Below are 473,407 nucleotides of genomic sequence, written 5' to 3'. Positions count from 1 at the left end.
TCCTGGCCTCATGCAGTACTTCCACCTTAGCCTCCCGAGCAGCTAGGACTATGGGCATATGTCCCTACACCAGGCTAATTTATAAAAGAAAGTTTTTAGACACAGGGTCTTGCTATGTTGCCCAGGCTTGTGTCTTTTGATAAACAGATATTTAAAATTTTTAAGTCCAGTATATCAGTTTGAGTCTCTTGTTTTTAGTGCTTATTACTAACTTACTATTAAGTCTTTGCTTCAAGTTTGCAAATAATAGTTTTCTAAGTTTTCTTCTGGAAGCTTTGGGACGTAAATATAACTTGTATCTCAAATCATTTTCAAATGTAGTTGAAGTTACTTGTTTTCATGAATCTCCAATTCTTCCAGAACCATTTGCTCAAAAGATTTTTCTTTTTCTACTGAATTATCTAATGCCATTGTTGAAAATAAATTGGCCATATACATATGGATCTTTTTTGAACTTTTTCCTTCTTTATGCCATTCTTTTTCACTGAACTTTAATAGTAAATCTTGAGATTAAGTAGTGTGAGTCCAAAATGTTGTTATTTCAAGGCTTTGTAGAAGAAGGAGATGGCTACACTGGGTCCTTTGTATTTTCACTTAAATTTTAGAACTATCTTGTCAATTTCCTAAAAAACCCAACTGAGAAATTGATTTTTATTACATCAAAACTATAGATAAATTTAGGAGGAATTGATAACAGAGAGTCTACAGTTCTCCATTTATTAGGTCATCTATAATTTCTTATAGATATCTTTTATAGTGTTTAGTATAGAAGCATACCTTGGGCCGGGCGTGGTGGCTCATGCATGTCATCCCAGCACTTTGGGAGGCCAAGGCGGGCAGATCACGAGGTCAGGAGATCAAGACCATCCTGGCTAACACGGTGAAACCCCATCTCTATTAAAAATACAAAAAATTAGCCTGGCATGTTGGCAGGCGCCTGTAGTCCCAGCTACTCAGGAGGTTGAGGCAGGAGAATGGCGTGAACCTGGGAGGCGGAGCTTGCAGTGAGCCGAGATCGCGCCATTGCACTCCAGCCTGGGTGACAGAGCGAGACTCCATCTGTTTTCAATAAAGAAGTATTATTAAAATTTAACGTTTAATAAATTAGATAAAATTAAATTGTTAAATTTCATTTGTGGTTTTGATGCTATTGTAAATGAATATGTTTAAATTTTGTTTTTCAGATTTTGTTACTATTACATGAAAACGGTAATATTTTCACATTGCAGATGCTTTTCAGTTGGGTTGTCTTCTTTTCAGTCTTAGGAGAAAATATTTAATTTCTTACCATTAAGAAAAATACTAGCTGTAATTTTTTTGCAGATGCCCATTACCAAATCGAGCAAGTTTTATTCTAGTGCCAGTTTGCTGATAATTTTTGTAATAAATATGTGATAAATTTACTGAATGTTTTTCTACATTTATTAATATAATCATGTTTTCCCCTTTATTCTTCTATTATGGGAAACTGCGCTGGTCAGCTTTTGGATGTTAGCCCAACATTGCATTCTTGATATAATCCAGTTGGCCACTGTTATCCTTCTTGTATGTATTACTGTATTCAGTTTTCTACTAGTTATTTAAGAGTTTTTCACCTATGTCCGTGATGGCCATTAGCCTGTGATTTCCTTTTTAAAAATTATTTTTGTCAGATTTTAGCATTAGACTTAATAAAATATATTTAGTGTAGTGCTCTGTTTGCTAGTACACTTGACCCTTGAACAACAGACATGGGGATTAGGGATGCAGACTCCCCCCCATAGTTGACAATCTTTGGACCATTGTTTGCTCTCCAGAAACTTAACTACTAACAGCCTACTGTTGACTGAAAGTCTTACAGATAACATAACTAGTCAATTAACACATATTTTTATGTTATATGTATTACATACTGTTTTCTTACAATAAACGAGAGATAAAATGTTATTAAGAGATATAAGGAAGAGAAAATAGATTTAGTATTCATTACCTGAAAGTGGATCATCATAAAGGTCTTCATTCTCATCATCATCATGTTGAACAGGCTGAGGAGGAGGAAGAAGAGGAGGGGTTGTTCTTACTGTATCGGGGTGGCAGAAACAGCACACGGTGTAACTATGGAAATATAGTTTCTAGCTTTTTTGCTTTTTCATTTCTCTAAAGATGTTTCTATTTGGTACAGTCCTTCCACTGTTTACTTATTTGTAGTACCCATATCATAGAAGGAGCCATATTGTAAAGAAATCAAACACAGACTTGAATAATTAGAAACCTTCTGCCAGACTGTTTTTCTGGCACTACTTCTATGTCGTCCTCCTTATCATCTGGTACTGGTTCAGAAGCACTTGTCTCCATTACATCATCTTCTGTTAATTCCTCTGGTGTGTCATCTATTAGCTCTTGAATTTCTCCAAGGTCTATATCTTGAAAGCCTTTACTCACCATCATTTTTTCCATGTTCACTATCTCTTTCATGATTTCTTTGATTGGCTCTGTTGTAAATCCTGTCAAGTCATGCACAACATCTGGACACAGTTTCCTCCAGCAGGGGAGTGTGTTAGGTTGGACTTGATGGCTTTCACAGCTTTTTGTATAACAATGATGGCATCTTCAGTGGTGTGATCCTTCCAGACTTTCATGATGTTCTATCAGGGTTCTCTTACATAGTGTTGACAGTCCTTTCCATAAAGTACTGTGTGTAATGAGCCTTAATGGTCCTTATGACTCCCTGATCTAGAGGATGATTTAGAGATGTTATGTCTGGGGACAAATAGACCACTTTGACACCTTTAGTATTGAACTCATGGGGTCAGGGACATTGTCCAATCAAAAAGAAAAAAAAAAAAACTTTAAAAGGCACTCACTCACTGGCAAAGTACTTCTTGACATCAGGGTCAAAACATCAATGAAACCAATATAGAAAAAAAAAATTCTTATTGTCCAGGCCTTTTTGTTTTACAACCAAAAGACTGGCAGCTGGTGTTTTAACTTTTCCCTTCAAGGCTCAGGAGTTAGCAGCTTTATAGATAAGGTCAGTCCTGATCATAAACCCGATTATATTTGCACAAAACAGTAGAATTAGCCCATCCCTTCCTACCTTAAATCCTGGTGTTCACTTCTCTTCCTTACTAATAGATGTCCTTTACGGCATTTTTCTGTTTTTGTTTTTCAGAGTGGGGCACTTTCATCTGTTTAAAAACCTGTTCAGGCAGATATCCTTTCTCCTCAATGATTTTCTTAATGGCATCTGGGAACTGCTTCTCCTGCTTGACTGTTTTTAAGCCAAACCTCTTTCTAAAATTATCAAACCATCCTTTGCTGGCATCCAGATTTAGAACCTTCACCTTCCTTTTGTTTAGGTTGTCATATAGTGACTTAACTTTTTCTCAAATCATCTTACACCTTAGAGGTATGCCTTACAGCAATCCTGTACCCACAGAAAAGATGCATTTTCAATAGATAAAAATGTATTTTGCAGAAGTGCCAGGTTTTCACACTGCTGGCACAGTTGCAACAATGGCTTCATGAATTTCCTTTTCTTTTTGTTTTTAACAATGGTCCTCACACTGGATTTATTTATCTTGAAATGGCAAGTAGCCCCTGCTGCAGACCTCAATCTATGGTGCCTTTTATGCAATTAAACATTTTCTTGTAATGTCATGACTTTCCGCTGCTTCTTAGGAGTACTTCCAGTATCACCAGTGGCATTTCATTTGGGTTCCATGGTGTTAAGGTTTATGGTATTACACAAGACACTATGAAAAGTCATATGAGAACTGTGAAAGCTTTCGTTTTACTGCCATATGCAATTTAGTGGAGGGAGAAACTGTTCACTGATATGATTAGGGTCACATGGCATTTTAAGCAGATACAATTGAACTCCACACCATAGCAAAAAGGAGGTAACTACAACATTATTACAATAATGCTGGGTGTACTACAGCTAATTTTATGCAGTTAGGATTTAATATTACATATTTACATTTATTTATATTTCTCTGAACTGCAAATGGCACCATGTAGGATATATGAGTATGTGTCGGTAGGTTTTGATGAATTTTAACTTTTTATAATTTGTGTATATTTTATGGTAATGATAAAAATAGACTAGTATCTACATATATTTTGTGCATTCATGACATACCTTTTTCTTAATTTTTTCGATATTTCTGGACTACGCAGTTGTTTTTTCAAATTGTCACAAATCTTAAAAAATGTATCCAATGTATTTATTGAAAAGAATTGAACAACACAGTTCAAACTTGTGTTGTTCAAAGGTCAAATTTCTTTTTGGAATGCTTGATAGAATTCATTAGTGAAATGATCTGGGCCTGGAGTTTCCTTCATGATATTTTAATGAACAATTTCAATTTATTGAATAATACAGGATTGAGAGTTTCTGTTTCATTTAATGGCAGCTTTAGTACTGTTTTTCAAAGAGTATAGTCCATTTTATCAGATTTTTCAAATTTGGTAGTATAAAGTTGTCCATGATATTTCCTTATTACCCTTATACTGTCTGTAAGATCTCACCTTTCCACTTCTAATGTGGGTAATATTATTTTTTCTTAGGTTACTCTTTTCAGGGCTTTTGTTTGTTTGTTTGTTTGTTTTTTACTATCTTATTTTTTATTCCAAAGAATCTTTAATTTGCTGATTTTCTTTTTTTTTCTGTTTTTTATATTATTGATTTCTTAATCTTATCTTGGTTTTAATATGCTCTTTTTTTTGATAGCTTCTTAATCTTGAGACTATTAAGTCTTTTATTATGGACCTTACTTATTTTCTAATATAACAATTTAAGGCTATAAGCACTACACTGATAGATTCCACAAACTTTGATATATTGTTTTAATTACCATTTAATTCAAATATTTTCTTACTTTGTGTTTTAATTAGATTTGTTAATTTAAATGGAGTATTTAATTTCCAAATATTTGGGGCTTTTCTGTGTAGCTTGTTACAACTTCTGTTTTAGTTTTGTTTTGGTTCTAAAACGTTACTCTGATATTTCAGCTTTCCAAATTTATTGAGACTTATGGTCTAGCATATGGTCTGTCTTGACAAAAGTTTCACATGCACAGGAATATATATTTAAACTCTAAGTGTTCAGATTTTGTTCAGATAGTAGTGTTTAGATTTTCTAGATTGTCAGTCAATTTTTAAAATTGTTTTATAAGTTACAAGGAGAATAGTTTTAAAAATTTCTGCTGTGATTATGATTTCATTTATCTTTAGTTCTCTCAGTTCTTTGTGTATTTGGAAATATTTATACTTTTATGAATATCATGACTGTAATAAATTTTATATTTTCCTAATTCAGCATGTCTTCCCTTATGTAATATTTGTGGTCTTGAAGTCTTCTTTGTCTGACATCTGAATAATATTACCAGTTTTCTTGGGTTTGCAGTATGTCTGATATATCTTTTTCTATTCTTTCAATCTGTCTCCTTAGTGCTTCCATTATAGAGAGCATAGAGATGGGTCTTTCTTGTCCAATTTAACCATCAGTGACTTCTAAGTCTTTGGGGTCTTCTAAGTCCTTTTGCATTAAACATACTAACGTGACTAGACTTATGCCTAGTATTTTCCTATTGTTTTTCCAGTTGTCTCCTCTAGTTCGTTCCTCTCGTGCTGCTTTGCTTCATTGTTTTGGGTTAATTGAATATTTGTAGTATCCTATATTAACTTCTCTGTTTATATTTTGGCTCCACTTCTGGGTATTTTGTATGGGTTATAATATGTACTCTTAATTTATGACAGTCTGCTTAGAGTTAGTATTGTACACTTCTCATGAAGTAAAAAAATTATATATATATATATATATATATATATATATTTTTTTTTTTTTTTTTTTTTTCGAGAGGGAGCCTCAATCTGTCACCCAGACTGAAGTGCAGTGGCATGATCTCAGCTCACTGCAACATTAGGTGGTACTGTACTAACTCTGAAAGGACTGTGATAATTTAAAGATGCATATTATAACCATAGAACAGTCACTGAAAAGTACAGAGAAATATAGCTTAAAAAGCGATAGCAGAATTAAAATGTAATAGTAAAAATACTTGATTAAAAAGAATACAAGAAAGAGTGTAGAAAAGAACAAAGTAAACTTTATAGAAAACAGATGGCAAAATGGTAGACCTAAACGTAGTCATATTATAAATTAGTTTAACGGTACTCTTGTTTTTCATTGCCTTAATTGATCAAATGATATGTAAAGTATTTTAAAGTCTCTGTAGTTTTCTTTAAATCTTAACATTTTGTGCAATTTTGGCTTTACGAAGATTGATGCTATGATATTTACCAATCATTTAGAAGAGATATTGCAGGGTGTTTTGATAAGTTTAGGTTACTTACAAATCTTATATGATGAAATCAACATTTTTTATTTGATCAACTTAATAGAGGCATCCTGTTTGAAAGAAGAAAATAACAGTTCTACAAATTTTCTGATTCATGTAATCATTATGATAATAAATGTTTTTATTTATTAAGTGCATACTGAAAAGTGGTAGGAAGATTTTGTGCTGAAATATTTGTAAGCCTAGTATTTAAAAAATGTTTTGGCTGGGCTTGGTGGCTAACGCCTGCAATCCCAGCTCTTCGGGAGGCTGAGGTGGGTGGATCACTTGAGGTCAGGAATTCGAGACCAGCCTGGCCAATATGGTAAAACCCCATCTCTACTAAAAATACAAAAATTAGCCAGGTATGGTGGTGCACGCCTGTCCTCCCAGCTACTTGGGAGGCTGAGATGGGAGAATCGCTTGAACCCAGGAGGCGGAGGTTGCAGTGAGCTGAGATTGCGCCATTGCACTCCAGCCTGGGCATCGCAGCGAGACTCTGCCTCAAAAAAAAAAAAAGTTTCTAATTACCCCGTGCTAAATGTGTTATAATGTTACTAATTTGATATATAACACATATGTAACATTTTATGTATGTGCTCATATAATGATACTCATAATGCCTCCCTCAAATTGCTCTTTTGAGTATTAAGAGAAGGTTATATAGAAAAACCAGTTTCAAAAGGTTTGGAACATAAGGCTTCAGTGATTAGATGCTGAGAACAGCAGCAATAATAGTTGTCATTATAATATCTGATTAAGGCAATATTTGTACCCAGGTATACCTTGCTACAGAACTGTGTGATTAACCGTTATACCTTGATGCTATTCATACCCTACCTTCACTTTGTTGGCATAATCTGAAGTTTTAAACCATGATCACATATTGCATTTGCACAATTAAATTTTAAAATATATACAAGTTACACAGTCAAACTATTGTGTTTATTACATGATTATATTCTGTTTCCATCCATAAGTACCATATGGTCAACATGACATATCAAAGGGAATTCGGTTGTCACCTCTTGTTTCATTGTACCATGTTCACACTGTTCTTTATCTCTTCTTTCCATTGGCAGTATTATATTCTCAAGAAGAATTATTCCAGAAGCACCCCTGAAATAATATATTTCCTTAATTTTGGTATCATTAGCCCTTCTTTGCCTTTCTCTATAAATTGTCGTGATCAATCATCTCTCTCGATTATAATATATACAACAGAAAGTACCTTAAAGGAGAAAAAAAGATTAATAACCATGTTGGGTCTGGCTCAGGCTTAATGGAGTCCAGCAGTCCAGAATTTAAAGACGCATATGACCATTGGATCCCTTTTCTCTTAGTTCTCCATTTCTTGGTTTGACTTAAATCTGCAGTCACTTTTTCTTCATGTGAATTTGCAAAGGGGCCATTTGAAGCCCTAGATGCAATTATTAGCTGCCTTGCAATCTTGGTAAGATGTGTCCTTCTTCCCTCCCTATCCATGTAAAAGTCAGTGGGTGAAGAGATGGATAAGATGTGTCCTCCTTCCCTCCCTATCCATGTAAAAGTCAGTGGGTGAAGAGATGGACGAGGCTTGAGTCACTAAGGCATTCACTGACCTGGGAATGACTCAGGATCGGTCTGGTCGTATCCCCAGTGGAGGCAGTGTACCCTAATGACACAGGTCAGGGTCACTGGTCTTGCTGTCCAGGGTGTTATCTAAGCTCCTGGTCTCACAGCCAAGAAAATTTAGGAGCATGGGCACAAAAGGTGACGTTGGTTGGAGCAAAAGTTTAGTAAGCGAAAGAAGAAGGCTCTCTGCAGCAGAGAGGGGAGTCCAAGTGGATTGCCGTTTTTACAGTCATTCAAAAGCTTTTATAAGAAACTCCTCTCATCTCTGTAGCACTTTGAGTAACTTCTCTTATCAGTAAAGCTGTCTGTGCAACTCCCCTTATCTTATGCAGCTGTGGGTATGTCTCTAGGCAAGCACAAAGCGCCTCTTATTTTTGTTTGCATAACTGAGGGTTTGTTTTAGGTAAGCCCCCTTTTTCCTGGGAGCTTGTTAATCATACAAAGAATAAAGGGCTTCCATGCCAGACTTTGCCTGCCTGCTTATCTGTGGCTTATCTGTGCAGCTGTAGTCTTGAGTTTTTCCCAGGCTGCTCTATTTTTGCCTGTAGCTGTGATTTTTTTTCAGGCAGGCAGCTTCTCCGAGGACTAGTTTCAGCTGTTTACTCAAGTAATTTTTCCTTTCCTTCTCCCTCACTATGATTATCAGCTCCCCTAGGACCTCATGGTCTGGAATGAAATATTCCCTGGGAGTCAGGGAAAGGAAGTTTGTTGCAAACATGGCCAGGCCAGACACTTATAAAAAGTGTCAAAGTAAAGTACACTTACATAAAGTGTAAGTGCTGCCACCACCACTAGGGTGCCAGGTACTCTAACACAAGTCTTTATTCTCATAGATGTAAATTAACATTTATACCACCAGCTCACACTGTCAAACGATTCCACATACCCCGAATAAATATTGGCGCCTGGTGGGCAGCAACAAGCCCTCCCTCAAGGAATGAGTTCATTGGTTGGTTTATCCAGCTGCTCCCGCTTTGCATATGGAAGCGCTCTGTTTTCTAGGGGTCTTAGAAGCTGTAGCAGTGGTAGAAAGCCCCTTTTTTGTGGACTGTTATGACTTAGGCTTTTATCAGAGCCTCAGAGAGTTGCTGTTGCTTTGTTGGTTAGGCTTTAGGTTTCCAATCTGCATATACAATTCCTTTGAAGCACCAGACTTACAGGCAATTTGATTGAGGGAACTTCTTGGGATATGAAATATTATCAGGCACCATTTCTAATCAATGTACCTAAGTTGTGACTTCATGTTTAGAGAAAAAAAATACTTTTTTTCTTGACCTCAGGCTGCAAAAGGCTTTCTTGGCCTCAGAGTTCCTTCTGGAGGTGATAACTATCTTTAAGGGCCTGTGGTGTGTGCCCTCCTTTCAGGAAATTAGTGTATGCCTGGAGGCACTGGTAATGGCTTCTCTCATCTTGCTCTGGCTTGGGAAGAATATGGCTATTGCAGATTTTATAGTTTTATTACCACCTGACCTTCAGACTCCTTACGTGTTATAGGTAGAAAAGGTGCCTCCACAAAGTCGTGAGCTGTTCTCTGCTTTCAGAAGGGCAGTGGGATATGGTCCTTAATTCTTTGTAGCAGTACCATCATGAATAGCTGCCACACCCATATACATCATTATCTTTTTTGGTGAAGACTCTTAAGACTCCAGGCCATGATATCCAAAAGGCTATGTTAATGCACTACTTTGGTATAATCTGAAAATAATTGTTGGCTCCCCAGTGGAATGCCTGCCTTGGTCCACGTGGAATGTGGGCATATGGTAGAACTTCCTTGGAGGAACTAGAAGAGGAACTAAAGAATGTTAGGCATATAAATTATTGTTTCTTTTTCTTTTGGTTTCTTTCCACTGAGTTGTGTGTGAGCCCCCACACCCACCCTACCTGCCTGTCTTCTACCTTACTGATGCTATTTTCATGCTGTTGTAGAATTGGATGTGTAAAATTAAATTAGCCTTTCTCCTAATAGCTGTAAAATAAAGGAACAAATTTGACAAAGTAACTACCTATCCGATACGTAAGAAGGCTATTAGGCTGTACCACAAGTGAAAAAGTTCAATCCTGATATCTCAAAATAGTACCACTTGAAGGAAAACATTGGGGCCATCTGTTTCTCTAGTTGTAGTTAGAGTACAGATTTTTAAAATACGAGCTTCAGGCATAAAAATGCAGTATTAGCAACTCTCAACTTGATGAAGCAGTTAGTAGTGTCCTGGGTGGGCCACAGGGAAAATAGTACCAACTGCATGTTATATTTAACTGCAATTAAAAATGGCAGTGCTGGCTATCTTCTGTCTCTGGGTCATCTCCTAAAGATCCTACAGAGGGAGCCATAGCTAGTGTAGAGGCTAGCCATAGCTAGCCATGGCAAAGACCACAGGGAAGGCTCTTCAACACGCTCTACCCTGATCCTCCTCTACTCTGGTGTGGAGAAATGTCCGATTCATCACTAACAAGGTTAAAGGTGTAAATTGAGGAAAAAAATTTGAGAAAAGTTATCTTTTACATAAGACTTCAGAAAGAAATTGCATTGTCAGATTTGGAACTGGTTTGTAATTTCACCCAGTTGTCATTTTCATTTTAATTACTGTCATTGTTTTCTTCATCCTTGATAAACTATGAGCCCTTTGAGATTGTCTTTCATATCCTGATGTCAGATCTTCCTGTATTTTCTGACCATGTGCTCAGTAAATGCAATTTTAGCATTTGGAAGGGTTTATCAAATGATTGAAGGAGTGGGTAATAATATAGATTACATATACAGTCGGCCACATATGTGTATGTATGTGTGTTTGTGTGTGTGTGTATATATGTATGTACAGTTGACTCTATTGATGCGTTTCCCATTTGTGGATTCTCCAATCATGGATCGAAAATATTCTTTAAAAATATGGTTGCATCTGTACTGAACAGGCACACACTTTTTTTCTTGTCATTATTCTCTAAACAATGCAGTATGACAACTATTTAGCATAGCGTTGACACTGCATTAGATATTATAAGTAATCTAGAGATTAAAGTATATAGGAGGATGCATGTAGGTTATATGCAAATACTGCTCTACATCTTATATAAGGGATTTGAACATCCATGGATTTTGGTATCTGGTAGGTTATACCTCCTCTTTGAGGAGGTGAGTGTCGTAGACGCAGGTAAATATGATCCAGAGGGCAAAGAGGCATTGCCAGCCTCATACTGTCTGTCAGCTCCATGCTGAGTTCCATGAAAGCAGCCAGAGAGAGGGTAGTGTTCAATACCGGATGTAGAGACGATGTCACGGCAATGTTCCTCTATTGAATAAGTCACCAAAATTGTGAATGACTGAATAAATGGGCAAAGGGATTTGTTCCCTACCCGCTGTGGGATGTTTCTTGTAGTTATGACCTCCATGAAAGAGAGACTCGTATTTGGAGAAAGTTCACAGCTGAAACCATGACATTTAACTTTTCAAGTCATAATGGATCTATTTTTTAAACATCATAAATGAAGATTATGCAATACTGTATGTGCTTAAATTGACACAACCCCTTCCCTATTCAGGGCTGATTTTTGTTCTATACTGAGTGACGGGCACAGAAGTAAATGTGATAATCCTATCCCATTGTTATCCTTTATTGTGGTCTTGCTGTCTCCCAGCAACACACTTCACACTGTATCTGAGTCATCATTCTCATATACATCTATGTAGGTACACTTCCATAGACTTAGGCCCATTTAATGGAGGAGCAACTCCAACATTAAGAGATCATGAAAGGTACCTCATGACATATGTTGACCTAGTGGCAGAGCTGCTTAATTCTACAGCCTCTGAGTGGAATCCTCATGACAGTAAAAACACAAGCTTGGTTTCTCACACACTCTACCTGCTTTTTCTCATCCCCTTTAGTCCCTATTCCTTGCTGAGATGTGTTAGACATTAAATGGTTACAGTCTACTTCTGTGTGGAGTCTCCAAACACTGAGAAACCTCAAAATTTTAAAATTAAAATACAGAAGAACCTTTATTGTTATTAAATAATCAGAGACAAGTTAAAATGTTAATAGGCCACTTTGTGAAATCATATGCAGGGAAGAAAAAATACTGGAGTGAAAACAATATAAAAATCATAATAGATGCTGTTTTTGTAGCACCAAGTGTGTTCTAGCTTCTGTGGTTGTTGCTTTATATCATTCTATATAATCTTTACACAAAACCTACAAGTAGATATTATTTCCCCTATTTCAAAAATGAGAAAACCAAGGCAAATAATTAGTAAGTAGTATATATATATTATTCTGACTCTCAACTTCTGGATTCAAAGACCATGATGTTGTAGGATACCATTTTGTGTACCAGCATGGAATGTGTTTTTAGTTTATCTGTTCACTCTAAAAATGTGGAGCATGTAGTATGAGACAGAACTGTTCTAGGCTTCGGGGAAGTAGCTGTGAGGATGGTAGTAGGGGTCCCTGTAATAATGAAAATAGACTCTATTTGTATGTATAGGTACATACTCATTAAAGGAACCTGATGTTGGCATAGATTGCCCGGGTTCAAATTCCCATTTGGCATGTTTTCCTAGTTGTCTCTGTAGTGAGAGGAGATGGAATATACTAGCCATTACCAAAATTAAGAGAGATTGTTGGAAAAAGTTTTATTTAGCACAATGACACATTAAATGTATTCAATAAATGTTACTTACAACTCTTTGAGAAAACATACATTTAAAAAACATGGCTTATGTTACACATATTACATGCTGGCTCACAAAAAATAAACAGATATCTCCTAAGAAGTGTGTTGTTAAAACCAAATATATTCTTACTAACTAAGGGGAAGCCCATCTTAGCAGTGTCTCAGCAGCATATTAGGGGTGTGGGGGACAAAATCAGGATATCTGGGATCTTGAAGTTTCATTTTAGATGGGTCTTTCAGTATGGGAGCTTGATTAGGATTGGGTGAGGGTCATGACAGCAGTTTAAGATTGAGCGTTACGACTTTGAAATGAGGGATTCTACAGTGTTGGGGCATAAACTGTGCTCTGATGCCTTCTGTTGATGAGTTGATGGTCTTCAAGGAAGTTCCCAGAATGAACAAAAATACTTGAAACTTTTTTTTTTTTTTTTCTTTGAGACGAAGTCTCACTCTTTCCCAGGCTGGAGTGCAGTGGTGTGATCTTGGCTCACTGCAAGCTCCACCTCCCGGGTTCACGCCATTCTCCTGCCTCAGCCTCCTGAGCAGCTGGGACTACAGGCGCCCCCCACTGCGCCCGGCTAATTTTTTGTATTTTTAGTAGAGACAGGGTTTCACTGTGTTAGCCAGGATGGTCTCGATCTCCTGACCTCGTGATCCGCCCGCCTCGGCCTCCCAAAGTGCTGGGATTACAGGCATGAGCTACCACACCTGGACAAATATTTGCAGCTTTTATCTTCCTGGGCAAGAGTCTCAGAACATCTACACTTATATCAATGAAGTCAAAATAATAATAAAATCCCCAACGAAGACAGGAAGCCATGTGGGTAGATAATGTAAGTTGTGTCATTTCATGGGTCCGTGGATAAGCAGCTGTGCTTACGATTCTGGAGATCCACACTTGAAGGTATCAATGTGGAAAAATAGTAAGAGGATTGTGGTCAGAGTTTGTTGTCAGCTACTGAGTGAGGAGCCAGGAACATACAGCTTTTACCAAGAAAATCTATACCATCCACACTGTGATGAGCCCACAAGACCAGATATGGGACTGTTAGCCAAATTACTTAATTTTATTATGTCTTTGATTGCTTTCTTGTCCTTATCTGGGATATCAAAGATGCCAGAGAGATGGCAGGGATGGAAATTCAACATTCTTCCCCCAAAACAACACATTTTTCCCTTATAAAATTATTCTGAACAGTTTCATGAACCTCTGAGTCAAGATGGGGCATTCTCTAACTTGCCTGCTATTTGCTGTACAATAGCATGGAGTCAGCTTCAGGCTTCCCGATCCTTTCGAAAAGCATGAATTGAAGAGGCTTAAAGAGAGAAGAAAGCAACCCAGAATTCCCCATGTGGTTACAGTTTGCGTTCTTGCCTCAAGGCCTGGTTTTTCTCCTTTTGGAATAAAGTTATCTGAAGACCTCTTTTTCTAAGCGAAGAAACTAATGGGTCAAAATGGACCCTGGGTGATGTCGGGGACTACAGTGAAGGCAGACGTTAGTTCACCACTGAAATAAATTTCTGTCCAGTTTGCAGACAGTAGCCAGCAGACCTTTGTCTCCTTCATCCAATACCAGTCTTTCCAGATCTAGTCAATGATCTATTTAAAGCCAAAATATTCTTATGAGATTGTCAAATATTGTTGTAATTTTTTGTATCACTCATCAAGAATAGGTTAGTACCTGGCAATAAATTTCATAGTACTGATATCATTAATAGATCTCAGGTGAAAGAAAAGTCATGTGTCTTATAGGATCTGTGAAAGCCACCTCCAAATAGACACTCTGTTCTCTGGTTCTTCTTCATGTTCTGTTCCTCTGCAAGTTCATTTACAAAAGCTGACTTCCACAAAAAGTTCTCCAGTATTGTTTTGGAACCTTATTTTCTAACATATCATATACGAGTTGAGTCCCAGTTACTGATTCATTACAAGGAACTGGAAACGAGAAACTGAGTGGCTCATCAAGGAAAATATGTGCAGACCTAACGACAGTGTGGTTATATGATTTAACCACTGCATACATAAATTATAACTAGGTATTGCACTCATACTGAGGAGTGATTTAATTGTAACTATGCCTTATAAGCAACATATTAAATGTAGCTTTAAGCCAGATAGGCAAGAAAATAAACAACAAAAGAATGCAGATTAAAACATGACAGTCTGTGGTATTGTCCTGTGGGTCTTGAGTGGAAACTGTCTACATTTCCTGCAGTCATCTACTTGGACTAAAAATCCTGTGTAGCAGCCATCTCTTTCCAAAGACCATCTTTCTTCTAATGAATTATCAGCTTGAGGTCTCCAGGTCTCAAGATTTCTCAGCTTGACATCTCCAGTAATGACTTAAGATGGTTTATGCCTCTTTGATTGGAAGACATCACTCTCAGTATCAACTCCCTGGAATGTTACCTCTGGATGAGTCGTTAACAGTATCTGATAGGGTCCCTTCCATCTGGGTTTGAGGGCTTTCTTTCTCAGCTCTCTCTCCTGGAGATGCCTGAGACCAAGTCTCTGAATTTAGATCATGTAAGGGTCATTTAGTATAGGAAAAGCTGCTTGCTTACCTCTTAGGGTAAGACTGGACAAATTGCTTGAGTTACCTGCAATATTTGGCTGTGATCACTTCCAATAATGTAGAGTCTAGAAGCAGAGGAGATATTCCTAAACTCGTGGGTTGGCCTGTTGCTAACTCAAAAGGGAAGATTTGAGGAACCCCAGAGGTTGAGCTCATTGTCATTAAAGCAAACATTAGGCCATGTGAGTTTGAGAGTCTCTGATAGTTTTGCTAATTCGAGCTTAACATTTTTGTTTGTTCCTTCTATATTTCCTGAGGCTTAGAGTAATATGGACAGCAGCATTACTGTGTGGACTGGCAGAGCTGTACAAACCTCTTTATCATCTCAGTAAAATGGAGATAGTTTATACTTGTACTAGAGAGATAGTTTAGGAACACAAAACCATGTCAAATTTTGCTCTGGCAGAGCTGGAAATCTCCAAACAAGGCTTCAATCTGTCCTCCAAATAAGCGACCAATTACCATACATACTCAAAACCCACTGCAGAAGGTACTTACAAAATCTTTAAGTGTTCAAAGGGGCCCTGAGATTCTTGTTCATGCCCCATCTTTGCGTTTTTACCAAGATTATACTGGTAACAAGACACCGCATGCACCCTCAATAATCTTAGTAAAATTTCTCCATCAATGTTGATTGAGTGCAGTAGCCAATTTTTCTTTCCTTAGGTAGATAATTGCATATTAAATTTTTGAAACTTCCCATTTAAGGGTCCTCTGGCACTACTAAGCATCTATCCTAGAATGTGAGATTTTCCTCTTGTAATTTACCTGCAGATTTATCTTAGTAACTGTTTGCCAACTGTGGAACCAATTGTTGACATTCTATAAGAACCTGTTTGAACCTGTCAGAAGGTTTGATTATGAGGACCAGGATCTTAGTGAAGGTTCCATGCTGGGGCTTCCTGGTATCCCCTTTTGCATTAGTGTTTATTTTTATAATAGCCACATCTTCAGCAAGCTTTGGAATACTCAAAAGTTCTGTTATTTGCTGACCATATTTAGTAGAGGCTCCTGCTGAGATCGATAACCCTGCTTGTTCACAAACAAAACCAAGAACTACACACAAAGCATATCTGCCACCAGCACTCTCCTGTCTCACTGAAATGGACCAGATCTGTGGAGCGAAATGAGTCCTGTCATCTGGCAGATTTTCCCTCTGGTAGTGATTATATTATAAGGGTGAAGTATGTCACATCATATGCTATCTGATATTCTTTTTGTCTCAGTCTTAAAGTATAGCACATCAAAGAACAAGATGAAATATGGATTTTTAAAAAGATTTCTAATAGATCTATTTAGGGCATAGTTTGTGAACAAAGATTAGATAGTACACAGTTTCTTAAGGTAATGGAAAAAGATAGTAGCGATTGTGAAAGTATTGCCATAAGTAATAAAGATGTGAGGTGCTAATGTGAAGTAATGTTTCATAGAAGTTTAAGCCTCTATGCTGAAAAATATGTGTTTTCAATATTGTATATTTTCAGTAAAGGTTATCCAGCATGAGGGACTATGAAACTTATAAGGAGAACCTAACCTGCACCAAGCCAGCGGCGGCTTCCAGTAATTTAGCTGCTGTGGCCATTGCCACTGGGTGAAGATACAGACTTCAATGAGCTGACCCCTGAGGATTCCCGTGAAATGCATTTAGAACATCAAGAGCTTGTGCCCAGCAGACATATACAAACTGGTAGAGAGTTCTGTGAGAATTGGGTAGGCCTAAAGTGGGAGGTCATTGGATGGCTAATTTTAACTCACAAAAATCTCTTCGTGATTAGGTTCTTAGGGATCAGTTTTGGCTACCCATAATGTGGGTAAGTCAGAGAGATGGGCAGTTTTGGAAAATTCAGGAATGTTCTGCAATAAGCATCCAAGGAAACCCAGGAATCCTCTTAATAATCTCTTAACTACTAGCCTGAAAAGTTTTGAATAGCTTGTAATCTATCGGGCATAAAGGATTCATCTTTTTAGGATAAATCACATCATAGGTAATGAACTTAGACAAAATTCTAACTTCTCTTTGGAAATTGTATGACCTTTCTGAGCTAAACCAAAGTAGATAGGTAGAATAAGTCTTAGAGCTTGCTTTGTCTTGGGAACACAGTCACTGGTCATTCATATTATCTATTGATGAGAGTGGAGTCACAGAGAAATATAGGGTCCTTGAAATCCTTGTGAAAAGTAGGAAGGTATCTAAGTAAATCTAGGGGGTATAGTTCAAGTATACTGTTGATTTTGCCTAGGGGTGTACCAACAAGTACAGACTATTTTAATACAAAGGGACTATAACAAAAAAGTAGAACACAAATCTGCCACTGTAAGATATGCAGCCTCAAGGACTCATTGAAAATACGATGGTATTTGGGTGGGGTACAATAAAGAAACAGAGAACAATTATTCTATTTATGGTTCTGAGGTCCTGAACAAATCTGCTATCTCTGCCACTGGATTTTTGAGCATGGGGGGTAAAAGAATTATAAGGGCCGGTACAAAGTTTTTAGCTATTATTTTAGGCCATTAGTCCTTTTTAACCTTTTGGTTTTAGAAGAAATTGTGCAAGTTGGGTAGCAGTTTAGGTGGATAAACCTGAGCCCTAACCCGGTTTATCCATAAGAATGTCAAGCACTTCCTTGAGATCTTCAATTTTGGCTTGATTTAGATTCAATAGTAGTTGTGAATCAATGTTCAGATTATCTACGGCTTCTTTATGAGTTGGGGAGTCAGAGACTCAAGGTCTAGACAATCCACATAGCATTTAATTTACAATTCCACCCACACAGTAACTTTCTACCTATCAGGTGAGTGAATGTGGTATTACAGAGAAAGAAAGAATGTAATTTAGTTAAAGTCCAAGGGTGACTGTAATGGGCTGGAACATGAGGAATATTTGATAGTTATTGCAGAGACCTACCATGTGAGTAGTTTATTTTCAATGAAGAGGTTGTGTAATAGTGATAAAGTTTAAGGCTGATGATATTTAGCACCCGTATCAGTTAAAAAATTTTCATAGTTGTCATTTAATATTTAGAGAAAGTTTTCTTTTTGACTTGAAAGATGAAAGGTTTGTGCTTGATACCCACTGGAAGTGCCTTGATTTATCACTTATTTCATGTTTTGCCCCTTTGATTCTGAGCTAATGCGAAACAAGTGTTTTCCAATTTCCTTACTGCTTACAGGTGTCTTTATCAAGAGACTTCCTTATTCTGGGTTTAATATCTGGGATAGGAGGATGTAATTTTATCTCTACTTTGATTTTTTTAAATAAAATCCTTTCAAAATGTTTAGTGAAGCGCTAGAGATCTGATAATGGGAATAATACTGCTCATTGTAGTTTTTTTTTTTTTTACACATTAAATCCTGGTTTTTTGGCTTCAGTTCATTTCTACAAAATGAGTAAAGATGCGTATGGGCTCATATCTGCTCAAGGTCTACTGAGTCCTTCCTAAGGATATTAAAGAGCCTATCTTTGCTTTTTCCAGTGGACACATCCTTTCTTTGCTTGCAGGACGAGATTATAAAACAATCTATTTTCACAGGGAAGACTTTCTGGGTAGCCTCCAAAAGACCTTGTCCAATGTCTTCAGTTTTTCTAAAATTCTTTTTTTCCTGTAAAATTTGAAACTCTTTGGTTTCCTGTGGTCTTTTATGTCACCACTGAGACTGACCCATTTTGCCTTTTTCATGTACTTTTTTGCATCTGCGGTTATCACTAAAATATGAACTCCTTGGTATAGATCTGGGAGCCCTGGATTCTAACTTCCTAAAGACGTTTTATAATCCTCTGCAAGTTTTCCTCTGTTCTGCCTGTGCTTTGAAGAGCCTTTGACAGGGTCTCTCATCTCAGAGTTAAATGGCTTAAAATCAACCACAGATGTTTCCCTGTTGTGAGGGTAGTTTAACATGAAGAGGTCATTGAGCTTTGGGGTTTTCTGGCTGTCTGAACGAGAAGAAAAATTGTTCAGAGGGAGAGATGGGGGAGAGAAGAATAATAGGATAAAGTCTATTTGGTTTGAGTTATGATTTGTTGGTATCTAAAACAGAGAGTTTTTTTTTTTTCTTTTGCCCTGGCTAAGAAATTTCATAAGAAAGCAATTTTGAATGTTTCTCAGATTAATTAAAAATGTAGATTATTGGATGTTTGGAATTTTGATCTATTTTTATTTTAATGCACCTCTTAAATAATTTTGTTCATATAAAAACTTCCCCCAAAGTGGCTGCTATAATTGTAAATCATCTCTGTTGAAATTATGCCATTTAAATAAGTATGTGAATGTGGGTTATATTATAAACATATGGAAGAAGAAGTCCAGAGGGTGTTTGGAAATAGAATGAGACTGGAGGCATACCCCTGAAAATGTGGTAAAACTCTGAAAAAAATGTTGCTTATGACCCCTTGGGTCTCTCAGTCTAATTTCCACATTGTCTAACTTTAGAACTGAAAGAATTTGCAGTTTCTTGGGGGGTGTCTAAGATTTTAAGAGGGGATTATTCTTAGAACCAGTCTAATGGTCAAGACAAGATTGAGGAAAATTGTCATAGGTTTTGATAAGGACCTAGGGAAAAATTTCTCCAAAGGACAGCAGGCTGAGAAGGAATCTTACAAACTTCTCCATCCCTGGGGCTGTCTTGAGGGATGCACTCACCTGGGTCTCTCTCACTCTCTTCCCTATAAACATTCCTTATATATACACATGAAGTGGCAAAGACAAAGGCGAAGAGTAGCGCCACTAGTAATAAGGCAGTTTCACCAAAAATAAATTTTTTTCAAGTCTGATCAAAGTGTTCCTGAAAAGAGTTCCTTACTCTTAGGAGACGAAATAATCTGGGTATACTGGGAGTGCAATGAAAGTATATTGGGGCTCAGTCCAATTTGATTTACTTAATACACGATTGCACTAAGAAATAGTCCTGACCAGGCAGCTATAAAGGATATCTGAGGAGAACACTGAATTAAGGTTCTGAATTAAGGTTCTTGTGCCTAGGCTGCAAAGAGGTCTCAATCTTTATGGATCTTGGTGAGATCTCCAAGATTGTTCAATACTGAATTCCTAGAAATACAACCTGAAGAATATTTTGATAAGGCAAAGCTGAGTTTGTTCTTAATGTGGTAAGAGAAAGTAATCCCCTGATAGATATTAATAACGTTTTGGACAAGGAAGGACAATGTTAGAATATTTATGAGACTTTAAAGACTCATTTAAGATTGGTCTTTAAATGCCAGGGCTTGATTAGAATTTGGTAAGGATTATGGTAAAAGAGTTTACTGTTGGTGGTCACAGCAAAGATTTAGAGGTGAGGGATTCAAAAGGTCTTGGAATATAAGCCATTGATGTTTTCTGTTGATGAGCTAATAAGAATTTATAAGCCATTGATGTTTTCTATTGATGAGTTAATAAGTTTCTAAGGAAGTTCTTGTAATAATAAACATTATTCACAACTTTTGTTTTTCTGAGCAAGAATTTACTGGAATAGTAAAGTTATGCCAGTGAAAATAGTGGAAAATTTAAATTGGAGACAATTAGTCATGAGAGTAGACATGATTTTATTTCTCACAGTGTCAGTTAACAGTTCCCCTCTGTGCAAATCCTTCAGTAGTTTACATGTTGTTTATGATAAACATCCATAGAATGGCCCACAAAACTGGACCTGGTCAAGCCCACTTTCTGTCACCTCTTACCTCTTAGCTACTACTTGCTGTTCTGGAACCACTGGGCCAGCTTCTGCACCAGATTCTGTCTTGGCCCCAAGCATTTTTCCACCATCTCTCTCTCTGCTTACTCTTCCGCCATCATCAGTTGTCAACTAGGCTAATCTGGTACACTTCTCTAAGTATCAGTATCACCGCAGCATTGCTCTTTACCCGTTTTCACTGTTTTCAACACTGATCATGTAATATAAAATCTTATTTAATATTTTAAATGATTGTCCATCTCCTTGCACTAGAAGGTAAACATGCTGACTGTAGAGATTTTTGTCTGTGTCTTTTACTGCCCCAGTACCAATTCTCTGACTTTGAAGGAAATAAAAACTGACTTAAACCTGAAAAGAAAGAGCTAAATTGGCTTCCAATTCTTTGAAGTAAAACTTTACACTTCAAAAGAATTGCTCTGGCAAGGGAGAAACTGCAAGAGAAATTTCAACTTCTTGCTCTTCAAAGAGAAAGACAAAATTATATAAAATTTTGAGGAAGGGTGGCATTTAGGTTAAATTTATAATAAGCAGTATAGCTGGGTTAGGTGGAAGCAAATGGAGTTGGTCAGATGGGATTGATTTGATCAAAGCCAAGTAGAAATGATTGGAAGGATTAGAGAGCAGACCAGTTCAAGCAGTGCTTGCTGATGTGGACATTTAACTGAAAACTCATTTTGACCAATTTTGCAGCTTCCTGAGTATGGGGTGAGGATATCCTTTTCTTTAGGGGAGAATAGGATTTTCAGCTTCTTTTGTACATGTGATGATGCCTTTAAGCAAGGGTGATATTTTTCATTCTCATGACCAAAGTACAGACCATAAGTCTGAACCCAGAACACTCTACATGGCAATCTAGGTACTGTGTGTGCCTTTGTAGGTGATTGCAATTTTTTCTTTATTTAAAATTTTAAGAACACTTGAAGAGTAACTTTTTACCAATCATTTTAAAAATATTGATTAAATGATAAAATCCCTTAAAAACACAGCTAATGAAAAAGACACAAAAAGAAATATAAAATATAGCCTTAAAGACACTGAAACCATAATTAAAATATTCCCAAACAATAGTGCTCCATGCTGAAATGTTTCACTAGTAAATTTTTACAAATATTTAAGGGAAAAATATATAATTTTCATTTTCTCAGGGTAGCTGACTTCTAGTAACTAAACATGACAATGAACTGTAAAAAATGGAATTTACAGAACATGGCTACTAGGAATATAGATCCAAGTAGCCTAAACACAATAATAGTAAATCAAATTATGTGAATTTTTTTTTTTTTTGAGACGGAGTCTTGCTCTGTTGCCCAGGTTGGAGTGCAGTGGTCTCTGCTCACTACAACCTCCACCTCCCAGGTTCAAGTGATCCTCCTGCCTCAGCCCTGCTAGTAGCTGGGATTACAGGCACGCACCACCATGCCTGTTTAATTTTTGTATTTTTAGTAGAGATGGGATTTTGCCATGTTGGCCAGGCTGGTCTTGAACTCCCGACCTCAGGTGATGCACCTGCCTCGGCCTCCCAAAGTGCTGGGATTATAGACATGAACCACCGCACCCAGCCAAAATATATTTTTTAAAAGGTCACTGCATTACAGTCATTTGAGGTTTACTTGAGAAATGAAGGTTTTTGTTTTTAAACATTCAAAAAAGCATTCAGCACTTCCGGTTTCAGCTCTGATATGTGAAGAACTTGTATGTTATAATTACTGTCCTTATAACAAGATAAAGCAGAACAAACTGAAAAAAAAAATCAGTTATTTAATTGAACCCATCAGAGAACTGAGGCGTCAGGGAAAGTTGCCACCCCAAAATCTGGGAACACCGATTGATACGCAGCTGAAATTTGCTGGAACAGAAACCACTGGAGCCACAAATTGATAGGAACATTTAAATAGCAATTTAGATGAATAGCTGGGCTGAATGTGGGCTAGAGTGAAAGGAAGAAACTCCTGGGGACCCCCACATTTTTGTGGGTTCTACCTCCAGGAACCTCAACAATTTCTCATGGTAAAGGTTTAAGAAAGATCCCCTCCTGCTTCAGAAAGGGGGAGAAGAGTAATCATTGTGAAATACACCCAGAGCGATCTTCATAACAAAGACTCAACCTCCAGGGGAAGTATTTTACCTGAGCCATATCTCCTAAGGGATAAGGGGAAGGGCATTCCTTTCATTCCAGCTTTCTCTAGCTTTCCTGTTTTACCAATCAGGAAATAGAAAACCCACAATTGTCAGTAGAGGTCAGTGCTTCAAGGAAATAGGTTGGAAACACAAGAACCAGAGAGAAGAGTAGAGAGGTCAGGTGGAGCTGAGGGAGAGGTTCTGCCACTGAAGGAATATTTGTGATGGTTATAACACCAAGACACAGGCACACAGAGACTTGTTCAGAAGATTATAGAACACTCTCCCCTACGTCTTACCACCCCACCAGCAGTGTTCAGTGTAATCGTGGATTACAGTTGAAAGAGAACACCAGTTCTCTCAGAGGAGTACTTAGGGAAGTCCAAAGTCAAGAGCAGAAACCAAAGACACTAGAGGGATTTGGCATTTCTGGTGCCTCTAGTAATAGCAAACATTAAACAAAGCCCAATTCCTCATCAGATTACTGTAAATAGCACTCTAAAGCCCCATTTACCTCGGTACTTGCTACCGGATACAATTCACCAAAAAATTACACTGCATATCCTATGACAAGAAAAAACAGAAGAGAGAAAGCAATGAGCAGAACCAGATTCAGAACAAAGACGTTGGAATTAACAATAGGGATTTAAAATAACTATGATTAATATGTTAAGGACTCTTAGACACATGCAAAAATAGATTATATAAGCAAATGTGGAAACTCAAAAGAACCAAGAGGAAATGCTGGAAATAAAAAACACTATAACATAAATGAAGAATGCCTTCAACAGGCTTATAAGTAGATTCAGCACAGCCAAGGAAAGATTCAGTGATCTTGAAGATAGGTCAATAGAAATTTTACAAACTAAAATGCAAATGCAGAAAAAGGAAAGAATGAAGAAAATGCGACAGAACATCCAAGAACTGCGGAGCAATTTTTAAAGGTGCAACGTAGCTGTAATTGGGATACTACAGAATGGAGTATAGAGCATAATATATGTTTGAAGTAAAAATGGCCAAGAACTTTTCAAAATTAATAACAGACACCAAACCACAGGCCCAGAAAGCTCAGAGAACACAAAAGAGTAAAAATGCAAAACCAAAACAAAAAAAAAAAAACAATAAAACCTACAAATATCATATTCAACCTGCAGAAAGACAAACACAGAAAAAAATATCTTTAAAGAAGGTAGATAAAACATCCTGGTCTTCTCATCAGGGGAAAAAAATCCTAAAGTAATGTGGTAGTCAGTTATGGCATATGGATATGTGGAGAGAATGGCAGCAATGCCACCAGAGATAGGAAAAAAATGGAAATCCTCTAAGGCACCTGCACTAAGCGTGGAGTGGCATGGTGTAATTTGAAGGTGGGTTTAGATTAGTTAAAAATGTACATTGTAGCCAGGGTGACATAGCAAAACCCCCTCTCAAGTAAGAATACAAAAATTAGCCAGGTGTGGTGGCACACATCTGTAGCTCCAGCTACTTGGGAGGCTGAGGTGGGAGAGTTGCTTGAGCCCGGGAGGCAGAGGTTGCAGTGAGCCGAGATCGCACCCCTGCACTCCAGCCTGGGTGATACAGCAAGACCCTGTCTCAAAACAAACAAAAATGTATATTGTAAGTTCTAGTGCAACCAGTTAAATAAGAAAATCGATATGCTAAGAAAGGAGATAAAATGGAATCATGTAACATGATCAAGTAAAAGTAGAGAACACAGTAAAATAGAGGTCTTAAAGAAATAGTAATGCAATGACTAGAAAGCAGTTGCAAACATGGAATATATTGATCCAACTGTATAAATAATCACTTCAGATGTGAATCATCTACAATGAAAAACAGAAACCATCAGAATGGACTAAGACAAGACCCAACTAAATGGCTACAAGAAACCTACTTTAAAGATTTGAAAATAATAATAATAAAAAAATTAAAGGTTTGGATACTCTAAAAGTAAAGGGATGGAGAAAGATATAACATGCTTACAGTAATCAAAAAACAGTCGGAGTAGCTATATTGATTTTCAGATATAGCAGAATTCAGAACAAGGAAGGTTACCAGGCATGAAAATTGGCAGTACATAGTGAGAAAGGGCCAGTTCTACAAGAATATCTAAACGTGTATGCACCTATTAACAGTGTCGAGATATACATGAGGTAAAAGTTGATAAAACTGAAAAAAGAAATAGATAAATCCACTATTCAGAGGTTTCAACATCCCTCTGGCATAGACATAAATAAGAATATTGATAACCTGAACAGCATTATCAATTAACTTGTTTGATGCTTACAGAGTACTCCAACAACAGAAGAATATACATGAATATACATTGTTCTGAAGCTTACATGAAATACTCATGAAAACAGATCATACTATGTGCCATAAAACAAATTAAAAACATTATAAATCATACTAAATACTCGGGTCACAGTGTAATAAAACTAGAAACCAATAAAGACATAGCTGGGAAATCTCCAAATATTTGGAAACTAAAAAACACACTTCTATATAATAGACACATCAAAGAACAAGTCATTGGAGAAAATAAAAATTATTTTCAACTAATTCCAACTGGACAATACTGGTTACAATTTGTGGGATGCAGCTAAAGCAGTGCTTGCAAGGAAATTTTTAGCATTAAATACATATATTAAGAAGAAAAAGATCAATAATCAATCTGAGCTTCTACCTTAGAAAAATACAGAACAGTTTGAACCTTAAGCAAACAGAAGAAAAGAAATAATAAAAGAATAAAAATCAATGAAATTTAAAACAGGAAAACAGTATGGAAAACCAAGAAAACCAAAAGTTGATTTGTTTAAAAGATCGGTAACATTGCTAAACTTCTAGTCTGGCTAAGCAAAGAAAAGAAAAAAAAGACAAATGACCAATATCAGGAGTAAAAGAGGGGGACATCAATATTGATCCCATGGACATGAAAAGGATAACAGAATACTAAGAACAACTCCATGCCCCCAAATTTGATAACTTAAATGAAATGGACCAATACTTTGAAAATATAAACTGCCACAACCCCCAAAAGGAAAAATAGGTAACCTGAATAGCAATATATCTATTAATGAAATTGAATTAATAATTAATAACCTTCCCCCAATGTAGCACCATACTCAGAGAGTTTTACTAGTGATTTTTACAAAACATTTAAGGAAGATACAATACCAGTTCTTCACCATTACTTCCAGAAAATAGAAACAGAGGGAAGACTTCCCAACTCATTACATCAAACCATCATTACCCTAACATAATAACCAGATAAAAACATTACAAGGAAGAAAAACTACAGATCAATATCTCTCATGAAGATTGACATAAAACTCCTCGACAAAATATTATCAAATTGAATTCAACAATGTATAGAAAAATTAGTATCATTATGTACATTATGGGATTTATTCCAGGTATGCAAGGCTGTTTCAACATTCAAAATTCAGCCAATGTAATATACCACATCAATAGCCTACAGAAGAAAAATTTTATTATTATATCAGTAGATACAGTAAAAGCATTTAACAAAATTAAATATTCATGATTTTTAAAATCTCAGCAATCTAGGAATACAAGGAAACTTCCTCGACTTGATGAAAAAATTCTACAAAAAGCCCCACAGCTAATATCATACTTAAATGTAAGAGACTGTATGTTAATTTCAGGAACAAGGCAAGGATGGCCTCCAATTCTATGCAACATCATACTGGAAGGCTTAGCTAGTGCAACAAGATAAGAAAAGGGAATGAGGATACAGTTTGTGATGGACGAAATAAAACTGTCTTTACTCAAGGATGACATGGAGAAAATCCCAAAGAATCCACAAAAGAAAAGACTGGAGCTAACAAGTGAGGATAGCAAAGTTAAAGGATATAAGGTTAATATACAAAGACCAATTGCTTACCTATAAACCAGTAATAGTCTATTGAAACTAGAAAAAAAACTATAATAGCACCATAATAAAAGCAAATAAAACCCTTACATATAAACCTAAAAAAAAAGAGGTTCAGGATCTATATGTCTGTATGTAGAAAACTAAAAAACTTTGAGAAAAGAAATCAAAGAAGATAAAAATGAACAGATATATTCTGTATCCATAGATGGTAGACTCAATATTATAAAAATGTCAGTTCTTCCTAACTTTATAGACTCAATGCAATTCTATTCAAAATCCCAGCAGGCTGTTTTGTAGATACTGACAAAGAATAACCAACACAACATTGAAGAAGCGCAAAGACGGAGGAGTCATACTACCTGATTTTAAGACTTTTACCAGAAGCTGCAGTAATCAAGACTTTGTGGTACTGGCAAAAGAACAGATACAGATACATAAGTTAATAGTACAGAATAGAGAGCTCAGAAATAGACACAAACAAATATAATTAGCTGACCTGTGTCAGGGAACAAAGACAATCTGATGCATAAAAGAATAGTCTTTTCAATTAATGGTGCTGCAACAAGGGGATGTCTATATGCAAAAACAGTGAACCTAGACATAGGTTTTTAAATGTTTCACAAAAATTGACTCAAAATAGATCATAGAACTAAATATGAAATGCAAAACGTTAATAATTCTAAAAGAAAACAAGAGAAAATGTATGTGATCTTGGGTTTTGTGATGGGGAACACCAAAGACACAGACCATGAAGGCAAAAAAATGATAAGCTTTTAAAATATAAGTTCTGTTTGGAAAAAGGCACTTAAATTAATTAAAAGATAAACCAAAGATTGGGGGGAAATATTTTCAAAACACATATCTAATAAAGGTATTCCAGTCAACTATATTGAGAACTCTTAAAACTCAGCAATAAGAAAACGGATGACTCAATTAAAAAATAGGCAAAAGATCTGAACAGACACCACACCAAAAAACAAACAAAAAATACAAATGATAAATACACTTATGTAAAGATGCTTAACATTTTCTGTCACTGGAGATAAAAAGTAATAAAATACCACTACACATGTACTCATGTACATGTACACATGCACTACACACAGTACACATGACACATATTCACATATAATAGAATGGCTAAAATTCATCCAAAGCCTGATCATGCCAACTTCTGTTGAAAAGGCAAGCAACATTCATTGGTGGTGGGAATGCAAAATAGCACAGCCACTTTCGAAGACAGTTTGGCAGTTTCTTAGAAAGCTAAACATAGTGCTGCCATATATCTAGCCACTATGCTCCTTGGTATTTACCCAACTAATCTGAAAACTTATGTCCACATAAATGCCGGCACATGAGTATTACAGCTTTATTCATAATGAACAAAACTTGAAATTAACTGAAATATTATTCAATAGGTGGATGGATAAACAAACTATGATACATTCATACAATAGAATACTATTAAGCAATAAAAAGGATTAACCCATCAAGCCACACAAAAACATGGATAAATCATAAATGCATATTGCTAAGTAAACGAAACCAATCTGAAAAGAATACATACAATATTCTTCATTTTTGTAACATTCTGGGCAAGGCAAAATTATAGATATCAATGGTCGGCAGGGTTCGGGCAAAGGGGCAGGGATGTAATAGATAAATCACAGCAAATCTATTCAGTATGGTACTGTAATAGTGTAAACATGATACTGTGCGTTTGTCAAAGCACAGTGAGCTTTAAAACACAAATGAACCTTAATGTACACAAATTTTAAAAAAGAATCATTTAGGAGTTTGGGAGATCCAAGATGGAATATAGTATCTGACAAAAGAATCCAGCTGTTTTACAAATGTATTAAACAAGTTTATGAATAAGGTTGGGGAGGAAAGATAATGATTTAAGTAACTTTGAAAATGAGTGGAATCTGTAAGACTAGAGGCAAAGTGACTGTACATGAGTACTGCACTCTATTTGATAAAGTTGTTTTCTGTAGGTGTATGAGTTAGAAATTCTAAATCATGATACATACATATATTGGAATTGAACAAGTAAATGGTTGGCAGATGGTATACATTTTCTTATTGTTGGAATGAAAGGTTACAGGCAAGAAGAAAAGAATGATTTGTGTTGTAATGTATTAGAGTTGGAAACAGTGTAAACTTATGTTTAGTTTAATATACAGACAGATGGCTACACATAGAAATATAGATGCATGTATTTACATAGTTATTGTACACCCCCATTTGTCAACTGAGAATGCCTAGAAGCAATGACACTCTAGTAACAATGGGCACACCTAGAACCCAGCCCTTAGTTTCTAATACCATCCTCCAATAGAACAAATCAGGGATCCTTGTAGAAATGGCTGATAATAGGACTGGGTAGGAAATGTACAAGATGAGCCTGGAGCATCTTATGGTCCCCGAGAGTAAGGAAGTACTAAAAGAATAACCTCACATTGGTGAAAATATGTCAAAGGGACTCAGGAACCAATCAAAAGAGCTTCCAGTGGTCAAATCTGGAACAAATTTTTAAAAATAAATAGCATAATGTTAGATTACAACCCAAAGTATAAAATATCCATGAATCCATATTGATGTAAATAATCAAATGGATAAATTGGGGAGAACATAGATCTTTTGTGCAGCATAATTTCATATAGTTTTTATAAATACTTTTGCCCTTAAGGAGGTTGAACTCCTTACTTGTTAAGTGTGGGAAGAAAGTTACTAGGCACAGTGGTGACTTTCTTTCAAAGAGTACAGGGTGGAAATGGGGGACGGAAGGGAAGAGTAACTGTGCGGGGAAGAAATCCGGCAAGCACTGTCTCTGCATGTTAATCAAGGTTACCATCAGTAGTGATAAATCATGTTGATAGTATATACCTTTGATATGATGTGATAAGAATTGCACTTTACCTCTACAGTCTTCCTTCCAGAAACCCATAAGATCAGTATCATCATGAGAAAAATCATCAAACAAATCCCACTTGAGATATACTCTACAAAATACTTGACTAGTTTTGCTCAAAACTATGAAGGTCATCAAAAAGGAAAGCTAGAGAAAGTGTGACAGCCAAGAAGACCCTAAATAGACAAGACAAGTAAATGGAATATGGCATCCTTTATGGGATCCTAGAAGAGTAATAGTACATGATGTAAAACTATGGAAATCAGAATAAAATGGGCTTTAGTTAATAATAATCTATCGATATTGGTTCATTGAGTGTGACAAATGTGCCATATTAATATAAGATGTTAACAGGAGGGGAAACTGGGTATAGGGTATTTGGGAACTCTGTTTCAGCTTCACTTTTTAAAAAATCTTAAACTATTACAAAATGTTTACTTCAAAAATGAATTAAAAATCACTCAATGTAATTCACTATGGTAACATAAGAGAGAAGAAAGTTACATGATCATATCAAAAGAGAAAAAGCATTTGATAATATATAAAAATTATTCTTTATAAGTCTCTTTATTGGAACTAGGAATTTATGGGAACTAAAAATTGAAAAAAAAATTTAATGAGATAAAGGGTATTTACAAAATAAATTAATTATAAAATTATTGACAGTGGAGATAGAAAAAGCTTTTTTATGAGATTGGGAATAAAAGAGTGATTTTTTTTTCTCATCATTTCTATTCATTACTATACTGGATGTCCTAACTAGGGGAGTACAGTCATAGAATAAGGATTGGAAATGGAAAGCTATACATTTCATTATTTACAGACAAGAAACAAGTCTGAACGTGATCAATTAAAATTAGGAAGTTAATTGAGCAAGATTGCTGCGTTAAAAAGCAGATAACTAAAATGTATTTCTATGTAAAATGACAAATGAAAAATGAAGTTTTTAAAAGATAACATTTTGGGGAACATCAGAAACATCAATACCATAGGAAAAAAATCACACAAAATATTATGAAACATTATGGAAAGGAAGCAAATTACCTTACAAATGGAGGCATGTAATATATTCAGAGTGGCAAATTCAATGACATATACTATTCATGTTAATGCTCCCCCAAATTCACTCAAGGATCCCAGTGCAAGAGCATTCTAAATCTGAATGCCATTTTTTTAAATGTTCAATCTAATTTCAAGAATTATATATGATACAAAGAGTCAAGAAGAGCCAAGATAGTCTTGATGAAGATGGACAATTTTGCATGAGTTACAGGGCCAAAATTTAAGGCCTACTATCACAAGGTTACAGTTACCAACAAAGACAGAAAACTAGCCTAATGGAAAAAAATAAGAGACTCCACAAGCAGATGAACAGATATATGATTACTTGATTTATGATAAAAGTGCCACTCCTGCATGATGAGGAAAGAATGGTTTGTTCAATAGTGCTGGATATCAATACATAAAAAAAGTGAAGTCCTTTTCAAACCATACAAATAAATCATTTCTAGGTGTAATGTTGGTCTATTCATGAAAGACAAAACAGTAAAGCTTCTTGAGCATAACATAACATAGGAGAATGTCATCATAATATGGGGGAAAGTGAAAAATACCAATACCACTAAGCACAAAGGAAAACATTGATGAATTAGTTTGCATCCAAATTAAAACTTTTATTTCTCAAAGTATATAATCAATGAAGAAGCATCATATAAAAGATACAACATTTACATGTCAAAAAGTTAGAAAACACTTAAATGGGTACTTCACAAAAGAGGATATCTAAATGGCCAATAAGCTTATGAAAAGGTATTCAAGATCGTTAGCCATGAGAAAAATAATTCAGACAACAGTCAGATAAACATCTTCCAGTATATCTAGAGAGTCCCCAATTTACAATGGTTTGATTTACAATTTTTCCACTTTGTGATGTTGTGAAAGTGATATGTATTCAGTAGAAACCATACCTTGGATTTTGATTTTTCATTTCCCCCTCTAGCCACTGGCTGTATGACACTCTAGTGAGGCTAGGCAGCAGCAGCGAGCCATAGCTCCTAGCAATCATGCAGTTATGAAGGTAAACACCGATACTTCATCGTGTACTGTGTTGCCATCATTTTGACCCACTGTAGGCTAATGTAAGTATTCTGAGCACATTTAAGGTAGGCTAGGCAAAGCTATGATGTTCAGTACATTGGGTGTACTAAAAGCATTTTTGATTTACAGTGTTTTTAACATAGTGGGTTTATTAGGAGGTAACTCCTTCATAAATCAAGGATCATCTGTATAAAATTTAAAAGTCTATGTGTTTTTAGATTTCTCTTAGTATTCACTAAAGTTGAATGGAGGCAACATACTCTCAGGCCAAAATATGTATATATTAGATATGGTGCCATATCTAATAGCAAAAATTGAAAACAAAGTGCCCATGAGGAGTTGAACGATAAGTAAACCTTAAAATATGCACATACTCTCTCAAGGAACACAGATACTATTGTGACTAATTCTTCTCCATGTGCGATCCACATAGATGATAAGATCCTCATGAGAAGAACTTAATTTTTAACTTGAGCTTTCCTTTGATTAAAAGATGAGAACTCTTGTGATTATTGGTATCATCTATATGATGTCATATTATGTAGATTCACATAGTCTTAGCGCCATTAAAACAGAAATTCTATTTGTGGGCTTCAGATAATCAGTCCCCTATAGGAAACTTATTTTCATCCATCTGTTTCCTTCCAACTGAGCAATCCCTTATTTTATGTTAACCTGATTTTAGTGGTTCATTGTCATCATTTTTAGAAATTACACCTCATTTTTTTCCTGTGATTTTACTGTATTGAAGTAAATCTGGTTGGCATGATATACAATATTACATGAATGAAATTTGCCTTTGGTAACTGAGAGAGTTCAAATAGACCTTGGTTCTAGTGAAGACTTGTTTCTAAGGAATTTAGATTCATTCTTTCAGACAATATGAATATCATTATGGGGTCTTGTTCATGAGTTATGTATGTGAAGGGATTCTTGTAAGATTTTCACCTTTTACCTGAGCTTGCCTTGACTGAAAGTTGAAAAAATGTTGTGATTCATCGGTATAATTTCTACAGTGCAATATTTATTTGGATCTAAGCATGCAAGTAGACAAATTCATCCCTATTATAGTATTTCAGGTTTGCAGTCCGTTATGACATTTGTAGATCATTGATGGACGATGAATATTCAAGGAACCTGGCAGTTGTACCCAGGGGATTGAGATCCAGATACTTGTTTGTTTGCCCATAGATATAAAATTCAATAAAATTAGGAGCTTCCTGATATCTAGTTTACTTTTTTAGGAATAACACCCATGAGATACAGTTCTCATCTACTGCCCTAGTCCTGTCCTTAGATAAATAACACCAGGGGAAGAAGACTTTCTGGCCTCTTACATCAGGAACACATGAAAAGCCACGCTGAGTCTGTATGAACTGCAATGTACTTTCACAGAAGGGTTTAAGGATACCAACCCTGGTTATAATTTTTAGGACCAAATATATATATATAAACATATAAAATATATAATATATATTGTATATATTTAAAAATATATATATATGGAGTGCCATGGTTTGGGTCTTAAGGAGGTTTGATGACATAAAAATTATGCTCATAAGTATTATACTGAGACCCATTCTTGGGAGGAGATGTGGGGGTGTCCTAGGCTATGCAAAACATAGCTATGGAAACAGAAGTTATTAAGAGAAAGAACAAGCAGTCTGAGAATTTAGATAAGAGACTAATAGAATAAAAGCATCAGATTAGTGAATGTTGTCCTAGTAATTTGGAATAAAAGTAATAATAAATGGAGTCAGACTACTAAATGGCAAAAATAGGGACTTGAAGAACTTAAGTTTATACCTGAGCTTTGCTTTGATTGAAAGTTGAGAAATCTCGTGATTTGTTGGTATCATCTCAAATCAACTTATTTTTCATCTCAACATGAAGAATATCAGCTCTAGCCTTTTGGAATTTCAGCAACTCAAATGCTTGTTAGAACTTATCCAGGACTGCTTGGAGGACCCAAAATACTAATAATCCATGTGCCTTTTTTTCCAGCCAAAATTAGCTATCTTAAGAGTTATTTTTCAGTGCTCTGAGGATATCCACAAATATATCCCAAGGCACTCTGCAGTATGTTTTTAATCTGTGGCCCTGCACACTGGGGATGCACACTGGATTGTTGAATGGAGTGTTGCCTCCATTTGACTTTGATTGACTAATGGGACAGACACAATAAAGACCACATGAGAGCCCCCTCATGAAGGAGGGCTACAGACTTGGAGTCCAATTCTCCACCTCCCCTGACAGGTAGGCTGTTCAGTGCCTTGGGAATCCAACATGAAGGACTGCTTATAGCAGTCCTTGAAAACTTTCACAGAATGTGAACTGGGAGAAGCTAAATGCTGTACTCACAAGCTGGATGACTTCTCCATTGATTTTTACCATAGTTCACTGAAACATTTTCTAAACTAACAAGTATAAATTCACAGATGGATTAGAATAGATCCTTGGTCCTCTCCATTTTTCTGGCACTTTTGTTGCCAGGAATTCAAATACAACTGAGAGAAAAAGTGGGTAGCTAGCAAGAACAGATAATTTCTCAAATATTGGTAGCAGTAACCCAACTTTGAGAAAATATGGAGGAAGAAAAGGAAAAAAAAAACCCTTAAGATTCAGTGTTAGCTGCCCAGTTACAATTATTCGCAAAGTAACAAACACTTATTTGGGCCACCAATAAATAAGAGGGCACAAGCTAATGGGAAGTTAATCCATCATTCTTGTAAAAAGTCAACACATTAGAAAAAGGAATCTTGGATGAGATTGAGAAAGATGCAAGGGATAAAACCTGACAAGCTTTACAATCTCCTTGAGGAGGTCTTCCCTACTCTATAAAATCAGAAAATAATTGGCAAATGGAGCAAAGCCTGGGCAAAATTGATATAATGAGGAAACAGAGCTGGGAATAGGATAAACTTATGTGTCTGTTTCTTTTTCCCATCTTTTAATCTTTTTCTACCCTTTCTTCTGGATACTGGAGTAACGTATTCCACAATTTCTACAGATCTTTTCTGTTTTATCCTAAAGTAGGAAAACATCCAAGATATAAGTATTTCTGGACTATCTCCTACCTATTCTTTCTCCTCTGAGGTTTTCATGCAAATAGGCCTTCTCTAAGGAAAATATACCTTGTTTCCTAATAGTCCCAGTAATCTTTTAGGAAAGGGCTTGCTGTATAAACCAAGGGCTATGATCTTCTGTACTCTGAAGAGAGTGCTTTCGGAGCTTCTGGGATGCAAGGTATCTGCATTGCTAAGTATGGGCTTTCTGAAACAAAAGATGGCTGTGGGAGAGTGGGAGTCTCACTCAATGCTGGAGAAGCACCCCCAAGTTACAGAAAATAAACCCATATCTATGAGTCCTAGGAAAAAATGATAATGATTAATAAAAGAGATCAATACCATTGTTGTTAACTTACAAAAGAGAAAAACCTTGGCCATGTATAGAACATTTTCTCTGTTTTTACCTCAAATACAATGTAATTAGGAAATTTAATAAAATATGGCATAGGAAAAAAAGACACATTCACTTCATAATGCTTCCATATTGCCTGTGAGAAAGTTAGGAAAACTTGACAGGGAAGGTCAAACTGTTTATAGATTTATGCGTGATCTTAGAGAAACAAGTTGTGATTCCTCTGGCACTTGTAATTCCCAATCTTGCTACTATCTTAATATCTGTTCCTGAGTTATCTAAGTATTTTTCTGTCATGGATTTATGTTCAATGTTTTGTTCTCCACGTTTAGCTGGGGGGTTGAGGTTCCTGTTTGAGTTTACCTCTGGAGCGGGAGGCTTTCAGTATTTGTGGCAGTGGATCTTCCCAGAATTCAGAGAGTCACCTACTGTATTCTCTGGGCATTTATAAGAAAATGTAAAGAATTTTCCTCACATTAGGATTCTATGCTAATTATTATTGATAGCTGCTAATACCTTACATGCTAGTAAAGAAGACATTTTAGCTTTACTAAATTTCTTAGACTCCCAGGACAGAAAACCTTGCTAGCTAAGTTGCAATATTATCAAACTGAAGTAAAATATTTAGAATCTGTGTTCTTGGCAGATGGAAGGTGGTTGCATCCTGAAGTCAGCCTAATATACAAATGAAACAGCATACTAAAAAAAAAAAAGAAAAAAAAAAACTTCACTGATTTTGAGGATTAATTGTGGATCTCTGCCTTTTATGAAAAGACTAAGCCTCTCACTGAGATGTTACATGAAACATCACTAGAACCTTTTACTGAAGTCAAAATAAGGCTGAAGAAGTCTTTTATGCCCTTAAAATAGCGGCTAATTCTTCACTTGTATTACTTTTTTAACCTTGTTAAAGAAGCGGTTCTACCTTTTCTGTCTTGAGATTAAGGGTTACTCCAAAATTAGGCCTTGATTATAGGCACATTGCTTACTTTCCTGGGTTCTGGTATTTTGTTTCTCTGGAAATGCCATGATGTTTACAAGGCAGAGTGGCAACCACTCCCCTGATTGAAAAGGCTCATTCAGTCCTTGACTCTGGGAAATTTAACTTACTTACAGGTACTTCATGTCGTTAGTGCTATTTTACAAGTTCATAAGACACAGTACTCATCAGTGTGCTGTCACACGAGCTAAGAACAAGTCTTACTGTCTAATTCTAATGCTATTCTAGGCAGGTGAAACCTTTTGACAGCTACTCTGTGGCCAGATCTTGACAGAGTAAGTTGAACATGACTGTCTCAGAGTCATTGAGGATGACACTGGAGCATGATCTGATTTATCTAATATTCCTATTCCCAATGCTGACTGAATATTCATCAATATATTCTGTGTGAAAGACCCACAAGGAAATATAAAAGCATCTTCTATGGTAATCAACCCTCATGAAGCTTAGAGGCTTCTGTTTTTCAAAACATAAAATCAGCCCAAGTGGCAGAATTGTAGTTATTATACCAGCTTTTAAATTAGCCACCAGTTATAAAGCATATACCTATACTGATATTAACTATATGCCTGTGGTCTGTTATGTGACTAGCCAACTTTGGAAGAATAGATGCTAATATCAATAGGAACTAAAATGTTACATGATAAACTAATTTCTGATTTAATAGAGTCATTCAAACTTCTCTAACAGATTTATGTAATTGATTGTAAAGCTCACACTGGAAAACAAGATTAACTCTTTAAAAAGAAATTAATTTGCAGACCTAGCTGGGAAGGGCTTCTAAGGTTTAAACTGGGGAAATCAAACCCCTATCACTTCTATCAAAAACCTCCTATTCATAATTTCAGAAATAGCCAACTCTCTAAGAATTAGAAAATTAGGAATGAAGGAGAACTAAGATGAACACCATAGGAAAATGAGAATTACATAATGAAATCTTTCCTTTATTCCAATTGTTATATGATTGAGTGGCTTTTTCATACCACTAACAAGTTCATTCAAGCAAAAGGAATATACTGACAACTTGAAATCTCTGTAATAAGATCATGTAATTCAGGAAATAATATGAAGATATGCTCTTTGTCAGAAAAATTCTTAACTTACCTAAGATAAGTCAAGAAAGCCTGCTGAGGCCAATGATACCTAGGATCTCCTGGCACAAGAACTTCATAGAACTTCCACCTTTAGAAGATATTCAGTATTCTTACCAGTGTTGTGTATTGGTGTCTGGATAGGCTAAAGCAGATGCTCAAACGGTGATCAAGCTCTTACTGAATCATATCATCTCAGCCACTGGAATTCCTGAATATCTGGAATCCAGTAGGGGAAGTCATTCTATGTCTATGGGAATTTGGGAGCTTTGTAATGCTCTACAAATACCAATAACTTACCTACCTGTTATCCCCAGTCTTCTGAACAAGTGGAATGAACAAACCACATGCCCTAAAGAATTATTTAGCTAAAGTATGTAAAAGTTTACCATCCGTTTCATTTAAAATAAGATTAAATCCCTCTAGCAAGCACAACATTTCTCCCTTCGAGTTTGGAAGGTCTACGAATCTTGGGCTTAAGCCTAACCCATTCTCTGATACAATGGAAAACCCTCATGACCATACATGATACTTAAAGAGTTTGTGGGTTTCCCTGGGGCTCACCTTGCCAACATGTGGCCAGATGCTGAAAAAGCCCCCCGGGAATGTGTCATTGGTATTGAACAGGAGGCTCAGTCTGTATCAAAGTGTTCTGGTGACAGACTAGGACCACACTGGACAGAACCGTATCAAGTGTGGTTGAGAATTCATGGTGCTATCAAGATGAAGGAGAAACCCAAGTGGATACATGCTTCACATGTGAGACCAATATCCACCATTGAATGGGCCTTAAGGATAAATTCTGTAGATAGTAACCTTGAATAATATGGAAGCAGAAGAGAAAAACTTATCTGACAGCAGGAGAGATAGACTGTTTTGTTATTAATACTTTCTTCTTACTTATTTTGAGCATTACAATGTTGATACTTAGTTTGTATCAATTGAACATAAAGCTTATTATTAGTCTTTCTTTTAAAAATTAGTATTTCAACCTCAAGGAATTTTGTGGTAATTAAAAATTGTCCTGAATATGAGATGAGGACTCAATAAACCCCTTTCTTTGTCATAATACTTCAAACTCACCAACTGCATGATTTAAATTTAGAAGAAATGAAAAATTTCACATCTTCCCACTGATTAGTCAATATTACTAAAAAAAATCTTAAATATCACCCTTTGTGTTATTGAAGATACTGATGAGAAGAAATATTTAACTAATTGAACATAATTATATTCAAATTGAAAGTCCCTGAAGGTTATCACAAAACTCCAACAACTCTGTATCTTTTTTTGTTTGTTTGTTTCTGAGCAGAGTTTCACACTCTTGTTGCCCAGGCTAGAGTGCAATGGCGCTATCTCGGCTCACTGCAACCTCCACCTCCCAGGTTCAAATGATTCTCCTGCCTCAGTCTCCCGAGTAGCTGGGATTACAGGCATGCACCACCATGCCTGGCTAATTTTGTGTTTTTCATAGAGATGGGATTTCTCCATGTTAGTCAGGATGGTCTCGAACTCCCAACCTCAGGTGATCCACCCGCCTCGGACTCCGAAAGTGTTGGGATTGCAGGTGTGAGCCACCACGCCTGGCCCAACTCTATATCTTAAATAGCCATGGGGGTCCGATTTAATAAAGCTTAAATAGATGCAGAGATGGGGAGGAAATATCCCAGCCCAAATGATGAGGGTTAGTTTCTTCAAAACCCCCAAAATATATCATCCCCTAAAAATGAGCTTACCCTGTCTAGAACCTGGCAGTCTCCAGTCCCCATACTTACGAACTCAAGGATAATTAAATGGTCTGTATCATCTAATATTACAATAGCTAATGTGAGTAAATGGAATTCTACTTGTACATGATAGGTTTTACTACTATGAAATGTTTTTACACAAGGACTAAAATGGCACTATGATCAAACTAAAACAGATTTTTTTTAAAATAGATGGGGTCTGGCTTTGTTGCCTACACTGGAGTGCAGTAGCACAATCACAGCTCTGTATTGCCTGTAACTCCTGGGCTTATGGAATTCTCCCGTCTCAGCTTCCTGAGTAGCTGGGACTACAGGGACATGCCACCATGCCTGCCTATTTTTTCTTTCTTTCTTTCTTTTTTTTTTTGTAGAGTCAGGGTCCTGCTCAGGCTGGTTTCAAACTTCTGGCCTCAAATTATCCTGCTGCCTCGGCCTTCTGAAGCACTGGGTTTGTGAGCCACCATACCTGGCCAGAGATTATTAAAGACAGTATTAGGGGGAATAAAAATTAGGACTACAATTGTAAACTCTTCTGATATAGATACAATTACTGATAAACTTAGTGCCTTGGACAATTTGCAGAAAGATGCAAACATGATAGAATCAAAATCTAAACAAGATATGAAAATAAAGAAAAACAAAAATGGAATTGGGAAAGCATTTGGAATTGGACATCTTGTAATAAAATCCTATTGCAAAAAAAATATATAGTGAAGAATTTTCAGAAACCTTCACTTGCATGAGTACCACTGGTTATTCAACAACTACAGTGTATACTTGCTGGTACTGAAGTACGAGGTTATACCTACTCAGGCAAACAATTAGGTATTGACATACTACTGTCTATGTAGAGATTAAATGATGGTGTAAAAAGATTGATCATATTATAGGTAAGAGAGCCAAAATTTGGCATTGCAGATTGAAATTTATGAAAACTGAAATAAACGAATTTCACTAAAGTACATTTTCTTATTTACATAGTTTATAATGTATTATATAATTCATGAATCTTCAAAAGAAACATACTGAGCTAGTCAATAAAAATCTACATTACAGCTTTAGGCCACCGAGCCCCATCTGTTGATTATGTACTTGGTATAAATTGGGGGGAAAAAAAACAAAACGAGAGTGAAAACTAAGCCTCAAAGTATAAAGCATGTAGCAAAACAGACTACTAAAATTATTCTCAATTTCTAACCCTGTTATATACGGATAATTCTTATGTGGAGGTAATAAAGAATCTGTTCAAATATGCATTAGTGGTATGACAGTTTCAAATAGCCCACTGAACTAGGAAATATTCACTACCAAGGAGGTCAGGTATACTGATCTGGTCAACCTGGACATTGACATGAGATGTTCTTATGGAGTGACAGCTCCACTTGATGCTATCCTATCACAAAATATTACTACCTGATGTTGATATCATTAACAATTGAATACAGAAAGTAAGGTCTCTCTACAAGACAAGACCAACATCTCTGTAATATAAATGGGACTGTGAGTGTAATAGATTTAGAGTTTCTGAAAGAATATTGATAGTTAAGGATCCAACGCCTGTAATCCCAGCTCTTTGGGAGGCTGAGGCGGCTGGATCATGAGGTCAAGAGATTGAGACCATCCTAGCCAACATGGTGAAACCCCGTCTCTACTAAAAATACAAAAAAAATCAGGTGGACATGGTGGCACGCACCTGTAATCCCCGCTACTCGGGAGGCTGAGGCAGGAGAATCACTTGAACTGGGGAGGCGGAGGCTGCAGTGAGCCGAGATCGTGCCACTGCACTCTGGCCTGGCAACAGAGTGAGACTCTGTCTCAGAAAAAAAATAAGAAAAAGAAAAAGAAAGTTAAGGATCCTACCAGCAAAATTGGAATATGAGACTGAGGAAATTTGATTCCAGCTAAACCCAGAATTGATTATGTTGATGAACACATGAATTTCATGTGTGTGAAAACATGTGAACTCCTCGTTGTCAGTCTAATGACAGTGAAAGCAAAAAACACATCGAAGATGTAGGGAAATGACAATACAGAGTGGGCTCATAACTGCATTCTAGATACTGGGATTGATTTCTATTAAGGTATATAATTTTAGATCCTTGAGGAATCGCCACACTGTCTTCCACAATGGTTGAACTAGTTTACAATTCCAGCAACAGTATAAAAGTGTTCCTATTTCTCCACATCCTCTCCAGCACCTGTTGTTTCCTGACTTTTTAATGATTGCCATTCTAACTGGTGTGAGATGGTATCTCATTGTGGTTTTGATTTGCATTTCTCTGATGGCCAGTGATGATGAGCATTTTTTCATGTGTCTGTTGGCTGCATAAATGTCTTCTTTTGAGAAGTGTCTGTTCATATCCTTTACCCACTTTTTGATGAGGTTGTTTTTTTCTTGTAAATTTGTTTGAGTTCTTTGTAGGTTCTGGATATTAGCCCTTTGTCAGATGAGTAGATTGCAAAAATTTTCTCCCATTCTGTAGGTTGCCTGTTCACTCTAATGGTAATTTCTTTTGCTGTGCAGAAGCTCTTTAGTTTAATTAGATCCCGTTTGTCAATTTTGGCTTTTGTTGCCATTGCTTTTGGTGTTTTAGACATGAAGTTCTTGCCCATGCGTATGTCCTGAATGGTATTGAACTAGACATACCATTTGACCCAGCCATCCCATTATTGGGCATATACCCAAAGGATTATAAATCATGCTGCTATAAAGACACATGCACATGTATGTTTATTGTGGCACGATTCACAATAGCAAAGACTTGGAACCAACCCAAATGTCCATCAGTGACATACTAGATTAAGAAAATGTGGCACAACACACCATGGAATACTATGCAGCCGTAAAAAAGGATGAGTTCATGTCCTTTGTAGGGACATGGATGCAGCTGGAAACCATCATGCTCAGCAAACTATTACAAGAACAGAAAACCAAACACCGCATGTTTTCACTCATAGGTGGGAATTGAACAATGAGAACACTTGGACACAGGAAGGGGAACATCACACACCAGGGCCTGTTGTGGGGTGGGGAGAGAGGGGAGGGATAGCATTAGGAGATATACCTAACGTAAATGGTGAGTTAATGGGTGCAGCACCCGTTAATGGGTGCAGCACCCGTTAATGGGTGCAGTACATGCACCAACATGACACGTGTACATAGGTAACAAACCTGCATGTTGTGCCCATGTACCCTAGAACATAAAGTGTAATAATAAAAAAGGTATGTAATTTTAGAATATCTCACAAATAGCCCATGCAAAATCCTGCTGAAAGGCAACCATAAATATAGAAAGAATATGTAAAAAAGTGGCATGGTCTAGTATATGCCAAACAAGGCAAGGGTGTATAAAAACCTCAAGGTCCCAGTATGAGAATCATGCTTGTATTGCACACCCATGAAAAAGTCTTCTAAAAATTATTTTTTTAAAACTAGATAGAATGGGTAAGATGAGAAAAAGGCATAAAATGGTCAAAAACACTGGGAGAATTCAAAGTTAATTTTGACAATATTAATACAAATAGAAAAACTGACAAAAAAGGAAATACATCTTACATTCGAAAACATATAAGTAGTTGTATACAAATGAAGACACGTACCAAAAACAAATTACAAAATATGAATCCATATATATATATAAAATGTACAATTTCAAACAATTCAAAAGTGAAAAGATGCAGGACAATAAAATATTCACAAACACGCTCGAAAAATAAATGCTGACGTCCGAATTAGACCAGTTCAACGGAAGTGTGGGGCGTGGATGGGGACCTACTGCAAAAATCACGTGGCGCCCAGGCCAAGGCTTCGATTTCCGGTGCGCGCTTGGAGAGGATGCCTGGGAGGGCACCCACCATGCCCAGGGGCAGGCTGTGACTGCCAGGTATGCAGCTGTGAGTGGTTTCTGGGCCAGCCTCTCTGGTTGGTCATGACCTGGTTGGTGGCCCTAGCCTGTGCCGCGTGGTCCTGGAGTGGCCCAGGGGGTCTTGCTGGGGGAGCCGGCTTGGGCAGCGGAGGTGCTCCCGGGGGCCTGCAGTAGGGCACACCCTCTGCATCTTGGGTGAGCCCAGTGACCCGCCTGCCCTGTCCTTCCAGGGTTGGGTGGCAGGGAGGGCCAAGGGTATCTCGCATCTGTCATGGGTCAGTGTTTCCAGCAAGTGGGTCTATGGAGAAAGAGCATACCTGAGTCTGCGCACCCTACTGCCTTCATGAGGTTCTGTTTGGACACCTGTCCTACTCCTGTCCCCCCAGATGGTGACCGCGGAGGAAGACTTGCGTTGGGCCCAATGGCCCTGGGCCAGTGTCCATCAGCCAGGTGCCAGCCCCTGGTGCGCTGAAGCTCAGGCCCTTCCCGGCGCCCTGGCCTCCTGCACTGAGCTGTGGTGAGCTCATCCGGGTCCTGATGGATACATGCGCGGGGAGGGTTGTGCCCTGGATTGGGTCGATGATGAGAACCTTATATTTTCTTGAAGAGAGGTGATGACTTAAAAATCATGCTCAATAGGATTACGCTGAGGCCCAGTCTAGGTGAGAATTTTGGAAGAGGATGCTGGGATCCAGAGGCCCCCGACAGGGCCCCTGTATTTTGGGCTATAGACCTAGAAGCCCTGAAGGGCATCTGGAGGGAACCCAAGCCTGGCTCTGAGCTCCTCCATGAGGCAGTCCAAGCTCCCTGTGTGGGCATATGCTGGGGCTCTGGTTCCCTAGGGGCAGGGCATGTGGGTGGCTCCTCCCTGACCTGCATTCTCCCCTGTGTCTTTCAGTGAGCTCTTCCGCCCAGGCAGCGCCCTGGCATTGACTGGCATAGGTGAGTGGATCCTGCTGGGGTCATGGGCCATGAGCCAGGCTGGTGGGGTCACCAAGGGTCAGCCTTTGGGACAGGAGGGTTTCCTTAGGGAGCCGACCTGACCTGAATCCCCACTGAGGAGGGCTAGGTTCTCCAGGAGGGCGGCTTCCTTGGGAATCTGACCCAAGGAGGTTATCTTCTCTAAAGCCTTGCAGCGGTGATGGTGGTCCAGGCAGCAAAGGATTCCTTCAACCCCACCCAGGGCAGTGCCCAGCTGAGACTCAGTGGGCAGGTCTGGCCTTGAGGACTGCCCAGGCCACATGAGGGGGTCCATAGGAGCTCCAGGGCACCACAGGGGTCACACAGGAGCTCTCCTTCCCCAGAGACGGGTGAGCGATCGAGTCCATGGGGTCAGGCCTTTGGAGATTCAAGGAGTGGGCCCCACCTAGGACCCTGAATGGGACCGAGCCTTTGAGCAATGGGCCATCCCAGTGGTGCCTGTGAGCCTAGTGGGGGGCGATGCGGCTTCAAGGGGGTTGGGTCAAGGCTGAGCTCTGGCCGGTACTTGGTAGTGCTGCAGGCTGGCCCTGGGACTTGCTGGCTTTGGGCAAAAGGGCCAGCCTGCATCCTGCTGGTGGTCACCCATTCCCCATGGGCAACTAGCGGAAAGCTGGCATCCTTAGGTGGGAAGGCCCGCTGTCAAGGGTCCTGTCCTGGAAGTTTGCTTCCCAGGCTGCTTCTGATCCATGGACTCACCTCCAGGGTGGTGGGGTCTTGAGCCCGAGGAAAGGAGAAGATACCATGTGTTCCCCGATTGGCCGAATGTGGCTCGGCTCTGTGTTTGGGAGGTGTGTAGGGCATGGATGGGGACCCATCAGAGAACACATGTGGCCCGGGGTCACAGGTTGCGATTTCCCATGCACACTTGGAGAGAACGCTGGGTGGGTGCCCTCCACTCCCAGGCACAGGCTATGCAACTACCAGGTCTGCGGTGGCATGTGGCTTCCAGGTCAGCCCCCTTGGTGGGCCATGAGCAGGTTGGTTGCCCTGGCCTGTGCCCAGTGGTCTCGGAGTGGCCCAGGGGTCCTGTGGGGGAGCTGATGTGGGTAGTGGAGGTGCTTGTGGGGCCTGCAATAGAGTGCAGCCCAGGTGTCTTGTGGGAGCTCGGTGACCCACCTGCCCTGACCTAGGGTGCGGTGATGGGGAGGGCCAAGGGTCCCCTGTGTCTGTAATGGGTCAGTGTTCCCATCACATGGGTCCATGGAGGGACAGCATGCATGAGCACCACCCACCACCATCCCCCTATGGAGGCGTGAGGCCATGTTTGGACACATGTCTTCCTGTCCCCCAGACGGTGAGCCTGGAGGAAGACTTGCCTTGGGTCCGCTGTCCCTGGGCCAGTGTCCATCAGCCAGGTGCCCAGTCCCCAGTGCGCTGAAGCTCGGCCCTCCCTGGCACTCTGGTCTCCTGCACTGAGCTGTGGTGAGCACATCCAGGTCCCGCTGGATGTTTGTGTCGGGAGTGGGGTGCCCTGGGTTGGGTCAATGATGAGAACCTTATATTTTCTTGAAGAGAGGTGATGACTTAAAAATCATGCTCAATAGGATTACGCTGAGGCCCAGCCTAGGTGAGAATTTTGGAAGAGGACACTGGGATCCCCGGCAGGAGGCATTTGGGGCTGGAGACCTGGAGGTCCCGAAGGTTATCTGCAGGGGCCCCAACCCTGTCTCTGCGCTCGTCTGTGAGGCAGCCCAGTTTCCCTGTGCGGGCTTGCTGTCAATGCTCTGGTTCCCTGAGGCGGGGCACGTGGGTGACTCATCCCTGAAGTCCCATTCTCCCTTTGTGTCTTTCAGTGAGCTCTTCCGCCCAGGAGGACCCCTGGCTTTGAGTGGCATAGGTGAGTGGATCCTGCTGGGCTCATGGGCCATGGACTAGGCCACGTGGGATCACTGAGGGTCAGCCTTCAGGATGGGACGGATTCCTCAGGGAGCCAACCTGAATCCCCACTGGGGAGGGATTGGTTCTCCAGGAGGGCCGCCTCCTTGGGAATCTGACCCAAGGACACCTTCCCTGAAGCGCTGCAGGAGTGACATTGGTCTAGGCAGGAAGGGTTCCATTGGTCCCACACAGGGCAGCTCCCAGCTGAGACTGGGCACTAGGATCTGGCCCTGAGGACTGCCCAGGCCACATGAGGCTGGGTCCCAGGCTGCTATTTGCAGTGTGTGCTTGGAGAGGGAGCCTGGGTAGGCCCCCTCCCCGTGCAGGGGCAGGCTGTGCGTCTGCCAGGTCTGCAGCAGTGCCTGCCTTCAGGGCCAGCCTCCTTGGTGGGCCTGAGCTGGATAGTGGCCATGGTCCCACCCAGGGGTCATGATGCAGCCCTGGAATTGCAAGGGAGCCACCATGGGGAGTAGAAGTGCTCCAGGGGCCTGCATTAGGGCACAGCCTGGGCATCTTGCCCAAGCCCAGTGACCAGCCTGCCCTGTTTTCCAGGGTTCAGTGGCAGGGAAGACCAAGGGTCCCCCGCGTCCATGACCAACACTGTTTCACATGGATCCCATCACCTGGGTCCATGGAGGGAGAGCATGTGTGAGCTAGCACCCCCTGCCTCCTTTCCCGCATGGAGGCATGAGGTTCTGTTCAGACACTTTCCTCTGTCCCCCAGGTGGTGACCCTGAAGGAGGACTTGCATTGGGCCCAATGGCCCAGGGCCAGTGTCTGTCAGCCAGGTGCCCAGCCCCTGGCGCACTGAAGTTTTGGCCCTTCCTGGCTCTCTGGTCTCTTGCACTGAGCTGTGGTGAGTCCATCTGGGTCCCACTGGATGCATGTGTGGGGAGGGGGGTGCCCTGGGTTGGGTCAATGATGAGAACCTTATATTGTCCTGAAGAGAGGTGATGACTTAAAAATCATGCTCAATAGGATTACGCTGAGGCCCAGCCTAGGTGAGAATGTTGGAAGAGGATGCTGGGATCCTGAGATCCCTGGCAGAGCTACTATATTTTGGGATGGAGATCTGGCAACCCTGAAGGGCACCTGGGGGGCCCAACCCTGTCTCTGCGCTCCTCCGTGAGGCAGCCCAGGCTCCCTGTGCAGGCTTGCTGTTGGCACTGTGGTTCCCTGGGGTGGGACACGTTGGTGGCAGCTCCCTGAGCCCCATGCTCCCCTTGTGTCTTTCAGTGAGCTCTTCCAGGAGGGCCCCCTGGCATTGACTGGCATAGGTGAGTGGATCCAACTGGCATCATGGGCCATGGTCCAGGCCGCGTGGGGTCGCCAAGGGTCAGCCTTTGGGAAAGAAGGGTTCCTCAGGGAGCCAACCTGAATCCCCACTGGGAAGAGATGGGTTCTCCGGGAGGGTGGCTTCCTGGGGAACAGGAACCAAGGGGGATGCCTTCCCTGAAGCCCTGCAGGGGTGATGGTGGTCCAGGCAGGAAAGGGTTCCTTCAGTTCTACCCAGGGCAGCTCCCAGCTGAGTCTCGGGGCTTGCATCTGGACTGTCCTGACTATATGTGGGGGCCACAGGGGTTCTGGGGTGCCTTGGGGGTCACACAGGAGCTCTCTGTCCCTGGAGAAAGGTAAAGGTGGGTGATCAGGCCCATGGAGTTGAGCTGTGGAGATTCAAGTATCGTACCTGACACATGGCCCTGAATGGAACCCACCCTGTTGAGCAATGGGCCAACCCATGGGCCTCTTCGAGCCTGACAGGGGGCGGTGCTGTTTCACTGGGGTTAGATCGAGGCTAAGCTCTGGCTGGCGCCTGGTGGTGCTGCAGTCCGGCCCTTGGACTCATGGGCTTTGGGCCAAGGGGGCAGCCTGCGTCCCACTGAAAGTCACCGCTTCCCTGTGGCTGGAAGTTATCCCTTCGCAGTGGGCTAGTGTCAGGAAGGGTGGCCTCCTGAAGTGGGAAGGCCCGCTATTGAGGGTCTGGTCCTGGAAATTTGCTGCCCATGCTACTTCTGAATCCTGAAGACACCTCCAGTGTGGTGAGGTCCTAAGCCCGAGGAAAGGAGAAGACACTGTGCCCTCCGATTAGTTGAGTGCAGCCAGGCTGTGTGTTTGTGAGGTGTGAGGGCATGGATGGAGACTCACCAGAGAAAGCACATGGCCCTGGGATCCCAGGTTGTGATTTCCAGTACATGCTTGGATACGGCACGTGGGTGGGTGCCCACCATGCACAGGGACTGGCTATGTGACTGCCAGCTCTGCAGCAGCATCAGGCATCCAGGCCAGTCTCCTTGGTTGACCATGAACTGTTGGTGGCCCTGGCCTGTGCCCGGTAGTCCTGGGGTGACCCTGGTGTCATGCAGGGGAGCTGGCATGTGTAGTGGAGGCGCCTGTGTGGCCTGCAGTAGGATGCAGCCCTGGCTTGTAGCCTGAGCCCAGTGACCTACCTGTCCTGTCGTTTCAGGGTTCAGTGGTGGAGACAGCGTTGGGTGCCCTGCGTCTGTGATGGGCCAGTATTCCACATGGATCTCATCACATGGTCCATGGAAGGCGAGCATCCCTGAGCTGGCACACCCCACCTTCTGCCCACATGGAGGGGTGAGGTTGTGTTTGGACACCTGTCCTCTTCCTGTTCCTCGAGATGGTGACCCCGGATGAGGATTCGTGTTGGGCCCACTGTCCCCGGGCCAGTGTCCATCAGCCAGGTGCCTAGCCCCTGTTGCACTGAAGCTCTGGCCCTTCCTGTCACCTTGGTCTCCTGCATTGAGCTTGGGTGAGCCCATCGGGGTGCCACTGGATGCCTAAGCAGGGAGGGGGTGCCCTGGGTTGGGTCGATGATGAGAACTTTATATTGTTCTGAAGAGAGGTGATGACTTAAAAATCATGCTCAATAGGATTACGCTGAGGCCCAGCCTAGGTGAGAATTTTGGAAGAGGACACTAGAATCCTGAGGTCCCTGGCAGGGCCACTGTATTTTAGGCTGGAGACTTCGAGGCCCTAAAGGGCATCTCATGCAGGAGCCCAGCCCTGTCTGTGCTCCTCCATTAGGCACACCAGGCTTCCTGTGTGGGCTTGGTGTCTGTGCTCAGCTTCCCTGGGGGCGGGACAGGTTGGTGGCTCCTTCCTGAGCCCCATTATCCTCGGTGTCTTTCAGTGAGCTCTTCCGCCAAGCAGACCCCCTAGGATTGACCAGCATAGGTGAGTGGACATTGCTGGTGTCATGGGCCGTGAGCCAAGCGGTGGGCAGTCCCTGAGGGTCAGCCCTCAGGCCACCTGGGTTTCCTCAGGAGTCGACCTGAATCGACTGGGGATGTGTCCTCCAGCAGGGAGGCTTCCTTGGGAATTGGACACAAGGTAGAGGCCTTCTCTGAAGCCCTGCAGGGGTGGCAGTGGTTCAGGCAGGAAAGGGTTTTCTCAGCCCCATGCAGGGTAGTGCCCAGCTCAGACTTGGTGCTTGGGTCAGGCCTCTAAGATGGCCAGGACACATGAGGGGGGCAACAAGGGCTCTGGGGCACCACGGGCATCTCATGGGGACTCTCCAACCCTGGAGAGGGGTGGGCGATTCAGTCCGTGGAGTCGGGCCATGGAGATTCATAGACTGCAGCAAACCCATGACCCTCAATGGGACCAACCCTATAAGCAGTGGACCCTCCCAGTGGCATGTCTTTGAGCCATGTGAGAGGCGGCACTGTTTCTCTGAGGTTGGGTCAAGACTAGCTGTGGCCAGTGCCTGATGGTGGTCCAGTCTGTCTCTGGGACTTGTGGGCTTTGGGCCAAGGCTGTAGCCCGTATCCCACTGGGGGTCACCCCTTCCTTGTGGGCGAGTGGCGGTAATGGTGGCCTCCTGAGGTGGGAAGGTCCACAGTGGAAGGACCTTTCCTGGAAATTTGCAGTCCAGGCTGCTTCTCAGCCATCAGGACAACTCCAGAGGTCAGGGTCTTAGGCCCAAAGAAAGGAGAAGACACCGTATGTCTCCCGGTTGACTGAGTGTGGCCCCGCTCTGTGTGTGGGAGGTATTGTGTGGGGCGTGGATTGGGACCCACCAGAGAAAGCTTGTGGCCCTGGAGCCCCAGGCTGTGATTTCCAGTGGACCTTGAGGAAAGGAGGGTGGGTGCCCTCCATGCACAGGGCAGGCTGTGCAACTGCCAGGTAGGCAGCAGCCCGTGGTGTCCGGGCCAGCGTCCTTGGTTCGCCGTGAGCTGGTTGGTGTCCATGGCCCCTGCCCAGGTCCAGGTGCTACCCGGGGTTGTGCAGGGGAACTGGCGTGGGCAATGGAGGTGCTCGAGGGGCCTGCAGTAGGGCACAGCCCAGGTGTCTTGCCTGAACCCAGGAATCCACCTGCCCTGTCTTTCCATGGTTCAGTGGCTGGGAGGGCAAAGGGTCCCCCCCATCCATGACACATCAGTGTTTTCCATGGATCCTATCACATGGGTCCACAGAGAGAGAGCATGTGTGAGCTAGCACCCCCAACCCCCTTCCCAGTGTGGAGGCCCGAGCCCCTGGTTGGACACATGTCCTCCTCCTGTCCCCCCAGATGGTGACTGCAAAGGAAGACTTGCTTTGGGACCACTGGCCCCAGGCCAGTGTCCATCAGCCAGGTGTCCAGCCCTTGGTGCACTTAAGCTCAAGCCCTTCCTGATGCCCTGGTCTCCTGCCCTGAGCTGTGGTGAGCACATCTGGGTCCAGCTGGATGCACGTGTGGGAAGGAGGGTGCCCTGGGTTGGGTCAATGATGAGAACCTTAAATTGTCCTGAAGAGAGGTGATGACTTAAAAATCATGCTCAATAGGATTACGCTGAGGCCCAGCCTAGGTGAGAATTTTGGAAGAGGATGCTGAGATGCCAAGGTCCCTGGCAGGGCCGCTGTATTTTTGGGCTGGAGACCTGGAGTCCCTGAAGTTCATCTTGGGGTGCCCAGCCCTATCTCTGCACTCCTCCGTGAGGCAGCCCAGGTTCCCTGTGCGGCCTTGGTGTCGGCCCTCTAGTTCCCTGGGGTTGAGGCACACTGGAGGCTCCTCCTTCCTGAGCCCCTGTTCTCCCCTGTGTCTGTGTCTTTCAGTGAGCTCTTCTGCCCAGGGGGACCCCTGGCCTTAAGTGGGATAGGTAAGTGGATCCTGCTGGGGTCATGGACCATGAGCCAGGTCGCTTTGGGTCACTGAGGGTCACCCTTCAGGCCACGAGGGATTCCTCAGGGAGCCCATCTGAAACCCACCAGGGATGGATGGTTTCTTCAGGAGGACAGCTTCCTTAGTAATTGGTCCCAAGAAGGATGCCTTCCCTGAAGCCGTGCAGAGATGACAGAGGTCCAAACAGGAGAGGGTTCCTTCAACTCAACGCAGTGCGTGTTCTAGCTGAGACTCAGTGCACAAGTCAGGCCTGGAGGGCTTTCCAGGCCACATGAGGGGGTCCACAGGGTCACTGGGGGCAATGGGTGTTTTGTGGGAGCCCTCGGTCCCCGAGGCTTGCAAAGGGGCAGGGTGTGGGTGATCGGGCTTATGGAGTCAGTCCGTGAAGATTCAAGGACTGGGCCTAACCCATGGCCCTGATGGGACTGACCTGTGGAGCAATGGGCCATCCCAGTGGTGCCTCCTTGAGCCTGGTGGGGGCGGTGTGGCCCCAGTGGGTTTGGGTCAAGCCTGAGCTCTGGCCTTCACCTGGTGGTGCTGCAGGCTGGCCCTGGGAATCGTGGGCTTTGGGCCAAGGGTGCAGCCTGCGTCCAGCTATAGGTTACCCCTCCCCGAAGTGGAGTGGCCAGAAGGATGGCAACCTGTGATGGAAAGCATGCTGTCAAGGGTCCTGTGCCGGCAATTTGCTGCCCAGGCTGCTTCTAAGTCATGGGGTCACCTCCAGGGTGGCGGGGTCTTGAGCCGAAGGAAAGGCAAGGACATCATGTGTCCCTGATTGATTGAGCATGGCCCAGCTCTGCGTTTGGAGGTATGTGGTGCATGAATGGGGACCCATCAGAGAAGGCACGTGGCCCTGGGGCTCCAGGATATGATTTCTGGTGTGAGCTTGTAGAGGGTGTCTGCTGTGGCACGTAGCATTCAGGTCAGCCTACTTGGTTTGCTGTGAGCTGGTTGGTGGTCCCGGCCCTGCCCAGTGGTCCCGTTGTGGCACAGAGTCATGTGGGGGAGCTGGTGTGGGCAGTGGAAGTGCTCCAGGAGCCTGCAATAGGGTGCATCCTGGACATCTTGCTCAAATCCTGTGACCCGCCTGCCCTGTCCTTTCAGGTTTCCGTGGCAAGGAGGGCCAAGGGTTCCCCGCGTTCTTGACCGTCACTGTTTATAGGGATCCCATCTCTTGAGTCCATGGAGGGAGAGCGTGTGTTAGCCAGCACCCCCTGTCCACTTTTGTGCATGGAGGTGTGAGGCCATGTATCTACACCTGTCCTCCACCCCTCCAGATGGTGACCCCAGAGGAAGACATGCGTTGGGTCTGCTGGCCCCGGGCCAGTGTCTCTCAGCCAGGTGCTCAGCCCCTGGTGAGCTGAAGCTCAGGCCCTTCCTGGCGCCCTGGTCTCCTGCACTGAGCTGTGGTGAGCACATCTGGGTCCCTCTGGATACATGTGCAGGGAGGGGGTGTACTGGGTTGGGTCAATGATGAGAACCTTATATTGTCCTGAAGAGAGGTGATGACTTAAAAATCATGCTCAGTAGGATTACACTGAGGCCCAGCCTAGGGGAGAATTTTGGAAGAGGATGCTGGGATCCCGAGCTCCCTGGCATGACCACTGTATTTTAGGCAGGAGACCTTGAGGCTCTGAACGGCATCTCTGAGAGGCCCAACCCTGTCTCTGCGCTCCTCCTCGAGGCAGCCCAGGTTCGCTGTGTGGGCTTGGGCTCCGGTTCCCTGAGCCCCCATTCTCCCTTGTGTCTTTCAGTGAGCTCGTCTGGCTAGGTGGGGCCCCGAGGCATTGACTGGCATAGGTGAGTGGTCCTGCTGGGGTCATGGGTCATCAGCAGCGAGGGGTCACCGAGGGTCCGCCTTTGAGACAGGAGGGTTTCCATGGGCAGCCGACCTGAATCCGCACCATGGAGGGGTGGGTTGGTCCTCCAAGAGGGCTGCTTTTCTGGGAATCAGACCCAAGGAGGATGCCTTCCCTGCAGCCCTGTGGGGATGATGGTGGTCCAGGCAGGAAAGGGTTCCTTCAGTCTCACATAGGGGAGCTCCCAGCTGAGTCTCAGTGCACTGGTCTGGCCTTGACGACTGACCAGGCCACATGAGGGGGGCCACAGGGGCTTCAGGATGCCATGGGGTCACACAGGATCTCTCCATCCCCGGAGAAAGGTGGATTCGAGCTGCAGAGATTCAAGAATCACACACAAGTTATTGCCCTGAATAGGACCGACCCTGTTGTGCAATGTGCCATCCCAGGGCACCTCTTTGAGCCTGAAGGGGGCGGTGCTGTTTCCCTAGGTTTGGGTCAAGGCTGAGCTCTGGCCGGTGCCTGGTGGTGCTATTGTCCAGTCATGGGCTTGTTAGTTTTAGGCCAAGGGGTCAGCTCTGTGTCTAAAGGATCCCCTGTACTGGGGATCTCCCCTTTCCTGTGGCTAGAAGTCACCCCTTCCCCACTGGCAAGAGTCTCCCCATTGGCAAGTGTCGGAAAGGGTGGCCTCCTGAGGTGGAAGGCGTGCTGTCAAGGGTCTTGTCCCTAGAATATGCTGCCCATGCTGCTTCTGAGCCACGGGGTCACCTCCAGGGTAGCGGGTCTTGGGCCCAAGAAAAGGAGAAGTCACCATGTGTCCCCGATTAGCTGAGTGTGGTCCTGCTCTGTGTTTAGGAGGTGCGTGGGGCATGGATGGGGACCCACCAGAGAAAGCATGTGGCCCTGGGACCCCAGGTTGCGATTTCCATTTCATGCTGGGATAGGGCACCTGGGTGGGTGCCCACAGTGCACAGGGATAGGCTATGTGACTTGCAGGTCTGCAGCAGCATCTGGCACCCGGACCAGCCTCCTTGGTTGGCTGTGAGCTGAATGGTAGCCCTGGCCTGTGCCCAGTACATCTGGTATGACCCTGGGGTCCTGTAGGGGAGCCAGCATGGGCAGTGGAGGTGCTCATGGGACCTGCAGTAGGACACAGTCGGGGCTTCTTGCCCGAGCCCAGTGACCTGCCTATCCTGTCTTTCCAGGGTTCGGTGGCTGAGAGAGCATTGGGTGCCCTGAGTCCATGATGGGCCAGTGTTCCACGTGCATCCCATCACATGGGTCCATGGAGGGTGAGCATCCCCTCAGCCGACACACCCCACCTTCTGCCCCCAAGGACGGGTGAGGTTGTGTTTGCACACCTGTCCTACTGTTTCCCCAGATGTTGAGCCCGGAGGAAGACTTTGCACTGGGCCCAATGGCCCCAGGTCAGCGTCCGTCAGCCAGGTGCCCAGCCTCTGGTGCACTGAAGATCAGGCCCTTCCTGGCACCTTGGTCTCCTGCACTGAGCTGTGGTGAGCACATCTGAATCCTGCTGGATGCATGTGCAGGGAGGGGGTTGCCCTGGGTTGGGTCGATGATGAGAACCTTATATTGTCTGAAGAGAGGTGATGACTTAAAAATCATGCTCAATAGGATTACGCTGAGGCCCAGTCTAGGTGAGGGTTTTGGAAGAGGATGCTGGGATCCGGAGGTCCCCAGGAGAGCCCCTATATTTTTGGCCGGAGACCTGGAGGGCGTGAAGGGCATCTTGGGGGAGCCCGACCCTGTCTCTGAGCTCCTCCATGAGGCAGCCTGGGCTCCCTGTGCGGGCTTGGTGTCGGCCCTCCAGTTCCCCAGGTTGAGGCACAGTGGAAGCTCGTTTCTGAGCCCCGTTCTCCCCTTGTGTCTTTCAGTGAGCTCTTCCACATGGGAGGGCCCCCTGGCATTCACTGGCATAGGTGAGTGGCTTGTATCATGGGCCTTGAGCCAGGCCGCGTGGGGTCGTCAAGGGTCAGCCTTTGGGAAAGAAGGGTTCCTCAGGGAGCCAACCTGAATCCCCACTGGGAAGAGATGGGTTCTCCAGGAGGGTGGCTTCCTGGGGAACAGGAACCAAGGGGGATGCCTTCCCTGAAGCTCTGCAGTGGTGACGGTGGTCCAGGCAGGAAAGGGTTCCTTCAGTTCCACCCACGGCAGCTCCCAGCTGAGTCTCGGTGCTTGCGTCTGGACTCGAGGACTGTCCTGGCCGTATGAGGGGGGCCACAGGAGCTCTGGGGTGCCATAGGGATCCCACAGGCGCTCTCTGTCCCTGGAGAAAGGTGGGTGATCGGGCCCATGGAGTTGAGCTGTTGAGATTCAAGGATTGCACCTGACACATGGCCCTGAATGGGACCCCCCCGTTAAGCAATGGGCCATCCCATGGGCCTCTTCAAGCCGGAAGGGCGTCGGTGCTGTTTCACTGGGTTTACGTCAAGGCTGAGCTCTGGCTGGCGCCTGGTGGTGCTGCAGTCCAGCCCTTGGACTCATGGGCTTTGGGCCAAGGGTGCAGCCCGCATCCCGCTGGAAGTCACCCCTTCCCTGTGGCTCGAAGTTATCCCTTCCCAGTGGGCTAATGTCGGGAAGGGTGGCCTCCTGGAGTGGGAAGGCCCGCTGTTGAGGGTCTGGTCCTGGAAATTTGCTGCCCATGCTGCTTCTGAGCCATGGAGTCACCAGTGTGGTGGGGTCCTGGGCCCGAGGAAAGGAGAAGACACTGTTCTCCCTGATTAGTCCGGTGTGGCCAGGCTGTGTGTTTGTGAGGTGTGAGGGCATGGATGGAGACTCACCAGAGAAAGCACATGGCCCTGGGACCCCAGGTTGTGATTTCCAGTACATGCTTGGATACAGCACGTGGGTGGGTGCCCACCATGCACAGGGACTGGCTATGTGACTGCCAGCTCTGCAGCAGCATCAGGCATCCGGGCCAGCCTATTTGGTTGACCATGAACTGGTTGGTGGCCCTGGCCTGTGCCCGGTAGTCCTGGAGTGACCCTGGTGTCATGCAGGGGAGCTGGCATGTGTAGTGGAGGTGTTTGTGTGGCCTGCAGTAGGATGCAGCCCTGGCTTGTAGCCTGAGCCCAGTGACCTACCTGTCCTGTCGTTTCAGGGTTCAGTGGTGGAGAGAACATCAGGTGCCCTGCGTCTGTGACGGGCCAGTATTCCACATGGATCTCATCACATGGTCCATGGAAAGCGAGCATCCCTGAGCTGGCACACCCCACCTTCTGCCCACATGGAGGGGTGAGGTTGTGTTTGGACACCTGTCCTCTTCCTGTTCCTCGAGATGGTGACCCCGGATGAGGACTCGTGTTGGGCCCACTGTCCCCGGGCCAGGGTCCATCAGCCAGGTGCCTAGCCCCTGTTGCACTGAAGCTCTGGCCCTTCCTGTCACCTTGGTCTCCTGCATTGAGCTTGGGTGAGCCCATCGGGGTGCCACTGGATGCCTAAGCAGGGAGGGGGTGCCCTGGGTTGGGTCGATGATGAGAACCTTATATTGTTCTGAAGAGAGGTGATGACTTAAAAATCATGCTCAATAGGATTACGCTGAGGCCCAGCCTAGATGAGAATTTTGGAAGAGGATGCTGGGATCCCTAGGTCCCCAACAGGGCCACTGTAGTTTGGGCTGGAGACCTGGAGTCCTTGAAGGGCACCCGGAGAGGGCCCAAACCTGTCTCTACGTTCCTCCGTGAAGCAGTCCAGGCTCTCTATGCAAGCTTCGTGTCAGTACTCCGATTCCCCTGGCGGTGCATGTGAGGGGCTCATCCCTGAGCCCCTTTTCTCCCCTTGTGTCTTTCAGTGAACTCTTTCACCCAGGAGGACCCCTGGCCTCGAGCGGCATAGGTGAGTGGATCCTGCTAGGCTCATGGGCCATGGACCAGGCCACATGGGGTCCCTGAGGGTCATCCTTCAGGACAGGAGGGATCTGACCCAAGGAAGACACCTTCCCTGAAGCGCTGCAGGAGTGACATTGCTCCAGGCAAGAAAGGATTCCATTAGTCCCACGCAGGGCAGCTCCCAGCTGAGACTGGGCGCTAGGGTCTGGCCTTGAGGACTGCCCAGGCCACATGAGGGTGGCCCCAGGCTGTGATTTTCAGTGCGTGCTTGGAAAGGGAGTCTGTGCACCCTCCCCATGCAGGGGCAGGCTGTGCGTCTGCCAGGTCTACAGTGGCGCCTAGCTTCAGAGCAAGCCTCCTTGGTTTGCCTGAGCTGGTTGGTGATCCTGGCTCCTACCCAGGGGTCACAGTGCAGCCCAGGAAGTGCAGGGAAGCTGGCTTGGACAGTGGAGGTACTCCAGGGGCCTGCGGTAGGGCACAGCCTGGGCATCTTGCTTGAGCCTAGTTACTCGGCTGTCCTGTCCTTCCAGGGTTCAGTGGTGGGTACAAGGGTTCCCCGGGTCCATAACTGTCCCTATTTCACATGGATCCCATCACATGAGTCCATGGAGGTAGAGCATGTGTAGCCAGCAGCCCCTCCCTGCATTCCTGCATGGAATCTTAAGACCCTGTTTGGACACCTTTCCCCTGTCCCTCCAGATGGTGAGCACAGAGGAAGAATTGCCTTGAGCCCTTTGGCCCTGGACCAGTGTCTGTCAATCACGTGCTCAGACTCCCGTGTGCTAAAGCTTAGGTCCTTCCTGTCATCCTGGTCTCCTGCACTGAGGTATGGTGAGCCCATCCGGGTCCCTCTGGATATGTGAGTGGGGATGGGGGTGTCCTGGGTTGGGTCGATGATGAGAACCTTATATTGTCCTGAAGAGAGGTGATGACTTAAAAATCATGCTCAATAGGATTACGCTGAGGCCCAACTTAGGTGAGAATTTTGAAAGAGGATGCTGGGAATCACAAGGTCCCTGGCAGGACCACTGTATTTTAGGCTGGAGACCTCAGGGCCCTGAAGGGCATCTCATGGAGGGGTGCCCAACGCTGTCTGTGCTCCTTCATTAGGCATTCCAGGCTTCCTGTGTGGGCTTGGTGTCCGCGCTAAGCTTCCCCGGGCGGGGGTGGGACACATTGGCGGCTCCTTCCTGAGTCAAATTCTTCTCGGTGTCTTTCAGTGAGCTCTTCCCACCAGCAGACCCCCTGGGATTGACTGGCATAGGTGAGTGGATATGCTCGTGTCATGGGCCATTAGCCAAGCAGCATGGGGTCCCCGAGGGTCAGCCCTCAGGCCACCTGGGTTTCCTCAGGAGCCGATCTGAATCCCGACTGGGGATGTGTTCTCCAGAAGGGAGGCTTCCTTGGGAAGTGGACACAAGGCAGAGGCCTTCTCTGAAGCTCTGCAGGGGTGGCAGTGGTCCAGGCAGGAAAGGGTTTCCTCAGCCCCACCCAGGGCAGTGGAGCTGGGCAGTGCCCAGCTCAGCCTTGGTGCTCAGGTCAGGCCTCTAGGATGGCCAAGCCACATGACAGGGCCACAAGGGCTCTGGGGCACCATGGGCATCTCACAGGGGCTCTCCAACCCCAGAGAAGGGTGGGCAATTTGGCCCGTTGGGTCGGGCCGTGGAGATTCAAGGATTGCACCAAACCCATGACCCTCAATGGGACCGACCCTGTTAAGCAATGGGCCCTCCCAGTAACACCTCTTTGAGCCATGTGGGGGTGGCGCTGTTTCTCTGAGGTAGGGTCCAGACTAGCTCTGGCCAGTCGCTGATGGTGGTGCAATCCAGCCATGAGACTTGTGGGCTTTGGGCCAAGGGTGCAGCCCGTGTCCCGCTGGAGGGTCACCCTTTCCTTATGGGTGAGTGGCGGGGAGGGTATCCTCCTGAGGTGGGAAAGCCTGCTGTGGAAGGAACTTTCCTGGAAATTTGCACTCCAGGCTGCTTCTGAGCCATGAGGTCATCTCCAGGGTGGCGGTGTCTTGGGCCCAAGGAAAGGAGAAGACACCATATGTCTCCCGGTTGACTGAGTGTGGCCCCGCTCTGTGTGTGGGAGGTGTTGTGTGGGGCATGGATTGGGACCCACCAGAGAAAGCTTGTGGCCCTGAAGCCCCAGGCTGCGATTTCCAGTGCACCTTGAGGAGAGGCCTGGGTGCTTGCCCTCCATGCACAGGGCAGGCTGTGCAACTTCCGGGTTGGCAGTGGCGCATGGCGTCCGGGCCAGCATCCTGGGTTCGCTGTGAGCTGGTTGGTGTCCCTGGCCCCTGCCCAGGGGTCCCGGTGCCGCCCGGGGTCATGAGGAAAGCCAGCATGGGCGAGGGAGGTGCTTGAGAGGCCTGCAGTAGGGCACAGCCCGGGTGTCTTGCCCAAGCCCAGGAACCTGTTGGCCCTGTCCTTCCATGGTTCAGTGGTTGGGGGGCAAAGGGTCCCCCACGTCTGAGACACATCAGTGTTTCACATGGATCTCATCACATGGGTCCACAGAGAGAGAGCAAGTGTGAGCTGGCATCCTCCACCCCCTTCCCTGTCTGGAGGCCTGAGCCCCTGGTTGGACACATGTCCTCCCGTCCCCCCAGGTGGTGACCCCAGAGGAAGACTTGCCTTTGGGTCGCTGGCCCCAGGCCGGTGGTCATCATCCAGGTGCCCAACTTTGGTGCACTAAAGCTCAGGCCCTTCCTGGCACCCTGGTCTCCTGCACTGAGCTGTGGTGAGCACATCTGGGTCCCATTGGATGCGTGTGTGGGGAAGGGGGTGCCCTGGGTTGGGTCGATGATGAGAACCTTATATTGTCCTGAAGAGAGGTGATGACTTAAAAATCATGCTCAATAGGATTACGCTGAGGCCCAGCCTAGGGGAGAATTTTGGAAGAGGACGCTGGGATCCCATGGTCCCAGCAGGGCCACGGTATTTTGGACTGGAGACCTGGAGGCCCTGAAGGGCATCTCAGGAATGCCTAACCCCGTCTCTGCACTCGTCCTTGAGGCAGCCCCAGCTCCCTGTGTGGGCTTGGTGTCGGCCCTTCAGTTCCCCATGGGCGGCGCATATTGGAGGCTCCTTCCTGAGCCCCGGTTCTCCCGTGTGTCTTTCAGTGAACTCTTCTGTCCACATGAGCCCCTGGCCTTGAGTGGGATAGGTAAGTGGATCCTGCTGGGGCCATGGGCCATGAGCCAGGCAGCTTTGGGTCACTGAGGGTCACCCTTCAGGCCAAGAGGGATTCCTCAGGGACCCAACCTGAAACCACCAGGGATGGATGGTTTCTCCAGAGGGCAGCTTCCTTGGACATCTGTCCCTAGAAGGACGCATTCCTTGGAGCTATGCAGAAATGATGGCGGTCCAGGCAGGAAAGGGTTCCTTCAACCCAACACAGTGCATGTCCTAGCTGAGACTCATTGCATGAGTCAGGCCTGAAGGACTTCCCAGGCCACATGAGGGGGTCTGCAGTATCTGCGGGGGCCACAGGTGTTATGCGGGAGCTCTTGGTGCCCGAGGCTTGTGGAGGGGTAGGGTGAGGGTGATCAGGCTTATGGAGTTGGGCTGTGAAGATTCAAGGATTGGTCCCAACCCATGGCCCAGAATGGACCGACATTGTTGAGCAAGTGGCCATCCCAGCAGTGCCTCCTTGAGCCTGGTTGGGGCAGTGTGGCCTCAGTGGGGTTGGGTCAAGGCTGACCTCTTGCCTTCACCTGGTGGTGCTGCAGACTGGCCCTGGGAATCGTGGGCTTTGGGCCAAGAGTGCAGCCCGCAGCCCGCTAAAGGTCAGCCCTCGTTGAAGTGGAGTGGCCGGAAGAGTGGGATCGTGTTGGGGAAGTCCCACTGTAAAGGGTCCTGTCCTGGCAATTTGCTGCCCTGGATGCTTCTGAGACATGGGGTCACCGCCAGGGTGGCATGTTTTTGAGCCGAAAGAAAGGAGAGGACATCATGTGTCCCCTGATTGGCCGAGTGTGGCCTGGCTCTGTATTTGGGAGGCGTGTGGTACATGAATGGGGACCCACCAGAGAAGACACATGGCCCTTGGGACCCAGGATGTGATTTCCTGTGTGAGCTTGTAGAGGTCACCTGGATGGGTGCATTCCATGCCCAGGGGCAGGCTGTGTGAGTGCCACATCTGCAGTGGCACATGGCATCCAGGCCAGCCTCCTTGGTTTGCCATGAGCTGGTTGGCCCTGACCCAGGCCCAGTGGTCCTGGTGCGGCCCTGGGGTCATGTGGGGGAACCGATGTCGGCAGGGGAAGTGCTCTCTGGGCCTGCCGTAGGGTGTGGCCCATGGTAGGGTGCGGCCCGGGGGTTCTGGTCTGAGCACAGTGACCCACCTGCCCTGTCCTTCCAGGGTTCGGCGATGGGGAGGGTCAAGGGTGCCCTGCGTTCATGATGAGTCCGTGTTCCCCACAGATCTCATCACATGGGTCCATGGAGGGCAAGGATAGGTGAGCTGGCACCCCCTGCACACTTCTCTGTGTGGAGTGGTGAGGCCATTTGGACCCATGTCTTCCACCTGTCCCCTCAGATGGTGAGCCCCGAGGAAGAATTGCTTTGGGCCTCCTTGCCCCAGGCCAGTGTCCATCAGCCAGGTGCCCAGCCCCCGGTGCACTGACGCTCAGACCCTCCTGGTGTCCCAGTCTCCTGCACTGAGCTGTGGTGAGCCCATCTGGGTTCCTGTGGTGACTTTGCAGGGAGGGGTTTGCCCTGGGTTGGGTCGATGATGAGAACCTTATATTGTCTGAAGAGAGGTGATGACATAAAAATCATGCTCAATAGGATTACGCTGAGGCCCAGCCTGGGTGAGAATATGGGAGGAGGATTCTGGGAATTACAAGTTCCCCGGCAGGAGCACTGTATTTTGGGCTGGAGACCTGGAGGCTCTGAGGGCATCTGGAGGGTGCCCAACCCTGTCTCTGCGTTCCACCGTGAGGCAGCCCAGGCTCACTATGTGGGCTTGGTGTCAGCCCTCCCATTACCTGGGGGCAGGGTACTTTGGTGGCTCCTTCCTGAGCTCCCATTCTCCCCTGTGTCTTTCAGTGAGCTCTTCTGCCCAGCAGACTCTTGGCATTGACCAGCATAGGTGAGTGGATCCTGGCGGCATCATGGGTGATGAGTCAGGCTGCGTGTGGGGTTACCAAGTATTAGCCTTCAGGCAGGAAGGTTTCCTCAGGGAGTTGACCTGTATTTTCACTGTGGCGAGATGGGTTTGTCCTCTAGGAAGGCAGCTTCCTGGGGGATCAGACCCAAGACGATGCCTTCCCTGAAGCCCTGCAGGGGTGACAGTGGTCCAGTCTGGAAAGGGTTCCTTCAGTCTCATGCAGGGCAGCTCCCAGCTGACACTTCCTGTGCAAGTCTTTCCTTGAAGACTGCCCAAGACAAATGAGCGGGACAGCAGAGGCTCTGGGGTGGCACAGGGATCACACGGGGACTCTCCCTCCCCAGAGAGGGGTGGGCAATCAGGCCCATGGGGTCAGGTTGTGGAGACTGAAGGATCACACCCCACTCATGGCACTAAATGCGAATGACCCTGTTGAGCAATGGGCCACCCCAGTGGCGCCTCCATGAGCCTGGTGGGTGGCGACTCGGCTTCAACTGGTTGGGTCAAGGCTGAGCCATGCTGGTGCTTCATGGTGCTCCGGGCTGGCCCTGGGATCATGGGCTTTGGGTCAAAGGTGCAGCCCACCTGCTGCTGGGGGTCACCCTTTCTTCGAGGTCAATCCTGGGAAGCGTTGCTTCCCCAGGTTGGAAGGCCCCCTCATGAGGGACCTGTCCCAGGAATTTGTTGCCCAGACTGCTTCTGAGCCATGGGGTCACCTCCAGGGTGGTAGGGTCTTGGGCCCAAGGAAAGGAGGGGGCACCATGTGGCTCCTGATTGGCCAAGTGTGGTCCAGCTCTGTGTTTGACAGGGGTCTGGGATGTGGATGAGGACCCAGCAGAGAAAGCATGTGGCCCTGGGCCCCAGGCTGCGATTTCTGGTGCGTGCTTGGAGAGGGAGCCTGGGTGGGTGTCCTCCCTGTACTGGGGCAGGCTGTGGGACTGCCAGGTCAGCGGCAGTGCCTGGCATCCGGGCCAGCCTCCTTAGTTGGCCGTGAGCTGGTTGGTGACCTTGGACCCTGCCTAGGGGTTCTGTTGTGGTCCAGAGTCATGCAGTGGAGCCACCATAAGCAGTGGAGGTGCTGCAGGGGCTGCTGTATGGCACAGCCTGGGCATCTTGCCTGAACCCAGTCTCTCGCCTCCTCTGTCCTTTGAGGGTTTGGTGGCAGAGAGGGCCAAGGGTTCCCTGGGTGCATGACTGTCATTATTTCATATAGATCCCATCACATGGGTCCATGGAGGGAGAGCATGTGAGCCCCAGCACCCCCTCCTCACTTTCCCGCACAGAGGCATGAAGCCCCATTTCGACATCTGTCCCCTGTCCCTCCAGATGGTGACCCCAGAGGAAGACTTGCGTTGTGCCCACTGGACCCAGGCCAGTGGCCAGTAGCCAAACCCCTGTTGAGCTGAAGCTCAGGCCCTCCTGGGTCCTGGTCTCCTGCATTGAGCTTGGTGAGCACATCTTGGTCCTTCTGGATAGGTGTGTGGGGAGGGGGTGCCCTGGGTTGGGTCGATGATGAGAACCTTATATTGTCTGAAGAGAGGTGATGACATAAAAATCATGCTCAATAGGATTACGCTGAGGCCCAGCCTGGGTGAGAATTTTGGAAGAGGATGCTGGGAAACATGAGTTCCCTGTGAGGTCCACTGTATTTTGGGCTGGAGACCTGGAGGCTCTGAGGGCATCTAGAGGGTGCCCAACCCTGTCTCTGTGCTCCTCCGTGAAGCAGCCCAGGCTAACCACGTGGGCTTAGTGTCAGACCTCCCCTTACCTGGGGGCAGGGTACTTTGGTGGCTCCTTCCTGAGCTCCCATTCTCCCCTGTGTCTTTCAGTGAGCTCTTCTGCCCAGCAGACGCCCTGGCAGTGACCAGCATAGGTGAGTGGGTCCTGGTGGCATCATGGGTGATGAGTCAGGCTGCGTGGGGTCACCAAGTATTAGCCTTCAGGCAGGAGGCTTTCCTCGGGGAGTCGACCTGAATTTCCACTGTGGAGAGATGGGTTTGTCCTCCAGGAGGGTGGCTTTCTGGGGAATCAGACCCAAGACGATGCCTTTCTGAAGCCCTGCAGGGGTGACAGTGGTCCAGTCTGGAAAGGGTTCCTTCAGTCTCATGCAGGGCATCTCCCAGCTGACACTTCGTGTGCAAGTCTTTCCTTGAAGACTGCCCAAGACAAATGAGCAGGACAGCAGAGGCTCTGGGGTGGCACAGGGATCACACGGGGACTCTCCCTCCCCAGAGAGGGGTGGGCAATCAGGCCCATGGGGTCAGGTTGTGGAGATTGAAGGATCACGCCCCACTCATGGCACTAAATGCGAATGACCCTGTTGAGCAATGGGCCACCCCAGTGGCGCTTCCATGAGCCTGGTGGGTGGCGACTCGGCTTCAACTGGTTGGGTCAAGGCTGAGCCATGGCTGGTGCTTTGTCGTGCTGTAGTCCAACCCTGGGACTCATGGGCTTTGGGTCAAGGATGCAGCCCGCCTGCTGCTGGGGGTCACCCCTTATTCGAGGTCAGTGGTGGGAACGGTCATGTCCCCAGGTTGGAAGGCCCCCTCATGAGGGACCTGTCCTGGGACTTTGTGGCCCAGGGTGCTCCTGAGCCATGGGGTCACCTCCAGGATGGTGGGGTCTTGGGCCCAAGGAAAGGAGAGGGCACTATGTAGCTCCTGATTGGCCAAGTGTGGCCCAGCTCTGTGTTTGACAGGGGTCTGGGGTGTGTGTGAGGACCCCCCAGAGAAAGCACGTGGCGCTTGACCCCAGGCTGCGATTGCTGGTGCGTGCTTGGAGAGGGCGCCTGAGTTGGTGTCCTCCCTGTACAGGGGCAGGCTGTGGGACTGCCAGGTCGACAGCAGTGCCTGGCATCCAGGCCAGCCTCCTTACTTGGCCGTAAGCTGGTTGATGACCTTGGAACCTGCCCAGGGGTTCTGCTGTGGTCCAGAGTCGTGTAGTGGAGCCAGCATGGGCAGTGGAGGTGTCACAAGGGCTGCTGTATGGCACAGCCTGGGCATCTTGCCTGAACCCAGTGACTCGCCTACCCTGTCCTTTGAGAGTTTGGTGGCGGAGAGGGCCAAGGGTTCCCTGGGTCCATGATTGTCGTTATTTCATATAGATCCCATCACATGGGTCCATGGAGGGAGAGCATGTGTGAGCCAGCACACCTTCCTCCCTTTCCCAAACAGAGGCGTGAAGCCCTGTTTGGACACCTATCCCCTGTCCCTCCAGATGGTGACCCCAGAGGAAGACTTGCATTGTGCCCGCTGGCCCCGGGCCAGCGGCCGTGAGCCAGTTGCCCAACCCCTGTTGCGCTGAAGCTCAGGCCCTCCTGGGTCCTGGTCTCCTGCATTGAGCTTGGTGAGCACATCTCGGTCCTGCTGGATACGTGTGTGGGTAGGCGGGTGCCCTGGGTTGGGTCGATGATGAGAACCTTTTATTGTCTGAAGAGAGGTGATGACATAAAAATCATGCTCAATAGGATTACGCTGAGGCCCAGCCTAGGGGAGAATTTTGGAAGAGGACGCTGGGAAACATGAGTTCCCCGTGAGATCCACTGTATTTTGGGCTGCAGACCTGGAGGCTCTGAGGGCATCTGGAGGGTGCCCAACCCTGTCTCTGCACTCCTCCGTGAGGCAGCCCAGGCTCACTATGTGAGCACTCCTGTTACCCAGGTGCGGGGCACTTTGGTGGCTCCTTCCTGAGCTCCCATTCTCCCCTGTGTCTTTCAGTGAGCTCTTCTGCCCAGCAGACTCTTGGCATTGACCAGCATAGGTGAGTGGATCCTGGCGGCATCATGGGTGATGAGTCAGGCTGCGTGTGGGGTTACCAAGTATTAGCCTTCAGGCAGGAGGGTTTCCTCAGGGAGTTGACCTGAATTTCCACTGTGGAGAGATGGGTTTGTCCTCTAGGAAGGCAGCTTCCTGGGGGATCAGACCCAAGACGATGCCTTCCCTGAGCCCTGCAGGGGTGATAGTGGTCCAGTCTGGAAAGGGTTCCTTTAGCCTCAGGCAGGGCAGCTCCCAGCTGACACATGGTGTGTGAATCTGTCCCTTCCCCAGAGAGGGGTGGGCAGTTGGGCCCATGGGGTCAGGCTGTGGAAATTCAAGGATCACACCCCACTCATGGCCCTCAATGCGAATGACCCTGTTGAGCAATGGGCGACCCCAGTGGCGCTTCCTGGAACCTGGTGAGTGGCAGCTTGGCTTCAACTGGTTGGGTCAAAGCTGAGCCATGGCTGGTGCTTCATGGTGCTCCAGGCTGGCCCTGAGATCATGGGCTTTGGGTCAAGGGTGCAGCCCGCCTGCTGCTGGGGGTCACCCTTTCCTCGAGGTCAATGGTGGGATGGGTTGCGTCCAGAGGTTTGAAGGCCCCCTCATAAGGGACCTGTCCCAGGAATTTGTTGCCCAGGCTGCTTCTGAGCCATGGGGTCACCTCCAGGGTGGCAGGGTCTTGGGCCCAAGGAAAGGGGGGGGCACCATGTGGCTCCTGATTGGCCAAGTGTGGTCCAGCTCTGTGTTTGACAGGGGTCTGGGATATGGATGAGGACCCAGCAGAGAAAGCATGTGGCCCTGGGCCCCAGGCTGCGATTTCTGGTGCGTGCTTGGAGAGGGAGCCTGGGTGGGTGTCCTCCCTGTACTGGGGCAGGCTGTGGGACTGCCAGGTCAGCGGCAGTGCCTGGCATCCGGGCCAGCCTCCTTGGTTGCCCGTGAGCTGGTTGGTGACCTTGGACCCTGCCTAGGGGTTCTGTTGTGGTCCAGAGTCATGCAGTGGAGCCACCATAAGCAGTGGAGGTGCTGCAGGGGCTGCTGTATGGCACAGCCTGGGCATCTTGCCTGAACCCAGTCTCTCGCCTCCTCTGTCCTTTGAGGGTTTGGTGGCAGAGAGGGCCAAGGGTTCCCTGGGTGCATGACTGTCATTATTTCACATAGATCCCATCACATGGGTCCATGGAGGGAGAGCATGTGAGCCCCAGCACCCCCTCCTCACTTTCCCGCACAGAGGCATGAAGCCCCATTTCGACATCTGTCCCCTGTCCCTCCAGATGGTGACCCCAGAGGAAGACTTGCGTTGTGCCCACTGGACCCAGGCCAGTGGCCAGTAGCCAAACACCTGTTGAGCTGAAGCTCAGGCCCTCCTGGGTCCTGGTCTCCTGCATTGAGCTTGGTGAGCACATCTCGGTCCTGCTGGATAGGTGTGTGGGGAGGGGGTGCCCTGGGTTGGGTCGATGATGAGAACCTTATATTGTCTGAAGAGAGGTGATGACATAAAAATCATGCTCAATAGGATTACGCTGAGGCCCAGCCTGGGTGAGAATTTTGGAAGAGGATGCTGGGAAACATGAGTTCCCTGTGAGGTCCTCTGTATTTTGGGCTGGAGACCTGGAGGCTCTGAGGGCATCTAGAGGGTGCCCAACCCTGTCTCTGCGCTCCTCCGTGAAGCAGCCCAGGCTAACCACGTGGGCTTGGTGTCAGCCATCCCCTTACCTGGGGGCAGGGTACTTTGGTGGCTCCTTCCTAAGCCCCCATTCTCCCCTATGTCTTTCAGTGAGCCCCTCTGCCCAGCAGACCCCCTGCAGTGACCAGCATAGGTGAGTGGGTCCTGGTGGCATCATGGGTGATGAGTCAGGCTGCGTGGGGTCACCAAGTATTAGCCTTCAGGCAGGAGGTTTTCCTCGGGGAGTCGACCTGAATTTCCACCGTGGAGAGATGGGTTTGTCCTCCAGGAGGGTCGCTTTCTGGGGAATCAGACCCAAGACGATGCCTTCCCTGAAGCCCTGCATGGGTGACAGTGGTCCTGTCTGGAAAGGGTTCCTTCAGTCTCATGCAGGGCAGCTCCCAGCTGACACTTGGTGTGCAAGTCTTTCCTCAAAGACTGCCCAAGACAAATGAGCAGGACAGCAGAGGCTCCGGGGTGGCACAGGGATCACACGGGGACTCTCCCTCCCCAGAGAGGGGTGGGCAGTCAGGCCGATGGGGTCAGGTTGTGGAGATTGAAGGATCACACCCCACTCATGGCACTAAATGCGAATGACCCTGTTGAGCAATGGGCCACCCCAGTGGCGCCTCCATGAGCCTGGTGGGTGGCGACTCAGCTTGAACTGGTTGGGTCAAGGCTGAGCCATGGCTGGTGCTTTGTCGTGCTGTAGGCCGACCCTGGGACTCATGGGCTTTGGGTCAAGGATGCAGCCCGCCTGCTGCTGGGGATCACCCCTTATTCGAGGTCATTGGTGGGAAGGGTCACGTACCCAGATTGGAAAGCCCCCTCATGAGGGACAGGTCCTGGGAATTTGTGGCCCAGGCTGTTCCTGAGCCATGAGGTCACCTCCAGGATGGTGGGGTCTTGGGCCCAAGGAAAGCAGAGGGCACTATGTAGCTCCTGATTGGCCAAGTGTGGCCCAGCTCTGTGTTTGACAGGGGTCTGGGGTGTGTGTGAGGACCCCCCAGAGAAAGCACGTGGCGCTTGACCCCAGGCTGCGATTGCTGGTGCGTGCTTGGAGAGGGAGCCTGGGTGGGTGTCCTCCCTGTACTGGGGCAGGCTGTGGGACTGCCAGGTCAGCGGCAGTGCCTGGCATCCGGGCCAGCCTCCTTAGTTGGCCGTGAGCTGGTTGGTGACCTTGGACCCTGCCCAGGGCTTCTGTTGTGGTCCAGAGTCATGCAGTGGAGCCACCATAAGCAGTGGAGGTGCTGCAGGGGCTGCTGTATGGCACAGCCTGGGCATCTTGCCTGAACCCAGTCTCTCGCCTCCTCTGTCCTTTGAGGGTTTGGTGGCAGAGAGGGCCAAGGGTTCCCTGGGTCCATGACTCTCATTATTTCATATAGATTCCATCACATGGGTCCATGGAGGGAGAGCATGTGAGCCCCAGCACCCCCTCCTCACTTTCCCGCACAGAGGCATGAAGCCCCATTTCGACATCTGTCCCCTGTCCCTCCAGATGGTGACCCCAGAGGAAGACTTGCGTTGTGCCCACTGGACCCAGGCCAGTGGCCAGTTGCCAAACACCTGTTGAGCTGAAGTTCAGGCCCTCCTGGGTCCTGGTCTCCTGCATTGAGCTTGGTGAGCACATCTTGGTCCTTCTGGATAGGTGTGTGGGGAGGGGGTGCCCTGGGTTGGGTCGATGATGAGAACCTTATATTGTCTGAAGAGAGGTGATGACATAAAAATCATGCTCAATAGGATTACGCTGAGGCCCAGCCTGGGTGAGAATTTTGGAAGAGGATGCTGGGAAACATGAGTTCCCTGTGAGGTCCACTGTATTTTGGGCTGGAGACCTGGAGGCTCTGAGGGCTTCTAGAGGGTGCCCAACCCTGTCTCTGCGCTCCTCCGTGAAGCAGCCCAGGCTAACCACGTGGGCTTGGTGTCAGCCATCCCCTTACCTGGGGGCAGGGTACTTTGGTGGCTCCTTCCTAAGCCCCCATTCTCCCCTATGTCTTTCAGTGAGCCCCTCTGCCCAGCAGACCCCCTGCAGTGACCAGCATAGGTGAGTGGGTCCTGGTGGCATCATGGGTGATGAGTCAGGCTGCGTGGGGTCACCAAGTATTAGCCTTCAGGCAGGAGGTTTTCCTCGGGGAGTCGACCTGAATTTCCACTGTGGAGAGATGGGTTTGTCCTCCAGGAGGGTGGCTTTCTGGGGAATCAGACCCAAGACGATGCCTTCCCTGAAGCCCTGCAGGGGTGACAGTGGTCCAGTCTGGAAAGGGTTCCTTCAGTCTCATGCAGGGCGGCTCCCAGCTGACACTTGGTGTGCATGTCTTTCCTCAAAGACTGCCCAAGACAAATGAGCAGGACAGCAGAGGCTCTGGGGTGGCACAGGGATCACACGGGGACTCTCCCTCCCCAGAGAGGGGTGGGCAATCAGGCCCATGGGGTCAGGTTGTGGAGATTCAAGGATCATACCCCACTCATGGCACTAAATGCGAATGACCCTGTTGAGCAATGGGCCACACCAGTGGCGCCTCCATGAGCCTGGTGCGTGGCTACTCGGCTTCAACTGGTTGGGTCAAGGCTGAGCCATGGCTGGTGCTTTGTCGTGCTGTAGGCCGACCCTGGGACTCATGGGCTTTGGGTCAAGGATGCAGCCCGCCTGCTGCTGGGGATCACCCCTTATTCGAGGTCATTGGTGGGAAGGGTCACGTACCCAGATTGGAAAGCCCCCTCATGAGGGACAGGTCCTGGGAATTTGTGGCCCAGGCTGTTCCTGAGCCATGAGGTCACCTCCAGGATGGTGGGGTCTTGGGCCCAAGGAAAGCAGAGGGCACTATGTAGCTCCTGATTGGCCAAGTGTGGCCCAGCTCTGTGTTTGACAGGGGTCTGGGGTGTGTGTGAGGACCCCCCAGAGAAAGCACGTGGCGCTTGACCCCAGGCTGCGATTGCTGGTGCGTGCTTGGAGAGGGAGCCTGGGTGGGTGTCCTCCCTGTACTGGGGCAGGCTGTGGGACTGCCAGGTCAGCGGCAGTGCCTGGCATCCGGGCCAGCCTCCTTAGTTGGCCGTGAGCTGGTTGGTGACCTTGGACCCTGCCCAGGGCTTCTGTTGTGGTCCAGAGTCATGCAGTGGAGCCACCATAAGCAGTGGAGGTGCTGCAGGGGCTGCTGTATGGCACAGCCTGGGCATCTTGCCTGAACCCAGTCTCTCGCCTCCTCTGTCCTTTGAGGGTTTGGTGGCAGAGAGGGCCAAGGGTTCCCTGGGTCCATGACTCTCATTATTTCATATAGATTCCATCACATGGGTCCATGGAGGGAGAGCATGTGAGCCCCAGCACCCCCTCCTCACTTTCCCGCACAGAGGCATGAAGCCCCATTTCGACATCTGTCCCCTGTCCCTCCAGATGGTGACCCCAGAGGAAGACTTGCGTTGTGCCCACTGGACCCAGGCCAGTGGCCAGTTGCCAAACACCTGTTGAGCTGAAGTTCAGGCCCTCCTGGGTCCTGGTCTCCTGCATTGAGCTTGGTGAGCACATCTTGGTCCTTCTGGATAGGTGTGTGGGGAGGGGGTGCCCTGGGTTGGGTCGATGATGAGAACCTTATATTGTCTGAAGAGAGGTGATGACATAAAAATCATGCTCAATAGGATTACGCTGAGGCCCAGCCTGGGTGAGAATTTTGGAAGAGGATGCTGGGAAACATGAGTTCCCTGTGAGGTCCTCTGTATTTTGGGCTGGAGACCTGGAGGCTCTGAGGGCATCTAGAGGGTGCCCAACCCTGTCTCTGCGCTCCTCGGTGAAGCAGCCCAGGCTAACCACGTGGGCTTGGTGTCAGCCATCCCCTTACCTGGGGGCAGGGTACTTTGGTGGCTCCTTCCTAAGCCCCCATTCTCCCCTATGTCTTTCAGTGAGCCCCTCTGCCCAGCAGACCCCCTGCAGTGACCAGCATAGGTGAGTGGGTCCTGGTGGCATCATGGGTGATGAGTCAGGCTGCGTGGGGTCACCAAGTATTAGCCTTCAGGCAGGAGGTTTTCCTCGGGGAGTCGACCTGAATTTCCACCGTGGAGAGATGGGTTTGTCCTCCAGGAGGGTCGCTTTCTGGGGAATCAGACCCAAGACGATGCCTTCCCTGAAGCCCTGCATGGGTGACAGTGGTCCTGTCTGGAAAGGGTTCCTTCAGTCTCATGCAGGGCAGCTCCCAGCTGACACTTGGTGTGCAAGTCTTTCCTCAAAGACTGCCCAAGACAAATGAGCAGGACAGCAGAGGCTCCGGGGTGGCACAGGGATCACACGGGGACTCTCCCTCCCCAGAGAGGGGTGGGCAGTCAGGCCGATGGGGTCAGGTTGTGGAGATTGAAGGATCACACCCCACTCATGGCACTAAATGCGAATGACCCTGTTGAGCAATGGGCCACCCCAGTGGCGCCTCCATGAGCCTGGTGGGTGGCGACTCAGCTTGAACTGGTTGGGTCAAGGCTGAGCCATGGCTGGTGCTTTGTCGTGCTGTAGGCCGACCCTGGGACTCATGGGCTTTGGGTCAAGGATGCAGCCCGCCTGCTGCTGGGGATCACCCCTTATTCGAGGTCATTGGTGGGAAGGGTCACGTACCCAGATTGGAAAGCCCCCTCATGAGGGACAGGTCCTGGGAATTTGTGGCCCAGGCTGTTCCTGAGCCATGAGGTCACCTCCAGGATGGTTGGGTCTTGGGCCCAAGGAAAGGAGAGGGCACTATGTAGCTCCTGATTGGCCAAGTGTGGCCCAGCTCTGTGTTTGACAGGGGTCTGGTGTGTGTGTGAGGATCCCCCAGAGAAAGCACGTGGCGCTTGACCCCAGGCTGCGATTGCTGGTGCGTGCTTGGAGAGGGAGCCTGGGTGGGTGTCCTCCCTGTACTGGGGCAGGCTGTGGGACTGCCAGGTCAGCGGCAGTGCCTGGCATCCGGGCCAGCCTCCTTAGTTGGCCGTGAGCTGGTTGGTGACCTTGGACCCTGCCCAGGGCTTCTGTTGTGGTCCAGAGTCATGCAGTGGAGCCACCATAAGCAGTGGAGGTGCTGCAGGGGCTGCTGTATGGCACAGCCTGGGCATCTTGCCTGAACCCAGTCTCTCGCCTCCTCTGTCCTTTGAGGGTTTGGTGGCAGAGAGGGCCAAGGGTTCCCTGGGTCCATGACTCTCATTATTTCATATAGATCCCATCACATGGGTCCATGGAGGGAGAGCATGTGAGCCCCAGCACCCCCTCCTCACTTTCCCGCACAGAGGCATGAAGCCCCATTTGGACACCTATCCCCTGTCCCTCCAGATGGTGACCCCAGAGGAAGACTTGCGTTGTGCCCACTGGACCCAGGCCAGTGGCCAGTTGCCAAACCCCCGTTGAGCTGAAGCTCAGGCCCTCCTGGGTCCTGGTCTCCTGCATTGAGCTTGGTGAGCACATCTTGGTCCTTCTGGATAGGTGTGTGGGGAGGGGGTGCCCTGGGTTGGGTCGATGATGAGAACCTTATATTGTCTGAAGAGAGGTGATGACATAAAAATCATGCTCAATAGGATTACGCTGAGGCCCAGCCTGGGTGAGAATTTTGGAAGAGGATGCTGGGAAACATGAGTTCCCTGTGAGGTCCACTGTATTTTGGGCTGGAGACCTGGAGGCTCTGAGGGCATCTGGAGGGTTCCCAACCCTGTCTCTGCGCTCCTCCGTGAGGCAGCCCAGGCTCACTATGTGGGCTTGGTGTCAGCCCTCCCCTTACCTGGGGACAGGGTACTTTGGTGGCTCCTTCCTAAGCCCCCATTCTCTCCTGTGTCTTTCAGTGAGCCCTTCTGCCCAGCAGACCCCCTGGCAGTGACCAGCATAGGTGAGTGGGTCCTGGTGGCATCATGGGTGATGAGTCAGGCTGCGTGGGGTCACCAAGTATTAGCCTTCAGGCAGGAGGTTTTCCTCAGGGAGTCGACCTGAATTTCCACTGTGGAGAGATGGGTTTGTCCTCCAGGAGGGTGGCTTTCTGGGGAATCAGACCCAAGACGATGCCTTTCCTGAAGCCCTGCAGGGGTGACAGTGGTCCAGTCTGGAAAGGGTTCCTTCAGTCTTATGCAGGGCAGCTCCCAGCTGACACTTGGTGTGCAAGTCTTTCCTCAAAGACTGCCCAAGACAAATGAGCAGGACAGCAGAGGCTCTGGGGTGGCACAGGGATCACACGGGGACTCTTCCTCCCCAGAGAGGGGTGGGCAATCAGGCTCATGGGGTCAGGTTGTGGAGATTGAAGGATCACACCCCACTCATGGCACTAAATGCGAATGACCCTGTTGAGCAATGGGCCACCCCAGTGGCGCCTCCATGAGCCTGGTGGGTGGCGACTCAGCTTGAACTGGTTGGGTCAAGGCTGAGCCATGGCTGGTGCTTTGTCGTGCTGTAGGCCGACCCTGGGACTCATGGGCTTTGGGTCAAGGATGCAGCCCGCCTGCTGCTGGGGATCACCCCTTATTCGAGGTCATTGATGGGAAGGGTCACGTCCCCAGATTGGAAGGCCCCCTCCTGAGGGACCTGTCCTGGGAATTTGTGGCCCAGGCTGCTCCTGAGCCATGAGGTCACCTCCAGGATGGTTGGGTCTTGGGCCCAAGGAAAGGAGAGGGCACTATGTAGCTCCTGATTGGCCAAGTGTGGCCCAGCTCTGTGTTTGACAGGGGTCTGGGGTGTGTGTGAGGACCCCCCAGAGAAAGCACGTGGCGCTTGACCCCAGGCTGCGACTGCTGGTGCGTGCTTGGAGAGGGAGCCTGAGCTGGTGTCCTCCCTGTACAGGGGCAGGCTGTGGGACTGCCAGTCGACAGCAGTGCCTGACATCCAGGCCAGCCTCCTTAGTTGGCCGTAAGCTGGTTGATGACCTTGGACCCTGCCCAGGGGTTCTGTTGTGGTCCAGAGTCGTGTAGTGGAGTCAGCATGGGCAGTGGAGGTGTCACAGGGGCTGCTGTATGGCACAGCCTGGGCATCTTGCCTGAACCCAGTGACTCGCCTACCCTGTCCTTTGAGAGTTTGGTGGCGGAGAGGGCCAAGGGTTCCCTGGGTCCATGATTGTCGTTATTTCATATAGATCCCATCACATGGGTCCATGGAGGGAGAGCATGTGTGAGCCCGCACACCTTCCTCCCTTTCCCAAACAGAGGCGTGAAGCCCTGTTTGGACACCTATCCCCTGTCCCTCCAGATGGTGACCCCAGAGGAAGACTTGCATTGTGCCCGCTGGCCCCAGGCCAGCGGCCGTGAGCCAGTTGCCCAACCCCTGTTGCGCTGAAGCTCAGGCCCTCCTGGGCCCTGGTCTCCTGCATTGAGCTTGGTGAGCACATCTCGGTCCTGCTGGATATGTGTGTGGGTAGGCGGGTGCCCTGGGTTGGGTCGATGATGAGAACCTTATATTGTCTGAAGAGAGGTGATGACTTAAAAATCATGCTCAATAGGATTACGCTGAGGCCCAGCCTAGGGGAGAATTTTGGAAGAGGATGCTGGGAATTACGAGTTACCTGGCAGGACCACTGTATTTTGGGCTGGAGACCTGGAGGCTCTGAGGGCATCTGGAGGGTGCCCAACCCTGTCTCTGCACTCCTCCGTGAGGCAGCCCAGGCTTACTATGTGGGCTTGGTGTCAGCGCTCCTGTCACGCAGGTGCGTGGCACTTTGGTGGCTCCTTCCTAAGCCCCCATTCTCCCCTGTGTCTTTCAGTGAGCTCTTCTGCCCAGCAGACCCCCTGGCATTGACCAGCATAGGTGAGTAGATCCTGCTGGGGTCATGGCCCATGAGCCAGGCTGTGTGGGGTTTCCGAGCATCAGTCTTCAGATGCACTGCAAGGGTTTCCTCAGTAGCTGAAGTGTGTCCCCACCTGGGATGGGTTCTCCAGGAAGGCAGCTTTCTTAGGAATTGGACCCAAGGAGGTACCTTCCCTGAAGCCCTGCAGGGGTTGCGATGGTCCAGGCAGTAAAGGGTTTCCTCAACCCCATGCAGGGCAGCACCCAGCTGAGACTCGGTGCTCACGTCAGGCCTCTAGGATGGCCAGGCCACATGAGGGGAACCAGAAGGGCTCTGGGGTACCAAGGGGGTCTTGCAGGGGCTCTCCGACCTTGGAGAGGTGTGTGTGTGATTTGGTCCACGAGGTCAGGCTTCTGATTTTCAAGGGTCTCTCTAAACCCATGGCCCGGAATGGGAGTGACCCTATTAAGCTATGGGCCATCCCAGTGGTGCATCTTTGAGCCAAGTGTGGGGTGGGGCTGTTTCCATGAGGTCGGGTCAAGGCTAGCTCCAGTGACCCCATGATGGTACTGCAGTCTGGCCTTGGGACTCGTGGGCTTTGGGCCAAGCATACAGCCCGTGTCCCACTGGGGGTCATACCTTGCTTGTGGGCGAGTAGTGGGAAGGGGTCCTCCTGAGGTGGGAAGGCCTGCTGTGGAAGGACCTGTCCAGGCTGCTTCTGAGCTACGGGGCCACCTACAGGGTGGTGGGGTCAAGGAAAGGAGAAGAAGACACCATGCATTCCCCGATTGGCTGAGTGTGGCCCCGCTCTGTGTATGGGAGGTGTTGTGTGAGGCATGGATGGGGATGTATCAGAGAACACACGAGGCCCTGGGTCCCCAGGCTGCAATTTCTGGTGTGGTGTGGAGTGGGGCCTGGGTACTTGCCCTCCACACACAGGGGCAGACTATGCAACTGCCAGATGGGCAGAGGTGCATGGCATGCAGGCCAGCCTCCTTAGTTGGCTATGAGATGGTAGGTGGCCCTGGCCTACACCCAGGGGGCCAGTACAGCCCTGGGGTCATGCGAAGCAAGTGGAGTGGGCAGTGGAGTTCTCAAGGTGCCTGCAGATAGCCAGGATGTCTTGCCTGAGCCCAGTGACCTGCCTGCCCTGTCCTTCCAGGGTTCAGTGGTGGGGAGGGCCAAGGTTCCCCCACGTCCATGACATGTCAGTGTTTCACATGGATGCCATCACATGGGTCCATGGTGGGAGAGCAATCATGAGCTGGCACCTCCCACCCCCTTCCCATGTGGAGGCATGAGATTCCATTTGGACACATGAACACATCCTGTCCCCCAGATGGTGAGACCAGAGGAAAACTTTTGTTGGGCGCACTGTCCCGTGGCGAGTAGTCATCCCTCAGGTCCCCAGCCCCCAGTGCACTGAAGCTCAGGCCCTTCCTGGTGCCCTGGTCTCCTGCACTGAGCTGTGGTGAGCACATCCGGGTCCCACTGGATGCATGCGTGGGGAGGGGGGTCCCCTGAGTTGGGTCAATGATGAGAACCTTATATTGTCCTGAAGAGAGGTGATGACTTAAAAATCATGCTGAATAGGATTACGCTGAGGCCCAGCCTAGGTGAGAATTTTGGAAGAGGATGCTGGGATCCCAAGGTCCCCTGGCAGGGCCACTGTATTTTGGGCTGGAGTCCTTGAGGCCCTGAAGGACACCTCCGGGATGCCCAACCCTGTCTCTACTCTCCTCTGTGTGGCAGCCCAGGCTGCTTGTGCAGGCTTGGTGTTGGCACTCTGGTTCCCTGGGGGCGGGGCACATTGGAGGCTCCTCCCTGAGCCCCTTTTCTCCTCTGTCTTTCAGTGAGCTCTTCTGCCCAGGTGAGCCCCTGGCCTTGAGCAGCATAGGTGAGTGGATCTTGCTGGGGTTACGGGCCATGAGCCAGGCTGCAGGGGATTGCTGAGGGTCACCCTTCAGGCCATGAGGGTTTCCTTAGGGAGCTGACCTGAATCCCCACCAGGGATGGCTGGTTTCTCCAGGAGGGAGGCTTCCTTGGAAACTGATCCCAGAAGGACGCCTTCCCTGAAACCCTGCAGGGGTAACGGAGGTCCAGGCAGGAGAGGGTTCCTTCAACCCAATGCAGTGCAGCTCCTGAGACTTGGGGCACGGCTTAGGCCTGGAGCACTTCCAAGGCCACATGATGGGGTCCACTGGGTCTCCGGGGGCCACAGGTGTTATGCAGGAGCTCTCTGTCCCTGAGTCTTGCAGCGGGGTAGGGTGTGGGTGATCGAGCTTATGGAGTCAGGCCATGAAGATTCAAGGACTGGGCCCAACCCATGGCCCTGATGGGACTTACCTGTGGAGCAATGGGGCATCCCAGTGGTGCCTCCTTGAGCATGGTAGGGGCGGTGTGGCCTCAGTGGGTTTGGGTCAAGACTGAGCTCTGGCCAGCACCTGGTGGTTGGCCCTGGGAATCATGGGCTTTGGGCCAAGGGTGCAGCCTGAGTCCCATTGGAGGTCACCGCTACCTGAAGTGGAATAGCTGGAAGGGTGGCATCCTGTGGTGGAAGGCCTACTGTTAAGGGTCCTGTCCCAGCAATTTGATGCCCAGGCTACTTCTGAGCCATGGAGTCACCTCCAGGGTGGTGGGTCTTGAGCTGAAGGAAAGGAGAGGACATCACATGGCCTCTGATTGGCTGAGCATGGCCCAGCTCTGTGTTTGGGAGGTGTGCGGTGCATGAATGGGGACCCCCCAGAGAAGGCACGTGGCCCTGGGGACCCAGGATGCAATTTCTGATGTGAGCTTATAGAGGGTGCCTGGATGGGTTCATTTCATGCCCAGGGGCAGGCCACGTAACTACCAGGTCTGCAGTGGCACGTGGCATCCAGGCCAGCCTCCTTGGTTTGTTGTGAGCTGGTTAGTGGCCGTGGCCCTGCCCAGTGGTCCCGGTGCAGCCCAGAGTCGAGCAGGGGATTTTGCGTGGGCAGTGGAGGTTCTCCAGGGTCCTGCAGTAGGGTGCAGCCTGGGCGTTTTGCTCCAACCCTGTGACCTGCCTGCCCTGTCATTCCAGGGTTCAGTGGCCAAGGGTTCCTTGCGTTTGTGACCATCACGGTTTTACATGGATCTCATCTCATGAGTCCATGGAGGAAGAGCATGTGTGAGCCAGCCCCACCCTGCCCACTTTCCTGCATGGAGACATGAGGCTCTGTTTGGACACCTGTCCCCCACCCCTCCAGATGGTGACCCCAGAGGAAGACTTACATTGGGCCTGCTGGCTCTGGCCCAGTGTCTCTCAGCCAGGTGCTCAGCCCCTGGTGAGCTGAAGCTCAGGCCCTTCCTGGCACCCTGGTCTGCTGCACTGAGCTGCGGTGAGCCCATCTGTGCCCCACTGGATGCATGAGTGGCGGGCGGTTGGGGGGCGGTGCCCTGGGTTGGGTCGATGATGAGAACCTTATATTGTCCTGAAGAGAGGTGATGACTTAAAAATCATGCTCAATAGGATTACGCTGAGGCCCAGCCTAGGTGAGAATTTTGGAAGAAGATGCTGGGATCCGGAGTTCCCCGGAATGGCCAGTGTATTTTGGGCTAGAGACCTTGAGGCCCTGAATGGAATCTCATGGGGATCCGACCCCTTCTCTGTGCTCCTCTGTGAGGCAGCCCAGGCTCCCCGTGTGGGCTTGGTGTCGGTGCTCCGGTTCTGGCAGCCCCCATTCTCCCTTGTGTCTTTCAGTGAGCTCTTCCACCCAGGTGCAGCCCCCAGGCACTGACCAGCATAGGTGAGTGGTCCTGCTGGGGTCATGGGTTATCAGTCAGGCAGCGTGGGGTCACCGAGGGTCAGCTTTTGAAACAGGAAGGTTTCCACAGGCAACCAACCTGAATCCGCACCAGGGAAGGGTGGATTGGTCCTCCAGGAGGGCTGATTTTTTGGGAATCGGACCCAAGTAGGATGCCTTCCCTGCAGCCCTGCGGGGATGACGATGGTCCAGGCAGGAAAGGGTTCCTTCAGTCTCAAGCAGGGCAGCTCCCAGCTGAGTCTCGGTGCACTGGTCTGGCCTTGAGGACTGACCAGGCCACATGAGGGAGGCCACAGGGGCTTCGGGACACCATGGGGTCATACAGGAGCTCCCCATCCCTGGAGAAAGGTGGGCATAGGGCCCATGGAGTTGAGCTGCAGAGATTTAAGGATCGCACAGGACTTATTGCCCTGAATGGGACTGACCCTGTTGATCTGTGTGCCATCCCATGGAACCTGTTTGGGCCTGGAGGGGGCGGTGGTATTTCCCTAGGTTTGGGTCAAGGCTGAGCTCTCGCCAGTGCCTGGTGGTGCTACAGTTCAGCCATGGACTCGTCAGCTTTAGGCCAAAGGGTCAGTCCACGTCCTGCTGGGGATCTCCCCTTCCCTGTGGCTGGAAATGACCCCTTCCCTGTTGGCAAGAGTCAGGAAGGGTGGCCTCCTGAGGTGGAAGGCCTGCTGTCAAGGGTCTTACCCCTGGAATATGCTGCCCATGCTGCTTCTGAGCCACGGGGTCACCTCCAGGTTAGCGGGTCATGGACCCAAGGAAAGGAGAAGTCACCATGTGTCCCCCGATTAGCCGAGTGTGGCCCTGCTCTGTGTTTAGGAGGTGCGTGGGGCATGGATGGGGACCCACCAGAGAAAGCATGTGGCCCTGGGACCCCAGGTTGCGATTTCCATTTCATGCTGGGATAGGGTGCCTGGGTGGGTGCCCACAATGCACAGGGGCAGGCTATGTGACTGCCAGCTTTGCAGTGGCACCTGGCATCTGGGCCAGCCTCCTTGGTTGGCTGTGAGCTGGTTGATGGCCCTAGTCTGTGCCCAGTAGTTCTGGCATGATCCTGGGGTCGTGCAGGGAAGCTGGCATGGGCAGTGGAGGTGCTCATGGGACCTGTAGTAGGACACAACCGGATCTTCTTGCCCAAGCCCAGTGACCCGCCTGCCCTGTCTTTCCAGGGTTCAGTGTTGAGAGAGCATTGGGTGCCCTGTGTCCGAGATGAGCCAGTGGTCTGCATGGATCCCATCACATGGGTCCATGGAGGGTGAGCATCCCTGAGCCGCCACACCCCACCTTCTGCCCCCATGGAGGCGTGAGGTTGTGTTTGGATGCCTGTCCTACTCCTGTTTCCCCAGATGTTGAGGCTGGAGGAAGACTTGAATTGGGCCCAATGGCCCCAGGCCATTGTCCATCAGCTAGGTGTCCAGCCCCTGGTGCACTGAACATTCAACACTTCCTGGCACCCTGGTGTCCTGCACTGAGCTGTGGTGAGCACATCCGGGTCCTGCTGGATGCATGCACTGGGAGGTGGTGCCCTGAGTTGGGTCGATGATGAGAACCTTATATTGTCCTGAAGAGAGGTGATGACTTAAAAATCATGCTCAATAGGATTACGCTGAGGCCCAGTCTAGGTGAGGGTTTTGGAAGAGGACACTGGGATCCCGAGGTTCCCTGGAAGAGCCATTGTATTTTGGGCTGGAGACCTGGAAGCCCTGAAGGGCATCTGGGGGGCCCAACCCTGTCTCTGTGCTCCTCCATGAGGCAGTCCTGGCTCCCTGTGTGGGCTTGGTGATAGCCCTCCTGTTCCCCAGGAGCGACGCACGTGGGCGGCTCCTCCCTGACCGCCATTCTCCCCTGTGTCTTTTAGTGAGTTCTTCCACCCAGGCGGGCACCCTGGCATTGACCAGCATAGGTGAGTGGATCCTGCTGGGGTCGTGGGCCATGTGCCAGGCTGCATGGAGTCACCAAGTATTAGCCTTCAGGCAGGAGGTTTTCCTCAGGGACCTTAATCGCCACCTGTGGAGAGATGGGTTTGTCCTCTAGGAAAGCAGCTTTCTGGGGAATCAGACCCAATACCATGCCTTCCCTGAAGCCCTGCAGGGGTGACAGTGGTCCAGTCTGGAAAGGGTTCCTTCAGTCTCATGCAGGGCAGCTCCAAGCTGACACTCGGTTTGCGAGTTTGTCCTCGAGGGCTGCCCAGGACAAATGAGCGGGACAGCAGAGGCTCTGGGGTGCCACGGGGATCACTTGGGGGCTCGCCGTCCCTGGAAATGGGTGGGCGATCGGGCCCATGGGATGAGGCTGTGGAGATTCAAGGATTGTGCCCCACTCATGGCCCTGAATGTGAATGACCGTGTTGAGCAATGGGCCACGCCAGTAGCTCCTTCTTGAGCCTGGTGGGTGGTGGTTCAGCTTCAACTGGTTGAGTCAAGGCTGAGCCATGGCTGGTGCTTTGTGGTGCTGCAGGCTGGCCCTGGGACTCATGGGCTTTGGGTCAAGGGTGCAGCCCGCCTGCTGCTGGGGGTCACCCCTTCTTCGAGGTAAGTGAGTGGAAGGGTCGCATCCCGAGGTTGGAAGGCACCCTCATGAGGGACCTGTCCCAGGAATTTGTGGCCCAGGCTGCTTCTGAGCCATGGGGTCACTTCCAGGGTGGCGGGGTCTTGGGTCCAAGGAAAGGAGAGGGTACCACGTGGCTCCTGATTGGCTGAGTGTGGCCCAGCTCTGTGTTTGGCAGGTGTCTGGGGTGTGGATGAGGACCCAGCAGACAAAGCACGTGGCCCTGGACCCAGGCTACGATTTCTGGTGTGCGCTTGGAGAAGGATCCTGGGCAGGCATTCTCCGCACACAGGGGCAGGCTGTGGGACTGCCAGGTTGGCAGCAGCGCCTGGCTTCCGGGCCAGCCTCCTTGGTTGGCTGTGAGCTGGTTGGCGGCCTTGGTCCCTGCCCTAGGTTTCTGTTGTGGTCTAGAGTCGTGCAGTGGAGCCACTGTGAGCGGTGAAGGTGCTCCAGGGGCCTGCTGTACAGCACAGCCTGGGCATCTTACCCAAGCCCCGTGACCTGCCTACCTTGTCCTTCAAGGGTTCAGTGGTGGAGAGGACCAAGGGTTCCCTGGGTCCATGACCATCATTATCTCATATGGATGCCATCACATGGGTCCGTGGAGGGAGAACATGTGTGAGCCAGCCCCCACTCCCTGCTTTCCCGCATGGAGGCATGAGGCCCTGTTTGGATACCTGTCCCCTGTCCCTCCAGATGGTGACCAGAGAGGAAGACTTGCATTGCGCCTGCTAGCCCCAGGCCAGTGGCCATCAGCCAGGTGCCCAGCCCCTGGTGAGCTGAAGCTTGCGCCCTACTGGGCCCTGGTCTCCTGCATTGAACTTGGTGAGCACATTAGGGTCCCACTGGATGCATGTGTCGGGAGGGGGTGCCCTGGGTTGGGTCGATGATGAGAACCTTATATTGTCTGAAGAGAGGTGATGACTTAAAAATCATGCTCAATAGGATTACGCTGAGGCCCAGCCTGGGTGAGAATTTTGGAGGATTCTGGGAATTACAAGTTCCCCGGCAGGAGCACTGTATTTTGAGCTGGAGACCTGGAGGCTCTGAGGGCATCTAGAGAGTGCCCAACCCTGTCTCTGCGCTCGTCCGTGAGGCAGCCAGGCTCACTATGTGGGCTTGGTGTCGGCCCTCCCCTTACCTGGGGGCAGGGTACTTTGGTGGCTCCTTCCTGAGCCCCCATTCTCCCCTGTGTCTTTCAGTGAGCTCTTCTGCCTAGCAGACCCCCTGGCATTGACCAGCATCGGTGAGTGGATCCTGCTGGGGTCATGGCCCATAAGCCAGGCTGTGTGGGGTTGCTGAGCGTCAGCCTTCAGCCGCAAGAATTTTCTCAGGAGCTGTCCTGAATACCCACTTGGAATGGGTTCTCCAGACGGGCAGCTTCCTTGGGAATCAGACCCAAGGAGGATACCTTCCCTGAAGCCCTGCAGGGGTTACAGTGGTCCAGACAGTAAAGGGTTCCCTCAGCCCCATGCGGGGCAGTGCCCCGCTAAGACTCAGGCTCAGGTCAGGCCTCTAGGACAACCAGGCCACATGCGGGTGGCCACAAGGGCTCTGGGGTGCCAAGGGGGTCTTGCAGGGGCCCTCTGACCTTGGAGAGGTGTGTGCGATTCTGCCCATGGGGTTGGGCTTCGGATTTGCAAGGATCTCTCCAAACCTATAGCCCTGAGTGGGACCGACCCTATTAAGCTATGGGCCATCCCAGTGGTGCCTCTTTGAGCCAAGTGTAGGGCTGTTTCCCTAAGGGTGTGTCAAGACTAGCTCTAGCTGGCACCTGAGGGTGCTGCATTCCGGCCTGGAATTGGTGGCTTTGGGCCAAGGGTACAGTGCATGTCCCACTGGGGGTCACCCCTTCTTTGTCAGCAGTGACAGGAAGGCTGTCCTCCTGAGGTGGGGAGACCTGCTGTGGAAGGACCTGTCCTGGAAATTTGTGGTCCAGGCTGCATCGGAGCCATGGGGTCACCTCTAGGTGGGTGGGATCTTGGGTCCAAGTAAAGGAGAAGATACCAGATGTCCCCTGATTGACTGAGTGTGGCCCCGCTCTGTGTGTGGGAGGTGTTGTGTGGCCATGGATGGGGACTCACCAGAGAACACACGAGTCCCTGGGGCCCCAGGCTGTGATTTCCGGTGTGGTGTGGAGCGGGGCCTGGGTTCTCACCCTCCACACACACGGGCAGACTATGCAACTGCCAGATCGGCAGTTCATGGCATCCGGGCCAACCTCCTTGGTTGCATGTGAGAGGCTAGGTGGCCCTGGCCTGCACCCCAGGGGCCAATACAGCCCTGGAATTGTGAGAGGCAGCTAGCGTGGGCAGTGGAGGTGCTCAATGTGCCTGCAATAGGGCGTAGCTAGGGCGTCTTGCCTGAGTCCAGTGACCCACCTGCCCTGTCCTTCCAGGGTTCAGTCGTGGGGAGGGCCAAGGTTCCCCTGCATCCATGACACATCGGTGTTTCACATGGATCCCATCACATGGGTCCGTGGTGGGACAGCAGTCGTGAGCTGGCATCCCCCACTCCCTTCCCGCTTGTAGGCGTGAGGTTCCATTTGGACACAGGTCCACCTCCTGTCCCCTAGATGGTGAGACCAGAGGAAAACTTTCGTTGGGCCCGCTGTCGCAGGGCGAGTGGTCGTCAGTCAGGTGCCCAGCCCCTGGAGCGCTGAAGCTCAGACCTTTCCTGTCGCTCTGGTCTCCTGCACTGAGCTGTGGTGAGCACATCCGGGTCCCACTGGATGCATGTGTGGGGAGGTGGTGCCCTGAGTTGGGTCAATGATGAGAACCTTATATTGTCCTGAAGAGAGGTGATGACTTAAAAATCATGCTCAACAGGATTACGCTGAGGCCCAGCCTAGGTGAGAATTTTGGAAGAGGATGCTGGGATCCCAAGGTCCCCTGGCAGGGCCACTGTATTTCGGGCTGGAGTCCTTGAGGCCCTGAAGAGCACCTTAGGGGTGCCCAACCCTGTCTCTGTGCTCCTCTGTGTGGCAGCCCAGGCTCCTCATGCGGGCTTGGTGTTGGCACTCTGGCTCCCATGGGCTGGGGCAGGTTGGTGGCTCCTCCCTGAGCCCCCGTTCTCCCCTGTGTCTTTCAGTGAACTCTTCTGCCCAGGTGAGCCCCTGGCCTTGAGCGGCATAGGTGAGTGGATCCTGCTGGGGTCATGGCCCATGAGCCAGGCCATGGGGGTCCACTGAGGGTCACCCTTCAGGCCACGAAGGTTTCCTCAGGGAGCCGACCTATATCCCCACCAGGGACAGATAGTTTCTCCAGGAGGGTGGCTTCCTTGGAAATCGATCCCAAGAAAGATGCCTTCCCTGAAACCCTGCAGGAGTAACAGAGGTTCAGGCAGGAGAGGGTTCCTTCAACCCAATGCAGTGCAGATCTCAGCTGAGACTTGGTGCACAGGTCAGGTCTGGAGGACTGCCCAGGTCACATGAGGGCATCCACAGGGTCTCTGGGGCCAGGAGTCTTATACAGGAGCTCTTTCTCCCCGAGGCTTGCAGGGGGTTGGGTGTGGGTGATCGGGCTTACAGAGTCAGGCCGTGAAGACTCAAGGGTTGAGCCATACTCTGGGCCCAGAATGGGGCAGACCCTGTTGAGCAATGGGCCATCCCACTGGTGCCTCCTTGAGGCTGGTGGGGGTGGTGCGGCCTCACTAGGGTTGGGTCAAGGGTGAGCTCTGGCCGGCACCTGGTGGTTGGCCCTGGGAATCGTGGGCCAAGGGTGCAGCCTGCGTCCCATTGGAGGTCACCCCTCCCCAAAGTGGAGTGGCTGGAAGGGTGGCATCCTGTGGTGGAAGGTCCACTGTCAAGAGACCTGTGCTAGCAATTTGCTGCCCAGTCTGCTTCTGAGACATGGGGTCACCTACAGGGTGGTGGAGTCTTGAGCCAAAGGAAAGGAGAAGATACCATGTGCCCCTTGATTGGCCGAGTGTGGCCTGGCTCTGTGCTTGGGAGGTACGTGGTACATGAATGGGGACCCACCAGAGAAGGCACGTGGCCATGGGACTCCAGGATGCGATTTCTGGTGTAGGCTTATAGAGGGTGCCTGGACAGGTGCCTTCCACATCCAGGGGCAGGCTATGTGCCTGCCAGTTCTGCAGCTGCACATGGCATCCAGTCCAGCCTCCTTGGTTTGCCATGAGCTGGTTGGTGGCCCTGGCCTTGCCCAGTGGTCCAAGTGTGGCCAGGTCATGTGGGGGAGCTGCTGTGGGCAGTGGAGGTGCTCCAGGATCCTACAGTAGGGTGCAGCCTGGGCGTCTTGCTGGAATCCCATGACCTGCCTACCCTTTCCTTCCAGGGATCAGGGGCAGGGAGGGCCAAGGTTTCCTTGCAGGCATAACCGTCACTGTTTTACATGAATCCCATGTATTGAGTCCAGGGAGGGAGACCATCTGTGAGCCAGCATGCCCTGCCCACTTTCCTGCATGGAGGCGTGAGGCCGTGTTTGGACAACTGTCCCCCACCCCTCCAGATGGTAACCCTGGAGGAAGAATTGCATGAGGCCCACTGGCCCTGGGACAGTGTCCCTCAGCCAGGTGCTCGGCCCCTGGTGAACTGAAGCTCAGGCCCTTCCTGGTGCCCTGGTCTCCTGCACAAACCTGTGGTGAGCACATCTGGGTCCCAGTGGATGCATGCATGGGTTGGGGGGAGTGGTGCCCTGGGTTGGGTCAATGATGAGAACCTTATATGGTTCTGAAGAGAGGTGATGACTTAAAAATCATGCTCAATAGGATTACGCTGAGGCCCAGCCTAGGTGAGAATTTTGGAAGAGGATGCTGGGATTTCTAGGTCCCTGTCAGGGGCTCTGTATTTTGGACTGCAGAAATCCAGGCCCTGAACAGCATCTTGGGGGAGCTCTACCCTGTCTCTGCATTTCTACATGAGGCAGCCCAGGCTCCCTCTGTGGGCTTGGTGTTGGCTCTCCGGTTCCCCGGGGTAGGGCACCTTGCTGGGTCCTTCCTGAGCCCCTGTTCTCCTCTTGTGTCTTCTGTATTTCAGTGAGCTCTTCAGCCCAGGTGGGCCCGCTGACATTGACGCACATAGGTGAGTGCATTCTGCTGGCATTGTGGGCCATGAGCCAGGCCACATGGTGTCACTGAGGGTCAGCCCTTGGGAAAGAAGAGTTTCCTCAGGGAGCGGACATGAATCCCCACTGGGGAGAGATGGTTTCTGCAAGAGACTGGCTTACTTGGGAATCAGACCCAAGACACTGCCTTCCCTGATGCCTCACAGGGGTGATGGTGGTCCAGGCAGGAAAGAGTCCCCTCAGTCCCATGCAGGGCAGCTCCCAGCTGAGACTTTGTGTGCGAGTCTGGCCCAGGCCACATGAGGGGGGCCACAGGGGCTCTGGGGTGCCACAGGGGTCACACGAGAGCTCTCTTTCCCTGGAGAGGTGCTCGAATGGGCCCGTGGGGTCAGGCTGTAGAGATTCGAGGACTGCATCCCAACCATGGCCCTAAATGCAACCGACTGTGTTGAGTAATGGGCCATCTCAATGGCGCCTCTTTGAGCTTGGTGGGGGGTGGTGCTGTTTCCCTGGGTTTGGGTCAAGACTGAGCTCTGTCCACTGCCTGGCGATGCTGCAGGCTGGCCCTTGAACTTGTGGGCTTTGGTCTAAGTCGGCAGCCCGCATCCTCCTGGAGGTCACCCTTTGCATGTCGGTGAGTGGCTGGAAGAGTGGATCCTAAGGTAGGAAGTCCCGCTGTCGATGGTCCTGTCCTGGGAATTTGCCACCCAGGCCTCTTCTGAGCCATGGGGTCACCTCCAGGGTGGCAGGATCTTGGGTCTAAGGAAAGAGAGGATACCATGCGGCCCAGGGTTGGCCGAAGGTGGCCTGACTCTGTTTTGGGGACCTGTGCGGGACATGGATGGGGACTCGCCAGAGAAAGCCTGTGGCCCTGGGACTCCAGGCTTCGATTTCAAGTGTGGTTTGCCAAGAGTGCCCCACTTCCATGATAGGTCTGTGTTCTGTGTGGATCGCATCACGTGAGTAACCCTCACCCCTTTGCCGCATGGAGGCATGAGGCCCCGTTTGGACACATGTCCTCCTCCTGTCCCTCCAGGTGGTGAGCCCAGAGGAAGACTTGTGTTGGGCTCAATGTCTTCGAGCCAGTGTCCCAAAGCCAGGTGCCCGGCCCCTGGTGTGCTGAAGCTTGGGACCTTCCTAGTGACCTGGTCTCCTGCACTGACCTGTGGTGACTACAACCGGGTCCCACCGGATGCCTGTGCAGGAAGGAGGGTGTCCTGGGTTGGGTCGATGATGAGAACCTTGTATTGTCCTGAAGAGGGGTGATGACTTAAAAATGATGCTCAATAAGATTACCCTGAAGCCCAGCCTAGGTGAGAATTTTGGAAGAAGATGCTGGAATCCCAAAGTCCTCATCAGGGCCCCTGTATTTTGGGCTGGAGACCTGGAGGGCCTGAAGGACATCTGGGGGGCCCAACCCTGTCTCTGCACTCCTCCGTGAGGCAGCCCAGGCTCCCTGTTTGGGCTTGCTGTTGGTGGTCCAGTTTCCTGGGGTGGGGCATGAGGGCAACTCCTCCCTGAGCCCCCCTTCTCCGTTTTTGTCTTACAGTGAGCTCCTCCACCCAGGCAGGGCACCCGGGCATTGAGCGGCATAGGTCAGTGGATCCTGCTGGTGTTATGGGCCATGGGTCAGGCCACGTGGAGTCGCTGAGGGTCAGCCTTCAGGACAGGAGGGTTTCCTTAGGGAGCAGACTTGAATACCCACCAGGGATGGAAGGCTTGATTCTCTAGGAAAGTGGCTTCCTGAGGAATCGAACCCAAGGAGTACGCCTTCCCTGGAGTCCTGTGGGGATGACAGTCATCCAGGCAAGAGAGGGTTCCTTCAGTCTCACACAGGTCAGCTCCCAGCTGAGTCTTCCTGTGCTGCTGTGACCTCGAGGACTGTGTAGGCCACATGAGGGTGTCCACAGGGCCTCTGGGATGCCATGGGGTCACACAGGAGCTCTCCATCTGTGGAGAAAGGTGGGCTAGGGCCCATGGAGTTGAGCTGCAGATATTCGAGGATCGCACATGACTTATTGCCCTGAATGGGATGGGCCAGTTGAGCAATATGCCAACCCGTGGCACCTCTTTGAGCCTGGAGGGGACGGAGCTATTTCCCTAGGTTTGGGTCAAGGCTGAGCTCAGGCTGGCACCTGGTGTTGCTGCATTCTGACCATGGACTCGTTAGGTTTAGGTCAAGGGGTCAGTCCACGTAGTTCTGAGGTTCTCTCCTTGGCTGAAATTCACCCCTCTCCTGTGGGCAAGTGTCTGGAAGGGTTGCCTCCTGAGGTGGAAGGCCCGCTATCAAGGGTCTTGTCCCTGGAATATGCCGCCCATGCTGCTTCTGAGCCATGGAGTCACCTCCAGGGTGCTGAGTCTTGTGCCCAAGGAAAGAAGTCACCATGTATCCCCCGAATAGCCAAGTGTGGCCCTGCTCTGTGTTAGGAGGTGTGTGGGGCATGAATGGGGACCCACCAGAGAGAGCATGTGGCCCTGGGACCCCAGGCATGTACAGGTCTCTAGTACGTGCTGTGATAGGGCATGTGGGTGGGTTCCCACAGTGCACAGGGGCGGAATATGTGACTGCCAGCTTTGCAGTGGCATCTGGCATTTGGGCCAGCCTCCTTGGTTGGCGATGAACTGTTTGGTGGCCCTGGTCAGTGCCCAGTAGACCTGGCATGATGCTGGGGTCATGCGGTGGAGCCGGCATGGGCAGTGGAGATGCTCATGGGCTCTGCAGTAGGGCACAGCTGGGGCTTCTTGCCCGACCCCAGTGACCCGCCTGCCCTGTCCTTTCAAGGATTGGTGACTGAGAGAGCACAGGGTGCCCTGCGTCTGCGACGGGCCAGTGTTCTACATGGAACCAACCACATAGGTCCATGGAGGGTGAGCATCCCTGAGCTGCCACACCCCACCTTCTGCCTCCATGGAGGGATGAGGTTGTGTTTGGACACCTGTCCTACTCCTGTTTCCCCAGATGTTGAACCTTGAGGAAGACTTGTATTGGACCCAATGGCCCTGGGCCAGCGTCTGTCAGTCAAGTGCCCAGCCCCAGTGCACTGAAGATGGGGCCCTTCCTGATGCCCTCGTCTCCTGCATTGAGCTATGGTGAGCACATCCGGGTCCCACTGGATGCATTGATGGGGAGGGGGTGCCCTGGGTTGGGTCGATGATGAGAACCTTATATTGTCTGAAGAGAGGTGATGACATAAAAATCATGCTCAATAGGATTACGCTGAGGCCCAGCCAGGGTGAGAATGTTGGAAGAGGATGCTGGGAATTATGAGTTCCCTGTGAGATCCACTGTAATTTGGGCTGGAGACCTGGAGGCTCTGAGGGCATCTAGAGGGTGCCCAACCCTGTCTCTGCACTCCTCCATGAGGCAGCCCAGGCTCACTATGTGGGCTTGGTGTCAGTGCTGCTGTTACCCAAGGGTGGGGCACTTTGGTGGCTCCTTCCTGAGCCCCCATTTTCCCCTATGTCTTTCAGTGAGCTCTTCTGCCCAGCAGACCCCCTTGCATTGACCGACATAGGTGAGTGGATCCTGCTGGGGTCATGGCCCATGAGCCAGGCTGTGTGGGGTTTCCGAGCATCAGTCTTCAGATGCACTGCAAGGGTTTCCTTAGGAGCCTTCCTGAATGCCCATCTGAGATTGGTTCTCTAGGAGGGCAGCTTCCTTAGGAATCAGACCCAAGGAAGATACATTCCCTGAAGCCCTGCAGGGGTTGTGGTGGTCCAGGCATTAAAGGGTTTCCTCCCCCTCATGCAGGGCAGTGTCCCACTGGGACTCGGTCCTCAGGTCTGGCCTCTAGGATGGCCATGCCACATAAAGGGGGACACAAGGGCTCTGGGGCACCAAGAGGTTCATGCACAGGCTCTCTGACCTTGGAGAGGTGTGTGTGATTCGGCCCATAGGGCTGGGCTGTGGATTTTCAAGGATCGCACCAAACCCATGGCCCTGAATGGAACTGACCCTATTAAGCAATCGGCCATCCCAGTGGTGCCTCTGTGAGCCACGTGCGGGTCAGCACTGTTTCCTTAGGGTGAGTCGAGACTAGCTCTGACCAGCATCTGATGGTGGTGCAGTCCCGCCCTGGGATTGGTGGGCTTAGGGGGAAGGGATGACCCATGTCCCATCAGGGTCACCCCTTCCTTGTGGGCAAGTGGCAGGAAGAGTGTCCTCCTGAGGTGGGAAGGCCTGCTGTGGAAGATCCTGTCTCAGAAATTTGCTGTCCAGGCTGCTTCTGAGCTATGATGTCACCTCCATGGTGGCGGTGCCTCAGGTGAATGGATCCTACTGGGGTCATGGGTCATGAGCCAGGCCGGGGTGGGGTCCCTGAGTGTCACGCTTCAGGTCATGAGGGTTTCCTCAAGGAGCTGACCTGAATCCCCACCAGGGATGGATGGTTCCTCCAGTTGGGAGATTTCCTTGGAAATCGGTCCCAAGAAGGACGCCATCCCCGAAACCCTGCGGAAGTAACAGAGGTTCAGGCAGGAGAGGGTTCCTTCAACCCAATGCAGTGCAGATCCTAGCTGAGACTTGGTGCACAGGTCAGTCCTGGAGGACTGCCCAGGCCACATGAGGGCATTCCCAGGGTCTCCGGGGCCAGGAGTCTTATATGGGAGCTCTCTGTCCCTGAGGCTTGCAAGGGGACAGTGTGTGGCTAATCCGGCTTACGGAGTCAGACCCTGAACATTCAAGGGTCAGGAATGACCTATGGCCCTGAATGGGACCGACCCTGTTGAGCAATGGAGCAATGGGCCATCCCAGTGGTGGCACCTTGAGCCTGGTGGGGGTGGCGCACCCTTGGTGGGGTTGGGTCAAGGCTGAGCTCTGGCTGTCACCTCATGGTTGGCCCTGGGAATCGTGGGCTTTGGGCCAAGGGTGCAGCCCGGGTCCCATTGGAGTTCACCCCTCCCCATTGTGGAGTGGCCAGAAGGGTGGCATTCTGTGGTGGAAGGGCCACTGTGAAGGGTCCTGTCCCAGCAATTTGCTGCCAAGGCTGCTTCTGAGTCATGGGGTCACCGCCAGGATGATAGGGTCTTGAGCCAAAGGAAAGGAGAGGACATTATGTGGCCCCTGATTGCAGAGTGTGGCCCAGCTCTGTGTTTGGGAGGTGTGAGGTGCATGAATGGGGACTCACCAGAGAAGGCACGTGGCCCTGGGTCCCCAGGATGGTATTCTGGTGTGAGCTATGGAGGGTGCATGAATGTGTACATTCCATGCCCAGGGGCAGGCTGTGTGACCGCCAGGTCTGCAGTGGCGCATGGCGTCCAGGCCAGCCTTCTTGGTTTGCCGTGAGCTGGTTGGTGGCCCTGGCCCTGCCCAGTGGTCCCATTGAGGCCCAGAGTTGTGTGTGGCAGCTGGCGTGGGCAGTGGAGGTGCTCCAGGGTCCTACAGTAGGGTGCAGCCTAGGCGTCCTGCTGGAATCCCAAGATCTATCTGCCCCGTTCTTTCAGGGTTCAGTGGCAGGGAGGGCCAAGGTCATTCCTCACGTGCATGACCGTCACTGTTTTACATGGATCTCATCTCATGAGTCCATGGAGGGAGAGCATGTGTGAGCTAGCACCCCCTGCCCACTTTCCCCTATGGAGGCGTGAAGCCCTGTTTGGACACCTGTCCCTCACCCCTCCAGATGGTGACCCTGGAGGAAGAATTCCATTGGGCCTGCTGGCCCTGACACAGTGTCCCTCAGCCGGGTGCTCAGCCCCTGATAAGCTGAAGCTCTGGCCCTTCCTGATGCCCTGGTCTCCTGCACAGAGCTCTGGTGAGCCCATCTGGGTCCCAATGGATGCAGGCATGGGTTGAGGGGTTGGTGCCCTGGGTTGGGTCAATGATGAGAACCTTATATGGTTCTGAAGAGAGGTGATGACTTAAAAATCATGCTCAATAGGATTACGCTGAGGCCCAGCCTAGGTGAGAATTTTGGAAGAGGATGCTGGGATTTCTAGGTCCCTGTCAGGGGCTCTGTGTTTTGGACTGGAGAAATACAGGTCCTGAACAGTATCTTGGGGGAGCTCTACCCTGTCTCTGCATTTCTACGTGAGGCAGCCCAGCCTCCCTCTGTGGGCTTGGTGTTGGCTCTCCGGTTCCCCGGGGTAGGGCACCTTGCTGGGTCCTTCCTGAGCCCCTGTTCTCCTCTTGTGTCTTCTGTATTTCAGTGAGCTCTTCAGCCCAGTTGGGCCCGCTGACATTGACGCGCATAGGTGAGTGCATTCTGCTGGCATCGTGGGCCATGAGCCAGGCCACATGGTGTCACTGAGGGTCAGCCCTTGGGAAAGAAGAGTTTCCTCAGGGAGCTGACTGAATCCCCACTGGGGAGAGATGGTTTCTGCAAGAGGCTGGCTTACTTGGGAATCAGACCCAAGACAATGCCTTCCCTGATGCCTCACAGGGGTGACTGTGGTCCAGGCAGGAAAGAGTCCCCTCAGTCCCATGCAGGGCAGCTCCCAGCTGAGACTTTGTGTGCGAGTCTGGCCCAGGCCACATGAGGGGGGCCACAGGGGCTCTGGGGTGCCCCAGGTGTCACACGAGAGCTCTCTTTCCCTGGAGAGGTGCTCGAATGGGCCCGTGGGGTCAGGCTGCAGAGATTCGAGGACTGCATCCCAACCATGGCCCTAAATGCAACCGACTGTGTTGAGTAATGGGCCATCTCAATGGCGCCTCTTTGAGCTTGGTGGGGGGTGGTGCTGTTTCCCTGGGTTTGGGTCAAGACTGAGCTCTGTCCACTGCTTGGCGATGCTGCAGGCTGGCCCTTGAACTTGTGGGCTTTGGTCTAAGTCGGCAGCCCACATCCTCCTGGAGGTCACCCTTTGCATGTCGGTGAGTGGCTGGAAGAGTGGATCCTAAGGTAGGAAGTCCCGCTGTCGATGGTCCTGTCCTGGGAATTTGCCACCCAGGCCTCTTCTGAGCCATGGGGTCACCTCCAGGGTGGCAGGATCTTGGGTCTAAGGAAAGAGAGGATACCATGCGGCCCAGGGTTGGCCGAAGGTGGCCTGACTCTGTTTTGGGGACCTGTGCGGGACATGGATGGGGACTCGCCAGAGAAAGCCTGTGGCCCTGGGACTCCAGGCTTCGATTTCAAGTGTGGTTTGCCAAGAGTGCCCCACTTCCATGATAGGTCTGTGTTCTGTGTGGATCGCATCACGTGAGTAACCCTCACCCCTTTGCCGCATGGAGGCATGAGGCCCCGTTTGGACACATGTCCTCCTCCTGTCCCTCCAGGTGGTGAGCCCAGAGGAAGACTTGTGTTGGGCTCAATGTCTTCGAGCCAGTGTCCCAAAGCCAGGTGCCCGGCCCCTGGTGTGCTGAAGCTTGGGACCTTCCTAGTGACCTGGTCTCCTGCACTGACCTGTGGTGACTACAACCGGGTCCCACCGGATGCCTGTGCAGGAAGGAGGGTGTCCTGGGTTGGGTCGATGATGAGAACCTTGTATTGTCCTGAAGAGGGGTGATGACTTAAAAATGATGCTCAATAAGATTACCCTGAAGCCCAGCCTAGGTGAGAATTTTGGAAGAAGATGCTGGAATCCCAAAGTCCTCATCAGGGCCCCTGTATTTTGGGCTGGAGACCTGGAGGGCCTGAAGGACATCTGGGGGGCCCAACCCTGTCTCTGCACTCCTCCGTGAGGCAGCCCAGGCTCCCTGTTTGGGCTTGCTGTTGGTGGTCCAGTTTCCTGGGGTGGGGCATGAGGGCAACTCCTCCCTGAGCCCCCCTTCTCCGTTTTTGTCTTACAGTGAGCTCCTCCACCCAGGCAGGGCACCCGGGCATTGAGCGGCATAGGTCAGTGGATCCTGCTGGTGTTATGGGCCATGGGTCAGGCCACGTGGAGTCGCTGAGGGTCAGCCTTCAGGACAGGAGGGTTTCCTTAGGGAGCAGACTTGAATACCCACCAGGGATGGAAGGCTTGATTCTCTAGGAAAGTGGCTTCCTGAGGAATCGAACCCAAGGAGTACGCCTTCCCTGGAGTCCTGTGGGGATGACAGTCATCCAGGCAAGAGAGGGTTCCTTCAGTCTCACACAGGTCAGCTCCCAGCTGAGTCTTCCTGTGCTGCTGTGACCTCGAGGACTGTGTAGGCCACATGAGGGTGTCCACAGGGCCTCTGGGATGCCATGGGGTCACACAGGAGCTCTCCATCTGTGGAGAAAGGTGGGCTAGGGCCCATGGAGTTGAGCTGCAGATATTCGAGGATCGCACATGACTTATTGCCCTGAATGGGATGGGCCAGTTGAGCAATATGCCAACCCGTGGCACCTCTTTGAGCCTGGAGGGGACGGAGCTATTTCCCTAGGTTTGGGTCAAGGCTGAGCTCAGGCTGGTACCTGGTGTTGCTGCAGTCTGACCATGGACTCGTTAGGTTTAGGTCAAGGGGTCAGTCCACGTATTTCTGAGGTTCTCTCCTTGGCTGAAATTCACCCCTTTCCTCTGGGCAAGTGTCTAGAAGGGTGGTCTCCTGAGGTGGAAGGCCTGCTGTCAAGGGTCTTGTCCCTGGAATATGCCGCCCATGCTGCTTCTGAGCCATGGAGTCACCTCCAGGGTGCTGAGTCTTGTGCCCAAGGAAAGAAGTCACCATGTATCCCTCGAATAGCCAAGTGTGGCCCTGCTCTGTGTTAGGAGGTGTGTGGGGCATGAATGGGGACCCACCAGAGAGAGCATGTGGCCCTGGGACCCCAGGCATGTACAGGTCTCTAGTACGTGCTGTGATAGGGCATGTGGGTGGGTTCCCACAGTGCACAGGGGCGGAATATGTGACTGCCAGCTTTGCAGTGGCATCTGGCATTTGGGCCAGCCTCCTTGGTTGGCGATGAACTGTTTGGTGGCCCTGGTCAGTGCCCAGTAGACCTGGCATGATGCTGGGGTCATGCGGTGGAGCCGGCATGGGCAGTGGAGATGCTCATGGGCTCTGCAGTAGGGCACAGCTGGGGCTTCTTGCCCGACCCCAGTGACCCGCCTGCGCTGTCCTTTCAAGGATTGGTGACTGAGAGAGCACAGGGTGCCCTGCGTCTGCGACGGGCCAGTGTTCTACATGGAACCAACCACATAGGTCCATGGAGGGTGAGCATCCCTGAGCTGCCACACCCCACCTTCTGCCTCCATGGAGGGATGAGGTTGTGTTTGGACACCTGTCCTACTCCTGTTTCCCCAGATGTTGAACCTTGAGGAAGACTTGTATTGGACCCAATGGCCCTGGGCCAGCGTCTGTCAGTCAAGTGCCCAGCCCCAGTGCACTGAAGATGGGGCCCTTCCTGATGCCCTCGTCTCCTGCATTGAGCTATGGTGAGCACATCCGGGTCCCACTGGATGCATTGATGGGGAGGGGGTGCCCTGGGTTGGGTCGATGATGAGAACCTTATATTGTCTGAAAAGAGGTGATGACATAAAAATCATGCTCAATAGGATTACGCTGAGGCCCAGCCAGGGTGAGAATGTTGGAAGAGGATGCTGGGAATTATGAGTTCCCTGTGAGATCCACTGTAATTTGGGCTGGAGACCTGGAGGCTCTGAGGGCATCTGGAGGGTGCCCAACCCTGTCTCTGCACTCCTCCATGAGGCAGCCCAGGCTCACTATGTGGGCTTGGTGTCAGCACTGCTGTTACCTAGGGGTGGGGCACTTTGGTGGCTCCTTCCTGAGCCCCCATTTTCCCCTGTGTCTTTCAGTGAGCTCTTCTGCCCAGCAGACCCCCTTGCATTGACCGACATAGGTGAGTGGATCCTGCTGGGGTCATGGCCCATGAGCCAGGCTGTGTGGGGTTTCCGAGCATCAGTCTTCAGATGCACTGCAAGGGTTTCCTTGGGAGCCTTCCTGAATGCCCACCTGGGATTGGTTCTCTAGGAGGGCAGCTTCCTTAGGAATCAGACCCAAGGAAGATACATTCCCTGAAGCCCTGCAGGGGTTGTGGTTGTCCAGGCATTAAAGGGTTTCCTCCCCCTCATGCAGGGCAGTGTCCCGCTGAGACTCAGTCCTCAGGTCTGGCCTCTAGGATGGCCAGGCCACATGAAGAGGGACACATGGGCTCTTGGGCACCAAGAGGTTCATGTAGAGGCTCTCTGAGCTTGGAGAGGTGTGTGTGATTCGGCCCAGGGGGTTGGGCTGTGGATTTTCAAGGATCGCACCAAACCCATGGCCCTGAATGGAACTGACCGTATTAAGCAATCGGCCATCCCAGTGGTGCCTCCGTGAGCCAAGTGCGGGTCAGCACTGTTTCCTCAGAGTGAGTCGAGACTAGCTCTGACCAGCATCTGATGGTGGTGCAGTCCTGCCCTGGGATTGGTGGGCTTAGGGACAAGGGGATGACCCATGTCCCAACTGGTCACCCCTTCCTTGTGGGCGAGTGGCAGGAAGAGTGTCCTCCTGAGGTGGGAAGGCCTGCTGTGGAAGTTCCTGTCTCAGAAATTTGCTGTCCAGGCTGCTTCTGAGCTATGGGGTCACCTCCATGCTGGCGGGGCCTCAGGTGAATGGATCCTACTGGGGTCATGGGCCATGAGCCAGGCCGAGGTGGGGTCCCTGAGTGTCACGCTTCAGGTCATGAGGGTTTCCTCAAGGAGCTGACCTGAATCCCCACCAGGGATTTCTCCAGTTGGGAGATTTCCTTGGAAATCGGTCCCAAGAAGGACGCCATCCCCGAAATCCTGCGGAAGTAACAGAGGTTCAGGCAGGAGAGGGTTCCTTCAACCCAATGCAGTGCAGATCCTAGCTGAGACTTGGTGCACAGGTCAGTCCTGGAGGACTGCCCAGGCCACATGAGGGCATTCCCAGGGTCTCTGGAGCTAGGAGTCTTATATGGGAGCTCTTTGTCCCTGAGGCTTGAAGGGGACAGTGTGTGGCTGATCCGGCTTACGGAGTCAGACCCTGAACATTCAAGGGTCAGGAATAACCTATGGCCCTGAATGGGACTGACCCTGTTTAGCAATGGAGCAATGGGCCATTCGGTGGTGGCACCTTGAGCCTGGTGGGGGTGGCGCACCCTTGGTGGGGTTGGGTCAAGGCTGAGCTCTGGCTGTCACCTCATGGTTGGCCCTGGGAATCGGGTTGGGGCCAAGGGTGCAGCCCGGGTCCCACTGGAGTTCACCCCTCCCCATTGTGGAGTGGCCAGAAGGGTGGCATTCTGTGGTGGAAGGGCCACTGTGAAGGGTCCTGTCCCAGCAATTTGCTGCCAAGGCTGCTTCTGAGTCATGGGGTCACCTCCAGCGTGATAGGGTCTTGAGCCAAAGGAAAGGAGAGGGCATTATGTGGCCCCTGATTGGCAAAGCGTGGCCCAGCTCTGTGTTTGGGAGGTGTGAGGTGCATGAATGGGGACCCACCAGAGAAGGCACGTGGCCCTGGGGCCCCAGGATGGTATTTCTGGTGTGAGCTTATGGAGGGTGCGTGAATGTGTGCATTCCATGCCCAGGGGCAGGCTATGTGACCGCCAGGTCTGCAGTGGCACATGGCGTCCAGGCCAGCCTTCTTGGTTTGCCGTGAGCTGGTTGGTGGCCCTGGCCCTACCCAGTGGTCCCATTGAAGCCCAGAGTTGTGTGTGGGAGCTGGTGTGGGTAGTGGAGGTGCTCCAGGGTCCTACAATAGGGTGCAGCCTAGGCGTCTTGCTGGAATCCCATGATCCATCTGCCCTGTTCTTTCAGGGTTCAGTGGCAGGGAGGGCCAAGGGTTCCTCACATGCATGACCGTCACTGTTTTACATGGATCTCATCTCATGAGTCCATGGAGGGAGAGCATGTGTGAGCTAGCACCCTCTGCCCCCTTTCCCCTATGGAGACGTGAAGCCCTGTTTGGACACCTGTCCCTCACCCCTCCAGATGGTGACCCTGGAGGAAGAATTGCACTGGGCCTGCTGGCCCTGACACAGTGTCCCTCAATCGGGTGCTCAGCCACTGAAAAGCTGAAGCTCTGGCCCGTCCTGGTGCCCTGGTCTCCTGCACAGAGCTCTGGTGAGCCCATCTGGGTCCCAATGGATGCATGCATGGGTTGAGGGGTTGGTGCCCTGGGTTGGGTCAATGATGAGAACCTTATATGGTTCTGAAGAGAGGTGATGACTTAAAAATCATGCTCAATAGGATTACGCTGAGGCCCAGCCTAGGTGAGAATTTTGGAAGAGGATGCTGGGATTTCTAGGTCCCTGTCAGGGCACTGTATTTTGGACTGCAGAAATCCAGGCCCTGAACAGCATCTTGGGGGAGCTCTACCCTGTCTCTGCATTTCTACGTGAGGCAGCCCAGGCTCCCTCTGTGGGCTTGGTGTTGGCTCTCCGGTTCCCCGGGGTAGGGCACCTTGCTGGGTCCTTCCTGAGCCCCTGTTCTCCTCTTGTGTCTTCTGTATTTCAGTGAGCTCTTCAGCCCAGTTGGGCCCGCTGACATTGACGCGCATAGGTGAGTGCATTCTGCTGGCGTCGTGGGCCATGAGCCAGGCCACATGGTGTCACTGAGGGTCAGCCCTTGGGAAAGAAGAGTTTCCTCAGGGAGCGGACATGAATCCCCACTGGGGAGAGATGGTTTCTGCAAGAGACTGGCTTACTTGGGAATCAGACCCAAGACACTGCCTTCCCTGATGCCTCACAGGGGTGATGGTGGTCCAGGCAGGAAAGAGTCCCCTCAGTCCCATGCAGGGCAGCTCCCAGCTGAGACTTTGTGTGCGGGTCTGGCCCAGGCCACATGAGGGGGGCCACAGGGGCTCTGGGGTGCCCCAGGGGTCACACGAGAGCTCTCTTTCCCTGGAGAGGTGCTCGAATGGGCCCGTGGGGTCAGGCTGTAGAGATTCGAGGACTGCATCCCAACCATGGCCCTAAATGCAACCGACTGTGTTGAGTAATGGGCCATCTCAATGGCGCCTCTTTGAACTTGGTGGGAGGTGGTGCTGTTTCCCTGGGTTTGGGTCAAGACTGAGCTCTGTCCACTGCCTGGCGATGCTGTAGGCCGGCCCTTGAACTTGTGGGCTTTGGTCTAAGTCAGCAGCCCACATCCTCCTGGAAGTCACCCTTTGCATGTCGGTGAGTGGCTGGAAGAGTGGATCCTGAGGTAGGAAGACCCGCTGTCGATGGTCCTGTCCTAGGAATTTGCCACCCAGGCCTCTTCTGAGCCATGGGGTCACCTCCAGGGTGGCAGGGTCTTGGGCCTAAGTAAAGAGATGACACTATGTGGCCCAGGGTTTGTCGAAGTGGCCTGACTCTTTTGGGGAGCTGTGCGGGACATGGATGGGGACTCGCCAGAGAAAGCATGTGGCCCTGGGACTCCAGGCTTTGATTTCAAGTGTGGTTTGCCAAGGGTGCCCCACTTCCGTAATAGGTCTGTGTTCTGTGTGGATCCCATCCCGTGAGTAACCCTCACCCCTTTGCCGCATGGAGGCATGAGGCCCCGTTTGGACACATGTCCTCCTCCTGTCCCTCCAGGTGGTGAGCCCGGAGGAAGACTTGTGTTGGGCTCAATGTCTTTGGGCCAGTGTCCCAAAACCAGTGCCTGGCCCCTGGTGTGCTGAAGCTTGGGACCTTCCTAGTGACCTGGTCTCCTGCACTGACCTGTGGTGACTACAAACGGATCCCACCGGATGCCTGTGCAGGAAGGAGGGTGTCCTGGGTTGGGTCGATGATGAGAACGTTATATTGTCCTGAAGAGGGATGATGACTTAAAAATGATGCTCAATAAGATTACCCTGAAGCCCAGCATAGGTGAGAATTTTGGAAGAAGACGCTGGAATCCCGAAGTCCCCATCAGGGCCCCTGTATTTTGGGCTGGAGACCTAGAGGGCCAAAGGGCATCTGGTGGGCACAACCCTGTCTCTGCACTCCTCCGTGAGGCAGCCCAGGCTCCCTGTGCGGACTTGCTGTTGGTGGTCCAGTTTCCTGGGGTGGGGCATGAGGGCAGCTCCTCCCTGAGCCCCCCTTCTCCATTTGTGTCTTTCAGTGAGCTCTTCCACCCAGGCAGGGCACCCTGGCATTGAGCGGCATAGGTCAGTGGATCCTGCTGGTGCTATGGGCCATGGGTCAGGCCACGTGGAGTCGCTGAGGGTCAGCCTTCAGGACAGGAGGGTTTCCTTAGGGAGCAGACTTGAATACCCACCAGGGATGGAAGGGTTGATCCTCTAGGAAAGTGGCTTCCTGAGAAATCGAATCCAAGGAGTACGCCTTCCCTGGAGTCCTGTGGGGATGACAGTCGTCCAGGCAGGAGAGGGTTCCTTCAGTCTCACACAGGTCAGCTCCCAGCTGAGTCTTCGTGTGCTGCTGTGACCTTGAGGACTGTGTAGGCCACATGAGGGTGTCCACAGGGCCTCTGGGATGCCATGAGGTCACACAGGAGCTCTCCATCTATGGAGAAAGGTTGGGTAGGGCCCATGGAGTTGAGCTGCAGATATTCCAGGATCGCACTTGACTTATTGCCCTGAATGGGATGGGCCATGTTGAGCAATATGCCAACCCGTGGCACCTCTTTGAGCCTGGAGGGGGCGGTGCTATTTCCCTAGGTTTGGGTCAAGGCTGAGCTCAGGCTGGCACCTGGTGTTGCTGCATTCTGACCATGGACTCGTTAGGTTTAGGTCAAGGGGTCAGCCCACGTATTGCTGAGGTTCTCTCCTTGGCTGAAATTCACCCCTCTCCTGTGGGCAAGTGTCTGGAAGGGTTGCCTCCTGAGGTGGAAGGCCCGCTATCAAGGGTCTTGTCCCTGGAATATGCCGCCCATGCTGCTTCTGAGTCATGGGGTCACCTCCAGGATGGTGAGTCTTGTGCCCAAGGAAAGGAGAAGTCACCATGTGTCCCCCGAATAGCCAAGTGTGGCCCTGCTCTGTGTTAGGAGGTGTGTGGGGCATGAATGGGGACCCAGAGAGAGCATGTGGCCCTGGGACTCCAGGCATGTACAGAGCTCTAGTACGTGCTGTGATAGGGCACGTGGGTGGGTTCCCACAGTGCACAGGGACAGGATATGTGACTGCCAGCTTTGCAGTGGCATCTGGCATCTGGGCTAGCCTCTTTGGTTGGCAATGAGCTGTTTCGTGGCCCTGGTCTGTGCCCAGTAGACCTGGCATGATGCTGGGGTCATGTGGTGGAGCCGGCATGGGCAGTGGAGATGCTCATGGGCTCTGCAGTAGGGCACAGCTGGGGCTTCTTGCCCGACCCCAGTGACCCGCCTGCCCTGTCCTTTCAAGGATTGGTGACTGAGAGAGCACAGGGTACCCTGCGTCTGCGACGGGCCAGTGTTCCACATGGGTCCATGGAGGGTGAGCATCCCTGAGCCGCCACACCCCACCTTCTGCCTCCATGGAGGGATGAGGTTGTGTTTGGACACCTGTCCTACTCCTGTTTCCCCAGATGTTGAACCTTGAGGAAGACTTGCATTGGACCTAATTGCCCTGGGCCAACGTCTGTCAGTCAAGTGCCCAGCCCCAGTGCACTGAAGATGGGTCCCTTCCTGATGCCCTCATCTCCTGCATTGAGCTATGGTGAGCACACCCGGGTCCCACTGGATGCATTGATGGGGAGGGGGTGCCCTGGGTTGGGTCGATGATGAGAACCTTATATTGTCTGAAGAGAGGTGATGACATAAAAATCATGCTCAATAGGATTACGCTGAGGCCCAGCCTGGGTGAGAATGTTGGAAGAGGATGCTGGGAATTATGAGTTCCCTGTGAGATCCACTGTATTTTGGGCTAGAGACGTGGAGGCTCTGAGGGTATCTAGAGGGTGCCCAACCCTGACTCTGCACTCCTCCATGAGGCAGCCCAGGCTCACTATGTGGGCTTGGTGTCAGCGCTGCTGTTACCTAGGGGTGGGACACTTTCGTGGCTCCTTCCTGAGCCCCCATTTTCCCCTGTGTCTTTCAGTGAGCTCTTCTGCCCAGCAGACCCCCTTGCATTGACCGGCATAGGTGAGTGGATCCTGCTGGGGTCATGGCCCATGAGTCAGGCTGTGTGGGGTTTCCGAGCATCAGTCTTCAGCTGCAAGGGTTTCCTTGGGAGCCTTCCTGAATGCCCACCTGGGATTGGTTCTCTAGGAGGGCAGCTTCCTTAGGAATCAGACCCAAGGAAGATATATTCCCTGAAGTCCTGCAGGGGTTGTGGTGGTCCAGGCATTAAAGGGTTTCCTCCACCTCATGCAGGGCAGTGTCCCGCTGAAACTTAGTTCTCAGGTCTGGCCTCTAGGATGGCCAGGCCACATGAAGGTGGACGCAAGGGCTCTGGGGCACCAAGAAGTTCATGCACAGGCTCTCTGACCTTGGAGAGGTGTGTGTGATTCGGCCCATAGGGCTGGGCTGTGGATTTTCAAGGATCACACCAAACCCATGGCCCTGAATGGGACTGACCCTATTAAGCAATCGGCCATCCCAGTGGTGCCTCTGTGAGCCAAGTGCGGGTCAGCACTGTTTCCTCAGGGTGAGTTGAGACTAGCTCTGGCCAGCATCTGATGGTGGTGCAATCCCACCCTGGGATTGGTGGGCTTAGGGACAAGGGGATGACCCATGTCCCATCAGGGTCACCCCTTCCTTGTGGGCGAGTGGCAGGAAGAGTGTCCTCCTGAGGTGGGAAGGCCTGCTGTGGAAGTTCCTGTCTCAGAAATTTGCTGTCCAGGCTGCTTCTGAGCTATGGGGTCACCTCCATGCTGGCGGGGCCTCAGGTGAATGGATCCTACTGGGGTCATGGGCCATGAGCCAGGCCGGGGTGGGGTCCCTGAGTGTCACGCTTCAGGTCATGAGGGTTTCCTCAAGGAGCTGACCTGAATCCCCACCAGGGATGGATGGTTTCTCCAGTTGGGAGATTTCCTTGGAAATCGGTCCCAAGAAGGATGCCTTCCCCGAAACCCTGCGGAAGTAACAGAGGTTCAGGCAGGAGAGGGTTCCTTCAACCCAATGCAGTGCAGATCCTAGCTGAGACTTGGTGCACAGGTCAGTCCTGGAGGACTGCCCAGGCCACATGATGGCATTCCCAGGGTCTTCCGGGACCAGGAGTCTTATATGGGAGCTCTCTGTCCCTGAGGCTTGCAGGGGCACAGTGTGTGGCTGATCCGGCTTACGGAGTCAGACCCTGAACATTCAAGGGTCAGGAATGACCTATGGCCCTGAATGAGACGGACCCTGTTGAGCAGTGGAGCAATGGGCCATCCCAGTTGTGGCACCTTGAGCCTGGTGGAGGTGGCGCAGCCTCGGTGGGGTTGGGTAAAGGCTGAGCTCTGGCTGTCACCTCATGGTTGGCCCTGGGAATCGTGGGCTTTGGGCCAAGGGTGCAGCCCGGGTCCCATTGGAGTTCACCCCTCCCCATAGTGGAGTGGCCAGAAGGGTGGCATCCTGTGGTGGAAGGGCCACTGTGATAGGTCCTGTCCCAGCAATTTGCTGCCAAGGCTGCCTCTGAGTCATGGGGTCACCTCCAGGGTGATGGGGTCTTGAGCCAAAGGAAAGGAGAAGACATTATGTGGCCCCTGATTGGCAGAGTGTGGCCCAGCTCTGTCTTTGGGAGGTGTGAGGTGCATGAATGGGGACCCACCAGAGAAGGCACGTGGCCCTGGGGCCCCAGGATGGTATTTCTGGTGTGAGCTTATGGAGGGTGCGTGAATGTGTGCATTCCATGCCCAGGGGCAGGCTATGTGACCGCCAGGTCTGCAGTGGCGCATGGCGTCCAGGCCAGCCTTCTTGGTTTGCCATGAGCTGGTTGGTGGCCCTGGCCCTGCCCAGTGTTCCCATTATGGCCCAGAGTTGTGTTGGGGAGCTGGTGTGGGCAGTGGAGGTGCTCCAGGGTCCTACAGTTGGGTGCAGCCTAGGCGTCTTGCTGGAATCCCATAATCCATCTGCCCTGTTCTTTCAGGGTTCAGTGGCAGGGAGGGCCAAGGGTTCCTCACATGCATGACCGTCACTGTTACATGGATCTCATCTCATGAGTCCATGGAGGGAGAGCATGTGTGAGCTAGCACCCTCTGCCCCCTTTCCCCATGGAGGCGTGAAGCCCTGTTTGGACACCTGTCCCTCACCCCTCCAGATGGTGACCCTGGAGGAAGAATTCCATTGGGCCTGCTGGCCCTGACACAGTGTCCCTCAATCGGGTGCTCAGCCACTGAAAAGCTGAAGCTCTGGCCCTTCCTGGTGCCCTGGTCTCCTGCACAGAGCTCTGGTGAGCCCATCTGGGTCCCAATGGATGCATGCATGGGTTGAGGGGTTGGTGCCCTGGGTTGGGTCAATGATGAGAACCTTATATGGTTCTGAAGAGAGGTGATGACTTAAAAATCATGCTCAATAGGATTACGCTGAGGCCCAGCCTAGGTGAGAATTTTGGAAGAGGATGCTGGGATTTCTAGGTCCCTGTCAGGGCACTGTATTTTGGACTGCAGAAATCCAGGCCCTGAACAGCATCTTGGGGGAGCTCTACCCTGTCTCTGCATTTCTACGTGAGGCAGCCCAGGCTCCCTCTGTGGGCTTGGTGTTGGCTCTCCGGTTCCCCGGGGTAGGGCACCTTGCTGGGTCCTTCCTGAGCCCCTGTTCTCCTCTTGTGTCTTCTGTATTTCAGTGAGCTCTTCAGCCCAGTTGGGCCCGCTGACATTGACGCGCATAGGTGAGTGCATTCTGCTGGCATCGTGGGCCATGAGCCAGGCCACGTGGTGTCACTGAGGGTCAGCCCTTGGGAAAGAAGAGTTTCCTCAGGGAGCCGACATGAATCCCCACTGGGGAGAGATGGTTTCTGCAAGAGACTGGCTTACTTGGGAATCAGACCCAAGACAATGCCTTCCCTGATGCCTCACAGGGGTGATGGTGGTCCAGGCAGGAAAGAGTCCCCTCAGTCCCATGCAGGGCAGCTCCCAGCTGAGACTTTGTGTGCGGGTCTGGCCCAGGCCACATGAGGGGGGCCACAGGGGCTCTGGGGTGCCCCAGGGGTCACACGAGAGCTCTCTTTCCCTGGAGAGGTGCTCGAATGGGCCCGTGGGGTCAGGCTGTAGAGATTCGAGGACTGCATCCCAACCATGGCCCTAAATGCAACCGACTGTGTTGAGTAATGGGCCATCTCAATGGCGCCTCTTTGAACTTGGTGGGAGGTGGTGCTGTTTCCCTGGGTTTGGGTCAAGACTGAGCTCTGTCCACTGCCTGGCGATGCTGTAGGCCGGCCCTTGAACTTGTGGGCTTTGGTCTAAGTCAGCAGCCCACATCCTCCTGGAAGTCACCCTTTGCATGTCGGTGAGTGGCTGGAAGAGTGGATCCTGAGGTAGGAAGACCCGCTGTCGATGGTCCTGTCCTAGGAATTTGCCACCCAGGCCTCTTCTGAGCCATGGGGTCACCTCCAGGGTGGCAGGGTCTTGGGCCTAAGTAAAGAGATGACACTATGTGGCCCAGGGTTTGTCGAAGTGGCCTGACTCTTTTGGGGAGCTGTGCGGGACATGGATGGGGACTCGCCAGAGAAAGCATGTGGCCCTGGGACTCCAGGCTTTGATTTCAAGTGTGGTTTGCCAAGGGTGCCCCACTTCCGTAATAGGTCTGTGTTCTGTGTGGATCCCATCCCGTGAGTAACCCTCACCCCTTTGCCGCATGGAGGCATGAGGCCCCGTTTGGACACATGTCCTCCTCCTGTCCCTCCAGGTGGTGAGCCCGGAGGAAGACTTGTGTTGGGCTCAATGTCTTTGGGCCAGTGTCCCAAAACCAGTGCCTGGCCCCTGGTGTGCTGAAGCTTGGGACCTTCCTAGTGACCTGGTCTCCTGCACTGACCTGTGGTGACTACAAACGGATCCCACCGGATGCCTGTGCAGGAAGGAGGGTGTCCTGGGTTGGGTCGATGATGAGAACGTTATATTGTCCTGAAGAGGGATGATGACTTAAAAATGATGCTCAATAAGATTACCCTGAAGCCCAGCATAGGTGAGAATTTTGGAAGAAGACGCTGGAATCCCGAAGTCCCCATCAGGGCCCCTGTATTTTGGGCTGGAGACCTAGAGGGCCAAAGGGCATCTGGTGGGCACAACCCTGTCTCTGCACTCCTCCGTGAGGCAGCCCAGGCTCCCTGTGCGGACTTGCTGTTGGTGGTCCAGTTTCCTGGGGTGGGGCATGAGGGCAGCTCCTCCCTGAGCCCCCCTTCTCCATTTGTGTCTTTCAGTGAGCTCTTCCACCCAGGCAGGGCACCCTGGCATTGAGCGGCATAGGTCAGTGGATCCTGCTGGTGCTATGGGCCATGGGTCAGGCCACGTGGAGTCGCTGAGGGTCAGCCTTCAGGACAGGAGGGTTTCCTTAGGGAGCAGACTTGAATACCCACCAGGGATGGAAGGGTTGATCCTCTAGGAAAGTGGCTTCCTGAGAAATCGAATCCAAGGAGTACGCCTTCCCTGGAGTCCTGTGGGGATGACAGTCGTCCAGGCAGGAGAGGGTTCCTTCAGTCTCACACAGGTCAGCTCCCAGCTGAGTCTTCGTGTGCTGCTGTGACCTTGAGGACTGTGTAGGCCACATGAGGGTGTCCACAGGGCCTCTGGGATGCCATGGGGTCACACAGGAGCTCTCCATCTATGGAGAAAGGTTGGGTAGGGCCCATGGAGTTGAGCTGCAGATATTCCAGGATCGCACTTGACTTATTGCCCTGAATGGGATGGGCCATGTTGAGCAATATGCCAACCCGTGGCACCTCTTTGAGCCTGGAGGGGGCGGTGCTATTTCCCTAGGTTTGGGTCAAGGCTGAGCTCAGGCTGGCACCTGGTGTTGCTGCATTCTGACCATGGACTCGTTAGGTTTAGGTCAAGGGGTCAGCCCACGTATTGCTGAGGTTCTCTCCTTGGCTGAAATTCACCCCTCTCCTGTGGGCAAGTGTCTGGAAGGGTTGCCTCCTGAGGTGGAAGGCCCGCTATCAAGGGTCTTGTCCCTGGAATATGCCGCCCATGCTGCTTCTGAGCCATGGGGTCACCTCCAGGATGGTGAGTCTTGTGCCCAAGGAAAGGAGAAGTCACCATGTGTCCCCCGAATAGCCAAGTGTGGCCCTGCTCTGTGTTAGGAGGTGTGTGGGGCATGAATGGGGACCCAGAGAGAGCATGTGGCCCTGGGACTCCAGGCATGTACAGAGCTCTAGTACGTGCTGTGATAGGGCACGTGGGTGGGTTCCCACAGTGCACAGGGACAGGATATGTGACTGCCAGCTTTGCAGTGGCATCTGGCATCTGGGCTAGCCTCTTTGGTTGGCAATGAGCTGTTTCGTGGCCCTGGTCTGTGCCCAGTAGACCTGGCATGATGCTGGGGTCATGTGGTGGAGCCGGCATGGGCAGTGGAGATGCTCATGGGCTCTGCAGTAGGGCACAGCTGGGGCTTCTTGCCCGACCCCAGTGACCCGCCTGCCCTGTCCTTTCAAGGATTGGTGACTGAGAGAGCACAGGGTACCCTGCGTCTGCGACGGGCCAGTGTTCCACATGGGTCCATGGAGGGTGAGCATCCCTGAGCCGCCACACCCCACCTTCTGCCTCCATGGAGGGATGAGGTTGTGTTTGGACACCTGTCCTACTCCTGTTTCCCCAGATGTTGAACCTTGAGGAAGACTTGCATTGGACCTAATTGCCCTGGGCCAACGTCTGTCAGTCAAGTGCCCAGCCCCAGTGCACTGAAGATGGGTCCCTTCCTGATGCCCTCATCTCCTGCATTGAGCTATGGTGAGCACACCCGGGTCCCACTGGATGCATTGATGGGGAGGGGGTGCCCTGGGTTGGGTCGATGATGAGAACCTTATATTGTCTGAAGAGAGGTGATGACATAAAAATCATGCTCAATAGGATTACGCTGAGGCCCAGCCTGGGTGAGAATGTTGGAAGAGGATGCTGGGAATTATGAGTTCCCTGTGAGATCCACTGTATTTTGGGCTAGAGACGTGGAGGCTCTGAGGGTATCTAGAGGGTGCCCAACCCTGACTCTGCACTCCTCCATGAGGCAGCCCAGGCTCACTATGTGGGCTTGGTGTCAGCGCTGCTGTTACCTAGGGGTGGGACACTTTCGTGGCTCCTTCCTGAGCCCCCATTTTCCCCTGTGTCTTTCAGTGAGCTCTTCTGCCCAGCAGACCCCCTTGCATTGACCGGCATAGGTGAGTGGATCCTGCTGGGGTCATGGCCCATGAGTCAGGCTGTGTGGGGTTTCCGAGCATCAGTCTTCAGCTGCAAGGGTTTCCTTGGGAGCCTTCCTGAATGCCCACCTGGGATTGGTTCTCTAGGAGGGCAGCTTCCTTAGGAATCAGACCCAAGGAAGATATATTCCCTGAAGTCCTGCAGGGGTTGTGGTGGTCCAGGCATTAAAGGGTTTCCTCCACCTCATGCAGGGCAGTGTCCCGCTGAAACTTAGTTCTCAGGTCTGGCCTCTAGGATGGCCAGGCCACATGAAGGTGGACGCAAGGGCTCTGGGGCACCAAGAAGTTCATGCACAGGCTCTCTGACCTTGGAGAGGTGTGTGTGATTCGGCCCATAGGGCTGGGCTGTGGATTTTCAAGGATCACACCAAACCCATGGCCCTGAATGGGACTGACCCTATTAAGCAATCGGCCATCCCAGTGGTGCCTCTGTGAGCCAAGTGCGGGTCAGCACTGTTTCCTCAGGGTGAGTTGAGACTAGCTCTGGCCAGCATCTGATGGTGGTGCAATCCCACCCTGGGATTGGTGGGCTTAGGGACAAGGGGATGACCCATGTCCCATCAGGGTCACCCCTTCCTTGTGGGCGAGTGGCAGGAAGAGTGTCCTCCTGAGGTGGGAAGGCCTGCTGTGGAAGTTCCTGTCTCAGAAATTTGCTGTCCAGGCTGCTTCTGAGCTATGGGGTCACCTCCATGCTGGCGGGGCCTCAGGTGAATGGATCCTACTGGGGTCATGGGCCATGAGCCAGGCCGGGGTGGGGTCCCTGAGTGTCACGCTTCAGGTCATGAGGGTTTCCTCAAGGAGCTGACCTGAATCCCCACCAGGGATGGATGGTTTCTCCAGTTGGGAGATTTCCTTGGAAATCGGTCCCAAGAAGGATGCCTTCCCCGAAACCCTGCGGAAGTAACAGAGGTTCAGGCAGGAGAGGGTTCCTTCAACCCAATGCAGTGCAGATCCTAGCTGAGACTTGGTGCACAGGTCAGTCCTGGAGGACTGCCCAGGCCACATGATGGCATTCCCAGGGTCTTCCGGGACCAGGAGTCTTATATGGGAGCTCTCTGTCCCTGAGGCTTGCAGGGGCACAGTGTGTGGCTGATCCGGCTTACGGAGTCAGACCCTGAACATTCAAGGGTCAGGAATGACCTATGGCCCTGAATGAGACGGACCCTGTTGAGCAGTGGAGCAATGGGCCATCCCAGTTGTGGCACCTTGAGCCTGGTGGAGGTGGCGCAGCCTCGGTGGGGTTGGGTAAAGGCTGAGCTCTGGCTGTCACCTCATGGTTGGCCCTGGGAATCGTGGGCTTTGGGCCAAGGGTGCAGCCCGGGTCCCATTGGAGTTCACCCCTCCCCATAGTGGAGTGGCCAGAAGGGTGGCATCCTGTGGTGGAAGGGCCACTGTGATAGGTCCTGTCCCAGCAATTTGCTGCCAAGGCTGCCTCTGAGTCATGGGGTCACCTCCAGGGTGATGGGGTCTTGAGCCAAAGGAAAGGAGAAGACATTATGTGGCCCCTGATTGGCAGAGTGTGGCCCAGCTCTGTCTTTGGGAGGTGTGAGGTGCATGAATGGGGACCCACCAGAGAAGGCACGTGGCCCTGGGGCCCCAGGATGGTATTTCTGGTGTGAGCTTATGGAGGGTGCGTGAATGTGTGCATTCCATGCCCAGGGGCAGGCTATGTGACCGCCAGGTCTGCAGTGGCGCATGGCGTCCAGGCCAGCCTTCTTGGTTTGCCATGAGCTGGTTGGTGGCCCTGGCCCTGCCCAGTGTTCCCATTATGGCCCAGAGTTGTGTTGGGGAGCTGGTGTGGGCAGTGGAGGTGCTCCAGGGTCCTACAGTTGGGTGCAGCCTAGGCGTCTTGCTGGAATCCCATAATCCATCTGCCCTGTTCTTTCAGGGTTCAGTGGCAGGGAGGGCCAAGGGTTCCTCACATGCATGACCGTCACTGTTACATGGATCTCATCTCATGAGTCCATGGAGGGAGAGCATGTGTGAGCTAGCACCCTCTGCCCCCTTTCCCCATGGAGGCGTGAAGCCCTGTTTGGACACCTGTCCCTCACCCCTCCAGATGGTGCCCCTGGAGGAAGAATTCCATTGGGCCTGCTGGCCCTGACACAGTGTCCCTCAGCCGGGTGCTCAGCCACTGAAAAGCTGAAGCTCTGGCCCTTCCTGGTGTCCTGGTCTCCTGCACAGAGCTCTGGTGAGCCCATCTGGGTCCCAATGGATGCAGGCATGGGTTGAGGGGTTGGTGCCCTGGGTTGGGTCAATGATGAGAACCTTATATGGTTCTGAAGAGAGGTGATGACTTAAAAATCATGCTCAATAGGATTACGCTGAGGCCCAGCCTAGGTGATAATTTTGGAAGAGGATGCTGGGATTTCTAGGTCCCTGTCAGGGTACTGTATTTTGGACTGGAGAAATCCAGGCCCTGAACAGCATCTTGGGGGAGCTCTACCCTGTCTCTGCATTTCTACATGAGGCAGCCCAGCCTCCCTCTGTGGGCTTGGTGTTGGCTCTCCGGTTCCCCGGGGTAGGGCACCTTGCTGGGTCCTTCCTGAGCCCCTGTTCTCCTCTTGTGTCTTCTGTATTTCAGTGAGCTCTTCAGCCCAGGTGGGCCCGCTGACATTGACGCGCATAGGTGAGTGCATTCTGCTGGCATCGTGGGCCATGAGCCAGGCCACGTGGTGTCACTGAGGGTCAGCCCTTGGGAAAGAAGAGTTTCCTCAGGGAGTCGACTGAATCCCCACTGGGGAGGGGTGGTTTCTCCAGGAGGCTGGCTTCCTTGGGAATCAGACCCAAGACAATGCCTTCCCTGATGCCTCACAGGGGTGACTGTGGTCTAGGCAGGAAAGGGTCCCCTTATTCCCATGTGGGGCAGTTTCCAGCTGAGACTTGGTATGCAGGTCTGGCCTGAAGGACAGCCCAGGCTACATGACGGGTGTCACAGGTGCTCTGGGTGCCCCAGGGGTCACACGAGAGCTCTCTTTTCCTGGAGAGGTGTTCGAATGGGCCCGTGGGTTCAGGCCACAGAGATTCAAGGATTGCATCCCAACCATGGCCCTAACTGAGACGGACTGTTGAGTAATGGGCCATCTCAGTGGCGCCTCTTTGAGCCTGGTGGGGGGGCCGCGCTGTTTCCCTGGGTTTGGGTCAAGGCTGAGCTCTGGCCAGCACCTGGTGATGCTGCAGGCCGGCCCAGGTTCTTCTGGGCTTTGGTCCATTTGGCAGCCCGGTCCTGCTAGAGATCACCCCTTGCCGGTTGGTGAGGGGCTGGAAGAGTGGATCCTGAGGTCGGAAGAGCCACTGTCGATGGTCCTGTCCTGGGAATATGCCACCCAGGCCTCTTCTGAGCCATGGGGTCACCTCCAGGGTGGTGGGGTCTTGGGGCTAAGGAAAGAGAGGACACTATGTAGCCCATGGTTGCCCAAGGGTGGTCTGACTCTGTGTTTAGGACATTTGCAGGACATGGATGGGGACCCGCCAGAGAAAGCATGTGGCTCTGGGACTCCAGGCTTTGATTTCGGGTGTGGCTTGCAAATAGCACCTAGGCAGGTGCCCACCACACCCTGGGGCAGGCTATGCATCTTCCATGTCCACAGTGGCATATAGCTTCTGGGCCACTCTCCTTGGCTGGCCATGAGCTGGCTGGTTCCCTGTGCCCTGTGTTCCCGGAGTGGCTCTGGAATTGTGTGGGGCAGACAGCTTGGGCAGTGGAGATGCTATCAAGGCCATCAGTAGGGTGCAGTCTGGGCATCTTGCCTGAGCCCAGACCTACCTACCCTGTTTTCTCAGGGTTTGGTGATGGGGAGGGCCAAGGGCTCCCCATGTCCATGATAGGTCAGTGTTTCTCATGGACCCCATCACATGCGTATACCTTACCCCTTCCCCACATGGAAGGATGAGGCCTTGTTGGGACACATGTCCTCTTCCTGTCCCCCCAAATGGTGAGCCTGGAGGAAGACTTGCATTGGGCCCAATGGACCCAGGCCAGTGGCCATCAGCCAGGTGCCCACCCTGGTGTGCTGAAGTTTGGGACCTACCTGTCGTCCTGGTTTCCTACACTGTGCTGTGGTAAGCACATCTGGGTCCCGCTGGATGCATGCATGGGGAGGGGGGTGCCCTGGTTTGGGTCGATGATGAGAACCTTTTATTATCCTGAAGAGAGGTTATGACTTAAAATTCATGCTCAATAGGATTACGCTGAGGCTCACCCTAGGTGAGAATTTGGAAGAGGATGCTGGGATCCCGAAGTCCCCGGTAGGGGGCTTTATTTATTAGTTTTGAGCTAGAGCCCTGGGGGCCCTGAAGGGCATCTGGGGGGCCCAACCCTGTCTCTGCACTCCTTCGTGAGGCAGCCCAGGCTCCCTGTGCGGGCTTGCTGTTGGTGGTCCAGTTCCCTGGTGGGGGGGGGGGCACGTGGAAGCTCCTCCTTGAGCCCCACTTCTCCACTTGTGTCTTTCAGTGAGGTCTTCAACCCAGGCAGGGCACCCTGGCATTTACTGGCATAGGTGAGTGGATCCTGCTGCCATCATGGGCCATGGGCCAGGCCACGTGGAGTCATTGAGGGTCAGCCTTTGGGACAGGGGGGTTTCCTCAGGGAGCGAACCTGAATCCCCACCCAGGAGGGATGGGTTGGTCCACCAGGAGGGTGGCTTCCTGGGAAATCGGACCCAAGGAGGATGCCTTCCCTGGAGCCCTGCAGGGATGACAGTGGTCCAGGCAGGACAGGGTTCCTTCAGTCTTACACATGGTAGCTCCCCCATGAGTCTAGGTGTTCGAGTCTGGCCTCAAGGACTGCCCAGGCCACCTGAGGGGCCAATAGGGGCTCTGGGACGCCATGGGGGTCACACAGGAGCTCTCCATTCATGGAGAAAGGTGGGCAATAGGGAGGGCCCATGGAGTTGAGCTGTAGAGATTTAAGGATTGTGCCCAATGCATGGCCATGAATGGGACAGACCCTGTTGAGTAATGAGCCATTCCATGGGCCTTGTTGAGCCTTGAAGGGGGTGGTACTGTTTCCCTAGGTTTGGGTCAAGACTGAGCTCTGGCCGGCGCCTGGTGGTGCTGAGGTCTGGCCATGGACTCGTCGGCTTTGGGCCAAGGGGTCAGCCTGCTCCCACTGGAAGTCCCCCTTCCCCGTGGCTGGAAGTCCCCCCTTCCCTGTGGCTGGAAGTCATCCCTTCCCAATGGTCAAGTGTCGGGAATGGTTGACTTGAGGTTGGAAGGCCTACTGTCAAGGGTCTTGTCCTTGGAATATGCGGCCCATGCTGCTTCTGAGTCATGGGGTCACCTCCAGGGTAGCGGATGTTGGGCCCAAGGACAGGAAAAGATGCTGTGTGTCCCCTGATTAGCTGATTGTAGCCCTGCTCTGTGTTCAGGAGGTGTGTGGGGCATGGATGCGGACCCATCAGAGAAAACATGTGGCCCTGGGACCCCAGGTTGCTATTTCCAGTATGTGCTGGGAAAGGGCATCTGGGTGGGTGCCCACCATGCACAGGGATAGGCTGTGTGACTGCAGGTCTGCAGTGGCATCTGACATCCAGGCCAGCCTCCTTGGTTTGCCGTGAACTGGTTGGTGGCCCTGGCCTGTGCCTAGTAGTCCTGGCGTGACCCTCGGGTTGTGTGGGTGAGCCAGTAGGGTCCCAGTGACCCGCCTGCCCTGTCCTTCCAGGGTTCTGTGGCTAAGAGCACTGGGTGCCCTCTGTCCGTGATGGGCCAGTGTTCCACATGCATCCCATCACATGGGTCCATGGAGGGCGAGTATGCTTGAACTGCCACACCCCACTTTCTGCTCACATGGAGGAATGAGGTTGTGTTTGGACAACTGTCTTACTCTTGTTCTCCCAGATCGTGACCCCAGAGGAAGAATTGTTTTGGGCCCAATGGCCCTGAGCCAGTGTCCATCAGCCTGGTGTCCAGCCCCTGGTGTACTGAAGCTCAGGCCCTTCCTGGTGCCCTAGTCTCCTGCACTGAGCTTGGTGAGCCCATTCGGGTACTGCTGGATGCAGCGGTGAGGAGGGAGATGATGAGAACCTTATATTGTCCTGAAGAGAGGTAATGACTTAAAAATCATGCTCAAAAGGATTATGCTGAGGCCCAGCCTAGGTTAGAATTTTGGAAGAGGATGCTGGGCTCCCGAGGTCCCCAGGAGGGCCCCTGTGTTTTTGGCTGGAGACCTGGAGGCTATCTGGAGGGTGCCCAACCCTGTCCCTATACTCTTCTGTGAGGCAGCCCAGGATCTCTGTGCAGGCTAGGTGTTGGCACTCTGGTCTTCTGGGGGCAGGTGAGGTTGGTGGCTCCTTCGTGAACCCTTATTCTCCGCTTGATTCTTTCAGTGAGCTCTTCTGCTCAGATGGGTCCCCTGGCATTGACCAGCATAGGTGAGTGGATCCTGCTGGGTTCATGGGCCATGAGGCAGACACATGGGTTCACTGAGGGTCAGCCTTCAGGACAGGAGGGTTTCCTCAGGGAGCCGACCTGAATCCCCACCATGGAGGGATGGGTTGGTCCTCTAGAACAGTGGCTTCCTGGGGAATCTGACACCAAGAGGACACCTTCACTGAAGCCCTGCAGGGGTGATGGTGGTCCAGGCTGGAAAGGGTTCTTTCAATCTCATTCGGGGCAGCTCCCTGCTGACATGAGGTCTGACATTGAGGACTGCCCAGGCCCCATAAGCAGGACAACAGGGGCTCCAGGGTGCCATGGGGATTGTGCGGGGGGCTCTCCATCCCCGGAGAGAGGTGGGCAATCGGGCCTATAGGGTCAGGCTTCTAGGGTTCAGTGGCGGGGAGAGCCAAGGGTTCCCTGGGTCCATTACTGTCAGTGTTTCACATGGATCCCATCACATGGGTCCATGGAGAGACAGCATGTGTGAGCAGGCACCCCTTGCTCCCTTTCCCACATGGAGATGTAAGGCCCTGTTTGGACACCTGACACCCATCCCTGCAGATAGTGAACCTGGAGGAAGACTCTTCCTGGGTCCCCTGGCCCCAAGCCAGTGTCCATCAGTCAGATGCCAGACCCCAGTGTGCTGAAACTCATGCCCTTCCTGGTGCCCTGGTCTCCTACACTGAGCTATGGTGAGAACATCCGGGTCCCACTGGATGCATGCGTGGGGAGGAATGTGCCCTGGGTTGGGTCAATGATGAGAACCTTATATTGTCCTGAAGAAAGGTGATGACTTAAAAATCATGCTCAATAGGATTACGCTGAGGCCCACCCTAGGTGACAATTTTGGAAGAGGACACTGGGAATCAATGAGGTCCTTGGCAGGGCCACTGTATTTTGGACTGGAGACCTGGAAGCCCTGAAAGGCACCTCATTGGGGGCCCAACTCTGTCTTCTCTCCCCCATGAGGCAGCCCAAGCTCCCTGTGTGGGCTTGGTGTCAGCGCTCTGCTTTCCTGGAGGCGGGGCATTTTGGCTGCTCCTTCCTGAGCCCCTGTTCTCCCCTGTGTCTTTCAGTGAACTCTTTCACTCAGCAGACTCCCTGGCATCGACCAGCATAGGTGAGTGGCTCCTGCTTGGGTCATGGGCCATGAGCCAGGCCATAGGATTGCCGAGGGTCAGCATTTGAGCCATGAGGGTTTCCTCAGGAGCTGACCTGAATCCCCACCTGGGATGGGTTCTCCCAGAGGGCAGCTTCCTTGTGAGTCTGACCCAAGTAGGATGCCTTCTCTGAAGCCCTGCAGGGGTGACAGTTGTCCAGGCAAGAAAGGGTTCCCTCAGCCCCACGCGGGGCAGCACCCAGCCGAGACTCAGTGCTTGGGTTAGGCCCCTAGGATGGCCAGGCCCTTTGAGGGGGGTCACAAGGGCTCCAGGGCACCACAGGGGCCTCGCAGGGTCTCTCGGAACCCGGAGAGTGGTATGCGATTCGGCCCATAGGATCGGGCCCCAGATTCAAGGATCACACCACATCCATGGCCCTGAAGGGAACCAACCCTGTTAAGCAATGGGGCATCCCAGGGGTGCCTCTTTGAACCAAGTATGAAGTAGCGCTGTTTTCCTGAGGTTGAGTCAATACTAGCTCTGTCCAGTGCCTGTTGGTGGTGCAGTCCAGCCCTGAAATTCATGGGCACCGGGCCCAGGGTGCAGCCTGTGTCCCACTGGGGATTCACCCCTTCCTTGTGGGCGAGTGGCGGGAAGGGTATCCTCCTGAGGTGGGAAGGCCAGCTGTGGAAGGAACTGTCCCGGAAATTTGCCATCCAGTCTGCTTCTGAGCCGTGGGGTCGCCTCCAGGGTTGGCAGGGTCTTGGGCCCAAGGAAAGGAGAGGACACCATGTTTCCCTCAACTGGCCGAGCGTGGCCCTGCTCTGCATGTGGGAGGTGTTGTATGGGGCATGGATAAAGACCCACCAGAGAAAACACGTGGCCCTCAGGCCCAAGGCTGCAATTTCTCAGTGCACGCTTGGAGACGGTCCTGGACCCCCTCCATTCCCAGGGGAAGGCTGTGCAACTGTCAGGTTGGCAGTGGCATGTGGCATCTGGGCCAGTGTATTTGGTTGGCCATGAGCTGTTGGTGGCCCTGGTCCTTTCCCAGGGTTTGGGTGCAGCCCTGGGGTCATGTGGGACAGCCAGTGTGGGCAGTGGAGGTGCTCTGGTGGCCTGCAGTAGGGTGCAGCCTGGGTGTCTTGCCTGAGCCCAGTGACCTGCCTGCCATGTCCTCACAGGGTTCCCTGGCAGGGAGGGCCAAGGGTCCTCTGTGTCTGTGACACATCAGTGTTTCCCATGGATCCCATCAAATGGGTCCATGGAGGGAGAGCATGCGTGAACTGGCATCCCTCCACCCTCTTCCCTGCATGGAGGCATGAGCCCCTGGTTGGACATATGTCCTCCTCCTGTCCCCCCAGATGGTGGCCCTGGAGGAGGACTTGTATTGGGACCACTGGCCCCACATCAGTGTCTTTCAGCCAGGTGTACAGCCCTTGGTGTGTTGAAGCTCAGGCCCTTCCTGGTGCTCCGGTCTCCTGCACTGAGCTTGGTGAGCCCATCCAGGTCCTGCTGGATGCATATGCGGGAAGGGGGGTGCCCTGGGTTGGGTCGATGATGAGAACCTTATATTGTCCTGAAGAGAGGTGATGACTTAAAAATCATGCTCAATAGGATTACGCTGAGGCCCAACCTAGGTGAGAATTTTGGAAGAGTATGGTGGGATCCTGAGATCCCCAGCCAGGCCACTGTATTTTGGGCTGGAGTCACTGAGGCCCTGGGCATCTCAGGGGTGCCCAAATCTGTCTCTGCGCCTGTCCATGAGGCAACCCACTTTCCCTGTGTAGGCTTGGTGTTGGCCCTCCCGCTCCCCGTGAATGGGGCATATTGGCGGCTTCTCCCTGAGTACCTGTTCTCCCCTGTGTCTTTCAGTGAGCTCTTCTGCCCAGGTGGTCGGTCCCCCTGGCCTTGAGGGGCATAGGTGAGTATGTCCTGCTGGCATCATGGTCCATGAGCCAAGGTGCGTGGGGTTGCCAAAGGTCACCCTTTAGACTGTAGGTTTCCTTAGGAGCTGACCTGAATTCCCACTGGGGAGGGCTGGTTTCTCCAGGAGGGCATCTTCCATAGAAACTGGTCCCAAGAAGGACTCCTTCCCTGAAGCCGTGCAGGGGTGACAGTGGTCCAGGCAGGAAAGGGTTCCTTCAAACCAACGCAGTGCAGCTCCTAGCTGAGACTCAGTGCACGGGTCAGGGCTTGAGGACTCCCAGGCAACATGAGGGGATCCATAGGATCTCCGGAGGCCACGGGTGTTAAGCAGGAACTCTCTATCCTTGAGGCTTGCTGGGGGCGGTGGGACGGTGGCAGGGTGTGGGTGATCGAGTTTATGGAGTCAGGCTGTGAAGATTCAAGTGTCAGGCCCCACCCATGGCCCTGATGGGACCAACCCTGTTGAGCAATGGGTTATCCCAGTGGTGCTTCCTTAAGCCTGGTGTGGGCAGCGTGGCTTCAATGGGGTTGGGTCAAGGCTGAGCTCTGGCCTGCACCTGGTGGTTGGCCCTGGGAATTGTGGGCTTTGGGCCAAGGGTGCAGCCTGCCTGCTGCTGGAGGCCATCCTACCCAGAGGTGGAGTGGCCGGAAGAGTGGCAGGCATCCTGTGGTGGAAGGCCCACTGTTGAGGGTCCTGACCCAGCAAATTGCTGTCCAGGTTGCTTCTGAGCCATGGGTTTACCTCCAGGGAGGTGGGATCTTGAGCCCAAGGAAAGGAGAGGACATCATGTGTCCCCTGAATGGCCGAGAGTGGGGAGAATGTTTGGGGGGTATGTGGTGCATGCATGGAGACCCACCAGAGAAGGCACATGGCCCTGAGGCCCCAGGACGCAATTTCTAGCACGCTTATAGAGGGTGTCTGAGGGGGCACTCTCCATGCCCCGGTGCAGGCTATGTGACTGCCAGGTCTGCAGCAGTTCGTGGCATCCGGGCTAGCCTTCTTGATTGCTTATGAGCTGGTTGATAGCCCTGGCCTGTGCCGAGGGGTCCTGGTGCGGCCCTGGGGTTGTTCGGGGAGCCGGCGTGGGCAGTGGAGGTGCTCTTAGGGCCTGCAGTAGGGCACAGCCCAGGTGTTCTTGCTTGAGTTCAGTGAACCTCCTGCCCTGTCCTTCCAGGGTTCAGTAGCAGGGAGGGCCCCATGTCCTCCCTGCTACTGGTCAGTGGAGGTGGGTCAGTGTTCCGCATGGATTCCATCACATGGGTACGTGGAAGGAGAGCATGTGTGAGCCAGCACTGCCTGCTCTCTTCCCCGCGTGGCAGGGTGAGGCCCTGTTTGGACCCACCCTCCACTTATCTCACCAGATGGTGAGCCCAGAGGAAGACCCCCTGGCTGTGGGCCAGCCTCTGTCAGCCAGATCCCCAGCCCCTAGTGTGCTGAAGCTCAGGACCTTCCTGGTGCCCTGGTCTCCTGCACTGAGCTGTGGTGAGCCCATCCGGGTCCTGCTGGATGCACGAGTGGGGAGGGGGGTGCCCGGGGTTGGGTCAATAATGAGAACCTTATATTATCCTGAAGAGAAGTGATGACTTAAAAATCATGCTCAATAGGATTACGCTGAGGCCCAGCCTAGGTGAGAATTTTGGAAGAGGATGCTGGGATCCCAGGGTCACAGGCAGGGCTACCGTATTTTGGACTAGAGACCTCAAGGCCCTGAAGGGCATCTTGAGGGGATCCAACCCTGTCTCTGTGCTCCTCCGTGAGGCAGCCCTGGCTCCCTGTGTGGGCTTGGTGTTGGTGCTCTGGTTCCTGGACAGGGCATGTGGGCGGCTCCTTCCTGAGCCCCCGTTCTCCCCTGTGTCTTTCAGTGAGCTCTTCTGCCCAGGTGGGCCCCCTGGCATTGACTGGCATAGGTGAGTGGATCCTGCTTGGGTCATGGGTCATGAGCGAGGCAGAGTGGGGTCACCATGTGTCTGCCTTCGGGTCACAAGAATTTCCTAAAAGTGTGGACCTGAATTCCCACTGGGGATGAGTTCTCCAGAAGGGCCACTTCCTTGGGAATCATACCCAAGATGGATGCCTATCCTGAAGCCCAGCAGGGGTGATGGTGGTCCAGGCAGGAAAGAGTTCATTCAACCCCATGCAGGGCAGCTCCTATCTGAGACTCGGTGCGTCAGTCAGGCCTCAAGGACTGCCCAGGACACATGAAGTGGCTACAGAGGGTCTGGGGCACTACGGGGATTCTGGGGAGAGGGGTAGGCAATCAGGTCCATGGGGATCATGCCATGCAGTTTCAAGGACACCCATGACCCTGAATGAGACTGACCCTGTTGAGCAATGGGCCATCCCAATGGCGCCTTCTTGAGTCTGGTGGTGGGTGGTGCTGTTTCCCTGGGGCTAGGTCAAGGCTGAGCTCTGGCCAGTACCTGTGGTGCTGCAGGCTGGCCCTGGAACTCACGGGCTTTGGACCATGGGGACAGCTTGGGTCATGCTTGGGGTCACCCCTTCCCGGAGGTTGAATGGTGGGAGTGGTAGCTTCCTAAGGTGGGAAGTCCCGCTGTTGAGCAACCTGCCCTGGGAATTTGCCACCCAGGCTGCTTCAGAGCCATGGGGTCACCTCCAGGGTGGCAGCCTCTTGGGCCCAAGGAAAGGGGAGCACACCATGTGTCCCTGGATTGGTTGAGTGTGGCCTGACTCTGTGTTTGGGAGGTGTGCAGGGCATGGATGGGGACCCATCAGAGAAAGTACATAGCCCTGGAGCCCCAGGCTGTGATTTCCAGTGTGTGCTTGGAGAGGGGCAGGGGCAGGCTCTCGACTGCCAAGTCTGCAGCAGTGTGCGGCATCCAGGCCAGCCTCCTGGTTGGCCATGTGCTGGTTGGTGGCCCTGGCCTGTGCCCAGTGGTCTCAGGGTGGACCTGGCATTGTGCAGGGCAGCCAGCAGGTCAGTGGAGGTGCTCTCAGGACCTGCAGTAGGGTGCAGCCTGGACTTTTTGCATGAGACCAGTGACCTGCCTACCTTGTCCTTCCGGGGTTGGGTGGCTGGGAGGGCCAAAGGTGGTCTGTGTCCGTCTTTGTGATGCATCAGTGCACGGATCCTATCACATGGATATCCCCTACCCACCTTCCCCACATAAAGGCATGAGGCCCTATTTGGACACGTGTCCTCCTCCTGTCCTAGATGGTGAGCTCAGAGGAAGACTTGCATTGGGCCCAATGGACCCAGGCCAGTGTCTGTCAGCCAGGTGCCCAGCTCCTGATGTGCTGAAGCTCAGGCCCTTCCTGGAGCCCTGGTCTCATGCCCTGAGCTGTGGTGAGCCCGTCTGGGTCCCACTGGATGCATGCATGGGAGGGGGGTGCCCTCGGTTGGGTCGATGATGAGAACCTTATATTGTCTGAAGAGAGGTGATGACTTAAAAATCATGCTCAATAGGATTACGCTGAGGCCCAACCTAGGGGAGAATTTTGGAAGAGGATGCTGGGATCCTGAGGTCCCTGGCAGGGCCACTGTATTTTGGGTTGGAGACCTCAAGGTCCTGAAGGGCATCTTGGCGGCCCCCAGCCCTGTCTGCACTCCTCTGTGAGGCAGCCCAGGCTTACGGAGTTTGGTGTCAGAGTCCCATTCCCCAGGGGCGGGGCAGGTTGGCGGCTCCTCCCTGAGTCCCCCTTCTCCCTTGTGTCTTTCAGTGACATCTTCTGCCCAGGTGGCCCCCTGGCAGTGACCAGCATAGGCGAGTGGAACCTGCTGGTGTCATGGGCCATGAGCCAGGCTGCGTGGGGACGCCAGGTCAGCCTTAGGGACAGGAGGGTTTCCTCAGTGAGTGGGGGAATCCCCACTGGGGAGGGATGGGTTCTCCCAGAGGGCCACTTTCTTTCTAATCAGACCCATGGAGGACATTTTCTCTGAAGACCTGCAGAAGTGATGATGTTTCAAGCAGCAAAGGGTTTTTACAGCTCCTGCAGGGCAGACAGCTGTAAAACAGATGTATGCATGGGGAGCGGGGTGCACTGGGTTGGGTCAATGATGAGAACCTTATATTGTCCTGAAGAGAGGTGATGACTTAAAAATCATGCTCAATAGGATTACGCTGAGGCCCAGCCTAGGTGACAATTTTGGAAGTGGACACTGGGAATCACGAGGTCCCTGACAGGGTCACTGTATTTTGGGCTGGAGACCTGGAGGCCCTCAAGGGCCTCTCATGGGGACCCAGCCCTGTCTCTGTGCTCCTCCATGAAGCACAGCAGGCTCCCGGTGTGGACTTGGTGTCAGCGCACTGATTTCCTGAGGGCAGGACACATTGGTGGCTGTTTCCTGAGTCCTCATTCTCACCTTGTGTCTTTCAGTGAACTCTTCAGCTCAGAAGGGGCCCTTGGCCTTGACTAGCATAGGTGAGTGCATCCTGCTGCCGTCATGGGCCATGAGTCAGGCCGCATGGGGTCACCGAGGGTCAGTCTTTAGGACAGGAGGGTTTCCTCAGGGAGCCAACCTGTATTTCCACTGGGGAGGGACAGTTTCTCCAGGAGGGCAGCTTCCTTGGGAATTGTACCCAAGACGTGGCTTTCCTGAAGCCCTGCAGGGATGGCAGTGGTCCAGGCAGGTCCTTCATCCCCATGCAGAGGAGCTCCTAGCTAAGACTCGGTGCGTGTGTTGGCCTCGAGGACTGCCCAGGCCGCATGATGGGGGCCACAGGGCCTCCGGGGCACCACGGGGGCCATGCAAGAGCTCTCTTTCCCCGGACAGGGGTGCTTGAATGAGCCCATGGGGTTGGGCCATGGAAATTCAAGGATTGCACTACAACCATGGCTCAAAATGGGACTGTTGAGCTATGGACCATCCCATGGCACCTCTTTGAGCTTGGTTGGGGGCAGTGCTATTTCCCTGGGTTTGGGTCAAGGCTGAGCTCTGGCCAGCGCCTGGTGGGGCTGTGGGTCAGACCTGGGACTCATGGGCGTTAGGCCAAGTCGACAGCCTGTGTCCTGCTGGAGGTCACCCCTTCCCCATGAGTGAGTGGCTGGAAGAGTGGAATGTGTGGTGGGAAGGCCTGCTGTTGATGGTCCTGTCCCAGGAATTTGCTGCCCAGGCTTTTTCTGTGCCATGGGGTCATGTCCAGAGAGGCAGGGTCTTGGGCCTAAGGAAAGGAAAGTATACCATGTGGCCCAGGATTGGCCAAGGGTGGCCTGGCTCTGTGTTTGGGACATGTGTGGGGCATTGATGGGGACCCACCAGAGAAAGCACATGGCCCTGGGACTCCAGGCTGCGATTTCAGGTGTGACTTGGAGAGAGCACGTGGGCAGGTGCCCACCACGCCCAGGAGCAGGCTATGCAACTTCCATGTCCACAGCAGCAGATGGCTTCTGGGCCAGCCTCCTCAGTTGGCTATGAGCATATCAGTGACCCTGTCCCATGTTCAGTGGTCCTGGGGTAGACCTGGCTGGTGCAAAGGAGAAGCCAGAGGGCGCACTGGAGGTGCCCTCAAGGTCTGCAGTAGCATGAAGACCAGGGATCTTGCCCAAGCCCAGTGATCCACCTGCCCTGTTTTTTCAGGGTTTGATGATGGGAAGGGCCGGGGGTGCCCTGTATCCGTGACAGGTCAGTGTTCCACATGGATCCCATCACATGGGTATCCCTTACCCCATTCCCCACCTGGAGGTGTGAGGCCCTGTTCAGACACATGTCCTCCTCCTGTCCATCCAGATGGTGAGCCTGAAGGAAGACATGTCAGGACCAATGGACCCTGGCAAGCGTCCATCAGCCAGGTGCTCAGCCCCTGGTTCGCTGAAGCTCAGGCCCTTCCTGGTGCCCTGGTCTCCTGCACTGACCTGTGGTGAGCACATCTGGGTCCTGCTGGATGCATGTGTGAGGAAGGGGGGTGCCCTGGGTTGGGTCAATGATGAGAACCCTATATCGTGTTGAAGAGAGGTGATGACTTAAAATTACCATGCTCAATGATTACGCTGAGGCCCAACCTAGGTGAGAAATTTGGAAGAGGTTGCTGGGATCCCAAGATTTCCGGCAGGGCCACTGTATTTTGGGCTGGAGCCCTGGAGGCCCTGAAGGGTATCTGAAGGGGGTCCAACTCTGTCTCTGTTCTCCTCTGTGAGGCAGCCCAGGCTCCCTGTGCGGGCTTGGTGTTGGCCCTTCTGTTCCCCAGGGACATGGCACGTGGGTGGCTCCTCCCTGAGCCCTGGTTCTTCTCCCCTTGTGTCTTTCAGTGAATTCTTCTGCCAAGGGGTGGCCTCCTGGCATTGACCAACATAGGTGAGTGGGTCCTGCTGGTGTCATGGTCCATGAGCCAGGCTGCTTGGGGTTGCTGAGGGTCAGACTTTGGGCCATGAGGGTTTCCTCAGGGAGCCAACCCTAATTCCCACCAGCGAGGCATGGTTTCTCCAGGAGGGCAGCTTCCTTGGGAATCTTACCTGAGGAGGATGCCTTCCCTGAAGCCCTGAAAGGGTGATGATGGTCCAGATGGCAAAGGGTTCCTTCAGCCCCATGCAGGACATCGCCTATTTGAGACTTGGTGTGTGGGTCAGGTCTTGAGGACTGCCCAGGTCACATGAGGGGGGCCAGAAGGGCTCCGGGGTGCCACGGGTATCACATGGGAGCTCTTGGTTCCCGGGCATGTTCCTGGGGGGTGGTGACCGGGTTGGGCCACAGAGGTTCAAGGATGTCATCCCACCTGTGGCCCTGAATGGGGCCGATCCTGTTGAACAATGGGCCATCCCAGTGGCACATATTGAGCCTGGTCAGGGGTGGTGCAATTTCAATGGGGTTGGTCAAGGTTGAGATCTGGCTGGCTCCTGGTGGTGCTTCAGGCCAGTCCTGTGACCCATGGGCTTTGGGCTGAGGGGGGCAGCCTGTATCCCATGGGGGTCACCTGTTCTCCATGTTTGAGTGGCAGTAACAGTGGCATTCTGAGGTGGGAAAGTCCACTGTCTAGGGTATTGTACCGGGAATTTGCCACCCTGGCTTCTGAGCCATGGGGTCACCTCCAGGTTCGCAGGATCTTGGGCCCAAGGAAACGAGAAGATACCATGTGGCCCTTGATTGGCCGAGTGTGGCCTGGTTCTCTGTTTGGGACATGTGTGGGTTATGGATGGGGTCCCACCAGTGAAAGCACATGGCCCGGGTCCCCAGGCTGTGATTTTCAGTGCACACTTGGGGAGGGCTCCTCAGTGGATGCCCACCACACCCAGAGGCAGGCTTTGTGACTGCCAGGTTTGCAATGGTGCATAGCTTCCAGGCTACCCTCCTTGGTTGGCCAGGAGCGGGCTGGTGGCTGTGGTCCATGCCCAGTGGTCACAGGGCAACCCTGGGATCATGCAAGGAAGCTGGCGGGGCCAGTGGAGGTGTTCTCCCGACCAGAAGTAGGGTGCAGCCCAGGTGTCTGGCCTGAACCCAGTAACCAGCCTGCCCTGTTTTTTCAGGGTTTGGTGATGGGGAGGGCCAAGGGTGCCCTGCATCCATGACCAGTCAGTGTTCCACATGGAACCCATTACAGGGATATCCCTTACCCCCTTCTCCACATGGAGATGTGAGGCCCTATTTGGACACATGTCCTTCTCCTGTCCCCCCAGATGGTGAACCTGGAGGAAGACTTGCATTGGGCCCAATGGCCCTGGACCAGTGTCTGTCAACCAGTTCCCAGTCCCAGGTGCACTGAAGCTCAGGCCTCTCCTGGTGCCCTGGTCTCCTGCACTGAGCTGTGGTGAGCATATCCTGGTCCTGCTCGATGCAAGTGCGGGGAGGAGTTGTCCTAGGTTGGGTCAATGATGAGAACCTTATAATGTTCTGAAGAGAGGTGATGACTTAAAAATCATGCTCAATAGGATTACGCTGAGGCCCAGCCTAGGTGAGAATTTTGGAAGAGGACACTCGGATCCCAAAGTCCCCGGGAGGGCCCTTGTATTTTAGGCTGGAGACTTCAAGGCTCTGAAGGGCATCTGGAGGTGGCTCAACCTGTCTCTGCTCTCCTCTGTGAGGCAGCCCAGGCTCCCTGTGTGGGCTTGCTGTGGCACTCCGGTTCCCTGGGCCAGGGAACATTGGTGGCTCCTCCCTGAGTCCCTGTTCTCCCCTGTGTCTTTCAGTGAGCTCTTCTGCTCAGGCAGGCCACCTGGCATTGACCGGCATAGGTGAGTGGATCCTGCTGTGGTCATGGGTCATGAGCCAGACCACAGGAGTCCCCCAGGGTCAGTGTTATGGCCATAAGGGTTTTTTCTCAGGAAGCCAACCTGAATTCCCACCGGGGAGGCATAGGTTCTCCAGGAGGGTGGCGTTTTGGGGAATCAGACCCAAGGGGGACACCTTCCCTGAAGCCCTGCAGGGTTGATGGTGGTCCAGGCAGGAAAGGGTTTTTTTCAGCCCCACACAGGGCAGCTCCTAGCTGACACTCGGTGCTTGGGTCAGACCTCAAGGATTGCCCAGGCCACGTGAGGGGGACTGAGAGCCTCCAGGGTGCCACAGGGGTCACATGGGAGTTCTCGGTGCCTGGCATGTGGTGCACAAATGGGCCTCTTGGGTTTGGTCATGGACATTCAAGGATCTCACCCCACTATGGCCCTGAATGAGACGGTCCCTGTTGAGCAATGGGCCATCCCAGTGGGTCTCCTGGAGCCTGGTTGGGGGGTGGTGTTTTTTCCCCGGGGTTGGGTGAGAGCAGAGTTCTGACCGGCACCTGGTGGTGCTGCAGGTCAGCACTGGGACTCATGGGCGTTGGGCCAAGGGGGAGCCTGCATCCCACTGGGGAGTCACCTTTTTTCCGACGTCAAGTGTCTGGAAGTGTGGCCTCCTGAGGTGGAAAGGCCTGCTGTTGAGGGCCGTGTCCCGGGAATTGGTCGCTCAAGCTTCTTCTGAGCTTTGGGGTCACATCCGGGGTGGCGGGGTCTTGGGCCCAAGCAAAAGAGAGAGCACCATGTGTCTCCCAATTGACCAAGTGTGGCTGTCTGTGTGTGTGGGAGGTGTGTGGAGTATGGATGGGGACCCACCAGAGAAAGCACGTGGCACTGCAGCCCCAGGCTACGATTTCTGGTGCATGCTTGGAGAGGGTGCCTGGACAAGCATGCCGTGCCCAGCGGCAGGCTTTGCAACTGCCAGGTTTTCAGCAGGTTGTGACATCTGGGCCAGCCTCCTTGGTTGGCCGTGACCTGGCTGGTGGCCCAGGTCTGTGCCCAGTGGCCCCAGGGCAGCCCTGGGGTCATGCAGGGGAGCCATTTTGAACAGTGGAAGTGTTCTGGGGGCCTGTAGTATAGTGCAGCTTAGGTGTTTTGCTCAAGCCCAGTGACCCACCTGCCCTTTCCTTTTTGGGTTCGTGGAAGGGAGGACCACGTACTTCACAGTGCACCATGTACTTAACGAGTCAGTATTTCACATTGAACTCATCACATGTGTCCATGGAGGGCGAGAAAGGGTGAGCTGGCACCCCTGACCCCCTTCCCCACATGGAGGTCAGTTTGGACACAAGTCTTCCTCCTGTCTCCCCAGATGGTGACCTCAGAGGGAAACTTGTGTTGGGCCCGCTGTTCCTGGGCCAATGTCAGTCAGCCAGGTACCCAGCCCCCAGTGTGTTGAAGCTTGGGCCCTTCCTGGTACTCTTGGCTCCTGCACTGAGCTGTGGTCAGCCCATCTGGGTCCTGCTGGATGCATGCGCAAGGAGGGGGTACCCTGGGTTGGGTCAATGATGAGAACCTTAAATTGTCCTGAAGAGAGGTGATGACTTAAAAATCATGCTCAATAGGATTACACTGAGGCCCAGCCTAGGTGAGAATTTTGGCAGAGGGCACTGGGATTCTGAGGTCCCTGACAGAGCAAATATATTTTGGGCTGGAGACCTTGAGGCCCTGAATGGCTTCTGGTGGGCTCAACCCTGTCTCTGCGCTCCTCCGTGAGACAGCCCAGGCTCCCTGCACTGGCTTGGTATCTGGGCTTCAGGTTCCCGGGGGCAGGGCACATTGGAGGCTCCTTCCTGAGCCCCCACTCTCCCCTGTGTCTTTCAGTGAGCTCCTCTGTCCAAGTGGTCCCCCCAGCCTTGAGCAGCATAGGTGAGGACATCCTGTTTTGGTCATGGGCCATGAGTGATGCAGCATGGGGTCCACGACATTCAGCCTTCAGGCCACTAGGGTTTTCTCAGGCTGCCAACCTACTCCCCACCAGGAAGGGATGGTTTCTCCAGGAGGGTTGCTTCCTTTGGAATCTGACCCAAGGAGCATGCCTTTCCTGAAGCCCTGCAGGGGTGACAGTGGTCCAAGCAGGAAGGGGTTCCTTCAGCCCAAGGTAGGGCAGCTCCCAGCTGAAACTTGGTGGCCAGGTCAGGCCTGGAGTACTGCCCAGGGCACAAGGGGAGGTGGGGCACAGGGGATGCAGTGCACCCTGGAGGTCACACTGGAATTCTCTCTCCCTGGAGTGGGGTGAGTGACTGGGTCCACATTGTCAGGCTGTGGAGGTTCAAGGAATGCTCCACACCCATGGCCTTGAATGGGACCCAACCCTGTTGAGTAATGGGCCATCTTAGTGGCACCTCCTTGAGCCTGGTTGGGGACAGCCCTCTTTCAGTGCTTTTGGGTCAAGGCTGAACTCTGGCTGGCACCCGGTGGTGCTGCAGGCTGGCTCTGACACTTGGGGGCTTTGGGTCAAGGGGGCATGGGTCACCTCAGGATGGCAAGGTCTTGAGTCCAAGGAAAGGAGATGACACCATCTGGTTCCTGATTGCCTGAGTGTGACTGGGCTCTGTGTGGCGGAGTTGGGCAGGGCATGGATGGGTACCTACCAGAGAAAGCATGTGGTCCCTAGGCTCGGAGAGGGCACCAGGGCTCATGCCCACCACACTCAAGTGCTGGCTCTGGGACAGCCAGATCTGCAGTGGCTGTTGGCATCTTGGCCAACCACCTAGGTTGGTCAGGAGCTGGTTGATGGTCCTGTCCTGTGCCCTGTGTTCCCAGTATGGCCCTGGGGTCATGTGTGGGAGCTGGCCTGAGCAGTGGAGGTGCTCTTGGGGCCTGCAGTAGAGTGCAGCCCAGGCACCTTGCCCAAGCCAGGTGACGTGCTTGTCCTGTCTTTCCAGGGTTTCATGACAGGGAGGGCCAAGGGTACCCAGTATCCGTATTGGGTCAGTGTTCAGTATGGATCCCATCACATGAGTTTCCCTTAACCCCTTCCCTGCATTGATGTGTGAGGCCCTGGTTGGACACATGTCCTCCTCCTGTCTCTCCAGATGGTGAGCCTGGAGGAAGACTTGTGTTGGACACGCAGGCCGAGGGCCAGTGTCTGTCAGCCAGGTGCTCAGCCCCCAGTAGGCTGAAACTCTGACCATTCCTGGCACCCTGCTGTCCTGCACTGTGCTGTAGTGAGCACATCTGGGTTCCAGTGGTTGTTTGTGCAGGGAGGGGGCTCCCTAGGTTGGGTCAATGATGAGAACAGGGCCACATAAGGGGGACCAGAGGAGCTACGGGGTGCTATGTTGTAACAAGGGAGCTCTTGGTCCCTGGAGTATGGTGTGTGAATGGGCCCATGGGGTTGGGTAGCAGAGATTCAAGGATCCCACCCTACCCATGGCCCTGAATGTGACCATCCCTGTTGAGCAACGGGCCATCCCAGTGGGTCTCCTGGAGCCTGGTGGAGGGTGGGTTATTTCCCTGGGGTTGGGTCAAGGTTGGCTCTGGCTGGCACCTGGTGGTGCTGCAGGTCAGCCCTGGGACTCATGGGCTTTGGGCCAAGGGGCAGCCCACATCCCGCTGGGGGCCACCCAAGTGTGAAAGGTGGCCTCCTGAGTTGGGAAGGCCCACTACTGAGGCACCTGTACTGGGAATTTGTTGCTCATGCTGCATGGGAGTCATGGTATCACCTCCAGGGTGGCGGGGTCTTGGGACGAAGCAAAGGGGAGGGCACCATGAGTCTCTGGATTGGCTATGTGTGACTGGCTCTGCGTCTGGGAGGTATGTGGAGTATGGACGGGGACCCACCAGAGAAAACAAGTGGCCCTGAGGCCCCAGGCTCTCTTTTCTGGTGCCTGCATGGAGAGGGTGCCTGTACGCATGCCCCGCATGCCCAGGTGGCGCATGGCAGATGGGCCAGCCTCGTTGGTTGGCTGTGACCTGGCTGGTGGCCCGGACCTGTGCCCAGTGGTCCCAGGGCAGCCCTGGGGTCATGTGGAGGAGCTGTTTTGGCCAGCGGAAGTGCTCTCAGGTCCTGAAGTCCTGCATACCCTGGGCATTTTGCCTGAGCCCAGTGAGCTACCTGTCTCGTCCTTCACAGCTTCGGTGGCAGGGAGAGACACCTGTGAAGGTGATGAGTCAGTATTTTGCATGGATCTCGTCACATGTGTCCATGGAGGGGGAGCAAGCATGAGCTGGCACCCAACACTCCCTTCTCCACATGGAGGGAGTGTCCTCCACCTGTTTCCCCAGATGGTGAGGCTTCTGTTGGGCTCGCTTTTCCTGGGCCAGTGTCCATCAGCCAGGTGCTTAGCCCTCGGTGCACTGAAGCTCCAGCCCTTCCTGGTGCCCTGGTCTCCTGCAATGCGCTGTGGTGAGCACATCCGAGTTCCACTGGATGTTTGTGTGGGGAGGGGGTTCTCTGGGTTGGGTCAATGATGAGAACCTTATATTGTCCTGAAGAGAGGTGATGACTTAAAAATCATGCTCAATAGGATTACGCTGAGGCCCAGCCTAGGGGAGAATTTTGGAAAAGGGTGCTGGGATCCCAAGGTCCCCATCAGGGCCAGTGTATTTTGGACTGGAGACCTGGAGGCTCTGAAGGGCATCTGGAGGTGGTCCAACCTATCTCTGTGCTCTAGGTTCCCTGTGTGGGCTTGGTGTCGGTGCTCCAGTTCCCCAGGGGCAGGGAATGTTGGTGGCTCCTTCCTGAGTCCCTGTTCTCGCCTTTGTCTTTCAGTGAGCTCTTTCACCTAGGAGGACTGCTTGGCATTGACTGACATAGGTGAGTGGATCCTGCTGGTGTTATGGATCATGATCCAGACCATGTGGGGTCCCCGAGGATCAGCCTTTGGGCCACAAGGGTTTTCTCAGGGAGCAGACCTGAATTTCCACCTGAAACGGAAGGGTTCTCCTGGAAGGCAGCCTTTTTGGAATCAAACCCAAGGAGGACACCTTCTCTGAAGCCCTGAAGGGGTGATGGTGGTCCAGGCAGGAAAGGGTTCCTTCTCCCCAAAGCAGGACAGTGCCCAGTTGAGACTTGGTGCTGTGGTAGGGTCTTGAGGACTGCCCAGGCTACATGAGGGGGGCCAGAGGGGCTACGGAGTGCCACGGGGATAATGGGGAGCTCTCGGTCCCCAGAGTGTGGTGCGTGAATGGACCCATGGTGTTGGGTTGTATAGATTCAAGGATTGTGCCCCACTTATGGCCCTGAATGCGACTGTCCCTGTTTAGCAATGGGCCATCTCAGTGGGTCTCCTGGAGGCTGATGGGGGGCGGAGTTGTTTCCCTGTGAGTGGGTTAAGGTGGAGCTCTGGCCGGCATCTGGTAGTGCTGTAGATCAGCCCTGGGACTCGTGGGCTTTTGGCCAAGGGACAACCTGCATCCCCCGGGGGTCATCCTATCTCCGAGGTCAAGTGTCGTAAAGGGTGGCCTCCTGAAGTGGGAAAGCTTGCTGTCGAGGAACCTGTCCTAGGATTTTCTGCTCAGGCTGCTTCTAAGCCGTGGCGTCACCTCCAGGGTGATGGGGTCTTGGGAACAAGCAAAGGAGAGGGCACCATGTTGCTCCGGATTGGGCAAGTGTGGCCTAGCTCTGTGTGTGTGAGGTGGGCAGAGTATGGATGGTGACCCACCAGAGAAAGCATGTGACCCTGCAGCTCTAGGTTGTGGTTTCCACGCACACTTGGAGATGGCATCTTGATGCGTGCCCAACACGCCTAGGGGCAGACTATGCGATAGCCAGGTCTGCAGCGGTGTGTGGCATCTGGGCCAGCCACCTTGGTTGGCCATGAGCTGCCTCATGGCCCTGGCCCATGCCCACTTGTGCCAGGGAGGCCCTGGGGTCATGTGGGGAGCCATCTTTGGCAGTGGAGATGGATTCGGGACCTGCAGTATGGCACAACCCGTGCATTTTGCCTGAGCCCAGTGACTTGCCTGCCCTGTTCCTCCAGGGTTTGGTGGCAGGGAGGGCTAAGGGTGTCCTGCATTGGTGACGAGTCAGTACTTCACATGGATCTCATCGCATGTATCCATGGAGGGCGAGCAAATGTGAGCTCCCACCCCCTACTGCCTTCCCCACATGGAGGTCAGTTTGAACACATACCATCCTGCTGTCCCCCAGATGGTGAGACCGAAGAAAGACTTGCATTGGGCCCACTGTTCTTGGGCCAATGTCAGTCAGCCAGGTGCCCAGCTCCAAGTGCGCTGAAGCTTGGGCCTTTGCTGGCATGCTCAGCTCCTGCACTGAGCCAAGGTGAGCACATCGGGGTCCTGCTAGAAGCATGGGTGGGGAGGGGTGTGCCCTGGGTTAGGCTGATGATGAGAACCTTATATTGTTCTGAAGAAAGGTGATGAATTAAAAATCATGCTCAATAGGATTACACTGAAGCCCAGGATAGGTAAGAATTAGGGAAGACGATGCGGGGATCCAAAGATCTCTAGCAAGGCCACACTTATTTTGCACTGGAGAACTTGAGAACATGAAGGGCATCTTGTGGGGGCCCAGCGCTGTCTGTGTACTCCTTCGTGAGGCAGCCCAGGCTCCCCTTGAAGGCTTGGTGTCCGTGCTCCACTTCCCCGGGGACAGGGCAATTTGATGGCCCCTTCCTGAGCCCTCCTTCTTCCCTGTGTCTTTCAATGAGCTCTTCTGCCCAGGTGAGGCCCCTGGCTTTGAGCGGCATAGGTCAGTGCATCCTGTTGGGGTCATGGGCCATGAGTGAGGCAGCATGGAGTCATCGAGAGTCAGCCTTTGGGCCAACTAGGGTTTTCTTAGGGAGCCAACCAAATACCCACCGGGAGGGATGGTTCCTCCAGGAGGATCGCTTCCTTGGGAATTTGACCCTAGGAGCACGCATTTCCTGAAGCCCTGCAGGGTGACGGTCCAGACAGGAAAGGGTTCCTTCAGCCCAACAGAGCAGCTCCCAGCTGAAACTCGGTGGGCATGTCAGGCCTCGAGGACTGCCGAGGCCACATGATGGAGGCCACAGGGGCTCTGGGGTGCCCTGGGGGTCATGCTGGAGTTCTTCCCCGAAGAGGGGTGGGTGATAGGGCTCACCCAGTCAGGCTGCGGAGATTCGAAGAATGCGCCCCACCCACGGCCCTGAATGGAACCAGCCCTGTTGAGCAATGGGCCATTTTAGTGGCGCTTCCTTGAGCCTGTTGGGGGTGGCGCTGTTTCACTGCAGTTGGGTCAAGACTCAGCTGTTGCCTGGTGGTGCTGTGGGCTGGTCCTGGGGCTCATGGGCTTTAGGCCCAGGGGGCAGCTCCTGTCCCACTGGGGTAATCCCTTCCTTGAGGTCCAGTGGTGGGAAGAGTGGCCTCCTGAGGTGGGAAGACCTGCTGTCAATGGGACCTGTCCTGGGAATTTGCCACCTAGGCTGCTTCTGAGCCATGGAGTCACCTATAGGGTGGCAGGGTCTTGAGCCCACAGAAAGGAGAGGACCATGTGGTTCCTGATTGGCTGAGTGTGGCCCGGCTCTGTGTGTGGGAGGTGTGCAGGGCATGGATGGGGCTCATCAGAGAAAGCATGTGGCCCTGGAGGCCCCCGGACTTTGATTTCTGGTACATGCTTGGAGTGGGCACCAGGGTGGCCCTACCATGCCCAGGGCAGGCTCTGTGACTGCCAGGTCTGGAGTGGCTCTTGGCACCAGGACCAGCCTCCTTGACTCAACCAACCTTGAGCAGGTTGGTTGCCCTGGTCCCAGTGTGACCCTGGGGTTGCTCGGGGGATCCGGCCCGGGCAGTGGAAGTACTCTTGGGGCCTGCAGTAGGGCACAGCCCAGACCTCTCGCCCGAGCCCAGTAACCCGCTTGCCCTGTCTTTCCAGGGTTTGGTGGCAGGGAGGGCCAAGGGTGCTCACTCCACGTCCGTGTTGGGTCAGTGTTCTGTAAGGATCCCATCACAAGGGTATCCCCTAACCACCTTCCCTGCATTGATACATGAGGCCCTGGTTGGACACATGTCCTCCTCCTTTCCCTACAGATGGTGACCCTGGAGAAAGACTTGAGTTGGGCCCGAAGGCCCCGGGGCCAGTGTCCATCAGCCAGGTGCTCAGCTCCCAGTGCACCGAAACTCCGACCCTTCCTGGTTTCCTGGTCTCTTGCACTGGGCTGTGGTGAGCACAACCAGGTCCCGCTGGATGCATGTGTGGGGAGGGGGGGTGCCCTGAGTTGGGTTGGTGATGAGAACCTTATATTCTTCTGAAGAGAGGTGATAACTTAAAAATCATGCTCAACAGGATTATGCTGAGGCCCAGCCTAGGTGAGAATGTTGGAAGAGGGCGATAGGATTCTGAGGTCCTTGGCAGAGCCACACTCTATTTTGGGCTGGAGACCTGGAGTCCCTGAAAGGGCATCTGGTAGGAGCCCAACCCTGCCTCTGCAATCCTGCATGAAGGTCCCCAGGCTCTCTGTCCAGGCTTGGTGCTGGTGCTCTGGTACCCCAGAGACGGAACAGGTTGGTGACTCTTTCCCGAGTCCCCGTTCTCCCTTTGTGTCTTTCAGTGAGCTTTTCCACCCAGGTGGGTACCCTGGCATTGACTAGCCTCCTTGATTGGCTATGACCTGGCTGGTGGCCCGGGTCTGTGCCCAGTGGTCCCAGGGCAGCCCTGGCGTCATATGGGGGAGGTGTTTTGGGCAGTGGAGGTGCTCTCCAGGCCTGAAATACAGCACAATCTGGGCATTTTGCCTGAGCCCAGTGACCTGCCTGCCTTGTCCTTCCTGGGTTTGGTGGCATGGAGGGCCAAGGGTGCCCTGTGTCAGTGATGAGTCAGTATTTTGCATGGATCTCATCACGTGTCCATGGAGGGAAAGCAAGCATGAGCTGGTACCCAACACCCCCTTTTCCGTTTTTTTTTTTTTTTTTTGAGACGGAGTCTCGCTCTGTCGCCCAGGCTGGAGTGCAGTGGCGCGATCTCGGCTCACTGCAAGCTCCGCCTCCTGGGTTTACGCCATTCTCCTGCCTCAGCCTCCTGAGTAGCTGGGACTACAGGCGCCCGCCACCGCGCCCGGCTAAGTTTTTGTATTTTTAGTAGAGACGGGGTTTCACCGTGGTCTCGATCTCCTGACCTTGTGATCCGCCCGCCTCGGCCTCCCAAAGTGCTGGGATTACAGGCGTGAGCCACCGCGCCCGGCCCAACACCCCCTTTTCCACATGGAAGGTGGTCACATGTCCTCCACCTGTGCCCCCAGATGATGAGAATTGAGGAAGACTTCCATTGGGCCTGCTTTTCCTGAGCTAGTGTCCGTCACCCAGGTGCTCAACCCTTGGTGCACTGAAGCTCCAGCTCTTCCTGGCGCCCTGGTCTCCTGCACTGAGCTGTGGTGAGCACATCCGGGTTCCACTGGATGTTTGTGCAGGGAGGGGGTTCTCTGGGTTGGGTCAATGATGAGAACCTTATATTATCCTGAAGAAAGGTGATGACTTAAAAATCATGCTCAATAGGATTATGCTGAGGCCCAGCCTAGGGGAGAATTTTGGAAGAAGATGCTGGGATGCCGAGATTTCCAGCAGGGCCACTATATTTTGGTTTGGATGGAGGCCCTGAAGGGCATCTGGAGGTGGCCCAACTCTTTCTCTGTGCTCCTCCATGAGGCAGCCCAGGCTCCCTGTGCGGGCTTGGTGTTGGCCTTCCTGTTCCCCAGTGACGGAACACATCAGTATCTCCTCCCTGAGCCCCCGTTCTCCCCTTGTTTCTTTCAGTGAGCTCTTCTGCCAAGGGGGGGCCTCCTGGCATTGACCAACATAGGTGAGTGGATCCTGCTGGCGTCATGGGCCATGAGCCAGGCCTCATGGGTTCGCCAGGGGTCAGACTTCAGACCCTGAGGGTTTCCTCAGGGAACTGACCTGAATTCCCACCAGGGAGGGATGGTTTCTCCAGGAGGTCAGCTTATCCAAGGAATCTTTTTTTTTTTTTTTTTTTTTTGTTTTTGTTTTTTTTTTGAGGCGGAGTCTTGCTCTGTCGCCCAGGCTGGAGTGCAGTGGCCGGATCTCAGCTCACTGCAAGCTCCGCCTCCCGGGTTCCCGCCATTCTCCTGCCTCAGCCTCCCGTGTAGCTGGGACTACAGGCGCCGCCACCACGCCCGGCTAATTTTTTGTATTTTTAGTAGAGACGGGGTTTCACTGTGTTAGCCAGGATGGTCTCGATCTCCTGACCTCGTGATCCGCCCGTCTCGGCCTCCCAAAGTGCTGGGATTACAGGCTTGAGCCACCGCGCCCGGCCTATCCAAGGAATCTTACCCAAGGAGGATGCCTTCCCTGAAGCCCTGCAGGGGTGATGATGGTCCATATGGCAAAGGGTTCCTTCAGCCCCACACAGGACATCACCCAGTTGAGACTTGATGTGCGGGTCAGGCCTTGAGGACTGCCCAGGCCACATGATGGGGGCCACAAGGGCTCTGGGGTGCCATGGCTGTCATGCAGGAGCTCTCAGTCCCCAGACTTGTTTCGTGGGGGTGGTGATGGGATTGGGTTGTGGAGGTTCAAGGATCTCATCCTACCTGTGACCCTGAATGGGGCCAACACTGTTGAGCAACAGGCCATCCCAGTGGCACGTATTGAGCCTGGTGGGGTGTGGTACAGTTTCAATGCAGTTGAGCTAATGCTGAGATCTGTATGACGCTTGGTGCTGCTGCTGGCCAGCCCTGGGACCCATGGGCTTTGCGCTAAGTGGGTAGCCCACATCCCACTGGTGGTAACCCATTCTCCGAGTTTGAGTAATGGTTACCAGTGGCATTCTGAGGTGGGAAGGCCCACTCTCTAGGGTCCTATACTGGGAATTTGCCGCCCCGGCTTCTTCTGAGACATGTGGTCACCTCCAGGGTCGTGGGGTCTTAGGCCCAAGGAAAGGAAAAGATACCATGTGGCCCTTGATTGGCCAGGTGTGGCCCAGGTCTGTTGGGGAGGTGTGTGGGATGTGGATGGGGTCCCACCAGTGAAAGCATGTGGCCCAGGTCCCCAGGCTGTGATTTTCAGTGCACATTTGGACAGGGTGCCTCAGCATGTGCCCACCACGTCCAGGGGCAGGCTATGTGACTGCCAGGTTTGCAATGGTGCGTAGCTTACGAGCTACCCTCCTTGGTGGGCCAGGAGCTGGTTGGTGGCCCTGTCCTCTGCCCCATGTCCCCGGTGTGGCCCTGGGGTTGTGTGTGGGAACAGGCCCGGGCAGTGGAGGTGCTCTTGGGGCCTGCAGTAGGGTGCAACCCAGACATTTTGCCTGAGCCAAGTGACATGCTTGCCCTGTCTTTCCAGGGTTTGGTGGCAGGGAGGGCCAAGGGTACCCAGTGTCCGTGTGGGTCAGTGTTCAGCATGGATCCCATCACATGAGTATCCCTTAGCCCTTTCTCCACATTGATGTGTGAGGCCCTGGTTAGACACATTTCCTCCTCCTGTCCCTCCAGATGGTGAGCCTGGAGGAAGACTTGTGTTGGCCCACAGGCCCCAGGCCAATGTCAGCCAGGTGCTCATCCCCTGGTGTGCTGAAACTCTGGCCCTCCGTGGCACCCTGGTCTCCTGCACTGAGCTGTGGTGAGCATATCCTGGTCCTGCTGAATGCAAGTGTGGGGAGGGATTGTCCTAGGTTGGGTCAATGATGAGAACCTTATAATGTTCTGAAGAGAGGTGATGACTTAAAAATCATGCTCAATAGGATTACGCTGAGGCCCAGCCTAGGTGAGAATTTTGGAAGAGGACACTGGGATCCTGAAGCCCCCTGCAGGGCTCCTGTGTTTTGGGCTGGGGACCTGGAGGCCCTGAAGGGCATCTGGTGGACCCAACTGTATCTCTGTGCTCCTCCATGAGGCAGCCCAGCCTCCCTGTACTGGCTTGGTATCTAGGCTCCGGGTCTCCAGGGACGGGACACGTTGGAGACTCCTTCCTGAGCCCTCGTTCTCCCTTTGTGTCTTTCAGTGAGCTTTTCCACCCAGGTGGGCCCCCTGGTATTGACCGACATAGGTGAGTGCATCCTGCTGGGGTCATGGGCTATTAGATAGTCTGTGTAGGGTCACTGAGGTTCAGCTTTTGGGCCACAAGGGTTTTCGCAGGCAACCGACCTGAACTCCCACCTGGGAGAGATGGGTTCTCCAGGAGGGCAGCTTTTTTAGGAATCAGACCCAAGGAGGATGCCTTCCCTGAAGCCCTACAGGGGTGATGGTGGTCCAGGCGGGAAAGGGTTCCTTCTGCCCAACTCAGGGCCCAACGCAGGGCAGCGCCTCCTTGAGAATTGGTGCTCTGGTAAGGCCTGGAGGACTGCCCAGGCCACGTGAAGGAGGTCAGAGGGGCTACAGGGAACCATGGGGGTAACAGGGGAGCTCTTGGCCCCCCGAGTGTGTGAATGGGCCCGTTGAGTTGGGTTGCGGAGATTCAAGGATCGCACCTGACCCATGGCCCTGAATGACCATCCCTGTTGAGCAGTGGGTCATCCCAGTGGGTCTCCTGGAGCCTGGTGGGGGTCGGCATTGTTTTCCTGGGGTTGGGTCAAGGTGGAGCTCTGGCTGGTGCCTGGTGGTGCTGCAGGTCAGCCCTGGGACTCGTGGGCTTTGGGCCAAGAGGCAGCCCACATCCCACTGGGGGTCACCCTTTCTCTGAGGTTGAGTTTCATGAAGGGTGGCCTCCTGAGGTGGGAAGGCCCACTGTTGAGGCACCTAGACTGGGAATTGTTCCTCAGGCTGCTTAGGAGCCATGGTGTCACCTCCAAGGTGGTGGGATCTTGGGACTAAGCAAAGGAGGGGGCACCATGTGGCTCCCAATTGGCCATGTGTGGCTGGCTGTGTGTCTGGGAGGTGTGTGGAGTATGGATGGGGCCCCCCAGAGAAAGCAAGTGGCCCTGCAGTCCTAGGAGGTGATTTCTGGTGTAGGCTTGGAGAGGGTGCCTATATGCGCGCCCACCATACCTAGGAGCAGGCTATGCCACTGCAGAGTCTGCAGTGACACCTGGCATATGGGCCAGCCTCCTTGGTTGGCTGTGACTTGGCTGGTGGCCTGTGCTTGTGCCCAGTGGTCAGGGCAGCTCTGAGTTAATGCAGGGGAGCCATTTTGGGCAGTGGAGGTGCCCTCGGGTCCTACAGTATGGCACAGCCTGGGTGTTTTGCTCAAGCCCAGTGACCTGCCTACCTTATCCTTCCCGGGTTCGGTGGCAGGGAGAGCCAAGGGTGCCCTGCATTGGGGACGAGTCAGTATTTTGCATGAATCTCATCACATGTGTCCATGGAGGACAAGCAAGCATGAGCTGGCACCAGCCGCCCCCTTCTCTGCATGGAGGGTGGTTATGTGTTTCCCTAGATGATGAGACTGGAGGAAGACTTCCGTTGGGCCCACTTTTCCTGGGCTAGTGTCCATCAGCCAGGTGCTTAGCCCCAGTGCCTTGAAACTCCGGCCCTTCCTGGCACGTGGTCTCCTGCACTGAGCTGTGGTGAGTACATCCGGGTTCCACTGGATGTTTGTGCGGGTAGGGGTTTTCTGTGTTGGGTCAATGATGAGAACCTTAAATTGTCCTGAAGAGAGGTGATGACTTAAAAATCATGCTCAATAGGATTACGCTGAGGCCCAGCCTAGGTGAGAATTTTGGAAGAGGATTATGAGATTCAGGCCACTGTATTTTGGGCTGGAGACCTGGAGGCTCTGAAGGGCATCTGGAGGTGGCCCAACCTATCTCTGTGCTCCTCCATGAGGCAGCTCAGGGTCCCCTTGTGGGGTTGGTGGTGTTCTGGTTCCCTGGTGTGGGGAATGTTGGTGGCTCCTTCCTGAGCCCCCATTCTCGCCTTGTGTCTTTCAGTGAGCTCTTCCACCCAGGAGGGCCCCTTGGCATTGACTGGCATAGGTGAGTGGATCCTGCTGGGATCATTGGTCAGGAGCCATACCGTGTGGGGTCCCCGAGGTTCAGCCTTTGGGCCACAAGGGTTTTCTCAGGGAGCAGACCTGAATTTCCACCTGGGAGGGAAAGGTTCTCTTGGAGGATGGCTTTTTTGGGAATCTAACCCAAGGAAGACTCCTTCTTTGAAGCCCTACAGGGGTGATGGTGGTCCAGGCAGGAAAGGGTTCCTTCTGCCCAACGCAGGACAGCGCCCAGTTGAGACTTGGTACTCCAGTAAGGTCTCAGGACTGCCCAGGCCACATGAAGGAGGCCAGAGGGGCTATGGGCTGCCACTGGGGTAATAGGGGATCTCTTGGTCCCTGGAGTGTGGTGTGTGAATGGGGTTGGGTTGCGGAGATTCAAGGATCGTGCCCCACCCATGACCCTGAATGCGACCATCCCTGTTGAGCAATGGGGCATCCTAGTGGATCTCCTGGAGCCTGGTGTGGGGTGGCGTTATTTCCCTGGGGTTGGGTCAAGGTGGAGCTCTGGGTGGTACCTGGTTGTACTGCAGGTCAGCCTTGGGACTTGTGGGCTTTGGGCCAAGGGACAACTGCATCCTGCTGGGCATCACCCTATCTCCGAGGTCAAATGTCCTTGAGGGTGGCTTCCTGAAGTGGGAAGCCCCATTGTCGAGGAACCTGCCCCAGGATTTTGTTGCTCAGGCTTCTTCTGAGCCATGGCATCGCCTCCAGGGTGACAGAGTCTTGGGCCCAAGCAAAGGAGAGGGCACTATGTCGCTCTGAGTTGGCCAAGTGTAGCCTAGCTCTGTGGTGGGAGGTGTGAAGAGCATGGATGGTGACCCACCAGAGAAAGCACGTGGCCCTGCAGCCCCAAGCTGCGATTTCTGGTGCATGCTTGTAGAGGACGTCTTGATGTGAGCCCACCACACCCAGGGGCAGACTGCATGACTGCCAGGACTGCAGTGGCACGTGGCATCTGGGCCAGCCTTCTTTGTTGGCCATGACCTGGCTAATGGCCCTGGCCCGTGCCCTGGGGTCATGCAGGGGAGCCCTCTTGGAGGGTGGAGGTGCTCTCAGGGCCTGCAGTATAGCACAGGCTGGGCATTTGGCCCGAGCCCAGTGACCTGCCTGCCTTGTCCTTCCCAGGTTTGGTGGCAGGGAAGGACAAGGGTGCCCCATGTTGGTGACAAGTCCGTTTTTCACATGGATCTCATCACATGCGTCCATGGAGGATGAGCAACCGTGAACTGACCCCCGCTACCTCCTTACCACATGGAGGTCATTTTGGACTCATGTCCTCCACCTCTGTCCCAGATGGTGAGACCGGAGGAAGGCTTGCATTGGACCTGCTGTTCCTGGGCCAGTGGCCATTAGCCCGGTGCCCAGTCCCTGATGCTCTGAAGCTCAGGTCCTTCATGGTGCACTGGTCTCCTGCACTGAGCTGTGGTGAGCACATCCGGGTCCCGCTGGAATCATGTGTGAGGTGGGTTGGTCCCCTGGGTTGGTCCCCTGGGTTGGGTCCATGACGAGAACCTTAAATTGTCCTGAAGAGAGATGATGACTTAAAAATCATGCTCAATAGGATTACGCTGAGGCCCAGCCTAGGTGAGAATTTTGGAGGAGGACACTGGGATCCTGAGATCCCTGGCAGGGCCACTATATTTTGGGCTGGAGAACTCGAGGCCCTGAAGGGCAACTTGGGAGGCCCCAATGTATCCCTGCACCCCTCTGTAAGGCAGCCCAGTTTAGCTGTGTGAGCTTGGTGTCTGGTTCCCTGGGGATGGGGCATATTGGGGGCTACTTCTTGAGCCGCCATTCTCCCCCATGTCTTTCAGTGAGCTCTTCTGTCCAGGTGGGGCCATGGCCTTAAGCGGCATAGGTGAGTGTATCCTATTGGGGTCATGGTCCCTGAATGAGGCAGCATGGGGCCATTGAGGGTCAGCCTTAGGGCCACTAGGGTTTTCTCAGGGTGCCACCAGAGAGGGAACTTTTCTCCAGTAGCATCGCTTCCTTGGGAATCTGACCCTAGCAGCACGCATTTCCTAAAGCCTTGCAGAGGTGATGGAGGTCCAGGCAGAAAGAGTTCCTTCAGCCCAACACAGAGCACCTCCCAGCTGAAACTCGGTAGACTGGTCAGGCCTCGAGGACTGCCCAGGCCACATGAGGGGAGCAATACGGGCTCTGGGGCAGCCTGGGAGTCAAGCTGGAGTTCTTCCTCCCTGGACAGTGGTGGTGATTGGGCCCATGTAGACAAGCCCCAGATATTCAGGACTGCACCCCATCTGTGGCCCTGAGTGGGACCAACCCTGTTGAGTAATGGGCCATCTTAGTGGTACCTCCTTGAGCCTGGTAGGGGGAGGCACTGTTTCAATGCAGTTGTGTCAAGGCTGAGCTCTGGCTGGTGCCTGGTGGTGCTGCAGGCAGCCCTGGAGGTTGTGGTCTTTGGGCCAAGGGGGCAGCTCACATCCCGCTGGGGTCACCCCTTCCTTGAGATTCAATAGCATGAAGGGTGTCCTCCTGAGGTGGGAAGTCCTGCTGTCCAGGGACCTGTTCTGGGAATTTGCCCCACAGGCTACTTCTGAGCCATGGGGTCACCTCCAGGGTGGAAGGGTCTTGATCCCAAGGAAAGGAGAGGACACCACGTGGTTTCTGATTGGCCCAGTGTAACCTGGCTCTGTGTGTGGAAGGTGTAGGGCATGATGAAGACCCACCAGAGAAAGCACGTGGGCCCGGAGGCCTCCAGGCTTTGATTTCTGGTGTGTGCTTGGAGAGGGCACCAGGGTGAGTACCCACCATGCAGGCTCTGTGACTGCCAGGTCTGCATTGGCTCCTGGTGTCAGGGTCAGACTCCTTGGTTGGCCATGAGCAGGTTGGTTGCTCTGACCCATGCCCCAGGGTCCCAGTGCGGCCCTGGGGTTGTTCGGGGGAGCCGGCCCGAGCAGTGGAGTTGCTCTTGGGGCCTGCAGTAGGGCACTGCCCAGGGGTCTTGCCCCAGCACAGTGACCCATATTCCCTGTCTTTCCAGGGTTTGGTGACCAGGAGGGTCAATGGTGCCCCGTTTCCATGATGGGTCAGTGTTCTGCGTGGATTCCATCACATGGGCATCCCCTACCCACCTTCCCCACACTGATACGTGAGGCCCTGGTTGGACACATGTCCTTCTGCTGTCACCCCAGATGGTGAGCCTGGAAGAAGAGTTGTGTGGGGCCCCCACAGGCCCCAGGCTAGTGTCCTTCAGCCTGGTGCTCATCCCTCCAGTGCATTGAAGCTCAGATCCTCCCCGGCACGCTGGTCTCCTGCACTGAGCTGTGGTGAGCACATCCAGGTTCTGCTGGATGCATGCGTGGGGAGGGGCTTGCCCTTGGTTGGGTCAATGATGAGAACCTTATATTGTCTGAAGAGAGGTGATGACTTAAAAATCATGCTCAATAGGATTACGCTGAGGCCCAACCTAGGTGAGAATGTTGGAAGAGGATACTGGGATCCCGAGATCTCCAACAGGTCCACTGTATTTTTGGCTGGAGACCTGGAGGTCCTGAAGGGCATCTGGAAGGAGGCCCAACGCTGTCTCTGTGCTCTTCCTTGAGGCAACCCAGGCTACCTCTGCAGGCTTGGTGTTGGTGCTGCAGTTCCCTGGGGCCAGGGAACATTGGTGGCTCCTTCCTGAGCCCCCATTCCTCCCTTGTGTCTTTCAGTGAGCTTTTCCTCCCAGGCGGGCCCCCTGGAATTGACTGGCATAGGTAAGTGAATCCTGCTGGGGTCATGGGCCATTAGCCAGGCCGTGTGGGGTAGCCGAGGTTCAGCCTTTGGGCCACAAGGGTTTTCTCAGGCAGCCGACCTGAATTCCCACCTGAGAGAGATGGGTTCTCCAGGAGGGTGGCTTTTTTGGGAATTAGACCCAAGGAGGATACCCGAAGCACTGCAGGGGTGATGGTGGTCCAGGCAGGAAAGGGTTCTGTCAGCCCCAGGCAAGGCAGCTTCTAGCTGAGACTCGGTGCTTGGGTCAGTTCTCAAGGACTGCCTGAACACGAGGGGGTCCAGAGGGGCTCTGGGTGCCACGGGGGTCACATGGGAGCTCTCAGTCCCCAGAGTGTGGTGTGTGAATGGACCGTTAGGGTTGGGTCTTGGGCATAAAAGGGTCGTGCCCCACCCATTGCCTGGAATGTGACCATCCCTATTGAGCCATGGGCCATCCCAGTAGGTCTCCTGGAGCCTGGTGGGAGACGGCGTTGTTTTCCTGGGGTTGGGTCAAGGCGGAGCTCTGGCCCGTATGTAGTTGTGCTGCAGGTCAGCCCTGGGACTTGTGGGCTTTGGGTTAAGGGGCAGCCCACATCCTGCTGTGGATCACCCTATCTCTGAAATCAAGTGTCAGGAAGGGTGGCCCCCTGAGATGGGAAAGTCAGCTGTCGAGGGACCTGTTCCGGGATTTTGTTGCTCAGGCTGCTTGGAATCCATTGTGTCACCTCCAGGGTGGTGGAATTTTGGGCCCAAGCAATGGAGAGGGCACCACATGACTCCCGATTGTTCAAGTGTGGCTGACTCTGTGTGTGGGAGACATGCAGAGTACGGATGGTGACCCACCAAAGAAAGCATGTGGCTCAGGCTGTGATTTCCAGTGCTTCATTGGAAAGGGTGCCTGTACGCACGCCCCCCATGCCCACGGGTAGACTATGTGACTGCCAGGTCTGCAGTGGTGCATGGCATCTGGGCCAGCCTTCTTGGTTGGCCATGACCTGGCTAATGGCTCTGGCCCGTGCCCAGTGATCCCAGGGATGCCCTGGGGTCATGCAGCAGAGCCCTCTTGGACAGTGGAGGTGCTCTCAAAGCCTGCAGTATGGCACAGCCTGGGCGTTTAGCCTGAGCCCAGTGACCTACCTGCCCTGTCCTTCCAGGGTTCGGTGGCACACAGGGCCAAGGGTGTCTGTGTCAGTGACAAGCACGTGGATCTCATCACATGCATCCATGGAGGATGAGCAAGTATGAGCTGGAATGACCTACCTCCTTCCGCTCATGGAGGTCATTTTGGACACATATCCTCCAGCTCTCTCCCAGATGGTGAAACCGGAGGAAGACTTGCATTGGGCCTCCTGTTCCTGGGCAGGTGTCCATCAGTCTGTTGCCCAGCCCCATGATGTGCTGAAGCTCAGGTCCTTCCTGGTGCCCTGGTCTCCTGCACTGAACTGTGGTGAGCACATCTGGGTTCTGCTGGAATCATGTGTGAGGTGATTGGTCCTCTGGGTTGGGTCGATGATGACAACCTTACATTGTCCTGAAGAGAGGTGATGACTTAAAAATCATGCTCAATAGGATTACGCTGAGGCCCAACCTAGGTGAGAATTTTGGAAGAGGATGCTGGAATCCCAAGATCCCCAGCAGGGCCACTATATTTTGGGATGTAGAACTTGAGGTCCTGAAGGTCATCTCAGGGGTGCCCAGCCCTGTCTCTGTGCCCCTCTGGGAGACAGCCCAGGCTCCCTGTGTGGGCTTGGTGTCTGGACTCAGGTTGCCCGGGGATGGGGCATGTTGTCGGCTCCTTCCTGATCACGTGTTCTCCCCCTTGTCTTTCAGTGAGCTCTTCTGCCCAGATGGGGCCCATGGCCTTAAGTGGCATAGGTATGTATATCCTGTTGGGGTCGTGGGCCATGAATGAGGAAGCCAGGGCCATTGAGGGTCAGCCTTCAGGCCACTAGGGTTTTCTCCGGGTGCCACTGGGGAGGGAACATTTCTCCAGTAGGGTCACTTTCTTAGAAATCTGACCCTAGGAGCATACATTTCCTGAAGCCCTGCAGGTTGATGGTGGTCCAGGCAGAAAGGGTTCCTTCAGCCCAACATAGAGCAGCTCCCAGCTGAAACTCAGTGGGCTGGTCAGGGCTGGAGGACTGCCCAGGCCACATGATGGGGGCAACAGGGGCTCTAGGTCAGTCTGGGAGTTACACTGGAGTTCTCCCTGCCTGGACAGTAGTGGGTGATTGGGCCCACGCAGACAGGCCCCGCAGATTCAGGACTGCCCCCATCCATGACCCTGAATGGGACCGACCCTGTTGAGTAATGGGCCATCTTAGTAGTACCTCCTTGAGCCTGGTAGGGGGAGGCACTGTTTCAATGCAGTTGGATCAAGGCTGAGCTCTGGCTGGTGCCTGGTGGTGCTGCAGGCAGCCCTGGAGGTTGTGGTCTTTGGGCCAAGGGGGCAGCTCACATCCCGCTGGGGTCACCCCTTCCTTGAGATTCAGTGGCGAGAAGGGTGTCCTCCTGAGGTGGGAAGTCCTGCTGTCCAGGGACCTGTTCTGGGAATTTACTCCACAGGCTACTTCTGAGCCACGGGGTCACCTCCAGGGTGGAAGGGTCTTGATCCCAAGGAAAGGAGAGGACACCACGTGGTTTCTGATTAGCCCAGTGTGACCTGGCTCTGTGTGTGGAAGGTGTAGGGCATGATGAAGACCCACCAGAGAAAGCACGTGGGCCCGGAGGCCTCCAGGCTTTGATTTCAGGTGTGTGCTTGGAGAGGGCACCAGGGTGGGTACCCACCATGCCCAGGGCAGGCTCTGTGACTGCCAGGTCTGCATTGGCTCCTGGTGTCAGTGCCAGACTCCTTGGTTGACCCCGAGCAAGTTGGTGGCCCCGATCCATGCTCTATGGTCCCAGTGCGGCCCTACGGTTGTTCGGAGGAAGCGGTCAGAGCAGTGGAGGTGCTGTTGGGGCCTGCAGTAAAGCACAGCCCAGGCATCTTGCCCCAGCACAGTGACCTGCATTCCCTGTCTTTCCAGGGCTTGGTGGTCAGGAGGGCCAATGTTACCCTGTGTCCATGATGGGTCAGTATTCTACATGGATTCCATCACATGGGCATCCCCTACCCAACTACCCACAATGATATGCGAGGCCCTGGGTGGACATGTGTCCTTCTGCTGTCACCCCAGATGATGAGCCTGGAAGAAGACTTCTGTTGGGCCTCAACAGGCCTCAGGCCAGTGTCCATCAGCCTGGTGTTCATCCCCTGGTGTGTTGAAGCTCAGATCCTCCCTGGCACCCTGGTCTCCTGCACTGAGCTGTGGTGAGCACATCCAGGTTCTGCTGGAATCATGTGTGAGGTGATTGGTCCTCTGGGTTGGGTCAATGATGAGAACCTTATATTGTCTGAAGAGAGGTGATGACTTAAAAATCATGCTCAATAGGATTACGCTGAGGCCCAACCTAGGTGAGAATGTTGGAAGTGGACACTGGGATCCCGAGATCTCCAACAGGTCCACTGTATTTTTGGCTGGAGACCTGGAGGTCCTGAAGGGCATCTGGAAGGAGGCCCAACGCTGTCTCTGTGCTCTTCCTTGAGGCAACCCAGGCTACCTCTGCAGGCTTGGTGTTGGTGCTGCAGTTCCCTGGGGCCAGGGAACATTGGTGGCTCCTTCCTGAGCCCCCATTCCTCCCTTGTGTCTTTCAGTGAGCTTTTCCTCCCGGGCGGGCCCCCTGGAATTGACTGGCATAGGTGAGTGAATCCTGCGGGGGTCATGGGCCATTAGCCAGGCCGTGTGGGGTCGCTGAGGTTCAGCCTTTGAGCCAGAAGGGTTTTCTCAGGCAGCCAACCTGAATTCCCACCTGAGAGAGATGGGTTCTCCAGGAGGGTGGCTTTTTTGGGAATTAGACCCAAGGAGGATACCCGAAGCCCTGCAGGGGTGACGGTGGTCCAGGCAGGAAAGGGTTCTGTCAGCCCCAGGCAAGGCAGCTTCTAGCTGAGACTCGGTGCTTGGGTCAGTTCTCAAGGACTGCCTGAACACGAGGGGGTCCAGAGGGGCTCTGGGTGCCACGGGGGTCACATGGGAGCTCTCAGTCCCCAGAGTGTGGTGTGTGAATGGACCGTTAGGGTTGGGTATTGGGCATAAAAGGGTCGTGCCCCACCCATTTCCTGGAATGTGACCATCCCTATTGAGCCATGGGCCATCCCAGTGTGTCTCCTGGAGCCTGGTGGGAGACGGCGTTGTTTTCCTGGGGTTGGGTCAAGGCGGAGCTCTGGCCCGTATGTAGTTGTGCTGCAGGTCAGCCCTGGGACTTGTGGGCTTTGGGTTAAGGGGCAGCCCACATCCTGCTGTGGATCACCCTATCTCTGACATCAAGTGTCAGGAAGGGTGGCCCCCTGAGATGGGAAAGTCAGCTGTCGAGGGACCTGTTCCGGGATTTTGTTGCTCAGGCTGCTTGGAATCCATTGTGTCACCTCCAGGGTGGTGGAATTTTGGGCCCAAGCAATGGAGAGGGCACCACATGACTCCCGATTGTTCAAGTGTGGCTGACTCTGTGTGTGGGAGACATGCAGAGTACGGATGGTGACCCACCAAAGAAAGCATGTGGCTCAGGCTGTGATTTCCAGTGCTTCATTGGAAAGGGTGCCTGTACGCACGCCCCCCATGCCCACGGGTAGACTATGTGACTGCCAGGTCTGCAGTGGTGCATGGCATCTGGGCCAGCCTTCTTGGTTGGCCATGACCTGGCTAATGGCTCTGGCCCGTGCCCAGTGATCCCAGGGATGCCCTGGGGTCATGCAGCAGAGCCCTCTTGGACAGTGGAGGTGCTCTCAAAGCCTGCAGTATGGCACAGCCTGGGCGTTTAGCCTGAGCCCAGTGACCTACCTGCCCTGTCCTTCCAGGGTTCGGTGGCACACAGGGCCAAGGGTGTCTGTGTCAGTGACAAGCACGTGGATCTCATCACATGCATCCATGGAGGATGAGCAAGTATGAGCTGGCATGACCTACCTCCTTCCCCTCATGGAGGTCATTTTGGACACATGTCCTCCAGCTCTTTCCCAGATGGTGAAACCGGAGGAAAACTTGCATTGGGCCTCCTGTTCCTGGGCAGGTGTCCATCAGTCTGTTGCCCAGCCCCATGATGTGCTGAAGCTCAGGCCCTTCCTGGTGCCCTGGTCTCCTGCACTGAACTGTGGTGAGCACATCCGGGTTCTGCTGGAATCATGTGTGAGGTGATTGGTCCTCTGGGTTGGGTCGATGATGAGAACCTTACATTGTCCTGAAGAGAGGTGATGACTTAAAAATCATGCTCAATAGGATTACGCTGAGGCCCAACCTAGGTGAGAATTTTGGAAGAGGATGCTGGGATCCCAAGATCCCCAGCAGGGCCACTATATTTTGGGATGTAGAACTTGAGGTCCTGAAGGTCATCTCAGGGGTGCCCAGCCCTGTCTCTGTGCCCCTCTGGGAGGCAGCCCAGGCTCCCTGTGTGGGCTTGGTGTCTGGACTCAGGTTGCCCGGGGATGGGGCATGTTGTCGGCTCCTTCCTGATCACGTGTTCTCCCCCTTGTCTTTCAGTGAGCTCTTCTGCCCAGATGGGGCCCATGGCCTTAAGTGGCATAGGTATGTATATCCTGTTGGGGTCGTGGGCCATGAATGAGGAAGCCAGGGCCATTGAGGGTCAGCCTTCAGGCCACTAGGGTTTTCTCCGGGTGCCACTGGGGAGGGAACATTTCTCCAGTAGGGTCACTTTCTTAGAAATCTGACCCTAGGAGCATACATTTCCTGAAGCCCTGCAGGTTGATGGTGGTCCAGGCAGAAAGGGTTCCTTCAGCCCAACATAGAGCAGCTCCCAGCTGAAACTCAGTGGGCTGGTCAGGGCTGGAGGACTGCCCAGGCCACATGAGGGGGGCAACAGGGGCTCTAGGTCAGTCTGGGAGTTACACTGGAGTTCTCCCTGCCTGGACAGTAGTGGGTGATTGGGCCCACGCAGACAGGCCCCGCAGATTCAGGACTGCCCCCATCCATGACCCTGAATGGGACCGACCCTGTTGAGTAATGGGCCATCTTAGTAGTACCTCCTTGAGCCTGGTAGGGGGAGGCACTGTTTCAATGCAGTTGGATCAAGGCTGAGCTCTGGCTGGTGCCTGGTGGTGCTGCAGGCAGCCCTGGAGGTTGTGGTCTTTGGGCCAAGGGGGCAGCTCACATCCCGCTGGGGTCACCCCTTCCTTGAGATTCAGTGGCGAGAAGGGTGTCCTCCTGAGGTGGGAAGTCCTGCTGTCCAGGGACCTGTTCTGGGAATTTACTCCACAGGCTACTTCTGAGCCACGGGGTCACCTCCAGGGTGGAAGGGTCTTGATCCCAAGGAAAGGAGAGGACACCATGTGGTTTCTGATTAGCCCAGTGTGACCTGGCTCTGTGTGTGGAAGGTGTAGGGCATGATGAAGACCCACCAGAGAAAGCACGTGGGCCCGGAGGCCTCCAGGCTTTGATTTCAGGTGTGTGCTTGGAGAGGGCACCAGGGTGGGTACCCACCATGCCCAGGGCAGGCTCTGTGACTGCCAGGTCTGCATTGGCTCCTGGTGTCAGTGCCAGACTCCTTGGTTGACCCCGAGCAAGTTGGTGGCCCCGATCCATGCTCTATGGTCCCAGTGCGGCCCTACGGTTGTTCGGAGGAAGCGGTCAGAGCAGTGGAGGTGCTGTTGGGGCCTGCAGTAAAGCACAGCCCAGGCATCTTGCCCCAGCACAGTGACCTGCATTCCCTGTCTTTCCAGGGCTTGGTGGTCGGGAGGGCCAATGTTACCCTGTGTCCATGATGGGTCAGTATTCTACATGGATTCCATCACATGGGCATCCCCTACCCAACTACCCACAATGATATGCGAGGCCCTGGGTGGACATGTGTCCTTCTGCTGTCACCCCAGATGATGAGCCTGGAAGAAGACTTCTGTTGGGCCTCAGCAGGCCTCAGGCCAGTGTCCATCAGCCTGGTGTTCATCCCCTGGTGTGTTGAAGCTCAGACCCTCCCTGGCACCCTGGTCTCCTGCACTGAGCTGTGGTGAGCACATCCAGGTTCTGCTGGAATCATGTGTGAGGTGATTGGTCCTCTGGGTTGGGTCAATGATGAGAACCTTATATTGTCTGAAGAGAGGTGATGACTTAAAAATCATGCTCAATAGGATTACGCTGAGGCCCAACCTAGGTGAGAATGTTGGAAGTGGACACTGGGATCCCGAGATCTCCAACAGGTCCACTGTATTTTTGGCTGGAGACCTGGAGGTCCTGAAGGGCATCTGGAAGGAGGCCCAACGCTGTCTCTGTGCTCTTCCTTGAGGCAACCCAGGCTACCTCTGCAGGCTTGGTGTTGGTGCTGCAGTTCCCTGGGGCCAGGGAACATTGGTGGCTCCTTCCTGAGCCCCCATTCCTCCCTTGTGTCTTTCAGTGAGCTTTTCCTCCCGGGCGGGCCCCCTGGAATTGACTGGCATAGGTGAGTGAATCCTGCGGGGGTCATGGGCCATTAGCCAGGCCGTGTGGGGTCGCTGAGGTTCAGCCTTTGAGCCAGAAGGGTTTTCTCAGGCAGCCAACCTGAATTCCCACCTGGAGAGATGGGTTCTCCAGGAGGGTGGCTTTTTTGGGAATTAGACCCAAGGAGGATACCCGAAGCCCTGCAGGGGTAACGGTTGTCCAGGCAGGAAAGGGTTCTGTCAGTCCCAGGCAAGGCAGCTTCTAGCTGAGACTCAGTGCTTGGGTCAGTTCTCAAGGACTGCCTGAACACGAGGGGGTCCAGAGGGGCTCTGGGTGCCACGGGGGTCGCATGTGAGCTCTCAGTCCCCAGAGTGTGGTGTGTGAATGGACCGTTAGGGTTGGGTATTGGGCATAAAAGGGTCGTGCCCCACCCATTTCCTGGAATGTGACCATCCCTATTGAGCCATGGGCCATCCCAGTAGGTCTCCTGGAGCCTGGTGGGAGGCAGCATTGTTTTCCTGGGGTTGGGTCAAGGCGGAGCTCTGGCCCGTATGTAGTTGTGCTGCAGGTCAGCCCTGGGACTTGTGGGCTTTGGGTTAAGGGGCAGCCCACATCCTGCTGTGGATCACCCTATCTCTGACATCAAGTGTCAGGAAGGGTGGCCCCCTGAGATGGGAAAGTCAGCTGTCGAGGGACCTGTTCCGGGATTTTGTTGCTCAGGCTGCTTGGAATCCATTGTGTCACCTCCAGGGTGGTGGAATTTTGGGCCCAAGCAATGGAGAGGGCACCACATGACTCCCGATTGTTCAAGTGTGGCTGACTCTGTGTGTGGGAGACATGCAGAGTACGGATGGTGACCCACCAAAGAAAGCATGTGGCTCAGGCTGTGATTTCCAGTGCTTCATTGGAAAGGGTGCCTGTACGCATGCCCCCCCATGCCCACGGGTAGACTATGTGACTGCCAGGTCTGCAGTGGTGCATGGCATCTGGGCCAGCCTTCTTGGTTGGCCATGACCTGGCTAATGGCCCTGGCCCGTGCCCAGTGATCCCAGGGATGCCCTGGGGTCATGCAGCAGAGCCCTCTTGGACAGTGGAGGTGCTCTCAAAGCCTGCAGTATGGCACAGCCTGGGCGTTTAGCCTGAGCCCAGTGACCTACCTGCCCTGTCCTTCCAGGGTTCGGTGGCACACAGGGCCAAGGGTGTCTGTGTCAGTGACAAGCACGTGGATCTCACCACATGCATCCATGGAGGATGAGCAAGTACGAGCTGGCATGACCTACCTCCTTCCCCTCATGGAGGTCATTTTGGACACATGTCCTCCAGCTCTCTCCCAGATGGTGAAACCGGAGGAAGACTTGCTTTGGGTCTGCTGTTCCTGGGCCAGTGGCCATCAGCCTGTTGCCCAGCCCTGTGATATGCTGAAGCTCAGGCCCTTCCTGGTGCCCTGGTCTCCTGCCCTGAGCTGTGGTGAGCACATCTCGGTCCCGCTGGATGCATATGTGAGGTGGTTGGTCCCCTGAGTTGGGTCGATGATGACAACCTTACATTGTCCTGAAGAGAGGTGATGACTTAAAAATCATGCTCAATAGGATTACGCTGAGGCCCAGCCTAGGTGAGAATTTTGGCAGAGAATGCTGGGATCCCGAGATCCCCAGCAGGGTTACTATATTTTGGGATGTTGAACTTAAGGCCCTGAAGGTCATCTCAGGGGTGCCCAGCCCTGTCTCTGTGCCCCTCTGGGAGGCAGCCCAGGCTCCCTGTGTGCGTTGGTGTCTGGGCTCTGGGTCCCCGGGGATGGGGCATATTGGCTACTCCTTCCTGAGCCCGTGTTCTCCCCCTTGTCTTTCAGTGAGCTCTTCTGCCCAGGTTGGCCCCTGGCCTGAAGCGGCATAGGTGAGTGTATCCTGTTGGGGTCGTGGGTCATGAAATAGGCAGCGTGGGGCCATTAAGGGTCAGCCTTCAGGCCACTAGGGTTTTCTCCGGGTGCCACCGGGGAGGGAACATTTCTCCAGTAGGGTCTCTTCCCTTGGAATCTGACCCCAGGAGCACTCATTTCCTGAAACCCTGCAGAGGTGATAGTGGTCGAGGCAGGAAAGGGTTCCTTCAGCCCAACATAGAGCAGCTCCCAGCTAAAACTGGTGGGCAGATCAGGCTGGAGGACTGCCCAGGCCACATGAGGAGGGCAACAGGGGCTCTAGGGCAGCCTGGGGGTTACACTGGAGTTCTCCCTGCCTGGACAGTAGTGGGTGATTGGGCCCACGCAGACAGGCCCCGCAGATTCAGGACTGCCCCCATCCATGACCCTGAATGGGACCGACCCTGTTGAGTAATGGGCCATCTTAGTGGTACCTCCTTGAGCCTGGTAGGGGGAGGCACTGTTTCAATGCAGTTGGATCAAGGCTGAGCTCTGGCTGGTGCCTGGTGGTGCTGCAGGCAGCCCTGGAGGTTGTGGTCTTTGGGCCAAGGGGGCAGCTCACATCCCGCTGGGGTCACCCCTTCCTTGAGATTCAATAGCATGAAGGGTGTCCTCCTGAGGTGGGAAGTCCTGCTGTCCAGGGACCTGTTCTGGGAATTTGCCCCACAGGCTACTTCTGAGCCATGGGGTCACCTCCAGGGTGGAAGGGTCTTGATCCCAAGGAAAGGAGAGGACACCACGTGGTTTCTGATTGGCCCAGTGTAACCTGGCTCTGTGTGTAGGAGGTCTAGGGCAAGATGAAGACCCACCAGAGAAAGCATGTGACCCTGGAGGCCCCCAGGCTTTGATTTCAGGTGTGTGCTTGGAGAGGGCACCAGGGTGGGTACCCACCATGCCCAGGGCAGGCTCTGCGACTGCCAGATCTGCATTGGCTCATGGTGTCACGGTCAGATGCGTTGGTTGGCCATGAGCAGGTTGGTTGCTCTGACCTGTGCCCCATAGTCCCAGTGCGGCCCTGGGGTTGTTTGGGGGAGGCAGCCTGAGCAGTAGAGGTGCTCTTGGGGCCTGCAGTAGGGCACAGCCCAGGCATCTTGCCCCAGCACAGTGACCCACATTCCCTGTCTTTCCAGGGTTTGGTGGCCGGGAGGGCCAAGGGTGCTCCACGTCCATGTTGACTCAGTGTCTGCATAGATTCCATCACATGGGCATCCCCTACCCACCTTCCCCACACTGATACGTGAGGCCCTGGTTGGACACATGTCCTTCTTCTGTCCCTACAGATGGTGAGCCTGGAGGAAGACTTGTATTGGGCCCCCACAGGCCCCAGGCCAGTGTCCTTCAGCCTGGTGCTCATCCCCCAGTATGCTGAAGCTCAGACCCTACCTGGCACCCTGGTCTCCTGCACTGAGCTGTGGTGAGCACATCCAGGTTCTGCTGGATGCATGGGTGGGGAGGGGCTTGCCCTTGGTTGGGTCAATGATGAGAACCTTATATTGTCTGAAGAGAGGTGATGACTTAAAAATCATGCTCAATAGGATTACGCTGAGGCCCAACCTAGGTGAGAATGTTGGAAGAAGACACTGGGATCCCGAGATCTCCAACAGGGCGACTGTATTTTTGGCTGGAGACCTGGAGGCCCTGAAGGGCATCTGGAAGGAGGCCCAACCCTGTTTCTGTGCTCTTCCTTGAGGCAACCCAGGCTACCTCTGCAGGCTTGGTGTTGGTGCTGCAGTTCCCTGGGGCCAGGGAACATTGGTGGCTCCTTCCTGAGCCCCCATTCCTCCCTTGTCTTTCAGTGAGCTTTTCCTCCCAGGTGGGCCCCCTGGAATTGACTGGCATAGGTGAGTGAATCCTGCTGGGGTCATGGGCCATTAGCCAGGCCGTGTGGGGTAGCCGAGGTTCAGCCTTTGAGCCAGAAGGGTTTTCTCAGGCAGCCGACCTGAATTCCCACCTGAGAGAGATGGGTTCTCCAGGAGGGTGGCTTTTTTGGGAATTAGACCCAAGAAGGATACCTGAAGCCCTGCGGGGGTGACGGTGGTCCAGGCAGGAAAAGGTTCTGTCAGCCCCAGGCAAGGCAGCTTCTAGCTGAGACTCGGTGCTTGGGTCAGTTCTCAAGGACTGCCTGAACACGAGGGGGTCCAGAGGGGCTCTGGGTGCCACGGGGGTCACATAGGAGCTCCCAGTCCCCGGAGTGTGGTGTAGGAATGGACCGTTAGGGTTGGGTCGTGGGCATAAAATGGTTGTTCCCCACCCATTGCCTGGAATGTGACCATCCCTATTGAGCAATGGACCATCCCAGTGTGTCTCCTGGAGCCTGGTAGGAGGTGGCATTGTTTTCCTGGGGTTGGGTCAAGGCAGAGCTCTGGCCCGTATGTAGTTGTGCTGCAGGTCAGCCCTGGGACTTGTGCACTTTGGGTCAAGGGGCAGCCCGCATGGCACTGGGGATCACCCTATCTCTGACATCAATGTCAGGAAGGGTGGCTTCCTGAGAAGGGACGGCCCACTGTGGAGGGACATGTTCCAGGATTTTGTTGCTCAGGCTGCTTGAAATCCATTGTGTCACCTCCAGGGTGGTAGAGTTTTGGGCCCAAGCAATGGAGAGGGCACCATGTGGCTCCCGATTGTTCAAGTATGGCTGACTCTGTGTGTGGGAGACATGTGGAGTATGGGTGGTGACCCACCAAATTTGCATGTGGCTCAGGCTGTGATTTCCAGTGCGTGCTTGGAGAGGCCACCTGTACACATGCCCCCCCTGCCCAGGCTATGCGACTGCCAGGCATGGCATCTGGGCCAGCCTTCTTGGTTGGCCATGACCTGGCGAATGGCCCTGTCCTGTGCCCAGTGGTCCCAGGGAAGCCCTGGGGTCATGCAACAGAGTCGTCTTGGGCAGTGGAGGTGCTCTCAAAGCCTGCAGTATGGCAAAGCCTGGGCATTTTGCCTGAGCCCAGTGGCCTACCTGCCCTGTCCTTCCAGGATTCATTGGCAAGCAGGTCCAAGGGTACCCCGTGCCAGTGACAAGTCCGTATTTCACATGGATTTCATCACATGTTCCTTGGAGGATGAGCAGGTGTGAGCTGGCATGCCCTACCTACTTCCCCACGTGGAGATCATTTTGGACACATGTCCTCCAGCTCTCTCCCAGGTAGTGAGACCAGAGGAAGAGTTGCGTTGGGCCTCCTGTTGCTGGGCCAGTGGTCATCAGCCTGTTGCCCAGCCCCTGATAAGCTGAAGCTCAGGCCCTTCCTGGTGCTCTGGTCTCCTGCACTGAGCTGTGGTGAGCACATCTGGGTCCCGCTGGATACATGCACGAGGTTGTTGGTCCCCTGAGTTGGGTCAATGATGAGAACCTTATATTGTCCTGAAGAGAGGTGATGACTTAAAAATCATGCTCAATAGGATTACGCTGAGGCCCAGCCCAGATGAGAATTTTGAAAGAGGACGCTGGGATCGCAAGATTTCCAGCAGCACCACTGTATTTTGGGCTGGAGAACTTGAGGCCCTGAAGGGCATCTCAGGGTGCCCAGCCCTGTCTCTGTGACCCTGTGTGAGGCAACCCAGGCTCCCTCTTTGGGCTTGGTGTCTGGGCTCTGGTTCCCCAGGGATGGGGCATGTTGGCGGCTACTTCCTGACCCTGTGTTCTCCCCCATGTCTTTCAGTGAGCTCTTCTGCCCAGGTGGGACCCATGGCCTTAAGCGGCATAGGTGAGTGTATCCTGTAGGATCATGAGCCATGAATTAGGAAGCTTGGGGCCATTGACAGTCAGCCTTCGGACCACTAGGATTTTCTCAGGGTGCCACTGGGGACTGAGCGTTTCTTCAATAGGGTCGCTTCCTTGGGAATCTGACCCTAGGAGCACGCAATTTCTGAAGCCCTGCAGAGGTGATGGTGGTCTAGGCAGAAAAGGTTCCTTCAACCCAACATAGAGCAGCTCCCAGCTGAAACTTGGTGGGCAGGTCAGGGCTCAAGGACTGCCCAGGCCACATGAAAGGGGCAATTGCAGCTCTGGGGCAGCCTGGGGGTCACGCTGGAGTTCTCCTTCCCTGGACAGTGGTGGTTGATTGAGCCCACGCAGACAGGCCCTGGAGATTCATCACTGCACCCCATCCATGGCCCTGATCAGACCGACCCTACTGAGTGATGGGCCATCTTAGTGGTACCTCCTTGAGCCTGGTAGGGGGAGGCACTGTTTCAATGCATTTGGATCAAGGCTGAGCTCTGGCTGGTGCCTGGTGGTGCTGCAGGCAGCCCTGGGGATTGTGGTCTTTGGGCCAAGGGGGCAGCTCACATCCCGCTGGGGTTTCCCCTTCCTTGAGATTCAATGGCGAGAAGGGTGTCCTCCTGAGGTGGGAAGTCCTGCTGTCCAGGGGCCTTTTCTGGGAATTTGCCCCACAGGCTGCTTCTGAGCCACGGGGTCACCTCCAGGGTGGCAGGGTCTTGATCCCAAGGAAAGGAGAGGACACCACGTGGTTTCTGATTGGCCCAGTGTGGCCTGGCTCTGTGTGTGGGAGGTGTAGGGCAAGATGAGGACCCACCAGAGAAAACACGTGGCCCCAGAGGTCCCCAGGCTTTGATTTCTGGTGTGTGCTCGGAGAGGGCACCAGGAAGGGCACCCACCATGCCCAGGGCAGGCTCTGTGACTGCCAGGTCTGCATTGGCTCCTGGTGTTAAGGCCAGACTCATTGGTTGGCCATGAGCAGGTTGGTTTCCCTGACCCATGCCCCATAGTCCCAGTGCGGCCCTGGGGTTGTTTGGGGGAGCCGGCCCAAGCAGTAGAGGTGCTCTTAGGGCCTGCAGTGGGGCACAGCCCAGGCATCTTGCCCCAGCCCAGTGACCCACTTCTGTGTCTTTCCAGGATTTGGTGACCAGGATGGCTAATGTTCCCCCGTGTCCATGATGGTTCAGTGTTCTGCATAGATTCCATCACATGGGCGTCCCCTACCCACCTTCCTCACACTGATATGTGAGGCCTTGGTTGGACACATGTCCTTCTCCTGTCATCCCAGATGGTAAACCTGGAGGAAGAGTTGTGTTGGGCCCCCACAGGCCCCAGGCCAGTGTCCTTCAGCCTGGTGCTCGTCCCCCCGGTGTGCTGAAGCTCAGACCCTCCCTAGCACCCTGGTCTCCTGCTGAGCTGTGGTGAGCACATCCAGGTTCTGCTGGATGCATGGGTGGGGAGGGGCTTGCCCTTGGTTGGGTCAATGATGAGAACCTTATATTGTCTGAAGAGAGGTGATGACTTAAAAATCATGCTCAATAGGATTACGCTGAGGCCCAACCTAGGTGAGAATGTTAGAAGAGGATACTGGGATCCCGAGATCTCCAACAGGTCCTCCAGGCTGGGGTCCTGGAGGTCCTGAAGGGCATCTGGAAGGAGGCCCAACCCTGTTTCTGTGCTCTTCCTTGAGGCAACCCAGGCTACCTCTGCAGGCTTGGTGTTGGTGCTGCAGTTCCCTGGGGCCAGGGAACATTGGTGGCTCCTTCCTGATCCCCCATTCCTCCTTTGTGTCTTTCAGTGAGCTTTTCCTCCCAGGCGGGCCCCCTGGAATTGACTGGCATAGGTGAGTGAATCCTGCTGGGGTCATGGGCCATTAGCCAGGCCGTGTGGGGTAGCCGAGGTTCAGCCTTTGAGCCAGAAGGGTTTTCTCAGGCAGCCGACCTGAATTCCCACCTGGAGAGATGGGTTCTCCAGGAGGGTGGCTTTTTTGGGAATTAGACCCAAGGAGGATACCTGAAGCCCTGCGGGGGTGACGGTGGTCCAGGCAGGAAAAGGTTCTGTCAGCCCCAGGCAAGGCAGCTCCTAGCTGAGACTCGGTGCTCAGGTCAGTTCTCAAGGACTGCTTGAACACGAGGGGGTCCAGAGGGGCTCTGAGTGCCACAGGGGTCACATGGGAGCTCCCAGTCCCCGGAGTGTGGTGTGGGAATGGACCCTTAGGGTTGGGTCTTGGACATAAAATGGTCATGCCCCATCCATTGCCTGGAATGTGACCATTCTTATTGAGCAATGTACCATCCCAGTAGGTCTCCTGGAGCCTGGTGGGAGGTGACGTTGTTTTCCTGCGGTTGGGTCAAGGCCTCTGCCTTGCCCATACCTGGTTGTGCGACAGGTCAGCCCTGGGATTCGTGGCCTTGGTCCACAGGGCAGCCCGCATCCTGCTGGGGATCACCCTATCTCTGACATCAAGTGTCAGGAAGGGTGGCCCCTTGAGAAGGGATGGCCTGCTGTCGAGGGACCTGTTCTGGGAATTTGTTGCTCAGGCTGCTTGGAATCCATTGTGTCACCTCCATGGTGGTGGAGTTTTGGGCCCAAGCAATGGTGAGGGCACCGTGTGGCTCCCAGTTGTTCAAGTGTGGCTGGCTCTGTGTGTGGGAGATACGCGGAATACTAGTGTTTACCCACCAAAGAAAGCATGTGAGTCAGGTTGTGATTTCCAATGTGTGCTTGGAGAGGGCACCTGTGTGCACAATGTGTTCATGGAGGACGAGCAAGCATCAGTTAGCATGCCCTACCTCCTTCCCCACATGGAGGTCATTTTGGACAGATGTCCTCCACCTCTCTCCCAGATGGTGAGACAGGAGAAAGACTTGTGTTGGGCCTGTTCCTGGGGCTGTGGCCATCAGCCTGGTGTCCAGCTCCTGATGCACTGAGGCTCAGGCCCTTCCTGGCACCCTGGTCTCCTACACTGAGTTGTGGTGAGCACATCTGGGTTCTGCTGGAATCATATGCGAGGTTGTTGGTCCCCTGGGTTGGGTCGATGATGAGAACCTTATATTGTCCTGAAGAGAGATGATGACTTAAAAATCATGCTCAATAGGATTACGCTGAGGCCCAGCCTATATGAGAATTTTGGAAGAGGATGCTGGGATACCAAGATCCCTGGCAGGGCTACTAGTCACTGTATTTTGTGCTGAAGAACTTGAGGCCCTCAAGGGCATCTCAAGGGGACCCAGCCATGTCTCTGTGCCCCTCCATGAGGCAGCCCAGGCTCACTGTGTGGGCTTGGTGTCTGGGCTGTGTTTCCCCAGGGATAGGGCATGTTGGTGGCTCCTTCCTGAGCCCGTGTTCTCCCCCGTGTCTTTCATGAGCTCTTCTGCCCAGGTGGGGCCCATGGCCTTAAGCGGCATAGGCGAGTGTATCCTGTTGGGGTCATAGGCCATGAATGAGGCAGCCTTGGGCCATTGAGGGTCAGCCTTTAGGCCACTAGGGTCTTCTCAGGGTGCCAACCTCTTTCCCACTGGGGAGGGAACATTTCTCCAGTAGCATTGCTTCCCTGAGGATCTGACCCTAGGAGCACGCATTTCCTGAAGCTCTGCAGGGTGATGGTGGTCCAGGCAGGAAAGGGTTCCTTCAGCCCAACATAGAGCCGCTCCCAGCTGAAATTCTGTGGGCTGGTCAGGCCTTGAGGACTGCCCAGGCACATCATGCGGGACACAGAAGCTCTGGGGCTCCCTGGGGGTCACACTAGAGTTCTCCCTCCCGGAAGAGTGGTTGGTGATTGGGCCCACACAGTCAGGCAGTGGAGATTCAAGGAGTGCACCCCACCCATGGCCCTGAATGGGACCGACCCTGTTGAGTAATCGCCATCTTAGTGGCACCTCCTTGAGCCTGTTGGTGGGGGTGCTATTTCAGTGAGGTTGAGTCAAAGCTGAGCTCTCCTGGTGCCTGGCGGTGCTGCAGGCCGGCCCTTCTTTGGGCCATGGGGGCAACTCGTGTCCCACTGGGGTCATCCTTTCCTTTAGATCCAGGGGTGGGAAGGGTGGCCTCATGTGGTGGGAAGGCCGGCTGTTCAGGGACCTGTCCTGGAAATTTGCCACACAGGCTGCTTCTGAGTCATGGGGTCACCTCCAGGGTGGTGGGGTCTTGAGCCCAAGAAAAGGAGAGGACATCATGTGATTCCTGATTGGCCAAGACTCCTTGGTTGGCCAGGAGCAGGTTGGTTGCCCTGGCCTATGCCCCATGGTCCTGGTGTGGCCCTGGGGTTGTTCTGGGGAGCCAGCCCGGGCAGTGGAGGTGCTCTCAGGGCCTGCAGTAGGGTGCAGCCCAGACATCTTGCCCCAGCACAGTGACCCACTTGCTCTGTCTTTCTAGGGTTTGGTGGTCGGGAGGGCCAATGGTGCTCTGTGTCCATGTTGGGTCGGTGTTCTGCATGAATCCCCATCGCATGGGTATCCCCTACCCACCCTCTCTGCACTGATATGTGAGGCCCTGGTTAGACACATGTCCTCCTCCTGTCCCTCCAGATGGTGAGCCTGGAGGAAGGCTTGTGTTGAGTCCCCACAGGCCCCAGGCCAGTGTGTGTCAACCTGGTGCTCATCCCCTGGTGTGCTGAAACTCGGACCCTCCCTGGCACCCTGGTCTCCTGCACTGAGCTGTGGTGAGCACATCCAGATTCTGCTGGAGGCATGCTTGGTGTGGGGGTTGCCCTTGGTTGGGTCAATGATGAGAACCTTATATTGTCCTGAAGAGAGGTGATGACTTAAAAATCATGCTCAATAGGATTACGCTGAGGCCCAGCCTAGGTGAGAATCTTGGAAGAGGACGCTGGGATTCCTGGAATGACTGCTGTAGTTTGGGCTGGAGACCTGCAGGCCCTGAAGGCCATCAGGAAGGTCCAACCCTGTCTCTGCGCTCCTCTGTGAGGCAGCCTAGGCTCCCTGAGGGGGCTTGGTGTCGGGGCTCCTCTTCCTCAGGGGTGGGGCTGGTTGGTGGCTCCTTCCTGAGCTCCCATTTTCCCCTTGTGTCTTTCAGTGAGCTCCTCCACCCAGCGGGCCCCTTGGCATTGACTGGCATAGGTGAGTGGATCCTGCTGGTGTCATGGGTCATGAGCCAGGCCATGTGGGGTCACCAAGGGTCAGCCTTTGGGATAAGAGGGTTTCCTCAGGGAACCAACCTGAATTCCCATCAGAGAGGGAACTGGACCCAAGGAGGATACCTTCCCTGAACTCTATAGGAGGGATGGCGGTCCAGGCAGGAAAGTGTTCCTTCAGCCCCACCCATGACAGCACTCGGTTGAGACTCAGTGCTCAAGTCAGGCCTGAAGAGAGTTAGAGGGGAGCTGTTTGTCCCTGGAGTGTGGTGCATGAATCTGCCCTTGGGGTTGGGTCATGGAGATTCAAGGATGGCGCCTCACCCATGGCCCTAATTGGAATCATCCCTGTTGAGAAATGGGCCTTTCCAATGGGCCTCCTAGAGCCTAGTAGGGGGTGGTGATTTTCTCCCTGGGGTTGAGTCATGGATGGGAACCCACCATAGAAAGCATGTGGCTCTGGAGGCCCCCAGGCTTTGATTTCTAGTGCCTGCTTGGAGTGGGCACCAGGGCCAGTGCCCCCCATGCCTAGGGGCAGGCTCTGCGACTGCCAGGTCTGCACTGGCTCCTGGCATCTGGACCAGCCTCCTTGGTTGACCATGAGCTGCTTGGTTGCCCTGGCCCATGCCCCGTGGTCCTGGTGAGGCCCTGGGGTTTTTTGGGAGAGCTGGCCCAGGCAGTGGAGGTGCTCTTGGGGCCTGCAGTAGGGTGCAGCCCAGGCATCTTGCCTAATCCCAGTGACCCGCTTGCCCTGTCTTTCCAGGGTTTTGTGGCAGGGAGGGCGAAGGGTGCCCTGCATCTGTGATGGGTCAGTGTTCCACATGGATCCTATTACGTGGGTCCATGGAGGATGAGCATGTGTGAGCCGGCACCCCCTTCCCACTTCTTCTCATGGAGCTGTGAGGTCCTGTTTGGACAGCTGTCCTCCTCCTGTCCCACAAGAGAGTGAGCCCGGCTGGTCCCGGGACAGTGTCTGTCAGCCAGGTGCGCAGCCTTTGGTGTGCTAGAACTTGGGCTTTTCTTGGCAGCCTAGTGTCCTGCATTGAGCTGAGGTGGGCTTGTCCAGGTCCCGCTGGTTACCTGCACGGCAACAGGAGTGCCCTTAGTTGGGTCGATGATGAGAACCTTATTTTGTCTTGAGGAGAGGTTATGTGATGGGTGTTGTGGCAGCTCTTTGTATTTCATTTTCTTCAGCGCTTTTTGTGTGTTCTCTTTGTGTATTCTTTTCCCTTTGTGTGTTTTACTTTCACAAAGGCAGCAGCAAATGTTTTATGGGTGGTGGTATTTTTCATTTTTATTTACTTCCTAATTTGATAGTGTTTTAGTTGGAATAGATAGTCTCATTGTAGTTTTTCAGAAAGATGCTTTTTTTCTGTACATTATATGATTGCGTATAATTTATCCAGTTGTTGGTTTTTTTTTTAAAAGAAACTGGGGACTACAGTCGAATGCACTGCCCATATCCTACTTTATTGAAAAAGATTGTATGGAAATCCAAAGATGAGAAAGTAGACAAGCACAGCAGAGGACATTTATTTTGATATAGCCACAGAAATTCATCGATATGGCTTTATCATATTGATGGTTTTTCAAAGAAATATGAAATCTTTTGATAATGGATTGTCTCATTTGTGTTTCTCCTTATATCATGTTTTGCCATCAATACAAATTGCAATGCTTAGACATTTAAAGAACACCTTCTGAAGTGGAAGATCTAGCTAAAGAATTAGATTGGTATTGGCTGAAATGTTGCAGTAATCACATGATAGGCTTAATACGACATGAGTTACATACTGAGTGCTCTAAGGTAGAAAATAGGTAACAAGGAATAACAGGTAAGTAATGTAAGTCAGGAGAAGCAAACTCTAGGATAGAATCATTAGAAAAGGCGTGATGTCAACAGCAGTCTGTAGAATTTACAGCATATAGAATTTACAGTAAGTGCCTTTTTTTGTGCTCATCAGTGCTCTGCTTGTGTTGTAGGAGAAGTTAGTTCCCTTGAAGAAATGTAAATACAAATTTCCAAATTGCAATGCAGAGGGAAAAAAGAATGAGAAAGTAAAGAATATCCAAGAACTCTGGAAGCATTTCAAAAAGTGTAAAGATGCATAGTAAGAACGTCAGAAGAATAAGGAGATAAAGGGAAAGAAATATTTGACACAACAATGACTTGAGCATTTTCTAAAATTAATAATGGACAGAAACCCACATATTCAGGAAGCTCAGAGAACATTACGCAGAATAAAAATATTTTACAAATCGACACCTTTGCATTTCATATTTAAAGTCCAGAAAATCATAGACCAAGGGAAAATTTTGATAGGAGCAATAGGAAGAAAACCATCTTACCTATGGAGCAGCAAGAATAAAAATTGCTTTGAAATTATCTTCAGAATCCATGAAAGCAAGATGTGAGTCAGGGTGAAATACTTAATGTTAAAAGTAAAAAAACAAAAAAATCTACCAACTTTGAATTTTCTGTTCATCAAAATTATTCTTCAAAAGTGAAGCAGAAATACTTTCTGAGACCAACAAAACTTGAGAGAACTTCTTGCCTCTACACCAACCTTTTAATAAACATACAAAGAAATTCTTCAGAAAGGATAAAAATGACATAGGTCAGAAAATCTAATTTACATAAAGAAATGAAAAGCACTGGAGAAGAAATATATGAAGGAAAAATTAAATATATATATTTTTTGATTCATAATTGATCTTTCAACAATTTGTTGAAAATAATAACAGGATTATATTTGGTGATTATAGGTTATAGATAAGTGAAATGAATGACAGCAATCTTATAAGTCATCCAGTTCCAAGATGGCTGAATAGGAACAGCTCCAGTCTACAGCTCCCAGCGTGAGTGACACAGAAGATGGGTGATTTCTCCATTTCCAACTGAGGTACCAGGTTCATCTCACTAGGGTTTGTTGGACAGTGGGTGCAGCCCACAGCATGTGAGCTGAAGCAGGACAGGGCATCGCCTCACCTGGGAAGCACAAGAGGTTGGGGAATTCCCTTTCCTAGCCAAAGGAAGCCGTGACAGATGGTACCTGGAAAATCGGGACACTCCCACCCTATACTGTGCTTTTCCAATGGTCTTAGCAGACGGCACACCAGGAGATTATATCCCACACCTGGCTCGGAGGGTCCCATGCCCACAAAGCCTCACTCACTGCTAGCACAGCAGTCTGAGATCGAACTGCAAGGTGGCAGTGAGGCTGGAGGAGTCGCGTCCGACATTGCTGAGGCTTGAGTAGGTAAACAAAGCGGCTGGGAAGCTTGAACTGAGTGGAGCCCACCATAGCTCAAGGAGGCCTGCCTGCCTCTGTAGACTCCACTTCTGTGGGCAGGGCATAGCTGAACAAAAGGCAGCAGAAACTTCTGCAGACTTAAATGTCCCTGTCTGACAGATTTGAAGAGAGTAGTGGTTCTCCCAGCACGGAGTTTGAGATCTGAGAATGGACAGACTGCCTCCTCAAGTGGGTCCCTGACCTCCGAGTAGCCTAACTGGGAGACACCTCTCAGTAGGGGCCGACTGACACCTCATATAGCCAGGTGCCCCTCTGAGATGAAGCGTCTAGAAGAAGGATCAGTCAGCAACATTTTCCGTTCTGCAATATTTACTGTTCTGCAGCCTCCAATGGTGATACCCAGGCAAACAGGGTCTGGCGTGGACCTCCAGCAAACTCCAACAGACCTGCAACTGAGGGCCCTGACTGTTAGAAGGAAAAATAACAAACAGAAAGGACATCCATACCAAAACCCCATCTGTACATCACCATCATCCAACACCAAAGGTAGATAAAAACACAAAGATGGGGAGAAACCAGAGCAGAAAGTCTGAAAATTCTAAAAATCAGAGTGCCTCTTCTCCTCCAAAGGAATGCAGCTCCTTGCCAGCAGTGGAACAAAGCTGGATGGAGAATGACATTGACGAGTTGACAGAAATAGGCTTCAGATGATCAGTAATAACAAACTTCTCTGAGCTAAAGGAGGATGTTCAAGCCCATCACAAAGAAGCTAAAAACCTTGAAAAAAGATCAGACGAATGGCTAACTAGAATAAACAGCATAGAGAAGACCTTAAATGACCTGATGGAGCTGAAAACCATGGCATGAGAACTACGTGACAAATGCACAAGCTTCAGTAGCCGATTCAGTCAAGGGGAAGAAAGGGTATCAGGAAGCAGTGATTGAAGATGAAGTGAATGAAATGAAGGGAGAAGAGAAGTTTAGAGAAAAAAGAGTAAAAAGAAATGAACAAAACCTCCGAGAAATATGGGACTTTGTGAAAAGACCAAATCTACGTCTGATTTGTATACCAGAAAGTGATGGGGAGAACAGAACCAAGTTGGAAAACACTCTGCAGGATATTATCCAGGAGAACTCCCCCAACCTAGCAAGGCAGACCAACATTCAAATTCAGGAAATACAGAGAATGCCACAAAGATACTCCTGAAGAAGAGCAACTCCAAGACACATAATTCTCAGATTCACCAAAGTTGAAATGAAGGAAAAAATGTTAAGGGCAGCCAGAGAGAAAGGTTGGGTTACCCACAAATGGAAGTCCATCAGACTAACAGCGGATCTCTCGGCAGAAACTCTCCAAGCCAGAAGAGAGTGGGGGCCAATATTCAACATTCTTAAAGAAAAGAATTTTCAACCCAGAATTTCATATCCAGCCAAACTAAGTTTCATAAGTGAAGGAGAAATAAAATCCTTTACAGACAAGCAAATGCTGAGAAATTTTGTCACCACCAGGCCTGCCTTACAAGAGCTCCTGAAGGAAGCACTAAACATGGAAAGGAACAACTGGTACCAGTCACTGCAAAAACATGCCAAATTGTAAAGACCATTGATGGTAGAGAGAAACTACATCAACTAACGAGAAAAATAACCAGCTAACATCATAATGACAGGATCAGATTCACACATAGCAATATTAACCTTAAATGTAAATGGGCTAAATGCTCCAATTGAAAGACACAGACTGGCAAATCGGATGAAGAGTCAAGACCTATCAGTGTGCTGTATTCAGGAGACCCATCTCACGTGCAGAGACACACATAGGCTCAAAATAAAAGGATGGAGGAAGATCTACCAAACAAACAGAAAACAACAACAACAAAAAAGCAGGGGTTGCAATCCTAGTCTCTGATAAAAGCAGACTTTAAACCAACAAAGATCAAAAGAAACAAAGAAGGCTATTACATAATGCTAAAAGTGATCAATTCAACAGGAAGAGCTAACTATCCTAAATATATATGCACCCAATACAGTAGCACCCAGATTCATAAAGCAAGTCCTTAGAGACCTACAAAGAGACTTAGACTCCCACACAATAATAATGGGAGACTTTAACACCCCATTAGACAGATCAATGAGACAGAAAGTTAACAAGGATATCCAGGAATTGAACTCAGCTCTGCACCAAGCAGACCTAATAGACATCTACAGAACTCTCCACCCCAAATCAACAGAATATACATTCTTCTCAGCACCACATCACACTTATTACAAAATTGACCACATGGTTGGAAGTAAAGCACTCCTCAGCAAATGTAAAAGAACAGAAATTATAACAAACTGTCTCTCAGACCACAGTGCAATCAAATTAGTACTCAGCATTAAGAAACTGACTCAGGCTGAGCATGGTGGCTCACATCTGTAATCCCAGCACTTTGGGAGGCCAAGGTGGGTGGATCACGAGGTCAGGAGATCGAGATCATCCTGGCTAACACAACGAAACCCTGTCTCTACTAAAAATACAAAAAAATTAGCCAGGCGTGGTGGCAGATGCCTATAGTCCCAGCTACTCAGGAGGTTGAGGCAGGAGAATGGAGGCGGAGCTTACAGTGAGCCAAGATGGTGCCACTGCACTCCAGCCTGGGCAACAGAGCGAGACTCCATCTCAAAAAAAAAAAAAAAAAAAAAAAGGGAAAGAAAGAAATTCACTCAAAACCGCTCAACTACATGGAAACTGAACAACCTGCTCCTGAGTGACTACTAGGTACATAATGAAATGAAGGCAGAAATAAAGATGCTCTTTGAAACCAATGAGAACAAAGACACAACATACCAGAATCTCTGGGACACATTTAAAGCACTAAATGCCCACAAGAGAAATCAGGAAAGACCTAAAATTGATACCCTAACATCACAATTAAAAGAACTAGAGAAGCAAGAGCAAACACATTCAAAAGCTAGCAGAAGGCAAGAAATAACTAAGATCAGAGCAGAACTGAAGGAGATAGAGACAAAAAAGCCTTCAAAAAATCAATGAATCCAGGAGCTGTTTTTTTGAAAAGATCAACAAAATTGATAGACTGCTAGCAAGACTAATAAAGAAGAAAATAGAGAAGAATCAAATAGACACAATAAAAAATGATAAAGGGGATATCACCGCCAATCCCGCAGAAATACAAACTACCATCAGAGAATACTATAAACACCTCTATGCAAATACACTAGAAAATCTAGAAGAAATGGATAAATTCCTGGACTCATACACCCTCCCAAGGCTAAACCAGGAAGAAGTTGAATCCCTGAATAGACCAATAACAGGCTCTGAAATTGAGGCAATAATTAATAGCCTACCAAGCAAAAAAAGTCCAGGACTGGACAGATTCACAGTCGAATTCTACCAGAGGTACAAAGAGGAGCTGGTACCATTCCTTCTGAAACCATTCAAATCAATAGAAAAAGAGGGAATCTTCCCTAACTCATTTTATGAGGCCAGCATCATCCTGATACCAAAGCCTGGCGGAGACACAACAAAAAGAATTTTAGACCAATATTCCTGGTGAACATCGATGCAAAAATCCTCAATAAAATACTGGCAAACTGAATCCAGCAGCGCATCAAACAGCTTATCCACCACAAGCAAGTTGGCTTCATCCCTGGGATGCAAGGCTGGTTCAACATACACAAATCAATAAATGTAATCCATCATATAAACAGAACCAAAGACAGAAACCACATGATTATCTCAATAGATGTAGAAAAGGCCTTCGATAAAATTCAACAGCACTTCATGCTAAAAACTCTCAATAAACTAGGTATTGAAGGGACGTATCTCAAAATAATAAGACCTATTTATGACAAACCCACAGCCAATATCATACTGAATGGGCAAAAACTGGAAGCATTCCCTTTGAAAACTGGCTCAAGACAGGGATGCCCTCTCTCACCACTCCTATTCAACATAGTGTTGGAAGTTCTGGCCTGGGCAATCAGGCAAGAGAAAGAAATAAAGGGTATTCAATTAGGAAAAGAGGAAGTCAAATTGTCCCTGTTTGCAGATGACATGATTGTATATTTAGAAAACCCCATCGTCTCAGCCCAAAATCTCCTTAAGCTGATAAGCAACTTCAGCAAAGTCTCAGGATACAAAATCAATGTGCAAAAATCACAAGCATTCCTATACACCAATAACAGACAAACAGAGAGCCAAATCATGAGTAAACTCCCATTCACAGTTGCTTCAAAGAGAATAAAATACCTAGGAATTCAACTTACAAGGGATGCGAAGGACCTCTTCAAGGAGAACTACAAACCACTGCTCAGCGAAATAAAAGAGGACACAAACAAATGGAAGAACATTCCATGCTCATGGATAGGAAGAATCAATATTGTGAAAATGGCCATACTGCCCAAGGTAATTTATAGATTCAATGCCATCTCCATCAAGCTACCAATGACTTTCTTCACAGAATGGGAAAAACTACTTTAAAGTTCATATGGAACCAAAAAAGAGCCCACATTGCCAAGACAATCCTAAGCCAAAAGAACAAAGCGGGAGGCATCATGCTGCCATACTTCAAACTATACTACAAGGCTACAGTAACCAAAACAGCATGGTACTGGTACCAAAACAGAGATATAGACCAATGGAACAGAACAGAGCCCTCAGAAGTAATACCACACATCTAAAATCATCTGATCTTTGGCAAACCTGACAAAAACAAGGAATGGGGAAAGGATTCCCTATTTAATAAATGGTGCTGGGAAAACTGGCTAGCCATATATAGAAAGCTGAAACTGGATCCCTTCCTTACACCTTAGACAAAAATTAATTCAAGATGGAGTAAAGACTTAAATGTTAGACCTAAAACCATAAAAACCCTGGAAGAAAACCTAGGCAATACCATTCAGGACATAGGCATGGGCAAGGACTTTATGAGTAAAACACCAAAAGCAATGGCACCAAAAGCGAAAATAGACAGATAGGATCTAATTAAACTAAAGAACTTCTGCACAGCAAAAGAAACTACCATCAGAATGAACAGGCAACCTACAGAATGGGAGAAAAGTTTTACAATCTACCCATCTGACAAAGGGCTAATATCCAGAATCTACAAATAATTTAAACAAATTTACAAGAAAAAAATCAAACAATACCATCAAAAAGTGGGCAAAGGATATGAACAGACATTTCTCAAAGGAAGATATTTATGCAGCCAACAGACACATGAAAAAAATGCTCATCATCACTGGCCATCAGAGAAATGCAAATCAAAACCACAATGAGGTACCATCTCACACCAGTTAGAATGGCAATCATTAAAAAGTCAGGAAACAACAGGTGCTGGAGAGGATGTGGAGAAATAGGAACACTTTTACACTGTTGATGGGATTGTAGATTAGTTCAACCATTGTGGAAGACAGTATGGCGATTCCTCAAGGATCTAGAACTAGAAATACCATTTGACCTAGCCATCCCATTACTGGGTATATACCCAAAGGATTATAAATCATGCTGCTATAAAGACACATGCACACGTATGTTTATTGCGGCACTATTCACAATAGCAAAGACTTGGAACCAACTCACATGTCCATCAGTGATAGACTGGATTAAGAAAATGTGGCACATATACACCATGGAATACTATGCAGCCATAAAAAAGGATGAGTTCATGTCCTTTGTAGGGACATGGATGAAGCTAGAAACCATCATTCTGAGCAAACTGTCACAAGGACAGAAAACCAAACACTGCGTGTTCTCACTCATAGGTGGGAATTGAACAATGAGAACACTTGGACACAGGAAGGGGAACATCACACACCAGGGCCTGTTGTAGGGTAGTGGAAGTGGGGAAGGATAGCATTATGAGATACACCTAATGTAAATGACGAGTTAATGGGTGCAGCACACCAACAGGGCTCATGTATACATATGCAACAAACCTGCACATTGTGCACATGTACCCTAGAACTTAAAGTATTTAAAATATATAAATATATAAATATATATATAAAATAAATAATATAAAATAAATAAATATATAAAATAAATAAATATATATATATTTATATAAATCATGAGGGAAAGAAAACACTCTTAATTGGACTAACCCATGAAGTAGGATAGTATAATTTGAAAAAGGACTTGGATTAGTTGTAAATGTATAGTGTAATATCCAGCACAGCCACTAAAAATGATTTTGAAAAAAGCAGTATAATCAATATACTAATAGAAGAAAAAGCAGAATCAGGACAGATGTGGTGACTCATGTCTGTAATCCCAGCACTTTGGGAGACTGAGGCATGAGGATCACTTGAGCCTCGGAGTTCAAGTCCAGCCTGGCAACAAAATAAGAGCCCATCTCTACCAAAAAAAGGAAAAAAAAAAGAAAAAAAAAGAAAAGCAGAATCCTTTTTTTTTTTTCCTGAGATGTTGTTTCAGTCTTGTTGCCCAGGCTGGAGTGCAATGGCACAATTTCAGCTCACCACAACCTCCACCTCCTGGGCTCAAGCGATTCTCCTGCCTCAGCCTCCTGAATAGCTGGGATTATAGGCATGCGCCACCACGCCCGGCTAATTTTTTGTATGGAAAAGCAGAATCTTATACAATGCTCAATTAAAACCAGGGAGAGGAGAAGAAGAGTGGAAGACCAAAAAAGTAACAAATTGCAAGGTTGATAAATAGAAAACAATAACAAATACTGAATATGTTAATCTAAGTATATCAATAATCACTTTAAACAGCACTTAAAAGACAGAGATTGTCAGTGGATTAAAAACAAGACCCAACTATATGTTGTCTGTGAGAAATGCATTTTAAATAGCTGGGCATGGTGGTGTGCACCTGTGGTCCTTAGGAGGCTGAGGCGGAGTGTCACCTGAGCCCAGGATTTTGGGACTGCAGTGAGCTATGATCACACCACTGCACTCTAGCCTGGTTGACAGAATGAGACCTCATCTCTACAGAAAAAGTAAGGAAATCCACTTTATAAAGGCACAAATATATTCATAGTAAAGGAATGGAGAAAGATATCCCATGCTAACATTAATCAAAATAAAGTGAAATAGCCATATTAATTTCAGACACAACCGACTTTAGAACAAGGAATATTATCAGAGATCAAAAGGGGCATTCCTTAATGACAAAGGGATCAGTTTTCTAAGAAGACATAACAATCCTTAGTGTGTACACACTGAACAACAGAGCATCACAGTACATGAAGCTAAATCTGATGGAACTGCAAAGAGAAATAGATAAATTCACTCTTAGAGTTGGAGGCATTGACATCCCTCTCTCAGAAATGGACAGGTCCAGCAAGCAGAAAATCAGTACGGGCATAACATGATCAACCATGATCAAAAACTCAATTCAATCAACAATATGTAACTGACATCTATGGACCACTTTACCCAGTAACAGCAGATGACACATTTTCTCACACACACACAACATTCAGCAGAATAGACCACATTCTGGGCTAGAAAATGCACCTCAGCAAATTTAAAAGATTAGAAATCATACGAAGTGTGTTCTCAGACTACCAGGAAATGAAAGTTAAAAAAAAATCACTAAAAAAAAGATAGCTGAAAAACATGAAAATACTTGGAGGTTAAACAACAGACTCCAAAATAACTGAAGGTCACAGAAATCTCAAGATAAATTTTTAAAATATTTCAAACTAAATGGAATTGAAAGCACAACTTATCAAAAATTTAGGAATGCAACAAAGGCAATGCCTACTGGGAAATTTATACCACTGAATGTATATTAAAAAGAACAAAGATCTAAATAAATAATCTTTCCCATTGGGAAGCTAGGGGGAAAATTAAAATTAAATTCAAAGTAAGCAAGTAAAAGCAGTGATAAATAATGAATACAATTCTGAGCAGCGTGATATCTGATTTCTGGAGGCTGAGTTTTATGTGGCTTTAGAAGTTTCATGTTATGAGTGTGAATTGGCAAGTGACCATGGCGATTGTTTCTGATATGGCCATCTCAATTACGTAGCGAAGGGATCAGCAGTGGCATCATCCCAGCTCTGCATGGCACCACACCAGTGATTCTCCAAAGTCAAGAAACCTGTATATGTTGTCCTTCTTGTGTTTGGTGAATCTGTGGTCTATAGACTACATAACGGGCTATTTCTGGGGTACTGACTATTTTGCTCCACTAAGGAAAACTGTGCGTGAGCCATGTAACTATGTGAAACAGTGTTTTCCTTTTTGACACCTGGCCTACTCCTTTCAGATGAGAGCAAAGGAAGAGCACCACTTGGCCTGCTGCACCCAGGGCAATTTATACCATCCAGGTATCCAGCACTGAATATGTAGCAACTCCAATCCACTGCAGAACATTAATCTATCTATGATAAACATGCTAATATCTACGATTCTGCCTTTGTGGGGAGATGACTCCATAGATTAACCCCCTGGCTTGGGTCAATATTGAGATGTTATATTGTCTTCAACAGGGAAGATGACATAAAAATTACGTTCAATAGGATTATGTGGAGACTTAACATAAGCGAAAAACCTGAGACAAGAAGTTAGAAATCCTTGTTTCTTTTAGGTGAATAATTTTGGAGCTTGAGAAAACGACACCATTGTGGCAAACTTGCTTTGCCAAACCCTGTGTATGCATTTCTGGGTAAACAACACATTTTCGTCCTTTAAGCATTGTTTCCATTATTTATAATTCCTAATAGTATGAGACATTTGGAACTCATTCCTTGGTTCTTCTTCTCTCATTATATCTTTCATTGTATCTTTCAGTGTTACGAGAGATGCATCATCCCATTAATGAAAGCAGAGTGACTGCCTTCATCACACATACATTCAAGATAGACCGCTGGGCCAGTGATGATTCACTCTTAAGGCTATTATGTTTACTCATTTAAAAAATCTGAATCTCAGTATGGATTTTATTCTCAGAGAGTGACTGACCTATCTGATATGATGCTATGACAGAATCTTTACTTTTTACCTGAATTTGATGGGATTGAAAGTTGAGAACATTTTATTTTCTGTTTCACTTGATTAATAATGCCCAATCTAACATGTAATGTTCACTTGGGTACATACATACAACTACACCAATTTTTTTCTTATTTTACCTTAAAAATTTTAAGATATTATAATGGTATGGCCAGTTTACTCACTGGTAAACTTTTCGTAACAGAAGGATCATGCCAGTGGATACAAATATGTAACATCAGTAATTTGCTTTGCCTGTGAAACAGAGAACTGAATAAATTGATGGGCAAACTAGTATCTGAATATAAACCCCAAATATCATGTGACTTCATCATTTTCAGTATAATGAAAATACAGGCTGTGAATGCTTCCAGTTGGTCCTGAAAGGGCTTTTGAGATGAGTAGGTTCACCAAAGCGGCAACATGTGTCCCAGTTCCCAGTGTACATTCTACTCCTCAGTAAGTGACTTGACATTCTTTATGGCTTCCTTGTGATTAAAACATGTCTTTTTATTGAAATTTTACTGAGATAATGATGAGACAATGTAATATTCTTTTCCTCTACATGTAAGAGTAGACATAGATCCACCTCTACCTATTATTATGTTTTTGAGATGGAGTCTCATTCTGTTGCCCAGGCTGGAGTGCAGTGGCATGATCTCGGCTCATTGCAACCTCTGCCTCATGGGTTCAAGCAATTCTCCTGCCTCAGCCTCCTGAGTAGCTAGGATTACAGGCAAGTGCTACCATTCCTGGCTAATTTTTTGGTATTTTTAGTAGAGATGGGGTTTCGACATGTTGGTCAGGCTGTTTTTGAACTCCTGACCTCGTGATCTGCCCACCTCGGCCTCCCAAAGTGCTGGGATTACAGGCTTGAGCCCCTGTGCCTGGTCTTCACCTCTACCTATTATAATATTTATGTTATTTCATTTTGTGATGTTTGTGGAACATTTGATGAGGGTTCACAATATGAAAACTGGGCATTTTGGCCAAGATGCATGTAAATGCGTACAACTCCATGTGCCCTGATAACTGATTTCTAGATCCTGAGATTCATGTGGCTTCCCGAGTGTCTGTATTTTATGAAAGTTCATATACAATAAACCATGCCAATTGTTACTGATACAGCTTCCTTGAATATATAAAGCGATTATCAATGGGTTGTTCTTGTTTCTGCATAAAACCACTGAATTGCTTCTCCAAAGCCAAGAGACCTGTATGATTTGTCCGTATTATATTTTGTGAACCAGTGGACTAAAACCTTTATAATGGGTCTTTTTTTAGTATTGTCAATATTGCTCAATTAACAGAAACCATGCATGACTCATATACACAGGTGAGATGTAGTTCTCCCTTTGACATTTGCTCTACATCTGCCCCTTAGTTGATGATATGGAAGAAGAGCACTCTTTGGCCTGTTGCGACTGGGACAGTTGACAGCACCCAGGTGTCCTGTAATGAAAATGCTCTTGACACCAATGCATCCTAGCATCAGAGCTTCGGGAAGCCTTCTCAAGTGTGCATGGGGAGTACCATGTCTTTCATCAATAATGAAACCTTCTAATGTCTTGGTGAGAAATAATGACTTAAAATTACACTCAATAGGATTATGCTGAGGTTCAGCCTGCCTAGATGACAGTGCTGGAACAGATAATAGTGACGGCTTATTTTCCTTCAAGGGGAATTTTCTTTTGAACTTGAACTAACAAAATCTTTATGGGTAACTTGTTTGCCCAACTGTGTCAGTATACCTATAAATGAACAAAAAATTCTCAGCCTGTAAGCTTTGTTTCAGTGATCTGTAATTTCTAATACTATGGTATATTCAGGTCTCCTTCTTTGGCTTTTTCTCTTATTGTGTGTTTCAGTAAGACATGCTGCCAAGAGATGTGCCATTCTATTATAAAAGATCAGTAGCTTCCTTTACTGACAGGTATATTCTACATAGAACATTGAGCTACAGAAGACTCCCACCTGAGGGAATTAGTTTTACACTTTCAGGTAATCTGAATTTCAATACGAGTTTTCCTTTATGATATAATCCTCATGACAAAATCTTTACTTTTTATTTGAACTTCATACAATTCAATATTGAAGATTTTTTAAAATTTACTGTTACCTACTCCAGTATTTAATATATCTTTGGCTGTAGATACATGACTAAACAAAATGTTTTTCTATATTATTCTTGTGGGGCTCTAACAGTGTTTCACTGTTTTGAGTTACTGATGAACTTGCTGTAACTGTGAGACCATGGTAATGGAGGAGACCACGGTAATGGAGGAGACCACGGTAATGGAGGAGACCACGGTAATGGAGAGGAGAATGTGAGAATCAGTATGCACTTTGCCTATGAAACTTAAAAATTTAGTAATTTGATCACCAAATTCATACCCAAATTTCAGTTCCTATCATGTGTAAACCAAAACGTATCTGAGATTTAGAAGGTTATTTAGAAGTTATTTTGACAAGGTTAAGGACACGCTCAGAAGAAATAAACCCCAAATCACAGAAACCGTCTGGGGTCTATGTCTTTCTCCAGAGGTGATTTTGAGGGCTTCAGTGTTTAAAGGGGAAAGTGGGCTGGAGGGGAAAAAGGGAGGATATGATAATCCATATGTTCCAAGACAAAAGGAGCAGGTAGCGGAATAGTCAATAATGTATTCATCTCACACTCAGTAAATCATCACTGTACATAAGATAAGGTGAACATAGAGTAGCTACCTATGGAGATCTTCAACCTTTAATCTGTAGCTATCTGCTTGAGAACAAAAGGAAATTCTTGCATGACTCAGCTTTCAGCTTAATTTTTTTTTCTTTTGGCGTAGTAAATTGGGGTCCCAAGTTTTTATTTTCCTTTCACACATGTGACCCCACTATTTTCAGAATAATGAAAACACATGTTAGAAATGGTGACACTTATTCCTAATATGGACTTTGAAATGACTGGGTTCACAAATTCAGAGTCATGGGTCTCACTGTGGGTTTTTATTTTCAATGAGTGACTGGCCTACTTGATGGAATTCTTTCAAAAAATGCTCACTTTTTACTGATATTGTATTAAAATACTGTTGGAATATGTTCGGTCCTGTTTGCCATCTTTGTAGTATGATATATGATAATATTGCAGATTATTCAGTGTCAAAAACCTGGCATGCCTTGTCCTTATGATGTTGATAAGTCAATCGTCTAGAGCCTCAGTAATATGTCTTTTTATGGTAGTTTGGACCGTATCTCTCCACTAAGAAATAGCCTGTGTAAGCCATACACACAGGAACAATTTATGTCTGATTTTGAAGTATGGTCCCATTCCTATGCCTGTAGATAAAGACTGCTCAGAAGAGCATCCTCTGGTGTTGCCACAGAGGCAAGTGCTACCACACAGGCATGCTGCAGTGAATTTAACTCATCCTGTGTCCCTGCAACCGTTGTTTAAGGATGCTATTCTGGTAAGTGTTTACAAGACAACACCATTCATAAATATATGAATAAAGAGTATCTTCAGGAGACATAATAATGCAAAAATCATGCTCAATAGGATTAAGCTGAGGCTCAAAAGTAGTGCCAATCCTTGCCAGAAGGTGTGAGAAGTCATTAGATTTGGGAGGTATGGGGTATTCCATTTTGAGCTTGGTAGGAAGAAACCCTTTGGGGAATCTTGCATCATTTGCCTCTATCTATTTCTAAAGGAACTTTTAAAATTCTTTTATCTTGTCTTTATTCTTAATACTCATACATTATTAGAGATAATATCTTGATTGATTTTTTCCTCATGGTGTGCTTCAGAATGTTCATCCAGCAAGAGGTGTGTCATTACATGGATTATATATATATGAATTTTGTATTTCATAATTTAAAAATTCCAAGTGGACCATTTGAATATTGAACATTGGCCTTCAGAATGATTACATTTACCTGTTCATACAAAATTAGTGAGCAGTGATCTATTCTTTCCAACGAGCGACTGATCGAATGGGGTCCTCATTAAAACTCCTTTTTTTTATTGGCCTGAACGTACTTTGATTTAAAGATGAGACATTTAGTAATTCATTGCAATCAACTCTAGTGATTGCACAAATAGACAATCCATTTCTATTATTTTATTTTTTGGGTTGCTGTGTACGGTGTTATAATGTTTGTGGATCATTGAGGCACTACTCACAACTGAAAGACTTTTGACAATTTTAGGGAATGGCTTGATATTCAGCTGTAGGTTACCCTTGATTGAAATTGAATACAATACGGGTAGTCTGAAATCTCGTTTCCTTATCCTGAGTCTCACTCAGGTGTCATTAGATTCAGTATTAAGAAAGGCATACACTATGCGTGACGCCAATTGTTACTGATATGAAAAGGATAAGAAGTTTTTATTTCTGCAGGGAAATCCTCCCTTACCAGGTTGTCAAAAGACATGACACCTATGTGCTTGGCCCTTGCTGTACCCAGGGAATCAGTGGCCTACCACAGCTTAAGTAACGGGTCATATTTGGAGTATCACACATCTCAGTCTTGTAGAAATTAGGAACAGTGATTAGGAGTCATGCACATATAAGAGATGTAATCCCACCCTTTGACTGTAGCCTGCTCTTGTCTTTTACAGAAAAGACTGTGGAGGAAGAAAACCCTTTACTCTGTTGTTCAGGGAGAAACTGACACCACTCAACTGCCTGGCACTGAAAATGTGGCATCCAGTCCACTTTACCACCAGTGTTTAAGGAAACCATCTCTGGTAAGCATATTTGATCTAAGTGTGCATATGCATATGAGTGCCATGGGCTGTGTCAGTGATTAGATGTTATCTTGAAGAGAAATGATGATGTAAAAATTAAGCTCAGATGGATTATGCTGAGGCCCAGCCTAGGTAACAACTGTGAGACAAGAAGTTTGGATTTCTTAGTTTCCTTCCATTGGGGATTTTATTTTGGGATTCTGGCAATGGAATCTTTCTGTGAAACTTGTTTTTCACACTTCTATCTGTGTGCTTCTAAGTAAACTATAAATTCTGATTCTTTAAGTGTTAAGTTTCCTATAATTCCTAATTTGCTTGGATATTTGGCACTAAGGCCCTTGTTCTTTTTCTCTCATTGGAAGATTTGGTAAGTCCTACTGGCACTATTCTATTGAGTGGAGGTGAGAGGCTGCCTTTGCTGACTGAAAAATTCCAAATAGGTAACTGACCTAGTGAAGACTGAGCTCTATAATTAGATTTATTCATTCAGACAACATGAGTATCATGATAGGGTTTTCTTCTCAATGATTGACTGACACATGTAATGCAATCTTCATGAGAAAATCCTTACTTTTTCCCTACGATTGATTGTTTTCAGGTTGAGAAATATGATACATTGGAAGTCTGCTCAATGCACTGCAATTATTGTGGTCTAAATATACAGACAAAGTTTTCTGCAATGTTAGTATCATATTTTAACAGAGCTAGGATATGTTTTGATCATAGATGAATCTTTATGACTGAAGGGTCCTTGCAGTTGGGGTAAAAATGTGAGTTTCAATAATACGTGTTTGCCCATGAAACTTGAAATTGGATAAACTGATGAGCAACCTGGTGCCTGACTTTTCTCTCCCAAGTACGTTTGGCTTCATTTTCGTTATGATGAAAGTGTGTGCTGTGAATAATGCCAATGGTAAATAAGACCTTTATGGACACTTATATGAATGACAGTCAGGGCCATTCCTTCAGGCAACGTGGTTATCATTATGCATTCTTCTTCTCAATGAGTGACTAGCATACTTGACAGGATCTGCAAGAGGGAAACTTTCTTTTTTACTAAAATTGCATTGATACAATGTTGACAAGTGTTGTGATTATTGGTATCATCTGTAAGATGTGACACTCATTTGGTCTAAATATAGAAGTTAACATATTAACTTCTAATTTATATACGTCAGGTTGCTATGTTTTTACAATGTTTGTGGTTTATTGGTGATGACTCACAACATGAAGACTATGGCATTATGGCTACATGTTCTAATTCTGATCTATACATGTCCCATCATTCATTAAATTAAATACAATTATGAGTAGTATGATGTCTGTTTTCTAAAATTTGAGTTTTACCTGGCTCCAGTATGATCATTATATGATGGAGTGCAAGCAACATTATAATGCCAATTGTTATCAATATGGCTTCCTTGAATATGTAAACAAGGGTGATCAATTGAAGGACTTATTTCTGCATTAAACTACCTGAGATATTCTCCAAAGTCAAGAGACCTGTATACTTAGTCTTTATTCTGTTTGATGAATAAATGGCCCATAGCCTATCTAATGGATCATTTTTTCCAGTACTAATCATATCTCTCATTAAGAAATAGCATGCATAAGCCATACATACAGGAAGTAATATTTGTCATCTTGATCTACTGTCTCATCCTCCTCCCCTTAGATAAGGATGATTGAGGAAGACTACTCTTTGGCTTGTTGACACCAGCACAGCTGACACACCCAGATATCTGTTTGGTCTCCTGTGAACTTTCAACCAGGATTTAAGGATGCCATTCTGGTAGGTGTTTTCAGGCAAAGTGAATATATGATTGTGGGGTTCCATGGCTTGTTTCAACAATAAGACCTTATGTTGTCTTGATGACATGAGATGACATGAAAACTAGACTGGCTGGCCTTTATCTTTTCTGGGGTATTCTAGTTTGAGCTTAAGCTAAAGAAATATATTTGGGATATAGTTTCTCTCACCTCTTTCTCTTAGCTTCTAGAAGACCACTTATCAATTTTTTCCTCCTGATTTAGTGGAAAACATTTTGGCAGTGCCTCAAAAGTTATACATAAAATTACCATATAACCCAACAGTACTAGCCCTAGGTACACACTCAAAAGAATTGAATACAAATGTTCAAATGAACACATGTACATGAATGTTCATAGCAGCACTGTTCACTGGCTGAAGTTCCAGACCTGCCTGGCCAACATGGCGAGACCCTGTCTCTACTAAAAATAGAAAAATTAGCTGGACGTGGAGGCTAATTTTTCTTGTGCCTCAGGAGGCTGAGGCACAAGAATCACTTGAACATAGGAGGCAGTGGCTGCAGTGAGCTGAGATCACACCACTGCACTCCAGCATGGGTGACAAAGTCTGTCTCAAAAAAAAAAAAAAAAAAAAGTAAAGGAAGGTGTGTCACACAAAATAGTGAATACCAATAAAAACATACAAATTATTAAAAAGAACCAAATGAAAATTCTGGAGTTGAAAAGTACAATAACTAAAATTTAAAAGTTTATTAGAGGGCTCAATAGTAGATTTGAACTGGCAGAAGAAACAAGAAGTAAACTTGAAGATAGAACAATAGAGATTATGTTCAAAAGAACAGAGAACATAAAGAATAAAGAAAAACAAAGAGAGTCTCAGAGAATGTGGAACATCATTAAGCATACCAGCATACACATATGAGAGTGCCAGAGAGACAGGGGAGATACAAAGGATCAGAAAAAATATTGAAGGAAACGATGGCTGAAAACTTCCCATATTTGTGGAAAAACAATAACCTACATATCCAGGAAGCTCAATGAATTCCAATGAATAAATGCGAAGACTGACAAATGGAAACATTACAGTAAGATTTCTGAAAGTCGAAAACAAGAAGAAAGTCTTGAAAGCAGTGTGAGAAAAATGATTTGTTCCTTACAAGGGAACCCCAGGAAGATTAACAGCTGACTTCAGCAAAAGCAATGGAGGCCAGAAACAAAGTGATAACATATTAAAAATGCTCAAAAGAAAAAAACCTGTCATCTAAGAATTCTTTCAAAGCTGTCTTTCAAAAATGAAAACAAAATAAAGACTTCCTCAATTAAAAAAAAAAGTTGGAGAGTATACTGCTGTCAAAACCCCCTTAAAAGAGTTCTCTAAATACTTGAAGTTCTTCAAGCTGAAAGCAAGTGACCCTAGGTAGTTTTTCAAATCAACATAAAGAAGCAAAATGCTTGTAAAGGTAATTATATAAATATAAAAGACAGTAGAAATGTAATTGTTCTATTAAGTGATTTTAAAATAAATGCTATAAAATGATATGTATATAATGTATTTTGGAGTCTATTACATATAAAAGTGTAATATATTTGCCAAAGAAGATAGGTGGATGCAAAGCAATACAGGACTAAGGAAATGAGTATGGATGGTAGATTAATATTTATTACAATGTCTTGCTTGGCTTATAGCATCAGTAAATGTAATATTTATAATAATACCACAAAAGATGGCAAAAAGGGAAATAGGGCTATACAGGTGTAACATTTATGTGTATGACTGAAATTAATCTAGTGTAAATTAGAAACTTATTTGGGTGAGTTAAGATATATGCAGTAAACTCTAGAGCAACCACTGAAAAAATTCAAAAAATGTAGTGAAAAAAATTATTAAGGAAGTTTAAATGCTAAATTATAAAATAATTACTTCATGAAAAAGAAAGAAGTAAAGAGGAATAGAGGAACAAAAACACATGAGACATAGAGGAGAAGAAGAAGAATGACATCATAAACTCAACTATGTCAATAATAAAATTACATGTGAATAGAGTAAATTAAATTAAAAGGCAGAGATTCCCAGGCTGTATAATATCTCCAGGTTTAATATCCCTTTGCCCCGAATAAAATCCAGCTTTTTTTTCTATGATGTATTTGATCACTGTGCTAGTTTACAAAAGATTTCTAACCTTTCTAAAATCTTTAAAATCAGTGGTTAAGTGTTCTATCTCATTTCATCCTTATCAGAGACTCAGATCCTGAAAAATACCAAGTTGATCTGCCCATTCTTGAGTTAGGCTGAATGGCGTCTTCCCAGATCACTATGGATATTGCTGTTTACTTGACCAGTTACTTTTAGTCAACAAGATTTGAACAATGCTTTTGATTCACACAGCGTGAGACCTAGACTTCCCTCATATTGAAATAGGGGCTTTAGCATCCTGGATTCCTACACCGGCTTTTGGACTGTATGATTCCTGCACCCCAAGAAGGCATGTTATCTGGACATTGTCCTCTCTGTGATGGGAAAGAACAGTTTTTTCAACAAATGTTGCTAGGACAACTGGATATCTAGATACAAAAGATACTGCATTTATGTTACCAGTTTTCTGTGTCAGTCCCTTTTGCTCTGATGTAACAGAATGCTGCAGACTGGGTATTTGTAATGAGTGGAAATTTATTGGCTCACATTTCGGGAGGCTGGAAAGATCAAGGGGCTGGCATGTGGTGAGGGCCCTTCTAGCTGTGTCATCCTATGACAGAAGGGCAAAGAGACGGTATGGATGAGACAAATATCTTCTTTATAGGAACCCACTCCTGAAATAACAGCATTAATCCATTGATGAGGGCAGAGCTCTCACAGCCTAATCACCTTTTAACTGTTGCCTCATTAAACACCGTTGCATTGAGGGTTACATTTCCAACATAGGCTTTTGAAATGAAATGAAACATTTGACCATTCCCAATGACAGTTTGAAATTTCAGTGGTTTCTCAGTACCTGATTGAACATGGATAAGATAATCAGTAAGGGTGGATGTAAGAACACTATTAACCAACTTGACTCCCCTGGCGTATGTAGACCACGACACCCAGCAATAGCAGAATGCACATTACGTTCAAGTGCTCATGAAGTATTATTTTGTGTATGTGTATTTTCTCCCTTTTTTGATAAAGTTAGCTAGTAGAGTGCCTATGTAGTTAATATTTTTTAAAACCACAGACTTCTCAATTATTAATTACATCTATGGTTTTTAACATATTATCTTCATTAATTTCTGTTTTGATCCTTATTTCTTTCTTATACTTTCATTTTTGCTCTTTTTTAGTGTTTTAAGATGAAAATTGAATTCTTTCATTCACCTTTTTCATTTTTAAAAATAACAAAAAGTTTAGTGCAATGAATTTTCCTCTAGAACTGCCTTTAAATGCATATTACAGATTCTCATTTGTTGTATAATTTAAAATAATATGTAAATACATATCTGCATACAAAGATATGTATAAAAATATGTATTTACATATTATTTAAACATATGTATTTTCTGTTTATATTTTTCCTTTTAATCAGGAGTTAATAGATAGGATATTTTTAAAATTTCTTGGTGAAAGAGCCTTTATGTTATTGCTAATAAAGTCTATTTTTTTTGCATTGTGATATTTTTAATATTTCTTGAGTTACTAATTTTTCTTTCCAACCTAATATACAATCAGTTTTTTGTGACTATGCCTTGGGCACTTAAGAACAATACATATCTTCCATTATCAGTCAAGTTTAACATATAGCCATAAAATCTACCCTATTTTTATGTTGCTATTTCTGCCCACTTGATCTGTCTTTTTCTGATAATAGTGTATTATCGTTTTCTATTATAGGACCTTCTATGTCTTGTCTCCTTACATCTCATACATCTCATGCAGTTTTTTTATTCATAAAGGTGGTTATTATGTTATTTGGTATATAAGTCTCCATAAGGGTCAAATCTTCATGTGTATTATATCTTTTAGCATAAAAAATGTGTTCTTCTTTGCCTTGGTTAACATTGTGGGACTTGAATACATTGTGTGATATAAGAATCACTACTCCTGATCTCTTTTTGTTTTCATGTGCCTGATATACTTTCACCCATCCCTTTATTTTCAGTCTTGTAGAATCCATTTGTTTTAGATGCATCTCTCATAGAAATCATATTACGTTTTATTTTGTGAGCCTGCTGAAAATATTTTTCTTCTAGTAGGTGTGTGGAGTCCACTCACACATGTGTGTGTGTGTGTGTGTGTAGCTATGACTGATGTTTATTGTGTTTGTGTTTTCTTTATATTTGCTGTGCTCTTTGGTCACGGTGTAGTCTTTGCTTGCCTATTTATTTATTTATTCATACTTAGGAGAGTTGTTATTTTTGTTGGAGTGTTTACTTTTGTACCTCTCTTCATTCTGCTAGTTCTGTGTTTTCCTAGTTAATCTTTTACTTCTGATTTATGAGTTTGGGGGATGTTCTTTAACACTCCCCTACTGCTCTTGCAACATGAGCTTTATGGTAGATCAGGGATTTAAACACAATGCTGTCTGTGCTGGGCCTTCAGGAGGGTGGATGGGTATATGTGGCTGAACAGTGCATGCTGGGTACATGGGAGGGTACCCATGAGTGCTTTTGGTTTTCCTCTTTTTCTTTCCTCCTCCTGTGTTTAGTTGTCTTATTTCTACTTCGTCACAATATTAGTGACATTTGTATGCTAGTCTTCTACCCTGGATAGGGAATATACACCTGTCACATGGAAGGAATATCATGTTGTATGCTGCTGTCAAATGGATCCTAACATACATTAATAATCTTTTAAATGATATAATCTTCATAGTTAACTCCTGACATTTTATTTTTATCATATTAAGTAAATATATCAGCATTGACAGCCATCCCACTGCAATATCACTTCACATTTTGCTTAGACCAAAGGGTTCTGAGAAGCTTCTGGAGTTGTCGTGAAAGCCAGTTTCACTAAAGTCAGGTCAGACATCCGCCTGAGCTGTTTTTTGCTATAAGCTGAATGTAGAAGATACATTGTTAGGAGCCTCAGTGTGGTGTGAGGAGTGTTTACTTATTGGTAGTAGACTTGTCTGAATCAAGGATAAGCACAAGTATCTGAGATGCTGAGGTGTGGCTGAATGAATGGCCATCTATTCTATTGCAACAGGATGAATAACACATTCAGAGCAGGCCCAGTTGGTGAACTCTTCAGTTATCTCACAATACCACTATCTTGTGTCTTTCATTTTTCACATCACAGTGTATTTTCATAAAATCTTTATTGGTAGACTACAACTTTAGCATTTCCCATTCAAGATACAACTGCTGTGTCGCTTGGATAGCTTGTAGAGAGGAAATTGGCTATTTTCAGAGTAAAGAATTCAAGGAGGAAAATTTATAAATGAAATGACAAAGGTAATGAGATCAAACAATGCTGATGTTTGTAGCAAGGATTAGAGTGCTGAGATGCCTGTATGATAAGAAATTATAATGGAACCAATCTTGTGCTTTATTTTTTATTAATTAGGAGCATTCTCTGATCTGATTTATTTTCTATGTGATATTTTGCTGCAGGTTAAAAGATCAAACAACTTCAAGGAAACTTCAGGGAAAAGAGGTGAGCAGCCACTTTGGTAGTTTTGAAATTCTTTGTGTGTTCTGCGGACAATGATTTCAGAACGTCAAGGACTGCGAGTTCATTATTTCAGAGGCTGAAAAGAGATTATTCTTTTGGTAGATATATTTCCCCAGGGGTGTCCCTACCTTGCTCAAGGATTCCTCATTATTGTCTCTTCTCTTTAAATCTCTTTTTGAAATGACCTAAACAATGGTGGAGAATCACTGATATATTTCCTTTTTTCACTATTCATGTTGGGTGAAAATAATCTCGTAGTGAAATTCACATGTTCTAACTATTGTTTTTTTGAATCTTTATCTAGCATATTCATAACATAGATGTTTCTATACATATTAGTACCGTAATAATACCATATATTTATTCTGCTACCTCACTTACTCCTTAAACTTTTAGTTGATTAAAGAGTTTTTATAAAGTTCCCCAATAGATTTTTTTTTTTTTTTGAGACATAGTCTCGCTCTGTTGCCCAGGCTAGAGTGCAGTGGCATGATTTTAGCTCGCTGCAACCTCCGCCTCCTGGGTTCAAGCAGTTCTCCTGCCTCAGCCTCCTGAGTAGCTGGGATTACAGGTGGGTGCCACCGCACGCAGCTAATTTTTGTATTTCAGTAGAGACGGGGTTTCACCATCTTGGCCAGGCTGGTCTTGAACTCCTGACCTTGTGACCACCCGCCTTGGCCTCTCAAAGTCCTGGGATTACAGGCATGAGCCACCGTGCCTGGCCAGATTTTAATCTAATTTTATTGGAACAATTCAGTCATATGTTTTTTCATGCTATGTATATGAGAGTTCCATCATTCAGATACTAAACAAATGTCTACTGTACATTTACTGTTCTCACTGATGATGCATTAGATAACCATGCACAAAATAAGCCTGGCTGTGGAAATGCTTATTTGTTGGGAGGGCGCTTGTTTGGATCGATGATGAGAATAATTGTCTGAGGATGCTGAGGGACTCATTCCAGATGTCAATCTGAGGTCCAGATGTGCAGCCCTCCAATAGGACAAATAAGACTCTCAGAGCCTGGCTCTATTTGGGGATCCCTCAGTGACAACAGAGTACCCCTGTGAGCATGCCTTTTCTATCTCTCCTGAGAGGGCAGTAGCATGCTGTCTTAGGAGTCAGTATGCTCTTTAGTATGCTTAGTCACCCAAGACTTGCTTTAATTGTAGATAGATACTTACATATAGGAAAGATGTTCTTAAGTAACAAATGAAAAACTTTAGAAGATTGAATTAAGGGTCAAGCAACTGTGATATGTCTGCAAATCTCATTAGTGTTATGCTGAAAGAAGGAAATATGGCATGCCTTTATTAAATAATGACAATGGAACCACGTTTCGTGCTTTGTTATTTTTACTGTGGAGTATTTTCTAAGATTATGTTTGCTTTTTTTTCTCTTTCATGTTTTGCTGAGATAGAAGGCCTGGAGTCTGATCCTCCACTTCAGAGAATAGGGGTGAGTAGCTAAACCATTATCTTTTGAAATTCATATGTCATGTGCTTTTTGCTAGGTCTTTAGGTTGTTGTGTATATCTTTTCAGAAGCTTATTGAAGGACATTTTGATGATACGTCCTTTTCCTCATTGAGACCCTCACCATGTCACCTACACTATTGAATCTATCATTTGTTTTAATTTTAACTCTCTTCTGCTTTTATGGAAAAATGTAGAATTTAAGAGAATTTTTGGCAATTTCATATTGGATCAAAATTTATTGTAGTGAAATCCAGGTGTACCAAAATATTAACAGAGTTTCCTCATCTGTTTAATTATTGGGGTTTCAGAATAGAGACTCCATGGTTCATAAGATCTTTGTGGTCATACTACATTATATTTCTGCTTCTAATTGAATTATTAAGTATTGACTTGAATTAGTCTTTTTCTCGTTGTTGCAGCAAGGTAAGTTATATAGGAAATTTTCTTCTCTCGATGGCATGCCTGAGATAATCATAGATATAAGACACCTGGGTGGTTTCTAGTATGCGTGTAATTTTTGTTTCTTGATCTGTGTGTTGAGTACTTGCTGTGTTTGCATCATGCAAATACATTGAGCTTTACAATTTTAGTGGATGCACTTTTCTACATGTATATTATTCTTCGATAGAAAGTAAAAAAAAACCTCATCAAACTAGTCAAAATATTGGTTAATACATAAAAAAGTCTCAAGTAGATTGTGTATTACATGGTGCTTATTGATCGATGCCCTCATAATAGATCAAGTACGTTCTCTCTTTAGCATAGGCCTTTTTAGCAAATCGTGTCGTGAGTAGTTACTCAAGTATTTTTATTTTAACACATTTATGTTTTTTCTATGCATATTCTTAAATTCTCTTACACTTTTTTCTCTGTTATAAAAACATGCTGAACAATCTCAAGTCTTAAAGATTGCAGTATTGTCCCTACATATTCATGTATTTTGGTACTCAATTCTTTATACTTTCTTTGACAGATCACTTGAACATGTCTCTTGTTTTGCAGAGAGGGAATTAATGGGATACCTTCATGCTTTTCTATTCTATGTGCTACATAATTGAATATACAAGCAAATATAGTTATTAAGGTTTAGTATGATTATTTCCACAACACATGCAAAGAAGTTTCTCATACATCTTAATAGAGGCCCACATGCATTGTACGGTTGAGAATTTGGGGAAATGTTGATGAAGTTGGGTAAAGTATAAATCCAAAAGTCAGAACGGTGAACTCCTTGCTTAAGGATCTCCTTTGAGATTACTTAGTCAATACACAACTGATAAATTTAAGTGCTTTTCACCTTTTGAGCTCTCGACACACTAAAGCTAAAATGTGTTTCAACTTTTAATCCTGCTTCCCTAATTTTCCCTTTTTTAGTTTAAGATCAAAGAGCTCCAGCCATAAATTACTACCAAGAGTAACCACTTCATTTTAAGAAAGCTTAGCAATATAGAAGAATATAAAATTATTTATGACAGATGTATTTTAACCTTTTCCCCATGCTTTCCAGAGGAAATATGTTTAATCATCTGCCCTATATTAGGGAAAAAATTTCTATGCTAATACAAGTATCTATCAATCATTAATCTTTCTATATAAGATATATTGATCATAACCAATTAATTTTATTGTAAATGAGCTTTAGATTTGACATTTTGGTAGTAATATATGTTGTACAATCTCCTGAGGTCCTATAGGTCTTGAGATCTCTATGTCAAAAACTATAGATGTGTCAGTGTTTTTGGTGAATGTGAAGGACGCCACATTTTCCTTAGCCATTTCTTCTGTTCAGAATAATGGTTATGAACATTTTGCTACTGCAAGATATCCATATATTTATAATCAGAATATGCCAGTTTTTATGCACTCATGCCTCTGTTTCTGTAGAGCGTTCCTAGAATGAGTAATGCTTGAAAATTAGGTCCATGTGGTTTCTTTAATGAGATATAGTCAAATCATGAAATATTTAGGTTACCATTATTTCAGTAATGTATTAGAATGTCAAGGTAAAGTTATCTACATTGTATATATACACACAACATAGATATAATTTAAACAACACATACATTTATATTTATACAGAAGATATATATTTATACAACATAAAATATATTTTATTATTTAAACATAAAATATATTTTATTTAATGTAGATTCTTTTTTTTTTAGTTTAAGACTTTGAAGGTTAAAAAAAAATTTTTTTATTATTATACTTTAAGTTCTAGGGTACATGTGCACAACATGCAGGTTTGTTACATATGTATACATGTGCCATGTTGGTGTGCTGCACCCATCAACTCGTCAGCACCCATCAACTCATCATTTACATCAGGTATAACTCCCAATGCCATCCCTCCCCTCTCCCCTCCCCACAATAGGCCCCGGTGTGTAATGTTCCCCTTCCCGTGTCCAAGTGATCTCATTGTTCAGTTTAAAATTCTTTTCTTTAAGAATGTTGAATATTGGCCCCCACTCTCTTCTGGCTTGTAGAGTTTCTGCCGAGAGATCTGCTGTTAGTCTGATGGGCTTCCCTTTGTGGGTAACCCAACCTTTCTCTCTGGCTGCCCTTAACATTTTTTCCTTCATTTCAACTTTGGTGAATCTGAGAATTATGTGTCTTGGAGTTGCTCTTCTTCAGGAGTATCTTTGTGGCATTCTCTGCATTTCCTGAATTTGAATGTTGGCCTGCCTTGCTAGGTTGGGGGAGTTCTCCTGGATAATATCCTGCAGAGTGTTTTCCAACTTGGTTCCGTTCTCCCCATCACTTTCAGGCACACCAATCAGATGTAGATTTGGTGTTTTCACATAATCCCATATTTCTTGGAGGCTTTGTTCATTTCTTTTTCCTCTTTTTTCTCTGCACTTCTCTTCTCGCTTCATTTCATTCATTTGATCTTCAGTCATTGATACTCTTTCTTCCAGTTGATCAAGTCGGTTACTGAAGCTTGTGCATTTGTCACGTAATTCTCGTGTCATGGTTTTCATCTCTATCAGTTCGTTTGTGGCCTTCTCTGCATTGATTATTCTAGTTTTCCATTCTTCTATTCTTTTTTCAAGATTTTTTGTTTCTTTGCGCTGGGTACGTAGTTCCTCCTTTAGCTCTGAGAAGTTTGATCAACCAAAGCCTTCTTCTCTCAACTCGTCATTCTCCGTCCAGCTTTGATCCATTGCTGGTGATGAGCTGCGTTCCTTTGGAGGGGGAGATGTGCTCTGATTTTTTGAATTTCTAGCTTTTCTGCCCTGCTTTTCCCCCATCTTTGTGGTTTTATCTGCCTTTGGTCTTTGATAATGGTGACGTACTGATGGGGTTCTGGTGTGGGTGTCCTTTCTGTTTGTTAGTTTTCCTTCTAACAGTCAGGACCCTCAGCTGTAGGTCTGTTGGAGTTTGCTTGAGGTCCACTCCAGACCCTGTTTGCCTGGTTATCAGCAGCAGAGGCTGCAGAAGATAGAATATTGCTGAACAGCAAGTGTTGCTGTCTGACTCTTGCTCTGGAAACTTCGTCTCAGAGGTGTGCCCAGCCGTGTGAGGTGTGAGGTGTAGGTCTGCACCTAGTGGGGGATGTCTCCCAGTTAGGTTACTCGGGGGTCAGGGACCCACTTGAGCATGCAGTCAGTCTGTTCTCAGATCTGAACCTCTGTGCTGGGAGACCCACTACTCTCTTCAAAGCTGTCAGACAGGGTCATTTACATCTGCAGAGGTTTCTGCTGCTTTTTGTTTAGCTATGCTCTGTCCCCAGAGGTAGAATCTATAGAGGCAGGCAGGCCTCCTTGAGCTGTGGTGGGCTCCACCCAGTTCGAGCTTCCCAGCAGCTTTGTTTACCTACTTAAGTCTCAGCAATGGTTTGCGCCCCTCCCCCAGCCTCGCTGCCACCTTGCAGTTAGATCTCAGACTGCTGTGCTTGCAATGAGGGAGGCTCTGTGGGTGTGGGACCCTCCGGGCCAGGTGTGGGATATAATCTCCTGGTGTGCCGTTTGCTAAGACCCTTGGTAAAGCTCAGTATTAGGGTGGGAGTTACCTGATTTTCCAGGTGTTGTGTGTCTCAGTTTCCCTTGGCTAGGAAAAGGGATTCCCTTCCCCCTTGTGCTTCCCAGGTGAGCTGTTGCCTCACCCTGCTTCAGCTCTTGCTGGTTGACCAGCACCAATTGTCCGGCACTCCCCAGTGAGATGAACCCAGTACCTCAGTTGAACATGCAGAAATCACCCGTCTTCTGTGTCGCTCGCACTGGGAGCTGGAGGCTGGAGCTGTTCCTGTTCGGCCATCTTGCTCAGGATCCAGGTTTTTTCATGTAGATTCTTAACTGATAAATATGTTTAACATTATTAAAATAGATTAAAATAGGTTATAGTTAATACAATGAAAATTGGCAGTCCTATTGCAAAACGTATGCCATAACTACAGCATTTATCACTGACAGTCATACCAGGATAGTCTTTTATTTCCAATCACTTAAACATTCCTAATTGCAAAAAAAATTTGAAGACTAAAATTCAGAAGTTTTGAAAGAGCCATTGCCTGGATAAATTATACAGGTTTCAGTTTTATTTATAATAATTATGTATATATTTATAAATTAATACATAATAAATTAATAACCTGTGATAGGCAATGCAAAGATGACAGTGAGAGGGCAAAATTGATAAGATTGATAAAGTTATGTTAACATGAAGAAATTAACCAGGATACCATCCACACTATAAAGTTAGAGAAATTTATCAGGACAGTTCTCAAATACTCTTCTCAATTTTAACAATGTAACAGGAATTTTTAAGATTTTGGTATTATGTGTGTTTCCTTCCAGATAATTTGAACAGATTCATATTTGGTATTTTTTAAAGCCATATCTTTGTCCTTAGTGCTGGCAATGTATTCTTGAGAATGAACAAATCAGAAATATGTAAAAGCCATAAGTGAGGGTGTCAGGTTGAAGTAGTCAATCAATTATACAGAACACAAAGAATTTTATCTTGTACGATGTTCACATAACTTTACAGAAGTGTGCTGAAAGGGCTATAAAACATGGACATGATTATCTCATTGAAAGGTCCAAGAGGTACTGAAATACATGCTTTTATTTTGAACCAACCACCCTATAAACGTTGTATGGCTTATTTAGATGAGCGCCCGTGTGTGTGTGTGTGTGTGTGTGTGTGTGTGTGTGTGTGTGTGTGTGAATTTGACAGGGAAGCAAGAGCATCAAGTTTCCAATGCACTCTGACTGTGGTTAGAATCATGCTGAAAACATGGCTCCCCCAGTTCTGAAATGAGCCCACAGATCAAGCATTCCCAGAAGACATAGCAGGCTCAAATCCCTGTGTACACAATATTTCATGATTATCTTATGTCAGTAGTTTCAAAGTATACAGTTTGTGTGAAGACAAATCCAATGTCATTTTTTTTTTTTTTTTTTTTGGCTAGCCTATATGTGTGGTAAATCCATTATTTATTTACTTCCTGAAAATTACAATCAGATTAAGAAACTGCAGCAAAGTTGGCATGATGAGATAGAGACTGAAGTGTAAGCTTATGTTAATGATGCCCTTGGTTTGGATAAACACATCTAAGAGAAAACTGAAAAAACACACATGGCAGGGAAACCTTGATAGAGTCTAAATATAGGATTGTATGTAGTAATGCAATCAACAGATGAGCATTTGGCAGTAATATTATTTTTCAAATATGGATAAACACTGCTTAGGAGAGTAAAGAGAGACAAAGTTGAAAGCAGGTTTATAGTAGGTGTTGTTTTAGTGTTGATCCCTTTTTGCTCCAATAATCAAAGTGATAAATATTGAAAATCGATTCATGCAGCATTACTTGTTCCATTCTAATTTTTATATATGTCAACAGTGCCATCTCCCAACCTGTGCTGTCCCCTTCAGGAGAAGTGACTGTGCTGAAGTTTATAAGGTTGACATATTGCCAGCTTCAATAGTAAAGCTGAAGTGTATACTGAATTCTTAATGCAAATAACAACTCTATTGGAAAGTAACCCAGTTATAGAAGTGCTAATTTGTCAGGAGCTGCCTTACCAAGATCAATGATGACGATAGTTATCTCAGGATTCTGAAAGATTGTTTTCAGATTTCAACTAGTCTAGCTGAATGTTCCTTAATAGAAAGAGAGGACTTTTAGAATTGGTTCAATATGATGACCTCCTGAATTATCTCACATAGCCCCTGTGTACATGCCTTTCTTTTCTCTCAGAAAATGGCACTATCATAATAGCTTTCTTACGCAGACTTCACCTTAGGGTTTTACAGTAAGGGAGGGGTCTGGTGTTTCATTTATTTTGAACTATTTGTTGTTGATTGTGTACAGTGCTTGAGTAAAAAATGGAATATAGGAACATCTAGAATAAATTTTTTAAATGATCAGGTGACTACAAAGTGAATTATTAGTGTCAAAATGTTGGGAAAGTTTTAAGAGAATATAGGAAACTTGGACATTACACAATTACACTGGGACCAAATTGTGGGGTCTCATTATAGTTAGTATTTATGTATTTTTTTCCAATTGATTTGTGTGCCTTTTTTCTGCATGTTTTCGGCAGATAGAATGGCTATAACAAGTAAGAGTATGTCAGGAAATAAAAATAAGCAGAACCCTATTCCTTTAAAATTCTTCATTTGATGGGAGGGTCATAAAATAAGTCTTAACACATTTAAAGAATTAAATTCATGTAAACCATGTTAATTTAATTCCACAATGGTATCGAATTAGAGTAAGAGGAATATCTCTTACTCTCCTAAATCTCCTAATGTTTGGAAATTTAAATTAGCATTTCTGGCCTATTTATTGGTTTAAAAAAAGACAAAAAAAAGGAAAACTGAAGTATTTTGAACTGAATAAAAATAAAAATATAGAATCTAAAACTGTATGGGATACTGATAAAACAGGATATAGGGAGAAATTTATAGCACTGAAATGCCTATATTAGAAAAGAAAACAGGTTTTAAATCAGTAAATTTGTAGTTTACCTTAAGAAACTTAGAAAAGAACAAATTAACCCAGAGTTAAGTAAAATAAAAGCATTAATAAAGGTAAGAGCAGAAATCAATGAAATATAAAACAACAAAACACAGAGAAAATTTGAGAAAATTAAAAAATAGCCCAGTGAGAAGATATTGATAAAACTTGTAACCAGACCAATTTAAGAAAAAAAGTCAAAACACAAATACCAATATTTGAAAATGTAAGAGGGTAAATCATTACAGATTCTATGAATACTAAAATGACAATAAGGAAAAATTATTTAAAAGGGGCATGTAAGCCAGGCATGGTGGCTTACCCCTGTAATCCCAGCACTTTGGCAGGCTGAGGTGGGAGGATTGCTAGAGCTCAGGCATTTGAGACCAGTCTGGGCAACATGTTGAAACCTTGTCTACACAAAAAGTACAAAAATTAGCTGGGTGTGGTGTTGCATGCCTGTAATCCCAGTCACTTGGGAGGCTGAGATGAGAGGATCACTTGAGCCCAGAATGTTGAGGCTGCAGTGAGCCATATTTGCACCACTGCCCTCCAGCCTGGGTGACAAAGCAAGACCCTACGTCAAGAAAAAAAAATGTATGCCAACATTTTTCAATAACTTAAATGAAATGGAGAAATTCCTTGAAAGACACAAACTACAAAAACTCAGTGAAGAAGTAAATAACCTGAATAGCCCTGTATCAAGTAAATTGAATTTGTAGTTAAAAGTCTTCCAACAGAGAAAACTTCAGGCACATCTAGCTTCATATGAAATGAAAAAAAAAAATGCTAATCCTCTACAACATTCCAGAACATTTAGAAGAAGGGAATATTTCCCAACTTATTCTATTTGGACAGCAATACCCAGGTAAGAAAAAAAGGCACAGAAATTTAAAAAGAAGAATATACATTATTCCTCATGAACATAAATGCAAAGAAATCTAATCAAAATTTTAGCAGATGAAATGTAGAAATACTTTATGACCAAGTGAGGGTTACCCAAGGAATTTAAGGTTGGTTTTATATGTAAAGATCAACCAGTGTAGGAAGATCACTTCTGGAAAGTCAGAGTAAGAGCCTCCAAAAATCTACTCCTCCATAAAACCAATAAGAGCCTTGACAGAAATAGTCGAAATTAATTTTCTAAAACTTTGGAAATTAACCAAAGGCTTACAAAATTCCAAAGAACATTTATGCAAGAAAAATGGCTGAATCAGTAAGAACAGCCAGCTTTGTGGCATTTTAATATGCCTCCTTCCCATGCTTTTCTCCCTAGTACTGTAGTAGTCTTAAAAATTAGCAGCATAGCAACCACTGGAGAAGAAGAAAGGTTTGGAAATTTCCTAAAAAGTTCCGTCCCCATATAATTATCACTATTTGACCTCTAAAGCCCAATCTATATGATTTATATTCATTTGGACTGACTCAGTGCTCACTAAGTAAGGAAATCTCAATTTCAAGGTATTGGTCAAAAAGAATCCATGGCAATTGTTGACTATCACAACTGCCTGCAGTGTTGGTAACTGAATTGGGATAAACAAGAAGCTGATCAAAAACTGAAAACTAAAATCTTGGGAATGAGATGTCTAGAGGCTGTTTCAAAAAGCTCTGACACATTCCTTTTTATCTAGAAAGCCACATGCAGGCTGGGCGTGGTGGCTCACACCTGTAGTCCCAGCACTTTGGGAGGCTGAGGCATGCGGATCATGAGGTTAGGAGTTTGAGGCCAGCCTGACCAATGTGGTGAAACCCCATCTCTACTAAAAATACAAAAAGTAGCCAGGTGTGGTGGCGCGCATCTGTAACCCCAGCTACTCAGGAGGCTGAGGCAGGAGAATCGCTTGAACCCGGGAGGCGGAGGTTACAGTGAGCCAAGATCACGCCACTGCCCTCCAGCCTGGGCGACAGAGCAAGGCTCTGTCTCAAAAAAAAAAAAAAAAAGAAAAGAAAAAAGAATAAAAAAAGAAAGCCACATGCATGTAATTGTTTACCTCTGGCTTTCCTTTTATGCTCTGGGCAAGTTAAGGAAGAGTTGTGAACTACCTAAGTGCTGAATGGGAACCATAACACACACACACACACACACACACACACACACACAGCACCTTAGGAAAGGGTGAGAAGCATGTTAGTTAGAAGCATTAAAGGAAATCTCTTTCTAGTCATTATCTGTGCACTATAACTGAGCAGAGACTTCAGTATCCACATACTACAGGGCATATAAACTTTACAGAATTAGTCCGGGAAAATCATGTGAAAAAAAAAACAGCAACAAAAAAAACTCTGGGAAAGGGGAGAATATGATTTGAAGAGTCGCCACATTATACATAATATGTCTATTGTTCAACAAAAAAGTACGAGACATGCAAAGAAACAGAAAAATATGGCACAAATAGGATAAGATGAAGTCAATGAAATTATCCTTAAGGAAGACCAGATGTTGATCTTAGTAGACAGACATTGAACCAGCTATTAAAAATACGTACATAGAACTAAAGAAAAACATGTCGAAAGGGTTAAAGAAAGGTATAAAAATACTGTCTTACCAAATATAGACTACCAATAAAGAGAGAGAAATTATGAGAAAAGACAACATGAAAAAATGTAAAGCAAAAAAATTAGACAGTTGAAACAAGAGGGCCTCTATTTGCAGATTTGAGCAGGCAGAAGAAAGAATCAGTGAACTTGAAGATACGTCAATTGAGATTATCCAGTCTGAGCAACAGAGGTGGGAAAAAATGAAGAAAACTGAGTAACAAAGAACCGTAGAACAGCGTCTCTCATGCCAGTGGATGCATAAACTGGAGCCCTAGAAGGATGAAAAAAGGAGAAGGAAAGATAACTTCCCAAATTTTATGAAAAACATGAATTTATATACCCGAGATGACCAATAAAATCCAAGTAAGATACTCTCAAAGAGATCATCACCTAGCCACATCACAGTCAACATGTCAAAAGACAAACAAGGAGAGAATTCTTGAAGATAGTAAGAAAAAAATTATTCATAACATACACACCATCCTCAATAAGTCTGACAATTGACTTCTTACCATAAACCATGCAGGCTGAAAAGGCAATGTACATAACCCAAGTGATGAAATAAAAACTTTCAACCAATAATTCTAGATTCAACAAAACTATTGTTCAAAAAGAAGAAATGAAGACATTCCTAAACAAAATCTCAGAGAAATGTTCTCTATAAGACTTGTCCTAATAGAAATGCTAAAGGAACTCCTTCACTCTGAAATAGAAAGGCACTGGAGAGTAAATCAAATCCACGAGAAGAAATAAAGAGAACCAGTAAAACTACATGTGTAAGTTTAAAACAAAGTATAAATTTATTTTGTTTATAACATTTGTCTTTTTCCTATTTGATTGAAAACATAATCTCAATTATAAATTTGTGTTGATGGCATTATATAAAGATGTAATTTTGGGTAATAGCACCAAAATGTCAGAATAGGAGTTTTCTGTAATTGTTTTCCCACATAAGTATCAATTTTGACAACCATTCATGAGCAAGAGTACCTTGTGGGAGTTCAGGAGTTGACAGTAAAAGTTCAGCACACCAGTGGAGTAAAAAAATCTAAGAATAGATTCATTGGAAAGGGTATAAACAGTTTCACTTTACCTGCATCACCCTCCCCAAAAAGTGGCACAGCTCAGTAACAAGAGCCCGTTATTTCTTCCACAGGGGAAAACAAGAGTATAATAAATGAGTATCCAGTTTCTCAAGACATACAGGCCCCTGCCCAAGAGATCCACTTTATTTTCATCTCACCCAGAATACTGAGGTGATCAGCAAGGTGGAGTGGTTGGGAGAGGGTAAAGCAGGAAAGAGAGATGAGGACTCACAGCAACCCACACTTGAAACTGCCATAGATCCTACCAGTTGCTTCATGGACTCCATCAGGAGCCCACCTGTAAGCCACTTGGGATGCAAAACTCCCATCTTGTCAACAAAACCCCAGATGCTCCAAATGCCTCCCCCACTCTTTGGCTCCCCAAGCACACTCCTGTGAAAAGCAGCGAGAATCTGCAGATGGCTTGCAAGCACTGTTGACAGCTGGCTGCACTCTGCAGAACTGGAAGAAAGCTCACAAACACGACAATTTCAGGACACCACCCTAAAAAAATGAGACTTCAGCACCTGGCCTGCCTTTATGCAACCTGGAGAAGGTGATATGGTTTGGCTGTGTGTCCCCACCCAAATCTCATGTCAAATTGTAATTCCCACTTGTCAGAGGAGGGGCCTGGTGGGAGGTGATTGAATCATGGGGGTGGACTTCCCTCTTGCTGTTCTTGTGATAAAGTTCTCATGAGATCCAGTTGTTTGAAAGTGTGTAGCATATCCCCCTTCATTCTCTTTCACTCCACCTTGGTAAGACATGCTTGCTACTCCTTTGCCTTCTGCCATGATTTTAAGTTTCCTGAGGCCTCCCAACCATGCTTCCTGTGCAGCCTGCAGAACTGAACTGTGAGCCAATTAAACTTCTTTTCTTCATAAATTATCCAGTCTTAGGTAGTTCTTTATAGCAGTGTGAGAATGGACTAATGCAGAAGGCATACAACCTTAAGAATCTGCCCCCTTGAGGGAACAAGATGTGTGGAGCAGGTTCATCCATAGACAATGTCTGAGAGAACCTCAAAATCCCTAGCCTGACTAACTGATGAAAATGTTTCTCTCCTAAGGCCAGTCAGTAAAGACCAGAGGGGGTGACTCTTTCTTTAAATGCAAAGGCAGCAGTACAGTAATTCAAGAAACATGAAAAATTTTAAAAAATGACACCACCAGAAGAACACAATCATTTTCCAATAACCAACTCCCCCAAAATGGAGATGTTCAAATTGGTTTATAACAAATTCAAAACAATTATATTAAGGAAGCTCAGCAAACTAAAAGGAACACCAATAGACTACTCTGTGAAATCAGGAAAACAATTCATGAACAAAACTAGAAATTCAAAAAAGAGAAAAATTATCTTAAAAGAAAACCCAGAAATTATGGAGCTAAAGAATACAATGCATGAAATGAAGGAGCGTATACAACAGCAACGTTGATCAAGCAGAAGAAAAAAATCTGTGAACCTGAAGACTGGCTATTTGAAAGTATTCATCAGAGGATTAAAAAAAAAGAATGAAAAGAAATAAAGCCTACAGGATGTATAAAACATCATCAAGAGAACTAATATAGAGATTATTGGAGTCATAAAGGAGAAGAGAGAAAAGGGCAGAAAACTTATTTAAGAAATAATGGCTGAAAACTCTCCAAATCTAGGAAAAGATATGAGCATTCAGGTATATGAAGCTCAAATATCCCCATACAGGATACATTCCAAAAAGACTTCACCAAAACACATTATAATCAAACTGTCAAAAGCAAAATCAAGACAACGAATAAACCAATGCAACCACCAATCACTAAGAGGGAGACAGGATTCTTATGTTGTGATTATTATTTACATATAATTTCAGTAAGTGTTATTAGAAAATTTATAATGTTTTTAAAAAAGAAATTTGAAAGCACTGAAAGAAAAGAGACTCATCACATACAGGGAACCCTTTTAAGTCTATCAACAGATTTCTCAGTAGAAACCTTACAAAATAGGAGACAGTGGGATGAACTATTCAATTGCTACAAGGAAAAAAATGCCAACCAATGCTTTACCTAGCAAATCTGTTCCTCAGAAATGAAGGAGAGATAAGAACTTTCCTCGACAAACAAGAGGCAGTTGTTAGATGAAAAAGAGGCAGTTCATCACCACTAGACCTGCCTTACAAGACATACTAAGGAGAGTTCTTCAAGCTGAAATGATATGGCACTAGTTAGTAATATGAAATGATAAACCTCACTGGTAAAGGAAAGTACAAAGTCAAATTTAGAACACTTTGATACTATAATGATGGTGTATAAATAATTTTACTATACTATGAAGGTTAAAAGACAAAAGTATTAAAAAAAAAAAAAAACCATAGCTACAATAGCTTGTCAATGCATACTACAGTATAAAAAGATGTAAATTAGAACATTAAAAACATAGCATGCAAGGGTAGGGAAGTAAAAGTGTAGTTTTCATATGTAATCAAATTTAATTTGTTATCAGCTTAAAATAAATTGTTATACCTATAAGATGTTTTATGTAAGTGTCATGGTAACTATAAAGCAAAAACCTCTAGTAGATATACAAAAGAAAAAGAGAAAGGAATCAAAACATAACACTACAGAAAATCATCAAATTACAAAGGAAGACAGTAAGGGAGGAACAAAGTAAGTAAAAAGAGCAAGAAAAAATTTAACATGATGAAAATAGTAAGTCCTTACCTGTCCATAATCACTTTAAATGTAAACGGATTGAATTTTCCAAACAAAAACAGAATGGACAAATGGATTTTAGAAACAACAACAACAATAAACACCACACACACACACACACACACACACACACACACACACACACACACACACACACACACACACACACACCCCCAGACCCAACTATGTGCTGCCTACAAGAGATTTACTTCACATTAAGGACACATACAGGCTGAAATGAAAAAAATAGAAAAAGATACTGCATGCAGATAGAAACCAAAAGAGAGCAGAGGCATCTATACATATAGCATACAGAAAAGATTTTAAGTTAAAAACTATATCAAAAGGCTAAGGTCAAAATCGTGAAGCAGTTAATTGTTCCAGAAGACATAACAATTGCAAATGTTTATTCACCCAACGTTGAAGCACCTAAATATATAAGGCAAATATTAATACATATAAAAGGAGAAATATACAGCAATACAGTAATAGTAGTGAACTTCAGTATCTCCCTTTCAAAAATGAATAGATAATCCAGACATAAAATCAATAAGGAAACATTTAACTTAAACTTCACTTTAGACCAAATGGATCTAACAGACATATAGTGAACGTTTCATCCAACAGTGGCAGAATTCACATTCTTCTCAAGCACACATAGAACATTCTCCAGGATAGATTATATGTTAGATCACAAAATAATATTACAAAATTTAATAAAGCTGAAATACTATCAATTATTTTTCACCACAATAGCATAACACTAGAAATCAATAATAAGAAGAAAACTGGAAATTTACAAATATATAGAATTAACATATTCCTGAACGACCAATGGGTCAAAGAAAAAAATCAAAATAATTTTGTGACAGCAAAGTAGAAACACAACATACCAAAACATACAGGACACAGCAAAAGCAGTTCTATGAGGTAAGCTTATATTAATAAACACATTTTTAAAAAGATTTTAAATAAACAACATTACACCTCAAGGAACTACAAGGAAGGAAAAAAAAAACAAGCCCCATGTTATCAAAGGGAAGGAAATAACAAAACTCAGACAGAAAGAAATGAAACATAGACTAGAAAAACAATAGAGAATATTAACAAAACTTATAGTTTTTTAAAAAAATTAAATCAACAAACTTTTAGCTAGACTAAAAAAGAGAAGACTCAAAATAAAAAATGAAAGAGGAGACATTACAACTGATACCACAGGCAATACAAATTAAGAGAAAACTATATGCCAACAAATTAGTTAACTTGCAGTGGGTAAATCCCTAGAAACATACAACCTACAAAAACTGAATCATGAAGAAGTGGAATATCTGAACAGATCAATAATGAGTAAGGGAATTGAATCAATATTCAAAAATCTCACAAAAAGAAAAGCTCAGGATCAGATGACTTCACTGGTGAAGACTACCAACCATTTAAAAAAGAATTAATACCACTCTTTCTTAAACTCTTCCAAAAACATTGAAGAGGAGAAAACACTTTCAAATTCATTATAAGAGGCCAGTTTTACCTTGATATCAAGGATTTAAAGAGAACACTTTGAGAAATGAAAATTACAGGCCAAAAACCCTGATAAATATAGATGCAAAAATGTTCAGCAAAATACTAGCAAACCTAATTCAGCAACACATCATAATGGCATACATCATGATCAAGTGAGATTCATGCCTGGGATGCAGGATGGTTCAATATAATCAAATCAACAAATGTTACACTGTTTTAACAGGATGAAGGATAAAAATCATATGATCATCTCAATAGATTTAGAAAAGCATTTGACAATATTCAACATCCTTTCAGGACTAAAAACCCTCAATAAATCAGGTATAGAAAGAATGTGCCTCAACACAGTAAAAGCCACATATGACAAACCTGGAGGTAATATACTCAGTGGTGAAAAGTAAAAAGCTTTGACCCTAAGATCAGAACAAAAACAAGGATGCCCAATCTCACCACTTATATTTAACATAGTAGTTGAAATTCTAGCCACACCAATTAGGGAAGAAAAAAGGCACCCAAGTTGGAAAGAACGAAGTTAAATTGTCTCTGTAGATGACAAGATCTTATATGAGAAAACACTAAAGACTCCACCAAAACGCTGTTTTAGTTAGAGCTTAAAAAAAGAATTCACTAAAGTTGCAGGATACAAAATCAATGTACAATATCAAGTTGCATTTCTAAACACCAAAAACAAGTTATCCAAAAAATTAAGAAAACAATCCTATTTGTGATATCATAGAAAATACTAAAGAATACCAAAGAAACTGAAAATAAATGGAAATAAATGGAAAGATAACCTATGTTCATCAGATGAATTAATACTGTTAAAATGTTCATGCTACCCAAAGCAACTTACAGATTAAGTGCAATTCCTACTAAAATTCCAATGACATTTTTCACAGAAATAGAAAACACAGTCCTAAAGTTTGCATGGAACTGCAAAAGACTCAATGAAGCAATTTTGAGCAAGAATAGCAAAGCTGGAGACATCACACCACCTAACTTCAAAGTTTATTAATCAAAACAGCATGGCATAAAAACAGACAGAAAGACCAATGGAACAGAATAGAGAGCCCAGAAATAAACTCACATTTATAGAGTCAACTAACATTCAACAAAGCAGCCAAGAGTACACAATGGGGAAAGTATAGTCTCTACAATAAATGGCACTGGGAAGACTGAATATCCAAATGCAAAAGAATGAAATTACACCCTTATCTTACACCATACACACAAATCAAATCAAAATTGATAAAGACTTAAATATAATACCTGAAACCATAAAATCTTTAGGGGAAAACTCATTGACATTGGTCTTGGCAATGATTTTTTTGATATGACACCAGAAGCACAGGCAATAAGTGGGACCCTGACAAACTAAAATGTTTCTGCACAGCAAAGGAAACAATCAATCATCAGAACTAAAAGGCAGTTTATGAAATGGGAGAAAATGTTTGCAAACCACATATCTGATAAAGGGTTAATATCCAAAAATATATAAGGAATGTATAAAATTCAACAGAAACAAACAAATAATCCAATTTTAAAATAGGTGAAGAACCTGAATAGACATTTTTTTCAAAGAAGACTTACAAATAGGCAACAGGCATATGAAAAAATGCTTGACATCACTAATCATCAGGGAAATGCAAATGAAAGCTCCAGTGAAATACCACCTGTAACTATTAGGATGGCTATTATCAAAAACTCAAAAGAAAACAAGCTGGGGGAATGTAGAGAAAAGGGAAAAGAAGGCCCTTATACACTGTTGGTGTGAATTTAAACTGGAATAGCCATTATGGAAAACAGCATGGAGGTTCCTCAAAAAATTAAAAATAGAACTACTATATGATCCAGCAATTTCACTATTGAGCATATATCCAAATGAATTCAAATGACTGTCTTGAAGAGGTATTTGCACACTCATATTTATTTCAGCATTATTCCCAATAGCCCCGATATGGAATCAACCTAAGTGTTCATCAGTAGATAATTAGATAAAGACAACCTGGTATATAGACACAGTGGAATCTATTTAGCATTCACAAAGAAGGAAATCCAACCTTTAAAATCCTTTAAAAGTTAAACTCATAAAAACAGAGAGGAGAATGGTGGTTTCCAGAAACTGGAGGGTCAGGGAATGGGGAGATGTTGGTCAAAAGGTACAAACTTTCAGTTATAAAATGAATAAGTTCTAGAGATCTAGTGTACAACAGCATTACTATAATTAATAATAATATTTTGTATACTTGAAATTTGTTAAAAGAGTAAATATCAATATTCTCAAATACACACACAAAAATAGAACTATCTGAAGGAACTGATATGTTAATTATCTTGATTATAGAAATCATTTCATGATGTATAATGAATATCAAAACATAATAGTGTACATCTTAAGTATATACAATTTTGATTTGTTAATCATACTTCAATGAAGCTAGAAAAAAATATGTAATTTTTAAGACAGTAATAATATAAATTAAGGGTGAGGGAACTGACTTATGTTGGAGCAAAGTTTTTGTAAACTAATCAGTATCCATTCAAGCTAGATTATTTTAAATTGTTAATTTAATTGTAATACTAAGGCAACCACTAAAAAGGGCTTTAAAAAATACAGTACTTGAGGCTGGGCACAGTGGCTTATGCCTGTAATCTCAGCACTTTAGGAGACCTAGGTGGGTGGATCACAAGGTCAGGAGTTTGAGACCAGCCTGATCAACACGGTGAAACCCTGTCTCTACTAAGAATACAAAAATTAGCCGGGAGTGGTGGCGGGCACCTGTAATCCCAGCTACTCAGGAGGCTGACGCAGGAGAATCACTTGAACTCGGGAGGTGGAGGTTGTAGTGAGCCGAGATCACACCACTGCACTCCAGCCTGGGTGACAGAGCGAGACTCCATCTCAAAAAAAAAAAAAAAAAAAAAAAGCTAATTTCATTAGCTATATGAAATTCTGAGAGACGAAACTGAAGTCTCCAACTATAATTGTGGATTTGTCTATTTCTCCTATCAGTTCTATCAGTTTTTGCATCACATATTTGAGGCTCTGTTGTTTGGTGCATACACAACTGGAATAATCGTGCCTTCCTGGTGGCTTGATTATTTTATGATTATATAGAGCCTATCTTTGTGGTATTTTTATTTACTCTTAAATCTACTTTGTGTTATATTAATATACCCATTCTTTTTTTAAAAAAATTGTTTGCAAGATACATCTTTTCCATTCTTTTAATCTCAACCTACCTGTGCCATTGAATTCGAAGTGAGTTTTCACATAGAGAACATACTATTGAATCATCGTTTTAAAAATTTCATTTGCCAATCTTCTATATATTGAGGTAAAATTCACATAAAATTTATCATTTTAAGGTGTACAATACAGTGACATTTAGTAATACACGTTATGCAATATTAACTCTACCTGATTACTAAGTGTTTTCATCATCCAAAGAAGGAAACTTTATACTCATTAAGCAGTTAATTCCCATTCCTTCTCCCTGCCACGGGCAACCACAAACCTACTTTTCTATCTCTATGAATTTACGTATTACGGATATTTTGTATAAATTGAATTATACAATAAGTGACCTTTATGTTTGGCTTTGTTCACTTAGCATACTGTGTTTTGATATTCAACTATGTTGTAGTATGTCTCCGTTTTATCTGAATAACTCAGTTCTTTTTGTTGTATACCTAAAAGTTGATTCGTAGGTTGTAATAATAATTCTATGTTTAGTTTATTGAATAGCTGCCAAAGTTTTTCCATAGTGGCTCTGTCATTTTAAAATCCCACCAGCAATGGATGAGAGTTCCAGTATCTCCACATCCTTACCAATATTTATTATTTTATATTTTTACGATTATAGTCTTCCTAGTGGATATGCAATGGTATCTCATTGTGTTTTTGGTTTGCCTTTCCCTAATGACTAACAATGTTGAGCATCTTATAATATACTTGTTAGCTATTTGTGTTTAGAGAAATTTCTATTCAAGTGCCTTGCCCATTTTAAAAACTGAGTTATCTTGTCGACTTATGAGTTCTTTAATACAGTAAACTCTTATCAGATATGACTTATAAGTATTTTATCCCATTCTGTAGGTTACCTTTTCACTTTTGTGATAGTCCATTATGCACAAAGGTTTTGATTTTTGATAAATCCAATTTATCTGCTTTTGTTGTTGTTTTTGTTGGTGGTGCTTTTGCAAAACCCAGTGTCATGAGGTTTTTCTCGTTATCTTTGGAGAATTTTATAGTTTGGGTTTATACATGTAGATTATTGATCTAATTTCCATTCATTTGTGTGTATGCTCTGAGGTAGGGGTCCAAATTCAATTTTTGCATTGAATTGAAAATTCATATTTCAATTTCATATTTCAACTGCATATTCAGTTGCTGCAGCACCATTTGTTGAAGAGATCATTCCTTTCCACGGGGAATGATCTGTGACTCTTATCAGAAATCAATTGATCATAGATGTATGGGATTATTTCGGACTTTAGATCTTGTTCCATGAATATGCCTATTTTTATGCCAGCACCGCAATATTTTCATTACTATAGCTTTATCATACATTTTGAAATCAGGAAGTATGTATCCTCCAAGTGTGACTTTCATTTGCTAGACTGTTTTGACTATTTGGGGTCTTTGCAATTCCATATGGATTTCAGAATTGACTTTTCATTTAAAAAAAATGGTAGTTGAGATTTTCATAGGAATTATATTGAATCTACAGATCCCTTTGGGTAGTATTGCCATCTTAACAATATTGTATTCCAACCCATGAACATGGATGTATTGCCATTTGTATCTTTGTTCTTTTCTTTCAGCAACATTTAGTATATGACACTTGTAACTCCTTGGTTAAATTTATTCCTAGGCATTTTATCCTTTCTGATGCTGTGTAAATGGCATTATTTTATTGATTTCTCTTTTACATTGCTTGTTGTAGGTGTATAGAAATACAACTGATTATTGTGCTTTTACTGGATTATCTGCAACTTTGCTGATAATTTATTATTAGCAACATTTATTTATTAGCTCTAGTAGGTTTTTTCTTTTTCTTTAGAGTTGTCTATATATGTTGCTCTGTGGATAATTTTACTTCTTGATCTCCGATATGGATACCTTTATTTCTTTTTCTTACCTAATTGCTGTAGCTAGAATTTTCAGTATAAAGTATGACAGAAGTTGTTCACAGCTCTCCTTGTCTTCTCTCTGATCTTAGGGGTATAGCTTTCAGTCTTTCACCATTAAGCACAGTGTTAGCTGTGGGGTTTTCTTAGATGCTTTTTAATATATTAAGGATGTACTCTGCTATTTCTAATTGGTTGTTTTTATTATAAAATGGTGTTAGATTTTGTGACTTTATGTTCTTCATAATTGAGATTATCATGTGGTCTTCTTTTCATTCGATTAATGTGGTATATTATATGATTTTCATATGCTGATTTACCTTTACATCTTTGGGGTAAACCCCATTGTGTACACAGGTTTTTTGAGGGTCTGCTAATTTTCTTCACTCTTTTCTCTCCCTGAGACGGAGTAATGTTAACTGACTTATCTTTAAGTTTACTATTTTTTCTTCTGCTGCTCAAATCTGCTTGAACCTATATAGTGAAGTTTTTATTTTCTCATTGAACTTTTCAGCTTCAAAATTTCTTTTTGGTTACTTTTTATCTGTTTCTTTACAGATATTCTCTATTTGGAAAGACATTTTTCTCCTGGTTTTCTTTACTTATTTGTCTGTATTTTTTAAAAGTCTTTGAGCATATTTGAGGCAGTTGATTTAAGTATTTGTGTACCAAGTCCATTGCCTGAGCTTTTGCATAGAGATTTTCTATTAATTTCTTTTTTTTTTTTTTTCTGTGAACAGGCCTCATTTTTTTTTCTAGAAAATTGGACATTTTGAGTATTATAACAACATGGCTATTTTAGAAATAACTCTCCTCCCTCCTTAGGTTTTGTTTCTGCTTGTTGCATGTTGCTGTTGTTTGCTCGTTAGTGATTTTTTCTAAAGTATTTTGAAAAGTCTGTTCTTGATCATGTGGGTCCATTGAATTCTGTGTTCTGTTAATTTCATGGTCAGCTAGTGTTTTGAAAGTTTCCTCAAGTGCCTACAGCCAATAAGAGAAAAAGAAAAGAAAAACAGAAAAAGAGAGGAAAAAAGGAAGAGGGAAAGAGATTTTAAAAAATAATGTTGGCCGGGCGCGGTGGTTCAGACCTGTAATCCCAGCACTTTGGGAGGCCAAGGCAGGCTGATCACCTAAGGTCGGGAGTTCAGGACCAGCCTGGCCAACATGGAGAAACCCTCTCTCTACTAAAAATACAAAATTAGCTGGTGTGGTGGCATGTGCCTGTAATCCCAGCTACTCGAGAGGCTGAGGTAGGAGAATTGCTTGAACCCAGGAGGCAGAGGTTGCAGTGAGCCGAGATTGCGCCATTGCACTCGAGCCTAGGCAACAAGAGCAAAACTGTCTCAAATACATAAATAAATAAATAATAATAATAATAATGTCTGCTGATTGGCTCTGTTTGGGCCCTCATTCAATGCCTAGTCAGGCCATTTACAACTCTCTTAACTTCTACTACTTGCTTGTGTACTGACTAAAGGCCAGCTATAGGTGAAAGCTTAACCTCATCTCAGATCTTATAGGTGAAAGCTTAACATCATCTCAGATCTTTTTGGACCATGAATCCTACCCTGGGTATGCACATGATCTTCTTAATTTCCCAGTAGATGCAAGAGTTTTAATAAATTTTAAAAGTCCTTATTCCCTCATGTATCTCCTTTTCCGACCTTTTCAGTCTGTTTATTGTTCATCTGAACTGACATCCTTTGCCCCAGGCTGCTGTGGCAAAAACTTTTACCTTTAAATGCTTTCACCACAAGCCACCTGGGAAGCCGCCCCAGACCTGGGACTGCTCTGACCCTGAGGAAACAAAGACAAGACCTTGCACAGCCAGGCAGCCATAAGACAAGTCCACACCCAAACCCCAGTTCTTTCAGAAGAAGGTCTGCGTTGGATTCTCTGGCCCTAGTAACCAGCAAAATACTTTGTCAAGTATTTTTATCAGTCTGTGGTTATCTTGTCTTTCTCAGAGCAGTTTTTAATTTTAATAAAATCCAATTTGTCAATTACTTATCTCATGTGACTCTGGTGTTACATCTAAAATGTTATCACCATACTTGAGGTCACCTAGGTTTTCTCTAGGAATCGTATAGTTTTGCGTTTTATATTTGGTGTATGACACATTTTAAGTTAACTTTTGTGAGGTTGTGAGGTCTGTACCTAGATTCATTTTGTTTTGCATGTTACTTCAATATTCATAAGAAACATTGGTCTATAATCTTCTTTCTTATAGTATCTTAGCCTTGCTTTAGTTTTTGGGCAATGCTGGCCTCACTGAATAAATTCAAAGTATTCCCTCTTCTTCAATTATTTGGAAAAGTTTGAGAAAGACTAGTGTTAACTGTTTTCTAAATTTTTGGTAGAATTTACCAGTGAACCAACTGGTCCTAGGCTTTTCTCTAGTAGGTGGTTTTGATTATGCTTTCAGTCGCTTTACAAGTTATATATCTATACAGATTTTTATAATTCAGTCTTGGTAGATTGTGGGTATTTAGGAATCTGACCACTTCATCTAAGTTATCCAATTAGTTGGCATACAATTGTTTATAGTTCTATAAATAATCATTTTTATTTCTGCAAAATTGGTAATATCCCAGTTTCCATTTTTTGTTTCATTGAATCTTTTTTCTTAGCCCATCTAGCTAAATGTTTGCCAATTTTGTTGATCTTTTGGAAGAACTAACCTTTGATTTATTAATTTTCTCTATTCTTTTTTCTGTTCTTTATATTATTTATTTCCACACGAATCTTTACTATTTTCTTCCTTCTGCTGCCCTTTAATGTTTTTAATTTTTTATTTTTAAGGTGGAAATTTAGGTTGAGAAATTTTTTTAAATGAAAGCATTTAGAGCTATACATTTTCCTTCTGGTGTTCCTTTCACTTACCTGCCATAAATTTTGATACGTTGAGTTTTTGTTTGTCTTGGGGTATTTTCTAATTTCTCTTCTAATTTCTTTCTTGACCCATTGGCTATTTAAATGTATTTAATTTTTTACATATTGTGGATTTCCCAGTTTTCCTTCTGTTATTGATATCTAGTTTTATTCCATTGTGATCACAGAAGATATTTTGTATAATCGCAGTCTATTAACATTTATTAAGCCTTGTGTCATGGCCTAACAGAGGATCTATGTTGGAGAATGTTCCAAGTGCAATTGAGAATACTATTCTGGTGCTATTAGGTGAAATATTCTCTATACGTCTGTTAAGTCCAATTCATCTATAGTGTTGAAGTTTTCTGCTCCTCATTGATTTTCTATCTTATTATTCTATCCATTATTAAAAGTGGAGTAGTAAAGTCTCTTAACTATTATTGTAGAACTCTCTGTTTTCCTTTCAAGGCCCAGCTCTGTTTGCTGCATAAGTGTTTACAATTGTTGTATCTTTTTGGCAAATTGACCAGTTTCATAAACGTAAAATGTACTTCTTACTGTCTTCTAACAGTTTTTTTTTTTCTTTTTACATAAAGCCTATCTTTTCTGATCTTAGATTCCCTTACACTCCACCCCAGCTCACTTTTGGTTACATTTACATAATATATCTTTTCCATCCTTTCATTTTCAACCTGTTTGTGTCTTTATATCTAAAGTGAGTGTCTTATAGACAGCATAAACTATGTCATTTAAAAAAATCCATTTTGCTTATTTCTGCCTTTTGACTGGGGAGTTTAATCCATTTGCATTTAAAGTAATCACTGATCATGAAATACTTTCAGTATTTTGTTAAAGTTTTATGTATGTCTTATAACTCTTTTGCTCTTCATTTCCTTCAATATTGCCTTTGTGTCTAGCTTATCCTTTTGTGTCACACTTTGATCCCCTTCTCATTTCTTTTTGTATATTTTCTTTGTGGTTACCACGAGGACAATGTATCAACTTTTAAAGTTATTACAATTTTATTGTTTAAAATCTCTCCCATTCAGGGATTTTAGAAAGGTTAAATAATAATGTAAATGAGATATCTAGAACAATATAAGCATTCAGGAATTAGCTCAATTCCAATCCTTTCTCCACCTCCACCTCTTTCTCTGTGAGATTATAGAAAAGATGACAAAAAGGATGTTTTCTGAGCCCTTTAATTGTTGAGAATGATCTTTGAGAAAAAGAAAAAAAATGAAAGCATTAGGATTGTACAACAGCCTGGAAGTATAATTAAGTGTAAATTAAATAGATAAAAGTTATAAGCAGAGGAAAGTATAGTAGAACTCAGTATTGAGTCAATGTGAAAATTATATACATTTATATAAAATAAAACCACCAGACAAATCTGATATCCTTAGGATTTTTCTTTCTTTCATGTGATTTCTAATTGATACATATGACACTAAACCATTGACCTGAGCTGTAAGAGAAACTGGAAATTGTTCTGTTATCTTTTGTAGGATTTCTAGAACTTTTTGCCCTCAGACTTAAATGCCAATGGATTCCTACTTACTGTTTACTGCTTTTGGATTTACATATGATTTCATTCTTTCTCATCTCTTATCCTTACAATGTAATTTGAACTGATGCCAATTTAAGTTCAATTGCATACAAAAACTCTATTCCTATGCAGCTCTGCCCCATCTAATTTATGTTATTGATGTCACAAATTACATCTTTGTACATAGTTTACATATTAACATGGATTTATAAATTTTTATGTATTTGTTTTTAAAATCCTGTAGAAAACAAAAAGTCAACACACCAAAATTAAAATAATACTGGTTTTTATATTTGTCTGTGTGCTTACCTTTATCAATGTTCTTTACATCTTTATATGGGTTTGAGTTACTGTCTTGTGTCCTTTAATTCCAACCTAAAGAACTCCCTTTAGCATTTCTGGTAGGGCAGGTCTAGCAGTAATGAACTCTCTGAGTTTTTATTTAAGAATGTCTTAATTTCTAGCTCCTGTTCAAAGTAAAGTTTTCTGTATATACAATTCTCTGTCCATTGATTTTTGTTCATTTTCCTTTCAGCTCTTTTAAATATATTATCCCACTTTCTTCTGCCTTCCAAAGTTTCTATTAACAAAATTCAGCTTATAATCTTATTGAAGATCTCATGTACATGAGTGGCTTCTCTCTTGCTGTTTTCAAGATTCTATGACTTTGGTTTTTGATAGTTTAAATATAATGTGTCTTATTGTGGGTCTTTTTGGATATATCCTAGAGTTTCTTGATCTTCTTAGATTGGTATATCCATGTATTTTAAGACATTTGAGTAGTTTTCAGCCATTATTTCTTCAAACAATCTCTCTTCTTTGGGGACTTCCATTTTGCCTATATTGGTTCTTTTGATGGCGTGGCACCAGTCCCCTAGACTCTGTTCACTTTTTTCCAGTCTTTTATTTCTAATCCTCAGACTCAATAGCTTCACGTGTCCTGTATTCAAGTTTGCTGATTCTTACTTCTTCCAGCTCAAATCTGCTGTTGAACCCTCCCTTGTAACATTTTTAATTCCATTTTTGTATTTTTCAAGTTAAGTATTTTTATTAGGTTCCTCTTTATAATTTCTCTTTGTTGATATTCTCATTTTATCACACACAATTTGTCTGATTTCCATTAGTTTCTTTGTTTTCCTTTAGCTCTTTGAACATATTTAAGACCTTTTTAAAGTCTTTATCCAAGTTCTATTTCTGTGCTTCTGTGGAGATATTTTCTGCCAGTTTATGTTCTTCTTTTCCATGGGCCATGTTTTCCTGTTTCTTTGTATACTTTCTAATTTTGGGTTGAAAACTGAGCATTTGAAAATAGAGCCAACTTCCCAGTTTCCACAGCGAGTCTTTATGTCACAGTATACTTTCACTGATTAATTAGATATATCTAAGCTTAGGGAGCAGCTGAGTCAAAAGTTTAAGGTCTTCTCAGGTCTTTTCTGAATATACATGTTTCCTATGCCTGTGTGAAACGTTCTCAATTTCCCTATATAAACAGCTTTTTTTTTTTTTTTTTTTGAGACGGGGTCCCGCTCTGTCACCCAGGCTGGAGTGCAGTCATCTCGGCTCACTGCATCCTCCACCTCCCGGGTTCAAGCGATTCTCCTATACAGATGTGTGCCACCACATCTGGCTAATTTTTGTATTTTTAGTAGAGACGGGGTTTTGCCGTGTTGGCCAGGCTGGTCTTGAACGCCTGACCTCAGGAGGATTACAGGCTTGAGCCACAGCGCGCAGCCTAAACAGCTACTTTTGAATGCCTTAATTTCCTGAATAGTCTCAACCCAGTTTCTCCTTGAGGTCTTAGGTGGTCCATTGTGTGTCTCCACCCATAGTCGCATGCCCCAGGCATCTGTGGGTCTGTGGTACCACTGCAGCTTTCACCACCCGTAGCTGCCACTTTTTCCCATCTGAGATCCCGGTTAGGTGAGAGAGGTCATTCCTTCACGCAGCCCCTTGACAGGTTAGAACATTTCAAATAAGGTCTGTTCTGCTCCTCTGGTTGAAGGGAGAGAACTGGAAACCAGTTTCCCACCTTCTACAAACCAAGATCTCATGGTGCCACGGGAGTGGCAGGACAAGTGCAAGTGAAAATGCCATACAATTTTCTACCATTTTGAACGCGGGTTTTTCTTCATTGGGCATTTGCTTGGTTGCTGTAGGCTTTTCAGTTTTCCAGAGCTCACACAAGATTACTTTAGCTGGTTTTTTGTTCTTTCCTGATGCTTCCCTGGCAGAATAAGGGTTGGAATTTCCACCATTTTGCTGATTCATAACTCTGTAGTCAGTTTTAAATATACTGATACTTGAGTTTGTTTTATGGCCCAGAATGTGGTCTTGGTAAATATTTCATGTATACTCAGAAAGAATGTGTATTCTGATGTTGTTACCTGGGCTATTCTATAAATGTTACTTAAGGTGGTTAATAATGTTGCTCAAGTTTTCTATAGTCTTGCTGATTTTCGGTACATTCATTCCACCAATGACTAAAACAGGTGTATCAATAAAATCTGTTCCATCAGGTTTTGCTTCAGGTATTTTGAGGGTCTGTTATTAGGTGCATAAACAAGATGGTTATGTCCTATTCTTAAATTAGCCTCTTTATCATTATGAAGTTAACTTTTTTGTTTGTTTTTTGAGACAGAGTCTCGCTCTGTTGCCCAGGCTGGAGTGCAGTGGCGCAATCTCGGCTCAATGTAACCTCCGCCTCCTGGTGGTTCAAGCAATTCTTTGCCTCAGCCTCCTAAGTAGCTGGGGTTACAGGTGCCTGCCACCATGCCCGGCTAATTTTTTTGTATTTTTAGTAGAGATGGGGTTTCACCATCTTGGCAAGGCTGGTCTTGAACTCTTGAACTTTTGATCCACCCACCTCGGACTCCCAAAGTGGTGGGATTACAGGCGTGAGCCGCCGTGCCCAGCCTGAAATAAACTTCTTAGCCCTTGCTAATGTTCTTTGCTCTGAAGCATGCTTTGCTGGTATTAATATAGTCATTCCTGCTTTCTTTGATTCATGTTCGCAGGGTATATCTGTTTCCATTCTTTTACTTTTAACCTATTGTCTTTATAGTTAAAGTGCATTTCTTGTAAGTATAATTGGTTTCTCAAAATCCAGTCTGACATTCTCTGCCTTTTACATGTCATTTTTATACGATTTGTGTAAATATGATTATTATTACAGCTAAATTGAAGTCTGTCATCTTGCTATTTGGTTTCTATTTATCCCATTTTTCCCTTTTTTTTTTTTTTTTTTTTGCTTTTCTTGAGATTGAGCATTGTATTAGTTTTCTAGGGTTGCTGTAGGAAAGTGACATAAACTGGATGGCTTAAAACAACAGAAATTTATTGTTTCAGTTTGGAGGCTAGTCATCTGAAACCAAGGTGTCATCAGGGCCATATTCTCTCTGAAACCTGTAAGGAAGAATTCTTTCCTGCCTGTTCTAGCTTCTAGCATTTTCCAGCAATTCTTGGCATTCCGTTGCTTGTAGATGCATCCCTCCAATCTCTGCCTCTATCATAACATAACCATCTTCTCCCTTTGTCTGTCTGTTCTTCTCATCTTATAAGAACATTAATTGCTGAACTGGGGCCCAGCATAGATTAGGCCTAATCTCATCTTGAATAGGTTATATCTGAAAAATTCTTTTTTCAAATAAGATCACATTTATAGGTACTAAGAGTTAGAACCTCAATATATCCTTTGGCGGGGACCAAACTCAACCCATAAAAAGTATTTTATATGATTCCATTTTATCTCCTTGTTAGGTTATTAACTATATCTATATCTATATCTATCTATCTATCATTTTTTTTTTTTTTAAATTTCAGATGGAATTTTGCTCTTGTAGCCCAGGCTGGAGTGCAATGGCACGATCTTGGTTCACTGAAACCTCTGCCTCCCAGGTTTAAGTGATTGTCCTGCCTCAGCCTCCCGAGTAGCTGGGATTACAGGCATGGGCCACCGCGCCTGGCTACTTTTTGTATTTTTAGTAGAAACAGCGTTTCACCATGTTGGCTAGGGCAGGTCTCAAATTCCTGACCTCAGGTGATCCACCCACCTCAGCCTCCCAAAGTGCTGAGAGCCGCCACACCCAGCCTTATAATTCTTTTTTAATTCAGTGGTTGCTTTAGGGTTTATAGTATACATCTTTATCACAGTCTAGCGCCAAGTGATATACCCCTTTATGTATAGTACACGGCCCTTACAATAGTGCATTTCCATTTTTCCTCTCTGGCATTTAGGCCATTGCACACACATAAACTCAATTGATCCCTTTGTGTAGATCCGTATTTCCACCTGCTATATTTTGCTTCTGTCTGAAATCTATGTATGATTTCTTTTATGACTATTTTGAGCAATTTGGTTATGTTCATTTGCCTATTTTTCTTATACACTTTTAGCTCATCAATCTTAACTCTGTGAGTTTATAGTTTTTAAAAACAAATTTGAAATTATTTGGCTATTATTTCCTCAAATACTTTTTTCTGCCACCCCTGCTTTCCCTTTCCTTAGGGATCTCCGATTTCCACCTATATTAGTCTGATTGAAGTTGTTCCACATCTCTTTTGAAAATCTCTGGAAAATCTTTTATCATTGGGATAATCTGTATTTGTACATCTTCAAGTACATTAATGTTTAATCTGCTGTTAATCCCATGCAATGGATTCTTCATCTCAGGTATTGCCGTTGTAATCTCTAGAAGTTCCATTGAAGTCTTACTTGATGAAAAATGTGGATAAAAACAAGTGGTGGTAAAGATATGGAGAAATCAGAATCCGCACACACTGATGATGGGAATGTAAAATGGTCAAGGCAATTTGGAAAGCAGTCTGGCAGTTTCTCAAAAGGCTAAACGTAGTTACCATATGACATAGCAATTATTCACCTAGGTATATACTCCAGAGAAATAAAACCTTTTCCACACCAAAACTTGAACATTACTTAATGTTCATTAGGGGTTTAAAATTTTGTACAGTATTTTTATTTAAAGTAGAGATGGGGGTCTCACTATGTTGCACAGGCTGGTCTGGAACTCCTGGGATTAAGCGTTGGGACCTGCCTTGGTCCTGTTTTCTCCGCTGGAAGAGAATAAAACTTTGTACGCTTGGACCAACAACTCCCGATTCCCTCCTTTACCACCATGCCCCATAGCCTCTAGTAACACTTACTGTCCACTTCCATGAATTCAACTTTTTTAAGATTCCACATATAGGTGAGATCACGCAATATTTTTCTGTGCCTGGCTTATTTCAGTTAGCATAATGTCCTCCAGATTCATAAGTGTTATCTCAAACGACAGGTTTTACCCTCCTTTAAAGGCTGACTAGTGCTCCATTGTGTGTATGTATCACATTTTCTTTATCCATTTATCTGTTGATGGGCACTTAGATTATTTCAATGTCTTGGCTACTGTGAGTAATGCTTCAATAAATATGGGAATGAGGATATCCCTTCAACATATTGATTTCTGTTCTTTTGGATAATACTCAGAAGTGAGATTACTGGATCATATGGCTGTTCTATTTTTTTTGAGAAACCTCCATACTGTTTTTCCTAACGGCTATACTAATTTACATTCCCACTAACAATGCATGAGTTTGCTTTTCTGTACATCCTCCCCAACACTCGTCATCTTTCATCTTTTTGATAAAAGCCATTATATAATAGGTGTGAAGTGACATCTCACTGTGGTTTTGATTTGCATTTCTCTAATAATTAGTGTGAGCATTTTTTTTTTTAAATGTACCTATTATCATTTGAATGTCTTTTGAGAAAGGTCTCTTCATTCCTTTGCCCATTTCAAAATCAGGTGGTTTTCTTGCTCTTGAGTTGTTTGATTTCCTTATGTATTTTGGATATTTACCCATTTCCAGATGTATCATTTATATTTTTTCCTATTCTTTGAGTTCTCTCTTCACTGTGTTGTTTCCATTGCTGTGCAGGTCTTTTATTTTGATGCCACCTCATTTCTCTATTTTTGCCCTGCTTTTGCAGTCACATCCAAAAAAATCATTCCTAAGACCAAGTTGTGGAGATTTCCCCGTATGTTTTCTTCAGTAGGTGTACAGTTTTAGGTCTTATATGTTAAGTTTTAAATCTATTTTGAGTTTTTTTTAATATGGTGTAAACAAGGGTCTAATTTAATTCTTCTGCATGTGGATATCCAGTTTTCCCAACACCATTTATTGAAGAACCTGTCCTTTCCCTATTGTGGGTTCTTGGCGCTTCTGTCAAAAATCAGTTGACTATAAATGTATGACTTTATTTTTGGATTTTCTATTCTATTCTATTGGTTGATGTCTGTTTTTATGCCAGCACCATGCTGTTTAATTATAATTACTTTATGTTTTTAAGTCAAGGAGTGTGATATATTCAGATTTGTTCTTTTTGCTCAAAGTTGTTTTGGCTATATACGGTCTTTTTGTGGGTCCATATGAATTTAAAAATTGTTTTTTACATTTTTGAAAAAAAATGACATTGTCATTTCAAAGACATTGCATTACATCTGTAGATTGCCTTGGGTTGTATAAAGATCTTCCTAATAATTCTTCTAATACATGAACATGGGATATCTTTCCATTTATTTGTTTTCTTTCATTTCTTTTATGTTTTATAGTTTTCAGTATGCAGATCTTTTACCTCCTTAAATTTACACCTCAGTATTTAATAGTTGTTGCTATTGTGAGATTTTCATAATTTCCTTTTCACATAGCTCATTAATAGTAGATGGAAACACTACTGATTTCTGTAAGATGATTTTGTATTACGCAACTTTACTGAATTTGTGTATCAGTTCTACCAGGTTTTAGTTTTGTTCTGGTGGAGACATTACAGTTTTCTGTATATGGTTATGTCATCAGTAATTACAGATGATTTAACTTCTTCCTTTCCTATTAGGATGCCTTTTATTTCTTTCTCTTGTCTAACTGCTCTGGTTAGGACTTCTAGTACTATGTCAAAAAGTGATGAGGGTCAGACATGGCCTCCATACCTAATCTGTTGAGAGTTTTTACCATGAGACCAGGTTGAATTTTGTCAAATGCTTTTTCTTCTTCCATTGAGGTGATCATATGATTTGATTTACACCCTTCATTTTGTTATGTGGTGTATCACATTTATTGGTGTGCACATGTTGAACCATCCTTGCATCCTAAGGATAAATCCCACTTCATCATGGTGAATCATTCTTTGTGTTCGTGAATCCAGTTTGCTAATATTTGTTGAGGATTTTTGCATCCATGTTCATCAGGGATATTACTTTGTAAGTTTCTGTCCTTGAAGTGTCTTTGTCTGGCTTTAATAACAGTGCAACACTACTCTTGTAAAATAAGTTTAGAAATATTCCCTCTGCTTCATTGTTTTGGAAAAGTTTGAGAATTTGTATTAGTTCTATAAATGTCTGGTAAAATTCAGTAGTGAAGCTGCCTAATCTTGGGCTTTCCTTTGGTGGGATGTTTTTATTACTGGCTTAATCTCTTTTCTTATTATTGGCTTATTCAGATCTTGTTTCTTCGTGATTCACTATTTGTAGGTTGTATATAACTAGGAATTTATTCCTTTCTTTAGGGTAGTGCATAACTTCATAGTAGTTTCTTATAATCCTTTGTATTTTGGTGATATCAGTTGTAAATGTCCCCTCTTTCACTTCTGATCTTATTTGAGTACTCTCTTTTTTCCCTAGTCTAGGTAAGAATTTGTTTTTATCTTCCCCATCCCCCCCCCAAAAAAACCCCACAATTTTTAGTTTTGTTCATTTTTTCTAGTCTTTATTTCAACTGTGATCTTTGTTATTTACTTCTTTATGCTAACTTTTGGGCTTAGTCTGTTCTTTTTTTAGTTCCTTTAGGTGAAAAGTAAGATTATTTGTGATCCTTCTTTGTCGATGTAGGTGTGTATTGCTGTAAATTTCCATTAGGACTGATTTTGCTGCATCACATAAGTTTTGTTTCCATTTTCATTTGTCTCAAGGTAATTTTTTATTTACTTTTTGATTTCTTCTGTGAACTATTAGTTGTTTGGGAGCATGTTGTTTAATTTCCACATATTGCTGTATTTTCCACCAGAATTGATTCTTGTTCTTGATTTCTAGTTTCATGCCATTGTAATCAGAAAAGGGACTTGATATGATTTCTGTCCTCTTAAACCTAAGAATAGTTTTTGGACTAACATATAATATATCCTGGAGAATGTTCCATGTGCATTTGAGAACAAAATGTATTCTACTGCTTCTGGATGGAATGTTTCATATATGCCTGTTAGGTCCATTTGGTCTAAAGTGTAATTGAAGCCCATTGTTTCTTAATATTGATTTTCTGTCTAGGGAATCAATCTGCCCACTGTGAAAAGTAGAGTATTGAGGTCCTATCTCCCTCTTCAGATCATTTAACAATTGCTTTATGTATTCAGGTGTGTCAATGTTGGGTGCATATATTTTTACAATTGTTATGTCTTCTTGGTGAATTAATCCCTTATCATTATATAATAAACTTTATTTCTTTTTATAGTATTGACTTAAAGTCTATTTTGTCTGATAGAAGTATAGTTACCCCTGCTCTCAATTTCCATTTAGGTAGAATATCTTTTTCCATCCCTTCACCTTCAGTCTATGTGTATGTTTAGTAGAAAAGTGAATCTCTTGCCGGGCACAGTGGCTCACGCCTATAATCCCAGCACTTTGGGAGGTCAACGCGGGTGGGATCACCAGAGATCGGGAGTTCCAGACCAGCCTGACCAACATGGAGAAAACCTGTGTCTACTAAAAGTACAAAATTAGCTGGGTGTGGTTGTGGGTGCTTGTAATCCCAATTACTTGGGAGGCTGAGGCAGGAGAATTGCTTGAACCCGGGAGGCGGAGGTTGCAGTGAGACAAGATTGTGCCATTACACTCCAGCCTGGGCAACAAGAGCAAAAGTCTGTCTCAAAAAGAAAAAAAAGAAAAAAAAAAAAAAAAAAGGAAAAGAAAAAAAAAGTGAGTCTCTTATAGGTAGTATGTGGTTGTGATTTAAAAAAAAAAAAAAAAAAATCCATTCTGTCATTCTATGTCTTTTTCTTGGAGAATCTAATCCGTTTACATTCAAGGTAACTATTGGTAAGAAATTGCTAGTGTCATTTTGTAATTTGTTTTCTGATTGTTTTGTAGCTCCCTTGTTTCTTTTTTCCCTACTGCTACCTTCCTTTGTGGTTTGGTGGTTTTCTGTGGTGGTGTGCTTTGAATTCTTTCTTTTATAGTCTATGCAACTACCGTTGTATTTGCCATAAGGCTAACTTAAAACATTTTATCCTTATAACAGGATACTTTAAGCAGATAAAAACTTGCCTTTAGTTGCATACAAAAACTCTATGCTTTCACAACCCCCCACCTTTTATGATTTTGATGTCAAAGTTTACATTTGTTTTTTAAAATTTGTATCTCTTGACAATTTATTGTAGCTACAGCTGTTTTTGTGTCATCTTTTAAACCTAATACAAATAACATTGCTTTACCTGCCACTTTTACCATAGTAGAGAATTCTATGAATGACTTATACCATTTAGTTTTTTACTTTTATGTTTTTCGTTAACTAGCAGTCTTTTATTTAAGCCTAAAGAACTCCCTTTCAGTAATTTCGGTAGAGCAGGCCTAGTGGTGACAAACTCCCTTAGGCATTGTTTATCTGGAAAAGTGTTTATTTCTCCCTTTGCCAAGTAAAGTGTTGTTAATTAACAGTTTTGTTTCTTTCAGCACTTTGAATATACCATCCCACTCTCACTGGCCTGTAAGACTTTTTGCTGATAAAGCCACTGAATCTGTATTGGGGCTACCTTGAATGTGATATGTTTCTTATCTTTGCTGCTTTCAGTATTCTTTGTCTTTGATTTTTGATAATTTGGTTGTGATGTGTTTTGGTGAACTCTTTGGGTTGAATTTGGTGACCTCAGCTTCCTGTTACTGAATTTTGTCATCTTTTCTCAGATTTGGGAATTTTTCAGCTATTCCTTCCTTATATATGCTTTCTAGGCCTTTTTCTTTCTTTTCTCGTTAAGGACCTCCTATTATGCAAAAGTTAGCTAGCCTGATGTGTCCTATAATTCTTACAGGCATTCTTTTTTGTTTGTTTCTCATTGGATAATTTCAAATGTCTTACCTTTGAGCTCACTGATTCTTCTGCTTGATCAAGTCTGCTGTTAAAGTGTTCTACTGAGATTTTCAGTTCAGTTACTGTATCCTTTATCTTTAGAATTTCTATTGTTTGTGTTTATATTTCTTTGTTAAACTTCTCATTCTGTTCATACGTTGTTTTCCAAATTTCATTTTTCTGTCCATATTTTCTTGTACTTTGTTGAACTTTAAGAGGATTAGTCTACATTATTTGTCATTTCACAGATCTCTATTTCTTCTGAGTCTGTTACTGGAGCTTCGATATCCAATGTACACCAGAAACTTTGCTAATTCCATAGTAAATGTTAGAAATGGGTTTTTTAATGGTAAAATCAGTGGCTTGCTAATTTGTATATTAGAAGCTGGCTTGCATTGGTGAAGTTGAGGGCATTCGATATATGTATCCTGGCTAAAATACTTCTAGAGAACCTCTCCACGTTGCAAGAATAGGGTATAGAAATCTGAGGAGGCCTTTAACATGGCCCTCAGAAAGGACACACAGGGCTTGACCCCTAAACATATAAACATGTACAGAAATGAGGTGAGAACATGTTTTGACTGATGCCAGTAGTTAACACAGCAGAGCCTAATGCTGGTCACTGTTACAAATACCTTGTATAATAAACCTTTAATTTGAGAGGCTGTAAGCCCTGAAAGCAAAGGGCTTATAGTACCTCTTGCATGAACACTCCTGTGTGTGCTTTCTAAGAAATGCTTTAAAAATAATGCATGTGGCACAACTTGATTTGACACTGGCTCTTTATAAGCTGCTATCAAGGTTGTGGGGAATAGCTAACTCCTACCCACTTTCCCTGACAAATAGAAACTGGTAGTTACCTACCAAAAGTATGTAAAAGCTGTATCTGACCCAAAGGCCAGTTAGGTCAAAACACCTTGAAAGGAGCTCAGTTTAAGGAAATCAGTGGTGTCACAGAGCCCCACTAACATGTGTACAAGTTTTCATAGTTTGACTATAGGATGTGCTTAGTTTCACAGGTGAGTCTTACCTTGTGATACTTTTAGAGCAAAAGTCAAATCAAAGATGATTTTAAAAAAACATTTCAAAGAATCATAAAGAATAAATGCCTCCTTAGGAAGTCTTCTGGAGTTCTGCCCACTTCCCTTAGGTGGCTCTTTACTGTGCCCATCTCATAGCTTCTCTCCCTGCATTTGGTGTATTGCAGAGTAAAGCTCACTGTCAGGAGTGGTAGAAAGTGTGGTCCTTTCCCGGACTCCTTTTTCCCTTCCCCTTCTCGTTTTTGGGAATATGTGTTTGATAATAGAATTAAACAACAGACTGACAAATGACTAACACATTTAGCTAAGCTACATAAGCAGACGTCAGTTTGACGTGAAGGGTTTAAAATATCTATGAATTCTCTGGGGACTCCTCCCCCAGACCTGAAGGATCAGGTGCTGCCTTCTATGCCACCTGTGCAGAGGGCAAAAGAGGAAAACCATACTCATGTTTAGTGTGAGTAAAGGGGACATTTGAACTCTGTGCAGACCCCTCATTGGAAGGGTGTTTCTTCTCCTGCTGCATCCACAAAGAGCACTCCTTAGCCTTGCCTTTTGTCAGTTCTCTCCCCAATAAGGTTCTGAGCAGAGAACCCAGTGCAGTTCAGAGACTGAAGTCTGGTGTCCCAGGTCTGAGTTCTAGCTCTAGCTCTCTGTGTAACTTTGGCATGTCCCAAAGTAACTTTCCACAACTTGACAGGTGTTACTTGAGTTTTGGATACAGGTGACTCTTAGCCCATCTGTGCCTCAGAGATGTCATCACTTGGGCCACATGACCTCTGGACACCTTTCCTACTTTGAGCGGCAGAACAGATGGGAGCTCCTGCTGCCTCTGAGCTTCAGTGAATTATCACTTGTTGGAGGGAAGCTTCAAGCATTTTGTATCTTTTGTATCTTTCAAGAGCAAGAACAGTCAGCAAGAATATGTAGCAGATGCTAGTGAACACCAGTGATTAGGGTTGAATGCTGGATTTAAATATGGAGCTTAGGCTGTGAAGGAAGCCTGAAGAACCTAGAGCCCCACAAATTGCTCTCTGTGAGATCTGACACCATTTCCCACTGATGAGCCTTGGGTCTAATAGGTAGCACTGATTCCACATAGAGTATGTGAGTGTAATACACTGAAAGCAAAGAGAATAAAATGATGGCTAACATGATGTTCCAAACTTTAAACAGGAGAAAAACACATAATTCCATTATGTATAAGAACCCACACAGAGATCAGGAGAATAACCTCATTGGAGAATCAATGACCTATGTGGGGAATTTAGGGTAGAGCTGAGATTGAAAAAATGGGCCAAAGTCAGGTGGCCAAGGGCCTTAATACCTTGTATACAAGATGTGTAGTCAAGAAAGACCATGCCTTAGTTACGCAGCAATTCCCTTGGGCCTACAAAGAGCTGCCTAGCCTGGGACTGTTGTAGAGAAAGGCTACTATGTTCCAGTGATGCAGGGACTCCTCCATATATATATGCGTGCTCAGTTGGCTCTGTAATACATCTTACTTTTATTTATTAACTTTTCTTGCACATTGGCTTGGTGCATCAGTTGGAAGTCAGAGGCTGAACGAAGTGAAGATTGAGCCAAAGGAAGTTCTCAGCCTTTAGGGAGGTGGAATTCACATTAAACACACAATAAACAAATGAACTCACATTATAAAGGAGAGAGTCAGAAGATCCTAGTGGCTGGTGTCATCGGGCCTTATTTGCCCGAAGTGCCTATTCTTTATAGGAATCCACTCCCAGGGTAGATGGGCTACATCCTTAGTAGGCTTTATGCCTATGTTCTCCTGGCCATTGCCTCCTCCAGGGCTGGCCTTTTTCAGTCTCTCTGTAGAGGTTCCTGTGGCTGGTTGGATATAGGCCTTCACAGAAGGGTCAGTGCCTTGGCTCAGGTTACAGGACTGGTAATCTTGCTTTGTTAAGAGTAATGTTATTTCCCCATTTCCAAATTCTCCAGGGAGATGGAATGTCAAAGATAGTATCACTGTAGCACCTACATCCTAGGTTCCAGAAGCAGAGAAGAGAATATACTGAAGCTGTAGAAAGGCCTATTAGTCTGTGTCAGAGATTAACTGGATGTGAGGACCATTTCTGGGATGGTGTATACAGAACTGGAGAACTGGATAGGGAGTCAGAAAGAGCTGAAGACGATGTCTTTGAAGTTTCCAAAGTGGATAACTAGGTCAACAGAGTATTATTCAAGAAAGTATTAACATAGGATTCAGATGCAGTCAGTAGTCATGGAATTGAAATTTCAAAGTATATACCTCTTGGATCTCAGGGGTGTTGAGCTGATCACCTGGGCTAACACTCCTATGACCCTAGGGAAAATCAAACGGCCTGGTCCTGTGGCCATGGTAGGGGTGTCATCACCTTAATCAAACTGGGACAGTGCTGTTGGATATTCATCTGGAACTTGTTGCAGACCCACATTTTGCTGGGTTTCACCACAACCAAGGCCTTTTTGATCCTTTTCTCGGTTAACATCAGTACATCATTGCAAAGTTAATCCTCATATAATAGGGAATGAAACTAATTGCTTATAAAAACAAGATTTTTACAACTCTAAAATTGTTCAAGCATACGGGCATATTTATAGTTGCAGGCAGTGTTTCAGGTGCAGACTGTTCTTGGCTGCAGTGGTGGTTTACAGACAGCATCTGTTCAATATTTGATGATTATCCCCGAATGTTTTAAAGCATAGTACTGGGCTCTGCTGACCGTACAACAAACTGGCATTTTTGACCTATAGGGCCCTGGGCTAGGAGATACAGTTCTGAGGGGAAGTGAAAGACAGTGAACAACTGCACAACTGACCCTTTGTTAGTTGCAATAAAGCAATCCAACCACCCAACCCACTCTGATGGCTTTCCTACTATTTAAGGTTGGTGATGTCAAAGAGACGCCCTCCTGTTCAGTGTGCAGTGAGTCAACATCATTTCCACAAAACCTCCTTCCTGCACAAAGGACTTATCATAGTTGGTTAAGAAGTAAAATTTTCCTGTATCAGTCACAGGAGTTCACCAGTTAAGATACTGTTAGCTGAAGACTTCTGGGGTGACTTAATGAAATAGCTCAGCCATGTGGTTTAAAAGCGAGATTCTTCCATCCCTCCACACAGCTGTCCATGCATCTGCATCATGTCAAGGCTGGTCTCCTTGGTGGTAGAAAGGCTGACAGTAAAAACTGGAGCCACATGATTCCTTGCTTAGGCACAGTGTTTCTTCATACTCTCACATGGGAGCAGGCATGTTCTTTCCCCAGGCTCACAGTAAACACTCTGTCAAATTTCACAGGCCCAAAGTGCTTTTGGTTATCCCCATTCCAAACCAATTTGTGGCAGGGATGATAGCATTACCCTGACTGCCTTAGACTAATATACCTACTGCACTTCTAGGGCTGGGGATAATTTTGAGGTCAACCATTCAAACTGCACGGCAGTCATTCCATGGAAGAAGTATGGTCTAAATCTTTGGGGCAACCTGAATTCATGAAAACTCTCTTAGATTTATGTAACTAATTTTAGAATTCACTTCTGTACCATTTAATTTTACTAATAAAAATACTACCTTTACCCTAAATTTCAGCCAAGCGTAAGGCTCCCTTGGGACAGAAGGAATTATCAAAGCTTTGTGTTTTTATACATAGTAGCGTTTGACAAAGAAATAACTCTGAAGGAAGGAGAACAACCAAGCAGAGTCTAGATGCACGGAAGTCTTTGAGGCTTGGTAGGTAGAAGGAAAGGGCAGGACTACTTCAGGAATACAATGTTTCAGTAAAAGAGGTTGGGGTCTGTTGATCTTGAGGAGAGATGAGGATGGACTGGAAAATAGGAGTGAGATAGTAGGAGAGGAAAGGAGATGGATGGTGTATATACTGTATGGCTAACCATCAATCGACCCTAAGAAGATAATAGTTGTTAGATGGTTAGCTATTTAAAGAAAGAAACCTGAACAAGTAACAATCTTGAGTTGCAAAGTGGCTGGAGTCACACAACAGACTAAATTTCTGGTAGAACAAATGCAGCAGCTTATGTGAAGATTACCATGTCTGAAGCTGGTTAGAAAAGGTCTAACATCCAACCAAAGTCACAGTTCTTGAGCTCGGTACACAGAGACAGACTGCTAACAGCTGATGTGTCCTCAGCGAGAGTGTCCTCATTCATATCCTCATTCTCCTCTTCTGCCTCCTTTTTTGTTTGTTTGTTTTAAACCTTTGGAAAGTCTCATCATTCAATACAGTCTAATATATCACAATAACAGAGGTGGCCCAATTTCTACAGATGGACTAATTCCATCCTTGAAAAGTTCATATAATAAAACTATATAAAGCATCATTTTCAACCATCCTTTAGAAAAATTCCCCTATTAAATGTTAACTCTAAATCCTTTATCTCTGTTAATAACCTTACTAAAAATTTCCCCATCACTGCCTGCCAGGGAGATCAAAAGAAATCACATTTACGAAACCTCCAACACCTGTACCTGACTGAAAAGCAAACATACAGACCTTTCAGTCCTGCCCTACTATTCCGCTCCTATCACACAGAGGCACGTGGACATCTCCTTGGGAAGCAGACAGCTCTTAGGTGGAAGCTAGGCCTGCAGTAAGCAGGCCAGGAAACATGTCTCCCAGGACCCACACTCTTGGGAGAAGCACTTGGCCACCAGACAGCATGTCCTGTCAACCTACAGAGTTCTGAAAAACAAACACTGGACCGGGAATAGAACCCTGTGGTCACAGTGCCCACAGTTCACTAAGCACCCTCACAGGTCTTTGACAGAACACTGACTGCCAGGTCCCCTCGTGGGCAGAGAAATGGAAGATTCCCAGGCCCAACTGAGCATCTCAGGGAAGAACCACAAGCAGAGCAACTGCCAGAGCTGGTCGGCTAGCGTTGGCAACCAGGGAAGCAAGTGCTACACCATATTTGGAGAGAGCATAAAACTTAAGGAAATAGAGAAGTCCTACTCAATTCTGTTCTTCAACTGGAAACGAGAACTTGCGAAAAAGAAACCCAGTTTTCTGGAGTCCATGGAGAAATATGAAGCCAATGCTCGACTAACAGAGCAGAAAGCCTTTTATAAATAATGCCAGTCAAAGCTCCAAAGGTCAGAGCTGATGCAAGCCTGACTGTTCTGACAATTTCCTAGGTTGCTAGGCAACAAGGAGCTGGTCAAACAGCTCACCTTCGAGGACGTACTTTATAATACCACCCTGGTAGACGAGCGCGAGGCAGCAGTGAAGGCAGTAGTCAAGAACAGGAGAGGGAGGTTAACAGCAAGATGCTCTTCAGACAGTCTGGACAAAGACAGTCTCTACCCAGCTCTCAGGAGTGGCCTGCTTAAGAAGGTGGAGGCCCAGGCAGCTCCCAGGGTGACCCTAAAGACAGACTCCAAGGAAAAGGGTGTGAGGGCAATGGTGAATAGGAGGAGGTCCCAGTAGACACAGCAAGTCAGCTCAGGTTTTATCTTTAGAGTCTCTGAACAGTGAAGAGAAGCCTTCTGTGGACAGCATTCCAGCACTATGGGAGGGGAAAGGTGCCACGAGAGACTTCTCCAGTGGGGCACACAAGCATTGTGCAGTGATCCTCAAGATCCAGCCATTGGCAGGAAATCGAAAGGCAAGCTTCTTAATTACATAGTCTATGGAGACAGAAGTGTGGTGCACCCCCAAAATAAAAGGCCAAGACCCAGGAACAACCTCCACAACCTGGAGTATATACAAATGAACCCAGGCCTGCTGACTCAGATCCACGCCATCCTAAAGCAGGGTATTCTCACGAATGAAAGGGCTGAGTATTTGGTGTAGAGAATCAGAAGTCTCCCACTGCCCACACATTTTCTCTTCAAAGATTTCTTTTCCAAGAACCCATTGAATAAAGGGAGGGAGGGAGCACTGAATGCCCCAGACATCAGAATGCATGATGCAGGAAGAGGACAGTAAATAGTTCTCAAAGAGATCAGAAAATAAATTGGAAGCAATTTCATTACCACAAATAATAGACCTTTTTTCTAAGGCATCCCTTCCCTTTCCACCCAATTGTCATTCAGCAACTACTGAATACTTACCAATGAAAAACCTTACCCCTGACCTCAAGGCTGCTCCTGAGCTCTGGTAGAAAATGCTTTCCTCATCTATAAAACATGGCAAGCAAGGCAGGATTTAATAGTAAGAAAGAGAACTCAGGGCACAGTAGCACTGCAGGACTTCAAATGGAAATATGGAGACAAGCAGTGAGAACAGGCAGCAAAAGCAGGGCAGGTGAGGCTGGGACCAGGGCATCTGGAACTTTCCACACCAGCTTGGATCTCCATGCCAAACAACAGTTTTCAAGGAAAGGTATCTAAGAGGAACATGACTCTGGGAAACTTTTTGGCAGTATTGCTTACTGCATACTAGAAAGTAAAAGAATTTGGGGAACATTCACTAATTTGCTTCTTCAGGGGCTTGGGTAGGGAACAGGAACAGGAACCTGGCTCTAATTTCTGAACTTTTATCAGTAAAAACAATCCAACAAATGAAAGTTAGTCAATGAGAGAACTGGGAGGGTCTGCCCTCCCTCCTCCTTCCTTGAGTCAAGCCTTCTTGGGGGGGACCTCCTGACATTTAATTAAGTGAAGGCAATGTCCACTGAAGGAAGCGGACCTGAAAGTGACACGCTACTGTGAAATGAGCATGGAGTAGGAGCTTGTTACATATATGAAATGGCCAGTGCTCTTGAGCAAAGCGCTTCACAACTTGAGACCTAAGTTTTCTCCTCCATATGCTGAGGGCTGGGCAAGATGATCTGTCAGGCCATTTTTACCCCTAAGCCACCAAAATCCAATTGCTTTAGCTTGTCACAAAAGCAGGTATCGAATGGCTATCCTGCAGTCCCTCCAGTCAACATCCAGACTTTTTCCCTGAGGCAATATAAGACAACAGTTAACATATTTTTATCAGTTTAGGTGGTCATGAGATAAACATATGGGAGGTGGTAGTTTTTCACTTAAATGAATATAATAATGGTACAGATCTCTTTGAGTAGTATTTGTTTCTTAAATATTTAAGTTCCCTAAAGACGGTAAGAATAACCCAAGAAAGTGAAATTAATGTCACAAAGCACATGGCTAAATAACTGCAGGTTTGCAGTGCCATGTGTGAGATCAGATGACAGAAGGGAGGCCTACCTTCAGGCAGAGGCTTCTCATGTTCCCTGGAGTGGCCATGTGCTCTTCTACACGACTGCTTCCACTTCGGTTACGTAGAAGCTATTTAAAGCACACAGATGGTTGTGATGAGATAAAAGCCACCCTTAAGTGAATAATGGAAATTAAAGCATGATTTGAGGGTGGGGGTGGAGGTGGGAGTAGAGATGGGTAGAAAGGAGTGCAAGGGAAACAAAGGAGCCTTCATAAAATTAAAGTCACTTAGGATAACATGATTGATTTACTCAACACCTTCTTAGGAACATAAAGCAAACAAGTGGGTTTTCCTTTTACTGCTTTTCTGAAATGAGCTACACTCAAGAAAGCAACATGGGGGTTGTGCTGTCCCTGCACAGTGGCAGGAGAATATGAGGAGCAGCTGAATGCCAGAACAGCTCCATCCAAGATCATTTTTCACACGCATGAACCATTCTTATACTACCTTTTACTGGCAATTTCTGTAGAAATCTGGAAGTCTGGTTGACAAATCAGGCCCTTGAACTTTGCAATCACGGTGGCATTCATATATTCATTCAGCAAGTATGTGTGTACGGGACAGTGGAGCAAATAAAACAGATACGTTCCTACTGTCATGAGGCTTAACATTTAAGGAGGGAATTAGGCAGTCATGAAGTAAACATAAAAATACAGATTGTAATAGGCACTATGGAATAATGAATACTTTGGGGAACACAATTTAAATTTGAAATATATCTCAGTTCCATTAACACATGTTGAAGGTGAATGGCATGGCACTTTTTTGCTGGATTTAGGGCCTGGATGCAAGCATATTGGGGTAACTTCTGAAATGCATCGTAGGGTAATGCATTTCCTCCCATTTGGGCCCAAGTGTATTATTTACCACCCAGTTGTGATGAGCTGGGATCCTCCTGCTCAATCTCAGCTTGAAGCACTTGGAGGTTACCTGCCTGCTGTGGGTGATTATTTTGGAGCAAGGTACTTCATTTGCCTCAAGAAACAGATTTGATACCACTACTGTCCCCTTTTGGAACAGAGAAGTAGGCAAGACCCCAGTGTGAGGCAGAGTGATGGGATCTTTAGGATGCCAGAGTCATTACATCATTATGTAATGTATGTAATTGATGTAACTGATGATTTTGGAGTTTATATATTTCCAAAGTTTCAAAATATTTTCACTTGGCTGATTTATCTTTATGGTGATGACAGTAAGTAGATATATGCCCTCCTTAAAAGTTACAGTGAGAGTTGACATTGGGAAAAGGGAGGCTTGGCCAGGGTTATGCAGACACAGTACGGAGGAGGATGGAAAGTTTCTGAGACACCCCAGTTAACTGCGTGGATCCACAAAGCACATGTACAGTCTGCTCTGTGCACTGGAGGTACAGCCACGAAAAAGACAGTCTCTGCCCTCATGGAGCTTGGTGTCTGTCTACTGTAGCAGACAAAAACAAACCTGCTGTTTCTCATTTGCCTCTGCTGTGGGTTCCCTGTGTAACTCTCAAATGCTAGCATTTCCATGGATCCTTGTCCTTCTCTCCTCTCTGCCTTTTCCAGGATGAGAATTTTCCTGGCCACGGGTTCAGCTATGGTCTATGTGCTAGAGTCATACATTTTTATTTCTGTGCACATTTTTCTCTAGACCCGTATTTTTAACTGCCTCAGGACAGCTCTCCCTCGATATCCCTCAGACACAACTCAAACGTCATTCAATTCTACTATTAATACTTTTCCCTTCAAAACCCACTCTTCTTCTGTAGACCCAACAGCAACACTGTCCACCCAGCTCTCAAAACCTGAAATGGGGGAGCTGTCTTTGACTCAACTCTCCCATGCATGAGCACTGAATCAATCACCGAGTCCCTAGCATGTCTTGGACTCTGGCCTCCCTTCTATCCTCAGATTGTCTGCCTTTTAAAAATTATAGCAATAACTTAACTGCAAAGACCACATGTACACTTGTGCTCTTTCAGTTTGCAATAAACATAAAATGTAAAACTGATTGTCTTTGCTTCTTAACATCTGCAAAATAAAGTCCAAAGTCCTTGGTATGGTCTGTAAGGCCCTCATTATCCCAATCTCATCTTGATTCCTTACAGCCTGCACTCAGATATACTAAAGAGCGTCCGCCTGTCTGCCTCACACACACCTATCCTGTCTGTCAAGATTCGGCTTGACCTTCATCACCTATCTGCAGTATTTTTGGATTTGAATTCTCTGCCCACATTGTACTTTCACATACTTCTTTTATCCTTAGTGGTTTGTACTTATGCCTGCTCTAACTAGACTGTCTCCCTGTAGTAGACTCCTTGATTCAACAAAGCAGCTCTCCATCAGCCTGAAATCCGTGGCACCCGGCAAAATGGCAAACATGCAATAGGTATTTGCTCAGTAAATGTTAATGAAAGGAAAAAAATTCAAACTTCAGTTGGAATAGGATTAGAGACAACTTAAAAAGTTTCCCATAGAAATCTTCCTCATCATAAATATCATCATCCTCAATGTCCCGAGTCTTTCCACAGGTCTGATTTACCAAATGAGGAAGACTCTTTCTCACTGTGTGTGTGGGAGAGGCAGGCGCAGAACATGTTTTTTTTTCTGCAAGTCTGCTCTCTGGATTCATTTTTCTGGGGATGAAATCTCAGGCTGTGTAGCTTTTCTGGTCCCTTTTTGGTAATCAACAAATCATCAGTTGTTCTAGGGTATTAAAAAGCCCACACCTTTGAAACATCAAGATGCCAAACTCTCTTAATGGAAAACATAATTCCGCCTCTTACTGAGGCCTTTGAGTGGGAAGCTTAAAGACAGCAGTGTGGGGAAATCGGTTTTTCTTTTCCTCCCTCCACCTTCTTTCCCATTCAAGAGCTGCTGCTGCCCTTTCTGGAGGGGAGGGAATTAGAAGAAAAGATCCTGCCTTACCCAGTCACTGTTAATTATTACTCTGAGCCAGGGTGGTGAATGACTCTTTCCTGGAATACACGCTGCTGGGAACCACCGCTGAGATTCTCTAAGCAGGCAGCTTCCAACCTCTCCTCCCTCAACAGCTTCAACATTATATGGCACTCAGCTGCAGGGTGCCTGGCTCCAGGCAGGCAGCCCACTTGTGCAGGGTAGTTTTCCAGATGGCTCATAGTCCATCTCTTTTCAGTGACCAGTGTGGCCCCTGGGAAACATACGTCTTGACTCCATTATTGGTGGGAGTACTCTTTAGTTAGTTGCCACAGGCCACTTCAGACATGTCTTACCCTGAGACCCTTTTCAGAGTCAGGTACCATCCCTTTGTCTCCTAGCATCTAAAGATCACAGCTGAAGGTCTCCAAGTAGTTCACTTAAAAAATACCTCAGTAGGTGTAAGAACAGGGAAAGCCCCCAATTCATTCTGAGAGCTGTATGACTCTCATCCCCAAACCAGACAGATATATAATATGAAAACTACAGACCAATATTCCTTATGAATATACATGCAAACATTCTAAACAAAATACTAGCAAACCATATCTAGCAGCAGAGAACAAGGTTTATGTAGCATGGACAACTGAGATTATCCCAGGAATGCAAGGTTAATTCAATATACAAAAGTCCATTAATACAACATATTAATAGAATAAAGGACAAAACAACATGACAATCTTGATACAAAAGAAGCATTTGACAAAATCCATAGCCCCTCTTTTTTTTTTTTTTTTTGATTAAAAAACAGTAAACTAGGTTTAATAAAAGAATTTCCTCAACTTGATGCAAACCCACAGCTAACATCATACTCAATGCTGAAAGACTGAATGCTTTCCCCCTAAATCAGGAACAAGAAAAAGATGTCTGCTCTTGTCACTTCTATCCAATACTGTACTGGAGGTGCCAGCCAGTACACTAAGACAAGAAAATGAAATAATAAGAATCTAGACTGGAAAGGAAAAAGGTATTTCTGTTCACAGATGCATGATCTCATAAGCAAAAAATACTAAGTGACCAAAAAAATAGAATTTTAGAAAAGCTACAATACACATGATCAACATACAAAAATCAATTTTATTACTAAGACCAGTGATGAATACAAAAATAAAAATTAGAAAATAATCATATAAAGTGGCATCAATAAAATACTTAGAAAAAAATTAAAGAAGTCAAGACTTGTACACTGAAATCTATAAAACATCACTGAAATAAACTAAAGACCTAAGCAAATGCAAAGACATCCCACAGTCATGGAATAGAAAACCTAATACCATTAAAATAGCAGTTATTTCTCAAATCAATTCAACTAAATCCCTATCAAGATCCCAGCTTTGCAGGAATTGACACAATGATCCTAAAATTCGTATGAAATGCAAGGGACTGAAAATAGACAAATGATTTTGGGGAAAAAAAAACTGGCAGACTTGCACATCCCAAATCCAAACTTAGTACAAAGCTACAGCGATCAAGAGAGTGCGGTGCTGGCGTAAGGATAGACATATATGACAACAGAGTTAAGACTGAGAATCCAGAAAGTCTTACATTTATGGTCAACTGTTCTTTCACAAGGGTCCCAGGACCATTCATGGGGAAATTAAAATAGTCTTTTCAACAACTGGTGCTTGGGCAGATGGATATATAGATACCAATGCACTTATGAAAAAAATGGATGAAATAGGAAGCTTCACTACATTCTACTGCATGCTGGGTCATTTTCAATCATTTAGGTGGCAACACTGACAAGATAACAGAAAAATGGAGGCAATAACATGTGAAAGGCAAAATGGTTGTTGTTTTTTAAAAAAGGGACAATATCCATCATGAATTTACTTACACTCCAGGCAAAGGTTATTAAAAGAAAAAAAAATTCCTTAACTGAAATGTGGAAGGGGTATCAAGAGCAGACCCTACAAGAATTCCAGTGACTCCTCACTGTTCAACTAAGAGATGTACCCCACCATGCCGTGCTACCATGGAAGCATTGGAGGCACTCTGGGGGTTGATGACGTCTTCATGGATGAGGTACTTTAAAATGTGGTCATGAAGAGTATTTGAGAAATATGACAAGATGCTGGGTAGGAATGCAGGGAGAAAAGTGTGTAACCCACGGCCAAATTGGAAAGATCAGTGAGGGGGCAATTTGTGGAGGCACTGAACGCAGAGAATATTAAAATTAGCAAGATGGTGTTCTAGCACAATGAAAAGGATTGGAAGAGGGAGATCAGAGTCAGGGAATTAAATTAGGCAGCTGCTAAGAATGTCCAGGTGAGTCAGAGGATCAGGACCTCTAAGGGCAGTATAAATAAAGGAGGAATGACAGGAGGGGGTTTACGGGGAAAGAATTGACAACCTGTGACAATTGAGGAATGAGAGATTTTGATGATTGGGGTGAAGGTTACATTTTGTAAAAACAAACAAAGAATGGTCGACAGAGACGCAAGATGAAGAATTTTGTTTTTAGGCCTACTGACTTTGAGGTAGCGGGAAGAAATCCTGGAGACAGAGGTCTGAGTAGAAGATACAGAATTGGGGAAGAATCTTTGGGAGTGCCTGAGGTTGACCAGAGAGAACTGGGCAAGAACAGGTAAGGACTTTAAGCAGAACTGGAGGAGTATCCATCCAAAATCTGGGTAAATTGGGAAGGAAAAATAAGCAGCCAGAGAAGCAACAGCTCAAGTTAGGGTACAGTCAAGGTTATAGATACGTGTTACTGATTTTGGCAATGAGGAGGTTATAAGGATCCTTGAAGACTGTACTTTCAGTGAAACTGTCATGGATTAGTAGCCTTTCACAGTGATATCTACCCCACACCTGCATCGAAATCTTGCAGTGGCTGTTAACAAATGCCAACCCACTAACAGGGAGGGGAAAAAAAGACTTGGGACTCTGTACTTGTAAAACCCTCTACCCTCCCCAGGCAATTCTTTACACACTAACACTGTTGAGGTAAAAGGAGGCAACCAAATGAGGGAGCAAATGGAAGGTGTGTTTTGGATTATACAGTGGCCCATGGAAGTGTGGGAGGGGTACAGATGGCCCTTAGACAGACACTGGTGGAAAGTCAGAAAAAAAAATTGCGGTAAGCAGGTAAAGGGATCAAGAGTACACAGGAACTGGTCTTGGGACGACATTTCTTTCTCTGACAGTTTGTATGGAATTCTTGGGGAAATTCCTCAAAGGGGCCTGGAATCTCAGAAGGGTCATGTTTTTAATGGGAACAGGGAGTGATGCTGCCCCATTACAACCATCTGTTCTAACAGAATGTCTGTACCGAGGAGGGATGAATAACAGCAAGGTCTGTTTGAAGCCTCATTTTCAAGTTTCTTTTTGATATGGATCTCCCTATACAAGCAAGCATCCCCAAAAGTAGTTATCTCAGGAAACCAAGGTTAGGATGACCAGCTCATTTGCTGGAGCTGCCAAGGTCCAGAAAAGTTTGGCTGCAGGCTGTTTTCATGTTTTATGTTTGAAATGTTCTACAATGAAAGTTAAAAAAAGTTAGCATTTATTTGGAAAACCAGTTACTTTAGTTTATGGTTCCTTTTTTTCCCTCCAGAGCTTCCTGGAGATTGAGGTCTAATTCAAAGAAAACCAAACTATACAATAGACTACCTGGGCAAAAAAGTACTTTTATAACATAACATTTGGGGTAGAGGAAGTATCCACTATCGTCAAAACTTCTATGTTTTCCTCTTCCTTATTGTTCAGGGACATTCCATGCAGCAAAAGTAAGGGGAGTGACAACATGCCTAGCATAATTAAGCAAGCTAGAGCAGCTAGTCTGTGCAACTGATGATTTTTTCCCTCTAAAATTTTAAGGGTAGGTTCATTGTGACTCTGTTAGAAGTCTACTTGATGTGAATTCTGTATCTGATAACCTATTTCAATTATCACTTTAAAATTTGTCATATGGATACATTATTACAATCATAGAACTTCAGTACCGTAATAATAAAACTTGAGAACTGAAGAGCACACATTTCTTCACGAATTTATTATATAAAACGCCCTCAGAGTATTTAATTTCTCCTCACTTTAATTACACATTAAGAAGCACAGTGGATGAGAAGCCTTTAAGATGACTACAGTTGCACGAAGGTCCCTTTCATCAAGGTAGCGTACGTACCTTAACAGTGTTCTAAAGGCTGGCCCAGAAAAACCCCATGTTACCTTATCACAATATGGAAAGCATTGTCTTCTTTTTCCACTAAATTATGGTGAAAAGTGCCACAGTTTTATTTAGCATTATGGTACATAACAGTTCTGTCTCAATTATGAAAAAATTAAAATAATCCTGAAAGACATCCTTTTTCTCCCCCCAATGATTTGAAAGCTGCATTTTTCCTGCCAATTTCAAACAAATCATCAGGTTGATCTACAGTAATCAGTTAAAACAATCACCAAGGCACAAGCTCAGCACATTAGCTATAGCTTGTAGCAAAAGGATATATCAATGTCTCACCTTAGTTAAAAATACATAATCCTTTTATTTTATAATGCAATAAAAGAAATTAACATCACATACACAGAAGACTAGGAAAGGGGAAACTACTTACTTCCGAAAATCCAGTAATGTAAACCTACTTGTACTTTTCCATAGTACATGAAAGTAATGTTTAACATGTTTTGAATTAAATTTAACCTGTGGGGCTATACAATGTAATTCTTAGGAGTAATAGTTTCATTCATTTCCAGGTCAGCTTACTGTATGATTAAGTAACACAAGGCACAGTAGCCATCTTTTTCATTATGTTGCAACACTGATCACGTGCCTCGATAAAATGGCTGATTCAACAAGATGATGGCAACACGAAGGGGAGACTTTGGATTGTCTATTTAAAATCTAGGTAATAAGTAATTAATAAAAACTCTATCTTAAGTGCACTTTCACATGCTTTTTGTTTATAATAAACAACAAACTTCCTAACTTTGTTGCAATAGGCTTGACTACCATTTCATTTGGCCAAATGCACTTTCCCCAGTAAACTTAAAATAACAAGAACAACAAGAACAAAAATCCCTGTCCTTTCATATACTAAGAAAGAGGATTGGCTACTGAAACAGTTCATTGCAAGACACATGAAGACAACATACTGTGGCATGAGTTGTTTTTTTAATTTGTTGTGCTGTTACTAAAGTTCTGAGGGCTGCAGTTAAAACATTCCAATTTCTCCCTTCCATCTTTATTGATTCTCAAGATTTTGCACAGAAAACTCTTTGGGGGCTAGAACAGCAGTAATTGCATCACACTGTTTCAAAGACTTCAAGTTTCAAAAGCAAATCATTAAAAAAAAATACAGTTCCTGATTTGAGTTAGATACAGGGACAAAAAAGTAGCACATACTTGAAGGTTACATGGTCTACAAATGGTGGCAATATTTTTCTTGGGAGAGTAGTTCTGTTGGTATATATTTTTTAAATACTCAAAAGGCTCAACCTCAAGCAGTAATAAACACAAGCAAAAGTGATTTAACCCTTAAAATAAATATTCAGAAAAACCTCTCTGTACATACAAGTGAAAGAATATGTAACACTTTCACGCAAAAAAATAATTATAATAATAATAAAGGATTTGTTCATATATGTAGCTGAAATCTGCTGTTCCAGCCCACATGTCCCCAAGAAAGAAGGGAGGCACAGACAGAGGTGTGACTACTGTGGTTCACTATCTTACAGCCTTTTTGTACTGGGACACTATCACCACCAAACATTTATCCCTCTTGTTATATTTTTAAAATTTTTTAAATTTTTTCTTTTTTTTTTTCTTCCTTTTTTTTGTTTTATTTTGTTTTGTTTTACAGCATGCCAAATCCTTTGGCATACGTGATGGCCTTCAACAATCTCTCTTTAAGTTTTTCTTTGCTTGAATATTCCGGAAGTAAAAGCACATTAAAGCAAGTATGAGATGTAGGTAACCTAAATAGAGAAAAGGGGAAAAAACAGGAAAATAATAAGTCATGGGAAATACACTTAGAATTATATATAGTTGAGATGGTTTGCAATGCCAACTATACATTAATGCAAATCATAAACTTTTTGTTGTGTAACTACCAAGAATCAGTTTGTCTTTATCCTATAAATTACTCAAAGCTAGTAACAATGATGATAAGATACTTATCCATTGAGTTTTTACTACATACCAGATACCGTTTTAGGTATTTAATTATTACAGTTCATTTCACTAAATCTTTTTCCACAACAAAACCACAGAGAGGACATCAATAAATGCACTTCAGAGGTTAGGTCACTGAGAAGTAACTTCCTCTAAGGTGGAGAAAATATTCAAACCTGGTTTACAACATTTCAAACTGTGTGCTCTTAAATGCTTATTAGAAATACTGCTGGCAATATGACTATGAAAATGATTTGATAACGGGATTCTAGAATAATCGAATGATAATCTTCCAAGCCTCAATGTAACCATTCTAAATAGATTATCATGTAACATGGCTTTCAACTAACAAGCTGGGAATCAAAAAAGTAAATGAATCATACTAATTTGAAAAATTCCAAACCAATGTGAGTCCCATAATAATTTTTAACTAGGGCAATTCCTTAAAAGTTTCCTCACACAATGACAGCAAAATATTTTCTCAATTGTCTAATATGATTTGAGGATTTGTACATAAAATCACAAAGGTGCTTAGAAACTATAAAGACAGTTCATATGTGTGTGATGAGGAATGCAAGGTTTTCAGTAGGTATAGAGTCACCACTTAATCATTACCTTTCTGTGTCTGGGCCATTTTTGGCTATAATCATCTTTAATTTTCCTAGTCCTCCCACAGGTGCTCTGTCTGTGCCCGTTGTAAACTGCAAGAAGAGTCTTTTCTGTTCATCTGTAAATGAATGAACGATTTCCCAGAACTCCCTAATGAGAAAAAATACAATACTGGTTTCAGTTTGGCATTCATTATGACTGGTACTAATATAAGCTTATGATTTGCATTTAAACTATATTAAGAGACAACTTGGAAGTTAATTATCAGGATAATATCACTTCTGGTGATTTAATAATTTCCAAGCAAATTTATCTTAAACAGTTCTGAATACATAAAAATTTAGATTACAATATAGTAAAATATTAGTACTACAATAGTAAAAAATTGAGAAAACCCAAGTGTGTAATAACAGGAAATGACTATGTAAACTATGGTATAATCACATTATGTAGAGTCAGTAACAAACAAAAGACAAAATCCTATGAATTGAAAAAGACTGAAAGGAATATTGGGAAAGATTAACTCCAGGTGCCTTTGGGTATACATTTTATTTATCCTTTCTCCATTATTCTCCTTGTCTACTCATCCTTTAACTCAGCTTTGGGAGGGAAAAGTGATACAGATTAAGGACGAAAGAAAAAAAAAGACCCCCTGCCCCAACCAACTGGCCCCAAATGCAAACAACTATATACATACCTAATAGCAGTAATACAAAAGTTCAATTTTTATAGGAACTAGAATACTTTTAACAAGTAATATGTGCTGTGTATGGAGGAGGAGAATTATTCTGACATTTCTGCCACGTGCAGTTATTTTAAGAGAATGATTTATCCTCTGGCATTCCTAAAATCTATGTAATAAAAGCTATGTTTTAATGACACTTACGTTAGTTTGAGTTCTAAAAAACGAAATACAAGCTCATAAAGTGCAATCTTGAAGTTTGTTTGAATAATCAGGCATCTATAAAACATATATACACTAGTTCATAGTTAAATAATTTTTTTTTTTTTTTTTTTTTTAAGACAGAGTCTCACTCTGTCACCCAGGCTGGAGTGCAGTGGTGCGATCTCAGCTCATGCAAGCTCCGCCTCCTGGGTTCAGACCATTCTCCTACCTCAGCCTCCCAAGTAGCTGGGACTACAGGTGCCCGCCACCACACCTGGCTAATTTTTTTGTACTTTTAGTAGAGGTGTGGTTTCACCGTGTTAGCCAGGATGGTCTCTATCTCCTGACCTCATGATCTGCCCACCTTGGCCTCCCAAAGTGCTGGGATTGCTGGCATGAGCCACCACGCCTGGTCTATAGCTAAATAATGTTAAGATTAAAACATTTTTTTAAAAAAGTATTTTTAGTCGCTTATATAAAATGCATTTTAATATTTATTCAGAAAGTTCTTTCCAGAGCCTGGTGTGGTGGCTCACGCCTGTAATCCGAGCACTTTGGAAGGCTAAGGTGGGTGGATCACCTGAGGTCAGGGGTTCGAGATCAGCCTGACCAACATGTTGAAACCCTATCTCTACTAAAATACAAAAATTAGCCGGGTGTGGTGGCGGATGCCTGTAACCTCAGCTACTTGGGAGGCCGAGGCAGGAGAATCGCTTGAACACAGGAGGTGGAGGCTACAATGAGCTGAGATCACACCATTGCACTCTAGCCTGGGAAACAAGAGCACCACTCCATCTCAACAAACAAACAAACAAAATTATTTCCAGAATGTTAGCAGAGAACACCACACATCCCAAATCAGTAATTACAATTTTCTAGTTTTTGATATTCTAATATTCCAACATACTATTTTTATTACCAAAATGCTGGCATTTTTGTTGCTGCAACACCATTTATCTGAAATAAATTAAAGGTTTTATTAGAATTCTTGGCTTTCTCCAATCTCTTGCCACTTCCCTTCCCTGCCCCTCTACGAATCTACCAGTCAGCCAGAGAAAACAAAAAAGAAACACACAACCACAGAAAACGGGACGTGAAACTAGCAGGAGCATCTCTCAGTTAAGGAGGAAAGGAATCAGACCCCGGTTCATGACATTCCTTTTGGGGAGGCTGGCAAGAGAAAATAAGTCTGCTGTAGCACACAGCCCTCCAACATAGCAGAAAAGCTGCCCTGCAGTGGGTGGTAATAAAGCCTCCTCAAACTGCAGTGGGGCTCTGAAGCTTAACTGAACCAGCTACACCTAAGGAGGCAGATCAAAGAGCACCACCGAAGAGGAGAGACAGACCCTGCAGGAAGTGGCAGATGAGTAGTGGTCACAATGACCAGTCCCGCTATATAGCTGCTGCTTTGGTCTTTCTTTTAAATGAAACCTTTAAAAATTTTATACAATGAAAATAATTAGGGAACAAAATTTGTCTCTTCCTATAAGTGTTATGTGTGTTACATTAACACGTTGAATTAAATAAGAATGCATTTATTTAGAAAGCTGAAGAAAAAATGAAGAGGCTTCCAGGTTTCCACAAAAAAGTGGTGGCTGTATCGATCACCTCCTACTAACATCTCTAAAAATCTATCCAGATCAAAAAGGGGAGAAATAAAAAAAAAAACCCCTATGACTTAAGTCTAGAGTAAAACTAGGAGACAGAGCAATAAACTCCAAATACCACAGAAGTGGGGAAATGAGCAGGGTCCAGCAGGAGCTACATCGAAGAGTGGCTTGTGCAGAATCATACTGATTAGGGATCACCTAAGGCCAGACGGCACCCGCCTCCACCACCCGCCCCTCAACAGAGCACTACTGAGGGCAGGTTAGAGCACTGGCAACGGGGTGGTTAAAGGAAGGACTACAGAAAAGTAGTTGGGTCCAGCAATGGCAGGCTCAGGAATGCACCATGCATGAAAGGAAGACGGGTACCTTGGAAAGCAGAAGTGTCCCTTAAGTGGCTGTAAAGAGGTGGAAGCAGCTAATGAAAAAGAATCTTCATTAAGTGGATGGAGCTGAAAAATCAGCAAGTGGTGATTCTGCCCTTACTAAAGCAACAGAAGAGGGACGCCTTCAGCCAGGACCCCTAAAAGCCATACAAATTCCTCTCTGCTCCACTCTAAGGTCTAGTAATAACATGTCCAGAAAAAAAGTAACATCTATTATAGAAACATAAACAAGAAAAACAGAATTCCTAAGTCCAAATAAAGTTATTATGGAAAGAGTATGGCAAATGAGAAGCAAAACTTTCCGGTAGACAAAAGTACAGCAGAAAAATTCAGTCATAAACAACAGGAAACTCGTAACACCACATTCCAACACAAAGGGAGAATGTAGCAGCAGACAAGACAGACCACCAATGATGAGAAATACAAATTCAGAGAGAAATGAGCACATCTTAAATAGAAATAAGAATACTAAAAAATACTGAAGAAATATGCAAAGTAATTTTGGAAATAAAGGCTAATTTTATTATAAGGTGACCAAAGAAGAAGCAATATGACTAAAATTTCTACTGAGGACAGAGTCTAGAAAATTAAAAAACAAAGAAAATGAATAAAATAAACCTAACTAAAGAAATGCGTATCAAAGCATAGTAACGAAAAAGATTAATAGCTGACTACATAAACATAAAAGCTTTCACCTGGCAAAAATCCTATAAGCAAGGTTAAAAGACAAATGGCAAACTGGGAAAAAATATTTGCAAATTTACCAGCGTTAAAGGACTAATCTCCTTAACATATAAAGTTTCTAAAAATGAAGAAAACAACCGAGCAGCAAAATGAGCAAAAGACCATATAAAACTATAAACAGCTCTTAAGTACAAGAAAAAATGTCCATCATCATTCATAACCGAGGTAAACTCAAAAATTGTAAGTATAGTAAAATACCATTTCTCAATTGGCAGATAAGTAAACATCCACATTTAACAACACATTATGTTTGGAAAGTTTTAAGAAAAGAGAGACTGTTGTAAACTGGTGGGAATGCAAAATGTTACTTTTCTGTGAAGGAGAATTTGGCAGTATCTAGCAAAATTATATATGCATCTACCATTTGATGCAACAATCCCACTTCTAACAATTTATCTTAATGATACCTTACATATGTAAGGAATAATGCATGAACATAAGAGGATTCACTGTGACATTAGTACTAACAGCAAAAGGTTAAAAATAACCTCGATGCCTATAAATATTGATAAGCTATGCCGCATCCACACAAAGTAGCAGTATTCAGTCCTACAAAACAAAATGGAAAACACCTCTGCAATGATGTAGGATGATTCTCAGGATACACTAGAAAGATTACTTTCCTAGTTCTGTCCTCTGATAAGGCCTACAAGTAGTAACATTCAAAACCAAAGGCCATACTTTGCATCTAAAATCTGACTTCTAAATGCCATTCTCCAACAATTTATTGGAAAAATAACTTATTCCAGGACTGAGACTGAATGTTCGAGATTAGCTAGAAATTTCAAAATCTAATAGAGTCATTTTAAAAGCACAAGAAGGCTAAGGAATTTGAATATCATTTAGAGTAATGACTGTGAAACATATTAAATACAAAAACACTGAGTTCTTAATATTCAAAAAGGCAGCAAAACCAACCAAAAAACAAAATTAAATTGTCACTATTAAAGTTATTACATTAACTTCTTACTCTAAAAACCTTAAATCTATTTTATCATGCCTTTTCAGTAGAACTGTTTTTCAAGGTAATCGAATGGCATCCAATGATGAGAAAAAACAGTGCCAGGTATATATGTAGGACAAGCAGATGGAATTTTTTTTTCCCTAAACAGCCATTTTGCAATCCCAATGAGATAACAGATTAATGATACTGATAAATACGGAAATCAGGTGAAGGGCAGATGGCACGTTCTGGAAAGATGATGATAGCAGTGACATAGTTATTATTTATTTATTTATTTATTTGGTTTTATTCCCTCCCAACCTCCCCTACAAAAAGAGCAAACTGAGAAAACCAAAGACCCAGAGACATTATCTATAACAAAACCATGAACCATTGCATATAAGTGGACAAAACAAAGCTCTGACAAGTACAAGACTGGTTAGTAAGGAAGCAGATGGAAGGTAACTGACTGGGTTTCTTACAGCCCTGTGAACAGGAAAAACCTCAATACTGCCAACCCACTGGAAAGCACAGGCCATCTGAAAACAGGGCTAAAAGTTTTAAAAAGTTCTACAGGATCTAATTTGCAGATGATTACAAAGGAATCATGATGCAGTAAGCTCTGGGCCCTTAAAATTCCCGAATACCAAATCCTCCCACCAAAACAAACCATGTACCAAGGAAAAACTTGTGGGAATAACTTCCAAATGGACCAGATCAAAGATAATAAAGACCAAAAAAAGTTCAAATAGTGTGTGTGGGGTAGAGGAGTAAAGGCGGCAGTTTCAGAAAGCACAAGGGCATATTTTTGACCATTTTACAAAAACACAGACTTCTCCCTGTCCCTAAAAAGCAAGAAAAGTTATCCTGGCCTATCTCTCCCTTGTGCAAGTATGAGACACTCATTTCCCTCACAAAAAAAGAAAAATAAATACATAACCAACAGAACAGAGTGCAACAGTATAATTATTAGAGAAAGAGTATGTGCATATACATGAGAATGGTGTCCCTACAGAAAATGAAAGTAAACCAAAAAATATGGAAATAAAACATGAAAACTGTAAACAAATTTCAAACTGAGCTAAAAAGAATTTTAAAAATAACAGATCCTTAGAAATGGGAAATTTCAGAATGAGGGTAACTGAAGAAAAGAAAGCCATGACACAACTAAGGAGTAATTAGAAATGCAAGGAAAAATATCACATCAAACACACAAAAAATAACTAAAACTAAATTAGAAGAAACATAAAGGTGAATAAAACAATACTACTACTAGAAACTGAAGGCAGAGGAAAAATCTTAAAATCAAAAACAAGTAAAGCCATGCCTGAGACTCTCCTAGATGGTCCAGAGACACAGTGATGCTGTGCACTGGCAGGAGGAATTCTGCTGTAACTGGTCCTGGGAGTGTTCACCTTTCCTGTAAGTGTTCCACAGCCCAGGGACACAATGTGGTCAGGAGCACTGCCAGGAACACCAGCAAGGGGGAGCCTGCCACAATAGGCACAAGGCTCACGAAGCACTCTCTGGCCTACGAAAATCTAGTGGGGGTGCTCTTCCCTCACCCAAACACACTCTGTGCAGCTCAGCCTGGAGAAGCCCCCTCAAGCAGCACTACTGGAACCCGTGCGAGCCCCAGTGGACTGAGATAAAAGCAACAAACCAAAATAGCACCACAAAGGCTCTGAAAAATGGTCACTGGAACCACAGCCCACAAATATATGCTAGTACCTACATGCTAAACCTAAACAGGTTACTACTGAAGTTAAAATTTTTTAAAAGTACAGAGTCTCCTGATATAATAACTAAAATGTCCGAGACACAATCCAAAACTTATCTGTCATACCAAGAACCAGGAAAATCACATGAAGGAAAGAAAATCAACGCCAACACTGGGATGAGTAAGATGTTGAAATTATCTGACAAGGATCTTAATGCTGCCATCACAGAAATGATTTGACAAGCAATTACAAGTTCTACTGTTTCAAAAATGAAACAATAGAAAATCTCAGCAAAGAAACAGAAGTTACAAGGAAAAAAAAAGCAATGGAAATTATAGACCTAAAAAATACAATAGGAGAAAAATAATCATTAGATGGGCTCAACAGTAGAGTGAAGATGACAAAGGACAGAAATCTGAACAAAAGAGAGAAAATAGACTGAAAAATGAACCATACCTCAGGTACATGCAGAACAATAACAAATGACTCAACATTTGTATCATTAGAGGCCTAGAATGGAGACAAGAGTGACGCTGAAAGAACACCTGAAGAAATAATGGTTGAAAATTTTCCATGTTTGGCGAAAGACACAAACTTACAGCTTCAAGAAGCTGAGCGAACCCCAAACAACATAAATAAAACTATTCTTCAGGAATAAAGGGAAAATAAAGTCATCTTCAGAAAGAGAAAAAAAGAATTTCTCACTAGCAGAACTGCTTTTGAAGACTGGCTAATGGAAGTAATAAAAGATGGAATCTTGGAAAAATAATGGAAATAACAGAAACATGGGTACATACAACAGAGCATCACTCCCTTCATAAGTTCTATAAGTCATATTGGATAACTAATACAAAAACTGTTAACAGGATTAATCCTCAAAACAATACTATTTAAAAGTGGGGAAAGAGACGTAACTGAAATTAAGGTTTCTACATCTCATTCCAAGTGATGGTATTGATGGCAGTGAATGGTGATAAGTCACATTATCTATAATGTGATGCCCACAATGACCATGAAAACAACTATAAAAAACACATAAAAGGCCAGGCACGGTGGCTCATGCCTGTAATTCCAGCACTTTGGGAGGCTGAGGCGGACAGATCACAAGTTCAAGAGTTCGAGACCAGCCTGGCCAATATGGTGAACCCTCATCTCTAATAAAAATACAAAAATTAGCCAGGTATGGTGGCATGTGCCTGTAGTCCCAGCTACCCAGGAGGCTGAGGCAGGAAGATTGCTTGAACCTGGGAGGCCGATGTTGTAGTGAGCCAAGATTGTGCGACTGCACTCCACTGCACTGCAGCCTGGGCAACAGAGCGAGACTCCGTCTCAAAACAAAACAAAACAAACCCAAACACCAAATAAATCAAGGGAAAATCTTAAAAAATATTCAAGTAATCGTGGAACACAATAAATAAATAAATAACCATAAACAGAAGACAGAAACAGAAAACAATAAAATGGCAGACTTCGCCCTAACATATCAATAATTACCTTAAATAGAAATGGTCTAAATAAACAAAAGGTAGAGACTAACAGTTTTTATTAAAATGACAACTATATGCTGTTTACAAGAGATTCATTTCAAATTCAGCAACACAGGATGAAAGTAAAATGATAGTAAAAGACAGATCATGCAAACATTTAAACAGAAATGGTTACATTCCTATCAGATTCAGAGCAAAGAAAACTGCAAAACAGAAAAATCTTATATGATAAAGGATCAATCACCAAGACATAGTAATTCTAAGTGGGTATGAACCAAATGACAGAGCCTCAAAATAAATGAAACAAAACCCTATGACAGAGATAAAGAGAGAAATCTCAGAAGCAGACCTATATACATATTCTCAACTGATTTTTAACATATGTGAAAAAAACAATTCAATGAAGGAAGAACATACCTAGAAAATACACAAAAAAACCCCAAATGGACTCTTGGTATTTAATCCCAGAGAAACACAAACTTTTTGTTTATAACTAACATCACAGTTAATGGTAAATATTATAGTCTCTCTCAATAAAATGAGGAATAAAGTAAGAATACCTTCTACCGAAGGTTCTAGCCAATGCAACAGAGGAACAGTAATAAATCACATAAAGATTGGAAAGAAAGAAACCTGTCTTGATTTGTAGATGACATAGCTGGTTACCAGAAAACCCTATGAAATCTACTAAATAACTACTAGAATACATCAATTTAGAAAGGTTATAGGATACAAGGTCAATATATAAAAATCAATTTTATTTCAATATAGTAGTAAAAAACAAGTGAAAAGCAGTATTTAAAAATACCACTAATAGCATTAGAAACATATTTTAAATGTATTCCTAACCAAAGAGTAAATGATTTCAACATTAAAAACTTTATAAAACTGCTGAGATAAACTAACAAACATTTAAATAAATGGAGAGAGGTACGGTGTTCAAGGATTGGAATAATATATTGTTAAAATGTGAATTCTCTCCAAATTGACCTACCCCGATCAAAGCAACCCAAATCAAAATCTCTGCAGGCTTTGCCCTTTTTTTCATTTGTAAAAATTAACTGATTCTAATATTTATATGCAAATAAAAGAGTCAAAGCAACCTAATGAAAAAGTTGTGGGACTCACAGCATCTGATTTGAAGCTGCAGTAACTATAACAGTGTCGTTTTGGCAAAAGGACCAAACAAATTAATAGAACAGAATGGAGATTCCAGAAACAAGGCTCACACACAGATTGATTTTCAACAAAGGTGCAAAAGCAATTCAATGGGGAAAGAGAAGTCTCTTTAACACATGGTACTGGAACAAATAAATAAAACTATTTAGAAAATGAATGACATCCACTATCTAACAGCATCACAAAAATTTACTGGTGGTGGATCACAGATTTACACATAAAATTTAAACCTATATTATAGTATTAGAAGAAAAAATAAGATATTTGTGCCTTTGGGCTAGGCAAAGATATAAAAGGACAAAAAAAATAAAAGAAAAAATCAATTAGACTTCAAAAATTAATAATTTCTGCTCACCAGAATACACTTAAGAAAATGAAGCCACAGACTTGGAGAAAATAATCATAAACTACATATCAGAAATGGGCCTTTTATATAGAATATACGGTATTCCCCACTTACCCATGGGGAATGCTTTCCAAGACCTCCAGTAGATGTCTGAAATTGCAAAAACCCTGTATATACCATTCATGATTTATTTTTCCTTCTTCACAATTCCATAAATACTCATTTTTACCATAGATTTTAGCAACCTCAACATATGATTTTTAAATTCTTTCCTTAAAGGAAGCACTTTCCCCAGCTTCTCTTTGGCATATTCGAATTTCCAACATCACTGCTCTTGTGCTTCAGGGCCATTATTAAGTAAAATGAGGGTTACTTGAACACAAGCATGCGATACTGCAACAGTCGATCTGACCAATAGACTCAAAGTGGTGGGTAGTCTAGACAACATGGATATACTGGAAAAAGGATAATTCATGCCCTGGGTGGAAAGGTGGGAGATTTCACCATGTTACTCAGAATAGCATGTATTTTAAAACTTAAGAGTTGTTGGCTGGGCGCAGTGGCTCACACCTGTAATCCCAGCACTTTGGAAGGCTGAGGTGGAAGGATTGCTAGAGTCCAGGGGTTTGAAACCAGCCTGGGCAACACAGTGAGACCCTGTTTCTACAAAAACAAACAAAACAAAACAAAACAAAAAAACTAAAAATTAGCTGCACAACTGTGGTACCAGCTACTCAGAAGACTGAGGTAAGAAGACTGCATGAGCCCACGAGTTTCAGTTTATAATAACCTGTAGTCATGCTACTGCACTCCAGCCTGGATGATAAAGACTTTGTCTCTTAAAAAAAAAAAACCAACCAACCAACCAACCAACCAACCAACCAACCCTCCCTCCCCAACCCACACCCACCAACACACACACACATCAAAAACTCTTGAGTTATTCATGGCATTTTCTACTTAATATTTTTGGACCACTGCTGATCAAAGATAACTGAAACCAAAAAAAAAGCAAACTAAAGATAAGGCATAATGCTATATTTTAAGAAAATATCTATAGTCAATAGAAATACAAAAATCCAATATTAAAAATGAGGAAAAGACACTTTTAGTTAAATATGTACCTACTATATGCTTTGGAAACTCCACTCCTACGTGTTTGCCCAGGAGAAATAAAACATTTCCACAAGAAGACTAGACAGCTTTATTCACAATAGTTCCAAACTGGAAACAATCCAACTGTCTACCAACAGGTAAAAAAACACATTGTGCATATTCATATAATGCAACAGTACTCCATAATTTTTTTAAAGGCACTATAAATCAATGCAATAACATGGATGAATCTAAAGAGTCTCGATGCAGTACAAGTATATAAGATTCCATTCATAAGAAATTCTAGAGCAGACAAAAGTAATGTACAGTGACAGCAATTAGGACAGTTATTGTCTGTTCTAATGGGGGACAGAGATTCACTGGAAGGGAAAACATGGGAACTCTGTGTTAATGGACATAGTCTATACCTTGACTGAAATATGGTTACATAAACGTAATTTTTAAAAACAAACCCAGTTAAGCCCTGGGTATTTCACTGTATTAAAATTTTACCCCACACAACATCGACACCACCATTATTACCACCACATTGATTAACATTTAGAGAGCAGTTAGGGAATCACATTATTTTGAAAATCAGTAAATAATGGGAAAGAATTAAGCATTATTGTATCTGATATGTACATATTTATATACATGTATACAGGTCCTATATGTGGATCTGTAATTTAGGGTAGTCATAGAGTTGATGAGAAAGAGTTTTTCTTAAGAAGTATTACAGGTAATAAAGGAACGAGGAATAAAGAATTCAAATATCACAATTTTGCAACCCTTAATGAATTAGCAGATCTAGGCAATCAGAATCTATGATAAAAATTACTAGAAAAGACAGAAAGCAAGTGAGACTTTAAGTTATTCCTGTAAACCAATATCTATGAAGTATTTGGGAAGGAAATAAAGTCTGAATCTGTTTTTCGTTTTTTTTGAGACAGAGTCTCACTTTGTTGCCCAGGCTGGAGTGCAGTGGTGTGATCTAGGCTCACTGCAACCTCCGCCTCCTAGGTTCAAGAGACTCTCCTGCCTCAGCCTCCCGAGGAGCTGGGATTACAGGTGGCTGCCACCACACCCAGCTAATTTTTGTATATTTAGTAGAGACGGGGTTTCACCATGTTGGCCAGGCTAATCTCAAACCCCTGGCTTCGGGTGAACTGTCCGCCTCGGGCTTTTTTGCATGTATTTTTCAGTTGCTGAAAGAGCTCTCCCTGGTTTCATTTCTTGTTGACTGCTTAGAGACATCTTTCCAAATGTCCTTCCTTGTCACTTTTTCAAAGTTAGGGGCAGGGACTGCACGTTTTTTTGATTGGTAATTTTTGTTTCAAAGGTTTGATTCAGATTCAGAGTTGATTTTGCTAGGCACGGTGGCTCACGCCTGTAATCCCAGCACTGTAGGAGGCCAAGGCGGGCGGATCACCTGAGGTCAGGAGTTTGAGACCAGCCTGGCCAACATGGCAAAACCGTATCTCTACTAAAAATACAAACATTAGCCAGGCGTAGTGGTGTGCATCTGTAACCCTAGCTACTCAGGAGACTGAGGCAGGAGAATCACCTGAACCCGGGAAGCGGAGGTTGCAATGAGCTGAGACCACGCCAAACTGTACTCCAGCCTGAATGACAGAGCAAGACTGTTTCAAAAAAAAAAAAAAAAAAATTAACAAAATCTTATTTCTAGTGGTTTACTATTAATTATGCTGGCAATTTTTAGCTGAAATATATTAAGCAGCCTTGCTGTTATTTTTATGAATTCTGCAACAATAATACCAACCAAAATATCTATACAGGCATACCCCAGAGATACTGCCAGTTCAGTTTTAGACTATGGCAAATAAAGTGATTATGGCAGTAAAGTGAGTCACACACATTTTTTTGTTTCCCAGTGCTTACAGAAGTTATGTTTACACTATACTGTAGTCAAGTGTGTAATAGCATTGCCTAAAAATAAGTACATTATCTTAATTTAAAATCATTGCTAAAAATGCTAATGAAGTGAGCACATTTTCTTGGAAAAATGGTGCTGGCAGACCTGCTTGATGCAGGGTTGCCACCAAAATCACAAAGTATCTGCAAAGTGCAATAAAGTGAGATATACCTGTATTGTCCTTTTTCTCCTGTTATTACAAGCACTATTTTAAGTCTTCAACTACCGAATACTTGTAGACTATTTAATGAATTAATATTTTCATCATATTTATATTGAGAAAATTAAGCTGAATTTAGTTAGAAAAGGTTTAGAATATCATCAACTCTGATGATGAGTTGGAAGCTACTTTATCTGTCATTTTTCACATAACACTAGCTTGCCCTTCAAATCATATATTTAAAAATGACCTTAAGATACACACCAAGTAGGGATTATGTTGTTATAAAAAGCTAGAAATAAAATTAAGACTTTAATTTCAAAGATAATTTCTCTATAAAGAATAGCACAAGATATGTTCAACTATTCTCAGAGATGCATCAAGATATGACTTCATAACTATTAGAAATTATATCTATGATCAATCATATTACAGAGATATTGCTGTTATACTCCTTGTGCCCTTTAATGAATCACCTTTGAAACTGAATAGGTAGCAGCATAGAGGTTGCTAAGAGTAAATACATTTACCACTGCTGCCAGAAATGACCAAAGGTGCACCAAAAAGAAGAAATACTGGTGAATTCCCACAAACTACAATGAAGAACCTTATAAAATAACAGAACAAATGAATATAACGTAACATACAGCCATCTCTTGGTATATGTGACAGGGATTGGTTCCCGGACTGCTTGTGTATACCAAAATCCATGCACACTCAAGTTCCGCAGTTGGCCCTGCGGACCTGGTGTGTATGAAAGTCAGCCCTCTGTATATGCAGCTTCTGAGTCCCACCAATACTGGATCGGCCCTTAGTTGAGAAAAAAAATCTGCATGTTAGAGGACCCATGAAGTTCACAGCTGCATTGTTCAAGGGTCAACTGTAATATAAAAATAACATTTACTGCTAGAGTTGATACTCATTCTAGTGTTTATATCCTTGAGTCTTAGAGCAATAGCCTTGGGAGACAACTTCCAGGAAGGTACCTGTTTGCATACCTTCTCACTGCAATCCATCAGTGGCTGCCAAAAGGGTATTTTTGTCTCTTGAGCCAGTCTCAGTACGGGATGGGGAAGCCTATGTCTTTCAGAATTGGATGGCATAGTACACAGAAGTAGACAGTACAGTAGCAAGGGCATTTGCTTAAAAGCAGATAGAATTGGGAGCCTCTACATCTTTCTGTGAGAATTCAGGGCTCAGTTTCTTAAGGTGTAAAATGGAAATACTACTATGTATCTGGACATATTATCTTAAGAATTAAATAAAACACTGTACCATTTCACTCAAAAGGTGCTTGATCCTGGGTAGCCATGTAGTTCACAAATGCAGAGTTCAACAGAAAGGAAAAATATGCAGAAGTGGTAGCCTTATTTGAATTATCTTCTAACCAGCAGTAAGCATACTCTTAGCCAGTGAGAAATACTAGATAATCCATACCCCAAATGCAGGAGAACACATGAGACTTACATATAACAACACTTCATTCATGAAAGCAATCACAAGATTAGCTCTGAAAAACGGTGATTATATTACAAACACAAATCTAAGTATATAGATAACAATTTGTGAGTTTGCTTATTTGGGAATTAGTGCCTAGAGATAAAGGTCAGAAGCAAAATCACACACCCCTTTGGTGAATCAAATCTTCCTTTGAAGAATTAAGTACCTCACCTAATCAGAACAGAGTCCCTGGTATAGCCACCGTCATATTCTGTAGTTTCTTCTAATGCTTGGAAATCTAGATTCTGCAAATTTAAGAAAATATGTCTTAGTATCTGCTATACTACTGTATCATTACAAACAATAAATTGATACATGACTTTCTGCAGACACCTGCTTTCTTACCCGGCTTCCACATATAAGCAATTCAATTTCTTCTGGTCTGAATAAGTACTTTAAGGGAGATTCATTGGTCACCATATGAAAACCTCTCCGAAAAGCCTTGAACTGTTTTTCTACTGATTTATTGAGAATGTAGTCAGAATAAAGATTGACAAATTCCTGTAGAAAACATTAATCACAAGAACTTCTTATAATATGCTATGCAAACAAAACACAAGTTATTGGGCTGCATAGCTTTTTAATTTTTCCAAGAAAAAAACATTCAAGAATATTCTTAAAAATTCAATTTTACACCTACAAAGAAAACTACTTCTTACAATTTCACAATTCTCTGTTATGGCCAATATTAAACTATGAAAAGGCCATATACATACAACTGTCATACATATAAATGTCAATTTTGACAATGTATTAAACAGAACTGAATATAAATGCTGGAGACACAGAAAATTCTTTAGGTTCGCTCAACTAGGTATGCAGACAGACACATTTAAATCATGTACCCATCTATTTATAAATGCCACCGTTTTAAGAGAGTATAATGTATTTGATTTAATCAAACCAGGAAGTCCCATGTTTTCTACCATAGAGTATTTGGTAAGCTGCCTACGGTATCCAGTTCAGCAAAAATGTGGAACTACTGACTGGCACATAAACTACTGTATCAAATCATAAAAGGAAAATGTGCTTTGTACCCTTAGTGTGTATAATACTTAATAAAAAAATTATACCAATATAAATATGTTTCTCAAAGGTGTACTATATGTTCGTCATAATGTTTTCCTTGTCATGTTCTGGGTTATTCCCATTCCAGACGAACACATTTTAGTCAACAGAAGCCCAAATCTAATGTAAAGAATACTTTTCAGAAATGTATTTACATCACACACAGGATATGCATGTGTAAATTAAATGTAATTTTTATTTGTTCTGTGATAAAGACCTTAATCATGAGGTTCCTGTTTACAGCTTAATACAGGAAACACCCTGCTTCTTGCTTTATCCTACAACCACACTTAGCTATTGACTGTCTCCTGTTTCATGTCCTCTTTCTCTAAAAGGGGCTTTAGTGCCCAACTGTGTGCTTTCATACCAGCTTATATTCAAGATTTAGAAAACTGGACTCTAGCATTTACATAAACTTGGTTACTTGATTTGTGTGTTTTTTTTTGTACAGACTGTATTAGATACTTCTTTAAAAATTATAAGCATACATGCTTTGAAATTATTAGAGACAAAACATGACATAAAAACATTTATTACCTTCCTGTTTTCATTTGTAATTGGAATTTTATCACCATTTTCCTTTAGATCATACATCATTGGGTTACCAAAAAGATCTGTCTGTGATATCTGGAAAGTGATCATCATGTCGTCTTCCACATTCCCTTCATACTCCAATAAATCTTTTAAACTCTGATACAGAACCTAGCAACCAGAAATGGTAAATTGAGGCCACCATAGAACTACAAAATACAACAAATAATTTATATCACTCTTCTTAGAAGATAACAAAAATCTTATCAATAAAAATTGTAAAAAGTGTAGACAGTATCCTTCCAGTCCCCCAAATAGTTTCCAACCTATAAAAGAAAGACTGTCAGTCACTGTGATGTTCCATTCTCTGCTGAGAAACTCCACACCACCAATTTAGCAACAGATTTCACACTGTGCTCTATAAGAAATTCTGTGGTGTCTCAAGGTGAGGGTGGGGGTGGCAGCAGGCACACTCACTGTAGCTACCAAGACCCTTAGCCAGGGCTGCTCTAATTTTACCTATCTCTTAAGATTTCACTAAAGCACAAACAAAATGTTTAGAAACACTTCTCTATGGAATCAATCTTTAAAAAGCTTTGTGCTGACAGCAATATATAAAAATGTCCCCCTTTGAGTTTTTAAGTGTTTGTCGTACTTCGGTCAGATTAAAACATTATATTATTGATAAAAGTATCAACAAAGATTCTAAACAAAAACTTTAAAATTTTGATATAAATAAATTGTATTTTTGCATTTAAATAAAATCTAAGAGACTGAATTAAAAAATGACAACTTACTGGGTGAGAGTCTCCCAAGTCACGAAAAGTTCCTTTTTTCCCCATTAGCTTTCTGTAGACAACCATGGGAAAATGTACATCCAGTATACAGTTATTGTAAATAGCCAGACCCAGTACTATGCCAATCAGAGTAAACTGACCCTCAGTTTCAAAAGAAGACGGATTAAACCAAAACAATTTTGTAGATTCATCGTATGTGAACATACCTGTAAGAAATGATTTTTTAAAATACATTACTTTTGTATTTTATTAAGGAATGATAACACAAATGTAAATTTAAAATAATTATGCATATAAAACATTTAAAATATATGTAATTAGGCATGCAACATTGATTTCTATTATATTAGCACTTGAGAAAACAATGTCCACATATATCTAACTGTTATAAATTGGGGTGAATAGTGATATGTAATTTTATGAAGCCAAAGGAATAAAGTAGTAAGTAATTTGGTGGCATCGGGTAGAAAAATACGTTCATTAAATTCAAGCTTTCTAATTTTCTATTGTAACATAAGAAAAGTTATATTCATACTTTATCCACCCATAGCTGAAAAATAAACATAAAAAAACCAAAAAATGGCTATATTTTGAAAGTGTTTCATTTATAAAAATATAATTACTTATATTTGTACTACACGTACTATTTTTGAAAACAATTTTTTATTTTTTTTCTTGAGATGGAATCTTGCTGTGTCGCCCAGGCTGGACTGGAGTGGCACGATTTCAGCTTACTGCAACCTCCGCCTCCTAGGTTCAAGAGATTCTCCTGCCTCAGCCTCCTGAGTAGCTGAGACTATAGGCGTGCATCACCATGCCCAGCTAATTTTTTATTTTTAGTAGAGAAGGGGTTTCACCATGTTTGCCAGGATGGTCTCCATCTCTTGACCTCGTGATCTGCCCGCCTCAGCCTCCCAAAGTGCTGGGATTACAGGCGTGAGCCACCACGCCTGGCCTAAAAAACAATTTTTAATCACAGTAAGGAAAGGTTTGTTTTTTCAAAATCAGACAATGGTGCCATGAAATTTTTCTAGCATTTTCCTAATAAAATCAAATGATCTAAAATACATAAACTTGGATAAATCTGATGAACTTAGATAAACAAAGCTATTTAATACACATTAATTATGGGCTAATATGTAAAAAGAATAGTAGTTTAGTAGTCTTTCAATTTCACATGGTCTTCACTATGCAATCCTCAATCACGGAGGCTTTTTTTTTTTTTTTTTTTTTGAGACAGAGTCTCACTCTGTCGCCCAGGTTGGAGTGCAGTGGTGCGAACTCGGCTTACTGCAGCTCCACCTCCCGGGTTCATGCCATTCTCCGGCCTCAGCCTCCGGAATAGTTGGGACTACAGGCGTCTGCGTAGAGGCCTTTTTTATATCACTCATTGGAAAATTGGGGCCGGGTGTGGTAGTTCACACCTGTAATCCCAGCACTTTGGGGATACTGAGGCAGGCAGATCACTTGAGCTCAGGAGTTCAAGACCAGCCTGGGCAAGATGGCGAAACCCCATCTCTACAAAAACACAAAAATAAGCTGGGTGTGGTAGCATGCGCCCGTAGTCTCAGCTACTTGAGAGGTTGATGCATGAGGATGGTTTGAGTCTTCAGCCTGGGAGGTGGAGGTTGCAGTGAGCCAAGATAGAGCCACTACACTCCAGCCTGGGCATCAGAGCCAGATCCTGCCTCCCTCCACCAAAAAATAAGACTTAAAAAAAGGAAAATTGGAATCTTTGGTTTTATCTGAATGAGTACTACTAAAAATTGATTTCTTCCCTTTTAAATGACTAGGGAAAAGAAATTTTAATTGAATTTAGAATTTTTTCGTTTTACTAAATGTTTAGTTTCTACTGTGAAACAATGAAAACATCTTAAGAATTAAGTCTGAAAAAAAATCTGTAATTTCCAATAGAAAAGTGGAGCTTAGAATTCAGAAATCAAATTATACAGTATATAAGTATTTTAACGAGAGTTTTTAAGAATTTTAAAATCTTTGAAAATGTTATTATCACTTTAAGTATAAAAATATGGAGCTTTAACATGTTTCCTCGATCACTAGATGCATGAATTAAGCCTAGGCCATTTTCTGAATGCAAAATGGTTTGAAAATTAAACAACTCATATTTGAGTTTCATGGTTTCTATCTAAACATTTTTTACAGGCCAAGTTACAATATCCATGGAAATGCTTTCAGTTATAAATATGGTATTAACAGGATCAAGAACAGCTGACAAGTAATTACAATTAATAAATTTGTTCAAGTTGGCAATGGTGTGTCTAAAAAATTAATGAATTTGATAAAATGTCACAAATGCCCTTCCTTGGAACCAAGAGTTATAAGCTATAAGTTAATCAGAATATAACTCTGAAGTTCCATTTTAGGCACATTTTCTCATGTTCCAGGGAGAAAAGCACCATAACCTCCTGTAAAATATTCCTTTTTGATACTTCTACTGCCATCACTTCAGTTACCTTACTGGAACTGCTTAATCTATGTTTTTTCTTACAAGTATTTCTGCATATAATGCAGTATGCTTTATAGCTAAGGTTTAACATTTCTAGATACATCAAAAGCTAGAGCTAAGGTTTACCAAATTTAAGAACCTTATGAAGTTTATAATTTTGTATCTCAAAAAAAGGGCACGGTCTTATGTATCTTTGATTTACTTAGAACAAACTACATACAAATGGCATAGTTTTTTAGTTATTAATAAAACACTAGCTAGACTATAGATAAAGGGGGTGTGTGTGTGTGACTAAGAACAGTAATAGAAAGGTCAACTCAATTAGAATCAACAGGCTATAACAGCTCAAATCTCAAAGCTGAAGGGAAATGACATACATTATTCTACGCATACTCCTCACAATTCTGATGGTACCTTCAGTGGAAACCTTTTCCTATAATTGTCATGTACTCAATTTTAAATGTAAGAAAGTTCAGTTACTAAGTGGTTGTATTTACAGTAGAAACTAAACCAGTTGAGAATTATGCAGTTAAGTAGACTACCCAAAAGACTGCATCTTTTCCCTGTTCTACTTTATCACAAAAGGGCAAAAACTAAAATTCTGATCTTTCACTTTCAAATGTCCATATCCCATCAGCCTTTCCCAAACTGTGTTCAACAACAACTCTTCTGGTAGGGCAGAAAAAGAGTTCTGGAGTTCAAAAAGTTTGGGGGAAACATTACCTATATTAAGCCCCAATAAATCCCATAGCAAATAAACCTTCATGTGATATCAGCTAGTGTTTCTTAACTTTGAGCATGACATACTTGTGAGACAGTCTCTCAACACTCTTCAAATCATTGTTCTTTGAAGTTCACAGGTCAGGAAAACCGTGAGTTTGATGATGGTTTTAGACAACAAAAAGCAAAGAAATCCCTCCAACTGTTCCAACGTACCATTCTAAAGTGCTTTCGATTCAATTTACCAAAGAGATAATTTCCTTCATTAGAATATTCCTTCTAAGAAATAGAATAATTTGAATAAATTAGTGATACAAATCAGTCCCTAAAACCTACAAATTCAGTCATGATGTGTGATTCCGGGTAATCCATACCAAATCCTTCTTTTGCTGCTCTTCATAGCTGAGAATATTTATCAACTAAGATAAACAAATAACTAACTCAAAAAGACAATATGACACCATAATCACATTACTAAACTATTTACCAATATCTGGATTGAAGATTTCCTCCACAACCAGCTGAAAAAATTCTTTGGAAACACCTCCTTCATCAACTCCTTGTTCTCCTTCAAATTCCACATACAACTGCTTCTTCAAGTCTGCAGGATTTTCCATAGCGATCATCTCTAGCTAGTGATTGAAAAGACAAACATGAAAAGAAGATGACTGCTAGTATCAAGAAAAAGGCAAAATAAAAACAAGGAGTAGGGTTAGGAAACAAATACAAATTTTTGACTTTTTGTATGTAAATGGAAACAGAAAGCAAACTGATAAAAAGCCAGTGAAGACAAAGATTCAGTCTTAATGATAATGAAAAAGACACAAAAGATACCGGCATAGTAAAAAGCTTACGAACTTTACTGATTTATTACAAAATTAACATACAGTTAATTAAGATTTTATTACTTGTGTGTTAACAAGTCTGGACTACACAGTTAGGACATGGAAAAGCAGCTAAATACTTTCAGCAAAAACAATGGAGTAGAAGTCTGACCTCAAAATTGTCCATTAGTAGTCCTTTATTTTTATTAGAATAGAAACTCAAGAGTTAAGTCTTAATATCTACTGTCATAAGTAAAATATTTCAATTAAGAAAAGTACACTGAATAGTAAAGCAGTTTATGATCTCTCACAATAGGACTTAGTACAAATTACCACCTTTTAATGGGTTAGAACCCATCTTATATTCACATTTTCTTAAAAGTAGGTGAGACATAACCTTACTCATGTCCTTACTTTTTTTTTTTTTTGGGATGAAGTCTCACTCTGTTGCCCAGGCTGGAGTGCAATGGCGCGGTATCAGCTCACTGCAACCTCTGCCTCCTGGGTTCAAGTGATTCTCCTGCCTCAGCCTCCTGAGTAGCTGGGATTACAGGCAGGTGCCACTACACCTGGCTACATTTTTTATTTTTAGTAGAGACGGGGTTTCACCATGTTGGTCAGGCTGGTCTCGAACTCCTGACCTCATGATCCTCCCACCTTGGCCTCCCAAAGTGCTGGGATTACAGGCGTGAGCCACCGCACCCGGCCCTTACTCTTAAATTGTAAGTTATCAAACTTTAGTGTCTAGCATTTTCTCAACTATAAATCTTTTACCAAATATTCTTGTGTACCTATAGAATTATGAATATGCAGTAATTAACCTCATTGAGATTAATCACAAAATCAACACTAGCAATATTAACTGTTTATACTGCATTTTATTTTATGTATCTAAAATTTACTAACAGTACGACTGTATCCAGTACATGGACAGATACTGTATCTAGTACATGGATGGATACTGTATCCAGTATCCATCATATCTCCTAACTTGCCTTCAAACATCTGTTGGCTGGTTAAAAAATTTTAATCTTGGAGATGAAAATTTACCAAAACAGGATATTAAATGTGTTCAGGTTATTCCAACTATTCCAAACAGAGTTTTAAAAATGGTTTTGAAAAATGCAATAATCATTGAAATAACTGTAATACAGCACAATAGTAGTTAAGGTAATAATACTCATTTGGACAATCTAGTCTGTCTATAAAAAATAAAATCTCATAAATTAACGCATCAGGTCAGGTTGCCCTAGAGCATTGTTTTTTTCAAACTTGTCACCTGCAACTCATTAGTGGGTAGTCTAATCCATTTAGTGGTTTGCAATCAGCAATGGGAAAATCAGAATGCATTCCACAAAGTAATGGACACCTACTGTTTTGTGAAACTTCTGTTTCAATTAGATATCAGACGGATATGTATGTACTGGGATGCTATGTAAAATACTAGGGATTGCAGTCAAAGAGTTTGACAAAACTAGCTGAAATTATCTTCTGGGTATCTTCCAACTTTAGGGTCCCATTCTGTGAATTTAGTCTTTAGATTTAAATAATGTCTGTTCTTGTTCAACACCCATCTCTAATATTTACAAAATCATTTTTAGGCCACACAGTTTGAGACTGTTTTGTTGTGGAAAGATCAAGAGTCAGTCAGAATACACCTTACTAGTCCCACCTCTCACTTACCATAACTTTTAACCTTTAAACTTTAGCAAGCGATTCAATTAAGCCTCAGTTTCCTCAACATACTATAAGTTGTGAAGGCTTATTAAGAATATATGAGAAAGAGTGTTACCTTTTAAAACAATTTTGCTCTTTGAACAAAAGATTTGCAATTTTGTGTCCCCAAAGGAACTTGATATAGACTAGTTCCAAGATCTAGAGTCAAACAAATGTAGATGTGAAAATAACCTTGGGGAAAAAAAAAATAGTTCCAGTTGGAAACCTGTTTCAAGCTACGGAGTATATAGAATTCTGAGGAGACTAAAATTAGAATTAACATCTTAGCTCAAATGTGGGACCAGGCCAACATTCCATATTGCCATGTAATCCATTCTGAGTTTCCTTATGCCAGTTCCCAACTGGCTAGTGTTAAAGATGTAAGTCAGTGTTTATATGTACCTTTACATCCAAAGGTATACTTGCTTTTATCAAATATAATGTATTCCAAAGTGGAAAAAAAAAAAAAGATTATCTGGTATTTAGACTATGCATTCTACAGCTTTTCCCCACTAACATTCATAGATGAGAGCTGACTCCTCATCATCAATGTAAAACCTTTTAAAGGACGTGGTGGAGAATTTCTACAGGATTGAGAAGCCCTGTGTTCTACCTAGTCTCAGCTCTACCTAAGACATGTCAAATGACAACTGAAGCAAATTTATCTTAATATCCATAAGATGTTACATGCCTGTCCACTTCCACTGATCTCTATTTTATGCTCTCCACCTTGGTGCCAAAAGAATGTAATGCAATGCAATATGTTCTATTGTAAATGTAAACATACAACTTTACCTATTTCATCTGTAAAATAAGCATAATACTATAGCAATAAATTAATGTTTGAACTGCTTAGATTCCCTGCATAAAGTTAGTGTTTAAAAGTACTAGCTGTTGTTGCTGTTATTTTATTGGTTCTAAAACTCTCTTCAATGATGACCAATAATTTTTTTTTTAGGATTATGAGTGATTTTTATTTTCCTTATTCTTTTCCATATTTTTCCATTTTTTACAACAAATACATTTTTCAGAGTCAGAATATGTTCGAATATAAATATGTAAAGAGAGTAATTTGAAAAGTAGTTGGTAACTGAATTCTGTAGACAAAAATTTTGTTATTACCTATTTTAGATTACCATTCTGCTACACATAAGTGATTTCATAAAATACTGTGCCACTTAAAAATAAAGGCCGGGTGCCGTGGCTCACACCTGTAATCCCACCACTTTGGGAGACCAAGGCAAGCAGATTGCTTGAGCCCAGCAGTTTGAGACCAGCCTGGGCAACATGACGAAACCTTGTTTCTACAAAAAACTCAAAAAAAAAAAAAAAATTAGTGGGGAGTGGTGGCATGCACCTGTCATCCCAGCTACTCGGGAGGCTGAGGTGGGAGGGTCAAGGCTGCAGTCAGCCGAGATCGCGCCACTGTACTCCAGCCTGGATGACAGAGTTAAGACCCCGTCTCAAAAAATAAAATAGTAAAAACAGAATACATAAATAGCCCTTAAAACTATTTTAATTAACACATAAAATTTAGCAATAACCATTTTGATAAAGGCCATTATTACATAAATAGCTGTACTGATAATTCTTTTTCTTAAAAATAACCTCCATCCATTGTTCAATTTAAAAAAGATTTAACAAATATAAACCGTAAAGGTGTATTCTTTCCCTAATAGTTATGCTATTTAAAACTGTATGTTGTTGTTGTTTAAACACAAACTTCACCATAAAACTGTAAGTCAGAAGTTGTTTTAAATGCATTAGAATATTTGAAATTTGGAAGACTATGTCAAAACATTCTAAAAAGGAGAATGTGCATGCATGCCTGAATTTATTTGGTATACAGATGTGAATTTTTAGGTATTTTTAAAAGTACAGCGTATGTTGTATTTATTTAATATGGACACTAGCAAGAGACAGAGATTACTGGGGAAAAATAAACAAAAACATCCTGGATATAATCATAGCTACCTCTTCACTGCATAACTTCCTCCTCTTTAGGACTCTTGACTTCATCAATTGCTGGATAAAATGATTTTTAATTTCTGAACTTTTTAATTGGCCATGATGAAGAAATCCTAGGGTGTTCATTTTTTTAAAAAATCTGACCTGATATCAAAGTATTTGCAGAATACCTAGCAGGATGACATCTTAATATCAAAATATGGTATTACTAGACTTACAGGAATCAAAAGGAAAACCTCCTCACTTAAAATCTTAGTTTCCTGAGCTATTACATCAAACCCATTCATAATTTTTTTTTAAAAAAATCTTTAATAGCATGAATATTTAAGTAGAAGCAGTACTCAGATAAGAGAGACCTCTAACACTTAAGAATGCCTGGGATTTCTAAGAAAGGCTAGCTTCAACTACTTCAGTCAACTTGAGGCTTAAACTATTGCCTGAGATTTCTAGGTTATCCAGATTAATTTTTTCATGTTCACTATAAACACATGAAGAAAAGTCTGTTACATCTCAAATGTAGTTTAAATGTTTGGGTAATACCAAATCACATAATCACGTATGTCCATGAGACCTGGAATCCTGACTTCTACTTCCAATTCTGCCATTAATTTATGTAGGCTAGAATCTCTTTTAGATTTCATTTTCCTCACATGTAATACTAAGAAGTTTGATGTTTCATTGTCTTAAATTATTATATAATGCTGAGGATCTATGTATATATAGGCTTCATTCTCTCATTCAGTTTCTGAGAAATTACTTTGAGGGCATAAACTAAGAATATTTCTTGGTTTCATTTTTTATTTCTATTAGATCACAAGAACAATGGAAATTACATGTTAACCACAATATACTGTATGTGTAAGATAAAATTAAATATACCTAGAGCAGCACAGAATAATCTTATTTTTAAAGCTCTGTGAGTCAATGAATGAATAAAAGAATTAAGTTCGTGTTTCAATAATAAGAGTGTTCACCAACGCTGGAAGCTGGGAGCTGAAAATGCTGGAAGCTGGGTTAGACTGGGCTATTAGAAACCAGATGAAAAGGGCCAGTGACTTTCAGAGGGGATTTTGCAGAACCTCCTGGTAGTGGGGCTTTTTATTTGTGCCAATCACCTTTATTTGTGCTAATTCCTATTTTTGAACTTCCCTATTCAATTCCACATCTCAGCCATTCCTTTTGGTTTTTAGGTATTTATGTGAAATTCTAGAACTCCCTGACTAATTGGAACCAAGTTTCACACCACCATCATCCTCTATTCCAAGCTTGCTGCCCCCATGATCCTCTTAAAAATCTGAGTTTCCGAAAGACACAAACATACTTGTATATCAAAATGGCCTTCCTTTCTCTATGTATGCTCACATACATACATACATAAACATACATGCACAAACACCCCAACCCAAGATGTACCAAAAGCCACCTTCCCAAATATTGGAGTCTGGCTTTATCAAAATATCTGTGGAGTATTACCAGAAATACAGATTCATAGGCTCTACAATACAGCTTCTAATCTAAACCTCTTAAAGGATAGGGCCCTGGATTTATTTTTTTTTTAGAACAATTTTCACGTTCAGATGTGAAGGCAGTTTGGGAGACCTCATGATGGCAATACTATGTTCTTCCATAAACTTATAACCTCTATCTTCTCCTTTAAGAAGTAATTTAAAAAATCTTAATACATACTATCCTTGGAAGTGCTTCATCTAAGAAAAATGAGAAATTATCTACTTGTAAAAGAACACGCAAATGGGTAAATATGTAAAAACCTCATCACATTTAGGAGTGTCTTCATTCAATGAAAGGTGAAGTCTAAGCTCATGTTTATCACTGTACTGTTTTCTAAGGAACAATAACAAAAAGTACTGAAAGTCAGTCCTAGGGGAACTATGGCAGTAAGCTAAACGGGGTAGGGTGGGGGTGTTCTTAGGCAGTTCTAAAGTGTTTGTGAAGAGACAATTTATATTCTATTGATTCTAAAATTCACTTTTCTTTTTTCACATTATCTGTGAAATCAGATTATACCATACAAATGACAGCATCTTACAATGAATTGCTGGTATTTTTCTGTCTTAGCAGTAATAAAATTATAGTGTTTTCTACAATCAGAGATTAAAATACTACAAACATGAATTCTTCTCTTGTCATCAAAGACAATTTCTTTAAAAACCTCAGGAAAAAAGCTGCTAGTCTGCTTTGAATATCACAATATACAAAAGCAATGAATATATTTTTCTTTTTTAAAAAAATCCATAATTATTAATTCAAGTTACCACTCCTCAACAGAAAACATACAAGAGTCTCATATATGAAGTCACTATTTTCTGGGCTTGATTTCTAAACTAAGGAGTGAACTCTTCTTTCAGCTCTTAAAGCCGAAGATCCCATAATTTTATTTATCAATATTAAGCTTACCACAAAGTTTCTCATTTCTTCTTTTCTACCCAACGCTGCTATACAGTTCCAAAATTAGCAAGTCATAAAAAAGTGGCCAATAGTTTGTTCACTGTGATATATAAGAACGAGGCTTAAAAAGCAGAGATTCTTGGGAAATAAGGTCTTGAAAAACTCATCACTACTTTTGAGCTTTCACATGAGAGAATAATCTTAAACCACTTTCTACTATAGACCTTCTACTATGTGTTACTAAAATATGTGGCTTTATCATAATCATCACCTGCTGTGAATACTTAGTTCAAAAAATTACGCAGGTTATCAATTTTACTTCTAAGACCTATTTTGATGCTGGTTTTTCCAGTGTTTTCACATTCTGTTATTTAAAAAAAAAAAGAAAGAAAGAAAAGGAAGAAGAGAAAGCAAGGGAGAAAGTTAGTTAAGAGTAAAATCTGCTTAGTGGGAGCATTTAGAGTCCCTAAGAAGCTTCTCAGTGAGCATCATCTCTTTCTACTTTAACAGTTTATTAAACTGCCTAACACACATGACTTCTGAAGTGAACTGCTTTTGTGGGCAGGCAATATTCAAGTACATATACTATCTAGTGAATTCTGATTTATAATAGGCCACACCATATTATCTAGTTTTGATATAATTAAGCAGAACTTGCTAAAAAAAAAAAAAAAAAAAAAGTTACCATAATTAAAGAGCTCACAGTTAATTTTATACTAACACCTGAGAAGGCTTTAAAAGCGGTAGTTTCCTTAAAATTCTAGAATAGAATTTAAGAAATAGAATAAAGTATACACCAAGTACTTAACTTTTGTTGTTTGTTAGGCTTGCTTTACTAGAGAAAAAAACGGGGGGACTGAGGAAAATAAGACTGAGTAGACTTCTGAGCAGAAGACAGATAAGGAAGGTAGACAATTTTTTGAACCCTGGAATGAATCTTACAGTGTAATTTCATTGCTTTTAAAGGCTAGACATAGCTTTTGATGAAGACAGCAGAAGGGATCTCACCTCAAGAAGCCAAACATAAAGTATGTAGCTTCGGCATTTGCAGTTCTGCTCCAACAATGGATAGTCATAGACAGACCTCAACATACCTTTCATAAAACATCACTCACATTCTTATAAAATACCCTATCATTCTGCTAAACTATGTAAAGCAAGGTGCTGGCTGCCTTATGATCAGTCGTTAAGTGTATTAATTATTCATGTGTCTCAAAACTATGTAAGTGAAATAAAAAGGGTACCAGAAAGCAAGCAATAATAATGACTTCAGGCAGTTAAAGCCCCCTTTTGTCTCTGCTAGAAAACCACCCGAGTTGCTTAAATAATGCAGAATCTTTCTCCACCACTATAAACATATCTGACATTAAAAACAAAAACAAAAACAGTAACAAAGAAAAAAACAAAATCTCTGCAATTTGTAATTTCTGAGATGTCAACTTTTTCCACTGGGCTATAGTTTTATGAATTCTCAAATTTAGACAATTCTAAAACTAAAATTTAGACATTCTAAAACTAAAATACATTTTAAAGTAAAAATCACATTTCCTAGTTGTGTCAGACAACTTTCTCTACTAGTATACTATAGTATTATTAACTACCTTAATTTTGGTTGACATTAAATTTTACTTGAAGATGATAAAAAAGCAGCAATGACAGGGATACCTAATACTAGAAATACAATAAAACTCTGAGACAATACACCTGTGACAAATGTAAATTCTGGTAAAATGTGACTGACAATTGGTTTCTGTCTTCTGGCCACTCTTATATTCTTAAATAGATACACTAAAAATAATCTTTTGTGGAGAAAAGCAAAGCAACAAATGGCAACCCCATCTGGAAAACCAGGAAGTTAAGACGAGTACCTGAGTTTCCAGTATTTCCCTGCTCGATCTCCCTGCACTTGATGTTACAGGCACCACCACGAATCCCCAAATTTTTGGAATAGCTGCTGTTTTCCAGAAGTTCCAAGACCCAGAGTTGTCTCTATGAATTTTTAAGTGGGAAGAAACTACCACAGCCAGGCAGTGCCGTCCATACAGGGATATTCTAAGTGGCCCAGCAGGACTCAACTCTTACTGGCAACAGGCGCTGGTCTGCCATGGTCACTTCATCAAGTTCACAATAAAACAACTCTGAATTTTACATGATGGAATTTTTTGGACACTACCTAAAATTTTATGGTATAGTTTTACTGTACCATTTCTCCCAGTTCAAGACTTCACATCCACACTTATTACTGGGTATCTCCCCATTTCTCTTGTTCTGGTCTTTGCCCAACACTCTATTCTCTTCTGAATGAAAGAAACTTTGGATCTAGTATTCAAGATTTAGAAAACCCACTCTTTTTCAAAGATAGAGTGAGCATTATATAATACAACCGATACTTTGTAGAAAACATCTATAAACTTGGACAGGAACAACAAAGTGTAATACTTATATCTAAGATCAGAAATGTCCATGTGTTCCTATGCTATATGGTATCATTTTTTTCAGTCACTTTTAAAATGAATTCACTGAACTGTATCATGATATCCCCATTACTAGGTTTTTAATCTAGCAGCCCAACTTACCCGGACAAGTGCATCATCTATGATATGGTCACGTCTAACTTTGAGTCTCAAATATGGATTCAACTGCTGTCCTTGAACTAAGCTGTAGAGAACAGTGATTCTTCGTTCACTGTACATGCGAATTCTATTGTCATAATATAATCCCAAATTCTTTGTGACAGCATTTAATATAAAGGGACATGTCATAAAAGAGAATTTGTTCTCTGTTTCTACTTTGAAAAAAGTATAATCTTTATCCATTTCTAGAACCTCATTCAGTGGTTCATTAATAAACTCTTCAAAAGGGATAAGTGGTTTTCGACAATCCAGGGTTTTAACACCAAGTTCAGTTTCCAGGGGGTCCACTCGAGGACCTTTCTTGTTTCTTCTTTCTTCTCCCAAAAGCTCCTGAAGTGTCAGCTCACTGGATTCAGGGATGGGCTCTTCATCATCTTCTTCATTGTGATTTGTGTCCACTTCCCCTCCCACTACATTTGCATAGTAAACCATTTTCAAGCACTTCGAAGCAGCAACAATGGCATCATCATCGTTCACTAGATTTCGACTGTTAAATTCATTGCTTATGACTTTGTAAGTAATAAGTTGCTGAAATGTCTCCATCATTCTCCGAATCTGGTCTGCATTGTATTTAGACCACAGTCTGATCAGTTTTCCTTGGGCTGCAAGGGGTAGCTTGCTCATTGCTTTGCAAAATAATGGCAAAGCCATTTCCAGATATTCAGGACTGTGGAGATTTCTATTCTCCATTACGATAATGAACAAATTCAGATAATTAGGATCTCGAGAGTATACATTGTGATACGTCAAGTCACATTCCACGTTAGGTGACAAATATACAAGTGCATTGAGAAAGGCAGTTTCAATTTTTTCATTAGACAGCAATCTGGTGTAGACCCTTCTAATGGCATCAATATCCACAGACACATCATCAGGGCCTACTTTTTGCAAATTGTTGTCTCCCTGTGAGCTATCACCTATCCTTGAGGAAGATGCTTCTGAGTCTTCTTCCATAGCAGCAGCAGAACATGCAGCTTTTTCCTTTTCATCTTCATCCTTGTCTTCATCTTTTGCTTGAAGAGATTTCAGTTCTTCCTTGGTATGTTGTTTAACTTTCCGGAAGCTCTGTACCAATGCCTCAGCACTAGAAAAAACTCTTCCAATAACACGAATTAAAGGGGAATAATCCTCTCTTTCTCTACATAATTCAAGAATTTCATATACCTTCTCTTCTGTTAAGTAAGTCACATCTAGAAAATCAGAGGAAAAAAGAGAACATTTATTTTCATAATATGCATGTTTACCCTGTTGCAAAAAGTTCTAATAAAAGTAAAACAGCCAAACATTGTAGTCTCAACATCATTTATGATATACAACTCTAAAAGTATCTAATACTTAGATTCAGCAAACAAAATTCAATGCTTACCTATTTTTTTCAATGAACTACCTACACCAATGACCTCACCCATGCTTTTACATTCTTTCAACAATGCATAACTCTTAATGAGATCAGGAGAGTTTAAACTTTCTTTATAATCAAGATATCTATTAATGTATAGCTTTATTTATAAATATGAACCAATATGTCATATACTGATTAATCATAATACAGCTCTTAAAACCTCACTGTAGAACAGAAATACTACTAATCTTCTGAGAGTTTTCTTGTTTCAGTACTCCGTTCTCAAAAGACTGAGAAGGCAAAGTCTTAAAAGAAAGGTTCCTTCAGCATCTATGTATGTATTAAAAGAAAACTGGTTCATTTTGGGTCTTCCTAGTTTGTTCCAGGGTAGTCATTCTGTGAGTGATTGAGAAGAATATACCATTTCTCATCAGCTCTTGAGCAGAAACTGCTTTCTGCAGCCAGCAATCAGGTTAGACTAAGTCTCATAGAGTGACAGAAAATAATTTTTGAGCAATGAAAACAGTGCGAAGAAGGCAACTTATGAGCTGGCAAGCAGTGCAGAGACTATGTAGTCATCAAAATCTGTTTCCTCTTTTCCTGGGCACAGAGTTGGACCACATTTCCCAACTTTTTGAGATAAGTGTTATTTTCAGGCCAATGCTTTCCCCCTTCTGGCTAACAGGATGAAAGATATTTTATTTTACAGGTAAAAACAAATGATATATTTTGTGTACTGACCAACATAATACTGAGAATAGTCTTAATTCTCCCTTTCATCAATAAAGTGACATACTTATCATCATCAGATTAACTACTTAAGGGGTTAATTTTAGAGGCACACAATCCTACCTCCATTGTGCCAAACATACCTTTATACATGTACTATACAACATGTAGAATTTTTAATGACTCCCACCTCTGCTATAATATATCTGTTTCACAATGAAAGACAATATAAAATGTAAGTGATCACTGAATGGTCTCCAAAAATTGAACCACAAAAATACCAAATTTTATCATACTAAGGATCTGATCTGTGGCCAAGCTACAAGAGTGTCAACACTTGCAGTTTCTTTTATGGGCCTTAACTCTTTAAGAACTAATTCTCAGGTTTGTTCTATTAAGAATATATAAGCATCTTTTGCTAAACATCAGTAACCTTTTCCCCAAAAGCGTAAAACCACTGGAAGTCTATTTCTCATTATTTTCATTGAAAATTTTTATAATACCTTCTTCCAAGACAATGCAAAACCCCTATCTAATTTCCCAAAATGTAACAGAAAATTAAGACATAAAACACTTTGCTTCCTGAGCAAGTCATAAGCTTAACAAAGACTTGCTTTGCATGCAGTAATATGGCCTGTCCTAGGGATCACGATTCTAGACTCACATGTCCTTTGTTGATATGTCATGCTTTCGGAACATCTTCAAGTGATTCTGACAGTCTACTAATCCTATATAGAATGTACCTATACTTTTTCCATGTAGTGTTTTTTGTTGTGGTTGCTGTTGTTGTTTGAGATGGAGTCTCGCTCTGTCGCCAGGCTAGACTGGAGTGGCACGATCTCGGCTCACTGCAACCTCTGCCTCCTGGATTCAAGCGATTCTCCTACCTCAGCCTCCCGAGAAGCTAGGACTACAGGTGCACACCACCACAGCCGGCTAATTTTTTTGTATTTTTAGTAGACATGGGGTTTCACCATGTTGACTGGGCTGGTCTCGATCTCTTGACCTCGTGATTCGCCCGCCTTGGCCTCCCAAAGTGCTGGGATTACAGGCATGAGCCACCATGCCTGGCCTGTAGTGTTTAATATGTTAAACTGAATTTTTCAGATATATAGATAAAAATTAGTCAAAAAACACTGTAATTAGATATGAACATTCATAAAGTTTGGTTTACTGATAGAGGTGTTCTACTGAGAATATATTAAATAAGACATTTTTTGTAAGATTTCTTGTGATAAATGTGTCCCTGAAAATACTCAATCTTTTAAATTCTGCACTTAAAAACCTTTTACACAACAAGAGTTTGGTGCAGACTACTTAATAGTTACGCAACTTTGTGATTAGTGTTAATAAACATAATTAATAATCAAAATAAGAGTACTAGTGCAGAGACAGCATTTCTAATTTCTAATATATGATAGTAACTGTAAAACACTGCAAAAACAAAAACAAAAACAAAACAGTAAAGAACAGGGAATAGTACCAGTAGCAGATTAGAAAGTAGGAAAAAGGAAAGGTCAAAACTGCTAACTAATGCAGACTTCAGCAAAAAGAGGTGGGGGCATAAAGACCGGATAAAGCCACACAATAAGCATCTCTAAGATGGAGCATGTGGCCAAAAGAGCAGATGAGTACATTCCTCATGTATCACACCCCCCCCAGCTGGCTGCATTCCACTGTGCCAGCACTCTGCGTTCAGTTACTGGTACTCTGTGGTGCACACTTACTGGAGAACTGTGTACAATAGAGTCAATGCAGCTTCCACATTATACTGACACACTATATATATAGACATTTACCTATTTTTCCACAGTGTGTGAGCTAATTCATGAAACAGAACTATACACTCTGAAGCAACAAAGTTGTGTAAAGTGACGAAAATAATTCTATTGTGGAAACAGTAGAGGTTATAACACAATGCCACTTCATTAATTCTTTCAAACTTGATTCAGATGATGTTACTGAAAGTTTTAGAGGCAAATGCCTCTAAAATTCTGTCACTTACACGTCATAAACAAAAAGCTTTCTCTCTTAAAATACAATTGCCTCTGCGTGTGTATGGGGGTGGGGGTGCAGGGGCGCTAAGCCCTGGCAGTCATTCAAAAATTTGATTACCGTGTTACTAATTACATTCACTGAGGAAAATAACTTGGAGTTTTAGTATTAGCGACAAGGTAATCGAATCCTGAATTTTGGACACAGGACCATTTAAAAAACAAAAGACCTGAGTGAAGATTGTCATTGGTAGGTCACCACCCTTGGCAGCATGACTGTACCAAATGTTTGTGAGGAGAGTGAGAAGCATATATTTGAAGGAAATGTAGAATTCTCACATAACTATCACAAAATTTTGTCTTGCCTTCTAAAATGGAAAAAAACCCACTGCTTCCTCTTCCTACTTCTTTCATCACATCATCCTGAGGTTCCAGAACTCATGCCAGATACTGAGTCCAGTTATTCTATAACTTAAATAGATGTTGTGGCCTAGTTTTGGAGATTAACTATCAATTAATACTTTTTTTCCTAAGAATTTTAAAAAGTTCAAATCCATCTATTAACAAATGAACTTTTGGCATATGATCTGCTTCTAATTAGCAACGATTAAACCTGTAAAATGTAGTTATTATTCCTGTCCTTTACCAAAACAAAAAATTGGTTCTACAGTATCAAAATGTCTTAATGTCACATAAGAAAAAACAAATAAAAACTCATACATTTAAATCTCCCACATGGTTTTCAGCCAACAATTCTCAATTAAAAATAAAACATCTTACCTTTAAAATCAATTCTAGTGCCTTTCTTGTTCATTTTTATCTCAGAGCAGGAGTTGTTGGGGGCACCTTTCGAGTTCTCAAGGTAAGCTGAGCTTGCTCCTTTCTTGGAGGGATGAGGATCACAGAGTTTTGCATTAATCTTATAAAGCTCGAGGGCTTTAATAGCTGCTGCATTATTATCCATACGAAGAAAAGTTGGACAGGAAGCACAAAACTCATTCGTGCAGGCTTCATTTCCACAGCCCTCAGTTAACTGGTGGTAGTAGCGTTCTATTAGATGCTTTGCAGCTGCTCGCTTCCTGTACCAAACAGTCAAACAATAAGCACAGTGATTAGTATAGCTGTCATGTACAAAGCCCAACAGATCATCAAGGCAAAAGTTAGTCAAGCACTGAAGTGATTAACCTGTGTGCGAAGATGAGAAGTAGAAAATGGAGATGCACTATTTACCAACAACCCCTGACTAGTGAAATAGCTAATAAATATTTTCTAGGATATGATAAAGAATGTCAATGCTTACTGACTGCATTAACAGAGTATACACTCCTTTGGTTTAAAAGGGGGGAGGGGGGCTCGTCTGATGGTATATGTGCTTAAGTTGTTTAGTACAACAGCTGAAAAATCACCAGGTTTACAGCTAAGAGTTTTAGGATTCTATCATTTTAAAAATTAGCATTAGGAAAATCCAGTTTTCCTTTACATAATCACTATTTCATTTTTAACAGTTTGTAAACATTTGACTTACAGTTAACACAGAATATCTATCTGGAATAAAAACTATTTTTCCCAATTATCAACCACATGGGAGACTTAAAAATAAATTTGTAAGTGGAATATCCAAAGCTACTGAAAGAAAGTGGCTGCAGCCTGAGTGAGGTAGATCATGACTGTAATCAATCCCATAACTGTGGGAGGCTGAGGCACGCAGACTACTTGAGCCCAGGAGGTCAACACCAGCTTGGGCAACCTAGTGAGGCTACTCTCTACAAAGTGTTATTTTTTTTTAAATTAGCCAGGTGTGGTGGCATGCACTGTAGTCCCAGCTACTTGGGAGGCTGAGGTGAGAGGATCACTTGAGCCTGAAAGTCAAGGCTGCCATAAGCCGAAATTCTACCACTGCACTCCAGCCTGGGCAAGAGCTAGACTTTGTCTCAAAAAAAAAAAAAAAAAGGAAAATAAAAAAGAAAAAGAGGCTCCAAAGTATATAATCTTAAATCTAAAACTTGTCACTAAACCTCCTCCTTAGTTCCACATTACAAGATGGAGTATTTTAAGTTGCATCACTCAAAATCTTATATTCCTTTTACTCTGTGAACTTAAAGTACACAGATTAATGTCCTATTTCAGCTGTTACAAGAGAGCTACCAAAACTGAGGAAGGAATTATGTGATCAAGTAAGAAGTTAGATGACATTATCTCTATATTCAACACTAAAGAGTCTGTACTTCTACTAACTGATGATGAGAACACCATAATTTCAGTAGAATAAACTACTGGATCCAAAGAAACGTAAGTCATAGCTATTCCTTTTGGTCCCAAATTCACAAGTATGGAAATAAAAACTACGAAGAATCAAAATTATAAGAAAAATAATTCAGCTAATTTTCAAAAAATTCACAGAATTATCTTACTAACATGTAGGACTAAATGACCAATGGCAGAGAATTTACATCTTGCTAATCATGAGAAACTCAGTAACAAGACAGCAAGTAAGTGAAGAGACAAATGAGATCCAATTTTGTCTCAAAAGAAAGACTTTGACTGTCTAAACTATGCAGGTAGGTGACAAAAAGTGACAATTCACACAGATTCAATTCATTCTGGTGCTTATATTTTTTCAAATGTTCCATGCAAATTTACCACTCACTGCATGCAAACAGAGAAAAAAGAAAACCCACAAAGCACAGGTAAAAATTGCATAAACATGACTTAGAGACATTTTGTTATCTATGAAGCTATAAACAACCCAACCTGAAAATTAAAAACTGTTATCACAGATTTATCACTATGCAAAATATGAAAGTGAAAACATGTAAAAATAAAAGGGGAATGGAGAATCCAGAAACTTTAAAACATACATTGTTAGTCTTCAGTAAAGAAAGGGAGATAATGTCATGTTCTCCCAAACTACAGTGACTTCCCTGGTGAAAATGTAAACAGGTATTTCCTTTCTGGAGGAAAATAGTGAATACGTATCGAAAGTCTTAAAAACATGAATACCACATGAATGAGATTCTACTTGTGGAAAACAATTTGACAATTTTACAAAAATGCAGTTTCCATATCTGAATAAAATCAACATGTTTAATAAAAGATTACTTAAATGAACTGATAATAGGTCACACAATAAAATAAAACCTATCAAGATTGAATCTGACAAGGAACTGCCTAGTCTTCCTGATATATCACTAACTGACAAAAGTCAGTTACAAGGTAGCAGGTGTAGGATGAACCCATTGTTATTTCAAAGCATTAATAGCATTTTCTCTGGACGATGTGATTAAATTAGTTTTAAAACTTCTTTCATCTTTTGATTTCTTATTTATTCTTTCCATAATAAGGATGCTACTTGCATATTAAAAATTAATAACTATAAGGGAAAACAACAGTTTTAAAACTTCATATACATGATTTGAATGGCCCCAAGATATATTAAATTGTCTCTGATTTTTAAAAAAATTATAAAAGTCAAAATACTAAGATAGATATTTTTAATGTGAGCTTTTATACTAAAATAACTTCCCCAAAACCTGTCAGATACATAGTACTTCTTTACATACTACATAGTAGGAGAGTGATCAGCACAAACAGAATGAGACTGAAAAATCAGAAGACCTGCATTAAGTGTCATCCTTCTGTCCCTAAGTAGCTGTAGGATCCTAGGGAAATAACTGTCTGGGCCTCAGTTTTCCCAGCTTTATGAGTCCCTTCAGTTCTAATTTTAAGTTATTTTATGTAATAGGGAGGTGAACAAGAAACCAGTATTTGTTGGATGCCTGATAACATATTACACACACTGCGGGGCACTTTGACATAGGTTATCTGAGTATCATGATACTGAGGATTATCTTCAGTCCACAGCCAAAGAGAGAAATAGAACTGGAGTCAAATCACCAAACCCAGATCTCAAAGAAAGTACACAACCAAGACAAGAATAGGAGTCCAGGAGTCTTTCAGCTTCAGAGTCTAAGTCATTTTGACTATACTGTTTTGCAGAAGGTGATTCATTTCCAAACAATTATTTTTTAACATGAGTAATACTGAAGAATTCTATGGAAAAAAAATCTCATAACTAATGTGCAACTGGGAAAAAAAACTGAAGAATCATAATGTGAACCTCACATTTATGCATATATCTGGTACCACAAAGGTAGACCAAATTTCTTGAGGAAATGGAACCACCACATTCTGCAAAGCTAATTTATCTCTAATTTTCTGAGGACCTATGTGCTATGCATTCTATAGACATTCTCACGTTAGAGGGGAATAAACCTTAACAGTTAAGAGCTTGCATTCTGAGGCCAGATGCCCAAGTTCACATGATGGCTCTACCTCTTAATTAACTATGTGACCCTGAATGAGTTACCTGACCTTTCTGTACGTCAGTTTCCTCGTAATTTAAGTGGTAGTATCTACGAGCATTCTCATGATGAGAGTATTATTATTCTTCACATTATCAATTGTGAGAAAATTAAATGTGTTAATATATATAAAGTGCTCAGAACACTGCCTGGCATACTAAGCACTATGAAAGTGTTAGCTACTACTATTATTGTTGTAATTGTTATCACCCTCACAAGTGTATGAGTTAGCACTATAAACCTTCATTCTGCTGATGCTCAGAGAAATTACATCAATAAGTCATTCATCTAATAAGAGATCTGAACTCAGCTACTAAATTTGAGCTTTTAATAACTATTAAGAGGAGGATATGAAAGTAGACCCCTGTATTTGATCTGCCTTTCTGTGCCAAGTTAACAAACAGTAGCTACACTGATGAGACAGGACTAAAGGAAGCCAGGTCAGAAACTCCATGTTAATGGTGGAATCAACTATATTAAGCATTCTTCTTTTTCCTCACTCCAATGACACCTTAATTTATCTGACCTCATCTGTATTACTATCTAATTTAGGGTATGTAAAAGGCATACAAAATTTAGAGCACATAAAGGGGCCTCTATGTTGGAAAAGTATACACTAAACGACTTTTTGGTATAGTTCCTGTGCAAGGTTAATCCTTGTACCATATGGTTTACCAAATCATAGCTCATGAGTCAAACCGAGTTCATCACCTATTTTTGTATGTCTCTCAAGCTTAGAATATTGTACATATTTTAATGGCTGGAAAAAGTTTAAAAAAGAGTATTTTGTGATGTGAAAATTATATGAAATTCAAGTTTCAGTGTCCATCAAGTGTACTGGAACATACCCAAGTTCATTTATTTATAAATATACTATATATGATATGCTTTGGCTCTGTGTCCTCACCCAAATCTCATCTTGAATTGTACTCCCTTAATTCTCATGTGTTGTGGGAGTGACCGGGTGGGAGATAACTTGAATCATGGGGGCAGTTTCCCACATGCTGTTCTTGTGGTAGTAAGTCTCACGAGATCTGACGGCTTTATCGGGGGTTTCCGCTTTTGCATCCTTCTCATTTTCTCTTGTCAGTGCCATGCAAGAAGTGCCTGTCACCTTCGCCATGATTCTGAAGCCTTCCCAGCCATGTGGAACTGTAAGTCCAATTAAACCTCTTTTTTTCCCCCAGTCTCAGGTATGTCTTTATCAGCAGCGTGAAAATGGACTAATACAATATACTATATAGTTTATGGCTGTTTTTCATACTACAATGGCAGAGTTGAGTATTCTAGGCCTGCAAAACCTAAAACAAATACCACCTGCCTTTTAAAGAAAATGTTTGCCAACCCTTAATTTAGGATGTTATTTATCTCTGCCCTCCAGTGACCCTGCCATCTAATCATTTGGTCTCTTAACTCTCTCTCTCCCCTCAGCAAATAAGTAAAATAAAAGGTGTACCTTTCCCCAAGTATTATTAAAGAAAAGAGGAGAAGAGGGAGAGAGGGAAAGAGGGAAAAAGAAAGTAAGGAAAAGGAGAGGATGCAAAAGAAAAAGAAGGAAAGAAAGGAATTTCCCTGATGAGGTCCCTTTAGCAACACCTTATCAGCTGCTCATAATCAAAATTCCTGGAAGAGGAACTATAGCTTTACTTGCCATAATTTCTTCACATTACCTTGACTTTTCTTTTTACTCAAAAAAGTATGTTATAATGTGTTGATTTTTAAAATAAAAAAAACTTTTCTTAGTCAGCAATGAAGGTCAAGCGAGACCTTCTAGTAAAAGTCTTGTAAAGTTAGACACATGAAAATACTTATCCATTTCAAACAGACAATACTTTCCAATTTTTATTTCTATGACTGAATTAGTGGGACAGTGCTACAAACAGAAGTCCTATGGAATAAGTCATATTTGGAAGGTCAGTTTACCCTAGACAACTTGACAGCAATCAGTTTAAAAATGGTTTCACCTAGAGGGCTGTGTACTGATGTTAGCAATTAACTTTGAAAGGCATAAAAATTAAGATGGACTGATGATACAAGGATGGTTATAAGATAAAGCAATGTAAATATTAATGGCAGAATCTAGGTGACAGGCATATGCGTGTCAGCTATAAAATCTGTGTTCAACATTTTTTAGTTCCCACATATCAGTGAGAACATGTGATATTTGTCTTTCTGTGTCTGGCTTAGTTCACTAAAAAAATGAATTTACAGGACAATTGGAATATAAGCAATGAATACAAGCACTAAGAAGATGAGGCCATAGACAAAGCTGCCAGAAAGTGAAGATGTGACAGTGAACACTGAACAAATAAGATTAGAATTACAATTAGAATCAGAAATGACAAAAGAGAAATATGAACTGTGAGATGCAATATAAAAACTGATGGTGAGTAAAGCAAAGAATAAAAAATAAAAAGGGAAAGATTAAAAGGAAAACGTGACTATAAGTAGAGTGACCTTTATATTTACAGAAGGTACAGCAGAATGAACATGTGAGAAGTCTAAAAAACAGATATAAAATAGAAACAACTCAAGGCTTATATAATTAGTCTATAAAGCTAAGAAACACTGCTTAGTAATTTCTCGTAAGTGGAGCCTCTTTATTCTTTCTGGGATGTTGCAAAACTCCATTCCATCTCAAAGTTATTTTTAATGTAAAAATTTGTAAGAGTGAGCAATGGTATCCTAAATAGTTCTAGGCCTTGTAGAAATAGATTGTAAGAGACATCTGTGACATAGCTATATTCAGTACGATGTAGGGTCTGTTACAATGGGATGAAATGAATTTAGATTATTTCAAGACTAAACCTACAATTGTGAACTCTTTAGTACCATGAACCAAACAAAAACCTATTAAATATAGAACAAGACGATTTTCATGAAAAAATAAACACAAACAAATCAGTATTTTCAAGTGTTTGAAATATAGGTTAACCTTTAAGAACTGTTTTATTCATTTTTATAGTCTCAATGTCCAGAATGCTTGATATATGATAAAAAAAAAAAAGTAAAATTACACAACTAAATATTTATATAATTCATCTGTAAAATGAAAATCTGTTTTAACGTGTCATATTTCACAGTTAGGAGAATAAAAACCTCAAATCAACAAATTAACTTTACATCTTATAGAATTAGGAAATGAAGAACAAATTAGACTCAAACTTACCAAAAAAAAAAAAAAAAAGGAAATAACAAATTACAGTTAAACAAAATAGAGAAAAATAGAAAATTTTTGCAATAGAAAAAAAAAAATCAACAAAATTAGGAGTAGCTGTTTCATTGAAAAGATCAACAAAATTGGCAAATTCTTAGACTAAGAAATGAAGAGAATAGACACAAACAGCAAAAATTGGAAATTAGAAAGGAGATACAACAACTGCTGCCACAGAAATAAATAGGACCATAAAAGACTAATATGAACAACTATGCCCCAACAAATTTGATAACCTCTGAGAATGGATAGACACATCAAACCCACCAAGACTGAGTCACAAATACATACAACTTCTGAATGTACCTATAACTATCAGAGATTGAATCAGTAACTGTCCAACAATACCAGGGCTTCACTGAAAACTCTACCAAACATTACTCTTTGAAAAAACTAAAGAGGACAGAACACTTTCAAAATCATTATGATTTTGATAATCATAGTAATGCTAAGTAAGCATTACTTAGATATCAAAATCAGACAAATTTACTACAAGAAAAAAGAATCCCTAATAAATACTGATGCAAAAAAAATCAACAAAATACCAAGAAACAGAATTCAACAATGCATTAAAAAGAACATCCTTTTGTGATTTAAAAAAAGGCCAGATATGGTGGCTCGTGCCTGTAATCCCAGCACTTTAGGAGAGCAAGGTGGGCGGATCACCTGAGGTCAGGAGTGTGAGACCAGCCTGGCCACACAGTGAAACCCCATCCCTACTAAAAATACAAAAGCTAGCTACGCACGGTGGTGGGCACCTGTAATCTCAGCTACTCGGGAGACTGAGGCAGGAGAATCACTTGAACCCGGGAGGCAGAGCTGGCAGTGAGCTGAGATTGCATCATTGCACTCCAGCCTGGGTGACAAGAGCAAGATTCTGTCTCAAAAATAAAAACAAAAACACTCAATTTGCTAGAAAGATATGGAAATTACTTCAAAATAATGAAGGCCATATATAGAAAGACCACAGCTAATGTTATTCAATGATGAAACACCGAAAGTCTTCCCTCTAAGATCACAAACGGAACAAGAATGCACACATTCACCACTTCTACTCAACATACTATCAGAAGTCCTGCCAGAGTCAGCAATTGGGCAAGAAAAAGAAATAAAAGGTATTAAATGAGAAAAGTAAGAAGTAAAATTACTTCTGTTAGCAAATGACATGATCTTATACGTTGAAAACTCTAGCCCACCAAAAAGAAAAAAAACTGTTAGAATAAAGGATACAGGATATAAAAATAAAGTTACAGGATATAATAATAAAGTTACAGGATATAAAAACCAACATTAAGAGTTGCATTTCTAAATACTAAAAATGAAGAATCCAAAAAGGAAATTAATTTTTAAAATCCATTTAAAATGAAATCAAAGAGTAAAATACTTAGGGAATATTTTCAACAAGGAAATGAAAGACACATACATTGAAAATTATACAACATAGGCCAGGCGCAGTGGCTCACGCCTGTAATCCCAGCAGTTTGGGAGGCCAAGGTGGGGGGATCACGAGGTCAAGAGATTGAGACCATCCTGGCCAACATGGTGAAATCCTGCCTCTACTAAAAATACAAAATAAATTAGCCGGGCTTGGTGGCACACGCCTATAATCCCAGCAACTCGGGAGGCTGAGGCAGGAGTATCACTTGAATCCGGGAGGCAGAGGTTGCAGTGAGCCGAGATCGCGCCACTCCACTCCAGCCTGGTGACAGAGTGAGACTCTGTCCCTTCTCCCCCGCCCAAAAAAAAAAAATTATACAACAATGCTGAAAGAAATTGAAGATAATATAAATAAATGGAAAGACATCCAAGTTTATGAATTGGAAGATTTAGTATTGTTAAGATGGCAATACTACTGAAAGCAATCTGCAGATTCAAAGCAATCCCTATCAAAATCCCAATGGCATTTTCTACAGAAATAGAAAAAAAAAAAAAAATCTTAAAATTATTACGGAATCTTGAAGGACCCTGAATAGCCGTAACAATCTGGACAAAAAACAAAGCTAGAGGCCTCCCATTCCCTGATTTCTAAAGATACTGCAAAGCTACAGTAATCAAAACACTATGGTGCTGGCATAAAGACAGATATACAGACCAACTGAGCAGAAGAGAGAACACAGAAATAGGGAAAAGAGGTTCTTCAACAAACTGTGTTGGGAAATCTGAAATCTAACATGCAAAAGAATGAAGTTGGAGCCTTATCTTACAACATATACAAAAATAAGCTCAAGATGGATTACAGACCTAAACTTAAAACATCAAACTATAAAACTACTACAAGAAAACATAGATAAAAAGCTTCATGACATTGGACTTGGCAATGATTTCTTGAATAGATCACCAAAAGCACAAGCAACCAAAGCAAAAATAGACAAACCGGGGATACATAAACTCAAAAATTTCTGCAAAGCAAACAGTAAACAGAGTAAAATGGCAACCTACAAAACAGGAGAAAATATTTCCATACCATGTATCTGTTATTTGGTTAATATTCAGAATATACAAGTAACTCCTACAATTCAACAACAAAAAATCTAGTTAAAAAGTGGACAAAAGACTTGAATAGTCATTTTTCCAAAGAATGTATACAAATGGCCAATAAGCCCATGAAAAGATGCTCAACATCACTGATCAGTAGGGAAATGTGAATCTAAACTGTAATGACATACCATCTGAAACCATTAGGATGACCACCATCAAAAAAACAGAAAATAAGTGTTGGTGAAGATATGGAGAAACTGGAACCCTTACGCACCATTGGTGAAAACGTAAAATGGTGCCAGGCACTATGAAAACAACATGAAGGTCCCTCAAAAAATTTAAAATAGAACTACCTCCAGTTCCACATATAAAGAGCTTGGAAGTCACCACTCCATTCTAACAGGTAAAAAATGACAAACTGAAAAACAATCAAATCTGAGATAGGATAAGTGAGGTCACAGGGCAAATAACTGCCTGTAAGTGAGAGCGAAGGACAGGTGAACACATAGCATCACCATTTATCTGAGATGAAAAACACAAGCAGAAACCTCCACAGGGTAGGAAATCCTGAAGTGTAATGGACAAATTGATGAAGGCTCAGTGTGGACAACTCCGAAAGCTAAAAACTCCACAGTTACTCAATTATAGGGGGACCCCTACAATTTTCTAAGTTTTACATCCAGGCAATTGACCAGCTTCTCACAGTAAATATAGGAGAAAAATTCTCAACCCTCAGCAGGGGAGACAAAGAGAAACGATTTTCAAGTACACCACAGTATTCTGGTCTTAACAAGGTTTGTCCTCAGGAGAAACTAACCAGAGCCTGACCTGCTGATGTTGTAGCAAAGCCAAAATGATGTGGGGGAAGAGAAATAACCCAACTCCACGCCATTATAGCTATCTTGTTCTATCTAAGGGAATGGGGGGGTGGTGTGGGACTGAGAAACACTTGTGAAGTTCACAGTCCAGAGGCATAAACTCACTAAAAGACTGACCTAATCATAAGACTACAGAACTCTTCTCTTCCTACACCTTACAACCACATTACTAAAGGTTCATTTACAACAGTTCCTTTTACCTAGTACATCGTGTCCAAGCTATCAATAAAAAAATTACAGGGCATAATAAAAGGTAAAAAACAAGCATCAGGACCAAATTCAGCAGGGATTTGGAATTATCAAACTGGGAATCTAAAACAACCATGATTAATATGCTAAGGGCCCTAACGAATTGACTAAACAACATGTTAAAAAAAAAAAAAAAGGAGAGATGAAAATCCTAAGAATGAACCAAAAGGAAATGCTAGAGATAATACAAAAACAAAATACAGAACACTGTAAGAGAAATGAAGAATGCCTTTGATGGGCTTATTAGTAGGCTGGGCATGGATGAAGAATCTCTGAGCTTGAAAATACATGCCAAAAAACTACATCTGGGCATAAAACGTTGTTAACTACAGAAATTCAAGGATAAGAAAAAAATCTGAAGTAAGCCAGAGGGAAAAAAATCACTTTACCCGTAGAGGAAAAAAAGAAAAAAAAGAAAAAATACATGTGACTTCCTACAAGAAAAAGAGTGGGGTGAAATATTTACAGTGTTGAGAGAAAAAATTCATAAACCTAGCATTCTACCTTGTGAGATTATTACTCAAAAGTTAAACTGAAATCTACATATACAGAGCATCAAAAGAAGGAAACACTGAAAGTAAAATAAAACCTTTTATTTTTCTTATACTTAATTATCTAACAAATAAGAATTTGTTCAAAATAATGTCAACAATTGTGCTTACGCATACAGACGCTCCTAACATTAGCGGGTTGTGTCCCGCTAATGCCATTATAAAGTGAAAATATCACGAAAACACAACTTATCCAAATTTGTGGGATACAGATACAGTGAAAGCAGTACTTAGAAAGAAACATACAACACTGATGCATTTATTAGAAAAGAATTATCTAGGCCAGGCGTGGTGGCTCACGCCTGTAATCCCATCACTCTGGGGGGCTGAGGTGGATGGATCACGAGGTCTGGAGTTCAAGACCATCCTGGCTAACACACTGAAACCCCGTCTCTACTAAAAATACAAAAAAAAAATCAGCCGGGCGCGGTGGCGGGTGCCTGTAGTCCCATCTACTCGGGAGGCTGAGGCAGGAGAATGGTGTGAACCCGGGAGGCAGAGCTTGCAGTGAGCCGAGATTGTGCCACTGCACTTAAGCCTGGGCAACAAAGCGAGACTCCGTCTCAAAAAAAAAAAAAAAAGAAACAAAAAAACAAATAAGAAAGAAAGAAAAGAATGATCTAAAAATCAATTATCTGAGCTACCACCTTATGAAACTAGAAGAAGCAAATTAAATCCAAACAGAAGTAATAACAATTAGAGCAGAAATCAATGAAATTGAAAACAAGAGAAAAATCAAAGAAATCAAAAACTGGTTCTCTGAAAAGATCAACAAAATCAATAAGCCTCTAGTCAGGCCAACTAAGAAAAAGAGACAAAGGACAAAATAACTAATATCAGAATGAAAAGAGTACACATCATTACAGATCTCATGGGCATTAAAAGGATAATCAAGGGATATTATGAACAACTTTATGGCCACAAATTTGGTAACCTAGACGAAATGAATCAATTTCTTAAAAGACACAATCTATTAGAACTCTAAGAAGAAACAATCTTGATTAAAAAGCATATATTATAGAAATTAAACATGTAATTAATAATGTTCTAAAAGAGAAGGCATCAGACCCAGATGGAGTCTCTGATGAATTCTACTAAACATTTAAGGAAGAAACCACACCAATTCTTTACAATCTCTTTCAGAAGACAGAAGCAAAGGGGATGCTCCTATCTCATTGTATGAAGTCGGTCAGCATTACTCTAATACCCAAACCAGACAGACATTATCAGAAAACTACAGACCAATATTTGTCATGAACAAAGATGCAAAAATTGTAAACAAAGTATTAGCAAACTAAAAACAACAAATTTCTCCATCAGCACAAAGTAGGATTTATCCTAGGTATGCAAGACTGGTTCAATATTGGAAAATCAATTAATGCAATTCACCGTATCAACAGATTAAAGAAAAAAAATCACATGACCATACCAATAGATGGAGAGAAATATATGACAAAATTTAACACCCACTCATGGTAGAAACTAGTAAACTAGGAATAGAGGGAACACCTTCAACTTGATAAAGAACGTTTACAAAAAACATACAGCTAACATCATCTTTAATGATGAGAAACTAGAAACTTTCTCACTAAGATCAGGAACAAGACAGGAATATCCCCACCTCACCACTTCATACTGGAAGTCCTAGCTAATACAGTAAGACAAGAAAAGGAAATAAAGGGTATACTAACTGGGAACAACAACAACAAAAATGCCTTTGTTTGTAGATGAAATGACTGTATGTGTAGAACAGATACAGGAATTTGAAAAAAAGAAAAACAACAAAAACCTCCTGGAACTAATAAGTGATTACAGCAAAGCTGCAGGATGCAAGGCTCATATAAAAAAGTTAATAGCTTTCCGGTAAACCAGCAACAAATAAGTTGAATTTGAAATTAAAAACACAATACCATTTTACATTAGTGTGTCCCAAAATGAAATACTTAAGTATAGATCTAACAATACAAGGAAAAATTTTTTAGAACTCTGATGAAAGAAATCAAAGAACTAAATAAGGAAGAGCTATTCCATGACCCAGAAGAGCCAACTCAATATTGACAGAAAAAGTCAGATGGACACTACTGACTTCAAGATTTACTGTAAAGCTCCAGTTGTCAAGATGGTGTGATACTGACAAAAGAACTGACAAAACAGATCAATGAAATAGAATAGAGAGCCCAGAAATGGACCCACATAGTCAAAGGAGCAATGGCAGTATTTGACAAAGAGGCAAAGGCAATACAACGAAGAAAAAAAATAGTCTTTTTCAATAAACAGTGGTAATAACTGAACATCCACAAGCAAAAAAAAAAAAAAAAAGAGTCTAGACACAGGTCTTACACCCTTCACAATAATAAACTCAAAAATAAGCCAGAGAATTAAAGGTAAAACTCAAAACTATAAAACTCCTAGAGGATAACATAGGAGAAAATCTAGATCTTGGGTTTGGTGATGACTTTTTAGATACGGCAACAAAGGTACCAACCATGAAAAAAAGAACTGATAAGCTAGACTTCATCAAAATTGTCTACTTGTTTCTTAAAAATTGTTGTGTCTTTTGCAAAACACAATGTCAAGAGTATGAAAAGACAAGCCACAGACAGGGAGGAAATATCTGCAAAAGACACATCCGATAAAGAACTATTAACTAAAATGTGTAAGGAAGTTGGGCGTGGTGGCTTACATCACAGCACTTTGGGAGGCCAAGGTGGGTGGATCACCTGAGGTCAGGAGGTCGAGAATAGCCTGGCTAACATAGTGAAAACCCATCTCTACTAAAAATACAAAAATTAGCCAGGTGTGGTAGTACACGCCTATAATCCCAGCTATTTGGGAGGCTGAGGCAGGAGAATCACTTGAACCCAGGTGGCAGAGGTTGCAGTGAGCCGAGACTGCGCCACTGCACTGCAGCCTGGGTGACAGAGCAAGGGTCCGTCTCAATAGATAGACAGACAGACAGACAGACAGATATAGTGTAAGGACCTATTAAAATTCCACAAGAAAACAAACAACCCAATTAGAAAATGGGACAGCCACCTTAACAGACACCTCACCAAAGATACGCAGATGTCAATTCAGCATATGAAAAGATGCCTCACACATCATACGACGCCAGAGAAACATAAATCAAAATTATGAGATACACACCTATCAGAATGGCCAAAATTCAGAACAGTGATAACACCAAATACTGGTGAAGATGTAGAGCAACAGAAACACTCGCTCATTGCTGGTGAAAAATGTAAAAGGATAGAGTCACATTAGAAGACAGTTTGGACATTTCCTACAAAACTAAACATTTTTGCCATAAGATCCAGCAAATGCACTCCCTGGTATTTACACAAAGTCACTGAAAACCTAAGTCCACACAAAAACCTGCACACCGATATTTACAGCAGTTTTATTCATAATTAGCAAAATGTGGAAGCAACCACAACAATGTCCTTCATTAGGTAAATATTCATTCACAAACTGTGATATGTCCAGAAAATGGAAAAAGAGAGGTACTAACAACCTATGAAGACATGGAAGAAACTTTAATCCATATTAGTAAGTAAAAATAGTCATGATGAAAAGGCTATATACTGCATGATTACAAGTATATAATATGCTGGAAAAGGTAAAGCTACAGACACAGTAAAAGGATTGGTGACTGCCAAGGAGTGGGAGGGAACGAAAGATAAACAGGCAGAACACAGAGGATTTTGGGGCAGTGAAAACATTCTGTATGATACTATAATGGTGGATACATGTCATTATACTTTGTTCAATGCCACAGAATGTACAGCACTAAGAACGATCCCTAATATAAACTACGGACTTTGGGTAATTATGATATATCAATATAGGTTCATTGGAAAGACATGTACCACTCTGATGGGAGATGGACATTGACTATGAGAGAATCTATACATGTGTGGAAGGAGGTACAGGGAAAATCTCTGTACCTTCCTCTCAATTCTGTGAACCTAGAACTCCTGTAAAAAAAAAAAAAATTTTTTTTTTTTTAAATAGAACACATATGATCCAGTAATCCAACACCTGGGTATACTCCCAAATGTGTTAAAAACAGGTTCTCAAAAAAATATTTGTACACCCATGTTTATTTCAACATTACAACATTCAAAAGTGGAAGAAACCTAAACATCCATCAACAAATGGTTAAAGAAAATGTGATATACATATATAACAAAATGTTATTCAGCCTAAAAAAAAAAAAAAAAAAGAAAGAAATCCTGTAATATGCTACAACACAAATGAACCTTGAGGACATTATGCTATGTGAAATAGTACAGTCAACAAAAGACAAATACTTAATGATTCCACTTATATGAAGTAACTAAAATAGTCAAATTTTAGAGGCAAAAAGTAGAATGGTATTTGCCAAGGAATAGGAAGAAGGGGGAAAAGAAGAGTTGTTCAATGAATGTAGTTTCTGTTTTACACGATGAAAAAGTTCTAGAGATCTGCTGCACAACAATGTGCACACAGTTAACCACAATTGTACTATACACTTCAAATCATTAATATCATCCAGTTTGTTGTTTTTGACAATTTTTAAAAATCTACCCCATTTTTTTCTTTACCTCTTATATAAACTGATAAAAACCTGTTTTATCCAATTATTTCATGACTACTGCTCCCCAGAGAAAAAATGACATGTGAAATAATACGACTTATCCATCTCCTGGGTCTGAGCAGTACATGTCAGGAACAAGAGGGAACTGTAGCTGGAAGACAGTAGAGGAGCCGTAGGACAAGTCTCAAAGAGAAGGAAGAAAAGGCGCAAAGAAAGAAAACAAGTTTAAGATAGTAGGAAAGCATTCAAAGACTGCAACCTGAGATAAGGGGTTTTCACTAAAGGTTTTGGGGTAAAACAGTTTGAGTTGGCATGCCTGTAGACATGGGAAGCAGCAGTGATGCAGAGGTGAACATTACTGTAGATAAAACAGATGGGAATTTGAGTTGCTAGGGAGTGAGGGGTTCATCAGATAAATAAAGATGGCAGCAGATTTGGGCAAGAGTGAAGAAGAGTAAGTTCAGGTATCAGTCTTCAAAAACCGAGAAGAAACTGAGAGCTCACTAAAGGCAGATAGAGGATGACACAACCAGAAGGCATAAGCTTCAAAGGAGCAGGGATTTTTATGCTGAGAGAGTAACAGGAATAGTTCAAAGCAGCAGTGGAGAACACGAATAACATTCTGTGTGGGAGAAGAACACGTCCAGAGCTTACTGTACCTATAACCTAGCTTCTGTAACTGGAAATGAAGAATCTGCTCTAGACAGGTCATCACTTTTCACTACTTATTTTACTTGGCCTTCCTAAGAAATATAGACCTTTTGGAAATTATTGACTTTTGGGTCTAGGACACTATTTCTTGGTTTCCTCCCTTCTCTCTGGCTGTTTTTCAGAGACTTCGCTTCCAAATCTAGAGACATTTGTATTCTCCAGGGATCAGCTATTAGATACTTTCTCTTTTAAATTTCCCTTTGGACAGTTTCATCTTCTTTCAAGGATTGAGCAATAACTAAATGACTTCCAAATGTCTACTTCAGTATAAATTCTGCTTGTCAGGCTACATAAAATGGGCTCTTCCAGGAATTATAATGTTTAAAGAAAGAGAAAGCCACGTGATTTCAGTATGACAGAGATGACTACAGAGGAATAGCAATAAAAAGAGACGCAACTTAGCAGAGGTGAATCACAAAAGATGACTAGGAGCTGATGACACTAAGGGTGGGAAGAATGTTTCAGATAGAGGAAAATGAGTAAAAGCACAGGGACATGAGAACATGGTATTATAAGACAATTCCAAGCACTTCAAGAGCCTAAAGTTCAAGAAAAGTTTCAAAAATATGAAAATGGAGAGGCAGGGAGAAGCTAGATCATGGAAGACCTCACTAGCCATGATAAGTAATTCTTTTTTTTTAGCCAAAAGAGGAGTAATCTAATAAAAGCTAAAGACCTTCTCCTCATAAAAACACATGCACACTTCAGGAGTGCACATGCAGTCTTCCGGAAGATTCGTAACCCACTATATTCATAAACCATTAGAGAAGAACTAAAACACAAGGAGTCACTGAAGGGTTTTAAGCAGCTAAGTGGCTGATAAAATTTGCCTTTCCAATAACTGAAACCAAAGTGGGCAAAACTGGAGGCAAGCAATCCAGTTAGGTAATGACTACTGTAATAGTCCAGACAAAGAATGTAGTAGTAGCAAGAAAAAAAAAGATGAAATTGACCCAGGAAGTATTTAAAATAAGTAATTTGTAAGAGGTAAATAAGCTGGAAAAGCTAGAGATAATGGGTAAGGTTTCTGGTATGGGCAACAAGATATGCTACAAGCTGAGATGTTAATAAAAACAAAAGTTCATCAGCATGTAGTAATTTATTTATATTATGTCACTGAATATTCAATTATGTTAAGAGGCAGACAGTAGTTAAAAACAAAGAACTGGTGAATCAAAAAGTTCTGCTAATTTGGGGAAATAGCATCCCTTTTATTTTCATTAATCTCTTTTGGCTTTGATCCTCATTTGTAGCTGACAAGAAGTTCTATGTATTAAACTATTCTCATTAATGTGTCCAAAAATCTCTTGGGAATAATTAAGACATAAATTAATTCAAAATTCACATGATTACAAAAATCTCTCCTTAGATAATCTCATAATATAGCCATGTTTTGCTCATTCTACTTTGAGAAGATTCAGCCAGAAGCAGTTCATCCATTCAAGTATGTTCCCTTACATTTGAAACAGAAGATACAGGTTTATATGATGCTTCCTGTGGCAGAAAAGCAGGGCAGACTGTGACTCGTGTCACTCCCACACCCGATGCCTTTCATGGGCTCCTGTGTCTGTCAGAAGAAAGCAAAGGGCCTTAATACGGTCCTGGCTTTCTACATCCAAATGCATTTTCCACACCTCCCATCAGCTAACTCTACATTACGGCAATACAGAACTTCTTACTACTCAGTGGACTTGCTCTGCTGTCTTCTCTGATTACAGGTGTTATTCTTCCTGCCCAGAACACATTATTCTTAGTTATTTCCAATCATCCTCAAGGTTTCAGCTTATATATCACTTTTAAGATGATTAGGTATTCTTCCTCTGTAGTCTCATAGTAACCAGTACCTATTCTCACTATTATATGTTGTTGTAACTGACTATCAATTAAATGGGAGGCTGAGGCATATGACCCAATAACTTATTTACTGTTGTATCCTCTGAACCTAGCAAATTACAGATCCTCAATAGAGATTTTTCAATTTCTCTTCTGATACTGTCTAGATAACACTGTCAATTAAACCTACCTTCCTCTAATTATTCGACCTTGAAGGGAAATACATGTCAGAATACCTCCTGGTTTCTTCAGCATATCAGAAGCATACAAAAGGACCTTCTCAATCCAGAGACCAAGAATATGATATCAGAACCTATAGAAGAGGATTCTGAAAATACGAGAACCACTTATTTGATTGAAGAGATTTACTTCGGAAAATATTTCAAGAAGTTACTTGTCCCAAAATTCTCATAGATGTGTAAGTACACCGAAGTTAGAAGTCATATAGGCAATAAAAGCATCCAAGCTCTATTTCCATCATCTACTCTGATTAAAAGGCTCAACTCTCCTATCAAATTTGAGATAATCATGTGGATTATGCAGCACAGTGACTTGCTACATGTTCAATGCTCAAAAAGATGATAGGTGTTATTAGCCACATCCTACGGGCTGCGTACATACTTATTAGTTTATATATATACATAAACTGATCCTAAAAAATTCTTCCTACATTTCTGCAAGAGAATTAAAAAGGCAGAAACAAACATTTTGCATAAATTTACTAGCTTCATTCTTTCATGTAGGAAATAGTTACTGACTACCTTCTGTATGCCAGGCACTGTCATTAGGCTTCCATTCTAGTGGTGAAGCAAAACAACAAAGAAATCAATATGCAAGACGTCAAATGACATTAAATCCCATGAAGAAAAATGCAGCAAGGTAAGGGGAATGCAGAAGATTGAACCTGATCATTCTTTGATGCAGCTGGTCAGAAAAAGCATCATTTGAGCAGAGAGCTCTTTCTGAATCAAGTGAGCAAGGAAGCCACATGGATTATCACAGAGAACGGTCGCAGGGTCACTGACAATAGTTATGAGACTTAAGATGACAAGGATACAGTCACTGTAGACAGAGATGAGCAAGTGAGGTAGAGAGATCACAGAAGTGAAAGGAAGCCAGTTCATACAGGGCCATGTAAATCTCCAGATTTCACTTTTAAGATGGGAAGCCTCTGAAAAGTTCTGAGCATAATAAATAACACGGTTTAACTCAGATTTTAAAAATATCATTCTGGCTGCTACTAGAGAATACACTGTAAAGTGTAAGACTCCTGGGAAACAATTTCTTTCTTTTGCCAAAAGATGATGCCTTTAAACAGGGTAAACAGAAGTATAATGGTTAAAAAAAAACATGAGGCATGGGTATTTTGAAGGTGTAGCCAACAAGATTTACCAATAATTTGAGTATGTGACATAGAGAAATTAAAAGATGCTTCCAAGGCTTTTGGTTGCACAGGAGGGAAAAAAAGTTGTTACTGACTGAGACGGCAAAAGATTATGAGAGACGTAGGTTTGGAAGGATGAAAATCAGGAGCTCCACTTAGGACATGTTAAGTTTGCGAATGAGACTTAACTGTTGGATAAATGAGTCTACAGTTCAGAGGGCAAGAGTTGGTGATGGAAATAGAGTTGTCAAAGCGTAGATTAAAAGCTCTAACCTAGAGAGAAAGAATAAAAACGTCCCCAGGACTGGGTCCTGGGGCATTTCTGACATTTACAGTAAACTGAACATTTATTAAAACTAACTTGCTTTACTGAACCATAAATCACTTGCTGTATATACCCCTGCTCCATTTATAGTTATACACCTGAAAACATAGCCTTAGTGTTAGAGGTAAAGAGTAAATACCAAACATAAAAAATCCAATCTGGTAGGGTGCGGTGGCTCACGCCTGTAATCCCAGCGCTCTGGAAGGCCGAGGCAGGCAGATCACGAGGTCAGGAGTTTGAGACCAGCCTGGCCAATACGGGCAAACTCCAAAAAAAAAAATCTGAAGTTAATGAGAAACTGATATGAAATCATTAAGAAAATTAAGGGGTCTAAATTAATACATACAACAAAGAGATCCCACAACATGGTTTTTATAAATTTAAACAAAATCCATGGCCAGGCACGGTGGCTCACGTCTGTAATCCCAGCACTTTGTGAGGCCAAGGCAGGAGGATTACTTTGGGGCCAAGACTTCAAGACCAGCCTGGGCAACATAGTGAGACCCTGTCTCTACAGAAAAAAAAAAAAAAAAAATTAATGTTTTAGCCTGGCATGGTGGCATGTGCCTGTAGTCCCAGCTACTCAGGAGGCTGAGGCACGAGGATCACTTGAGCCCAGGAATTCAAAGTTGTAGTGAGCTCTGATCACACCACTGCACTCCAGCTCTGTCACTTATGACAAAGCAAGACACTGTCTCAAACAACAAGCAAACAAAACAAAAAACTAAAGTAAATCCAGGTAAAATAAACATACAAATAAATGAAAAGGTCTGGGTTATTACATTAGTTCTGTTTGTAGGCTTAACTACAAAATGGTGTCCAGTTGTTAAAAATGTTTGCTTAGGAGTATTGATTTTTTTTATTATGCTCTTCTACATTCTAGGAAATTGGCAACATTAAGAATTCCTAAAAACAAACAGGAGTGTTAAGTGTATAAAAATTATTATTTAAGATGCATTCAAGGCATTCCTTAGTTAAATTAAAATATCAAATGCATGTCAAATTACACACAAAAAAATCATGCTTCAACAAATGTGGGATGTTGCCATTAATGGACAGTTAGTTCTCAGGTAAAACCAAGAATCCTTCATTACCTATTCTGTAAATTAGGACAAATACTATTAAGGTATTAGGTTGGTACAAAAGTAATTGAACAAACCCAGACCTACTCACCTCACTGAAAGTGCTGCCTGGCTATAGTCTCTAGATACAGGAATGTGAGAAATGGTAGCAGCCTTGAAGGTTTAGAGCTGTATTCTCATACCAATTATGGCTAGAAACTTAAACAGCTCTACTGAGACATTATGGGAGGTCTAATTTCCTGTTACTCTACTTTAACACAGCCAAGTAAAACAGTAAGAAAGCTTGCTTAATTTGACAAGGACTGAATGCCAGAGTGTCACCTGGAAACTTGTGACAAATAATCATGCCTCACACATTCATCCTTGGTTTTTACTACCAAATGCAAGCTTCATCTATCCTCTTCCATTCTAAACTTGACTCATCCTCCTAACCTCTTCCAGAAAGATCTCTAGAAACCCAGAGTCTTTCTGAAGACCCACAGGCTGTCCCCTATCTTCAACTACTTTACATAATGGCCCCTCAACTTCTTAGCTTTCACGAAAGCCTGGCTCTTCCCTGAAGGCACGGCCTATCATGCAACCCTTTTATGTGACTCCTAAAACCCAAGTCCACCATTATTCTTCTAATACTCTGTATTAAAAATAAACAACAAAATTCCCTGTATTAAAAGCAAACAACAACAAAAAACTTGTAATTTGAAACTCACATCATTTAACTGAATGCCTTCTCTTTCTCTCTGTTCTGGTCAACTCAACCCACATATTTAAGCCTCCACTTTGCCCCCAGTTACATCATCAGCAAAGTGACTTCAATGTCCCTGTACATGGTTCTATCCCAATACTCTAGGCCCCCAAAATATCTGCCTTTCTAAATTTGAGATATCTTCACCTCCTCATTTCAGCAAATCACTCCCTTGTCTTTGTTAGACATATTAAAACCTCTGATAATGATCATCTCAGCTATCTTTATAACAGTTTCACTCATACTCATATCTCCTTTCACCTATCAAGACACCAGGTTTGGTGACAAATAAAAATGATACATATTTGGGAGGCTGAGGCAGGAGAATCATTTGAACCCAGGAGGCAGAGAATGCAGTGAGCCAAGATCATGCATGCTACTACACTCCAGCCTGGGCGACAAAGCAAGACTCCATCTCAAAAAAAAAAAAAGATACATACTTATTGTATACACATGATATTCCAAAATATGTATACATTGTGGAATGGCTAGATCAAGCTAATTAATACATGCAATACCTCACATACTTACATTTTACGGTAGAACATTTAAAATTTACTCTTAGTGATTTCCAAGAATACACTGTTACTAACTAGTTTCCATGTTGTACAACAGATACCTTGAACAAATTCCTCTTAATTGACCAACATCTCTGCAACCCAGTCCATCCACCCCCAGCCCCTGGTAACCACCATTTTACATCTCTGAGTTAAGATTCCACATTTAAGAGAGATGTAGTATTTGCCTGCCTTTGTGTGGCTGGCTTACTTTACACAATGCCCTCCAGGTTCATCCCTGCTGTCACAGATGACAGCATTTCCTCCTTTTGATGGCTGAAGTGTATTCCACTGTGTATCTATACCACATTTTCTTTATCCATGAACGCGTAGGCTGATGCTGTATCATGGGTATTGCAAACAATACTGAAAGGAACACGGGAGTACAGATCTCTTCAGCACACTGATTCCATTCTTTGATACATATATATATCCAAGTGTGACTGCTGAATCATATGGTAGTTCTATTTTTTAATTTCTAAGCAAACTTCATGCTACTTTCCATAAATGCTGTACTAATTTACATTCCTACCATGTGCAAGATATCTCCAAATCCTCATCATACTTTTAACAGCCATTCTAATGGCCATTTGAATGTCTTATTTTGAGAAATGTCTGTTCAAGTCCTTTGTCCATTTCTTAACTGAGGTGCTTACTATTGAGATTTCTGAGTTCCCTATATATTTTGCATATTAATCCCTTAACAGATATATGGTTTGCAGATACTATCTTCCATTCTATGAGTTGTTTTTTCATTCCGTAGATTTTTTCTTTTTGCCATGCAGAAGCTTTTTAGTTTGATGTGATCTCATTCATCTTTTATTTTTGTTGCCTGTGCTTTGGGGTCATATCCAAAAAAATCACTGTCCACACCAATGTCATGTACATTTCTCCTATATTCTGGTAGTTCTACAGTAACAGCTCTTACTTTTAAGACCTTAATCCATTTTAACTTGAATTTGGTATATGATGTGACATACAGGTCTGATTTCATTCTCCTGCATGTAGATAATCCGTTTTCCCAACATCACCTATTGAACAGACTTCCCTTTCCCTGCTGTGTTCTTTGCACCTTGTCCAAAATCAACTGACAGTACGCGAATTTATTTCTGTGCTCTCCATTCTGTTCTATGGGTCGATGTGTCTGTTTGTTTCTTTTGTTTTGTTTTTAAAAGACAGGGTCTTACTCTGTCATCCAGGCTGCAGCGCAGTGATGCAATCACAGTTCACTGTAACCTTGAGCTCCTGAGCTCAAGCAATCCTCCTCCTTCAGCCTCTCAGGTAGCTAGGATTACAGATACACAGCACCATGCCTGGCTTAAAAAAAATTTTTTTTTTGTAGAGACAGGGTCTCACTATGTTGCCCAGGCTGCTCTCAAACTCCTGGTTTCAAGTAATCCTTCTGCCTTAGCCTCCCCGAGTGCTGGGATACATGTGTGAGCAACTGTGCCCGCCTGCGTGTCTACTTCTATGTGACTACCATGCTGTTGTAATTACTGTAGCTTTGTACTATATTTTGAAATCAGATAGTGTGAGGTCTCCAGCTTTGTTCTTTTTACTCATGATAGCTTTGGCTATTTAGGATCTTACGTGGTTCCATATAAATTTTGGCACTGTTTTCTAGTTCTGTGAAATTTAACATTGGAATTTTGATAAGGATTGCATTAAAACTGTAGATTGCTTTGGATAATAGAAACATTTTACAATATTAATTCTTCCAATCCATAAACACAAGATAACTTTGTTTATTTGTATCTTCTTCTATTTCTTTAATCAATGCTACATAGTTTTCAACTATTTGGTTAAAGTTATTTCTAAGTACAATTATCCCTCGGTATCTGCAGGATACTGGTTCCAGGATCTCCCATAGATACCAAAATCCATGGATGCTCAAGTCCATTATATAAAATGGTATACTATTTGCATACAACCTATACACATCCTCTTGTATGCTTTAAATCATTACTCAGTACCTAATACAACATAAATGCTACGTAAATAGTTGCTATACTGTAGTTTTCTTATTGTATAAGAAAACAGTATTTTTTATTGTTGTATTTTTTTCCTCAAACATTTTCATCCAAATGTGGATTCAATTTGCAAATGCAGAACCACCGATACTGGGTGTTTTGTTTTTGGTACCTATCATAAATGGAATTGTCTTCTTGATTTCTCTTTTGGATAATTTGTGATTAATGTACAGAAATTCTACTGATTTTTGTAACTTGATTTTGTATCTCACAACTTTACTGAATTTGTTTATCAGTTCTGACAGTTCTCTGGTGGAGTCTTTAGGGTTTTCTATATACAAGATCATGTCATCTTCAAACAGGTGCAACAACATCTTCCTTTCCTACTGGGATGCCTTTTCTTTCTCTTGCCGAACTGCTCTCACAAGGACTTCCAGTACTGTGTTGAACAGAAATGGCAAGAGTGGGCATTCTCGTTTTCTTCCCAATCTCAAAAGAAAAGCTTTCAACTTTTCAACATTCAGTATAATGCTAGCAGTGGATTTGTCAATATGGCCTTTATTTTATAGAGGTATATTCCTTCTATATTTAATTTGTGAGAGTTTTTAGCACAAGAGAAAGCTGAATTCTGTCAAATGCTTTTTCTCAATTATCTCAATTATCTATTGAGATGATCATATGGTTTTGGCCTTTGTTCTCCTAATGTGGTGTATCACATCCTTGTACCCTTGCGGTAAATCCCATGTGATCACAGTAAATCATCCTTTTAATACACTGTTGAATTTAGTTATTATTTTCTTCAGAATTTCTGCATCTAAATTAAGAATACAGGTCTGTAATTTTCTTATCCTGGAGAGTTGTTTGGCTTTGGTATCCAGGTAATGTTCATCTCCCAAAATGAGTTTGAAAGTATTCCCCCTTCTTAAATTTCTCATAAAATTTTGAGAACAATTTGTACTAGTTCTTCTTTAAATGTCTGCTAGAATTCAGCAGTAAAGTCACCAAGTCTTGGGCTTCCTTTGGTGGGAAGTTTATACAGGAAGGATTATAACTGATACAATCCTTGTCACTGTTCAAATTTTTAATTTCATGATTAAGCCTGGGCAAGTTGCATGTGTCTAGGAAATTATCCGTTTCTTCTATGGTAATCAGTTTGTTGGCATATAATTGTCCCGTCTCTTATGATCCTTTTATTTCTTGTACTTCTCTGGTATCAGCTGCAATGGGTCCTCTTTCATTTCTGATTTAACTTGAGTCATCTCTTTTTTTCTTAGTCTAGCTAAAGACTTGTTGCTTTTATCATCAAAAAACACAACTCTTAATTTTTTTGATCGAGTTATCTTTTTCCTTAGTCTAGCCAAATAACCTGTCTTTTAAGTTCAGATTCTTTTGTCTGTTTGCTCAATTCTGCTTTTAATGCTCTTTTGCATTTTTCATTCAATTTATTGCATTTTCAGCTTCAGAATTTGTTTTTTACAAAATAATTTCAATCTTGAAATTTCTCATTTTGATTGTTTTCCTGATTTTGTTTAATTGTTTATCTGCATTTTCTTGAAATTCATTGATCTTCCTTAAACAATTACCTTGAATTCTTTGTCAGGCAGTTCATATATCTCCATTTATTTACGGGTGGTTCAGGCGCCTTATTGTGTTCCTTTGACTGGTGTCACATTTCCCTGACTGTTCTTGATCCTTATAGTCATGTGTTGGCACCTGCACATTTGAAGAAGCTGAGACTTGTTCCAGTCTTTGCAGAGTGACGTTATTGGGGAAAGTCCTTCACCAGTCGGCCTGTCCAGAGATCATGCAGCCTGAGTCCACAGGGGCTGGCCTGGCATCCTGGTCTACTAGAGTGAGCCTGAACCTTGGGTCTGCAAGGACCAGTGTGAAGGCTGGGTAGGTGGGTGTTGGCCTAGAATTTGGATCACAAGGGGCTGGCCAAGTACTGGGTCTGAACCCTTGTTCTGCAGGGATGTGAGGCCACAGGGGCTGATCTAGAGGGCAGGGCTACAGGGACCAGCCTAGCACTAGACAGGCTTGGAGTCTAGGGCTATGGGATCCAGCCTGGTGCCGGGGTGGGCCTGTAGGCTTGGTTTGTGGGTATTGGCCTGAAGTCTGGGACCATGGGGGCCCGCCTAGCACTGAGTTTTACTAGGGCAAGCTCAACGTTAGGGTCTAAGTCTGGTGTACACTTCCCCTCCTTCAGGTCGACAGTATCTCTCTCCATGATGGGCTGTCAGGGATTGAGGGAGGTGTGATGCAAGTAATGTAAAACTGTCCTTCTTACCCTTTTCAATGTATCTTTTCTTATTTGTGTGGCACATTCAGGTAATCTCTCATCTGGTTTCTTAGCTCTTATATTTTTGTGTGTGGATAGTTGTTCAAATTGATGGTTCCACAATGAGATGAGTGCTGCAAAATGCCAGTCTGCCATCTTGCTGTTATCGAGACCTCAGGCTTTTCTTAAAACAACTCAACACTTTGGTCGTGCATCCCAACCTTTCCAATCATGGCCATCATCAACAGCATATGAATTCAAATACTCCAATGTTAACATCTTATGCACATGCCACTAGTGATTCTGTTTCATCAGCTCTGCTAATATCCAACCCTAAAATACCATGCATAATCTTCTGGCTATTGGAGAAAAGTCTTGAAATTTCAAGTGTGATAAGGTCTTTAATCTTAACTAGCCACTCAGTGGAATGAGATTCTCCTAATCTGATATGGTTTCTGGTTTCAGGTAGCCAGCCAAGATTCTCAATAACTTTTGATCAACTTCTTCACCCATTCCCCTCAGTAGCTTCCTAAGTTTTCAGTCTTCTCAAAACCTCTAAACAAACCCTTTATTCCACAAAATATTATTAAAAAATATTTCATAAAGTTTCGTGGTCACTAACCTACAGTAAGATACTACCTTACACCCACTAGAATGACTACTATTAAAGTACACACACACACACACAAATATGTGATGGGAAGGATGTCGAAAAACTGGACCCCTTGTACACTAGTGGTAGAAATGCAAAGCTACAATTGCTCTGGAAAAGAGTATGGCAGTTTCTTAAAATTTTAAAAATAAAATTACCATATGACCCAACAATTCCACTTCTGGGTATGTATGCAAAACAATTCAAAGCAGGGTCTCAAAAAGATATTTGTACACTCCTGTTCATAGCAACATTATCTGTAATAGCTAAAACATGGAAGAAACCTGAGTGCTCATCAACAGGTAAATGGATAAGCAAAATGTGGTATATACATACAATAAAACATTATTCAGCCTGAAAAAGGAAGCAAATTTTGAAACACGCTAAACATAGATGAAACGTAAGGACACTGCGAAGTAAAATAAGTCAATCATAAAAGGGCAAAAACTGTATGATTTGCACAAAAACTGTATGATGGTACTTAGAGCAGTCAAAATTAGACACAAAGTAGAATAATGGTTGTCAGAGGCTGTGAAGATAAGGAAATGAGGAATTATTGTTTAAAGGGTACAGAGTTTCAGTTCTGCAAAATAGAGAGTTCTGACGGTGACTGTGCAACAATATTAATATACTTAATACCACTGAGCCAAATACTTAAAAATGGTGAAATGGAAAATTTTACATTATGTGTATTTTACAACAATTTTTTAAAACTTAAATGACAAGTCACATGGCTGAGTCACATAAATTTGAGAAATACATTTTATAGTCATTTCTTGCAGATTCACAACATACACCAGCATTTAAATAGGGTTACAATATTTTCAGTAAGAATATCTTGATTTTTCCAACCTCACCCACAATTACAATTAATATCAAACATCCATCTTAACTTCCTTCCTCTAATTTCATTAGATGGGCATCTTTCCTCTTATTCAAGGTCAATCACTATATCTGCATTTTTCTTTCTTTTATATTACCTGTATGAGAGATACACCTGTATTTTTCATTCCAATCCTTACTACCTTGAAAAACTTTGCTTTGATAATTACTACCTCTATTATCTGAAACATCTTTAGTCTTTACAATAAATTCACTAAAGTCTTACTTACTTCATGTTCTAAATATTTTTTAAATCCAGAAAAATTTATCTTGAATTCCTATTATACCACTGTCATTGTTAAGGTTCTCACTGACTGAACTACCTTACCACCACACGTTTCTCTTCAATCCTTTCTCTGCTGCAAGGTTATTAAAAATACACGTTTGACAAACTTACTACTATCTACCTACTGAGCAATTTCCTTGCTGACTCCCAAATACCTTTCTATCACATCTTACCTTCTTCATTTTCCTACCTCTCAGCTAGCTTATGATCTACAAGTCCTCAACTGCCTATTGCCCCTACTGCCTATGCTGCTTCTGAACTTTGGCTCATACTTCTGCCTAGAATAAGCTGGTCATGCCTCTACCTGCCTGATTCCCAGTCACATTTCAAGACTGAACTAAGCATTTCCTGGCCACTCTTACTTCCCTGCCATCTATACTGGATTCCTACTGCAAGCCTGGGTACTCACTCCAGTACTCCTTTACGTTACTATTGTATTCTGGATACCATTCCACCTCAATGACTGAAATTATTTGCTTCTGCATCTTTCACTCTGAGTATAATATAAATTTCTGTAGGGTGAAAACTAATTATTGTGCATCTCTGTATCTATAACGTAGTACTGATGCCTTAAACATGGTAGCCGTTGAGATTGTTAAACTTAACTCTTTCCTCAATTCCCCTATTTCCTTACAACTGCTACCAGGGAAGCAAAAAGACTAAGAATTCAGGCGTGTGCAATTATCTATCTAGTAGTAGAAATCCAGTAAACTGTTACCAAGGTTTAGAGTTATCTGGTAGGAAGAAAAGTAGGTATGTTCCTATGTCCCAATTTACTGCTAAAGGATTCCTTTAGTTTAACCAGAAATTATTTCCAAATAATGTGACATAATTTAAAGCAGTCTAGGGCAACTCAAAATAAGATATCACAGTCTCAACCAAGTTACACTTACATTCGGCTAGCTTCAATGTCGTCAGACTGAGGTTCTCCTGATCTGTAAAATGCAATTGAGAAACAGTTAGCAAAATATTCCATACTCCAAAAAAAGGTAGACATATTACTTAGGAAGACAAATTTGTAAACAAGATTTCAGCACTAAATAAAACAGTTTTAAAAATACAGACGTAAACATGAAAGAAAGTGGTCAGATCAAGTGGCCATACAACACATTTATTTTAATGGCTGGACTATCAAAAAACTCAATGCATGTTTTTTAAAGGAAACTGTAAACGCTATACATAGATACCAACAGACAAGCCATTATAAGCCATAATTATTCACAAAGTCAAATACATGTAATAAAACACACAACTATAAAACTTCCTATAGCCAAGTATTGGTTATCCACATTAACAAAGGTACTCACTGGTATTCACTTGCAGTATTAACCTTTAGATTAGTGGGTCAGTAAACTACTCCCCAGGCAGACCGACTAAAGCCTAGGCCAGCCATGTAGTTTTGTAAACGAAGTTTTATTGGCATGCAGCCATACTCATTCATTTAGGTATCATCTATGGCTGCTTTCACGCTAAAAGGACAGAGCTGAGAACTCGTGGCAGAAACCACATGGCCCACAAAACCTAAAATATTTATTTTCTGGCCCTTAAGAACAAATGTGCCAACCGCTACCGCTACTCTAGACAATGCAAACTAAAATCCAGTACCCTGGTAAGTTTAAAGACACTTAAATTAGATACAACATCCAAATGATGATTATCTTGGTTCAAAAATGAAATTGTTTCCCTAAAAATACACTTACTGTATGTATTACCTGTCAAAAGTGTATTACCTGAGGTAAAGTTTTGCACTGGATAGCTGTGAATTAACTTCTGTTTTAAATAGTTGCCAGTTACTTTGTTATTTCTAAATATACCACTGCTCTCTTATGTAGAAATATTTAAAATTCTAAGTCACTAAAAAGCCTTTCATTTTCATTTCACGAGACATGAATCAGTATTTCCCTATCTCTACCATGTCGTTAAAAATAAGTTCCTGTTACCCTATTCACTTTTATAAACAGCATCAGCAACAATGAATGATGTAAGGCGAGTCAATATAATACGGATTTCTAACACTTAGAAATTCCCAAACTAGATAAAATATGTTTTTTGAGGTCAAAAGCTAAATTTTCTAATTGGCATTACAAAGTCCTGATTTGTGAACTTCTCACTGACTTTAGGCTTCCAACTTTAAGCAACTCTAACAAGAATCAAAATCAGAGTCTCACACACACACACTCTCTCTCTCACACACACACACACACACACCTGTTTGATAAATGTCTTAGCTTAAAAACAAAACAAACAAAAAAAAAAACTTCACTTCTTTATCAGACTCTCAAAATTACCCTCACTGCAATTCATTCAGATTCCAAGGACAAGAATGGAAAAGAAAAAAAAAAAAGACTCCAGCAGCTCAAATATTTATTTTAGATCTTCTTTGCAATGTATTTAAATTTTCAATTTTGCACAAAATTACGTAAGAACTAAAAACTGGGGCATGCTGGAGGTGGCAGTGACTTGGCAGTGACACAAATGCAAAAATTTCACTCCACCCTCTCCCCCAGGGAGCAAGCAAACCACCTATGTGACACACCTGGTCTCCACCAGCCTGTGGGTAAGTACCCCAAGATTGCTTCCAAACTTGTATCTCCCAGACAGAAGAGCTAAAAATTGATGATAACCCCATGTACCAGCTGACTCATTTTTGAAAGTGCGACCCTCCAGCATCAGATGTCATACTGTAAGGAGGCAGAGCTGGCTTGCAAAACAAAAAATAAACCTGCTGGCACTGAGGGAAGAGAGGCAGATTAGAAGCTTTCAAACACGTAGGCAGCAAAACTTTCAAAATTAACAGGGAAAGAGAAGAGAGGGGAAAAAATGAGGACATGATGATAGGAAAATAAAAATATTACTGCAAAAAGGTAAGACACAAGAAGGAAAACAAATCTAAGTCTTAGAAGTACAATATGTAACTGTTACAAAGTTTTGAGATCCTGCAATGGGATAGAATTTAAATACATTATCAAATGATAACCATATCTGTCTTCCCAATTTCTGTTTCCTAAGCAAGAGAATATGTGAACTTTGGCATCAAAATGTCACCAAACTGTAACATATTAATTACTACTTTTTACATATATTAAAGTAGGCTATTAAAAACCACTGATAAGACAAACTAAGTAAACCAATTCAGTATAGAAGAAGGACAAGGACTGAAAGATTATTACTTTAAAATAAATCTGTCCTGGGTCTATTAAACATAGCAAAGTTGTTCTATTCAAATTGCAAATTGTTTTTTAATCAAGAGAAAAATGAATATATACAGAACTAGCAGACATTTTTCTTGCAGTGAATATTAATAATTTATGTCTGAATAAATTTCTACTCATCCTAATAACAGTATATTTCTAGAATAGTCTAAATAAGTTACCAAAAAAATCCCAAGTTTAGAATTCAAACTCTCAAAACTATGAAATACGCCAGGTGTGGTGGTTCATGTCTGTAATCTCAGCACTTTGGGAGGTCAAGGCATAAGGATCACTTGAGCTCAGGAGTTCAAGATTACCCTGGGCAACATGATGAAACCTCGTCTCTTAGCCGGGTGTGGTGGTGGGCGCCTTTAGTCCCAGCTACTTGGAAGGCTGAGGTGGGAGGGTCACTTGAGCCCAGGAGGTCAAAGCTGCAGTGAGCTGTGATCGTGCCACTGCACTCCAGCATGGGCAACGGAGTGAGACCTTGTCTTGGAAACAAACAAACATAAACTATGAAATATATACCACCTAGTAATAGTTCCCAAGCTTGACTGTGGCTCCTAAAGAGTTTGCTTATTCTTTTACTGCCAAGTTGCTGGAAATAAGAATCCTGTATGTGCTTGTAAATGCAGAACATATAATCTAATTCAAAACATATAACCAAAGGGAAATTTTTGTATTAAACTATTGACTTAGGTTATCCTAAAGTGTGTCAGAATAACAAGTCAGAAAAGAAATTTTAAAACTGAAACAATAACCAAGTAACATTAGATAATAAAAAGTAAATCTTAGAAGAGTCTCAATTTTAGGTCTTGATTTGAATCGCAGAAAATATGATCACAAAACGCCCACTAATCTGAATACTGCAGCATGAGCTAGCAAATTCAAATGGTGGCTCACTTCCAATAACACTGGTGCAGCTTCTCCATCCTGCAAGCCACTCCTTTTACCTCCACTGTAACTCTCTAGGAGAGAAAAGTATACTAGTTTTATTAATGTCATAAAAACTTCTAGAGAAATGTTTAGTTAAAACGTTCACCACATAAAAGGCATACTTTAAAATACATATTAAGAAATTTTTCATGTTTTCTATAAGGTTTATAGTAAAATGTTTAAAACTTTGAAGGTTTTTGAGAAATACTTTCCTGTTCATACAGACAGGTCTTTGATAGTGGCTACTGATATTTTTAATAGAAAAAAGACACTAAAATATTTTAAGGAGATTAAATGAAGCAGGTCAACTCTCAGGCCCACTATTCTTAGCAATATTCCTGCCAACTATACATTGTCTTCATTTCTACAGTATGTATTTCACTTTACAATGACAGCCTTTTAAAGGCTGTAAAATAATTCAAAATTACCTTTTACAAGCTGTGGCCATTCGGTGACATCAGGGTGATCACAGCTTTGAGTCACTGATTAAAAACAGGTTGTCACACCAGTCTAGCTGCTACCTTGATCTGAGCGTAGGCTTAATAACTCTAATAAATTAAACAAACCTTTGGTTAGAACACTTTAATATATAAACCCAATTCATTGTTCAAAAAATAATTTTCAAAGCTTCAAATTAGGTGTCAATGTAAAATTCATCAGAAGAGTAATTATTATAGAAAAGTTTTTAAGGACTATTTTCCAGCATTTTGTTTTTCTTAAATGATCTCTTCATTTGAGAAAATGTAATAATTCCTTGTACTTTTATGTAATTTTACACTTTATGAAGCATTTTGGTCAATAATACCTTGAGTCTTGTAACTTTTGCTTTACCTGATCGAGACAGATAATATAGTAAGAATTTTTTAAAACAAACAAAAAAAAATTAAGCAGCCTCCGAGTGATTAACTGACTTGCCCAAGATTTTGGAACTAGTGTTGAAGGAATGATTAAAACCCAGATATACTGACTTCCTATCAAGGGATGGATTTTTTCGTTTGTTTGTTTTGGCTTAGTTTTGCTATACTGGGTTTCAAGATTTAAGTATACGTAATGAGTAAAGATTCACAACATAGATTGAGATCTTTCAAATATGGCAAGTTTAAGTGGGGACTAATTTACTCAAAAGATTCTTAAGCTGATAGAGAAATCAGTCACCAAGTAGTCAAATGCTTAATGGAATAGTTATATACATACACATAAACACACACACACACATAAACACAAAGTCTAGTCCTACTAACTCTATATTTACGTAGAGTCATTTAACATCAGTCAAAACCCCTTCAGTACTGCATGAAAATATGTTCTACTCTTTCTTGGCCATAAATCTACTAAGATTTAATTTCATGAAAAAGTATGGCAAAAGATGAAAGCATATCCTCCTCCCTCAACCAAGTATCTTTTTAACCCCTTACATGGCCTTAGCTGAACTTTTCTGATTGTCACAGTTCAAATTTAGCAGGCCTCTTTACTCACACTGTAGTTCTGGCAAAGATACCATACATCTGAAATATTCCAGTATCAAATGATCATTTTGTACAACTAGTTCTTTCCCCTCACGATTCCCCTATCCAGGCCAAATCTGAGGTGTCAACTGCAGAAAGGTGAGGAAATTAGGAGGAAGAAACATTTCATAGTTAACATCCTCAAAGCAACAACAGTCAAGCGCAGAAGGTGGTTACCAGTGTGGATTCAGAACCCAATATAAAACAGCAAGGTATCTGCAAATACCAAGGGTTAAAACATGAATGTCTGAGCCCATACCTATGCAGTTATGAATGCAGGGCTTCAAAATCCAGATTAGGTGAGGACTGGCCTGAATATACAAAAATAATTGTAGGGGATTCCAATAAATGGGATTTACAGTATCTGTAAGAAATAACACAATCTCCCAGATATTCCTATCCTAACCATACATTTCCTAATAAGAACCTAGACATTGCTGAGGTCATATGGGAAACACCACCTTCCCTAAAATAAACAATGTGGTCATGATACAGCTTTCCCTTGTGTTCTCAAGAGGCTAATGGTATGTGGAATTAGAAGATTCAAACAAGTCTAACTTTCTATCTTGTAAACACAAAAATAATAAAGTTAAAATACCTTTTAATTGACTAATTGATCTCAATGTAATGAAAGAGCTATATGTATTTTGAAAACTACTGAGTCAAGTCCTCTCTTCCAGTCCCCTCTTTTATGAGATACGGTGCTCAAAAGGCTCCAAGGCCAGGCTGGATTTACGTCTGTTTGGTCACTCACTAGCTGAGAAATCTTGGGCAAGTTACTTAATCTCTCCGAGTCTCAGTTTCCTTAGACGTAGAATTAGGGTAATAGTACCTATTCCAGAGAGCTGTCATGGATGCACAAGCTAACACCTAAATATCTCAGAACAGTGCCTGACATATAATGTGCTCACAAATGGTCGGGTATGGTGGCTAACACCTGTAATCCCAGCACTTTGGGAGGCCGAGGCGGGTGAATCACTTGAGGCCAGGAGTTCGAGACCAGCCTGGCCAACACGGTGAAACCCCATTCCTATTAAAAATACAAAAATTAGTCAGGTGTGGTGGCACGCACCTGTAATCCCAACTACCCGGCAGGCCGAGGCATGAGAATCACTTGAGCCCGGGAGATGGAGGTTGCAGTGAGCCGAGAAGGTGTCACTGCACTCCAGCCTGGGCAACAGAGCAAGACTCTGTCTCAAAAACAACAGCAGCAGCAACAACAACAACAAACGGACAAGCTATTAATACTCATAGCCTAAAATCCAAACCTGCCCTCTCAATCTTTTTATGCGTATTATTTTACCTTCATAGCAATTGTAAATGTTTTCAGCACCCTACCTGGGTCCCTCATACAGTCTTGGAAGTGTAGTTAGTGAGCACCTGACACAATGCTTTAAAAATGGCAGGGGCCCAAATTTGCTGAACATATCTGTCATTATTATGACATTAAGATACACATGCAATACGAATTCCAAAAAATAAAACAAAAACATACCATATTTCGCCAAACTTCTGAGGAGCTGGTGAATTCTAAAATCAGGCTCTTACAGATTTTTAACCTAAAATATAAAACACCTCACTCAATTCTTTTTATATAAACAACTGGATAAACTTTCAAAAAAAAAAAAAAGAGGTACTAAATTTCATCATGAAAGCAAATTTATTTTCTATAATAATTATGAACATCCAAAAACGTATCAAGAAACAAATTACTCTATAGAGGCTGCCAGGATGAGGAAAGCATAGGTAGGCAGCCCTGTGGCCTGAGTGCTTTCAGCAGGCAAAGCCGTATTTCCCATATTCATCCACAAAGCTTACTGCCTTCTATTTCTTTACTCTATCCTCCCTCCAAAAGGGCTAAATACATAGGAAAACTATTTGACTATATCCCCCTAATCCCTTCAAATACCTATAGCAATTTTGTTTTTAATTCTATATGCTAAGCATCGGCTCTGTTAGGTACAAATCTGGGCATCTATCTACCACTTTCTAGAGTAGCAGCCTTGGGTCGACCCTCTGACCCTTGAGTCTCCAATGTCAGGTTATAGTAGTAGAGAAGATGCATTAAAAAAGTATAGTATAATGCCTACCTGGCACAAAACAGGACTTCAATATACTACGATAATTACAATTTATTAAATCAACCACTTAATATATATCAAAACTTAACTCTTAAAAAAAAAAAAAATCCTGACGCTTACAGCAAGCCCCTAAAGTATCGCTGTAAATTCTTAACTTGTTTGTATACAATCAGAACGTTCCTCAATGGAACAGAAATAAAGTCCTTTAATGTACTGCATTACATATAAAGAAACCAAATCTCAAAGATTAAGAAACCTATCCAGTGTCCTAGAGGTTGATTGCAGAAAATGAATACACTGCATATCAACATTTTGAAATAAAATTAACCAACTTTTAAGGTTTTAGAGACTGAGTTTCAAACTTCAGCCTATAACAAAATTACCTGGGGAAATCTAAAAATGCAACTACTTGGGCTCTACCCGCAAAGATTCTCATTCAATGCATGAAGTAGGGGTTCATGAATTATTTTTTTTTATTTTTTTCAGACCCATCCAAGAACACAGAAATGAATTTGCATTTTAACATATACTTCACATGACACACAGATCTCATTTGAAGAAGCCCTCCCTTCCAAATTACGAGTTAGGAACACATAATCATAGAGGAAATACACCAAATCTATAAAAATACAGAATAACAAAAACTGTAAGCATTACAAATATTAGGCACACTCACTTGCCAATTTAACCATAAGAATCCTAATACCAGACATAGTTCTCTTACTTTATCTCTTCAACAGAGGGCTCAGTCTAATAATTTTATAAATAAGTATAGTCTAATAAGACATACCTATGTTGATCTACATCTGTCTCCCTAAAATTTTCATTTTATTCATTTCTATTTCTCCTTCACCTCCTTCTAAAGCTGTTTCAAAACTTAATTTCACAAACTGTTTTTTTTTTCTATCACTTTTTATCATAACATCCAACACTTCTGTTCTCCTTTGCACCATGTTTATGGTGTCTTATATTTATGGATAATGCTACTTATTAAAACTGTCTACGTTTCATCCGTTTACACATTTCACAACTAAAGGACTACTCCAACAATTTTCCTAAGTCTTCCTGCTTTAGGCTCTCCTCATTTCAGTCCATTCTGCAGTTAAGACTTAAAAAGTTTTAAATACTGCTTTCAAATAATACTTGCAACATAATTCCCTCAACTCCATTAGCTCCTCGGAGTACCATTTTTTTATCCTCTTTCCTTTCACTGCCAAAAAGACGTGAAAACCACTAGCTCAGCTGCTGTTTTCCTACCTACTGAAATTTTTCTTACAAAAGTTTCCATCATTTCTGTATATTCTCCCAGTGCTTTGGCCCCTTAATTCTACTTAATTTTTGTAGCTTTTAAGACTGCTAATGACTCCTCATCTCCTCTGGCTTCCCTCATGTAGTATCCACTCATTTCCTTCCATCCCTCTAAAGGCAACAAGGTCGTCTGCTAGTTCATCTTCCTACCTCTCATACATGGCCTCTCTCCAAGTTTCGGTCAATAGCCATTTTTCTTAACCTAAACCAATTTTCTGCGCAATGTCATCCATTCCCACAGCACCTCTATGCTTACGAACCCCTAACTCTGTATCTTTAAGCCCTTATCTCTGGCATGGTATGCCTGTAACTACATATTACCAACGGTACACATCCATATGGATGTCTAATTAGCATCTACATTCAACGTATCTAAAATCAAACTCAAATTATTTTCCCAAAGAACTCACTCTGCCTAATCTCACTGTCCTAGTTATGAATTGAAAAATTTGGTGCCATTCATTACTTTCTCCCCCTCATTTTTATTTGCCCTGACCACTGTGTAGGTTGATACTCATTCAGCCTTCAAATTCTTCATAATCATTAATTCGAAAATTGTCTACTAGATTTTGAGTGCCTACTAGGTGGATGAAGATGCAGTGGTAGAAAAATGAGACATAATTTCTTGTCCTCATGTGGTGAAGGAAATGGGCACAAATAAAAACCACAATGAATTATGTAATTGCAATGCACAGTTAAGGGTTGTGATGGAGAAATACAAGGGGTAAGTTGTGTATTATAATAAAAAGTCCTTAGTCTGAAGAAAAGGAAAACCATTCTTTATGAGGGACAAGCAACATTTATAAGACACACTAAGAAAAATCCTGTGAGGTAATGATGGTAGCACTATCAGTCCAGCTGCTCAAATTGGAAGATTCTCAGTCATATTCTAAAGAGTCTCTCTCTTTCCCAGTATATCCAATTGTTTACCAATTACTACTAATTCACCCTTAGAAATTCCCCTACATTTCTACATTCCCACACTATTCCCCGGTCTTTTTTGATGGCTTTTAGTTGCTTCCAGAATAAAGCCAAAGCTCCCAATCATGTCAGATGAGACTCTACACAATTTGGTCAAAACCTGCCAGTGCAGCCTCTTCTTCCAGACTAGACCAGACTTCAAGAGAATATGTGTATCATTTGCTTTTATACTTCCAGTGCTTGTAAATGTTCATAGAATAAGCATCTTACAAAAGACAAATTTTTTCTCTTTGGGGACTTGTTTTCAGTCCTTTAAATGCAATGCAGGTTAAGATTTAAACTCTAATTTGTCTAATTCTAAAGACCACGTTCATCATTCCCTTGTACCTGCCTTCTAATTTATACTCAAACCCTATACATTTCCTTAAAAATATATCTTACTCCTTTTTTCCCCAAACTTACCAATACTGTCCTACTGGTTTCCCTTTTGCCTTTATCCTCAATTTTCCCACTAGCATTATCTTCCTAAAAACTCAAAGTTATACATATCATTCTATATTCAAAAGCTTTAACACTTTCTCATGCCAACCGAATAAATTTCTAACTCCTTCACATTTTATATGAGGCCCCTGCCTGACCCCAGCCATCCCAGCACTACTGCCCACTACATGACATCATCACCAGGTACCAGATCTAGCCCCATCATTTGACCACTGGCTATAATACACTGGATATCTGTGTTTCTGACTTCAATGTGTTCGCTTCTGAGGAGACTTCACTCAGAAATGGTTCTCTATCCATTACTAACCTCTATCCCCCACCCACCTATCATGCCATGTTAAAAACTGCCCTCATTCTAAACACTGTATCTCACAGGGTTGTCTAAACTCTTATACATAATCACCGTCTCCTTCATGTCTTATTATACATTCTTAATACCATAAAATAATTAATGTCTCCTTATATTTATTATGTTATACCTTACATTACAGCTATCTGTATACATTTGTCAGTGCCTCTAGTTGTAAGCTGATTGATGTAGGGATCATCTCTTCCATATTTTAATTTTCATAATAATGGTGACTATGTTTTCTTGACACCATACCTCCCCTCTACAAGGAAAAAAAAAAAAAAAGGAATCAGGACCCATGGCCTTTGAGCTAGTTCCAAACGTGACTCATAGATGAACAAAGGTATCATTTCTTCCCAAAGCAACACAAATATAAGTAAATGCCAATTTAAGAAACATTTTATTTCAAGGACTAAATATGTAAGAATAACCAAAACAACTGTTTCTAATAATGTCCCTTTCTCTACCAGACATTAAAACATATTAACTTAAATGGTATAATTAAAATTAGCACAACACCTTCAAAAATGGAGTATACACTAAATATATGCATACCCTCTGACTTAAAAATTTCCCTCTTAAGTATACATCAAAAAAATTAAGTACACATATTCACGAGAAGACAATCACTGAAATGTTTAGAGCAGCAGCAAGATTCTTAACAATTCCAAACCAAAAATGATTAAATGTCCATCAACAGCAGATTAAACTGTGGCATATTCTTAAAATGGAATACTATACAGCGACTATCATAAACAATTACTACAACCAACAGTGTGGATAAATCTCACAAACACATTAAAAGCAATCAGACACAAGTAAGTGTGCTTGATTCTAGTTAAAGGACGAAAACAGGCAAATCTAATCTATGCTATGAGAAGTCAGGACAGCGGTTACACATGGAAGAAAACGGAGGGTGACAGAGCACAAGCGAGCACACAGGAGCGAGCACACAGGAGCGAGCACACAGGAGCTGCCGATGTTGCTTCTTGATCTGAACGCTAGCTAAATACGTGTGCTCAGTGTGCGAAAGTGCAGCAAGCTATACATTTGGAAGTGCACTCTTCTGTATATTTAAAAGATTTTAAAAAAAAATCTGATATGGTATTAGCATTAGACAAAGAGGTAAACACAACAGAAAGCTAATTTCAGAGAAAGATCCAAAAGTATCTGACAGTTGCTCCTTCTCAAACAAGAATTTTCAGACCTTGGATAACAGGCAGCACAGGACTGTAATACATGAAAGGACAAAAACAAAGGAGGTGAGCCATCCACTGCTTGGATGCCTGCCTGGAGGTAATTTCCAACCTGCAGTCAATGGAGGGGAACCCAACGAGAAGACAGCAGTTTCAGTGAGGTCAGAATCAAGAGATCAGAGCTGAGGAAGCCGAAGTGGGTAAAATGTATGACAAGTGCCAGACAAGAGGGGTGCTTGTCTGAGAAGGCAGAGAAATGGCTTCAGAAATCTGTCATGTGAGAGTCTACTGCTGAGTACTAACTGTACACGATTAAGGTAAGTGGAAGCTAGGGAAAGAGGGGCAGTGAGCTGAAATATTCCCAGTGCTTATAAAGGACCGGGAGACTCCTAAAATTCCCTCTAACCTGAGCGAAGAGAACACGGTGACACTGGGAGCCTTCTCTAGACAAACTCCAATGTAGCCCTGAAGGAATAAAACTGACCAGCAAGTTATTTAGCTGGCTACAAAACAAAACACTCTAAAAGAAAACAAAATCTAGTCACCCAACAACAAAATATTACAATGTCCAGCATCCAATCTTATAAAATCATTAAATATGTAAAAATAAAAATAAAAATAAACTAGGAAAATACCACCCATAATCAAGAGAAAAAACCAACAAATTCAGAGTGAAAAAAATCATGAAATCAATAGGTAACCTGATTTTCAGTTATTACAAATATGTTCAAGATTTCAAAAAAATACATGAAGATGAAAATGAATCAAATGGAATTTCTTGAAATATAAAGCAAAATATCTGAAATTATTTAACAAGGCAGGAGAAAAAACAGCAAAATAGAAGACAAAGCAAACTGAAGCACAGGCAAATAAAAAAACTGAAAAATAATGAATATGACGTTAATGACCTGTGGATAATACCAAACAGTCTAACACATGTGTAAGTGGAGTCCCAGAAAACGAGGAAATGATGAAAGAAGAGGAGAGGTGGTAAAAAATACATATATATATATGTAGAAGAAACAATATATATATATATAGAAGAAACAATGGCAACAATCTTCCAAATTTAAGGAAAACCATAAATATACAGATTAAAAAAAAACACAACTCTTAGCATGGTCATCATCAGAAACAAAAAGGGACAAGAAAAAATCTTAAGAGCAGCCAGGGAAAGAAGACTTAGTATCAGGAAGAAAAGATAATTAGCATTATGCATCACTTAACAGCACGGATACATTCTGAGAAATGTATCATTAGGTGGCATCATTAGGTGATTCTGTCATTGTGCAAACATCACAGAATGTACTTACACAAATCTCGATTAGATGGTATAGCTTACTACAGAACTAGGATATATGGTATAGCCTGGGTGCTCCTAGGTTATAAACCTGTACAGCATGTTACTGTACTGATACTGTAAGCAACTATAACACAGTGTAAGTATGTATCTAAACCTAGAAAAGGTACAGTGAAAATATGGTGGTATAATCTTAAATGACTATTGTCAACTATGATCTCTTGTTGACTGAAATGTCATTATGTGGCACATGACTGTATAATCAGACTTCTCATCAAAAACAAACGCTGAAAGAAAAACACATCAACTATTTAACCAAGAGAAAAGAAACATATATGTCCACACAGAGACTGTTTTCACACAAATGTTCATTGTACCTTTATTTATAATAGCTAGGAACTGAAAACAGCCCAGGTGTCCCTTAATAGATGAAGTCACAAACCACTGAAACATTCAACAGTATGGATGAATCTCAAAAACATTATGCTGAGCAAAAAGAAACTTTTTACAACACATAAGTATTGTATGACTCTGCTTACATAAAGTTCTAAGCAAGTTAAACTAAGATGAAACAATCTGAACAATGTTAGGTTCTACGGGTGGTGTGGGGGGAAGGAATAACTGGAAAGAGGTGCAGGTTCTGTACCCTGATAGAACTTTCTGGCAAAGGTGTATGCATTTGTCACAGCTCATGAAATGGTGTATGTGGTCAACTGTATTTTCCAAAGATGGTCACAACAGAAGCCATTCTACATGCTCTTAACAATGTAACACTGTTATCTTTTCATCAGGTGGTGGAGTCTATGGCCCTTCTCTTTGAATCTGAGCGAAATTAGTGACTCTTTCAATCCAAAGACTACAGTCGTACCTCAACTATCTACAGAGGACTGGTTCCAGGACTCCCATGGATCCCAAAATCCAAGAATGCTTCGAATCCCTTATATAAAATGGCATAGTATTTGCATATGACCTACATGCATCTTCAAATATGTTAAACCATCTCTAGATTACTTATAATACCAAATACAATGTAAATGCCATGTAAACAGTTGTTACAATGTATTGCCAAAGACAAGCTCTCCTTGCCAATCCCTGACCAAATGAGAGATTCATGAGCAAAATAAATAGTTGCTGATATGTAAGGCACTAAGTTTGGGGCAATGTATTACACAGCAATAAATAACTGGAACAGCATAGTAAATTGTAGTTAAAAACACTAAACTACTAAGTTTTAGTTAATATACATGCTGAAGTTAAGGGTGTGGTATACTAACATCTGCAACTTACTTTGAAAAGCATAAAAAAAGACAGTTGAAGAGAGGATGGATAGATGGACAACATAGAAGACAAAAACAAATATAACAAAATGTTAGTTGTGAAATTATATTCTACAATTATTTTAAAGTCTCTGTGGCTTGAAAAATTGTACAATAAAATGTTGAAGAGTGAAATAAAGACATTTCCATACAAATAAAAGCTGAAAGATTTTGTAGCCAGTAGACCTACACTTTAGAAATGTTTAAGAAATTTTTTCAAGTAGAAGGAAAATAACACCAAGAAACTTGGATCTACAAAAAGAAATCTCCACAAAGGAAAAGAAATAAAAATGGTAAATAAGAGGGTAAATAGAAAGGAATGTTATTCTTAGTTTTTAAGGTTCTTTGTAAGACAACTGGCTTTTGAAAGAAATAGTTTCAAATGCTACTGTGGAATCTATAACACATATAGAAGTAAAATGTTAAGCTCACAATACCAAAACGAATGAGGGAGAGTAAATGGATGTATACTATTCTAAAGTTCTTACATTATACATTAAGAGGAATAATATTTCTGAAGGCAGACTGCGGTAAGTTAAAGGTGCATATTGTTAATCCTAGAAGTGTCACTGGGGGAAAAAACAGAGGGACAAGCTAATAATGGAGACAAAACAAAATTCCAAAAATGCTCCATTAAACGAAAAGAAGGCAGAAAAGGAAGAAAAGATGAGACAAATAGAAAACAAACAGTGTCTTAAACACAATACAGCCAACTGCAATAAATGTAAACGGACTTAAACAAATTAAAAAGCAAAGATCGTAAAAAATCAATCTGTAAGCAAGATGCAACTATACGCTATCTAAAAGAAAGACATTAAATGACCAATAAGTTGAAAATAAAAACACAGCAAAATGATACAATGTGCAAAAATTAATCATAAGAAAGGAATGGATACACTAATACCAAAGTAGACTTTAGATAGGGAACATTACCGGCGATAAACAGAGACATTTCATAATGATAAAGACATCAATTAATCAAGGAGACCTAACAGTCCTAAATGTGAACACACCTAATGACACAGCTTTCAAGATTTTGCTTCAAAGCATATGAAGCAAAAATGAACAGAACAGAAGGAAGATAAACTCAAAATTACAGTTGAAGATTTCAACATTCCTCTCTTGATAATTAGTAAGTGGACAGAAAATTAGTAAAGATAAAGAAGAAATACATGTATCTATCTGACAAAGAACACACGTTCTGAAAAGAATGTGAAAATATTTGAACAGACACACAAAGAAGAAAACTTCTCAATGGCAGTCATGAAGAAAATGTAAATTAAAACCATGACTTTTTACACCCATTAGAATGGCAATTATTTTAAATAAAAAAACAGAAACTACCGGCCAGGTGGTGGCTCATGCCTGTAATCCCAGCACTTTGGGAGGCCGAGGCGGGTGCATTTGAGGTCAGGAGATCGAGACCATCCTGGCTAACATGGTGAAACCTCGTCTCTATTACAAAAATACAAAAAAATTAGCCAGGCATGGCAGTGGGCGCCTGTAGTCCCAGCTACTTGGGAGGCTGAGGCAGGAGAATGGCATGAAGCCAGGAGGCGGAGCTTGCAGTGAGCTGAGATCGCGCTGCTGCACTCCAGCCTGGCAGACACAGAGAGGCTACGTCTCAAAAAAAAAAAAAAAAAAAAAAAAAGCAGAAACTACCAAGTGTTAGAAAAGAGGTAGAGGATGTAGAGAAACTGGAACCCTTATTCACTGCTGGTGGGAATGTAAAATGGTGCAGTCACTGTGGAAAGCAGTACGGCAGTCTCTAAAAAAACTACACATACAATTACCATATGGCCCAGCAATTCCACTCCTAAGTACATAACCAAAAGAATTAAAAGAAGGGACTCAAACAGGTATTTATATACCAATGTTCATAGCAGCATCATTCGCATAGTTAAAAGGTACAAACAGCCCAAATGTCCACTGACAAATAAATAAAAAAAAAAAAAAAGTGATATATGCATACAATGAAATATTGCTCAACCTTAAAGAATCAAATTTGGATACATGCTACAATATGAATGAACTTTCAGGACTGATATCGTTTGAATATTTGTCCTGTACAGATCTCATGCTAAAAATACAATCCCCAATGTTGGGGGTGGGGTCTGGTGGGAGGCAACTGGGTCACAGGCGCAACCCCTCATAGCTTGGTGCTGTTCTTGGGATAGAGAGTGAGTTCTCATGAGATGTGGTTGTTCAAAAAGGGTGTGCCACTTCCCCACCCTCTCTCTCTTGCTCCTGCTCTCGCCATATGACATGGCTGCTCCTCCTCTGCCTTCCACCATGAGTGAACGCACCATGAGGGCTCCCCAGAAGCTGAGCAGATGATGGTGCCATGCTTGTACAGCCTGCAGCACCAGGAGCCAAATAAACTTCTTTTCTTTTTAAATTACCCAGTCTCAGATATTCCTTTAAGGCAACACAAGAATGGCCTAACACAAGGACATTATTACTATGAAATGAAATGTGCCAGACACAAAAGGACAAAAATCGTATGATTCTACTTATATGAAGTACCTGGAGGAGTCAAATTCACATAAAAAGTAGAATAGTGATTACAGGTGGATGGCGAGAGTAGGCAATGAAGAGTTACTGTTTAATGGATAGAGTTTCAGACTGAGAGGATGAAAAAGTTTCAGAGATGGACAGTGGTGGTGGTTGCACAATAATGTGAATGTACTTTATGTCACTGAACTATACACTTAAAAACAGTTAAAATGGTAAATTTGGTATGTGTATTTTACTACCATTAAAAAAAACCAAAACACTGCAATGGGATACCACTACAAACCTCTCAGAATGTGTGCAATTAAAGACTGAGAACATCAAATGCTGACATTTGGAGAATTGGAACTCTCATACACTGCTGATGGGAATGTAAAGTAGTATAATCATCCGGAAAATAGTTTGGCAGTTCCTTATACATTTAAACATAAACTTCCCATGTGACCCAGTAATTCCAATTTAAGGTATTTACCCTAGAAAAATGAAAACATATGTTCACACAAAGACATGCACACAAAACAATACCTTTATTCACAACAGCCTAAACTGAAAACAATCTAAATGTTCACCAGAATATGAATGAACTGTGGTACACTCATATTGTATTTAAAAATACAAAACAAACAAACAAAAAATCTGTGATAAACACAAATTGGATGAATCTCAAAAACATGCCAAGTGAAAGAAACCAGACATGGAAGAGTATATGTTACTTGATTCCGTGGATATGCAATTCTAGAGCAGGCAAAACTAATAAACAGATCAGTGGCTGCCTGGAGCCAAGAGAGAGAAATGACTACAGACAGGAAGGAACTTTTTGGAGGTAATTCAATTGTTCTAAAGCTTGACTGTAGTAGCAGTGATAGTGTATATATTTATCAAAATCAATAAAACTGTACAGTTAAAATGGGTGCATTTCATTGTGTATCAATTATACCTCAATAAACTTGATGTTTTTCAAAGTTTATGAGAACCTAATACAGAAGAAGGTGGCATCTTCAGTGGAGACACGATGCCTTACAAGACAGTCAGCTACCCGAGTGGAAGAAAATAAAAGGTAGACATAATTCCCAAACCATGTGACAAATGCAATCCGGATCTAAACCATATCATACCATATCCAAAATTATGCTGAATGTTCAGATCTAACTTTATAAATTAAAGTCAATAAAATCATAAAAGTACCAGAAGAAAATACAAGAGATTGGCCAGGTATAGTAGCTCATGCTTGTAATCCCAGCACTTTGGGAGGCTGATGTGGGAGGACAGCTTGAGGCCAGCAGTTCAAGACCAGTCTGGGCAACACAGTGAGATACGTTTTCTACAAAAAAACAAACAAACCAACCAAAAAAACCCGACTAGCTATAGTGGCACAGGCCTGTAATCTTACCTACTGGGGAAGCTAAGGCAGGAGGATCACTTGAGCCCAGGAGTTTGAGGTTGCAGGGAGCTATGGTTGCTCCAGCCTGGGTGACAGAGTGACATCCTATCTCTAAAAAGTTTTTGTAATATATATACGAGATCATATTTATATCATCTTTGTTAGCATGCTGAAACTCAGAAGCTATAAAAGATGGACAGATCTGCCTACATAAAAACTTTAAAATTTCACATGACTAGATACTATAAAATTAAAGTAATAAGATAATATTTGCAAAATATAACAAAGAATTAAATGATAAATAAAGAATGCTTACAAATTTAAAAAAGAAACAACACAATAGAAATGGACCAAAAAACCAGACAATTGCCCAGGCTATTTATAAAGATTTAAACAGATTTTATATATACATAAATCAAAACAAGGTAAATGAGCAGTCCCTAATATATTTTAAGGAATGAAACTTGCTAAAATTATTTTTTAAAAGGTAATTGGCAGAATCTATCAAATTTTTAGATTGACACGGTCTAAAATATCTTATTTGTAGAAATCTACCTTACAGAAAAAATAACAGGTATCATCATTTGCAAAAGCAAATATTGAAAACAACCTAATTTCCACAACAGGCAAAGGGTTTCATAACCTATCATGAACTCTCAAGAGTTAATTCCTAGTTCAGTTCTAAAGATTGAGAGAATACATCAGCTTTAGAGTATTCCATCTCAGGTTTCTCAAGGACAATTTTTCATTAAGGCCTAATTTATTACATTTTAAAACATGCTTTTCCTTCCTATCTTTTTTGTTTTTCTTCTTTTCCCCCCCACAACCTTATATGGTAAAATTACCTGTAGTTAAGTGGGCATGTGACAAGATGCACAGATTTAATGCAATCATTTATAAGAATTATTCAACTCCATTCTCTCAGCTGCTCTGGTCAAAAAACTTTGGCATTATCTTTTACTTCTCCCTTTATTTCCCACTTTCATCTGGTCTACTACCAAATCCTATGGACTCTATTTCGACATATATCAAGAATTCAACCACTTCTCACCACCCTCACTTTGACCACTCTGTCCGTTTCAGTCACCTCTTAATCTGTACTCTACCAATTGGTCTGTTTCTGCCCTTGTCCCCCTTTTCAGTCTACACTCAACACAGCAACGAGAGTGATCTTGCTAAACCTAAGTCATACTTTTTCACTACTCTGCTCAAAGACTTCCAAGAGCTTCCCATCTCCTTCAATGGTAAAAATCAAACACCTTATTATGATCAAAATATCTGTACCCTCCATTATCTGTCTCTTTATTTCCCATCATTTACTTTTCTAAAGCTACAATGGCCATACCTCGAGTTCTTCAAACACATCAGGCACTCTCACTTTGGGGTTTCCCTATTCACTACACCCTTTGGCTGAAATGCTCTTCCCCCAAATATCCACATGGCTAGCTCTCTCATCTCCTTCAGTTCTTCACCCAAGTTACCATTTCAGTGAAGTTTTCTCTACCTACCCTATCTAAAATTTCCCATTACCCTTTCACCTACAAACACTTCCCTTATTTGTTTTTTCTCCTTAGCACTATGTAACATATATTTTACCTATCTTTATGATCTCTCTTTTTAGTATTAAAGTGCCATGAAAGCAAAGGATTGAGTGGGTTTTATACACTGCTGTCTCCACCAGCTCCTAGAAAAAAATGCCCACTACACAGTAGGAATTCAAGAAATGTTTACTAAGTCAACCAGATGGATGTGTATGCAGCCAACCATTTGAAAGATTCTTATAACATAGTTAAGAGAAAAAAATAAGTTACATGAAATACAAGTTTTAGTACACAAAAATCTGTACACAAGGAATTAACATGAAATTTTTTAAAAATACAATTTGCAATACCATCAAAACATAAAATTCTTAGAAATAAATTTTTAAAGTAATAAAAGTAGTACAAGACCTGTATACTGAAAACTACAAAACATGAAAGAAATTAAAGAACACCTTAATAAATGGAAAGATGTCCCATGCTCATGAATGAGAAGACAGTATTAAGGTAGCAAAACTTCCCAAATAGACCTACAGATTCAACACAAATCCAGGTCCTATCAAAATCCCAGTTTCATTTCTTGCAAGCTAACACTAAAATTCCATGGAAATTTGAGAAACCCAGAGACCCAAAACAATTTTGAAAAAGAGTAAGTTAGAATACCCACATTTCCTGATTTCAAGACTTACTACAAAGCTACAGTAATCAAGAGTGTGTGTTACCAAAAAAACAGACATACATATCAATGGACTATATAACTCAGAGTCCAGAAATAAATTATTAGATTTTGTCAATTAAATTTTCACAATGACGCCAAGATAATTCAGTGGGGAAAGAATACTTTTCAACAAATGGTGCTGGGACAACTGAATTGCCACTTGTAAAAGAATACAATTGGATCTCCCCCTCACACCTTACGTAAAAGTTAACTCAGAACAGATACTAGGCCTAAATATAAGAGATACAACTGTAAAACTCTTAGACGAGAACAGGTATAAATCTTTACGATCTTGGATTAGGCAATGGTTTCTTAGATACCACCACCAAAAGAACAAGCAACAAAAGAAAAAAAAAACTGACTTCACCAAAATTAGAAACTGTGTGCTTCAAAGGAAAATGAAAAGACAATCCATAAAATGGGGGAAATTATTTGAAAATCACATATCTGATGAGGGACTTGTACCCAGAATATATTTCAAAAACTCGTACAAGCCAACAATAACAAAAATTTAAAATGGCAAAAGAAATAGTTCTCCGAAGATGGCCAATCAGCATATGAAATGACGTTCATCACCGTAAGTTGTCAAGGAAATGGACATCAGAGCCACAAAGATCCTTCACACACACAAGAATGGCTGAAATAAAAAGGACAGCTGTGTTAAAAGGAAGTAGAGAAATCAGAACCCTCATACACTGCTGGTGCAATTGCAAAATTAGGGCAGCCACTTTGGAAAAGAGTTTGGCAATTCCTCAACATGTTAAACACGGAGTTACCCTAGGAACCCAGCAGTTTCACTCCTAGATATATAGCCAAGAGAACTGAATATATATGTTCACATAAAATCTTGCAGATAAACGTTCTTTGCAACAGTATTCATGTCACAACATGAATATACCTTGAAAATACCATAGTAAATAAAAGAACCTGTACACAAAAGGACACATAGTGTATGATTCCCATTTATATGAAATGTCCAGAATAAATAAATTCATAGAGACAAAGCAGATTAGTTGTTGCCAGGGGCCAGGAAAGGGAAGAATGGGGAATGGCTGCTAACAGGTTAGGATTTCTTTTGGGGATGATGAAAATGTTCTAAAATTCCATAGTGGTGATGGCCGCACAACTGTGAATATACTAAAAACTTTAAAAGGGTGAATTTTATAGTATGTGAATTATCTCAATAAAGCTATTAATAGTTTTGAAAGTTAGAGAATATGTTTGGTATGATTTTTTTTTAAACACCGCCTCCCCAAAAGGAAAAAAGCTGTATGTATATCAGTACCTTTACAGCTATCTTACATTTTATATTTGATTGGTAATTTCCTTCCAAGCATTTCTTTCCCCCTACATTTAAACACATTTAACAACTGTTAAGTTTTAGAACTGGCTATGAAGGGAAGAGAAACATTTCATTTCTTCTTATACTTAAAAAAAAATAGCTTTTTATTTTTCTTTTCTATATTTCCTCATCCTCAAAAATAGATTCTACACACCAATATTTGAGGGATGGTGGGGCAACTACCACAAAATACAAGAGGCTGTCTTTTGGAAATGTAAAAATGTTAGAATTCCTAGGAACTTGTCTTGATTTATGGGACTAACCTAATATTTAAAACTGAGCCCATGCTGGTAAATCTGGGCTATACAGTCATACATACATAGAACTGTGGTATCACAACACATCCACTGTGCACTGGAAGAGTACTATAATCTCCTTCTAATGTGCACCTTGGCTCTCCCCTCCCTTGCGTTCTTTGACATTTTTTTTTTTAAATAAGGCATGTTTATTTCTTATTTACCTACTAACTACAGAAGGTAGACTCACGATGTGCCAATATTAAAATGTTATTCCCCATTAAAATACATTTACTTAAGTGTTTTATTACATGACTTACCAGCAATGGAAGAATCTCATCTGAGAGTAGTTCTCAACTGTCATCTATGAAAATCTTTAGAAATACCAAATCATCAGAATTACTTTAATTTCCTGGCTTTTAATCATAAAACATTCCTACTGGTCAACAATTCTACAATCTGAAAAGAGACATCTGTACCATATAGTCCCAATGATTTATTATTCTGAAATTTTCCTCTGGGTTATTTTTACACTATAATTAGAGTTCAAACTTCCATAGTGCCTAGCCTAAAATTAAACCTAGAATTATGCCAATTTATGCCTGCTATATATGCACACACAAAAGACTTATAATGCAACATACTGAAAGAACTAAAGGTAGGTGGGTTTTTCTTTGAAGGAATCATAGCTACATAATTTCAAGTTTAATCTGTTACATTCATCTGCCTGTAAACATGCCTGTAGCATGTAAACTCATAAAACGAAAACTGATTTAGTAACAAAAAAAATTAGCTTCTAATTTAACTTCAAAATGCTTTTCAAAAAATCGACCCCATCTAATTCTAAGTGAACTAGACCACACTTGATAGAAAACTGTTGTTCTAAAAACCATACGTACTTAACATAAATAGTAAACATACGAGAACATTTAGTCTTCTATTAATGTCTTACAAAATACTTCAATGTGGCCTAGCCTGGTTATAATTTTTTTCTTTTTTTTTAAGGGACAGGGTCTCTGTCACCGAGGCTGGAGTGCAGTGGTGTGATAATAGTTCACTGCAGCCTGGAACTCCAGGGTTCAAGCAATCCCCCCCCACCTCAGGCTCCCGAGCTGGGCTAATTTTATTTTTCATAGGGATAAGGTCTCACTTTGTTGCCCAGGCTGGTCTCCAATTCGCGGCCTCAAGTGATTCTCTCACCTCTGCCTTACATTTCCTTTTGAGCTGTTATTATCAACTGGAGTAACATTTCTAGTTGGGGGAAAAAGGAACTGATCCTTATCAATCTGTAGATGAATACTTATTCAGCACTTACAAATAACTGAATGTGGGCATGAAAAAAAGAATGACAGATGATAAACATTTACTGTTCTCACAGAACTATCAAATACAGGAATAAGTAAATTACCTAATTTCAGTTGAGATAAATACGACTCAGAATTCAATAAACAGTATAAGGTGAGGATGCTAGAAATGCCCACATAATGCTGACAAACTACACATTGGCATATCCATTTAAGAAAAGAATTTACCAATATCTAGTAACCAGCAATTTCACTTCTACGGTTCTTTCCAAAACACCTGCACATACACTCACGTAAAAATAAACACTGCAGCATTGCTTATAATAGCAAAAAGAAAACAACTCAAAATATCCATCAATAGTGGGATACATTTTATCTATGCATAAAATGAAGTGCCAGACAACAGTGAAACTGAATAAACTACATCTACATACATGAACATATACACCTCAAAAACTTGATACTGAGTTTAAAAAAATCAAGCTATTGAAAGACAGTGCTATACATATCTGTAAAAATTTAATACAAAAACCACCACCACATATCACTTATAGATACATGTACACATGTATAGTAAAAGTATAAAACAAGGATGTGAAATATACTTAAGAATCTCAAGACAGTTGTTACTTTGTGTAGAGAGGGGTAACAGGACTTGAACAGTTGGGGTTGTTAAAAGTGATTATGTAACTGGCATCCTTTCCCCCAAGGGATAAAAATGGACATAATTTACATTTATAGCTGGTGGATAAATGGGCATTTGCTATGTTGTTTTCTGGATGTTTTTAAAACTTTACAATTAAAACATATACACTTATTTTAAAAACAAACAAAAGACACATTAGCATATAATGTCCAAGCTGATATTTACCTTGGAAGATCATCTAATATAAACCTCCCTACTTCACTAAAAAAAATCAGAAAAGATGTCAGAATAAAAATATGATACAGGCTGGACGCAGTGGCTCATGTCTATAATTCCAGCACTTTAGGAGGCCAAGGCAGGAGGATCCCTTGAGCCCAGGAGTCAAGACCAGGCTGGGTAATATAGTGAAACTTCATCTCTACAAACAAAACAAAACAAAACAAAACAAAACAAAACCACCAAACTTTTTAGTAAGAATGTAATAGGGTTGGTGTGGTGGCTCATGCCTTTAATCCCAGTACTTTCAGAGGTCGAGGCGGGCAGATCACGTGAGGTTAGGAGTTTGAAACCAGCCTGGCCAACATGGTGAAACCCTGTAACTACTAAAAATACAAAAATTAGCCGGGCGTGGTGGCACACGCCTGTAGTCCCTGCTACTCAGGAGGCTGAGGCAGGAGAATCGCTTGAACCCAGGAGGCGGAGGCTGCAGTGAGATGAGATCGCACCACTGCACTCCAGCCTGGGTGACAGCGTGAGACTCTATCTCAGGAAAAAATAAAATAAATACGTGTGTGTGTGTGTATGTGTGTATATATATATGCATTATATATATATACACACACACACATATAAAATACATATATAATATATATACTCTTGTAGCAGGGCAATTGTGGACAGATACTAGGTTATCTGGAACAGCACTTTGGGGAATTAGATCCTGACCATTTAAGAGAGAAATCTGGTACTGACTAGCAATATGGACAATGTGTGCACCGCCCTCACTCCCCCTCCCCTCCTAGGAATGCCATGTCAAATTTAGCACAGGCATAGGCAGTAAAACTGACCCCTAGTTCTGCCTATCACTATTTAAAATTACTTTCAGTTCTGAGTGTAGAGGACTGTCCCCACAGCAGATATCTAAAAGCAGGCCTGAAAGAACTAGAAAGTAGTTCATTCCTCCTAAAACTGTACATGAAAAAACAAAATTAAAAAATGAACTGAGAGCAAACATTTATGCTCTCTTATAATTTTCAATCCAGGATTTAAGAAATTATTTAACATCAGCTGAGACGTGACCAACCTATTCTCCAGTTGAGATCCATCTATTTTTAAATTCACTCCCCCACCTTTCATTCAGCCTAAAAGAGGAAATAAGAATGGGAAGGTGGGGAGGACTTATCCCATACTGAGTTAAATAAGACCACAAGATCTTTTCATTTTTACAATATTTGAAATACAGTACACTGAGCAATAAATTTAAAGAAATATACATTATTTGAAATGCATAAATGTTGCTTTATGTGTATAAAAGATCAAAATTAGCTCAGTTCTTCTAATACACTACACTTAAGCGTTCTTCGATACTATCGTCAACTTTTCAGAAATATTCCCATTCTGTGAAGCAGGATGTATTCCTACCTTATTCACCAGACTTTATCCACGTAACTTCCTATTCTCCCACTCTATTCTTTAAACATGTTCAACATGTTACAGAGATGGCAAAATGTGTTAAAAAAGGGAATGAGAATGAAGCAGCTTAAGTAATTAGGAAAACTTTATAATTCTTAGAAACTGAATTTGGATGATCTTTAAAAAAAAAAAAAAAAAGAAAAGAAAATCTGCTATTTGAGATGAAGTGTCGCCTGCCCAGGCTGGAGTGCAATGGCACGATCTCGGCTCACTGCAACCTCTGCCTCCCAGGTTCAAGCGATTCTTGTGCCTCAGCCTCCCGAGTAGCTGGGATTACAGATGTGTGCCACCACGCCTAGCTAATTTTTGTATTTTTAGGAGAGACAGGGTTTCACCAAGATGGCCAGGCTGGTCTCGAACTCCCGACCTCAGGTGATCAGCATGCCTCAGCCTCCCAAAGTGCTGAGATCACAGGCGTGAGCCAAGGTGCCCAGCCTAAAGAGCATATTTTCAATCACCAACACACAACATGACTGCTGACTTCAGAAAACTAGGAAAGAAAAACGTTACCCAATTAATCGTTGTGTGAAATAGGATTTATCCATTAGTATACATATCACATACAATAGGTGCACAAAAGATTTTTTCCATTCCCAAAACAAAAACTTAAAATATTTAACAAAGATAATATAAATATCCTTATTTATAGCACATTGTAAGGTTATCAATATTGGTGCATATAACCACAGAGGCACAATAAATAGAATTCTGAGGAAAAATGTATTAAGACAATAAACAAGCTGGAAATAACCCCTATTTCCCCTTATGACCCATTAGCTTTATATAGAAAATACTGCTGTGCACTTCATCCTTTGCTTTCTAAAGAACAGCATTATGGTTCACATCTGTTAAGAGACAGAAAAGTATTTGTTGGAAGTATGCAAGGAAGAAATTCCTGTACTGTTACGTGCAGTGCTAAAGGAATCATCTGAGAAGAAAATAAAGAACATGAGTTTAACATGAGCTTTAGAGAGGGAACAAGAGTGCAAGAAAGCGACAAAATGTGACATATGTCCATAGTGAATACATGGTATTTTATTTTCAGTATTTGTATATTTAATTTGGAGGTGGAAAGATTCAGAATTTATTCTGCATCACAAAGATTATAAAAATATATGAGTTGGGGTGTTGGCTACAGTACACAAAGGCAATTCTAAGACAAACTATTAACAGAAGCTTGAAATGGATAAGCCATCCCTTCTGCTATGAGACAGAAGTCATTACACGAAAAGAATCTGTGTAGAAGCACAGCAATGGTAGCATCTTCATTCAGCCCACAGCTGTGTAATTTGTGTGCAAGAGTGCTTGTCTTAAACATGAAAAGGAACATCCTGAATTGCTGAAAGTATATACAACGGGCACACATCCAGAACTAGAAAAGACCTACCAAGCCTGCATGCTATGAAGAGATAGGTCAAAAAATTTTTCTCATGTTTGGTTTTTATAACTAAAGTCTGTGCTAGACTAACCTCAATTGATCCTGAGGGGTACAGATGAACTTCTGGAACACAATGAACTGTTAAGAGTCACAGCTTTAGACTCTACACTGTCCAGCCAACAGTTTCAAGAAAAATTTTATCCTTCTTGTATGAGTGTTCAGGGATCATATACTACCTCTATGCTCTTACTTGAAGCACAGATACAGACCTTAATAAATAAAGTCTTACATCAGACTGTCTTCTATAATCACATGTGATTCCTTACACGAGATTCCTGTTCAGATTTCCTGAAAATGAACTATAGGAATAATCTTATCCAATATGAGTCTATGTCCCCTAAAAATCTCTTTTCCTTTCAGGTCAATCTTATGATTCACTTGCCATAGATCAGATTAACACAACAGGTCTGATACAGCAAATTACAAAAGAGATTTGACTTTTGATTAATACACTGAATAACGTACCACAAACTATTAAGATCTATTGTCCATGTCAAATGGAGTTCACATATTCAGAATGAATTCACACACTAAAAATTTTCCAATACAAAGTTTCTAAAAAGTTTTTTCTTTTTTTGAGACGGAGTCTCGCTCTGTCGCCAGGCAGTGGGTATGATCTTGGCTCACCGTAACCTCCGCCTCCCGGGTTCAAGTGTTTCCCCTGCCTCAGCCTCCAGAGTAGTTGGGACTACAGGCGTGTTAATTTTTGTGTGTGTGTATTTTAGTAGAGATGGGATTTCACCATGTTGGCCAGGATGGTCTCGATCTCCTGACCTCGTGATCCGCCTGCCTCGGCTTCCCAAAGTGCTGGGATGACAGGCGTGAGCCACCGCGCTTGGCCTCTAAAAAGCCTCTTAATCTACATTTTCAAGAATGATCACATTTGAAAAGCATACTCTTTTAAAACAAAGCAACTATCACCTTCATTTGACAGAAGGAGGAACAAACGCTTCAAAAGCTAAATAACCTGCTCATGACCATTAGGAAGCTATAGTTAAAACAACCTCAAGACCAACCTCCTTCCTCCATTTCAATGACTCTGACACACTTAAAATTTTATAAATAATTTTAGGGATTATCAGTCATAAGGCTTAGAATCAAATAGTAACGACTCATGTACAAAGACCATTTTTTTAAAATGCTCAGCTGGGCATGGTAGCTCACACCTGTAATCCTAGCACTCTGAGAGGCCAAGGGGCTTGAGGACAGGAGTTTGAAACCAACTTGAACATGGCAAGACCCCATCTCCACAAAAAATAAAAAAATTAGCCAGGCATGGTGGCATATGCTAATCTCACCTACTCAGGAGGGTGAGATGGGAGGATCACTCAGGCCTGAGACTGCAATGAGTTATGACAGCACCACTGCACTCCAACTTGGGCAACAGAGCGAGACCCTGTCTCTAAACAAATAAATAAAATTAAACAAAAAGAAATGCTTTGGGAGGCCGAGACGGGCGGATCACGAGGTCAGGAGATCGAGACTATCCTGGCTAACACAGTGAAACCCCGTCTCTACTAAAAAAATACAAAAAACTCCCCGGGTGCGGTGGTGGGCGCCTGTAGTTCCAGCTACTCGGGAGGCTGAGGCAGGAGAATGGCGTAAACCCAGGAGGTGGAGCTTGTAGTGAGCTGAGATCCGGCCACTGCACTGTAGCCCAGGCTACAGAGCGAGACTCCGTCTCAAAAAAAAAAAAATGCTAACTTTATTTCACTCTCAGATAGGCCTAATAATTAATAAGCTTCTTTTTGAATTATTATCCATAATGGCATTTACCTGTTACAGATAACTCACATCAAAGCACTAAGCAACATTTTTGAGAGCAAATGAAAACAAAAGCTGGCAAAGAAGCTGTGTATTAATAAGTCATTTCATTAAAAAAAAAAAAACTTGCCAGGTGTTGTGGCTCATGCCTGTAATCCCAACACACTGGGAAGCTGAGGTAAAAGCCTAGGAGTTCAAGACCAGCCTGGGCAACACAGTGAGACCCTCATCTCTATAAAACAAAAATTTTTAATATTATCTTTTTAAAAAGGACTTATATAGCATCTTTAAGTATTTCAAACATTTAATGTTTGGATTATGGGGTATGTTTCTAGAATTAACACTATTTCTATTTAAGGTAATTTTACATCATTTCCTTTATTAGAAAAAATAACAGATCTGTGGATGGCATTTTGTGAAGGCTGCCTTCTATTAATAGTGTATAAAACAGTCATGTATCTCCAAAACGGTGGGTGAGTAATCACAAAGCAAGTGTAACTATTCATCCCAAAAGGGAGGACAGAACATGTGCCAATGTGTGCAGAGTCCTGAACTAGAGACTTGGATTCTAGTTCTGGTCCTGACACCTGGGTGTCTTTCAGAAAATCATTTTAAAGCTTTGCACTCCAATTTCCTCATGTATAAAATGACTGGAGCAGCTGACCTCATAGACAATCCTACTTAGGTAGCATCTATCAATGTATTGCCAGAAGACAGAATCATAATCATGCCCCCCAAAATTAGAGTATTTGAAGACAACCGCCAAAGTAAAAATTTTAAATTCTTTTTTTTTTTTTTAATTTTTATTTTTTTTGAGACTGAGTCTCACTCTGTCTCCCAGGCTGGAGTGCAGTGGCCAGATCTCAGCTCACTGCAAACTCCGCCTCCCGGGTTCATGCCATTCTCCTGCCTCAGCCTCCCAAGTAGCTGGGACTACAGGCGCCCGCCACCACACCTGGCTAATTTTTGCATTTTTAGTAGAGACGGGGTTTCACCGTGTTAGCTAGGATGGTCTCGATCTCCTGACCTCGTGATCCGCCCACCTCAGCCTCCCAAAGCGTTGGGATTACAGGCGTGAGCCACCGCACCCGGCCAAAAATTTTAAATTCTATATACATACACACACACACACACACACACACACACACACACACACACAAATACTAATACACTACATGCCAGATACTGGGGTGGTGGGCTGGGACCAAGGCATGAAGTAATAATGCATGTGCCAAAGGGCTGAACTTTTTAAAATGAGTACAAAAGTAAATTTTCAGAGTAGCAGCTGGTGGGTAGGAGGTATTGAGTCCACAGAACTGCTCTTAGATTGGAAGGGCATGGGAGAATGAAGTTCCATTATGTGATGGGGTTTTACACACACACACACACACACACACACACATGCACACACACATGAATGTGAGAAAGTCACTCAATTATAAGCATTCAAAAAGACAGACAGCTTTCTTGTCTTTGTGGCGTCAGTACCTAGCTCAGCTCATAGAAGCCACAGGAGGAACCTAATCAATGTTAGTTGATCATTTACTGATTTACCAATAACTAATTCATGACTGCTCTAGTGCTGTGGTCTGAATGTGTCCCCCAAAATTCATGTTGAAAGCCTAACCGCCAAGGTGACAGTATTAACAGCTGGGGCCTTTGGGAGGCTTTGCCCTCATTAATGGAATTAATGCCTCTATAAAAGAGGCCCTATAGAGCCCCCTCTACTCTTCTACTACATGAAGTTATAGTGAAAAGACAGCTAGCTGTCTATGAACAAGGGAAGAGGGCCCTCACTAAGATGTCAAATTTGTCGGTACCTTGATCTTGGTTGGGCTTCTCAGCCCCCAGAACCGTGAGAAATAAAACTTCCGTTGTTTATACGCCACCCTGTCTGTGGTGTTTTGTAATAGTAGCCAGAACAGACTAAGACATCTAGTAACGCATTCTCTGGTAAACACTAGGAATTCCTGGCCTTAAAGAGTTCATAGCTAATGAGAAAAGAAATAAACAATATAAAGGATAACATGCTGTAGTCCATTATATACAAAGTGCTTCCAGACCATTCAGAAAAACTGGATAGGAAGATTTCTAAGGTAATACTTATTGAGTGCCTGCGTGTTAGGCGTTTTACATACTTTAAGCCTCACAACTCTGGGGAAGTTTCACCAACCCATTTTACAGGTGACAAAACTGTGGCTTACCAAGATTAATAAGGTCAGAATTAAAAGTAGGGTCTAATTCCAAAGACATTACCACTATACATACCAATTTGTCTTGTTACTACATTTTATCCTTACATTTGGCAGTGAGGGGAAAACTCAAAACCAGTCAAAAAAACTTTTGTCCTGAACCAGCATAAAAAGAGCACCTAAGACTTCATCCAGTATTTTACTGAAAGATCACTTCTAAAAGTTTGTCTTCACCCCGATCTAAAAATTAGAAAACTAATTTTCTTTCAGCAGCTGCATAAGTACATAATGTAATGTTTCTACATTTAGACCTATACAATTATAGGTCTAAACAAAATATGTGTAACACGATTGGAGAACATTAGCAGTCATTTAAGAAAATGGACATTTGGAAACATCATTTTAAGAGCTTGGGATGAAAAACTTTGCTATGACCTATACATCTGGATCATTCCACTGACTGACACTGAGAGAAACAGTGTATTATCACAGTTTACACAGCAAATTTTTTTGGAGGGGAGTAGGAGGTGATTGAAATAGAAATGATATGAAGTTTAAGAAATACAACTGATTAGATGTCACATGTCAAAGACACTGTAGGTACCCAATAAATACTGTTAAATGGACTGGACAAGTGGGATGAGAACACTTTTTCCCCACACCTCTGACTAGTACGTGCCTTTCTTAGGAAGTTATTTTTTCAGCCATGAAAAAAAAAGGGCAGAATTTAGGACAGATAAAACACAAGTAGCTTATAAATCCTCTGAAAGGAAATCAAAACACAGTATTTTGTATCTCTGTATAAAGTTAAGCTCCTCAGGGACAGGGGCAATGTCCAGAGGATGGTGAGCATACTACTTAGCAAACTAATGCAGGTTAATAAATATTGACACAGTAAGACTTGCATAGTTTACATTCTAATTTTGTAAAGATTATGAGTTACCTCTTCATATTCTGTTCTTGTATTTCTCCTGTGTATATTATAAATACACAAACATTGCAAATTATTTCTTGAAGCTATTTCATTTTTGGTCAAGACTATTAGCGTTTCTTAAAAGGGTTTCTGGTCATCCTTAGGGTTTATCAGCCACATCATTAATATTGTATTCATTTCACTAAAAATGTGGTAAGTAGCTTAGATTTAAAAACAGGATCTAATTTCAAAGCTATTTCCACTATACATACCAAGATAAAACTTTCTTCTCTCTCCTAAATTCTAAATTTCACATGATTTACCCAATCACCTCTTAAGAGTACTTATTGGTCAGCAGTGTGAGACAAACACTTACCCCACTTGTCCAATGTATTCCACAAGATTGACTGGGTACCTTTGTGTCTCTGACAGGTAACTTCCGACAGTTGTATTTCTTAAACTTTAAGTCGTCTCCCAAAAAACTCTGTAATTTGCTGCTTCTCTCAATATTGCAGGCAGTGAAATGATCCAAAATTACGCGTCATATCCATATTCCTTCATGATTGAGGTTAACTATGCACTGCAAACCCCATATGCTATTACTTTATATTTTCAGCAGCACCCTAGCCTCTTAATAATCTCAAACAGATTTTGTACTGTTACTAATTTAGCACATCCATAAAAAGTCATTAAAAAAATTTAGACGCTAAATTCTCTTTCAAGGTTGCCAAGCTTCACCACTGTATTAAAATTATTTTTAAAATTTCACGGACTAAGGCATTTGGTACATTCAATTCCACCTTTACCAACAAAAGCCTTTATCACTAAGATGAGGAAAGCATCCTTTTCATTTTCTCCAGTGAAAAGGGGGAAAAAAAAAAAGGCCAACTGCTTGCATGCAGGTCTGCATATAACACAGCAGTCTCTGGCAAAGCCAGTAACTCACGTTCAACTTCAGAAATCCTGGTGGACGGCAACACATGAGTAATCTGTGCGCACAACCCTTGGGCTTGACATACCACTTCCTCCGCCCTCCCTTCCCATCAATCCACCCCCAAAACCCCAACCCACCAAGCACACGGCTAAATATGTCTTCCCCAAGAGAGCCAGAAACCTCGAAAACGCCGAGAAAGAGCTCCCCTTGGAAGGAAAGGGCCTGCCCTTCCCAGTCCGGGGCCCCGGCTGGCTCGACAAGCCTCTCTCCGAGGAGGCCCAAATCTCGACGCCTCGCACGTCCAGCCCCGCCCCGGGCCCGCTCGCGTCCCCTCGGGCGACAAAACCCTCCCGCCGGCGCTCAGCCAGGACTGACAGTTAAGACTGCAGCAGCCGCGGCCACCAGGGGCCTACTTCTGGCACCAGCCCCTCCGGACCACGCGCCCCCAAACACTCGCCTCGGCGGCGGGGGGCGGGGAAGCGGGGCGCCGACCTCGCCACCGCGGGCCCCGAAGGCCGGCCGAGTGACGGAGGGGAGCCAGCGCCGCCTGACGCAGGCCGCGGCAACACTGACCTGTCGTCGCCCCCGCGCCTGGGCTGCGGCGGCCGCCTCACTGGTCGTCGTCGCCCTCGCCCGCCGCCTCCGCCCGCCACCGCCTCGTTCCCTTTCGCTGCCGCCACCGCCGGGGCTCATGCGGGACCCGCGCTTCCTTATCCGGAAAACGAGGCCGGGAAAGGGGGCGCCGGAGCCGCCGAAATTCCGGCGTTCGTCGCCAGCCGCCGCTGCCTGTCCACACCGGGGGCTGCGGGGCCCTCCTGCCAGGGGCTACAGGCCGCGAGCTATTCCGAGGAGGAGCCGAAGGAGGCGCCGCCGCCCGCAGCCGAGCGCGCCGGGTCGGCAGAGGTGAAGCGTAAGTAGGCGGCGGATGGCGGGCGCCCGGGCTGGCGGATGGCTACGCGGCGGAGGGGTGCGCGAGCGAGCGAAGCCTGGTGTGTCGGGTCCTGGCGAAGGGAAAAGGCCCTGTCGTCTCCTGTAGTCACCCCGAGCCCAGCGCCACCATCTTGGGAGAAACACGGATCTCGCGGCCGCGGCGCAAGACGGGAGGACTGGCTGGGCGGGCCGAGTATCCCGGCAGGCAGCGCGCGCCGCCCGGCCGGGCGAGGGCTCCAGGCCGGGACGCGGGGACGTGGGGCGGGGCCAAGACGCGCGGGAGGGCGCCGCGCTCCGCCCCTCCTTCCCTCGCCGGCTCCGCCTCCCCCCCGCTTGCCGTCGCCGCCGGCGCACGGGTCGTTGGGAAGAGGAGGTGGCCCGCGGCCCCTCGGAGTCCCACCAGGGTCGGTCGCCATCTTGCGACTGGACAGAAAGGATAATCCCTCCTTTTAGTTTGTGCTGTCTGTGACCCGAAAGAATAAACCTGGTACATCCGGAAGCCCTCTGGGCACCCCCCAGGAGGGTTGCAGAGCCCCTTGGTGTACCCAGCCGAGGAATGCCTCCGACTGTGTAGGGAGACGAATGGCTCCGAAAGTCAGCTGAAACCGCAGGAATAGCCCCCAGCCCCGAGGCGGGGCAGGTGCCTGGCGTTATTAACTTTTCCACCCCAACCCTTTTCTATCTGGAGCTGTCTTTATAGGTGTTGCAGGGGTGCCCCGAGAGTGCAGGCCAGATTTTAGAGGACCAAGGTCATCTGCTTAGGCCTCTTGCCAACACGGGATGTGTCAACTAGTTTACCGGAGACGAAGGTAAAGTCCCGTCTCCTGCAGTTGTTGACGTGCAGTAGGTTGTCGGTTAAGAAAAGTGGCTCCCTGGTTGACCCCAGCTGGGATAGAGGCTAATTTTGATCCCTATGACAGCTGAACCTAGTTCAAGCCATTAAAATTAAAATTAAATCCATTTAAAATCATATTTAGTACCAGGATCACCATTTTATTTTAAAAGGGGTGTGTGTATGTATGTGTATATGTAGCTTTACAACACTTGCTAGCAAAGCCAAAACAGTATCATTAACAATTCACAGTGTTACGACTAGCAACTTTGTTGATAAGCCCTTGAAGTAGCATATGAGTCGCCATGTCTAGTATTCAGATTTTTTATATCAACAGTCATACATAGCAGTGTATCTTTTTTTAATTTATTTTTGTTTTTAAACTTGGAGATGGAGTCTTGCTATGTCAAGCTCCTGGCCTCAAGTGATCCTCCCACCTCAGCCTCCCAAAATTCTGGGACTATAGGCATGAGCCACAGTGCTCGGCCAACACTGTATTTTTTAACTGTCAGTCTCAGAAAATCTTTGTTATAGTGTGGGGGTGTGTGTATCCCGCCTCACAACTATAATCAACTATCGAAAAAACAACAATAAGCTAGAAGAATTTAAGTTATTCTAGGACAACTGACGATAAATGATAGTATTCAGCCATATTCTAAGATGTTTTAACTCAGCTCGTTATTCACTTTTCATTTCCTCTCAGTACACATCCACATTTGTAAACTATTTGCTGTTAGATTTCATGGAAAGGACTGGTAAGAAACATAATCTTAATCCCAGATTTGGGAGGCCGAGGCAGGCAGATCACGAGGTCAGGAGATCGAGACCATCCTGGCTAACACGGTGAAACCCCATCTCTTACTAAAAATACAAAAAGATTAGCCGGGGGTGGTGGCAGCGCCTGTAGTCCCAGCTACTCGGGAGGCTGAGGCAGGAGAATGACGTGAACGCAGGAGGCGGAGCTTGCAGTGAGCCCAGATCCCACCACTGCACACCAGCCTGAGCGACAGCAAGACTCCGTCCCAAAAAAAAAAAAAAAAAAATCATAATCTTTATAAAAATTAATCTTTGCAGGTTTTCAAAATAGGCAACAAAGAATGCAAATCTTTAAGGACTTTATTGTTAGACTAATTAAAGCATACCATTTCTACTATATCTAGCGTATGGAGATACTTTTAGGTATTCTTCCTTTTAAGTAGAAATTGTCAATAAATGAGGTGTAATTTTATAATGGCCTGGTGTATCAAAGTGTGGCAGAAATCCTTGAGTTCCAAAAAGATTAAAGACCGAAAGGAAATAAGTCTGCTTTTAGCTAGATGTCAGAATGACTATTCATTGCTTTACTGGGATCAAGGAGGGTCTTAATTCTTCCTAGGAATCTGGAGAAATTACCTATATCCCTTTTAGTTCATTAATTTTAAATATGTATTCTTATGTGTGACATTAGTATTAGACTTCTTTCCAGACTTCACTGTGCTTTTTGCTTTATCCATTTTCAAATTTAGAAATGTTTGCTGATCAAACTTACCAACATAAATATTTTCAGGAATCCTTAAGATACTAGTAGTGTTCCACTTCCCTGTATATCTGTTTATATGGAAAAAAAAATTCTCCCATGTCAGACCCATTTTTTTTTTTTTCCAGGTGTGTTTTTCCCAGAAAAACAACTTTGTATCTACTAAGTGAACAGTGATTTCTTCAGACTTTTCTTGTCAAAATGAGACCCAGTGGTTTCTAATAATTTTCTCATTTCAAGTGTACAGTAAAAAGAACAATTTAATTTTATAAACATCTGCATCCAATGCCTTGAGCAAACTTTGAGCTAATGTTTACCCAGAACTATTTGTATGTCATACGTTGGACTACTTGAACTACTATTTATGTTCCAGACCTTGGGAAACAATAAAAGATGAACAGTCTCTATCCCTGCCCTCAAGAACTTGCAGTTCAAGAGGAAGTCACACCTGTAAGATTGGACGCTTTTTCAGAGTAACCCAACACTTCATTGATCATGGGGGGTACCTACTAATATGTATCTGCTAATACTAACAAACATTTTATTTTATTATTATTTTTTTGAGATGGAGTCTCGCTCTGTCGCCCACGCTGGAGTGCAGTGGTGCAATCTCGGCTCATTGCAAGCTCCGCCTCCCGGGTTCATGCCATTCTCCTGCCTCAGCCTCCCTAGTAGCTGGGACTACAAGCACCCACCACCAGCCTAGGCTAATTTTTTGTATTTTTAGTAGAGATGGGGTTTCACCGTGTTAGCCGGAATGGTCTCGATCTCCTGACCTCGTGATCCGCCTGCCTCAGCCTCCCAAAGTGCTGGGATTATAGGTGTGAGCCACTGCATTGGGCCAACAAACTTTTTTTCAAAGGAAACATTTTGCCCTGAATTGCTGGTGAAGTTGTTTTTTGACAGAGCTGTTTTATTGCCGAAGATTTCTTATTGATGCCAGTCATAGCAGATGAATCAAAATGCAAAAACAACTTTTTTTACTGCTCAGCATGCCCCAGGATCAGAAGTAAGTCAAGAGCGTGGAAGAGACAAAATTCAGATATGCTGGGATAGAAGTCACTGTTGCTATTTTTAGGCCGCATCCGAATATTACACACTCAACCTTTGGAAAACGCTAAGCTTTCAATATATGAATAGCTTCCATTATTTAAGAAATACTGTTAAGCAAGCTTAGCTCCATGAAGAACACTCTTCTGGCATATAAAGTGCTCAATAAATGTTAGTGCTTAGTAGTGGTGGTGGTGGTGGTGGTTGTGGTGTGTGTATCATTGTTTAGTATTGCACACAGCAGGCATGAACTCCTACATACCCCCCCACCCTTATCCCTACAGACCTGTCTAAATTTGCATTCTTTCTGACCTCGAGTCTTAAGGTAGAAGCCATCCTTCTGTCCTTTCTACAGGTAATTTTTATTTCTTGAGGGAAGGGAAATTAACTCAAGACTCTTACTCCCTTAATCATTCCCTCTCCTGTTCATAAATTCTCCCTCTACTTTGTTCCTTCTATTTAGAAAAACTGTCTATACTTGGATTGCTATTACCTTCCAAATTCCTCTTCAGCTACAGAAATTTAGCAACTCCCTCCATTTTACTGTATACATTGCTTGTGTCAATTTCACTATGGCCTAAGGCCAAATTGAGAGGTTGCTTCTCAATTTTCACAACATCTGACCTCTCTGCAGCCTTCCACACTGCTAACCACTGCCTCCTGGAAACTGCTCCCTTGGTTCTGTCACCTTACATTCTCTGCTCTTCTGCCGTGTCTTCGGCCGCGCTTCCTCAGGTCTCCTGTGCAGAATCTTCCCTCCCCATCCTTGGTTCTCTTTGCTACCATGTTATAATCTTTGAACAGTACCTTTTACATACACTCTTCTGTCACTTATTTTGGTCAGGAATCAAGCCTGAGTCTTGAACACAGACCTCAGTCAGAAGCACCAGACACAGAATCTTCAACACCTTACTGGAAACCTGTACTGGGTGTTCTACAGGCACCTCAAGCTCAACATGTTTAACATCAAACCCCTGAGTTTGTTCTCTTTTCCACCATGGACTGAGATGTGATAACAGTGCAAAGGAGCAGGTTTTGGGAGAACAAGCAGGAATTTAGTTTTGGTAATGTTAAATTTGAGATACCTGTTGGATATCTGTTGTACAAACTGCTTGCTAGCTGACTCTTATGCATTCTTCTGTTCATTCATGATAATAGAACATCTAGCCAGACACATGGTTGCCTATAATACACCCTAAGTGTGGCCATATCTCTTAAGTTCTGGCCAGTAGGATGTGAGAAGAAATGATGTATGCAACTTCTAGATCATTTTCTGAAAGGAATTGGGTGTCTCTTGCCCTTTTGTCCTTTTCTGATGAATGTATGTATGAAATAGTTGGGGTAGTAAACTATGTTGAAAGATGCTGTGGTTTGAATGATGGTGTCCCCTTCAAAATTCATGTTGAAACTTAATCCCCATTGTGATGATATTAGCAGCTGATTAAATCATGAGGGCCCTGCCTCATGGATAGATTAGTACCCTTGTGAAAGGACTGGAGGGAACTAGCTTAGACCTTCTTTTGCCCTTCCATCCCTTTAGCCACACGAGGACACAGCATTCATCCCCTCCAGAGGATATAGCAATAAGGTCCCACCTTGGAAACAGCAGCTCTCACCAGACACTGAACCTGCTGGGGGTCTTATCTTGTACTTCCCAGCCTTTAGAACTGTGAAAAAGTATATTTCTGTTCTTTACAAATTTCCCAGTCTCAGGTATTTTGTTATAGCAGCATAAACAGACTAAGACACTGGGAAACATTCTAGGGATTGCAGAGCAACAAGGTGGGGCCCTGAGGACTTCATTGAGCAAGTCCTGTGAACCAGGTCAACTCTGATGCAAGACAAATAACTTCTGTGATCTCCCATGGTTATTCTAAATCCCTTTAACTGCAGCTGACCTTGTGTCTCAGTATCCAAGCAAAGATATCAGGAGGCAGTTGCATGTGGAAGTCGAGTTAGAGAAGAATGACACCAACTCATCCTACATTCTTTGACTTGATTGGTGACACTACCATCTATGGCGGTCCCCAATAATAATAATGGTAGTAATCCTAGATTTCTTCCTCTCCCTCACTCTCCTGGCAATTAAGAGGCAAAGTTGTATCTCTCCAAAGAATAGGCCTTAGAATTAATGAAGCAAAGTGGCTGACAGCACAGGCTCCCAACTTACAAGTGCAGAGATTCCAGGCAAGATTGTAAACCCCTTTCTGATTTAGTTTCCTCATCTATAAAATGGAGTTGTAGGGATTAAGTGTTAATATACATAAAGCTCTTACAATAATGCTGGGCACATAGTACAACTCAACAAAGGCAGGCTACCCCCGGCCCCCACCGCCCCCCCCCCACCGCCCCGCCATGCAAATCCCAGTTCTTCTAGTTACCAGAAATCCAACCTTGAGTACCTCAATTGATATCTGTTTCCTCTTTGGGAAAGTGGGAAAAAATAATAGTACCATCCTCATAGGACCATTATAATCCTTCATTCATCCATTCATATTTATTGAATGGATATGTGCCGGCACTGTTCTCAGTGCTGAGAATACAGCAATGAACAAAAACAGTCTACCCTCATGGAGTTTGTGATCCATGGAGGAAGAAAACCAACACATATGTGTTATGTCAGAATATGATACGTTAAGGAGAAATATAAAGCAAGGCAAAGGGAATAGGGAATGCTACAGGAGTTCTGTCATGCCGAGTGGCCAGAGAAGGTCTTATTGAAAAGAATTCATTTAATCAGAGGCTTGACAGAAGTGAGGAATGAACTGTGGGAATATAAAGGGAAGAACCTTCTAGATAGAGAGGGCCCTGAAGCAGAAAGGTGCCTAGAGTCATCTAGGAACAGCTAGCAAGGCACTGTGGCTAGAGAGAGAAACAAGGAGTTGAAGGTGAGCTCAGAGAAGTCACAGTGGGTCACAGCCTGGAGGACTTTGTAGCTTTTCCTAAGAACTTAGGTATTTGTGCTGAAGGAGGTGGGAAGCCTCTGGAAGGGTTTGAGAGAGTTATGATAAGAGCTATAGAAAAACTCTAGCTACTGTGTGGAGAATGGACAAAGATAGTGCATATGAAGTGTTTAGTGCCTGACACATGGGAAGTGTTCAGTAAATGGTAATATTATCATCATCATCATTATCATAACATCCATTTCCTTCTATTTCCGCTGCTACTACCTTAATTTAGACCCTTAGTGTTTAGACCCGTAGTGTTTCTGCACTAGACTGTTAAGTTCCAGAAGGGTAAGATCATATTACCTAATTCACTATTTTAACCCCAACATTCATAGAGTGCTGGTTCATATTATACTACTTTCCTGCCAAGTGTCCTCATCACAGTATGTTTTCTTAAGAAACATGTATTATCACCTTGCTGCCTTTCTTAACTCTATCAGTGGCTCACCATGGCCTTCTGAATAATGTCTAAACTCCAAAAACAGGGCCCATTGAATGTGGTCCCTGCCTCCATTCCAGCCCCATCTCCCACTTCCCACATGAATATATTGCTTAGGCAGTATGACTTACACTTGAGAGACATTTGGAGCTCTTTTGCATGCAGTTTATTCTACCTTTTAGATAAGTTCAAGCTCCTCCTCTGAGAAGCCTTTCAGATCTTCTCAAGCAGGGTCATTGCTTATGCCTCTGTGTGCCTTCTACACACTCGATGTATGTGCTTGGCACTTCTGTCTTCCCTTAAGGTCCTTGAGAGAGGAGAGCACCCTTGACTTCTTGTGTCCTCAGTATCTATCTCAACGGCTAAAACCTGGTAACTCCTCAAAAAAGGTTTGAATGAGTGAATCAGGCTTTATGAGCGTAAAAGTTAAGAACTGAGACCAGCATATCTAATAGAGGACCCCTTTACTGAGCTAACATGTAATTAAGTAGTGTATCTTTGAATGTTTCATTTTTCAGTTATGTCAAGTAGAGATACAAGCTGCAGTGGTGCCTGCTTATACAATTCAGTGGGAACAGAAAAATCAGGCAAATGAAATAAATGTAAGAAATCTTAACTTCTTGTCACTTCCAATAAATACGCAACAATAAAGTATTTTAATTAGAACCTTGGTATATGAAGTATAAAATTAAGATATTGAACAAGATGATCTATGAAGTCCTTCTAAAGCTATGACTTTTTCAACCGCCAATTTCACTAATTGCCTCTATAGGCAAGACTACACAAGAAGATACTGGAGCAAAAACCTGGAAGTCTATCAAATCATGCTTTGACCTTGGTCATCCCAATCTTTTTGTGCCTGTCTTAACCCAGCTGGAGAGTAGGTGGAAAAGGGAAGCATTTCATTGAACACCAGCTGCTGCTGCTGCTAATCTGAGCTGTTCTGAATAAAACAGTTCCACTTGAATCAATGAAGCAGCCCTTAGAAATGTTTCCTTCTGACATGTGCATCATTTGAGTTATTTGAAGTCATTCACACTACAATCCATATCTCGAATTCCATTTTAAATACATATACTGATTCTAACATGGACTCTAACAAAATGATTTTTTAAATCTAAGGAAATGCATTGATTAAATTAAATCTTAGTATTAAAGATGGTACAGACATTCTACACTTACTGTTTTTGTTCAGAATCTCTCAACTCATAAAAACATCTGATTAGGGAAGAATCGTGAGTATCATTTATAATTGATACACTATTTTGTTTTAGTACTGCTTGAGGCCCACATACAGAACACAAAATTTTGTTACCAAAATGATAAATGTTACTATGTGGACTCTTTGGCATTGCTTCCAACAAAATTTTGTACTTAAAGCTTAACTTATTAAAATTGTTGGTTTTACTTTTATTTTGTAACATTAAATTAGCATACTACATACGGAAAGACCAATATTTTTAAAGATAGTAATATAGATATCATTTATGACATAAATATTTTATATTGCTTCTTTTTTTAGGTTACTGGTAAGCATAGTACTGATTGCATCCATATTTCAGTACTTACCACAAAGTTCCTGAAAGGACAGTACATTTCTGCAAATTAAATTTGTGCACTCATTAGGTGCCAGTTGTTTAAATAAATCTCATTAATTCATACAACAATCTTGGATATTATACACTGTATGGATTAGAAAATTGAGCTTAGAGAAAGTAAGCAACTTGCCCATGTCTTACACCTAAAAACTAGTAGTGCTAGGATTTAAACCCACAGGTGTATGTGTGTGCGTGTTTTTGTGTGCGCTCTTATTGCAGCATGTTGCTTTCCTAGAAAACAAAAATTTCAAAACTATATTTCATTGAAATGTTTCCTCAGTCATTCAGTAATCCCTTTTTTCATTGCTTTGTAGCAATCTTATAGTATTCTCAAATTATTACCCCAGCAGAAAACTCCTTTTTTATACTGTTCCATTCAAGACTGGTCATCTGGGAGTCCCAGCCATCTTCATCTGCATCAATCCTTTCTATCACTCTGTCCTAATTATGTGATACTGAGCCAGCTACTTAATTTATTTCAACCTCGATTTCTTCATTTGTAAAGGGGATAATATTGTGATGAGAAAAGAGATAACATGTTGCTAAGGACTTATTTTGTGCCTTAAGGACTTATTAATAATTGATTAGGCTCAATAAATGATGAATGAATGGACGAAGTTGTCTTAGTTTGTGTTTCTCCCAGAAACAGATCTCGAGGCAATGATTTGAGTGCAAGTAATTTATTTGGGAGGTGATCCCTAGAAACACTGGTAAGGAAGTAAGTGAGTTAGGGAAGGGAGGAAGCAAAAAAGGTTTGGGCAACTGGAGTTTACTTCTGTTGAACTCTGGGAGTCAGTGTAGAACACACACTTCACAATTATCCTGTGAGTGTATAATGTTGTTATCGTCATCTGGCTGGCTTGCAGTGGTTGGGACACAGCAGCTCCAGCTGGTCAGAGAGAGCCCTAAGCAAGAAATGCAGGTGCTGCAATTGACGCTAGGACTGGCATACAATACAGTAGGAAGATCCAGGGCACCAATCGCGTTTACCACACAAACAAATGAACAAATGAGCCAAAGTTGGTGAGCTGACTACAGTTCAGGTCTGGCCCTCATGATTGCAGGCTTAGAAGCCGATTTAAGACAGCCTACCAACCAAACTCACCTTTAACAAACTCAAGAGATGGAATTATAAAATCAGAATGCCGCTTTATTGATTTAAATTGAAAAGTACCCATCACAGGAACTGGAATGCTGGAAAGGACTGGTATGCATGTGACCAGAGCATTTTTTCCCTGTAAGAGGACACACAGGGTCCGCACATAACAGAAGGTTCTTAGGAAGTTTGAAAATTAGACAAAGGGAAGTGACTGAACAGGAATTGAAGGAACTGGACAGTTGGTACCTGATACATTCAACTTCTGTGAAGTATCATTGACAGGGGAATGAGAGTATTCGAAGCTTTTGGGCAAATATCCCCTAGGAAGTTAGAGCCAGCATTTCCTCGTCTGATTCTATCCAGTGTTTTCATTGATGACCAGCCCTTTTCTTTAGAAATGTCAGGCTTCCATTATATCTTGCAGGCCTGGAAGCCATTTCTTTTTTTAAGTGACTTACAACAAACTCTGCTTTGGTCCATTTGTGAATAAGCCAAAAGGTTGACACCCAAAGGCAATCATATTTTCCTTTTTTTCCATGTTTCTGTGGTATTTCTCACTATGGGTGCCAAGTGTCAACAGTATTATATTTTATTACCTGATTGTAATTTCCTCACATCTAGAAGTCCTTTTGTCTGAACTTCTTCAGGCCTTTCAAACCTACTAAACCTATTATCTAGCTCTCAGTAGCTTTTCTCCTATTTCTCTCTCTTTTTTTTTCATTTATTTTATATATATATTTAAGTAGAGATTAGGTTTCGCTATGTTACCCAGACTGGTCTTGAACTCCTGGGCTCAAGCGATTCTCTCGCTTCAGCCTCCTAAAGTGCCGAGATTACAGGCATGAGCCCCACACCCAGCCTCCCAATTTCTCTTTTATGTCAAACACTTCTCATATGAAACATGCCAGAGTTGTCTGTACTTCCGTATTTCTTGGTCGTTTTTTAAACCTAGAGAAAAGTTTAGAGAATAGTATAATCAATACCCATATTTTCTTTAGCTAGATGTCCTGGTAGTTTATATCTGGCCATATTTGTTCTATCTATCCATTCATCTGTTGTCTCCAGCTATGGACCCTTTTGTCGTAAGTTACAGACTTTGTAACGCTTTATCCCAGCATGTTTTCCATAAGAACCAGGGCATTCTCATATATAAAACCGTAAACCACAAGCAATTTAACCTTGTTCTGGGTTATCAGAGACAACGTCTTCCTTAGCAGGCCAGTTTTATGATGTGACTCTGGGAAATGTTCTCAGTAATAAAACCTAAAGGCTGTCTTTTCATCCCTTGTGATTAAACTGTGATATTTCCCATTTTTTTTAAATAACTCTTTTCTTGCTGCACAGGAAAGGGTTAACTCAGCAGTCCTGGATTGGTCAAACCCTGTAGGTTCCAAAAAAAGGCCTGCCTTGGCTCACGCCTGTAATCCCAGCACTTTGGGAGGCCGAGGCAGGCGGATCATGAAGTCGGGAGATCAAGATCATCCTGGCTAACACGGTGAAACCCCATCTCTACTAAAAATACAAAATATTATCCAGGTGTGGTGGCGGGCGCCTGTAGTCCCAGCTACTCGGGAGGCTGAGGCAGGAGAATGGCGTGAACCCGGGAGGCAGAGCTTGCAGTGGACCGAGATCGCGCCACTGCACTCCAGCCTGGGTGACAGAGCGAGACTCTGTCTTAAAAAAAAAAAAAAGGCCTGCCTTCAGGATTGGTCCTTGACTAGCCCCTGACTAACCTCCGAGACCCTGAAATATTCTGCCTGGTAAGAGACTTATATATACCTGAGGCTGTGGGTCATGCTGTATCAGTTTGACCAGATAAGTTCATCCTAACAAAGTGATTTATGGTAAATGCCTGTTTTTGATTTAGGAGCCAGCAGGGAGAGGAGAGGTTTGCGGTGGTGGCTGGAATAGAAGTCACACAGGTACTATATGCCTATGTGACTGACCACTAATACCTGTGAAAACCCTGGACACCAAGGTGAGGGTTATCTTCAAATAATGGCAGAACTTATGAAGTATTGCCAAACAGGAAGCTACTTCATATGTGTTACACAGTATTGCAGAGATGATTAAGTGTATCTCTGTGTGACTCCAGCAGAGAAGATATCTGGAAGCTTGGACCTAGTTTCTCCTGGATTTTATCCCATGTACCTTTTCCCTTTGCTGATTTTAATCTGTGTCCATTTGCTGTAATAAACTATAACTGTGAGTATAATAGCTTTTCTGAGTCCTCTGTGTCCTTCTGGCAAATACTTGAGCATAAGGGTCATCTAGGATCATCTGACATGCCTGCCTAGACTAGTTACTATGGATTCTGTTGTCTCCAACCAAGAAGTATTATTGATACAGAATTGATGCCAAAAGATCCTTAAAGAAATAGAAATCTGGGACTAGTGTCTGAAGTGGATTTGAAAACAGTAAGTATCTAAGTAGTGCTGACCATGGGACAGTGGTCCGTGGCACATGGTGACCAAACAGTTAAGTGATCTTTTGTAGTCAACTGGACTAAAGTGGCTTTTGAAGGAAAGATTTTGATTTAAGAGATTGTGGTTCAAGTCATTAAGAAGGCCAGTCTAACTTAGGAGGTGAAATCTTGCACAAAAGAGCTAGAGTAGAAATCTGCATAGTTTGGCCTATAGGAATCTTTGACAGAGGCAAAACAGTCATGAAGTCCCAAGGACTGAAATAGGTAAGCAGTTTACTGTGTCCTTTTCGATTAGTACAATTCTAGTTCTGAGTAAACTTAACTAGAGTTTGACTTAAACCACTTCAATGGAGATTCACAGCCCTTGCCAAATCCCAACCCTCAGTCAGCTCATAGACACAGAGTCATGTGAATGAAGGAGAGTCTGGGTACAGTTGAGGATAACCCACCAAGTTCATGCTGTCTGTTCTCCTTCCAGCCCTCCTGAAGGAGCTATGTGGTCATTTGGCAGAATGACTGTTCACCCAGGGAAAGGAAATATCCAGGCCCTTCAGGGATTTGGGGGGGCTGCCACTGAGTTAACATGTAGTAGTTCCTGGCAACCATAAAGACACTCTGGTCCTTCGAGCCTGATAAGGGCTTGTGAACATCAGTTGACATCATTTCTTAATGAGTCCAGTAAGTCCATGAGCCATCCTGTTAGTTCTCCGGATCCTGAATGTGAGTTGTAATAGATGTACTTGTTATCTGACAAGATCCTCAATTGTTCCACTGACCCATAGAATGAGGGGCTCTCATGATATAAACCTATGAACCTAGTCCTCTATTCGAAAAAAATAAACCAAAAGCAAGACCATGCCTCAAGGGGAATATTAGTGGTTTAGTGCCACCACCAACAATTGGGAAGATATAGGGGTGTTGAGTTCTACTACCTCTCCCACTTAACTTGTTTGTTTGGCTTGTGCAAACATCAGATGGATATTAGAGAATGACAGTGTGGATTATCTAAGTCTAATCAGGTGGAAATTTCAATGGTAGCTGCTGTTCTTTTCTTTTGTTGAATGCTATCAACTCACAGACTGAAGACTGGTGAATCTTAGGTAGAGTAAAAGAAAACCTCACTGAAGCACACCACAGTCAGACTGCTGAAAACCAAAGAGAAGGAGATGACCCTAAATATACTCAGAGAAATGAGACACATAACCTTTACAGGACCAACAGTAAAACTTAACAGCTGACTCTTTATCAGAAATTACCAGTGCCAGGAGAAAATCGAATGGCATCTCTGAAACCTGAAAGAGAAAAAGCAGCCAACCTGACATTTTATACTCAGATAAAATATTCTTCATAAATAAATTTAAAATAGAAATGTTTTAGACAAAAAAAGTTGAAAATAGTCATGGTCAGCAGATTTTTTCTAGAAAAAATTTTTAAATAGACTCTTCAGGCTGAAAGAAAGTTATCCCAGATGAAAGCATAAAACTGCAAGAAAGAGAAATAAAGAGCACTGGATTGGATAAATATATCTGAAAAATATAGACAAATAACTTAAAAATAATTATGATGTATTTGAAATACATAACATGCAGAAGTAAAAATACATGCCAGCAATAGCACAAAGACTGAAGACAGTGAATTGATTACATGTGTTGTAAGGTTCTTGCACCCTCAGGAGGAGGCAAAAACAACTAGGGTAAGGTAGACTGTAGTACATGAAGAGTTTAAGGTAGACTGTAGTACATGAGGAGCTTAAGGTAGACTGTAGTACATGAGGAGCTTAAGGTAGACTGTAGTACATGAGGAGCTTAAGGTAGACTGTAGTAAAGGAGGAGCTTAAGGTAGACTGTAGTACAGGAGGAGCTTAAGGTAGACTGTAGTACAGGAGGAGCTTAAGGTAGACTGTAGTACAGGAGGAGCTTAAGGTAGACTGTAGTACAGGAGGAGCTTAAGGTAGACTGTAGTACAGGAGGAGCTTAAGGTAGACTGTAGTACAGGAGGAGCTTAAGGTAGACTGTAGTACAGGAGGAGCTTAAGGTAGACTGTAGTACAGGAGGAGCTTAAGGTAGACTGTAGTACAGGAGGAGCTTAAGGTAGACTGTAGTACATGAGGAGCTTGAGGTAGACTGTAGTACATGAGGAACTTGAGGTAGACTGTAGTACATGAGGAGTTTGTATTGAATCTCTAGCTAATTATTAAAATATTCCAGAATAGCTAATAGAGGAGAATAACAGAATAGCAAAAAAGCTGATTATTCAAAAGAAGGCAGAAGATAAAAAATATGAAATAAAACTAGATGGAGTTAATAGAAAATAAATAGCAAGGCTGCAGATATAAATCCATCTATTTTATTGTTATATTGTATATGTATAACTAAATATTTCAATTAAAGACAGATTGTCACACTGGATACAAAAACAAGACTCAACTATGTGCTATTGATAAGAAAGGCAGTTTAAATATAAGAACACAGTGAAATGGAGAGTAAAAGGATAGAAGAAGTTACAACATGCAAACAATAGCTATAAGAAAGTTATTATGTAATATCAGGTTAGTAGACTTTAAAGCAAGAAAAATCACTAGGAGAACACAAGAACATTTTGTAATAATAAAACTGTCAATTAAACAGAAAAATCATAAAATATTCTGTATGTAATATTTCACCTATATGCACCTAATAGCTTCAAAATTTATATTTCAAAATGTAACAGAATTAGATGAGGAAACATCAAAATCATATAATAATAGTTGGAGATTTTCACACACACCTCAGTATTAAAACAGCAGTCAAAGAATCAACAGGAATATAAAATATTTGAACATGATTCATTAAAGTAATAAAGTTGACTATGTAAAATACCACAGTTAACAGTTCCAGATCAGATTTTCTTTTTATTTACACAGGGAACAGTTACCAAAGCATATTGTATGCTGGCCCGTAATTTAAGTGCTAAAATTTTTTCAAATGATTGATAGCATTTAGACTGTGTTCTCTGACCACATCACAGTGAATTTAAACTGAAAATCAAGACCAGAAAGGTAAGTAGACAAATCTCCAATAGCTTAGCAATTAAGCAGCACACTTCTAAATAACCCGTTGGTAAAAGGATAAGTTACAGCGAATCTTCGAATCTTAGAAAAGAGTTTGAATCAAACGATAATGCAGTATATCATATTAAAATCAGTCAAATGCAGCTAAAGGAGTGGTTAGAAGAAAACTAATGGTTTTATATAGAATGAAATTTGAAAATCAATTATCTAAACCAGGGATCAGCACATTATTTCCTGTAAAGCAGGGGTCCCCAACCCCAGTCATGGCCTGTTGGAAATTGCCGCACAGCAGGAGGTGAGGGCAGGCAAGTGAACGAAGCTTCATCTGTATTTACAGCTGCTCCCTGTCACTCACATTACTGAGCTCCGCCTCCTGTCAGATCAGTGACAGCATGACATTCTCATAGGAACACAAACCCTATTGTGAACTGCACATGCAAAGGATCTAGGCTGCACACTCATGAGAATCTAATGCCTGACGATCTGTCACTGTCTCCCATCACCCCCCGATGGAACCATCTAGTTTCAGGAAAACAAGCTCAGGGCTCCCACTGATTCTACATTATGGTGAGCTGTATAATTATTTCATTATATGTTACAATGTAATAATAGAAATAAAGTGCACAATAAGTGTAATGCACTTGAATCGTCCTGAAGCCATCCCTCACCCCCAGGAGGTGGAAAAATTGTCTTCTAGAAAACCAGTCCCTAGTGCCAAAAGTTTGGGGACTGTTGCTGTAAAGGGCCAGAGAATAAACGTTTTAGGCTTTCTGGGTCATGTGGTCTCTGTCCCAGCTACTCAAGCCTGCCGTTGTAGAGTGAAGGCATACATAGACTTTAAGTTAACAGGTAGGTGGCCCATGAGCTATGGTTTTGGGTAATACTTAATTCAGGGACTACAAAGAATGTACATGGTCTTTAGATCTGGTTTCAAAAAAAAAAAAAAAAAAGCAGTTTATCTGAGCAGCCTAACAGACGTGGGTGAAAACATGAAGTCACACCATAGTATATGCAAGGAAATTATGGAAAACTTTCATCTCTCTGTGACAGTACATCCTTCAAGTTTGTGTTTACCTCTTCAGAGAAGCTTTTCCTGGCCTCTACATATCAAAGTCGTATTTCCCCCATGTGCTTTTGCTTCTATTTTTTTCCCCTGGTACATTTTTTCTAGTAGTCACCACTACCTTAAATTATATCAGTAATTTTAAAAAACCTTAATAGAGACGGGGTCTCACTATGTTGTCCAGGCTGGTCTCAAATTCCTGGGCTCAAGCAGTCCTCTCACTTCAGCCTCCTGGGTAGCTGGGACTACAGGCACAGTCCACCTTTCCATCTCATATACTGAATTGAAAGTTCTATGAAAACATAAACTTTTTCTTTTCTGCTACTATACATTTAGCACCCAGAATACTGCCTGGCATAAGGTAGGTGTTCATGATTATTTACTGAGTGTGTAAATAAATGATACGGAAGAGGACTGTAAGTGACGAACCCCCAAGTCCTAGAAGTGACACTAAATGATGTGCATGGACAGCTACTCATAGTCACATTCAATCGATCCCTGGGACACATGTGGCAACAGAGGTGACGCATGATAAGCAAGGCCTGGCAGATCTTTGATTGCTGACATCAAACCTGTGCTGTCAGTTACTTAAGAAATGGAGGACTCCTTCATGCTCGTCAGACATGGCTTTACGAAATGAAAGAAAGAAAAGTAGGGCCCACATTGCTTTCCCAGTCAACAAGACATTCACTGAGAATTGTTGATGTAGCACAAGCACAGTTTCTCCAGCTCCCTTGCTGGAATAAACAGGTGAGATCACTGGCGAGGAAGGGCCAGTATGGAGTGATGGATGAGCTTGACTTAATCCTCTGTTTTCCCTAGAGGAGACATTTATGAAAAGCATTTCCCTACATTTCTTTATACTTTTGCCATCTAGGTTTGAATTCCTAAACACTATAGTTGAGTTTTCCTTGTTTTTTTGAACATTATGTAATAGGAGTCATATAGCATGTATTCTTTTGTGTCCACCTTCTTTCATTCAATTATGTTTTTGAGATGTATTCCTTTGGTAGCATGGAGCTACAGTGAGTTTATTCTCATTGCTATATAATGCTAATATACTATAATGTATTCTTTCTACTGCTGATGGGCATTTCAGTTTTCTCCTATTTTTGAATATAATGAATAATGCTGCTGGAAAAATTCTTGAAATGAATATAGGCTGCTGCTTTCTGGATCATGAACAAAGGACTCTTCTGCCACAGAAACAGCTTCCTAGATACTCTAAGCTTCCTTATTACAGTTCAGCTTTATAACCTTTGATAGCATTTGATTGGCCATATTCTTTCACTAGAAAGTATGAGTCATCAACACAAAATAATCCACACTTTCTATCTGAGTCCATTTTGTGTTGCTACAAATACCTGAGGCTGGGTAATTTATAGAGAAACGAGGTCTATTTAACTCAAGATTCTGCAGGCTGTACAGGAAGCAAGGCACTGATATCTGCTCAGCTTTCAGTGAGGGCTTTTGTGCTATTTCAAACATGACAAAGGTCAAAGGGGAAGTGGGCACGTGTGAAGAGGGACTTTCCTTATTTTTCTATCAATACGTGTTTGCTAAGAGGGCACGTGATGAGGACTAGTGGGCTTTCAGATTTTTTTTTTTAATTTAAGATTATTGAAGTCATTTGGACCCTTGGAAGAAATACACTAGACTCATCCCTGTTGATTTGTATTAATGAGGTCTAGGCATAGCATAAACCAATGATATCAATCATACATTAAAATCTCGTTGAAGTCGTACAGTTTAAGTTTAGTCCTACTTTAGGCGTTCTCCAACTCCCTTAATAAGGCTGCTAAAGGGCAAAAATAACAGTAAGGACTAACAACAATTTTGAATTGTTAATACCTGGGTGACTCTCCTGGATAGTTTGTTAACATTCAGTTTCCCTGGCTCTGCTTAGAGAGCTTGGATTAATAGGCTTGAAGCAGACCAGGAAATTGCATTTTTAATAAGCACCCAAAGGAGACTTTAATGCAGATGTTCTTTGGACCACACTGTGGCAGAGCTATCAATAAACAATGGCGGGAAGGAGAAGCAAGGATTACAACTACAGTAGTGAAAAGAAAGACAAACATCTGTAGAAAGACTATAAGAAAACCAATTGTGCTTCTTGCTGGGGACAGGGATAAAGCTCTCTGATTGTGGGCAGTGATTGTAATTTGTAGCGTTCAGGGCCTCCTCTCTGGGCATGTTCACCTCCCACTCTAGGGTTCAGGCAAGCTGGGGCTCTTACCTTCCACATAGCCCGGCGGATTCTCCGAAGCTTCAAAGGTTCATGCACTTACACAGAAATAAATCATTTGAGGGGCTGTTTCCAAACTGAAGGTAACATGCTCAACTTTAGATTCTGTCCAACACAAAAACGTTAAGAGGACAAAGAAGTTAAATTAGGCCAATAAATATACTAAATGAGATAAGGGACAAAATTAGTAACATTAAACAAGAACAAGTAAACTACTAAAATGAACTAAGCAGAATATGAGGTATCAAAAATAATACTTAAAGAATACTGTCATTGGATGAGTGGCAGAATGGATGTGTCGGAGGATTGAATTAATTAATCAGAAGACAAATTGAAAAAATCTCTGCAAAGGGAAAAGACACAAAAAATATTGTATACAAAACCAAAAAGATATGGAGTGGAATAGAGGTGGTAGTACTCAGATAATAGGTGTCTCAAAAAGAAAATATAAATGGAGATAAAGAAGTAGTTGAAGAAATAATGGAGATAAGTTTTCCCAGATTAAATAAAAATGAAAGACTTCTGTTTCAAAGAACTCATAGAGAGTGTCCAAGAGACGAGAGAAGGAAAACACAACCAGACTCTTTGTAATGACTTAATAACAAAGGCAAAGAAAAATGTGAAGGCTTCAGAGACAAAACTAATCACAAGCCCAAGAATCGCATCGATATCAGATCTCTTTTGCTGTCAACTCGATGCAAAAGACAACAAAGTGGGATTTTCAACACATTGGTAACTTAGAATCTGGAATTTTATATCCAGACAAATTGTCATTCAAATTCAGAGACATGATGAGATAATCTCAGGCATAGAAGGCCTCAGGAAGTTTACTACATGGAAATCTGATTTGGTAATATTTAGGGGTGAAATATTATAAAGTGGAGAGAAAAAATCCCCGAGACACTGCAGGACATAGAGGAAGGAACTGGGTTTTTCATTCTTCGGTAAAATTTATTGCTTTCTCTAAAAGGCAAGATTAAAGAAAAAGACAAAAATGTATTTACATAACTCTGAATTTTAAACCAACATTACCAACATAAAGAGTGAGGAGTTGGAGTTGTTTGAAAGTGTACTAAGATTCTTTATTTCTTGGGAGTGAAAGAGATGTAGATGTCAATATCCCCCGTCCCCCCCCTGCAAAAAAGCAAGACAAATTAAATGATGGAAAAAATGGAAGAGAACTAAAATAGTAAACTAAGATTGTAAAAATGGATCTTGAGATTCCCCAAAAGCACACTGTAAGAAGAGAATACTTGTATAAATGTTTTACTAAAGAAATGCTCCCAGGGGAAACTGGTAATGGAGTGGAAGAAACAGAACATGGACAGGAATGAGGCAAAGCAAGGCACCTCATGAACATGCAGTGGTGGCTTCCGGGTGACCTGGAAGAGCAACTCTGGAGTGTGTGTGTATGGCTTCCGTGTTCTCACCCCCATCATTCACTGATGAAGGCTTCCTGGGTATCTCCAGAGGGTCTGGGGGACTAGGAGACTGAGACGGTTATTTTAAACAGTGGCAAGTGATTGCTGTTGGAAATAAAAAACACACTGACAGTGTGTTTTGCTCAGGGGCTGAGCAAAAATGGCTGAAAAGGATCCACAAGAATCTGGGCAGATCCATTATCCACTAACCAGGTTCAAATACATTAGTACTGTCAATATATGTAAATGAAGGAAACCTACAGCCAAAAAAAAATATGAACATGCAAAAGCTGAAACTATAAGGATGGAAAAAGATATGTCAAACACCAACCTTTTCTCATTATGTAGTGATCCCTTCCAACCCTATTAGTGCTTATGGTCCTAAGTCCTATTCTTTTTCATATTATTAGAGAGAAAAGGTCATTCAACACACCAAGTTGATATCTCTGTTTTAAACATGTATGTACTTAACAAAATAGCTTCAAAATATTTTAAACTGGTGATTCAATAATGCAGAATAACAAGTTAAACAGTTAAGTTGAAAGAAAAATTTCAAAAGCATAATACATATGAAACTATAAAAGAACAGATACAATGTGTTTATCGCTGGGGCTTCTCCTGGTACTCAAGGTATTAAAATCCCTTGTAAAGAGGTGGAATATCTAGCTCTGAAATGAATGGATGTTAAATTTATTTCTTCATAATGTGAAATTATTTTCAGTGTTGAAGAAGACCAGGGAAGCTATTCATAATATACGGAAAGCTTTAAAAACAACTGATAAAAACCACAAAACTCATTTTGTATAAAACTTAAAAACTACAAGGCCTCATTTTTATAAATATAGTTAGAATATGCATGTAAATTAAAAACACAAAAAATTGACTAAATTGTAGAATATAATAAAACAATACAAAACTTCTGAAAAAATATAAAAATTATAACAGAAATGTTTTAAAAAATAGACTATCATGATTAAAGAGATTGAAGCAATGGTTAACAATATTCACACAAAAAAATTAGGATCAAATGGTTTTACAGCTTAGTTTTACAGGTGGCAAAGACATTATAAAAAAATTATCAGCTCACTTTACTCACTGATATAGACGCAATAATCCTAAATAAATACAAGCAGCTCAAATCTAACAAAGTATACAAAAGGTATGACCAATTTGAGTTTATTTCAGATATGTAAGGATGATTTAATATTAAATCTATAAACATAGTTCACTGCACTAACATGAAAGGGGGAAAAAGCTGGGCACGATAGTGTGTACTTGTGGTCCCAACTACTCAGGAGGCTGAGGCGGGAAGATCACTTGAACCCAGGATTTCGAGGCTGAAGTGAGCTATAATCGCACCACCGCACTTCAGTCTGGGTGACAGAGCAAAACTCCATCTCCTAAAAAAATAAAAAGAGGGGAGGAGGAAGCCATGTAATCATCTTAATCTATACCAGAAAAAGTATTAGATTAAATTCAACATATGTATGTATTTTTTTTTATTTAAAAGTAGCAAATTTCTTAACTTGATAGAATGTGTTTATTTAAAAATCTAAAAGGCAATATTCTGAATAGGGATATTAAAAGCGTATCTTTATAATCACAAAAGAAATAAGGATACTCATTATAACCACTTCTAGTCAACGTTGCATTGGCAGCCTTACCAGCGCAACAAGACAAGAAAAAGTAATTACAAGAATAAGGACTAAGAGGAGGAAGAAGATTGTCATTAAAGTCATGCACCACATAATCACATAATGACTTTTTGGTCGATGATAGACTGCGTATAACACTGTAGTCCCACAAGAGTATAATGAAGCTGAAAAATCTCTATCGTCTAATTATGGCACAGCCATGGTAAAGTTGTAGCACAACATATTTCTCATGCGTTTGTGGTGATGCTGGTGTAAACAAACCTACTGTGTTGCCAACCTTTTAAAAATATAGCATGTACAGTGGTGTACAGATCATAATACTTGATAATAAATTACCATGTTACTGGGTTATGTACTTTCTATACTATACTTTTAATTATTACGTTAGACTATACTCTTTCTCCTTATAGAAACATGTTAACTGTAAAACAGCTTCAGGCAGGTCCTTCAGGAAGTATTCAGAAGAAGGCATTGTTAGCATAGGAGATGACAGCCCCATGCATGTTATTGCCCCCGAAAACCTGCCAGTGAGACAAGATGCGGAGGTAGAAGAGAGTGATATTGATGATCCTGACCCTGTGTGGACCAAGGCAATGTGTGTTTATGTCTTCGTTTTTAACAAAGAATTTTAAAAAGTAAAAACATTTTAAACAAATTAAAGACAGAAAAAAGCTTATAGAACAAGGCAATAAATAAGTAAAATATTTTTGTACAGTTGTACAATGTGTTTGTGTTTTAAACTCAGTATTATTACAAGAGTAAAACGTGCTTAATAATTTGAAAGTTTATAAAGTATAAAAGTTACAGGAAGCTAAGATTTATCATTGAAGAAAGAAAAATATCTTAAAGATCAATTTAGTGTAGCCAAAGTATACAGTGTCTATAAAGTTTACAATAGTATACAGTAATGTCCTACACCTTCACATTCACTCACCACTCAGTCACCCAAGAGCAACTTCCAGTCCTAGAAGCTCCATTCATGGTGAGTGCTCTATACAGGTGTGGCAGTTTTTAAATCTTTTCCACTGTATTTTTACTGTACCTTTTCTATGTTTAGATGTATTTACATACAGAATTACTATTGTGTTACAGTTGCTTACAGTATTCAGTGCAGTAACATGCTGTACATGTTTGTAGCCCAGCAGCAATAGGCTACACCATATAGCCTGGGTGTGTAGTAGACTCCACCACCCAGGTTTGTGTAAGCACACTCTATGATGTTCACACAACGACAAAAATCACCTAACAATGCGTTTCTCAGAAAGCAACCCCATTGTTACGTGAGGTATGACTGATATTTGGAGATGGTGTGGTCATTTACATAATCAGTCTAAAATAATCTACAGACATTATTTGAAATAATAAGATGAATATACAAATGTTAGCTGCATTTCTATACACCAGCAGCAAACAACTAGAAAATGTAAAGAGAAAATACTCTTTATAATAGTATCAGAGAACTTTAAGTATCTAGTAATAAATACTTATTTTGTAAGTCACTGAGGTTGTTATACAGCAAATCTGATTAGTTCTACAAGGAAAATGTTAAAGCTCTATTATGAGATATTAAAGAAGGCTCAAGTAAATAGAGAGCTCATCTGGCCTTGAATAGGAATTTTAATAGAATAATATCTCAGTTCTTTCCAAATTGATCTATAAATTGAGAATAATTCCAATCAAAACCTCAACAGTGTTTTTCATAGCATGTGATAATCCTAGATAGAAGAGTTAAGGGCTGAAATAGTTAAAACATTTCTTCAGGGAAGGACACTTCCCTTGCTAGTTATTGGGATTTACCATGAACCTAGAGTAATTAAGACAGTAGTGGTATTAGTTCACCTCACCGATCAATGGAAATACATAGCGAGCCCAGAAATAGATTCCCACATGGTTGGCACTGGGAATAAGAAAAAGGTGGCATATTATCAGTGGAGAAAGGAGCTGAAAGATGGAACTGAAAACAATGCTTCTCCAAGTGGAAGAAGTTGAAGGTGTATCCCTACCTCACCTAATTACAAAATAAACTTCATTTAAATTAAAGACTTTGAAAAACAAAACTTTGAAACCCATATGAAAAAATATAGGTCAGTATTTTATAACTTGGAGAAGTAACTTAAACAAGACACAGAATTGTTGACTATAAAATGAAGTATTGATAATGTAGGCTAAAGTAAAATAAAGAACTTTGTTCATCAAAATACCCCTAAAGGACCTGAAAGTTAAGAAATAAACTGGGAGATATTTGCCATGTACACAATCAACAAATAATTGGTATTAAATAGCTCCTACATATCAATGAGGAAAACACAACTCAAGGGGAAATGTAGACAACATGAAAATACTTTTAAGAAGAAAAGCACATGGGAGCAATAAATATGTGACGTTAAATACGTGAATATTATTAGTGAGAAAATGAAAAACGAGGTCTCACTGAAATACCATTTTACCCAAAAGCAGGCCAGGAATACAAAAGAATTAACACTCTCCAGGAACATCCCGCAACCTGGGATTTCTTGGAGTTAGTACAAAAATAACTCCGCTGCCCGTCTCTCTGGATAGAATAATTCTGAGACAAGGTGTTTACACCATTTCTCAGCGCTTTCCATGGGATCTTGAGCCCTCATTCATCCACTGGGATAGCTGGAATAATTGAATACCCTTTATTAGCTGTAGTTCCTGTCCTGTATCCCCTGTCCACTTCTCTATTGGCATTATTACTTCCCAAATGGGCTACTTTCATTTAAATCCTTGTCTCAGGTTTCCTCAGAAAGCCCAAATAAAGACAGTGCATTTTTTGCATAAGAATATGTTGAGATGTGATGAAAATATATTAAATGGAATAGTTGGGAATGATGCACAGGGAATTCAGATTGCTGGTTACTTTCCATGGGGTGTTGGATGACAGATTTGGATGAAAGGGGTTCAGATGGATATATGTATGATCTTCGTAAAGGTTCTGGCTTTTGTTCAGGTGATGAGTTTGTAGGTGAGTGTTATTAAAAATAGCCAACTAATAAATCAATATATGTAAATTTTGTCATTAACTCAGCTCTATGGCCTCAGGTCCTTCAGAATAGGAGAAAAGAGAATGAGAGGGGGAGAGAGAGAGAGAGAATAACAAAGGAAGGAAAGGAGAAAGGAAGGGAGGGAGGGAAGGAGGAAGGAAGAAATTATGAGGTCACGTTAGGATGTTAGTGAGCTCTAGGAAGAATATTGTCAAGAAAAAATGGATCGACTAAGCAACAAGCGGAATGAGGAAAATGTTAGAAATTATTAGAAGTCTTTTCTCAACAAGAAAAAAAAGAAGACAATGAAAAATTTCAGGAACATAAATACTGTAGAAGACCATACTACAATTATGAATTCATCTAAAATGGAGCATACCTGGGGCAACTGTTAGAATGCAAGACATTTGTATCTATTTTCCTAGTGTTAGAATAGTTCTCTGCTTTGAGAGGCACAAGATTTATGACATTGTCCCTTCAAAGACTGAAATGTAATTATAGCACATACTTATTTCTAAAATGAAACATACTTACATACTAATTCCCCAGTCATTTTCACTGTCTTTCTTACCATCAGAACTCCAACATTAATTACGGCCATGTTGTGCCAAATTTTAAAAAAATATTTCCCAGCCTCCCTTGCAACTAGGGGTAGCCACATGACATGGTTTCAACCAATAAGATATAAGCGGAAGTTGCTGGGTGGAATTTGATGTTTTACCTTCTTGAGTTACTATTCCATCTTCTTTTTTCCTGTCCTTCAGTATCTGACTCTTCTCAAGATTAGACACTAGCCAAAGCCTTTGGTTCTCTGCCAAATACCTGTTCTTAATCTTTTAGTTTTCTGCCACTTTTCTGAGAATGCTTTTCCAAAGCTTGCTAGTAACATCTTAATAGGCAAGCCCTAATTACACTCTCTCAGTCTTGATCTTCTTAGAACTCAGTCCATCCTGTAATATTCTTAAAAGCTTCTCATTTTTCAGGCAGCGTCTCAACTCTTCAAGTACTTTGATCCTGTGCTGATCCTGTGTTAACCACAGAGATCCTCCCTGGTCGCTAGTGTCTTTTGTCATTCTGAAATTTAGACATTCACTGTGGTTTGCTGTTGGATTTCTTTCTTTCTTCTTTTGTCAGTTGTCTCTGCTATGGAGATTGCATTTTTTTTCAAGGCTGTGGCAATTACATTGATGAAGATCATTTCCCAGCCTGTAGCTTTCCTCTAGTCTCTCCCCGACGTGCCAGGTCTGTATTTCCAGATGTGTGCTCCATAGAGCCACTACCTCTACTAAAAATATCTAAACTCAGATGTATCACTTTTTAAAGTCCCTAATCAGGTTCTTCTTTTGATGGAGATGTTTTGGTCAACAAATTGTTTTAAACTCTCAGCAGCAGGGGTTTATCATGTGCCAGGGACAGTGCCAAGAGCTTTACATTTTGGACCCTCACAGCATCTCTGTCAGATGCACAGCATTATTAGCCCCATTTTTACAGATGAAGAAACTGAGATCTAAAGAAGCGAGACCTGATTTTTCCAACGTCACACAGTTTTCACTGGCTGAGACTGATCCTCTGATGCCTAAGTTAAATGGTCTCCCTTTCCACAATAACACTTCTGACATCCTCCTAGTTTAAAAATCTCGATTCTACGTTGAATCAGTTGCCAGATTCTGTCAGTTCTCTCTCCCAGACTTCCCATTTCCCCCTTCTTATTGCCTAATCAAAGAAAACCCACTGTCAGTTTGTTGTGTGCAGGGTCACTGTCTCTTGTGTCCCAAGCCTTTTTGCACCCTCTGCAAATACAGCTCCTCTCCCCTCAAGTCATGTGAACAGAAGAAAATCCAAGCATCCACGAAATGGCCCCAGCCTACTCTTTCGCTCTTTGTTTCGGCTTTTTTCGACCCGTCTTGGGCTGTAGCCAAATGACCACTTGCTCAGGAGGGATTCTTCACTGACCCACCTGAGGACATGTGCTTGTGCTCAGACGGTAACAACCTGCTTGGCCTCCTAGATGCCTAGCCAAAATTCTCTCTGGCTCAGAGCCCAGACTCCTCCAACGCCTTGTATACCTTGATGGGACCTTGTTGCAGTTTTCCTTTGACTTTGTGCCCCAGGTTCAGTACCTGGGTTCTTGCCATGTTCTGGTGACTAATTCTCATCTTCTAACCCACTTCAGGAACTGGGGCACAGCTACTCTTGGCAGTTCTCTCAGAGCCTGAAATTCTCTGCCAGCACCACAGGTTAGCAGCTAAGACTGCTACCTTGTGCACCTGCCTGAGCAGCTGCATAAATGCCTGCTCCAAGCTTCGCCATGACCCTGTTTGCCTGCCTTGGAGGATTGATCTTGACTTCTACATGTGGACAACTGCTAGGACTGTGGCCCCTGCTTCATGTGTGACCCTCCAGACCTGGATGGAACCTTGTCCTCAATCATCCAAAGCCAGGCCACTTCACAGTCTCTGTCCCGGGGGTTCCCAAAGTATGGTCTGCAAGGTGTTACTAGGCACTGGGTGTGGGATGATTAAATAAATGTAGGTGACATTTAGTTATATATAGGTAGTTTTCTTTAGATGAGAATTTCTAGAGCTTTTAACGTGTTCTTATGTGTTACAGTTCTCCAAGTTTGGAACTGTAGTTAAGTGCTGTTCCCATGCTTATTTCAAAATGAGACCATGTTTTTCACTGAACAGCTCTAGGGATACTAGAAACACTGGCCACAGGTAGAGTGGGCACATGAAATTTCCAGGTCCAATTCCTCTCTAGTGAGGCCTAGTCCATTAAGCACCATCGACTGTGATAAGGAACTGTGGTAGGCACCACAGATAAGCACATATGCTTGGTCCCCAAAGAGCTCACAGTTCAATGGCAGAGGAATATGTTCACAGGTAAGTGGTAGTACTTACTTGACTGAGAGTGGATAAAGGTCTTGTTGGGATGGTAAGGAGTAAATAGTTCTGCAGGAGTATTTGGTGAGTTTTCACAAGAAAGGGCTATTTAATTTAGATCTTGAAGGATGATCCAGAAATTCTGCCATATGCAAAGCATGTGCAAAGGTCCAGAATCACATAGTGCTGAGTGTGTCCGGGGAGTCCTGGGGTTCCACAGGTCAGAGATGCAGGATGTGTGAGGGTAAAGTGTGGGCATGAGGCTGGAGTGTAGGCTGGGGCCAACAGGAAAAGGCCTTAAAAATAAAGAAGTTAGACTTTGGAGTGCCCAGATGGAGTTTTGAGAAAGTTTTTAGCACAGTGGCTATAGCAGTGGTGTGGCACGTGGAGCGGACTCTGCTGGCCCAAGTTCTTCTTTTGGTGCAGATGCAGGCTCAGCTCAGGAAGGCTGACCTGAGGCACACTTCCCTTAGCTCGTCATTCATCTGTTATCCTGGACCACATTCTCTCCCATAGGATGATGCTTTCTCATGGTGGAGGATGGTATTGGCCTTTTTTTCCCCCTTGGTGCCTTACACAGTGACTCATGTCAAGTACGTGCATAACAAATACTGCCTTTTAGAATAAATAAGCGAAGTGTTAAATAAGTCTGTACAGACTACAGGTGCCACAGTTATGAGGAGAAGGAGCTCTCTGGGAGCTTGAGTAGAGATTGTAGGAAGGTAGCATTTGGGAGAAGATCTGACTCATCATTGAAGTCTAGTTGCACTTGGGATATGGATGAAGAAAGGACAACACACCCTAGGTAAAGGGTGTAGCCCCTGCAAGTGCCAGAACAGGGCATGGTCAGGATTTAAAGGACAGAGAAGCTCAAGGAGCTGGGCAGGTGATCCAAGGGTGCTGTCAACATGCTGAGGGTGGAGATTCATGGCTCAAGGAGCCGGCACGGAGCACAACTTGGTCCTGCCTTGCTGGTTGCCTCAAATGGCAGCTCTCCAAATACTTGAAGGGCTAGAAGTGGGACTAGCATGGGGAAAACATGAAACCAAAATGCTAGGGGAGGGCTGGAGAAGTATACAGCTATCCAAATTGAAGCAGAAAGCAGAGCCTCAGTATTGAAAGCAGGGAAGAGCTGAGCAAGGACAGGGCAGGAATGAAAGATAAGACTTGGATGAACAGCAAGGCTGACTTAAGGGCAAACTGCTGAGTGGTCACTGAGGACTCTTTTTCTCAGAGACACAGTTGTTCCCAGAGCTGAATGGAGAGTTTCATACACGTATGGCTCAAGGAAGGATGAGGGCTATGCAGTCCACATCAGATACTGAGTACAAAGTGAAATGATGGCTGATCAGTGGTGAGGTGGCTGGGCTGATGGAACAGAGGTGCATCCTGCAAAGCAGGAAAGATACAAGGTTCAGTCATTGGATCAGATTGGGGTGGGCTTGGTCTAAGCAGAGGAATGTGTAGTTAAACAGTAGAATTAAGAAGCCCTGACTTGGCCGGGGGCAGTGGCTCACGCCTGTAACCCAGCACTTTGGGAGGCCAAGGCAGGCATATCACCTGAGGTCAAGAGATAGAGACTATCCTGGCCAACATAGTGAAACCCTGTCTGTACTAAAAATACAAAAATTAGCTGGGCATGGTGGCACGTGCCTGTAGTCCCAGCGACTCGGGAGGCTGAGGCAGGAGAGTTGCTTGAACCCAGGAGGCGGAGGTTGCAGTGAGCAGAGATTGCGCCACTGCACTCCAGCCTGCCTAGAGAATGAGACTCTGTCTTAAAAAAAAAAGAAAAAAGAAAAGAAAGAAAGAAAAAGTCCTAATTTTTGATAGAGCAGGGTATGAGGAAAGCAGAAGCACTCATTGCAGGTTCAAAGGAGAGTCTGGAGTCAAAGCCACTCAAGGAATGTTACTGGAGCAAAGCGATGTGGTTCTGAATCAGGTAAGGAGCTATGCAGTTGGAGAGAAGAAATGTAGAGCATTTGGACAGAACTGCCACTATGGGTGACTGACGGGACAGCTGGACAAAAAGGAGAGAGTCAGAGATCATGTCAAAAGTTTTGAGAGCATGAGGCTGCCATCTTGGCGGGCCCTGGCCGGCCAGCACACAGATCACACCCTCGGGCTTTGTGTTTCCTCCCGCTCTGTGTTTGCGCAGCCTCGTGAAGATGGCATCCAGGGAGCTTGTGTGATTATGAACTGTGAATTATTATTTTCGGACTGCCTGAGGGAGGTGGGAGCATCTGTGATAAAGTTGTGAGCTCAGGCAGGAGAGGAGTGCTGTGCAGGTGGCCCTGGCATGTGTGTGGACATGCTTCCTGGTGGAGAATTGGGAGGAAGAAAATGATTGGGGTGTTAGTGCTGGAAGGCAAGTATAATATGGCCCAAATGTTGTATCCAATCCTGAATACCCCAATAGGGAGAAAAAAGAAATCAAGCATGTCATTTTTATAATGTAAAATTTGAGGGCAGTGCCAACTGAAAAGGCCTTGAAGACATCCACAAAGCTCAAAGGATTGTCCAAATTATTTTTTTGTGCCCAAATTCTATTGTATCAAATATTACTTGAAAAAGTTTAGATTGACAGCTAAGTCTCAGGGATGTTTCGTATTCTGTGGCGTTTCACTTGGATTGGATTTGACCATGGTGTAGAATCAAATCCGAACCCTCAGCATATATTTTAGGGAGTAGTAAGTGAGATCATTGCATTTGGCATGTTACTGAAAGTGGTGCCCAGGGAATAAACCCTGACATCAACCAGTTAGCTTAGCTTACTAAGAACATGACACATTTCCTTGATCTTCTGCCAGGGAACACTGCCAACCACTGACACAGAGACCAGGAGAGAATGCGGGGTGTCTAATGTCCCTTCCACCCTTAGAAATAATCCCCAGATAAGCCCATTAGACGCAGTGTGGAGCAGACAGGACCAGCCTGCGGGAAGGCGTGTCTGTGGGCACATTCTCTGAGCTGTTACTTCTGGCTCGGCCGTGGTGTCTTTTATTGGTGGATGATACTTTTTCCTGTTGGGGAAGAAACAACAGCAAACAGGGCCACTTAATAATTTGTTTTTGGAGACGGAGTCTCGCTCTGTCGCCCAGGCTGGAGTGCAGTGGCCGGATCTCGGCTCACTGCAAGCTCCGCCTCCCGGGTTCACGCCATTCTCCTGCCTCAGCCTTCCGAGTATCCGGGACTACATGTGCCCACCACCACACCCGGCTAATTTTTTTGTATTTTTAATAGAGATGGGGTTTCACCGTGTTAGCCAGGATCGGCCTCCAAAAGTGCTGGGATTACAGGCGTGAGCCACCGCGCCCGGCCGAAGAATTTTAAAATAAGAGGTCAAGAGGTTAGAGATGTATTAAGAACAACATACTAAATCTGTAACGGAGCTGCGAGAAACAGAAAACCATTCTTTAGTTTTCTGTTGATTGAATGAGATAGTGTCACGTGACTTGCAAAGGTCTGGGTCAGCACAGAGTATACATTGTCGTCTAAATCAACAACTATGTAAAATAATGCTTGGAACAGATAGATCCAGAGAATAGAACCAGCGAGGCCAGGTTGCTCTGGAATGCATCATTGCCCCAAGAGGGACATTCTAGTGACAAACTTGGCAGAGTCAGCCTTGCCCGAGAACCTCACCATAAAAGTCACACCTGTCAATGTCAGCCTCTGTAGAGCAGAGCCACTGGGGTTCTCTATCACTAGAATCCATTTGAAAGTCATCCTGGTCTTTGTCCTTGAGTCAGCAGAAGAGACTATTAGAGCGTGTTTGAAGAAGGTATTGATTCAATTAAAGATTTTTTTTTTTCCAGAAACTTGAAGAGAACAGTTAGCTAAGTTTAATGTCTACCTGAGTACACAAAACCTTCACCAACACACACCTTCTTATATTTCTGAAAAGAACTATGCAGGATATGACTCGAACAGGTGATAGTGGTCAGAACAGGAAGTCGGAAAGGCATGCTTCCAGAAAATAAAAAAGCCTTTGGAACAAACTTCTTTGTCTTCAGTGAGGACTACTGGGAAAATTTGAGGTTAGAAAGGGTAGGTTTATGTGGGGATGTGCTTGGATTGCCATGTGGTGATGGTTAGTTATACTATTTTTTATATGCTTGTTTCTAGAAAAATAGATTTTTGAACTCTAAGTGCAAAAAATGCCATAAAACTTAAGGCAATCATCCAACTTAGGGATGAACTCTGCACATGTCACAAATAATTATAGTTTATAGATTATAGTCATTTTATTTAAAACAAAAATAAGTATTTTAAATGGTTACATTAGACATTTTAATTAAAATTTTGTTTTCAGATTATAAAAGTAATACATGCCACAATTCAAGATCTATTCCACCAATATAGAGAAAATACTGTGTGTGCATATTCACACATTCAACAAGTATTGGTCCTTTTCTATGTACTAGACACTCTTTTAGATGCTGGGAATACAAAATTTAAGAGAACCATTCTCATCTTGCAGGAGGAGGCAGTCTACGGAAAAATGTGCTCAAATGTAATGAAAATCCAGCTGTGAAGGTAGCCTGTGCACAGGGAGAGCAAAGAGGAGACAGAAGTCAGGGGAACAAGAGGGTGTAGGAAGGCTTCCTGGGGCAGTGAGAATTGGATGCCAGTTCCAAAGTAGGAGTGGTTGTTGGGGGTGGGATTGGGGGAAGTGGGTGGGCAGGGAGACGCCAGGCAGATGGAACAGCATATGAAAAGGCGTGGAGATGTGAGAGGGTATTGGCTGGAGGTGGGTTCCTAGCAGGTGATGAAACTGGAGAAGTTAATCAGGAAGCCAGCTTGTGAAGGATCTGTGTGCTCAAGAGTGAATCTAATTTCAAATGTGAACAAGACCTTCAGATGTATAACTTAGCCCATTTACATATCCTCTGAGGTAGAGAGCATAGGTTTATTCTAAGATTGCCTCCTCATTCCATTGACTAACCTTAGTATTTATTGCAGCCTGTGAGCCTAGGTAGCCTCTGTTGTACAAACTGTACCCATCCTCATTCGAGGGAGTATCATTGTCACCAAAAGAAACTTTAGCACAGAAAACAAGCCAGATAAGCACAATGCGCCCTGGCTGAGCATCCGAGGAACCCACACCTGGCTGGCCTGGAGAGAAAAGCAGGTGATGATCTCGAGAGATCTCATTTATATGGTGGGAGAAGGCTACTCAGAGGGTTAAAAAAATGAGATGATAACTAACTAGTGCTGGGACAGAGATTTTCATGGATACTCCCCACATACTAAGGTTTAACTACTCTTTAAACTGTCTCATAGATCTAAGGTCAATTGACTGGCTAAATAATAGTAGCTGATATGGTTTGGCTGTGTCCCCACCCAAATCTCATCTTGAATTGTAGCATCCATAATTCCCACGTGTTGTGCGAGGGACCTGGTGGGAGATAATTGAATCGTGGGGGTGGCTTTCCCCCAAGTATGGGGGAAAAAACTGTTCACCTGGTAGTGAATAAGTCTCGTGAAAGCTAATGGTTTCATAAGGGGAAACCCCTTTCACTTGGTTCTCATTTTTCTCTCTTGCCTTCTGCCATGATCGTGAGGCCTCCCCAGCCACGTGGAACTGTGAGTCCATTAAACCTCTTTTTCTTTATAAATTTCCCAGTCTCAAGTATGTCTCTATCAGCAGTGTGAAAACGGGCTAATACAGTAGCTAATATCTATTGAGAATGTTCTCTGTGCCAGGGGCTTGCTGAGTTTTCATGAGATACAATACCAGAGCAACCACTTTCCCAATCCTAGCTCTCCAATAAAGATGGCATACGCTGCTCAGTGCAAGTATGAGCACGTTTTACCCTCTTAATGGGAGAAAAACGTTTAAAGTGATGAAGACCAGCACGAAAATGCTCAAGGTGAAATGGCTAGGGACATAGTGTGAATCTAATTTTGTCCATATATGAAAGGAACACAAAAGCATAAATTGTATTTATCTCTGGGAAGTGGAAGCCAAGTAATGTGTATTTCCTTCTTCATACCTTTCTTCTAGAATGAACACAAACTATTTTTATAAGAAAATAATGTCTTCTTCTTTTTTTTAAAATAAAAGGGTGATTTTATCTGGTGAATTGGAGCCCGGAAGTTGTGAAGGAAAATAATCCCCATGTTTCTCTAACATGCCCACAAGCCATTGAGCTCCGAGTGTGTGTTTGCATCTGTTGCTATGCATAACAATTTTTATTCTGTCATTGGGGTTAATTTTTTTGAGTCAAGGGGACAGAGACTGGATTTGAGTTTCCACAGTTAGAAGGAGGCAGGAAATGAGCAGAGCTACTTTTTATGGAAGACTTGGTAGAGAAGAGAGGTCAGAAGTTGACAAAACTATCAAAGAAAGACTAGATGACTCTAGTGCAGAGTCATCTCGTGGGAGCCATGAGACTGAAGGTGGCATTAAGTAGGAGCAGCCCACTGTCCTCGCCTCTGGCAGCACCAAGCACCCAGGAGAATCCTAAGACTGTACACTGGGCATGGTTGGTGTTGTCACATAATGGGCAGGGGTGGAATGAGAGGAGTAGGGCTTCTTTTGGGCAGGCAGGTATGTGATCGGTTTGTCTGGATGGTGGAAGCTGAACCTGAAGACCCAGGGAAGGGATGGCTTGATGTCAAACCAAGAAGGGCAGCCTCATTTTGTGATCACAGGCTGATGGAGGCTCAGTGTGAGGTTATGTTGCTAGGAAACAGAAAGAAGATGCATTTATAAGCAAGTAAGAACTTCTGCAACCATTGGAATGCAGCCCAAAGCTTGGCACAGTTTTTGGTTGGTTTTATGGTTCTGATAAGCACCAGAGTATGCAAAGCAGCTGGAGACTGCTAGGGTCCCCATGGAGGAAGGTGGCGGATGTGCTGACTGACATACGCCTGCCGGCCCCCGTGGGACTTTGATGGCCATGAGCGTTAGGGAGCCTCACCTCCCTGTGAGAGACATGACCACAGTCATCTGCTGTAGCTCCTGCAAAAAGTGAAGTGGAAATTGATCGATGTAAACATTGGATCTCATGAATAAAAACTTCCAAACGTGACTGGTGAAACCCAACTTGAATGCGGACCCACCAAAAGTTAATGTGATACCCACGGATTTGGTGAGCACTCTGAGGGGGCCTGCGTCCTCCTCATATGGCCACGGACTGATGAGGTTTCTCTTCTACTTCCTTCAGGACAGATTGCTAACGTCAATGTCAAAATCAGCATGAGGACCCCCTGCTGACAAAGTTCCTATTTACTGAGAGAGTGCTATTTTCAGACAAATGTGACTACTGTAAATTTGCCATTACACTATTTCTGGAATGAAGAGAGGAATAAAGGGAGTACATTTTAAAAAACCTATCTATATCATTTCAGTGTTTATTGTTATGATACGTAGATGAAATGTAGCTGCTGTTTAAAAAGTGATTTACCATGTAATCAATGAAAGTCGTTTCTCGTGGGCCTGACACCACCCTGTCGCTTCCTCAGAGGGTGTCGCCCCCGTACTGGGTATGAGGACAGCCTTGGTGCTGTAAGGTGCCTGTTGTGGGGCCTCTGGAAGGATCTGTAGTGTTCCTCCAGGGTGCTCTCTTGGATGGCTCCAGGGATAAAGGGCGCTGTTGACAGAGGACCGTGCGATTGGTGGCACCCGATGCCACCTTAGACTGTTAGTAACACAGAGCTGGTCATTTAAGAGCCCTGAGAAGTCCTTGGATCAAGGAGTGTTTGCAAGTCTCATAGGAGGCACTTGGCAAACATTTCATAGGTGTGCTTGAAAAAAAAAAAAGAGTACTCTGCTATTATTGATTGGAATGTTCTTAGGCATCTATGAGGTTCTAACAGGTCCTGTGTTGTTTGGTTCTTCTATGTCTTTGACGATTTTCTGTCTAGTAGTTTTATTCTCAATTTTGGTATAACCTTTTGATAATCTTTCCTCCTTACAGCTGCTCTGAATATTCTCTCTGAACTTGATTTCACTATATACAAATTTTGCCTGAGCCTAGAGCAGCATATTAGAATTATCTGTGAGCTTTAAGAGACGTATATGCCTGAACCACATCCCAGACCAATTTAAGTCAGAATCCCTAGGGATGTGTCCTAAGAATCTGCCCTTTAAAATCTCCCTAGGTGGCTCTATTGTGCATCCAGGATTGAGGACTACTGGATAGAGGCTGTACAATGTGATCCAATTCAAGTGTCCCAGGTAACAGACCTGGGTGAAGCCATGAGGTCACATTCCCTGTGTCTAGAGCAGCACTGTCCGGTAGAGCTGTCTGAGCGGGTGGAAGTGTTCTGTGTCTGTGTATTGGGCACTTAAAATGTGGGGAGTGAGACTGAGGAACTGAATTTTTAATTTGATCTTTATTTTAAGTAATTTAAATTTAAATAGCTGCATGTGGCTAGTGACTACTGTAGGCAGCTCTAGATCCATGTAATTTTTCTGTCTTATTTTACCAAAAAAAGAAATACATTTTCACCCGAACTTCCAATGATAAATGATTTTAAGTGGAAGTACTCTGTTAAAAATGTGTTCTTTTTATATCAAATAGTACATGTGTCAGCAAAACACATGAATTGATATTGTTTCTTCTCTGTGGAGAAGTGAGACTTTAGCAAACAGTTCAGTGTGCCTCTATGATTACAAAATTGCACCTTGGAAAATATTTGTAAATGATCCTGCTAAGGAAGTAGAAAGAAATAAACTTACATTTTCTTTCAAATACATGTCTGTTATCTGTGGCTTTTAAAACTTACTCGGGGCTGGGCACAGTGCCTCATGCCTGTAATCCCAGCACTTTGGGAGGCCAAGGCAGGTGGATCACCTGAGGTCAGGAGTTCAAGACCAGCCTGGCCAACATGGTGAAACCCTGTCTTTACTAAAAATACAAAAATTAGCTGGGTGTGATGGCCCATGGCCTGTAATCCCTGATTATAATCTCTGATTATTTTTAAATGCTAAATTTTAGTGTTGGGAAGAAAAAATAGGAAAAGGAGTGCTTTATCATAAGCTCATCAAGGAAAAGGGCTATAATAAAATTATTTTGGTTTTGGTTCTTTATAAAATATTTCTGAAAAATTTAAATAATAAATATAATGTATCATGACAGCACAAAGTCAGATATAATTTTTCCATATTTTGCTATTCAACAGAAAATCATTAATGATACACAAAAACTAGGAGACAATGTTTAAAGAAATAATGGGAGAATATTCATTCTTTCTTTCCATAGCTCCTTTCAGCTTCTGAAACTAAGAGCATTCATTTTCACTCAAGCCTGTCCAAGTCCTAAGAAAATCCTAACCAATCCTAAGCCCGTATCAATAGGCTCTTCGCCAATTGGTTAAATTGGAATCAGTCTGTGGCCAAGAGTCTGTTGTGTATATCCCAAGCAGGGCCCAGACAAGGGAAGAGAGTCCATGCACCTGCCCAATTTCAGTTTTCTTCTGTTCCAGTGTTTCTGGCATCCATTTCAGGTGCCACTGACCTAGGGGGAAGGGCTACTATAACCCACTTGAGAGGATGGTCAGCCGTCAATCAAATTGACACACTTAGAAGGGCCCGGGAGAATCAGGTGTGTCTGGCACTCAGCACAACGGCCAGAAGGTGCTAAGAGGCGGGGGTGTTTCTGTGTTGCTCCTCCGGGCCTGGGAGAGTGGGCTCTCTGCCCTCTGGGGTGGGCTTTTCTCTGCTCTCATCTACATTGACAGATTTGCCATTTCTTGTACTTCTTCTGCCCTCATTGTCTTCCAGTCTCAAAGGATTGAGTGTCCTTCCCTTGTTGGAAGCTGGCCTACTCAGACTACCTCAGTGGCACCCAGCTTTTATGTGAAGGACATTGTGAAAAATGAGAATTTCTGGGCCTTTCCCCCTGTCTGTTCTGATGCTGGGTGTTGCCCAGGGATTTTTGTCTTTAGCCCCCCAGGAGAACTTCCCACAGGATTTGGTGGGCCTTCCTTGAGAAACACTCCCTGCTCCATGGAGAGTAACCATCCTCTCCATATTCATTTGTTTTTATTGAGTCATTCCTTACTCTGTAAGTATGCTCCCTTCCCCACTGAAAACAAAATCCTCTCTCAACACCTCTTCTCTGCATTCCTTTATAGCTGATTTCTCCCGAAGAAATAAACCCATACTTGTTGCCTATTTCCCCACGTTACTCCTCAGTTCTCTGCAGTCCAGTGTTTGTCCCCACTACTCCACATGTTCTCTTATTATCCTCCAAGCAAACAAAACTCACCAGTCAGCTCCAATCCAGACCCTTCAACAAAGCCTGCAGAGCCCCATTCCCGTCCCCGGCCATGTGCAGCCCTGTCCCGCTCCTCGCTGTCTACTGCCTTAGGGTCCCGGTTTCCTTATCGCTTCCTGATGTGCAGAGCTCTTTCCTGCCTCAGGCCTTCGCACTGCAGCTGTCTGGAGCGTATGCCCCCACCACAGGCTTCCTCCTCACAAGGGACTATGTCATGTTCCTGGTGTCACAGCATCCGTATCAGAAAGAGGCCTTGCCTGCACACGTGATTTAAAGCAGCTATCATTCTCTCTCTTATAGCTCCTGTTATTTTTCTTCAGAGTGCATTTCCTAATTTATATATGTTTTAGCATATTTATTGATACTTCCCCTCACTAGATTCTGAGTTTGAAAGGCTAGGGGCCTTACTCGTGTAGTTCATCACTGTACCAAACCCATTCCTGAAACACGGTAGATGCTTTACTTGGAAAAAAAGGGAACCAGTGATGCTGTCTTGGCGGAGGCCAACTAATGACTCCCTGATTTCCAGCTTCTGCACCTGAATGCAGAGCTGCCTGGGTGAGAGACCACGGCAAGCGATGACTCTGCAGAAAATCTGTGACTCAATATTTGCCCTGAGTGTTCTCAGTTCTCTGACGAACAAAGCCAGACACCCGGCACTTCACATCACTGTGGCTGATCCCATTGGTAGAAAGGCCTTGGGAAATTTTGTGTTCTAATGATTTCACTGAAAATAAAACCAAAAGCCTAGTTTCTTCCTTTGTACAGAAAACCGGTACTGCTGGTGTTAACCTTGTGATTACAGGATAATTTCAATAAATTGCTAGAGCCTTTTTGTTTTCTGTCTTTGCAGAGTAAATGAAATACAGAGAGAGCTAAATCCTCCACTTCCTGTGTGGCACTGAGGCATTCAGGTGCCCCTTAGGAAAGAAGATTTCAGGAGCTTTGCCTCTCAGCATCACCATGCACACAGCCTGGTTCCTGAGCACAGGGCCCGTCATGTTCCCATCGAAGCCTCATTTCCTTTCCTTCTTTGGGGACATGAATCTGCTAGCAATAAAAATATCTAACTGGATAATAATGTATGCAGGGTACACTGTTAGTGTTTGATTGCTGTTAACTGGTGATGGGAGTTAACTGGCATTTTGAACAGAGCCCTTACAAAGCCTTTTTCCTCTCCCTAAAGCTGGTGCCTGCCCAGATACCTAAAAAACACGCACAACCCCACAATGGAAACGTCAACAAGCTCTCAGTCCCTTTAAGAAGCTTTCTCAGCAGATGAGACACTCTGAGTGACAGTCTGGACATTTGGTTGTTTCTTTTATTATTTAAGAATGTCTTAGAATGTAACAGAAATGAAATAGACATAAGAAATATAACTATGCCAAAGAAAGAAAGTAAATGACCACTTATTGCTAAATGGCAAGGCTAGTAAACCCATGAGGGTCACTTGTCCAGAATTAGTTTAGTAGAGATGGATACAAAATAAATATGAAACATCACTATAATACTGCTTCCTATGCACTTCCTGGGATGTGCTTTACACACATCATTCTGCAATGCTGAGCAGATAGAGGGGCTCCAGGTTCACACAGGTCAGCTCGTGAGTCCGTCTTTGCTACTCTGTGCAATTTCCAGCATCACTGCCAACTTATCTGGGCCCTTCGTACAGTTCACATGCATTATTGGTGATGGGTAGCTCTCCGTGCTAGGACTTCGTAGCTGATCAGATGAGGAGGGGGAGGACAAAGAGGCTGTTCGTAAATGTACTGAGCATCTACTAATCTGTATCAGGCCTTGTCCCAGGCGCCAGGGTTGGACGGATGAAGACCCAGGGCTACCTCTGAGGACACACAGGGAAGGGCGTGCTGAAGCTCCCGGGTTTGGTAACAGGCTTGTAACGAGATTCACAGAGAAGAGCAGGTTTGGGTGAAAGATGGTGAGTTCACACATGGGCACTAAGGACTTTCATTTCCACATGATAATGACTGGCAAATCCCCCAAATAAAAGACCAGAGCAGAAGCAGGGGCCAGAGTCTGAGAAGGGGACTCAGGAGCCAGGCCCAGAGCGGTCCCCGAAGTCCTGTGAGTGGATGAGCTTGCTAAGGACATTCAAACAGAAAAGGAGAAATTAGTGAGATTAGAAGCTCCCAGAGATCTCATGAATTATAGTCTGCAGGAAGAAATAAAATAATAGAGGAGATGGAGCTGAAATTATCAGAAAAGTTTGCAAGCCAGGCCAGTGCCCAAGAAACAAGGCCAGAGGGGGTTCTTCGAATCAGATGGGCACAGTGACAAGTGCGGTAGAAGGTAAGGCAGCCAAGCCAGAAAATGGCTTTGACCTGGCGCTGAGACACGCTGGGGCGAGTTGCTCAGTAGCGTGATGGAGGTGAAAACTGTCCCCCAAGGGCTAGGGAGTCAGGGGGTGGGAGGGGCGGAGGCCATACAGGGGTGGGGGGTGGGGTGGTAGATGGAAAGGGAAATGTGGGAGAAAGGGAGAGGCTGATAATGCTGGGGGACAGTGGATGACTCGCCAAGTCCGCCAAGTGCAGGTTGGACTGCAAAGGAAAGCGGCAAGAGAGGAGAAGGGGGAAGATATGAAGGCCCCAGATAAGATGGAGAGAAGAGAAAGTGGAGAAGGCTTTCCTTGGCTGTTCTTGACTGTTTTACAAAACCGAGAGGATGGTAATTTGATAAAAATGGAGGGGGCAGAAATGTCCCTGTGGGCTTGAAGGGACGCTCCCATTAGACAATACACAGTCAAGAAAAGATGAACAAAGTTGAGCACTGTGCAGTCACTCGGGGCCAAATTATAGTTAACATGAATTTTGGGAATCCAAATAACACAGATTTGTGACTTTCTTCAGAAATCCTTGGGCGAGAAAATGCAGAAAATAATTGGGTTGGAGAGCAACAATTCTAAGGCCCCCAGAGAGTCTAGTGGTTTACAGTCATGACCATGGGGTCCAGCCTGGGCAGAGGGGAAAGTGAGGGCGGAAAGGGGAGGAAAAGCCAGGAGATCAGGGAAGATTTTAGGGACAGCAGACTCTGAACTGAGCTGAATACCTCTCTTCCCTTAGAGGGAGATGCACCACTTCAAGGGGCAGTGAGGCTCTTCTCCTTCATGTTTGCTCGCTGGCGGGTGAGCAGGAGAGGCTGCCCAAGTCGTCACAGAGATGCTCATACTCCTGGTGGTGGTTCCCCTTACCCATGCCCAGGTCTCTCTCGTCTTATACCAATGTCTACCCCACAGAGAGGCTGCTCCCCTAATTATGGAGTACAGATTGACTAAACCATACCCTCAATGTCTGTCAATGCTGATAAACTACCAAATGGATAGAGGTGATTAATAACAGTACTCCCCTAATGATGATACGATCTTGCACCAGTGTTTTTATATATATATATGTATGTATAGATGTATGTATGTGTATATATGTGTGTGTGTATATATGTATGTATATATATATTTACACACACACACACACACACACACACACACACCCCGAGTCACTGGTCTAATCTGTTTAGTCTCCTGGAGAATTTAAGTGGCAGCAGGGGAAGAGCTGTGCCTTTTGTGTGTCCTGAAAGGCACGTACGCCCCTGCAGCCTGCGGGTTAAGATGGAAGATTATAATCAATCACAAAGATGTGGCTGAACGCGCTGTGTTCTTCCTTCTGCTGCTTCCTGCTGCCAGGGGAAGAGCCAGTGGCCTCTAAGCGACCCGTGAGAGCAGCTCCGTTTGCCGCGTGCAGCATTGGCTTCAGATCCTTCTTCCTCAGTCCTGCCTCCCTGCAGTTTTGGCTTTCCTTTTTCTGTTCTTTCTTTTTCTCTTGGCTTGCCAAATTTGGGCTTAGTCAGGGCTGCGGTGTTCACGCTCCTGATGAGCCAGCTCACGCCGCCGCCGCCGACTCAGAGCCAGAGCCTGAGCAGCGGTAATCAGAGCTGAAGACAAAAGCAGGGGCGGAGGCACGCGTCCAGGTGTGCTTTCTGCAGTGCCTCTCTTTGTCCACACATTTCACAGATGCCAGAGGGGAGAGGGCAGGGACAATGCGAGAGGCAGTGAATTCCCTAAGGAAATTACTGTTTCAATAAAGAAAGAAGATTGCAGGCTGCACTCTGTACGTGTAGATGAGTGTGTGCTCATGTTTTAAAACTCTAAACATGCAAATTACTATTTTTTTATTATACTTTAAGTTCTGGGATACGTGTGCAGAACGTGCAGGTTTGTTACATAGATATACATGTGCCATGGTGGTTTGTTGCACCCATCAGCCTGACATCTACATTAGGTATTTCTCCTAATGTTATCCCTCCCCTAGCCCCCAACCCCCGACAGGCCCTGGTGTGTGATGTTCCCCTTGCCGTTTCCATGTGTTCTCATTGTTCAACTCCCACTTATGAGTGAGAACATGTAGTGTTTGGTTTTCTGTTCCTGTGTTAGTTTGCTGAGAATGATAGTTTCCAGCTTCATCCTTCCTTACGCCTTATATAAAAATTAACTCAAGATGAATTTAAGACTTAAATGTGGCCAGGCGTGGTGGCTCACAGCTGTAATCCCAGCGCTTTGGGAGGCCGAGGCGGGCAGATCACCTGAGGTTGGGAGTTTTGAGACCAGCCTGACCAACATGGAGAAACCCCGTTTCTACTAAAAATACAAACTTAGCTGGGCATGGTGGCACATGCCTGTAATCCCAGCTACTCGAGAGGCTGAGGCAGGAGAATTGCTTGAATCCAGGAGGCGGAGGTTGCAGTGAGACAAGATCGCACCATTTCACTCTAGTATGGGCAACAAGAGTGAAACTCCGTCTCAAAAACAAAAGGAAAAAAGAAAAAGAAAAAAGAAAGACTTAAATGTGAGACCTAAAACCATAAAAACCCTAGAAGAAAACCTAGGCAATACCATTCAGGACATAGGCATGGGCAAAGACTTCATGACTAAAAGACTGAAACACCAAAAGCAATGGCAACAAAAACCAAAACTGACAAATAGTATCTAATTAAACTAAAGAGCTTCTGCACAGCAAAAGAAACTGTCAGAGTGAACAGGCAACCCACAGAATGGGAGAAAATGTTTGCAATCTATCCATCTGACAAAGGGCTAATATCCAGAATCTACAAGGAACTTAAGTTTACAAGAAAAAATCAACCCCATCAAAAAGTGGGTGAAGGACATGAACTGACACTTCTCAAAAGAAGACATTTATGCAGCCAACAAACATATGAGAAAAAGCTCATCATCACTGGTCATTAGAGAAATGCAAATCAAAACCACAATGGGACACCGTCTCACGCCAGTTAGAATGGCGATCATTAAAAAGTCAGGAAGCAAATTATTTTTAATTGAAATTTGTATCAATCTAATTCCAGATTCATGTGCAATTATAAGAAATAATACAGGCAGGCCACAATAGCTCATGCCTGTAATCCCAGCATTTTAGGAGGCCAAGGCAAAAGGATCCCTGAGCCCAGGAGTTCAAGACCATCCTGGGCAACATAGCAAGACCCTGGCTCCATAAAAAGTAAAAAAATAAAAATAAAAAATAAAAAAATTAGCTGAATTAGTGGCACGTGTGCATAATCCCAGCTACTCAGGAGGCTGAGGCAGGAGAATCACTTGAGCCCAGGAGACTGAGGCTGCAGTGAGCTATGATCATGCAACTGCACTCCATCCTGGGTAGAGTGAGGCCCTGTCTCAAAACAAAATAAAATAAAGAAGAAATAATATAGAGAGATCCCATATTCCCTTTCCCAGTTTTCTGTAATGGTAATATTTTGCAAATGTATAATGTAATATCACAACCAAGATATTGACATTGATACAACTCCCCATCAATTTCAGATTTCCCCAGTTTTGTTTATTACACATGTGAGCATGTGTGTGAGTGCATACGGTGTTTAGTTCCACACAATTTTATCACGTGTAGGGTTGTGTTTCCACCACCACAAAAAAAAATACTGAGATTTTCATCACCACTAGAATTGCTTGTGTTACCCTATTACACCTACATCCACCTCCCCCATACCATTCCCCATTGCCACGCCAGCCTTCAACCTCTGGCAACCACTGTTCTCCAGTTCTAAAGTTTTATTTCGAAAAATGAAATGGAAATGGGAACATACAGTATGAAATATTTGGGATTTTTTTTTTCACTTAGCCTTATTGTCCTGGGATCCATTAAGTCATTGTGTATATCAATTTGTTCCTTTGCATTCCTAAGTAGTATTTCATGGTATGGATGAACCACTTTGTTTAATCATTCATCCTTTCAGTCTGCCTGTATCTGCCAACCTCTGTCTTGTTATTGCTGTGTTTAAATTACTGATATTAATAAGTATTTATATGTTGATGCTTAAGTCTATCTTTTTAATTATTTGTTTTCTGCTTGATTTCTCTGGTTCTTGTTCCTCTGTTTATTTTCTTACCTTCCTTAGGTTATTTGAATAATTGTTTTGGATTCTACCTTGATGTATTGTTAGTGTTTTTGTGTTTTGAATACATTTCTTTGTATAGCTTGTTTTTAGTGGGAACAAAGATCTTACCATGTTGTCCCCATTGGTCTGGAACTCATGGGCTCAGGTGATCCTCCCGCCTTGGCCTCCCAAAATGCTGGGATTACAGGCATGAGCCACCATGCCTGGCCGGCTTGGGTATTTTATGGTGTTTCAATCATCTAATGTGATTTAGAAAAACCATAAGAAGGATAGTCTTTTGCATGTACTCATATTTTTATTTCTTAAAAAAATTTTTTTTTAGAGACAGTCTTGTTCTGTCACCCAGGCTGGAGTCCAGTGGTGCAATCATAGCTCACCACAGCCTTGATCTGCCTCAGCCTCGTGAGTAGCTGAGACCACAGGCATGTGCCACCATGCCTGGCTTCCATATTTTCATTTCTGTTGTTTCTTCTTCTATTCTGATGCTTCCGGATTCCCTCTTACCAGTTCCTTGCTGTTTGATAAATTATCCAATCTTTAAGGCTAGGTCTGCTAGGCACAGATTTTTCTTTCATTTGAGAACATCTTTATTTTCTCTCCATTCCTGAAGGATCATGTTCCCAGACATACAATTTGTGGTTGAATTTTCTTTTCACTTCAAATACTTGAAAAATGTTGTGCCATTTTCTTCTAGGTTCCACTGTTTCAGATGAGAAATCTACTGCCATTTCAATCATTCTTCCCCTATGGGTGATTTGTCATTTTTCTCTAGTTTCTCTCAAAATGTTTTTTCTTTGTCTTTGGTATGGATTTCCTTGGCTTATCATATTTGGGATTCACTCAGATTCTCAAATCCATAGGTTTGTGTGTGTTGCCAAACTTGGGAAGTTTCCAGTCTACTCCTTCTTTCTTTCAGCCCCACTCTCTTTTCTTCTCTTCATCTGAGACTCTGATGACAGAAATGTTAGATCTGTTTTACAGTGCCATAGGTCCCTGAGAATATCCTTAATATTTATTAAGGATATTTTCTGATTGTTTAGATTGGTTACTCAAATTAGGCAAATTATATCCTCAAGTTCAGTGATTCTATCCTCTGTCATCTCCATTCCACAATTAAACCCATCTAAGAAGTTGTCTTTTTAAGTTTCTGTTATTATATTTCTTAGTTCTCTAATTTCCATTTGGTCCTTTTGTGTAACTTCTGTTTCTTCGCTGAGATTTTTAAAATTGTTTTTATTTGTTTAGCCCAATTTATAATTGATTGTTGAAGCATTTTTGTTGCAACTGTTTTAAAATCTTCATCAGATAATTCCAAATCTTATTCATCTCAGTGTTGATGTCACTGACTGTTGACTGTCTTTTCTTATCCAAATTGTGATTTTCTTGGTTTTTGGCAAAATGGGTGATATTTTATTGTATCCGGAACATTTTGTCTATTATATGAAGAAACTCTGGATTCTATTAATTTTTTTTTTTTTAAATTTTAGCAGGCAGTCACTCTGTTTAGGTTCAGCACTCAGGTCCTGGATTACTTTTGTGGGCTGTGGTTCTAAATCAGTTATATTTCAGAGACTTTGGTGTTTGTTTATCTATGAGGGCTGGGAATCCCACTCCCTGCTGGTGCTGCTTGAGGAATGAACAGGTTCTCCCAGGCTGGGCTATCAAGTGTCTCTTGGAATAGGATGGGAATCTCAGGCCAGTGGGTACGAAGGGGTTTCCTGGGCTGGGCTACTTGTCATAGTGGCATCCTTCTGCTGGCTCTGCCCACCCACCAGGCAGGCGGGGAATCTCGGCATAGAGGGATCCCTTGTTTGTATTTTCCCTAGACTGTAGACCTATGGAGGTAAGATCAAGTCTGCCTGTAGTTGCACAGCTGTAGCTCCAGTGTGAAGCACAGAATATAATGTGTAACAGGGTGTGTGTGCTGGGCTGGCTGTGCTATTGTTCTCCAACACCCAAGGCCTCTTTGTAATTTGGTTTATCCATATATCTCATATGGGTAATGAAATGCAAGCAGGAAAGAGTATCACTTACAGGTGAAAGCTTTGAGAGCCAGGAGAACCTTCGCTCCACACTCTTTCCTGTGTCATCATCACTGACAATGTTTCAGACGGTAGCTGTTCCATCAACCCGCATCTCAGAGTCCCAGAGTAAGAATGGAGACAGCTCGAAGCAGAATCCCTGCAGATCTTGGAGGGCATATTATGTGAGTCAGCAGGAAACTTTGTGTGTGAATTGCAGAGATTCGGGAAGTTGTTTGTCACCACAGCATCACCTAGCCTATCCTGCAGTGAATTTTGCTTAAAGGAGAAAATGAAGAGGCAAATTTTGTTGGCTCTGGAGAGTACTAGAAATATATAAAACCACATATCTTAAAAATTACATTCATTAAACATTTTAGTAATTCAGCTTGTATCCTCTTGTTACACGTTAACAATTGGGGCTTTACTCTAGGGAAATGAGAAACCACAGTTCGGTTTGACAGCGTCTGTCAAAGTCACCCAGAGTACCTGGGTGGTCTGTGAGGACGTTTGCAATACAGAGTGTTTACCGTTAAGAGAATCCTGGGGATCTGGACATTTTCAATTGCCAGAGAAAAGGTTCCTTTCTGTCTGCACCTCCAGGATGGATTCTAACACTAAGGATTATTGACTTGGTGGCTTTGTGCTTAACTCCAAATTATTTGTTCATAGATTTTGCATTTATTTGTCATTCTTCTGTAAATTTCTGTCTCCATTTAATAGCCTTGTATTGAGATCTCCATAGGCCAGTAATGGAATCAGCTTAACTTGAACCAGACCATAATACAGCCTCTGGGTGTGAACAAGGCCACAAGCAAGGAAACTGAATACATCCTAGAGGAAGGAAATTGAGTTTCTGCTGAGGACGTTTAGGTAACATCACAGCTCTTGTGTTATTGCCAGTTGATGTTTCTTAGATTAAGCTGGCCTTGACACTTTCTCCAATGCTCTTAATACAATTTATTACCGAGGAAAAGATCTTCTGGTCATTTAATAAAGATGCAGAAATACTTTCTGTCAAATCGCGAGGAAGGAATCTGTGTATTTTTACAATATTGAATTGGTGAAAGTGAAATCCCTTTAAAATGAAATTAGAATGACTCATACACCCCCTGAATCATGTAATACAGAGACCTGTGGCTAGTTAAACCCCTGAAACCAATTATCCATCTATGGCTGTCCCTAAGCACCCTTTTCTATTGAGGAAACACCTGTGGCATCCAGCCTACTGTCTTTTTTCTCTTCGTAGCTTGATTTTCTGCCTCCTATCACCTGTTTTTATTCTTCACGTCTCAGTGTCCCTAAATCTAGTGACAGAATAGTTTTTTCATCTGTACCTATTGGTCTTTTTCTGCTGTTCTAATCAAGGCATACTGTAAACTTTTTAAGAATTGTATTATTCTCCAGATAGTTTTCAAGCCTATTGTATAGCTAGACAGAGGGATATGGGTCTAACTTATGTTACAATGCCATGAACCCTCTGTTCTTTCCCACTCTCAGCAGTTTTTCTGGAACAAACTCTCCTCAGATTACTGTAAACATTTGGTTAATTTCAAGATCTCCTAAATAACTGATTTTGACAATTTTGGCTACTGTGTTTATTGCTCTGATGGAAAGGTAGATTTATAGGGATTGTCAACCTACTATTCTGGTGGTAAAATTTTAATAAGTTAAATTATAAGGGAATGTACCCATAAAGATAATGCATTTTATTTAATAAAAATTTGTTGAGCAGCCAGTATTTACTGGGCAGTGTCCTAGGCACTGAAGATTCAAGTGTGAGAAAGAAACACTTTTGCTAACATTTAGCATTTGCTAACAAAAAGTTTACTATTTTCAAAGGAAATAGACTCACAGACAGGAAGAAGTAAGCTGAGGAAGGAAATGAGTCTTCCCCTTCAGGACTGAAACAGGGACAGTTGGCCAGAGAATGGAGTAAAGAGGCTGACACATCCACTTCCATTTACATTTTGGCCAAGCCAGAGAATAAAAACTGTAAGGTCATTGTGAGAGTCCTTCCACATTAAACTTTACCCCAAATTTTCCATTTTTCAGTTTATTTCTCTTAATTTCCATCTGGAGAATAATAAAAGAATCAAATGGCAACTGCAGAGCTAAAACTATCATAATGAGGCTGGGTGCAGGGGCCGATGCCTGTAATCCCAGAACTTTAGGAGGCCAAGGCAGGTGGATTACCTGAGATTAGGAGTTCGAGACCAGCCTGGCGAACATGGTGAAACCCCATCTCTACTAAAAATACAAAAAATTAGCCAGGCATGGTGGTGGGTGTCTATAATCCCACCTACTCGGCAGGCTGAGGCAGGAGAACTGCTTGAAGCTGGGAGGCAGAGGTTGCCGTGAGCCGAGATCACACCGTTGCACTCCAGCCCGGATGACAGAGCAAGACTCTGTCTCAAAAAAAAATAATAAATTAAAAATAAATAAATAAAACTATCATAATGAAATGTAAAATTTCTTAGAGGATTTCAACAGAAAATTTAAGCTTCCAGAAGAAAGAATCAATGAATTTGAAAATAGGTCAATTCAGATTATCCAGCCTGGGAAACAGAAATATAAAATAATGAAGAAAAATTAAGAGTCATAAATACCTGTGGGACACCGTCAAGCATACCAACGTACCCATAAAGGCAGTCCAGGCATGAGAGAGGTGAGAAAAAGGAGGAGAAGGAATGCTTGAGGAAAACAATGCCCAAAACATCCCAATTTTGATGGAAGCATTTATGTTCATATCCAAGAATATCAAATTAGATAAACTGAAAGAAATCTACACTTAACATATAATACGCAAAACTATTAAAAGACAAATAAAGAATCCTGAAGACAGAGAAAAATGACTCATTACATGCAAGTGGTCTATAATAAGATTAATAGCTAGCTTTCCATAAAAAAATCATAGAGATGAGAATGCCATGATTCTCATGACTTATTCAAAGTGCCAAAAGAAAAAGAATGTCAATCAAGAATTCTATATCCAGCAAAACTATCCTTTATATATGAAGGATAAATTAAAGCAGCTGTAGATTTTAAAAAACTGAGGCCAGGTGGATGTGGTGCCTCATGCCTGTAATCCTAGCACTTCAGGTGGCTGAGGTGGGAGGATCACTTGAGGTCAGGAGTTTGAGACCAGCCTGGCCGACATGGTGAAACTCCATCTCTACTAAAAGTTAGCTGGGTATGGTGGCAGGCACCTGTAGTCCCAGCTACTAGGGAGGCTGAGGCAGGAGAATCACTTGAACCTGCAGGGCAGAAGTCGCAGTGACCTGAGATCACACCACTGCACTCCCACCTGGGCAACAGAGCAAGACTCTGTCTCAAAAAAAACCCCCAAAAATCGAAACTGAGAAAGTTCTGTGGTAGTGGACCTGCCCCCCAAGAAACACTAAAGGAAGTGTTGCAGGCTGAAATTAAGTGATATTTATTAGTAACTTGAATCAACATGAGTTTGTAACACTTTACTTTCTGATTTAAAAGACAACTCCACATAGCAATAATTATAAAACTTTGTTGATAAGCTTATAATGTATATAGTTTCCATGATGCACAATTAAAGGAGAAAGGAGCTATATTTAAAAGAAGCTTTTGAACACCATTAAAATTAAGTTAGTTTAATATGAATGATACTGTTATTATGTTATTAATCACTCAAAAATAACTCAAAAAATACATAGTAAAACAAACAACAAAGAAATTAAAGTTGTACACTAGAAATATGTATTACTGTAATAAGATATTAATGGGCATGTACAGGTACAGAAACGATAAAGCATGTGGAAAACAAGTAGAAAGATGGCAGACATAAATCTTACCTTATCAGTAACTACATCAAATATAAATGATTAATTAATACTTCAGGCAAAAGACAGAGACTGGCAGAATAATAATATTATACAATTCTATTCTGTCTATAAGAGATGCAGTTTAGATTTGAAAACCTAATACATTAAAAGTAAAATGATGGACAAAGGAATACAATGCAAGTAGTAGTCAAAATAGAGCTGAAGTGTCTATACCAATATCAAGAAAAATAGTTTTTAAGACAAAACTTGTTACTAATCACAAAGGATAGTGACAAAGTGGTAGTGATCCCACTGGGAAACACAATAATAATAAACATATCTGTACCTAACAACACAAATTTTAAAATACATGAAGCAAACTGACAGAAGGGAGAAAGACAATTCAGCAATGATTGGAAACTTCAATATCTATCTCACTTTCAATAGTGGATAGAACAAATAGGCTGAATATTAAGGAACTAGAACATTTTAACAACACTGTGATACAAATAGACCTAATTGACCATTAAGTATATAAAGCATTAGGTAGACTATGCAGGAAAAATAAAGAGAAGACTCAAGTCTTAAAATCAAAACCAACCTCACAGAAATAAAAAGATTATAAGGGAAACTATAAAAACTATGCCAGGCCTGGCGCGGTGGCTCATGCCTGTAATCCCAGCACTTTGGGAGGCTGAGGTGGGCAGATCATCTGAGGTTGGGAGTTTGAGACCAGCCTGACCAACATGGAGAAACCCTGTCTCTACTAAAAATACAAAATTAGTTGAGTTTGGTGGCACATGCCTGTAATTCCAGCTACTCAGGAGACTGAGGCAGGAGAATTGCTTGAACCTGGGAGGCGGAGGTTGTGGTGAGCTGAGATCGTGCCGTTGCACTCCAGCCTGGGCAACAAGAGTGGAACTCCATCTCGAAAACAAAACAAAACAAAACAAAAAAACTGTGTGCCGACAAATTAGATAACCTGGATAAAATGGACAAAGTCCTATAAGGATGCCAAGTGCTAAAACTGACTCAGGAAGAAATAGAAACTATAAATAGATCTATTAAAAAGTACAGACATTGAGTTAATAATTTGAAAACTTCTCACAAAGGAAATTCTAGGCCCATGTGGCTTCACTGGCAAATTCTACCAATTATGCAAAAAAGAATACTCATCTCCTACATACTCTTTCAAAAAATAGAATACCCATCCCCCCAACTCTTTCAAAGTGGGAAGGAACTTACCCACTTAGCCTATTAGGACAATATTACCCCCAGTACTAAAACCAGACAAAGACAGCATAAGAAAACTACAGACTGATATCCATTGTGAATATTGACACAAAAATTCTGAATAAAATACTAGCAATTCACATCCAGAATATATAAAAAGATAAGAATGACCATGACCACATGGGAATTTCCTCAGGATAAATGTTGGCTTAACATTAAAAAAACCAATCAACTTAATATACCATGTTAATAAAATAAAGAACAAAAATCGCATGATAATTTAAATAGACACAGAAAAAATATTGGACAAAATCCAACAGCCTTTCTTAAAAAAAAAACACTCAACAAAGAGGACACAAATTCCTCTTCCAAATAAAGAAGCCTATGAAAAACTCACAAGTAATATCATACTTAATGGTGAAAGACAGAATACTTTTCATATAAGATCATGAACAAAACAAGGATGTTGACTCTCACCATTTCTATTTAACATTGTACTGGAAATTCTAGCCTGGGCAATCAAGCAAGCAAGAGAAATAAAATGCTTTCAGAGTAGACAGAAAGAAGTAAAACTATTTCTATTCTAGATGATATGAAAATGCTAGAAATAATATCTTTTAAAAGCTATTAGAACTAGTAAACAAGTTCTCCTACTTTGCAGGATACCAGGTCAATATACAACAATCAATTGTATTTCTAGGCATTTTATGACCAATATGAAAATGAAATTAAGAAAAACAATTCTATTCTAATAGAATTAAAAAGATGAAATAATTTAGGATAAATTTAGTCAAAGCAGTATACAAGTTCAAGACTTGTACACTGCAAACTAAAAATTGTCTTTGAAAGGAATTAAGACAAACTTAAATAGGTAAAGAAGCACTCCATGTTCAGATTGAAAGACTTAACATTGCTAAGACAGCAATATTTCCCAAATTGATTTGTAGGTTCAATGTAGTCTCCATCAAAATCCTGGCTACCTCTTTTGGACAGAAATTGACAAGCTTATTCTAAAGTCATAAGGAAATACAAGAGAGCCAGAAGACCCAAAATAATCTTGAAAAAGAAGAACAAATTTGAAGGACTTACACTTTCCAGTTTCAAGATGTTCTACAAAGCTGTGGTAATCAAGACAGCATGGCATTCTCATAAAGACAGACATACGAATCAATGGGACAGAATTGATCATCTAAAAATAAATCTTCATTTTTATGATCAAATGATTTTTAATCATGATGCCAAGAAAATTTAGTGGGTAAAATAAGTCTTTTCAACAAATGGTGTTGGGAAAACTGGATGTCCACGGCAAAAAATAAAAGTTTAACCTGTACAACATGCCATATACAAAATCTAATTCAAAATTGATCATAGACATAAAGGTAAGAGCTAAAATTATAAAATTGAGAAGAAATAGAGAAGTAAATATTTATGACCTTAAGTTAGGCAGTGATTTTTTAGGTATGACACCAAAAAGCACAAGCAACCAAAGAAACTAAATTGGACTTTCTCAAAATATCATATTTTGTGCTTCCAGGGATACCATCAAGAAAGTGAAAAGACTACCTGCAGAATAGGAGAAAATATTTGAAATGATATGTCTGATAAAGGGCTTGTGTCAAGAATATATAAAGAACTCTTACAGCTCAACTAATAGACAACCCATATTTTTTAATGCGGAAAAGATTTGTCTATACGTTTTTTCCAAATAAGATATATGATTACCAATAAACATATTAAATGATTTTCAACATTATTATTCATTTTTCATTAGGGAAATGCAAATCAAATTTTCAATGAGAAAACTGCCCACTAGGTTGGCTGAAATTTAGAAAGTAAACATTAACAAGTATTGGCAAGGATGTGGAGGAATTGGAATCCTCATATATTGCTGGCATGATTTTAAATGGTAGAGAGAACAGTTTGGCAGTAGCTCAGATGTTAATTATAGAGTTTTCATATGATCCATCAATTCTACTCTCATGTATGTACACTAGAAAAATGAAAAATAAAAATGTCCACACAAAACTTGCATATCAATGTAAACAGCAACATGATTTATAATAGTCAAAAATGGAAACAGCTCAAATATCTATCAAGTGATGAATGGATAAACAAAATGAGGTACAGTCATACAGTGGAATATTATTTGGTATTTAAAAAGGAATGAAGTACTAATACATGATCTTTCCTCTCTGCCTCTGCCTCCACCCAGATAACAAGAATGACCCCTTCAATGACTATGTGGGTCGTGAAAACTGGAAGAATCTTTCAGTAGTTTCTGTCTGCCAACCAGGAAATTTTTTTTTTTTTTTTTTTTTTTTTTTTTTTTTTGAGACGGAGTCTAGCTCTGTTGCCCAGGCTGGAGTGCAGTGGCCGGATCTCAGCTCACTGCAAGCTCCGCCTCCCGGGTTTACGCCATTCTCCTGCCTCAGCCTCCCGAGTAGCTGGGACTACAGGCGCCCGCCACCTCGCCCGGCTAATTTTTTTTGTATTTTAGTAGAGACGGGGTTTCACCGTGTTAGCCAGGATGGTCTCGATCTCCTGAACTCGTGATCCGCCCGTCTTGGCCTCCCAAAGTGCTGGGATTACAGGCTTGAGCCACCGCGCCCGGCCCAACCAGGAAAATTTTTGATGATTAAGCGCCCCTCTGCCTCCTGAAACAGAAAGGGAATACCATAAGGTGACAAAGCACAAATGAATATTTAAATTAAATGTGCTGCCGCTTTGTGGTTGAGTTGAAGGTGATCAAATCCAACAGGCTGCATGGTGGCCTCACTAAGATGTTGTTCTGACCTTCTCCTCTATCGCTTTCTTGGCTGAGGCTGTCTGATCTGGGAGGAGAAACAGAGCAGACAGAGCCTAGACTTTTGTGAGACTAAGAGATTCCACTCTGTAGTCTTTTTGTAGTTTCCTGGACCTCTCTTGAATCCCAAGATTCCTTAGACTCCCTGTTATTCCTTGCAGTTCTCTTCTTGGCTGTAGTCTCCTATGACGCATCTGTCCTCTTTGCAGACACAGCCAAAAGAAAGGCATATGTAGTCCCTTACCCTCAGGGCTGTTTTTGATGGGTATCCTCTCCCAGCTGGGTGGTGCTTTCTTGTTTCCTTCCAGATCTGGTTTTCTCTTCCAGGAAACAGTCTTTTTGCTTGTTCCTGGGCGTGGTTTATTTCATGCTGAATCCTTAATTGGCAAAATCTGAGGATACCACTCTCATTGACTTTACCGCAATTCATGCTCTCTGGAGTGCTGAGATGTGGCTACTCTGGCTTCCCTGGCCTCGGCAACTGGCTCTTCCTTGTTGACTGGGCTCTAGGTAAAATTCTGGACCTTCGCGCCATCCTGGTGACAAATTACTTTCCAGGAGCTCAGGAGATATGGAAATGTGGTGTTCATCCCCACTAGAGTTTACGGACAGAGTCACTCTCACTGAGTGACTTATCGATGGCCAACAGAGAGAGGCATTTTCCTGGGGAAGCTGAGTGGAATAGAGGAGTCTATTAAAAGGATGCTCGGCTAGAGACCAGGCTTGTGACTCTACCCAGGAACAAAAAAATCATCCTTGCTGTCTGTCTTGCATCTCTTTTCTTTCTGATTCATTCTTTTTTTCTATCTGGAGATTAATGCCTGTTTTTTTAATCTTCCCAAGGAGGTGGAAGATGATCTACTGGGGAAAAGGGACTCTCTCTGACCCAATTCTTAGGGGAGACTTTCTGAGTTGCTGAAGTTTGGTCAATGCCAATCCTATGTATGGACTGGGCTGTCTGAAGACTACTCCCGCACATGTAGGGCCATTTGAGGCAGTGAAAATTTGTGAACGGGATCAACTCTCATTAAATTGTTTTTCTTAGAGTGTGCCAGTGTTTAAAAGAGAACACAGGACTTCCATTTTTCACTTCAGTGCAAAAGGAGCTTTGAAGCTGTCACTGTATCCTAATAACAATTCAAAAAACTGACAAACTGAAAAATCAACAGTTCTTCTTAGAGCTATCAGAAAAGCGAGGACACAGGGTAAGCTGCTGTCCCCAAAATTGGAGAGACAGACACGTGGATACAATGAATCTGCTCTAAACAGCAGAAACTCTAGAGCAGAAACTTCCATGGGCACCAGTGCCAACGTGGGAAAAGCTGAACTGTAACTGACAAATTGCCAGAGGTTGAGTGTGGAAAAGATGGAGTTAAAAATTCCAGGAAGACCCAGGTATAGAAGGGCTCTTACACTTCTATGAGGTATAACTACGGGCACTCTCCCAGATTCTCAAAGCAAAGATGAGAGAAAAATTCCCTTATGCCTCTCTCAGGGGGAGGAGAAAAGCAACTACTTTGAAATATGCCAGAGCATCCGTCTTATTACAAGGCCCACCCTCAGGAGAAACTATTTTATCAGAGCCTAAATGCTGGGTTTTTATCAAAACCTAACCTACCCAGGGGGAGGGGAAATACCTAACTCCAGTTACCTGTAACCATCCCGTCCTACCTAAGGGATTGGGGGCAACTGAGAAGCTCCTATGAAGTTCACAGTCCACTTTAGGAAACTAGCAAAAGAAGAACAAATTAAATCCAAAGTAAGCAGAAGATAAGAAATAACAAAATTACAGTAGAAATCAATAAAATTGGAAACAAAATCAGTAGAGAAAATCGACAAAATTATAAGCTGGTTCTTTGAAAAGATCAATAAAATTGATTAGCCTCTGTAGCTAGGCTAAGAAAAAAACAAACTACTGGATTAAACAGTGGGCCAAAGACCTTAACAGATACTTTACCGAAGAAGATATACAGATGTCAATTAAGCATATGAAAAGACGCTCCACAAGATGCCATCAGGGAAATGCAGATTAAAGAACAATGAGATATCACTACATACATTAGAATGGCCAAATTCCACAGCTCTGACAACATCGAATGCTAGTGAGGATGAGGAACAACAGGGACTCTCATTCATGATTGCTGACAATGCAAAATGGTACAGCCACTTTGGAAGACAGTTTGGCCATTCCTTTAAAAACTAAACATACCCTTACCAGCAGTTGTGCTCTTTGATGTTCATCCAAAGGAGATGAAAACTTACGTCCACACAAAAACCTGCAGCTTCATTCATAATTGCCAACACTTGGAAGCAACCAAGATGTCCTTCAATAGGTGAATGGATAAATGAACCGTGGGACATTCGTACAGTGGGATATTATTTAGCACTAAAAATAAATGAGCTATCAACCTATGAAAAGATATGCAGGAAACTTAAACGCATATTGCTAAGTGAAAGAAGCCAATTCAAAAGCCTTTATATGTATGATTCCAAGTATGTGACATTCTGGAAAAGGATAAACTATGGAGATGGTGAAAAGATCAGTTAATGCTAGGGATTTGGGGGAGAGAGAGATGAACAGGTAGAGCACAGAGGATTTTCAGGGCAATGAAACTATTCTATCTGATATTATAATGGTAGATATGTGTCATTATACACCTATCAAAACCCATATTAAACACCAAGAGTGAATCTTAATATAAACTATGGACTTTGGGTGATGATGTGTCAATACCATTTCAACAGTAGTAACAAATGTACCATCCTGGTAGGGAATGTTGGTAGTTGGGGAGTCTGTGCATGTGTGGGGACAGAGGGTATATAGGAACTCTCTGTATGTTCTGCTTCACTTTACTGTGAACCTAAAACTGTTCCAAAAATAAAGTGTATTAATATGAGAAACCATAAATAAAGGAAAATGAAATACACACACACATAGAGGGTGAACACACCCACTTGTGTGACGTCCTCTTAGTTTCTTTAGTATGCCCTCTACAGAGATTACCTGGCATGCTTTCAGTCTGCCACTCACAGCCTTTACAACCTGGAGAATATGGTAGTAAGGTGCTAACAATTACATAGCCATATCACCCTCCCATCAATTATTTAGTCAACAGGTATTTGTTGAGCATCTAATATGTGCCAGCAGTGCCTGGAGGCTGTGGGGTGGAAAAGGAGTCAGCACTCTTTACAGTCCCTTGCCCACAAGGATGCGATCATCTATAATATGGTTTGGATGTTCTTTACAATCTCATGTTGAAATGTGATTCCCAATGTAGTAGGTGGGGTCAGGTGGGAAGTGATGGCATCATGGGGGCAAATCCCTCATGAACGGTTTAATACCATCCTCCTGGTGATAAGTGAGTTATTGCTTAGTTAGTTAATGCACAATCTGGTTGTTTAAAAGAGTCTGAGGGGACCTGCCTCTTCTCTCTCTCTTGCTCCCGCTCTTGCCATGTGATGCGCCTGCTCCCTTTTCCCTTCTGCCACAAATGGAAGCTTCCTGAGGCCCTCATCAGAATCAGATGCTGGCATCACTCTTCCTGTACGTCCTGCAGAACTGTGAGCCAGTTAAACCTCTTCTCTTTATAAATGACCCAGCCATTAGGCATTCCTCTGTAGGAACACAAACAGACTGACACAATCCACTTGGGAAAGAGAATGTCACCCTGCAGCTAGTGGTGAATATGATGATATTACATATTGCTACGGTTGACTGGGGACCAGGATAATAGTTGGTGAGCTAATTATTTGGCACAGGTGATAAGAGTATGAAGATTCAGTGCAGGAGGAAAGACTCATTTGAGCTGGAAAACCCTGAGAAAATTGGCAAGAGCGGGAACAGCTTCACGTAGGCTCCCACAGCTGGTCAGCTCTGCTGACACCATCTTGAAATTCTTACTAGTTTTGGAACAAAGATCCTCATATTTTTATTTTGCACTGGACTCCCCAGATTAAGACCCCTCCTCTCCAGGAAGGAAACGCTTGTATGGGTCATGTCTGATTTAGAAATCATAATTGCTACCACTTACTGTGCATTTGCAAGTACCAGGAAGGATCTTAGGTGCTAAGACCTTATCTCCTCTAACCCACACAAAGGAGAGGAAAACCGAGTTTCAGACAGGTCACCTGAACTCACCCAGTTGGTGGGGCAGGCAAGATTCAAACCCAAGCTCTTTTCTTTTATTTCTGATTCATTCTTTCCAGATTTTTATATCAGTTATTTACATTCATGGTTCATACTTTGAAATGATTCTTAATTAATTAATTAACTTTTTGAGGCAGGGTCTCACTCTGTGGCCCAGGCTAGAGTACAGTGGTGCAATCTCATGGCTCATTGCAGCCTCAACCTCCTCGGCTCAAGCAATCTTCCTGCCTCAGCTCCCCAAGTAGCTAGGACTACGGGCGTGCGCCATCACACCCAGCTGATTTTTACTTTTTGTGTGTGGAGACTGTGGTCTCACTACGTTTCTCAGGCTGGCCTCGAACTCCTGGCCTCAAGCGATCCTCTCACCTCAGTTTCCCTAAGGGCTGGGATTACAGTTGTGAGTGATCATGCCCAGCCTTGAAATGATTGTAAGATGTTTGAGAGGAATAAACCAGCTCGCCCCTGTGAATGGTTTAGTTCAGCGGTTCCTAAACATTTTCAGTTCACAGCACCCTAATGTCTTAGTAATCTTATTCACAGGGCCCTGAGGCCACAAGAAATACCTCATAATTCTGTTTATGACCTTGTTGGGTCCAACTACCTTAATAAGTATTTATGTCCTAACAACTTAGTAGCTGGGTAAAAAATAGTATGTACAAATTGAAAGAAAATAAATCATATTTTATTGTATTATTAAATAACCACAATACTTACTAATGGTATGTAGGTGCATCAGTTGGGCACTAGCAATATATAAAACCTTGGAATCAGATAGGACATATCACTTTTTCCCCCACAGCTATCACAGCAGTCACCAAAAACCAAGCTTTGCAAAGATATGACGTCATGGAAGGAAATTTAGCAACCTAATGTTAAAACCGATTTACCTGGCGCTAGCAGTTCCTGAGGTGTTTGACAGGCATCATTGTGTTTTCCTCAAGTACTTAAAAATATCCAGGCACTTCTGCGAGTCCCTTGAGGTGCCTGCCTCTCTGTCTGTTTATGCAGAGCAGTGTCCCTTTGCTGGTGGACAGGTTCAGGCAGTGCTTTTTCCTCTGCGTGATGATATTAGATATGCAGAAAGTCATGGATAGGAAGAGCCAAGGAAAAAAGGGGGAATAAAAATAGAATGAACAAAAAAAGGAGCTCAAGAAATGTATTTTTAATGCAGTACCCCAAAAATAAGCTCATATTTTACTATGTATTTGACAGCAGAATACAATTACAACTGACATCAATTATGTTCTCTATTAGACTTTTCTCTACCTTATACATTTAAGTGTAATCCCAAATGGGGAGAGAACCACTGCTTTTTAATATAGGTGCTTTCTCAATTTGAAAACTAGAATGGAAGTCATGTTCAGAAGTGTAAAGAATTCTAAGAATGAGGTGGGGGTTAAACGATTGTTAGCAACCAAGAGGTTCCATTATTTTTTCCTTCAAGCATGTTGGTATGTGGAAAACGGAAAGCGTATTAAACCACTCACTTCAGTTAGTTAAACCCAACATATTAGATCAATTATTAATCCTCTTTCATCTTTCTAATATCAAGACACAAAGCAATTGTTAGTTATAATTTGTAATCAGTAGCATGTCGTTAGTGGGCTGTTAATTGATTGTATCTACCAGTGCTTGCGTAGATGGGTTCTGTTGTTGTTGTTTGAGTTTCATGTTAATTCAATAGGAGTGGTAACTTGGTTTTTGGTGAGGACGGAAAGATTTTACATCTCATTTCACTGATTCTGTTTTCTTCTGAACATTGGACTTCTATGTGCTTATTTAAAAAACTATGTGGCTACTGCCATCTGTTGGATGGAATGTGAGTCCTGCTCAGACACGTGGCCCTTTAAACGCCCAGTGTCTGTCCCTTCTAACTTCACCACGTGTCTCCTCAAGGTAAGGTTCTGCCTTTGATCTACCTGCATGCATCCCAGCTTCCAGCCCCAGAACTGAGTTCATTTTGGGAACGTTTTCTGTGGTGGTGGGGCACTTTCTCTTCAGACATGTAAATGCTTTTTACTGAAGAGTGTGAGGTTGTTTAGCTTTCCAGTAAGACTTACAGCGTGAGGAGGCATGTCGAGGTGGGGACGGATGTGGCTGGGAGCATGTGTAGGAACAAGTATATTTTTAGCATGGGGTATAGAATCTACATTGGACTAATAGGCAGAGGAATCAAAGTTCAGCTGTAAATTGTGGTGCATATTGAGGCCAGTGATTTTATGTCTCTGAGCTGGCATTTCCTCAGCTGTAAGACAAGAGGACAGGACTAGGACTGAGAAAATCTTATGAGCTCAAGACCCACGCGGCTCCGTCTCTCTAAGGAGTCATATTCAAAGAACAGCAGACCTAACAGCAAATACGAATTTAAGAAGAAATGCCAGTCTGATTTAACTGAAAAGCACAGAGAAGAACCAATCTACAGATCACGGGAAACCCATTTGACCTGACTCCCTTTTCCCCCACTGCTTGGTTCTTATTTTTCTACTTTTCTCGGGCTGTGATTGTCAGCATCCTCCCTCTTCACCCCTCCTACTCTTTCTCTGCGGAGGGACTGCTTTCTCTCTCCACTCCTGTTCAGCTTTTTTCTTAGTCCTCCCCTCCTCCTCTAGCCCTCAGTCTCAGCTTTCTCTGTCCTTTGGCTGATTCTGCATCACAAAATTCCAAGAACCAGTCTTGGAGAAACTACCTGTTCTCTGAGATGGGAAACAGGTGAAGAAGCCGAACCAGGCAGAACACACTTCGTATTGGTCCAGGAGAAACACACACCCACCCACCCACCCACCCACCCACACACACACACACACAGACACAGAGCCAAGCCCTTCTGACAGCAAGAGCCTTCAACACTGTGACTGATATGACTACAATGCCTATAGCTGAATTCACTGGTTAGGGGGTGCACGATGGAATTTTGTCCCTTGAATTGGGGATGTTTAAAGATCCAGGCTATTTCACTCCTTCTTCTTCCCTTGCTAAAGAATGACCGGGGTCATTATTGAACTCAGTTCTCATTTGCCTTCTTAAAATTTGATGTCTGCAAAACCTGGAGTTTATTTACTTCTCCCTTTCCTCCTTTCTTCATTTAGTCCATCATGCCATTTGTTAATACCAGATTAGAGAAGGGGAGCATGTCAAGGAATTCCTTTATGATTTCTTCTCTGAGGATGAAGTCTTGGTTGAGTCTTCAGTGGACATGGTCAGGATGGATCCTGGGAGCGGGTGTGTATGTTCTGCGGTGTGTATGTTCTCCAGGGCAGTTATCCTGCTGGGGCTGGGCCAGCCCTCCTGCCCCAGCAGCCCCCATCTCTCTCTGCCCCACCCTGTCTCCTAGGTGAGGGGTGCCGGGATTGCTGTGTGGGGAGGGAATACGGCCAGCCTGCCTGGGCTCAAACCTTCAAGGAAATGAAAAATAATTTCTCCTTACAAGAGGTTAGAGGAACCTCCCCAGGCTCATCTGCTGCTAGTTCTGTCAGTAGAGAGGCAGTTGAGAAGGCCCCAGGAGGCTGGGAGGAAAGGAAGTGTGCCCAGGCCCACCAAGGGGGAGGTCTACAGGAGAAAGGCCCTCTTTGTCATTGCTGCAGGGTAACAGCGAGTTTTGCAGTTGGTGATAATGATTCATTTCCTCAGTTGAGGTTTGGGAGGATTATAGCTGGAATTTGAAAAGTCGTTTCTATATCTGGCAACGAAGGAACTCTGAGTGATCACCATGTACTGTTTGGTGTTTTGCCATCATTGGTAATATCACTGTGGTAGGCAGCTTGGGCTGCTGTAACAGAACACTGTAGACTGGGGGGCTCACAAACAGCAGACATCCACTTCCCACAGTTCTGGAGGCTGGAAGGCCACGCCTGGGGGCCAGCTGGCTTGGGTTCCGGTGAGGACCGTCTCTGGCTGCAGGTGGTTGCCTTCTCATTGCATCCTCACGAGGCAGAAAGACAGTCAGAGAGCTGAGTCTCTGTCACAGGAGCACTCATCCCACTCATGAGATCTGTACCCTGATGACTTAATCACCTCCCCAAAGGCCCACCTTCTAAAACCATCACGTGGCGGATTAGGATTTGAACACATGAATTTCGTGGGAATGCAAACATTCAGTCAATAGCCATCACCAACAACACTGAAATGTAAATTGGAGGTGTCATATGAAAAAAGAAATGATCTAAATGAAGTTCCATGCTGTCATAATGGAGTTCTGCAGCCACCAATGTATGTCCTCTGGTTGAGTGTACAGGCGGTGTATGTATATGTGTAAGTGTATATATATCTTGTGATTGTTCTGAGCATTCACGATTTAAAGTACCTAATCAGCAATGAGCAGTGTTCACACTCCCGGCTGAGTAGAGCTAGCGTGTGTCTCTAAACACTGGCTGGTTGTGGAGGCAGAATGTTATCAGGATGCCCTGATAGATCAACAATGTCCTCTCCTGCTTTGCTTCAGGAAGGGGTGAACATTTGTTTACGGGTCTGACAGCATAAAAAGTGAACCTGCCGAGAATGGAGTCCAAGCACTCAAAGTCACTTTGCCTTCACTGGTGCTGAAGGATCCCCGTGGCTCATGGTCCACAGGCCAGAGAACTTATTGCTAGTGCAAATGCTGACCCAGTTCCTTCCACTGCGATGGACAGCTCCAGTTCCTAACTCAGCCCAGAGGAGCACAGCTCTTTTGTTTCTAGTATCTTCTAGTATAGAGGAGCTGTTGTTGAGGATAGGTCTGTGGAGGTGATCACCTCCCTTAGCTTCTGCACAGTAAGTGGATGCTGAGGCAGTCTTGAACACCAGAGCATAAGGCACTGGGATGTGTTCCCAGGGCTGTGCTGCCCTTGAGTGCCTTCCTGGTCTGTAAAGTTGCATGGTGGGTAGGAAGAGACGGAGGTCTGGCGCCTGGCAGCACACCATGACTGGGTGGACCTGACTCTCCTGGCACCTTGGGGGTGCAGAGCCACCACTTCATTCTCACGGAGCTACACTATTATGGGGTATCTTTGAAGGACATAGGAGACAATCTGAAGCATTCAGGAACCCCAATGCCTTGAAAACACTATCATGGGATGAATTATAATGTAACATACTAATAATATTTAAAAGGCAAAAGGAGGTAAGGTTTTAAGAGATTCACTATGAACTTTTGACTTCAAGTCTATGGAATCCTGTTTTAGCTCATATCTCATTGTAGATTTTTTAAAAACTGCAGTTCATTATGGTTTTTTCTATTAAAATTGCCTATAAGTTGACTGTGAGTTTATCAGAAGTCCATCTTTTCCCATTTTGACAAGGTCTAGTGACAACTGGTAAGAACTTAGAAGTATAGTCAGCACCAGCTACTTTCAACTAACTACAGGTGGGATAACTCTGCATTGCTGTTGGTTGATACAGAAGCTGAGACATGAGTGATATTCACTGCATAACTGGCAATGCTGGCACTAATGGGACCCTTCCCACAGGTCATGCCCTCTGTTGAGTGCACTGTGTAGAGGATCACATTTATTCCCCAGTGCAACTCATGGGACAGGGATTATCATCCTTATATTTAGGGAGGAAATTGAGACTCAAGAGAGGCTCAGGTAGCAGAACCAGGCTTGGATCCAGAGACTCTGACCCCAAAGCCGTGACTTATGGTGGGGAGCTCTGCTTCTTCCCAGAGGTTCTAGTGAGCAGCCTGGGGTGTGATTTCCTCCTATGGCGACTGAGAGCTCCTACTTTATGGCATCAAATCAGGGAGGGACTCCAGCTTGATCTGGCAGCTGCAGCTGTAGACACTGTCCCTGCCCTTGTGAAACATAAAGACTTGTTAGTCTAATGGTAGAGATACGACATCAGTGTAACGTAATAGATACTAATCAGTTGCTGTTATTCCAAACACAACATTGCTTTATTATACTCTATGTAGTCACTTTTTCTGTATGTCTATAAATCAAATACATTTTCCTGCATCCTGAGAGGTAACAGCCTAGATAAATACTTTATTTATTTAAAATCTGTCCACCTGTTCATCCGTCCAACACATATTTGGTGATTTTGATTAAATTCCAGGTGCCTTTGCTAAGAATGGAAGGACATACAAAGATGTGAAAATCCAGGCACAGCCTCTTCCTGCAAGGTGGCTCAGTCTAGCAGGGGCAGACCCTCTGTGTAAAGAACTCTGACGTAAGTGCGGTGGAAGCGTAAGGGTTTAGCAGAGAATGTGCTCTCACTGCGGGGCGGTCACAGAAGTATTGATGAGTGAGCAGGACTTGGAAAGGGCAGATGGGTTGGTAGAAAGGACACTGCAGATGAGCAAAGGGACACTCCTGGGGAGTCTTGAGTGTGGGGGGGGACTTAGGGATGTTCATGGAGGGGAAGAGCTGGGCAAGGCTGAAGAGTAGGGCAGGGCAGGGCATGGAGGGCTCGGCCCCTGGCTTGGCGGCTGGGACTGAATTCAGTAGGCAGTGGGGTCATTGAAGCTTTGAGAGCTGGGGAAAGCTATGACATGGGTTTGGTGGGAAACGCATGTTACTTAAAGTCAGGCAGATCCTGGTTGGAGTCCTGGCTCCAACTTTTCAGCTGTGTCTGCTTGGTCTGTTGCTCTCAGCCTGAGTTCCCACGTCAGTCACCTGAAGGAAACGGGCCTGCTTTGCGGTCTCGTTTAGAGGTCTTGTTCAATCGTGTGTGTAGAGTGTGCCCATGGGGCCTGGCCAGGGAGTTCTCCGAGGCACCTGAGGCTGAACCAGGGGTGGCCGTAGAAATGATATGAAAAGAGGGACAGGTCTCAGAGACAAGGAAGAATGACTAGAACTAGGAACCTGACAGGAGGTGTCCTTGTCCGGTGAGGGGGCTGCAGAGTGAGATGTGACCATTCTGGGCTGCCTTCCCCGCAGTTCCCAGCCCAGGCATGTAGTCACTGTGGGGTCCTGAGCCCGGGACAGCCCTTCTTTGGAGTCAGGCTTTTCTTTGGGCTATTCCTTTCAGGCGACAGCAGAACCTAGTAGTCTCTGCTTTCATACAAGGTTCTGACATCTGATGCCAGATTTACAACCTGAGGTGGCCAAAGACTTTTGGTTTTTCCTGAGGCTTAAATCAATGGTGTTGCTTGGCTTTCTCCCATGCAGCCAGGTTGGCCAACAAAACCACCCGCTGTTCTGCTTTGAATGCCAGACATGCTGCTGCGTGGCTCTTGATATTTACCTTATCCCGGAGCTGAGCTTCGTCTCTGTGGCGTGCAGGTGGAGCGGGCCCGGGAAAGACAGTCCTCTGGCACGCTTTCCACGTTTGGATGGCAGCCCCAGCTTCAGCTTCAAACACTTTTATCCCTGATGGCATTGTTTACAAACATGCTGGAAAAACAGAATTAGGGAACAAAATTATCTCCTGATTGCTGAACTGTGATGAGATTGATGCTTTTAAGCACTTCCCCTAGGGAAGCCAGGCAGGAATCTTCCAAGGGGAAAATGTATCATAAGAGAAGACTATTAAAAGTTAAAACTGGGCTAATGAAACCGATACAGGGAGAATCGTTTTAATTATCGATGCACTGTCTTAATTAAATTGCATGATTTCCCAGAATAACACATCCATCATCATCGAGTATGCAGACATGACCTGATTCTGGGGTCTCACAAGGGGCCTTTGGGTGTCTCTGAGAGGACGGTGATGAAAGACTCAATGAAGTTCGTGCTTCTGAACCCTGAATCCACTTCAAGGTGCCGTGTCAGTGCTGTGCGTGTTCACCAGCAGATGTCACTGTTTACATATAAAATGCAAACAGCCCCCAAAGTTGGTTTTTTTTTTTTTTTTTTTTTTTTTTACCCACCTTTATTCTAAAGCAAGACAAGCTTGTCCATGTTTTTTTCATAAAGCCTTATTCATCATGTGGTCATTTTTGTTCTGGGAAATAATGATATTGTTTATCTCTTTAAATAGCTGTACATGTAAAGGGAACTGGTTTATGAGAGACACTCATTTCACATACTAAGCTATCCAATCACATCTCACTTAAAAGATAATTGTTGAATACTTACAATTTGGCCGAAACCAGCTTCCCATGACAAAAGGTGTCCAAAAACAGCTAAAGAGCTGTGCTTCTTTAGGGGTCTTAAAACCTCTTTTGAGAGATGACGAATAATAAAGCAGCTTAGAATGTTGGAAGTTAAGTTCTAAAACTAAAAATGAGTGTCATACTGTTTCAGGGAGGTAAAGGCCTGTGGGGGCTGGAGCAGATGGAAGGCTTTAGAGAAGGAAGCCCCGAGATAACGAGGGTGAATTCGTCTGGTTGGGAGCGGAAAGGTACTGTGGGTTTTTGGGGTTTTTTTGTTTTGCTTTTTATGTTTTGGGGTTCTTTTGCTGAGAGAATAAAGGGCAATTATGTTTGGAGGATCTATTTGATGGACTCATGAAAAGCAAAATGGAGGGGGCTGATGTTATTACAAAATCCAGCTGTGAGAACAGGAACTCCTGCACTGGTAACTAGAAATAAATTCAGATTGGGAGGCATAAGGAAGACAAGACCGCCGTGCCAGCTTATTGACAGGTATAGTCACTATGTCTTTTTGTCTTCTCAGTCCAAAATCAAGATACAAGCATTGACACATGGTCAGACACTAAAACAGAAGGTTTGAAAGCAGGGCTGTTTGCAGAAACTCCAGGACATATGGATGCTGCATATATGCAGAGGAGAGAGTGACTTGAATCTCATGAACCTGTGGGGTAACAATGGTGCTGCCACTGAGGGAAATGGAAAACCTGGGCAGGAAGGTTGGCTTGCACAGAAAGATGTTTCTAGTCTGATCCATGTTGTTGAAGCTGATTGTGGGCCACGGCATGATTGGCAAGGCTGGAAGCTATTCAGGAGCCACTGACCTAGAAGTGGAAACGACGATAGGGAGGCGAGAGAGAAGGGCCAGGGTGTAGCCATCACGGTTTGTGTCTTAAGAAGCCAGCTCATTTTATTAAATTGCATACATCAGTCAGTAACATCCAGGAAAGAAGAGAACTGGAAACCTCCGCCTGGTGTGGTGTACTCTTAAGCATGCAAGTTTCCGCTGACTCTGCACCCTCTCTGCCTTCACATCGTGGGAATTCATGACCGGACCCTTCAGCCTGCACGCCTCCACCTATCCTAGGGTTTCATCATCGTTACTCGGGACTCTCAAACATCTGTCCATCAATCAATGAGCTGCCCATCATACTTGCTCACCCCTTCCAGTCTCTGGGAAAGCAACCTGTTATCCAACGTGGAAGGTCTTGTTCTTGATAAGGTTCACTTTTCGAATTCTATGAGGGAGGGAGGGAAACGTGGCTGGAAGTTCAAAGCAGCCACAGCCATTTCCAAAACACATTCTCCTTCATTTTCCACTGACTCACTGTCGGATCTTGACAAACTCCTAACTAGAGCTGTGCCTTAGTTTGCTCAACTGTAGAATGGAAAAAAAATGACCCATTCTACATTCAGATTGTGTGTCTGTCTGATGCATGTCAAGCCCAGTGGGGGCACACCCTTAGTAATGAGACATGTTAGCACCAATTATGTGCTTTTCACATTGGGCAGGTGTCAGGAGAGGCCTGGGGTCATAGGACCAGACTGCAAACAACACAATCCCAGAATAAATCCTACTAATTTGGCATAATTGATGAAAATGAAGATCAGATATTCGACCAGAGATGAGAAATTCATGAGCATGAATGCTGCAGCTCTGATTACTTTGCATATGAATGTGTGGTAAGAGGCAACATTTCTTTTGTTTAAAACCCTGTGCACTTAATTCACATTCAGAGAAAGGTTGTGGAATCATTCAGGCTCGTTGCAAACAAGGAACCAGGATGCCAACAAGGCCAATGTTGTTGTGAGAATGTTGAGCTATTAATCATAAAATAGCAAAACAGGGTGATTTTATTTATAGCAAACTGTCGCTACGCAGATAATAAAGACCCCTTTCAGAGCTTGCATTTATATATATATATATTTCTTTTTTTTCCCCACAGAAAAGTGCAGGCTTGTGCAATGATTTTTCAGATGAAATGAACGCAGGATGAGGATGTGAGCCCTGAGTACTTGTGACTTTTAGACCAAAGTCCTTGGCATCAGCCAGCACTGCAGGATGGAGCAGGTGAGGTTCAGCAACCCTGTGAAGGGAGGCTAGGGTATTACTGGCGCCCTTTAAAACCAGACTGAGTGCATAAACTCTCACTAGACTGCAAGCGAGTGAGCAGCCCCGGGAAAGCCCAGATGAGCTATTGTGCCTTCCTCGGCTTCCCCACCTTCTGTTGTGCTAGGAAGGGCTGGGGAGCCTGTCTGTGGCAGTCGGACATCCCTTCCCTGGCCCCTCTAGAGATGGATGCTACCTCCTTTTAGGAAGTGTGTGGGAGGGGACCGATTTGCAAAGGTTCGCTCGTGCTCAGTCCCTGCTAGGATGATCAAGCTCTTTTCAAAACTCAGGGGTTGGGCTTTTGCAGTTTCTGCATAGAACAGGCACTTAAATATCTGTGGAATTTATGAACGACTTCATGCATGCATTTGGTCCTGTATTCTGGTCCAAACAGAAGATACGGTAGGTAGACAAATACCACCAGCTACGGTAGGTAGACAAATACCACCTCCTATGGTAGGGAGACAAATACCACCTCCCCCCCACAAAGACGTTTCTGTCCCAATCCCTGGAACCTGTGCATGCTAGTTGATTTGGAAAAAGGGTCTTCACAGATGTGATTAAGTCAAGGGTCTTGAGATGGGAAGATCATGCTGCATTATCTGGTAGACCCTAAAGACAATCGCATGTATCCCTGTAAGAAAGAAACAGATACTTAACTACCTACAGAAGAGGAGAAGGTGATGTAAAGGTAGAGGCAGAGTGCTACAGACAGAATGTTTGTGCCCCCCTGCCCCCCCCAACACACACAAGTTCATATATTGAAACCTAACCCTAATGTGATGGTTTTAGGAGGTGGGGCTTTTGGGAAGTGGGAAGTGATTAGGTTATGAGGGCAGGGTCCTCATGAATGGGACGAGTGCCTTTTTCAAGAGGCCCCAGAGAGCTCCCTTGCCCTTCCACCGTGTGAGGATGACCATCTACGAACCAGGAAACAGGCCCTCACCAGAGACTGAATCTACTGGCGTTTTTGATCTAACATTTCCCAGCCTCCAGAACTGTGAGAAATAAATTTCTGTTGTTTATTAGCTACTCAGTCTGTGGTATTTTCTTATAGCAGCCTAAACGCACTAAGACACAGAGATTTGCAAAGGTTCAGCCTTTGCAAATCGTGGTGCAGCCAAGAGCCACAATTGCCAAAGCTGCCAGCCACTGGAAGAGCTAAGGCCTGGATTCTCCCCTCTGGAGGGAGTATGGCCTGTGGACACCTTGGTTTCAACCCAGCGAAGTTGATTGTATACTTCTGGCCTCCAGAACTTTGAAGAATAGATTTTGGTGTTGTAAGGCACCAATGTGTGGTAGTTTGTAGAGCAACCACAGGAAACAAATACAGAAAAAACCATCTCCTCTTGAACCAAACTCCAAATAACCAAATTCCACTTTGAACTAACCAAATTCAAATTTCAGAATAAGGAGCAGGAGACATTTTTGTCCCACACAGGTATTACTGGGGCGATGTTATGAAGGTGGTGGGAATTTTTTTAAATAGTTTTAAAAATTATGAAAGTAGGAGACCATCCTGGCTAACACGGTGAAACCCTGTCTCTACTAAAAAATACAAAAAACTAGCCAGGCGTGGTGGCGGCGCCTGTAGTCCCAGCTACTCGGGAGCCTGAGGCAGGAGAATGGCGTGAACCCGGGAGGCGGAGCTTACAGTGAGCCGAGATCGCGCCACTGCACTCCAGCCTGGGCGACAGAGCGAGACTCTGTCTCAAAAAAACAAAAAAAAACAAAAAACAAAAAAAAAATTATGAAGGTAAAACCCAGTCACGGCAGAACAAAGAAGCCAAAGAGTATATGGCAAAGTCTAAAATTCAGTGTGCCCTCCACTCCTGATTCCCAAAGGTCAGTCCTCTGTTTCTGTGTACTCTTCTTTCAATTATGATGAATACAAATATACTTATAGCTCCTTATTTTTATACAAACTGAATCATTTATTCACACCACACAGTTCATGTTTTGTTCACTTAAAAGTGTATTTTGGGAGGTCTTTCTATATTTGTATATAGGTAATTCCTCATTATTTTTCAACAATTGTATGGACATATCATAATTTAATCAGTCTAAACTGATTGCTTATCAAGGAAAATGAGATATAATTTTCCTTTGACAAGGACACTATGCCTTTAAACTGCACTTATAAGATGATAAAATACTTTTATTTCCCTAAGTCACGGCAAACTACTGTCATTGCTCTTAAAAGGCAGCATGATTCATGAGGAGGTTTGGGTTCTGCCCAGGAACGCTAAGATAGTGGGAGAAGTCTGGGATCTTCTCAGTGGTAATATTCATCTGTGTCAAATGCAAACTATTGGGCACAGCCCAGGACCAGAGAAGGCTCTGAAACATGCTGGCTGAACGAAGAAATCAAACAACACACTGCTATTGTGTTTATCTGGGCCCTTACTCGAGGTCTCAGTGCTAGTAAGTGGCTGATCCAGGACGTTGACCCTGGCCAGCTGACACCCAAGACCGTCCACACTCTTAGCTAATCAAGGCAAATACTTTGGCTATCCATGGCTGCATTGCAAGCTACTCCCAAACTCAGCAGCTTAATACAACAGCAATCATTTATTTGCTCATGATTCTGCCATTTGGGCAGTGCTTGGTGAAAACCATTCATCTTCACTCCAGCTAGTATCTGCCTGCACTGGAATGTCCAAGAAGGATCATTTTACTCACGAACCTGGTGCTTCTGCTGGGTGGCTGGTACACAGGGGCTGATCCGGCATTTCAGTCTCCATGTGGCCTCCCTGTGAGACCAACATGGGCTTTCTTACAGTATGGTGGTCTTAGGTATTGGCCTTCTTACATAGCAGCTGACTTCTCCCGGAGCATACAAGCAGAAGCTGCATTATTTCTTACTTTCCAAACCTGGAAATTTAAGGACATCACTTCTGCTGCCTTGATTGGTGAAAGCAATCACAAGGTCAGGTCCGATTCAAGGGGAGAGGAAACAAAGACCTCTGCCTCTTGTGGAGGGAGGGTCAAGGCCATTGCGAACGAGCCTGGGGGATGGGAGATACCGTTGTGGAAATCTTTGGAAACACACTCCACTACCGACAATTAAACATGCACATTAGAAAGCGATTGTAGGAGAAGAAAGAAGAGTCGCCAAGGGGATGGAGTTTGTAAGACTGACAGATTACTTCCAGCTTGCAGGATGAAAGCCAGAGATCATGGAGGACCTGCTTGAATTGGCATTGGTGGGTAGGTAGAAGCAGACATTTGCATGTGAGAAGAAAGTAGCTTCAGGAGCACAGTGTAAGCAAAGGCCCAAGGTGGGAGGGTGGGGGGTGTGTGTGTGTGTTTTCACCAAAAGATCTAGCAAGAAGAGGGCTGAAGAGCTGTGGGGTGATCTATTTCTAAATGAAAGATCGTACATAGTGCATAGATGGCTGGTGCTACTGGCTTTCTTTGGTTCCTAGGGTACTGCAAATAGGGTGGAGATGAAGACAAGTTCTCACCCTCTGGCTACACTGGCACGTGGGAACAGCCTTCTCTTGGAGGACGGTTGCCAGACAGAGGTATGTGGGCACCTACGCATTGCCATGGACCTCAAGATGAGAGTGGAGTGGGCCATTCTCACTGCTCCCACCCTGGAGCTGAGCCCCCTCCTGAGCCCTTGTTGCCGCGCCTGTGAGGCGGGCACAGCTGCGAATGGCAGCCGCGAGGTAATTGTGGGAAGAGTATGCTAATCAGCAGATGCCTGCGATTAACTTGCCTTTCCTGTTGCCTGTCAAACCCAAGCTGCCTTTGTTGGAAAAGATAATTAAATTGGAATCAGATGTCTGCAGTACATATTTTATTCAGAGCCTTAGATGACAATAGAGGAAGTTGACTTGCCGTCCACCTTCAGATTCCCACCTTCGTCCACGCTCAGGGCCTGAGCTTGGCGTCTACTCTGTGAGCTTCTTGTTGAACAATCAAGGGGCACCACTGGGTGCTTATGAGCTTATTAATGCTAGTATGTTGTCAAAATGCATCTTTGTTCCTGTGAGAGTGGATGAAACCTGTCTTGGAAAGTGTGGAATCCAGATCGACTGGGTACTCTAGCCAGCGTCGTCCCTGTGCGCTCCCCTCATGCACCCTGTTTGCCTCCTGTGTGATCTGAGGGGACCAAGGGCTCTGCTCCCCTCCCTCACTGAGGCTGTCCCCACGTGCCATCATGGTGCTCGAGCTCAGGGCCTGCACATGCTTTTCTGCCTCTTGTGGACGGCTCTGCCCTGCTCCGGCAGGTGACAGTCATGACGGTGACTTTGGCTCAGTGAATGCCCAGGAAGCTCGTTAGATTTCTTTTCTTCGTGTGATGCATTAGCTCTGATACATCTTATAGGATGGGAAAGTGAAGAGTGCTTAGGGGGCGAGAGGTTCTTTCTTTTGAGTACAAATGGTAGTTTTCATTAAGGACTTTATATGAGGAAGAGATTTGTAAGGAGAAACCAGTATGCCCTGTCCCACCTTCTTCCTCATACTCCAAGCCTCCCGTCATCCTCACAGTATCGTTGCTCTCCCTCCATGCCTGGGACCCTGGAAGGATGAGTAACTGGCCTAGCCTCTTGTTTGTTAGCAATGGAGAAAGGAAGCCAGAGCGTGAAACACGTGTGGGAGACCCGACCTAGGAGACACAGGACCAAGACATGGCTCCTTGTAATTAGTTATATCAAACTGCAAATCTTCTGCACAGCAAGGGAGACAACAGAGTGTAAAGGCAACCTGAAGAATAGAAGAAAATATTTGCAAACCATATACCTGACAAGCAGTTAATTTCCAAAATATCTAAGCAACTCCCAAGACTCAATAGCAAGAAAACAAATCATCTGGTTAAAATATGGGCATAGGACTTAAATAGCCATTTCTTAGTTTTGCCTCTCTCCACAGAGACTTTCTAAAAAAACTCAAAAAACAATAACAAAAAAACCCTTAGGGGAGGTGAATCTGCTGAAAAAGCAGGGAAACCTGGCCAGAAGCTGCCTTGGGGTGACATAGGGAGCTGTGATGTCCGGCTGGCCTGGGACAGCACATGTGTGCACTGTGACACAGGGAAACTTCAGGAGGAGGGCCTGGGAGATGGCGCTCAGCACGGGGAGGGAGTTGTGCCTGAGGATGGTCTGGATAGGGCAGTTTGCCTGTGAGTGGGGAGGGTGATGGGAGTCACTGGTTTGCTACAGGTTACACGTTCTGCCTGTGAGGTCATGCAGGAGGGTGGAGAGCCATCCACGACCTGCCAGTCAATGGGAAAAATACTGTCTCGGTAGTACTTTTGAATTGTTTGAATACTTGCTTAAGCTGAGCAAGGACCTTAACCTTAACCAAACTTTGGCGAGGCTCCTCTGAGCACGCTGCACCCCCACTTTTATTTATTTTTTTGAATGAACCTTATCCTTGGTCCTATCTTTGATCTGCCTAGCCCAGTGCTGACCAGAAATCCTGTGGTCAGTTTAACGAGAGTCCCTGTACCCTTGATGCCTAACTAAGTTTCTGGTATGAATTTTCCATCTGCTCCTTCCCTCTGTTCATTGTCCCCACCTGTCCCTGCTGTACGCAGAGTCGCTGAGTTCAAGCTCTCTCCCATTGACAATAGACTTAAATGAAGTCTTCCTCGCTATTTTAACAAGTGTCAGAATAACTTCTCTTTTACATGGCCTAGGACCTAACACGCCAGAAGCCCCACTGGTGTAATTCCATGCTCCCTGCAACCGCATTTGTCCGTTTCCCCTCTGCCCCCACACTTGCTCACCTCCAGGTGCAGTTGGAAGCCATGCTCCATTAAGTGGAGAAAGATTTGACCAGAACCTGAGTAGGGAAGATCTCTGTGTGCCTTTTTTTCCATCTTAGAGGCATCCGATTGTAACACAAGCTGGAAGGTTTTTATGGGGTGATTTCTTCTTCCTTGAACATGGTTCACTCTTCAATATCAAGCTCTGTGCGATCTCTTGAAATAATTAAAATAGAGTGGATGATTAGGTGATGTTGCTGCCTGCCAACCTTCTGAATGAGGACCTGGCATTCAGAAACTAGCTCAAATGTGTCACTCTTGGTATTTTTTCATTGAAATTCACCAACACTGTCTGAGTCCACCCTTCACATTTAATGTATTAAGACCCTATACATTGTAAGACACAATGAGTTATTGGATTAGAAATTGGGAACACATCACTTTGACTTGTAAGGACTCATGTCATACCCCAAATGGATGAGTTGACTCTCAGGGATTGTAATTAATGGGCTTCCTACCAACGGTACCTGCTAATGGACAAAGGGTCATTTAGCACAGACAAGAACTTTGTCCCAAGTATGTGTTTTATAAGGTAGTGGCTGAACGTCAAGTCAGAGGTAGGAAAATATTCTCTAATTTTCTATTCTGAAATTGATTTCCAGCATGAGAATGGCACACAGTACATACAGCATTCCCCTGCCACTGAACGCTCATGCCCAGCTGCATTTAGGTTCTGAGGGAGGCCTACTTTGAGGTTCAGGATGTGTAACAGCCCAATGTTGGAGTTACTGTTACTGTTAAAAAGTGAATCCACCCCAGCTTCCTGGAGACAGTTTGAGTTTATACCTTTGTCCCAGCGTTTTTATTGATAGTGCCTTGTTCACCCTCAAAGATACTCAGTTTTGGCTGATTTTTAGATCATAAGGCCACCCTAGTTCTAGCATGTTGATGAAGATGTGGTTTACTTCATTGTACAGAGTCCTTTTCATGAGGACTTTTCTCATTTTTCTTAATCCTCAAGACCAAGGATGTCTGTACCACTTCTTATTAACAATTTTGTCATTATGTTGGAGACAAAGATCACATAACAGATCACAGTTCTGTTTTTACATTGAGTTTATGGGAAACTCAGAACTATCTCTAGTAATGCTACAGGTCTACCCTCTATAAATTTTTGTTTGTTTGTTTGTTTTTGAGATGGAGTTTCACTCTCGTTGCCCAGGCTGGAGTGCAATGGCACGATCTCAGCTCACCACAACCTCTGCCTCCCAGGTTCAAGCGATTCTCCTGCCTCAGTCTCCCGAGTAGCTGGGATTACAGGCATGCGCCACCATGCCCGGCTAATTTTGTATTTTTGGTAGAGTCTGGGTTTCTCCATGTTGGTTAGCCTGGTCTCAAACTCCCGACCTCAGGTGATCCACCCACCTCGGCCTCCCTATAGTGCTGGGATTACAGGCGTGGGCCACCACGTCCGGCTCCCTCTATGCATTTTTATATGATCTCAGTCTATTTGCTCCCAATTCTTGACTTTTTGCTTATAGCATTGTTCTTAATTTTTCAGACTCCTTTGAATCAATTCTGGACAAGACAATTATAAAACAATTATAAAGGCTAAATTTAACATTCATAGGCAAAAATGAACCTTAGCCTAAGTCTTGTACATTATCTAAAAACAAATTCAAAATGGAGCATAGACACAAATCTACACAACTTTTTTTATAACAGGGGAAAATGTTTGCAATTTAAGACTAGGCAAGAGTTCTTAGACTAGACACCAAAAGCAAGATCTATTTTTTAAAAATTTGTAAACTGGGCTTTATTAAATTTGAAAACTTTTTCTTTTCTACAACACACTCTTTGAAGAAAATGGAAAAACAAGCTACAGACCTGAAGAAAACATTTTCACACCACATATCTGACAAAGGACTCCTATGTAAAATATATAAAGAACTCTGAACTCAACAGAAAACAACAAGAATTGAATATGAAAATGGGAAAGAGACAAACATTTCATCGGGGAGTATATTCAAATGGCAAACAGCCTATGAAAGGTGTTCAGCATCGTTAGCCATTAGGAAAATGCAAACTAAAACCGCAGTGAAATATTGCCACACACTTAACAGAAGGGCTGTTAGAAAGAAGGAAAGTGCCGAATGCTGGTAAGGATGGCAGGAGGCAGCAACTGGATCTCTTACGTTTAGCTGATGGTGACGTGAAATAGCACAGCCTCTAAAGAAAACATTTGGGCAGTTTCTTCAAAAACCAAACCTGTAGCTACCATGACACTCAGCAATTACACTCCTGAGCATTTACGCATGTGGAATGAAAACATGTTCTATATAAAAACCTGTGCCCCAATGTTTACAGCAGCTTTATTTGTAGCAGTCAAATAAAATGAAACAGCTCAGATGTCCTTCAACAGGTGAACGGTTCAACAAACTGGTACATCCCTGCCATGGAATTGCTACTCTGCAGTAAGAAAGAATAAGCTATTGCTATGCTGAAAAGCCTATAGCTGAATCTCTAGAAAAGTATGCAGAGCAAGAAAGGCCAATCCCAAAAGGATACATATCATATGTTATATATGTATAATATTCTTGAAAAAGTACAGAAATTGCGACGACATGAGTATTTGCCAGGAGTTAAGGAGAGGTATAGGTGAGGGGAAAGTGTTGGTTGCAGGTAAAAGTCACCATGAAGGAACCTTGTGGTGACAGAAATATTCTGTATCGTGGCCGTATTGATGCCAGTATTCTGGTCAGGATATTGCACTGTAGTTTTGAGGAACTGTCATGCTTTGCTTCACAGCAGCAGCACTATTTTTCACTCTCACTAGCAGTGCACAAATGTCCCAATATCTCCGCATCCTCACCAACATCTGTCTTTGTTTGTTGTGATAACTGGCATCCTAATGGGTATGAAGTGGTTGTAGTGTAGCTTTGCAAAATGCTACCACCATTGTGGGGCACTGGGGAAGTGGTACACAGGATCTCTCTGTATTACTTCTTAACAAGTTCATGTGAGTTTACAACGATCTCAAAATCAGAAATTAATAAAAAAGTGATATGCTTATTGCCAAAATTAGACAGTCATGAAAACTGTAAAGATGAAAATAAAAATCACCCTTCATCCCACTACTAAGAGGAGGCAGCATTTGGTGGCTTTGGAGGTAAAAATCTTTGGTGTCATTTTTTAACCTCACCATGGTTTAACTTTGTTGGCCTCTGTTTTCTTATCAATAAAATGGGAATGATACTAGTGTAAAGAATTGTTAAGGGGTCTAACAATTTACCATAGTTGCAAACTAACAGATTAGTCTGCTGCAGTTTCACGAATGCTAGGAAGAAGACCCATGATTCCTGGGCCAGAGCGTAGCAGGACCCACAGCAGCAGGAGTCACTCAGTTCTCTAAGCCCCTCTTTCCCCCGGGAACCACAGGAGGGCAAGGCAGTGACTCTACCCTCAGTGTTGGAGTTACAGTAGAGTAGCTTAGGGAACTCAAAACATTGATATCAGGCAGTAAGCTTGCATGACCTTCGCCTGGAGGTATTTTTATTATATTGGACAATAAACCCAATTGCCCTATCTCTGTCTTACAATGCTAAACTTCCCTTGAAAGGACGGATCATTCCCAACAAAGAAAGTTGGTCCCTCTGATTGAAAACAATGCCAAAATTCAATAGACACGTGGGAAATGGTCCACCAGCCATTCCATATGTCAAGATATTTCTGTGAGTTTGTTTCTTCAGAGGGAGGAAAGAGTAAAGGCTTCACAGGTAAAGGCTTACACAGTGCCTGGAACATGGTGACTCCTGAATAAAATTTAGTTTCCATCTTTCAAAAAAATTTTACAATCACAGACAGCTCTTCTAGTCGCTGGTCATGTCATATATCTTTCCACCTACACTTTCCATCAAATTTCTATGAGTTCTGGCCTACGTCTAAAATACCAGTGTCTTTAACCACGTTTCCTTTCTTTGTCTCCTTGTTCTTCAAGAAATCAAGAAGTTCCAGAAAATAGCTACAGAGGATGGTAGGAAGCTGCCAGCTTCATCTCCCAGGATAAAGTTGATGAAATTATCTGTGATTCTAACAGCTTTTCAGACTGTGAAAGATTCAATTCCATCTACTTGGGCCAGTAATAGCTTTTAAAACTCTCTATTCCTGAGTTGCTTCCTAGTTTATTTTTGTCCTAAATCTTATTTTAGAAGTATAGATTTAAGTGTTTTTTAAACGTGGAATGAATAGAGAGGTGGGACTTGTTCATGACAATTCAAAGTAGAAGGTTTGGTAGGAAATGAGTTTGAAGCGAAAACTTACCTTTCATTCTGTCGCATTTCAATGTTGCATTATGGCCAGGGGACCACAAAGGAAAGACTGGAGGATGTTACTAAAAACTTTCAGTCATAACAAATATTTTTCTCCCACTTCAGTCTTTTCAACTCTGCATAAGCCGAGACTTAGGACATCTGACAGGAAACTACCAGGATCTCAGTTCTTAGAAAAGTCTAGTGAAGATTTTTAAAATTTCTGTGCAAATGAGTGGTCTCTGATATTCTTAGTGATTCTTCCAACTTAAGGTCTAGGCCAAACAGAAGGTGAAATAATCTTCTTCACTTTCTATTGAGACAGAACACTCCAGAACCCAATGTAGTTTCTCATTTACATTTTCCCTTTAGAAAACATTGTTCCTTTAGAGTTAACAGACGCATGACACCGCATGTTTCTGTAAGCTCTAAAGGGACAATATTTTCAGGTGGTTATAATTTTCTTGTGATAGAACTAGTAGAGATATGGAAGGAATGCCTATTGTTTCGGAACCAAGAAATTTTAGAGGCCACCTCCATTAGTAGTTAGTTCAAAAGAGACTTTTTAAAAGCCCTCTACTGAACTTTCGGCATAAAACTGCATGAGCTGCTGGAGGAGAAACAAACAGCCACAGTCTCTACATTTTAGTATCAGGAAACATGTGGAATTTGCTCAGATGGACAAGGTAAGCTAGGGAGACAAAGGAAGGTTGCAGGCAAGGGGTGCTCCAGAGGTGGAGAGATACCAGGGGAATTAAAATCACCCTAAATCCAAAAATACATAAAAAAGAAACTGGACAGATCAGAGCCGACTGCAGGAAAGAAGTTCCAACGTACCCACCATTTAACGGACCAGACTCTTGATTAAAAGAGATAGACTCCGTTTAATGGAGCATGCATGATTTAAGAGATGGCCTTCCAAAAGCACAACTTCTGGAGGGAGAGTAAAGGAAAAAGAGAAGGAAAAAGCATCTTCCAGCAGTTGGGCAGTGATGAGGAAAAGAAGTAAAAGGGAAGAGTTAGGTTCTTCCAGACAGAAGCACCACAAACCCTGCAACATCACTGAAACAAAGAAACAAAAACAAAACCCTATTATAAATCATCTGACCTTTGCTAGACAGAAAAAGGTCCCATTAAACCAGGAATCATTTAAAACACCTCAATATCGTTGAAATGAACAAGAAAAAAATTAAATCCACAGAGAACTTGATTTGCAGAAAGTCATGAAATGAACTTTTACACAAATCTGTCCTCAAAAAATAATCATAAAGAAGAAGAAAACTGTAAATCTACATTTCAAACAGAATTGTGTGTACTCAAGTATTTTAGGATATGATAAAACACTTTGGAATAGAAACTCAAAAACTAGAAACAGAAATGGACAATAAACAAGGAGAAAGTTTATAAAAGTTGATTGAATTCAGAAGGAAATGGAAGAAAAAGACAAAATTGTCTCATAAATAAAAATTAAATTACAGAATGCCCAAAGGAGAATAGAATCAAATGCAGATTTTAAAAAGGGGCATCAGAGAAAGGCAGAAAGGCAGCTACCAGAATGAAAATGGTGTAAAGAGGGCCAGCCACAGTGGCTCACACCTGTAATCCTGGCTCACACCTGTAATCCCAGCACTTTGGGAGGCTGAGGTGGGTGGATCATTTGAGGTCAGAGTTCAAGACCAGCCTGGCCAATATTGCGAAACCCTGTCTCTACTGAAAATACAAAAATTAGCTGAGCATGGTGGCAGGAGCATGTAATCCCAGCTACTCAGGAGGCTGAGGTGGGAGAATCACTTGAACCCAGGAGGTGGAGGTTGCAGTGAGCTGAGATTGTGCCGCTGCACTCCACCCTGGGTGACAGAGCGAGAGGAAGAAAGAAATGAAAGAAAGAAAGAAAAGAAGAAGGAAGGAAGGAAGGAAGGAAGGAAGGAAGGAAGGAAGGAAGGAAGGAAGGAAGGAAGGAAGGAAGGAAGGAAGGAAGGGAGGGAGGGAGGGAGGGAGGGAGGGAGGGAGGGAAGGAGGGAGGGAAGGAAGGAAGAAAAAGAAAGAAAGAAAAGAGAAAGAAAGAAAGAGAGAAAGAAGAAAGAAAGGGAAAGAAGAAAGGAAGGAAGGAAGGAAAGAAGGAAAGAGTGGGAGAAAAAGTAGGGGAAATGTAAGATAGGCTAAGAAGGAATAATATTACTATTACTGAAGTCCCTGAAGAAGAAAAACATGTCAACACAGCAGAACTAATATTTAAAACTATAATCCAAGAAATATTTCCAAAATTAGAAAAAGATCCGAATCTACATATTGAAAGGACTGACTAACTACCTGGGAAAATTAACCAAGAATGATCAACTCTGAGGCGGTTCCTAATAAAACTATTAGATTTCAAAGATGAAGATGAAATTCTTATAATCTGCAGGGTGAAAGTACAAATAATTCTATAAAATGAAAGAGACCAGCAGCAAAACCAATACACAAGGCAAGGCAACAATAGAGCAATATTTCTTAAAAACTTAGTGAAAAAAGGTTCAGGATTCTTCATTTCCCTCCTTATGTCTACATTTATTAATTAGAATACAATTATGAAGAACGGTCTCTTCTTCCCCATCTACTTCTTTGATTACTTATTTACATCAGTATGTGCTCATGACTATTTTATTCTATGAGTTAAAATCCAGTGTTACCATTATTTATGTAATTGTGCAGATTGTTCCAGTATGGACAATTGGAGACTCCTTCAAGTTGGCTCCTGGCTTTTTAAATTTCCAAGTAGAAAATTCTTTCTATTATTTGTTTGTTTTTACTAAATTTTCCTTTTATTATATTGTGATGTGTGGATGTATTGTATTGTATTGTAATTATTGTATTATGCAGTGTAGTACTGTATTGTTGTATTGTGTAGTATAGTGTTGTCATCCAAGAAAATATTCAGATTATGCATCTGACAAAGAACTAGTGTCCAGAATCTAGGAGGAACTCAAGCAAATCAGCAGGAAAAAACAAATAATCGCATCAAAAAGTGGGCAAAGGACATGAACAGACGTTTCTCAAAAGAAGATATACAAATAGCCAACGAACATATGAAGAAATACTCAACAGCACTAATCATTAGGGAAATGCAAATTAAAACCACAATGAGATACCACCTTACTCCTTCAAGAATGGCCACAATTAAAAAGTCAAAAAAGCAGAACAATTGACAATTGCAGATATGGGACCGTATCCTTATAGCAGAACAATTCGCAAGTGCAAGGATATGGGACCAATTTAAGTGCCCATTGATCAATGAATGGATAAAGAAAATGTGGTATATACACCATGGAACACAACTCAGCCATAAAAAGGAACAAAATAATGTCTTTTGCAGCAACTTGGATGGAGCTGGAGGTCGTTGTTCTAAATGAAGTAACTCAGGAATGGAAAACCAAATACCGTATGTTCTTACTTATAAGTGGGAGCTAAGCTATGAGGATGCAGAAACATACAAAGCAATATAATGGACTGTGGGAATTCCGAGGTGGGAAGAGGTACGAAAGAGGGTGAGGCATAAAAGACAACATATTGGGTACAGTGTACACTACTCAGGTGACAGGTGCACTAAAATTTCAGAATTCACCACTAAAGAACTCATCCATGTAACAAAAAACCACCTGTACCCCCAAAACTATTGATAATAGTGAAAAAATAAATAAAATATTTATTCATAAAAATTACTAATATTCTTTTTTGTGACCTGAGCCATAGAATAAGATACATATTCATGAGTCCATGCCTTTATATATAGTCAAATAAATAAATCAGAGAGAAGAGGTAGCTTTTCCTCACAGTAGAATTTGCAAATAATTAATGTAGACAGAAGAAGGGAAATAGAGAATCACTGTTAGGCAAACACCATAAAATTAAAGGCATGCAAGATCCACCAATAAATGCTAAAATTAGTCACAAACATTGAGAAGAAACTTTGAAGATCTGTATAGTCTCAAAGTATCTCCCTCAATACACTTACCAATTATAAAAGGAAAGATAGTAACTTTACAGTGGAAAAAAATAGCAGGCACCAACTTAACCAAATGATTAAGTAAACCAGAAAGAACTGAGGAACTGCTACAGACTATAATAGAACAGATGAAATAACAAATCAATACAATGTGGAATCCTGGATAGAATTCTGAAACAAAAAGACAAAGTCAAAAAATTGTAAAACACATGAAAAGATGCTCAAAATCATTGGTCATTAGGAGTTGCAGATAAAACTACAATAAGGTATCAAGTACCTGTTAGACTGGATTAAAAATACTGACAACACCAAGTGCTGGTGAGGATACAGTACCACAGTAACCTGCTGGTGAGAATGCAAAATGGTATAGTCTGGAAAAGAGTTTGGAATTTTCTTTTTTTTTTTTTTTTTGAGACGGAGTCTCGCTCTGTCCCCGGGCTGGAGTGCAGTGGCCGGATCTCAGCTCACTGCAAGCTCCGCCTCCCGGGTTTACGCCATTCTCCTGCCTCAGCCTCCCGAGTAGCTGGGACTACAGGCGCCCGCCACGTCGCCCGGCTAGCTTTTTGTATTTTTTAGTAGAGACGGGGTTTCATCGTGTTAGCCAGGTTGGTCTCGATCTCCTGACCTAGTGATCCACCCGTCTCGGCCTCCCAAAGTGCTGGGATTACAGGCTTGAGCCACCGCGCCCGGCCGGAATTTTCTTAAACATTTAAACACATGCAACATCAAGAATATACCCTTACGTGAACTATGGACTTTGGGTGACTGTGATATGTCAATGTAAGTTCACCAATTATAACAAATGTGCTGCTCTGGTAGGGGATGTTGATGATGGGGGAGGCTGTGTGTGTGTGTTCAGGTAGGGGCTCTATGAGATCTCTGTACCTTCTGCTCAATTTTGCTGTGAACCTGAAACTGCTCTGAAAAATAAAGTCCCATAAGTGTTTTAAGTTAAACATACACTTATGACTCCAGAAATCCTACCTCTAGATATTTATCCTAGAGAAATAAAAAGTTGTGTTTATAGAAAAACTTGTTTGTGGATATTTGTAGCTAATATAACAATACCGTATCCCATATGGAACTGCCCTGATGGCTATGTAGTATGAAAGATGTGTCCTACCACACAGCAATACCTGGGATGCAGGTTTTTTCTGCTGCAGGCTAAAGGCCAGTGTCTACCTATCGGCCCAGAAGGCTGGCAGTGCTTTGGCCGAGGTCTCACTTGGCATATTCCTCCTTTGAGCGGTAACTTCCTTCCTTTATTGGAAAATGTGTAGTTTAATACCACATGTCGCTGTAGTGTTTTTGTGCAGGGTGGATCCAAGTTTCGGGAAGCCTGAAGCTCCCACAGTTTTTGTGATCCTCATTAACAAAAGAATAGAAGGCTACACATACAAAATTAAGTACACTGGAGAATATTTTTTAGTATAGAGGGCTACACATACAAAATTAAGTACACTGGAGAATATTTTTTAGAATAGAAGGCTACAAATACAAAATTAAGTACACTGGAGAATATTTTTTAGAATGAGAAAATAAATCTCAACAAATTACAAATGTTTAGAAGCTGAAAAAAAAAATCACAAAATCCAGGAAAGTGACATCATATTTTTATTAACTCCCTGTCACATTTCATCATACGTGCTTCTTGCAATTTTTGACTATGTACTCTTTGATCAATTTTGCAGGCCATTTGCATAGAGAGGTTCGGAAGATCCTTCTGTCTTTCTTCTGATTGATTTACATTTTTATTTATTATTGATAGTTGGGATGCATAAAACATGCAACTCTACATAGACATGTACCCCCCATTTGCAGTATTGATTGGAAGAAGCCTACACATCTAAGAATTCTGATCAATACTAGTTTGTGCAATTCTCATCAAAAAGGAAAAACCAGCCCACCTGGTTTGTGATCCTCACCGAGTGTATTTCTAAGAGAGAGAGACATTTTGTTTTGACTGTTGCCTGTGGTGACCGACTACTGGGCTCACGATTCTCAAGTCTGATGCTGATTAGGCCTGAACATTTCACTGCCTACACATTTCTGTTGCCATGATTCATGGCTTAGAGAAGGGTAGAGGATTCCTGCTGGCAGAACTGGTTTCAAAATCACTCAATAAACCTAGCCTTGGTGCTTTACATTTCAGTGTAGCTTACGGGGGCGTTTGGCATCTATTCCATTTTCTTTAGCTGAAACTATGACAACAGCATAACCCTTGAACACCCTATTTCAAAACCTTGTGGAAACATGTATCTTCATCCATTTTTCTTTTTGTGCAATCGAATTATATCAAGTATTGCTGGCCTTGCACCCCTGAGCCTCACCCCTGAAACAAAAGCTCCTAGAGGGCACCCTGCTTTGCCCCTGCCCTCACTGATGTTTGTGTTGTCACTGCTTCGGACTGTGGCCTTCCCCCTGTTGTCATCTGATTTCCATCCGCTTCTAACCTCGTACCACCTCGGTGGTGACACCCCTTCCCAACAGGTATGAAGAGGTTTCCTGCATCACACAACTTGCTGAATTTCAGGTTTTCTTCGCAATCACACAAGTGGAAATATTTGAATGGTGGTGACAGTGGAGGTGATAGTACTGGTGGTCGAGAGGTTGGGGAAAGTGGTGGTATTGGAGGTGGTGGTGGTGTTAGGGGTCGTGGAGGTGGACATTGTGGAGGTGGAGGTGGTGGGGTCGGTGGAGGGACAGTGATGGAGGAGGTGGTGGGGTCGGTGGAGGGACGGTGATGGTGGAGGTGGTGGGATCGGTGGAGGGACGGTGATGGTGGAGGTGGTGGGGTCGGTGGAGGGACGGTGATGGTGGAGGTGGTGGGGTCGGTGGAGGGACGGTGATGGTGGAGGTGGTGGGATCGGTGGAGGGACGGTGATGGAGGAGGTGGTGGGGTCGGTGGAGGGACGGTGATGGTGGAGGTGGTGGGTGGCCAGCAGGGGTAGCGGTGTGGGTGGTGGAGGTGAAACCTGTGAGCCTGTGACAGAGCAGACCCCAGGCCCTTCTCTGCATTCCCTGCGCTCCAGAGTGTGGAAGTTCACAGAACACAGCCTCCGCTGAAGACGAGCTCCCAGGGAAAACAACTGTGAGCAGAAAACACAAAAGGGAGTTTGCATCCCAAGGCCCAGATGAAGATCTGAAAGAGACCTTGGATAGAGAGGAGAGAGATCATCTAGAGAAACATCCCCAAAATAATGCATACCATCCCTCTGATGGTTGAAACACATTTAGTTCTGTCCCTCCACCGACCCCACCCCCTCCTCCATCACTGTCCCTCCACCAACTCCACCACCTCCTCCATCACTGTCCCTCCACTGACTCCACCACCTCCTCCATCACTGTCCCTCCACTGACTCCACCACCTCCACCATCACTGTCCCTCCACTGACCCCACTCCCTTCACCATCACCGTCCCTCCACCGACCCCACCACCTCCACCATCACCGTCCCTCCACCGACCCCACCACCTCCACCATCACCGTCCCTCCACTGACCCCACCACCTCCACCATCACTGTCCCTCCACCGACCCCACCCCCTCCTCCATCACTGTCCCTCCACCGACCCCTCCACCTCTTCCATCACTGTCCCTCCACTGACTCCACCTCCTCCACCATCACTGTCCCTCCACCGACCCCACCACCTCCACCATCACCGTCCCTCCACCGACCCCACCTCCTCCTCCATCACCGTCCCTCCACCGACTCCACCCCCTACACCTGCACTGTCCCTCCACTGACTCCAGAATAAATGAAAACAAATTCATACCTAGCTATATTGCAGTGAATTTTCTGAACTTCAAAAACAATGAGAAAATCTTAAGAGTCACTGCGATAAGTGACAGATTGAGGAAAGGAAGCAGGCGGGCAGCTGGTGGTCTTCCAAGCACTATAGCTGATCAGCAACCAGAGATTCCAGAGAAACATGGAATGATACCTTAAAGTGCTAAGGCTAACGAACTGCTGAGCACAAAGGACATTTTTCAGGCACACCTAGGGATTCTGAAAGTGTAAACACAAGTCCCAGGCCCTCATTTGAATATAAAAATGTGACTAAAGATTGATCATCAGGAAAAATGGAAATGAATTCAAAAGCAGAGAGTGGGATACAGAAAACGATGAAGACAGAAGTCCGTGAACATGTTGACAAATCCAAATTAGTATTTATTATAAATAATAACATTGATAACTGATCTAGGTGGAGTTTTAAAAGGCAGTGAAACTAAAAGATTAGAAGACAATAAATACAGAAGATAAGAATTTACAAGGATCGGAGTCTGAGAGTCTCGCATGCTATAGGGCCAGAACAAAGTGATCTATCAGATTTCAACCCTGTTAAAGAATCACGTTGAACGCTTAAGAATAACTTCTTAAAGAATATAAGCAGAATGTTTAACTTCCAAATCAGTTGGAATAATATGGGAACAAAGAAAACTTTTCAATAAATTAGAAATCAGGAAAGGAGGAGGGAAAGGAAGCCAAGAAAATGAATGGTAAAGAAAACATATCAATGAGACGGTAGAAATCACTTCAGGTGGACGGGGGAAAGTGGCAGCTCCTATGCCTGTGGCAAGGCCAGATGTGGAATTGGACGCCTCTCTTCTACAGCACCTCTTCCCAAAATTAATTAATTAATTAATTTATTTATTTGATTTTTATATATTTAGGGAGTACAAGTTCATATATTGTGTCATGGTGAAGTCTGGGTTTTTAGTGTACCCATTACCCAAATAGTAAACATTGTACAAAATAGGTAATTTTCAACCCTCCCCCACCTCCCACCCTCCCACCTTTCGGAGTTTCCAGTGCCTGTTATTCCACTCTGTATGTCCGTGCGTACCCATTCTTTAGCTCCCACTTGTAAGTGAGAATATGCAGTATTTCACTTTCTGTTTTTGAGTTATTTCACTTAGGATAACGGCCTCCAGTTCCATCTGTGTTGCCGCAAAGGACATGATTTCATTCTTTTTCATGGCTGCATAGTAGTCCATGGTGTATATATGGCACAGTTTTCTTTATCTACTCCTGTTGATGGACACAGGTTGATTCCATGACTTTGCCATTGTGAATAATGCTGTGATAATCATACAAATGCAGGCATCTTTTTGATATAATAATGTCTTACCCTTTGGCTAGATACCCGGTAGTGGAATTGCTGGATCAAATGGTAACTCCATTTTTAGTTCTTTGAGAAAACTTCCTACTGTTTTCCATAAGGCTGTACTAATTTACATTCCCACCAATAGTATGTAAGCATTCCCTTTCCTCCACATCCTCTCCAATGCCTGCTGTTTTTACACTTTTTCTTTTTTTTTTTTTTTTTTTTGAGACGGAGTCTCGCTCTGTCACCCAGGCTGGAGTGCAGTGGCCGGATCTCAGCTCACTGCAAGCTCCGCCTCCCGGGTTTATGCCATTCTCCGGCCTCAGCCTCCCGAGTAGCTGGGACTACAGGCGCCCGCCACCTCGCCCGGCTAGTTTTTTGTATTTCTTAATAGAGACGGGGTTTTACCGTGTTAGCCAGGATGGTCTCGATCTCCTGACCTCGTGATCCGCCCGTCTCGGCCTCCCAAAGTGCTGGGATTACAGGCTTGAGCCACCGCGCCCGGCCTACACTTTTTAATAATAGTCATTCTGACTGTTGTAAGATGGTATCCCATTGTGATTTTAATTTGCGTTTTTCTGATGATTAGTGATGTTGAGCCTTTTTTCATATGCTTGTTGGCCATTTGTATATCTTCTTTTGAAAAATATCTGTTCATGCCCTTTGCCCACTTCTTTTTCTTTTTAGAGATAGGGTCTCATTCTGTCACCCAGGTAGGGTGCAGTCATAGCTCACTGCAGTCTTGAACTCTTGGGCTCAAGCAATCCCTCCACCTCAGCTTCTCAAGTAGCTGGGACTACAGGCATGTGCCAACACACCTGGTTCATTTTTAAAATTTTTGTAGAGATGGGGTCTCTTTGGGTTCAGCATTATAGGGTGATCATCTGGGAACTCCACAGGCTGGCAGAGGCAGGGACATGGAAGTTAGGAGAATCATTGTTCTTCTAGGAACATGCTAGAATCATGCTAGATTCAATGCCTGCTTCCATCCAACACAACTCATCCTTTCTCTGAGCTCTTGTCTTCATTTTCAAACCAGTACATTGCACCTTCATTGCCTCTGGGCATCTCTGCTGTCCCCTCAAGGTCTGGTACATTGCTGGGTTCACAGTCAGCTTGGATGGAATAATCCAGCAGGTGTGACCTGAGAGTATGGTACATGTATTCAATTTTTCAGAGGAAACAAGCTACACACAATACCAATTTATTTTCTGTTCTCCACTAATCTGTGTTGCAGGTGCTCCCTCATGGGTTGTACCACCCCTGAAGTTTCAGAAATATATGTATACCCTTCCAGTTAAATGTGGATGAAAAGCAAGGGATGATGGAGTCTCTGGTGCTTGTGACAAAAACAGATTCCTTTCTGCTCACATTTTCAGGTGGTTATAGACTTTTAAATGGGCCCCTTAAAACACATGAACTCTATAACCCAGATATGGCACAACCTACTCCTATTTTGGGAAAGCTATTTGAAACCTATTCCATCAAAGGGAACAAAACAGCTTGATGGATAAACCTTCTGCTTTCTCCCAGGGCACATTTCATCTTACCCATTTGTTTCCTTCTTTTGAAAAGAGTCAAAGAGAAGGCAGGAATAAGCACCTCTCCACTTGACCTTTTCTTGCTTTGCAAAAAGATGGTTCTTGCTGGCCTGGGGTTAGAAGAAAAGAAACCAGCAGTCCTTTAGTGGAAATAGGCTAGGCTCCTGGGAAGAACTTGGGGTTGAATTTAAAGAGACAGCTTTGACAAACCTCCTCAGTGGGTTCTGAGTGCTCCTGGACTGGCCAAGTTAGGAAGTGACTACAGGTGCACAGTATTTGGGGACTTGGTATTTGTGCCTGTCAGCTCCCCCTCGGTGTTTCCATGGGAGCCCCACTGGCCTTTCCCAAGCTCCTGCTGGACAAGCAGCACTTTGCCAGTGGCTGAGGTCTGGTACATTGTTGGGTATATGGTCAACTTAGATGGGTGCAATAATGAAGCCGGCATGACCTGAGCGCATGGCACACGTTTTCCATCTTTCACAGGACGAAAGCTACACACAATATAAACGTGCTGTCTGTTCTCACTAATCTCCCTTCACAGCTTGTTCTTCTCCAGTTTTGCCCTTGTCAACCTTAAACGTCTTTCTTGCAGGTCCTTTTCTCTTTCTGTATTAAACGTATTTTGTTTTTTGACTTTTTTTCCATAAGCAATGCCATTATACTCTTATTTATTTATTTTGTCCATCCTTCCCCACTGATTTTATTTATTATTATACTTTAAGTTCTAGGGTACATGTGCACAACATGCAGGTTTGTTACATATGTATACATGTGCCATGTTGGTGTGCTCTACCCATTAATAGCACTACTCACAATAGCAAAGACTTGGAATCAACCCAAATGTCCATCAGTGACAGACGGGATTAAGAAAATGTGGCATTGGCCGGGCGCGGTGGCTCACGCCTGTAATCCCAACACTTTGGGAGGCCAAGGCGGGCGGATCACGAGATCAGGAGATCGAGACCATCCTGGCTAACACGGTGAAACCCCGTCTCTAATAAAAGACACAAAAAATTAGTCGGGCGTGGTGGTGGGTGCCTGTAGTCCCAGCTACTCAGGAGGCTGAGGCAGGAGAATGGCCTGAACCCGGGAGACGGAGCTTGCAGTGCGCCAAGATCGCACCACTGCACTCCAGCCTGGGTGACAGAGCTAGATTCTGTCTCGGAAAAAAAAAAAAAAAAGAAAGAAAATGTGGCACATATACACCATGGAATACTATGCAGCCATAAAAAAGGATGAGTTCCTGTCCTCTGTAGGAACATGGGTGCAGCTGGAAACCATCATCCTCAGCAAACTATCTCCATTATACTCTTGATAATTCTGTGTACTTGAGTGGGGTGATCGTTTTCTGAGCTCCTAGTTTGTGCCTCGCACAGCTGGGAGGCTCCTTCGGAATACATGCCTGGAGCACCTCCTGAGTCTGTGTTTTCACAAGATCATTTTCAAGCTGCAGGTGCTCTGCTCACACTTGGATTTTCCTCCAGCAAAGAAATCCTCCAGATGTAAAATCGTTGGCTGCTGCCCATGAAGCTACCACTGGTTTTCCTTGGTCTTTATTTTTAAAAGGAGCTTGAGATTCCTGAACTTGGTTCTTTTGGATCTGTGGTCTTGCTTCTCACTCTTAGGAAAGAGCTGGCAGTAGGTGTTTTGCTCACATATTGGCCAGTTAGTTCTCCATCCTCCACATTATGCCCCTAATTTCCCTAGGGTAATCATGCCGTTAGCCTCAACGCTGTCAACAAAAAACAACGCCAGGCCACTAGAGAGGGTGAGCAGGAAGCACCTCATGACAGGGCTGTGGAAGCTTCTCTTGCCTCCATCCCCTGCAGAAAACAGTGTTGACATATGTAAGAAGCTGACTCTGCGTTAAAAAGCATGTCTGCCGACTTCAGTCTGCAATATCCTCTTCTCTTTTTTAAAACCTACTGCTTAGTCTGAACATGCAGTATATATTAAAGAGAACTTTTTTCTTTTTCTTTTTTTTTTTTTAGGACTAGAGTGCTTTAAAGAAAATTCACCAGCTCCATTGTTGGCAAGAAAAGCACATTCTTTTATATGTAGGTCCCAGATGATACAATCCCAATTCTCTTTTGAACACCAAAAATAGAACAGGCCACGCCAAGATAAGCAGATGTCTTACCCAAAATCCCAAAGTACTTAAGCCCTGAAATTAAACAGCCCAGAATACAGTGACCAGAGTCTCACCTGTTTGGTTCTTTCTTCATAAAGCTTGGCAGGGGATAGACATACCCTATTGCATGCAATGTGTGCACTACTCAAATACTGTTTTTTTGGTTTTTTTTTTTTTTTTTTTTTTGAGACGGAGTCTTGCTCCGTCGCTCAGGTTGGAGTGCAGTGGTGCGATCTCGGCTCACTGCAAGCTCCGCCTCCCGGGTTCACGCCATTCTCCTGCCTCAGCTTCCTGAGTAGCTGGTACTACAGGTGCCCGCCACCACGCCCAGCTAATTTTTTGTATTTTTAGTAGAGACGGGGTTTCACCGTGGTCTCGATCTCCTGACCTTGTGATCCGGCCTCCTCGGCCTCCCAAAGTGCTGGGATTACAGGCGTCAAATACTGTTTTTTAAAATTAAATGTTTGCAATTGAGTTATTTTGCAAATGGGGTGTTTGATATTAAAGGAATCTTATGGCGAAATTCCTTCATAAAGCAATAAGTCTTCTTTGTTTATTTAACTGTAAAAATCAATGTAATATAATTATGGCAGGTGTGAACAATACAAAAAAATCAATCATCTGTAATCCCCTAACTTGAATACGACTCTTTGCAAATATGCTCTTCTCTAGCTTTTGTGTATTAGGCATATATAGCTTCCTTAATTGAAACTGTGGAATAGAAATAACACTAGGTTCTTCTTTCCCTGTCAAACTAAAAGAAAGAGGCTGAGGCACAAAATATAATTAAAAGAGCTTACTTGAGCCGAAGTGAAGACAGCTGCCCAGAAGACTGAAATGCACGTAACCCTGGCTGTGAGCGCCATTTGGCCTTTGTTACAAGCAGATTTATTTATTTATAGACAGAGTCTCACTGTGTCACCCAAGCTGGAGTGCAGTGGCTTAGTCTTGGCTCACTGCAACTGCCGCCTCCCGGGCTCAAATGATCCTCCCACCTCAGCTTCCTGAGTAGCTGGGCCCACAGGTGCATGCCACCAGGCCTAGCTAATTTTTTATATTTTTTGTAGAGATGAGGTTTTGCTGTGTTGCCCGGGCTGGTCTCAAACTCCTGAGCTCAAGCAATTCACTCATCTTGGCCTCCCAAAGTGCTGGGATTATAGGCATGAGCCACTGCACCTGACCAATGTATTTATTTTTAACGTTACTTATTTATGTAGAGAGACAAGGTCTCACTCTGTTGCCCAGGCTGGAGTACAGTGTTGCGATCATGACTTCCTGCAGCCTCAACATCCTGGGCTCAGGTGATCCTCCCACCTCAGACTTCCAAGTAGCTGGGACTTCAGGCACATGTTACCATGCCTGGCTAATTTTTGTGGGTTTTATTTGTTTATTTATTTTTGTAGAGACAAGGTTTTGCCATGTTTCCCAGGCTAATCTTGAACTCCCGAGCTTAAGCTGTCTGCCTGTCTCAGCCTCCCAAAATGTTTGGATTACAGGTGTGAGCCGGCACACCTGACCACAGGCAGGTTTGGATTACAGGTGTGAGCCGGCACACCTGACCACAGGCACGTTTGGATTACAGGTGTGAGCCGGCACACCTGACCACAGGCACGTTTGGATTACAGGTGTGAGCCGGCACACCTGACCACAGGCACGTTTGGATTACAGGTGTGAGCCGGCACACCTGACCACAGGCAGGTTTGGATTACAGGTGTGAGCCGGCACACCTGACCACAGGCACGTTTGGATTACAGGTGTGAGCCGGCACACCTGACCACAGGCACGTTTGGATTACAGGTGTGAGCCGGCACACCTGACCACAGGCACGTTTGGATTACAGGTGTGAGCCGGCACACCTGACCACAGGCACGTTTGGATTACAGGTGTGAGCCGGCACACCTGACCACAGGCAGGTTTGGATTACAGGTGTGAGCCGGCACACCTGACCACAGGCACGTTTGGATTACAGGTGTGAGCCGGCACACCTGACCACAGGCACGTTTGGATTACAGGTGTGAGCCGGCACACCTGACCACAGGCACGTTTGGATTACAGGTGTGAGCCGGCACACCTGACCACAGGCACGTTTGGATTACAGGTGTGAGCCGGCACACCTGACCACAGGCACGTTTGGATTACAGGTGTGAGCCGGCACACCTGACCACAGGCACGTTTGGATTACAGGTGTGAGCCGGCACACCTCACCACAGGCAGGTTTGGATTACAGGTGTGAGCCGGCACACCTGACCACAGGCACGTTTGGATTACAGGTGTGAGCCGGCACACCTCACCACAGGCACGTTTGGATTACAGGTGTGAGCCGGCACACCTGACCACAGGCACGTTTGGATTACAGGTGTGAGCCGGCACACCTCACCACAGGCAGGTTTGGATTACAGGTGTGAGCCGGCACACCTGACCACAGGCACGTTTGGATTACAGGTGTGAGCCGGCACACCTGACCACAGGCACGTTTGGATTACAGGTGTGAGCCGGCACACCTCACCACAGGCAGGTTTGGATTACAGGTGTGAGCCGGCACACCTGACCACAGGCATGTTTGGATTACAGGTGTGAGCCGGCACACCTGACCACAGGCAGGTTTTAAAGGCAGAAAAGGACAAGGAGTAGGCTGATACAAAGTTGCTCGTTAGGAATGCCCATTGATTTACAGAAATAACGTTGATTAGTGATTGGCTATCCATGGCTAAGCTTTACGCTGCGGTTTACAGTGCCTGGTATAACTTGGCCACTATTTGGTGAATTTGGAGCTACCTGTGGCAATAGCAAATGGTTTCAGGAGATGAAAACATAGCTCAAAGCAGGGAGTGGGAGGTGACTGTGGTTTCATTTTAATGTCTCTAGGCCTGGTAATTTAAAAGAACTCGTATTCCTCAGTTAAAAGTTATTTTTCTTTTCTCACCACCCCACCTTATATGATTATAACTTGACTATTATTTGTTTTTAAAAGTAATTGTACATTCAACTTGCTCTTGATTGCTTTAGCATGTAGTAAATGTGAGGGAAGTTTTGCACCTGTGCACTCCCACCCACATATAACTGACTCACAGCAGCAGCAGTAGGATAGACACGGTCATTTTGTGGATATATGTGAGGCCCTTCAGTGGAGCTAGGGTGGTTCTTGGAACAGAACTAATAAAATATATTTATATATGAAAGGGAGTTCATTAGGGAGAATTGGCCGCTTGCAAGCTGGGGAAGAAAAAAAGCCAGTAGTGGCTCAGTCCAAGTTCAAAAGCCTCAAAAGCAGGGAAGCAGACAGTGCAGCCTTCAGTCGGTGGCCGAAGGCCCGAGAGCCCCTGGCAGACCACTGGTGTAATCCAAGAGTCCAAAGGCCGAAGAACCTGGAGTCTGAGGTCCAAGGACAGGAGGGACAGAAGGAAGCATCCAGCATGGGAGAAAAGATGAAAGCTGGAAGACTCAGCAAGCCAGCTTATCCCACCTTCTTCTGCCTGCTTTTTCTACCCTGCTGGCAGCCAATTGGATGGGTACCCACTCACATTGAGGGAGGGTCTTCCTCTCCCAGTCCACTGACTCAAGTGTCAATCTCCCCTGGCAGCAGCCTCACAGACACACCCAGAAACAATACTTTACCAGACATCTAGGCGTCCTTCAATCCAATCAAACTGACACCCAAGACTAACTATCATACTTGACTACAAGTGAAACGACCTGCTCCCACTCTCAGTCTTCTGTAGAATAATTTTCTTAATAAACGTGCAGGAAGAACATAGTGGGCCAGAAAACCCTTTTATAATTACCAGCATCACTAATACTTTAAATCTCAATTTTGAGTATTTTGAGTTTGCTTTAATAGGGCAAATGGCTGTGGCATAACCTTTTCTAGTTTCTTTTTTCCTATATGGCTTTCTCTGATTGACAAGAATGGCTTCTTTTTGAACCTTTCAATTTGGCATTTTCTACATGGAATGTGCCTAAATTAAGTAATTTTCACAAAGCAAAAAGTTTTCAAACATCAAGGTAGTAGTTGAGACAAAATACTGTATGTGCTATGAAGTGCAAGAAGAAACCTCTTTTGCTGGTAAAGTGAGGCCTAAGTGTTGATTCCCTGTGTCAGCTGAAGATTTGTTGAGGTTCATACGTTTGGATAGGAGAGCTTTATTTCTCATAACAGGTGGCCATCCTGCAGGCTGGGAAGGGTAGCCTCCAGCGCACACAGAGAGCAAGCACTTTGAGGGAAGAGTAGAGGGAGCAGGAATGGGAGGGTACAGGGAGCTGAGTCGGGGGATGGATATGCATATTCAATAAGCTATTGGAGGAGTCATGAATATTTATGAAAGGAGAGACATGTGTACATGTGCAGCTGAGCTTCATGCCTTTTCATGGGTCTCATGTTCAAAAAATGGTGGTGGTGGCATGATCTGAGGGTAGAGATTTTGGCCCTCTGATGTCAAAAGGTGAAGCAGAGGACACGAAGCCCCTCACTGTGCATCCTCTGAGATTCAGCCAAAACCAGACCAGAAATGGTGGTCAGTTATCAGGAAGGGGTGCACTGTGAAACTGCTGGGCTGTCACGCTGAGACTAAAGAGGGAGGGGAGTCTGATCCTGGCCTCAGGTGATTGGCTAAAGGTGATAAAGGAACGAGTTGTCCACTTCCTGTTTTCCAGCGCTGGGTTCTGCTTCCTCTTCAGAGAGAATTCTGGTTTAAGGTTACTGAGGAAGGGCACACTGAGGCGTGTCCCACCTCCTGTTCCATCACGGAGAGGAATGCAGTTTCTAAGGTTTCTCTGGGGTCCCCTTGGCCAAGAGGGGGTCGATTTAGTTGGGTGGGGACTTAGTATTTATTTTCTTTTCTCACCTGCCTTACAGAATCCCTGAACAGCAAAAAAAGAAATCCTCAAACTCTCAGATTCGACATTGGGAGTTAGTGTGGGTATATGTGCCAGGCACTGTGCTAGACACTCATTAACCTCATCTCCTACAGAGAATGTTTAATTAAAAAAGAAAAGACAACATTTCAGATCTTCTCATTCAGTAGTTATTTGCTAGAGTTTCTTCAGTGAGCACCCAAAAGCTTGTCTTGTGTCAGACAGATTTGCACTTCTTTCACTTAATTCTGAAGCATGAGTAGAACTGGCGACTTCCTGACCGACTATTATGACTAGACCTGGGGGCAGTGAACATATAGTGGGTGCCTTTGAGTGGCTTGTGTTCTTTCTTGTTAAGTAGGTTTTTAAAACGCACGTGTGTGTGCATGTGTGCATGTGCACTATGACACACAGAAAAGCAGACAAAACATAAATATACCTTATGAGATAAGGAGCACGTAAGATGATCACATAGATTCAAAAATAGACTATTTCCAGGAACCCCAGAGCTCCCTCCTTTTGAAAGATGGCTAAATGGGTTTTCTTCTTTCTCCTGTAGAAAACAAGAATATGCCACCCCAAAATATGTCTCTTTCGCATAAGGATTAGTTTGACCTGGTTATTTTGTGAAACTGCAGACACAGGAGAAACTCTGAAAACAAAGTCGAAGTGACCCTTTTGTGAGGGGAACTTTACGTCTGCAGAGAAAATCTCCGTGTGCTTGGATGTCTCCTTTTCCGTACCAGGAGGAGAAAGAGGGCTCTTATCGATGAAGAGGCAGCCGCTGAAAACTGCGTAGCAAGCCTGACTCTCGGGTATGGTGCTTTTCCGAGGCACTTCACCATGACTGGCCTCCCCCACACCCTTCTTTCCCTGTTTTTAGCTTGAGATGGTATTTAAGACCAAATACTAAGGCAACTCTTTGAGATTTCTCATTTTTCCCTAGGTATCTCCCATGTATATCTGACGTGTTTATGTTGACTGGGTCAGTGCCGCATAACTAGATTTCCGTCAACGATGGACCACATATCTGATGGCGGCCCCATAAGATTATCCTGGAGCTTTTATACTACATTTCTACTGCACATGTTCTACATTTAGATACACAAATACTTAGCATTGTGTTTCGATTGCCTATAGTTCTCAGTATAGTAACATTCTGTACAGGTTTATGGGCTGTACAGGTCAAACTAATCCTTATGCGAAAGAGACATATTTTGGGGTGGCATATTCTCATCTTCTACAGGAGCAATAAGAAAACCCATCTTGCAAAAGGAGGGAGCTCTGGGGTTCCTGGAAATAGTCTCTGTCTTTGGAGCAATGGGCTATACCATTACCGGAAAGGGTTCCGATCCAGACCCCAAAAGAGGGTTCTTGGATCTCACACAGGAAAGAATTCAGGGAGAGTCCATGGCGAAAAGCAAAAGCAAGTGTATTAAGAAAGTAAAGGAACAGGCCAGGCGCGGTGGCTCACGCCTGTAATCCCAGCACTTTGGGAGGCCGAGGTGTGTGGATCACCCAAGGTCAGGAGTTTGAAATCATCCTGACCAACATGGTAAAAACTCATCTTTACTAAAAATACAAAATTAGCTGGGTGTGGTGATGCATGCCTGTAATCCCAGCTACTTGAGAGGCTGAATCAGGAGAATCCCTTGGACCCTGGAGGCAGAGGTTGCAGTGAGCTGAGATGGTGCCATTGCACTCCAGCCTGGGCAACAAGAGCAAAACTCCATTTCAAAAAAAAAAAAAAAAGTAAAAGAATAAAGAATGGCTATGCCATGAAACAGCAGGGCATTCCTGATAGTAACAGGAGGAATGCACTCACCCTAGGTACAGCGCTTGTACATATTAATATACAGGATAAAATAAGATCATGGGGAGATGTGTTCTGCAATAAGGATTTGTGATAAAGAATTTTCTTAATGACTATATTTTGCAAGAATCAATATTATTATTTTTAAAGCGAAATTAGGAATGCTTCTGTTCTCAAGATATTGGGATATCAGGACACTCTTAAGTCTGGGACTGTTTAGTAAATGTTATCCATCTGTTCCCTTAACTGTAAACATCTGGAGGCTAGGAATACCTAACTTTGTGGAAATGCATCCCAGCAAGTGCCAGCCTTATTTTTTCCAGCCCTCATTCAGGATGGAGTCGCTCTGGTTCAAACGCCTCTGACAATACCATATTGCCTAGGGTGAAGTAGGCTGTACCATCTAGACTTGTGTAAGTCCACTCTATGATGCTCACACAAGGACGAAATCACCTAATAATGCATTCCTCAGCACGTGACCTTATTGTTACATGACACATGGCTATATAGTTGGCTATATAGTCGTTTGTTTTTCTCTTGTTAGTCTGTCTTTTGTTACAATGGGTCCCAGCTAAGAACTATTTAGAGGGAAGTTATTTTCCTCCCCGACCCTATTATAACAAATTAGCATGAATTTAATACCTTAACACACTAATTAGTCTCACAGTTCTGGAGGTCAGGAGGCTGAAACGGTATCCATGGGTTTACAACCAACGTGTGGGCAGGGCTACGTTCTTTCTTGGTGCCATAGGGAATAATCCATTTCCTTGCCTTTTCCAGCTTCCACACTCTACACACATTCCTTGGGTCATGGCCCCATCTCTGTCTTTGGAGCCAGCAATGGTCAGTCAAGTCTTTCTCTCATGGCATCACTCTGACATGACTTCAGTTGTCACATCTCTGATTCTGACTCTCCTGCCTCCCTATTTCACTTCTAAGGACTCTTGAGATTACACTAGGCCCTTGGGATAGTCCAGGATAATCTCTCCATTTCACAGTTTTCAACCTTAATCACATCTGCAAAGTCCGTTTTGCCATATAAGGTGCCAGCCTGAAAGGAAGAAGCTGATACAAAATTAAGTTCACTGGGGCCAAGCTTGAGGGCAGGAATTCAAGTAGCCCTGAATATACACTGAGATCAGCCACAGTTCCTAGTGGATTTTTTAATGCAAAAAAGGGGACAGGAAGTGGGCTGATACAAAGTCGTTTGTTAGGAATTCTCATTAGTTTACAGGAATAACATTGATTAGTAATTGGCTATCCATTGTTAAGCTTTAGGCTGTGCATTATAGTGTCTGGTATGGCATTAATAGGTTAATTTATGGCTACTTGTGGCAACAGCAAGCAGTTTCATGAGATAAACACCTAGCTCATGGGGGAAGCAGGACACAATTGCTGCCTCATTTTAAGCCTGAGCCTGATAATTAAAAGAACTTGCATTCCTCAGATAAAAGCTCTTTCCTCAAAAGTAGCATGTTCATAGATTTTGGGGATTGGTGTGTGGACATCTTTTAGGGAAGGCATTAGACTGTCTGCTACCATGACACTATCCTGACTTATTGCAGTATGGTTTATGTTATGTTGCCTGAAATTATACAATATGCACTTTTTTTGTATCTCACATTTTTCTCAATACTGTGTGAGAGTCAGCATACTGTTTCACGTATCTCTAGCTGATGTATTCCTAATTGTCTAATGTTTTGCTGTATGAACACACCACAATTTATGTATACACTCTAAGTGGATAGGCATTGGGATTGTTCCCAGTTTGGGGCTCTTACATAGGATGCTGCTCTGGGTCTGCTTGGGCCTGTGTCTTGTTGTTCCTACAAGTGGCATTGCTGGGTAAGAGAATATACCACAAGTGATGTGAGCACACATCCTAGTTTGCTGGGAACAATCCCAATTTATGCCTGTTGTCCTATCTGGTAAAAGCCTACATTTACTCTCAAAATATGGTCACCCTAGGCATAGTGATACTTATTTCTAACTCCAGTAACGCAGTCAGATGGTTTCCAAAGTGAGAGTAACTGGCCAGGTACAGTGGCTCACACCTGTAATCCCAGCATTTTGGGAGGCCAAGGCAGACAGATCACTTGAGGTCAGGAGTTTGAGACTAGCCTGACCAACGTGGTGAAACATTAGCCGGGCATGGTGGCGCATGCCTGTAATCCCAGCACTTTGGAAGGCCGGGGTGGGCAGATCATTTGAGGTCAGGAGTTTGAAACCAGTCTGGCCAACATGGTGAAACTCTGTCTCTACTAAAAATACAAAATTAGCTGGGCATGTTGGTGATACACACCTATAATCCCAGCTACTCGGGAGGCTGAGGCAGGAGAATCACTTGAACCCAGAAGACAGAGGTTGCAATGAGCCGAGATCACGCCGCTGCACTCCAGCCTGGGTGAGAAGAGTAAGACTCCATTGCCCCCAAGAAACAGAAAACAAAGTGGCAGTAACTTGTGCTCCAGCAACAGTGTGCTCCACATCCTCACCAAACACTTGTGATTGGCCGTCTTTCTCATTGTAGTTTAATTTGCATTTCCCAATTACTACTAACAAGATTGAGAACCTTTTCATAAGTTTATTGCCCATTTAGGACAGTACATTTTTTGAGAAATCTCTGGATCACTTGCTCATTTTTCCATAGTATAGTCTGTCTTTTCTTATGGATTCGTTAGGGATGCTTTTGAGATTCTGGATCTGAGTCTTTTGTTGGTTACATGAATTGCAAATCTCTCTCTCTCTGTGGCTTGCCTTCTCACTCTCTTAATGGTGCCTTTTAAGGAATGGACGTTCTTAATTTGAATGTGATTTGAATGATTCATCTTTTTATTTATGATTAGCCCTTTTTGTTTCCTATTTAAGAAATCTTTCTCTACACTCAAGGCCGTGAAAATATTTCCTTTATTACCTCCTTGAAAATATGTTGTTTTGCCTTTTATATTTACGTCTACAGTCTACCTGAGCTTGATTTTTTTATGTAAGGAGGTCAACTTTAATTCTGTTTTCAAAAGGGTATATAATACAATAGACCCAACACTATCTATATAAAATAATATCATTTTTTTCCCCATTGTTTGAGGTACCACCTTTTCAAAAATCAAGGGTTAACATATGCATTGGTCTGTTTCCAGGCTATCTGTTCCATTTGTCATGAGTCTATTTGTCTATCCTTGGGAACAGTATCATGCCACCATCTGAGCTATTACAGCTTTATAACAGATCATGATATGTGGAAGAGAAAACCCTCCCTTACTGTTCTTTTTTAAGGGTGTCTTAACTATTCTTAGTTCTTTGCATTTCCATTTAAATTTCAGAATTACATTAATAATGTCCTTTAAAAAACTCACTGAGATTTTTATTGAGATTTGCATAGATCAGTTGTTACCGACCTTCTTGGGCTCTGAATGCAACAGAAATTGACATGAGATCAGAGAGTTTTCCCAGACAAGGCTTCATTGGAGCTTATGCTGGGGCATAAGGGAGGCAGCATGAGAGAGAGAGAGAGAGAGAGAGAGAGAGCGCGAGAGAGAGCGAGAGAGAGATCTGGCTGACTCTCTGAAAAGAGCCAGTAGGGCTTTTTTTTTTTTTTTCAAAGGATGGGAACTAACATCAGGGATAGGGTATGTAGGCTGGGTTGGGCACAGTGTGTGAGGGGTAGGGTACACAGGTCAGCATATCTGGTTGTGATGGTTATCTTGAGTAATGGGCCACCTGGTGGTCTGACTGGTGGCAACAAGGTTATAAATCAATTGTTCAACATTCCTTCTTGTGCTGGAACACTCCACAACCTTGGCTCCATATTTTGGATCTCCTAAGGTCAGTTCCTGGAATTCTTTAAGTAAAAGGACTATTAGTAGTGAAGTGGTGGTGTGGATTTTGTGATCAGTGGGCATGCATGAAAGAATGTTCTAGTGAGGGTGAACTGAAGCCAAGCCCTGTCCCTCCTCTGTCTTAAATTAAGGGATAACTTACACTTTTACATTATTACATTTTTCAATATAAAATTGTTTTGGAAAAAGGGAGGAAATGTTAATAATATCTAAAATATTACCATTTTAAATCACTAAAGTGAAAGAAACCTTGGCTGCACGTATAGACACATGGCACCCATAATTGATCTTAATACCTATAATATGACCATAGCCACCTCACATTTTCCTGTGTGTATTAATCTGAAATATGTGGCAAAATCCAGTCTCCTCACTGGTGCTTTTTTCTGAAGCTAAGAAAACACCACCATGGTGGTTTGTGAATTCAAACGTTTTTTTCCAATGGAGCAATGTTGTCTGTGGCACTTTGGTACCAGAAAAGCCCTCAAAGCCAAAGAGACCGCCATTTTGCACATGAGAAAATCAAGGCAGAGGTAGATTAAGGGACTTGCTCCAGTGGACCCAGCTAGTAAGTGGTACTGTTGGTATCTGAATCTGGGAAGTCTTGTTCAAGAGCTGCTGTCATCAACCATTACACAACATTGCCTTTAAAAATTTGCTTATACCAATTAGGATTTCCTTTTCTCAGGAAATGAGGAATGTGAAAATTGATAGCTGTTGGCTGGGGTTGAGCCTCTCCAGGGTTCAATTTGTATCTCTGTCATTCCATTGGTCTTTATCTCATAGTCACAAGATGACTGACACACTCTGGGAATTGAAACTGCGTGGCAGGCAGCACAAAGTTGGGAAAGGGTGGCACCAGCAGTGTCTGCTCTGTTAACAAGAAAGCTTTCCCCTAGGCTCCCTCCAACAGGTGAACATGTCCTCTACCAGAAAAGCTGCCCTTTCACAGTAGTGGTGGGCAGGAGACACTGTCGTAGAGAGCTCATACTGGGTGAACCGGTCCACAATGCCAGTCACAGCTTCCGGGACTTGCGGAAGGGCTCCAGCAGGGCACCACAACCAAGTATCATGTTGGTTGGAAGGGGCTGTAGTTTCTAGGGTCTCTTACTAAAAGAGAAAAGTTTAAAGTTTCACCATCTTGTTTCTTGGTCTTCATTTAACTTAAACTCTTACTTTGATCCATCAGAAATTTACAGTAGAAAAGAGAATAAGCCATTCCGATACCCTGAAAGCAGAGGACCTCTTATATTCATCTCTAATTCCCCACAAAAATCAGCACAACAGGCCGGGCACGGTGGCTCACGCCTGTAATCCCAGGACTTTGGGAGGCCAAGGAGGGTGGATCACCTGAGGTCAGGAGTTTGAGACAAGTCTGGCCAACATGGTGAAACCCTGTCTCTCCTAAAAATACAAAAATTAGCCAGGTGTGATGGCAGGTGCTTGTAATTCCAGCTACTTGGGAGACTGAGGCAGGAGAATCAGTTGAACCTGGGAGGCACAGGCTGCAGTGAGCTGAGATCGTGCCACCACACTCCAGCCTGGGTGACAAGAGTGAAACTCAGTGTCAAAAAAAAAAAAAAAAAAAAAAATCAGCACAACAGAGTCTTGGACAGGGAAGAGAGTCAATAAACATTTACTGAGTTGACTTGAATTGAGTAACAGAATGGCAAGAAAAGCATGTATTTGATACTTACATTGGATAAAAAATTGACAATATAAGGCACAAAAACACCAGTATAAAGTCACAAACCAAATGTTGATCAATTACTTGGGCATCTAAATCTACCTTGGAGGCTCAAGTCTTCATAAGGTATAAAATTTCTTAGGCTGGTCATTCGTTCAGCATATTTTTTTCTCCCCTTTTTCATCCTTTAATCAAGAATTTGGTCTCATGATAGCTCTTACCCACTCAGTGGCAACTAATTCTAAGAATGAATCTCCCCTCCTCCATGGAGAAGCAGTGTGAAGATGCAGGGTTGGAGACTATCAGCCCACATGGGATTTTCAGCACCGTGTCTGCATCATCTTTACTGAGCACTTGAATAATTTAGATTGCGTGTTCCATGAGGCCTTTGCCTGGTGGTGATAGACACTTAGGATGATCTCTCAAAGTGCTCCAAGCTTTTGCATGAAGTGGGTAAGCGGTAATGGTGATTTTAAAACCATCATGAGTTTGTGACAGAGTGTATTAGTTTTTTTTTTTTTAATGAAGGCAAAAAGATCAAAGAAAAAGTTTAACACAGCTTAGAATTGAGGACCCCTAATGTCCTTTTCTACTTTCACCACTAATTGTGCAAACTTTAGGCAGGCCAGTCCATCTCCTGAATGCCTGAGTTGAAATAGGAGCCATGGAGCTTCTTTCTGAATTTATCCTCAGAGGGCAGGGCTCTGAACTACTTAAAAGAAATGGATTGGGCAGTTTGGGGTCTGGGATTTGTTTTTGTTTTTTGGAGACTCCTGCTGCCTTTGTTTTGCGCCCTTTTAGTTGAGCCAAGCTCAGATCTGTTCTTCGTCTGCAGGCTGCACTGCTTGATCAGAGATGGCCTGTTTCCAAGATCTGGGCTGTGAGCCAAGGTTTGGTAAAATGGAACCTAAGAGGAGAGAGTCTCATTCCTCTTCTCCCTTTCATTTGGGTCAGACTGTAAGTGGCATCTAAGGCAAAGAGGACACATTTATCTACTCTATTGTGAGGGCTGAAATGCAGAGCTGGCCAGGGACCCTCGTCTGCTCAGGAGTTAGTGGGCTGCTCTCAATGCCCTGGTCATCTGTGGTTTCTCCTGAGTCTCTTCCCTGACTTTCCACGTCCTCCCACCCTCTGGGCAAATGCCAACTTCTCATCCTCCAAGCAGTGACTGTCTTGTCTTCCCCTTTCTTCCCACCAGTCTCTTTAGCTCAGTCACCCTCTTTTCCTGCCTCTGCTGTTCTTCTCCTTTCTCTCCTTCCTCATGGTCCTTCTTTGAGTTTTTATTCTTTTCACTTTCCCTTTGATCTTTCTCTGTTTTTGTGCCTTAGAACTTCTGCTGTCATTCATGGGCCTTAAAGGACATGTGGAATCTGAGAATAGGCAGCTACAGCTAATGAGATCAGTCTCTGCTTGGTGCCTGGGGATGGGACCAAAAGATGGCTAACCAAAAGATGGCTAACCCCAGACAGCACCATGAAGACAGGCTACTGGGAGGATCATGGCAGCAAATCGCAGCCGTGATCGTGGCCCACACGTTTGCCAATTCATTCCCTCACCAAATATTGGCTGGGTGCCTACAGAAATGAAGATGCCACTCTATCTTCAAGGGTTAAAGGCTGCTTTTATGATCTTTCTCCCAGAGTTGTCCAATTAATCCTCATCTCTTTTGTATCAAGATGGACAACAGGTGTGGAGCATAACATTGACACACACAGTCACTGAATGATTTAAGCAAATGCCAAAGGATTTGATCATTACTGCAAGTAACAAGACACTGCTCTAAGCCAAAATATTTTCGATTACATTAGGATAGATAAAATCTGGAAGGGATTCCAGTTGAATTATATGCTGTCACCGGTGACCTGAGGCCACCTTCGGAAATAAACATAGAGGCTGGGCCAGGTGGCTCGTGCCTACAGTCACAGCACTTTAGGAGGACAAGCTAGGAAGATTGTTTGAGCCGAGGAATTTGAGAGCAGCTTGGGCAAGAAAGCAAGAACCTGTCTCTATAGAAAAAAAAAATCTTAAAGAAAAAAGAAAAGAAGAAAAAGAAATCTACATAGAATTCATGAATGACTGTTTACAATGAGGTAAACCCAAGGCTCTCCACAAGTATTTGCTCAGATGGAATAGCCTTTCTCCATCTTTTAAAAGAAATGTTCAGGTCTAAAGTAAGCCTCATCTTGGATATTCCTGTTATTCTTACAGGAAAGTAACATAAACAATTTAATTAGTTAAGTAAACAATTTAAACAATAAATATTATAACCAGGTCACGTACCTACACGGGCTTTACCAAGGGGTATGTGATATAGGACACTGTCAAATTAATGGAATTCCTTGCAAAATCAACACAGAGCCTCTATGGGATGACACGTTTTAGTTTAGGATCCATAGGGCTACTGGATTCTGCTGAGGAATTCTATAATAAATCCCATTCAGCTATAATGTCCAGGTGTCAGATGGTGCAAAACAGAATGGAAACGGCTTTTTAATGTGCGTGCTCCTTGGTGACATGAACATGTTAAGATTCTACAAGCATTTATGAGTTCCATCTCCTAAGAGCACATTACAGTGCTTGCCTCGTCTCAAGCAGGCGATGAACAAAAGTTTGTGGATGGTTGACTCTACCCGATAAGTCCAGTTAATCAGATTGAATCATTTTCCAGTAATGCTGATTAAACTCCCGCTTGTGCGCCATGCATCTGACTTTACAGAACTCACTATTCATAGGCCGTGAGTCACTGTCCTCCCACCCACACGCTGATATCCCACAGTTGTCAGAGTGCGTCTACGCATTTATGTAATGATTCACCAGGAAAGAAAGGGGAGCTAGAGGAAGGGAAGGACGAAGTTAGACAAAGAGAATAATGAACAGCTATTGTCAAAAATGCTGTTGTCTTTGAATAAAATATTAACACTATATTTTTAAATTATGTTAATTTGCTTAAAGTCTCTTGTGACAAGTACATGAAAAATAGACCAGAAATTAGGAATTATAAAGGATTTCAAGACAAATCCCAACATAACCCAATACAGTAGATGTAGAATGAACAGAAAAATGAAGACAAGGGCTTAATGTAGTTAAGTCAGTAGAAAGGAATCAACAGTGAAAAAATGGGGGCTAGAATGTCCTTTAAAGTACTTCAGTGTGGCGGGGCTCAGTGGCTGGTGGCTCACGCCTGTAATCCTAGCACTTTGGGAGGCTGAGAAAGGTTAATGACCTGAGGTCAGGAGTTTGAGACCAGCCTGGCCTACATGGTGCAACCCTGTCTCTACTAAAAACACAAAATTAGCTGGGCATGGTGGTGCATCCCTGTAATCCCAGCTACTCGGGAGGTTGAGGCACGAGAATCACTTGAACCTGGTAGGCGGGAGTTACAGTGAGCCGAGATCGCGCCACTGTACTCCAGCCTGAGTGACAAAGCAAGACTCTGTCTCAAAAACAAAAAAACAAACAAACCGAAAAACAAACAAAAAACTTCAATGAAAGTCCTAGCAGCAATGTTTTCCTTACTCTGTGCCTCTGACTGTTAACCAACATAATGAATGTGCTCTCACTGCTACAGTTGGGCTCAGCTTTGAGGAAGTATCTGTGGTGTTCAGAACACTCTGTCAAGCTCCACGCAGAAGGAGGGGAAACGTTCTTCTTTGCACCTTAGTCACTTAATTTCAAATGTAGAGATGGGGGAAGAAGGAGGTGGAGGAAGAAGGGAAGAAAAACCAAATGACACACTTATGTACTTGCTCTGCATGTTGTCTCATTTAATCCTCAGCACGAATCCATGAGCTATTTTGCAGCCAGTATTAGTGAGGTATAATTGACTGATTCCAACTGCATAAATTTAAATTACACAATTTGATGAGGCTGATGAAATGGTAACCCCAATCAAGATAATAACTATATCCATCATCCACAAAAGTTTCCTCAGAGTCCTTCATAATCCCCCCTGTTCCCAGGCAAGCTGACCTTCTTTGGTTACTATAGATTGGTTTGTATTTTAAAGAATTTTACATAAATGGGATCATATAATACATACTTCTTTTTTGGTCTTTTTTTTTTTTAGATGGAGTCTCTCTCTGTCACCCATGCTGGAGTGCAGTGATGCCATCTCGGCTCACTGCAACCTCCGCCTCCTGGGTTCTAGCCTCAGCCTCCCGAGTAGCTGGGATTACAGGCACCCACCACCACACCAGGCTAATTTTTGTATTTTTAGTAGAGACAGGGTTTCACCAAGTTGGCCAGGCTAGTCTTGAACTCCTGACCTCAGGCGATCTGCCTGCCTCAGCCTCCCAAAGTGCTGGGATTACAGGCATGAGCCTCGGTCTTTCTTAAAAAAAAAAAAAAAAGAGTGTAGTTATTTTGAGATTTACCCATTGTAATCGGGTTGTTGCATACACCAACAGTTCAATCATTTTTCTTGCTGAGTAATATTCCATTGAATGAATACATAAAAATGTATTTATCCTTTCAGCTCTTGATGGACATTTGGGTTGTTTCCAGTTGAGGAATATTACAAATAAGCTGCTATGAATATTTGTATGTGAGTCTTTCGTTTCTCTTGGGTAAGTGCCTAGGAATTGGATTATCGGGTCTTATGGTTGGTGTATATTTAAGTTTTTAAGAAGCAGCCAAAATGTTTTCCAAAGTGATTGTTTTATTTTTAATTCCAATTGGCAGTATATGGAGAGTTCTGGTTGCTTCACATCCTTGCTCACACGTGGCTATGGGCAAACTTCATTTTTGCTATTCTAGTGGGTATATAGTGGTATCTCCTTGCGGTATTTATTTGCATTTCCCTTATGGCTTATGATATTGAGAATCTTTTCATATGCTCATTGGCCATTTGTATATGTTTTATACTGAAGTATTTGCTTAAATATTTTGCTCTTTTTTGTGTATGTGTGACAGAGTCTCACTCTGTTGCCCAGCCTGGAGTGCAGTGGTGCAATCTTGGCTCACTACAACCTCTGCTTCCCGAGTTCAAGTGATTCTCATGCCTCAGCCTCCTGAGTAGCTGGGATTACAGATGGGTACCACCATGCACATCGGTAATCCCAGCTACTTTTTACATTTCTAGTAGACACAGAATTTCATCGTGTTGCCCAGGTTGGTCTTGAACTCCTGGCCTCATGTGATCTGCCCACCTTGGCCTCCCAGAATGCTGTGATTACAGGCGTGAGCCACCACACCTGGCCTCATTTTTAACTGGGTTGCTTGTCTTTTTGAAATTAAGTTATAAGAGTTCTTTATAGATTCTAAACACAAATTTTTTGTTGGATATAGGTTTTGATTTACCTTTTCATTTTTGTTACTATATCTTTGAAGAGCAAAACTGTTATTCTGAATAAGTTCCATTTACTAACTTTTTTCTATCAATCATAACTTGGACTTTTATATTGTAGTTAATAAATATTTGCCAAATCCATAGTCACTAAGGTATTATCTTAGGACGGGCATGGTGGCTCATGCCTGTAATCCCAGCACTTTGGGAGGTCAGGGTGGGAGAATCACTTGAACCCAGGAGTTCAAGACCAGCCTGGGCAACACAATGGAACCCCCATCTCTCTATTTATAGAAAAAAGATATCTTAGTTTTTCTTTTAAGAATTTTTATAGTTGGAATTCTTACATTTAGGTCTAAGATTCATTTTGAATTAATTTTGTATATAGTGTAGTAAAGGCCAAGGTTCATTCTGATTTTTATGTTCATTTTGATATTATGTTTCAGCACCAGAAAAGTCAGTATTTTCCCTATTGCATTACCTTGGCATCTTTAATCAATCAATCTCAACCAACTGATGACTGTAATAATGGAGTAGGGGTACATTTCTAGATTTCTCCTGATAAGTACAGCTTAAAATTTGGAAAACGACATGGTGATGAGTTTTATTTTTACTTCAGATACCTTGGACTGGAAAGTGGAAAAGCTGCCAACCTGGAAACACCACTGGACACAGAACGACAACAACAAGAGTCTAAGAAAAGTTTTCCCTCTAGCCACAAGACTAGGAAAGGGGCAACCCTGACAAACCAAACACTTTTAGATAATTGACACTCTACTCTCACCACACATTACAGAAAAAAAGTAGAGGCCCCATCCATACCCCCACCAGCAAATATAGAATGCAGAGCACAGGTTTCCACACTTGCATCTCAACCCTTCCTCCCCTACCAGAATGCTGTCAGAGAGGGCCTACAGGAAGCCAGCCCTCCCCTCCCATCAGTGTCATTGGACACCACGCAGGGCCCACAGGAAGCCAGCCCTCCCCTCCCATCAGTGTCAGTGGAGACCACACAGGGCCCACAGGAAGCCAGCCCTCCCTTCCCATCAGTGTCAGTGGAGACCACACAGGGAGCCTAGACTTCCATCTTCACTCAGCTAGTGTTGATAAGGCAACCCTCCGCCTCCCTGCTGGGGTGGTGGCAGAAGAAGCCTGGATGAGAATCAGAACTTTCACCACTGCTCAGTGGCATTGAAGGCCACCACATACGGCTTTAGTGGATGCCACATGAGCAGTGACAAGATGCCCCACTCCTTCACAGGCAGCGGCACACGAGTGTAGCCCTGGTGGGAGCTGGCACTCTCACTAATACCCCACAGTAAAGAGGAGCTACCCCCTCAGGTGTCAATGGAGGTCAAGCAGTAAACCTGGGCATTTACCCACTTGACAGTAAAAACGTACCCACTGGAACTTCTCCTTCCCCTGCCGGAGCAGTGTCAAAGAAAGCTAGTTAAAACAGAAAGTTTAAATAAGATCCAGAGTCTCCTAATATAATCACCAAAATGTCTAACTATCAATTTTAAATGTATATATTATACGAAGAACAAGGAATACTTCAACAGCAAAATGAAGAGGAGAGGGGAAAGAATCAGTAAACTTGAGAACAGAACAAGAGAAATACCCAAACTGAACAACAGAGAGAAAATAGATTTCAAATAAATAAATGAATCTTCAGAGACATGAGTATAGGGAAAAAACATAATAACGTCAAACAATAGGAAGTAAAAAATAAGAAAAAAAATTGAAAGCAGCCAAAGATAAATGATGCATTATATTTAGGAAAAAACAATTAGAATGACAGCAAATGTCATGTCAGAAACCATGGAGATGAGGGGAAAGTGATACAACATGTTTCTAGCACAGACAAAAGAATTGTCAATCCAGAATTCTGTATCCAGTGAAAATATTCTTCTGAGTGAAGGGGAAATCATTCTTATATGAAGAAAAATTAAGAGAATTTGTTGTTAACACAAGTTTTGAAAACAGAAGGAAAATGATAAATGAGGAATGTAGGAAATCGACGAAGAATAAAAAAATAAAAATACAAATATGAGTAAATACATTTTCTGAATAACGTTTGATCATTAAAGCAAAACATTGTAACAATGTCTAATGCAGTTCTCAATCTATAAGGGGATGATTTCATATAAATATATTACAAATGGGGAAGGGTAAATTGACAAAGGAGGGAAAGTGGTAAAGGAGGGAAGTGGTAAAGTGTTGCCACCAGTATATGGTGATAAGTTACATATATATAATGTAATACTTAAGAGTAACAATTTTAAAAACTATACAAAGAAATGCACTCAAAAATACTGCATACAAGCAAAATTTAGTTCTAAAAAATGTTCAACAAAGCCACTGAAAGGCATGAAAAAGAGAAAGGAAAGAAAATAGGATATACTGAAAGCAAAAAATGCAGGAGTTAAGCCTTAAAATATGAAAAATTACATTAAATGTAAACGGTCTAAACATAGCAATTCAAAGAAGGAATCAGCAGACTATGCTAAAAAACAATTCAAATACATGCCATTTATAAGAAACTCCCTTCAAATACAACAATGTAGATAAGTTGAAATTAAAAGGATGGAAAAATGTTTATTGATGCGAGCATCAATCAAAAAAATTAGGAGTAGATAATATATTAATATCAAATAAAGTAGACTTCAGAAAAAAGAAAATTGCCAATGACAGAGAAGAATATTACATAATGATAAAATGAATGACTCCACTAGGAAGACAGAAGTCTTAAATGTGTATGCACCAAACAAGAGAGCTGAAAAACAGGTGAAGCAAAATGTGATAGAACTGAGAGGAGAAATGGACAAATCCCCACCTACATTTGTAAACTTGTGCATTACTTCTTCAACAACTGATAGAAAACTAGACAGAAAATCACCAAAGATATAGATGAACTCAACAAACTATAAACCAACAGAATCTAACCAACATTTATAGAACATTCCACTCAACAACAGCAGAATCACTCTTTTTAAGCATCCATTTTCATGGATATATGAGAGAAAAAGCCTCAGACAATTTAAAAGAATTTATTTCAAATATAGTATGTTCTCAGACCACAATAGAGTGAAACTAGAATTCAACAATAGAGATAATAAGAAAATCTTAAAATACCTAGAAACCAAATGACACACTCCTTAGTAGTCTGTGGGTTGAAGAGGCAGTCAGCAGAGAAATTTAAAAAACAAATTAAACTGAATGAAAAATAAACACATAATATCAAATTTGTAGAACACAACTATAGCAGCATTATGAAGGAAATTTATAGAACGGAATTCATTCCTTTTCAAAGGAAAAATCTCAAATCAATAAACTTCCAGCTCAAGAAATCAGAAATAGAAGAGCAAAATAAGCCCAAAGTAAGCAGGAGTAAGGAAATGATAAGCATAACAGCAGAAATTAATAAGTTGAAAATAGAAAAATGAGAGAAAAATCAGTAAAACAAAAAACTGGTCCTTTGAAAAAGATCAATAAAATTTGCAAACATTTCTGCAAGAAGAAAGAAGAAAAAAGAAATAGCAAATACATAGCAAGACAGGAAAAAAGAAAGAGGATACACATTATTAATATCAACAATAAAACAAGGGATATCAATTCAAACTCTGAAGACATTAAAAGATTTATAAGGCAATACTAGAAACAATTTAGATAAAATGAACAGTATAAAATAAGTTTTACAATTTAGATAAAATGAACAGTATAAAAGCACCACAACTCACTCAATATGAAATGGATCATTTGAATAGTCTTATCACTATTAAGGCAATTGAATTCATAATTTTAAAATTCTGCAAAAAGAAATCTGTAGGCCCACATGGTTTCATACCAGTTCTACACAATCTCTTTCAGGAAATCTATCAACTCAAACTAAAAGACCAGTATTACATTGCTATTAAAACCAAACAAACACAGTGCAAAAAGAAAACCATAGACCAATATCTGTCATGAATATACATACAAAAATCCTTTCACAGTTAGCAAATGTAATGCAATAGTATATAAAACAACTATATACCATGACCAAGAGGAATTTATTTTAGTGATGCAAGGCTGTGTGAATATTTGAAAATAACCATATTAATAAGCTAAAGAAGAATCACATGATTATATCAATTGATGCGGAAAAAGCATTTTACAAAATTTAGAACCCATTATTGACACAACCCTCAGAAACATACTGAATAGACAGGAACTTTCTCAGCTAATTAAAAAGCATCTACAAAAACCTTACAGCTATATCATACTTAATGCTGAAGATTGGATGCTTTATCCCTAAGATTGAGAGCAAGGCAAAGATTTCTACTCTTAACACTGCAAATCCATACAGAACTGGAAGATGTAGCCAGCCCAGTTAGGCAGGGGTAGGACATGCAAATCATACATACTAGAAGGGGAGAAATAAAACTGTCCTATTTGCAGTGGATATTATCTACATAGTACATTTCCTGGAGTATACAAAAACTCCTAGACCTAATAAGTGAATTCCATAGAGTTACAGGCTACAAAATCAACATGCAGCGATCAAATGTATTTCTGTATACTAACAATAGACCCATGGAAGCCAAATTTAAAAATACAATACCATTAACAACAATTCAAAATTAAAATGGAGAAATACATAGTTTTAAATCTAGCAAAACATTTACAGGACTTGTGTGCTGAAAACTATAAAATGCCAGTGGAAGAAATGAAAACCAGATGGAAATAGTTCAGAGATCTGAAGACATAACATAGTAACAATGTCAATGGCTGGGCATAGTGGCATGTCCCTATAGTCCCAGCACTTTGGATAGCAGAGGCTGGGGGAATACTTGAGTCCAGGAGCTCCAGGCTGCAGTGAGCTATGATAGTGCTACTGCACTGCAGCCTGGGCAACACAGAGAGATCCTGTCATCTAAAAAAAAAAAAAAAAGCAGATGGCAAATAAACACATTAAAAGATGTTCAACGTCATTAGCCATTAGGGAAATGCAAATTAAGACTACAATAAGCTATCACTACACACCTATTAGAACAGCTAAAATAAAAAATAGTGACAATACCAAATGCTGCAGAGGAGGAACCGAATCTCTCATACCTTACTGGTGGGAATGTACACAATGCTACAGCTATGATGGAAAACATTTTGGCAGTTTATTAAACAGGTAAATGTACTCTTAGCAGCTAGGCGCGGTGGCTCAAGCCTATAATCCCAGCACTTTGGGAGGCTGAGGTGGGTGGATCATTTGAGGTCAGGAGTTCGAGACCAGCATGGCCAACATGGTAAAACCCCATCTCTACTAAAAATACCAAAAGTAGCCAGGCGGCACACACCTGCAATTCCAGCTACTGGGGAGGCTGAAGCAGGAGAATCGCTTGAATCTGTGCAGTGGAGGTTGCAGTGGGCCGAGATCGCGCCACTGCACTCCAGTCTCCAGTGAGACCATATCTCAAAAAAATAATAATAATAATAATATGTATACAACACTTAGTGTACACCCATGGGCTTTTATCCCAGAGAAATGGAAACTTATGTGCGCACAAATTATGCACATAATTGTTCATGGCAGCATTATTTGTAAATAGCCAAAAACTGGATACACCAGAATGTCCCTTACAGGTGAGTGGCTGAACAAACCGAAGTAAATTCATACCATGGGTTACTACTCAGCAACAAAACAGAATGAACTACGGATACGACTGGGATGTATCCCAACGGCATTATGCTAAGTGAAAAACAGCCAATATCAAAAGGTCACACACTATACAATACTGTTTATATACCATTCTTGAAATTATAAAATTGCAGAGACGGGAAACAGATTGGTACTGAGGGCTAGCACAAAGGTATCTTTGTGGTCATGGAATAATTCTGTATTTTGAGTGTTGTGGTGGCTACACAAATCTAGATATGTGCTAAAATGACATAGAGCTATGCACTCACATTGTATCAATGTTAAATTCCTGGTTTTGATATTGCACTGTAATCATGTAAGATGTGACTGTAGAGGAGAAACTGGGTTAAGGATCCGTGAGACCTGGGTGCTGCCTTTGCAACTTCCTGTGAATATTTATTTCAAAAGTTAAAATATCAGTGGAAGATATATGTGCTGGTATTTTTGGACTTATTCTGTTCCATGGATCAATATGTTTATTCTTAAGGTCATTTTATAGTAAGCACTGAAATCAGGTAGTGTCATGAGTCAGTTACTAAAATACCTGCATTGGGTGTACGTTGAAACTCAGACTCAGAGAGGTAGATACCTTTTTTAAGGTCCGTCATCTGGAAAGGGCAAAATGTATTTAAGATGAGATTTTCCTAATTCCAAAGATCTTGTCCTCTTACTGGCGTTAATACCTGCATACACTGATCACAAATGTACAGAAGTGACCTTGTGCTCGGGTCTTTACTATTCAATGTGCGGTCCCAGATCCCACAACACAAACATCAGCTGGAAGCTTGTTAGCAGTGTCGACCCTCAGCTCCTCCCACACCCCCTGACGAACTGAATTAGAAGAGCTTCAGGTGATTCCATGTTAAAGTTTGAGAAGCACTAGGCTCCCTGCCCAATGTGTTGCTCCTATCAATTCCATATTCACTGCTTAAGTCATTTGATCAGATTGTGAATATGAGATAGTTGATCTAAAACGACGAATGAAGGTAATTTTGAATACCAGATCTTGAAAAACATGAGACGGTTACAATTTTACATTTTTGCATACCTTTGTGAAAATCCTTGGCTAGGACTTAGGAGTCATAAAACAGTCTTGGTGAGAGTTTGTAGGGGTAGGTAAATAGGTGAGGCTTGGATATCACCCAGAACCTACCCCTGACAAGGGCAGGGCTGCTGTTTTATGGTTTCGACTTTTACATATTAAATTTTTCCATTTTACACATTAAATTTTTCCATTTGGTCTTGATTATTTCGGGCAAGAAATAAATTATAATTCAAATTGTTTACTGCCTCTAAGTAATGTGTCATTTCTGTCTGGCTCCTTTGAAGATTTTTATCTTTAGTTTTCACAAGTTTAATGATGTTGTGTCTTGGTATGGACTTTGGGTTTATTTTATTTGGGATTCAAGCTTCTTGAATCTGTAGGCATGGTGGACTGACAAATGCAGTCCTCTCCTCAAAAAAAGATACCCATGGAACCTGTGGACATTACCTTATATGAAAAAAAAAAAGGGTCTTTGGGGTAGACATGGTGGCTCATGCCTGTAATCCCAGCACTGGGAAGCTGAGGTGGGAGGATTGTTTGAGCCCAGGAATTTGAGAACAGCCTGGACAACACAGTGAGACTCCATTTCTACAAAATAAAAAAACTTTAAAAATTAGCCAGGCATGGTAGTGTGAACCTGTAGTCCCAGGTGTATGGGGGGCTGAGGTGGGAGGATCGTTTGAGCCTGGGAGATCAAGGCTGCATCGAGCACCACTCACTCCAGCCTGGTGACAGAGTAAGACCCTGTCGCCAAAAAAGGGTGGGGGTGGGGAGTCTTCCAGATGCAATAGTTAAGAATCTTGAGATAAAGGGGCAATCTTAGATTATCTCAGGTGGGCCCTAAATACTACCACAGGGATCTTTGTAAAGAAAAGAAGAAAAAATTGCCACACAGAGAAAACACAGAAAAGAGAAGGCAGTGTAACCATGGAGGCAGAGACTGGAGTGATGGAGCCACAAACTGGAGCGCCAACAGCCCGCAGCTGGAAGAGGCCAGTCATGGAGTCTTCCCTGGAGCTCTCAGAGCCTGCGGACACCTTGATTTTGGTCCAGTGATTTTTTTATTTCTGACTTCAGGCTTCCAGAACTGTGAGAGAACACATTTCTGCTCTTTTAAAACAAGAGATTTGCGGTGATTTATTATGGCAGCACAGGAAACTCATGCAGCACCTTTATATTTTTTACCAAATTCGAGAAATTTTCAGACATGATTTCTTCTGATGCTTTCCAGTTGCACCCTCTCTTCCCTCTTTTTCTTTAACTTTAGTGATTTGAATCTTAGCTCTTTTTATTTCTTACTTTTATTTTTATTAAGATAGAGTCACGCTCTTGTCGCCTAGGCTGGAGTGCAGTAGCGTGCGGCTCACTGCAACCTCCGCCTCCAGGGTTCAAGCCATCATCCTGCCACAGTCTCCCAAGTAGCTGGGATTACAGGCGTGCGCCACCGTGCCCAGCTAATTTTTTTGTATTTTTGTAGAGACAGGGTTTCACCATGTTGATCAGGCTGGTCTTGAACTCCTGACCTCAGGTGATCCACCTGCCTCGGCCTCCCAATGTGCTGGGATTACAGGTGTGAGCCACCAGGCCCGGCCCTAATCTTAGCTCTTTTTATTGTCTTACAGTTCCCTGAACCTCTGTTAATTTTTTTTTTAGTCTGTTTTCTTTCTGTTATTCAGATTGGGTTAATGCCACTGAGTTGTCCTCGTTTATTGTTTCTATTCTCTCTGTCTCCACTCTATTATTAAGTGTTTCCAGTTTGTTTTTCATTTCAGTTATTTTATTTTGCAGTTCTGTAATCTGCATCTGGTTCTTTTAAAAATAATTTCTATTTCTTTGCTGCATTTTTCTATTTTTTCAGTTTGTTTCAAGAGAATTTTGACCACGTGTGGAGGCATTTTTATGATGCCTGCTTTAAAGTTCTTGTCAGAACATTCCAAAAACTGATGTCGCCTTTTCTCATTCAAACTGTGGTCTCCTGGATCTCGGCTTTTGTGGGGTTTTCAGCTCCATCCTAGCCTTTGTGGATATTATGCTATGAGCCTCTGCATCCTATCCAATCATCTTCTTTTAGCCGGCAGTCCCCCTGGAGGTAGCACAAGGGCCAGGTGGGTGACTGTGTCCATCTTCTCATTGAGCCCTGCCAGTACCAGTGTGAACACTGAGCAAGCTGAGTTCACACCGCCTCCCTGCACTGCAGGAATAAAGGTTCAGCCTTCCTTCGTTGTTGGCCCCTTCTGGGTAGAAGCTGGGCACTAATTCACACCACCTCATTGCCTACAAGGTTCAGGAGCTCAGCTCAGCTCTTTGCTGGGCTCTGTTGATCCCAGGGAGTGAGAAGCAGAGGGCTGACTTCCGTCATGGGCGTAGAGGCTCAGCTCACCCTGGATCCCTGTCTCTACCATGGCAGGGAGACCTGTGTGTCTCACCTGTGTCCCCAGGCAGAGGGTGCACTGTGAGCTCCCTGCTCAACCCCACCGCAGCAGGCCACCACCTGCTCTGTGGCAGAGGAGGCAGGTGGAAATCAGCACCCTGCCAGGCCACTGACATGGATAGGAGTGGTTATTTTTTTATTATTACTTTTTTTTTCCTGACATCCAGCTGGAGTAGGGCTGGCATTGCCAACAGATTTTCTGTCCTTAGCCCAGCTCTCCTGGCCCGAGGCTTAGCATGCCAGCCTGCCTGGGGCCTTCTGAGTCTGTGCCCGCGGCGGTCTGGCGGGAGGCTCTGTGGCTGCTCTGTGGGATACTGGGATGCAACCCCACATGTGGTTTCCCACATTCCTAGGCCGCGGCCCCTTGCTCCTCCCACCTGTCGGTCTCCCCAAGTGCGTTTGTTGTGTTGTATCAGGGGGTTTTTAGTCTTGAGAGGAGGTCCTGGAGGAGCGGGGCTGCTCCATCTTGGTGGAGCTACAAGTCATCATGCAGTGGTGATTTTGTACTATTTTACTGGGTGAAGGGTTCTCATAAAAACCTGAAAACGACTCAAAAATTCCTTCTGGGACTGAAATTCTCAGTCTTTGTCATTTCGACTAGGTGAGACTCAAATCCTGTCCCATTCATTGCATTCCTAAGGCTGTTGGTCTTTAGGTTGCTACCCAAGAGAGGCAGGGAATGGTTTACCGTTGAATGTGGACACCCAGCCACCTGGCTTCCCCTCCTGACTCAAACACTTGAACAGTCAACTTGGCCTGTCTTTGCCTCAGTCTGCTCATCTGTAGACAGGGGATAGTAACAGTGTTAGAAAGTGCCTGGCAGAGAGTAAACACTATATCTTGCTATTATCATCATTCCCTGGGTTTGCAAATATTATACCCATGAATTCCCTCCTCCTACGGAATTCTCTCTTTTAATCTCACGTATTTTCTCACTCAGACTCTTTTCTATCTAAATTAACATGAATTTTGAACTGGGAAGGTTCAGGTACAGAAAGGCATGGGATGAAGGACCTTCAGCTCTGTGTGGGGCGCAGGAGATCTGAAGAACAGCCTGAAGAAGGATGTGGATGACCAGTCACCGCCTTTGTCCACCTGAGTGTTTTTAGAGAACAAGGGATTGCATGAAGAAACTGGATACAAACAATTATGTGTGAGTCTGGGTTCAAATAATAGTTTCCTAATAGATCTTCAAAAATACCGTTCAACTTTCATGTCCACTCAGCCAAATCAGGCCTTCGGAAGTGAGCGAGAGTTCATCCTTTCCCAGCGGGTGCAGGTAGAAGGAACAGCGTTCAGAGGGTCCAGGTATTCCCTCCGGCTGCTGTGTCGTGAGTAATCCACAGGGAGCTTTTGGCTCCCTGCATTTGCTCAGCTCTTTTAAAAGTGTTAAAAATAAAGCATTTACATCATTATTTTATACACTTATTATAGGATTATTCATCTTAGACCAAAGTCTCATTCTAGTATTTTTGATTATAGGCAAGGCAATGGTCCAGATACTTTCTAAAGCAAAATTGCTTTCTGTATATATTGAAGAAAACCAATGGGAAGAAGATGTCTAAAGCAAGCTTGCGTGAAGGCCTAGGGCTTTTTGTGTCAGTATAAACAAAATGCAGCAGGCCATTTCCATGAGTTTCTTTTTGCCATATGGATGAAAGACTAGAAATGACAACAAATTACATTGTTCTTTGTGGGGGGAGGAGTAAACATTAGGATGAAAGTCACTTCCAGAAGCTACTAGGTAGGCATGAGGTTGCAGGGGAGGCTACGCAGTCTTCCTTCCATATTCATGATTTTATCCCACTGCCCCTGCCAGACCTCTTATCATAGCTATAAACATTTCTATAGCTATGAGCATATTTTCATTTGCATGACCTTCACTTATTTCTGCAAAGTCTGTAGCTAAAAGGCTGGGACACATACGTCACCTGCTGTTCCAGCCCACCTCCCACGAGATCAGCCCTTATGCATCTCCATCCTGTCTGTTGGAGGCCGCAGCGCTCATCCTCAGCCCCAGGTGTGCAACAAAAAGGAGCTTCTCCTAACTCCTAATTGCATGGGAAGGCTGCAGATATTCCCTGGTTTTACTTGCCTAACCTTTAGGTATGTGTTGTATGAAACCACGTCTTTCCCATACTGATTTTTCATGAGGAGGGACATCATTCTGACAGGGATGTAAAAAGCAACAAAATGTTCCTCCTTCACTAACATAGAACCTCCTGCTCTAGGCCACACACAGGGGTACAGAGATGAATGGCGTGGTCAGGCATGCACAGTGCGAGGGGCTGCAGGCCTGCATTTGGAATGTCTCATCACAGCCTCCAGTTGTCCCAGTAGCATGCACAGGGGGCATGGGTGAGTCTGGATGGGCCATTGAAGACTTCTCTAGGGAGAGACGTTTGTGTGAGATCGCAGACGATGTGTGGGCATGTGCCAGGTGGCAAAGAAGAGAAGGCTTGTGAGGAATGAAACTTGGCATTCATAAAACCAGTGTCTTTCTCAAAAGCCAGTGTCTTGCATTTAAGTGGGATTAGAAATAAATATTCCCAACAATGGGCGTATGGAGATGAGGAAGATCTGTGGCCCAGGGCAGCCCAGGAGAGAGGACATTTCCCTGCCAGGACAGATCCTCTTCAGGAGGCCCCTGATGGAAAGGCAGTGGTGGGCCTGGGGATTCCAGGATGTTGGAATCCTGCCCTGGATGGAGAGGCTCAATGCAGGTGAGAAAACCGGTGATGGCCTCTGGGGCTTCCCTCACCTGTAGATTTCGGATACAGCAGGTAAGAGACAGATTTGGAAAACTACAGAAACAGTGGGGCCTGGGGTTCAAAAGAGGGAGACACATGGAAACAGTGGTGATGAGGGACCAGTAGATACCCATGACCTCAGCCTCCAGAGAACCCTGCAAACGCTGACCCAAGATGTGATCAGCTGCAGCCCTTCCTGGTTGATGACGTTTTGGGCTGCCCAAGTGTGGGGCTGCACACACAGGTACAGCCCAGGATTTTGTTTTCATAATGAAGCCTCTCATCTTCTCTAGGCTTCTCACCTCTTAGCCTGGGCTGTCATCCAGGTCTTGGAGAAGTCAAGCAACTTGCCATGGGCAGGAAAAGACGGCCCAGAACCCAGAACCTGGAAATACTGACATCTGGGGAGAGGGTCATGTTTCCCCCAGACATCTCTGCCCCAGCCCTCAGCTTTTGGGGTGAAGAGGTGCTACCCGATTACTACACGGCTGAGTGGATTGCCCTTGGATTGCGTCTAAAATTGCACGTCTATTCATCCATCAATTCACTCCATGAATATTTTGCTCATCTACCACTCAAGTAGAGTCAGCAAACATTTCCTGAGCACCTACTTTGTGCCTAGTACTATGTGCTAAATCCTGGGCACACTAATAAGACACATTTCCTATTATTGTTCAGAGTTGTGATTTATGAGTAAGACGCATATTCTACTACACTTCAGAATACTGATTTTTTAATTGCAGTGAGGGAGGAGATAGGTCTGCAAATCACATAAGGCCTTTCCACCACTTTGCCCCACTAGGTGGGACTTTCTGCTATTGACTATTGGATTCTATCAAGTTCCTCAAACAGGTTAGAGCAAAGGGTTAAGAACCACTGATTTAGGTGCCAAAGCCAAGAAAATAAAATACCTATCAGGAAACGTAAGGACAAGATACATGTCCATGATATACTACAAGCAGTTTGAGAAAGTGCTTTCCAAGTTCCTGGAAAACAAGGATCTTTCCAAGGATTCTCTCCAGTGGCTGTTCACACGTGTGTGGGCTCAGGGACCTGGGCAAGGGCTGTGTGACCCACGGGCATGAAGGTTTAATCACAGGACATCATTTCTGCCAGGAACAGCATCATGAAGGATCTGCAGTCAGTGAGCAGGTCCCCAAGGGAGGCAGTATGAAGTGGGACCTGAGCTAGAGGCTGGGGCTGTGTCTGACTCCACTGAGGACTGGCCAGTGTTGGTCCTTCTGGCTGTTCCTGTGCCCGCCTGTGCTCAGCCTCCTCAGCAAAATGAGCAGCGAGAGAACGTGACACCAAGATTCTTTCCAGCGCCTGAGCCTCTGACTCCAGCTGCCTGGCTCTGAAATCACCGGCTGCCCCATGAAGTCCACCACTCCCCTGTTGGTGCCCGTGCTCCCTCCCCTGAATCAAAAGGGCACTGGCCATGTCCCTACTGTCCTGGCTGTGTCCAGCCTCTACCAAGGAGTTACCCCATTCAGATCATCTCCTTGGTCCTTATCAGCAATTTGGGCTTCCCTTTCTTCCTGTGTCCTCTCCCTGTGAGCTGGTAAGTGCGGTCAAACAAACAAACCAAACCACTGCCCTGCTTTGAAAAGCATTTCAAAGGCAGAGGGATTTTAGAATAGAGCACCTTCCCACCTAGTCATCCCTGGACCCTGTTCCCTTACATCCTTTCAGATCTCCTTCCACGTGAATCGTGTGCCTCCAAAAGCAGTGGCAGGTTCTGCTTCACACCCCAAGAATGGCGCCTGGCATACACTGATCCTGCTGCTTTAGAAGGAGATGCTCAAGCGCTGGAAGTCTGCTTGGCCTGTAGAAAAGGCTCCGTCCAGCGGCTGCGTACTGCGTTTTCCGTGTGTAGGTGAGGATGTGACTCTGACACAGGGGAGAGAGAGGGATACCGTCTTGCCACCCAGATGTGTATGACAGATGTACACAGGACTAGCACCCATGTGTACAGCATCCTGCATGGCATGTGTGCAACATGCCTACCATATATAGGTAATGTGTTGAGATCCGGGCAGACTTCCAATAGACAGAATTTGCATGAGTAAGGAAACCTGCCTCTCCCTGGGTCCTTTTAACAGTGACCTGACCTGAATAGCTGCTTACATCTTTTTATTAAAAAAAAAAAAATCTCCAAAGCAATGGTCTCACGTGCCAGTCCCTGAACAATGAAGTTTTCAACAACTTCCATCAAAACAAATAAAGCAGGACAATGTACAGTTAGCCCTCCATATCCATGGGTTCTGCATTCCTGGATTCAACTAACTGCAGAGCAAAAAACAAAAAAAATTTAATGCATCTGTACTGAACATGTGCAGAGGTTTTTGGTGACGATTTCGTAAACAAAACAGAATGACAACTATCAACATTGCATTTTCACTGTATTTGGTATTATAAGTAATCTAGAAAAGGGAAGATGTGTGAAGGTTATCTGCAAATATAACACCATTTTATACCAGAGACTTTAGCATCCACGGATTTTGGGATCCAGGGGGTTCCTGGAACTAGTCTCCCACGGATACCAAGGGACGACTGTACTGCTTTCAGAAAATAAACTATAATCAACCTGAGATTATGTCCTCCTTACTTTTTCTGAAGTTAAAACATTTTTTCTTAATCAAATGATTGTGACAATAAATTATTTTAAAACATTAGGTAATTACTGGCAAAATAAATAGACCCTCCCCCACCTTTTAATTTAGTGCTTTGTAAATTTAAAAAATCTGGTAACCGGCCTAGCGCCATGGCTCAGGGCTGTAATTCCAGCACGTTGGGAGGCCAAGGTGAGCAGATCACGAGGTCAGGAGTTTGAGACCAGCCTGACCAACATGGTGAAACCCCATCTTTACTAAAAATACAAAACTTAGCCGGGCATGGCAGTGCACACCTGTAATCCCAGCTAGTAAGGAGGCTGAGGCAGGAGAATTGCTTGAACCTGGGAGGCAAAGGTTGCAGTGAGCCGAGATTGTGCCACTGAACTCCAACCTGGGCAAGAGAGTGAGACTATCTAAAAAAAAAAAAAAAAAAAAAAATCTGGAAACCACCAATCTGTTGGGTAAAATTCCATGTTGGGTAATGAATTTGGGTTTTGTATTATACAGTTATTGAAGGAGAGAAGGAAGGAACAAAGGAAGGAAGGAAGGAACAAAAGGAGAAGGGAAAATTCAAGTATATCTGCATGGAAAAAAGTTACTTTAGGTAATATTCGAAGATTGATGACAACTATGGAAATTATTTACAATTTATAGCACAGACAAATATTTCTTAAGATTAGTAAGGACTATAAACCAATAGAAAAATGACTAACACCTACAAATAGAGTGCTAAAAGAAATACTTTTTTACCCAAAATAACTACAAGATACCAATTTTCACTGCTAGATCTGCAGTTATTCAGAGTTTGATTATGCACCATGTTGAGGATGTTGTGTTGTGGGAGACCTACGTGCTCATAGGAGTGTAAATTGCTGTAACTGTATGGAGAGAAATTTAGCGACTTTTCATAGGGTGATTCCACTTTGAGGATTTAATCCTGCAGATGTATTTGCACATGTGTAAAATGATGTATGTACAATGTTAGTCCTTGAAGCATTTCTGCAGTAGCAAAAAATTAGGAATACCATCGAAATTTCCATCCACGGGGGTCTAAGCAGATTTGGAACACCCATAGAATGGAAGACTGTGCATGTAAGTATGTATATATGTATGTATGTATTTATTTTTTGAGGCGGAATCTTTCTCTGTCACTCAGCGTGGAGTGCAACGGCACGATTTCGACTCACTGAGACCTCTGCCTCCTGGATTCAAGCGATTCTCCTGCCTCAGCCTCCCGAGTAACTGGGATTACACGTGCTACCATGCCTAGCTAATTCTTGTACTTTTCGTAGAGATGGGGTTTTGCCATGTTGGCCAGGCTGGTCTCAAACTCCTGACCTTAGGTGATCTGCCCACCTCGGCTTTGCAAAGTGCTGGGATTACAGGCGTGAGCCACCATGTCTGGCCAACTGTGCATGTATTTAAAAGAATGAGGTGGTCTCTATGAACTGATAGGACACTATCACTGAGATCTGGTGAAGAGAAGAAGTACAGCCAAGTACATGTGCACAGTAGACCACCATGTGAGTAGAGCAAACAAACAAGGACTGTAAAACCCTGTTTATCCATTGCTATCTCTGGTGATACAAGTACACAAGAAACTGGTTGTATTAGTTTGCTAGGGCTGTTATTAACACAATACCACAACTGGGTGGTTTAAACAACAGAAATATATTGTCTGTAGGCTGGAAGTCCAAGATCAAGGTGTCAGCAGGGTGGGTTCCTTCTGAGGCCTCGCTTCTTGGCCTGTAGAAGGCAATCCTCTCCATCTTCCTATAATCTTCCTTGTATGTGTGTCTGTGTGTCTCCGTGTCCACATTTTCCCTTTGTATAAGAACCCAAACTAGTTTATAAAGAAATTAAGGCCCTCCCTAAGACCTCATTTTGATTACCTCTGTAATGACACTATCTCCAAATAAGGTCACTGTCAGATTCCAGGGGTTGGCACTTCCACATGTCTTTTTTGGGAAGATCCCAATTTAGCCCACAGCATTGATAGTAGTAATGGCCATAGAGGGAGGAGAATTGATGGCCAGAGCTGCGAGGGAAACTTGTTTAACAATTTTGACCTTTCTTCATATACAGCCTAATCAAAAATGAAATAAAGCAAGTTTAAAACTGCAGAAGAAAAGAATGAGGGTGGAGAAATGGTCAAATAATGTCACAAAAGGAAAAAGTTGTAGGTATTTGAGGTCAAAACAGCAGTGAAGCAGCGGAAGGGCATGGTTCAAGAGGTAAGGATTTAGGATGGGAAGGAGAGCAGGGGTCCGTGAAGGAAGAAGAAAAGGTGTGAATAGGGGCTGTGGGATACAAGATGTCAAAACACCTAGCACTCACCAGTCCATCGGTGACATTAGGGAGCCTGGTCCAGCATGAGTGGGGAATCTGTGTTCACCCCCAGCAGCCTGTCCCCTGGTCACCCCAACCACTGCGGCTTTTCTGGACATGGCGTGATGACCTGATATGGCGTTTCGTTGTCATTTGGGGTGTGATGTGGGACCCTGATGTGCTGTGCTTGCTGCTCCCACACACTACACTACTGCTGACGTTTAACAAAAATGTGAATATTGGGTGATAAATGCCAAGAAGTAGGAGAAAAATACAAAACAAAGACACTTCTTTGAATCCTTTGAATCTGAGCACTTTTTGGTAACCCTGTCCTTCAATAGGCATTATATTATTTTTGTGGTTTGCTCTGCAGTTGAAAGGGAAGAAAAGACCCTTGGATATTGCTGTCCCTTGCTTGGGATTCTGCAGACATTGTACTACTGTTTTGTTGCACGATGTACCTGCTGGTGTCAGGCAAGGAAACCCTTGTCTCTTCTGCTAGTGGAGACAAATGGTTCATCCCAGAAGTCAATGGTCAGTTCTTCCTTATGGAAGGACAAGGAAAATTCATGTCCTTCGGCCAACTGGTGGCTCCATTAACAACCTTCAAAGCCTCTGCAAAAACCGTGGTCCCAACCAGGATGTTGATTTACTGGTCATGGCAAGAATGAAAAGAAAAATCCTGGGATCTGTGGTCTGAAATATTTTTAGATGGTCTATAAGGGCAAGACTTTAGAATTCAGTTTCAGTTCAATTAAAAAACATCCTTTGACTGCCTGCTGCCTACTAGATTATGAAATAAGTGTTGGTGAAACAGCAAAGAATATGACATGTGGAGTTTTATCATTCAGGAACTCTTAATCCAGTGGAGAAGAGATAAACAGGTGTCTTGAGTTCAAATCCAGCTCACAACTCTACTTTTGTAAAACTCCATTTCCACGTCAAGTCCCCCTCCCTGCTTCTGAGGCCTCACATGGCACGAAGTCTCTGGGCACAGGTGGTTAGACGTCCACCCGGGGCTGTGCTGAGACACTCTCATTCCCTGAGGCCCTGTCAATGGCTCTTCTGGCCCCTCCTGGTCATCCCTGGTATTCCGGCCCTCTTGGGCTGAGACATCTCTCTGGGACACAGACAACCTTTTCTCCACGGCACTGCAGACACTGGGTGCTCCAGACACAGAGGATCACTTCCTACATACGTGGTCGTTCCTGCCTCTCTTCAAGAGGGTGTGGTGATGGCCTCTGTCTAGAGTCCTTTTCTCCACCACAGTCCTTCCCACACAGAAGACGGCCGTGGCTGTGCGAAGCCATCCCCTCCAGCGCTCCACCTTCAGGACTGCTCCCTCGTCTCCCACAAGGCTGTCTTGAGCCTTGTGGCACTTTATTAAGTGTGGCATTTTATTAAGTGTGACAGTCATGGCATTTTATTAAGGAAGGCGGCCAGGGAAGACCTGCTGCAGAACAGGCTTTGGGTCTGAGATCGAAAGGTTGCCTAGTAGTGAGAACCTTGCAAATGGAGCAACAGAGTCTTCTGTGCAAAGTGGCATGCGGTGCAGAGAACACGCGACTACCTAACATTGTTTCATATCGTTATTTACTAAACGATTCATTGACTTTCTTGCTCACTGTGGATTCCACAGCGCCTACGTAAGTGCCCAGCACCGCCCAGGTGTGTCAATAAATAGACACTGAAAAGTGATTCATCGCCCAAATCAAATTGGTGGGCACGTTCTTAGCCTATCATCACGTTGTCAGTGATGTCTAAACACACATTTGATACCAGTTGTTCTAGAGCCAGGCGGCACTCGTGGCCGTGCTTCTCCTTCCACACTCTGGGCCCTGGTGTGTGCAGGTGACAGCCCACTTCGCTCCAGGAGCTTGGGGAAGGGCATGCTGACCTCTGCTCAACAAGTGCTTGTCAAGAACTTTGGGAAATCCCTGCTTGGACAAGCAGCCCGGGATTCTCATTAGGTAAAGATTGTGGAAGTGGGTGTCATGCTGTCACTATCCCTGATGTTAATATAGGAGTTAAGAAGAAATTATTTAGGCAGATAGTGAGGTAAGGAAGTCCTTAAGGCTTTCCTTTTAATGAAAAACCACCCCAAAATAATTTCTAACAAAGAGCAGCCTCTAAAATCCAGTTGCAGACATAGGCAAGCTGGAAGCTGTGTGGGTGAATGCTGGCAGCTGCGCCAATGGGAAAAGGCCACACGGGGGAAGGCAGATTCAGTGCGGCAGCTCCAAAGTCTTCCCCTCTCCTTGTCAAGCACATGCCCAGTAAGGCGCAGGCAACATGGCGCTGGCCAATCAGAGACCCCATTTGCATAACAGATTAGGGTAGGGCAGGGCACCAGCTTCCTCACACGCTCTGTAAATGTCGTGTCCGGAACTGGTTCCTTCCAGTGGGTTCTTAATCTTGCTGACTTCAAGAATGAAGCCGCGAACACCTGTGGGGAGTGTTACCTTCTTAAGGACGGTGAGTCCAGCTTGTTCCTTCAGATGTTCAGATGCGTCCGGAGTTTCTTCCTTCCGGTGGGTTCGTGGTCTGGCTGACTCCAGGAGTGAACCCGCAGACCCTCGGGGTGAAGGTTACAGCTCGCACAGGCGGCTCGTCCACAGTCGTTTGCTCCTCCGGGTGGACTCCTGGTTTCGTTAGCTTCAGGAGTGAAGCTGCAAACCTTCACAGCGATTTTACAGCTCATAAAGGTAGTGCGGACCCAAAGAGCCAGCAGCTGCAAGATATATTGCAAAGTGCAAAACAACAAAGCCCCCACAGCGTGGAAGCGGACCCCCGCGGATTACTTCTCTTGGAGCCTGTGGCCTGCTTTTATTCCCTTGTTTGGCCCCACCGCATCCTGCAGATTGGTCCATTTTACAGAGAGCTGATTGGTCCATTTTACGGAGTGCTGATTGGTCCATTTCACAGAGAGCTGATTGGTCCATTTTACACAGTGCTGATTGGTCCATTTTACAGAGAGCTGATTGGTCCATTTTATGGAGTGCTGATTGGTCCGTTTTACAGAGTGCTGATTGGTCCATTTTATAGAGTGCTGATTGGTGCATTTACAAACCTTTAGCTAGACACAGAGCGCTGATTGGTGCATTTATAATCCTTTAGCTAGACAGAAAAGTTCTCCAAGTCCCCACCAGACCCAGAAGCCCAGCCGGCTTCACCTCTCAATGTTACACCAGGTCCAACCAATCTTTGGGCCCTCTGTAGATCAGACACCACCTCTCAGGGCTGTCTATAAAATCTGGTGCATTCTGCCATATGCTGCAAGTCCCATTGAGGTGCACCCTGTCTCTCTCTCTCTCTCACAAGAGAGAGCGCTATTCTCCTTTCTCTTTCTTTTGCCTGTGAAACTTCCACTCTTAATCCCGCTCCACGTATGTTCATGTCTTTGATTTCCTTGGCATGAGGCATCAAACCTTGGGTATTTACCCCAGACAACAATGCTGCTTCAGTGTTACACTCCTGGTTTGGAAATTAGTGTGTGTGTGTGTGTGTGTCTGTATCTGTATTAGCACGTTAATTATTAAAAATCTTTGTTTTCCCGGCTTTATTTTATTTTATTTTTAAAAAGGGAATTAGGAATATTTTGTAGTTAAAAAATATCTGCGCTTGCCATTCTGCATACTTATGGCCAGATCCCGGATAGTGCTTTTATCAGTTTGTGTTCTCTGCCTCATTGTTTTGATGGCTTGCATTTTCCTTATTTCACTAAAGGTCAAAACTATTGCAATAAGGGAGAGAGACAGAACTCAACTCCAAGGACAGCAATGACATTTGGGTATTTGTAGCCAACAGGCAAGGAGACAGGATCAATGGATGAAAAATTACTAAGAGAGATTTGATGAGATGTCAAAGGTGGGGATTGAAACTGGGCTCAGCAGGCCAAGGACAAGGCCTGGTTAAGAAAAGGGCTCCAGGAGCCTGGCTAGGAGGGAGTCCTTACCAAAATTCAGTGACAAAATAAGCTTGGTATGCTGGAGAACAGTTCATGTGGCATTTAACTCAGGAACTCTGACATGAACTAGACTACTGTGATCCGGGGAGGAGGCTTAGGAAACGGGCTGCACAGACGTCCCTTGAAGTGTAGGGTCAGGGGAGTCGGGAAGGCCAGAGAGAGACATCACCTGCTGGAGCCCTGGCCCTCCCTGCAGGGGCGAGAACTGTAGCCTGCAAAGGCAAAAGACAGATGGGTGGACTGTGTTTTAACATGGAAATGACCCCGTTTGATCTGGCTGGGCTACCAACGTGTAACGATGGAAAGGAACAGCAAGGCATCAGGCATGAATGTGATTGGTGAGCCCAAGGCCGACCCACAGAAGCCCTGCGGGGGGTGCCCTTTGTGTTCCTGAGTGCTGTGTCAGCTCCATGGAGGAAGCAGGAGCTTGCAGGCTCATCCCCAGTCTGTGTCCTGGAGGATGAGGGCATCCAACCTGCCTCCTGCATGGGCGAGTGCCGGGGCACAGCCTGTGTGGGGGCAGGTGAGCTCGTAGGGAAGAGAGAGTCATTTTTATGGCCCTAAATTCCAGGACTAAATGTATTCTCATTACATTTTGTGCTTTTTAGAGAGCACGTCACAGAACTGAGCTCATTTTAAGCACGGTTTCCACTTGTGTACGTGTATTTCTGAAGCTAGATGGAAAGAAAAGACATATGGGGGAATTCCAAAAGTGGCTTCTGCATGCTGCCCATTGAACGTTTGCTGAGGAACACTGCACCCATAGTGTCCTGGGTGGAGCCAACGGTTATCCCGGGAGACGGCAGAGCCTGGTGACCCTGACCCTGGGACCCTGGCATGGGCCTGAACACTGGCACGCACGTATAGAAGGCGGACAATGCTTCCAGGTGCCTTTTGAGCTCCAGATGCCATTGAAGACAGCAGAGAGGCTTAACCCAGTCAGTAGACATTCTACCTTCATTGCAAGGATGCCTTTAAAATCTTTATTTAGAAAGTTCAGTTCCTTGGCTCGCACAAAGGATAATTTGAAGAACAATTGAACTGCTGAGAACATCCAGATTCGACAACATTCGGAGAGACAGTCAGTGACTGATGAGAGGAACCAGCTTATATTTCTGAAGCTCAGGGGCCTGCTGCCAGGACTCTTATTTAAAACATGCCTCAGAATAGGCCCCTGTGGGCGCCAGCAAGACTTGCCTTAGAATACTTTGGAATAACCCCATGCTTTCGTGGCCAAAGCTGTACATTTTTGGATGCCAGGTTTCTATTTGAAACTTGTCACTGTGACCTGCAGACTTGTAGCTGCTGCCAATCGCACAGTCGGAGTTTTTCTCCCTGAGTGAGGATCCAGAAATGCATGCCCAGCTGAGCTCCCAGCATATTGATAATCTCCTCACCCCTTGAATGAAAATGGTAACAATTGCTTCAGTTAAAATGTCAGATGCTTTTGGTTAAAAATAACCACAGAAATCCTAATTTTAGCTACCTCGACCATAAAGGGGAGTGCTGGCCCAAATCACAGTCTGGAAGGAAGATCCATTGATAGGTGTTGGGGCACCGGAAATGATTCCCCAAAATATGGTGCTTTGGCATGCGGAGTGCTTTGACAATTGAAAGGCCTCCACAATAAGCCTTAGAACCAAGGTTTCTCTCTGACCTTTTCCCCACCTCTTTTTCTCCCTGATATTCCTTCCTGAAGCCCAGGAGGGACTCTTCTCTGGAATTTCCTTATCTAAGAAAGCTTAAACGCAATTGTCTTAAGACTCCCTCCTTAGGAATCTCATCAAAGAACCAGGACCATCAAGCACTGGAGACGAGATGAGACTCAGAGTCCTCACCGTGCCCAGATGGACTTTTCATCTATTCTTCTAAGAGCAGCTCCAAGAGATTATCTGGGGGGCTTTACCTGCAGAATAAGACAACCGTTGTTCCCGTGAGCTCTGACTCCACTTTCCCAGAGCATCTGCCTCCTGCCTTTGGGGTCCGTTCATCCTCCCTAATGATTTCCTGCCCATCCAAAGATCATCTACATTTCCCATCACTTCCACCCCTAGGAAAGGGTAAATGAACTTCCGCAGGGCACTGAGTAAGTGGGTGATCACTCTGTGGTTGTCCCCTGTGCACATTAATAAATTTGCTTGTCTTTTTTCTCTGTTAATCTGCCTTTCATCAGTTGATTTTCAGCAAGGCTTCAGAGGGCCAAAGGGAAGTTTCTCCTTCACTCCTACATAGGCATTCCTAGCACGTTCCAAAATCTCCTTCCAACGTGAGACCCCTTGGAGTTAAGCATATTTCAGGACCAACAATAAACATAATGTGTGTTACTTTGGGGGAACATTAAGAATCAGGGTGTGAGTCTCCACCTTTCTCCCCATGGCAGGTCATCATGGAGTCACACATTGATTTGAAGGTGCACAGGGAAGCTTGGAACCCCGGGCCGCCCCTCGGGGAGCACGGCCCTGGAGCCCACCCAGGCCCATAGCTGGCCATGAGTGAGAAACTAACTTTTGTGAGTTTGCTGAGGTCATGGTTTAGGATCACCCCATCTTCTTGCCCATCCTAACTGGTAGAGTCTTCAAAGTGGGTTTCATCCAATGACTCAACAATGACCCCGTGGACTGGCTCTTTCTGTCCCTCTGCCCTCTGAACCATGGCAGAATGGCTTCTGTACTTGCAGACACTTAAAGTCTGGAGCTACACTACCCAGAAGGCGCCCACAGCCTCCCTTCCATCACATTGGCCAAAATCAGGCTATACGCCCATTTCTGAAGCAAGTTTTTCATCCAGGGAATGCCATAGACTTGGGTAAAGGGCCAGCCACTGGGGCAAGATCAGGCTGTGGGATCACATGTATCCTATTAGATGAATCAAAGCCAGCTCCTGTAGAAAGGCATGAGGCTATTGTGCCCTGAGGCACATAGAAGAGGGGAGGGGTTAGGGAGAAGAGAATGAGGTGTGGGTTGGAGATCAGGAGGCAGGGAAGCAAAGTCATGTGCAGGTGAACATGAACCTGTCAAGATCCACCCCAAGGCCTTCCTAACTTTCCTGCAGCATAGCACACATTTCATTTTTCCTCTCATTTTTCTCAAGATCAATGGGGCAGCGAACATCTGAGTTCACAGTAAAGAATGAACCTGTAAACAACAAAATAAGCCAGGCACAGGAAGACAAATGCTGCATGATCTCACTTATATATGTGTAATCTGAAAATGTTGAACTCATAGATATGGTGAGTAAAATGGTGGTTAGCGGGGGCTGGGGCATGGGGAAGGGGAATAGGTAGAGGTTGTTTAAAGGGTACAAAGTTTCAGTTACATAGGAAGAATAAGCTCTTTGAGATCTATTGCACAGCATTGGTGAATATAGTTAATGTATTGTATATTTCAAAACTGCTAAAAGCAAATTCCAAATGCCTCACCACAGAAAATGATAAGTGACGTGGTGGACAGGTTAATTAGCTTGATTTAATCATGCCACACCAAACTTCACATTATACTCCACGAATATATACAATTGTTACTTGTCAATTACAATTTAGATTTTTTTAAAAAGAAACTGTAAAAACAAATTTTTAAAAAGGTTCTAAGTCCATTAAGAAAATGAAGGCCAATAATGGTGGCTTAACACCTGTAATCCCAACACTTTGGGAGGCCAATGTGGGAGGATTGCTTGAAGCCAGGAAGTTGAAGCCAGCCTGAGCAACCAGGAGGCTGAGGCCAGCCTGAGCAACAAAGTGAGACCCCATCTCTACAGAAAATAAAAAAATGTGGTGGCATGCACCTGTAGTCCCTGCTACTTGGAAGGCTGAGGTGGGAAGATGTCTTGAGTTCAGGAGTTTGAAGCTGCAGTGAGCTAATACCGTGCTACTGCACTCCAAGCTGGGTGTCAGAGCAAGACCTCAGAAAAACAAGATCATGAAAACATTCTCTCATATCTCCTTCCAGAATTGTTTTAGCTTTCACATTTAGGTCTATGGCCCAACTTAAACTAATTTTCACCTTTAGGGTAAGATATGGGTAAAGTGGGTTTTTTTTCCATACAGGTGTTCAATTGCTCTATTTATTAGAAAGACCATCTGTTTCCATCTGAATAGCGGCAGCACCTTCGTGGTAAACCACATGTGGGTCTATTTCTGGATCCTCTGTTCTGTTCCACTCTTCTCTTTATCTATCCTTCCTCTAATACCAGTCTATCTGAACTCCTGTAGCTTCAAAATAATTCTTGAAATCCTTGAACTTTGCTCTTCGTCATTAAGTATTCTGTTTCTTTCAGGTCCTTTGTCTTTTCATATACATTTTAAAATCAGCTTCTCAATTTCATCTCTTTAAAAAAACTGTTTAGCTATATATGAATTCATCAAAAGATATGGGGGGGAGTTGACACCTAAACAACACAAACTTTTCAACCTCTAAACATGGAACATCTTTTCATTTATTTTGGTCTTTTTTCGTTTCTTGCAGTAAGGTTTTCTAGCATATTAATCAGAATTCTCCAGAAAAACAGAAACAACAGGATGTGTATATACAGAGAGATTTATTTTTAAGGAATTGGCCTACAAGATTATGGAAGCTTGTAAGTCCAAAATCTGCAGGGTAGATTGGCAGGCTAGAGACCTGGGAGAGAATTTCAGTCCAAGTGCAAAGGCAGTCAGTTGGCAGAGTTCCTTCTTGCTCAGGAGAGGCTACTCATTGTTCTATGGAGCCCCTTCAGCTGACAGGATGAGACCCACTCACATTATGGGGGGTAATTTGCTTTACCCCTAGTATATCAGTTTTGGTTGATCTCAACAAAAACACCTTCACAGAGACATCCAGAATAATGCTTGACCAAATATCTGGACACTATGGCCCAGCCAAGTTGACTATAAAATTAGCCAGTGCAAGTCCAGCCCTTATCATCCTGGCAGCTATACACATCTCCTTAAACCATACTTAATTTCCAAACAAAGATGATAACAAAGCCATCTTTCACCTAACTGTCCTGCACACAACCAAATGCACTAACTCCCTCCCCAGAAGAGTATGCAACGTCCTTAGGTGATGCTTATGCCTCTCGATAGCCTGCAACTTAAATACTGTAATGTGAAGTTAACAATACAGTCATGGCCGGGCGCAGTGGTTTATGCCTGTAATCCCAGCGCTTTGGGAGGCTGAGGCGGGTGGATCATGAGGTCAGGAGATCGAGACCATCCTGGCTAACATGGTGAAACCTCATCTCTATTTAAAAAAATACAAAAAAATTAGCCGGGCGTGGCAGGGGGCGCCTGTAGTCCCAGTTACTCGGGAGGCTGAGGCAGGAGAATGGTGTGAACTCGGGAGGTGGAGCTTGCAGTGAGCTGAGATTGCGCCACTGCACTCCAGCCTGGGTGACAGAGCGAGACTCTGTCTCAAAAAAAAAAAAAAAAAAAATACAGTCACGTACCATATAATGACCTTACGGTCAAGAACAAACCTCATATACAACAATGGTCCCATAAGATTATAATACTGTATTTTTGCTCTACCTTTTCTATATTTAGATATCCTCGTACTGACAAGTGTGTTACAACTACCTACGGTATTCAGTACAGTAACATGCTGTACAGATTTGCAGCCTAGGGGCAGTAGACTGTCCCATATAGCCTGGGTGTGCAGTAGATGTACCATCCAAGTTTACATAAGTACACTCTACAATATTTTCATAACAATGAAATCACTAAATCACCTAATGATGCGTTTTTCAGAACATATCTCAGTCATCAAGCAACACCTGACTATACTTAATTACTATGATACAAAGTCAATAAGAGGATAAGAGAGGGAAGAAATGAGATACTTGCTAAACATACACAAACACAAACAAACATATTCATAACAAAATAAGGATAAAATAGTCATAACAATTACAATGCTGGTTTCTGGAACTGGTCACGTGGCCATAGCTGGTGCTTATAGCTACCTTCTTCCACTACCATTCTATATTCCCTTTGTCCTCAGCTGGTTGTGTTTTTATACAGGGTAGAGTGATCCAAATCTTAATTCCTGAAGTGTCTGAGCCATTGGTAGTCCTGCCTGGATTGGGTTGGTGTAGTTTTCCACTGACTTTAACCACAGGGCATGGTAACACTAAGAGATGTCCTAAGGGACTTCCTGTATTCTAGACATACTCTTCCTTCCCTCCATTGTGGAGTAGTACTCCAATTTCTGCTTGGTAGTGAGAATCAACCACCCCAATCACCACAGTAACTCCCTTATTTGCCTACTCATTCAGAGACCTGAGGACTCCAAAGTGACTGGGCAGCCGTCTTCTAGTTCATTGGAATCATTTTTGTGTCTCTTAGTGGAAGCCTTTTTCCCTTTGGAACTAAGACCTTTATGCCAACAGAGTATACGTTCACAGGAATAGGAGGCAAAAAATTTCCTGGGGAGTCAATAGGAGTAATAGGGAATAGTACAACTCCCACTTCTACCTACCCCTTGATTCCTACCCGTGAACCTGTCATAGAAACAGCACCATATATTAAATACTGATTCAGATGGTATACAGCCTCCTGGAGAACCTTATCGTAGCCCTGCAAGGTATTGCCAGAAGCAATGCTGGGTGGAATACCATGATGGTGGATAAGACATTCTATAAGTCCGTGGATGGTAGTTTTGGCAGAAGCATTGTGTGTAGAGGAGCCAAATCCATTTTCAGGGTAAAAATCTATTCCAGTGAGGACAAAACACTGCCCTTTCCATGATGGAAGCTGCCCAAGTGTAATCAACCTACCACCAGGCAGGTTGACTGATGGATCTCCCTGGGGAATGATGTCATACTGTGGACTCAGTGTTAGTTTCTGCGGCTGGTAAATTGGACACTCAGCAGATGCTGTAGCCAGGTCACGTTTGGTGAATGGAAGTCCATGTGATTGAGCCCATGCATAACCTCCATTCCTGCCACCATGTGGGCAACGGCTGGGACGGCTGGGGAAAGAGGCTGACTGCCTTTGTTTTGTCTGTTTATTTTATTAGTATTGAGAGAGGTAAGTTAATATATCAACTCTGATGTGGATTCATCTCTCTCTTTAGTTTCTGTAAACTTTTGTTTCATATGTTTTAAAATTATAATATTAGTGCATACAAAGTTAAAGTTGTTATGACTTCCTTTTGAATTTACCTAGTTACCATTATGAAATGTTACAATCGATCTCTCAGAATATCTTTAACTTTGAAGTCTATTCATATTTTAATTATTATTACTGTCACCATGCCAGATTTCTTTTGATAGTGTTTGCATGTTTTTTCATCCCTTTACTTCATTCTATCTATAAATGTATATTTGAAATATGTTCATTGTAAATAACATATAGTTTGGGCTTCTAAAAATATCTGATTCACTTTGTAGTTTAATTGGTGCATTTAGTCCATTTATATTTAATAATATTATTTAACTGGTCTGGTTGATTTATCATTTTGCTATTTGTTTTCTATTTGTCCTGAAATTTATTTTCTCTTTCCTCTGTTCCTGCCTTCCATTATATTAATCAGGTATTTAAAAAATATTCTGTTTTATCTTATCCATTAGCATTTTGTTATACTTAAAATGTTATAATACACTTTATCTTATAATACACTTCTATCTCATCTATTATCATTTTGTCATTTTGTTATAAAAGATTAGTATCAATCTTTCCATCATTACACTAGAAATTACAGAATGCACTGTTACTTATTATGGTCTGCTCTAAATTAGTATTTTAACACTTCCCCAATGGTCTGATAACCATGCAACAATTTAACTCCATTTACCATCCCCTCCTTTTTTGCTTTTGTTGTCATGTATTTTATTCTACATAAATTCTCAACTTCATGAAACATGTTTATTGTTTTGTTTAAAAGAGTAGATTTTATGATTTATACATGTGTTTACTCTTTCCAGTGCTGTTCATTTATTGAATTTCTATCTCTCTGTAAAGATGTAGATGCTCGAAACAGTGGAATCCCTCCAGGACAATAAGGAGAGAGATGTGGTCAGTATACGGCACTCTGAAAGACCCTGAGAAATTATGGACCTGCAGAACCAGCCCTGGGACTGCCAGTATCCAGGCTTGTCATTGAGTAAATCTGTCTGCTCCTTTATGTTTAAGCTAATGTTACCAGTCACAAAAATACCCAAGCTAATGCTCCTACACTACGATTCTCGCAGTTATAACCAATCTCAAAATATGGGTCATTTAGATTCTGTATTTCTCTCTCTCTCCCCACCCATCACCAGTTCTTGATGCTGAGAGTTTTGCCTCCACC

The 473,407-nt window shown here is 43.8% G+C and overlaps 4 protein-coding genes, 6 long non-coding RNA genes, 68 other non-coding genes and 1 pseudogene across 107 annotated transcripts; 78 read left to right on the top strand and 1 right to left on the bottom strand.

The window, feature by feature from the left end:
• The first annotated feature begins 43,597 nt into the window (after positions 1–43,597).
• LOC114679862 (small nucleolar RNA SNORD115) lies at positions 43,598–43,679 on the top strand. Its single transcript, XR_003731954.1, has one exon. It is a non-coding gene; the product is annotated as a small nucleolar RNA SNORD115 (small nucleolar RNA).
• A 1,804-nt stretch (positions 43,680–45,483) lies between these two features.
• LOC114679850 (small nucleolar RNA SNORD115) lies at positions 45,484–45,565 on the top strand. The gene has a single exon (XR_003731942.1). It is a non-coding gene; the product is annotated as a small nucleolar RNA SNORD115 (small nucleolar RNA).
• Positions 45,566–46,795: 1,230 nt separating this feature from the next.
• LOC114679838 (small nucleolar RNA SNORD115) lies at positions 46,796–46,877 on the top strand. Its single transcript, XR_003731930.1, has one exon. It is a non-coding gene; the product is annotated as a small nucleolar RNA SNORD115 (small nucleolar RNA).
• Positions 46,878–48,711: 1,834 nt separating this feature from the next.
• Positions 48,712–48,793, top strand: LOC114679856 (small nucleolar RNA SNORD115). The gene has a single exon (XR_003731948.1). It is a non-coding gene; the product is annotated as a small nucleolar RNA SNORD115 (small nucleolar RNA).
• Positions 48,794–50,605: 1,812 nt separating this feature from the next.
• Positions 50,606–50,687, top strand: LOC114679848 (small nucleolar RNA SNORD115). Its single transcript, XR_003731940.1, has one exon. It is a non-coding gene; the product is annotated as a small nucleolar RNA SNORD115 (small nucleolar RNA).
• Positions 50,688–52,472: 1,785 nt separating this feature from the next.
• On the top strand, positions 52,473–52,554 carry LOC114679863 (small nucleolar RNA SNORD115). Its single transcript, XR_003731955.1, has one exon. It is a non-coding gene; the product is annotated as a small nucleolar RNA SNORD115 (small nucleolar RNA).
• A 1,823-nt stretch (positions 52,555–54,377) lies between these two features.
• LOC114679888 (small nucleolar RNA SNORD115) lies at positions 54,378–54,458 on the top strand. The gene has a single exon (XR_003731980.2). It is a non-coding gene; the product is annotated as a small nucleolar RNA SNORD115 (small nucleolar RNA).
• A 1,834-nt stretch (positions 54,459–56,292) lies between these two features.
• Positions 56,293–56,374, top strand: LOC114679849 (small nucleolar RNA SNORD115). Its single transcript, XR_003731941.1, has one exon. It is a non-coding gene; the product is annotated as a small nucleolar RNA SNORD115 (small nucleolar RNA).
• Positions 56,375–57,542: 1,168 nt separating this feature from the next.
• LOC114679843 (small nucleolar RNA SNORD115) lies at positions 57,543–57,624 on the top strand. Its single transcript, XR_003731935.1, has one exon. It is a non-coding gene; the product is annotated as a small nucleolar RNA SNORD115 (small nucleolar RNA).
• Positions 57,625–59,456: 1,832 nt separating this feature from the next.
• Positions 59,457–59,538, top strand: LOC114679842 (small nucleolar RNA SNORD115). The gene has a single exon (XR_003731934.1). It is a non-coding gene; the product is annotated as a small nucleolar RNA SNORD115 (small nucleolar RNA).
• A 1,845-nt stretch (positions 59,539–61,383) lies between these two features.
• On the top strand, positions 61,384–61,464 carry LOC114679887 (small nucleolar RNA SNORD115). The gene has a single exon (XR_003731979.1). It is a non-coding gene; the product is annotated as a small nucleolar RNA SNORD115 (small nucleolar RNA).
• Positions 61,465–63,273: 1,809 nt separating this feature from the next.
• Positions 63,274–63,354, top strand: LOC114679885 (small nucleolar RNA SNORD115). The gene has a single exon (XR_003731977.1). It is a non-coding gene; the product is annotated as a small nucleolar RNA SNORD115 (small nucleolar RNA).
• Positions 63,355–65,171: 1,817 nt separating this feature from the next.
• On the top strand, positions 65,172–65,252 carry LOC114679894 (small nucleolar RNA SNORD115). The gene has a single exon (XR_003731986.1). It is a non-coding gene; the product is annotated as a small nucleolar RNA SNORD115 (small nucleolar RNA).
• A 1,724-nt stretch (positions 65,253–66,976) lies between these two features.
• Positions 66,977–67,057, top strand: LOC114679884 (small nucleolar RNA SNORD115). The gene has a single exon (XR_003731976.1). It is a non-coding gene; the product is annotated as a small nucleolar RNA SNORD115 (small nucleolar RNA).
• Positions 67,058–68,866: 1,809 nt separating this feature from the next.
• On the top strand, positions 68,867–68,947 carry LOC114679879 (small nucleolar RNA SNORD115). Its single transcript, XR_003731971.1, has one exon. It is a non-coding gene; the product is annotated as a small nucleolar RNA SNORD115 (small nucleolar RNA).
• Positions 68,948–70,590: 1,643 nt separating this feature from the next.
• LOC114679325 (uncharacterized) lies at positions 70,591–72,585 on the top strand. Its single transcript, XR_013395452.1, has 3 exons — positions 70,591–70,701; positions 71,083–71,125; positions 72,470–72,585. It is a non-coding gene; the product is annotated as an uncharacterized LOC114679325 (long non-coding RNA).
• LOC114679892 (small nucleolar RNA SNORD115) lies at positions 70,757–70,837 on the top strand. Its single transcript, XR_003731984.2, has one exon. It is a non-coding gene; the product is annotated as a small nucleolar RNA SNORD115 (small nucleolar RNA).
• A 61-nt stretch (positions 72,586–72,646) lies between the features above and the next one.
• LOC114679878 (small nucleolar RNA SNORD115) lies at positions 72,647–72,727 on the top strand. Its single transcript, XR_003731970.1, has one exon. It is a non-coding gene; the product is annotated as a small nucleolar RNA SNORD115 (small nucleolar RNA).
• A 1,817-nt stretch (positions 72,728–74,544) lies between these two features.
• Positions 74,545–74,625, top strand: LOC114679873 (small nucleolar RNA SNORD115). The gene has a single exon (XR_003731965.1). It is a non-coding gene; the product is annotated as a small nucleolar RNA SNORD115 (small nucleolar RNA).
• Positions 74,626–76,421: 1,796 nt separating this feature from the next.
• On the top strand, positions 76,422–76,503 carry LOC114679837 (small nucleolar RNA SNORD115). Its single transcript, XR_003731929.2, has one exon. It is a non-coding gene; the product is annotated as a small nucleolar RNA SNORD115 (small nucleolar RNA).
• Positions 76,504–78,318: 1,815 nt separating this feature from the next.
• Positions 78,319–78,400, top strand: LOC114679841 (small nucleolar RNA SNORD115). The gene has a single exon (XR_003731933.1). It is a non-coding gene; the product is annotated as a small nucleolar RNA SNORD115 (small nucleolar RNA).
• A 1,818-nt stretch (positions 78,401–80,218) lies between these two features.
• LOC114679840 (small nucleolar RNA SNORD115) lies at positions 80,219–80,300 on the top strand. The gene has a single exon (XR_003731932.1). It is a non-coding gene; the product is annotated as a small nucleolar RNA SNORD115 (small nucleolar RNA).
• A 1,812-nt stretch (positions 80,301–82,112) lies between these two features.
• LOC114679872 (small nucleolar RNA SNORD115) lies at positions 82,113–82,193 on the top strand. Its single transcript, XR_003731964.1, has one exon. It is a non-coding gene; the product is annotated as a small nucleolar RNA SNORD115 (small nucleolar RNA).
• A 1,801-nt stretch (positions 82,194–83,994) lies between these two features.
• On the top strand, positions 83,995–84,076 carry LOC114679854 (small nucleolar RNA SNORD115). The gene has a single exon (XR_003731946.1). It is a non-coding gene; the product is annotated as a small nucleolar RNA SNORD115 (small nucleolar RNA).
• Positions 84,077–85,894: 1,818 nt separating this feature from the next.
• Positions 85,895–85,976, top strand: LOC114679860 (small nucleolar RNA SNORD115). Its single transcript, XR_003731952.1, has one exon. It is a non-coding gene; the product is annotated as a small nucleolar RNA SNORD115 (small nucleolar RNA).
• A 1,312-nt stretch (positions 85,977–87,288) lies between these two features.
• On the top strand, positions 87,289–89,774 carry LOC114679326 (uncharacterized). The gene is made up of 5 exons (XR_003731075.2): positions 87,289–87,569; positions 87,806–87,851; positions 89,039–89,124; positions 89,216–89,346; positions 89,728–89,774. It is a non-coding gene; the product is annotated as an uncharacterized LOC114679326 (long non-coding RNA).
• On the top strand, positions 87,481–87,562 carry LOC114679900 (small nucleolar RNA SNORD115). Its single transcript, XR_003731992.1, has one exon. It is a non-coding gene; the product is annotated as a small nucleolar RNA SNORD115 (small nucleolar RNA).
• Positions 89,402–89,482, top strand: LOC114679891 (small nucleolar RNA SNORD115). The gene has a single exon (XR_003731983.2). It is a non-coding gene; the product is annotated as a small nucleolar RNA SNORD115 (small nucleolar RNA).
• Positions 89,775–92,066: 2,292 nt separating the features above from the next.
• LOC114679859 (small nucleolar RNA SNORD115) lies at positions 92,067–92,148 on the top strand. Its single transcript, XR_003731951.1, has one exon. It is a non-coding gene; the product is annotated as a small nucleolar RNA SNORD115 (small nucleolar RNA).
• Positions 92,149–93,460: 1,312 nt separating this feature from the next.
• Positions 93,461–100,233, top strand: LOC144329709 (uncharacterized). Its single transcript, XM_077938670.1, has 10 exons — positions 93,461–93,740; positions 93,977–94,022; positions 95,210–95,295; positions 95,387–95,517; positions 95,899–95,942; positions 98,035–98,166; positions 98,384–98,440; positions 98,560–98,604; positions 99,411–99,543; positions 100,149–100,233. Exons 4-10 carry the CDS (start codon positions 95,387–95,389, stop codon positions 100,231–100,233), a joined length of 627 nt encoding a protein of 208 aa, XP_077794796.1. The 5' UTR covers positions 93,461–93,740; positions 93,977–94,022; positions 95,210–95,295.
• On the top strand, positions 93,652–93,733 carry LOC114679899 (small nucleolar RNA SNORD115). The gene has a single exon (XR_003731991.1). It is a non-coding gene; the product is annotated as a small nucleolar RNA SNORD115 (small nucleolar RNA).
• LOC144330523 (small nucleolar RNA SNORD115) lies at positions 95,573–95,653 on the top strand. The gene has a single exon (XR_013396784.1). It is a non-coding gene; the product is annotated as a small nucleolar RNA SNORD115 (small nucleolar RNA).
• LOC144330522 (small nucleolar RNA SNORD115) lies at positions 98,227–98,308 on the top strand. The gene has a single exon (XR_013396783.1). It is a non-coding gene; the product is annotated as a small nucleolar RNA SNORD115 (small nucleolar RNA).
• LOC144330524 (small nucleolar RNA SNORD115) lies at positions 99,808–99,889 on the top strand. Its single transcript, XR_013396785.1, has one exon. It is a non-coding gene; the product is annotated as a small nucleolar RNA SNORD115 (small nucleolar RNA).
• A 1,481-nt stretch (positions 100,234–101,714) lies between the features above and the next one.
• LOC114679890 (small nucleolar RNA SNORD115) lies at positions 101,715–101,795 on the top strand. The gene has a single exon (XR_003731982.2). It is a non-coding gene; the product is annotated as a small nucleolar RNA SNORD115 (small nucleolar RNA).
• Positions 101,796–104,374: 2,579 nt separating this feature from the next.
• On the top strand, positions 104,375–104,456 carry LOC114679858 (small nucleolar RNA SNORD115). Its single transcript, XR_003731950.1, has one exon. It is a non-coding gene; the product is annotated as a small nucleolar RNA SNORD115 (small nucleolar RNA).
• Positions 104,457–105,955: 1,499 nt separating this feature from the next.
• Positions 105,956–106,037, top strand: LOC114679898 (small nucleolar RNA SNORD115). The gene has a single exon (XR_003731990.1). It is a non-coding gene; the product is annotated as a small nucleolar RNA SNORD115 (small nucleolar RNA).
• A 1,825-nt stretch (positions 106,038–107,862) lies between these two features.
• On the top strand, positions 107,863–107,943 carry LOC114679877 (small nucleolar RNA SNORD115). The gene has a single exon (XR_003731969.1). It is a non-coding gene; the product is annotated as a small nucleolar RNA SNORD115 (small nucleolar RNA).
• Positions 107,944–110,522: 2,579 nt separating this feature from the next.
• Positions 110,523–110,604, top strand: LOC114679857 (small nucleolar RNA SNORD115). The gene has a single exon (XR_003731949.1). It is a non-coding gene; the product is annotated as a small nucleolar RNA SNORD115 (small nucleolar RNA).
• Positions 110,605–112,206: 1,602 nt separating this feature from the next.
• On the top strand, positions 112,207–135,689 carry LOC144329815 (uncharacterized). Its single transcript, XM_077938952.1, has 23 exons — positions 112,207–112,333; positions 112,725–112,770; positions 114,110–114,240; positions 114,598–114,642; positions 115,211–115,341; positions 115,726–115,769; positions 117,171–117,241; positions 117,622–117,670; positions 119,038–119,158; positions 119,539–119,583; positions 120,849–120,980; positions 121,355–121,454; positions 122,012–122,056; positions 123,363–123,492; positions 123,881–123,926; positions 125,243–125,373; positions 125,753–125,797; positions 130,064–130,184; positions 130,551–130,595; positions 133,790–133,922; positions 134,046–134,263; positions 134,998–135,129; positions 135,509–135,689. The coding sequence occupies exons 9-12, from the start codon at positions 119,038–119,040 to the stop codon at positions 121,387–121,389; spliced, it is 333 nt and encodes a 110-aa protein (XP_077795078.1). The 5' UTR covers positions 112,207–112,333; positions 112,725–112,770; positions 114,110–114,240; positions 114,598–114,642; positions 115,211–115,341; positions 115,726–115,769; positions 117,171–117,241; positions 117,622–117,670; the 3' UTR covers positions 121,390–121,454; positions 122,012–122,056; positions 123,363–123,492; positions 123,881–123,926; positions 125,243–125,373; positions 125,753–125,797; positions 130,064–130,184; positions 130,551–130,595; positions 133,790–133,922; positions 134,046–134,263; positions 134,998–135,129; positions 135,509–135,689.
• LOC114679896 (small nucleolar RNA SNORD115) lies at positions 112,390–112,471 on the top strand. Its single transcript, XR_003731988.2, has one exon. It is a non-coding gene; the product is annotated as a small nucleolar RNA SNORD115 (small nucleolar RNA).
• LOC114679902 (small nucleolar RNA SNORD115) lies at positions 114,280–114,360 on the top strand. The gene has a single exon (XR_003731994.1). It is a non-coding gene; the product is annotated as a small nucleolar RNA SNORD115 (small nucleolar RNA).
• Positions 115,398–115,479, top strand: LOC114679845 (small nucleolar RNA SNORD115). The gene has a single exon (XR_003731937.1). It is a non-coding gene; the product is annotated as a small nucleolar RNA SNORD115 (small nucleolar RNA).
• Positions 117,298–117,379, top strand: LOC114679839 (small nucleolar RNA SNORD115). The gene has a single exon (XR_003731931.1). It is a non-coding gene; the product is annotated as a small nucleolar RNA SNORD115 (small nucleolar RNA).
• Positions 119,215–119,296, top strand: LOC114679889 (small nucleolar RNA SNORD115). The gene has a single exon (XR_003731981.1). It is a non-coding gene; the product is annotated as a small nucleolar RNA SNORD115 (small nucleolar RNA).
• LOC114679871 (small nucleolar RNA SNORD115) lies at positions 121,036–121,116 on the top strand. Its single transcript, XR_003731963.1, has one exon. It is a non-coding gene; the product is annotated as a small nucleolar RNA SNORD115 (small nucleolar RNA).
• LOC114679836 (small nucleolar RNA SNORD115) lies at positions 121,683–121,764 on the top strand. The gene has a single exon (XR_003731928.1). It is a non-coding gene; the product is annotated as a small nucleolar RNA SNORD115 (small nucleolar RNA).
• Positions 123,550–123,631, top strand: LOC114679903 (small nucleolar RNA SNORD115). Its single transcript, XR_003731995.1, has one exon. It is a non-coding gene; the product is annotated as a small nucleolar RNA SNORD115 (small nucleolar RNA).
• On the top strand, positions 125,429–125,510 carry LOC114679852 (small nucleolar RNA SNORD115). The gene has a single exon (XR_003731944.1). It is a non-coding gene; the product is annotated as a small nucleolar RNA SNORD115 (small nucleolar RNA).
• On the top strand, positions 127,333–127,414 carry LOC114679865 (small nucleolar RNA SNORD115). The gene has a single exon (XR_003731957.2). It is a non-coding gene; the product is annotated as a small nucleolar RNA SNORD115 (small nucleolar RNA).
• LOC114679835 (small nucleolar RNA SNORD115) lies at positions 130,240–130,321 on the top strand. The gene has a single exon (XR_003731927.1). It is a non-coding gene; the product is annotated as a small nucleolar RNA SNORD115 (small nucleolar RNA).
• LOC114679901 (small nucleolar RNA SNORD115) lies at positions 132,119–132,200 on the top strand. The gene has a single exon (XR_003731993.1). It is a non-coding gene; the product is annotated as a small nucleolar RNA SNORD115 (small nucleolar RNA).
• On the top strand, positions 133,980–134,061 carry LOC114679895 (small nucleolar RNA SNORD115). The gene has a single exon (XR_003731987.1). It is a non-coding gene; the product is annotated as a small nucleolar RNA SNORD115 (small nucleolar RNA).
• Positions 135,185–135,266, top strand: LOC114679844 (small nucleolar RNA SNORD115). Its single transcript, XR_003731936.2, has one exon. It is a non-coding gene; the product is annotated as a small nucleolar RNA SNORD115 (small nucleolar RNA).
• A 1,698-nt stretch (positions 135,690–137,387) lies between the features above and the next one.
• LOC114679855 (small nucleolar RNA SNORD115) lies at positions 137,388–137,469 on the top strand. Its single transcript, XR_003731947.2, has one exon. It is a non-coding gene; the product is annotated as a small nucleolar RNA SNORD115 (small nucleolar RNA).
• Positions 137,390–146,666, top strand: LOC106999086 (uncharacterized). The gene is made up of 9 exons (XR_013395451.1): positions 137,390–137,758; positions 139,085–139,214; positions 139,578–139,622; positions 140,933–141,064; positions 141,454–141,497; positions 142,795–142,929; positions 143,314–143,358; positions 144,511–144,803; positions 145,187–146,666. It is a non-coding gene; the product is annotated as an uncharacterized LOC106999086 (long non-coding RNA).
• On the top strand, positions 139,269–139,350 carry LOC114679866 (small nucleolar RNA SNORD115). The gene has a single exon (XR_003731958.2). It is a non-coding gene; the product is annotated as a small nucleolar RNA SNORD115 (small nucleolar RNA).
• On the top strand, positions 141,135–141,216 carry LOC114679851 (small nucleolar RNA SNORD115). Its single transcript, XR_003731943.2, has one exon. It is a non-coding gene; the product is annotated as a small nucleolar RNA SNORD115 (small nucleolar RNA).
• Positions 142,986–143,066, top strand: LOC114679847 (small nucleolar RNA SNORD115). Its single transcript, XR_003731939.2, has one exon. It is a non-coding gene; the product is annotated as a small nucleolar RNA SNORD115 (small nucleolar RNA).
• Positions 144,860–144,941, top strand: LOC114679876 (small nucleolar RNA SNORD115). Its single transcript, XR_003731968.2, has one exon. It is a non-coding gene; the product is annotated as a small nucleolar RNA SNORD115 (small nucleolar RNA).
• Positions 146,667–146,722: 56 nt separating the features above from the next.
• On the top strand, positions 146,723–146,803 carry LOC114679874 (small nucleolar RNA SNORD115). Its single transcript, XR_003731966.2, has one exon. It is a non-coding gene; the product is annotated as a small nucleolar RNA SNORD115 (small nucleolar RNA).
• A 1,793-nt stretch (positions 146,804–148,596) lies between these two features.
• On the top strand, positions 148,597–148,678 carry LOC114679861 (small nucleolar RNA SNORD115). Its single transcript, XR_003731953.1, has one exon. It is a non-coding gene; the product is annotated as a small nucleolar RNA SNORD115 (small nucleolar RNA).
• Positions 148,679–150,459: 1,781 nt separating this feature from the next.
• On the top strand, positions 150,460–150,540 carry LOC114679870 (small nucleolar RNA SNORD115). Its single transcript, XR_003731962.1, has one exon. It is a non-coding gene; the product is annotated as a small nucleolar RNA SNORD115 (small nucleolar RNA).
• Positions 150,541–151,935: 1,395 nt separating this feature from the next.
• Positions 151,936–174,044, top strand: LOC144329814 (uncharacterized). 3 transcript variants are annotated; one of them, XM_077938949.1, is made up of 11 exons: positions 151,936–152,277; positions 152,660–152,703; positions 154,006–154,139; positions 154,522–154,566; positions 155,699–155,999; positions 156,382–156,426; positions 157,729–157,861; positions 158,239–158,283; positions 160,964–161,097; positions 161,472–161,515; positions 173,550–174,044. In XM_077938949.1, the coding sequence occupies exons 5-9, from the start codon at positions 155,846–155,848 to the stop codon at positions 160,968–160,970; spliced, it is 384 nt and encodes a 127-aa protein (XP_077795075.1). In that variant the 5' UTR covers positions 151,936–152,277; positions 152,660–152,703; positions 154,006–154,139; positions 154,522–154,566; positions 155,699–155,845; the 3' UTR covers positions 160,971–161,097; positions 161,472–161,515; positions 173,550–174,044. The 3 variants fall into 3 exon arrangements, with proteins under 3 accessions (XP_077795075.1, XP_077795076.1, XP_077795077.1); XM_077938950.1 differs by lacking the exon at positions 173,550–174,044 and adding an exon at positions 173,026–173,160; XM_077938951.1 differs by lacking the exon at positions 157,729–157,861.
• On the top strand, positions 152,334–152,415 carry LOC114679867 (small nucleolar RNA SNORD115). The gene has a single exon (XR_003731959.1). It is a non-coding gene; the product is annotated as a small nucleolar RNA SNORD115 (small nucleolar RNA).
• LOC114679869 (small nucleolar RNA SNORD115) lies at positions 154,196–154,276 on the top strand. Its single transcript, XR_003731961.1, has one exon. It is a non-coding gene; the product is annotated as a small nucleolar RNA SNORD115 (small nucleolar RNA).
• Positions 156,056–156,137, top strand: LOC114679834 (small nucleolar RNA SNORD115). The gene has a single exon (XR_003731926.1). It is a non-coding gene; the product is annotated as a small nucleolar RNA SNORD115 (small nucleolar RNA).
• Positions 157,918–157,998, top strand: LOC114679868 (small nucleolar RNA SNORD115). Its single transcript, XR_003731960.1, has one exon. It is a non-coding gene; the product is annotated as a small nucleolar RNA SNORD115 (small nucleolar RNA).
• Positions 159,472–159,553, top strand: LOC114679846 (small nucleolar RNA SNORD115). Its single transcript, XR_003731938.1, has one exon. It is a non-coding gene; the product is annotated as a small nucleolar RNA SNORD115 (small nucleolar RNA).
• Positions 161,154–161,235, top strand: LOC114679833 (small nucleolar RNA SNORD115). The gene has a single exon (XR_003731925.1). It is a non-coding gene; the product is annotated as a small nucleolar RNA SNORD115 (small nucleolar RNA).
• Positions 173,214–173,294, top strand: LOC114679904 (small nucleolar RNA SNORD115). Its single transcript, XR_003731996.2, has one exon. It is a non-coding gene; the product is annotated as a small nucleolar RNA SNORD115 (small nucleolar RNA).
• Positions 174,045–175,291: 1,247 nt separating the features above from the next.
• Positions 175,292–175,371, top strand: LOC114679907 (small nucleolar RNA SNORD115). The gene has a single exon (XR_003731997.1). It is a non-coding gene; the product is annotated as a small nucleolar RNA SNORD115 (small nucleolar RNA).
• Positions 175,372–177,063: 1,692 nt separating this feature from the next.
• Positions 177,064–316,682, top strand: LOC114679324 (uncharacterized). The gene is made up of 7 exons (XR_013395450.1): positions 177,064–177,199; positions 178,351–178,479; positions 180,155–180,271; positions 185,839–185,881; positions 187,323–187,360; positions 278,358–278,421; positions 315,998–316,682. It is a non-coding gene; the product is annotated as an uncharacterized LOC114679324 (long non-coding RNA).
• Positions 178,529–178,604, top strand: LOC114679905 (small nucleolar RNA SNORD115; annotated as a pseudogene).
• Positions 186,817–186,883, top strand: LOC114680068 (small nucleolar RNA SNORD109A). The gene has a single exon (XR_003732138.1). It is a non-coding gene; the product is annotated as a small nucleolar RNA SNORD109A (small nucleolar RNA).
• On the top strand, positions 193,409–193,472 carry LOC114680070 (small nucleolar RNA SNORD109A). The gene has a single exon (XR_003732140.1). It is a non-coding gene; the product is annotated as a small nucleolar RNA SNORD109A (small nucleolar RNA).
• UBE3A (ubiquitin protein ligase E3A) lies at positions 233,548–336,242 on the bottom strand. 28 transcript variants are annotated; one of them, XM_028850418.2, is made up of 17 exons: positions 335,708–336,242; positions 309,046–309,109; positions 306,474–306,593; positions 306,013–306,077; positions 304,455–304,649; positions 302,812–302,853; positions 273,687–273,985; positions 268,785–270,031; positions 259,782–259,926; positions 256,108–256,313; positions 255,317–255,481; positions 254,057–254,212; positions 253,883–253,956; positions 252,859–253,021; positions 251,683–251,758; positions 239,728–239,871; positions 236,976–238,916 (listed from the first exon to the last, which is right to left on the bottom strand). In XM_028850418.2, the coding sequence occupies exons 5-16, from the start codon at positions 304,586–304,588 to the stop codon at positions 239,774–239,776; spliced, it is 2,805 nt and encodes a 934-aa protein (XP_028706251.1). In that variant the 5' UTR covers positions 304,589–304,649; positions 306,013–306,077; positions 306,474–306,593; positions 309,046–309,109; positions 335,708–336,242; the 3' UTR covers positions 236,976–238,916; positions 239,728–239,773.
• Positions 336,243–401,990: 65,748 nt separating this feature from the next.
• On the top strand, positions 401,991–405,103 carry LOC106999087 (uncharacterized). The gene is made up of 2 exons (XR_013395449.1): positions 401,991–403,650; positions 403,914–405,103. It is a non-coding gene; the product is annotated as an uncharacterized LOC106999087 (long non-coding RNA).
• A 38,420-nt stretch (positions 405,104–443,523) lies between these two features.
• Positions 443,524–446,202, top strand: LOC106999088 (uncharacterized). The gene is made up of 2 exons (XR_001445783.3): positions 443,524–443,614; positions 444,953–446,202. It is a non-coding gene; the product is annotated as an uncharacterized LOC106999088 (long non-coding RNA).
• The last annotated feature ends 27,205 nt before the right edge of the window (positions 446,203–473,407 follow it).

The sequence above is a fragment of the Macaca mulatta genome, chromosome 7, assembly GCF_049350105.2.
Source record: "Macaca mulatta isolate MMU2019108-1 chromosome 7, T2T-MMU8v2.0, whole genome shotgun sequence".
Lineage (NCBI taxonomy): Eukaryota > Metazoa > Chordata > Mammalia > Primates > Cercopithecidae > Macaca > Macaca mulatta.
This window is presented reverse-complemented; position numbering and strand designations above follow the sequence as displayed.

Excerpts from the sequence above, each read along its gene's own strand:
- LOC144329709 (XM_077938670.1), top strand. The coding sequence starts at position 95,387 with ATGTTGAACCTTGAGGAAGACTTGTATTGGACCCAATGGCCCTGGGCC. Across the intron at positions 95,518-95,898 it reads GTCTCCTGCATTGAGCTATG|TGAGCTCTTCTGCCCAGCAG; the intron begins GTGAGCACATCC and ends TGTGTCTTTCAG. Across the intron at positions 98,441-98,559 it reads CCCTGTCTCTGCATTTCTAC|TGAGCTCTTCAGCCCAGTTG; the intron begins GTGAGGCAGCCC and ends TCTGTATTTCAG.
- LOC144329814 (XM_077938949.1), top strand. The coding sequence starts at position 155,846 with ATGTCCTCCAGCTCTCTCCCAGGTAGTGAGACCAGAGGAAGAGTTGCG. Across the intron at positions 156,000-156,381 it reads GTCTCCTGCACTGAGCTGTG|TGAGCTCTTCTGCCCAGGTG; the intron begins GTGAGCACATCT and ends CATGTCTTTCAG. Across the intron at positions 157,862-158,238 it reads TGGTCTCCTGCTGAGCTGTG|TGAGCTTTTCCTCCCAGGCG; the intron begins GTGAGCACATCC and ends TGTGTCTTTCAG.
- LOC144329815 (XM_077938952.1), top strand. The coding sequence starts at position 119,038 with ATGGTGAGCCCAGAGGAAGACCCCCTGGCTGTGGGCCAGCCTCTGTCA. Across the intron at positions 119,159-119,538 it reads GTCTCCTGCACTGAGCTGTG|TGAGCTCTTCTGCCCAGGTG; the intron begins GTGAGCCCATCC and ends TGTGTCTTTCAG. Across the intron at positions 119,584-120,848 it reads CCTGGCATTGACTGGCATAG|ATGGTGAGCTCAGAGGAAGA; the intron begins GTGAGTGGATCC and ends CTCCTGTCCTAG.
- UBE3A (XM_028850418.2), bottom strand. The coding sequence starts at position 304,588 with ATGCTGGAGGGTCGCACTTTCAAAAATGAGTCAGCTGGTACATGGGGT. Across the intron at positions 253,957-254,056 it reads TGCTTATATGTGGAAGCCGG|AATCTAGATTTCCAAGCATT; the intron begins GTAAGAAAGCAG and ends TTAAATTTGCAG. Across the intron at positions 251,759-252,858 it reads ACATATACCAAGAGATGGCT|TCTTGCTCTGTCATTCAGGC; the intron begins GTATGTTACGTT and ends TTTTTGAAACAG.